We start from the raw sequence: 576716 nt of genomic DNA, 5'->3' as shown, positions 1-576716 counted from the left end.
ATTTAGATTGTTTTAAAATTTCACTATTATAAACATGCTGTAATGAATACACATCTTTGGGACATTTGTGACAGTATGTTGGTCAGAGAAATTATTAGAAAAATTAACTGTTGGAGGAGATCATAGAGAGGGTGTTGACTGCTGGTTGACCAGAGAGCTGGTCTGTCGTTAGCATGTATGTTCTACCTACTATAGTATGATGGCTTCCTTGTCCCTAATTGCCTTCTGCCTACTGTTCCCACACTAGCAGCTGTTTCCAGAATGCAGCCGTGAGAGAGTCAGGTGTTGTTTGAGACCAGGTGCACTGAATATGTGACTGAACCCAGTTAAGGCTGCTATATAAATTTTTAAGATTCTGGTGGGTTGGTATGGAGTTTGATTAGTATTATGGGCATTTAAGATTAGAGTCATAAGTTCCTTTGCTTATTGAACCTGTGGGGGGGCAGATTTGATATTATCTATAAATAATAAAAATTTGAATAATAAATTTCATCCAGGAAACTCCCCAAGATAGTGGACCAATACTTACTGAGTCAAATGGTAAACATTGTCAGCATTTTGATATATATTGCCAAATTACCTTAACAAATGTGTTCCATTTTATAGTTCTACTATAAAATATAGTGCATGAGAACTCCTTTTTAAAAATAGTAACAAATGGAACACTGGGTATAATCCATTTAATTTATCTTTTCTGATATTATTGGTTAGAAAATATGGCATTTAAAAATGTATTTTTAGGGCAGCCCAGGTTGCTCAGTGGTTTAGTGCCTGCCTTCAGCCCAGGACGTGATCCTGGAGTTCCAGGATAGAGTCCCATGTTGGGCTCCCTGCATGGAGCCTGCTTCTCCCTCTGCCTGTGTCTCTGCCTCTCTCTCTCTCTCTCTGTGTCTCTCATGAATAAATAAATAAAATCTTTTTAAAAAATGTATATTTAGTTACTTAACTAAAATTATTGTTGACCATCTCTTTTCCTTTCTCTGTGGATAGCTCATTCTCTGTCTGCTAATTTCTGCTAGGTTTCCTATTGGGTTGTTGTTTTAGTATTTGATTAGTAAATTCATTTTGAATGTTACAAAGGTTTGTCTTTTGCCACTCACGTATGTTTTTTATACGTGAGAATTTGATTGAATAGATAAGTTTAGTTTTCATTTGACCAGGATTCTCAATCTTTACTCCCCCCAGTGGTTTCTGGATTTCCTATAACCATGAAAAAGACCTTAATTGAAAGATTAAAAAAAAATATTTATTCTTTTGAGGGAAGTGGTAGGGGCAGAGGGAGGGAATCTTAAGCAGACCCTCTCTGCATAGCACGGGGCCCCACATGGGGCTCGATCTCACCACCCTGAGATCATGACCTGAGCTGAAAGTAAGAGTCTTATCCTTAACTGACTGCGCTACACAGATGCCCTTCTAATTCAAAGATTTTTTAAAAATCACTTATATTTTCTTCTGTAGTTTTTATCTTTATTAATGTTTTGGTCTGTGATTCATGCATTTATCAAGCAAATATTGTATACTAGCTGTGTGTCAGGCATCTTATGTTAGTGAATAAAACAGACAAAAATGTCTGCATTCATGGAATACTGCTTGATCCATTAGATATTCTTTTAATATACTCAATTAAATTTGCTATGATACTGTTAATTATTTTAGCATTTGATTAGTAGTTTAGGTATATGAAATTTAACAGGAATGAAGTAGGGATACATTTTTATTTTTCTTTATAGGATTAGCTATTTATTTCAACTAAATATCTTACCTTTCACTGTTGGTTTTCAAGTAGCACCCTTATGGAAAACTGGATAACTGTAAGTACTTGGTTTCTAAACTCCATTCTTTTTTTTTTTAAGATTTTATTTATTTATTCATGAGACAGAGAGAGAGAGAGAGAGAGAGAGAGAAAGAGAGAGGCAGAGACACAGGTAGAAGGAGAAGCAGGCTCCATGCAGGAAGCCCAACATGGGACTTGATCCCGGGTCTCCAGGATAACACCCTGGCCCGAAGGCAGGCGCTAAACCGCTGTGCCACCTGGGCTGCCCTAAACTTCATTCTGAACATTGATCCATTGTGTCTGTTTCAGAACCAGTATTATAATTATAATTTAAAATTATAATTTTAAAATTACTGTAGTTATAATGAATCTTGATTTCTGAAGGAACTGATTTCCCTTTGAAACTCTTCTTTTACATACTTATTTTTCTGACTCTTACAACATATGTAGTCTTCCAAATGAATTTTATAACTATTTTGTCATGTTTTAAAAATTCTTGATATTGTGATTGGATCACATTGACTTTATGGATTCATTTAAGTAATTTTGTTGAATCCACTTATTGGATTCAAGAGTGAATCTCCTCACCCAGGTGTTTTTCATTTATTAGTCTTCTTTCATGTCTCACAATTAGGTTAAAGATTTCCTCAGATAGCTTTTGGGTTTATCTTCTGTTGTTCACTTTTTTTTTTAATTTTGGTTATTATTTTTAACAATAATATTTTTCCATTTTATTTTATAATCTCTATAGAAAGAACAACTATTGATTTTTGTAGACTAATTTTGTAACTTACCCCTTTACTCTTTTTTTTGTTTTTGTTTTTTCTTTAGCTTTTTAAGTACACAATGATTATCATTTATAAATAATGAAAAATTAGCTTCATTCTTTCCAATGTTTATACCTTATTTTATTTTCTTCTTTAAATGCATTGGCTCACTCTTGCAGAACATATAAGTTTTCTGTGCCATTATTTGGAATCCTTGCCTAGGTCTTGACTTATACAGAATTGCCTTTATTACTGCTTTGCTATGACTTATTGTTTTGGGTTTATGCATTTATTATTGTATCATATTAAGGAATTATCCATCCCTTTTTAAAAAAATTATTTATTTTTTTTGAGAGAGAGAGAGAGCACATGTGAGCTGGGGGAGGGGCAGAGGGAAAGAATCTCAAGCAGTCTCCCTGCTGAGTGTGGAGCCCTACTCAAGGCTAGATCCCATGACCAATGAGATTGGAACTTCAGTGAAACCAAGAGTTGGTGACTTAATGGATTGAGCTATCCAAGTGCTCCTCCATCCCTTCCTATTTCCCTAGGATTTTTAGATTAGTAAAGGATGCCAGATTTTTTTACATGCTTTGTGTTATTTGATCTCATTTGACCAATTAATAGGGCATACTATTTTAGTAAATTCCCTAATGTTAAACTATTATTATTCCACTGTGGAGATAACTCTATGTTATGGTGTATTATTTTTTAATGAACTACTGATTTCTGTTTGTGAATTAATTAATGAAAATATGCTATTATAACATAAATATTTATTTACAACTTCCTTTTTTTGACTCAGCAATGTTCTGGTGGTCTTTTTTATGTATACATATAGATCTACCCTTTTCTTTTTGTCTATTGCATAAAATTTCATAGTATGGATAAATCACAATTTATGTAGTCACTCCTGTGTGAAAGGACATTCAATTTTTTCCTTTTTGGTTTTTTTTTTTTTTTGGTTATTACTATTATTGCTCTTTCTAACAATGCTGTAATTAGATCCTTACACATATATCCTAATCTATGTGCAGAGTTTGGTGGTGTAGGTGGGGGAGATGCCTAGAAGTGGAATTCCTGAGTCATAAATGATGTGCATTTAAATAGATATTGTCAAATTTATCTCTTAAATGGCTATACCAATTCACATTGTCATTAGTAATGACTGTGATATCTATTCCCCAAAGCTGATACCCTCAAACAATTTTATACTTTACTAATCTCTGTAATCAATTTTTTTAAAGTATCTTCCTAGAGTTACAGTTTACATTTTTCCCTTTTGCTATTTTGTGAATTTCCAATTCATGTTCTTCGCCTATTTTTCTATTGGGTAGCTTGTATTTTTTGTATCAATTCAAAGAGTTCCTTATAACGTCTGTATTTTAATCTCTTGCCTGTTATATATTTTGCAGTTATTGCCCCGTCCCCATTTTGTTTTTTATCTTTTACTTTGTTTATGATATCCTTTCTTATAAACAATTCATGCTTTATAGCATTTGGAAAACTCTGCTGGCCACTTGTGGGAGACTATGAAAAACACATGACATCTTAGAATTAACAGGAAAACAGCTCTGGCTTGAAAGGATCTCAGGTCTCCAGATCAGATTCTGAGAGCTACTGCTGTAAACCCAAGAGCTATATGAAGAAATCTTTAAAACCTTTGAAAATAATTATATTGTAAAAATTTATATCCAAATCTCCTTGTTTTTGTGTGGTATCTATTTCCAGCTGTAACCCTAAATGATAAACCTATCCTGTGTGAATACCAAAGGACAGTCCAAGGGGATGGAAGGAAGACAGGGGAATTAGGGATAGGGATAGAGATAGGGATACAAATAGAGAAGGAGAAAGAGGGAAAGAAATAGAGATAGAGAGAGAAGAGCAAGTTCTCTTTTCTCCCAGGGGACAAAGCTGTCCCAAGCAAACCTATTTAGAGTGCAGCCATACTAACAAAGACTAGGTGGCCCTCTAGAGCTGGCAGGAGAAGACCCGGACATTGAGCTCTGAGCCTGACTCCTTTCTTGTGTTGTGGATACCTAGTCAAGTGCCAATGGGCCTAGGAGGCCTCACAGTAGAAGCTTAATATGAATAATTGGGCCCAGGGTGAATAAGAGAAATGACAGACAGGTGTCAGAGGCCCCAGCCAGTGAAAGCCAAGGAAATGTTGAGTCATCTGGGAGCTTTTTTGGGCTCTGATTAGGGTAGGAAACACAAGGTTGAGTGAGCACAGACTTGCTCATGAATGCTAGCAGGCAAAACAGGTGGACAAGGGACATCTCTCCCGGAGCAAAAGAGGCAGACGATACTGTTTCCAGAATGTTTCCTGCTTTCATGAAGTTGTGAGAAACACATCCTTTCCCCAGTTACTCAGATACCTTCTTAGGGAGAGTAACAAGAGAAGCCTACCTGAGACACAAACATTTTGTCCCAAGCAGACTGTAGGCATTTCCTAAGAGGACAGTCAAAATGGTTAAATCTTGGTGATTGTTGAAGTTGGGTTGGATATTTCATTCTTTTTTCTCCATTAACTTCTGGTGGAGTAGCATTATTCCAAAGGAAAACCAGATTCGTTACAGAAAACATAAAGGAGCTATATTTTTCTGTCCCTCTGCACAAAAGTGAACTGTTATATTTTTTTTATTCCAATACACCACTATTTGCAATGTCAAACTCTCCCTACAGTGCTAGCCCTCTTGCCATGTATCCAATCTCATTAGTGCTCAGAGGTTTTATTTATAGATGACAGCCCCTATAAATGGTGAATGCTGTTTTGTTTATTTATGGCAGCAATTTTTCTGCCTCAAATCCATTTCTTAACCCAAGGCTAGGGGAAATGTGCAGAGTTCCCAGGTGCTGCCATCTGGCTTGAGCCAAGACTTTGCAATGCCAGACCTGATGTCTTTGGAGTTCAGGCTATTGTCTGAGTATCCAGACAGAGACAAACAATTCTTGATCTTGGACTGGTTAAATTATGCTTAGACCCAATCTGCTGAATCTTGGAATTGAATGAGATATATATCCACATACACTGGGAGTGGTGGGGAGTGAGGATGGCCCAAACTCTAAAACATGCTGCAACCTATAATTACCTCACTAATCTCACTGCTGAATTTATATGAGACCTGGGCCAAGTCCCTTCATACCTTGGTTTCTTAGGTGTTCTGTCAAAGGGGGAAAACAATACCTGTACTACCTATGTAATTATACGGCCAGAATTTAGAGCTTTAACTGTGAATGGTGGCAGAAGTCAAGATCAAAATCAAACTGGAGGGACAGACCAACAGGCTACAAATCAGGGCCTGGGAAAGCTATTTTAGTCAATGTAGTTTCATTCAATGTGGTTTTTCTCACAAAAAAAAAACATTATACTTGATATTATTTTTCCAAGGATGATTATACACACTCCATCTTTCCTTCCTTTTCCTACTTTCCCTGTGGGATTCAGACAGAAGATCATCTCAGAATAAAACTCTACAAAAGTTTTTCCTAACTAGTTCTTGCTGATGTATTCCCTAAGCAGGCACTTTTAAAACAGAGCTTGCCAGAAAAGCAGCTCATTTTTTTAGGCACTGGTTTGAAATCAGTAATGTGTATTTTTTAAATAACCATTTTAGGTCAGAGAAAACTTTGTGAGTTAGGAGATTGGATTTGAAATAAACCCAAAACTGATTGCTACCTGGGAAAGCACCATATTCGGCAAAAATAGGGGAGCAAGGTGATTCTAATTAGCAAAATAGCCAGATTTGAAATAGCACAGGAGAGGGGAAAGATCTGCCCTGTTTAGGGGTCTCTCGGTGCTCTTATCATTAGTGAATATCAATGTATCTTAATTCTGTTACTTTTTATAATGGAGCCAGTTCCTCTAACCCTTTACTGTGAATGAAGCAATTAGAGATCTAATTTTTCTTCTGGTCTGCAATGAAGATGTGCTCATCAGGACACACTGGGTTCTGGGACACTTGTGGCAACTAAAATTCTAAAGATGTCACTGCGAAGGACATCTGGCTATACAATCAGATATTAGTATAGGTATATATGTGAAGGGACTTTGTAGGTACAATTAAGTTTTCCAGTGTGATCACACAAGCTCTTCAAATTAGAAGCCAACAGAAGAGTCAGTAAGAGATATGAGGCAGAAGGGGAAGTAGTTGAGCTCTCAAATGTGAGAAGGATCCAGTCTGCCATTATTGGCTTTGGAGTTGAGGAAGAGGGCCAGGAGTCAAGGAATGCAGGCAGTCTTTAAAAGTTAAGTATGAATGAATAAATGAATAAACGAATGAATGAATTTAATAAATAATTCAATAAAAGTTAAGTATGACTCCTTGGCCTTGTTCTTGTGGACAGCTGACAAGGAAATAGAGATCTAGGCTCTACTAGGACACTGAACTTAATTTGGCCAACAGTCTGCATGAGCTTAGAAACAAATGCTTTTCCGGAGTCTTCAGAAAGGAGCACAGCCCTGCTAACACTTTGCTTTCAGTTTTGCGAGACCTGAAGCAGAGGAACCCTGGAGCCACACTGTGCTCAGATGTCTGAACCGCAGACAGTGTGAAATAAGAAATGAGTATTTGTTTTAAGCAGTTAATTTGTTATGAGCAATAAAAAAAACCTAAAACTCAGCTAAAACTGGCTAAAAATCTAGATAAATTAGTTTCCTACTCAATAATTAATACATAGATAACTACATGAGGATAGGATCAGACTTAAGGAAGGCATCAAGGGGGGCTGATTACGTAGCACAATGACATCCAGAACTGAAGTGGTTTCTCTCTTCTCTGCCAACGTTGCTGTCCACCTCATCCTCAGGTCCAGAAGGAGATGGGGGCAGAGGTTCCAAACATAGCACTAAACATCAATATGTGTGGATAAAGAAGAGAGATCATTTATTATTTATTTTGTGCCTTTTCTTTATGAGTGAAGAAGCCTCTCAAACAACTACTCCTCTGTGTCAGAGTCTGCTCATTGTCCCCCAATATCCATCTATCCCTTCTTCCTCAATAATGAAACCTCAGATTTCTTAGCTGGATGTGTGACTGCCCAGAATAAAGATTTTATGAGATGGCCACGGACCTGAGGCCTAAGCCCTGGGATATAAGAAGACTGGGGAAGGAACTTTAAAGGTGGGGACAACTCTTCTTTACCCTTTTCTCCTGTTTGCTAGAAGGTGAATATAATGACTGGAGCTCCATTGATTAAGGCATGAGTGACTTTGAGAATGGTGGGCCTACGTGGTGGAGCAACAAATAGGAGTGCCATACTCAGTCTGAGTGACAACCTTCAGACTTCTTGAACATTTTTTTTTCTTCTAAGCCTTTATTTAAATTCTAGCTAGTTAACATACTAACTGTATTATTAGTCTTGGGGGTAGAATTTAGTGATTCAACGCTTCATACAATGGCTGGTGCTCATCACAAGGCCCTCCTTAATCCCCATCACCTACTTAACCCCCCAGACCCCCTTCTGGTACCCATCAGTTTGTTCTCTACAGTTCAGACAGACTTCTTGAACATGTTGAAGGGTTATGTGTTACTTGTAGTGGAATCCAGTCCCAAGTAATAATATATCCTTCAAGTTTCTGGATGGGTTACAGATCTGACAAAAGGGATTAAATGATCATGATCAGTTGAGACTAATCTCCCAGGATATAATGGATGCTGGGGAGTCCATACCTACCTATTACCTATCTATTCTAGGAGGTAAATCATAGATGAAAATTCTGATTCTCAAGGGATCTCACTTTTGGGGGACAGATTGTAGGCTGGAAATAAACTTTGTCTCTCTAGTCCTCTAAGAGAAGTGTACAGCCCAAAGGAATCTTGCTGGAGAACATTACTTTTATTCTCATTGAATGGTCAAATCCGGGACCTCAGCTGATGATTGAAATGTTCATAGTATGGGTTTTAGTTTGGGGTCCCCCAGAAGCCAACTTAGTGACAAGGACTCAAATACAAGTAGTTTATTTGTGAGGTGCAGGATGCAGTGTTAGGGGAGGAGGCATGTGAGACCAGAAGGTTGTTATCAACCCAAATGGGACCAAGGGCATGGGAATTAGGAAAAAGATAGAATCCCTCTGGGTTATCCTACCCCATCCCAACTCTGAGGGAGCCCTGAACATCTAGACATCATCTCCTGGAACTCATTGGTGTAGAACTATTCCAGGCACTTGGGGAAGGTGTAGTAGAGAGAACAGATACCCACCCTGTGCTGAGGCCTGAGGGACAGGAGTAGGGCCCCAGGAGCTTCTGTGATGTGGCATATATTCAAAGGGGTCACTTACATGGCCATCTAGTAGTACGTGCCTTTGCATATACCAGTGAAAGTAGGACATCAGACCAGGAATGAGTAGATGGATTATATCCTACACTGGAGAATCGTTTCAGAAGCTTGCATAATTTGAAAGGGACCTTGGAGGAAAATGAGCTTTATTTCTTCATTTTACTATAGAAAAACTAAGGCTCTATGACCTGTGGTAACAGAGCACTTAAGTGCAACACAAGGCAAATGCCCATGTCTTCTGACTTTGTGCAACATAGAACTGGCATTGAGAGGTGGGCAGCAGAAGGCTTTTCTCTCTCCAAATCTCCACTTAACTCCTTCTTCTCTTCCTTTATAAGGACAATTATTTAAAAAAAAAAAAATGTGCCAAGGCAGCTTCAGCCTTCCCCCTCCCCCATTCAAGCTACACCATGGTCCTCTGCTCTTCCAACATACAAATTCCAGAGCATGTCTTGGTCTAGGACCCTAGAATTTTTTACCTCTCTGGTTAAGATGCAAATAGGAGGTGGCTTAGGTTAAATAAAGTTAGCAGAAATAGCTTCTCTGAAGTTGCTTAAACATTAAACTACATTTGAGAACTGTTGAGAAAACTTGCAGGCAAAAAAAAGGCAAAACCTAGTTTACACCAGAATAGGGGTTTATTCTGTTGAGCTTACTGCATAGTCGGCAGCCCTCTCAACACATGACCGGGTTCTTGGTTTTAAAAGGTACTCAGTGCTTTCTCTCCACACAGGCAGGGTTTTTCCATGTAAGCTGGAACAAGTCAGTCTGGTAGTTTTTGTTATTTTTGATTCCACAGTGATGATAACGTCTCTCTAGTAGACAGGCTTTACTCGTCAAAAACGCTGCCTACACTGGCCTTTAATTGGATCCTTGTGGGTCAGGCCAATAGGCATTATTATCCCCATTTTCGAGACTGATGGAGGAAATTAGGGCACGAAGGCGTCTGGCCCAGTGCTGGGGGAGCAAGCTGGGACAGGAGCCAGAGCTCCACTGACAAGAGGGCTCCTTAAGTGCCATTTAGTTGGCCTTTAACTCAATTAGTCTCCCAAATGTTGTTTTTATACTGGCATTTATGGCCTTGATCTCATCAAGTGGAAGTTGTGGTTCTGTCCAAGACAGTCTTGGCGCTCACAGGGCAAGGACATGAATCAGTGCATCTTTTGAGGCCTCTTTCAGTTATTTTATTCTATTTATGCATACACTTTGAAACTAAAGAAGGTTTGTGGCTTCAGAATCCCTAGACCTGGGACCTGCTAACCACTCAATGAGTGACCTTGCAAGATCCTGTCACATGCCTCAGAATTGGTTCCCTCATCTGTAAAATAGGGTTGCTGTGAGGATTACGTGTAGTAAATGATGCAAACCATGTAGCTCAGTGCTTGAGTACTCCATATCTAGACAATGGCTAGTCCTGTTGCTTCCATCCTCCGAACATCTTGGGTCTATAATTGAACTACTCTTCATTGCTCCTCAGCTAAAGCTCAAAGCCACCCTTGTCCTTAGGGTATTTTAATGAGTGACAGCTCCTATCTAAACTCTGTTTCCATCCATCTCCACTGAATTGTCAACAAAAAGACCAGAGGAATCTTTTGAAATGCAAATTAAATAAAAAGGAAATGCTCCTCAAAGCCCCCTAGTGGTTTTCCATCCACCCAAATCCAAAGTCCTCCCTGTTGCCTCCAGAATCCTACAGGACCTGGCCTTAGCCGTGTCTGCAATTTCTCCCCCTTCCCTGCTCCTCTTGCTTTCTCTGTTCAGGCTACTTTGTCTTCTTTGCCATATCTCAGTCTGGGTAAGTTCGTGCCTCGGCCTCTTCATATTTAATGTTCCCTCTTCCTGGAAAAATTTTCCTTCAGATTCGCTACTTGGTTCACTCCCTCACTTCCTTTGGGTTTGTTGCTGTTACCTACCCATCCTCTTCCCAACTTCCTATCAGTGTGTGATACATCTATTAATTTCCTATTAATTCAAGCAACAGATGCTCCATCAATATTTAAGATGGTTAGCAAATTATAATAAAAAGAACAGCTAACATTTATTGGAGTTTTGCTATGTGACATGAATTTTGCTTTCCCTGGTGGGTGGCAATCTATCTTCCTGGTATGCTCTGTCGCCTGCAATAGATCTTGGCTCAGATGATGCCTCCAGCAAGAAATCTTCCTTAATCAGTCAGTCCAGAAGTGATTCTTCAGTTCTCAGGGATCAATTTGTACCATTCCCTTTTCCCTTGTGTTGTAGTGTTTAAGTATAATAAGACATTGGACATATTGTGTACAACTTTATATAATACAAAATTTGTAGGACAACCTCTCATTTTAGAAACCATTTTAACTATTTAGGATAAGTTACATATGTAAGTTACATATACATACATATTTGTTTAATTGAATTCACATTGATGGGTAAGTGTCACTTGGGATGGATCCCAGATCCCAGAACCCAAAATCTCAGTATTTTCAAGGCAAAGTTAGGTGGAGGATAAAAATGAAAATATTAAACTACAAAATTCAATTAAATACATCATTAAAAGATTATATAAGGTTGAATTGTATGGAGTTATCTCCATGGGTCTACAGATCTGTGTCATATAAGTATGAAAAATTGACATTTATAGAGTTTTGGTAAGAAGGAGTGGTCATTTCTTCTTTCTTCTTTATAGTTATTCTGTATTTATTTTTTCTCAGCTTTTGTTGACCATGTCTTAGAAATATTAGTGACAAAATAATTTTCCTGTGTTATAGAAAAAAAGACCTGTACATTGCAGTTCTTTTTGGACTATCATGGTGGTTCCAAACTGAGGTCATTTTTTTGTGGTTGTGGTACTTTAAGCTTGATTGTAGAAAATCTCAGGCACTGAGTTAAGTCTTTTTTCACTTAATTCTTATAACAGCCCTATGGGGCAGGTAGGTGATTAGTTAATCACATCACATTACTCTCATGTTTAAAAACTCTCTAATGGCTCCCCATTTCACTTAGAGGAACCTCAAATCTTACTGGGGCTGTGGGACCCACCCCACCAGGACCTTGTCCATTTCTTCTACTGTCTTACCAAGTCTTCACCTCCCTCCACTCTATATGCCCTTGGACATGCCTAACCAAGCTGCTTCCTGCCTTAGGGCCCTTGCACCTACTGTTCCTTCTGCCCGGAATTCTGTAATAGATCTTTCAATGACTATCTCTTTGTCTCATTAAGTTTCAACTCAAGTTTTAGTTTCTCAATAGACTTTTGGTTTAAGAAACAACAACCCAAACCCCTTTGTATAGGGTTGTAAGATTCAACAAATAAAAAATACAAAACACCCAGTGAAACTTGAATTTTGGGGGAGCCTGGGTGGCTCAGGGGTTTAGTAATGCCTTTAGCTCAGGGCCTGATCCTGGAGATCCGGGATCGAGTCCCACGTCTAGCTCCCTGCATGAAGCCTGCTTCTCTCTCTGCCTATGCCTCTGTCTCGATGTCTATCACGAATAAATAAATAAAATCTTAAAAAAAAGAAATATTAAATAAATAAAAATAAACTTGAATTTCAGATAAGCAACAAATAATATTTTAGTATGCGTTGTACGATATTTGGGATGTACCTATACTCAAAAATTATCTGCAATTTAAATGTAACTGGATGTCCTGCAGTTTATCTGGCAACCCTACCTCTCTACCTCCACAGCCACTCTGTTACGGTGCCGTTTTATTTTTCTCCATGGGACTTTTCCTATTAGAAATTCTGTTTACAAAAAAATAAAATGAAATGAAATGAAATAAAATAAATAACATGAAATGAAATGAAATGAAATTCTGTTTACTGGGGATCCCTGGGTGGCTCAGCGGTTTAGCGCCTTGCCTTCCGCCCAGGGCGTGATCCTGGTGTCCCGGGATCGAATCCCGTCGGGATCCCTGCATGGAGCCTGCTTCTGTCTCTGCCTGTGTCTTTACCTCTATCATAAATGGAAGGAAGGAAGGAAGGAAGGAAGGAAGGAAGGAAGGAAGGAAGGAAGGAAGGAAGGGAGGGAGGGAGGGAGGGAGGGAGGAATTCTGTTTACTGTTGGACCCTCATTGAAGAAGGGCTCCGTGAGAGCAGGGGGGCCCTGTCTGGCTTGTTCACAGCTTCATCCTCAGAGCCTATCATATTGCCTGGCACATAGTAGGTGCTCAAGAAATATTTTTAATTAATTGTCATAAAGGGAAAAAAAAGACTTAAAAGTTAGGATGGTAAGACCTCCTAACTTAGGGCATACTGCTAGCTGGGAGATTGGAATCAGACAGCATGGTGCCAAGACTCAGGGAACTCTTCTGTTTTCCAGCCTTAATGGGGTGGAGGGTAGTGGAGGAGGATGGAGACGGGGTATCACCTGCTTTTCAAGAAGCTCACTTAGTAGAACCAAAAGACCTTTCCATCAGTAGACTTAGGGAGAAGCAAGGTCTGAACGAGCTGAACAAACCCAACTGCCTTTCAGCGGAGCAAACGGAGTAAACGCAGGCGAAAGAAAACAAGATTCCCTGCGCGTGGAGCGGCGTGAGGGCAGTGGGCGTCCTGCTCGCCGCCGTGCGCCGCGGACCCCCCGCACCTCTAGGGCGGGCCAGGTCCCGGGGCAGCCTCCGGGACCCCGTAGACCCGGACACAGAGGAGACCGCCCAGTCCGTGCCAAGAAAGAGCAAAAGGAGGGCGGAGGGGATGAAGGCAGGACCGGAGAGCTCCAGGTCTCCGCGCGGCCGGGCGGGAGCAGCCGTGTGGGGCGCCGGGCTGCGGGCGGGCTCGCGGGTCGCTGTGGGCGTCCTGAGCCCTGCGGGACCCACGAGGGCCACGTGGGGGGCTGCGGGCAGCTCCCGGGGCGCAGCCGGCCCCCGCCCCCACCCCCGCGAGCCGGAGCGGGAGCCGGAGCCGGGTCCCGGGAGCTCCCGCGGGGCTGCAGGTCGCGCTGGTCTCAGCGCCGTGCGCCTGCCGTGGGGGGTGCGCGCGCCCCGCTGACGCCCCGCCGCCCCGCTGACGCCCCGCCGCCAGGTGCTGCCCCGAGGGCGCGGGGTGCGGTCCCGGGCGCCGCTGGCCGCGCACGCTCGGGCGCCGGGAGCTTCTGCAGCCAGAGGGAGCCGGGGCGCGGCCTGGGGGGCCCCGGGGGCCTGGAGCTGCGGGGCGTGGAGCTCCAAACTTTGCGGACCACCCCCGGCAGGTGCGGGAGGAAGAAGCGGCGCGGGAGCCCGGCCAGCGCCCCCCTCGCTGTCCTGAAGCCGCCGGGCGCTCCCGGCTTCTGCTGCTGCGCCCGCCGCCGCCGCGGGGCCCGGGGAGGAGGTGCAGCCGGAGAGCGCGGAGGCGGCGGCGGAGGAGGCGGAGGAGGCGGCGGCGTGGAGAGGGGGAGCCGGGGGCGCAGGATGGAGCCCCGGGAGGCCGCCGCGCCCTCCTCCTTCCAGGCCCGGCTTTGGAAGAACCTGCAGCTGGGGGTGGGCAAGGGCAAGGGCGGCGGGGGCGCGCGCGCGGGGGGCCCCGAGCGCCGCACTGCGGACACCCCGTCGCCGTCCCCGCCACCCCCGGGGGGCGGCAGGTGGAGCGGCTTCAAGAAGCGCAAGCAGGTGCTGGACCGCGTCTTCTCCTCCTCGCAGCCCAACCTGTGCTGCTCGTCGCCGGAGCCTCTGGAGCCCGGCGGGGGCGGCCGAGGCGAGCGCGGGGCCACCCTGCGCCGCCGGATCCGCGAGCATTTGCTGCCCGCGGGCAAGGGGCCGGGCGCGGACTCGGCCCCCTCCTCGTCCTCCGCCTCGTCCTCCCTGTCCTCCTCGCCCCAGCCGCCCGCGAGGGGGGCCCGCGCCCCAGATGAGGGCGCACGGCGTCGGGGCCCCGAGGCGCACCTGTGCCATCAGAAGAGCTCGTCCCTGCCGGGCACTGCCTGCCTGGAGCAGCTGCTGCAGCCGCCGCCGCCGCCGCCGCCGCCCCCCGCGGAGCCCGCCCGCAGCCCCGAGACCCGCGAGGAGCCGGGCAGCAGCCAGGTGAGGCACAGGTGCGCGGGCCACGCCCCCGGCCTCGGGGAGACGCCTCTCCGGGGAGGCGCGGGGCAGCGGGGGTGCCACCCGGGAAATCAGGTCGTGGCAAGGACCCCTCCCGGGCCTGCTCGCGGGGGGGGGGTTACAGTTCTGACTGGCGCCCTGACCGTACTTTTGGTAGAAATCACACCTCCGGCCGGAGGCCATGGGGGGCAGCTCTAGGAGCCGCCGGAGAAGACGACAGGTAGGAGCCAGGTAGGAGAGGACTAACGCCAGATATCAGACGGGCACTTTCGGGGGGAGGTCCCCTGGAAGGACTGTGTTAGCGAAGTCTCTCGTCTTCTCCAAAGAAAGATCGAGCAACTTAGAAAATTTGCAACCACGGTTGCAGGTGCGGAGGGGCCGCCTTTGGAAACCAGTGGTGCGGAGAGGTGGATTATTGGAGACGGCGAGGTCCGTGTTCCGGGGAAACCTAAGAGCCAAAGGCTGCTCGTGCTGTCGCGCTCCCTTCCTAGAAGTCCCGGGCGCGAGTAGATCGCGGCCCAACAGGTGCACGGCGGGAGCGTGTGGGCTGAGGTAGACCAGCTGCCCGGGCCTGCCCTGAGCGTCAGCAGTCCTCGGAAGCAGTTGCGTGTTAGGTCTGCTCTCTAGGCATCCTGTTGCCTCGTTGGTCAGGCAGGAGTTAAGTTTGGTCCCATTAAGAGTCAAGTGAAAATGAACGAGTAGGATTCTTAAGGCGTTCCCCTGAGCAGCTGCTTTTTATTCCCTCGGTTTTGCAGAGGCGATGCGCCCCTTTTGTTAAGACCTACAAACTGTGTACCTGCAAGCAAGGCATTTTGAAAGTTTCGGTCCCTCGGTGGCCTGAAGAACTTTTTTTTCTTCCAGTACGTCTTGGTGTATTTAAATTCTCATTATTTTGACGCTGATTAATTACTCTTGAACTCATTCAAAGGTTAATATTTTTAAGTAGGTTAAAAGCCGGGCTCCAGAAAACCTAAGGCCGCGTTTCAGACAGCGTGATGCAGGAATAGATGGGCCATCAGTTGAAAGTTCTTATGGTTTATTAGCTGCTTAGTGTAGTTTCAGAAAGCAAGCTGGGATACAGGTGGATAACCTGATGTTACTAAAGTTCTAGAAAAAAGTTTTTAATTATTCTGGGAGGAGTAAGTAGAGAGAGCCCTGACAAAGAGTCTACATAGCTCTACTTTCCCTTTTATCTTGAAAGATAATTGAATAGAACTCGTGTGTCTGGTTTCAAAACTAGAGTTAAAAGTGGTCTTAAAAGGATGTTTTAAATTCAGTATAGATGAATGCTGTATATTTAGAAGAATTTACTTTTGAGTGTGCACGTAATCCCGGGGCATAAGAACTTTAGAGCTGGGGTACTGTTTGCAGTGGTTTTTATTCACTTTTATGAACAAAAGTAATGCAACAACAAATAACTGAATTATTTTGAAGGTAGAGAGATTATTTGATTCAGTAAATTACTTTGCAGGCCATTGAACCAAGATTCTGAAAGCGAAAGCCGACAATTCTTTTTTTACATATAAATTTATTTTTATTGGTGTTCAATTTGCCAACATACGGAATAACTGGGTTATCCATCAAGTGCCCCACTCAGTGCCGTCACCCAGTCACCCCACCCCCCGCCCACCTCTCCTTCCACCACGCCTAGTTCGTTTCCCAGAGTTAGGAGTCTCCCATGTTCTGTCTCCCTTTCTGATATTTCCCACTCATTTTTTCTCCTTTCCCCTTTATTCCCTTTCACTATTTTTAATATTCCCCAAATGAATGAGACCATATAATGTTTGTCCTTCTCCGATAAAAGCAGACAGTTCTGAATTAATCTTTATATTAGTTTTTACCAGTTTTCTGACACTCAGTTTTTTTAAATATTGCTATGTAATTATGGATTTTGTACACCAAAGACCTAAGCCTGTTTTGGAGAGCATACTAAACTAGCATTGTGTGTGCCCTCACGGTATGCTGGGCACTTTATAGTCTTACTGGATTTGATCCTCCCAGCAGCCCTACATGATGAAAGTTCTTGTTGCCATTTTATGGATTAGGAAACTGATGTTTAAAGACATTAAATAACCTTTCTAGGGTCACATGGTTAATAAATGACAGAGGCTCTGTGCTAAAATTCTCCTGAATCTTTTTACATTACTATAACTGCCTTTGACCACTTTTAGAGCTTATTTTGTTTCCAAGATGACTTCAGTCCTGTGACTAATGCTTGCAAGTTTACGGACATTCGGAGGGTTTTCCCCACTCCCTGGAATCAGTTCTGTGATGTATTAGCTATATTAAGTTGTTCTTTTCTCTGTGATACATTATTTCATCTTTTATTACATCACATTACAAGTGACATTATTGAGGATACCTTCTATCTTCTAAAGAAGCTTTCGTTATAAGGAGCCGGCATCTCAAGGAAGACATAAAAAGAGTAACAAAGCTAAAATACGTTTCAAAGAATAGATGAAAGGTGGGGTGTGGGCAGAACAGTAGCCCTGAGGGGCTAGTTTAAGGCCACACCCAGTCCCAGGAAGGGGCACCATTGTTGCTTCCCTACACCTGCAGCTCATGGAGTCGGTTCCTTGAGAAGTAGACAGCTTTTTCTGTTAGAAGCCACAGATCTGGCTTTCAGCAGCATTGTCTCACCAATGCAGAAGCAGGATTTCTAAGTCCTTTCACGGACCCTCTGCCCAAATCTGAGAGTCAGGCTGGCTTACCTTGTGATGAGGAAGAGAAAGAAATAGAATTGGACGCTGCAAATAGAAGAGGACCCCCTTCTGAGGACGGTGTCCAGGAGTGGGTTGAGCTGTGCAGCACCCTGCAAGCTTCCTGCATGGCTCCGAGATCTTTCCTTGCTCTCCCAGCCCCTGGCCTCAGAACACACTTGGGCTGGGGAAGGGAGTGCCTAGCGTAGGCAGATTCCTGTGTTGTTCAACAACAGATAGGGGCACATGAAAGGAAAGGTAATAAAAGCGTTAAAAACATCTTCAGATTGCCTAGATAAAAAGAACTTTCTTTCAAAGAAGAAAGAAAATTCATTGCAAAAATAACCCAAATGTCTCCATTTTTCGCTGCTTGATCCTGGCATTAGCCATGTTCTCCAACACCTCCCTACCTCTCCACTTCCCCCTCCAGCTCAGCATGAGGCCACAACAACATATGTGCATAAACTCTGACTCTGGGTGGAGGTGTTAAGCAAAAGCAAAAGCAAGAAAATAAAAAAAAATAAAAAATAAAAACAACTACATCAGTTTGAACTGATGGGGGAAAGAGATTTGGAAATCACTGATGTACAATGATTAAAACTGAGCAAACCTCCCATGCCCTTACCAGCCCTCTTGCTACTCTGTGTTCTTTAGCCAAATACACCTTTGGAGACACTTTAATGTACATGTTGGGGCATGTACGTTATTTAAAATGTTCTGCTTTGAGAAAAAGAAAAAAAAAACATTTCTTCCCACTGATTCTAGTTCACGTGCTTGGCCATATTGTCATACCAGATGCATTTCATTTTCTGCAACACAGTTGGGAAAGATGCTTTCTCAATTTGTGTGCATATCAAAAATATGCCAATTTTATGTATTCTGTCTTGATGAGTTACTAAAATTATATTTTGCTAGAATCAGGAAGCCAGTATTTTAAGATAAAGAGTGAAGAATGAATATGTCACAGTTTTTTAGGGCTTTAACAAAAGCATGAAGTTTATGAATGCTAAACTTTTATTGTTTTTTTTCTTTTAAATTCATTTTGTTAAAATTGCTTCTGTAGAGAAGCAAAAAAGTTTTTGTCAAAAAAGTGGCTATTCAGGGTATGATAGAAATGTTTCAAAACATAGTAAGAGGAATATTCATTCATTGGGAGAAAATTCCTAAAATACATCTGTAAGCTCCCACAAAAAGTATAAAAAGATTTTCTAAGATTAAGTCTATACATGAAGTGTATCTTGGCTCATTAATTATCTGACCTTTTAGAGAAAGCATATATTTTAAAAAATGATTTAAAAGCATGATTTGGGTTAATTTTTGCTATTTTCCAGGTGTCTCTAATATTACTTCATAGACTGTAACTTAATCTTGGGGAAGACACAAATTTGAAGAAATGTAATTGCTAATGTAAATGACTTAAAATCACCAAAAAACCAGTACTCCCCAAAACAAGCCCTAAAAGCAATATTAATAGCTTTTTCAAAGTAAGAGAGAAAGGATGAGATCTTAGGAACTTTGGAACAGGTCATGAAGTTTGATGTGTGATAGCTTTCCAAAAAAAATCACTGGAGCATCAATTTATTGCAGAGAAAGAGAATAAACAGTGACAGGTTTACTTTGGAGTGGAATTATTTTCCTTTGACTTTTATATTCTATGCTGCGGATCTAGAAGATCCGACTTCAGCTATGAATCTTGTATATATGGAAATATTATCAAGTAAATATTACGTGAGCTCAGTAAACACTAGTAATTGCTAATGTTTTATAGTATAACAATATATTAAAGTTTTGCCACTGCCACCATTACAAATAAGTGGGTAGCTGAAAAAAATTAATGGGGAAATTTGTTGGTCCTTCTCACTTAAGATGTAAATTACTTTACTTGCATTGGTGGCAAAAGTAGCCTCAAGTTAACTGAGACAGTACTGGTGACATCACAATTTCACAAAGTAATGAAAAAATCTTATACTACCTTTGGCAAGTATTTGCACATTGTCCTGGAAAAGCAAAAATAAATACCTAGATAAAATAGGATTAATAGACTCATAAAGATCATAGGACAAGCACTCTCCCTTTTTTCTTTTGCTCTGTCATTTGGAAATAAGGGATGATTTCACAAAATTAAAGGTTAATAATGTATTTTTTGTAACTCAAAAATATGTAGTGTGGTTTCTTGACTCATGATTATCAAAATGTCAACTCAAGAGTGACGAAAAGTAAATAGTATGTCTAGGTAATACTGTAAGCATTGACAAAATCTGCATATTCAGAAGTTTGGGTCATGTACTTTTTATTAATTATAGCTAATTGCAGTGCATAGTCGTATGCTTTAGATAAGCAGAAATTTTTTGAAATCTGAAATTTTTGTTATTTATTTATTTATTTATTTATTTATTTATTTATTTATTTATTTTTACTGGAAAACTTACTAAACATTAGGCATTTCCTTGCCTCAATCAGCCAGGAATCTTAATTAAAACCTTTTCTTCGTAACTGAGGGTTACTGTTTGAATATTGACTTTTTTGTTTGTTTGTTTAATGTGAATGAGGTAAATATTCTAGTTGTACTAGAACTTGCTTTAGATAATTCGTTTGTTTTTTCATAAAATTATGGTATGAAGCATATGTATTTAGGACAAATTTATCTTTCTATATAGTTAATTATTGAAATGTGTGAGGTACCCTTTGTGTTCTTTTTTCTGCTGCCAAATCTCTATTGTTTTTGTGATTTTGAATTTGTTGGAATCATTGACAATCGTGCGTTTATTTCCCCTGCATGATTAACTTTATGTGACACTTGCTTTTTTTTTTTTTTGTCACTGTCGACCATTTCTTCTAACTTACAGTGCTTTTTATAGGTCAGTTATGGAAATTGATTAATATCCCTCAACAATCGAAGATTTTATGGAAATGGTTTCCCCCTCCAATGTATACCAGTTTCTTACATTAGAATTTTTTTTCAGCAGGTTATCAGGCCATGATTTTCCTCATGTCTCCAAATATGTGTATTTAACATTAATTTGAATGCAAACAATGCAAAAAACCTGTATTTTCAATATAAGAGATTTAAAAGCCATGCACACTGCCTTCTTGAGAGAACAATATTCCTGTGAAGTCTCTTGAGATATCTTATACCAGCTTTATTTCTCATCGTCTCATCCTTTTAGGAAAAACTACAACACATGATAGACAAATGGACCTCTGAATGCATTGGGATCAATGCGCCCTCCTAATCCCATAGTTTTTATTCAGTGAGGCCCCATCAATATGAGCAACTCACCCTATCTTAAGCCTGAGCTACTTTCACCAGCACTGCTAGAGTAGGATTTGGCAAGCCTTAGTATGATCGACCTGTCTAATTAGCATTGTAGAGGGAAGACTACTCAATAAGTGGTTGCTGAGTGAATGAAGGGATGAATGGATGGGCTAGAGCTATTCAGAAGAAGTTCTGGAAAAGTTTCAAAAGCACTTTTACTTACATAATGATGTTCCTGCCTTCTTGCTTCCAAGTCCTTTTAAGTCTGGCAGATGTATATGACCTTCTCCTCTTCCCTAGCCAGTGGCTTGGCTTTTCTCAGCTTGTACTTTAATTCTTGTCCATGTCTGCAGATGTGAAGGGAGGACATGACACCGACTCCCTGGCCACCATATTGTATTCTCATGGAGGATGGAGGAGTGATTTCTACTTCTGAGGTCTCTGGCTCAGGGATGCATTTCTGGGTGCCAGTCTCTGACCCTGGGGACCTTTTTTTTTGCACCCACGTCTCCTTTTCTGGCCTCTGATGTTACACCCCCATATCTGGATTTCTAACACCTTGCTGTCATAGTCTCACTCATTTATGATCTCTAAGTATTGATCTCTGCTTGCATCTTATCTCAAGATAATTTTCTGTCTGCATCACTGCCACTTCTCCTCAAACCCATTCCCTTGAGCAAGATCAAAATCCCAGTCTCGAGCAAGAATCCTGTCCTCAGTAGCCTGGTCCATTCTGTGGCCTCTTGAATGTCAAGTGTGTGAATTGTGGTTCAGACATTTGGTCGGTTGCCTTGCACAATGACTACATGTTTATGAAACACTAAAGCCTCCCTCCAGAAAATCTACATTGCCAGTTAATTGTATTTGCCTATAAAAGGTGTTTTTATACCTGCAGGTTTGGACTGTCGTAGCTTATGTCTTTGGGGAGCACTCTTCATTATCTCTGTGATCCTGCATTCTCCTACTGAATTTGAAGTCCTCAGCGTGCCTCCTCTCTAACATCACCCTTTTCCTCGGTCCTGCCTGCTTTCTTCTTTACCCTTAATTTTCTCTCCCTCTCTCTACTTGTAAGATGGTTTTTGTAGTGAATCATTAAGCATCTGGAACTGTGCTGCCTCAGATGGAGCCACTAGCCACACATGGCTCTTGAATGTTAGATATATGGCAGATTCCAACTGAGTTGTGCTGCAAGTGTAAGATGCACACTGGATTGTGAAGGCTTAGCACAGAGAAAAGAAGGTAAAATATCTCATTAATTTTTATGGTGCTTATACATTGAAATAATATTTTGGATGTGTTGGATTAAATAGAATATATTATTAAAGTTAATTTTAAACATTTCCTATTTTTTAAAGGTATGGCTACCAGAATATTTAAAATTATGTATGTTGGTCATATTTTGATATCTAGTGGGCAGCACTGATCTAGAACAGGGATTTAAACTTCGTTGCACCCAGGGGCCATCAGAGAAAAGAAAATGAGCTTAAAGGGTTTGATGGGCCCATGGTGAACCAGCGAGCCCTTGCCTGATTTAAGGGGCGGCTGCTTTTCAGCTTCAACTGGTTCTTGTCAGATAGCGAAAGAAGCGTTGTTGCCAGAGTTCTTGGATTCTTTAATCCATGCCAAAAGTCTGGATTTTCATGTGAGATCTCCAGGCTCTTAAATTTTGGGCAATTATTTTAAAAAAAATATTTTAAGTTGTAGTCCAAATACAATCTATTTCTGGGCTGAATGCAGCTATCAGAGCTCATGTCCAATTTGTCCTGTCCTCTCCCTGTGCCAGGCACATGTTATCTGGGACATAGTAGGTGTCAATACATTTTACAAAATAACGGAATCAGGAGTGGTGGCACGGAAGCCAGGATACAGAGGGCAGAGGGAGGTGTGGAAAGTGATACTGAGGATGGGGAAAGAAGCCAGTCGGTTTGGCTCTTTAGGGGATGAAAGAAAGTAGTAGTAGGTAGTAGGAGAGTGAGAACAATGTCAGGATGGGGTGTTTGGAAGAGCTGGGTTTTTTAAATGAGTATCACCTGTGTGGGTTGATAAGGAGGAGCCATTAGAGAGGGAGAGGTTGACATTTAAGGAGAACAGAAGGATAAATGAAGGGGAGAGGTACCAAAGGGCATGGGTCCAAGTGGGTCCCGAAGCCTAGGGAGAGTGGTAGCCTCAGCCAGAAGAAAGGTTCCTCTTCCATTGCAAATGGAAGGAGACACTGTGGGCCCAGATGCAGGTAAGCAGTAGGCTTGGGGTCAGCAGTTGAAGAGTGTGCCCACCTGGTGGCCTCTTCCTTGTTTTGGAGTGTGGTTAGGATTTGCCCACAGGGGTGGGGGCACAGTACTGCCACAGATAAGTGTGCTGTGTACTCAGAACCTGGGAGTCAGGAGTGGGTCCTGGGAAGTAGAGGTGAAGCTGAAGCTGTGCCCAGACTGTGCAGCTGAGCAGTGCATCCGGCCCAGTGATTGGGAGCCTGGAGGCAGCTGGGCCGGGGAGACTGAGTCAAGTGAGGAGTGGAGGGGAGTCCTTAGCAGCAGGGGCACAGGATCCCAGTGGGAGCCCACAGCTGGGCAGCGACCTGACCCTGGGGATGGGAAGACAGAAAGATTTGAAAGGCCAGGGGTTTGGCCAAACCTTCAAGGAAAGGGAGAGTGAAAAGAAGTAATTGTACCATGTTTTCCCCCTTTACTTATTACTGTGATTTTTCTTGGTTCTGCTTAAAAAAAAAATGCTTTTATTGAAGAGTCTTTTTCTTGGGAAGGGAGAGGGAAGGTTGAGGTTGGAATTTCCATTTATGGTTGAGGGTGCTGGGCTCCTGAGTGCCAGATTGTCACCTGTTTACTGGAATAGCTCATATTCTTTAGTTATTTTGAATTTTTCCTGAGTAAGATAGTTTTCCTTTTCTCTGCGGCACGAGGCACTGAAAGTGGAGTAAAAGAAAGGGCAAAGCATGTTTGTTAAAGAAAATCAGGGAAACCTCCCACATGACTCTGTTTCATGGATTCATATGGACCTGATGTCAGAGAGGTTAAGTATTGGGAAGAATAGTTAGGACAGAAAGTTTTAGAATCCTTGGGCTCTGTTGGAAATTTTCATTCTTGGGGTGTTGTGCTGCAAAAATATTAAGATATGCTTTCTTTCTCAGAGGAAAGATTGACCTGTGTATGGTGAATGACCAGTTTCTGAAAATTGCAAATAGGTATTTTCTCAAAATAGAAAGCATATTCTATGTAGGCCCTTAAGCCGTTTTTGACTCCTGTTCTTTTATTGAAGTGTAAAGTAGCTTTTCATAACAGAAAAATTCAGCGTTTCTATAGTTGCTTTTAAATAGTATTTTCACCACACCAAATTAGAAGTCTGAGTGTTTTCCTAAAGTATCTTTTGAGATTGGAATAGATTTTGGAGAGAAGTTCTCTGTCACTACAGAGCCGTCGCCAAGCCTCATGCTCCCCCCGAGGTGGGAAACCCTGAATCAGCATGGGCCCTGCTGTCTCCCGGCTGAAAGTCAGGGTGGACTGCACCTTCCCCTTCTTTTTTTTTCCTTTCTTTTCTTTCTTTCTTTCTTTTTTTTTCCTTCCCTCTGCTTTTAAAGAGCAGCTGGAGCTGAGGGGCCGGGGTGAGGTTCAGCTGTGATTGTGACCTGGCCTTGCATACATGCCAATTCAACTCAACAGTTCCAAGAAACCATTTATCTAACCATTTTGGTTGTCACCCCTCAACCCCCTCAACCCTTTTCTGCTCCCATGGGCACCCTAGGCAGCCTTTGTGTCCTCTAGACCCAGCTGGGGCCCTTGTGACTCTCTGGCCGGCCCTGTGGGGACCAGCTGAGTAGGACGGGGGGCCAGGCAGAGATGGAGGGAAGCCTGCATTGTCCACTCTCCCAGGCCCCCTGGCCTCTGCCTCTTTTCAAGGAAGGTGAAGCTTTGTAAAATGATCTTATATTTATTCCTTTCTGCCTGACACTTTCACTTTCTCTGACTTGAACTGTTTTTTCTCCCCGGGCATATGCCAGAGCATGAGGAAGAACTGTATGGAACTTGCTGTGGGGGGATTTCTGTGTATTTTGGATTATCAACCGTGCTTAGTCTGTTTACCTCTCACGGGACTCTCCGGGTGGTGTATTATATGAGTTTTGGCTCTTCATTCTCTGCCCTGCTGCTCCCTGCCATTCAGCTATTTTAACTTCTTTTTCTTTCTGGGAACATGGGCAGGGAAAATAAAAAAGGAAAGTCAGGTGCTCTTTTTTTTTTTTTTATTAGAAGCTTTTATAATTATTTTTTTCATGGTGCAGTTTAAATAACTAGCTCCTGTGATATTTTGACAGTTTGTGTTGCTTTGACATATGCTGTGCGCACACACACACATACACATAATTGTGCCTTCACCAGGTGTGTTTTATACATATTCTTTCACACACATACTATTTTCTCCCCGGGGTCAAAGATGACCACAACAAGACCAATATTCTTCTACTTCTTTATTAATTTATTTTAAGTAGGCTCCATGTCCAACATGGGACTTGAACTGACGACCCTGAGATTAAGAGTCACATACTCTACCGAATGAGCCAGCCAGGCACCCCAATATTTTTTCACTTCTAAAATGTAATGTGATAGTACTAAATTTCAGTGATAACTTCATCTTTACAACTGGTTTAAGTGTATGTGGTCTGAGCAGTTGTGTAATGTTGTATAAAAAAACCAGCTCGGCCCCAGAGAGAGAAGAAGAAAACCAATCAGCAGACAGTTTTCATGGTTTACTCTGGGATGTGCTCTGCAAAGGGAATGAGTAATGACGATTTTTATTTTGAATTTAAACTAATATATAAGGAAGGCCTTTTCTTCAGCCAAATGGTTCTTTCATAAGTAGCCATCTTATTTACAGCCACCACTGTAAAAGGGAAAAGAATTATGCCCTAATCTTCTGAAACCTAGAAGTCACAATAACCAATATCTATCATTAGTATTTTCAAGTGTGTCCTGGCTTTGCCCTCACAAAGAGATCCTTCCCTTTAAAAATAGGGAAGTGTTTGGTGAGCTCTTTTTTTTTTTTTTGATATAGTTCATGTTTTAATTAGAGAGAAAGTGATAGCTTGAGGATTGTAAAGATATATTCTCATCTGAGGATACTCTTGGTACTCACAAGGAAGCTCATTTTGTGAAATCGCCTCGAAAGACGAGTCAGAGAATCACTGAGTTAGGCCTTTGCCTTTGTTGGCTGCTTAAAGAATGTTCTGTTTTCTATTCGTGTTATTACTAATCCTCACTGACTGTTTTTGAAAATATGTTCTTATACCACTTTGTTACTTTATTCATGTCCTTAATTATATCTGGATAGCATCCTGAGTGATCTATTTATTTGTGCCCATTTTGTATTTTAAATTCTATTTTTTTTCTTCTAGGAATATAAATCTAATGTGAGTTTTAAGCAGCTACACAAATTTTGTTTGCATTTGGTGCTAGAAATTTGTTGTGCAAACTAATTTTGTTTAAGTGCCCATGAACTTCTTTATAGTGATAGGGCTGCTGAGCAGGGAGCCTGATGTCAGGGCTCATCCCAGGACCCTGAGATCATGACCTGAGCCAAAGGCAGCTGCATAACTGACTGAGCCACCCAGGCATCCACCCCCCACCCCCCACCCTGAGCCATTTTAAAATAACACGTTATAGCTGCTACTACTAATCACTAACCCTTCATAGTATTTATTATGCATTGGCACTATTCTAGATGCTTTATATCTATTAGCTCATTCATTTCCTACATTACTTTCTGACATAGGTTCATCGTCTTTTGCATTTTCCAGATAAGGAAACTGAGTTGTAGGAGTTTAAGGGACTGGTCCAGAGTCCCATATCAGTATAATCTGGATCCTACAAAGGAAGGCTGTCTGAAGTAGGTTGTGCCCTAGGAGCCTGGCCTAGGGAAATGGAACTCCAGGTGGAAGTTTGGAATGAGAATTTAAAGCCTTTTCTTTTTCCCCACCCCAGTATTAACATTACACCTCTTCTCTCATTTACTTCCCATCTTTTTATCTGAAGGTTATGGCATAACAAGTAAATTTAATAAAGACAGACTTAATGTTACAGATTTTGGTATTAGGCGTAATCCTAGCTCTCCTGCTTACTTCTTACTGGCAATAAGTCCTCTTAGCTCTCTTTGGCTGCTAGATAAAGATATTGCTAGTAACTTTTATTTTTTTATTATTTTTTGAAAGATTTTATTTAAAAAAAATAAAGATTTTTTTAAAATTTTTTTCATGAGAGACACACAGAGAGAGAGGCAGAGACATAGGCCGACGGAGAAGCAGACTCCCTGCAAGGAGCCCGGTATGGGACTCGATCCCAGGACTCCAGGAGAGTCAAAAGAGCCAAAGGTAGATGCTCATCCATTGAGCCATCCAGGCATCACTGCTAGCAACTTTTAAATGTCAGTCTTACTTCCTTATCAGGTATCCTGCTGGATCATCATTGCTGTTTCTATTAATGATTTTGTCTTTAGGAACATTTTGTAAGTTATGAGACCCTTGTAATTATATATTATCTAGATATTACAGCCTTGCCTGGCTTCTGTCATGAATACCATCTTGTTCTATGAAAAGCATGGTAATAGGAAAAGATATGAAATGAAATAGATGTATTTGCTAAGCAGTCACCACATAGTATCTCAAATAGTCGTTATAGATTATGTGTGTTATCCCACTCAAAAGCGCACAGCAGTTTTAACAGATAGGTATTATTAATGTGTTTTATATCTAGGAAATGATTAGGCTGACTAGCTTGCATGCAGTCCAGCTTCTGTCCATAGCCAGTAAGTGGCAGAGCTTGGGTAGCAGACATCTGATTCCTGCTGGGGCCAGAGTTTCCTGAAACCCACTGCTCTACTGGTTAGCAGGGCCGCATCAGCGCACCAGTGCCAGGTGCAGACTGGCACCCAAACCACTGATTTGTGGTTGGTTCTGGCGCTCTTTTAACACCAGTCTTACTAAATGATCTGAGTCTCAGCTTTGTTTTGGAGAGACAACTGGAAGAATGTGCTGTTAGTCGTTGGAGGAAAGTATCCAGAAGGATATAGTGAGTGGGAATACATTAGTTTGTTTCTTTGCATGTTCAGTTCTGAAAGCTCATAAGTGAATACTTTTCAGATCATTCTTGTGAATTCTGTACGTGTATCTGGCTATTATCACATTGTTCAATGCCTGTGAAAAATAAAGCTATACATTCTGCAGTTAGTCTAGGTGTTGGGATCTCTGGACAAGAAAACAGCTTGTTTGTCTGTGAATATGCCTGTTAGGGTTATATTCCTTTAACAAGGAAAAGGCACTATGTAAGATAATATCTTCTGAATTTGGTACAGTTTCTCATGTTTCTTGGTAATAATGGTAACAGCACTAAAATCTTGGTCATAAGGGCTTTACAGACAGTACTTCTTCTAGCCTTTGAGACAACTCTTAAAGGGGCTAGAATTCTTAGCCTCGTTTTATAGATGAATCAGTGGAGGTTCAGGAAGGGTGAGAAAATTGCTCAGGTCACTTAGCCAGTAAGTGGTGGAGCTGGGATTTTTGTATCTAAGTAAGTGGCTGACTCCAAAACTTATGAGTCTAACTGCTGTGGTACGTGGCTCTCCGCCACACTGAAGAGCTGCTACATCTGCTCACGAGCGCTGGCATTTCTAGATGTCTTGGAATGGTAAAAAGATTTGGTTCAATGTTCTGTATAATGAACCAGCCCCAGATGTGTATAGGTAGCTGGAAGATCTCTTTTTGCTATAGTACCAACAATTCTGGTAATATATCTTTCTTCCTTTCTCTCTCCCTTCCTCACATATTTATTAAGTATTTACCCTGTGGTAGACATGGTGTCTTGTTAACACCTTGATGAACAACACTTATTAATTCCTGCTCTCACAGAGTATGTGAGTAGGAGAAACTTCCATTACATTCTTAAAAAATATTTTATGTATTCATTGGAGAGAGAGAGAGAGCATGAGTGGGGCAGGACAGGTGGCAGGGAGGGAAGAAGGGTAGAGGGAGAAGTACACTTCCTGCTGATCAGGGAGCCAGACATGGGGTTCGATCCCAGGACCCACAAGATCATAACCTGAGGTGAAGGCAGATGCTCAACCAACTGAGCCACTCTTCCATTACATTTTCTAAAATACACTAATCATGATCAATTATAATTATAATAATTGATTCAGAGTAGTACAGAGAACTACAGGAATAAATTGTAAGTGGTCCTAACTTAAATTTGTGGGAAGGAGAGGGGCAGGGAAGGCTTTCTTGAGGAAATGACATTTAGGATGAAATGCAAAAAAATAACAGGAGTTGGCCAGATTTGGGGGAGCAGAAGGAAGAAAGGATGTAGCAGGTAGTTCTGGGCAGAGGACATTACAGCAATTTGAGAAGTTTACCAGGGCACTTAGAGAAAGTTTACCAGGGCAGCTGGAATTTGGTAAGAAGGAAAGTATGGGGGATCAGTCTGGAATGGTTGACAGGGGCTAGGTCATGCAGGACCTCATGGGCCATGGGGAGATTGTGGACTTCAACAAATTCTGAAGCTGTTTTGAGAGCTCAGATGCTCCTCTGTGAAGAGGAGAACCATCTTCAGGAAGTTCATGACTTTGATCTGCAAATAATTGTTCTTTGCTGCTACATGACCAATATATAATTGGAACCTTAATTTGGTCACAACTGGAGCTGTTCTTTGCTACCACATTGTGCTCACAGAGTTGGTTTGTAAAGAGGTAGAAATGTTGGTTGAGGCTACTTGCCTCTTCTGAGATGTTGTATTTTAAAAATGTCTGTAAGAAACAGAAATACCTAGTGGATGAAAATATCTTTCCCCCTGGAAAAACAAGCCATTTCATTCTTCCTATTGCCTTTTTATTGAGCACTGTTGGAAGGTAAATGAAGGCAGGAAATGAGATCTAATCTCCCCTTGTTGGTACTCAGGGGGAAGATTCTCAGAGACAACACATTTCTGAGCCTAAGTAGAGATGAAAATGAGATAAAGCCCAGTGGGTGATTTGAATGTTACAGCAGTAAATTATGGAAGACATATTTTGTGAACTAACAATTTCTTTCCTGAAGTTAGGATGGGGGGGAAAAAAAAGAAGAAGAACCTTGGGAAGGGATTCTATGAGGAGGTATACAGTTAAATCTGTATCTTGTGTTAATGTAATCATGGGTAATTAGGAAGACTGCTTGTTGAACAGATCTGAAGCATGGTGAGGGAGATTGAAGTTTTATATTTCCTTTATATTTTCCTAGATATAAAAACTAAGCTTTTTTATTTTCATGTATAGCCAATATTCACATTTGTGAAACAGATTGGCAGTAGTGCCTAAACAAGAAGGAACGCTTAAAGAGTATAAAACCTCACCGTGATGTTGATTATACAGTATTATAGTAAGAAAAAAAAAGGAAGTACGAAAACTCCTCATTGCGACTCTAGTCCATCAATAAAACCTGAAGTAGTGGTATTAGTGGCCTATTTGCTACTTTATGAAAGCTCAGGGTACAGATTCTAGCATGTCCAACAAGTGAGGGCTGAGAAATCGTACCAAGACCTGCCCAAGTCATGCCTGCCAATCAAGCTTTGCTCTTCCCAGCCAACCATGGTGATGACTTGCACCCAAGCAATGTGGGCTGCACTAAACACCCAAGCATTACTGCCATCTGGAGTAGGAAATAGCTTCTAGTAAAAACTCTCAGTGACATATGCCATGCCTAAGTCAAAAGAGTTATTGAGAACCTACATATTTTGCATCTGCAATAATGGAAAAATGTAATGTACTCCCGCCTCCCTTTTTTTGTTCTTTACTGGAGCCATAACCAAGCAAACACTATACTGTTTTACCGAGAAAGAAATTTAACAGTAATTTTTATTCTAAGGATCATAGACCCTTTCCAGAAACCAATGAAAGTTGTGACATTCTCTTCATAGAGAAATGCAAATGTACATAAATCCAGTATTGTTCATTCACTTTCAAGCAAAGAATTCGATGACTTCCAACCCATGGATTCCAAAACCCTCAGTTAGTACCCTTGGGTTGGAAGGAAGCCTCAGTGATAGCTCTATGAAGTAAAATGGCTCCACTACAAAAAAAAAAAAAAAAAATCAAGAATATTGCCCTGCTCCAAAGTGTCTTGGGTCTTTTTTTTTTATTATTATTAAAGGTTTCATTTATTTCTTCATGAGAGACACAGAGAGAGAGCATGAGGCAGAGATATAGGCAGAGGAAGAAGCAGGCTCCATGCAGGGAGCCCGATGTGGGACTCGATCCCAGGACTCCAGGATCATGCCCTGAGCCAAAGGCAGACGCCCAACTGCTAAGCCACCCAGGCATCCCAAAACTTGAGTCTTTGAATTTTCAACCATGACCGCTTATGTTTATTTATCCCAGAAACTTGCAGGGGACATGGATTCATTCTTAGAAGGAAAGAACTATAGACTGGGTTCCTAGAAAGAAGAGCAGATGTGCCCAGAAATAAAAAAGCCAGCTATGGCCTGCAGCATTTACTGAGACCAATATATAATTGGAACCCTAATTTGGTCACAACTGGAGTTTATTGTTAATATGGGATTCTGTTTCCTGGAAGTTTATTTCTGCTCCCTCGTAGAGAGACTTCTTTGGGACCAAACCACTGAGAGGTGAGATTTCTTTCCTAGAGGATGTGATTTGGAATCCTCTTAGATATCCCTCTCAGGGGTCAACGTTTGCTGCCCTTGGGCTTTACTCACATGTCTCTGTTCTAGCTTCTGTGGATCTAAGGCTCCTGCCCTCCAGATATTTGTCCTCTTAGTAGGGGAAATATTAAATATACACAAAAGATTAATGTCACTATCAAGTAGTGTAGACACCCCACTTTTAAGTAAATAAAACCATGGGGATTCCTTTTCATAGGAGATACGGAGGCTCAGTTACCTAAAGGTAACTGCTGTTGGCCTAGTTTGGAGCAGCACTAGTGTGAATGGACTACTCATTTTCTTTCAGTGATCCCATGGCCATATTTGACAAATAGATTTGCTAGAAAATGTAAAAGCCCACACTCTGGAGTCATTTTGAAGAAAGAGCTTTAAGTTAAAGGCAGAAGCACTCTTAACTCCCTTTAGAAGAAACCAGCCGTAGACCTAACCTGGAGCTCTGAGCCTGGAAGCCTGACTCTCTGCTTAGGGCAGCAGCCTATGAGAAGGAGGGTGCGGGGGCCTGGGGGCAGGGTGGGGAGATGCATGCCTGATGTGCCAGGAGCCAGGAGATGCACCTGCTCCTGAGGATGGGCCTGTGGTTCTTCCAGGGGCACCAGGCTCAGGAACACACAGTTCCCATCATAATAATGGGAACATTTGGGGAGAAGTGGGCAGGAATGCAGATGTCTAATGAGATGAGTAGAGCTCAGGCACAGAGATGTCTCATTCAGGACTCTTCCTTTGTAAGCGATGGGAGCTCAACTCTTTCTGGCTGTGGCTTCAACAGAGAGTATACTGGCTGCAGGCTGGATGCAGAGCTTCAAACGATGCCATCAGGTCTCTTGGTCTCTGCCCCTCTCCTCCTTCTTACCTTTCCTCAGAATTGCTTGGCTCTGGGCTTCTTCCCTCTCAGGTAGTTTCTTTCTACCTATTGGCCTCCAGCAGCCCTTTATACACAGTTCTTTGGAGTGAGTCTCACTGGAATGATTGGGCTCTTGCTCTACACACTGTGGCCAGGAGATGAGGTGCTTAGCCAGGTCATGTGTGTAGCACAAAGCCCTGGAGTGAGGGGAATCCAACCTGCACCATGGATACTGAGGGTGGGAAAGAGGCAGGTCCTTAAAGGCCGATCAGATTGCTCTGGGCACTTTCTGAGGTGGCATGTGGCCTTCTGTCAGCTTCCACCATGGCATGCGGTGGCCAGAGGCAGAAACTGCAGAAGGTGATGGCACAGCCCATCAGCCTCATCTTCAGAATCTTGCAAAATAGATCTCGGATTCAGGTGTGGCTTTATGAGCAAGTGAACATGCAGTTGGAGGGCCGTGTCATTGGTTTTGATAAGAGTATGCGAACCTTATATTAAATAACGCGGAAGAGAGTCATTCTAAGACAAAGTCAAGAAAGCACCTGGGTCAGGTCATGCTGAAAAGAGAGAATATTGCCCTGCTCCAAAGTGTCTCCGACCAGAAGTGATCCATGAAGTGAGAAATTCTTGAGAAAGTCATGTAGTTTGTTTTTTTAGATGTCCTTTCTTTGGGAGTGTACTTCTAAAACATTTGTTCGTATTGTTTTGATTACCTTTATGTTATTACCAGATGACAATAAATGCTGCGGGATTGTTTTTATTAAAAAAGATATTGCTATGGACAGGCAAAAATTTCCCATGTACACTTGGGGTTCTGTCAATAATCAGCAGTTGGGAAGATGAATGATCAGGCGTCTGGAACATTGATCTGTGAGCTGCTGGACCTAACTACTGGCCTGGGGCACAGGGCTCACACCAGCCCTGCAGCGGGAGACTTTCTCCTGTGTTTTTTATTCTATACACTGTGCTCGTTTTACATTAAAAAGTACATCAGATTCTTTTTTAAAAAATTTATTCATGAAAGACACAGAGAGAGAGAAAGAGGCAGAGACACAGGCAGAGGGAGAAGCAGGCTCCATGCAGGGAACCCTATGTGGGACTCGATCCTGGGGCTCCAGGATCACACCCCGGGTTGAAGGCAGGCTCTAAACTACTGAGCCACCCAGGGATCCCCCATCAGATTCCTTTTTTAATGCCTTGCTATACTGTTGGAAAGCTGTAGTAATGAGATGAATGGGTTTAAAGTCAGTTTTGGTACAGATGATAACACTTGCATTAACTTAAAGACTCTCTCGTTAATTGAGGCCTAAAATGTTGGAAAAGAACCTATAAACCATACTTTACATAGGTAGATGCTGATGCATGGGGGATAAATACACTGAAGAAGTTAAGATGCTGTCTTCTCCTTTTAGAGAGTGTAGTATACCAGCAGGTCCTGATTCACACCCCACTCAGTAGCAGTTGCATTTATATAAATATGCTATAGTAGTATCCATCCATTGCTGCCTCAGTTTCTCTGTTGTCCCTACTGTCACACTCTGGAAAAAAAATTAGCTTTTAGAGGATCCCTGGTTTCAGTACAAGGAAGAGAAGGAAGTGCAGAGGAAGAGTGGCCTAGGCGAACTGCCCACCCCCAGGTGACGACTGGTTGACTTTGGCATGGTGGAGACAGGATGAGGCCGACCATCTTCTAGCACTCACTAAGATGCTAGTCTCTCCAAACCCCACGGTTGTCTTTTGTAAAACTAGGGGAATAGCACACTTACCCGAACGTGTTCTTAAGAGGGTCTAGTGAAGCAGCGTGAGTTTCTGGCATGTGTTCAATGCTCAATACATATTCATTATTCTCCTATGATGCCTCCCCCCCACAACATCACTGTTAATGGGCTGTTATTCTCAACCCTTGGCTTAACAAGTGTTTTCTCTAAAAGTTACACCCTTGTCTTTTAGAGCTTTAAGGACTCATCATTCATACTTGAGCATGAATTCATTCAGTTAGATTCTTTCCTCCTAATTCCTGGATAAAAAACCTAAATTTTGAAGGGATGGGTCAAGTTGACTGGATGGGAATGAATGAGCTGTAGAATTTGTGGCAGTGACCTGGGCCTGAGGGGGCGCTGCAGGACTTAGTAGTTGGCCGGCATGCTAGGAGGCTGGAATATGGTAGAGCTTTGAGAAGGGGTGTGTGGGGAAGGGAGAATGCTCTCTGAAGGCTCTCTTTGGTCCAAAACTTGGCTGCAGCAGGACTCTGGATCTGGCAAAGGAGGGAGACAGTACCATGCTCTCCTTCCTGTCGCTCGTAACTTCTTGCCCCCAGACCTTGGGCTGGAGCTGCTAGTACTGTGTCAGGAGGTCTCATCTGGAAACCAGCCCCGTTTGTGACATTGCTTCCCTGGGCAAATGAAGTCTGTAAACAGCTTTCTGGAAGCTCACCAATTCAGGAAACCAGGGGCTGCCTGCACTTTATAGATAATATTTTTGTAATGATTAGCCTTCCTACACTTGAATGCTTTTCTTCACCACAGCCCAAGTGGAGTGTCTCCGAAAGGGTCACTTTTAGTGACTTCCTCTGCGTAATATATGCCTTGTACATAGTAGATACCCCACCAGTGTGAAATCAAATTGCATAATTAGTAAATAACTTTACTATTAATTGAAAAAAAAACCTTTTAATTTTTGAATTACCAGGACTGATTAGGGATAGATGTTATGGTATGACATAAATGAACTTTATCTTTCAGTTTTCTGATATTTATTGAATAGCTTTGGTCGTTTATTAAAAGAATTTCTCAAGGAGCTGTTTAGATGTAAGTTTTTAAAAAATCATTTAACACATCTTTATCAATTTCTTAGTATTTGTGCCACAGTGAACTTTTTCAAATAAAATATTTCATAAGTCCAAAGCCCTGTTTTTTTTTTAAAGATTTTATTTATTTATTCACAAGAGACACACAGAGAGAGAAAGAGGCAAAGACACAGGCAGAGGGAGAAGCAGGCTCCATGCAGGGAACACGAAGTGGGACTCTATCCCGGGTCTCCAGGATCAGGCCCTGGGCTGAAGGCGGCACTAAACCGCTGAGCCATCTGGGCTGCCCCAAAGCCCTGTTTTTATTTATTTTATTTTATTTTATTTTATTTTATTTTATTTTATTTTATTTTATTTTATTTTATTTTATTTTATTTTATTTTATTTTATTATTTTATTTTATTTTATTTTATTATTTTATTTTATTTTATTTTATTTATTTTATTATTTTATTTTATTTTATTTTATATTTTTTAATTTAATTTAATTTTATTTTATTTTATTATTTTTAAAGATTTATTTTTATTTATTTATGATAGACATAAAGAGAGAGGCAGAGACACAGGCAGAGGGAGAAGCAGGCTCCATGCTGGGAGCCCAACACGGGACTCGATCCCGGGACTCCAGGATCGCGCCCTGGGCCAAAGGCAGGCGCTAAACTGCTGAGCCACCCAGGGATCCTCTAAGCCCTGTTTTTAAAGAAAGGATTTAGTTAACATGTTTTAAATTGTCAGACTCAGAACAATTACATAAAGTCTGAAAAAAAACAGATGAACCCAACATAAGAGTTAAATGCAGGGTGCCTGGGTGGCTCAGTCCATTAAGCCTCTGCCTTGGCTCGGGTTGTGATCCCAAAGTCCTGGGATCGAGTCCCTCATTGGGCTCCCTGCTAAGCAGGGGAGTCTGCTTCTCCCTCTCCCTCTGCTCCTTATTTCTTTTTGACCAACTCTCTCAAATAAATAAAATCATAAAAAACAAAGAAAGAAAGTTAAATGCAAACTTTTGTTTACAAAACCGTAAGTTTTTTGAGTCAGGCTACCTCTTACTCTCCTGAGAATATCCCACATTGCTACAACTATTACAGGGATTTATTTTTCAAGGTTTAGTAGGCAGGAATAATCAATTTCTCAAATACAGATTTAGAATGTGATTCCTAATACTTTCTTTGCTCATAGTGCTCCATATAGTCCTCCCTTGGGTCTTTTGCTGAGAACCGATTTAGGCACCTTCATCTCATTGTTGGTCTTTTCATATTATTTATATTTTTATTTTTGTGTGTCATTTCCTTTCTCTTCCTAAAAGTGGGTGTAATGCCTAAGAATAGTGGTGCTTTTGGTATCCTCTGAAGGTATTTTCAGAGTTCCTACCCAGATGCTGTGCTGGGAGGAGAGCAGTACGTAGGAGTGCCCATTTTCCTTCGCCATCTCACAACAGAAATGAACTACAAGCTCTCAGATGTCTCCTTGATTTAAAAAATGCCTGTGGCGGTCTGTTGATTTCTTTTTCAAGAGGTTGGTCCTCTTAAGACCTACTGGCAAGAGTAAATGAGCAGGTGAAGCCTAAGTGAGAACAGAGGCATCGTGGAAACTTCGGTGCTCCCGACAGACCCCTTCCTGTAGTGATGTGCCCTTCCTCCCAACCCTGGGGCTCTAGGCTATGATGGCCTCAAAGCTGAGCCCCTCCCTGGGCATTGCCCTTGGCTATGGGAAACCACCTCTCCCAAGGTTGGTGCCCACCAAGGGGCTGCTCAGAGCCAATGCCTGCTTGATGAGAAGTTATAAAGGCCCACATCTTGCCTTCATTGGGGCATCTCTGCAGTCCAGGCTCCAGGCTCCCTGTGGGATCTGTTTCAACTCCATTGGAACCACTTTGTAGGTCTCCTTCTCCTTCCCAACCCTGCGCCTCTCAAGTCTTTACAAGTGCAGTTTGGGGGCACCATGTTTACTTCCAAAAACTATTTGTGTGCAGCTCTTCATCTCCAAGAACATTTCTAAGAAATTCATTCTAACAGAAACCATTGTTGAATTTCTTGAAGAGATCTCTTAAGTTTTAGGAGGAAACAATCAGATGTCATGGAAACAGTGGCAATGGTTTTGAAGAGTTTGGTGATACATGGACATTTTGAAGACAATCAGGGGAAGTTTTGCTAATGTGGTTACACCCAAACTTAAAATAACATTTACGGGAGGTGAAGAAACAAAGAAGCGCCAGAGGCCACGGGCATTAGGTGGCACCAGAGGGCAGTGAAGTTAAAAGGAGATAGAAAAATACTATAAGAAATCATTTATTATAGAGTAAAAATTTAAAGTTTTTAAATAAGTATTTATAAAAATATCCCCAAATGCTAATGTGGGAGGAATCTTTTTTAGCTACAGAATCACATTATGGCCTGGAGATTCAAATGTTGCGAAAAATTAGTTTAAAAGCGCCTACCACTTACTATTCATATACTATCTCACTGCAAAGATCAGGAAATGATCTTCAGCTGTCAAATGAAGAATTCTGTAAATTAGGTATTCTTTTATTATTTGTCAGGATATAAGGTCTTAAGGGGGTTAAACGTCTTTCCTAATAGTATATTTGCCGGGAGGAGAGCAGCTACACAAGTGTTTATTGAATGAATGCAAGAATCAGTGGATAAGGCTGGGAATTGAATGCAAATTCAGGATTATTTATTTATTTGTTTATCTTTACTGTTAAGAGGAATGGAATTTACATCAGAAAAGTTGCACAATCTAATAGGACTTTCAGTACTTTTGGTCATTATCACATTTAGATAAATGTGCCATTTTGACTTTTTAAAAACATAGAATGAACTTCTAGGAATCTGTTGCTAGGACATAAACAAAGGTTTGAGCCAAATATCCATGTAGGTATTTGTTCATCACTCTGTTACTTTTAACATCACTCTGTTACTTTTAAATTGGAAATGTCCCAAATATTCAATAATAGGGAAATGCTTAAAGAATTTAATAAACTCTCCAGCTTTTTATGTGATATTTTAAAATATTTTCAGAAATATTTATTGATACGCATCTTAAATAAACTTTATTTTTAGAACAATTTTGTAATTACTGAAAAATTACAACTATGGTACAGCAAATTCCCATATATTCAGTACTCAGTTTCCCCTATTATTAACATTCATCATTACTAATGGTACATTTGTTGCAGTTAATGAATTGACATTATTTTTAACTTAAAGTCCATACTTCATTCAGATCGCCTCAGATTTTACCTAATGTCATTTGTCTGTTCCAGGATCCCATCCAATATACCAATTATATTTTGTCATGCTTCCTTAAACTCCTATTGGCTATGACAATTTTTCAGATATTCCTTATTTTTCATGACCTTGATAGGCTTGAGTATGGTCAGATACTTTGTAGAATATTTCTCAATTGGGATTTGTCTGATGTTTTTCTCATTATTAGACTGGGGTTATGGAGTTTTGGAAGAAAGACCACACAAGTAGAGTGCCATTCTCATCAAATCTTATCCAGGATCCGTACTATCCACTTGACTTATTATGGTCATTGTGAACCTTGATTGCTTGCCTGAGGTAGTGCTTAACTTCTGTTAAATTATTCCTCCCTATGCACTTCCCATACTGTATTCCTTGGAAGGAAGTCACTACACACAGCTTACACTTAGGGAGTGGGAAGTTATGTTCCATTTCTGGGAGGCTGAAGTATTGATATAAATTGTTGAAATTCAGCAGAAGAGATTTTTTTAGTCTCCTCATTATTTATTTATTAAATCATTGATTTATAGCAGTATGGACTCATGGATATTCATTTTATAGTCTGAGTTATAACCAACACTAATTTATTTACTTTTTTTTTTTGCTCAGATTGTTCTAGCTTTGGCTGTTTAGAGCTCTTTCAGTTGGACCTTGTGTCCCTTTGGCTTACTTCCATCTTTGTATGTGTATTTATTTTCTTCAGTATTTCCTTTCTTTTTTTACTATAAGACACTCAAGACTCATCTGTTCTGTTTCCTGCCCCAGTCCTAGAATTAACCATTTCCTGAAGAATCTGTAGTTCCTTTTATTGGAGAATGATATTAGAAACCAAGATCGGCATACAAGATGTGCTCATTGCTATTCAGAAGCATCTTTAATGGCAAAGGACAGTGTTTATTATAATCTCAAATGGTAAAAACACATAAAGTTGGATAAGCAGTGATATCAATTATGTATATGTATAAGCTATAAATACAAGTTTGTAGAAAAGTAAAAATACCAATATAGCCACAATTCATTATCAAAGGATTATAATATTTTTATACTTTTCTTCCCCCTTCCTCATCCCAGTTCTGGATCATGAATCATATCTGGCAATTACAAGAAAGAAATAGCAGCTAGTGTTTTTTTTTAACATTAAAATTATTTTTTTTTTAAAACTAAAATGAGACACAGGGCACCTGAGTGGCTCAGTCAGTTAGGCATCTGCCTCTTGGTTTTGGCTTAAGTCATGATCTCAGGGTTGTAAGATCGAGCCCCACACACATCTGGCTTCACACTGAGCGTGGACCCTGTTTAAAATTCTTGTTTTCTCTCTCTCTCCATCTCTCTCTCTCTCTTTCTCAAATAAATAGCAAAATGAGGCAGATCTTGTTAATGTTGCACATCTCCTCAGACTGTATTTTACTAATCATTAAGCAACATTCTCAAGGTGTATACCATGAATTGAACCAGAAGCTGTTATCAATATCTGTTTTGAGGAGAATTTGAGGACAGTTAATGTAACGAGGGAAATTTCCCAGCAACCAGAGTGTGGTTATTAAAATGATTCATGAATGTCTTTCTTACGCCAGGGTTTCTTAAACTTCCGTAGTTCATAGTTCCCCCCATACCTACCCACCACCTGTACAAAATGTGTTCAATCATTTTCCCTAAGTTGATTCTTTTTAAACTATAGATATCCTTAAGAAAATTTTTTTCACTACCAAAAAGTAAAAATCTCCTATCTTGACTAGAACATGAACAGAGCACAAACTACATCAGAACATAACAATATTCCTGAAGTTAAAAATAAAGTGAAGAATGTGCTGATGTAAAGTCAGCATGTAAAAACATGGCCGAAAAGTTCTTCATGGTCTTGGCCCCTACTTCACCTCATCTTGCTTTTTCTCACTCCCTCCAACTCAGTCACACTCATCTTCATTTAGAGCCTTTTATTGATCCCAACCTTCCTCCCTCCCCGTTATGCTGTTTCTTCTTCCTGGAACATTTAGTTCATGTCTGCTCATTTGCTAGGGATCAGCTCCTCCTCAGGGAAGCGGTTCTCTGTCTTCCTGACTCAATCAAATCCCCAGGTATAGTTCTTTCCTTTATAGACTCTGCTTTGTAGCACTGTTCCTAGTGGGGATGTTATAATAGTGAGTTCATTTGAGTGTCTATCTTTTTAATTTCCTCCATGAGGGTATGAATCTGGACACACTGTTGTAATCCAAGCACACTGGATAGTGCCTGGCCTATAACAGAAACTCATTAAATACTGAAATGTATGAATAAATGAATAAATATAACATTCCCTAGGTGTTTGACATGATTAGTGAATTCCAAATATTCCTGTGAGTGTAGTATTTTTTTTTTCTCTCTTCTTAATTTGTTTTTTTCACAGGTCATGTTGAATTTGACTAATAATGGGGGATAGGGAATAAACACCAACTAGCTTTTTGTGCCCCTGAGAAGGATTTTGAGGTTCAAGCCTTGTCCTTCTCACTACTCATCTCAGACTCCTGCTAGCTGTTTGACAGCTGGCATCCGACTGGGTATAGTAATGGGAGGTGGCTTGGAAGAGAGAAGCCAGAGTATTTCTCCTGACACCTCTATGCCTCTTTTGGAGGCTCTGGCCAGGGTATTATATCTTCTGTGCCTCCAGGCCCCCCACTCCCAACTCCTTCCAGTGTGGTACCTGCTTCACTAGGGACGGTTGGGCCCCAGTCCTTTTGCCCATCCCTCCTGAGGGTGACAGTAACTGCCTGCTTTTGCCAAACTTGGGATGGCCTTGTGGTCCTCTGGCTTCTTAGCTCTTCCACCATCTGTGCAGCCTGCTCCCCACATTATACTCCCTTTGCTTCAAATACTCAGAGTGGTGTGTATTTTCCTTACTGGACCCTGACTAACATAACTCTTCAGAAATTGGGCTAAAAAGAGAAGGAGGAAACACACAAGCCTGTACCACACTAACTATGATTGTAATAAAGTGATTTCTTTAGTAAAATAAATACATAAATAAATTCCTTTGAAACAGTCTTTTACCCTCTTTCACTATCAAATCACAGGAGTCAGTATGGCCCACAGCCTAAAACGTAGACCAGTATGGTTGTGCTGGGAATGGTCTACTGGCAGATGGGCCCTAGACCAGCCCAGATGTGGTGTCATGTCCTATTGCTGGGTGCACTCTGGGATAGTTTCCTGACACTTTGCTCTCATTTATTATTATTCAAAATAAACCTTCATTTATTTTCCTTCTCTATTTCTTCATTTCTTCTTTCTATTCTTTCCTTCCTCCTCTTTCATCCTTCTTTTTTTTTTTTTTTAAGATTTTATTTATTCATGAGAGACACACAGAGAGAGAGGCAGAGACACAGGCAGAAGGAGAAGCAGGCTTCATGCAAAGAGCCCGATGCAGGACTCGATCCCGGGACCCCAGGATCACACCCTGGGCCGAAGGCAGATGCCCAACCACTGAGCCATACAGGTGTCCCTCATCCTTCTTTTCTGAGAGATATTTTAGATGTAATCAAACTAGAGTTCTGCCCATTTAAATACCATGATGTGGATTTTTACTAAAAGAGTTCTATGAGTACAGAATTTAGCCCTTTATTTAAGAGCATATGATGCTCCTGATTAGCCATTGATGCCCTGAGCTACAGATGAACCACCTTCCCTTGTACTGGATTATGGCTAAACTTCCTCCTGCTTCAGTGCCAGGATGCACACACACATTGCCTAGGAAGGGCAGTGACTCACTGATACTGGGGGAAGAATTGTTGCGAAGTTCTGGAGCCTGGTCCTTAGAGGCAGGCTGCATTTGGATGCTAAGGGAATTAGCCTGTCTTTAATTCCTGGTTCTCCGACCCTCTGCTTTATATGTAATATTTAACTTTTTTCTCTGTGCTTCTGTTTAAAATAGGAACCATGAATCACAACCCTCTAAATTTATCTTTTCTGGAAAAAGGGTTAATACTAGCTCTTCTTAGTATCCTTAGTGTAATTTTCTAGCCTGGGGCTCCAGGACCTATAACTTTCCCATTATTCACAGGGCTGGGCGTGGGATCAGTGAGTGGGCAGGAACTATTCTGGCTTGGCAGTGTCGCTCAGTTATTATCTCTCTGCTCTGAGTAGAAAGCTTTTAGTTTTTATTTCCTTCCCAGCCCTAGTATATGGTCAGGAAATGAAAGAATGAAAAGTAACAAGGACCGCTACTCTATTCTTTAAGTTATCCAAATCCTATCAATTCTTTAAAATTGAGGGAACTTCTAATATTCTAAAACGTCACTGGCTATTTCCATTTAACCGTGTAGCTCTCCATCATTAGTCGAAGACTGGCTGTTTGCCAGGCACTAGGCTAGTACTGGAAATCCAGACAGTGGGGTCAGACATGGTTACCACTCTGGAGTTGACAGCATATAAAGTTATTTGCTCACCTTTGGAAAGCTCTTATTAGGAACAAAAATGTTTAACTCCTGTAATCTCCTGCAACCTGTACAGGTTTGGCGTATAACATTGGCTTCAAATTTTCATGATTATGCCTATATTAAGAAATAGATTTTACAGCAGACTCTGTACACACACCCATGTATGCATGCATAGTTTAAAATTCAAGAAATTAGCAAGACAATCTCTGATACTTTCCATTCCAATCTATTTTTAAAAATAGATTTGTCGGGTTTGGCCATTTTATTGATTTCATGACTCACTGATGAGTTGTGACCTAAAATTTGGAAAAGACTGATATCAATATAATTTGGAATTGTTGTACAAATTAGTGTAACAGTGCTCTCAAAAGATGACTAATTGGCTTGGCTAAATCAGAGCTGAGAGCACACATTCTGGAGTTTTCTCTCCTGCCTCTAAATTTGAATAGCACTTATATAGATAATTAATTTGGCAATTAATATATGCACTGGCCTTTGAAACATATTTTTCTATTGTATAATTAAATTTTTTTATTATTACTTTGTTTTTTTCTTACTACATTTTAAGCATCTCAATAGTTTCCATGCCTGTATTTCATTATAGCCCCACGTGACTCACCATAACTCATCTAGAAAAGTCAATGTTAATTTTATTTGAGATTAGATATGGAAAGACATTATTGTAGATGATCAGAAAGGACAACAGGCTTTATTAACAATTAAACTTGAAGTTAAAATATAAGCTCTGGAGCTAGTCTTTGTGGGTTGGAATTCTGGCTTCACCATTTACTAACTGTGTGGTTATGAATGAAAGCTCCAATAGTTTATGGTTTGGGAGACAAGTTATTCACATTTTTATTGACTGAATTTTTAGCAGGTGTAATAAACTTGTCTAGCGAGTTAAAAAAATCTAGGAATTTATTGCTGATGCAATAAAAAGTTAATATAATAATAGATATTTTATGGCCCAGACTACAAGTATGTTTAGCAATCATGAAAATTGCAAACTAAACAATAGACTGTTTGCTCTTAGGATACTGGATTATGCTTTCAAATGAGCAAATTTACAATTCAACCCCCACCACAGTGTTTCATATGCAATGAAATGAAATGTCTTCTTTTCAGAACCTTTAATAGTCCTGTCTTTGCATGTTAGTTTGGATTTACACACTTATTTTCTTAGTACTTGTACCTTTATTTTATTCTAATAATGTGTCCTGTGATTATAAAAGGATATATGTCCATTTGGTCTATTCTTTAGTAATTCTTTTCATGAATTTTCATTGGGAAAAAGCAAAGACAGAGATTCACTGTGGAAGGTTAATACGAGGTGGGTACTTAATACATCATCTGTGTTTGGAGTACCTTGTTTAATTGCACGTTGGTTCATTTTCTATTAAATTTGAACTAGTGCATGTCATACACTATCCCTTCTTCTTATTTTGAATGGTGTTAAACTTACTGTGGTCAGTGGGAACTTCTTAAATTATGCCAGGGAAGCACTTATCCCATCCTCTGGCAATGTCCTTATACTTGCACATAAAAATTCCTGTAAAGTATATGAATACAAAATGGGTATTTTAGAAATAAGTCTTTATTTCTAAAAAAGACAGTGATTTTTATATGGATAAAATTTAAAAAATTTTATAGGTGAAATTTTATACATGAAATTTTAAATGTATAGAATTTATAGATGAAATTTTAAAAAATCATGTGTTCTCACCCCTTCATCTCTTGTATAGTCTTCTAGTTGCCTTATAACTTGCCATATCTATTGTATTAGCTGGTGATTTTCATTTTCCAAACATACCAAATATTCTTTCCTTAAATGACTTGAATGATTTATACCTTATTGGTACTTGATAAAAAACTATTGGTATTTTTTGCAACAGTCATCTAGAAGATACATAAAATGACCTATTTTTCTGTTCTGCCAAGGTTGTTAATGCATTATTAAATGGGCAGATTGCCAAGTTATTGATAGACTTGAACTGCATTTGCTGCAGTGTTTAATCTTTGAGAATTAATCCTACTGACAGTATGGGGTCCAATATTATTTTAGTTGTTCCTCATGTCTATTATCTGTCAAACTAAAGGCAGAAAAAAGTGAGGATTAGGACTGTGATTATATATGTGGGAAAAATAGGAATGGAGTTCCTACAAAATAAAAATACAGAAGTGCAGATCCTAGTCCCAGATTGTGTAGGTTCAGGTCCCAGTTACAATATTTGTGAAAGGGCAAATGCAAATAATAAATTAGAGTCTTAATTATCCTTTAAAGTAAGAGATGAGACTTCAAGCTCCTGCCTTTTCTTAGAGTATTTAGTTTAGAAAACTTAAAATTTTAAGTTCTCTGTCCCTTTGAAATGTGCAAATCTTTTAAAATGCCAGGTAAAACTTCTGCTCCCTTGAAGACCCAGGTATATCTTTCTCAAGGACCCGTGAACCATCTTTGAAATGTAAATTTCAGGGAGGATAGCACCCTTATCTCCCAGTTTCTGTGGGAGAAGAGGAGCCTAACTTTGGTAGGTGTCTAGTCATCTATCTTCTGTCATAAAGATGTGAGAAGTATATTCTTCCTTTGGATAAAGCCAATTAGCACAGCTGATACTTGAATTACTAGGTGAGTTTAGGATGAATGTCAAGTGACAAATGGTGGTGCATCAAATTCTCTAATTTTGGGATGCCTGGGTGTCTCAGCAGTTGAGCACTTGCCTTCCGCCCAGGGCATGATCCTGGAGTCGCGGGATTGAGTCCCTCATTGGGCTCCCTGCATGGAGCCTGCTTCTCTCTCTGCCTGTGTCTCTGCCTCTCTCTCTCTCTCTCTCTCTCTCTCTCTCTGTCTCTCTGTGTGTGTGTCTCTCATGAATACATAAATAAAATCTTAAAAAAAAAAGTTCTCTAGCCTGAGGACCAGTTCGTCATGGGTTGTATCTGCTTTGCTAGATACAAAGGTGGGATTTCTTCCTGTCTTTGCAATCTCTTCGGGAAATGATTGTGGCACACATAACATTCTGGTTTGATGCTTCTTCAGTAATAATTTAGAATAATATTTTTTCTCTTTCCCTTCATCCTTTGTGGAGAGGTTTTTCTATGTTGGCAGGAGATTTTGTTTTGAATTGCATTTCCCCAACACTTACTAGATATGTGATTTGAAGCAAGTTTCTGAATCTCCATGTATCTTATCTATTTCCTATACTTTCCTTATGTGTTAATTGTAGATAATAGTAGTATTTGTTACTACTCTTTTTATTAGGCATGTTGTAAAATTAAATATAAAATGACTAAATATATGTAAAGTAGTTAGAACAGAGCCAGTAGTAGTAGGTACTGTATGATTATTAATTATTGTTATTACCCTAAGTAGAAATTTAAATGCTCACTAATGTTATTTTAAAAAGAAGTTTTGGCTTTACTAAATTCTGGTTCCTATTCAATACAGTGTATTTCCAGAAGAGTTTCAATGAAAAGACCATTAAACTAAGAAATTCACAGTAAGACTTAAAGTCTCATCCCAAATTTCACCACCCACATGGAAATTGTGGAGTTAAATACTGTCCCTGAATTTGAAAAATCTGTAAAATATTACTCTTCTAGTGATAATAATAAGTCATGAACTCAAAATCTTTATGACAAAGGCTTGCTTGACTTTTGTCCACTTCTTCAACCTGAGCCTCCTACCATTCTTTCCCTTGGTAACTAGAAAGTAATCATACTGACATTCTTTAGTTTCCTCTAACAGCCAAATCTGTTCTCACCTCAGGGTCTTTGCACTTGCTCTTTCCTCTGTTTGGAAAGCTCTTCTTTGACATTTTTGCATTGCTGGCTCCTTCTCATTATTTTCTCACTTGACCCTGTTTTGTTTTATAGCAATCATCACTATCTGAAATTCTTTCCTGTATTTGCTAAATCTGTGATTATGAATATGTAAGCTTCCTGAGAACAGGAGCCTTATTTGCTGAATAGTACAATGCCTTGAACATAGTAATGTCTCAGTAAGTATTGAATGAATTAGTGGATGAATAAAATAAACTATCCTTATCAACTGATCCTTCACTGATTTAACAGATATTTGTTGAGAACCTCATCCACTACATACTGAGGGAGATTCAACATTGTCCACGCAATTTTCACTATTTACTGGTGATGTTAAGATGTGTATCATAGAACTTTAAAAATAAAACCATTGAACTATACACCTATAAGGAAAAAGTGGGAAATGAAAGTATAAAAAGGAAAGATCTGTGTGGTAAGCATATGCTAGCACAAAATTTCACATTTATGTGTTGTTACATTTTTATAGAAGAAGAAAAGGCCTTAAGAAGTTAAGTAATTGTGAATAGATGGGTCAAAATTCAAACTTGTATTGGTCAGACTCAAAATATTATTTTCTTTCCATTTAAAAAAATTCATTTATTTATTTGAGAGAGCACAAGCAGAGGGTCAGGAGCAAGGGGAGAAGCAGACTCCCTGCTGAGCAGAGAGACCAACATGGAGCTCCATTCCAGGACCCTGGGATCATGGCCTGAACTGAAAGCAGATGCTTAACCAACTGAGCCACCCAGGGACCCTGTTTCCTTTCCATTTCACTAAAAATGAAAACCCTCTCCTCCGTCAAAAACTTTGAAGTGTCTGAGATTTTATTGTTCTTGCAAGTTAGCAAGTTAGTTGCCATAGTTTCATGGACACTGACAGAAGACATTAGAACCCTGGGGCAGAGCCAAAGGACTTAATGACTTATGACATAGAAGATGAACTTTTTTTGTTTCTGTTTTCTATTGCTTTTCACAAGTGTTCTTAACAAGAAATATTAGGCCCTTTGTGGTGTGAGCCCCACAAATCTCATCTCTCAACACTTTCTTAGTCAAACTATGCTCTGTCTCCAGGTTCCATACTTACTCAGTGTGAATGATCTCTTTTACTACTCTGGAGCATGCTTTTTAATCCTAAAGCATGGGATCTCAACTGAATGCCTAAAATTTTCAGCAGGATCTCTTCATTCTGGTTGCACCAGAACTCCATCTTCCAGCCCCATGCACCTTTGTAGAACCTTGTTCAGCTCTCACCTTCGTATCAGATGATGTCTGGTAGGCCTTCTTATTTGTACCAAGGACTCATTATGAATCCCCTTAATGATTTCCAGTTTGCTCTCTTCCCACCCCCTGAAACTTGGGATTCTATTCTCCCGGCCTTATTGGCATACTGAGATCTCTGCTCCACTTGGTATGTGTTTTCCTGTCCTGTCCCAGTAAAGGTCAATCCTGGACTAAGTTAAGTTTCCCTTCTTTCCAGAAGCATAATTGTATGCTACTTGTTCTTTTTGGTTCAAAAACAATGCCGTCTTATATTTTCCCATTTTATAGCTGTCCCTCCTTTTCTGCTTTAAACAAGTCGCATATTTTCTTATCATAAGAGATTTTCCAAGAGTTTCATTTATCTATTGCTTTCACAGTCCCTCATTACTACATCATCAAGAAGAACATGTTTAATAAAATGAAATTTCCCTTGTTAGGGGAATCAGGGTCCTCATTTCACATATGTGTATCTCCTTCTGAGAGCTGGGATTCATCTTATTTATTGATTTACACATACTCAATAGCCATAGTTGTACTTATTTCCATTTCAGTAAGTTACTTTTTTTTAGGTTTTATCTTGCCCTTTCATTTGGAACATCTTCCTCTATTTTTTTCATTTTGCTTGACTCTCTGTGTTAGTTTCTATGCATTAGATGAACAGCCACTATCTCAGTCTTGAAGGAGTGGCCTCATGTAGGAGATGGAACCTTATCATTCAACTTTGCTCTAGATATTGGTTATCTTTTAAACCTTTGTGGTTATTCAAGCAGCTCATTTTATTTTTTGTAGCTCCCAGTAGTTGAGGGTGCCATGTTCGTTCCCCAAAGGGGAAGATTTCAGTCAGCACATAAATTCAGATTGATTGGCAGCCAGACTCTCAAGCAGTAACTTTTAAGTATGCAAATATACTGTGGGATGAAAAGTGTAAACCCCACTGGCCACAAGTACAAGGCAATCTGGAGCTGTCTCCCAGGTAGCGTTCACAAAAACTGGGGCTCCAGATGAGTGTTATAAGCTCCTTCCTGAGAGATACTGGCAAACTGTAGTGAGGCAGCAGCGGGGGGAAAGTGTAGAGATATAGTGCCTGCCAGAGGAGAAAAAAGAAATAAAATGGGGAAAAGCCTAGAGTTTCGTTTTGTTTTGTTGTTGTTGTTGTTGTATTTTTAAAGATTATATCCACTGGCTGGAATAAGAAAGAGTGAAAAGATGGCACCCACCAGTCTCTGTCCCCAGAAGACACCCCAGCGGGCCCACCAAATGTGTGTCAAATCAGATGCTTGTCCCTCAGGCTGACGTTCCAAGACAAGTAGCTGGAACAGTTGTTCCCACACAAAGTCCAGACACTGATTATTATTATTTTCAAGCTGTGCCCTGAGGTGGGTGAGTCCAATTCTGTAAGTCCCACAAAAGCCATTGCTCAGTTTGCATCTTGTAGATGTGAGCCCTCTTGGTTTTCAAAGATAGATGTTTTGGAGGCTCATTTCTTGGGTGCAGGTCTTAAAAATTGCGGCACCCAAGGTGGGGTTCAAACTCTTTGCTCCTTAGGGAAAAGCCTGGGGTTTTGAGTTCCCTCTGGATTATGGCTCACTGCACCAGAGGTGAGGTTTATGGAGAGATTGTGTCCCACCATTTCCTACTGTTTTGTTGTGTGCTTTCTCTGCCTCATCCAACACATAGAAATTGCTCAGCCAATTCTGTTTTTTTCCCCCCCTAGAGGACGTTGTTCTGTATGTAGCTATAGATTCTGTGTATTTGTTGGTAGTGAGGAGCAGGTGAGTTCAGGATCCTCTTCCATTGCCATTTTGAACTGGAGCCACTGGAAATTCTAATTTTGACAGGAACTTCAATGACTTCTTTATGGGAATGGCTTTTTATAACAGATAGTTTTTTGCAGCATAATTGCAACATAATTGCAGCATAATTTATTGCAGCATAATTGTCATATAATAAATTTCACATGTTAAAAGAATACAGCTTGATGAGTTTTGAAATATGTATACATTGTAAAATCTTCATTGTAATCAAGATAAAAAACATTTCTATGGACCCTGAACATGAATCCCTTATGCCACTTTTTAATCCTTCCTTTCCTCCATCCCCTTGCCTAGGCTACCGCTGATCTGATTAATGTAATTATAGCTTTAACTTGCATTTTCTAGAATTTTATGTAAGGGAGATCCTATACTATGCATTTTGAAGAGGCCTGGATTTTTTTCACTCAGTATAATTCTGAGATCTATTAATGTTGTTTCAGGTATTAGTAGTTAATTCTTTGTTATTATTGATTGTATGGATCTACTTCACTTTGTCATGTCCATCTGTCAGTGAACATTTGGGTTATTTCCACTTTGAGGTTATTACAAATAAGGCTAGAAATGTAAAATGTATTATTGCTTCCAGTAGAAGAGTATATAATTGCTTCTCACGGTTCAGTCATTTAGGGACTCTTATTTTAAAAAACTGGCTTTTATTATTTTATTTTATTTTATTTTATTTTATTTTATTTTATTTTATTTTATTTTATTTTATTTTATTTTATTTTTTTATTTTTTATTTTATTTTATTTTTGAAACTGGCTTTTAAAAGGCCAAGCTGACCCAAGCTGACCAAGGCCTTCTAGTACCTCTTGCAAGGCAGGGCTGCATGGCCTCATCCCATGTGACTCAGCTGTCTCTATTGCACGCTGTTGGATGGTGATAGATCACATTGGCACACCCTGGCCCAGAGCAGCAAGTTTGGGACTCTCCCCCTTCAGGACCCCTGGGGCATACCACAGAGGTTTCCTGTTGAATGACCTTTATTGCCCTGGGTAGGACCCAGCCCTCCTCTCTCCCCTCACTAACCTGGGAGGTACATAGAGTATTGGGCTAGAGTAAGGGAAATGGGTAGATCATGTTTGGAGAGGACTTTGAATTTTGATTGATATCCTAACCTTGGCCTCTGACTTGTGATTCATCTTAGCTCCTAGGAGAGATATCCTAATATCTCTTAAGGACGCATGCCCCTAAATTATCCCTCTCCCTCATTTTGGTGTAAAGGCTGAGAGGGCATGTATCCCTTCTCCCTAATCCAGGGGTCCGTAGATAAGGGATAAGAGGTTGTTGTAGTTGCCCTATGGTGCTTCCCCCAGACTGTGCTTATCCCATTGCAAGGGTAGGGGGCTTGGGGATGGGACTCCCTTTACCAAAGCTAATATGGCCTCTCATTAATCCTTCACATCTCTGAAGGGTTTGGGCCTAAATGAATATGCCAGGGGGGGCTTGCTGGAGGGTTAGTGGTCCTCAGGATGGGATAGCAACATCCAGTGTGTAAAATGGAACTTGGAGGTGTTGAACAATGAACATGTATGAGGGAAGGACTGGAGCTGGGGCCATTGGCTGCACTAACTTTGGTAGCTGTTTAGACAGTATGTGTCTGGAATGGAATGGGGAGAGAGCTAAGCTGGGGCAGGGCTCTGGGGGGCTTAGTATAGGGGTGGGAAGAGCTATCTTGGGGCTCTGACCATACTGTGTCATGGTGGAGGGTACCCTCCTGTGTCCCGCAACTTCTGTAACAATTAACCGAGAGGAACTGAAAAAAATAAAGATGCCAATCATTAGAAAATTTTCAGAATCCCAATTAGATCTCCAAATGACTGAGTTAAAAAAAAAAAAAAAAAACAAATGACTGAGTTTGCATAGCACTTTTCCTCTTTTCTTTTTTCTTTTCTTTCTTCTTTCTTTCTTTCTTTCTTTCTTTCTTTCTTTCTTTCTTTCTTTCTTTCTTTCTTTCTTTCTTTCTTTCTTTCTTTCTTTCTTCTTTCTTTCTCTCTTTCTTTTTTTTCATTAATGCCTCACCGGAAATAAGTGGGAAACAAGAAGAGAGAGAGAAAGAGTGATATGATAATTTAGAAAAATCTAATTCTGTTGGTTAAAGATGAACCTATTCATTTCTTTGTCAAAAATAGCCCCAGGGTTGTGTTTTAAATGAATAAGGGTCACATCATTTGAATGAGATGATTTAAAGCATTCTTCTGAGGACTGCCTTTGCTCACTAAGCCTTTTACGTAGGCATTTTGATTCATAAAGGTGTTGATGTTCATTAAACCTTATAGTTGATTTATATTTTTATTGTCTCTACCTATTTTCACTCCCTGAGAGACTGTGGTTCAGTGTTCCCTTTTTTGGCAAATATGTAACTTTCTAGCTCTTCAGCCTATTTTGCTTCACGTAGTTGTGCTTTAAATCTCCTCCAGAAGAGGAAATGACTCATTTCTATACAGTAGCATGTAGGTGTTTGATGAATGTTGCTGCCAGGTAGAAATAGACTGTAATGCCAGTGTAAATGGAGTTTTACAGCTACTAAAATCTGAAGGATTTAAATTTTCTTAGGAATTTAAATTGAGGGAAAGTAACTTTAGATGTTGGTAAGGGCTTGATGTTCTTTGGGCAAACTAAAAAGTGGTATGAATGTTAAGAAATTGCCTGTGGCCTAATGAAAGAATGTCATGTTCTTTAAGATGTCTTGCCCCCTAAAACATTGTCTGGGGACTGTGCAGGTTTGAGCAGGATGATATCCCAGGTGTATTATGGACCTGATATGTCAGATCAACCCAGATCACTTTGTAAGATTTCTGACTGTTGAGAATTCACAGAAATTTCCAAGTCTTTGTGTTCTTCAGACTGCTGTGGTATAAGAAATGAGGAAGTAGGTTGTATAGTTATCTTCCTTTGCAGACTTCTTAATGTCCTAAAAATAATTGCATTGTCCTCATTTTACAGACCATAAGAAATTGAGTTGCAAATACTACATTGTCCTGCGAAACAGCTACCATACTGAAACATGAGAAAGGTCTTTACCCACATGGAAAGGCTGTTGTGAGTGCTTTTTAGGCACAATTCCCACATGGGTAGGGTTTATGAAATATGAAGAGCAATTATATGTAGTAGATATCTGGCTAATTACATGTTTTCTTAATTTATGACAGTGCCTAGGACAGCACATTATGTATAATATGTAGTTAATAAAGTTTCATGAAAATGGGTAAATTAAAAACTGAAAGATGTGTGCAGTAAAATTTAAAATTGTTCTTTGAGGTTTTTTGTGAAACTATGTTTTAGACTTTGCAATTGCTAGAAATAAATGTAACAATTTTGATTTTTTAATTTGTAATGTTTTTATTCGATCATTTAAAAGCTGCAGTATTATAGCATCTCCTTGGATTTGTGAAACTTGATCAAGAATCTGTATTTAAGAACAAAATGCCAAAAAAATTAAAAAATGGAATATCTGGTTGATTTGGAATCAAGTAAAATAAATAATACTTAGAAGATAAAATATCCTAGTAGGATATTTTCTAGCATTAATCAACCTGAAGGAAGAAGACAGAGTGTGTGTTAATAGACAACAAAGAAAAATATACTTAACTGGTCAGAAAATAAGCTATAAGCATGAAAAGAAATGTTTTCTTTTGATGATCAGAGATTCTAAAGGTAGAGAATCTAATCTAAATGTAGAGGTAGAGAATTGTTTTGATTAAATGTTAAGATGGTACATTGGCAGGACTTCAGTGCACATGACCAAGTTATATGCAGCTAACAAAGATCTTAGAAAAATAAGCCTGCGTGGATTTGATAGGTCAGTTTATCAAATATTCAAAAAGTGTTTTGAATATTCACTGTTTGTCAGTTTCCTAGGTGACTGAGGTAGAGCATCTACCTTCAAAGCGTTCACGTTGTGCTGGGAGAGATAGAGAAGCAGACCAAAAATTATAATCTGGAGTTTAGGAATGCATCAACATTCAGTCTTGGCCTCACTATTCAGTCTGAACCTGCTGTCAGGTCTGAACCTTTGGACAGCTCAAGAGGAAATACCCACCCTTAAAGTGTCTGTCATTCCTGGACTTGTGCATGAATCCCAGGTTAGCATCATATCTAATCTACACAAAAGTATCTCTTAAGTATGCCAGGTATAACATCACTCTTAAGGTTAATGTCTGATAAGTGTTGTACATATTATTTAAATGATAATATCCTCACATGCTTTTTATGTTGAATGTTAAATTTCCAGTAAATAAATAGAAAAATAGTTGGGCAAATAGAACAAATACCGATATACTGTGTTATCTGGATGACTTTGTGAAGAATATTATATATTTTCAATAAACAAATATCTATAAAATATAGTTTATATAAATATGTACATTGCAGAAATTTAAATAAGAATATATGAAAGAAGAATGCAGGTTAAATCACATTATATTTCTAATCTTCAGAGAACCATAATATTTGTAGAAAACTTTAGGACTCAAAACTTCACAAGGAGGAAAAGTTCTACAAGAATGTGTAACAACATCTATGAGAAATCTTTAATCAGACATAATAAATAACATACGAAGTATGAAATAAAAAGTCATAGAAGGAGTACCTCAGGATCTCAACTGAAAGCAAGCATCTATGTAGTAAAGCAGATGTGTAGTGTGGTAACTATAGGGGCAATCTAAGGACTGGTGGGACCAAGAAAAAAACTGTGAAAATAATTTTTACATGAAATTATGATAATTGTAATACTAATTAACATATCTTATAAAGTTTCACAGTTATTCTTACTGTCTATAAACATGTGTTATGGTGAAATAGACTTCAGCCTCAGCTTTGGCTACATGTAGATTTTAGGACTCAGCCTCCATTGAACGGAGGTGCACACAGGTATCAGAATATGAAAGGAATATCTTTTACTCAGTTTGGATCAAAGTGGTTTTCCTGACTTGTCTCGAAAGATGAGTGGGAGTTCATGAGTTAAAGAAGGGGTGTGGTGACTACAAGAGAAGAGAATGGAGCCCCAGATGTTTAGCATTACTGAGGCAGAGCATAAGGCTGGGGTTTTGGCTGTTGAGACTAAGGAGGAACTGGGTCATGCAGAATTTCTCTGCCAGGCTTGATGGTTTAGGCTTTCTCTTCCGAAAATACTTACAGAGAGGAGTACTTGCTCAATTTTGACCCCTCGATGACTTGCTCAATGATGACCTGAGTGGCAACAACGTGAGGTTGGATTTGACAGAGTTTAGGAAGCTACTGGAATAGTGAAGGGACAAGGTAAGGGGAACCCAAATGAGACATTGGCAGGATTGAGAAATGTTTCAGACGTAAAATCAGTAAATCTGACCCTTATTGATTTGGGGAAGCTTGAGGAGGTTCTAAGAAACTGCCTCAGCTATGTAGTGGAGTAGCCAACTGAACTGTGGTAGGTGTAGAGATGTGAATGCAGAGGGAGTTTAAGTCTATGGTAAGGGAATGTGTAATATTGAGCTTTGTGTCAATGAGTTCTCCAATGGAAGCCAGCAGAAATCTGGATGCATGCATCTAAAGCTCCTAAGAATTTAGCACACACTGAAGGAGTTATAGATTTGAGACTCATCCACAAGGGGGTGGGTAGATAAAATGATGGGAAAGGGTGGGATCACTTGAGGAGAGCTGCAGAGTGTTAGAAGGTGATAAATGCCATGGTAAAAAGAAAATCAGAACATGGTCAGGAGAATGAAGAGGGCTGGAGCTGAGGGAAAGGGTTTGATGTTTAAAATGGGTAGACAGGGTGGGTTTAATTGGGAAGGAGAGATTGGAGAACAGATTTGAAGGCTGTGAGGGAGTCAGCCACTCACAAGTCCATGAGAAGAGTCTTGGAGGCCAGAGGGGACAGTCAGAGCCAAAGCTCTGACTTGGGAGCATGTCTACAGTCTGGTAGGAACATGGAGGAGACCAGGGTTGTTGGGAAGGGTGCATGAAGTGTTGCAGGGTTTGAACAAAGTAAAGACATGACTTGCCTTAGATTTTAAAGGAATCTTTATGGCTGCTGGGCTGGGAATATACTGGGGATAGAGACAACAGCATAAGCAAAAACCATAAGGAGGCTGATACAGCAACCCAGGAGCTTCTAGCCTTATCTCCTATGGAACCCTGGGTTCATCGCACATGTGCCCCTGTCTCACCTCAGGACCTTTGCTCCTGCAAATCTTCTTATGCACTATCCTTCTCCTTGCTGTTCATCTTTGCCTAACTTTCTTTCCACCTGCTCTTTGAGATCACTTTTAAATACCACTCACTCAAAAAAGAGGTCTTCCCTGACCTTGTGTCAGGGACCATGTGAAGACCATGTGACAACATTAAGTTCCCATTGTTATATATTCTCAAGGCTCTTGGTGATTTTCCCTCTAGGATCTAAGTATGTGATTAAATAAGTCTACATTCCTTGGAGTCTTCCCTCCAAGAAAAGTGTACACTTTATGGGGATAGAAACTTAGGGCACTCAATAAATATTTGTTGGATAAATTGTGAATGAATAAATGCATGATTGAATGAATGAAATAATGAGATGGAAGGAAGACTGAAAGCCTCTAACTGGCCATCAAAAGCACGTGCCCTTTGCCTCTCTCTATCCCCTTAGTCCTTTAGAAACTAGAAAAGCAGAGCAGAGAGTTTTAAACATGTACACAACAGTCTATAACTCAGTGCAGGAGAATGCCTATCACAAGAGGAAAAAATCAACAAATTCATTGAATATCTTTAACTTAAGCCAGACGTTCTGTGAGTTGAAACAGTTGATTACAGACCTCTAGGAGTGACTTCTGTTTGCATTTTATGTTTGATTTTCACTAGTATTGTAATTCAAACCTGGGACAAGACTTGCCAGATATATCTTATAACACACCTTTAATTAAACTCTTTATTAAAACCTACAATGGTGAAAATAAATAAACCTTACAGCACAGTAAGTAAGTTTGACAGGCCTTCTGAAATCCTAAAAACCCTAAATTGATCTAATTTTGCCTATTCTGTTTCCACCTATCTTTGTAGAGTTCTTTAGGGTGCTTGCATGTGCCTTGTATCATTTTCATAATTTTACCACTGGAGGGCTCAATGGCCTTTTTAATGTCTCTTTTAAGAGACCAAATTTTACATTTGTGCAACAGTAAGACTTAAGAGATAAAAATTTTTCTCCCTCTTTCGAGAAAATCTGTTGGGTGGTTTTTTGTTTTGTTTTTGTTTTTGTTTGGCGAGGGTCTACATTTCAGTATCTAAGTGTATGTGTCATTTCGGGCAAAATGTTTTCATAACTGCCCTCAAAGATGGAAAGTCCTGCTGTTGCTGTATGTAAACTGAAATCAAATAGGCTGCACTAACTTCTATCCCAAAGAATACAAGGGAATCGGGATTGTATCAAGCAAGACTTTCAGTGTATGCGTGTGCCCTGGTGGTACACTTGTGTGTACCTGCTGGTGGTGGGGTGGAGAAGGGGTGAAGGAGGGATGGAGGAGGAGTCTGAGAGCTCTGCGCGTCCAGGAATTACATGACTAATGTAGTTCGGGCAGGAATGGGAATATTTTTAAGGACTAATTGAAAGGATATAGGGGTGGGTGGGAAAGTAGTGCTCATGGATAGTTCCAGGGCTTGTTGGTATTTTTGTTGTAAAGACTTTGACTGCAGTTCTTTCCTGCATGTGTTACATGCATATGTGGTCCAGCTTCTCTGAGGCTGATGCGGGAGCACGGATTGAGCAAAAGAATTCTGATGTAAGTGCTACATCAGTTTGGCATCTGCACAATTTTTTTGCAGTATTTTGGAGGCACTCGGAGTGACAATGAGGCATTATGCAAATAACCTAGAGACAGTGTTGGCCCTCAAGTGAAAATATAAAATGAACACAAAGCACAGAGATGGAAATATCAGAATGGCTCTCACAGGCTTGGTAAGACTTAACTACAGGCTAATTGAAAAATTAACATAATATTTAAAGAAATAATGTGCCAGTTGGAAGGGAGATGACTTCTCAGACTGCCACCTACATGGGATTAGAGGAGAGTCTGAAAGAGGAACCAGAGGAGCCTGGCTAAGAACTGCTCATGAAGGCTGCCATGGCAGCTTCAGTCCTCTTGACACCCCCACCATGGTGATCGATGCTTGTACTCCTGTGATTCTGAATTGTCAATGAATTTTCTTTGTTTTGATTTCATGCTTATCTGACTACATTTGGCCTATGATTTGGCCTTTTTTTTTTCTTTTTTAAGATTTTATTTATTCATGAGAGAGACACACAGAGAGAGAGGCATAGGCAGGGGGAGAAGCAGGCTTCCTGTGGTGAGCCTGATGTGGGACTTGATCCCAGGACCCTGGGATCATGCCCTGAGCCAAAGACAGATGCTCAACCATTGAGCCACCCAGGAGCCCCTGTGATCTAGCCTTGTATTGCTTTGCCTGTTGCAGAGAATGTACTGGTCAGATCCCTGTGTCAGGTATGCTTTCCCATCAGCTCAGCAGCCACATGTGTGGTGTGTGGAGACAATCAGGTTCTGGGCCAGCAGAGGTGAGAACAAGGCTCTGGGCCATGGGAGGTTCACCAAGGTTTACAGCACTTTCTTAGGCTATTTGCAGCTCTCCCATGGGCCTGTCACGGTGATGCCTCTCACAGTCCACTTTCCTTCCAGTTTCTACATCTCACTAAATATTTCACAGAGTAAATCAGAAGCAAAGGCTGAGACCAGAAGAAACTAGTTTTAAAAAGGAAATACTAAGCATTGTAATTATAAAAATTCTTAAAGAGGGAGCATTTACTATGTGCTTAACGTTGTGTGTTTTTCACCCTTGTATTCCACTGAGGTTTTGCCAAGAAAATAAAGTGGAATATCTCCTCCTTGGAAGCCTGCTTTTTTTTTTTCCTCCCTGTGAAACAACAGCCACAACTTGTAGTAGAAGCTGAATTATATAGGCAGAGAACAGCCAACAAGGGACTTAGCTATCAGGCCTCCTACCTTGGTCATGCCTAGAGGAGCTGAAACAGTTCCTTTACTCACAGATTTTGGGTCCATCCTACCAGAGGTCTTCTCTTCTGGGTGGTGCTCCAACTCACTGTATCCCTAACGGCCTATTATGAAGCCACCTCAGGAGGTGTTTCTGGTAACTTCAGTGTGGGCTCAGCAGTGGTGCCCACTGGTTCTGGGGAGACTTTAAGGGGCAGAGAGGTGGCAGCCAGCATTTCCTCTAGACTGCCTGTGTATGGGTACCTTGCTTGACAGGGTGCCACCTTGCCAATCCTTCGAGGATCTTTGGGATTTCTGGAACATGCCAAGAAGAGTGTCTATGGATAATTACTACAAAATGAGCATTCCTAGGAACTTTCTGGGGATGTAAGCTGATATGAAAGTGTCTTAGATTACATGGATTGTAAAGAAGCATCAGAATACCCAGCAAAAAATGGCTTCAATAAGAAGACCATTTCAAATCTCACTTAATGGGGAATTTTGAGATTCCAGGGTCAGTTTGGCAGCTCATCAGAGACTTCGAGTGAAGGTGCTCTTCCTATTGCCCTTCTGGATCATCACCATGTCACTGAAGTCTCCTCTTATATCCTAGGATGACTCCAGTGGTTTCACTTCTCTCATGTTTCTAGATGTGATATATGCAGATATGGTCTAACCTCTGTGAGGCTGATTTGTGGCATGTGCTGAGCAAAGGAGTCAGTTTGGCATCAGCATACGTTTTTGTTTGTTTTGGTTATTTTTAGGAGGGAAAAGTGGTGTCTCCCTGCTTTTTTTTTTTTGCCAGGGAGGAAAATCTTTCCTGTGATCCAGCAGGCTGCTTTTGTAGGCCTTTTGGTCAGAACAGGATTGCATGCCCACCTTTCACCCAGTTACCAGCTCAGACCATATAGACCTTCAATCTAGACCAATCACGGTTGGTCTCCTATGAATAGGAGTATTGCTACTCACCAATCTCCTAGGAAATAAAGGATATAACATAAGAGGAAGATAACCAGCTGTTAACTATCTTTTCCAAGATCAGAAAAGAGAGAATTGACTTAGACATTAAAGAGAATTTAGAACGCCGCTAAAGCAAGAACATGCAGCCAAGAAAGTGGTGTTGTGCTCTGGACCATATTATTGACAGTGAGCATATTTATCACTAAAGGTTTTCTGAAAATCAAATTAGTGGATTTTGACTAGAACATAATTTGGACTTGGAGGCTGTGACCTTAAGAGTTTTCATCATGTTGATTAGGACCTTAAGAGTGACCTTAAGAGTTTTCATCATGTTGATAAGGAAAAATGTCCTCAACAAGGAATTAAGTCAGAGCTGTCTTCAAATCCTAAGTGGGTTTGGCCTCTCAAGCTTTGAGAAACAAATTCAGAAGTATAATCTATTTCATTTCTGTGATCATGTTCTTCTGGTCCAGTTGGTCTGATACTTTACTGTGCACATAAATTGGGAGCTGGTTAAGGGCATAAATTCTTGGGCACCACTTCTCAGAGATGTTGATTCAGAGACTGTATTAATTATCTATTGCTGCACAACCAGTGATCAAACTCAGGGACATCAAATAGTTCCTCCTTACTGTTTCGCAGTTCTGTAGTCAGGAGTGGTTCTCGTGGGTTCCTGTGTGTTTTCCACTTTAGGTATCACAAGGTTGAAATAAAGGTGTCATCTGGGTTGGGCTCTTAGCTGAAGGCTCTGGCTGTCTACTTTCAGCTTCCCTCCTGTTGTTGGTAGAATGGACTTCCTTGTGGTTGTAGGGCTGAGACCCCTTTGTCTCACCTGCTGTTGACCAAAGACCCCTCTCAGCCCGAAAGGCTGCTCTCAATCCTTGTCACACAGCCCCCCAATCTCACTGGCAGAGAGCTGCTCTCCTCTCCCATCCCTCTCATTTCTATCTCTGTGACTTTCCCTTCTGCAACTGGCTAGAAAAAACTCAGTTTTTACTTACTTACTTACTTACTTACTTACTTACTTACTTATTTATTTATTTATTTATTTTTTACTTATTTATTTTTTAAAGATTTTATTTATTTGGCAGAGAGAGAGCACAAGCAGGGGGAGCAACAAGAAGGGAGGAAAGAACCAGGCTCCCCTTGGAGCATGGAGCCCGATGTAGGACTCGATTATAGGATCCTGGGATCATGACCTGAGCCAAAGGCAGATGCTTAACTGACTGGGCCACATAGGTGCCCAAAACCTGCTTTTAAAGGGCCTCTGTGGTTAGGTTAAGCTCACCTGGTTAATCTCTCTGGTTTAAGTTAACTGAATAGTGACTTTAATTACATGTGCAAAATCCCTTTTGTCGTGTAACATAATATCATTGAGTGACACCAGGGGATGGGTACCACTGGGGACATCTGAGAGTTCTCCGTGCCACGGTGTGTCTGGTGTGGGATTCCTGTATCCACAATTAGCAAACTCCTCGCAAGATTCTGAGGCAGCTCACAAACTGAGTCAAGTACTCTTGCTGAAACACAGTCACAGCTATTTTTGGGGATTAATCAAACCCCTTGGAATGGGAAATCTTAGAAAGGAAGGCAAAAAATATGTAGAAACAAAATTAATGTGTTGATGCAATTTTCTGTGAAATTGAGATTTGTCACTTACATTTCTAGGCTCTGGAGAAGGTATTAGTGGGTCAGTCACTTGGTTAGAAACTATATATTTTTAACTCTGGGTTAAACTCTGGACTGCTTTCTATCTATGAGGAATCGTGTTCTATTTTTACTCTTTTTTTTTTTTTTTTTCCCTCTGCAGGTCAGGACGTGTTGTTAGAAAATTGACTGGTTTATTTGGCACGTTTATATGAAATAAACACAGTGTATGTGGTGGACATGTTTGAATTTATAGCAAACACTCTGGGATTTTACCTAATAACTGTTTCCCTTCTTCACTGCAAAGAGGCTACTTTTTCTTTTCTTTTTCTCATTTTTTTGCTTTTGTTCTGGCTTCTTTCACTCAACATGATGATTTGAGATTCATTCCTGTTGCATGTATCAGTTGTTCATTTCTTTTTATTGCAACTAGTATTCTATTTTATGGATATACAGCAATGTTTTTATTCATTCACTTGTTGATGGACACTTGGTCAGTGTCCAGATTGTAAATAAAGCTACTGTGAGCGGTCAGATACTCACCATTATATGGAGATAGGCTTTCACTTCTCTTGGCTAGATACTTAGGAGTAGAATGACTAGGTCATATGGTAGCTGTATAGTTAAATAGACTATAAAACTGTTTTCCAAAGTGTTTTCACATTTTACACTCCCAACAGCATGAAAATGCATGACAGTGCCAGCTCCTCTATATCCTCAACAGTTCATATGGTCAGTCTTAAATTTGAGCTACTCAGGCGGCCCCGGGTGGCTCAGCGGTTTAGCGCTGCCTTCAGCCCAGGGCATGATCCTGGAGACCTGGGATCGAGTCCCACATCAGGCTCCCTGCACGGAGCCTGCTTCTCCTTCTGCCTGTGTCTCTACCTCTCTCTCTCTCCTCTCTGTGTATTCTCATGAATAAATAAAATATTTAAAAAAGTTATAAATTTGAGCTACTCTAATATGTATGTAGTGTTATCTGGTGGTTTTTAAAGTGCATTTCTCTATAGACTAATCATGTTGAGCATCTTTATGTATGTAAAGTTTTGCTGAAGTGTCTGGCTTGCCCACTTTTAAAGTACAATATTAAAGAAATTATTATTGAGTTTTGAGGGTTCTTTCTGTGTTTTAGATTTGAGTCCTTGATCACACGTATGATTTGCAAATATTTCCCCTGGTGATTGTTTTCTTTTTTTCTTTTTTTTTTTCATTCTTGAAACCATGTCTTTCAAAGAATAGGAGTTTTAATTTTGATGTGGTCCAATTTATCAATTTAAATGTTATGGGGATGCCTGGGTGGCTCAGTGGTTGAGTGCCTGGCTTCAGCTCAGGGCATGATCCCCAGGATGGGGATCCAGGATGAGTCCTGCATCCGGCTCCTTGTGGGGAGCCTGCTTCTCCCTCTGCCTGTGTCTCTGCCTCTCTCTCTGTGTCTCTCATGAATAAGTAAATAAAATCTTTTTTAAAAAGTTATGTATGATATCTTTATTTTTGCATCTAAGAAGTCTTTTTTTTTTTTCTAAGAAGTCTTCACAAAGGTTTTATCCTGTGTTTTCTTCTGGAAGTTTTATAGTTTTAGATTTTACATTTAGGCCTATGATCTATTTCTTGTTAATTTTTGCATGTTGTGCAAGGCATGGATTGAAACTCACTGTTTTGCATATGGGTATCCAATTGTTGTAGTACCATTTATTGAAAGATTATGCTTTCTTCACTGATTTAATTACCTTTCCACCTGGAATATTAGTTTTTCTTGTAATTGTGGTCTATTTCTGGACTTTCTATTTCAATCCATTGATCTTGTTCTCTGTTTTTATATTGGTACTATACTGTCTTGAGTACCATAGATTTATGGAAATCTTGAAATCAAACAGTATTAGTCCTTTAACTTTTTTTCTTTTTCCCGGTTGTTTTGGATATTCTAGGTCATTTGCATTTTGTTAGGAATTTCAGATTCAGTTTATCAAGTTATACAAAAAATTTCCTGCTGAGATTTTGATTGGGTTGTGTTGAATCTCCAGACCAATTTAGAGAGAATTGGCTTATCAACATTGTCTTCCCACACATGAACACAATTTGCTATTTATTCAGATTTTTAATTTCTCTTAGCAGTGGTTTACAGCTTTCAGTATTAAGGTCCTGCTCATCTTTTGCCAGATTTATATCTAAATATTTCATATATTTGAGGCTATTGTTTATTGTATTCTCTTAAAATTTCAATTTCATATTGTTTGTTGCTAGAATATGAAGATCACAAGAGATTTGTGCATATTGATGCTGTATCCTGAAACCTTGCTAAGCTCTTCATACTCTGTCTAGTAGCTTTTTTTATAGATTCATTGGCTTTTTTAAAATAGAGGATTATGTTATCTATGAATAAGGACAATTTTACTTCTACCTTCTAGACGTCCTTTTTTTTGGGGGGGGGGGGCTTATTATGCTAGTTTGTGCTTCCAGCAAAATGTTAACTAAAAGTGATGAGAGTGACCATCATCCTTGTTTTATTTATGATCTTTAGGAGGAAAGCATTTATTTAGTGTTTCATCATTATGATGTTAGCTATAAGGATTTTTAGTTGTTTTGTTTTTTTGGGGAAATGTCCTTTAGTAAGTTGAGAGAATTTCTTTTCTTTTTAAAAGATTTTATTTATTTAACAGAGAGAGAGAGAGAGCACAAGCAGGGGGAGCTGCAGGCAGAGGGAGAGGGAGGAGCAGGCTCCTCACGAAGCAGAGAATCTGTGTGAGTCTAAAAGTGGGCTTGATCCCAGGACTCTGGGATCATGACCCAAGCCAAACAGCAGATACTTAATGGATTGAACTACCCAAGTACCCCAGAGATTTTTTTTTATTGTTAGTTTGGTGAGTTTTTATCAAGAATAAATGTTGGATTTTTATCAGTTGCTATTTTTGCATCTATTGAAATTGGGCTTTCTTCAACTGGGTTTATCAACTGGGCTTTCTTTTTGAGTTTGTCACTATAGTGACTACATTGATTGCTTTTAAAAATGTTAAACTGACCTGGCATTCCTGAGGAAAACTCTGCTTGATATATTGATTTTATATAATATTGGGTTGGACATGCTAAAATTTTATTTTAAATTTTTTTATCTATGCTCATTACATTGTAGTTTTATTTTCTTGTTATGTTTTTGTCTGATTTGGTATCAGAGAAATGTGAGCCTCTAGAATTAGTTAGGAAATACTTTCTCTTCCTCGGTATTTTTGGGAATAATTTGTGTAGAATTTATATTATTTCTTCTTTAATGTTTGCTAAAATTCACCAGTGAAGCCATCAAAGTATCAGTTTTCTTTGTTTCTAAGGTTTTGTTTTTGTTTTTTTTTTCAAATTGAATGTTTTTACTAGTTTTAAGGGTATTCTGGTTATCTATTTCTTCTTGAGTCAGCTTTGATAGTTTGTGTCTTTTAAAAAAATTTTAAAAATTTGTGTAAATTGTCAGTTTTGATTGGGATTGTTATTCACAACATTCGCTCATAATCCTTTCGGTATTTGTAGAAGGTGCAATTATGTCACTGATAGGTTTTAAATATCTATGTTTACTCATATTATCCTGAAAGTAGACATAAGCTTTCTGAGACAAGGACAGAAAGCTTATTATTTACAGCAATAACTACATGGTTCCCCTGTCCTTAACATTTCCTTTTTCTTGGGAAAGTCACCCAACATATACTGGAGTTTGAACTGAAGGTAAGGAACTGCAAGAATGTGAATTTCAGAATGTATGTAAAGGTTGAAGTTTACCCTCCTGAAAGAGAAAGAGAAACTGAATTTTCTCCTTGGAAAAAAAGTTCCTTGGAAAGAGGAGGGAAGGAAATATCTCAATGTTTATGCTTTTCAATTGAACTACTCTAGTAATTTCTTAGAATCTACTTAGTGTTATCTGTGTGTATGACTTTTCCATCTCACTAGATCATAAGCTTTTGCAAAACAGGCACAATTGAAAAAGTACTTGTGGTGTCTTATATATATTTTAAGCAAGTATTTAAATGAATAACAATATGATTTTGCCTTCTTTTGAGCTCTTTAACTGTTCATTGTCTGAACTGTTTTGGTTGATATACACTGAGCTACCCAACTAGATCAGAAGCTTCTTGAGGTTAGAGGCATGCCTTATACTTTTTTGTATTTTTTTGATAAACCCTTTGTATACTTTTTTTTGAAGCAAAGACTTAATTGATTGATAATATTAGAGTAAGAGAATGATTTGTTGACGAAAAAATAGTGTAACATGTATTATAAATGCTATCCTTCCACTGAGTCCTCATGTCTTTGGAAGGGTATAGAGACATAGTGCATCATCAGAAAGAAAATAATGTTCCTCCTTGACATTCACACAAATTCTGGAAGATGGTATAGACTATTTTTTATGCTTCCCATCAAGTTGCCTTTTATTTATTTATTTTTTTTTAATTTTTAAAAAATCTTTATTTATGATAGTTACACACACGGAGAGAGAGAGAGAGAGAGAGAGGGAGAGAGAGAGAGGGCAGAGACATAGGCAGAGGGAGAAGCAGGCTCCATGCACCGGGAGCCCAATGTGGGATTCGATCCTGGGTCTCCAGGATCGCGCCCTGGGCCAAAGGCAGGCGCCAAACCGCTGCGCCACCCAGGAATCCCTCAAGTTGCCTTTTAGCTGGTACAAAGTCTGTCTCTGATTGGAGTCTGATCTCTCTCTGGCTGTTCTCATTTTCTTCTTTTCTGAATCCTGGAAGCTGTTAAGGTTCTCAATTTTGTCCTTGGTTCCATCTAAGAAAAGGTGATGAGTGGTTCTCTCAGTGCTCATAGAAAAATGCTTTAAGCCTTCAGAGTATACCTGGCTAGAACATCTGTATGCAAAACATGCTTTTCCTTTACTAATATTAACCATCACTCAGCAATAACTTTTAGGGGTTCGTGTATTACAAGAAAGCCACGATCTCTACTCTGCTTTTTACCTCTTACAGGTTGGGAGTGAGGAAGAAAGAAAAGAGCTAAAGAGAAAAGAAAAATATAGTGGTGCCACAGTAAAATCATAGTATATTCACATGAAATATGGGCACACTCAAATCTAAGCTTGAATTTACCAGTTTCACCAGGATTCAAACTGTCAGTTTCTAATTTTTTTCTAAAAGAAATGCATCAGGTCTTTCCCTTGTGGTCTGTGAGGCTTAGTGGGCTTGTCTGAGTCTATTTGTCTGGAGGCAGAAGACTGGAAGGGGTTTTAAGAGGCCTTTAATTCAGAGCCTCTTTCTTTATAGTTATCTAATATCTTCTTTTTTGAATAGCTTAAAATCCTATTGTATTTTATAACCCAGCATCTGTCTGGACTTGCATTTTGTAAATTGCCTCAGAAAATATTCTTTCTTGATGACCTCATATAGAAAATGACCTCAAATTAATTTTTTTTCTTTGCTTCACATTCATCTTAAAATTAGTAGAGTTTAAAATGAGATTGTACTTTAAAAGCAAGTTATTAGATTTTGGTAGATATTTGGAAATTTTTTTGAAAAGTTGCATTTTTTTTTCTCAACAATAAATATTTTCACAAGTAAAAAAAATCCCAAATTTACAAAACTTAACAAAATTCTCTCATGGAAAGTAGGGGAGGGAGACCTCAATACATGTTGAGTTTTAAAAAAGAAGAGTTTTGAGGGTGTGGCAAATGGTAAGGGAGGGATTAGTTAACAGAAGGAATAACTATGGAAGGTGTTTATTATGGCCACTGACTGAAATCCACTCCAAGCAAGAAAAGGCCTGCATATGTCACACAGAAATTCTCAAGCTTTTTGTGCTTATTTGACAGCCTGCAGAATATTTGTTGGTGTTACTTTGGTGGACTGGAATATTTGTTTAATAAGGCAGGAGGTGGTAAAGGTTCTGTTCCAATTAAATAACTATAAAAAATGATATAGCAGTGATACTCTACTCAAATATATAGAACATACTTTCCTAAAGGCAAAATTTAAGAGCAAACATATTAATAATAAATATGTCTCAGGTCCAGGGGACGACCCAGTAACAGTGGTAGAGAGAAGAGGGAAGGGAAGATGGAGAGAAGACAAGTTGGGGAGGAAAAGACCCATAGACACAGAGAAAAACAAAACAAAACCCTAGGAACAGAACAAGGCAGATTTAGGGAAGAGAGAGGGAAACCTGAGTAAAGAAGAGAAGACAGCAGCTAGCACTGTGGAGTCTAAATAGAATCTAAGGTGGAAGTGAAAGGCTAAAGCGTTCTTTCTCGCTTGAGCTTGGAGTATTTACCACTCTTGGAAATAAGAGCTGATTAATAGTGTAGGACAAATGTATATATACATATATATATTTATTATTAATTTATATATATTTATAGTGTGAGTATATAGTAGATATATACAATATATTTATCCTATAAATTAATATATATATACACACATGTGTGTGTATATGTGTGTGTATATATATGTGTGTGTATGTGTGTGTGTGTGTGTGTATATATATATATATATATATATACACTCTTAGGGTGTTGAAGTTCATTCATGCCTGTTGTCAGCTAGTCTCTTTTGGAGCTGGTACCTTAAAATTCCTTGCATGCTCTCATATCCCCGGTCAGAAGCCATCACCGCCTTATGTGGTCACTCAATATGTTGTCAGAATTTTTGTTCATAGGGAAGTCAGTTGAAATATTCCAACATCCCTAATCCCTATAGTACTGACACTTATATCAGATAGTGAATAACCTGACCTTTTAACTGCCATGTTTTTGTGGGCCTTTTTATTTTTTATTAATTTTTTATTTTTTTCAAGTAGACTCCACACTCAGCATGAAGCTCAGAACTTACAACCCTGAGATCAAGACCTAAGCTGAGATCAAGAATCAAGAGTCAGGCACTTAACTGATTGAGCCACCCAGGTGCCCCTGGTCTTTTTAAAATAGTAGCAAATAGGCCAACAGGTGTTTAATGAATAGTGAGAAGGCTGAGTTCATAGGGGAGGCAGAGGAAACATTACAATGTAAGAGCTGCATTGGCCTACTGGTATGAACCGCCTTGAGCTGTTTTGGCACATTTATCTGAGAAATGAGGAAAAAGTTCTATTTGTAGGCTAAAAAAACTCTGTAGTTGATTGGTTTAGTTTTCAGATTTTAATTTACGTTCTCTTTCCAGCTGAAGCCTTTCAATATGTACAGTGCTGTTCAGGAGCATGTTCTGATGCATGTTCTCATTTATACATGGCAAAGACGAAGTTGAAAGAAGTAATTGCATGTCTTCTCCATTGAAAAGTTAAAGACCTATGTTTTTCTCTTTAAATGTTTGAATAGAGGAGCTGATCAGAAAGAGGACGCTTGATTTAGGGACAGTACAGAGGCAATTCACATGCCACACAGATGTCCTCCGATGATGCCACTAAGTTCCTGTCCAATTTTGAGGGTCCGTTTGTACAAATTGGCCTTTTGATGGTGTCTTTCCTGTATTTGTGATTACTATAAAGCAGTGATTCTCAATTCTAACAGAAAATGCCCTCTTTTTTATAACAAGTAATTTGTAGTGACTCATCTAATATGTTAAAATGTACACTTGCAAGAGATTAATATAGTCTATTATAAAGGAGAAATAAGAGAAAAGCCATTTGTACTAAAAAATATATATATATCTGAATACTTAATCGCAACTGTCCTGTTGCTTCCAAATGTACCCTAGGGGGCGATGCTACCTTCCTTAAATTTGGAAGCATTTTAATAAAGTAGCATTTCACACAACTCTGCTTTCCTTGTTGCTTGTTTTTGGCATTTTTCTTATTTCTGTAGTCATTTGTATCGTTATGTTTCCTTGTAATTGCTAGAAAATGAGCATAAGAATAGGAACATCTAAATTTATGCAGTCTACTTCAGAATTATTTCAGCTGTGGGATTCTGGACGTAGATTAGACTAACCTGACAAACACCCTTTATATGCTATTTAGGCCAAATCCATGCACTTCTATATCATGAAATTGTCAGTTTCTTCTGAGGCAATATTAAATTATGTCAGTGCAAATATTTGTAATGACAGGATATTTATGGTGTATCTAGATTCTTCACCTCCTGGCATTTAATTACCAATACATTTTCAGGAGAAAAAAAAAGTTAAATTTTTTTTCTAAGAAGCCACTGATTAACAATACAAAACCTCTTCATAGATATGTTTGAGACAAGGCAACATCATTGTGGTATTTATTCAAGTGAATTCTCCTTTTTTTTAAAAAAAAATTTATTTATTCATGAGAGACACAGAGAGAGAGGCAGAGACATAGGCAGAGGGAGAACAAGACTCCTCGCAGGGAGCCTGAGGTGGGACTCCATCTTGGAACCCCAGGATCAAGCCCTGAGCCAAAGGCAGATGCCAAACTACTGAGCCACCTAGGGGTCCCTGAGGTGAAATCTGACCGAGAATGTCAGAAGTCTTGTCCCGAGTATATATGAAGTTATAGTGTTTCACTGGGAAATTAAATTTGGGTTGATGCTTTCAAGAATAAATGGAAAAAATCAAGTTAAGGTAGCTTGACTCCTCTAATCTAGTAGGAAATTAAGGAGCAGATATGTACTTGATAAACAAAAAATAAAAGTTGAGTTGAAAAATTAGAGCCAGGGTTTCCCTGGGTGGCTCAGGGGTTTAGCCCCTGCCTTCAGCCCACGGTGTGATCCTGGAGACCTGAGATCAAATCTCACATTGGGCTCTCTGCATGGAGCCTGCTTCTCTCCCTCTGCCTGTGTGTGTGTGTGTGTGTGTGTCTCTCTCTCTCTCTCTCTGTCTCTCATGAATAAATATATAAAATCTTAAAAAAAAATTAGAGCCATACAATGAAAGAAAAAGGAAATCATACTCATGGGTGTATAATTAATTTTAGGATGTAAATTTATAAAGCTGTCATATTAAAATAAAATTATAGTTTAAATATTCCTGTTAAGAAGTTTTTCACTTTTGAAATACTATGGATCATGTGACAAACCATTAAATGTTCTCTATTTTTCATCTTCTGGCCAACCCCAGTTAGTGTACTTAACCACCTATTAGAGGCTCTATGGCAGGGAGGTTAAAAGTGCCCATGGCTTATTAGCAGGTTGAACTTGGGCAAATTGCTTCTTTGGCTTACAAAACAGACACAATATCCACCTCTCATGAAGTTGTTATGGGGATTACATGGGTTAATGTGGATAAAGCACGGAGCAAATGCAGGCATAGGTCAGTTATGATTCTAATCACACGTGTATGAGGGCAGTGACCTCTCACTTACCTATCTATGGATTGTATCTGTCTCTGGAAAATTATCCACATATCCCTGAGTGCATAGGCACAGCCCTTGTTTTTATCCAGACTGGATTTCTATCTTAGGCTGTATTCCCTAGAAGCTGACCTTGACAAGATTTGTTTCTGTGAACATTATTTATTAGGAAGTTTGCTCAGAAAGGCTGGTAGGGTGTTAGGAAGGCAGGATCGGACAAGAAGAAGGCCCAGCAATATCGATCAGTCTCAGGAGACAGAGCTGGCTCAGTGGTACAGGGGGCCCTGGAGACACAACAGGCCATACCCGAGGGGTTCCTATCAGAACAAGGGAGCTGGTGTGATTGTACTTCTCCATCCTTTGGGCATTGGTTAAGTGATGCTTCTGTGGAGACGTGACTTCCCAGGCACTTTTATCTGCCCTATGGGGCGTCAGCAGAAGAATTTTTATTTGGGTTGTGAAGATACTAGATTCTGTTGTTCGAGGCCATACCAGGTGTGTTAGGTTTCTGTATATATATTGAGTGAGTTGACAACTTTCATTTTGCTTCATTAAGTGCTAGTCACTTTCGAAATGCCTGCATGGTTTGCTTTTCAAATGGATCCTGAAGAATAAAGGGGAAAGGAGAAAAAATGAGTGGGAAATATCAGAAAGGGAGACAGAACATTAGAGACTCCTAACTCTGGGAAATGAATAAGAGGTGGTGGAAAGGGAGGTGGGCGGGGGGGGGGGAGGTGACTGGGTGACAGGCACTGAGGGGGGCACTTGATGGGATGAGCACTGGGTGTTATGCTGTATGTTGGCAAATTGAATTCCAATTAAAAATATGTAAGAATAGGGATCCCTGGGTGGCGCAGTGGTTTAGTGCCTGCCTTTGGCTCAGGGCGCGATCCTGGAGACCCGGGATTGAGTCCCATGTCAGGCCCCCGGTGCATGGAGCCTGCTTCTCCCTCTGCCTGTGTCTCTGCCTCGCTCTCTTTCTCTCTCTCTCTCTCTATCATAAATAAATAAAAATAAAAAAATATGTAAAAATAGATAAAACAAAAACAACAACAAAAAACCAAATGGATCCTGAAAAAAGATGTGAAAAGAACAGATGATAGCATGTTATTTTTTATTTTTTTAAAAGATTTTATTTATTCATGAGAGACACACAGAGAGAGAGGCAGAGACACAGGCAGAGGGAGAAGCAGGCTCCCATACAGGGAGCCCGACGTGGAACTCGATCTCGGGTCTCCAGGATCACGCTCTGGGCTGAAGGCAGCACTAAACCGCTGAGTCCGGGTGGATGTTATAGTTTGACTTAAACATTGTTTAATTTGAATGCTTACTTTCTCTGCACATGTGCAGGAAGTTTCACCCCAGAGTTTACAGTGATGCCGAAAATCTTGCTTCACAAGTGAGGAGTGGAAAGTTATCCCAATTCATGTGCAGGATACCGTGTGCTAGGCTCCAGAAAGTATATTTCATTTAGTCCTTATCACATGTATGTGAATTGGGCATTACTCTAATTTTAAAAGAAAAGAAATGGAAGTTTGGAGAAGTTAAAGCTTGATACCCAAAAGTCATTAGCATGATTGATAGTTGTTCATAAATATTTATTCCTCTGAGCCGTGAAAACCACCATGATAAGTTGTAGAGCATCACTTGGAGATTGTCTGCCTTTTTGTTCATTGGGGTATTAGCATACAGAAACCACTTTTCAATTTAAAGGAGGCATATTTTTGGGACATGAGAAATACTAACTGGGTAAAGGATTAAGAAAAAAAGTCACTTATGTCCTTTTACTTTGTTGGCAGCAGCATAAAATTTGTGCCTTTATTTATTTATTTATTTATTTATTTATTTATTTATTTATTTATTTATTTATTTTGCCTTCCTTTAGACCAATCCATCCATGCACACCTGAAATTGTGCTGACTTAGGGTCATCGACTTCCTTGGTTGGTTTAGACAGTTGTTTAACTGCAGAGAAATTGGACTGTGGACCGATTCTTTGGATGCCTGAGTGCTGTGCATTATTTACTAATAGCCAAATCTAAATATCCCCATAGGAGTTGCAAGAGTGAGTCTTGAAAATTCTTTTGGTTTTATTAGGAAGATGTCTACAAAACTAATTCCCATCCCTGCAGGGTTTGAAGGGATGCTGTGCACATAGAAACCTTATTCCAGGCAGCAAAGGCTCACTTGTGTTCAGGCCTACAGTAACTTGGTTCCACTGGAGAATAAAATTTCAGAACATGCTCTTTACAGTGGCTGACGCTTACTTCACCAGACCCATTGCGTTTCTCGTGTTGCTAAAACTCAGAATTTCCTTTATTTGTGCTGTGTTTCCCAGAGTTTACACATGATTTCCTGCTATTTAGATACATTTCTTAGAAATGTTTTCAAATAGCCTCATTGTTTATTATGAAAAAGACCTAGAAAAACAGAAAAACATTTCTGTTCAAGCTGATCATAAACCATTTGGTATGATCTTTAAAAACACGCAGATGAACAGTTTTTAGGCAGAGTATGGGGAATGACTTAGAGACTTTAAAAATGAATTTTAGACTTAGACTCAAGCTAACTCGAAAGAGGAGCTGTTACATCCTTCTGATTCCCTAGTGAATATTTCTGAATTTAGACTGTTACTGCAGCCATTTTTTTCAGTTTTGAGAAATATGCAAGGAAGGCTTGTAGAATCAATAACAGTTAAATGATAACTAATACAATTTATTAATGCCCCTGATTAACGAGTCATAACCAACAATGAGCTACTGGTTAAGCAAAAGTGCTCGGTTTACTCCCCCTGAAAGGGGGCTTCAATGAATAATTGTTCATATAATGTGTTGTGCTATATATAAAAGCACAACGAAAATATATTAATTGTATACTTACAAATGTAAGGAGATATACATAAAACTGTTATATAATTGAAAGATTTAAAATGGACCTAAGTAAAATGATTAACTCATCCTAAAATCCTACCTTAAAAAAAGGTAAAAGCCAGGGCAGAAAAAGGGAAAACATCAAGTTTACCTTTTATCATTTAATAGACACTTTTCATTTCCCCTTGCATTTTGTGAGAATATAAATGAAGACATCACTGCAGTACAACAACTGTAAAACCACGCAGCAGAATTCTTTAACAGTTGTGGAAAAATAAGAAATTTTGTTCCATTACTAAACTCAAAGAAACAGTGTTGAATTAAGAGTTGAGAATCAACGCTTATTTTGTTAACCAAGGACTAATGTTAAGTGAATCTTTAGCATTAGCAAACTTTGAATGTTAAAATATGATTCTTTATTTTTTTTTATTTATTATTTATGATAGTCATGGAGAGAGAGAGGCAGAGACAGGCACACACACAGAGAGAGAGAGAGAGAGAGAGAGAGAGGCAGAGACACAGGCAGAGGGAGAAGCAGGCTCCATGCACCGGGAGCCCGACGTGGGATTCGATCCCGGGTCTCCAGGATCGCGCCCTGGGCCAAAGGCAGGCGCTAAACCGCTGTGCCACCCAGGGATCCCTAAAATATGATTCTTAATTCAAGCTAGTTATTGTCCAGAATCTGTTCTTTCTTACTCAGTAAGAGATGTACAAGGGCCCCCAATTTCTACATGGTACCTGGGTGCTAGGAATAAAGGCCTTATTTTCCCATCAGCTCACAGCAAGCTGTGTCCACATGACAAAGTCCTGTTTGGACATGACAGGACACAAACAGCCTTGGACTGTGAGGGAGGAGTGCATGCTGAAGATGCCACAACAGCAAAGTAGCCAGAAACTGGGTGCCTGGCAACATGGAATGCCATACCAGACCCTTCCTGATGGTCACACCTCTGGTCTTTTCTTCTTTCAGTAGAAATAAACTATTGTGTTGAACCAACTCATTTTCAGGTACTGGTGAGATCCCTTTTTAGAGTCCAAGTTTACTGAAGTTAACTTTGGAAGACACATCAAATTCTTCTTCTTTTGGTCACTTATGAGATGATTTTCTGTGCAAATAGATCTTTCCTCAGATTAATAAAATTCAGTGTCACGTTCTCAAATCAACAACAGCTTTGAAGGCCTGGTTTACAAGACCTCCTGTGTCAGACATCAGTGATCAGAGAACTCAGATGGCTAAGACAGGTGAACCTACACCAAACTCATCAAGACTTTATATTCAGCAACTATTGTCTGTCACCTGAACAAATGAAACAACCAACACGTGTATGAATATATTTTGGTGTTAAAATATTTCCAGGGGATCCCTGGATGCTCAGCGGTTTAGTGCCTGCATTCAGCCGAGGACCTGGTCCTGGAGTCGGGATTGAGTCCCACATCAGGCTCCTGCATGTGGCCTCTTCTCCCTCTGCCTGTGTCTATGCCTCTCTCTCTCTCTGTGTCTCTCATGAATAAATAAATACAATCTTTAAAAAATATATTTCCATATTAAAAATGTATCTAAATTTTCTAAAAGGCACAGGTCAGAATATAGAAGACAGAAGTGTGCTGCTGCTGGTGGTGGTGTCAACACCTTTGATGTCTGCTTTAGTCTGTTACCACTATTACAGATGGCGTCTCAGATGCATATCTCAGATGTACCCCATTGGTCACCATGGGGAGTAGAGGACAAACTCAAAGCCACCTGCACCCCTACACACAGCTCTCAAGAAGCATTATTTCTGTTTTGGTCCATATGCAAAATCTGTCCAGACAGATGGCTTTGTCTAAATGGGAGACAAATTTAGTCTTATAAAAATACTTTGGATAAAGATTTACTTCCTAAATGGAATCTTGTATTCTTTCAAAATTATAAACATATAATCCCAAACTTCTCATTGGCACTTTCTAATGAAATCATAGTCCCCCCCTCCCCTGTTTATTATAAGCTTTGTATTTATGTGACTGCCAGTCCCCTTTCAAAGCATATTGGCATGTTAGCTGATTTTGAAGAGTTGAAAATGCTTCTGACTGCTATGTTTTTACATGCTGGTTGTAGCACTATGCTGGACAATGTATTTTGGGCTCTCTAAAAGAATGTCACTTTCTTTCCCCCATAAAGTTAAAAATGATTTGCTTTTATTTAAAGCATGTTAGGTTTTTTTTTTTTGCATAATTTTTCCTGCCTTTACTGATGTTTGCAACACTTCTCAATTTAGTACCATCTGTGAATCCATCAGCTTGCTATTTACTGCCTCTTTTAGATCATTAAGGGAGATGTTATGGCAATAATGCTTTATTTACATGTCACTTTCCCAGGAAACTCAGAGTATATTTATAAAGTTATTGTATTAAACAATGGCACCCATGTGAGGTAAAGAATTTTATAGTTAGAGAGCATTTCAATACCAGTGTGACTTATTTAAAAAAAAGGAAATATTTCAGGGATAGTAGAGTCTAAGTATGTTATTAGGTATTCTTGTTGCTTTGAGCCATAAGGAAGCTGTTGCAGTGCTTCTGGTAGGTTGTGTAATGACATGAGAGGTAGGAGTGATTATATTAAATTGATGAATGAGTTTTACTTTTTTTTTTTCCAGTCCCCCTTTGGGGAAATCCAAGTCTTAATTATTGTGAAGTGGCAAAAAGCCAATAATATTAGAGGAAGAGGGAGAAACAAAAGAATCAGGTAAAATTAATTATTAAGGATGATAAATAGTTTCATCATATTGTCTCTCTTCCTTTTAAATTATGACATCTTCAATGTTCAGACATGCTTCAAGAGGCCTGCAGACCAAGGAATTCTTTGTGAAAATGAGAATCCAGTTGCATTACTGAATATATGTATTTTATTTTATTTGAAAGTAGTGTTGTATTGTGGCAGTCTGATTGTGCTTAGCACAGAAAGCAGTCTCTTCTGTAGCTCCTCAGTACTTCTACTGACTACCCAGTGGCGTAGGCCATTAGCAGGTGTATAAGGAACCCCAGTTCTGGGTTATCCCTTTTTTTATCCTGAGATTTGAATGTCAGAAATGAAATGTCATCTGTTAGCAACTCGTACCACCTCTGCAAGTTAGTTCAGGAACTTTGGGCTCCTGATTTAGATGATGCAGGCTGTTGCTGAATTGAGCTTGAGATCTATCAGGTACTTATTATGGAATTAAAGTTAGGATCATCCAAAACAGTGTATGGTGTTTAACAAAATTCCGGCTGATATTTGACTTTGAAATGTATATTTTCTCTTGTTTCTTAAGTTCATTAATTATTTCAGTTAGGATTTATTTATAAATGAGCTTTATAGTGGAGAATCAAAGGAATAAAAATGAGGGGGCAGAGATATAGCTACAGGCATCTCTTTCAATACAAATATAAAATTTATGGCAAATTTTGGAAAGTAGAGTTTCTATATTCTCATTTAAGTTGCTCCCCAGGAGACTTGAAGAATACATGTGGATTTGTTTGATGGACTTTTTTTCAATTTACTGTGTCTACTGGGTGAGGCAGTGGCTTTTGGACCTCAGTCCAGTGCACTGAGAGAGGGTTTTATGAGGGCCATCTAAAGCTGATATTCAGTTTTTGTTTTTAGAACAGCAGCGAGACCTAAGGCCTACGTGAGGCCCAAGGCAATTAGAATAGAGCCTCCCAAATTCAATTCATTTGAGTATTGTCATTTCATTTTTGCCATATGTGTTCACAACCTTCATTATTACCTACAGATTCTCCTGTAAATTCACACAATTTGGGTTTGAAAGGAAATTTTATATTATTACTACCATAAGTCAGAAAAGTCTTCTTTGAAAATAGAATATCTATAAAAATAAAAAGACTAAAAACCAGAAAAAAGGTATATAGTTCTAGCTAGATGATGTTACTTGGAGGTTCAGTGCCTGAGAACATCTTTCTTCTGTTAAGACAAGAATGGAGAGATGTTAAAAGCCTGCTAGCACCAAAACTGAGGTTTTTCTCCTTGATCTTAAACTTTGTTAATCTTCAAGTCAGAGTTTTTAATATACTGTTACCACCTAAAATGATAGCCTAGACCATGGTTTAGGAAATAGGGGATTAAAAAAATCAAAGAACATGGATCTAAAAGCCCAATCAAGTCAGTAATTCATTTATTCATTCAACTTGTGTGCCTCCAGACTGAGTATGCTATTTTGACCAAAGCACACAAATCCTTGCCTACATGGATTTCCATGGAGTATAGAACTTTCCTTTTAACCCCTTTTGTCATGCATAGTATTATCCACTCCACCCCCTGCCCACCACTAAGACAACCTTTTTTTCTGTCCCAGCTCTTCTTGCTTATTACCTGAGTCTCGTGTAATTTTACTGTAGGGACTAGATATCAGTCTCTTCCTTTTGTCCAAGGCTCAGCTTTGGAATGCACCTTGGTCTTGTCCACAGCCAGAGCTTCTCCAAACCTCTATTAAACTAAATATTTAATAATATTTCAAGTTTCTTATGCTATTCCTGGAATTCCTATAGGATCAGAAGAGTGCGAAAGCCAGTAGACATCTAATATTATGATGTGTCCAGGGTCCTGGTCATTCTTTCTGTTTGTGCTATCCTTTGGTAGTGAGTTGGTTTTAATCCCAAAATGTGCTCTGGGGCCTAGACTAAGCAATGTGGTCACATCAATTATCTAAATATTGCCTGGTAAAATTATTTCCCTGAAGGTGGCTAATATAAAAGACATTTATTGTATTAATATGGTTTAGTGTAATAGTAAGTACTTTTCTAGTTATCCAAGTAAAATCTTTCCTTCAGTGTTATTACTAAGCTTGAGAACATCTTCAGAGGCAATACCTGTGATCTCCCCAGTTAACTCTCCATTTTCTCCATAGAAATTAATCTCAAGGTAGACTATCTTGTGTCATGAGAATTTAATAACAGAGATTATGGCTTAATTTTCCATTTGACAGAGGAAAGCAGTTATAGCCAAGACCAGCTGTGTTACTAGGCCTCCCTCATCTTTCTTGGAACAAATATTAAGTGTTGTCTACAGTTAGAATATGGAACTTCCAAATTCCACTTGTTGTCCTGACTAAGCTTCAGTGTAATTATATAAAGTGCTTTCAGAAAGGGGTACACCTATTCCATTATCCTTCTAAATTTAGAGATAATAAATTTTGACATCCTCCAGGGGAAGAAAAATCTTCAAAACTCTGATGAAAGCAAACCCATGAGCAAATTTAATAAGTAATGGCAATTGTAAATTCCAGGAAAGAAAAGCTATTTACAGTGTATGCTAGGAATATTTGGAAACAATACTAGGAAATATGAATGTGCTAGAATGCATGAGTAATACATATTTTTTAAAGTTTGGAGTAGTATCAGTGAGCGTACATCTGTGGTCTTACTGAAAGCGAATCTGTCTTGTTGCTCTTTGAGAGCTTTACCGTGTGTGCCTCCAATTGTGAACACCACCAGGGCTGTGCATAACCATATACATCTGCTAGAGTCATGTACCCCTTGGGGTAGTCAATAAAAATGCTAACTGAAAAGAGTTGATTTGTTTGTATTTTGGGTTTTTTCTTCCAGAGATAGCTTCAGGAGAAATAATTCTGGCTGCCCTCTTGTACTTTATTAATGATAGTAATTTGGAGATGACGTCTTTGAAAAGCTTGGCATGCAAGACAGCAGGGAACAGTTGCACAGCTTAGATTGGAGAGACAATAAGTATGTGTTTGCTGCCAGATTATCCATCCACTTAATGCAGCTCTGCAATTTCTCACTTTGCTCTATCAGTGTGTTGATAGCAAGAATTTATAATTCTCCATCTCACTCCTCAGCATGTGTGACCCACGTCTCTTGTAATTGCTGCTTCGGAGTGTTGTGGTAGATGGAGGGGCTTTGACATCTGGTGGAATTTCCTCTGAACACCTCGAGAGAAACTCATGTAGACATTTCTGTTGGGGCATCCCAGCAGGTACCTGTCAGCCTTGGGAACCTCACGCTCTTTTGAGCTGGAAAAATGCCAGTAGAACACATAATGCCAAGAAAATAGTCTCACTTTGGGTAGCTGTGGAAAAAGGACAGGCTGTAAGTGGAGTAGTTCTTAGTAATTCTCTGGAAAGGCAAGGGATGATTTTCCCAGCACTAGTTCTCTGGACTAAAGCCCAGGCTTCCTATGGACATGCCATAGCAAGAATTCCTGGCAACGTAGCGGGATCTCCAATTATGCCAGCATACACTTACAGAGACATCTATGAATAGAAAGGACATTGACATAGGGCATTGACAAAGTCATGAATATTTTTAGATAACATTTAGTGTATACATTTTCTCACTGGAAAAGGAGTCTCTATTTACCATAGGCTTCCTTAGACTACTAGGAAAAACATGTTAACAACAAATGCCAAAGATCAAAGAGCTAACCTGTTGGTTACTTGTTTCCATTCAAATCAAAGAAGGTGGATTCTTGGTTTATCAAATTGAGAGGCATATTATTTTAATTATATTAATAAACTAGTATGTTAAATATATTAATCTGAAAGTTATTGGAAATATTTAATTTCAAAGACATCAAGAAAATAGTGAATTGTTCCAATAATGTTATCCCTTCAGGTAGTGTAAAAGTTTTTGAGCTTTTTGTTTTTGCTTTTTAATTCTTTAGGTATTTTTTTTAAGATTTTATTTATTTATTCATGACAGACATAGAAAGAGAGAGAGGCAGAGACACAGGCAGAGGGAGAGGGAGAGAAGCAGGCTCCATGCAGGGAGCCCGACACGGGACTCGATCCCGGGCCTCCAGGATCACACCCCGGGCCAAAGGCAGTGCCAAACCGCTGGGCCACTGTGGCTGCCCCAATTCTTTAGGTATTAACAGTATGCACAGGCTAATATTAGTCAAGGTATGGGAGAATTCTCAGGTATATACTCCTCTTTATTTAAAAATAAATATCATGAGCCTGTAAGAATTTAAATTTGGGTGTTGAAGGTGGTAGTTGTTGACTGAATGCATTTGGGGCTAATACGCCCAGAAAGTGAGGTTCAGGAGAGGCCTTGGCAGCAAATTAACAGTGGATTATCACTGCTGTTTGCCTTAAACATTTTTCAAAGAATCCTTCAGTTTTCCTTGAAAAATCACCACCAGTGAAGGGATTGGTTGAAGAATGGGAAAAATAAGTGCCGTCTTGGGTAATTTTAATTCTTATTGCCAAAGACTATTCCATTGTATTGGATTTGAAGCCTTGCTTTCCAATTTTTCTTGATAATACCAGGTATTCCTGGAAAGGTAAATAAGACAACTAAGGTATGACTGAGCTATGACTTTGAATTCCAAGGTAGAAATCCTACTCTAGGACAAGTCTGAGGTGAAGACTGTGGAGAAGCTAATTAGCATCTGAGTTGCCCTTTTTCAACTCTCTAAATAATAGATAACTCTGAAAATAAATAAAGAATAGCTCCACTAAGTTGAGTGAATAGCTCCACAAAATACCTCACGATCCAGGTGTTTTGTGCTGACTTGGGTCTGCTCTGTTCCAGTAGGGATATATTTAAGAGGAGCCATGAAGAAGTTAGGAATTGTGTTCTTATGAAAGACTCCTAACTTGGGGAAAAGAACTAGGGGTGGTGTAAGGGGAGGAGGGTGGGGGGTGGGGGTGACTGAGTGACGGGCACTGAGGTAGGCACTTGACGGAATGAGCACTGGGTGTTATTCTATATGTTGGCAAATTGAACACCAATAAAAAATAAATTTATAAAAAAAAGGAATTGTGTTCTTCATATAACAGATTCCTCCACTATTTCTATAAATATTATAGTATTATAGAAATTTCATTTTTCTCACCAAACTAAAAGCTGGGAGGTAGGTAGTTACTGGCTCAAGGATTCTAGAGTCTAGGTTCTGCACATTTCTTGCCCTTTTCATTGTGGTCTCATGGTTAGGAGACAGCTGCTCCATCTCTAACATCACATCCATATTCCAGGCAGAAAGAATGGGAGGAAAGAAAGTAAAAAAAGAAAAGAAAAAAAAAAGTAAAAGAATTCATGAATTAGCATGAGTTTACTCCCTTTTTGAGAAACTCCTCAATCTACCTATATCTCATTGGCCAGAATTGTGTTGCAGGACATCTTCTGCCTGCCAGAGAAGCTGGTTGTTGTTTTCTGGATGAGAACATTACTATTCCTCACTCGCCAAATTGATATTCTCTTATAAAGGAAAATGGAAATGGTAGGAAATTAGTCTGTCATAAAAATCCTATCATTAATGTTATGTCAAATAATTCTCAAATCTATTCATATTTCTTTATTCCCCTGTTACCATATTTAGCAAATTAGAGAAAAGAATATATCAGTTAATTGGATTGATCAGGGAGTATATCATGAGGATGTGGGACTGGAAGATGAGTTTTGAAGGTTAGTTATCCTTTGGAGAAGAAAGTGGGGTAGGAGTTCTAAGCAAGAAGAAAAGAGGGGATTAAAGCCCCAGGATGGAAATGATCATCACACATACGAGTATGATTCTGGTTATGGGCAAAGAGACAATTAGGAGATCAGAGTCGCATGAGCTGTTTAGAAAAATCTTAGAGGTATTTCTTTAAAAAGTAGAATGGATGGAGAGAACTGTGTCAGATACTCAGATCTGATTTTTATATAGCATTATGGAGAAGCATGAAGGAATCCAAATTATACTCTAAGAGAAGCTCTAATTCTTAATATCTGAAAAAGAAGGAAGGGGGATCCCTGGGTGGCTCAGCAGTTTGGCGCCTGTCTTTGGCCCAGGGCACAATCCTTGAGTCCCGGGATCGAGTCCTGCGTCGGGCTCCCGGCATGGAGCCTGCTTCTCCCTCCTCCTGTGTCTCTGCCTCTCTCTCTATGTCTATCATAAATAAATAAACAAACAAACAAATAAATAAATAAATAAATCTTTAAAAAAAAAAAAGAAGGAAACTCATCACTCAATGAAGCCTCCATCGACAGCTACTTAATAGGCATTTCCCATTTCTATACTCATTATCTTTCAGGCTGTTTTGAATTTTCTAAGTTTTTAGGGTAATGTATATTTCATTTCCTAGAACATGGGAAGAAAACAGACATGTGTCTTTTTCATGTGTCTGTCTATGTCTCATAGACCACCTGAGTCAGAGGAAGCTCATTCACAGTAGACAATGTGAAGCAAATAAATTTTCTCTTGAGAACATGAGGGTTTCTTAGAGTCTTCATAATTTTACTCTCAGTAACAGAACTACCTACCTTCAAATAGGGTCACCGGCCAGGAGGTCCAAGAGAGAGAGGAGGATATAAATCCAAGCAGAGGAAGCCGTTGCACATGGAGAAAAAGTGCAAAGAGAAGCAAATAGGAAGGTTTATGCTGAAGACCTCAAAGTTTCCAGTTCTTAGAGGTTTGGCTTGACTTTACTTTTCCTGCAGTGAAAATCTAGTGTCCCTTCATTAAGTTTTCTTAGTTTCTTAGAGCATGGGTTTCTCTTTCTTGCTATTAGTTATACTCGACAAAGACAGAAATATATTTAAATGATATTTCTCTATATGCCTATTAGAGGGATGAGATTACATTAAAAAGAAGAGGTACTATTGATACATTATATCTTTTTAAGTGGCAGTTTAAAATCAGTGCAACCACATTCCTCCAATCATCTTATTCTTGCATGGTAAGCCTCATTATTCCTATTTAAAAATTGCAGGATTGATAGTAAAGTCTTTATTTTATTTATTTTTTTAAAAAATATTTTATTTATTTATTCATGAGAGACACACACACACACAGAGAGAGAGAGAGAGGCAGAGACACAGGCAGAGGGAGAAGCAGGCTCCATGCAGGGAGCCCGATGTGGAACTCGATCCTAGGACTCCAGGATCACACACTGGGCTGAAGGCAGGTGCTAAACCGCTGAGCCACCCAGGCTGCCCCAGTGAAGTCTTTTTAAAAAAGAAGTCTGTGTCATCTCTGAAGTTCATGCAGATTGTCTTAATGTACTATTATTTACATATTAGTCCAATTAATTATCACAATTCATCCAATCTTGGAAGCTCTAGTAACATAGGATAGGGAGGGTACAAGTGGATTTTCCACATTTTTTGGGGGAAAGTTAGAATGTTCTATAGGGACCAATCAGAAGTACATTTAGTAAAAGAACACAAAACCATGGTAATGGGCTACCTTCTCTATTGTTCTGAGACTTTTGGTCTTACCGCAGTAATCACAATCATCTCCTTGGGCTGTTGGATGAGAATAGTGTCATGAGCCAAACTTGACCTTGAATAGTTCATCAGCATGAATCCAGGGATGCTGCAAAGCAAGCACTAATTACAAGAGAAGGTGTTGCTCTCACTGCTCAGTTTAAGCAGCTGAGAGAAAGAATGAAGGTCAAAAGAACTGCCATCATCAGGGTCATACAACTTGGTTTGATGTGATGTAGCTTTGCTTTAGGGAGGTCCTCTCTGTAATAGCAATACAAACATTTGGATGAAAAGAGGCTTTTTCAATTCTTATTAATTTGTGGAGTCCTCCACTGGACGATTTGAATATTGTCTGTGGTAACCTATAGGTTACCTATAGGTTATAGGTCTGAGTCATAGCTCCTTGGAAGGATGAGGTTTTAAGAAGGAGGGTGAGTGGATGCAAGCCTCCAGTTTTCTGCCCCTGAACACATTAGTGGAGATTATTTTGGGGGGAGAAAAAAGAAATGAGAGAAAAGAAATGAGGCAGGATAATGAAAAGACCTAGTACTGCCCTTGCATTGGACAAAGAGCATCTGGAGGCTACAACTCAAGGGGATGGGAAATATGTGAGGAGATGAGAATTTAAGGGACAAGATGAAATTCTTCTTTCTCACAAAATCCTTTTATCCTCAATCCCTCCCCTGACCCCCACCCCCGCCACTGTGTTCTGTTTGTTTTCCTAAAGAGAGATGAAGAATCGTTGTGTATTGAGCACTTGCTACAGCCCAGGCTTTGCTTTAGGCTCTTCCATGTCCAACTTCTAGCCAGTCCATCAACAATCTTGGGAAAACTTAGATGACCCTGCACAGCAAGGTTGTCTGTGGTGATCTAACTAGTATAAACTACTGATCATTGGTAAAAAGTAGCCCCTGTGATTGTTGAATCAGAAAATTAATATTCTCCTAGAAGGACTTAGAAATAACAAGTAGAAAAGTTGTTAGGGGCATCCGGGTGACTCAGTCGGTTAAGCATCTGCCTTTGGCTCAGGCCATGGTCTCCAGCCCTACATTGTCAGGCTCCCTGCTCAGTGGGGAGTCTGCCTCCCTCTCCCCTCTCTTCCTCTGCCCTTCCCCCAGCTCCTCTCTCTCTCTCTCTCTCTCTCTCTCTCTCTCTCTCTCTCGTGTGTGTGTGTGTGTGTCTCTCTTCTCTCTCTCATGCTCAAATAAATGAAATCTTAAAAATAAGTTATTTTCTCTGGCTGGGCATATTTATTTTTGATAGTTCATACTGAATTTATTTTTTGGTTTTCCAAATAATTTTTTCAAAAGAGAGAGAATGAATTTCTGAAAACCTGATTCCTTGATTTTTTTTTTTCACTAGTGAACACTAACAAGCATCAAATTTGGTGGCTTTATAAGAATCATCAATTGTATATTATAAGTGCCTCTCAGGTTGTAACTCTAGCATTTTATACATGAATCTGATCTATCTTCTGCCTCCTAGGGGGCTGAGGTGCTGATAGTTAGTTTTATGCTATAGGAGTTCTAACTTTGCATCAAACTATATGTGCAGTGTTCCTCTGCATGCAGTACAAGTGGGTTATTTGTTTGTAGGAGTTAGCAATTCTTCCCTTTGCTGGAAGAAGAGGGGATGGTCATCTTCTCTTGGGAGGGGTCAGCTTTCACCTGTAGTCTATATTATTATAATCTTTTCTTTAGAGATAACTGATATATTGAGTACCCATTTGTATTACAGTGTGCTTGTAGAACTTGAAAGAACTTTACTGGAGAGTTTTAGGATTTTTATTAAAATTAAAATTTATTGTGCATAGATTATTGTGTGATGATTATCTCTCTTAGAAGTAATACATGAAAGAGAATATTACCTAAGTTAGCTCTTTACTTAGTTTCATTTGTGGTTTTTATTTTCTTTTATTTTGTTGAGTGTTCTGAAAGAGACATTAAAAAATTAATGTGATTGTTGAAAGAATTAATTAAGCACCCAAGAAAATCTATTTTTATATTAGAGAACAGATACTCTAGTTATGTATTTTGCATTCAGAGAAATTTATGAATGATAAGGTTAGGCATGTTTAAATTTCTTTTTAATAGGAAAATAGGTTTGATTTTCCTTGCGAAGACTTAAAAATTTTTATGCATAAAATTATGTAATAATGTGGTTTGATACTTTAAGAAATCATATGTTATTTGGAAAGTGGAAAAATAGATAAATAACATTATCTCTCTAACAAAAACACTTAACATAATCTCAAACCAATGAATTTGTAATTCAAAGAAAAATCTGCTATGGAATTAATTTACGATTGATAAAATTTAACATGAGTTACTTCACTGGAGTGTTAATTTTTCTCTAGTGGTGAGTTATTAGTAGAGATAATCCGAATGGTGAATGATTAATAGGAAATTTATGGAATTTATGCCAATAATATCTTAGAAATTCATAAATGTATATTTCTTGATGAGAAAATTAACACACTTTGGTGAGACTTTATTCACGTTTTGTGTAGTAGTACCTTATAATATCATTTGTTATAGCAGAGGGTTTCAGTTCTCCAAATGAACACAAACCAATGGCAGTTAGGGCTTGCAATTAGTCTTTCTCCCCTTCAAACTGGTACCAACTAAATTTATTTACATTTGAGAATCAGACATGTACAGGACAGAATGTTCCTGTTTGATATTTTATGCTTTCTCATTTTCATGCACTGCTAAGATATTTTCTTGTGCTCTTTGGCAAAGGGAGAAGTTAGCATAGCACAACTATTTTTTTTTCTGACCTCATTTTGTTCTTTTAAAAACTCAGTCTTATGCAGTACCAAAGTGGCAAAAATAGAAGGATCTTAATTCACATTTATAGGGTGTGTAGCAGGTCTAAAAAACATCCCTGAGCACCCAAGTCAGAAGGTGCAGGTCATTGAGGGAAACTGAGCAGGGGAGTCAAGCTTCTAGGATGTACTACTGATTGTAGCTGAGCATTATGGCTAGAAACTTTTAATAGAAACAGCATCATAACTGGTCTTTTATCCCCTCAACCTCGTGTACTCCTTACAGAGCTCATTCTGATTATACAAGGATCCACAAGTAGAACAAAGATGTCTACTTTTTTTTTGGTACTATAATAAAAAAAGATATGGAACAATTTTATTGTCTTATTAACTATAATTTAACTTTAGGAATTTCTCTGAAAGGGGATCCCTGGGTGGCGCAGTGGTTTGGCGCCTGCCTTTGGCCCAGGGCGCGATCCTGGAGACCCGGGATCGAATCCCACGTCAGGCTCCCGGTGCATGGAGCCCTCTTCTCTCTCTGCCTATGTCTCTGCCTCTCTCTCTCTCTCTCTCTCTCTCTCTCTGTGTGTGTGTGTGTGTGTGTGTGTGTGACTATCATAAATAAATAAAAAAAAAAGAATTTCTCTGAAAATGTTTATTTCCTTATAATTTCTACTGAAATAGGCATTTTATCTAGCAATAAATTTTATTTTTGCTGGGAGTCATTCAGTGTTGTATAATATCGTAAGCTGTCAGTTTATTGTTTTTTTTTTTTTAGTTTATTGTTTATTTTTAATGTACGTGCTTTTCACTTGGTGGTGCCACAATTCAGTGAACATTTGTGCAGCATTTATATGCTAAGAGCTATGTAGAATTTTTTTAAAAAGGGGAGATTGTAAATTAGTAGGGGAAATGCCTATATTTGGTGACTGTATTATGGAAAAGTATGGGTAAAATGGGTAAGAGAGGTAAACAAAATAGACTAGTTAATGAAATACAGTATTAATTTTGACTGAGGTTTTGGAGTAGGAGTGACATTAAAAGGAGCTTCCTAAGGGAATGATTGTTTAAACAGGACCTTGAAAGATAAACAGGATAGGGTGGGAATGTTCCAGGTATGGGTTGGTGGTGAAGTTGCCTAATATGAATTAAGGTCTAGCTATTGGTGAATCTCAGGTATATTCAGAAACATCAAATAATCCATATTTTGGTAAATTGATGCCAGACTCTGCAAAGGGTTGAAGGCTGTGCTGAGGAATCTGGACTTTATTTTGTGAATATTGGGGATACTCTGAAGGCTTTTGAATAGAGAAATAACCTATAAAGACGGTAACTGATGACAATAGGAAAGATATAGGTGAGAACGAGAAAGGAGGAAGGAAGAGGGGCCCAGTCACGTGGAGATATTTCTTGGGAGGCTACAGGTAGTTCAGAGAGAAACAGTGGATTAAAATGAGAAGTTCATGATAATAATGAGTATCTGAGTAACATAGCTGGGGTTTGATGGCTGATTGGACATCAGAGAGAAGGAGTAAAGAGGAAAAGAGAGGAGTCGAACATTTTCTTCTTAGCATTTTGACTTTGTCCCTGGAATGGTGATGCTCTTAGCTAAAGGTAGGAATTTTGGAAGACAGCAGGTGAATAAAAAATTCCATCTTGGTCCTATTGTACATGGGAACTAGTGGTATGTCCTGTGGAGCAGTCATGTATTGTGATAAAAGTTACATTGATAAAGGCCTAGATATGTTAAATGTCTTCCTAACATTGGAGAAAACATATATAAAGGAAACAATTATAGCAAAATGAAGACAAAAAGATGATGGAGAACAGGGTCATGAAAACAAAGAAGGAACAGTTCACAATGACGCATGCTATTGATTGGAAAAGTGGATTGAAACTTGAGAACTCATTGACTTTTCTGAATAATATATCATCAGTGCCTTATAAAAAAGTAATTTTAAGATAAGCAAAAACAGACAATAAGTGCTTTTTAGATTTATTTACTTACTTAGGAAAGTTTCAAGATGGAAAGATTTAGTACCTACTCCACGTCTCTTTCTGTGGTTCTTTTCCCCCCGACATCCGTTATAGATGCATGGGTTTAGGCTGAAGTTCCAGTTCCTCTACTTGTATACTCCTGTTCATATTGTTTAAATTCTCAAAGCCTAAGTTTCTTTATCTGCTTAGTGGAAATAATGTAATGTCTACCTCAGAGAATATTGGGAATGACTAATGCAGGTGAAAGCATTTTATGAATTGTTAAGTGAGTCCTATACAAATGTTGCTGTTACAATGTCTGTATTGACTTTTACTGAAGTGGTGGATACAGAATGAACAACTATTAATCTTTTTCTTGTTATTGTTTCAAGGAGTGATTCTTTTTCTTACTTTTGGATGTGTTAGAAAGCGATTCCATGTCTTACATGAGGTTGTGTTTCTGGTCTCAGCCATCTCCCCAGGTTTTCTAATCATTAAATTCTGTTCTTTCTCTTCCTTTACTTTCATTCTTATTTTTCTCTTTCACCTTCTCTTTTCCTCTTCAATCAGATTTTTATTAATCAGTAAATTTTTAGAGATTTTATTTATTCATGAGAGAACAGAGAGAGAGAGAGGCAGAGACATAGGCAGGGGGAGAAGTAGACTCCCTGTGGGGAGCCCCATGTGGGACTCCATCCCTGGACCAGGGATCACTCCCTGAGCCGAAAGCAGGTGCTCAATTGCTGAGCCACTATAGGTGTCCCTATATTTGTTGAGCATCTGCTAAATGCTAGGAATTCTTTTGGGGATCTGAGCATATAGCTAGTCTGCAGTCTTTGTATTTATGTTTGTTTACCAGGCAGTCTTAGGAGACTCTGCATTTACCCCTCTCAATTACTCTCTCTCACTCTAACGAAGCTCGTTATTCATATTGTAGACCTCAGTATACTTCACGTTGACTATTCCTGATCCACTTCATTTTTTCTAAACTCTGGTTAATTTAATCAGAATTAGCAGAGATATTTAGCATTCTGAAGAATGTGCAGAAACTTTTTAATGTCACCTCTACAGTGATGTTCATAGGTAAGGATACACGCAGCTCCCTATTTGTGTTTGTCAGAGATTGAGGGGAGAAAACTTTCAAAATATGTATTTCAGCCTGGAAGTTGTCAAACTTCTATCTCTTGCCCTTACTCCAGAAGCAGTCTCCTCTACCCACCCTCATTGCCCTGTATTGAGGAATGTTTCTGATGGAAATTGGCCAAATTCTTCAGTGTTTTAGAATTAGTCAAAGAAAAAAGGCTGAGACTGATTCGTCTATTGGATAGAGATAAAATGATGTGTATATGTAATTTGATGTATGTAATGAACAGATTCCTGAAATCACAATGAATTGACATTTAATATATTAAATAAATTGTAAATGTAGATACAATTCAAGCTCTCTGACCTCATGCAAAACCCTTCAAGTGTCTTTTTAAAAATAATCTGTAAAATGAAGGACATAAATGTCCTTTTATCTCTGTAATTCTATGATACCTGGTACTTAGGGATTCTTCTGATGTTTTTTCATATAATAGCTTTATTGAGATATAATTCACATATCATACAATTCATTTTAAGTGTAGAATTCAGTGGCTTTAATATACTGATAGCAGTGGTTTTAATATACTGACAGATTTGTCAAACAGTCATAATTTGGGAACATTTTTATCATCCCCCCAAGAAATCCCATACCCATTATCACTCATTCTCCATTTCATTCCAACCTCCTGACCCCTAGGCAACCACTAATCTACATTCTGTTAGTATAGATTTTCCTATTCTGAACTTTCCTATAAATGGAATTATACAATATGTTGTCTTTTGTGTCTGGCATCTCTCATTTAGCATAATGTTTTCAAGATTTATCCATGTTGTAGCATATATCAGTATTAATTTTTATTGCCAAATAACACTCCATTGTACAGGTATTTCACATTTTATTTATCCATTCACTAATTGATGAGCATTTGGATTGCTTCACTATTTGGCTATTATGAATAATGTTGCTCTGAACATTTGTGTTCACTTGTACACATGTTTTCATTCTCTAGGGTGTATAACTAGGGGTAGAATTTCTGAGTCATATGGTATCTCCATATGTAAACTTAAAATTCCCAGTTTCCCAAAATGATGCATCACTTGACATTCCTACCAGGAGTATATGAAGATTCTACTTTCTCCATATCATCACCAATATTTGTTATTATCTGTCTTCTTGATTATAACCATCTTGGTTTGAAATAGCATCTCATGTGGTTTTGATTCGCATTTCTCTCATGGATAACGGTACTGTGCATCTTTTCCTGTGCTGACTGACCACTTGTATTTCTTTCTTTTTATTTCTTTTTAAAATATTTTATTTCTAAGTAATCTTTCCACCCAGGCTTACACTTACAACCCTGAGGTAGAGCTGCATGCTCTGCTGACTGAGCCAGCCAGATGCCCCTTGTATATCTTCTTAGAGAAATATCTATTCAGATCCTTTGCCTATTTTTACTTGGCTCATTATCTTTCTATTATTTGGTTTTTATTATTGAGTTATAAAGTTTTTTTTAATATATCTTAGGAACAAGTTCCTTACCAAACAAGATCTATAAATATCTTTTCTTGTTCTGTGGGTTATCTTTTCACTTTCTTGATGGGATCTTTTGAAAGTCAACAAAAGATTTTAAGTTTGGTGAAGTACCTTATTTTTCTTCTGTTGCTTGTACTTTTGATGTCATATCTAAAAAACCTAAGAAATCTAAGGTCATGATGATCTATACCTGGGTTTTCTTCAAAGAGTTTTATAGTTCTAGCTCTTACCTTTAGGTATGTGATCCATTTTGAATTAATTTTGTTATATAATGTGAGGTAGAGGTACAATTTTATCCTTTTGTCTATAGGTATCTGGTTGCTCCTGCATCATTTGCTAAGCAGACTATTTTTCCCTCTGTCAAAAATTAAATGTGAGGGTTTATCTCTAGACTCTCAGTTCTGTTGCATTTCATCATATTGCTAAGAGTACTCTTTTTTCTCTCTTCTACGGACTGAATTTTCTCAAATTCTCTAAGACCAGCTTTAATGTCTCCATTCCATAAAGCTAATCTCCTTTTTTTTCTTCTGGCCTGTAGGGTTATAAGTCATAAAGAAATGGAAGAAATTGACTTAAGAGTCCCTTTTTAAAAGACAGTCTTCAATTTGGAAAATGTCCAATTTTGAATTCAAGGCTTGAAGATCACAGAGCCCTCACAGATAATTCCATTTAACCTGTCATGTGATTTTCAGGTGCCTAACTCAGTGAATTTGCATAAGCAGAAACTCATTTGCATAGGACAAATTGATGTACATCTGATGCATATCTGTACTTAGTAATCAATGCATTTGCAAAAATCTAATAAAAATGTGTCCTGAACATACAAAATCTAAAATGATAAATATATTAAATATCCTTCAGTAGAAAAGAGATTGAGTTATCTGATCCAGTGAAATTAATTTTTAGTAAGATGGCGTATTAATTGAAAACTTAAGATTAATGATTTTTACTTGCCTGTATATTAAGTCACAATTCACTTCTGCCACTTTTCTTCTCAAATAATCAAAGTATTGAATTTTTCCTTCACTTGGGCAAGTTAGCTTTTAACATTGTTTTACTGGTATTCTTTAACTCACTCATTCACTTATGCAGCAATTCATTTATTAAATTAATTTTTAAAGTGTGGCTTTATACTAATTTCTACAGGAGATGTAAATGAAAACAGAAATCCTTATTCTGCAGAAATTTATAATTTATTAGAGAAATTAAAATAACATAATATGGACTTCCAGTTCAATAGTACATGTGTCAGCTTCCCTTTGCCCCAACATACACACATAACACAGACACACAAATATGCACACGTCAGCACAAAGAAGAGACAAGCTGGGAAAACAGATACAAGATAGAATAAATTTAAGTTTGTTTCCTTATGCTCACCGGTAGATTCTGTGATTCATAAACATACATGGACACAAAATATTAGTGTATGCTTGAAAAACCATCAAAATGAAAGATGAATTAGTAGAAATGATTCCAGACCAAAAAAGTTACAGAACAAATAGAAAATAAGAAAATTCAATTAATATCTTCTAATGTTTTTTGTATCCATTAAGTAAAGCAAATGTGATATTATAAAATTAAGAAAAAACCTGGAAATTTAAATATATAGAAATAAATTACAATAAAAATTGAATTGAGTAAATCACAAGTTGCTTATAGTTGAAAATGAAGTAAGATCTGAAAGATAAAGCCAAGGAAACTATATAAATTTCCTAAGAATAAATTACTACAAAGTCAATGCTAAAACAACAGCATTTTGTTCCTTCACAGTTTTGGAAACCAGGAGTGAAGTCTAGGTACCAGTAGGATTGGTTCTTTCTGGAGGCTTCCATGTGTCTCTCCTAGCTTCTGGTGGATGCTGGCAATTCTTGGTGTGCCATGGCTTGTAGATCCATCATACCAACCTCTGCCTCTGTATTAACATGTCCTCCCCCTATGTGCCTGTATATGTGTTTCTCTTTTCTAAGGATTTGCCGTTGAATTCAGGGTCCGTACTAATCCAGATTAGCCTTATATTTACCTTAATTACATCTTGAAAGACCTTTTTCAAAATAAGGTTATATTCTGACGTTCCAGGTGAACTTATCTTCTCATCTACTACAGAAACATATGACAGAAATGGAAAATATGAGATCAGAAGTCTTTAAGGAACAAAAGAATAAATCCAGTCGAAATTACCATCCAAAATATTTAACCCATGGTGTGGCATAGCCATAAATTGATAAAAATGGAAGCTCTCCAGTCAGAATTTTTTAAGATTTTATTTATTCATGAGAGATACACAGAGAGAGGCAGAGACAAGAGGAAATAATTAAAGAACTAGCAGAAGAAAATATCTTGAGGCTTAAGAAAGGTTAATTCTAAATTTTGAAGGAGTTTAGTAAAGGTCAACCAAGATAAATGGAAAAGAAAAACAAAACACCTCGGAAAAATTAATTTGGAATTAATTTTGAATTTCCTAAGAGAAATTCCCCAACTCTGAGAATAAGGGAAAATCTGAAAATCTTCCAGTGAAAATAAGTAAGTGGTTTACCTACCAAGGAATATTAGAAATATGAATCAGATTTTTCATCCTAATATAGGATGATAGAACTCAGAATAGCAGTATTTTCCATTAACGATCAGAAAAATTAGGGAACAACAAAGTAATAACAATAAGAAAGAAACTTCCTATTCACAATTTCTGGAAAAGGAAACTAGTAGCTGGTGGAGAGGAAGACTTTTCATTTTATGCTGTTTCATATTTTGTTGTTGTTGTTATTGTCATTAAGAGCAGTTTTAGGTTTACAGCAAAATTGAGAGGAAAGTACAGAGATTTCCAGTATACTTCCTACCCCATCTATATAGAGCCTCCTCCACTTCTCAAAATCTAAAACTCAGGACACCTGAGTGGCTCAGTAGTTGAGTGTCTGCCTTTGGTCCCTGGATCAAAGCCTACTTTGGGCTCCCCACAAGGAGCCTGCTTCTCCCTCTGCCTATGTCTTTGCCTCTCTCTCTGTCTCAGGAATAAATAAATAAAATCTTTAAAAAAACACTAAAAATAAAAAAATTGCAGGCTAGTTAACTTTAATACGTTGGTTAAAAATGAAATGGAATACATTAATTTATGACAAGTTGAAGCTACATTTTATTTTTTTGTGTAAAATTTTTAAAACATCCTGTTTTCTTTTTAACTATACAAGTAATGTAGAAATTCATTATTTTTGTAGAAATAAGTAAATGGGACAGCTAAAGGTTCCTTTGAATTCTTCCCTAGTCCCAATCTCTATGCGTGACATATGCATATATGTGTATTATGTATATGTAATATACATAGTGACAGAGAGATCTCTACATAAGTGCATTTGTGGCTGCATGTGAGTGTGTGATATTTCTACATAATTGATGTCTTACTACGAATATTGCACAACTTGGTTCTTTTCATTAATATGTGTTAGAGATCTTGGTATATTAGTCCTTAAAGATTTACCTCATTGTTTTTAACTGCTGCACCAGATCCCTATTTAACTACTGTCTGATGGACAATCATTTATTTTGCTTCCAGCTTTTGCTCTTACACCTGTAGTCTGCGTTGAACCTTTTGGGGCATGTTTCATTATGCTCACTGATGTGGAGATTTCTATAGGGTGTAGAGTATAACAGAGATTGCTCTATTACAGGTTCTGCACCTTTTATGTTTTAGTAGACTTTTCTAAATTGCTAAATTAATTTGCTTGTGCAGATCTAATCACTGATATTACAAAGTATTAAATCTTTTTTTTTTTTTTAGTTATTTATGATAGTCAGAGAGAGAGAGAGAGAGAGAGAGAAAGAGAGAGAGGCAGAGGGAGCAGCAGGCTCCATGCACCAGGAGCCCGACGTGGGACTCAATCCCGGGTCTCCAGGATCGCGCCCTGGGCCAAAGGCAGGCGCCAAACCGCTGCGCCACCCAGGGATCCCCCAAAGTATTAAATCTTAAAAGTGGACCTTGTGAAAAACAACTCCTTCCTGCTCAGTAGGAAACTATAACCCTGTAGATAAGGGGGAAGAAAGCAAAGCAATACATTGGAAATGAAGCTTTGGATTGGAATTACATAGTTTTATCACATAGTGAACATGGGGAAACTGTTGTGAAATATACATTGATCAGCTACTCAGTTAGCTGTGGTGCCAAAACCCAAAACCGGATCAATAACTGCATCGATCAGAGGGGTGTTTTGGGAAGTTCCTCTGGTTTGATACTCTAAGGTTTTTAAAAAAGTGAATTGAATAAAAAGAAGACAATTAAAGTGAGCATAATTTGAGAATAATGGGGGTCTTGGGCTGTTTTTATTTTTATTTTCATTTTTTTTATTTTTATTTTTTTTTGTTTTTTTTTTAAATTTTTTTAAAATTTATTTATTTATGATAGTCACACAGAGAGAGAGAGAGAGGCAGAGACACAGGCAGAGGGAGAAGCAGGCTCCATGCACCGGGAGCCCGACATGGGACTCGATCCCTGGTCTCCAGGATCGCGCCCTGAGCCAAAGGCAGGCGCCAAACAGCTGCGCCACCCAGGGATCCCCTTGGGCTGTTTTTAAAAAGTTCCCACTCAAAAAAAAAAAAAGTTCCCACTCAAACTAGGATCTTCCTCATTGGTGGTACTATCCAATGATGCATTCCAGGGATGAATGAATTCAGTCAGCTGATAATTGACTCTCTGGCTGCGTACTTCCACCCCTAGGTCTCCATAGCCCTTTTTGTTCAAGACACCTATGCCCCAGTTTCCTTATCTGTAAATTGGGGCTATCTATCTTAAAGGCTCCTTGAGGAGGAATTATTTTAATATTTTTATTCTTAGCACAGTATAAACAGTGAAATGATAACTGCTATTATTATTATTGTTGTTGAAATATAGTTAGAAGAAACGTGTGAGAAAAACTCTTACGACTAAATAAAAGAAGGGTAATTTACATTTACCCAAACATTTAACCCAAATTTCCCAGTCTTTTTTATTTTCTGATATAGGGAATAGATTTGAGTTACTTCTGTTTTCGTCTCGTATAAGCTGTATCTCTCTGCCTCTATTCAGCACAGACTCGGAGAGCACAATATAAAATATGGTCAAGGGGTGCCTGGGCGGCTCAGTCGGTTACGTGTCTGCCTTCAGCTCAGCTCCTGATCTCAGGGTCCTGAGATCGAGCCCCAAGTGAGGCTCCCTGCTTAGTGGAGAGACTGCTTCTCTCTCTCCCTCTGCCCCTCTCTGTGCTTGTGTTCTTTCTCTCTCACTCAAACAAATAAATAAATACAAATCTTTAAAATATGGTCAGGTTACCAAGATATATGTTTAATCAGTCCCTATTAAAATTTGATAGAGGGCACAGCACTTACTCTTAAGAGTGATGAAAATACCTGAGGAGTGAGCCAGCACACTGAGCTCAACCTCTCTGGCCCAATGCAGATTTCAAAAAGATGAGGGGTCACATATAAAGGAAAGAACTGAATGTTTTCAGAATATGGTCTCATGGCTGGCATTCTCATCTTCCCACATCCTTTAATCTCCCTTTGGGTACTAACTCATATATCCCTCTAACTTTTATATGCATAAAATAACTTTTATATGTATGAGCCATACTGCTACCATTGAAATCTGGGTCTAGGAATTATTATTTACTTCTGAGTGTCATCATTTTATGCCCACTCTTCCCTGTGTCAGTTATTTCAGAAAGCCCCAGTGCTCTAGTAACTGAACATTTGGATCCAAACCTGTACTCTGTATAGTGTCTGCCTGTCAAATTGGTACTTACTATATTGTCTGTTCCTGAACCCCTTTTTCCTTTCCTTTTCTGATTGTATGTGCATCCTTTAATTCTCTCTTTCCTTTTGGAAAAATACAGGTCACTAGTAGGGAGGCTCTTTCTATAATCATGCTGACCTGGGAGCTCCATTTCCTTTGCTCCCCACCATTGCTGAACATCTACTTTTTATTTTCTTTTGTCTTCAGTCACAGTAGTTTCTCTTTCTCTCTCTTCTATTAGAAATAGATATGAAATATTATTTCATTCTTTTTTTAAGAGGGAATTTTTATTGGGCACCTGAGTGGCTCAGTCAGTTAAATGTCTGACTCTTGACCTCAGGTTAGGTCTTGATCTCAGGGTCATGAGTTCAAGTCTTGTGTCAGCTCCACGGCGGAGAGGGGGAGGTGTGGAGGGCATGGAGCTTACTTAAAAATAATAATAATAATAATAATAATAATAATAATAATAATAATAATGGTTTTTATTTCCGAATCTCCCCTGAGCTTCCGTGGGTGGTGGTAAATGGAAGGTAGATAGCGTATATTGAAATTGTCTCCTCCAGCCAGCTGCCAAAACTCAAGACTGTGAGGCTACAGTGTCCCAAATCTTTCCTGGAAACATCATAAGCAAGAGCTTCTCTGTCATCTGTCCTTCTGAATCCCTGGAGTGTGTTCTAGAATGTGCTATCAATAAGGATGTTCCTCCTGCACTTTGGTTGTCTGCCATCTTTTTAGTCTCCAGATTCAAGGTCTTTTAGGCTTGGCTAGACTCCACTTTGTACTTCTGCTGGTGCCAAATTAACCAATCTGCCTTTCTATTTTGAACCTTCTCTGAAAGATATCCAGCAGTTTCTTATTGCCAAGGTCTCTGTCCCCAGTTTTTAAACCTTACAACCTGTGTTTTCCCTTGTATGCCTCTGGCCTCATTTGATCAATGACCACCCCTGTGTCCAGGATCCCATTTCTGTGGGTGCTATTCTACATGTTTTGAAGGTTCCTCTCCATGCCATCCACTTTCTGCCCTGGTTCCCAGCCCAAATGTAGAATGGGCTATTTTGGTTACTTTTTCTCCCTTGATGGGTTCAGGTCTAGATATGACCATGGACATGGGTTGTTTTTTGTTTTCATGTGGATGTCATAGAGTCATTATTGTCTCCATGATATTAGTTGAAAGTTAACATGTTGGATCAAGTAGAGGATTTTTGAAAACAGATCCTAAGAAGGAAACTTCTAATGATTGAAAGTAAATGAGGTGAATATTTTAAGGAGGTGTCTTTCTTTTCTTTTTCTTAAATCATGCCTCTGGATACCATTTGATCATAAGATAAACTCTGCCCTTCATTTTCCTTCACAGTTTCAAGTTCCTCTTCATAGTAACAGACAAATTCTCATGGCAGAAGAGTGAGGTTAGGGGCAAATTTAGGGAGCCAGGCTACCTGGATTTGAGTCTCATCCTGGCCACCTTTTAAGTATGTGATCTTGACCAATGTTTCTTAATCTCCATTCCATAGTTTCCATTACATGACATGATAATAGTGCTTCCCTCATTGGGCTCTAAAAGGATTACATTAAGTTAAAGTCTATCTTATTATCATCCTGAACCAAGAAACTAGGTGATAAATTCTGCTTACCATATTCATATGAGCTTGAACTGATGAAAGACTAAATTTTTTTCCCTGAAGTTATGCACATTTATCATGTCTTTATTCTCTGTTTGTATTCTCCTAGATGTTTGTCCATGTTAATGTCTTTAAGTTTATCTTAGAGCACAGCGCTCCATGCAAATATTACTTAATAAAAGGTTTTCAGTGAACTTGATAAAGTGTTGGGTTTGCATAGCTTTCAAAATATTTAAATTCTAGAGTCTTAATCAGCCTGATATAACTGCATAACTGCGTATGTATTTGATCTCTTTGTGAACTTCATCCTCTGCTTTTTATGTAAATGTAATCTGTTCTCTCAGAAGAGTGAGGCTTGAGTGAGGTCATCTATGAATGAAAATTCTTTGTAAACAGAAAAATGGTATGCAAATGTAAAATATATTAATAGTAAGTAGTTTTATGGATTCAAAAAATAATGAGTCATCTTCAGGTGAAAATAAGGCAGTAGTGGTTAGATTCATATAGTCAAAAAAGCCTTGAAGATGATAAAATGTGTATGAGATGCTTGCCTCTAAATTGGCGATCAAGGACCGCAATTACTTATTTCCTTGTTAACTGTCTTTAGCTATTTATTTATTTATTTTTCTTTAGCTATTTATTAAACTTTAACCATGCTTAACATGATCTTTTAATATATTGTAATTACCAGAGCATAATTTTGTTGCCCACTTACCTTGATTAGGGTATAACTTTGTATAGTTTTGAGGAAAAACAATGACCTTCTTCTCAGAGTCAAGGTAAATCTACTTACATGACAGGTGAAATATTATATGCTTTATATTTGATAATTCTTTATTTTCTAGTTTGTAGTTTCTCACCTAGCCTACCTTCACTGTCAGAAGATCTCACCAGCAAATAGCAGTTCACTCACTCAAAATATTCCTGCTGATGTGGAAAAAATAGGAAAGAAATGTCATTGGAACCATAATAGACTTTTGTAAGTCTTGGTTTCAGTATTGATATAGATGTCTTTGTGCTGTTATGTCCTCTGATATTCTTAGTTAAATCCTTCCAGCCTCCCAGAAGGCCTGAAAATGGCAAATAAAAAATAAAAATAAATTAATTAATTAAATTAAATAAATTTAATAAATTAAATTATTTTAATTATTTTTTTAAAGTTAAAATAATGTACTATTTTATGGAATGTGGTTTCAAATGCTTTTTCAAGACATAGAAGAATGTCAACTTTTATTAATAATTACTAAAGTCAGAACTTCCTTGATTTTTTGAACTTCCTTGATTTTAACATGTGTGTGCATATATATGTACTTGCTCTGTATCCTACCAGCTCCCTAAAAGAGTTTTGCAAACTATAACATAGACAAAGTAAAGCAAATGAATCTTAATAGAATTTATTCTAGAACTTGGGAAAGAAAAGGAAGTAGATTTGTTCAAGAGGCTAATACAATTATGTAATGAGTAGCTGATTTATGTGCCTTTAATCTTCATGGAAACCAGGGGAGAACATGGAAATGGGTTGAAATATATAGTCTCAGTATCATAAAGGAAAAAAAAAACATGTTAAATTCTTAGTACTGTATTATGCATGTGGCTTTACATGCATGATTCACTACACGTGGGAAAAGGCTTGCCAACACAAAATATGTCTCTTTTACTATTTAATTACTTAGGTTGACATAAAAACTTTTTTCATTCCTTGCATACACAGTTTTGGGTAACAGCAGAGTACGGGTGATTGGGAAGATGTTGCTGTAGAGAAAAAGTGAAAATTTTGAGTATATCCAAGTTTTAGAATATTGACTGTATAATTAGGATTCTGACTTGTTGGACAGTAACTATTTCAATAATTGGGAAGTAAAGTTAAATTTCATTTCAAAGTTTGGAACTTGCCTAGGAAATGAACGTTTTATTTTTACTATAGCTACTTGGAGTTTGATTCCCAAAGCACAAATCCCTTTAAAAATCTTAGCCTAGGAAGATTTTTTTAAGCAATAGGAGGGAAAGACAATGGTTGCTCAACTGTAGTAATGTAACTTGTAACAAGGGTTGGGGTTGGTTCTGGAAGCATATATTCATTCTTCTTGGTTGTTAGTGACATACTAGTGACCATTTGAAAGAGGATAGTAGAGAAAATATTTTCAAGCAAACCAATATACTTATTTTTAACTTTCTTGAAAAAAATGCAGCAAAGGAAAGCAACTCAAAGGGACTCAATTGAGAGCCATGGGTTGGCTGAGAAGGTGTAGGCATAGAAAATAAAAACAAATTTCTCCTCTGGGTAAAAGGATAAAGACTCCAGCAGATGGCTTCTTAGATTAATGGCCTCCTTTGCACATTCATAAGTAGAATAGAAAGTAGTGTATAGATTGGTATATATTGTTGTATTTTTGTCATCATTATTAAAACTTCTTTTTGAAACTTAGGGGCATTTAGAAGTTTTAGAAAAGTTTTATTCTGCTTACATTAAGTTTTAGTCTGAACACAGACGTTTTTAATGTGAGCCCTTTGGTACTGATATTTAAATAGCATTCCCTGGTATATTTTAATGATGAGTAGATTTTATGTTTTCATTATAAAAAATAAAATGGAAAGAATAGAGAATATTTACTTAACAATTTACATTTATTTCAGTCTATTATGTACTTTGATCTTCAGAATCAAATAACTTGTAATAAGTTTTGGAGATTAGTGAACTAGCTATGAGCTATTTAACTATTTAGTTAAAGCTATTTAAAAAAAAAGATTTTATTTATTCATTCAGAGAGAGAGAGAGGCAGAGACACAGGCAGAGGGAGAAGCAGGCTCCATGCAGGGAACCCAACGTGAGACTCGATCCCGAGTCTCCAGGGCCAAACCCTGGGCCGAAGGCAGGCACCAAACCACTGAGCCATCCGGGGATCCCAATATTTCAGATTTCAATAGTTCCAGTCTTTCCTGGGTTCCATATGGAATGCCCTTAGTAGATTTCCTCCCAATTTTGAATGGGAAGAGATTAGAAAATCAGTATCTGTAGAATATAAATGTCTAAAAAGAAGAGGTTTAGCAGGAAAAAAAACACAAAAAGAGCTTGGTGTATTGCTTTTTTTTTTTTTTTAAGCTTGCTTCATTCATTCAGTCATTCATTCGAGAGACAAAGACATAGGGAGAGGGAGAAGCAGGCTCCCTGCAGGAACCTGATGCGGGACTGATCCCAGGACACCAGGATCACAACCTGAGCCGAAGGCAGATGCTCAACAGTGAACCACCCAGGCGTCCCATGGTGTATTGCTTTTATGGTGAATAACTGATCATCTAAATAACCAACTCCAGAATAGCTGAATGCTGCCTTTATACTCAACATCTCAGATATCTTTTTCCCATGTCTAAATTTTTTTAAAAAATTAACATGATGTTGCTATTTCGTAGAATTGACTTCCTTGCAGGCTCATTGGAGATGCCAAATATCTGGGAATTCAGAATTCAGTGCCAGTTCCAGAAGACGTAAATAGTAGAGAGCTGTTTGTATCCTTACCAGGTCTCTCTTCCAGGCTGTGGTGTGCTGCTGGAGTATGTATGTTGGAAACACATTCTATTGCTTTAAAAACACAGCAGAAATTGAGGCAGTTGAAGGCCACTAATAAAAGGCTGCTAGCATCATCTTTAAACTTACTTTTCTCTAGTGTCTATTTCAGTCTCTTTGCATATGTGCCACTCCTGCCAAGTGTGGTATCAGAGCCACCAATCATTATTTTCCATGCCATTTAATCTCCCAGTCTATTTGCTGATTCTCTGAAAGTCCTTGGTAATCAAAAGTGCATAGTCAAGGGAGGGTGTATTAGTTCGATGAGTTCCTGAACTGACAAATTCATTTGTTTATTTAAACCTTAAACATAACACTGATTAAGCGAATGTGGAAAAATGCAAATTATAGCCTGTGCAAATTATGTCATCATCCACAGTGTCTCACTGAAGTGTAGGCTTTAGGATTTCCATTTCCCCACACACTCTATGTTGTAGAAAGGTAACAGAGATTTTTTCACTCCTTTTTTGGCTTGTTTTTTTCCTCCAGCTTGTTTGAGATATAATTGAGATATAACATTGTGTAAAATCAAGGTGTGCAATGTGATGCACAATATTTATTACAAAATGTTTACAACAATAAGGTTAGTTAATGCATCCTTTAAAACCTTACATGATTAGCATTTTGTTGCTATGGCAGTGAAAACGTTAAAGCTCTACTCTCATAGCAGCTTTCAGGTATCGTTAACTATGGTCACTATGCTGCACATTAGATCCCTGGAACTTACGCATTTTATAACTAAAAGTTTGTACCCTTTGATCAACATTTCCCCATTTCCCCAAGCCCTCAGCCCCTGGCAACCAGCTACCATTCTACTTTATGTTTCTATGAGTTTGATATTTTTAGATTACACATTTAAGTGAGGTCATCTGGTATTAGCCTTTCCCTGTCTCATATATTTCATTTAGCATAATGCCCTCAACATCTATCCATGTCATAAATGGCAAGATTGCTTTCTTTTTTATGGCTGAATAATGTGTGTGTGTGTCTGTGTGTGTAACTTTTCTTTATCTGTTCATCCATTGATGGACATTGAGCTTATTCCGAATCTTGGCAATTATAAGCAATGCATGTTCTCTCTTTTGCTGACTGGTGTAGCTTCCCTTTAAAGCCATCTAACCAGCATATAAGATGCCTGCACCACAACCTCCCCAAATACTTGGTTGCTTCTATTCTCAAGTTCCTAACATTTTTTTTTCTGTCTGTCCTACAAAAATGTGGATAGTTTTTAAAATAACTTGTTGAGGTATAACTTGCATACAGTACAAAGCTGAGACCTTAAGAGACCAGTTTTGTGGTTTTGACAGATGTGTATACCATGTAACCCGCACACTGATCAAGATGCAAAGTATATCCATCATCCCAGAACACTCCCTCCTGTCCCTTTGCAATGATGTTTATCCCTCTCTTTCATTCGGGCATCCACCAATGTGATTTTGAGCATAAGAGATTAGTTCTGTTTGTTCTAGAACTTTATATAAATGAAATATTGACTTCTTTCATTCAAAATAATGTTTGTGAGATTATCTATGGTGTTGCATGTATAAACAATTTCTTCATTTCTATTTCTGAGTGAGATTTCATCATATCACTGTACCATAAGTTCCTCCATTCACCTGTTGATGGACACTTATTCTCAATTTGGGACTCCTATAATCAATGTTATATGAAATCATGTGTACAACTCTTTTTGTTTTAATGAAACCTTTGATTTTGAGATAATTTTAGATTCACATGTAATTTTAAGAAGTAATATGGAGAGAGTCCACTTACTGTATATTTAGTTTTCTCCAGTGGTAACATCCTGTGAAAATATGGTATGTTATTACAACTAGGAAATTGGCATTGATATAATTCACGGATCCTCATTCAGATTTCCCAGTTCTACTTTTTGTGTGTGTGCACATATGTGTGTGCCTTTATTTCTAGGCCATTTTATCCCACGTGTGGTTTTGTATATTTACTGCTGCAGTCAGATACAGAACTGTTCTATTACCATGGAGATCTCTCATACTGCCTTTTTATAACCACAGGCATCTCCCGTATCCCTAACTCCCAGAAACCACTAATGTGCTCTCCATCTTCATAATTTAGTGACTTCAAGAACATCATATAAATGAAATCACACAGCATATAACTTTTGAGATTGGAGTTTTTTACTCAACATAATTCGCTTGAGATTTATCTAACTTCTACCTCTACCACTGGTTGTTGCTTCCTGTTGGAGGTTGTTTTTGAATTGGGGCTATTATAGGTAAAGCTGTCATGAACATTAGTGGAGCAGCTTTTGTGTGAACATAAGTTTTCATTTCTCTGGCATAAATGCTCAAGAGTGCAATTGCTGGGTCATGTGGTAGTAGTAAGTTTCATTTAAAGAAACTGCTAACCTGTTTTCTAGAGTGTATGTACCATTTTGCATTTCCAGCAGCTGAGTATGAATGATGCAAATCTTCGGCATCCTCAATAGCATTTGATGTTATCACTTTTTATTTCTACCCATCCTTTATTTAGTGTGATACCTCATAGGGATTTAATTTGTGTCTTTAATGGCTAATGATGCTATATATTTTTTCATGTGCTTGTTGGCCATTTGTTTATCTCTTTTGGTGAGTGATCTCTTCATGTCCCTACATATTACCCTTCTTCTGTGTGGACTTTTTTGTTTCTTTCCTGTTTACTTTCGAGAATTCTTCATAGATCTAGAGACGAGTCTTTTATTGAATACTTTTTCCCACGTATAGTTTGTCTTTTTATCCTCTTATGAGGGTCTTTCACAGAGCAAACATTTTTAATTTTAAACAAGTTCATTTTACCAGTCTTTCCTTTTGTGGATCATGTGTTTGGTGTCAGGAGACTATTTGCTTGCTCTAGATCTCCAAGACTTTCTCCAATGTTTGTTTCTAAAATGTGGGTTTTTTTTTTTTTCTAAAGACTTTATATTTTACATTTCATATTTAAGTCTGTGATCCATCCTGAGTCAATTTTTCTATAAAGAGGTGTGTGAACCTTAGTCACAGCTCATTTTTCTTTTTCAACTAAAGATGTTCAATTGTTCCAGCATTGGTTTTTTGTGTTGTTTGAAATGACTCTCCCTCTTCCGCTGAATTTCATTTGCCTCTCTATCAGAAGTTGGTTAGCATATTTTGTGTGTTTGTTTTTGGGTTCTCTATTTTCTGCCATGATATCTTGTCTATACCTCCACCAATATCACACTGACTTGATTATTATACATATACAGTAAGCCTTATTATCAGAGTGATTTTTATCCTCACTTTATTCTTCTTTATAAAGACTATTTTAGTTATTCTAGGGGCTATAGTTTTTCATATAAATTTTAGAGTAAGATTGTCAATGTCTCCAAAGATGAAATTTTGATAGGAATTATATTAACAATGCATACCAATTTGGAGACAATTAACACCTTTAGTCTGTTCAGTTTTCCAATCAATAAGCAAAGTATATCTCTCTATGTTGTTTATTTCATCAGGATTTGCAATTATTATTATTTTTTTTTTTTTTTTGTGAAAGAGAAAGCCTGTTTGGGGAGGAGGAGAGGGAAAGGGAGAGAAAGACTCTTAAGCAGGCTGCATGCCCAGCATGGAACATGATGAAGGGTTTTATCTCATGACCCTGATATTATGACTTGAGCTGAAACCAGGAGTTGGACACTTAACTGACTGAACCACCCAGGCATCCTGTATTTTGCAACTGTTAGAATGAGATCCCATACACGTGTGTTAATTTTATACATAAGCATTTAATTTTATTGAAAGTGATCCTAAATAGTGTTATGTTTTCAGTTTCTACAGATTCATTTTTAAGAATGTCTTGGTTATTTGTGAGTTGGTCTTGTATCTTGCAACCTTGCAAGCATTAGAAACATACAGAATTCCGGTGTATTATATTCTGAAAAAAATATATCAGAAGTCTTTTGTACAGTGCTTGTCTTCTTTTCATTGTATAACTTATGACACAGAGTGAGCATCTTATATATTGACAAATTGTCATACTCCTTTCTAAGTTTGGATCAGCTTCCAATATTTTTTCCTGTGTGCCTTTAATGTCATACAACATCTCTGAGAGTAATTTTAAGAGGAAGTTTTTGGCAATGGTGGACATCTGGGACCTTTTCCATCAGAACCACTTTTCTCATTTATGTCCAAAGTTCCTCTACATACTTATCTAGTTTGTTGAATGGTGACAGTGTCAACATTCCTACCATTACATATTTCTCCTATAACCTTATTTACGGTTGATTCAATTTCACTTCCAGTGTTGTCATTTTTTATCTTTAATGCATTTTCGTTTTGTTGGCCAATTTTCTCTTTCAGTTATCCACTTTTGTAAAATATCTCATGTGTTTATTAGTGAGAGACAAGGAAACTTCAAAAGTATAGGTTTTGCTTCTGTGAATGAGCTGGATACCAGATATACCATGATCAGTCACTGACAGATTTAAAAAGAAGTGATGTGATCAGTTACTAATTATCATCTGTATGTTTTTTTTAAAGATTTTATTTATTTATTTATTTGAGAGAATGAGAGAGAGAGGGAGAGAGAAAGAGCATGAGTGGGTTGAGAAGCAGAGGGAGAAGCAGGCTCTATGCTGAACAGGAGCCCAATATGGGGCTCAATCCCAGCACTCTGGGATCATGACCTGAGCTGAAGGCAGATGCTTAATGGACTGAACCACCCAGGCACCCCAGCATCTGTTTTTTATATGGTGATTTGTGGACTGAAGGGCCAACAGCAAACTTTGTACTTTATGCAAAGTTAATCTATTATGGCAACTAAAATTTGAACTATGACTGGTGTTTGTAACTAAACTATGGTGACTGAACCGCATGCGTTTTGGAAGTGTGCGAAGTGAGGACTGTGTATGTGTGTGTGTGTGTGTGTGTGTGTGTGTGTGTAATACAATACCCAGATGTGTGATAATTGCTATGAAGTAAAATAAAGAAGGAATTGGGATACTGGGTGTGCGTGTGTAAGTGCTATTTAATATGATTATGGAAGTCCTCTTGATAAGCTAACATTTGATCAAAGACATCCAAATGAAGTGAAGAAAATAAAGCATTGCTAAGATCAGAGTGATGAAAATGGTATGTGGAAGCAATAGCAAAAGCCAAGCCCAGAGGCAGGGATGAACTTGGAGTGTTCAGAGAATAGAAAGTCGGCCAGTGCAGCTAGCATGAGAGAGAGGAGAGGAATCAGATTGCCTTGGAGAGGTACGCAGAGGACAGATCATGCAAGGCCACATAGGCCATAGTAAGAAGTTTGGATTTTATACTTTCTGTGATGGGAATCCACCAGAGGGTTTTAAGCAGAGGAGTGATAAAATTTTATGTGCGTTCTTAGATCATTCTGACAGCCAAACTATAAAGATTGGCTATGGGGCAGTTATAGTGGATGCAAGAAAACCAGTTGGGAGCCATTTGGAACGGTTCAGGTGAGGGGAAATGATGGTTTTGGTCAGACTTTTAGCAAAAGAGAAGAGAGAAGAGGCCAGTTCCAGGCTGTGCATCCACAAGGCAGAACTGAGCAGACGTGTTACCAGTTTGGGTGTGAGCTATGAGGAAAAGACAGAGATTAAAGATTATTCCTAGTTTTTGGCTAGGGCCCCTGAAAGTATGATAGCATCATGTATGGAAATGGGGAAAAAACAGATGGAAATGGAGGATACATTTCCTCTTAGACATGGTAAGTTGAAATGCCTGTCATCACCTATTTATAGGACAGAGAAGGGATGTGAGCTAGAGGTACAATCATGGGGACTCATTGGCATAGAGAGGTTACTTCGAACTCAGAGCTGGATGAGAACCATATAGGGAGTGACTAGGAATAAGAGATGGTTAAGGACTGTACTCTGTGGCAACCAACTGCATAGGTGAGATAGAAAGGTAAAATCCAGCAAAGGAGATCCCAAAAAACGAGTCAGTGAGGCTGTGGGAAAACCAAGGCACAGTGCTCAGAAACCAGATGTTGATAGTGTTTCGAAAAGGGAGAAGTTAACAGTTTTGTCAAAATGCTCTGAAAAGGTTAGGTAATGTGGGCTAATTAACTTGGTAGTATTTACAGATGTTGTGGAAGAGTAATAGAGTTCTGGAATGTCTGAAGACAGTCCAGGTTGTGAGAAAATGGAGAGAGCACATATTGACCACCTCTTTAATGAGATTTGTTATCATGGGGAAGAAAGAAAAAGATACTATCTGGAGCAAGGTATTAGGTGTAAGGAGGGAAAATTATATGTAAATATATATATATATATATATATATATATATATATATATATATGTATTTATAATAAACATATATTTTTTTCTCTTCCAGAATGTTTGTATGCATAAATTTAGTGACCACAGGTTAGTTAAGTAACACCAGATCCTCACCAACACTATTCAAATATCAGTATATTAACTGTGACTGAAGTATTAACTTTGCTGCTGCCCCTCCAGTACACAAATTGTGATGTAATTAACCTATGAGCAGTGACAGTCCTATCACTTAAAGTGTAGTAGAGACTGTGAATCTGTTATACAGCTCACACACAGTCTGCAAAGCATAGAGGTGTTGCTTATTTCTCAGTGATATACCCATATACTTAGGTTTTAAAAGCACTATTCTGATGAATAATGCTCCAGATGACCTTGATCCTCTTGTGGGACTTGAATAAAATGTGAAAATCTGCTTCTTACCGTCAAGCACAACTTCATTAATTTGGCCAGGGGACCACAGAATTATTTCCGTCTTCAAAACATCTTATCTTACATGGACTTTCAGACAGGGTATTGAATTAAGATCACACATTTTTTTTTAACTGAGTTTTAGAAAAAATAAGACATAATGCATACAATTGAAAATATTCAAGCATCACAGGAGAAAGTAGCAGTGAATAATATGCAGGCAGTTTGGCAAAATCTTTTACTTTACAAATAACTTTACAGTATTTGAGTTAAATATAAATGGAGTTACAGAAGAAAGCACTGACTTGGAAATGTTAGCCCTGCTTGTAAGCGTCAGCACTATTTAGATTTTAGGGACTCCAGATGTGTAACCATTTAGTGAATGCAAACTTATCCACACAGATGAGAAAAGTGGCTATCATGAATGAAGATATCCCATAGAAAGTGATGCTGGCAAAAAAACTACATTGAAGGAACTCTGGGGCAGGGTGGGGGGTGGGATGTGCATTTCATGACTGTTGAAAATGCAATGGATAAGATGTTGGTGAAGTGGGAGAGTAAGTTCTTGTCTCATGGAGTCGAAGAATGACTCTCGAGGACAAAGGAAAGTGAGTAAAGCAATAGAAATTTATTAACTGAGGATACAGAAAGAGTTCTCAGGAGTAAGAGAGATCCCTACTGGGTTGCCAATGTGGGCCTCCACTGAAAGTCTTTTATTTAGAACTGACAGGGAGTTTGCGACCTTATCATTCTTGTGATGTTTTGGTTTGAGTAAGGACTGGTCATAACATCTTTAATGGCTTCTTTTTTGGGTTTGGTTATTTGTTGTTGGTCACAGATGACTGTCATAAAACAGACACCCTCCCTACCCACACCTAGGGCAGAGTGGTCTGTTTTTTTTCCCCTTATCTCTGGTGTCATTACACCTCAGCATTTTGGGGATCTCTGTGAGCCTGATCATTTAGCCCCTGACCTCTCTGTCCCTGCCTAGCCTCACCTGTCCCTTACTCAGTGGAGGCTAAAAGAATTTTTAGAGACTGATTCAAACTTAGAAACAAGTATAGCAATTTGCCAAAGCACAGAAAAGCTGTATTCTAAGTTGTACAATAAGAAGGAGGCAAGTTTAAAATATAGTTCAAATTACTCTTGCTAATTTTTTTTACAGAGAAATAAAGCACTTGAAATTCTCAATATTTTTAATGTTTTAAACTAGAGTATACTGGGCAGCCTGGGTGGCTCAGCGGTTTAGTGCTGCCTTCGGCCCAGGGTGTGATCCTGGAGACCCAGGATCAAGTCCCACGTTGGGCTCCATGAATGGGGCCTGCTTCTCCCTCTGCCTGTGTCTCTGCTTCTCTCTCTCTGTCTCTCAAGAATAAATAAATAAAATCTTTAAAAAATAAACTAGAGTATACTAAATAAAAATTAATTTTACTATTTTTTTCATTTCCCTATGCATTTATAACTGGTAATAGGAGAGGTTTTTTTAAATGTTTTGATTAAAAAAATTTTTAAGTCGTGGAGAATTGTGATTTTTCCTATTGGTTATTAAGATAGTTTTGTATGGTTGCAACTTGCTTAGTCCTTTTCATCGCCCTGCAGTACCATGCCAAGCAAAGACTGCATATATTTATATAATCCGATGGTTAATTTTATGTGTCAATATGACTGGGCCATAGTGCCCAGATATTTGGTCAGTGTTCTGGATGTTTCTTTCTAGACTGACACCTAAACCACTGAAACTTGAGTGAAGCAGATTACCTTTCAAACTGTGGTAGACCTCATCTAATCAGTTGAAAGCCTTAGTGGAACAGAGTGACCTCCCCCAAGCCAGAAGGAATTCCACCTGCAGACTGCTTTTGGGTTTGTACTGCAGTCTGCCTTGAGTCTTCAGCCTGGTAGCCTACTTCGTTAGATTTTGGACTTGCCAAGCCTCCATAACCACATGAGCTAATTCATTAGAATAAATCTTTCTCTCTGTCCACAGACACACACACACAGACACACACACATCTAGTTGGTTGTGTTTCTCTGGAAAAAAGATATATATATCTGTATATATACATATATATTATGTATAAGTACATATAATGTATAAGTATGTATTTGTATATATGTGTATATATATGATTTATATGTCTGTGTGTGTGTATATATTATATATATATATGTATTTTTTTTTTTTTAGGAAGTTCTTTGGAGACAATTGAGAACAATTCCATGCTCATTGTTATGTGCCCCAGACCTAGAACAGAGATGGGCACACCAAGAAATATTTGTTTAAAAGCGAAAATTCTATCAGTTGCAATAAGAAAGACAGTTTCTGAGTCCTTTCACGTCAATTAACTCATTTGTTTTTGTCCAAGATGCAATAAGGTGTGTAAATAGTAACTACCACTACTTTACAGAGAATAAACATGGTCCTGGAAAGTTTAAATCAGATTTTTGGTGTTGGAAGTAGGTTTCTTGCCTCTTAATCTGTGTTATGTGCATTATGTCCTGATAACATTCGTGGAAGACAAGGGCAATATAAATGTCAGTTTTTCCTGTTACAGTTTTACGTTTGAAAAGAACTTCTTTTAATTTTTGTTTCTCTTGGGCCAAACTGAATTTGCCAGGGATATTGTGTGTTGGATAGGGTTGCTACTGGTCCACACCAGCACCATCCCTCAGGTAGGAGTCACTGTCCTGAGGGCACCCCGATTATGTAGAGGAAATGAGGCTGCAGAAAGGCATTTCCCCTTACACTTAAAATGCAGTAATGCTGCAAATCTGGATTTCCCCAGAAGCAATTTCAAGCAATTTTTACCAAAAGTTATTCTTTAAAATGCTTTATTTTTTAAAAAAGATTTTATTTATTTATTCGTGAGAGACACAGAGAGAGGCTGAGACCCAGGCAGAGGGTGCAGGGAGCCTGATGCAGGACGCGATCTCATGACCCCCGGGTCATGACCTGAGCTGGAGGCAGATGCTCGACCACCAAACCACCCAGTTGCCCCCTAAAAATGCTTTTGAATTTTATTTAAAAGTGGAATTTTTCATAGTACAGGAGTTGAGAGTTTTTGTTTGTTTGGGATTTTTTTGGCATGGTGGTGATGTAGTTTTGGAATATAGGTGAGGTTTGGTGGAATGAGGTCTGGAGCTAAAGAATTCTTGAGACAACTTTGATGCAAAATACTTAAAGCACACAGATGGGACCCAAGGGCAGAAAGAGCTGCTGCCCTGGGGTTGTGAGGGTTGGCTGATTATATACTTGAAAGTTGGGAGAGGTCAGGAAAAGGGAGGTTTCAAAAAGATTTTCATATGTTAAAGAAGACTAAAGGATACTGGAGGCCTTGTCCTAGTCAAGTTAAGGGTGTTTTTCCTTCTAGCAAGGCATTAACATTAAACTAGTTGGCAGTTTCCTGAAGGAACATTACATTCTGCTTGTCTCAAGTATCTGTCAGTGGGTTAATTGTATCTACATTTTCTTCTAGAAGCTAGGTTATTGATTAAAATGCTGGGGGCAGCCAGGAGTACCTAAGGAATGTCACACATACCCCACCTTTTGCTTTGTCCTCAGCTAGCCTTCTGTTCCCTCATCAGTAGGAGGAGGATTTTGCTTGGGAAATTCTAATTTCTTCCATGTGCCCCCAATCCAAAATGTTCTATTTTCTCCCCAACTGAATATATAACTTTGTGAAAAAGAGAGAGGAAGGTACCAATATCTGTTGAATAGGCACTGTCAGCCACCCCAAAAGAAAACCAGAGCCTAATATCAAGAGCTTGGTTTAAAGCTTAGTGTGCCATTTCCTGCATGTTTGCTGTGCTAAAGAGCAGCAAATGTTTAAAACTATTCCCCTTAGTTTAAAACTCGCCTGACCATAATGAAGCACGTCAGTTCAGGATGCCGTGAAGACCTGGAGAGGTGTCAAGGGCTGATATTTCAACATTGATGAATGAATTGCAATCTCACAAGGATGATGTTCACTTGTAATTTTTAACTTAAAAAAATTGGTCTAAAAGCACAACATGAGCTTAATTCTATTTTGTTCCCATTGTATATGAAAAAAACCCCAAGTGTTTAGTGTATTCTTTTCTTCAATGGTACTAAAGTTGTTTATCACTCACTTAAGTAATATTTGGTTATTATGCTTATTTATTTAAGCATGGATCTTGACTTAATTATAGCCATTTTCTCCTCACCCAAAACTTAACATTTGTCCCAATAATATAATAAGTGCTAGAGGTAAGAAAGACGGGGACAGAATAGGAAAAAAAGAAAGAATCCAATGTATGGCTAACACAATAGAGGTAGAAAAATACAAATGGCTTTCTAATAACTAAGTAAAATGTGAACATGAACTTAGTAAATAATACTGTTGGTTTGTAGACATTTTTTTTTGTATTTTAGATTAATTAAAAATGGTAACTGACAGTTTATTGAGTGCTTACTTTACATCTGGTTCTGTTCTCCACGAAAAAAACCTCTCAGAATCCACACAACAACCTTGAGGTCCACTGGAACTGTCCCCATTTTGCATAGGAATTGAAGGTGACTGGAGAGATGAAGCACTTACCTAAGGCCACCATGTTTGTAAATAAGTGGTGGAAGGCTGCCCAGCTCCCTTGCATTGTGCCAGACAGACATGGTGTTGTGCCCAAGATTGCAAATCCGAGAAACCACCAAGGAGCCGACACTGATGCAAGCACACGAGGGTTTATTTGCAAGCTTGAGCTTGGGTCCAAGTGTACCCGACACAGCAGAGCAGGGACTTGGACCCCGAGGTGGGTTACAGCTGGGTTTTTTATGGGCTGGTCTAGGGAATTTTCAGAAGGGGTGGAGGAATTTTTTTTCCATTCCAATATGGGAGAAAGGGGTGGGGGAGTTTCTTAAGATCTGATATGGGATTCCCTGCCGAGGACATTCTGCAGTTTTTCCTGTAAAGTTCAGCTCTTATTCACAGGGGCCTAAGATGGCTGTACTAGTGCTAATGCTAAACTTGAGGTGGAATGGCCTTAATTTTCTCGGCCTCCACAATGGCTTGTGTTGTTGTTGCTTATCATATTGGTACTTTTTTAGATGGCTGTATGTGGAAACAAACAACTATTTCAAAATTGCTCAACTAAGCCATTTCTGACTAAATTTAATGAGCCTTCTAATTTCTAAGCCCAACGTATACCAAATTCAGTGATTAAATAGGTTTTTAAAATATTAGTGTGTACATTGCCAGTGTTTTAATTACCTTATACCAATTTTTTTTAAAAAAGTGTTTACTTAGCTTTAAACATTATGATCAGAATAATCCATTATAGTTTAAAAGGTCACGTAATGATCCATGGCTTAAAATGAAAAGCTGTCGCTCTCTCCCTAATTTTCTTGACATACCCTGCAGCTCTCCCTCCCTGCACTTTAGTCGTAAAACGAGGATTTTAGTTCTCTCATTTCCTCTACACATTCTCCTAGTAGACTTTGGTTGAATTTTCATTAAATGTGATATCAATGTTTTTAGTATTATGACTATGAATATGTATTCTACAGTTAAGTCATAATTAATTTCCTTCACGTGTAATTTATTTTCCTAATTTTTTTGTTTGGTTTTCTTTGAATTAATATTATGTCTTTCCACATTCTCCAGTAACTGTAATTTTCCATGTAGTCAAACTTGTCAAATCTACTGCTTTTTTTTTTTTTTTTTTCTTGGAGCTATTCTTGCTAGAATTCTCCAACCCTGGTTCCCACCTGGACCAGTTGCTCTCTAGGCTGACTGAACCTCTGTCATCCGGGGACTCCTTTGTCAGTCTGGGCTTCTTGTTATATCTCATTTAGGTTGGATCCCACCTCAGCATCCTTGTAAATCTTTTCCTGGTTTTACCTCTTTGATTTGGTGGAACATATCCTCCAGGAGTTTTCTGAGAAAAAATATTTGAGACTATTTTTCTCTTACTTTTCACATACAAAAATGTCTTAGCTATTGCATGGTTAATAGTTCTGGTCCAAGGAATAGTTTTCTCTTAAAATTTGAAGACGTGATTCTTTTGACTTCTAGCTTCTAATATTTCTTTGAGAAATTCAAGCCATTTTGGTTTCTGATTCTCTGTACTTGACCTGATTTTGCTCTTGGTTTAGGATTTTTACTTTATCTTTGATTCTGAAATTTCATGATAATGGGCATCGGTGTGAAGATTTTTCATAGTTGGGCTCATTGGTTTGTGGGCCATTCCACATGATGGATGCTCTTCATCTTTGGAAATGTTCCATTCTTCTTTTGCTTCTATTGCTAGCTCTCTGTTCCTTTTGGAACATTCACTAATTTGTTCAACAAATATAGTTATTAAGCACCTTCTCTGTGCCAGGCATTGGGATGCTGTGCTGGAGGTGGCAGCAGTGAAAGCATTGTTCTCACTGAACAAGTTAGTCAGACATTGGGCCTTCTCAACTGAGCCTTTAATTTTCTTTTTATTGTATTCCTCCTTCGGTTCATCTACTTTGCTCTGTTTTCTGATAGATGTCCATTGCTTTGTCTTCCACATCTCCTGATTAATTTTTAATTTCAATTCTTTTATTTTTTTCCAGTTGTTCCTTCTTATTTTCTGATTGTTTCTTTTTTATAGTATCCTGTGGTTTGTTTTTTTTTTTCTTCTCTGTCTCTGAGGAAATTAACTAAAACAAAAAAAAATTTTTTTTAGAAGTAGTCTTCTGTTATCTGCATGGTTTCTATTTACTCTAAATTGCTTTTGTGGTTTATTTATTTGAGTCTCTTTTCTGTTAGTGGCTTTCCCTGAAGGTGTGATGATCCTTGTCTATATGTGTTAGTATTTAAGAATTAAGCACTAAAAGGCTAATTAGATACTCTGCCTATCTGTGTGAGTTTATAGTCTGTTAAACAATCGTGTCCCAGGAGGCAAAAGAGGAGAGAAAGTGGAACTGAGGCAGGACAGGAGTGCTGGGATCAATGTAGTGTGTCTGTGTACCTAGATAAGCAATTTAAGCTTTATTCTATAAACGCTGATAATCTCAATGATGTTCGTATGTCAGGTGAGTCTTTTGCAGTTGCTCCTTTTAAAGATTGTATTTCTTTATTTATGAGAGAGAGATAAAGAGAGAGTGTGTCTGCACAAGTGGGGAGAGGGGCAGAGGAAGAGAGAGAGAGAGAGAGAGAGTCCCAAGCAGACTCTGCTGTGAGTGTGGAACCTATTGCAAAGCTTGAGCTCAAAACCCTAAGATGGTGACCTGAGCTGAAATCAAGAGTCCCACGCTTAAACTTAACCCAGATGCCCTTGCAGTTACTCTCTTTAGATCCAAATTTCCTGCCTTAGTTCCATTGTCTCATAAACATTTCTCCCTAGCTAGGATAATCGTTTAATATTAGTGACTAAATATGAATCTATTGCTTTAAATTGCTTTATCTATTGTAATTAGTTCTTGCTTTTGAGTACAATACCAAATTACCACTCTACCCAGTTATACTGTTGCTGTCTAGGGAAAATCTGAGTTCTAATTCACTGAAATCAATTACAGCCTCATTGGCCCCAGTGTTAGTCACTTAATGGTGAGTATTTTCTGGGTACATGTTTCAGTAACTAATTTAAAAAAAGGTAGCATTGTCAGTCTTTGTTCCATGGTACGTAATAACTTTTATTTGTTCAAAGTACAATTGAGTCTTGTACAACATGGGGGTTAGGAGTGCCAACCCCCTGCACAGTCAAAAGTCCACATATAATTTCTGACTCCCAAAAAGTTAACTATGGATAGTCTACTATTGGCTGGAAGGCTTACCGATAACAAATAGTTGATTAATACTTGTATTTTGTATGATAGATGTATTATGTGTTGTATTCTAATAAAGTAAGCGAGAAGAAAGAAAATGTTATTAAGAAAATCATAAGAAAGAAAAATATATTTATAATACTGTACATATAGAAAAATAATCCATGTGTAAAGAGACTGTGCAGTTTAACCCTGTATTGTTCAAGGGTCAATTATAATTCCAGGCAAAATAACTGATAGTGTTCAGCTCAATAGACCAAACACCTCAAGACAGTTTCTTTTCCTTAAGAAAAATAGCTGAAAAATGGTTTAGTATGTGGTATACACCTTGTGTAAATCACTTGGTGTAAACAAAGTAGAAACAAAGTTCCTGTTCAGTGAATATGTATACTTTTTTATTGTTAGGCTCTGAGGCTGATTATTGTGGTCTCTAGGAGCCCTTTGCATCCGTGAACTTTTGGAGCTTTGCCCTCTGGTAATACTGCCCCAACCAATGGGGCAATAAGTTAAACGGTGAGGTCCTAGGCCTCAATGCAAGGAGAGAGAACACAGCAGCCCAGAAGGTCCCATACTTCTCTTCATTCACTTCATTATTCATTCAGCATATAGGTGTTTTGTGTAGATTATGGATCAGATACCACTAACAAAAGGCAAATTTTCCATATTGGTAAATCTCTGCTGTGCCTCCTGTAGTGCCAGACATCATACAGGCACCAGAAAACTGTTGGCTGATGAAGAATGGTAATTCATCTATGCCTTTGAAGAAGGTCAGGGAGGGCTTTCTAGCATGCTGGCAGCTCAATAGAAGAAAATCCTCAGTGAAGCTACTAACACAGCAAAGAGTTTTAAAAGTAATGAGAATTATGAGCTGCTTTTGACAAGAGAGGTAGGAATCTAGCCAAGGGACAGTGGAATGTTGCAGGAATCTAATTTTTAAGTGTTTTCATGAAAAACCCACTTACTTGCATTTTGATTATATTACTATTGGGAGGAATGTTTTGATCTAAAGAGATGAATGCTTATAGAGCGGCCTCACCTCTTTGGAGCACTTAAGACTCTTATGAAAGAGGAAAAATGAGCAAGGAATTCCTCCGAGTGGCATAGAGAAAAGTAAACACACTGATGCCATTTTTTCCTTGGGGGAAAAAGTGTAGAAAGCCAGATCTCGAGCAGTCTGAGCAATTTTCACTTCCATATAAGACTGGAGCTCATTGTTAGTGGTGTGGAGAGCAAGAGGTGACCCTCTGTCATTTCACATATGTCGGGAGAATGCTTTTATAAAGACTTAATTCAGGGAATGCAGTTTATCAACAGTGGCTATAGATTTAATATCAGCGAGGACTGAAGCTATCAAGAGAAACGGTAAGAGTGGGGTTATGGAAACTTTGACCAGGAACCAGGTTACAAGGAAAGGGGTGTTATTGTGGTCCTTACATGTCCTGAAAATGAGGCAGGTCAAATGCAAAATTTGGGACCAAATGGGGAGGTTAGAGGCAGTGGGTAGAAATCTAACATGGGTAAAGACATAGGAAGTATCCAGACACAGTCAGCAAGTGCAAAACTATGTCTTCATTTCAGTTCAGACCAGGCATGAACAAGCAGGTAAGTAACTGAGTCCTCAGAGGTGGAATCACAGAGACTCACAGGTTAGGACGCAAAGGCCATGGTTAATCCTATGGTTGAGTTTCTAGACGCCTTCAAGGGCTAACAGGTGTGTCACAAGCCAGTGAGGGAAAATTTGGTGGCTGGTGGTCTTTGCAGCAGACAGCTAGATCCTCTGAGAAGTCTGCAGTTTTAAGTTGTGTTTTGATTTTATGTGTGAATGGCATTTGAATTTCTCAAAGCAATTCATACCTATTATCTTGCTGATTCTCATGATCTTTGACACACACTGGTGTAGATACCTAATCATGATTTTTTTTTTTTAGTTTTAGTAAAAACAATTGCACACAAAACCATCAACTTGACCAGCTTCATTTCTACTCTATATTAAATAGTACAAATTCTGTGCCACTTATGCAAAGAGGGAAGGCTCCAAATATGCTGGGGATGCTCTAAGGTGGGATGGTCTAGGATGATTATTGTGTTTATTTCCTTTGGTTTCAAACTGAGGCACAAATGACTAACTTTTCACCAAAATACCACCCCTATTTCATTCTGTGGAACTGTCTCTGGGAAGTCACTACTCAGCAAGGTATTGTATTTCTCAGTTTTTGTTTAATCTAGGTGGGGCCATATGACTGCTTCCCACCAATGACTCACGAGTAGGAACTATGTCACTTCTGGGTCAAGACAGTTCAGGAGTGGAGGTGTCTTACCCATCCTTCTTCCATCTTTCTGTCAGCTGGATACAAGGGATTCCCTCTAAGGCCTTTGGGATGGCAGGGCCACTACATGGGTGGAGGAGCTTGGGTCCTTGAATGACCACCTAGAGAAAGCCACCTGTCAATAAAGAACATTCACATTAGAAAGTACGAAATGGGTGTGTGGGTGGCTCGGTCTTTAAACTGTTAAACACCTGCCTTTGGCTCGGGTCATGATTTCAGGGTCCTGGGGTCAGAGCCCCATGTCAGGCTCTCTACTCAGTGGGAGTCTGTCTCTCCCTCTCCCTCTGCCTGCTGCTTCCTCTGTTTGTGCTCTATCTCTCTGTCAAATAAGTAAATAAAACCTTAAAAAAAAAAAAAAACAGAGCGAGAAACAGATTTATATTGAGTTAGGCCACTTGGGGTTTATGTTCAGCATTTCTCATGACCCTGACTACGTAAATCCTTTTACAAATGGGAATTATGGGTTGCCAGATTTAGTAAATAAAAGTATAGGACATTAAGTGAACTAAAGCCACAGGCGTGAACAAGTGAAGACAATTAGCATTCTCATTCTCTCTCTCTCTCTCTCTCTCTCTCTATATATATATATATATATATATATATATATATATATATGTTTTTTTAAACATATATATTTAGAAACTAACTGTAAAACGATTCTTATTTAGGTAAAATATTCTCAATTTTAAAACAATATCTAGCTGTAATCAATGTAAATTTAAAGTTAAGAATGGGGATCCCTGGGTGGCGCAGCGGTTTGGCGCCTGCCTTTGGCCCAGGGCGCGATCCTGGAGACCCGGGATTGAATCCCACATCGAGCTCCCGGTGCATGGAGCCTGCTTCTCCCTCTGCCTGTGTCTCTGCCTCTCTCTCTCTCTCTGGGACTATCATAAATAAATAAAAATAAATATAGTTAAGAATGCAGGTCTTTATATCTTAATGCATAACAGTATTTAAAAAAATGGAAATCCAAAATTATTAGATTATGTCAAAAAAGGTATATTTATAATTGTGTGCCATTTTTAAAAAGGTGAAAAATTTAAAAAAATAAATACTTGATTAATTATTTTAAACATGGTTTATGGAACATGAATTCCTAATCCCTTAGAAGAATGGGAAAATATTGCTATAATTTTTGTATTTTTTAAAAATTCAAATTCAATAGTGTAGCTGGAAAACAAGAAAGAGTATTAAGAGTAGAAAAAAAACTAATGATAAATTTGCAAAACTTACTGAAGCAGATTGGGTTCACCTCTAATTCTGACTCTCAGGAAAGGGTGAATCAACATGAGCCACTTACTGGTTTCCCCTCCTGGAATTAGCTCTATAGAAACTATAAAAGGAAACAAGGAACCAGGATAGGGCAATATTTGTATTTCAAAAGCATTTTTTTAAATTCTAAAGGATATCTTTCAAGGTCATTTGATTCTAATTCTGTGAAGCCCAGTTAGAACTCTGTACATTACAGATAACTGATAGCAGTGCAAAATAACCAGAGACAAGCAAATTTTTTCTATCCAATAGCGATTCAATTGGCTTTTCTTCTCCCCGGTGGAATAGTTTTTTTGCCTATTGCATATTCATTTAAATACTCCTGATCCTTAAATATGTTTCTCAACAGATTCTTTTTTTTCCAATTTTAACTGAAAACTTTATTTTATTTTAGGTTCAAAGCAAAATTGAGGTGAAAGTACAGAGTTCTATATACTCCCTGCCCTTCCCCCAGCCGCCTTCCCAGAAACTACTATAAACATCCCATACCACAGTGACACGTTGGTTACAAATAATGAACATACATGCACATACCATATTAAGTCCATGGTTTTAATTAGGGTTCACTCTTGGTGTTGTACATTCTATTCATTATGACAATTATATAATGACATTTGCCTACCACTATGGTAGTATCATAAATGCCCTAAAAAAACACACAAAAAAATTATATGACAGTTAAATTTAGATTTTAGATAAATAGCAATATCTTTAATATAGTAATCATTTATAAGAATATATTTTCATATAAGTATATGGTCAAAGTTGCATGCATATTATACTAAACCTTATTCGCTCTTCATTTAAAATCCAAATTTAGCTAGACATCTTGTATTTTATCTGATAACCCTAGAATTATGAGTAAGTAAATTGAAGAGTTGGTGACATAATTGTGTTTAGGACATTACTATGACTTTGTTGTATGAAACATTTTATTTTGGGAGAGATTTGTTTATTAGCAAATGTTTTCTTTAATCCTACCCTAGATCTATAGTGGATTTCAGAGTTTAAAACCCTACGACATTTACTTTGTAGATAAAGTGTATAAAGTGAGAATTTGCTAAGGGGCTGCTTGTAAACCTGTCCCGAAGATGAATAATAAAGGAAAGTGTTAAAAATAAAGCAGAAATTAAACATGAGTTAAATGTTTTACACAAGTAGATTTTTTTTTTTTGGTGGAGACCAATAATTCTACCCTTTAATTTCATACTCTTATGAAGGGGATAAAGGAAAAAAGTTCACTGTATTTTCAAAGAAAATTACGGAGAGCTCAGGAATACTGTCACTGCATGGTGAGCTGGTTCCTTTTCTGTCTCACTATGAGGTCTTGGAAAGTAGAATATATGAACTTACATGCATAAGTAATAAATCATAGATACAAAGAATTTCAAAGAATTACCAATTAAAGAAAATAAAAATTGATTGACTTTATAGTATCTTAATCAAAACTTCCTAACATAAATTAGAAAAGCTGTTAAGAAAAGTGCCTTTTCAAAATAAAAGCAGGAGATAATGTGACAGATTAAATTAGGGGAAAATGAGTGATTCTCTACTATCATTTAATTAAATCCCCCTTTTTTTTTACAGAAAGAGAGCTGCGGCCCAAAAAATTATGAATATGCCTCAAGACACACAGCTAATTAGTGCTACAAAACCCAGCCATGTGCTTTTTTTCTTATGTTCGTCTCTTTTTCATACAGAGAAATTGCTGCAGTGGAAGCAAACTGAGAAAAAAGACCAAATTCTGTTTCATCAAAATTTAATTTCATCATTAAGAGGACAATATCTACATTTAATTGCATTATAGCACAAAAGTACAACTCTGTCATATGATACATTTCTCCAGGAAGAGTAGCAAATCATACAAATTCTGAATATTTAAATGTCAAGACGAGGTTTGTACACTACTGAATACACAGTATTGCTCAACACCTGTTAAGCAGTACTCCTACTCTATATTGTGGTAACATTTTATATGTCACTTTTTTTTCCATTCATTTCAAAGAGTGAAGGGATTTTCTCTGCAAGAGTGAGCCAAAAGAACGTTTAAGATACTTCCATAATAAAGGATGGATTTTTACTGTTAAGCTAATGCCAACTAAGAAACACTAATACGTGGCATATATATTGGGACTACAGCACAGTTAACCCATTATCTATCTAACCTAAAAGGTCATGATGTATCTGTCACATTGGCAATGGAGGCCATGTTCGTTCAATAGTTGTTGATCATCAACTGGGTGATAGACGCCGTGCCAGGCTGGCACAAATGTGGGCTTTTCTGATTCTTTCCATTTTGCTATCCTAAATCTTTAACTCCTTAAAAATAAACACAGAATTAAGATATTTTGGGTGAAATTGTGATTAGAAAAGTATACTTCGAATAGATTTATATTCAGAGAAAACAAATTTTGATGTCTACATTTTTTAAAACTCAAGTATTTTTTATTAGTCAATAAAATTAAAATTCTGAAAGTCTGGAGAACATAGACTTGTTCAAGTAAGAATGGTATTTCTGATGTTGCTTTTTATCTAGTTTTGGCCATTTTTGAGTTGTGACTTAAAATTTAGCTCTCCTTTCTGCTCATACTGTGCCTTTGCTGAGTGGAGCCAGAAAATGGTCCCAGCTGTTGCTGTTAGGTCTATATGTAAATCCACAGGGAAAAGCATGAAGTTGAGTAATGTTCATACTTGACAGATAAGTAGTAATAGTGACAAAGAATCTCATTGTTACAGGAAAAAGTAAATTATTATTGAATTTGAGAGAAATGAAAGTAATCTAAAATTTTCCTTGCCACCAAAACGATGTGTGTGCAGCTTTCACAGTTTCTGATTGGATTGTGGCATTCCTTTAATATTTTGGCTGAAGTGTCTCATAGCTATATAATAAGCTTTTTAAAAACAATCCTTTAAAAATAGTTTGATAAAATCTTGCTGACATAGTAGTCTCTCGATTTAGCACCATGTGTGGTAATTTGTTTCCCTCGTAGCCCATAATTGATCTGAAGGAAGTTGTCATATAGCTTTGTTTTCACTTACCCATCTCTTTCCCCTCATGGCTTCTCTCCCCTGTAATAATTCTAAGCCAACACTTAAGTGTCGAAAAACACTATCCAGTAATTGTTTCATTTCTTTTCCAAAAACAGAATTTTTATTATCTTAATAAATGAAGATGCAACCTTTTCCAAGAAATGAAATTCTGTTTATGATGAAATATGTAGAGAAGCAGATCTATATCTAAATATAACCCCGTATTAGAAACATCATGGGTTTATCTTCCCCAGAAATATTATTGATGCTATTCCTAGGCTACTTCTCTTCTTGTGTCACATGTTCTTCTTCGGCACCTTCTTTACACCAGTAGTGTCAAACTGCCTACATACTAAATGATTTCTAATTCTAAATGCCTGGAACCCACTGTTCTACTGACATCCAGGTGTACATTCTCAACTGCCCCATTTGGGACATCTCAACAGGTGTCCCAAATGGACTACAGCACCTTTCCTACAAACCTAATTCCTAAATTCTCCTGTGCTTCTCTAGATTATTTTTATATGGGAGTACAGCAGAATAATTAAGAGCATAGGCCATGAAATCAGATTGTCTGGCTTCAAATCTTGACTTTGTCACTTTCTGGTTGGAGACCTTGGGCAAGTTATTCAGCTTTTCTGTCTTCAGTTTTCTAATCTTCAAAACAGGTAAAATACCTGTCTCTTGGGGTTGAATGAGACTTGAAAGAACAATCCCTCAGCAGCCCTAGAACTTAGCTTATGTTCTCTAAATGTTAGCTTTTATTACTGTTTCCACTACATGCATAATCTAGTCCATCTCTCAAATTAGAAACTAGCAATTTTCTTCTTTCTCTCTTCACAATTTATTTTATCATCTGGATACATCATTACTGCTCCCTGAAAGTCTATTTTATCTATCCTTTCTTTCCCTCCTAACACCACTTTTAGTTAAGGTACTCAATTCTCACCTAGAATAACCTAACTCCCTGCTTCCATAGAATTTTCCATTACTACTTGCAATTTGTCTAATAATGTCACTTTTTTAATTACAAAGCTTCTGTAACTCCATTACAGCCCACAAGACTAAATAAAAATTTTAGCAGTGCTTACAAGGTCCTTCATAGTCTGGCTTCTTCTGCTTGCTTTCCTAATTTCTTCTCCTGGGCTTTTGCCATGCGTGCCCTCCATCCAGACTTAGCTCTTTCCAGTTCCTGAAACATACCATGTTGTTGCCTTCATTTATTTCCACATGGATTGTCTCCTTTGCACATGAGCTATGTCTGCCTGCTTATCTGCTTGGTGCATTTCTCATTTATTAAAACTTAGCTTCAAAGCTACTTTACAGAAGAGCTCTCTGATCTCTTCAGGGAGAGTCTGTTGCTTTCCTTGATTTTCCATTTCATTCTTGGTACTTATTTCTTTATTCTAGGGTGCATCTTCCAGACAAATGACTCTCAGAAAATTCTTTATTGTACCTAAGAATCACAACTAGAACTTGCAAAAATTCCAAGTCATGGGTCCTATGGTCAGAGATTCTGATCCAGTGGATCAAGTTGGAGACAAGCCTCTCTTTGTTTGTGAAATTTCCAGATGTATCTGTGCACACCAGTGCTTTAGACCATTCTTCTGTTTTACTCATTACTTTTATCTTTAGAATCTTGCATATCACATAAAGAAGTATTATGGCACTTAACAAATGCTTATTGGAAATAAAATATGATGTTCTGTTCTGTTGCGCTAGCATACATAGTGATAGAGTAGCTAACATACCTGACACAAACTAGGTCATCAGCAAGTGTGTGATGTTTGGCCACATGAATGAGTGAATGAATCAAAAGAGTTCAGAGAAGCTAGAGAAACTATTATCATAGCCCATTGAATCTCTCAAATATTGCAAATGTCAGATATGTTATCTGAACTTTTGAATAGTTGAGATTTGAAGTAATGGTGATATCTCTGAAGGCATATTTGGAGACATGGTACTGTGGTTTGAAATTTTTTACACTTGATGAACAGTTTCTTTTATAAAATTGACAACCTGTCATAAAAATCAGATACTCTGACTTGAATTCTTCTCTAGACATGGTGTCATTCTACTTTCACATGGTTGTAGATCGGGATGGTTGCCTACAGGTAACATCAAATACTTTTTCAAAAAATAATCATCTTAAGGATATGGATAAATACTTATGAGAAACTCAAAAATTCTACATTACGAAGAAAAAAGATTTATTTGAATTTTAATTATTTGCTTTTGAGTTTAACTATTTGTCTAAAATTAAGATGTGCTTTTTAAATTATATGCCTTTTGGAAAATGCTGGGAATAGGTTTGCCATAATTTTTTTTCTGGATCCTTGACAGTAGTGTCCTTTAGACCATACTAGGTTTAATACTTATTGCTAAAACATATCCTATAATGTCAAAAGCTATCACGGCCTTTTTAAATTTCCATTTTCATTCTGTTTTTTCTTCTCAGCAAGATTCTAGAATTAATTTGTACACAGGGGGTTATAAAATTTTTATACAGAGTTCTATTACACAGAGGTGTGTGGAAAAGTAAAATCCATTAAAATAAATGTCTCATGACTGAAATCTCAAGATGAGATTTGCAATAAATAAATGATATGTAATGACCAAAAATCCCAATGGGATGTGTTTAGTGCTTTAGAAATGCTTACAGAAAAAAGAGCAAGATGTCACAGTTCAGATGTCTGGGTCTTTGTGGAATCAACGGCTAGGCTCAATATATAACATTTTAATTTTGTGCACTTACTGTCAGTTCCACTTATTTACTTAACCAATGGTTGGATAGTAAATATTTTAGCGTCTTTAGACCATGCAGTCTCTGCCACAGCTTCTCAATTTTATCATTGTTGCAGGAAAGCAGCCACAAGCAATCCATAAAGGAAAGGGCATGGCCATGTTTCAATACGTTTTTATTCTCAAAAACACGCAGCTGGCTGAATTGGCCGTTTACTGATTCCTGTTCTACGTAATCCTGTTTTTGATTCCAAAAATGAAAAACTCCTCACCTGTGTCTTTAGGTTCAAATCAGCAATCCTTGGGTATCCTTCTAATAATTCTTCAATATATACTACATTTGAGTAGAACTCTAAGTAGCAAAGGCTTAAAAGGAATATTTGATTTCATTTATAATTAACGGAGTGTTTATATTCCTAATGCCATTTATTTGTTTCCATTCGTAATCATTGGGTATATTAACTATAAAATTATGCAAGCCTATACTTTCTATTTACCAAACACAGCTCCCCAATATAGTGCCTAAACTGTGATGACCTCTATCTTCTCTCTAAACCCCATGCAACTCATCATATTTAGTTTAACCAACTTTCCTTTATGTATTGAAAAGGAAAACTTCTCTGAGTAGGATATCCCCATCAAGGTTCCTCGTGATAAATTATGGAAAAGACAGAATTATCATAAAATTTATTCATCAGGGTCACACTTTTCATTTAAAAAAATCTGGTAAAAAAAATAAAAATAAAAATAAAAATAAAAAATCTGGTATTTAATATTATTATGTAAGGTATATCATGGTTAATTTTTCTAATATTCTAGGTGTTCTGATTTTCATTATCTTTTTTTGTTGTTTCACTTATTTTAAAAATTGCTCCATCTAGGAATTTTGGACAACATCCTTAGACTTTTAGTTACATGATTGAATAAGTTATTTGGCATAATTACACACAGCCCAGTCTTTGGTTTTCAGTTTGGATCCGGTATAATTTCATTTTGAGGAAGTTAATTTTTTATAAGCCAAAATATACTTAATTAGTATGTAAATGTGGTGGCAGCTGTCTTATTCTTCGTGTTGGATGTTAGAATCAGAGCTGAAAAAAGACTTAGAGTTCATCTAATTCTATTCCTTTATTTCACTGATGAAGAAATGACTATGGAGGGAGTTAACATCTAGAAGAAATGCATTCAAAGCTTGGGAATGGTTCCCTGGCCTCAGGTTTCTGTTGGCATAAAAATTTCATTTCGCTGCTTCAGTGTGCTACACTTCTAATTCTATCATGTCAAACCCTGCGAGCTTCTTTCTATTCTGAAAGATACCTCATGGTTAAAGTTAATTCTTCCAATATTCTAGGTACTCTAATTTTCATGAGGTGTTCTAATTTTTTTCACTTCATAAAAAAGAAGCTTGTGGAATAGCTTTTCGCAAGAAACAACTGAGTCCTGGGCATGTTCCTAGCTCACCTTTGAGGGGGGCACAGTGTGTCAAATATGTGTTGGTGACTGAGCAACACAGTGTGACAAGATGTGCACAAATACATCATCAGTACAGCAAAAACAATAGCACTACAGCCATCAACAACTCAAAGGTTTCTGTTGACAGCATCATTGTTATGATATCAGTTCTTATTTTTTTTTGTTAGTGATATCAGTTCTAAATGAATAAAATGTTAAATGTTATTTTATCACAAAGGGATATTTCTTGCATCATTAAAAATTATTTAGTATTTCTTTCAGGCATGATTTTCAGAGAAGAGAGATAAAAATATAGTGTCTTAATTTTTTTAGAAATACAATAAAAATCTTTGCTTTTTAGAAAGACAAGCATGGATAATTCAAAGGCCTTTAATTACTCATTCTCTTTGGAGAGGAAAAAAAAATCCTTAAACACAAAGACTGCTCCTAATGAGGCTTCAGAATCCTGAAGACCGTTCTGGCAACTGAGAGCTCCATTTCCTCTTTATGGGAAAGCATTTTGGCTCAGTACCTCTTGATCACTCCTCAGAGAGAGAACCACAGAGCAGATTTAGAGACACATTTTTTACTGCTTCAGAAGTTTATCTGTTGACATTACAGTGAACTTGTCAAACTTCTGTGCAAACTTGGATGTTTGGGAGGATTTTCTCTCATTTCGGTCTCTTTGTGCCCACTCGCAGGTCCCTGGGGGGCCGGTGGAGAACTGTCAGTACCAGGGTGTCTGAGCCTATTCTCCTGGGCACAGTTCACTGTGTGTTTGGCCTGCTGTGCTGGTTTAAGTTGCACTGGCCAGGATTCAGTTTGAGTTCTTGGGTTCATTGATCTTGTGTGTTTACAGTGATTACTAGAATGACATATTGTTATGTTAATGGATGTGGCTATGTTTTCTTTTCATCCCCCTCACTGGAAAGTCATCTTTCCCCTTACCCAGCTCTGCAGGAATATTTGCCAAAGGAACAAAACAAAGAAATAGAATTGAACTGCAGTCATCATTAACAAAGCTGAATAGGTCTAGATTCACTTTCTGGGTCCAAACTTATCCGCTTTCTAAAGTTAGTATTTTCCCCCATATCTGGCAACATTCCCCATCTTCTAAATGGAGAATTATCCTAGATATTATCTATATATCTTGTGATGAACCTCGAAAAAGAATAGCCAAGAGTTAAGGCCCAAGATATGCGAGAAATCTGGTACCTTTCGTATAGAAGGCATTTCTCTGGCTTTTGGCTTTCAGTCTGATGTGCCTGAGGCTTGCTGCCCAAACTCATGCTTCCCTTGAATGCCTAATTTGAAGATGCAAAAATTGTGGGATAGAATTTGGAATGATCTTGGTGTTTTGATCAGATTTAAATGGGGGAATAAATCCAAATCATCTCTCATGTTTGAATTTCCATTGAATCTCACTAGGGTGGTAGAGGGCAAGTGACATTACTTGTAGGCTTGATTTCATTTTTTTCTTTAGTTACTGTTTTGACTATATTAAATGATTTTAGATTTTAAAAACTGATGTAAATTGCACTCATATTCCAAAGCTTTTTTTCCCCCAGACTGTTTAAAGGAAAGATAAATGGCAAAGTATTATCTTTGGCTATAACCTAGAATATTCATCTGTAAAAATCTTAACAAGTTGTGGTATTTGAAATTGCTGGTTGTCTAGGGAGGGTGACATAGGGGTGTTGCTAGGGTTTGTGTGTGTGTGTGTGTGTGTGAGAGAGAGAGAGAGAGAGAGAGAGAGAGAGAGAGAGAGAGAGAAAGTGATTAGGGACTGTTGTTCTGGAAGTGCTGGCCTTTCTGGTTGGAGGCATTGAGTCAAAGGATAGAGCAGAGAAGAAATGCCAGGTAAACACAATCACTGCTGGGTGAGCAGAAAGAATTTTGCCTAAATATTAAAACAGGTGGCTTTAGGTAGGATCTCCTAATCCAAATAGAAAAGAGAGAAGGGAAGGCAGGTAAGTGGGGAAGTGGGTTGACAGCATTATGGAAATATAGCACTAGAGAGAGTCCAAGGTGGTGTCAGTAATGGGCTATGTTTAACTATTAGATCCTTTCTAGTGGAGCTGTAAAATAATGGTCCTTTCAGATGCTATCCCATGATAATAAGCTTAATGCAATAATATTACATTTAAATATCTATATATATTTTTCCCTATGGCATCAGTTTTAGATCCTATCGCCTTTAGACATATGAAACAGAAATTCAGGTAATTTGAGTGTTGTTTTTTTTTTTAATTCTCTTAGAAGAAATGCTAGATCTAATACTTCTGTGGTAATCAAAAATGATATGATAATCTTATTTCTTAGGAGAATAATATTCAGTTTATATATTCTGTGTTTTAATCCAAAAATAGTTGGATAAGATTAGAAAAAACTGTTCAGGTAAAATCAAAGTTTTTACTCTGAGGGCTCACATATGATTCATGAATTCTTACTTAGGTACCCAAAGCATAAAATTTAATGACCTCTTTTTCCATAGCTGTTTGGATCCAGCAGCGTAGAGGGAGATCTTCTTGCTAGAGGCTGGCTCCTTGGCAGCAGGTGTAGTCTAAGGAGGGCAGGCCGGGGGATGGGAGTGGGGGACCAGAAATCAGAGACATGTTGTTGCATTAGTTATGAAAATAAAGGTATTTATAACATTCCAGACATCAACAGAAGTTTGAATTATCCTCATTAGGTTATATACTGAAAACAAATATTGAGAAGGGATATATATTCCTTTTTAGGAAGCTTTCATTAAAAGTGGTTAAAATATAGGGGCACCTGAGTAGCTCAGTTGGTTAAGCGTCCAACTCTTGATCTCAGCTCAGGTCTTTATCTCAGGGTTGTGAGTTCAGGCCTCATGTTGGGCTTCATGCCGGGTGTGGAGCTTACTTAAAGTAAGTTGTTAAAATATGAAAATACTCCTTTTGTGACCCCAGAAGTTGAGATCCTAGAACTAGTTGTTTTCTAGAACTTTTCTTACTTATATAGACCAGTTCATTCTAGAAATTTATAGTAAAATGTGTTATTTGCAGAGAATTGGGCCAGTTTGGGGCCTGTCAAACAGAAATCTTTTTGTTAAAACCTATGAGCCTGTGGGTAAGGATGGAGTCTGTCAGCTACCTCTGTTTTCTCCATGTGTCCTTCTGCCAGGGGTGAGACAGAGTGTCCAGTGGGCAGGCATCCTGATCAAGAAGGGACTGCCTCTGGTACATGGGAGTCACGGTGGGCAGGGGAAAGATTCTCAGCAACCTATGGTTTTGTTGCTTTTTGGGATTGGTCCTTGTCTTTCCTTTTAGAATTTTAATTTTCTTGTCATTAGGAAATAGGCTACCTTTCATTTGCAAAGTGATGTTTGTAGTTGATATTCCACATCTTTTGTCACATTTAAAGCACTAGATTTTTCTTCATGAGCTTGGGTCATTCCATGACTTGAAGCAGCATAGTTACTATCATTTACTTTACCATTGCTCTTCTTGCTTTTTAAAATGTTATTTCCTGTTGGATTTTCAAGTTTTCATGCTATACACACTGAGCCCAAGGCCAGCAGTCCAGAGCAATCCTGGACCAGGACCCAAAGAATTCTTTTCATTCTCATTGGTTCTATGCAACTAGACTGAAGTTTGACTCGAAATGGTCACTTGGAAAAATAAAATAAGATAAAAACAGAAAGGGAGGCAAACCATAAGAGACTCTTAACTCTAGGAAGCAAACTGAAGGTTGCTAGAGGGATGGGGGTGGGAAATAGGGTAATTGAGTGATGGGCTTTAAGAAGGACCCTTGATGTGATAAGCACTGGGTGTTACATGCAACTGATGAATCACTAAACTACCCTGAACCTAATAATACACTCTATGTTATCTCACTTGAATTTAAATAATATATATTTAAAAAGGAAACAGTCCTTTGTTAAGTTTTTCCTTAAATAGAAGTTAAATTTACAACTTTTAGTGACTGTGTCCTTGTCCACAGTCCCTGCTTATATCTATTTTGTCTCTTTACCCATAGTGACTGTAATAATGGAAAAAACAATGGTAATTTTCAGTTTTCCAGGAACTGAAGACTTTGATTTCATATGTCTGCAAGGAAATGTGACATAGAGTCTGATCTGGAATAAAATTTCCAAGCATGCCGAGGAGTTGTTCCTTGTGCAGAAATCTCATGTTTGATTCCTAATTAGAAGTACAAGTTCTATTTTAAAAAGTTATTATTTTTCCTGTTCGCTTTATTTCTTGGCAGAGAGTTCACATTAGTACTAACAATAGGAACACATGATAAGCCACGATTCTTGTTAACTGAAAACTTGGCAGTTAAGAGCATCACATGGTGTCTTTCTGGAGACAGTGACCAAGCTAAAGTCTGTGTGATGAAAGTCCCTAATAACCAGAGTTAACTTTGTACACAGCCTTCATGAGACCTGCCTTAGAGCTTTTAGACAGTCATTTAATAGTAAAAAAAGGATGCGGATGATTCTCCTGACAAATCCTTCTCAATCAATGATGAAGAAAGAAATTTTGAATATATCTGAAAGAAATGAAGTTTTAGTTCCTTTAGTTCATAGTAGCTCTAATACAAAAACATTTTTTCTTTTTTTTTTTCAAAAACATTTTTCAAGTGTGCAATACACAACTGTGGTTGTCTATTAGTGTTGAAAATGGAGACTAGCAATATACATGAAGTCTTACTGTGTTTATTCAGATAGTTTTTCTAATAGTCTTCAATAATTTTTCTTTTTTCTTTTTAAAAAAATATATTTATTTATTTATTCATGAGCGACACAGAAAAGAGAGAGGCAGAGACACAGGCAGAGGGAGAAGCAGGCTCCCTGTGGGGAGCCTGATGTGGGACTTGATCCCAGGACCCCGGGACCACACCATAAGCCTAAAACAGATGCTCAAACACTGAGCCATTTAGGTGTCCCACCAATAATTTTTCTAAAGAAAAACCTTTTAGGGGCACCTAGGTGGCTCAGTCAGTTCAGCTCTGGTCATGACCCCAGGGTCTTGGGATTGAGCACTGCATCAGGCTCCCCATGGGCAGGTAGCCTGATTCTCCCTCTATAGCTCCCCCTACTTGTGCACTTGTTGTGTGTGAGTGTCTCTCTCTCTCTCTCTCTCAAATAAATAAAATCTTTTAAAAAAGAAAAAGAAAAACTTTTAGCTGGCATCTTACTGCCTCACATAAGTGTATCTGATCTGATTTAATCAAAATACTGATTTAAATGAAGGTAAAAGTTAAATTCTAATATGTAAAACCAGTACTGGTACCTGCCTCATCCCCTCCCCCCCCCTGCAAAAAAATAAAGGAAGGAAAGAAGGGAGGGGAGGGGGAATCAAGAAGACTGAGGATGAGCAGAAGCAAGATTGCCAAATCCTGGGAGGTGAAGAAACTCTTGGTATCAGATGGCAAAAAGGAGCAAAACATAAGTCAGATGTATGGGCCTTTGCTTTAAAAAAAAAAAGCCAAATCTCAGTCCTTGCACACTATCAGCTGTGATCTAAATTGAGCCAGGATCCAAGAGTCCCCCAGTCATGTGTATAAGTGCTAGACTGTGGGGGGAGGGTGTTATCAAGTAAAACAGGTATCCTTGATTCAATCCACAAAGTAGCCTTCGTAATTAGTGTGTTTTAGAAGTATTGGGGGAAAAAAGGGCTTGTTCTCTTGAGTAACCAGCATATATATCCATTACAGTCTTCTCACACTTTTTATTTGCTTGGTCAAATCCTTTTAAATATCCATAATTAAAGCCAAGGTTAACTTTCCAATAACAGTTTCCAAATTTATAGGAATCAAACTAATGAGATTTTATTAAATGTCAAAATGCCTGCTTTTAGTTATTAGGCCTGACTCCGTTTCTGTGAAAAAAGTTTCAACTTGGTACAATGCCATCTTTAAGGTTCTTAGGAAAGAGAAATAGTCTGGGTAAACCGCTCAGCCCCGGTGTGAAAGGGCAGTGAGTGACTTTCTTAATGAGCTGAGATGACCCAGGTCTCTTGGGGTTTGTCTTATGCTTCCTCTGTGGGAAAATACCTCCATTCTGAAATCTTCAGTCTTGGGAGATATCCGTAGTCTTTTCTAGCACATTCTCATTAAATTGTTCTTAAAGTAAAATCCTAGTTCAAAGGTATATTGTGGCAACTGTTTTTCAGATTCTAACCCCCCTCCCCAAATTTTTACTTTGAGAAGATTTCAAATATTCACAACTAGTTTATTTTAAAAGTTTGTACATAGAATAATTTCCCATTTGATGAAAGATTCCTTTTGTCCTCTCAAGGTTTCTTTTGGAGTATACAGAAATAATAAATGTGCCACTTGTGTTCACTTCTCTTTTCCTGTTACTAATTGGCCTAAAATCCCTTCCGTATACATGGCCAGTTCCAGATTGCAGATAAGGATATAAATGATAGCTGGGGCTTTCAAAAACAGGACTAGGAAAAAAAAAAAAAAAAACAGGACTAGAGTCAATGGAACAGGTTGCCCAAAATACAGTTTTTTTAAAGGAATGTCCGATTATTCTCCTGAAGGCAAAAGCCTGTTTGTCCTTTGGAGACATGAGACAGTTTCTTGCCATCCCAAATCATAGGTACGTCTGGGAGCAGGAGGGTTGGAAGGCAGCAGAAAGCCAGGCTGAAGTAAAAGGTGATTTAGCTCTTGATGAGGGGACCATAGAAGAGAAACCTGGACCAGTTTACAGTGAAGGTCCCTTTACACTTTCAATTTTGTCATTTTATTTTATTTAAAGATTTTATTTATTTATTCATGAGCGACAGAGACAGAGACGGAGACAGAGGTGGAGGGAGAGGCAGGCTCCCTGTGAGCTCACAAGGAGCCAGAGGTGAGACTTGATTCCAGGACCCTGGGATCACGACCTGAGCCAAAGGCAGACTCTCAACCACTGAGCCACCTAAATTTTGTCATTTTAGAATATGTGCCCATTCTTCTCTGGATTATCTGTTTTTTAAGCAAAGTTTATAGATATGGACGTTGATTAATATTCTTATACATTTATCATTCAGCTATTTTTTTACATTACATTACTTTCAGGTATATAACATAATGTTTTGTTAAGTCCTATGTGTCAGTTTATGCACTAGATAATAATACAGAAGTTAGTGACAATTTCACTTTTGAGGAGATCACAGTTAGTAGAGAGTGGAGCTGATGGGCACTTAGCGTTGTCCAGAAGGAGACAGCTTCTGTGGATCTGTAGCTGTTTAGTTTTGGGCCTAGGCTCCTGGGTAAGTAGCTATAGATAGGAATGTTTTATCTGGAACCAATCTATAAGTAGCAAGAATTCCTCTTATCTACTATCAGGCTCAAAATATCTTTACCTTTTTTTATTTTAATAAGGTTCATTTTGAGAGTCCTTTCAGAATTCTTTTGAGTTAAAATCATTTGGGAGAAAAGAGAAAATTGTAAAAAGAAGCTCTCTTGTCCCTAGAAGGAGAGGCACAGGTATGGCGACAGGCAAATCCTGCTCTCACCTGCACTCATTTTCATTTGACATGCTGCGATTTCTAGATCTTTTTATTTCCTTATAGAAATTTGCATTTGCTAGAAAGAACACCATGCAAATATTTGTAAATGTCTAACCCTGTTTCTTCATGTTGGGTATATTCTCAAAGGTTCCTAGGTTTTCAAGACGTTAAGAATAACGTCTTGAATATATATAATAATATATATATAATAATAATAATATTATATATATATTATATATATTATATATATAATATATATGAATAATAATATAATATAATTTAGTTCTGTTTTGAGCAGCGTATGTTTCTGGCTATTAGCATGCACACATTTCATTCTATTCTTGGCATTTATATTTTGGGCTTTGACATGAAGATCTACCTTTTTTGGTGAATATATTATATCATAATTATACTTCTTAATTGATACTAAAATAGTATGAATACTGAAAGAAAATTCTAGAGGTTTTTGAGCAAGTACTAAATTTTTAAAACTATAACTTTAAGATCACACTGCGAACCGTTCTTAAATATATATACACCTAGAAGAGGTAAATGAAAACTCTGACAAATTCAACACTCCAGAAAAGGATCTAGCTGAAAATAACTGACAGTGGGATTGTCATTACAAGATACTAGAGAAAATATACTCTATTATTTTGTATATGTAGCATGATGCATTCTATGTTACTTTGTCCAGATATATTACAGATACTAGTCAAAAATTATCATCCAGATAATAGGCAAGCTCTAAATGTCACACTCTAGGGGCAATGCGAGTTAAAAAATCAAGTGAGAAATAGAGAAGGTAATTATGTGTTGTGATGAGGACTCTGAAGAGTGACATGGGGATTGTCAGAGGCGGTCTCCATGAAGAGGTGATAGTTACCTTGTGAACTGAGAGATGGGAAGGCTGACTATTCCTTCTATTATCAGACCTTTTCCTAAAATTTTCAGAGACCCTTCCAGACCAATGTACTAGTCCCATGACATTTCTATTTAAATGGTTTGTATAATAAGGCATTTTAGAAAGGAAACTTGAACTGAAAGAACTGATGATTCTTTCTTTGTATATGTAATTAATCTAGTGTTCTTGTCATAATATTCTTACCCTTCTAGAAAGTTACAGGTGAGTCTAATGAGAAGATAGTGGATGGGGACTGAGGAACCCACGTTCTTGTTCAGCTCTGCTGCTACTATCCTCATATCATAGAAACTCCCTGGTCCTTGTCTAAAAAATAACACAGCTGGCTACAATGCTTTACATTCCTCTGCAGCCCCCAAAACATCACCCACTGTCACGGGCATCTAACAGAAAAGTCTGTGCCCTCATCATTCAGTTGTGGTGAGCTCACTAGCAGACACAGCACAGATCTCCTGGGAGAATGAGGAAGGGATACTATTAGAAATTGTTGTGAGGGAGGGGCAAGATGGCGGAAGAGCAGGGTCCCCGAGTCACCTGTCCCCACCAAATTACCTAGATAACCTTCAAACCATCCTGAAAATCTACGAATTCGGCCTGAGATGTAAAGAGAGACCAGCTGGAACGCTACAGTGAGAAGAGTTCACGCTTCTATCAAGGTAGGAAGACGGGGAAAAAGAAATAAAGGAACAAAAGGCCTCCGAGGGGGAGGGGCCCCGCGAGGAGCCGGGCTGAGGCCGGGGCGAGTGTCCCCAGGACAGGAGAGCCCCGTCCCGGAGGAGCAGGAGCTGCACCAACCTTCCCGGGCGGGCGGAAAGGGGCTCGCAGGGAGGTGGAGCAGGACCCAGGAGGGCGGGGATGCCCTCGGGCTCCCGGGGACACTAACAGACACCTGCGCCCCGGGAGAGTGCTCCGAGCTCCCTAAGGGCTGCAGCGCGCACGGAGGGACCGACCGGAGCAGCTCGGAGGGGCTCGGGAGCGGCTCCAGGGAGGGAGCTGCGGGGCGGGAGCGCGAATCCAACAGCGCAGGCCCCGGAGCACAGGGCGCCGGGACACAGCCCAGGATCCGGCCTCCCCCGGGACAGGCAGAGGCCGGGAGGGCCCAGGACAGCGAGGACGCTCCTGCCCCGAGCTGAGCAGATCAGCGGCCCCGCCCCGGAGCCTCCAGGCCCTGCGGACGGAGAGCCGAGAGCCTCGAGCCCCGTAGTTCCTGCGGAGGCTGAATCCAGGCTTCCAGAGTTGCCATAGCAACTGCGGCTGTTCCTCCTGGGGCCCCACGGGGTAAACAACCCCGCTGAGCCCGGCAGCAGGCAGGGGCAGAGCAGCTCCCCCAAGTGCTAACACCTGAAAATCAGCGCAACAGGCCCCTCCCCCAGAAGACCAGCTGGACGGACCAGTGATACTCCCCCGTGTTCCAATACAACTTGTTTTTGGCCACTCTGCACTGAGCAAAATGACTAGAAGGAAAACCTCACCTCAAAAGAAAGAATCAGAAACAGCCCTCTCTCCCACAGAGTTACAAAATCTGGATTACACTTCAATGTCAGAAAGCCAATTCAGAAGCACTATTCTACAGCTACTGGTGGCTCTAGAAAAAAGCATTAAGGACTCACGAGACTTCATGACTGCAGAATTTAGATCCAATCAGGCAGAAATTAAAAATCAATTGAATGAGATGCAATCCAAACTAGAAGTCCTAACGACGAGGGTTAACGAGGTGGAAGAACGAGTGAGTGACATAGAAGACAAGTTAATGGCAAAGAGGGAAACTGAGGAAAAAAGAGACAATCAATTAAGGGACCATGAAGACAGATTAAGGGAAATAAATGACACTCTAAGGAAGAAAAACCTACGTTTAATTGGGGTTCCCGAGGGCGCCGAAAGGGACAGAGGGCCAGAATATGTATTTGAACAAATCCTAGCTGAAAACTTTCCCAATCTGGGAAGGGAAACAGGCATTCAGATCCAGGAAATAGAGAGATCCCCCCCTAAAATCAATAAAAACCGTTCAACACCTCGACATCTAATAGTGAAGCTTGCAAATTCCAAAGATAAAGAGAAGATCCTTAAAGCAGCAAGAGACAAGAAGTCCCTGACTTTCATGGGGAGGAATATTAGGGTAACAGCAGACCTCTCCACAGAGACCTGGCAGGCCAGAAAGGGCTGGCAGGATATATTCAGGGTCCTAAATGAGAAGAACATGCAACCAAGAATACTTTATCCAGCAAGGCTCTCATTCAAAATGGAAGGAGAGATAAAGAGCTTCCAAGACAGGCAGGAACTGAAAGAATATGTGACCTCCAAACCAGCTCTGCAAGAAATTTTAAGGGGGACTCTTAAAACTCCCCTTTAAGAAGAAGTTCAGTGGAACAATCCACAAAAACAAGGACTAAATAGATATCATGATGACACTAAACTCATATCTGTCAATAGTAACTCTGAACGTGAATGGGCTTAATGACCCCATCAAAAGGCGCAGGGTTTCAGACTGGATAAAAAAACAGGACCCATCTATTTGCTGTCTACAAGAGACTCATTTTAGACAGAAGGACACCTACAACCTGAAAATAAAAGGTTGGAGAACCATTTACCATTCAAATGGTTCTCAAAATATACCTAAAAACTATAGAACACTTCTGAAAGAAATTGAGGAAGACACAAAGAGATGGAAAAATATTCCATGCTCATGGATTGGCAGAATTAATATTGTGAAAATGTCAATGTTACCCAGGGCAATTTACACGTATAATGCAATCCCTATCAAAATACCATGGACTTTCTTCAGAGACTTAGAACAAATTATTTTAAGATTTGTGTGGAATCAGAAAAGACCCCAAACAGCCAGGGGAATTTTAAAAAAGAAAACCATATCTGGGGGCATCACAATGCCAGATTTCAGGTTGTACTACAAAGCTGTGTTCATCAAGACAGTGTGGTACTGGCACAAAAACAGACATATAGATCAATGGAACAGAACAGAGAACCAGAAGTGGACCCTGAACTTTATGGTCAACTAATATACGATAAAGGAGGAAAGACGATCCACTGGAAGAAAGACAGTCTCTTCAATAAATGGTGCTGGGAAAATTGGACATCCACATGCAGAAGAATGAAACTGGACCACTCTCTTGCACCATACACAAAGATAAACTCAAAATAGATGAAAGATCTAAATGTGAGACAAGATTCCATCAAAATCCCAGAGGAGAACTCAGGCAACACCCTTTTTGAACTTGGCCACAGTAACCGGAGAAGGACAAACAGTGTATGTTCTCATTAATTTGGGGAATATGAATAATAGTGAAAGGGAATATAAGGGAAGGGAGAAGAAATGTGTGAGAAATATCAGAAAGGGAGACAAAACATAAAGACTTCTAACTCTGGGAAATGAACTAGGGGTGGTGGAGGGGGAGGAGGGCGGGGGGTGGGGGTGAATGGGTGACGGGCACTGAGGGGGACACTTGACGGGATGAGCACTGGGTGTTATTCTGTATGTTGGTAAATTGAACACCAATAAAAATTAATTTATATATAAAAAAATAAATAAAATCTTTAAAAAATTAAAAAAAAAAAGAAATTGTTGTGAAAGGTGTTTCAAAAATGGGGAAAATGCTTCTCATTTAAAAATGAATTTGAGGGATCCCTGGGTGGCTCAGCAGTTTGGCGCCTGCCTTTGGCCCAGGGCATGATCCTGGAGTCCCGGGATCGAGTCCCGCATTAGGCTCCCGGCATGGAGCCTGCTTCTCCCTCTGCCTGTGTCTCTGCCTCTCTGCCTCTCTCTCTCTCTCTCTCTCTGTCTATCATAAATAAATAAATCTTTTAAAAAAATAAATAAAAATGAATTTGAAGGGCAGCCTGGGTGGCTCGGGTTTAGCGCCGCCTTCTGCCCAGGGCCTGGTCCTAGAGACCTGGGATCGAGTTCCGCGTAAGCCTCCCTGCATGGAGCCTGCTTCTCCCTCTGCCTGTGTCTCTGCCTCTCTCTCTCTCTTGGTTTCTCATGAATAAATGGAATCTTTAAAAATAAATAAATAAATAAATTTGAAGCAATTCGACAATATTTAAACCAGCATGAGTGTTCTCTAGAACTGGAGTTCTAATGTTTTTGATAGGACTTTCATTATCATATTTCCTATAATTCAATATTTATGTATTGAGCATTTTCTAAGACTTTGTTGCATATAAATCATGTTCAGTTTTTTGGTGAGGGGACTGACATGTTACCCACTTTAGGGCAACGGTCTTTTTTGGTGGTTGACCACACATACAAACAAACAAAATTATTTATTTATGGTTTGTTTTACCCCATGAACATTTGAAGTGGCTTCTAGTAATGTACATATCAATAGAAACAAACAGTTTCGATGGAGTAAAACATAGATGGAGAGGAAAGCCATGTTCGATGAGGGATCAGCAAGCAACAGGATTCCACAGAGCTGCTGAAGTAAAGGTGAAATTTCAGCTCCTGTCTTAGTAGTGACCAAAGTTAAAAGAGAAGCTCCATGTCCATGGAAAGAAAAGTGTGTCAACTCTTTAGAAGAGGGAAAGCCTTCCCTAGAATACACATCTTAAAGAAATTGCATGCTCCTTTTGAATTGGGGGATACTATTTGGTGATGACATTTATTGAGCACTTTCTTTGTGCTAGGCATCCCTACGTGTTTTACAAGCATTTTCTCCTATCATCTTCACAATGACTGTATGAGCTAAGGACTACCATGTTATCGATGACAATGCCAAGGCTTTGGGAATCCAATCAACTTTTTATGCCATGTGGTTCCTAACAGTCGAGGTAAGGCCTGGACGACCGCAGGGCCTGTCTTTGTCATCACTATGTTATACCTCCCCTGTGCAGTGCTCCCTATCTTCTCTAGCCAGGAGCAAGGTCGTAACCAGCAAGCCAGCCACAAGTATGGCACTAGACCTCATAAAGCCATTGCTTACAACATCTCTGAAGGTAAGCTGGGGGGGCATAATGCCGAAGGAATTCAGAAAAGATTTCTGCTGCAAACTGAGAATGTCAAACCCCTGGCTCACAAAGGTTTTGTTAACTGAGGTTTAAAATCTAGGCTGTTTTGAGGAACAGATGGAATGTACTTCACGAGCAATCTTTGCAAAATGTAATCTCTCTCCATGTGGGCTTGATGCAGTTGAACAGGAGACAGGTCCAGGCACGAGTCTGGAGTTACTCTTTGTCGATTCTAGGGCAGTTCAAAGTGAGGCAGGAAGACTTAGTGGTGATTGGTCTGGCTTGAGGGTAGTTCTAGGACTTTCTGAATTCTGTTGCCCTGCCTCTTCTGGTCAGATTCTGGTACTCAGTATCTCAGTTTCTTTACCCCTAATATAGGGATAATAAGAGATTATTGTAAACATTGAAAAACTAATGTGTGTAAAAACCTACAGCTTAGTACATTGTAAGCCTTCTGTGAGGTAATGGCTGCTTCTGTTTCTCGCTTCTCCTTCTCCCTAACTTCCTTGTCTTAGATTTTCTTCCTTCCCCTCTACCCCCCCCTTCGTGATCTTCCTCCCTAACTTCCTTCCTCTCCACCCCTTCCCTCTCATTAACTTCCCATTTCCATCTTCACTCTCCTCTTTCATTCCAGTTCAGCCTCCCATCTTCAACTGAGCAAATAGCTGACACCTTTCATGAACCTGAGGTGTCTAAGCCGGACTCTTCCTGAGTGGACAGAGCTACTCACCCAGGAGGGCAACCCAGTTGGTAACAAGATCCATCTGGGAAAACAAAGAAGCTGTGAGCACACAGAAATGGAGGGGGCAGTTCTCTCTGATGGGGAGCATTCACACCCAGGAGGTGATGTTTCTGTAGGTCATAAGAAAGAAAAGAATGGATGAGATTGAAAAGGGAGGGAAGAGATGTCAAGGCATAGAAATCATGATGATCAATACCTATACATGTGAAAGAATGAAGTGTTTAGTGTACTGGGAGGGTGGCTTTGTGTGATGTAGCACATAAAGACAGTAAAGTGGTTTAGGGACAGATTTTTAAAGCAAACTCCAACCACCCTGAAATCCATTATGATTTCAGAATTCCAAGTGGATATGCTAAAGCCTGACTCTTAATGTGCTTATTTTCTAAAATAGAAAACATTTAATAAACTGATTTGAAACAGTAAACTAGGCTATAATTTTTTCTCAGCTTATTGAACCAGAATACTATAGTGTTCACTGAACCCAATGATATTTCATTTGGCTTCAGAACTTGTCCATTTCACAGGATTTTTTTGAACCCAAATTATAAACAGTAAGTCATAAGTGTCATTAATATTCTCAGCTTATGAATGTAATATATATTTTTCTTTCTTTCTTTGCAACCTTTGGTATTTATGACCCCTGACTGAGAAGTTAAGAATATGTTTTATTATTGACTATATTTTTTCATAGTAAGAAAAATTGTTCATATTTGATGTGCAAACATATTTTTTTCTTTGTTTTATTTCTCCACACTGGTATTGGAACTATGCTTGACTAATGAAATATTGATTTTCACATCCCTCAGTGTCTGACTCTAACCTTTTTTCTAACTTGAGGGAGAAAAAGGATATTTCCTTTGCTATTAGGCAAAAGTGAATTAAGATCCCAGAAAAATAATGTAAAAAGAAGTTATAATAAATAACAATGGCTGTCTTGGAGATTGCTTGCTATTTAGTCAAAGACAGTAGCTGCAATAGTATTTGAACACTGAGAAAACAGATTATTTTAATTAATTATATATATTCTGGAGTAAATTGATACATCAATAGCTTCTAATTAATCACACCGCCCTTGATCAATGCCCCACTCTGACTTTGAGTTTGACCATGTGATTTTTCTTTGATGACTATGATATTAGCAAAATGTTGCTAGTGGAGCCTTGAAACACTTGGGGTTGTGTTTTTCTTGCTGTTGTTGGAATACATCTGCTATGTGAAGAAGCCCTGGTTAGTCTGCTGGAGACCTGTGTGGCCCAGCCAACAGCCAGCAATGTACGTGCATGAGACCATCTTGGACTATCTAGTCCCAGCTGCAATGCATATAATTGCAGCTGCTTGAATGAGTCCAGCAAAAGAACTGCCTGGCTGAACCCAGTCTAAATTGCCAACTCACTGAGTTCTGAGCTAGAAACACAGTTGTTTTAAATCACAGAGTTGGAGAGACTTGTTTCACAAAATTTAAATTCTGCATGCGACTCGCTTATACCATGAAAGTAGAGATAGATCTCAGAAATGAACCTGGGTGGCTCAGTGGTTGAACGTCTGACTTTAGCTCAGGGCATTGTCCTGGGGTTCCGGGATCAAGTCCCACACTGGGCTCCCCTCGAGGAGCCTGCTTCTCTCTCTGCCTCTCTCTGTGTCTCTTATGAATAAATAAATAAATAAATAAATAAATAAATAAATAAATAAATAAATAAATAAATAAATAAAATCTTTATTAAAAAGAGAAATGAACCTAAACTAAGTTTTTAAGTGCTTTTAGTGGAATAATATTTAATAGCTCAAGATATAAAAAACATAGTTTCAAAAAGCATATGCTAAAATAAAACACTTGAAGTGGACAAATTAATTATCTAAAGAGATATTGTTATTCATAATCCCACCTATTTACAGAATGGATTGGAAGCATTTTACAGTATTAAAACATGCAGACACAGGTAATTAAAAAAAAGAATAGAATGAAAATCAATTAGGTAGATAAGAGAAACAGATGATAATAATTAGCGCATTCTTGGTATTTATTTTTCATCAGGAGCTCAACTTCAGTCTGACCTTGAGTGGCCAAGAAAATGTAAAACATTTTCAGTTTTTACAGTTCTTTTTATTCAAGTAAGAAGCACAGAGATTCATCTGAAGAACAGACCTGTTTTTCCTTCCTTAGGAGAAATTTAGTACATGGACCTTAGTTGCAGGCAGAAGATTTTTGACTACTGTTTTACGGAAGTTACAAGAGGAATATTCTAATGGACATTTATTGTATTGTCTCTTCTAAGAAGCTTAGTACAAAGGATCAACTCTTAAATCAACTCATGACCTCCTTAGGGTCATTAAGTGTGATGATTCTCATATGTCAGATCCTTGGTCAGAATCAAGAAATATTTAAGTCCACTTTTCCCAGCAGCTCACATGGTTTATGGCAGGCATTCACCACTTAAGGAGTTTTGCAGAATGCATGAGTGTATTTATGGAGCACCTGCTTGTGCTGGGCCCAGCAGGGAGCACTAGAGCAACTACGGTGGGTGAGCGGGTGAGCAGAATAGCCCTGCCCCTGCCCCCCATGTTACTTAGGTAACTGTGGAGACAGGTGTAAATCCAAGTCACCCAGTATATAACCACCCACTGAGATCAGTGCTTCAAAGCCAAAAATACAAGGGACCTAACCTACCTGGGAGTGACAGAAGGCTCCATTGTAAAAGCAATATTAGAACTGGGATCTACTTGGTCAGGCATTCCCACCAGATGAAGGAAGGGACAATGGGAGAGAGCATGCCTGGGACAAGAGGGAGCCTTTTGCAAAGGTGCCAAGACAGCCAGAGCACAGAGCAGCCAGGAAGGAAGGCAATGTGCCTGGTGAGCAGAGTGCAGGAGTGTGGTCTGAGATGAGGCCTGAGTCTGTGGTCATCAGGCCTTCCTCATACTTATTTCCTGGGCACAGAGAAATCCCATCAAAATATTTTTTTTTTATTTTTTATTTTTTATTTTTTTTTAGTTTTTATTTTTTTATTTATTTATGATAGTCACACACAGAGAGAGAGAGGCAGAGACACAGGCAGAGGGAGAAGCAGGCTCCATGCACCGGGAGCCCGACGTGGGACTCGATCCCGGGTCTCCAGGATCGCGCCCTGGGCCAAAGGCAGGCACCAAACCGCTGCACCACCCAGGGATCCCTTTTTATTTTTTTTTAATGTGTCTTTGAGTTTTCTCCAATGAGCACATATTTTGTATTGGGGAAAAATTGCTTACAAAAGGGAGTCCATGAAACATCTTGTAAAGAAGTATCACTTTGCTAATTTTTCATGGCTTGGCTTCTTGTTGTACTTAATGTCCTACCCAGCTCATTGTAGTTAATTTAAAGATTTAATTAAATCAGCAAGAGATGGCAAAACACATAGGTATAAAAGAACAAATGTGCTGTCAGATGTGATTATCCAAATGCCCCTTAAGAACAAGAGTTATGTATCCTGCCCAAAATGTTATATGCAGTATCTACTGACATTAATAGCATGGTAGGATGTTCCTGGGGTTCTCTTTCTTCAATTTTGCTGATTGTACAGTAAGAGATTTTGTTGTTGCTGTTAATTCTCTATGGATTTTTCACAAATCTTCATCTTTTCAGGTAAAATTTCACTTAGTGAAAAAAAACTAAGTGATTTAGAACAGGGTTTAATGAAAAAAAAGGTGATTGCACTGAAAGTATAATTATATTGAAAAATAATATATAATGTTAAGGTAATAAGACTAACTTTTTGTGTGGCTCATAAATGACAGATTAAGAAATTCTAAATGTGTTTTGAATAATAGCATAACTGGAATGAGGATAGAGCCCCAATAGGGTAACTATTTCAAGAGACTGTATGCTTATATGTAAACTTATGAATTCTGGAATGCATGTTTACACAATTTATTTAATGAATTCGTTTATATTCATTCATTTATTCATCTTTTTTTTTAAGATTTAATGTATTTATGTGAGAGAGAACATGAGTAGTGAGAGGGGCAGAAGTAAAGGGAAAGGAAGAATCTTCAAGCAGACTCCGCACTGAGCATGAAAGTCAACATGGGACTTTGATCTCACAACCCTGAAACCATAACCTGAGCCCAAACCAAGAGGTAGACTTTCATGCAGCTGAGCCACCCAGACACCTCAACCATTCTTTATTGGATGTGTAGTATGAGGCCAGTTTTATTCCAGTCCTTATGATATGTCAGTGAATAAAAAGTCAGAGATCTCTTCCCTCTGGCAGAGGAATTTACATTTTAGGGTAGTATAGATAATCAAAAGTAAAATAAATTAAGTAAATTGTATGATATGTTAGAAATGATAATCACTAAAAAAAAAAAAAAGCAGAATAAGGGGGTTGGGAATGTACCTCGACCAATGTACCTACCATTATAAAACTGAAAAAGAGACCTAAATCAAAGTAAATAATGAGATTACTTTTAAAATTTCTCTTTATCATTAAAAAGCCTGACTCTGCTTGAGGTCCTTGCCTTAAACTCCATTTCATGATCACAACTTTGGCCACAAATTCTGGGGTTATACTAGCATCTATCACGGTTTTATGATCCAGTGAGTGAGGGCTTTTCAGCCCTCGGCATCAAAACCGAGCTTCAAGGGGGTGCCCAGGTGGCTCAGTCTGTTAAGTATCTGCCTTCTGCTCAGGTCATGATCTCAAAGTCCTGAAATGGAACCCTGTGTCAGGCTCCTTGCTCAGCATGCAGTCTGCTTCTTCCTCTGCCCCTTCCCCTTTGTGTGCACTCTCTTATACCCTCTCTCTCAAAGAAATAAAATCTTAAGAAAACAAAAAAATGAGCCATAACAATAAAAACAGATCTATTGAATCAAACGCATTCCCTAAATCATGTTTTCTGGAGCTCACTCTGCTTTATTTATAACCCTGTCTCTCATATGCTGGGCCTTGGCCTTTCTCTCTTCTGATTACAGTGTCCTAGAACCGAGGGTTATGCAGAAGTGGTATGAGAAGGGCAGGGTTTCCTTCCTTATTTTCAGAGGCAACTCTGACAACATCAAGGGCTGGAAAAGCAACTCTATTTGTTCCTCTGTTATCCCCAGAGAGCATGAGAGCATTTCAGCAGGTGAAAGGGAAATAATTGACACCAATTTTGACCACCAGTAGTTTACCAGGATGAGTTGAATATAGAGTGAACAATGGAATTAATTACAGTTAAAACAGTAACAACAAGAGTGACAAACCCAGAATTTTCCTCAAACAGATTTAAAGATAATATAATAATTTATTTTTTAAAAATTTAAAAAGATTTTATTTGAGACAATGTGAGGGGAGGGGCAGAAGAAGGGAGAGAGGGAGAATCTCAGGCAGACTCCCCACTGTGAAGCTCAATCCTAGGACCCTGAGATAATGACATGAGTTGAAATCAAGAGTCGGATGATTGACCGACTGAGCTACCCAGGTACCTTAATAGTTTACTGAATGAATAATTTGTACCCTTTAATTCTATTTCCTGGTACCTAGCCAAAAAGTCTCTTCCTGGTGGAAACAAAGCACCTATACTTTGTTTAGGGTCCATCCCACATCAGTTATCTCAAAGTGTCTGGGGGGAAAACACTTTTCCCCAGAAAAAGATTGGAGACTCCAGTATATTTTGTGCCTTTTATTTTGAAGATTAGGAGGCTGTTCCTGTTGGAGGCTAGGTGGAGACCAATTGTGATGAGCCATTCAGGGCAACACATTGCATTTAGGGAGTTTTTTGAATTATATGCATATAACGCACTGGATGAGAACCATGAAACTTGGAAGTTGTGAGCTGAAAAATACAAGGCCTTTAGGTCCCATGCTCTCTTCTAAGATGTTCCTAAACTAGTATTAGTCTAGTAAAGAGGTTTAGTAAGAGAATTTCTTTGATTTTTGGAAGAAATTGGATGCTTTATTTTCTGTATAGTGTTTCATAAGTGTGGATATAATTTTGTAATCCCAGTGGAATAAACATGAAGCATCATTTTTTTTTTAGACCTCTTTCACTCTTGACTTCTGATAATGTTTTCCAGGTGGCTATTGTAAGGCCATGTAGCTATGTTTTTGTTGTTGTAGAAGCTCTTACCCTGTTTCTTTTCAAACAGCTGCATTGAGATATAAGTCCTATACCTTGCAATTCATCCATTTAAAGGATACAATGCAATAGTTTTAAATGTAACCACAGAATATTCATTACATAATCAATTTTAGAACATTTTAATTAACTTAAAAAGAAATCCTGTGCCCCTTAGTCATCACTTCTAGTCTCTCCATCTTTCCTACTTCTCCCTTTCCCAAGCCCCCCACACTGGCATCCACAACTGCTAATCCACTTTCTGCCTCTGCAGATTTGCCTACTCTGGGTATTTCATATAAATGGAATTATGCAATATGTAGTCCTTCATGACTGGCTTATTTCACTTAGCATAATGTTTTCAAGATTCGTCCATGGTATAACATGTGTTAGTATTTCACTTCCTTTCTTTGCTAAAGCATATTCCATTCTTTGGCTATACCACAGTTCATCCATTTGCTAGTTGATGGACATTTGAGTTTCCACTACTTGGCTATTATGAATAATGCTTCTGTAAACATTTATGTACCAGTTTTTGTATGGATACATGTTTTCCCTTCCTCTTGGGTGAAATCTCTGGGAGCGGAATTGCTGAGTCATACAGTAAGTCTACATGTAATACATTTCAGTAATGGTTTGAAGAACTGTCAGAACATTTTCCACAGCACTCATCCATTCTTGTGCTTTGAACCACCATGACTAGCTGTGGGTGATCTTCCTAGAGCTTTAGGTAAGTGCGGGGTACTCACTGCTAACCACAATTTTTCCTAGTTGGCCAGCCTTTTCCTCCTCAAACTCTTCCATAGTCTCCAGAGTGAACTAAGCATATCTAATTGTGTTTTCTCTGTTTAAGGCCTCCACTGCCTTCTTGGTATCACCTGAATAAGCCCAAGCCCTCCATAAAAAGTCATTAGGAGCACCGACCATGTGCCCACTGTCCACCTCTCCAGCTTTGTCTTGCTCTACACTCTGCTTCCCATTTTAGGTTCCAGCAGCACTTGGTGGCTCCGGTTCCCCTTAAATATCATTCTTCATTCTTTGGACTTAAATCATACATGTCTACTGCCTCTAGGCCCAATCTGGGTTATTTCTATCCTGGGGTTTTGGATGTTCAATTTGACTTTAAAATAAAGAATTGAAGGATACATACAGTTTTCAAGTAACTGGGAGAGTAGTTGAAGGGGATTTGTTGGCATAGAAGTTAAAGATTTTTGGATAATTAGACATTTCATATGCATGATTAGATGAATGCAGGATGAATGAACTGAAGAGATTTTCCAGACCTGATACGCTGTGAACACTAATTTCAAGGCAAGTTTAGTATATGTATATCATTTTAGCCATTCATTCATTCATTCATTCATTCACTGAGCATTGATTGAACATTACTATGTGCCAAGTACTATCATAAACCCTGGGGATACATCAGTCAATAACATAATATACCTGTCCTCATGGGGTTTACTTTTCAGTAAGGAAAATAATAAATAAATGAAAAACATTCAGGTGGTAATGAGTATGAGAAATAAAGGAGAATAATCTGATTTCATTGGGTCATTGCATGGTGGGAAAGAAAACTTAGATGAACAGAAAAAGCCTTGTTGAATTGGTAAACTTTGAGTTGATATCTAAAAGACAAAGCGACAGCCAGATAAAAAACCACAGTTATCAAATTCCAGGTTGTCAGGGCAAAGGCACGCTCAGGTTCCAGCTGGGGTTAATTTTAGCTAATAGCAGAGAGTTAGATTTTGATCATTTTATTATTCTATCTTCAATATAGCAATTTATATGTTTAAATTTGTTTCTTAAGAACTCAAACTGAAAAAAAAAAAAGAACTTAAATTGGACGGTCGATCTACCTGGAAGTAAACACATATATACCTGTATTAGTCTGCTTGGGCTGCCATAACACAATACCACAGACTGGGTAGCTTTAGTGACAAAAATTTATTTTGTTATAGTTCTGCAGACCTGAAGTCTAAGATGAAGGTGCCAACACATTTGGTTTCTGGTGAGACCTGTCTTTCAGACTTGAGAAAGAGTCTCCTTGCTGTGTCTTCACATGGTCTTTCCTCTGTGCATGCAAAGTGAGACAGAGCTCCCTGGTGTCACTTCCTCCTCTAATAAGGACACCAATTCCTTTGAATTAGGTCTCACTCTTATTACCTCATTTAACCCTAATTACCTACCTAAAGGCTTCATTTCTAAATGCCATCATATTGGAGGTATGGCTTAAACACAGGAATTTTTGGAGAACACAATTCAGCTATAACAATTCCTGAGTCATTTGAACACCCTAAAAAGGTAACTACATCAATTAAGTAAGCTGTTAGATTGGGAGGGACAAAATCAAAAATTGCACGATAGAATAGTTTCTAAATAGTTGACAGACACTACTCCCCTCCCTTCCACACAAAACATACATATTTTAATGTTTAATGTGTATGCCATTCCATGTTAAAAATTTCTTAACCTTTTAAAACGTTTTGTTTTTCAAGGATTAAAGTCCAGTGCATTCAGATTCTTGATGGCTGGTCACTGAAAGATATTTCAAGAAAGATCTTATGAGTTAACTATAACCTGTTGTAGGTGAAGTGATATCTTTAATATAAATATGGAAGCACTTTTAAGTTTTAACAAAACAAAAAGACATGCAAAAGATGAGAGAAGATATGGAAAAAACTGAGATAAATACCTTTACGGTCTTAACTCTTTAGATTTTACCAAAAAATTTGACTAAGTGGTTTAGTCATCACAAAATCCAGGATAGCAGAATCATATACTTGTAGGAAATAATGTAGCGTGTAAGTTCTACAAATAGATTATCCTTTTGCTTTCCTATAAAAACTAAGAAAATGCCTTCAGCATATGTACTGTAAATGATAGTGATGGAATGAGCAAGGATTGCAGATATTGTAGGGTCATTTTAAAGGGAGAGCACATCAGAATGTAGTTCTGGGCTCTCTTGAATTTAAACAAGGGGAGAGTACTGCTTTTCAGAAGCTAATGCCTAATAGACATCCAGTCACTGCTGGTTTGACATACATTCTCAGTATGGATATACCTCTAGTGTTAATTTATTTTAAAACATCATCATTATCTTTGGAAATCTCATGTTCCAGGATAAATAAATGTTCTAACTGAATAACAAAACATTTATTTTCAGTAAAGAAATAATCAGATTCTTAAGTCAAAATATAAGTGAAAGAGTCAATTTTTAACAAATTATGTAAAACTGTAACTGTCAAATGCTCAAAGAATACAGGAGGAATATATATTTTCTTTTAATGAAGCACTGGATGTACTTTTGAAAGGATAATTTGGAATAATGCAGACTGGACTCACTACAGATTTGAAATAGATGCTCAGTCTTTCCAGGTGATCTTCTTTCCCTCTCAGATAAAGTTATCTCATCTGAGATAGCATTTTTGCTCTTTCTTCTTAAATCTCCAGCAACTTCTCTTAGTTGATTATTTCTCCAAATACAGAGAAAATAACCAGAGTCGGGCAAACTGTACTTTGTCACACTGCCAAAATCTATTGACCTTGGCCAGAAGCCATGTAGAATGGCTGTCATTTGCCTGCTCCACCTAAGGCCACATCTGCCATCAGGGCCCTGGCTCCCATCCACAGCTCAGAGACTCAGCTCTGAGTCTTGATTTCTTTTCTCTCCCATTTCTGGATTTCTCTCTCTCTCTCTCTTTTTTTTTTTTTTTTTTTTACTGGATAGTTCTCATTTGGCATGTGAACATGCATTAATGCCACACATTTATAATTAAAGAAGCAAAAATCTCTTTCTTCAGCTCTTGTCATCCTCCAAGTACTTCCCCATTCCCTTCATGCCTTAAAGTGTATTTTTCTTGTCTTATGCTTTTCTTCACCTCATGTCTTTTCAATCCAGTTTAAGTTGGTTTCATTATTGCTACTCCACAAAATGGCTTCTATCAAAGTCAACATCATCTCAATGCCAAAGGTAATGCTGCTGATGGTGATAATAATAAAATATCTCTATAAAGTTTACTATGTGTCAGGCACTATTCCAAGTGCTAAATAGTTACTCGTTTAATTCTTATAACCACTTGTGTAAGGTAGATACCATTAGAACACACATTTTAGGGCACTTGAAGGCTAAATAACTGGACAAAAGTGTCACTTTTGATAAGTGATTGAACCAGGATTTGAACCTGAGCAGCCTGGTTCAGGATTTCTTCCCTGCACCCTTACACTATTCTTTATCTGTATCTTCCTTCTCACCTCAGCAGCACTTAACATGATTAACAGTACCCTGCATGAACCACTTCATCTCTAGGCCTCTGTGAGCTCTGCAGAGTTTTAAGTTTTATTTTAATTAATGAATTTTAATTTCCTGCTTTCTTGGCTATTCTCCCTGAGTCTCATTTGCTGGCTCCTCATCCTCCCTCAGCCCATTATAGCTTTAGAGGTTATAGTTCCCTAGGGCTCTGGCCTCAGTCCTCTCCTTGACTCACACCTTAGCCTCATAGCATAAAATACCATCTCTACACTACTGACTTTCAAATGAACATTTCTAGGCTGGCTTTTTTTTTTTTTTCCCCATGAGCTCCAAACTTCCAGAGTCAATAGCCTACTCAGCCTCTGTATTTTGATTTCTGTAAGGGATCTGAAATTCAACAACATTGGCCAAGACAGAACTATTGAGTCCTGCCACTAACCATTCCTGTGTAAACCCCCATCCCACAAGTATTTCAAGTCTCAATTAATGACAGAAAGGCCATGGGAAGTACACAACTATATTTAGTGAAAATGGAACCATATTCTCTTTGGAGTGCTATTTTGGATTCCCATGGTCAATCTTTGGATAGATTCTGAAAGCCTATAGAAGTGTTCTGGTAAGAGAGCTAGTGCATGTAACCTGGGAACTAGCTTTCGGTTGTACACATTCCAGCCAGTTACACATCATAAATACTTGATCACAACATCACAGCAAACTGTCAGGAGGAGACTGGGAATCAGAAGCTGAGAATAGTTTTGAAGGTAAAAGGAAAGTTTTAAAGCCTCATTTTGAATCCTTTGTTTAATCCATACGTTTTTGAATCAGATTTTTCCATTTTATAAAGTGCCTTTTTCCATCTTATAAAACAGTCTGACAGATAGTGTGTGCTTTCCCACACAAATCTGTCAGTGCACTCATCTTTATCTACCACACCCACCTATGGTTCAAATTCGAAAACTTTCTGAAGCAGAGAATGCCAGTCAGCTAGAGGTAGTTGGGTGAAAACTCAAAAGTAAAAATTCATCATAAACCTTCATTTATCTGGGATCCTAAGTCGCACCTTATGGAAAATTGGATAAAGGCCAGGGCCTTTGTGGCATCTCTCAGGCCCCAGGTTGGGTACACAAATAGGATAGACACACACAAACTCTTAAATTTGTATATATGACCATTAAAAATATTTTCTCCTCTATGCATTTAGACATCCAAGAATGTCTCAGAATGCCTTTATTTGTACATTGCTACATGTCTTTACCCAAATAGATGAGCTCGTTACAATCCAAATGCTTTCTTGGAAAGTAAAAAGTATGATCTTGTCCTGAATGGAAAATTCTGTCTCTCTTAAAAAAAAGTTCGATGATGTCCGTAGTGAAAGAGGGGTGACAAACATTTCACATGCAAAGAGGTGGGTGTTTCCTTGCAAATCCCAAGAGATGTCATCTCTTAAAAGTATTTTCTCTTCTGACATACACATTATGGATCCTCAGTGATATCAAAACTTTGGCTAAAGCCTATGGTTAGTCTAAGCTCATAAATCTTGTTTAGGCTTTTTTCTAAACCTATAAATTAGAAAAAATCAACCTCTTTATATGTTATATACTATTCCTCTGGTATTAAAAGAGGAAAGCCTATTTTAATGATTTTACTAATTTTTAAAATTATAATTGCAGTATAGTTAGTGTACAATGTTATATTAGTTTCAAGCGTATGATATACTGATTCAACAATTCCGTACATTACTAAGTGCTCATTATAAGTGTACTCTTTTTTTTTATTTTTATTTATTTATGATAGTCACAGAGGGAGAGACAGAGAGGCGCAGAGACATAGGCAGAGGGAGAAGCAGGCTCCACGCACCGGGAGCCCGATGTGGGATTTGATCCTGGGTCTCCAGGATCGCGCCCTGGGCCAAAGGCAGGCGCCAAACCGCTGCGCCAAACCGCTGCGCCATCCAGGGATCCCCTATAAGTGTACTCTTAATCTCCTTCACCTATTTCACGCATTGCCCCACCTACCTCCCCTCTGTTAACCATCAGTTCTGTTTGTATATTTAGTATTTAAGTCTGTTTTTTGCTTTGCCTCTTTTTCTTTGTTTTGTTTCTTAAATTCCACATATAAGTAAAATTACTGGTATTTGCCTTTGACTTATTTCACATACCATTATACTCTCTAGATCTATTATATACATATTTGTGTGTGTGTGTGTGTGTGTGTGTGTGTGAGATATCTTCTTTATCCATTCATCTATTGATGGATGCTTGGGCTGCTTCCATAATTCGGCTATTGTAAATAATGCTACAATAAATATAAGGGTGTGTATATCTTTTTGAATTGCTGTTTTCATATTCTTTGGGTCAATACTGGATCATGTGGTAATTCTTTTTTTTAAGATTTTTTTAAAGATTTTTTTAAAGATTTTTTTTTTAAGATTTTACTTATGTTGTGAGAGAGCGTGCATGCATGTGTGTGCATGCACATGCATGAGGGTCAGAAGGTGAGGAAGAGAGAGAATCCCAAGCAGACTCCATGCTGAGTGTGGAACCCAGTGCAGGGCCTCAAGCTCATGACCTTGAGCTCATGACCTGAGCTGAATCAAGAGTAGGATACTTAACCAACTGAGCCACCCAGGCACCCCTGGATCATGTGGTAATTCTACTTCTAATTTTTTGAGGAACCCCCATACTGTCTTCCACATTGGCTAAACCAGTTTGCATTCCCACCAACAGAGCACGAGGCTTACTTTTTCTCCACATCTTTGTTAGCACTTGTTATTTCTTGCGTTTTGATTTTAGCCATTCCAGCAGTGTGAGGTGATATCTCTTGTGGTTTTGAGTCACATTTCCCTTATAATGACTAGTGTTGAGTATCTTTTCCTATGGCTGTTGGCCATTGGTATGTCTTCTTTGGAGAAGTGTCTATTCATGTCTTCTGTCATTTTTAAATTGGATTATGTGATTTTTGGGGCGTTGAGTTGTATAATTTTTTTTAGAGGATGTCTTCAAGTGCTTTAATAGAATTATGTATTCAATTGCTTTTGGCAAAGGGTTTCTCCAAATGCCTGCCTGAGTTAATAAATACTCAGTCCCTTCTAGATAGTCTCCCAAGAGCTTAATCCCTGAACTCCATGGCAGTAAGGAGAGGACAGCACATTACCCCTGAAGGAACCCAACCCTGTCTATCAAAGGTGAGTGCTCCCTGACCTCACAGGCAGATCTGGGGGTGCTAGCGACATTGTAGGAAGACACCCATACTGGATCCTTGCCTGGCAGAAACCTGGATAGATCTAGAGGAAAGTAGTACAGCCAGGTGGCATGGCGCCTACTTGTGGCCATCCTTGTAGTGTGCCTGGGTCTGGATGGTGGGCACCAAGGTGACCAAGCAAAAGAAGCCTGACCGGGGTCCTTGCTGAACCACCGGGGAGAAGCAGGAGGGTGTACCCTTGTAGATGGACACTTGATCTGAGGGAGGGCTCAAGTTGGTGCTGATCTCTGCTAGGGTAGGATCAGAATGAGGTGGGCTGGTGAAAAGAGTTACAGTGGAGCCTCAGGCAAATCCATAGGCATTGCCAAAGACTGACTCAGCTCCGGCTGCACCAACTCGAGTTGTGTAAATTTTTTATGTATTTTAAATACTAACCCTTCATAGGGCATGTCCGTTGCAAATATCTTCTCCCATTCCTTAGGTTGCCTTTTAGTTTTGTTGATTACTTCCTTGTGCAGAAGCTTTTTGTTTTCATGTAATCCCAATAGATTATTTTTCCTTTTCATCATATCTAGGAAAATGTTGCTATGACTGATGTCAGAGAGATTACTGCCTGTGGTCTTTTCTGGGATTTTTATGGTTCCAAGGCCTCAAATTTAGATCCTTAATCCATTTTGAGTTTATTTTTATGTATGCTATAAGAAACTGGTCCAGTCTCATTCTTTTGGATATTGCTGTCTCGTTTTCTCAACATCATTTATTGAAGAGACTTTTTTCCATTGCATATCTTTCCTCCTTTGTTGAAGATTAATTGACCACATAATTGTGTGTTTATTTGTGGACTGTCTATTCTGTTTATTGATCTATGTGTCTATTTTTGTACCAGTACCATACTCTTTTGATAGGTTTATAGTATATTTTGAAATTTTGGGTTGTGATACCTCCAGTTTAGGGTTTTGTTTACCTCCTCCCCAAGATTGCTTTGGCTATTCAGAGTCTTTTGTGGTTCCATAGAAATTTTGGAATTGTTAGTTTTGTGAAAAATGCTGTTGGTATTTTGATAGGGATTGCATTAAATCTGTAGACAGCTTTAGGTAGTATGGACATTTTAACAATATTTATTCTTCCAATCCATTAGCATAGAACATCTTTCCATTTGTTTGTTCATCTTCAATTTCTTTCATCAGTGTGTTGCAGTTTATAGACTATAGAATGTTTACTTCCTTGATTAAGTTCATTTCTAGGTATTTTATTCTTTTTGGTACAATTGTAAATGAGATTATTTTCTTAATTTCTCTTTCCACAGCTTCATTATTACTATATAGAAATGCAATGGATTTCTACATATTGGTTTTATATCCTGTGAGCTTACTGAATTCATTTGTCAATGTAAGTAGTTCTTTTTTTGGCAGAGTCCTTAGGGTTTTCTATCTAAAGTACATTATCTGCAAATAGTGAACGTTTTACTTCTTCATTACCATTTTGGATGCCTCTTATTTCTTCTTCTTGTCAAATTGTTATGGCTAGGACTTCTAGTACTGTGTTGAATAAAAGTGGTGAGAGTGGGTGTCCTTGTCTTGTTTCTGACCTTAGGGAAAAAGCTTTCCGTTTTTCACCATTAAATATAATGTTAGCAGTGGGCTTTTCATATATGGCCTTTATTCCATTGAGGTATGTTCTCTCTAACCCTACTTTGTGAGAGTTTTCATCATGAATGGATGTTAAACTTTGTCATGCTTTTTCTGTATGTATTAAAATGATCATCTGGTTTTCATCCTCTCTCTGGTTGATGTAATGCATCCACATTGATTGTTTTGTGAATATTGAACTATCTTTGCATACCAGGAATAAACTCCACTTGTGGTGAATGACATTGTGGTGAATGACATTTTTAATGTATTCTCGAATTTGATTTGCTAGTATTTTGTTGAGGATTTTTGCATCTATGTTCTTCAGAATTATTAGCCTCTAGGTCTCTTTTTTTTTTGTGGTTTCTTTATATGGTTTTGGAGTTAGAGTAATGCTGGCCTCATAGAACGAGTTTGGCAGTTTTCCTTCCTCTTCTATTTTTTTGAATAGTTTAAGAAGGATAGACCCTTCTTTTTTTTTTAAGATTTTATTTATCTGTTCATGAGAGACACACACACACAGAGAAGCAGAGACTTAGGCAGAAGGAGAAGCAGGCTCCCTGCAGGAATTCTGATGCGGCACTCAATCTCAGAACCTTGGGATCACAACCTGAGCCAAAGGCAGATAGATGCTCAACCACTGAGCCATCCAGGTGCCCCTTAACCCTTCTTTAAAAGTTTGGTAGAATTCACTTCTGAAGACGTTTGGTCCTGGATGTTTGTTTTTTAGGAGTTTTTTGATTACTGATTCAATTTCATTGCTGGTAATTGATCTGTTCAAATTTTCTATTTCTTCCTGATTCAGTTTTGGGAGATTATATATTTCCAGGAATTTATCTATTTCTTCTATGTTTTCCAATTTACTGGCATATAGTTTTTCATAGTATTATAATTGTATTTCTGTAGTTTTGGTTATTTTTCTTCTTTCATTTCTAACTTTGTTCATTTGAATTCTCTCTCTCTCTCTCTTTCAATGAGTCTGGCTTGAGGTTTATCAATTTTGTTGATCTGTTTGAAGAACTAGCTCCTGGTTTCATTGATCTGTTCTTTTTTTTTTAATTTATTTTTTAAATTTTTATTTATTTATGATAGTCACAGAGAGAGAAAGAGAGAGAGGCAGAGACACAGGCAGAGGGAGAAGCAGGCTCCATGCATGGGAGCCCGATGTGGGATTCGATCCCGGGTCTCCAGGATCGCGCCCTGGGCCAAAGGCAGGCGCCAAACCGCTGCGCCACCCAGGGATCCCTGATCTGTTCTTTTTTTAAAAAAAAATTTCTATTTTATTTCTGCTCTAATCTTTGTTGTTTCCTTTTTCTACTGGTTTTTAGCTTCTTTAGGTATAAGATTAGGTTGTTTGAATTTTTTCTTACTTCTTTAGGTAGTCTGTATTAGTATAAACTTCCCTTAGAGAGCTTTATGCTGCATCCCAAAAAGTTTGGACTGTGTGTTTTCATTTTCATTTGTCTCTGTGTTTTCTCTTTGATTTCTTGGTTGATCCATTAATTGTTTAGTAGCATGCTATTCTCCCTCCATATATTCATGTTCTTTGTGGATTTTTCTTGTGGGCAATTTTCAGTTTCATACTGTTATGAATAGAAAAGATGCTGGTATGACTTCATTCTTTTTGAATTTGTTGAGATTTGTTTCCGAATATGTGATCCATTCTGTAGAATATTCCATATGCACTTGAAAAGAATGCATATTCTGCTATTTTAGGAAGAAATATTCTGATTATACCTGTTAGATTCATCGTGTCCAGTGTGTCATTCAAAGCCACTGTTTCCTTGTGGATTTTCTGTTTGGATGATCTGTTGCTTAAGTGAAATGTTGAAGTCTCCTACTGTTATTGTATTACTATCAATTACTTTAGTTAATAAGTGCTTTATGTATTTGGGTGCTCCCATGTTGGGTGCATAATTACAATTGTTATATCTTTTTGTTCAGTTCTCTATAGTGTCCTTCTTTGTGTCTTGTTAAAATCTTTGTTTTAGAGTCTATTTTGTCCAATAGAAGTATTGCTGCCTTGGCTTTCTTTTCACTTACATTTGCATGATAAATGATTTTCCATTTTCTGCTCTCAGTCTGCATGTGTCTTTAGGTCTGAGATAAGTCTCCTGTGGGCAACATATAGCTGCGTCTTGCCTTTTTATCTCTTCTGTCACCTTATATCTTTTGATGGAGCATTTAGCCCACTTACATTCAAAGTCATTATTGATAGATTTGTATTTATTGCCATTTTGTTACTCATCTTGTGGTTGTTTTTGTAGTTCTATGTTGTTCCTTTCTTCTCTTGCTCTTTTCTCTCACAGTTTGCTGGTTTTCTTTAGTGATACACTTAGATTCCTCACTATTTTTCACATATCTTTTACTGGTTTTTGATTTGTGGTTACCGTTAGGTTTGTATATAACATCTAATGCATATAATAATCTCTACTAAGTTGATGGTCATTTAAGTTAGAACCCATTCTTTATGCCTTTCCCCTCCCTACCTTTAAGGTGTATGATATCCTAACTTAATCCTTTTATTTTATAACTCCCTTGACTGATTTTTATAGATATGCTTAATTTTACTGCTTTTGTGCTTCCTACTTTTCTTACTCTTACTTATGGTCTTCCTTTCCAGTCAAAGAGTTCCTTTTAACATTTCTTATAGGACTGGTTTAGTGGTCATGGATTTCTTTGACTTTTATTTGAGAAACTCTGTCTTTCCTTCTCTTCTGACTAGTGTCCCTGGTGTTTGGAGTGTTATTGCCCGCGGTTTACTTCTTTCAGCACTTTAAATAGGTCATGCGTCTCTCTTCTGGCCTGCAAAGTTTCTGCTGAAAAATTAGCTGATAGCCTTCAGGGCTCTCCATTGAATGTGACTATTTTCTTTTCTCTTGCTGCCTTTAATATTCTCTTTTTATCACAACTTTTTGCCATTTTAATTACTATGCATCTTCTATTTGTTCCATCTAACATATTTTTAATTTCAGTTATTGAGCTTTTCATCTCTGATTGGGTGGGTTTTTTCTTTTAAATATTTTTTCTTACTATTTGTAAGAGGTCCTTCACTCTTTTCTTCATATATATATATATGTATATGTATATGTATTTGTTGTTGTTCTGGTTTTTTATTTGGAACATATTCCTCTATCTCCTCACTTTGTCTAATTCTCTGTATCTATTTCCATGTGTTAGGAAAGTGAGGTACATATTCTGCTCTAAAAGTAGTGGCCTTTTGAAGGAGAGATCCTATAGTGCTCTGCAGTGCCCTGTTCACAAGAACCCAGAGCTTCAGGATATCTCCTGTTTGTGTTGTGTGCACCCTACTATTGTGGCTGAGCCACTTTTGCCTTCAGTCCAGTCATCTGCAGTGTCTCTCTTTGCCTGTTGTGGACAGGGCTTAATCCCAATGTTGTTAGTGGGCTAGTCTTCGGCCATCTTGAGCTTGAGTTGAGTCAGACTAGGCATTTGCATGGATGCAGCAACTCCAAACTGCAGGTTGCTTTCCTTGTATTGTCCTCTGAGAAACTATTGTTGGTGGGCTGGACCTGCAATCAGACCGGATGTCTGACCCGAGGCCACTGCTTGGGCTGTAGTTAGATTGGTATGCGTGGTTATCTTCCCCTCTTTCCAGAGCAGCAGTCACTTTGGAGTGCTGTTGGCCCCTATTGGGCCTGCTTCACACTGGCAGTCTCCTGACACCACTTTGGATGGGCTCCAGCCAAGGGTATATAGGAGGGGCCAGGTCTACAGGAAGAAGCTGAATCAGGGTGCATGGTGTTAGCAAGCTAGGTAATGAGCATTTGTGCTATGCTGGTTTCCACAGGTGTCTGTGTGTCTAGGCTGGAGTGTTGGGGAGGAAAATGACTCCTGCCAGCTCCTTTGTTCCAGGAGAAATCTACTGGTGATCTCTGCCCTCCGGTACATGCTCTGATATTAGTAAACAAATCTCCCTCCCAAATACTTCAGACATTTTTCAAAATGCTGCTTCTTTTTTTTTTTAATATTTTATTTATTTATTTGAGAGAGAGCAAGAGGGAGAGAGCATGAGCAGGAGGGTGGGGGCAGAGGGAGAGGGAGAAGCAGACTCCCCACTGAGAAGGGAGCCCAACAGTGAAGCTCAAACCCAGGGCCCTCAGATCATGACCATAACCAAAAGCCGACGCCTAACCACTGAACTACCCAGGTGCCTCCAAACTGCTGCTTCAGTGCTATATCCCCACAGCGCTGTTTGTTGTGTTATCTCTTTAAGGACAGGACAGGACTCAGTTTCTCCTTGCCCTTCTGGATTTCCTAGAGTCAAGCCTGCTGAATTTTGAAGTTTCAGGTGTTAAGCTGCACTGATTATAAGAACTCATGAAATTATGCTCCTCTGGTTTTCATGCAGATTCCTTGTGCCTGGAGTGCTTGATGTGAGGATCTTGTCCTCTCCCTTTTCCTTGCTTGCTATGTCCCTCACTGCTGCAGGCAGTCCCAAAGATCCATTTAGTTCCTGACCAAGATTCTGTCCTTCCTAACTTCTTGGATGTTTTCTCTTCTCTATACGTAGAATCTGTATGCTAGTCTTCAGGTCATTTTCTTTATGTTGATGTGGGTGCTATATCATGATATAATACTCAAATAAATACTTCTTTCACTCTTCTTATGTGAAAGAAGTTTTTATTCCATAATATGTTTATTACATCTTACATGTTCTGTGCTAATTATCTCATTTCTTTGATTTTAAGATGAACTTTGTATTACACATCTTAACATTCCAGAAATTAAAATGTTTCTTGTAATTGTCATTTTAAAATTAATTGTTAATGTTTTTATTCCTTAATGGAACAATAAATAATAGTATGACACAAAATAATTATGTTTCTCAGATTGGATGGAATATGCTTTTTTTGTCATCTGCTTTTTTTAAAAAATAAATGACAAATTGGAATAATGGGTAAAATAAGTGAAATAACAGTTGTTAGGCTTTTATTTAGACCTCCAAATGAAAATTTAAAACATTTTAAAGTTTATTCCCAATTATTTATTGTATTTAGACGTTAGGCTGTGGTGTGATGGATGGAGCTAGCATTTTAAAATTATTACATTCTGATTTTCAAATATCATTGCATGATGTAGATGAGGAACTGCTATGGTGTAGTTTAAGCACAGTGTTTAATGAGGTGATTAAAACTATATATTTTTAAAATGCTAGTGTTTGGGCATTTATTCTAGGTACGGTTCCACTGAGGTTAACTTGAGGACTGGCTTTGACATTTTCAGAGAAGAGTTTAAGTATTAGAAAAATGTCCAGCAGCACCTCCACTGTAACTGCTTTGTTATATAAGGTACAGAAATGATATCCCCACCTGTATTGGCATGTGGACATGGGCTTAGTTTCCTTAAGATATTATAGCCAGGAGTCCATGGATAGTGTTCTGTAGTGTGTGTACCTCTTTTGAAACATTTGTTGTATTCTTTCTACAAGCCTGGCATTCTAGAAGATACCGAAGTACAGGAAAGATTAAGTTAAATCAGATGTGGATGCTTCCTAGAGTATGAGTCTATTAGTATAAGTAAATAGTATGTAAAGTGCATAAATAGCTAGAACAATAACTTAGAGAGTAATCAGTGTCATAAAAGGTACATAGATATGGAAAAAGATATTATATCCATCAGAGAAAGATAAGGAAAACTTCATGAAGAAGGTATTCTTATAAAACTGATTAAAAATTAACACAGGAAATTAGTTGTTTGGTCTCAATCATTGGAAAAATCTATTTCATTGATTTTTCATTTTTCATGTTCAATTCCATTTAAAAAGGCCCATTACCACAATAAAAATGTTTTTTTTTTTATGTATAGTTTTAAGTAAAAAGTTTTGTCCAAATCAAAACACTTTTTGGGTATTCTCATTATTTGACAAATATAACACAAAGTTAAAATGTATGAAATTGCTAAAAGGTTTGGTAGTGTGAGCTATGTGAGCAACGTCTGAGATTAACCAACCATAAACTACACTGAAAACACAATTTTGGCTTCATATAAAATAAAAGATCTCAAATTTCATCATGTCTGCCACAAGATATGATAACAACTTTGTGGGACTCTGTACTTCCCATTTGTTCAAGCCTTTGTTTTTCAGCTTGCCGCTGAAGAGAACACACCTTCATGGTCACATTTCCCTAATTTAGCTCATAATCAACATGTAGCTCTAATGTTCTTGTTTTCTTTTAAGAAGGCACCACCATCACTAGTTGCTATAAAAACAGGCACAAAATAGACAGTAAACATTTCCATTGGAATTTAAGTCATCATTTGCACAGAGATTTATTGACCACAGGAGATCGATATCTCATATATATTTTTTTTTATTAAGAAAGAGGAATATCTTTTTTGTCAGAACTTTGGACATCTGAACAGGTTTAGGACCTTTTGTTATTGCAGACCATCAAGTGTCTCTAAAAGTGTCCTGTACCTTAGCACCAGGAATTGATGTTTCCTCCTCCTTTAAAATAATATGTCCTCTCAAATGAAGCCTACAAATGAGGAGTTGTTTTGCTGAGATCTTAGAGTCCCATGTCCCCTTAGGTTTCAGAAACTTACAGAGACATAAGTGACAGCAGAAATCTGAAGCCAGGGGCTATCACAGTAAATCTTATCACCCCGCCCCCCCTCCCCCAGTATTGGTAGAATAAAAAATCCTTTTAAATGCTCAACTTGACCATAAGAACTTTCACGTTTGGATTGAACTTAGCCTACCAGTGACTGATCTTGGGAGCAATTTTATGACTCTTTAATCATAAAATTTATATATTCTATGCCACATTTATTGGCAGCTACTATCACCTGGATGTCTGTCTTGCCTATGGATCTATCTAGTAAGGTCAGTGTGTTACTTAGGTTATTGCTAGTGGCTAAAAAAAATAAGCTTCAAAATTACAGGGGCATAACACATTAGAAGTTATAACATCCACTATATGTGTTTTTGAGCTCTCCTAGCACTCAGGTTTCTTCCCTACTGAGACTGTGCTGTTTCCTAGGAGCCTTGGAATCCTTTGTGTTCAGAAGAATGACAGAGGATGGGGAAGAAAAGACACAGCCTTTTTCCACCTTGGCTACTAAGTGACACAGATCTCTTGCATCTTCATTCCCCTAGTGAGAACCAGTCATATGGCCTCTTAGATGCAAGGGTTGCTGGGAAATGTCACTGTCTGGGCAACTGGTTTCCAGAAAAACACATGATAACAGAGTGGGTTAATTTGCTGGGTTTACAGGATCTGCATAATGGCAGGAGCCCATCAGTTTTGTTAGAGAGTAAGTCTGTTTGCCCAAAGTTGATCATACTGGATTAAAGAAGATACTGTGAAAAGTCCTGTTGTAATTTGTTTTGAAAGCTGTGCTTCTTTGGGAAACGTATTTTACACCCATCAGCCGAATGTTTGTCAAAATACCTTGAAAGCAATACCTAGGTTATTGTGGTAATCAACACCAGTCCACCACACCCATATTAGTGATTTACTTGTTATAGGCATAGTCTGTGAATGGTTCTGTTGGGTGATTTTGTGAATTCAGTAAACCTACCTACTCTTTTCTTTTGAAATTTTGCATATCCCTTCTAAAAGGATATGGGAGTTTATGCAAAAGTACTTTTGACTTGTTTTGCTTCTCTTCCAATATTTGAGCTGATGAAGTATTGATACAAGGAAATTGTCTCTTGCCAAAGGTATTAACCTGCAGCAGAATGTAAAGAGTAAGAGCTGTTGCATCGGAGGCATAGAGTGTGTTAAAAAATAGTTCCCTCGTTAAGGTCAGTAGATTTGTCTTCTACTCTCATTTTCTGCCTCGGTATGACCATGTGACCATAGGCCAGTCCTCACCATCCTCAAGTGTTAAATTAGACTTGAATCTGATGACTCAGCTCTGACTCTTTCTGCACTAAAACCTCTTTTTGATCCATAGTTTGAAGACTCTGGAATCCAAGGAGGACAGATGTCATATTCTAGAGTTCATTTTATAGGTAAAAGGCCTCAAGAGTTAAGACTAAAGAGAATATTGCTAGCATGTCAAGTTCTTCACTTGGTGAGCAAAAAAGTCCTTATCTTAGAATTTATATTCAGATTAAAAAGATAGTTAAAATCTAAGAATCTGATTTTGTAATTATCTCTGAGTTTGGGGGACTTTTGAGAATTTTATTGGGCCTCTCAGCCTTGTATCATGCATATCTTTCCAATGATACCCTGCTTCACTTTTGCTTAAAGAGTGCGTCCTCTATATTGGGAAATACAGGAGCCCGCTTCAGGTAAACCTAAGTGGTCAGGATTGAATTTGTTGAACATAAATATCCCTGAATTCTGAATGGTCCGTGTCACTGGTCCAGTCCCCTGGAGGAAACATGTTGATCTCAGGCTGTGTGTTGATTAGTTCAGATTCCTGATAAACTTATAAATAATGCTGAACTTACCCTAATCAAGTAACTCTCACGGGCCAGGTTTTGACTCATTTTACAATGAAAATAATTTTACTATTTAATGTCACTTTTTTTCTGTGATTTCTTTGAATGACATGGTATTATTTTAAATTTCTTTTAAAAAATGTAGCATATGTTATATAGTAGGTATTGAACAATAGGTAATTACCTATTTTTTCTGCCTATTAATATTTTTTCCTGGATTTTCATCCTTTCAAAGCTGTCTTGATTCTGGATTTTTTTCACTATTTTTTATATTGCCCGTATGAATGAAACCATATAATGTTTGTCCTTCTGATTGACTAACTTCACTCAGCATAATACCCTCCAGTTCTATCCACATTGATGCAAATGGTGTATATTTGTCCTTTCTGATGGCTAATATTCCTTTGTATATATAGACCACATTTTTATCCACTCATCTTTCAATGGACACCAAGGCTCCTTCCACAGTTTGGGTATTTGAGATTTAATTGTACTATTCCATCCCTTGTTTTGCTCTTTTAAAATGTATTACTGGCTTGTGTTTGAGCCATAACACGTTAAACTTGTTATTAATCGTTAACACCTCACTGTGAACTATTTTTTGAGGTTGCTGTGTGCTGGTTAATAAGGTGTGTCAAGGCCTGGGACCTGGCAGGAGGGACCCGTCCGGACTTTTATTTTTTTTTTTAATTTTTTTTTAAATTTTTATTTATTTATGATAGTCACACAGAGAGAGAGAGAGAGAGGCAGAGACACAGGCAGAGGGAGAAGCAGGCTCCATGCACCGGGAGCCCGATGTGGGATTCGATCCCGGGTCTCCAGGATCGCGCCCTGGGCCAAAGGCAGGCGCTAAACCGCTGCGCCACTCAGGGATCCCTCGTCCGGACTTTTAGCAAAGGTTCACCGTTTTCATCTGGTCCTCCACATGGGGTCCAGAGTTTGGCTGGCTGTTCTCACGGCTGTACCTGGAACAGAGTACTTGAAGGGAGTGTGAAAAAAGTCTCTTTCATGTAGGGCAGCTCAGGTAAGGCTTGGTATTTTAAAGAAAATGTTTCCTGGAGACTGTGGAGAAAGGAAAGCAAAGAACAATGCAGAACACAGATTTCCTAACCCTAATGACAGTGCATGCTCAGATTGACTTGGCTGATTCCTAGACCCTGATTTCACTGTGTCATTGGGAGGTTACCCCCAAAATTCCTGTTCAGTACAACTCTGTCACGTTGCCTCTGAATGGAGACTAAATGGGCTACAAATTGGCTGAAGTGTTCCTGCCTTGTCCCACCTCAAGAAAATTGCTTTTCAGGGGCACCTGGGGTGGGGGTGGAGCTCCATCAATGAAGCATCTGCCTTCAGCTCAGATCATGATCCCGGGGTCCTGGGATCGAGCCCCCAGTTGGGCTCCCTGCTCAGCGGGGAGTCTGCTTCACCTTCTCTCTGCTGCTCCCCCACCCCCCGCTTGTGCTTTCTCTTTCTGTCATTTAAATAAAATCTTAAAAATAAAGAAAAAGAAAGGCAAATTGCTTTTCAAGCTCTGAGTATGTTATTCTTCCCTGTTGGTACTTGGACAAAAGGAGAGAAATACCTTTAGAATTTGCAGAACTTCCAGATTCATGGAGATGAGGTGAATATAGCACTTGAAGGAAGGTGTAACACAACTGAGAGCTCAGGAAGCCGAGGGCTGAAGCCCAAACTTTACTAACTTCTCAGCTCTACTTAGGGTTTGCTCTACACAACAGCTTTGAGATTCCTACCAGATTTATTTCTGTAAAAGCTATATGCAAATTCTATTTTATCTTTTTGTTATGACCTACTTAAAACACAACAAAGTGTTACTTTTATTTATAAACGGTGAGTGAGACTAATATGAGATCTTTGGAAAAGGTCACTTTTTTGACTCCTCTTAAAGTTCTCATCTAGTTTTATGAAAGGTGTTGCTGTATTCTCATGAGGAAATGGAAATGAGACTCTTCACTTGTTAAAAGTGAATGCCCTGCAGCAGTACAATACCTTGTCCTCTATTATACCTATGCTATCATACCATGCTCTAAATAAAATTAAATATATTAGAGAAGGTAATCTCTTTCCTCTTGTATTTTTGGGTTGAAAATGAGTATTGATTAATGGTAGCAAAGGTAAAGTATTTTAAATGCAAAGCTATTAAAATGAATTCCTGACTTATTGTGTAGCCATGTTTTGTGCTCTCTGGGTTCATTTGTTTTATCTCCATCATAGTTAACACTCAACTAAATTTAGTAGTTTATTTTCCTACATTGTTATTTTTGACACAGTAAGCTTAGAATCTATTATTTACTCTTATGTTCTAGAACACTGTTTTTAGATGATAGATATTCTGATTCTCATAGAATAGCTTCTCAAGGATAATTTTTTCTTTATTAGTTTATAAAAATATACTGCCAGTTTTGTGGGGGTTTTTTTGTTATTGTTTTTGTTAATTTTTGTTTTTGTTTTTTTTTTTTTAAAAAAAGCTTACCAGTTGAGTGTATTCCCTTTCCCTGTCCTTCAAAATGACTCTTCTGGTGCAGTGAGGCTATTCTGGTCAGGACAGAGATCCATGGACCTGTGGTTTTAAAACAGCATGTGGCATGCTAACCTGTAGAGAATCACTAAAAGTTAGGTTTACTGCACAACAGTAGAACTCTCATGAGATGGGCAGCTATGTGTCATTCATATTTGTAGCCTAAGCACATAGCATGGTGCCTGGCCCTCACTAGGTCCTCAAACAATGTTTGTTGAATCCAACTAAATATAAATACAGGCAAGTAAGTCAAGATTCTCAGGTTTTCAAGTGAAGAAAAGCCAGCTCAGGGACGCCTAGGTGGCTCAGTTGACTGCACATCTGCCTTCGGCTCAGGTCATGATCCCAGGGTCCTGGGATTGAGCCCCCATGTAAGCTCCCTGCTCAGTGAGCTCCCTGCTTCTCCCTCTCCCCCTCCTCCTGCTCATGTTCATTCTCTCTCTCTCTCTCTCTCAAATAAATAAATAAATAAATAAATAAATAAATAAATAAATAAATAAATAAATAAATAAATAAAACCTTAAAAAAAGAAAAGAAAAACCAGCTCAAACTGGCCTATATAAGACAGAAAGTTATTGGTTCAAATATCTGTGATATCCAAGGATACCATAGCTTCATACTTGAAGGATCCAAAGGTCTCCCAAATGTCATCAAACACACTGTGCTTTTCCCTTTCTTTTTCTGCTCTGGACTCTACTGTCCTCTCTATAGGCAGGATCCCTGCATGTGCCAGCAAAGGAGATTACCAGCAGCGTCAGAATTCTGTTGCCCTGACAGCTCGCCTTCTCTGGAAGTGTTCCTGCAGCTATCTTCTACTTAAGTTGTGGTTCTGACCCCTGAGTCTCAGTGGCCTGACCCAGGTGGCCTCATCATCCCTGAATCCACCACTCTGTGCAGGGAAAAGAGTGTGTTCTGGCCAGATCTGGGTCAGGGACAGCCCACCAGTGGTCAGTTCCACCTAAATCATCTGTTCTAAGAACGGGGAGTGGTGGCTCCCCACAAAGATGCCAGGAGATGAGCACCACCCCAGGGAAATGAGGAATGGTAGCACTTGGCACCAGATCACAAATTCAAAACATACTAGATGTCTGAAACAAGATTAACCTCCTTCCATTAGGCTATATACTCCTGGTAGAGTTGGTATTTTAGGGACTCAGTAGTAGATTTAAGCCTTCTGGAGTTTCTGGATCTCTAAACCTATGACATGTGGTTGTAGGAAAAATGTATTTGCTCTCCTTGATATGGTATATATTAAAAGTGTAATTATATTTGTCCTGGACATTATGGTCATTGGTGACTGAGTTGTTTTTCTCTTAAAAATGAATCATGCTGGGTAGCCTGGGTGGCTCAGCGGTTTAGTGCTGCCTTCAGCACAGAGCGTGATCCTGGAGACCCGGGATCGAGTCCCGCGTCGGGCTCCCTGCATGGAGCCTGCTTCTCCCTCTGCCTGTCTCTCTCTCTCTCTCTCTCTCTCTCTCTCTCTCTCTCTCTCTCCTCTCTGTGTTTCTCATGAATAAATAAATAAAAACTTTTTTAAAAAATGAATCATGCTAGAATAGATACCTGCAAGCACAAATTTTGTTCACTGTAATATTTGTTCCTGCTACTTCTAATGGTAAGTAGGTCTTGTAGGGGACAATTCCTGGACTTCCCTCTTAGCAGTGCTCCCAGGATCTGTCATGGTGGCAGAAGCTCCCTGCATGTCCCTTCTTCCCTAAAGGACTCTCCTGGAGTGCAGAGTAGAGATGCCTTCCTTACATCCCAGCCCAAGTTTCCAGGGCACTTAGAGAAAGTTCCTAGTATTCTTTTCAAATGTCCTTTTTTGGGTTACTAATAGTCACATTCAAATTGACTCCCATGAACATTTGGGAGTCCCAAAATTCCCCAAGACAAGAGACAAATGAGGCCCTGTAACAACCCCAAGTTTCACGAGAAAGGCCATTTCTGGGTTAACACTCTACTAAAATCTCCTCCCAGGTATTGCTGAGGTTCATGAGGTGAGGCCAAGTAGAGACTGAAGCTTGCTGGTCATATCAAACCTCTTGTAACCCTACAGTGTACCTTCTTCCTCCCCTTGGTTCACAAATACAAGATGGACTTGCAAGCTTATCTGAGGCTCTGTTATTCCTGAGGTATTACTTCTTGGTGACTTTGACCCATATTGTGTTTTTATGAATGTCTAGAGAAATAATTCTAATTAAGAATATTGGAAAGTGAGATTCTACTCTATCAGAATATAATAAAAATTTCAGTGAATATTAAACAAAAATTATTTTCATTATACTGAGATGTTGAGTAAATTATCAGTTTGCTACTCCTGTTTCAGGTTATGAATACTTTTATTTATTGGAGAAGATTAATTAACCTTTAAAGATTTCATATCAATTATTGCTTGACTATAAATAAGCTCTTACCAGCTGTGATGGAATATACAGTTATAACCAAATAATATTTTTTATTTATATTTTTATTTAAAAATTAACTTTCTAAATATTCATATCTAAATTGAAACAGTAATACGTTAGGAAAATTCGCTTTTAGCAAATGAATTCACATGCTAGTCAAGCACCTTCTTTTTTAAAAATATTTTATTTTTTTATTCATGACAGACACAGAGAGAGGCAGAGACACAGAGGGAGAAGCAGGCTCCATGCAGGGAGCCCGACATAGGACTCGATCCTGGGTCTCCAGGATCACAACCCGGGCTGAAGGCGGCGCTAAACCGCTGGGCCACTGTGGCTGCCCAAGCACCTTCTATGTTACACAGAACTTTTCCCGTAAAATTGATACAGTGAGTCTTCATATAGCACTTGAATTCATACATGGGTGTATCAAGACCCATATGAGGATGTGGTTGTTAAATGTGTAGTGCTAGGTATGCCTTCTAAGAAATAAGGGATTCTTGCTGTTACTTGATTATCAGTATTATTATTATTATTATTATTATTATTTTGTTTCCTAGATGTTTTAGGTTACTTGAGCCTCCAGAGTATTTCATCTTAACATTCAGCATGATATTCTTTTATTTTTTTGTAGAAGATCTGATTGAGTACTCTCACTTTGGCACTATTTCATCAAGGGTCAAAACTGCTCACTTAAACGAGATAAATGGCCATAGTAGATCAGAGAAAACATACACCAGAAATACAGCTTTTATCTTTTACTTACTTAATTTACTTATAGTCTTTTGTCTCTTTTTTTATTATTGTTTTCGTTTATTGATTTTTTAAATTATCAAAGATGTTTATAAATGTCACAGATACATGTACATATACGTATATACATATATATGTATATATACATACACATATATCTATAGATTACATATGTTTATCTCAAGTCCAACAAAAATAATAATAGGTAACACATACGGCTTCCCATGTGTTGAGGATATCAGCCTCAATTTCAATGGTAGTGAGGCATGTAATGTGGACAAACTCTGGAGCTGGACTGGCTGGGTTCAGATCCTGGTTCTGTAACTTACTAACGAGCCAAGAGCTGCCAAAGTGGCTCTCATTCACTAAGAGTCTTCAAGTCTGAGAATCACACAGAATATATACAGCATACTGGAATAGATTGTTCCAAGTCTATTTTTAGGAACCGTTTTTAATACCACTTGAAGTAGCTTTCAGTGGGGCACATGAATATGTAGAAATAAATGTTTTCATGATAGATCATAGTAAAGGAGCTTAGAGGATTTCAGCCCTCCAAAAGAACATTATTTTATATTAATCTCATCTATAGTCCTACCTATCTAAATGTGCAACTTGTTGCAAGAGGCTATACAAAAGCAAGAAAGGATCAATAGATGTGGAAGGTGATGGTTTAACTTTCCCAACCTAGTCATAAATTTGATAACTGCTGAGAAAGTTTTCTTGCATTATGAGAAAACCCACAGTATCTCTTCTTTAATGTATAGCTGTTCTTGCAGTAGATTTTGGCTAAGCAGCTAAATTTAAGACAATCAACATAATAAAAATGCATTGTGGTATAGATGAACACAAACTGAACACAGATATAAAGCTTGACAACATGGATCCCTGGGTGAGGGTCCCACATGAGGGAAGGTCATTGTGTGCCACCATCTTTGGTGGCTACTTAAGCCTGGGGATTGGTTGCTCTTGCTAAACTAACTAAAGAACCCATTTAGTAGTAAAACCTAATCAAAGTTTTTCATGTTGGATTTTGCTTCTTAAAAATTTTCACTGTGGATTTCTATTTTACCAAACATTCAAATTTTATGGTATAAATCATAATATGGCTTTTAATGTGTGATCTAACACTGAACAAAATTTCAAATTTATGAAATTGAGAGCCATGGTGTTCAAAGTTATTGACTTGGATTTTTGCTGAATTGTGTGGTTGGTTAATACGAGTTTAAAGAGTTATAAGTTTGGGTACCCTTAGCAAGAGGGAAAAATTGCTAACTTTTCTTTCTGGGACTTGGGAACGGGGTAAATCTAAATGTACAGTGTTTGTGATTTAGTTCTTTCGGGCCCAATTTACATCATACTGATACGGGAGAGCTTGGTTCTTGTCTCAGAGTCCAAGAAAATCTCTCAGACAATAGAGTGAGCCAAGCAATAGAAGTTTATTAAGCAGAGATACAGAGAAAGCTCTCAAAAGTGAGAGGGCTTGGGACAGAGTTACCACTGAGGGTTTTTATGGCCTTTTATAGGAAACTGACCAGGGAACTTGGTAAATTTCCTATTAATATGAGGGTGGATTTGTAAATACCATGTCTATATTTAGAACAAACATGGTATCTATCCTAATAACAAACAAGATGTTCTTGTAAATATCATGAGCCCAAACAAGGTGCTCCCTTCTCTCTGGGTAACATCTCCTCCATAATATTTCCCTACCTCTGGGATTCCTGTGAACCTAGTCAGGTAGCCCATGGCCTTGAGATTCTTGTGCCATCTTGGTTTGAGCAGGGACTATTGATAACACCTTAATGGCATATTTCTTTGTAGTCAGGTGACTTTCTGTGATTACTTAGGAGCCACTAAAGGGGGATACTCCCTAACATTTTGCAGCTAGGGAGCCAAGTTTATTTTTTTCTGTTTTTACTGTCTTATCTGTTTTCTTGGGAGGCATTGGAGCCTACTCTAAGGCCTTTCCCTTACCTTTTCCTGCCTAGTCCTGTCTGCCCCTAACTTGTTCCTACGTCAATATTATAAATGATTGTGTGGGACCCAGGAAATTTAACAAAAATCCCCTACCCCTGGACAAGCAGAGCAGGACTAACTCCATTTTGTGCTGCACCCGCCACCTCCTGTATGACCCCCACATGACCTGCTTTTTGCTTAAGGCGTTGCCCCACCCTGGTCAAGCCGCTGAGCACACACTTACCGGAAATCAGCTCATAAAAATGTAACCCCGCCTTGTGCCCGCCAAAACTGCGTGCCAATTCCAACCAGAGTGATAGGCCAGTTCAAATGGTCACTATAGGGTAAATTGTGATTCAATTGGCCACCTGGGATCCCTGGGTGGTGCAGCGGTTTAGCGCCTGCCTTTGGCCCGGGGCGCGATCCTGGAGACCCGGAATCGAATCCCACGTCAGGCTCCCGGTGCATGGAGCCTGCTTCTCCCTCTGCCTGTGTCTCTGCCTCTCTCTCTCTCACTGTGTGCCTATCATAAATAAATAAAAATTAAAAAAATTAAAAAAAATTCAATTGGCCACCTGTGTGTGGACTGACATGACTGCAACTTTCTGCGTATGTTATAATCCCATTCGCCACTGGCCCCTATAAATCTGCTATGCCTCTTAGCCTCGGGGTCCAAGTCCCTGCTCTGCTGTGTTGGGTATACTTGGACCCAAGCTCGAGCTTGCTAATAAACCCTTGTGCGCTTGCAGCGGTGTTGGCTCCTTGGTGGTTTCTCGGATTCGCAATCTTGGGCACAACAATTGCATTTATTTTTTGATAATTGGTGCCCAAATATTCGTACTGGTAATCATAGGCAGCTGACATAGAATTGGAAATGGAACTCTGATATGATGGAGAGGGTCATAGAAAGGGGTGACCTGTAGAGAAACTGGAGAGTCCAGGAATGGACAGAGACTGGGGTCCATTTTTCATTCAGTACACCACAGAACTCTTACTTCCAAAAACCTTGCCCTTAACATTCCTGCCCCTCCTCATCTCCCAGAATTAGTTGTTCTGACCCATTATTCCATAGAACACGATCCATTTTCCATTTACAACACAGCGTATGGAGTTGTAGCCTTTGCTTCCAAGGTTATCTTATCTACCAGGCTGGAAACCCTCTGAAGATCCAGGACCTGGATCTTATTACGGGGATTTGCCTATACTAGAGAAGTAGTGATCTCTAGAGAGCATCCAAAAATTGTTAGGTAAAGCTGAATAAGTGAAATGGTGTCATCCTACTTAAATAACAAGTGTATACCTTGAGTGTTTCTATGAAGACTGTTGCTTACGTCCATTCCAAATAAAAGGCAGCATGGCTCCCCATTGCCTGTGGCAGGAACTCCAAACTCAGCTTTACACACGAGGTCCTTCCTTCACGACCTGGCGCCTGCTATTTGCTTCACCTCATCTCTCCCCCTATGTCCCTGGCACATTGTACTTTGGTCCAATTTGGCATTTGCCTTCCCTTGTATGTGCCAAACAGTTTCACAACCTCCTCAATTTATAGTTGCTGTCCCTTCTGCCTGGAAAACCTTTTCTCTCCTTTTTTATTTTATTGATTTATTACAGAAACACAGAACATAAAGATTCAGCTCAAGATTTTGTTACCTTTTAAGGTTAACATATATATTTGTAGTATTTAGTGATCACCTCATTTTTCAAAGATTTATTTTCTACTTTCTTGAAATATACGTAAGCCCAAAGAAATACGTGCCTACAATAACAAGACCATGAATACAGTAAGAATAGGCAGGCTTGATCAGGTTTCTAGTACATGCTGGCACTGGGCAAGTGCTTTACATAGGTTATCTCATTTATTGCTCAGAACACCTCCATGTGTCAAGCACAGGTCAGGTCCTACTTTGCTACTCTGGGCTGGAGTGAGAGCTGAGGTCCATGCAGCTGGCAGCAAAGCCACACTAAGTTAATCACTTACCTCTCCCCTGATGCAGTCCCATTTTCTTGAGCAGTTTAGTTTGTAGTCTTCTACACATTTCTTTTTGTACAGCATGTACGCACAATGCCACTACTTAATCCTGTCACTTTGCCTTTTTTAAAAAAAAATACTCAGCTAATGTATCCTCCTCAAGGAGTTCCCTCTCCCCTGGGGCCTGGCCATCTCCTGTGTTATCCTGAACATACCACTAGCATGGTTTGCTGCAGTATCTTGTGTAAATACCACCTACTTGTTCATCTCTTCTGCTGCCTGATGGCGGAGACCAACGTCTATTCTCACTATACCTCACACTTGGTGCAATATTGGGCATTACAGTAGATGGGTTTATTCAACAACATATTCATCCAACTTTTGAATTGTGCCTTCTAAATGCTTGATAATGTGGTAAACACTAGGGATGGTAGCGTATCACTTGGCTTTTGCTACCTGGTAAACTACCCTTAAACTTTGTGGCTTAAAACAATAGCCTTTTACTTAGATCATCATTCTGCAAGTGGTCATCTTGGCTGGGCTGAGCTGGACTTATCTTGTGATTGTTGGCTTGGCCCATTCATGCATGTGTAGTTAGCTGTTAGGTCAGCGGAGGCTAACTCCACCAGAATGGCGTCAGCTGCTTGCCTCTGGTCCAAGTGGTTGGATTCTCCAAGCAGCTAGCCTGAGATTATTCACATTGCCAGGTTTGCAAAAGCATGAAAGGTCTCTTGAGACCTGTGCTTGGAACTAGCACAGCATTGCTTTTGATGCATTTTATCATTGGAAGCAAGTTGCAAGGCCAGCTTCCATTCCACCTCTTAACAGGGTGAGCTGCAAAGTCACATTGTTTCAAATGTGAATATAAGGAGGAGTAAAAAGATTATGGCCATGTTAGCAAGTGACCACTTGTGGTGAGAAAAACACCACAGTTTCTGTCCGAGAGAGCCTACAATCTGATGGATAAAATACTAGTATTTATTGTTTTTTGTACACATAGCAGCTCTGTTTGCCATCAATCACCTAAAATTAGAAACCATTGAGGCCATTTATTTAGTTTTCAATGGGGTTCCTCAGATTATGTCTTTAATCTGCTCAGGCATAATTCAGTTTTTCCCTTTCTCCATTAAAACTTGTGGCCATAAACACCAATAAAAATTAATTATAAAAAAAAAAAAAAAAAAACTTGTGGCCATAAAGTCTATTTTTCTCCCTTAAAAAAAAAAAAAAAAACAAAAAAACTTGTGGCCATGAGAAGGCATTCCCCGTGGGAAACCCAGAAACTGTTGGAAGAATGGTTATCACCTCCTGGTAGACTTTTGATCTGACTCTCTAGGTTCTCTCTGCCAAGTGGACTTCTGCTCCACCACACCCTGCACTGGGCACACTCACTACCTGCCATACACAGGACCAATCTGGTGAATGGATGACATCTTAGTGGGGAGGGCAGTGAATCAATCATACCCCTGGTTCTGGCTCAGACCCATATTAAATTTGTTATACTGACCACAAAACACAAATTCAAGAAAATTGTTACTTTAGTTAAGGGAGGAGGCTCTGCATCTGCGATGTGCCTAGCTTTTCACTGGATTGAACCAAAAAGAAATAAGATGTTCCTCTCTCTCTCTTTCTCTTTATATATATATATATATATATATATATATATATATATATATATATATATATTTATATATATATTTACATATATATACACACACACACATATATAATATGCACACACACATACTGTTTTATATTTTGATGGGAAAAGCTGTTTTGAAAAAAAATAATTTTGTATCAAATTATAGAATCTTTTTTTCAAAATATAGGATTATCAAGTGTAGACTTTTAAATTTTAATTAAAAAAAAATTCTAGTTTGAGCGCCTGGGTGATACAGTTGGTTAAGTGACCAAATCTTGATTTTGGCTCAGGTCATGATCTCAGGGTCCTGGATTGAGCCCTGCATTGAGTTCCTAGCTCAGGGGGAAAGTCTGCTTCTCTCTCTTCCTCTGCCCCTCTCCTCCATTCACACTTGCATTCTCTCTCTTTAAAATAAATAAATGAATCTTTACCAAAAACTCTTTTTTAAAAAAAGATTTTATTCATGAGAGACAGAGAGAGGCAGAAACACGGGCAGAGGGAGACGCAGGCTCCATGAAGGGAGCCCAACGTGGGACTTGATCCCGGGACTCCAGGATCACACCCTGAGTGGAAGGCAGATGCCCAACCACTGAGCCACCCAGGTGTCCTTTACAAAAAATTCTAATTCTATTCTTTCTGTGTTTTTTTGGTCTTTTTTCTCTTCTCATTTTGGTATTCCATTTACACCACATATAGGTTATAATTTTTTGTAGTTGCTCCACAGTTTTTGGATATTGTTTCTTTTTTTTTTTCTCTTCAGTCTTTCTCTCTTTGCTTTTCAGTTTTAGAGGTTTCTACTGACATAGCCTCAAGCTCAGAAATTCTTTCCTCAGCTGTGTCCAGTCTACTAGTGAGCCTGTTACAGGCTGTCTTCATGTTTTCCAGGTTTTTGATCTCTAGCAATTCTTTTTATTTTTAGAATTTCTATTTCATTGCACACATTGCCCATCTGTTCTTGCATGCTGTTTACCTTTTCCATTAGACCTCTTAGCATAGGAATCATAGTTTAAATTCCTGGTCTGATAATTCCAACAACCCTGACATATCTCAGTCTGGTTCTGATCCTCTGTCTCTTCAAGCTGTGTTTTTCACCTTTTAGTATGCCTTGTAATTTTTCTGTTAAAATGTAGACACGAAGTATTGGATAAAAGGAACGTCAATAAATAAGACTTCAGTGATGTGGTAGTGAGGTGTGAGGGACTGGGAAGTATTCTATATAGTGTTATGGTTCAGTTTCAATATCCTTTTTTGAAAGATTTTATTTATTTATTTGAGATAGAGAGGCACAAGCAGAGGGTGGGGAGGGGCAGAGGGAGAGGAAGCATAGTCCTGCTGAGCAGGGAGTGAAACATCACGCAGGGCTCAAACCCAGGAGATCATGACCTGAGCCAAAGTCAGACACTTAACTGACTCAGCCACTCAAGGACCCCTGAGTTTCAATCTTCTACTGAATCTGTGCCCCTAGACTGTGAACTTCACAAGTGCTTTTCAGTCTTCCCCTAGTTCCTGAAATGGACAGGATGGGTAGAGTGGTCTGGAGCAGGGTATTTTCCTTTCCACACGTTACTTAGGCTCTGATTGACTAGCTGCCTCATTAAGAACAGAGTGCTCTGACCTCTTCAAAAATGGTGCCTTTTTCCCTCCTCCTGCTGGAAAGCACATGGGGATTTTTCTTTAATATTCACAATAAGAAATATTGGAGGTAAAATTCACAAAACTGTGGAGCCCCCCTATGACTAGCCACCCCTGAAACTTTTAACTCTAAAACTAGTTCACACTGAGCCTCTACTAATTCATCAATTCTAGTTTAGGTGTTCCTGTCCTGACACAGGTTCCCACAGAGATTTCTGCTCATGGGGTTTGCTCCAATAGGTTGTGATGTTCTTTCTTTGTCCATCTCTCCAGTTTTTGAGTCAGTGTTTTGCCATATGACCTCACTTCTCTGTCAGATTAGAAAAGCTGTTGATTTTTCAGTTTGTTCAGTTTTTAACTTGGAAGGGCATCACTTCCAAGCTCCTCAGATGCTAGATCAGAAACCAGAAGTCCCCGTGTGTTAATTAGCTGAAATTCTTTGGCAAAGAAAAGCTTTCTCTTACCTCTTTTCTCTTTCTTAAACACCAATGTGGACTCATATTTTAGGGGGATTTCTTTCCAATAAGAACTTGTTCAAGCTGGATGTTTTAGTCTTATGGTGCGACCTTTCATCACCATGAACATTATTGTTTTCTGGCATAAAAGGTCCCAAATTGTCTTGTCCTTTCCCTGCTTCAGACCTGGAGTCGTCATTTATTAGGAATCCCTGGTTCCTTTTGGTGGAAATATTTGCAATAAATGTTTGCCCTATGTGGCTATTTGATCTATTTAATACATCATTAGTTAGTTTCTATGTGTATTAATTTTAATTCTTGCTCTTTTTCATTCTTGGTTAGTTTTGTTTTGCTTTTACCCCTAATGAATTGATTTGATGTTTTAAATTTATTTATTTATTTATTTATTTATTTATTTATTTGAAAGAGAGAGTCTGAGCAATAGGGAGGGACAGAGGGAGAGAGAGAAGCAGACCTCCCCCCACCTTGTGCCAGCAGGGATCCCCAATGCTGGGGCTGATCCCAGAAGCCTGGGATCATGACCTGAGCCAAAGGGATGCTTACTCTACTAAGCCACCCAGGCACCCTGATGTTTTAAATTTATTTGATGATTTTATTTCTGGGATATGTAGTGATAATATGACAGCAGCACTTGTGCTAGGTGCCATGACCTATTGAGGAAGTTGGCAGTGAAACTCCTCTGAGACAGAGCACTCAAAAGTGGAAGTGCTAGGAATGATGCAGTTATTTAATGAAAACAATCACGTCCCTAAGAACCAAGCCCATGAAAACACATTTCATAAATGATTGACTTAGTCTCAAATAGGTTGAAAAGATAAATACAAAAAGTAAATATTGAACTGGTATAGTATTATAGTCACAAAAAATCATGAAAGAAAATAGTAATAAATTTGTGTAAAAACAAAATACGTCTTGTAAAAGAAAACACCAAAAACAAAATGGAAAGGGAAATGACAAATCACAATTGCATGCAGAATGAGGATTATTATTCTTAATATAAAAAGAAGTATGTTCGGGATCCCTGGGTGGCGCAGCGGTTTGGCGCCTGCCTTCGGCCCAGGGTGTGATCCTGGAGTCCTGAGATCGTGTCCCGTGTCGGGTTTCCTGCATGGAGCTTGCTTCTTCCTCTGCCTGTGTCTCTGCTTCTCTTCTGTCTATATCTCTCATGAATAAATAAGTATAATCTTAATAAAATAATAAAAGTCTCTAAGATTTTATTTATCTTGTTTTAGAGAGAGAGAGCAAGGGGAAGGGCAGGGGGAGAGAGAGAATCTCCAGCTGATTCCATGCTGAGCATGGAGCCCATCACAGGACTCAATCTAATGACCCTGAAATCATGACCTAGGTGGAAACCATGAGTCAGATGCTTAACTGACAGCCACCTAGGCCTCCCCTTTTAAGAGTCTCTTATGGTTTGTTTCCCTCTCTTTTTGCTCTTTTTTTTCCATATGTTCTTTTCTTTTGTTTCTTAAATTCCACATGTGAATGAAATAATATGGTGTTTGTCTTTCTCTGACTTACTTCACTTGCATAATACACAGTTCCATCCACATTGTTCTAAATGGGAAGACTTCATTCTTTTGATGGCTGAGTAATATTCCATGTGTTTATATACCACATCTAAAAGAAGTATGATCTTATATTAGTGGGGGAAACATAGATACATTTTTAAAAAGGCTCAGGAGCCAAGCCAGCTATAACAAAAAAAGAAATAAAGGTGGCCAATGGGTATAAATATTGTTCAGTGTTAGGATCTGGATTATATTTTTTAGTTAGGAACATACTAACTTTTATTTATAATAACATTACACTATTAAAAACCCCTATTTTGACCTCAAAAATAGGACCCTAAATAAACAATGAAATCAGAAATGTAGTTGGATAAAGAAAAATATGTCAGAAATCTCAAATACCCATTACTGTAATTTTAATTACAGTAAAGTTAATTGTATTTCTGAGCTTTTTAGTAGTTAATTTTAATTACAGTAAAGTTAATTGTATTTCTGAGCTTTTTAGTAGCTAATCAAAATGGGAACAATTTTGACAATGTCTTCTGACTGTGTGATAAAAAAACCTTTACCTATGAAATTTCGCTACTCAGTTAATAGAACCACTATACGAATTGCTTAGACCAGAAGCCTAGGAATTTTCTTTGATCCCTTTGTGTTTACCACTTTCTTCTTTTTAGACCTTATCTATTCTATGAGCAATTTATATCCCCTTTGCCCAAAACACATCCTCAATCTTAGCATACCTTCATCCAAGGAGGTTTTGCAACAACCTCCTGACAGGTACCTCCATGTTTACTTTTTTGTTTCCTGGGATCTAACCTGCACATAACAGTTGCAGTGATCTTTCTAAAAGAAATCATGTGACTCCCATGATGGAAATCACACCAAAATCAAGTCCAGATTCCTTTCCTTTCCATTGCTTCCAAGACTCTACAGGATTAGGCCCCCACCCAACTCTCCAACACTTTCTCCCTCAACTCTGCCCATCTTTCTCTACACTCTGGCCTTCTGTCTCTCCCATACCAGAAAATAATTTCTCTCCCAAGGACTTTGATTGTGCCAGTCCATATTCCCAAAACAATCTTCCCCTGGATCTTGCCACACTTCCGGATCATCACACAAGTGTTACCTTGTCAAAGTGACCAACCTTTTCCTGTTAGCTGAAGCTCTTCTCTCTTCCTGTCATTTACTCACTACCACTTTAGCCCAATTTATTTTCCTCACATTATATTTTAGTGCTTAATGTTATTTATTTCTTTATAGGATTATTTTCTGTCTCTTTTCATTTAGAAGGATGGAAATTCTGTGTCTTTATTCTAAGACAAGGGCCTGGCACAGAGTAGGTCTCAAAAAATAACTTGTTAAGGACATAAATATGTTAACATCAGTTAGTTGTTAAGAGTTGGTATTAGAGACAGTTTTTAATCTATACTTTTTAAAATTTTCCTAATATGTAAAAATAAACATTGATTATCACTACAATCAGAGAAAAACTTATTAAAAATGATTCTCCATTATGATAGAAGACCCTACATCCTACCACATATGTGTGTTTGAACAATTATAATGCATAATGCATTTGAACACCATGATAAAAACAAAACCATAATGGAATTACACAAAATTACATATCAGGAGCTCCCATTAGAGCTATTTAGAACAATATTGTGTGTAAAATTTCAGTATGAAATTAATATTCATTGATGGGCTGGGGAGTTATTTTGAAGATTCAGGTTGATTCTTTATTTGTCCCATTCAGAATTCATGAAGAGACTGTACAATTAAAATTTTGCCTTTAAGAAAAGAGATTTCAGGACTTTTATGGTATTTCATTTTTGTTCTTGAAGTTTTGCTTCCATTTATCTCCTGTAACTATGTAAGACACTAAAAGCTTTTGTGCTTTAGCATACTGCAGGAATTAAAGCTTCTTCCATTTATGGAAACTCTTTTAAGCAGACCCATTTTCTCAAGCAGATTTTGAGACAACTCTCTGCTTTTCCCTTTTTTGCCTTTTTTTTTCTTGCTTCACATGTATTCTCTGTCTTCCTTTTTCTTCACTACTCTTAAGACTCTCAGCAAAGCAGAAGCTGAGTAGCCTATAATCACCCCTGTTGGAAGTTTCCACCTGAAGCTGTATTGGTTTTAAGAGGTTTCTTTCTTTCTCTCTCTCTCTCTTTTTCTTTTTTTTTTCTTTTTGTAAATGTATAACTGTATCAAACTGAACATGCAGTTAAGAATTTCATTTTCTGTATCCCAGAGAATAACACTCTTTGGTCTTTTGCCCACCAATTCTCAGGTGATCATTAATACCCTCTTAAAGAAGCTATTGAGATACTTTGCATCCTCTTCATCATCATTGTCATTCCCTATCGAAAATTTCTCCTCTTAAAAATCACACTCTCCACAATGGAAATATTGAACAGTCTTGTGTGGCACAGATGGAACACTGAGTGTTCTAATTTTGTTTTGCTGAAGGTGTGGCACTTTTGAAGGAGTCTTTGCCCACCGTATCCAAGTGTGATAAATACCACTTTTCTTCACTATCCTTAAATCAGCTTAGTTCTAACTCTCAGTCCCCATTCAAAAGTGTCTGAGGTCCCACTTTCACAGATGTGACATGCCAGCCTTCCTCTTAGACATCTTGTTACAGGAAACTCAGAAGTCTCTTCACTGTCTCCAGTGCCTCTTTTTATTTTAAATTCACTGTCACCTCTCCAAGTCATTCATCAATTAATTTCTTCAATAAATTTAAATATAGAGAAAGCCATTGCCTTCAGGCTACTTCTACCTTTACTTTTGTCCAAATGCAGCATAATATACAAAGAACAGGGACTACTACTGAAATTCTAATCAGTTGTCTTGACACAAATATAAGAGACTGGCAAAAGTAGGGTAGCCTGGAACTAGGAATCTTGCAATCAACTTAAAAATAAGAGATCAGGACACCTTCTTTTCCTAAGGGTAGCAGTATAAAGTTGACCATGGTTTGAACCTAATTATTTTTGCAATCCCTTAGATCTCACTATTCTACGAATAAACCATATCCTATTCACTTCTGATATTGCTGCTCTGTCCCCTGCTCTGTGGTCTTTCCCCTTAGCTTTGCTGTTGTTTTTCTTTGCTGTTTCAAGTCTTGGAAGGTGTTCATTAAAACAAAAAAAATAAAAATAAAAATAAAATCCTCTATATGTCAAGCACCTTAAACTCCTTGGAGAAAGTGGATTTTACAAGAATTTAACATAAATAATAAAAAAAACAGTCTGCCTTGGGAAGAAGTAATCTCTAAGAAGCAAAAAGGAAAAGAAAAAGAAACAAGTACAAATACCAAGAATTCGTTACAGAGGGAATTTGGAAGAGGTTGTATAGAACAAAAGGAATAAAGGAATCAGAAGAAAATATATAGTATTTTATGTTAACAGAAAATTTGGAAATTCTCAGAAATGGTAATAATAAATATACCTGGGATATTAAGAATTGCTTTTTCTTTTGTACTTTTATGTGCTAAACAGAACTATTTTTGGATTTATTAAAATCATATTATTAAGGATTAGGCAAAGTAGTATATCTGCTGCCTATAAAGAAATATGTATGGATTTTTCACACTGTCTTTTTAGTCATAAGATGTTTTCATCAAGGATGTCTCGCAATTTATAAGCACATACTATTTTAACATTTGAAAGTGAATTCTTTAAATTTTTCCCCCTTACACTCATTAAAGGGAAATCAGCAGTATTGTTAATTTGGTAATTCAGTTTTACAAAATTTACATGTTATGAGTCAAGACTCCATTTTAGATCCTATTTAACTTGCAGGAACAAAAAATTTTGATAACTGATTTATTCAGTAAATGTGTAGTGCTACTAGAAGGTTAAGCAATCACTCATGACCTCAGAGTGATGAGTTTAGTGGCAGGAATCTTAATGTGAAAAAAAAAAATAAAGGCCTGGAACATAACTTGATCAGCTTTATCTCCTAGAAAATTCATGGGAAGGAGGATAAATAGAAGACAGCATGCAAGGAAGCGGTATGAAGGTGCTCCAGCTATACACTGCTGCAAAACAGACTGTCCCAAGCTTAGTGGCTTAAGACAGCATCAGTCATTTATACTGTTCATCAATATGCAATTTGGGCAGGGCTTGGCTAGAACAGATTTTTTTTCTACTCCCTGCAACATCACTCAGTTGGGGCCTAGAAGATCCAGTTTCAAAATGGTTTATTCAGACACCTATAAAGTTGGTGCTGCCCTTTGGCAAGGAGCCCACCTGGAGCAATAGACCTAGTTTTTCTCTATATGCATCTCTCCATGGGCTGCTTGGTCTTCCTTATGGTGTGGTGGCTGGATTCTAAGAGCAAGCCCTCAAGAGAACAGACAGATTGTGAACCGGTTTTGATGGCCTGTCTTCAGAAGTCACATAACATTATTTTTGCTATAATCATAATTCTGTTCAAGGAGAAGGAACCTCCCAACATCTCTTGATGGGAGGAATATCAGTCGCATTGCAAGAGTAGCGTGTAAAATAGGAAAGACTTTTTCCCAGTTTTATCGAGGTATAATTGACAAATTTTATTCATGGTGTACAGTATGGTACTTTAGGTATACATTGTGAAGTGATTACCACAACCAACTTGATTAACCTCAGCGTTATCACTTTTTGTGTGTGGTGAGAACATTTAGGATGTACTCTCTCAGCAGATTTCAACTATATTAACATAGTATGAACTATAGTCCCCATGCTACACATTAGATCCCCAGAACTTACTCACTCTGCGTAACTCTGACTCTGTATCCTTTAACCACCATCTCTCCACCTTCTCCACTCCCTACAACACCCAACCTTCAGTGATGGGACACACAAATAAACTGCTAAAGACTTACCTGTTTAAAGTGGTGGTGGTCGGGAGGAAGCAGGAGGCACACAACAGTGGTCCACAGCAATCAAGGAATCCATCCGGGCTCATGCTGGCAGTTTCTTTATTAGGGTGTAGTCCTGCTCCTTGGAATTATCCTTTCTTGCTTCCTTTCACCGGATAGGCTCTTGGCTCTGCCTTCTGAGTCAGCCTTTATACTGCATTAAGGAAGATAAAGCTTTATTTGCAACTAAATAGCTTCCTCTCTCTGCCTGTTTATTGTCTATAGTACTAGGGGTCCAAAGTCTACTTTTCATTAATCCAAGTTAATTCCAGAACAATTCTCAAAACTTTGTGGGTCTCCTCTGAGTCCACAAACACGAGTATACTTTTTCTCTACTTTTGGATCCCTTTTAGATACCTCAACATAACATCCTTATGATACATAGAAGCCCAGTTGTTTAATGGAGAGGATTTGTAAAGCGTACTCTTAAGATTCTTAGATGGCCTTTATGCATCTAAAATGTTCTGAGAGACTCTGCCTTAGATTCTTCTGAACTCTTAACAAAGAATTTTATAATTCAGCTCTGGATTGTTCTTTGCCTTAAAGCCATTTCTCAAGTTGAGAATTGTTTACTCTTTGGAGAGGCTGGGAATAAGAAACAAGTGTTTTTATTTTTGTTTTATTTTTAACCCAGTCTTCCAAGGACATAAGGAAGGAGGCACTAAAGAAAGTAGGTTTGTGGTGCGGAAGGAGCAAAGGAACAAGAGTATGGAGTTAGGGTGACAATGATATTTTTATCATAAATATAATTTCAAACAAGCCCAGTTTGAGTATGGGCTATGTTGAGAATTTTGTAAGGTATAAGACTAGGAGGGGGTATTGCTAGGGGAGTAAACTATGTTGCTTACCAGATTATATAAATTGTGTTAAGCAAAGAAGGTTGGATTGTTCGGGAGAAGAGAGAGCTGAAAGAAGTAAAAGATTGTAGGTATTTTTCTTTATCGTTCAGTTCCAGTTTATGAGCTGGTTAAGTAGTATGCTCTATCCTCCAGGATGGTGGTCTCTGAAAGAGTTTATGAACTAAATCAAACTGAACAGACTTGTAGGGGAGTAAAACAGATCCAGGACTTAAAGAGACCATTTAAATTCAGAATGGAGCTAACTTTTCAGACCCTGGCTTGGAAGGCCTAAATTGGATTGTTTAACTAGTATAGAGCCAATGAAGGCCTTTTCTCTTTTTTTTTTTTTTTTTTTTTGCCTTTTCTCATTTAAATAGAAAAGTTCTCCTTGCATTTACAATATGAGTCAGAAGGTGTTATTTTTACCAAATCAATTCCAAAGTATTACTCTTAATAAAAGTCTATAATTTATGGATCTGAAAGTTCCATTTTAAATTGAATGGAAAGCTTGGTTTAAAGTAGGAGGTGTCTAGAAATAACAAGTGTTGGCAAGGCTGTGGAGAAAAGGGAGCCCTCATCCATTGTTGGTGGGAATGTCAGTTGGTGCAACTACTATAAAAAATAGTATAGAGGTTCCTCAAAAAATTAAAAATGAAAATACCCTATGATCTAGTAATTTGCCTTTGAGTATTTACCTGAAGAAAATAGAAACATCAATTCAAAAAGATTTATACATTCCTATGTTTACTGCAGCATTATTTGAACAGCCAAGATATGGAATCAACCTAAGTACCCATTGATGGATGAATGGATAAGGAGATATGGTGTGTGTGTGTATATATATATATAAATATATATAATATATATATATATATATATATAATGAAGTATTATTCAGCCATAAAAAAAAGACTGAAATCTTGTCATTTGTGACAACATAGACAGACTTAGAAGATATTGTGCTAAGTGAAGTAAATCAGAGAAAGACAATACTATATAATTTCACTTACATGTGGAATCTAAAAAACAAATAATAGTAACAAAAAATGTGGAAACAGACTCATATATATAGAGAATAAACTGGTGATTACCAGAGGGGAGGGAGTGGGGGGATGGACAAAATAGGTGAAGGGATTAAAGGGTACAGCTTTCTAGTTATAAAATAAATAAATCATGAGGATATGAAAAGTGCAGGGTGAGAAATATAGTCAATAGTGTTATAGTGACATTGTATGTCATTAGCCTTATGGTGAGCACTGAGTGATATATAGAATTATCGAATCATTGTCTCTTACACACCTGAAACCAATATTGAAACCAATCTATTATATGTCAACTATGCCTTATATTAAAAATGGATCAATAAAATTGTTAAATTGGCAAAAATAGTAAATAGACAAACATATATGTAAACATGTGTATCTTGCCATGAAAGAGAAGTTATGGTCAGAGAGAAGAGTGTTGTAGAATAATATAGGATATATTCCTTTTTGTGGTGTAAAAAGCATGCACCTATATCATATATATGATCATATATTCTTGGAAAATGAAGAAATCACAAAATTTAGAGTGGTCAGCTTTGGGTAACAGGGAAGCAAGGTTGGAGGCTTTTAAACTGTGCTTAATACTGTTCTATATTGTTTTGAGTTTTTGGTTTTACAGAGTATGTATTTTTTTAACAAAAATAAACATTAGGGGACACCTGGGTGACTCAGTGGTTGAGCATCTGATGTTGACTCAGGGCGTGATCCCAGGTCCAGGGATCAAGTCCCACATTGGGCTTCCTGAGAGGAGCCTGCTTCTCCCTCTGCCTATGTCTCTGCCTTTCTCTCTGTCTCTCATGAACAAATAAATTTAAAAAATTTTTTTTATTAGTTTAAAAAAAAAAGTAAAGTAGGGGTTCCCTGGGTGGCTCAGCAGTCTAGCGCCTGCCTTTGGCCCAGGGTGTGATCCTGGAATCCCAGGATGGAGTTCCGCATTGGGCTCCGGGCATGGAGCCTGCTTCTCCCTCTGCCTGTGTCTCTGCCTCTCTCTCTCTCTCTCTATCATGAATGAATGAATAAAATCTTAAAACGTAAAAATAAAGTAGGAGATGTCCACATCAATTTCTTTATGCTCAAAGAACTTTTATTCTGATATTAAACTTGGTCTGTTTCTAAGACAAAATGTCTTTTAAATTAAATTCTGGAATATTTATTTCATCTTAGATTTCTCAACCTTTATCTCCCACAATTTATAAATTCATAAATAAGTATCCTTTTATTCTCTCTATAGTAGTGAGGGAAAAAAAGATATAGTATTAATTTTGCTGCCCTTTTTGGCTGTATTTCCCAAGAATAATCAGACCTGGGCCTGTAAGTATGCTGTGCTGTTTACTTGGTCTGCAATTTTTAAATACAGAAGAATTGCAGTTTTTCTCTTCGGTATATAATAAAGAGAAATGATAAGGCATAAGAGATGTCTTTCCCCTGTATTTCTGTCCATCCTCCCGGAAAACTGCACTTACAATAGCACTAAAATGAATATTTAAAATTGGAATCTTCTTCAGTTTTCTCTGGGGCAATCTGGTGGGAGTAGCATAGAGACAGAGCAAGGACACCTGAGCCCGACCTGCCAGCTGGATAATCTTGAGCAAGTTATTTAACTTCTCTCTGTTTAAGTTTCCTTTACAGAATTCGAATGTTTTAGTGCCCAGTTCATAAGTTTGTTATGAGGAAGTAATTAGCCAAAATCGGTCAAGTAGTTAGAACAGTGCCTGGTGTGTAATAAGTGCAAAATGCATATTTGGTATTTAAAAACAAGTATAATAAAGTGTATAAACAAGTGTTTGAGGCTACAGGTTCTCACCTCCACTCCACTACTTGTCAGCTGTGTAGGTGTGCTCAAGTGACTTACCTCATTAAGCCTCAGTTCTTTTTTTTTTTTTTTTCCAGTTCCTTTGTGAAATAGAATGATTGACAAAAGTAGTGCTGCCTGCCTCACAGTTTCTTAGGATTTTATGGGATGGTATATGGCAAGCTCAGAGCACAGTGTCTGCTTGCTAGCACCAGTGAATGCAAACACATCTTTAAATTTCCATAAACTTTCTATTTAAAATTTTTCCCTCCCCCTTTTTCCCCTATGAACTTTCTGTTTTTTTGTGTACATTGGGTTTTATCTTTAATTCTTCACACTTCTAGGTCAGTTTTAGATCTTCTTCTTCTAGAGAGAAGACTCAAATTAATAAAATCATGAATGAGAAAAGAGAGATCACTACCAACACCAAGGAAATACAAACGATTTTAAAAACATATTATGAACAGCTCTACGCCAATAAATTAGGCAATCTAGAAGAAATGGACGCATTCCTGGAAAGCCACAAACTACCAAAACTGGAGCAGGAAGAAATAGAAAACCTGAACAGGCCAATAACCAGGGAGGAAATTGAAGCAGTCATCAAAAACCTCCCAAGACACAAGAGTCCAGGGCCAGATGGCTTCCCAGGGGAATTCTATCAACCGTTTAAAGAAGAAATCATACCTATTCTACTAAAGCTGTTTGGAAAGATAGAAAGAGATGGAGTACTTCCAAACTCATTCTATGAGGCCAGCATCACCTTAATTCCAAAACCAGACAAAGACCCCACCAAAAAGGAGAATTACAGACCAATATCCCTGATGAACATGGATGCAAAAATTCTCAACAAGATACTAGCCAATAGGATCCAACAACACATTAAGAAAATTATTCACCATGACCAAGTAGGATTTATCCCCGGGATGCAAGGCTGGTTCAACACTCGTAAAACAATCAATGTGATTCATCATATCAGCAAGAGAAAAACCAAGAACCATATGATCCTCTCATTAGATGCAGAGAAAGCATTTGACAAAATACAGCATCCATTCCTGATCAAAACTCTTCAGAGTGTAGGGATAGAGGGAACTTTCCTCGATATCTTAGATCTTCTTCTTCTTTTTTTTTTTTTTTTTTTTTTTTAGATTTTATTTATTTATTCATGAGAGACACAGAGGCAGAGACATAGGCAAGAGGGAAAAGCGGCTCCCTATGGGGATCCTGATGCAGTCTCGATCCCAGGACCCCGGGATCACGACCTGAGCCAAAGGAAGACACTCAACCACTGAGCCATTCAGGTGCCCCTACATCTAGATCTTCTGAGAACCAGATAGGGATCCTTTAAAAGGCATGGCCGCAAGGACAGAATATAGGGGAAGGGAGGCTGAAAGATAAATTATGTAATGTCCCCAGAGGCTCTGCAAGTGGACTTGTGCTAGGGATCTTGTGTTAGGGACTATCCGTGGTCGGGCCTGAAGTCTTGTGGGCCTAGAAACCACACTTGTCAGCAGTTCCAGAGCTCATCTGTCCCCCAGAGCTTTGCTCATATTAACAAAGCTCATACGACTAATGTACAGGATCAGAACACCAGTGTTTCCATTTATAAGAAGTGAAACTCCTCATCCTGACAGTTCATGCTCCCGCCCAGCCTGTTTGTGCTTGTAGACAGGCCAGGCCACCTCTCTAACCAGGCTATCAGTTTATTAATTTGTAATGAGGACATAACTACTGAGTTGCCCCTCAAGTCCCTCGGGTTTCCAGCAAGTTCTCCTGGAAGGCATGCCAACAGGATACCACATTCTATTCAGAAAGCAGCTTGAGGAGCATGGAATCAGAAGGGCAGTTAATTCCTAGACTGAGATTTCATGGAATTAGAGGGGGAGATCCACAGGAGGAATGGATATGCCCCCCCATCCAGAGCACCCTTTCCCAGTGTTTGAACAGCCATTACTTGTGCTTGCTTCTGAGACTGCTTTGTGTGTGTGTGTGTGTGTGTGTGTGTGTGTGTGTGTGTGTATTGGTCTGGACTCTGTCAATAGGCTCTGTTAATAGAGCTAGTATGCTCAGATTATTGCCATGCCTGAGGGTCTGAGATTGACTGTCCATGAGGCACAGCTGGTCTTCCCAAGCTTTTGTTTTTCTCTTATATAGTATGGAGGGTAAGATTTAGAAATCAGGAGTATTCACATAACCATCCAGAGCTCTAGCCTCTCTGGAAGAAGGCCTGGCCCTCCTGGACATCACATCAGTCCTCTGAGACTGAGCGGAAACTGTCCCCTTTGGACGAGGCTTGAGGTCTGCCCTTTATTCAGCCACTGTGCTCCTCCTCCCCCAGATCCCTGGCCTTGATCTGCGTTACCTGCTGGTTCCACACATGCCTCTAGGCATGCATTTGCTTCATTTTGACTATTAACGTTGCCTTCATTTAGCTATGCTCTGAATTACTGTAGTTTTCCTTTTCTCATTTAATTCTCAGACAGCAGTCTTATTTTCTCATTTCCAGATTCATTTCACTGTCACTCCCAAGTACTGAAACCACATTTTAGTTTGTAAGCCCTGTTGGGTTACAGTGATGTAAAACTCATAGCTTCAAGGAAGTGGGATACCCTTAATCATTCCTTAGGAAATACGGGATGCTGCAGGCCACCCTTTTGTCTTTCTAGCTTAACGGTCTTTTCTTCCTCCTGGGTGAAGAATATTAAGTACTCTCATATTCTGTACTTTTTTGTAAAGGCCATAGATATTACCTCCAAAGAGAGAAACAGAATGTGAACATTAGTATTTGCAAACAAAGTACATTTGGATGCCTAAACAAAATTTGTTCACCAGTGGATTTCTTCAAGGAACAAGAGCTTATTTCTAACTTTAGTGTTATAAATTATTAATAATCTGATACAAAGAGATGTGCCACTTCCTAGGATTCCTAAGAACTACTGGGCTTTGTTTTTTTTAACTTTGTCTCTAATGAATGGAGGCGGTATCATTATGTGATCAAATCACTAACTGTAAAAATGAAATTTTCCAAGGAAGCATCTTTTTCAAACAAATAGCCCAGCTTTTAATTGCTATTAGTCTTCTAACTGTATTAGAATTAATTTACATGTGATCCGATTGGGAAAATAGAAATATCAGGTCTAGTTCTTGCTATATCTCTCAGGTCCATACTCCCTCAAATATGACCACTTTATGTATTGATTGATCTTTGGGGTACAATGTGATAGCATATTCTCTTCTCTCTGCTTTGGAAAGACCTTATATATATCTCTTACAGTAACATTTACTCCATGTTATTTAAACTACTATTAAATAATGAATTAGCACAGTTTCCAGAACACCGTTACTTCTTCATTTCATCATCATCATCATCATCATCATCATTTGCTTACAAGTTTTTTTCTCACTTAGACTGTATATCTCTTGGTTATGTGGGACTTCTTGTGTATGCTTTCTAACACAACACAGGCACCCAGCAGATGCTCCATAAATGCTGAACTAAAGTGCCCATTAGAATTAGGAGTTCTTCTAAGTTCCCCTTTAGATACGCAATCTGATACTATTGCTGGGAATGCTTCAGGAGTAATGACTGAGGAACACTTACTAGTCTCCATATTTCTGACCCAAGAAATAGAGATAAATAACTGAAAAAAGTAGACTTTTAAATTTAAAAAATCATATATTTAAAAGTAATAAATATCAAAAGATGGAAGGAGAGAAGAGCACTTTCCTATTTGCTACAGTGTTTTAAAAATAATAATAGAGTAGTCCACTTAGAGTGAGAATAATATAGTAAAATATAGGCTTATAAAATATCAAATTGTGATTCTGTTTTAAAAATAACATGTTCTTTTCAAATTTTCTACAGAATATGTGAATTTATTTTTGTAAGATTTATGAAATGGATAACACACTGAGCAAAAAGATTGGATCACTTCCTTATTTCAAACCTCCTTCCCAGATATAATGACTTGTCCAAAATTGGTGCATAATCCATCCAGATTCCTTTCTGTGAATTTGCATGTAAAAATCTATATTCCCATAACTGAGATAATGTACATTTCTGCAACGTGTCCTTTCTATTTAATATTTTTTAGGGAGTCTTACAGGGTGGTGGATCTAGATAGCCTGGTTCTTTTTAATAACTTCATAATATTCCTTAGTATGGCGAACCCATTGTTTATTTAATCCTTCTGCTGTTCATGGCCCATTGCAAAGTTTCCATTTTTTCACTATGAAAAACAATTCTGCAGTGAATGTTCTAGTGCATCCATCACTATAACAGAGAGCAAATGTGACTTAATGGAGTGGCCAGATCTAGGAACCACAACAGCATCAGGAATCTGCCCTTCACATCTTTGACTTTGTTTTTCTCTTGATTAGCTTCATTTTTAGACAACTCACCTGATGTGGTAGCACATATGTCAACCAGCAGTTCTAGGTTTATGATCTGTAAACTGAACAACCTCTTTCATATTATCTGCAAAAGTAGAGTGTTGACTGTCACTGTACCAGCTTGGGTTATGTGCCCATCCTTGACCCTATCACTGTAACTCTATAGATAGTATACACTAGTTGGTCATGCCTGGGTCACATGCCCACTTCTGGGACCTGGTCAGCAGTACCAATTGGGATGGAGGGATGGATGGGTGACTTGTCAAATGAAAATCAGAATGATGATATCAGAAGAAGGAGGCACATATACCAGTCAGGCAAATATATCAATGTCTCCTACAAATGTCTTATAATGTTTTATGTTTTCATGAGTAGGAGATGAATAGGCATCCTAATGGTGTATAGGTTTATCTTATAAGGACCCAGAGTATTCATATAAGTATGTTTCCAAAAATTTACTAGAATAATGAAACAAATACTATTGTATATGAAAATAAAGCATGTAATAGACTGAAGATCGTTAACATTACGTAATGTTAAGAGAAAGAGAAAGAGAAAGACGTAATTTTTCCAATTTAGGAAAAGTCTTAATATATTTGCTGTGAAAGTTCAGTGATATGATAGGTTATATCTTTTCTATGATAAATACCTTGTCTTAGAACACCTTTTTAAATATTGTATTATTTGCCGAATATTAGCCTAAATTCTAAATTTGTTTATTTATTTACTAAATAGTGTTTATTAAATTCCACTATATATTCAGCACCATGCCAGAGGCTGGCGATAAAATATTGACTACAAGATCTCTGCCCTCAGATTTCTTACATTATTGTTAGGGACCACGGACCATAAATAAGTAAATGAACCAATAAAGGAGAAAATTCCAGGCTGTGATGCACTATGAAGGAAATGAAAAGGATCATGAGATGGAAAATAATTGGGGAAAGTTATCTCAGCTAAGGTGGTAAGGGAAGACCTTTCTAAAGAGAGAATGTTTGAACTGCAAATTGAGGATGAAAAGTGAATCCCAAACTCCAGACCTATACTGCAGATACAGTAGCCACTAGCCACATATGGCAATTGAGCACTCGATGATAGCTACTTTGAATTAAAATGTGCTATAAATGTAAAACTTACATCGGATCCCTAAGAGTAGCGTACATCAGATCCCTAAGAGTAGTACAAAAATTATAAGATAATTAATAATTTTTATGTCAGTTATGCAATGAAATTGTAATATTTTAGATACATTGGGTAAGCATTATTAAAACTAATTTTGCATATTTCTCTTTTTTAATGTGACCACATTAAAGAGTTTAAAATTACCCATGTGGCTTACCTTATATGTCTACTGAACAGTCCTAGTCTAGGTGGTTTCAATTTGCTATAAATGACATACACTTTCTCATCTTTTTGTCCTTGATCATGCCGATGGCAATTGAATTTTTGTAGTAGATTTTCTCCAAGGATCAAGTCTGTAATATTCATTGACTGAGGTGTATAAATATAATAATTCAATGTGTGATCAAGCTTAACACAGCTCAGAGTTAAGAGGCAGTGGGTGGCGGAGAAAGCAAAGAAAATTGCCACATTTACTAAAGGAGTTGTGTCATTAGTCATGTTCCTTTAGAAATGTTCACGAAACAGATAAAGGAGGGCTCTGAGTTGGAGAGGTAGGCAGAGCAAGCATCGCCAGGTAATGACAGCGTGGGACAGGATTTCTGTGGGAATCAGCAACAGCACACCACAAAGATCTATTTCCATTCCCTACTTCATGAAGGAGATTCTGTTGTGTTGTGTAGAACTGCCATTTCTTGCACATTGAGATAAGAGTTTGGGTCTACACAGAGTTGATGAACCACAGGGATTGCTAGTGACTTTAGCGTGCTTCTTTCAGGGCGATGCCAGCAAGTTGACACACATTTAATAACTTGATGTTGATTCACTGCAGAGAGAAAGCAGAAGAGTTTTCTCTGTGCCACCTTGTTCTCCTTTCCATCTGTGGCTTGTGCCATAGGGAAGAGGTGATTATTTTAAAAACACACATTTGATTTTAATGGGTGCAGTGTTTACATTTGAGTTTGCAAACTGGTTCGAACCCCAAATGTGATGTTTGTTATGTAATCTAACAGTTTTGGGAGGGGGAACACCCCGACTGGTGTGAGAGAGAGTTGAGTCATATCCTGTGAATGTGAAGCTACGGTATTTAAGCATCACGGGTTCCTCTTACTTTCATTCTAAGTGGCTGCAGTTCAGAGCAGCAAGTGCTCTGTGAAGAGACTGTTACTAGCCCTTGGAGGTGAACAGCCTCTCTTGAAAGGATTCAGGGAAGAAAGCCAAGTCTGAATATGCAGTTTGCTCACTGGGATGAAAGATGTTTTGTTTATTTCTAATCAACGATGCTAGACACCTGCAAGCTCAAAAGTGCCTGCAATTTGCCATTTGTTTATAATAAGGTAAGTTCCATATTTTGGTTTGCTCATTGCATTGGCACAGCCTAGAATGAACGTGGCAGTTTTCATATGATTATGCTTCAGAAAATGCCTCCTCACAGGTATTTGAAGGTGGCATTTGAGATTCTAACGCAAGTCATTTTAAACTTACAGTACAATCCATTTGTGAGATACTTAATTGAATAGATTGATAGTTCCTTTATAATAGTTATTTTAATAAAAAAAATGCAATACCTGAGAAGCGGAAAGGTTCTAGTAATTTTATAACATTTTAGTTTTTCTTTTCTTTTCTTTTTAAGAATTAAATAGTAAGTACCAGCTTCCTTTTTTCCCCCTTTCTGCTGCTCTTTGATCTTGATTAAAGGTGAAACATCCATAAAATTCATATGATTATGCTTGGATCTTACTCTAAATAACCATAGCTTGACAACTGTATTTCTCCACTGAAATAGAAAGTGGCATTAATAATTATTAGGAAGTTGCAAGTTGAAATGTAATGAAAGTCTCTTTCATATTTGGCTTTCTATATAAGTGAAAGGCTACCATATTCATAAACTTCTAATTGCTGTAAGCTTTAAAATGTGCATGAGTTTATCACAAACCCATTTCCTCAGTTGTTCTTAGAGATACTCATAAACTGTATGGATAGGAAAATCTGTGGATAGAAAAGTGAATGAGAAATCTGTTTTTCCATGCTTTAAGCTTGCTGCTGACAGGTTGGGGTGAATAACAGGAATGCTGTCTTGGTTTTTTTTTTTATTGATTAGAGAAATGACATCAAATCAGATCTAATGTTGGTGTCTGGTGTCACATAATTTTGGACACTCATATTTAAGGACTATGAATTCTTTTGAGGTAGAAAAGGTTAATTTGGTTTTGAGAGCTGTAGCTGTGAATTGGTAAAACTAATGAATCGAGGGTTTTTCTATGTTTTGTGACACTTGGCATTAGAATACTTTATTCTTGATTGACCCACTGTCATGCTTATGGATTGTTTCATTTCTATTCAAAATTATACTCATTACAATATCACTTGATTCTAACTACAACATGGAAATTACTTTTCATTAGGTATATATTGAATAATTCATGTTTTCACAAAGGTCAGGGGGTCAGTCAACTGTTGGAAGGCATGTAGTTTTCCACTTGTTTGAAGGGGAAATGAAAATTAATTCAACTTCCAGGGGCGCCTGGGTGGCTCAGTTGGTTAAGTGTCTGCCTTCAGCTCAGGTCATGATCCTGGGGTCCTGGGGCAGAGCCCTGTGTCCTGGGGCTCACTGCTTGCAGGGAGCCTGCTTCTCCCTCTCCCTCTGTCAATCTCCCCACCCTCACTCATGCTCTCTCTCTTTCAAATAAATAAATACAGTCTTAAATAAATAAATAAAATTAGCCCAACTTCCAAACATATATGAAGGCAGTATTCCAAATTGAGAAAATAAAGAACTTTCGGGAAAATGACTTAACGGTGTGAGAGCCTTTGGGAACTTGCATAGTGAAAAGGCACATATCCCAAAAGATTAAAATCCAAGATATTATAAATAGAATATTCTGATGCCAAATGTGTATCAGACTCTGCTTTTTTGCCTGGGCAGAAAGGGAACGCTATTTTGGTTCGTTAAGAGTTCGGCTTGAGAATTTTTCCTTATATCGTATGTGAATTACTAAATGTCAATAGAAAGGATAGAACATATCTACATCAAGACAAAAACATATGTTCTTATACTTTGTTTCATATTCTTAAATATGGATTACAATAGCCATATGAGCTGTTGTTATGAATTAAAACTCAAACTGACAAAATTTTGTGAAATCAAGTCTTTACAGTCTGCTTGCTCTGTTTCGAATATGGACTTTATTATTTATGACATTGGATAGCTAGCTGGTAATTATGTGGTGAGATAATTGAGGCACCTTGTTTCCCCTCCTTCCTTGCTGCAGTCCCCATTCTTTGGCTATATGCTGTACACTTCCAGAAAGGGTATAGGTAAGCATGGGGAGAGAGAAGGAAAGAGAGCAGAAACACGTAGTATACTATTTCTATCTTTCACCTCTCAATCAAAATGGTTTTGACAAGGAAAGAGGTCAAATAGAATAGCTAAAATGAGTCTATCAATAACCTGTGGATCTTAGTTATTCAGGAAATCCCTTGACCTCTGAGATGAAGAATAATTGGGAGCTTGGTTGAGAAAACCCTTTTGGCTTTACAGGATTGCTTGCAAGGCTCAAATTTTATCTGTATTTTATTAACTGTAAACTATGAGACATATTTTTGAGAACTTCTTTCTTTGTCTTCCTATATAGTAAAGGAGCTGACAAGGCATCAGAGCTACTCAGGATTCCACTCTGGATTCAGAATATTTCTTTTCAGTAATAAAAGGCTCCCTATTCTCCTCTTTGTAAACTATTTTACTGGTTAATTTCCAGTTTATATAAAAATGTTTTACAGGAATGAGCTCCAAAAATAAAACCCCCAAACCCAATTTTACCTAAGTCCTGGTACTCCTTTAAAATTTCCTCAAGGAAACCCATCCTCACTCAAAAGATATTTATCAAGTGGCAACTAAATTTAATTTTCAACCTAAAAGCAGCGTGATGTCCTCAGTTGGGGACTGCAGCAGCAGAAGCACATAGTATGACATTTTTTCTTTGTTTTTAAAGATTTTTTGTTTAGGTAAGGCTTTGACAGGTTTGAAAAAAAATTTTTATGGAGTATTCATTCTGACTCCTGAAAATGAAATCTTTTTGGAAGATGCTTTAGGTTCTACTATCTCTAGTAAATCCTATTGGATATCAAAAGTAGCCCACTTGCTGGTAAAAAGAAGAGCAATGCTAACTCCTCCACCTACTTCTGAATATCAGTTTTGAGGATCAAATGAAACTGTGCGCATGCGATTCCTTGTAAACTTCATAGAGCTTAAAAGTAACACTATCACAACATAAGATATACAAAATTGTGTATTTGGAAGAGAACTTGATGTCATCTCACAAATTCTCGATTCACCAAGAAGGGAATTAAGATCCACAAGAGTTAAAAAGGTGCCTTGCTTCACTCAAGCTAGTATCTGAGCCAAGACCAAAACCTGGAAAACCTGGGTCTATCTGCTTAGTTACCTAGAAATTGATCAGAAGACTAGCCGTTTCTTGACTTGCACTAATAGGGTTTTTTAAAAAAATATGTATTTTTTAATATTGATAAACATCTTTATTGAAAACTATATCCTTGGAGAATATCTTGCAGAAGACATATGACCTTTGGTATAGGTTTGGTGGGCTGAGGATTCTCTGTTGGATCTAGTTTAATAGAGCATGAATTTTTGGAATGATTATCAGACCATAACATCTGACTCTTGCAATCTCTTAGCTTTTGCCACAAAGTGTCCAAACCTTGTACTCGTAAAGGTACATATGCATAATGGATATGGGTAGATTTTGCAGCTTTTAAAATTGTAGGTAGTATGGGAGATTATTTTGACATGTTTGTTGAGAGTGGTGAGCAAAAAGATATTCTCCAGATGCTTACCCTTAAAAAGAGATTAGGGAAATTTAAATAGCCAATAAACTTCCAACCATTTTTGGTTTGCAATAGAATTGATCTATTTTATATTTATGAAACTCTTGTCTTTATCAGGGACATGACATGAGAGAAAGATGATTTTTCAAGTTACTAATGTTAATGACCTATATCTTACTATACCCATGAAGACAATGAGCTTATAAAGAAAATTTTTCTTTGACCTCTTAATATTAAGATTAAAAGACAGGTTAATTAAAAAATGCATTGGTAGTATTAATAAAAGTAATTTTTTACTCCAGAGAATCAAAAGATGATCATCATTTCTTTTTAAAAAATGTAACGATTATGAAAGTTATATGCTACCTGTATATCCTATACTCCAATTTCTAGCTTCAGTAGTAAGTGGTATTTTTTATCATGCTATCTTATGAACAGATCCTAGCCCTGCTTGGAATAAAGTTCACTGCTTACTTTTGATTACTTTGATTCCTAGAACTGTATGAATATGCTATATAACCATCGGGAGGTAAAGAAAAACAGATGAGATAATGAAGTAAGGGTCTTTAAAAACTAAAAATGCAAGGTGATAATGTGCTGTTTAAGGAACAGAGCCTCAGCACTAGGCTTGTAGTAGCAGGAATCAATACTTCTTTGTTAATATTGACCCTTCCTGTGGTTTTGGAGGTAACAGTCTTGTTTTGATTTTGTTTCTCTGTCTACAAAGTTCAGGAAATTTCACATTAGAGCCAGACAATCATCCCACATATCCTATAGGTGCTTGGTAAATATTGATTAATGGTCCTGTGAACATCAAGGTGGGTGAAGCACTTTGAACTCATTTGAAAAGCCTATCAGTGTGCCATTTAGTATAACTGTCAAGATTTGTAAAAAACATTCCCTTGAGAGAAGCCCAAGAAAGCTTTGGAGATTCTTTGTTGAGTTTTAATTCCATATTAATTTTGTAAAGATACTCAAACTAGTCACTTGATCTTCCTTTACTTGAGTCATTTTAGTAGTAGAATGGGATTAGTGATATTTATTCATGGCAATTTATAGCATCCCCAAAAGTAGCAAATCAAGTTCCAGATCCCTCACTGTATGTTTTTGTCCAAGATGAAAATAACAATAATGTCTAACATTTAACTCTATTTAATAAACTAACATTTAACACTTAACATTTAACATTTAACTATATAATAGCCTTTTATGAACTAAATTAATTTCTTAAAACCGTCTTATGAAATTTGGGCACTATTATTATTCTCATTTGATAGATGGAGAAACTGAAGTATTTAGAAATTAAGTGACTCATCCCTGACGTGATACAAATGGTTATAGAATGACTAGCATTGAACCAAGGCAGTTAGATTTCAGAGCTGCGTTACGTGACTACATTTTATGCTACCTCCAGTTAGAATCCCTTAATCCCAGTGATAGGAAGTTTTAAGTGCCACAGAGAGGCAAAGAAATCTTTTTAATGTTAATGCATTTAATCATTTCAAGGACTCCAACATTCTCATTCTTAATGAAATCCAGGCCTTTATGAACTAGAAATATATTAAATTAACTCAGGAATTCATATTAGATGAGACTAATAACAATGCAAAATGTGTCTGGAATGAGCAAACATAATGGTGAGTTCTCCTACATGATCCTAGTCTTTGGCAATATGAAAAGATTTCCTTCTTTTGAGACAGTTTTCAATGTACACGTAATCAACTTATACAGTCCCAGAAAAGCTTGTGGAAATTTTTGTGTTTTGAGGGAAGATTAATGTCCTCTCTCCTTTTCTCTGTACACTCCCTAAACATTTCCTTATGAAAGGTATTATTTGGGGAAAGAACACATTAAATGAATAGTAGAAGTTTAGGTCTATTGTACAACTGGGTACATTTTGATCTGCTTTCTCCAGAGACTCCACAAGTTATGCTTGGAATTCTTGGGTAATTTTCAAACCTTCATGTGTCTTCAGGTTTTCTATACAAGGACTTTCTTCACAAATTGTGTACCCTTAGTGTTAGCATGATGACTAATACATGGTAGACTCTCAGTAAGGCTTTCTGGCAAGTTGAATGGATGGATGGATGGATGGATGGATGGATGGATGGATGGATGGTAGGGATGTACTGGGACTTCTCCAGATCTGCTCTGAGTCATGACTCATGTAGCTGAGACTGGATTGGGACCAGACTCTCCCTAAGCATGTGGGTACAAAGGAATGAAGTATAAGGTGTGAAAGAGTTTAGCTCAATTAATCTCATATTTAATCATCTGATAATTTTCAGTGTGAAACTAATAGAGCCAGAAGTCATTTCTTCCCACAAATCTTTCCCACTGTTTTGTATTGGAGTTTCTTTAATAACACATAGGAAGCATCATTGCTTTACTCTCTTGATTCAAAACCTAAATGTATGCAGATATACATATATAATTTATATGCATTATACATATGCAGAGAGACATTAGGTAAAATCAAAAGATCAAAATAATTTGAATACCTAGATGAATGGGAATTATCAAAGTTTGACTATTTTAGGATTTATTATAAAAAATAAAATGCAAAACAAACAATTGAGACAGAATTAAAGAGAAAGGGATTTTTAAAAATCATTTTAAATGCTTTTTTATAAAAATATCTATTTCTTTCAATCTTAGAAGAGAAGCCTTGTTTTTTTCCACAAAATTTCATTGGAGAGCTCAAACTAAAAAGTCTGGGAACCAAAATTTATTTGGTATCAACCAGTCATTGTGAGGGATGGTTTCCAAAATAAGGATAGTGACTAAAGAGTTAGGTTAGGGAATGCTGCAGTTTCGAAAGAGGGTATTAAGGTGGTTATTGTTTCAAATTTTCCAAGGGGGAAAAACACAGAGAAAACTATCCTGTAAAAACATTTGCTCAAACACAAAATATAAAGTTTTAGACAATGGGAGCAACTCTATTGGGAAAATTGCACATTTGGCTTTGGCCCAAAGGAATGATTAAAAATGAAACATGCACATACACACAAAGAAAAAATCCCAATTAGTACACACACACACACACACACACACACACACACACACACACAAATAATTGGCTGGCCTTTCTTTTTCCTGGTCCTAAACACAACAGCATATGTTCACTATTTGAGGAAATTCTATTCCTTGGTGAACAGGTACCTTGTGTTATTTGAAGTGCAGTTGTTCCCTATGGGTCGCTGTTTCTCGTGGAAACAGCATGCTTGTTTTTTCTACCTTGGAAATAGCATGCTTCAAGTCAAAAATCAGTGGAAAGTATTACCTTGGCCACAGCAGACCTGAATTCTATACTGTACAGTCTGGGCTTTAGTTTTAACATCCCTCAAATAAAGGATTCATCCCTATGCCTCGCTTGTTTCCCAAAGAGTGGGAATTATTTTTGGGTAGGATTCTTTTCTTTCTTTTTCATTTTCAAATCAGTGGTTGCTTTTTATTTTCAACTCAGTTCTGAAACAATTACTTCCACGTTTATCTAGCCAAAGTGGCTGAAAAAATTTCTGCTAAATTCAAGCCTAGAGTTTGAGAAATGTTCATGCTATAAATAGATATGTGGGGGGAGAGATGAATGACTTAATGCCTCATGGCAAATGTATACTCCAAGTGTGTAAATTGCTACAAAAATCATGAATACAGCAGACATAAGAAGACTGTAACTTTATTACCTCTTTTAAATATTTGATAAACTACACGAAATATTAATGTTCAGAAGTTTTTGAAAAGTATACTGCAACCCAGTAGTATGCAGATTATTACCAGGAAGCCACTGATGTCGACAGGAATATGACTTATAGTTATTTTTAGGAGAAGGTGTTAAAGTGATCATTGTTTCAAACTTTCCCAAGGAGAAAAGAACAGAAAATTTTCCTGTACAAACACTTGATCATACACAACATTTAGGGTCAAAATATGTAAGTTTAGACAATGGAAACAAATTTATTGGAAAAGTAGTCCTGTTCTTTGGCTCTTATGTGACAGGTGCTTTACAACAAAGGGCAGAGTCCCCATTTGGATGTTTTTTTTTTTTAACATATCATACATTAAGTTATTTTTTTTTTCAGGAATCAACTAAGGTCTGCTGCATAACAATACTTTCCTCATCATATCTTGAACTCTTTCTCACTGTGTCTATTATTTTTGTATGTTTTCATAAAAGATTACTATTATATTTTACTATTCTAATTATATTTTTTAAACAGCACATAAGGAGAAAATTAAAACTAAGCATCAGTTTTATTCAAAAAGTATAGGTCAGTGAGCTACAGTGTACCACCTATAAAATTCCCACGATTTCTCTCTCTATCTGAGCAAAAAAGTCATTTATGTTCATAAAATTTTGTAATTGAAAGTGCCTTAGAGATCATCTAGCTCAACTGTCTCTTTTTGCAAATGAAAAATATTATGGCACAGGCAAAGTAAATGACTTTTCCAAGGTTATATCTACATCCAGCTCCCGACAGAACCCAGCTGGGCATGGGGTTCCTAACATGCAACTCTGCGATCTTTTTACTGCATGAGTCAATGAGAGCATCACGACCCGAATTTAGTCTTTAAATAGTACATTGGGTTTGCACTTCAAATTAAAATGCTAGTTGTGCACAGCATAAATCAATTTAAATTTGGCCTAATTTCCTTTTGACTATTAAGCAATTTTTTTGCCATATTTTTTGGAAGGGTATATTTTAACCACAGAGTCTATAATAGAAGCTTTTCCTGACACCTGAGAGTTTATCTTGACTCTCTTGGCACTGCAGATGCACTTGTAATGATGGGATAGGTTCACATGAAACCACTTTTGCACATCTAAGTTGTACTTTTACACACCTCCAGTGTTCCAGATCTTCAAAATGAATGCCTACATCAAACTGACAACTTCATAAATGCAAATTGTTTTCATAAACAACATTTATTTTAATCATTTTACCAAATAAGTGGCCACAATTACTAAGAACTGTTCTAATAACTACACTTTTGTCCTTAAAGTGAGTAATGCACTGGAAGTGCCAGCCTCACTGCCTCTCTCTTGGTGGCGGCTGGGGAGCCGAGCACCACACCCAGGCATCTGCACTCAGGTGGTAGGCACATCTCCAGGTGGGAGGCCCCTTTAGGAAATGGCCCAGATGCAGGCCATGCCAGGTAATGTGCTCTGCCCTCTTCTTTTTGGATAAGAACCAGAACAATCATGTCTCATTTGGCTTCTCATTTGCAACTGCAGTGAGGAATGAGGAAGGCAGATTTTTTTTCCAGAGTATTCTTTGGAATGCTAGCTCTATGAAAATGACAGTCTGTAATCAAATAACTTTGGGAAATGTGAAATATTGTGTTCTCCTTTTGCATATTCACACTGGAGGCAAAAGACAGGCACTTTAAAAGCTTTAAAAGGGGGATTTGTTCAATATGCTCTCACCTGATATTTCTCAAATAAGCCTATTCTCAAAAATATTACCTACTCCTATCATGGAACACTCTTGAGAAACACAGATGAAATATTCCCCTTGGTGACTGAAAGTCCTAAAGGGAAGGTAGATTGGGACAATGAATTTACTGTTCCCTTGGGGTCTCTGTCCCTACAAATCCATGTGATCTCCCTATTGAGTATAACTAGTGTTTAAACAGCAATACTGCATAATTAATAGTCTCTGCATGTGTGTATACATATATACACATATTACTGTTTTTTAAAGCAAACTGTTTACTTTATGAGTGATTTAAGGAATTTTTAAGAGTAATTTGACTTTTACCTCATTGAATAATGTCAGAACCATCTAAAATACTGTATTTCTGAACTGGTTTTTTCAAGAAACAATGGAAGCTCAAGGTGGGAGTGATGAAACTCTGAAGCAGGAGGTGGGTTAGATTTCACAATTCCTTAAGCTGGATCTAGAAGGATGTGTTGTCATTTTCCAGGTGGTAAGAGCACAGGCACAGAGGCATGGCTCAACATACCAATTTAGGAAGCTGGTTTAAAAAGACAAAAAACAGTATTTTTGGAGTCTAAGGTGGATAGAGGGGAATGGCTGATGAGGCAAGTCAAAGCAAGTCAGCTCATAAAGGTATTTCAATGCCACACTGCAGAGCTTGGCCTTCAGCTTATAGGGCAGTTCTTTTTCAACTGGATGGTGCACCAGATTCACCAGGAATCTGAAAAAAAAACCTGTATGTACCCAGGTCCTATGCCCAAGTGATTCTTATTGATGAAATTATGGGTAGAGTTTAAGAATGTAAATCTGGAAAAAACACTCAAGTGATTGCAGTGTTCACCCCAAGGTGAGAAAACTCGAGGCACCAAAAAAAGTATCTTGAGGGAATTGGAATTGGAATTCTGAAGCTTTGAGAGGGATGATTTAAAAGTCAGGGAAACCCATTTGGAGGCTCTTATATCAGTCTGGGCAAAATACAACTAGGGAAACAAAGGCAGTAATATGGGAGTGGAATAGAGAGTATGGGCACCCCAGATTGGGTGTAGATCTGCTCTGTCTGGTGTTTGGTGGCTGGCCATAAGGGTGAGTGAGAAGAAGTGTCCAGGTTTCTGACTTGATGAGACCAACAGTCATGGCAGGAAACACTGAAGGGGTGCACATGAGCCCTGGTTCATTCATTACTCCTTCTCTTCAGCCTCTCACTTTGCTACCTTGTATCACGTCTAGAGTGCTCCCAATTCACCGTCCTGGCTGCTTCTTCCATAACTTTGCAATCAGACGTTCTGTGCCACTTAGCACCTCCCTGTTGAGAAAACACCAGAGAGAGACCCTGATCTACTGGTAGAGCTGTCCTAGGACCAAGAGGCCACTTGGAGAAACCTTCTGAGTAGAATAATCATTTAGGGAGACAGAGGTGAATGAAGGATATTTGTTGGAGAACTCATGGAATATGTGCACTGTGAATCTAGCCAGGGCTGCCTTCAGCCACTTCCCCCCTTTCTACTTGGTGAGGTTGAGGAGGTGGGGCAGTTGGGAGGTATTAGAGCATAATAATGACAAAGTACACCCATGAATGGCCCTTAGTCCTGAGTCAAAGGCTCTCAACCACGCCTGAGCAGCAGAGGAAAGTCAAGCCATGAGTCTGGATAAAGAGAAAATGGATGAGGTGAGGAAGCTGAGATTCTGCTGAACAACCAAAACTCCTAAAAATAACTTTGGCAAGCTCTATGGTGCCGGTTGGTCCTTCTCTGCCAAGGCTAGGAGAGAATTAAGAGGCCCCCTGGTGTGGGGTCTGGGGAACTCCTTGAAGAGGATGTTGGCCCAGCTGTACAGCAGGATTGGATGTGATCATAGAAGGCCTTTGTGAGCTGTGGTGTGACCCGGTTGGCAGGGAGTAGTGTGACAAGCTATTCCAAGGGGGCAGAAAGGGCATGGGGAACAAGCCTTGAGAAAGAGTCTCTTAGTACAACCCATGAAAACAGGTGGAGCTAGAAGACCTGGATTCAAATCCAGACCCCACCACATATGATGTGACCTTGAGAACATTATTTGGCATCTCTGGGCTTCAGTCTCCTGCTCCTAAAAACACAAATAACTAGCTCCTTCCCTGGAGCTAGTTAACATAGGTCAGGTGTGGAGTCAAATGTGGACCCCCTGGTGCTGCCAGTATTTCCACCTCATCAGTGCCCAGGCCCTTTCAAGTTCTTATACTGCAAGCATATTGTCATCTAGTGGTCTGTGGAGCAATCAGTTCATATGAGACAGTCTTGGGTAAAAATTGAAAAAACCTATACCCTGAAGGGTAAATTCGACAGTAGAGTGATTGATGGGACTCTTGTTCACAAGCTCTTGTTTATATATTCTCAGCCTTTGGATAATTTGTTTTGTTCAGGATTTATCCAACTAGGGTTAGGAAGGTAGGATTTAATGTACTGCAGAACTGACCAAATGCTTCTTGATACTGATTTTACCCGAACACAAGAGCAACTTGACAAACTGTTCTATGTGTGGAGAGGGGAATGGAGTCCTTTGGTGCCTCCAGAACCATATGCTGTATCAATATGCCAGCCCTCCCCAAGGGTCCCCCGTACCCGCACACACTGAAGAGAACTGTGCTGAATAGTCTCACATTAGTGTCTCTGAGAAAATCCAATAATAAAGAAGCCTATATGTCAGTTAAACACATTTACTCTAAAGGAAGGCTTATTTTTCTCATGGACCTATCGAAATCTCTCCTAACAGTTTTCCTAACAGAAATGGGGTAAACAAGTACAAGTAGACGGACTTTCACACGTGCATATTTCTATTCTTTTTTTTCTTGGAAATCCAGTGGAGAACTAAAATACTAAAATTCATCTCTCATATCATTGCCAGATTTTTAGTAAAAACCTAGTCATTGCTTAAATTTTAAATTTTATTTAGGACAATCTCATTTACATGATGATGAATTTTAGATTTTTCGATCTGATTATTGTTTTAGATACATCAGTCTGTGCGGTGGCCACAAGTCCATAGAGTGAGACTTGGGACCCACAAGGGCCTCTGGAGCACGCACGCAATTCGTGAATGCTTCAGTGCATTCCTTTCCATGTGTTCAGAGGTGCAAAAATATTTTCTGAGAGCCCGTATGCCAGAAACTGTGGGGACACAGTTAGCAGATAAAATGAAACAATGTATGCTAACAAGGAGCTTTAATCACTCTCATGAATATCAAATTATAAGCTGTACTGAGTGACATTAGATGAAGGAGAAGATAATAGAGAGTATAATAGGGAAAGTTAATTTAGATAATGGGCTCAGGGAAGTCTACTCTGAGAAAGTGACTTTTAAGCTGAGACTAGTGATATGTAGAATTAATTTTGGTTTCCTCGTCATGTGAAAGTTTGTGAGGATTAGGGAAAACCTCTGTAAATTACCCAGCATGGTATTTGGTGCCAACATGATTCAGAAGTTCCAGGATTCTGTTTCCTGACCTATGAACGCAGAGCAGACAGTGCCGTGGAGCCCTGGGCTGGGCTGCCTCTGCTGCCTTCAGCTTTGGGTTTGGTGAATGGTTGGTAAACGTTAGGTTTTCTGTGGAGCCACAAGACCCCACAGCCTTTCTGGCCTGTACTTTCACTGGGCATGCTGTGTGTGTGTGAAGTTCCTCACAAACCTGCTTTGTTCAACATTTCTATGCAGAGTTGAGCACCCTTCCCTCCCTTACTCTGTGTTCCAGTCCATTCGACTTGTTTCTGATTCCTTGCCTCCTGTCCTTGGAAGTGGGCCTATCTCCTGCAACCCCAACCCTATGGAACTTCCCTGAACCAAGACAGTACCATCTTCCCAGTGAGAGATGTATGTTCCCCTCCATCCCCTCAAAACACCTGAACCAGGCCGCACCCCTCCAATGCAGTCCATCGTTCAGATCAGAATGAGCTTTATTTGCCCCTTAGACTTTGTGGTACCTACTTGTGCATCACTCCTGTGTGGGGGTGGGGGTGGGGGGGACCTAATGCTACATGAATCCACATGCTGCATGAAGCCACATGCTCTTGATGGCCCTGCCTTAAACATAGCCGGAGTCTTGTGCAATTGGTAAGGACCCAGAGTGTTGCTTCCAGGCCATGACAATCCAGGGCAACTCCCACCGCAGAGGAGCCAGTAGCAGGGCTTAGGTTGGATCACCCCACACTGGGCTTCCCTGGGGAGAATGAACCCATCACCTACAGTGGGCTGGAAATGGGCTCGGTTCTGGATTAGTGGCCAGAGTATCCCAGGGAAATTACGAAGTAGCCAGAGTCACTGTGGATGCTGTGGAGTTTGGAGCTCCCTGTAGGTATTCCCTGGTCTGTACTGTAGGATTGGAGTACGCCCGCCACAGAGCGTGACCTCCTGACCACAGCAGGCTTTGTGGTCAGGAGGCATCAGCGAGCAGGGGTGCCTCCATCGGGTTGTTCCAGCACCATCCCCTCCTCAGGGAAGAAGCAGAGCTGGGATTCGGGGTGTCATGAGCACAGAGCTGGCTCATGACTGCAGCCTAGTAGACCTTTCACGGATCTGGTGTTGGCAGATGTGCAAGAAGAGAATTTAGGTGCCAATCAGATAGTGTCTTGACATGGGTGTGAAAATGACAAACGCCACCCCAAAGAACGGGAAGACAGTTCTCTCCTGTCTTTGTGGTTTCTGCGGTTCTATCATGGAAGATAGAACGCAAAGCCAGTGAAAACTATTATCTGCAACGTTGGTGCATAAAAATGCTCAGACTCGGTGGACTTTAAATGATTTTATGGTCAATTTCTGTTATAGCTATTGCCATCCACTGATCTATCAAGGATATAGCAGAGCTCTTGCTGTTGCATGAATACCTTCCATCACATCACCCCTCTCTTTCTGAGCAATCCCAGTGGGCGATGAAATAGGACACATTTGAGAGAAAATAGGTGACTATACAAAAGACAAGTGCATTTCTTTGGCTGTCAAAATTAGCTATGAAAATTAAGATTGAGAACATCTGTTTTAATTATGTATGTAGCACAGATTGTTCTGTTGTTTCACAGTTTCTCTCAGGGGGGAAAAAAAAGAAAAAAGAAAAGTTACCTGCTAGTCTCTCACGGCCTCCTAAGTCTCATTTGCTTTAGTAGCTGGAAAATGCTACTATTGAGATTAAATCATGTTCTGACATGCAAATATTATGTAAAATTTTTATACTTCTTGTTGCAGAGCCTGCGTGGTAAGATCGGACAGGACACACAAAAAACAGTCAACATAAATTTCTGTATAGGAATGACTGCCAAAGGACAGTAGCTCGGTGTTTAATTAGGCATGGACGCTGTATTTTTTGACCCAGTTGTGAAAACCATAGTAATGCAAACTGACACCCAGAAAGCTGCTGGGAACAGCCAAGGAAATGGAAGTGTATAAGTAAAAAACAGCTTCCAGCTGATCTACCAGTTGAAGGTTTGAAATATTTACCACTCACCTGCCACTCACCCCGTGTCCCCAGAGTGCTGGACACTATAGAAGATTAACCCCCTAAATCTGCAAGGGCCTGTGGAATTGCCACCACCTACCACCAGGGCTATTGACATGTTAGACTAGCCCCCTGGTTTTTTGTTTTGTTTTCTCTTCTTATTACCTCCTTTTAAAAAATAATCATGGCCTAATTCCTATATTTACTGTCCCCGAGAATGAAGTATTTTCCTTCTTCTATCAACATATTCTCTGTCTCTCTTTCTCTTTGCTGTATGTTAAATCCATTTTCTCTGATTGGATTTTTCTTACAGCGAACCTACCCAAGACCTTCTCTCTGTCTTTGAGAAACCTACATTCCATCGTGACTCAGTTCATTTTCTGCTCATGCTGACCATATAATTCATTTTAATTTTAGTTCAATAGAATGGTAATAAAATTAATAGAACAGAGTAATTACCTTCTTCTCTGTCATAAAAGAACTTATTGAAAGAGTAAATTAAAGATGATTTTTTTTAAATCGAGGCTAAGAAATTGTTTAAACTTTATTCTAATAAAGCACAGATGTAAAATGTTTGAAAATACATGTAAGTATATTTTGAAGCTTAATAGTAAATATGTCTTATTTTTGTGTAACTATTTTTCAACAAATCATTAATATTTATTTGCACATGCTTTGGAATTTGCTGTAGAAACAATAGACTATAGAGACAATCAAGGAGTTTATTTCTTCCTTCTAAATCATATATTTTATATTTTGTTTTCACCTTTACTGCTCTGGTTAGTCCCTCTAGTAAAGTGTTGAGTAATGATAGTGAGCATCCTGTCTTTTTCTTGATCTCAAAGGGGAAGATTTCATGTTTTCAAATGAAGTACAATGATATTTGTTAATTATGAGATTTATGAGATTAAGAGAGTTTTCTTCTATTTATGAGATTGAGAGTTTTCTTCTATTGCTGACTTGCTATGATTGTCTTAAAAATTAATAGGTATTGGGGCACCTGGGTGGCTCAGTTAGTTAAGCATCAGACTCTTGATTTTGAACAAAGTAGTGATCTCAGGATTGTGAGATCAAGCCCTATATCAGGCTCAGTACTGGGCATGGAGCCTGCTTAAGATTCTCTCTCTTCCTCTCCCTTTGCCCCTCCCCACCAAAAATAAATAAAAGATATAAAATTTTATCAAATGCTTTTCCTATATCTTTTGAGGTGATTGGGTGAGTTTTGCCTTTAATATACCAATCGGTGAATTATATTGTAATTTTCTTACGGCAATACACCTTCAAGTTCATGAGCTAAACCCATATTGATCATAATATTTTATCCTTTATACATACTGCTGTATTTGGTTTGCTAATATTTTGTTTGGATTTTTTTTAAGGATTTTATTTATTTATATGAGAGAGAGAGAGAGCACAAGCAGGGGAGAAGGAGACGAAGAAGCAGGTTCCCCACCGTGCAGGGAGCCTGATGTGGGACTCAATCCCAGGTCCTGGGATCATGACTGGAGGTGAAGGAAAATGCTTAACCACCTGAGCCACCCGGGCACCCCTTGTTTGAAATTTTTGCATAGATGTTTATGAGTGAAATTGACCAGTATTTTTTCCTTTCTTATAATCCTCTTGTTAGATTCTGTTATTAATGTATTGACCTCCAATAAATAACTGATTATTTTCTTATAATCTGGATTAATGTATAACCCTGAAATGATTTCTTAGATATAGGAAGATTTTAATTATTGATAACATTTCTTAAATAGTTTTAGTAATGTCCACATTTTCTAGTTCTTTTTCAATTCATTTTAATACATAATATTTCCAGATCTAAGTCCATTTTATATAAATTCCAAATGAATTGGCAATACTTTGTAGACAATGCAGAATTATTAAAGATTTTTGAATAGAAAAATGGTACTGTGTTTAGAGACATTATGCAAGATGAGTTGGATTAGGATTGGAAAATATAACTCTTCAATGATCAGCTATTCAAATGGCTACTGTCAAAATCTTTTCTAAAATGGTCATACTCCGCTTCATCATCTCTACCCATTAATAAAATTATTGACTTTTTCACTCAACTTTATTAACTCTATAAAATTTCATCTTCTTATAAGGTGGTTGCCTGTTGGTTTAAAATGTCTTGTTGTATTTTAAAGGGAAGTTCCCTGGGTGGTTCCATTCTTCTTTGTTATATGTCATATTGGTACACCTATGGGCCTTTGTATATGATCCTACCTCAGAGTTTCTCCAAGTAGAGTCTAAAGAACCCCTGATACCCCCTGAACATTCTCCTCATGGACAGAGAACTTAACCAAAATATCAGACTATTGTTTTTATTCTTAGAGTCAAGTAACATTCATTTTTTTTTTGTACATATATAGGGTATTTACTAGTAACCCACTACATGAGTTATTAAGGAAAACTAAAGTTTGGTATTTATTAATAAAATTAACATGTTATTATGTTGCCAGATTCTGAAGATACAAAACTAGCATAATCCCAAGAAGTCCAGCTATTAACATCACTACTGGGAGCATTGTGTAGCTCCTTCTGTGTACATACATAGAGTCTTCACAGATTTCTGGAATGAGTATTATTATTCTTGTATTTTTTTTAAAGATCTTATTTATTTACTTGATCTGGGGAGAGAGAGTGCACAAGCAAGGGGAACAGTAGAGGAAGAGGGAGAAGCAGGCTCCTCACTGAGCAGGGAGCCCAACCTAGGGCTCGGTCCAAGACCTGAGGCAATGGCAGATGCTTCACCCATAAAACCACTCTAAGTCCCAAGTATTAGTATTAGCGTATCACTAATGTCATTTTTAGTTATGTTGGGCTGTTGCAGCTAGCTATTCTTATAAAAACTGGAATCAATTTTGCTTCACTGTCAATCCCATTTGTAGTGTGGTATTTTATTGACCCTGGAGTGTGTAGGATGCATGTTATGTGTAAATAGCTGTTAGGAGTCTCTCACTTCCCAAAAGTTAGACCTTAAGACATGTGTTGTGGTTTGAATATGAAGCATTTATGAAAGTAGATGTTCACACAGTTTGATCTACTGTGATATATCGTGGTTAGCAGTCTTCTTTGCACCTCCAACTCCTTGTCTCCCCTGGAAAATGGGAATGTCTGGGGTAGGTTGACTTTGGAGCCATTTACCTTTTTATAATTGGGCCAAGATAACAACCTTTTGTGGATTACAATTTAGAAGGCTATAGGGGTAACATCCTATGATAAAAAAATGAAGTGGTTATGAGTGAGCGCTTTTCAAAGAAAATTCTTTTTTATCTTCTCTTGAAAATACAGATTAAATGAATGTTTCTTTGTGTCCTGTCTCCAAAAGTGAGGCTTCTTCTGGAATTAACTTCTGTGCTTATGTATATAATCTTTTGATTTGGACAGAGGAGTTGGGAATCCTGCAGCTTAGATTTTCTTTAAAAGAATTAATGGCCATTACGGTGCTACTGATGAATTTGCTATAATAAAAACAGATTTCACAGGCAGAGCAAGTTCAAAGAAGTAGGAATAGAGGCAGAAATTTAAATTTCTGTCCCTATTTAAAGGGATTGTAAAGATCCCTGATGTCTGGTGTTGAGGGTGAGAGGATTGGCTTTCCCAGTGCAGTTGTATTCCACAAGATAACACATCTTGACACACATCTTTCTTCATCTGCAGAAGAGCTCGTTTCTTATAAATGTTGGGAAGACTTGTTTTAAAATTATGCAAGGGAAGTTCTTTTTTAAAAGATCAATTCCTGGACCCAGAAATAATAAGATAACATTGTCTTGACAGTCATCATCATTTACGGTGCATACTGGAATTATTTGCATGTGGGTGGATTTTTCTGGCTTTGAGGGAATTTGTAATTTCTGAAATTAAATAATGCAGATGTCAGAGAATCTGTGGGGGCTCTTCAGTTCTTTTGGCCCATCTTCTGCTGAGGGGACTCTTGGATGAGATCAAAATACCAGACTCTTAATCTCGTACTGCTTGTAGGTTTTCTCACCTTCTGTAAAGGAAGCTGAGTCTGAGCATGGGAATGGGGGAGGGAAATTGTGAAGCTCTTTTTCTTGTGATTTCAGCTGGACTGGATGCTGCTCTGAGGCTAAAGATAAATATACTACCAACCAAGAGATGGCTACCAACCAAGAGTTGAAAGTCAGAACAACAATGGTGTCATTTTTAGTTGATTATGTCTGTCACTTGTAGCTCTTCCTATACAAACTGCCATCAGTTTTGCTTTACTATCATTTCTACTTATGGTGAGCTATCTGGTTAGAAAACATCTAGACATTAACTATGATGGGTTTTCTAGTACCTAGATTTTTTCATCAAAATATATTCTCTTCAATAAAAATCATAAAGGCATGGATTCTCTAAAATCTTGCTGGATGAGGTTTTAGTCTATAATTATGAAGCCACTTAGTTAATTATTAGTCAATTATTATGAATTAAATAATATTGAATCAATGCTGTGACCAAATTCCATTCATTGATCAAACTAAGGGAAATAGTTATTCTTAAATCCAAGTCTCACGTCCACTGATTGCTTTACTTGCCATTTTTAGTCTGAAGTGGCTACCCACTAGCTGCAGGAAGTAACATAACTCTGTAAATCTCATGTTCTTCCTCAGGAAACAGGGTTAGTGCATTGAGGAACCACATAGGCTCTGGAGTCTGTCTGCCGTTGAAGCTCTACTCGCGGCCCCTCATGCAGTTGTTCAACCTGAGACATGTTCACCTCTGTGTGACTCAGTGTCCTTATGTGCCAAATGATAATTGCCATAAAACTGCCTCCTGGTGCTGTCATGTGTTTTAGCTGAAACAGTGGGTGCCAAGCACCAAATCATGTCTTCCACAAAGAAGAGCACTAAATAATTTTTTTTTTAGATTTTATTTATTTATTCATGAGAGACACAGAGAGAGACAGAGACATAGGCAGAGGAGGGAGAAGCAGACTCCCTGCAGGGGACCTGATGCGAAACTTGATCCCAGGACCTCAGAATCATGACCTGAGCCAAAGGCAGACACTCAACCCCTGAGCCATCCAGGTGCCCCTCAATAAATGTTATTAAAAACAACGTTGAAGAGGGTTTGTGAAAATGGCTATGGAAGTACTTTGGACATGCATTGGAAGGAGAAAGGGAGCCCGAGGAATCACTTATCAATATCATTTTTTAAACCCACCTCAATTTTAAAAACTTCTCTTTTCAATTACTGTGTTTTTTCTTGATTTATGTCTTCCCTCAATAGTTATTCCCTGTTTATATGCATTCAGCCCCTGATTTTCTGGTCTTTTCTTTTTCTGACTTTGGCACAAAAGGAAAGACAAAGATGGCACAGAGTTAATGTGGCTATGTCCATGTCAACCATCTTACATGACCAGCATGTACCTGCCATTTGCCTAATGAGTTGCCAGACAATGAGAAGGGGTAACAGAAGCCTGATGACCTTTTGCTGGAAATTAAGAGTGTGGAAACAAATATAGATTCTTCTTTAAAATCTGTTTTAATATGTCATCTGGAATTCTACATAGAACAAAATCAATTTAGATAGGGTCATCAACTACCAACAGGGGGCAATGATTTTTAATTATTACAAAGAAAGAAAAAGATTCATATTGGTCCTTTCTTTATTCATAAGCTTTGGTAGACCTGCAGATATGGCCATTTATTTTTTTTAATTTTTAATTTTTTAATTTTTTAATTTTTTTACTTTTTTAGCCTTGTGTTTAGGAGTAAATTATGCTCTGTAAGGTTGTTTATTAGAAGTTAGGGTTCATATTCCAACAGAAATAATCCTATGAATAATGACCAACTTCCACAAGTCTGTTTAACCCACCAATAATTAACTGGTGAGGTTTTAACCGTTCTTTAGGAACTAATCATCCAGGATGCCAGAGATGCCCTGCTAACACAGGGATGGCATTTTCACTTCACTTCCCTTGAGTTTCAGGCAGATTAGATGCCCCTTCACCTTCAGGAGCCTGGAAGTAGATATTCCAAAGAAACAGGGATGAGACAGGGGAGAGGAGTGTGACTGATGCTCTAGAGGCTGGGGTGCTAAAGAGAACATGGAGCTGGAGGGTGGGGTGAGAATAAGCAGAGAATAGCTAGGGGCTTAGCACCTGCGACCTGCAAAACATGCTCCTTATTTCTAAACTAACCCCTTTTTTTCTGTCCCACCTGGGATCCCACGGTTAGGCCACCTATTTCCTTTTCCACTGCCCTTAATTTGTCTTATCTGACCAGGGTTTCCCTCTGTCTTGGCCTCACAGAATAAGACAGTCTCTCAAGTTCCCTCTCCCCACCTTTTGAAAAAATGTGAGAAATTTTATTTCAAGTGATAAAAGAAAGCTGACTGGAAATGAGAAAGTGTCCTTATTATGCTTACCCTCCCCTCTCCCTGTCCCGTGACTGCTCTAGCCACACTGTAGATCTCCTCTTCTTTAGTCTCCTCTCCTCTGTCTTCACTATGATCTTCTGGAGATAAGGCTCCAGTAATAAAACTCTATGTACAAATTGGATTCAGTTGAGATTTCTGCAAGATTTCAGAGAACAATCTTAGCGGTCAAATGTGTATGCCTATCACCGCAATCCATGGGCAGTTTCTGAGCCCCTGGGTCCTAATGAGGAGGGTGGACTGAGACTCAAGGGTCTAGGATGGGAGCTGTAGACACTGTCCAGTGGACCAGCACCAGGGTCAAGGAACTATGGGCCTTTTCAGAAGAGAGTGTCAAAGAAAGTCAAGTGTCTCCTGATCACCCTGTTTGGACTTATCTCTGAGGTAAGACACACAGGAACAAATTGTCCCAAGTAGCAGGACACCCTGCGACAATAAGCAGCATAAGGAAGGAAGAGAAAAGCCCTACAATTTTCCCTACATGGAAATATTTTATCCCTTTCATTTATTTTTATTTAAATTCATGTTGGAGTAGCTTATTTTAAGTCTGCATAAGGCTTAATAAAGTACTTGCCCATATAGTATGTCTTTTGAACCTCATAACAGTTGTAAGGTAGGCAAAGGAGGTCTTAAAAGCCTTATTTTATTAGAGACAAAAGGGACCAGAAAGATTGAGTTGCCTCAGGTCATACACAGAGTATATGGTACAGATCCAGGCCAAGAATTCAATTATTTGCTCACTGTTTTTCCTTCGCATTCGATTCTTTCTCTTAGTATTGGCCTTGACTCATGAGATTAGCAAAACTACAGGAATGTGAAAATACAGTAAGTTTAGTGTTTTATGCTTCATAAAAATCCTTAAAAGTAAAATCTGAACTATGCGTAGTTAAGAATAAAGCAGGAATGTATTTCTCCTTCATTATTTCTTCTTTAACACTGTGACATTACATTAAATTCTACTGTTTTCTAAGAATCAGCTATACATAATTTATGTGTTTGAATTATTTGGAAGGGCTTTAATAGAATAAAAGAAAAGAGCTGAAGCCTCAGCTAATTTATTCTATTAGAATATGAATAGCAAACCAAAGGCTGTAAAAATTGCTGGGTTGAAAATGATTTCTATCTGAACACTGATTTATCTTGAGAAGCCTGTTTTTTTTTCTGTGATTTAATTAAAACAAATCCAGTTAACAGAAATAAAGTTATTCGTTTATTGTAAACAAGCTTCAACTCATCGAACTAAGTCCCGTGAAATGGAGATGTACAATAAATGTTATTCAGAGGAGATGATCTAGGTTTGATGATCTCTACCTTTGCTTCCCATTCTTCATTTTGATATTCTGCTGCTCATTGGTGCTCCAGTAGTTGAAAGGGAAACCATAACCAAGCCCAGTGTGAACTAGAGAGAGCTCCAGAGAGCGCCACTCATCACTGCATTGACTGTTCTCAAGAAAAATTTGGGGATGGGGTCAGCAAGGGCCACCTAAAGGTATATACGAAGATGAAATTTGGAAATGTTTGAAATTTGAGCCTGTGTCCCAAATTATCAAAAAGTTTGGGAGTTATCTGCTAAACAAAATAGTTATTATCTTCTAAGAGACTGTCTCAAGTTTCTAAGTGTATATATATTTTTATTAGTTGTATACATTTCTGTTCAATGCCTCTCTTACTTCTAAGTGACTTGTGTAGCCTGCAATCTGCTGTTAAATTTTTTTGGTAAATTATATCTAATACATTAGGTACTAATTCTAACTCACAACAGCTAAGTTATTCCTGCTGGCCTCTATGTTGCCAAATGATTCATTTTCCCCCTCACATCACATCACAGAATCAGTTTTCGAAAAGAAAAGAACTTTTCTTAAATGGTTCTTACTGCCCATTCGAGTATCTTTTAATTTCAACAACACCTGTGACATAACTGTAACCTCCACACAGGTTTATTTTATTCTTTTCTTAAAAGACATTTTCAAAAGTACAGAAAATACAGAGAATAACAAGCATCCATGTTTCCAGTCTTTGTAATTAACAGATGTTAACAATATTTTGTGATATTTGCTTCCAGTTTTGTTTTTCCCCAAGAAGTAAAATATTATAAATAAAATTAGAAGCCCCTTGTGGCCATGAATCTATTCTTTCAATTCTCTTTTCATCTTTCTACATAAGTAGGTAGGTGTGTCCATAAGTAAAATCTAGTGTATAAATGAAATCATACTACAGATTTTCCTGTAACTTGTTTTTCAGGCTCACTGTTATGTCTTTGAGGTCAGTCTTTGGAAGGAGGCAAGGAGGGATGAGGGAGTTGACTCCTTTTAATGGAAGCTGTAGAGCAGAGAAGCAGTATTCGGGGTACTTCCTCAGAGAACTGACAAGAGCAAGGCTACCAAGATAGGAATTATTATCATCAAAGCGAGATGCAAGCATACAGACCCCAGTGCTGGAATTGGAAGCCATGTGAAGCAATGTGTCATGAACAATGCAGACGTAGACTTACTAGAGAGACTCAGAGACTCACATTTGTCAAATGGGTGATACCTAGTACTCAGAGCTGCAAGTAAGAACTGGAAGGATTTTTGTTTTGTCCCTTATATCTTCTGCAGGATCTAGTACTGTCTGCTGCACAGAGTAGATAAATGATTACTAAATTGAATCATGATTTGTTCTTTAAAAAAAAATCCCAGAAAGATAATCTTCCTCATGGCAATATGGCAATTCTCTGTTTTAGAATGATTTTACTTAGTTTTATAGTTATGATGTATTGAGTTTGGCTTCTGGAAACCTGCAAACAAGTCCTCCCTCTACTAAAACTAACGGTGATCTTGGACGGGCCCCTGGAGCATTAGGAGACTTACGGTTCTCATCTATTATGTCTTACACCTTGTGCATGTTAGAGCAGAATAAGATTACTTTAAGCTTTAAATATTCCAACTTCCTAAGAGCAAAACAAAATAAAACCCACATATTTTCTGGACTTTGAGATTAGCAGAATGACCAGAATCAACTGTGGATGATTCAGCAGGTCAGCGTGGAGCCTGAAAGCTTTACCAAAGGGTCCAGATGATGATTCTTACAGTAGGGCAGATTTGGAGCATATAATCATGGCCATAGAAGGCAGTTGATTTTTACCCATTGCCTAATGTCTTTTTCAGTCTTAAATTCAATCTTATTATTACTGTGGAGTAGTTTGCCTCAGTCTTCTTTTCAAGGTCCTGCTTTGCAGCTTCAAACGCTTAGTGAGTGGTTGACTATCTCCTTGAGTGCTCCCCTGTCTGTTGAGTTGTGGGGGCCACCCTTGGGCATGCCACCAGCCAGAAAGGATTGTGTTGTGATTTGTGTTGAAGTCCACCACCCTCTGTTCAGTAACTAGTAGGTACTCATCTCAAACTCGCTTTCCTTCTTTTTGAGTTTCCTTTAGTTCATTGGCTCCTCCTTTTCTTTCTGAAACAAAGAATACAGGTTAGAGCTTTGATTTTCAAAGTGTAAATGTCATGAGAACTCCAACCATGGAACCCCCAACTGCATTTTGAGGAGGTGCCAGCGATTCCAGTGCACAGTTGGATCAGAGAAGCAGAAGAGGAGAGACTAGGTGGTGACATTCATAATCCTCACTCCTACTCCAAAATGCCCTGAGGCTCTGGATTTATGTGTAGTCATAGATTTATATTCACACATGAACAGCCCACCATGAGCTCAACAGCATCTTGAATTAATGTCTACTTTGGAGCGTGTGATTTTATAAGGACTGAGAAGCTTGTCATTTCTGATGTAAAGGGGGGTGAAGATAGGCTTCTTTAAACCCATGAAAAGAGCTCATGCTTTATATGCTGTTGCTAATATCTGGAAATAATTTCATCATTTCGAATGTTGGTCTGCGGTTCTCCCAAGTATTATTTTATTTCCCTGATTTACATGTAAAAATATAGAGCATCTATAAACACTGTTTTGTGCCTAAAAATAAATCCATTGCTTTTTGAATAATAAATAGAATTATTTTAGGATTGCAGGTATTTCTTTGTGACATTTTACTTTCTGTAGTAACTTTCTGTGGTGAAGAAAGCTGTAAAGTACTTTTCCCTGTTGAGACATTAGTTTCTTTTTATTTAAATGTTGCATGGCCAGAATTGAATTTTAAATACTCAGGGTGTTCTCCTAATAGTGAAGTTGGTTCAACTGTACTGCCACCCAGTCTTTCATAAAACAAGCTTAGTGAAATATTTTGTGCTTAGAAATCACACATTAAAATTTTTATAGCTCTGTATCATAAATTTAACCTGGGGCCTCTAAGCAAACACATGGAATAGCACTTTCTTTGTTTATTACTCACTTGATCCCTGAAAGCCACCTCCCACCAAAGCCACAGTCCTTGGGTCTGGAGCCCCCCATGCCCCACTGCAACCGGAAGCAGAGGACATTTACAGGAGCTTTAGGATGACAGCTTTAGATTGTAAGATTATAACTCTTTCATTGAATACTGGAAAACGAGAATCCAATTTGTAAAAATGTAGAAAAGGAGTGTTAGCAGAATGTTTGGAGTTTAAGCCAACCACCAAAATACTTTTAACTATTTCAAATCTCACAGTTAATATGCATAGAAATTTCTCTGTATAAATCCTTGGGTCCCATCCTTTAAGAGTCTGAATGACTCAATAGCTCTAAGGTAGAACCCAGGACATTGCCAAGGTAACAAGCCAATGGAGGCTTAGTGGACCACATTTTGAGAAATACCTATTTAAAATATTTGGAGGTAATCTAACTTGATATTAAGACTGACCCAGAAAGTGCTGAATTATATTTCAAAACATCATAATACTGACTTTGCCAAATTTTTAGACAAAACTTAATCAGTATTACACATAAATGCATTACTTTTAGGTTACTCTTTGGGAGTTTCCTCTTTATCTTTCAATTTGTGCTCTTTTGATATGTGTATAAACACGTTTCTCAAATGTATATTGTATTATATATCTACTTAAAGTGTAACAGGCCACTTGGTCAAGGATAGGAGATAGGTGAGACTAGCTCATAGATGAACTTACATAGAACAGAGAGCTGGAGAGATTACATGTCTGATAACCTAAGGAGGAAGTTCTGGTGATTAAGGAAGGGCTTCCAGAGACGTCCTGAGTTAGGCAGTAAGTGGTCATCTCAGCAAGTGGAGAGATTTACTGTTAACAGGATTGACATAATATAAATATATAAATATAGGGTATTTAAATTTATGAGCTGCTCTGTACTTTCTAAGTGATTGGAGATTCTATAGGACCCCAGTTTTTGAGAATCTCAAGTACTGAATATATGCAATGCCTCAGGCCTGGGATGAGTTTGGATAGGACTGGGGTATAAGGCATGCTTTGACCAAACCAGTTAGCCCAGAATACAGTTCCTGTAGCCAAAGTGAAAGAAAGAAAGAAAGAAAGAAAGAAAGAAAGAAAGAAAGAAAGAAAGAAAGAAAGAAAGAAAGAAGAAAGAAGAAAGAAAGAAAAGAAAAGAAAGAAAGGGGAAAAGGAAAAGGAAAAGAAAGAGAAAGAAAGAAAGAAAGAAGAAAGAAAGAAAAGAAAAGAAAAGAAAGAAAGGGGAAAAGGAAAAGGAAAAGAAAGAGAAAGAAAGAAAGAAAGAAAGAAAGAAAGAAAGAAAGAAAGAAAGAAAGAAAGAAAAAAGGAAAGGGAGGAAAGGCAAGGAAAAAGGAGAGGAAGAAAGAAAAAGAACAATAGAATGCTGATTTTGTGTACATATTAGTTTCCTAGGGCTGCCCTAACAGCTTACCACAAAACGAGCGGTTTAAATAATAGAAATGTATTGTCTCACAGCGTAAAGGCTGGAAATTGAAGATCAAGGTGTTAAGCAGAGCCATGCTCCTTCTGTAGGCACAAGGGAAGGATCTATTTAGGCTTTTCTCATAGCTTCTGGTAGTTCCTTGGCTTGTGACTGAGTAACTCCAATCTGCACATGGTGTTCCCCCGGTGTGTACGTGTCTGTATTCAAATTCTCCTTTTTAATAAGGACACTGGTCATATTGGATTAGAGGTCCACCCTACTGTAGGAAGTAGGGTTGTCAGATAAAACACAAGAATCCCAATACAATTAGAATTTCAGATGAACAACAAATTATATATATATATTTATATTTCAGTATAAGTGTTTTCCAAATGTTACACAGAATTTGCTTATACTGGAGAATTTATCTGAAAATCCAATTTAGTTGGGCACCCTGTTGTTCTAAATCTGGCACTTGCCTTCATGTCGTATGACTTATGTCTTCTTCAGCTATAAAAGGAGAATTTAATCCTAGTGCTATGGAACAGTTGTTACTTCGGTGGCATAAGGGCTGCCACAACCTCTCGATGGCTGCCTGACGTCTTTGTGGGGATGGAGATAAGAGTCCTCTGGGCCCCTGTCTGTCCTCCATCCCTCTGAAAGCCTTAAGAAGAAACAGTGAAGATGTTTTTCAAATGTTTATTTTGAGCTCAAATATTCTCTTTTTCTATATTTAATTGGGTTTTGATCTGTGTGACTTAAGAGAGAAGATTGGGTGCTAAGGGAGGTTTTTTGTTTGTTTGTTTGTTTGTTTGTTTGTTTTTAACCTGGCAGTCATGGCTAAGCTATCTTATCCATTTTCAGGTGGGATAAAGTGAAGGGAGGTTTATTCTTCTGGGTTCTTTTGCTCTACCAAGTCCTAGCACTAGTGCCTATTTGATTAATTTGAAAATAGCATCTTTGTGCATTTTGGTAAAGGACAACATGATTAGGTAATGACGAATGAATTGTTGAAAATAATATACAGGGATGATAAGTGAGGTGAGAAATTTCTTTTCACCAAGGAAACTATTTAAATACAGTAAAGGGAAGGAAAAATTATTTTCTAACCTTCAAGGTCTTCAGCTGGACTAAGAATTAGATTTACATGAGACACATTAGCAGGTAGAAAAAAAACCCCAAAGTTTTATTATGGGCACACAGGGGCCCAATAATTAAATTGAGACCTATGGAAATGACCAAGGCAGGCAGTTTTTATACGTACTTTTTAGACAACAAGACAATAAATCTTTGGGGGATTGACCAGAGAACATTTAACTTTGGGAGGTTTAATTAATAAGGAATTCTAGACAGAGTTTGGGCTGGGGTAGTAAATTATTAAAAAAGAACAAGGCTTGTTTTTATATATATATAGCCTCCTCAGCTCTACATTATGTGGTGATAAGGATGTTTCTTCTTTACCTTGAGCTCTAGGGTACCTTTTATAGGGGAGGCTTCTTTCCTGCTTTCAGGAAGTTGGGGGTGGGGGGGTGTCGCAGGCTGTCTGCATGGGCTATCTCATAAGTAACTTTTTTTTTCATAAGTAATTTTTATTTAAAATAGTCAGTATGACAAAGTGGCCTGTCTTGGGGTAGCCCCTACAACAGAAGAGCTTGCCACTTTCCTGCGAGGCCAGTACTTTCCTGATTACTCTTCTGCATGTCAGCCTTTTTAGTTTTTGTGTCTCTGGCTGCAATTTTATGCCTTCTTTCTCTTTCTCACTTGGTATCATTTCACTGATTTCAACTACTTTAGAATAATTTTGTAGCCTTTATGCTATCCCAGATTTTGATTCGTTCATCTGAGGTTTCTGCTTCAACAAACTTTGTTCTTATCAGTGGGCAGTAATTCAGACCTCCTCAAAAGAGTTTTGGCATCCAACTGTGAAGTTGTTTTTCCTTGAGCATTGCTCCATAGGAGGCAAGTATTAAGAAACTTAATGAGAAGTGCTAACTCAGAAGTGCCTTGCTGGCATTTTGTTGTTGTTTTGCAGAGAAATGAACTAATGTTCAGCTTCAGCATTGTGAACTCCTCACACTTGAGTTTGATGAGGAAAATAGGACTGGGGATTCAGATGCATCACTGTTTAATTAAAGATGATGCCATTAAAGAATTTAGATTTGTGAGAACAAAATGGCTGATGCCAACACAAGGAAGCTTTGCCACTGATGCCTTTTAGAATTCACTGTTCCAAGACACGGAAGGACTTTCCATTAGTGCAACTTCCTAGCTATACACATCTCTTTTCTGAAGATGAGACTGAGGTTCTTTGGAAGTGGACTCAAGCAGCCACCATCAAGAGCTCTTTGCTATAAAATTTGATTTTCTCTTTCTTTTCTGAAAAGAGGAAGATGGTGACGTTGATTCTTTGTCACTCTTCCTCTCTCCACATCTCCTGCCCTTTGCTATGGTGGATCCAATTGCAGAATTCAATTAGTTATTATATTCTGCTACAATGAATAATCTTTTCAACTGTGGAAACTGAATTGGACCCACTAGTCATTTAGTGAGCAGCCATGGAGCACTCATGTGCTTCAGGTCTTCAGACCAGGGAATATAGTATTTGGATCATTCCTAAGGATTTCCTTTGATGTTACCATAGTTGCTTAGTAAGTGAGACCTTAATATGTGTTTTGGGCAGTGGTGAACTCTTATCTCTGACAAGGTTTTATCTATTTTAGTAGCTTCTCATCTTCCCTCAGAGGAGATAAGTGACAGTCTGTCTAGAATCTCTAACAGTATTTGTCATCATTATTTGGGGTTCTCAGCATGACAACAGTGAACATAAATTCTTTATGAAATTAATCCCAGGGACAAAGGATTTGTCATTATAATGATTTGTGTCTTTTCTTCGATAGGGTGCAAATTCTAGTAAATATTAAGTCAGTCAAAATAGTACTTTTCATGTAAAAAGTTTTATGTAAACTATACATTATACTTCTTTGCCATCTTTAGTTTATGGTAGCAATCACAACTAAGAGCAGACAAAGATTAAAAGTACATCAGTAAATTACTCATACTCTGGCTCTTAAATAATCTAATTTTAAAAACCCAGTAAATTGTATTCTTTTGGAAAGAGAACAGTTGGAAAGAGATGAAAAGCAATTATGCTACAGTTTTGTTAGTCCATTTGTGTTATTCAAGCACACGTATGATGAGCAACCTGTACTTAACATATTTTATATGTAGACATTATCAGAAAGCTTCTTTTGAATATATTATGTAATTTAATAACTTTCTGCTTAATATCTCATTACACTAAATGTAACACTAAATTTGTGTTTCCTAATGGGTGGGAGCCATGTCTTAATCTATTTTTGTGTATCCACTCCCTAATGGATGGATGGATGGATGGATGGATGCAAGGCTATGAGAGAGAGATAGGAGGTGGGAGAAAAAGGAAGAGAGGATGGGCAGGCTGTTTGGTATTCAGAAGTCCTATTCCTCAAAAATAATTATATGAATTCCCTGATTCAATGTCAGTCTACTAAAACACCACAACTGTTAATTTTATGGAGGTATAGTGTTTCCATAGGAAGAGAGAACACAACAGTGATAGCCTTTTCTTTATTCTTTGAAACTTACACTAAATTAATGAATCAAAAAGAACTAGTTTTTATTAAAATGGGAACATTTCTAAATTTCCTAATTTTTACTAATAGAATGACATAATATTTTGAGAGCAGCCAACCAGTTATGACATATCATATGCTACCAGTTTGGTGCTTAGGGAACCAAATGGCCTCCCAGGACTTGACTTCCAAAGGACAAATTTTCCATGCCAAGGAGAAACATTCATTGTTTGTAGAGAACAGTGTGAATCTATACCATGGTCCCCACATAATAATGCCTCGTGGCACATTTAACCAGAGGTATATGAGGCACTAGGAAGGAGAGATGTCACAGAGGCCATAGTGGTACAGGTCAAGTGTTACTTTGCAGCCACATGAGGCATCTTTCTAAAGAATGAAAATATCTCTCTAGTTGGTGCCAGTTGATACTGATTTTTAAAGTTCTCTTCACACAATCAATAGGAAAGTAAAAATTTTGAAGAGTCCCCAACAAATGGAACATGGTGCACAAGTTAATCTCTGCTTTCAATAAGCACATCCTGAGTTTTCAGTCTAGACAACTTCAAACAACCTGTGCCAATTACATACCTGCAAAGACAGCATCATGGTGGCCTCATGCCAAGCTGGTACTTATTTATTTTTAAGACCTTGGAAATCCAAACTAGTCTTGGGAATAAACCAAGCACTGTATAAATTAACCCATGACAAGAGTATTAAATGTGACACTTCGTAAATTTGAATTCTTATATAACCTATGCATATCTCAGTGCTGGACTGTATTCACGTTCACAGATGATCTACAAATTGACATGGAGACTAGTGCACGAGAAAAACAAATGGTCTCATCACCTACTTCCATATAGTTGTTGTGGCCTCTGGTTAATTCTTAGGCCTATTCTGATACAGAAACTGTATGCCGTGAACCATAAACCTAGTACTTTATGTTATAGGTATTTCCTCTCTTCCCTCCCTTAAGATATATTGAATGCCCATCATGTCATATACTGTTCTAGATACATAGTAGAGTGAACCAAATAGATAGAAATTATTGGCCTCAAAGAGCTTATCTCTCAGCAGGAATGCCATTTGAAATACTGTATTAGTGTCAAATATTAAACATGATTATAGTCTTTTATGAAATTCAAATCAATCTGATTAAGCTTCATCAAGGTACCTGCAAAGATAAGTCAGTACTGGTCCTTGTATCTAGAAATTGATAGTCTAGTGGGGTAAATAGATATGTGTGGTCAAGAGTTAAAAATGTAGTGAGACAGTACTAGAGGGAGATATTGACATTGCACAGAGTGGAGGGAAACAAACTCCTTTCCTCAGGGAGAGGAGGAATCAAGGAGAGAGGCTGTTAGGATAGGGATGGTCAGGAGGACTTCTGCAATGTGACCCTGTCTGCTGAACACCTAATCATTCCTTTAAAATCCTCCTCTCCCTTGAATACTGCCACTTGATGGGGAAATCAACAGAGCCTGAAGGATTTTATTTGGAATTGACATTGTCTATTGTAATTTTGCTCCTGCTTATTCCTAAAATTTGTTGTTGTTTCACTGGAAAGATTTTGCTTGGTTTTAAATGTTAAAAGTGCAGAAAGGAGCAATTTTGGGCCCGGGGCCATTTCAGGAGTAAGACTTTTCTTTTTGTCAACCTTGACTTCTCTTTGGATATGGAGAAAGCAAAAGGCAGAAAAAACTCCACGAAGTCGAGGGAAGACTATCTGGTTGGCCAATCCCAACCTGTATCAGAAGAAACCTAAGAGAACAGCAGGCTTCTGTTGAACCAAAGTTATTACCGGGAACCTCAGCAAGTAGGACCAAATGGAAAAGATCTGTGAAAGAAGATGAAGCTTCCTGTTCAGAAAAGATGGCACAAGGCAAGAGTACAAGAGTAAGAATTCAGAAGAAAATCCCAGTTCAGTTCCTCCATTACCTTCTAAACAGCCACCAGCCAACTTACTTCACTGAGACATCCTGCGGGCCTGGTGCCAAGAATTCAAGCTGAGCACCAAAGGCCAGAAATTAGATGTATATAAGCGAATCTGCAAATATGCTTACCCACATCAAAAGATGAACATTCCTGTCACCACAGAGGAGGCCTAGATTCTCACACAGACACAAAGAAGATTGATGATGGACAAGGGGGAAATATCTCTGGAAAGTCCTGGAACAAAGATACCTTCTGATGGAACCTACCCTCCTGAAGTGGCTGCCCCCCCCCCAAGGGATCTGATGCTCTCCTAGAGGGGGTCAATACTATTGTTGTGACAACTTAGGCCCCAGATGCCATGTTTGCCTCCTGGTCCAGAATTGCAGCCAGGGCTGGGAAGATGGAGACAGTGGCATCGCCACAGGAGGCCCACAGTGTCAAGTGGTGTGTGGTCCATGGGAGAAGTACGCCTGCAGACACAGAAGGTTGGGCTCACCTGCAATTTCATGCAGGACAAGCCTGGGTGCCTGAAAAGTGAGGGAGAATATGTGCCCTCTTCTTGCTTCCCACTTGTGACTTTTCACCCCCACAGCTGGAGGACAATATGCTGTGCCCCAAATGTGTTCACAGGAATAAGGTGTTAATGAAAAGCCTCCAATGAGCTTTCAATAGCAAGAAAAGGGACACAGTTGTGATTATAATCAATGGTACAAAGAGAACTACAATCAACTCCGTGGTGACACTGATGGCCGGATGGCAGACTGCTCACACCCTCCATGCTTCCTGCTTACAGGGACACAGGCTAGTGCATTACACATGTTACCGTCCAATCTCCCACAGGACTTGTGGCTTCATGGGTTGAGATGCAGGGGCTCTTAGGTTTTAAACTGGAAGAGCATTTCAGAAATGACCATTTATTCTACTTAATAAGAAAAAAAAGTCATTCATACTACCAAACATTTACCCTTCTGAGATAGAAGTGGCCTTAACTTCTTTTATATGGTCTCATTCATTTGGGGAATATAAAAATAGTGAAAGGGAATAAAGGGGAAAGGAGAAAAAATAAGTGGGAAATATCAGAAAGGGAGACAGAACATGAAAGACTCCTAACTCTGGGAAACGAACTAGGGGTGGTGGAAGGGGAGGTGGATGGGGGGCGGAGGTGACTGGGTGGCAGGCACTGAGGTGGGCACTTGACGGGATGAACACTGGGTGTTAATAACACTGTATGTTGACAAATTGAACACCATTAAAAAGTAAATTTATTTAAATAAATAAATTATAATAAATAAATAATAAATAATAATATAAACTAGACAAATAAATAAATAAATAAATAAATAAATAAAGTGGGATCCTGAGCCTCACCTGGCAAAGGGTTTGGAGAGGAGGGGAATGAGTGGAAAGCACAGGTGTGCTTCCACGCTGGATTTCTCTGCAATTCTAACTCCTCCAGAGACCGCTACCTTTTCAGGCCTAAAACTTCAGGCTGTTGAGTATTTTAAACCAAAGGGAGGGATCCCTGGGTGGCGCAGCGGTTTGGCGCCTGCCTTTGGCCCAGGGCACGATTCTGGAGACCCCGGATCGAATCCCACGTCGGGCTCCCGCTGCATGGAGCCTGCTTCTCCCTCTGCCTGCTTCTCCCTCTGCCTCTCTCTCTGTGTGACTATCATAAAGTAAATAAAAATTAAAAAAAAACAAAGGGAAAGCTGTTATTCTTTCCCACTCCCAAAAACATACTTTTAAGGTACAAAACATTTTTTGATGTTTTGTTAATAATCTGAGACCTCTACGGTGTGTCTCTGGGATAATAATATAGAACACTTTGAGGGTATTATTTCCACCTGTAACTATCATGTGTGTTTCTACTGCTTAAAAATATTTAAGGGTACTTCTGAATCATAAATTCATAATGTATTGGATTTTAAATTGTATATAAAATCATCTATTGTATATAGGAAACGATATGCATTGTGGGAAAATTCTTAATATTCTTAACTCAGGATTAAGCCAAAAACCCTGATTTTCTTTGCCATGATTATTTTTTAAAACCATTCGAATGAAGTAAGAGTAACATTTAAAAAAAAAGCTATATATTTAATGTATATAAATTCAGGAGTTTGATTCATTTAAAATTTTTGTCCTTCCTGAATTTATAGTCCTGTGGTTCTTAGAAAAGATTTTTTTCACTTGTGTTTTTATGGCAGTTTCCAACATTGTTTTATTGTTGGGGATTTGGAGATTATGAGATTTTTTCCTCCTCTAATGTACTGGAAGGAGTAGTAGAGTTAGAAAGTTTGTAACCATTAGGATATGGGCAGTTTGGGGCAAGAATCCTCAATAAATGTTAAGAATGTTAAAAAAAAAAATTAAAAGTGCACAAGTTGCCTTGTTCCAGTAAAACTAAACATGTACACACACACACAAATAAAATAAAATAAAATAAAATAAAATAAAATACTCATAATTTGATGTGGTAAAGTAAAAGTGATATAGTATTGATGCTGGTACTCTTAGTCATTCATTTTTTCATCCTTGAATATTTAAGCATTTATTCCCAAGGCTTGAGAAAAAGAACAGAGTTGATCAATAGGGATACTATTAGCATAATGAAATAACATCCAAGATAAAAATTAATAAAATAGGCACAGTTATTTTTAAGAGTTCTCTCTCTCTGGAGGTATTGAGGGGGAGTCAAATTGTGAAATTAGCTGTTAGAGCTGATAGAGATTTCACATTCATTTAGTTGACCATAGCTTCGTATAAGGTTTCTGTGCATCTTCTAAAGAATTGCATTTGTGGCTAATTAGCCTTTCAAATGAATTCTTTTCAAGGTAATAATAGCAATGAAATTATAGCATCTCTATCTGTGCAAATTTTCATGAATTGTTGCATGTGGTTGGATCCACAGAATACTGTATTGCTGGGAGACATGTTCTCAGAGTTCACCCACTCCAAATACAACCTTTTATGCTGTTTCTGGAAATATAACACTAATAGCTAACATTCCTATAGTATTTGCTGTGTACCCTGACACTGTCATAAGCACAGTGCAATTATTAACTCCCTACACCCTCACCACATGATGAGGCATGACCTGTTATGTTACATTTCACAGAAAGGAAAATGGTGATATAAAGGGATTAAGCTACTTGCCCAAGGTCCCACAGCTAGAAAATATCAGAGCCAGGGTGCAAAGGCAAGCAGGCCACAGGGTTGTCTTCTTAACCATTACATCATGCTGTTTCTAAATTAGAGAATCAGCATTCTTATCATGATATTATTTTGAGAACTTTAAATATCAACAATTACCATGAACCGTATATCAGATGTTAGGTGTGTGTTTGCATGTTAAATACAAATTCCAAATCTGATGATGAGGCCATCATAGCCTTTAAATCCCTTTTGGCTCATATACAGGCACTGACTACAAGCCTCTTGGATGCTCCTGGTTGACTATGACTCAAGCCTCACTTCACTAAATCCTGAAACACTTCATCAAATACTGAGACTTGTTGCCTTCTAAACTATGCTAGCCCAGTGACTTTCACCACCTCTAGGAACCATTCTTCATTCATTCATCCATTCATCAAAAGTATATTGAGCATCTCTGTGCCAAGTACTCTGCTAAAAGCAGGACTTCTGAGGGTACACTGCACGGAGATATAAATTCCACTAAAACCAGATCTATTCACAAATATTTCTAAATTATGATGAGTTTCATAAAAGACACAGCAGGTTACCGTGGTAAAGAATAGCAGATGGAGGGGTGCCTGGGTGGCGCAGTGCATTAGGCAGGTTAAGCATCCAACGCTTGTTTTTGGTTCAGGTCATGATCTCTGGGTCCTAAGATCGAGTTCTCTGTCAGGCTTCACACTCAGTGTGGAGTCTGCTTGAGATTTTTTCTCTCTGCCCTTCCCACTCATGTGCTCTCTTGCTCAAATAAATAAATCTTAAAAACAACAACAATAAAAAGAATAGCAGAGGGAGAATTTTTTCATTGGGTGTGTCGGGGTAGGTTTCTCTGAGATGACATGAGCTGACACCTCCAGGATGAGAAAGAGGAAGTCATGCAATTAGCCTGGAGAAGAGGTTTCCAGTGGAAAAATAGCAGCCTGTGTAAATCTCCTAGTGGGCAAGAGCTTAGCCCTGGCAAGCAACTCACACAGGGTTAGTGCGGCTAGCACGTAGTGAAGGGAGAGAGGGGCCAGAGATGACACTGGAGAAACTAGTGATGGAGATTGTACAAGATTTTGTAAGCCACGATAAGGAGTTTTCAGTGTTTGGAAATCCCCTGAAAAGTTTTAGGTAGAAGAGTAACATGATCATTTTTTATGTTCAGTGATCACTTCAGCTGCTTTGGGAGACATGAGTGCAACATTCTAGAAGGCTATGGGGTAAATTCAGGTTAGGGATGATGGGTCATGTACTGGAGCATGATGGTGATGGATTTGGGAAAGAAGACAGAGTTAAGACACATCTTGAAAGTGTACTTCATGACACTTGCTGATGGGTCTGATGGAAGGTTGAAGAGAAAAGAGAGGAAAGGATGCTGCTGAGCAACAGGGTGGATGGTTACTGCTTTCCCTGAGTTGAAGGATGGGGACAGGTCGAATGGGATAATCAAGAGATAATTTTGGATGTGTTAAGTGTGAGTTGCCCAGGAGGCATTCAAATAGAGATGTCACATAAGTGATTGGCTATGGGGACTTAAAACCCAGAAGAGTCTGAGCCCTATGGAATGGGTGTCACTTAAAGCAACAGAAATTCATGTACTGGCTCAGGTACAGAATGCCAAGATCAATGTGAAGCATGTCGACGATCACAACCTGTGGCACCTACACCACCATTTGCAGAGAGAAGACAATGCTTTCTGTTTTCCTGAACACAACTGCTCTTTCTCTGTCGCCTGCTGGAAAGGCAGAAATAGCCAGGCTATCTATCCTGCTCTTTTTCCTGTGGCTGCACATAGCAGAACACTAGCTGAATTCTACAGGTGGAATGAAATTAATACCACTGCTTGCATTCTTCTCTCCCCAGAGTCCCTTCTTCCTCACTTGGACTTCACCCCCTGAGCAGGCCCTCCCAGAACCTCATTCCATGATTTTCCCTCATACCACTGATACAAAGCACTTGGATGGATCCTGCCCTCTCTCTGGGACACAGAATCATCCCACCTATATGCAGAGAAGGACTGAAAATCCAGGTTCCTCCACCATATTTTTCCCCTTCAGAACACTAAATTCTGTTGTACTGCACAAGAAAAATCTAACAAATGGCTTCTGGCAGAAAGACATTCTGCTGGAAGTCCGTGGCATACAGAGTTTTTAGCAGACAGGCCCAGAGCTGGTGAGAATACTCTGTCAATTATTCCAAAGGTGTACTTACTCGCTGGTTCCTGGCTCCATGCACACAGGCCATGCTCTTTAGACTGCGGCCCTTGCTAATTTGCTTCACTTACAAAGAGTTCGTTCCAGCCAATTTAAAAGAGCTCAACATAAAAATAAAAATGTGTCCAGGATATGCACAGACAGCTCACCCAAAATAAGTATAAATGGCTCACAGATGTGAAAGACAGTCTCACTAGCAATTAAATGCCTGCAACACAAAAGGAGGTGCCTCTTTTAACCTGTCAGAGCAGCAGACATTTTACGATTTGTACAACAGACGATGTTGAAGGTGTGAGTTTATGAGTTCCCACCCAGCATTCACAGCATTTTCACACAGTTTCTTCCTCTTCACAACTGCAGAGCAAAGTAGGAAAAGGGTTGAGTAGAATGGTGTATGTATGATCAGGGGTTGGGAGTCAGGGTTAGGGATGGGAAACAGACATAGGTCTCATGTGGGGTGGGGTGGAGAGTTTTGGAGGGGGAGGAAGGCAATTTTGAGAAGTGCTAAAATAGATTATAAGTTAGGTTAAATTTTTAAATTTTTGAGAAATGCAAGCAAATAATGAAATTTCTCGTTTAGCTTCTGCACCGTATGTTTTAAAATGTGATCTTCTGTAGGAGATTGACTTACTAGAATTATCTGATAGTATCTCTTTTGGAGTCGATGTTTGGGAAACTCAGTTGCCATTGGTGGAAATGTAAGTTTTGGCGGGTTATTTTTGGAGGGTTGGTGATTTGACAACATCTCTCAAAATTAAAAACAACACTTTTATCTAGCAATTCCATTGGTAGAAATTTACTCATTAAATACTCATAAATGTGCACACACACCCCCAATGTGCATAAGATGAACTTCATTGCAACATTGTTTGTAATAGTATAGAAAAGAGGAAAAAATGAGAAACCTAAAGATCCATCAATAAAAACCTGATTAAAAAAATTTAGTGCGTACAGTATGGAATTCTGTTGGTGTCTTATGAAGGACGAGGTTGATCTGAATGTTCTGATATCAAAAGACTGTCAAGATGTTAGTATATGAAAAAAGTGCATAATCATACAATACATTCATTCTTATATCTGTATTTTTTAAATATATGTGCCAATTTTTCTTTTTGGAGAATACTCAAGAAAATGTTAATGGTGGTTACCATTGTGGAGAAGCAAGAGTTTGCATGGGAGGTGCAAGATTTTACTTTTTACTTTTACTTTTATGTTCCATTTGGAGTACACAGTGGGATATGTTTTAAAGAAATGACAGCTGACAGAGATGTTCCTGGGAATTCCACATGCAGTGCTCCCAACTACACATGTAAGCCCTGGGTTGTCTTTACCAAGAAGATGGTGTGTGATGCTGTTATTTTTTAACTCTGATTTTTGCTTACCTCTCTCTCACTGTCCATAACCCATGACACCAAGTGGAGAGCAAATTTCTGGATTTTTCCACTGTTTTCTAACTATGTGATATCATTTCTATTTGTTTATTTTCAGAACTGAAAGTTTCATATGAAGCAGTTTAAGGTGCCAAATGCCTTTCTTTGCATCCCTTTGTATAGTGCATGTCTGATACACTTAGTGATGCATTTATTGGCTCTGTAAATAGACCTTATAACTATTTGATTTGATTGTATAAACAAAGTCATTCTGAGTGGTAGCATTGGAAAACAGGCACCTGGCTGTGAAAATAAGTATAGATATGTCAATTATCCATAACTGGGAACCTCCCAAAGTCTTGCAGTGAACCAAGAAAAGTAGCTTGTCTAATAACTCAGTTGATGAGGCAGTGAGATTCAGAACCCTTGCTAATACTTCAGGTCTTCAGGCTTTTGCAATTTGAACTAACACTTTTGTGGAAAGCGAGCATTTAGAAGGGCTTGTGTTGTGATGAGCTCTGGGTGCTATATGCAGCTGATGAATTATTGAAAACTACATCTGAAACTAATGATGTAGTATATATTGGCTAATTGAAGTTAAATTTTAAAAAGTGAGATGCTGTGCTCACAGGTAGCCTTTTCAATTACGACAAATGGGTCTGATTTAGCTGAAGGCATGGAGACGTAAGAGCTTAAAGAATTGAACATTTTTCTGCAAAATGAAGGGGTGCATTTTCATCTCTGGAATCTAAAAATAATTTTATAATTATATATTCTACTTTCTTGGGTAAGTTTTTTTCTGTACCTTCTATTTTTTTTTTCAATTGGCCATTTAAGTTTAATAGTAAAAGACTGGTTAATGATAACAAAGCATCGTAAAACCTTCAGAAGGAAAGGAGAATGTTTTGTGGATCATTTGTTTTTTTGTGTGCGTGTGTGGCAGTTTTAAGTTATTAGTTTTTAAAATCAGTACTTTTTTAATAAATTTACTTTTTATTGTTGTTCAATTTGTCAACATACAGAATAACACCCAGTGCTCTCCCTGTCAAGTGCCCCCCTCAGTGCCCGCCACCCAGTCACCCCCGCCCCTCACCCACCTCCCCTTCCACCACCCCTAGTTCGTTTCCCAGAGTTAGGAGTCTTTCATGTTCTGTATCCCTTTCTGATATTTCCCACTTATTTTTTCTCCTTTCCCCTTTATTCCCTTTCACTATTTTTTATATTCCCCAAATGAATGAGACTATATAAAAGAAGTTAAGGTCACTTCTATCTCAGAATGGTAAACGTTTGGTAGTATGAATGACTTTTTCTTCTTATTAAGTAGAATGAATGGTCATTTCTGAAATGCTCTTCCAGTTTAAAACCTAAGAGCCCCTGCATCTCAACCCATGAAGCCACATGTCTTCATGTGACCAAATGAATTTTGACCATGAATGAGACCATATAATTTTTCTGCACCTTCTATATGGAGAAAGTTATATATGATTTCTATGCTCCATGAACTGTTATAAAGATAATGTGTGTGGTTGTTGTCTTTTTACGAATTATAAACACCTGAGTTGTATATACATTGACTAAAGCCTCTGTCCTAAAATAGCAACCAGCTATTTAGTCTAGCTAATGACACCAAAGAGATTTGATTAGAAACTAGCAAACAAATGCCCTATAAATTACTTAGAGTAGTAGAAGGCAGAGAAAAATATCTCTTCCAGGAGAAAGATTCTAATTTAGAAACCTTTGATATTAGAAATTTAAAATACTTTTTCTTTAACCACAACCCACCCTTTTCTTTTGACATGAACTTTTAGCTAAGGAAACTTACATAATTAGGGTCTGAGCCGTTAAAATTTCCATGTAGTTTCAAATGTCTAGTTCACTTTTTATTTTATTTTTAATCTGGGAGGAAGTATTCATGTGCTGGCTGAGAGCATTGGCTTTTGGTATTGGAAATGTTTGAATCCTATTTCTAGCATTTTCTAGCTGAAGCAAGTAATTCAACTTCTCTAATCTTTAGTTTCCATGTCCATATTACTAGGCTAATAAGAGTAATTATTCCTTAGGTTTTTGTGCACAGTAAATGAGACAATGATTGTGCTTCATTGATGTTAACTATGTCACCAGTTGAAATACACTGGATTGCAAGTAACAAAAAGCACAACTCACACAGACTATAATTATAAAGGGAATTTTATTGGCTCATATAACTGGAAGACCTAGAGATTAATGCAGTGGTTTAATCAAATTGTGAGATTTAGTGTATTTCTGTCTATCCACCTAGCCTTTCTCATTATTAGCTTTATCCCAGTTTAATTCCTCTCGTGAACCCAACATGATTGCCAACACTCCCAGGCCAGCTACATGTTTCCTCATTTTCATCCAGGAGGAATGACTGAGCCTATTCCAGCATTCTCAACCAAGACCAAAGACTAAAGATTTACCCTGACTGGAAGAGCTTTGGTCGCATTCCTAACTCTGAACCAGTCACTGTCATCAGGGCATTGGATTGGCCTAATCTTTGTGACATTCTCCACTCTTGAGATGAAGAGCAAGTTAGTTTCCCACAACCACAGTGATTACCAAGAGCAAAGTGAGGGATATTTGGAGGAGAAAAGTGGAAATGCCCACTTGAAGGTAATCAGTACATGTAGTATTATACTGTTGTCCAGCCCCCACCACCACCCACACTGTTGGGCAGGTTGTCTACTGCCCAGGCAGGAAGTTAATCTGTGTACCTTAGTGAGCTCAGGGAACATTTACATAAAAAAAAAAAGTTGTTAAAATTTCTATTAGAGGCAGAGTGATTTCAGGAAACACACACATACACACACACACACAACTGTTTGCCAAGATGAATAGTATATGTTTCTGTAATAAATCAAAACCTCCCTGCACTGAATACCTATTACTGAGAAACATTTGACCATTTTTGATTTTCAATTTAATGCTACGCTCTGAGGAAGTTTTTAAAAATTCAAAGTGACACCCAGCATCATTATCTACTCATATGACATCACTCAAGTTTTGGCAGTTTAGAAGATGTCTTTTTTGCAATTAGGACTGAGAACACTTAAGCTGTTATTCACTTTGTTCTAACAACGTCTTTGGAACACTTAGAGAATATCAGTTAATTGAATAATTTAAACTAAACATCTCTTTTCATTGTATTTACTTCACTGCTACAGTCCATTATTGAAAATTTCTAGGTCTACTATTTATCTATGGCAGATCCTGCTTTAACATTTATTAATCCAATAGATTTTATTTACATATGGAAAACCCTCATAAAATACCTTTCTCTATGACAGACTATGTGCTAAGTAAATATAATTAAGAGTCCTGTGGTGACATTTCAGAATTTGAAATCTCACAAACAAGTATAAAAGCATGTTGCAAAAGGAAATAGAAATGTATTTTTGATTTCTTGTCTTTCTTATTATTCATACCTCTCCTCATAGCTCTCTCACCCACTGTAAGAATAATTGCAAATGATGCACTTTCCTCACAAAATCGTGCTCAGATGAGAGCATTTCTATTCATGGATGAAGGATTCTGAAGCTCTGTGAAAATTGAGAAATGTCCATATTTATCCCTGACAAGTGACTTTCTACAACTGCTGAGACTTCTCCTTTAAAGTGCTTCCTTTGTGAATGCCTTAAAGTCTCAACTAGATACTAATCTAGCTTTCATACCATTTAGTTTATATTCTTATCTGTAATCAGACTATCTTCTTAAGAGTACAAAGGCAGGGTCTAAATACTATATTTTTCACACAGGATACTGTTTCACACATGTTACTTCATTTAATTTTCACAACAATTCTAGCAGGTAGGTACTATTTTTATCCTAATTTTGTAAGATGAGAACCTAAGCAATTGGATGATGGAGGAAAAATTTAAAGAAAAAAAATCTGACTATAATCTGTTCTCTTTCCTTTGAAAATGAGCAGGAAATTTGGAAGTAAAGTAGATCAACCTCCTTTTTTTACAGGTTAGAAATTGAAGGCCAGAGAGGGTAGTTATATGCCTAAGATAGTAAAGCTAGTTTTACGGAGGAGTTGGAAGTAAAACCCAAATCTTGTGACTTCTAGCCTAGTGTATGGTCACTGTTAGCATTCTTTTCAGTTACCTGCAGTTGAAATGGTAATAGCAGTCATACTACAAAATTATTTTGATTAAACATATTAATATATATCCTTTACACACCATTCTGTTTTCTTGTTTATGAAATAGGTTAGGTTAATTTATCACTAACATGCTTACTACGAAGTGTATCATTATACTTACTAAGCAAAAACCAAATTAGAATAGTTGTCCCCGGGATCCCCAGGTGGCTCAGCGGTTTGGAGCCCGCCCTCGGCCCAGGGTGTGATCCTGGAGTTCCGGGATCAAGTCCCACGTCGGGCTCCCTGCATGGAGCCTGCTTCTCCCTCTGCCTGTGTCTCTGCCTCTCTCTGTGTCTCTCATGAATAAATAAATAAAATCTTAAAAAAAAAATAGTTGCCCCCTACCAGAGACTAGGTTATTTACATGAAAGAACTAGCTGTATAGAAACTTTCAAAAACTCTATACTTTAGAGTATTTTAGATTTACAGAAAAGTTATAAAGATAGAACAGATGATTTCCATGTATCGCATATCCAATTTTTCCTGTTGCTTACATATTACATTGACTGGTATGATACGTCTGTCTAAAAAGATGCACTAATTTTGATACATTAATATAAGCTGAAATCCATACTTTATTCAGACCCTCAGTTTTCACTGAAGGTCCATATTCTGTTCCAGGATCTCATCCAAGTTACCACATTTCATTTATGTTTTCATGTCTCCTAAGGCTGCTCATGGCTGTGACCATTTTTTAGACATTCCTTGTTTTTGATGACCTTGATAGTTTTGAGTCATACTGGTCAGATATTTTATAGAATATTTTATAGGATATAGAATATCCTTCCATTTAGGTTTGTCTGGTGTCTTCCTCATGGTTAGGCAGAGGTTGTGTGTTTAGGGAAGAAGACCACAGAGATAAAGTGCCATTCTCACCATGAAAATATGCTATCAGTATGACTTCTCTGTATTTAACTTTGATCACCTGGTTGAGGTAGTGTTTGTTAGGTTTCTTGCCATTCTCTTTTGGAAGCCACTATATGCAGCCTACATTGAAGAGCTGGAGTGTTATGCTCAAACTACTTGAGGAGCCATAAATAATTTTGAATTTTTCTGCATCATAGATTTGTCTATTCTCCCCATTTCTTTCCTTTTTTAATTTTTATTTTTTAAGATTTATTTATTTATTTATTCAGAGAGAGAGAGAGAGGCAGAGACACAGGCAGAGGGAGAAGAGGGAGAAGCAGGCTCCATGCAGGGTCTCCAGGATCACACCCCGGGCTGCAGCTAAACCGCTGCCCCCCCCACTGGCTGTCCTCTTTCTTTTTCTTAAATGATTTTATTTAATTATTTGAGAGAGAGCACATAGGGGGACGGGCAGAGGAAGAGGGAGAAGCAGGGTCCCCACTGAGCAGAGAGCTGGATGCAGGGCTTGATCTCTGGACCCTGGGATCATGACCTGAGCCAAAGGCAAAGACTGAGCCACCTAAGTAGCCCTTCCCATTTATTTCTTTATTCAATTATTTATTCAAATTATTTGTTTATATCAATATGGCCTCATGGATATTTATTTTACACTTGGTGTTATAATCCAGTACTGTGTTATGTATTTTGTTGCTTGAAAATTCTTAACTTCTTCTGCCAGGGTTTGCAAAGGTAGAAAATAATGAAATTGTCGCAGTGTTCACTGAGGCACACTTTGTGCTGGACTCCATGACACTTCCACCTTTGTACCTTGGTTATATCTGTGGGGAATACCTTGCTATTTGCACAGTTGAGTGTGTGAGATCCTGCTTCAAGCATGCTGGTGCACCTAGCGCCATGAGATTGTTTAAAAGTAATAAAATATACATGAGTTTCATCTGCAATGTAAATGGCAATGGCACATTGATGTCTTTTACCTCATGTAGAGGCATTTATTGAATCAAAGCAAGTTTATAAAACTCTATTCCATAGTATCCTTAATACTGTGGTCAAAGGGTAGAAACAGCAGAAATTAGTTTTATTTTTAAGTCTTTGTATTTTTACATTAATACTATACATTTGTAGAAAAGTCGAGAACTTTTGAAAAACGGGAAGATAGCAAAATTACCCTTAGTCTCATTATCCACAGGAATAACCCCTATTAACATGTCATATTTCCTTCCCGTATCTTTTTCAATGCATAGATATATTTAACCTAATTATTATCATTCTGTATGCAGGGGTGGTTTTTTTTTTTTTGTCTTACTTTCTACCGCTTTTTCCTAAGTATTTGCCCATATGATTAAAAATACTCCATAAGAATGATTTTTAATGACTCCATGAACAGAAGAAACCAGACTCTGAGAGCAGGCAGGAGGTTATGACAATTGGCCTGTGCAGTAGATAAGACATAGACTGGAGTAGTGGAAAAGGTGACCAAAGAAGCATTTTTAAGATGTAATTCATAGGATTTCATGGTTGTACCCTGGGAGTCTAGGACTAATAGGTGCAGGTCTTCTAGCTTAGATGGCTGGGCATTCCATAATGATGCCTCAAACCCACATCCAGAACAAAAAGGAAAAGAAGTAGGTTGGAGGAGGAAATAGTGTCTTGATTTTTTATTGTCATGCAATACTTTGTCTTGTTTTTCCACGGTGGCATTTAAATTTCACATGCAAAACTGTTTCAGTGGTAGTCTTTGAAGGCAAGGATTGTAATTAAATATCTATGTTCTCCATAACATTAATTCTGTGCTGAGCATCCAGGAGGGGATTAAAAAATAGTTAAGTAAGGAAGGAAGGGAGAGAGGGAGGGAAGGGATGGGTGAGGGAGGAAGGGAAATGCTGAATGAGGATGAGATCAACTTTGGGTGTTTGGGGAAGTGTGCAGTTGGAGATTAATTACCAAAATTTGTTAATTTCCCATTCAGAAAAACTACCATCTCCATGCTTTTCTCCCAAGAAAACTGAGTGTTGAAATAAAAAAAAGTTGAGTTTATGCTGCCTAGAGTTATTTTTTATTACTTTTTGGAAAGATTCCTATATAATCTTACTATAAGGATCCATATGTTATTCCCAGAAAATTGATAGTGATAGAAATAGTACAATATTACTCTGGTTCTTTGTTTTTCTCTGGAGTTAACTTTGAGAGAAATAGTTGAGTTCTCAAAAAGAAGCCCAAATAAAAAACACCTGTGAAAACTATTAGAATTGTTCCAAAAGAAGTAGGGATATTCTTTTAAGTCTATAAGAAGTTTTGTTCATCATAAAAGCTCTGAGGCTATGGATACCTGCACTGCCAGTTTTATAGATATGAACACATATAGATACACTAGAAGTTTCTCCCCTGAATGTTTAGCATCAATTATAACATCTGTTACACAAGCTTCTCTGTTGGAATCTCAGAATTTCAAGTCCTCTGAAACAAAATGTTTTCCTGTGGGTATTGCTCAAGTTTTAGAATCATAGAACTGGTCTAATTTATTAAAACATTTATTGGCAAAAGTATCATGGCAAGGAAGAAAAAAATCAATAATTTGTTTATTGTACATGATGCCTTTTTCTGACAAATCTTTTCTTCTTGGAGTTGGTTTCTATGCTGGTGACTCTGTGCTTTAATGCAGTTTGATTTTCTTTGGGGAAGGAAAAGTGTGCTTGGGAACTCCCCGGGAGACAAAAGTTCAGAAGAGTTAAAATAAAATCTACCATGCTCTCATATCTGACAAGTATTTGGGTGAAATAGTAGAAGTAGTAGTTATCCAGTAATACAGTAGCACTGAGAGCAGAAGAGTCACCTTAACAATGATGTACTTTATTTTTTTAAAGATTTTATTTATTTATTTATTTGAGAAAGAGAGCAAAAGAGTTCTTTGTAAGATATGTGTTACTGCCTGTTAAAGAGAAAATGAAGGTGCAGAGGGGATGAGTATCTGGAGCTCAAGTTAAATAGCTGACCTCAACACCTGCACCTCATCATCAGAGTCTGCATCTGGTTACCACAAAGGTTGGGCACAGGGTCTGATTCCAAAAAGGAGTGGTCCATGTACATAAAGATTAAGAAAAGAGAATTTTATTTGTTTTCCTTTGGCTTAAGTTATTTTACATACTGTATGTGTGGGTGGAAAAAGTTATCTGCAATAATGAAGTGAGGCTCCACAAAAGTCAGTTTAGCAGACAAGTCAAGGGTGAGTAATCAGTGCTGTGGGAGTCCCGGAAAAGACATTCTGTAAGTACTGAATTTTGTACTTTTTTCAAGAGTGGTTAAATATTGCCCTTTAGTGGGCCTGAGTATTTATAGGCCCATTTTGTTGGGTTTGGACTACTGCAAAATCAAATTCCCAGAATTCGACCCAGAGTTATAGTTCAGTCCTAAAAGCAACTTCGTAGTAAAGCTTTGCTGTGACCAGGTGATGACTTTTCTGCTTAGTGTAGTATATCTTTCTGGTTAGCCCACAGCTAACTTGTTAAATAGTATAACACGCATCCTATTTTCTCTGAGACCGTTTTTTTTTTTTTTTTTTTTTTAATGCCTGGTTGTGCCTCTAGCTATTAAGAGCACCCCCTTTGACTCTCAGTTTGAATGATTAATTATATGGTACCCTGACTGTAAGACTTCTCTCCCAATTCTTACTGCCAATATTAATAAAAACATGAAGTTTTCTTCACTTTGTACCTGCAGAGCACTGACCTTATTTGACCTGTGGGAGGAGTGCTAGCATCTCAGGGGCATCTGTACGTGGACCTCAGTGAACCCTGCGTGGAAAGAGGGAGGGAGAAGTCAAGGCATGGGGCAATTCCTCCTGCAGCCTCTCTGTGTGGCTCACTTTCTCCTGTAGTACTGCGCTCTGAGTGCTCATGGATTTCCCATGTTACCTGCCTGCTTTCTTGTTTCTATGCTTCTCTTGCTCATTCTTGTTGCTCCTTTCTTTTCTTGACCTATTCCGTTGTAAGAGCCAAGGACTTCCTTCACCTGTTTCAAACAAAGCTAAAGCAGGTAAGAAGGGGATCAGAGACCATAGGCCTCCAAGAGCACAGAGCCTGGAGCAGCCAGCCCTCAAGTCGCAGAGCTCCTTCAGTGCCTCAACACTAGTGACTCGCGGATAATAACTTTCCTGCCCACCCATTGTCATACTTGACTTTGCTTAGTTGGTCTGTTGCTACAACCTGCTACACGGTGGCATCCTGCTCTCTACTTCTGCTTAGTTATAGCATGGGTTTCTTGGTTTGGGTTATACGTCGGCCATCATGGCCTCTCCAGTCTCTATCATGACCCTTTGGCATTAGCAGCCACTTGTAATTTTTTTCTTCTCTTTGAACTTAATACAAACAACCTTTGCCCAATAACACGTTTTTTAATAACAACCTATCACTAACTAGTCTGGCATTGTCTGCCCTTAGTTCAGATAGCCAGCTGCAGTTCAGATAGCCAGCTGCAGGTCTAATCAGTTAGGAACAAGGGGTAGGGAAGTTAAGTTCACATCAAGCATAAGCTATTCTTTCAGGGCAGGCTGTGGATGAGTCACTCGCTATGACTGACATACCTAGTGGAGCATGCCCATTGGCTACCATGGATTTTCCCCATTCTGTGTGGTTTCAGTTTCTAAAGTTATTTAGTCAGTTGACTTCCAACTAATCATTATGTTGCCAGGTAAGTGAATCATGGAGTGTCATTGAACTTAGGATGCCTCAGCGGCTTTTGAGTTCTGGTGTTGAGACTTCAGTTTTAAAGATCTTTGATTTCCATATGATGGAGATTTGCACCATACAGATATTTTCAGTGTCATAAGAACTAGGAGAGATGACTAAGTAGAAATTGGTAATGACTAAGTAGAAATCCTCAACGATGCCTCTTGATTCCTTGACAAGCTTATTAAATTTGAAAAGTTGAAAATGTAAGAGTTTTCATGAGTTTTCAACTTTAAGTGGATTTTGTTGATAGCTGCACTGAGCATGGCCTAAGTGTATGAAACATGTATGGAATGAGCCAATCTACAATCCACTGTCCATGGCAGTACTAGGAGCATTCAAGAAAATCTCCTACAATATAGACACTCTTTTCCCTCCCTGTACACTGCAACAATACCTCCACTTCCTATTGATAATAATGATCAACCACCCCAGCTAATAGAATAACCCTATTTTTGCCTATAATGAGAATCTCAAAAAGGCAAGGTGTCACTCTCAACTTTTAATCCATCTCAGCACCATTATATCTCCCAGTGGAAGCTTTCTTCCTGGGTAAAAAGGACTCCTAAGCAGCAGAGCTAAAAGTAACAGGGACTCTCAGATTGATTCCTCCACATATTTTGCAGACAGATGTTTCATGATATACATTTTAAAAGTCTAGAAATTATTAGTATGTGAGCCTTCTCAAAGACGTGTTTTTATAATTAGCACAATGGGCCCAGCTAGGCTGCATACTGAAATCATCTGAGGACCTGTAAGAGGAAATACTGCTGCCTGGATTCCACCCCCAGAGCTCCTACGTGCCTAGCCTCAAGGTTGAGAACCACTGATCTGTTTAAATGAGGGAAAGAAGGGTTGGCTATGAGGAAATTTGACGACATCATTGATGGTAACGGCCCTGCTTCAAGCCAGCCAGGAATGTGGAGGAAAAGATTTCTGAAAAGTAGTGGCAGGTAGAGTAGATGTAGGTGCTCTGGACATAATCTTATAAATGCTTCCTTTCAAATTCTCAGAGTCCCTTTCTTCCACATTCTTTTTCTGACTTTCTCAGAAGTGACCTGATAAAGTTCTGACTTTTACTCAAAATATACAACTTCAAACATTGCATCAGCCTTTCGACTTCAGTCCCAAAACTTTGAGTGTTGTCACAGAAACCTCCTTTCATCCTCTGTGTCTAGAACTCTGAATTTCAGACGTTGAGTGAGGCATTTATTTTACTTTCCCACCTGAGGATTCCCACTTCATATTCTCACCAGCATTTGTTATCTTTTATTTTTTTTTAAGAGTAGCCATCCTAAAAGCTATGATATGATATCTCATTGTGGTTTTAATTAGCTTTTCCCTGATAGGGATGTTGAGCACTTTTTCGTCTATTTGTTGGCCATTTGTATGTCTTCTTTGGAGGAATGTCTATTCAGGACTTTTCCCAATTTTTAATCAGTTTGTGTGTCTTTTGCCATTGAGATGTATGAGTTCCCTATAAAATCTGGATAATAACCCCTTATTGGGTATATGGTTTATAAATTTTTTCCCAATCTGTAGATTATCTTCATTTTGTTGATTGCTTCTTTTGCTCCACATAAGCTTTTTAATTCGATGTCCTTCCACTGGTCAATTTCTGCTTTTATTACCTGTGCTTTTAGTGTAATATCCAAAAATTCATTGCCAAGATCCATATTGAAGAGTATTTTTTTTCTGGGAATTTTACGACTTCTGGTCTTATAATTAAGTTTTTAATCCATTTTGAGTTGATTTTCACATATGTTGTAAGATAAAGGTCTAATTCCATTCTTTTGCATGTGGATATCCAGTTTTAACAACACCATATACTACAGAGGCCATCCTTTCCCCACTTTGTGTTTTTGGTGCCTTTACAGAAGGTTAGTTGACTGTGTATTTCTTCTCTGATGTATGGGTTTCTTTCTGAGACTTTTATTTTGTTCTATTGGTTTACATGTCTTCTTTTTATGCCAGTACTATACTCTTTGGATCATTGTAGCTTTGTAGTATAGTTTGAAATCAGAAAGTGTGATACCTCCAGATTTGTTCTTTCTCAAGATTGTGTTGGTTATTTGAGAGTTTTGTGGTTCCGTGTGACCCACTTCTGAAATTTTTGCAAAGGAATATAAGCCAAGATCTCAAAGAGATAGCTTGTGTTCCCATGCTTATTGTCATATTCATAATAGTCAAGATTTAGAAACAAGCTAAATGCCTATTGATGGATGAATAGAGGAAATTTATTTTTTTGCATACCAATAGAATAACATTCTACCTCAAATAAAAAAGAAGGAAAACTTTCCATTTGCAAAAATATGAATAGACTTGGAGAACATTATGCTATGTGAAATAAGCCAAACATAGACAAATACTGTGTGATCTCATTTACATGTAGAATCTAAAATAGTCAAACTTATAGGAGCAGATAATGGTGATTGCCCAGGGCAAGGGAGAAGGGAAAAGGGGAGGTAACGGTCAAAGAGTACAAAGTTTCAGTTATGCAGGTTGAATAAATTCTGGAGATCTGCCATGTAGCATAATGCCTTTGGCTAACAATACTGTAATGTATACTTAAAATTCTCTAAGAGGGTAGACGTCTCATTAACTATTCTTACCACAAATGAAAAAATGATAATAATAAAAGAGATGGGAGGGAGATTTGGGAGATGCTGGATATGTTGGTGGTCTTGATGGTGGTGGTGGCTTCACAGATGTATGTTTATCCTCAAACTCATCAAATTGTATATTAAGTATGTATAGCTTTTTACACATCAATCATACCTCAATAAAGTAGTTTAAACATAGCAACTAAGTGTGTGGAACATGACAGTTTAGGAAGAGTAAAGATATATTTGAAGTTTCCATAATGGTCACTAAATAAATGTTAAGTTTGAAAAAAAAAGTTTAAAATGACAAAGTTTGTTTTAGAGCTGTATATATACCTAGCACTTCAAATATATCTTTCCTAATACATCTTAACATTTGGGGACTTACTAAGCATTCTTAGAAAGATACTTTACAGTAAAAAATTATATTTCTAGTATCTCTGTAATCAGCCTACCAATTTTCTTCTTGGAACCACTTCAGTGAGCCTGAGAAGAGAAAACTCTTGAGATCTTCTTAACTTTTTGACATACTTCTTTTAGAGATTTGGAGGTATCCTTGGAAGTTTCCACTGTGATGGCTTGGAGCTTACTTCTCTGACACTGCTGGCACCACCATTCTCTCAGGGGCTCAGCTCAGACTTCCGTGTGACTCATCCATCCATTTCCCTCATCTCTCACATCTTGTCAGTTGACAAATTTAGTTGATGGAATCTTCTCAATATCTCTCAATTCACTTTTTATTTCCTTTACCACTAATCAGATCAGACCCTTGTGACTTAAACTCGAGCATTATAAAACCTTTTAAATAACTTCTATATCCACAGGATTTCTTTTCTCTTTTCTATCCGATGGAGAGAAAAGACCTGGTTTTGATTATTTTTGAAATCTAAGCACTTAGCCCAAAGCAGATAGGCACTAAATGTTTGTTGAAAGAGGCCTGGTTATATTGCTTCTCTCTTCAAAAGCTGAAATGATTTCATGTTGCCCATAGGTTGAAACTCTCCTCAACCTGGTGTTACTGCATATGAGTCTTCCTTTCCACCTCATTTCTCACACTATCCAGTGAAAGACCACTCATATTCACCATTGGGCTCTCACTGATTTTCCCATCCTCCATTTTCTGAATCTTCATTTGTCACAGTCCTATCAATATTTTCACACGCTATTCCATTGACATCTCTCTGAGGCCACCCCAGATTCTTCTCACATAATTGGTCTTTCTTTCCTGCTCTCCCAATGACTTAATAACTCTATTGTGGCACAGTCTGTCTTTAATTACAGCTCTTGAGTGGACAGGGTTTCATTATAAGTGCCAATTTTGATTAATTGGTAATGGCAGCCTACAGCACTGTATATTAGAAAAGATTATAAGGGTATACTTAGATTCCTCATGACAGAAGATGCCAAAACAGATCAGATGCCATCCATGGGCACAGAAAAAGAGAGGGAAAAAACCACCTATGAATACCCAACTTTGTTATTTACCCCCATGTTTGTGTCTACTCAGCTAGATCATGTGTCCTTAAAGACATCTTCCTCTTTTCATTGCCTCTGGTCACAATTTGTGTTCAATTGATTCTTTAACACTCTATTCCCTGATTTTAAAAGTTTACCATCTAAAATGTCAAATATGACATTTGAGATAGAATGTGATAATGGACAAGAAAGATATAAGTGCTAATGAAATGACCCTTGAAGACTGGGTAGGAAGACATAGAGAACAAGAGGGGGGAGGGCAAGTATTTATTCAAAGGAAATGAAACCAGTATCTTGGAGAGAGATCTACATTCTCAAGTTCATTACAGCATTATTCACAACAGCTAAAATATAGAAACAACCTAAATGTTTGTCATTGGATGAATGGATAAAGAAAATATGATACATACACACAGAGGAATATTATTCAGGCTTTTAAAAGCCAGTAAATATAAGTCCAGCGAAGTTATCTCTTAACTGAGTGTTAAATTCTAAAACAGCAAAAGTGAAAAACCTAATATAGTTAAAATTACCTATGAAAATACCTCAACTCGACCATATAGTATAATACATCTTAAAATATACCAGGTACCTTATAAATTATTAACTTTAAACTTCAAGAGGTACTGTGTAGAACAATGAAAACTACCAAATATGCAGCCATCTGAACTTTCAAACTTTTCTTTAAAATTCCTATCAAAGTACTAGAGGAGAATGCGGGGGGAAGGGGGTAGGAAATGTCTCCTTTCCTATAGATTTTATTCCATTTTTAGAAAGTGGTAAATTTATCTACAGTTAGGATTTATGACTTGGGCTTATTTTGAAATAAGGTATATACAAGAACATAATGGAAGGCTTGGAACATACTTGGTGCTTCACAGATGCTTGCTAGATTTGAATTTAAATTTTACTTATTAGGGATCCCTGGGTGGCGCAGAGGTTTGGCACCTGCCTTTGGCCCAGGGCGCGATCCTGGATACCCGGGGTCGAATCCCACGTCGGGCTCCCGGTGCATGGAGCCTGCTTCTCCCTCTGCCTGTGTCTCTGCCTCTCTCTCTCTCTCTCTCTCTCTGTGACTATCATAAATAAATAAAATTAAAAAAAATAAATAAATTTTACTTATTAACTAGACCCACATACAAACTATTTTTTGAAAAGTTGTTTAGAAGACCACTATTGGCTTCCTGTCTTTCCTAGTTGGCATCTTCTGTGTGGTGCAGTGAACAACTGTCACTCTTGCCATTTACACTAGTTACAAGACACCCTACCATAGTTCCAGAAATGTATATTAGAGGGAGAGAACATTTTTTGCCCTCCAAACTTGAAAATTGGTAACATCCTATCCTAACTAGCAAAATATGGGAAATATATTAATATGGGAAATACTTCCAAAAGTAGTATGAACTATTTAAGCTTTTTTGGAAAAATTCATCTTATATGTGAAATAAAATCCCAAGTCCTTGTAGTGGCAAGTACCAAAACCAGCTCATATGTTCATCAATAGAGAAATAATTGAAGAAATTATAGTACCACACTGTGGAAAATGATGTACCTTAAAAAAAAATAACTGGATAGATCTGTATGTATTGATTAGCAAAGTGCCCATGACACTTTTAAATTAAAGAAATTGTGAAACAATAGGCAACATATAATACTTAAAAAAAAAAAAACGGAAAACTCAACCAAAGAAAAATAAGCCTATATGTATGTATTTATATAAGGCCTTCAAACATGTGGAAGGATATATGCTAGGTTGTTATAATTGGTAACCCCAAGGAAGTGGGGCAATCTGATATTTGAGGGAAGAGCAAGACAGTCGTTTCACCTTTGTTTCTCTATTGTTTGAAAGCCTGATCCAAATTAGTGGTAATAGGAATTAAAAGAGAAAGACCATCAGGAGTTGGGATGGCAGTGGAAATGGAGTGGATGGGATTTGGCAACTTTTTGAGTGTGGTGGAGAGGGAAGCGAAGAGGTCATTGATTTTAGCCTGAGCCACTGGGGGAACAGTGCTGTCATGTGGGAACAGGGGTTCCAGGAAAAGAATTGGAATTTTTTTTTTTATTGTTACCAGAGGAGAGATGAGGAGTGTGGGTTATCTGTCAAAGTTGTGCTGCTTCTTATTTTAAATGATAATTGCTCCTATAGGAAAGCTTCTTTCTTGGTCTTGAAACATGGAAAAATAACTGCTTTATAATTGTATTTCATATGAACCGTAGAACTAGAAGAGTCAGACCAGCTTCTAAATTTTTACCTTATCCATGCTTATCATTCCAAAACAAAAGAATATTTCTTTTTGAATTGGAAGAGAAATTATAGGTATTTAAAATCATTTCAAATATGCAAAGAAAGGTAAGTTTTCCTGTTGTATGTGGCATAAAGTATAAAACATCACCTATACAATTTTTACTCTGTTTCTTTTGTTTTAATTATAGCTATTCCTCTTGCAAGTGTTTATTTAACATAATGCCTATAAATTAATAGTGTATTATTACAAAGGATATTCTACAGGGGTAGCTTTAGTTCTAGAAATAGCTTGTGCACTTTTATTCTACAGAAAGCAGCATTAGAAATTTAGCCCCACTGAGTATTTATTTCTTGCAAATACTGTCAAAATGCTGGGTAAATTTATTTCTGTATAATTACATCATATTTTATGTTGGGATTGAAATAGAAGAGTATAATCCATCAGTATGACCCTTTTGTACAGATAAATGAGCCAACACAGTTACCTGAATAAATCACTTTAATTTTCAGCTCGGTTCTATGGAAATCAACTGTTCTTGCATACCTTTATTCTCCATTCATCACTGATTTTGTTTTTACGTGAGACACTATTCTTATGTTAGTCTTCCTTAGTTGAGTTATGTGGGGCTCTCCATGGGGAATGTTTTTCATATTATATTTGTTATCTCGAATCTGAGTTAAAATAAGGATTCCCATAAATACCATGTTTTTATTTTGATTCTAAAGAATTTCATGAATTTAAAAACCTTCAGAGAACTGGGTGGTTATGGCATGTGAATGTACAGGATGATTCACTTTATTGACTAATTCTTCCAGTTTGAATGAAGCTGTATATGGTCCCCCACTGGAAGAAATAGGAAAGAAACAATAAATTTAATATTTTGTATATTTCTTATTTTTCAGAAAATAAATACTGCTGGAACCAGTAATGCAGATGTCCCCTTGGCTGATCCCGGAATGTACCAATTGGACATCACATTAAGAAGGGGTCAAAGTTTAGCTGCCCGAGATCGAGGAGGTAAGAACATAAGAGCAACATCACCTGAAACTCATTCTCTGTTTTTTTAAAAGATTTTATTCATTCATTCATTCGAAACAGAGACAGAGAGAGAGAGGCAGAGACAGAGGCAGAGGGAGAAGCAGGTTTCCTGCAAGGAGCCCGATGAGGGACTCGATTCAGGATCCAGGCCCTAGCTGAAGGCAGACATTCAATGGCTGAGCCACTCAGGCATCCCAATTCTATGTGTTTTTGACAAATTTTGTTTTCCTTGTAGTTGCTTAAGTAAATTTTTAAAAAAAAGACTTTAATATTATAATTTTCAACATATGATTTGAAGCTTTATTTGACTCCTGTGACCATGAAGGAAGAGGTTATGATGCAAATTCAAAAAACTCTGAGCTGGTCCTGACCCAAACAATATAGTTCCTACCAAATTGCTGACAAATTAGACTCTGCCATATATATTATTAGAGACTTAATTGGCTAGTAGATGAGGCACATATTTGCAGCCATATCAGAATACCATTTGGCAGACCTGAAATTCTTGTTGCTGCATAGATTTGCACAGTTGAATCTGCAAAAATTGCAGAATCCAGGACAAACATTTCACCAAAACTTTGGAGATTCCCACCAGTGATTTTCTGAGGCTTGGTTGGACCTGGCAGTAGTCTCATGGTAGGTAGGCCATGATGAAACAACAGACAAGGCAAATACTCTCTGGTTTCTGGATTCCAAATCTCGAGGCAGTGTCCTGGTGAATTAGCCTGGGCAGCATTAGGGATTCCTGGAACCCACATTCAAGGCAGCATTGGGGGTGGACCCTACATAGACTATCCTTTTCACAGTTCAAAATTTCAGCTATTTAGGATATGGAGACCCGAGGGCCCTGAGGACCCACAGTTCCAAAGGAAGCTAACCTTGAGCGTAACTGCTCCAACAAGGAAGGAGGGGAGTCCCCAAGCCTCTAATAGGTGTCAGATAACCTGAAGGGTGCTCCTGACATCATGTAGTCTTGTTTTTCTCCTCCCACCTTTTTTGATATCCACACTTAGGGTGTGGAAGGAACCAAATTAGGACTACAGTTTATAATTCTATCTCCTGTCTCTACAAGAATAAAATAGAGAAAATATTAGTATAATAGTGGGTTTTTAAAGACTAAAAACTATAAAACTAATAGATTTAATTTTTGATTAAAAATCATTAAATATCAGAACATGCTTAATGAATGAAGGTGTGATTGGGAATGTAGAATTTTAACACATTTAATTTTCAGAATTAACCATCTGGTTAAGTAGCTGAGGACAACTTTTTATTGAATTGAACTGCTTGTCTGAAAAGCAGTTACAATGAGATTGGAGAAAGAAAATAACCCTATTAACACAGTATTATTTTGTTGGATATATTTATATGACTTTTTTCAGTTTTCAGAGTACTCTTAATTATATTCTGTTGCATCACTTGATTTAAAACAGATTTGAATCAGCCATTAGAAGGTCAAAATTTTAGTCCTAGATATGGTTTTGCAACAATATTAAGTCATATGTATGTAATTATCTAATAAAAATTGTTTGTAATTATGAAATGCCCATAAATAGGAGAGGTGGTTAAGTAAAGCATGGTATATCTACATGATGAAATATTATGCAGCTATAAAATAAAGAATAAAGAAAATCTTTAGGAATTGATATGAAAAGAGTTACAGAAGGATGCCTGAATGGCTCAGTTGGTTAAGCATCTGCCTCTTGATTTCAGCTCAGGTCCTGATCTCAGGGTCATGGGATCCAGCCCTGTGTCAGGATCTTGCTCGGCAGAGACTCTGCTTGAGATTCTCTCTCTCTCCCTCTGCCCCCTTACCCCTGCATGCAGTCTCTCTCAAGTAAATAAATAAATCTTTAAAAAAATAAAAGAGTTACAGAATATATTATTAAGTGACAGGCAAAGTACAAAAGATTATTGACCATATAGAATGTAAGAAAGAAGAGAGTATTAGAAATTACACATTTTCTATTCACTTATTCAAAAACTATATCAGAAGTAAAATCCAGAAACTAATGAGATTGGTAACATACATAATATAGGTAAGAACAGGTGTCAAGAATGAGTAATGGGAAAGGGTAAAAAGAGTGGAGGAATTGATTTTTCTGACTAAAACTCGTATAGTTCTAACCCTTAATTATGGCAGTATATCAGAACCAACTAAGTAAACAAGTAAATATCAATCAGGATGTGGGAGGAACCCAAAATTAATTGTAACTACAACCATACCTTAGGGGGATGAGTGCTAAAACTACTCTAAAGTGATCATGTAAAACAGTATTTGGATTATACACCATAAAACCCAAGACAAAAAAAAAAAAAAACATTGTACAGGATGTACTCTAGAGCACGACTATCAATTCTGGAACTCTGTAATGTGTATACTGGGACCAAACAAATAAGTAAATATATTGTAGATAGATAATGAGAGCCAGTTTTTCCACTGTTGGAAAAAGAAGTTGCAAAAATAGAACAAGGGAGAGATGCAATGAACCTTCTGGCTTTAGAGAGGCATCAGTATGAACTCATGGTTATTAATATAGATACAGAAAGAAATTAAAATGGATAGAGGTGTGTGTGTGTGTGTGTGTGTTTCATCTCTCCACTGACAAGGTCTAGAAACAGTTGTAACTGTGTAATGACAGAGTAGCATTCCACACATATTGAGCCCAGATTTTGGTTTCTAAGTACAATTTTCCCAAGAAAAGTAAGCAGTGCTCCTGGAGAAATGGTTGATTGCAGATCTGGGGAAGGGAAAGTACAAGATGAACCTGGAGTATTTTACAGTCCCAGACAGCAAGGAAGCAAGGAAGTAATAAAAAGTTGATGGCAGAATGTCAAAACAACATAGAAGCCAACTTACAAGAGCTCCTAATAATCAAAACCTGGACAATTTTAGCAACAAAATAAATGATGGCAATAATGAATTCTAACCCATAGAATAATATAAATATGAATTCATGATGGTAAGTAAATAATTGAATAAATAACAAATGGGAGAGAAGGTACAGCTTTCCTTCTGGTAGAATTCCAATAAACTAATGAGGAAGAGAAAATAAAAATAGAAAACCACTTTTGAACAAACAATATAGATAGTAACATGTTGCAGGCAAAAATCATCAATAGATGCTAAAATTATATGTGCAAAATTATGATGAGAAATAGAAAATTTGCATCATTTCAAAGTGTTTCCTAACAATATACATATGAATTATAAAGGAGGAAATAATAACTTTCCAGTGGAGAAAGTTGGAAGACACCACCTTAACCAAGGAATGAGAGAGACAGATATCACGGATCTCCTGATATGAGGCACATCATTTCTCTGACAGTCTTGCCTAAAAACGCGTAAAGTCAATGGGATCATGAGAAAACATCAGACATACTCTGCCAATAGAGGATACTAGTTACCTGAACTGAGTAGCAGCTGCCCTGGGGGCAGGGGACGGGTGGGGGGGCACACAGTCTCGTCCCACAATTCCATATCTCCACAGTTGTCCTTCTGGATGGCTCTGGACACACATACCATCTTTCCTAAAGTTGCAAATTACTCTCTATGGCTGTCTCTTACCAAAAACAGGAATTTCTTGAAGGTAGAACAAGAGGGCCATATTCTTAAAAAAAATAGGAAAAAAATACTTTGTGGAATTGAAGAATATCCCAGTGTGTTTAAAATACAAACTCCAATCCATTTTTACTATTTTACTTCTTACTTAGCCTGGCATTTAGGAGGTTTTTATTGAGTAGATCTGAGAAGAGATACTTCAACAAAGGTAACAACCTGAGTTAAACATCGGATTGATGAAAATTTATCTTAGACCCACCTGTGAATGACAGGTGTGTTAAGCATGTGACTGGATAGGTTGTCTTGGCTGACTTTACACTTGTGAATTTATATACATACAGGACAGTTAAATGGAGATGGATAGTTCAAAGTGAGAAAACAAGCGAGGAAACACTGCAGGCATGTGGAAGTATAGTTCTGAGGGCCTGAACTGAGATTGTGGATGGGGAAATGGAGAGGGAAAAGCACTTCAGGGGAACATATAGTACCATGGTGGTGAGAGACCTCAAAAGTACTATTGAGATTGAAGGGTCATGGTACCTGGCGGCCATGTGGAGTTTGGAAAAAGGTAAATGTCATAAAAAATATTTTTATAATGACTAGAACTAGCAGAAAATGTACTTTTATCACTTATTACATTGATGCCCTCACCTATTGCCCAGCAAACCCAAAATTTCTATGCCCCCTCTGTCCCATATCACCCTTGCCCGAAATAGGGGAATGGGAAAACACTTGCCCATCACCACCATCATTAGAATGTTATTTGAACTTTCCATCTCCGGAATCTTCCTTCATACATAGTTGGCATGGAGTTGGGCTCAGCAGGCAAAACTGACAGTCATCCTTCCATTTTTTTTAATCCTTTTTTTACAGAACAGCAAGCAGATAACTTCTTGCAATACCTCTTGCTAAGTTTCATTGTGTCTGCTTTTAGTAGCCTGATAAACTAGAAACACATGATCTTGAAGAGTCTAACACACATAATTTCAAAGCCAAGCTCAACATTTTATTAGCTATGTGATTTGGAGTGGTATGTACAGTCTCTCTGCTGCAATTGTAGGGTTCCAGAGTTAGCAAATAAAAATATAGGATGCCTCATTAAATTTGAATTTCAAATAAACAACACATTATTTTTTAGTATTAATACAACTCATCTAATCCACAGTATAATGAATACAGATAATAATATTATATGTATATAATGTGGTAAGTATTGCTACTATGGCAACATATGACAATTTATAAATTTATCAGAGTAACATGCTGAACTCAAACTTACACAATATTACATGTCAATTATTTAATAAAAAATAATAGAAATTTGTCAAATAAGTATATTTCATATAATACTTAAGACCTATTTTACTAAAATATTATGTATTATTTATTGGAAATTTCAATTTAACTGAGTTCCTTATTTTTATCTGGAAGCCCTGTGAAAATCATGTCTAGTTATTATTAGAAAAACACCATTTATATCTTAATTGGATTGGGTTTTTCGGGACCATATTATAATCTATCACATTTGAATGTAGTGTCTTGACATGATTATTTACATAGTTAGAAAAGTAAAAGCAATCTGTAAACTTCTGTCTAGTGATAGCAATTACCTACAGTATGATTTCTTGTAATTTGTACCATGGAAGATGTATTAATTTTCTAGGACCACCTTAACAAATTAGTGCAAACTTGTGGCTTAAAACAACAGAAATTTATTATCTCACAGCTCCAGAGTCCAAGAGTCCAAGAGTCAAACAATCAAGGGCAACACTCCCTCCAAAGGCCTCTACTTGATTCCAGACATTCCTTGGCTTGTGGCAGCATGACTCTGACCTCTTTATCCATCCTCAGATGGCATTTCCCGCCATATCTCCAAGTCTCAAATCTCTCCCTGCTTTCTCTCATAAGGACAGTTGTTGGATACATTTAAGGCCCACCCTAAATCCAGTATAATCTCATCTCGGGATTCATACCTGAAGTACATCTACAAACGACCCTATTTCCAAATAAGGTCTAATTCACAGGCACAGTGTTAGGACTCAGACCTATCTTTGGGAAAACTCCACTACAGAGGACAACTGCCTCTCTTCAACTAGGAACAAATTTAAATAATCAAAAAAGTGATCCGTGTTTTATGTCATATAAAGAAGGTCTTAGAACAAAAGCGAACTGTGGCATATAACATTTGAATGAAGCATTAGGTCATCTGCAGAGAAAAAAAATGATCCATGTGAATTTATTTACTGAGACTCTATCTATAACAAAGTTAGAAGCCCCTACACTGAGTAGAGTTATAGAATTCTAATCACTACTCTGAGAGTCTGATGTGTCACCCCAAAGGAAAGTTTCCAAGTGCTCTGAGAACGGTGTTTTCAGGTTGGAGTAAGAATTATAGAAACCTGGAGATGGGAAAGGATCTAGGTTTCCCCTGCAAGCTTCACTTTTCTCACAATTTAGCAAAAATTCACTGACTGAGACCTTTTATCAGTTAATCAGACAGCCAGATCTGAGAAAATGATTGGAAAGCACTTATTTTCCAAAACAAATTCAATTTGATAAAACTGAAACCTATTTTGTATTCTAAGTATAAACAAGCCCTTTTCAAGTTGGAGGGCCTGCCAGCAATTTTGTCGTTAGATGTAATTTACGAGAATTTTTAGAGTTATTCTCTGAGTGTGAATTATGCATCAGGCACGATGTTTGGTGTTTACATATATTTCCTCTAATCTTCACAGGGTTGGCTGTAAGGGCAGCTGCCACCCCAAAGCATTCACTTACCTTTTGGTGTTCAGGGTCCTCTTTGGTTGTGACCATTAGGAAATTCCTTTATGGTAGATTGGCCATACAGCCTGGTTTGCCTGGAGGCCGTTGTGTATTTTATTTTTTTAACTGTTAACTGGCATAATTGTCAACAGTGGTTCATTTCACTTTGAAAAAGGTCCCCATTTCAGAAACATAGTAAATATACCGATGCTTCCTAGAAAAAGTTCTAGTCCCATTAAAGCTGATCAGGAAATTAAGTGCTGTGAGTGTTCCTTTTCTCCCAGAAGGAGAATGCAGTTTGTATCATCAGAGGAAGATTTATCTCTGAACAGGTTTGAGGTACTTTTCTTGGCAGTTCCTTCTTTAGGTTTGCAGTCTTTAATGAGCTATTTTGATCAAGAAAAGGTCTGTCATGTTACATTTTTGTGCTAATATTGTGAATTGGAAATGTTTTTAGTAAATTGTGTGTTTTTTTTTTAAGATTATTTATTTATTTATTCATGAGAGACACAGAGAGAGAGAGAGGCAGAGACAACAGGTAGAGGGAGAAGCAGGCTCCATGCAGGGAGACTGACGTGGGACTCGATCCTGGGTCCCCAGGATCAGGCCCCAGACTTAAGGTGGCGCTAAACCGCTGAGCCACCCAGGCTGCCCGTCAATTGTGGGTTTTTTTGCATTTCTTACAAGTGGTGGAATCAGGTATAGCTTGTTTTACCCACAGACACAGTCATATATGTACATGTTAAATGTCATTCTTTTCATCGTTTCCTACCATTGGGAAATTTTAAAAAATCACAGTGACTCAGAGTTTTAATAATAGCTATTTCATATAGTCTATGATCTGAAGTCAAGCTTCATATATATATATATATGTATACACACATATATACAGACATAAATGCACATATATACATATATATTATACTATATAGCTATAAGCTTCTGCAAAATACATATATTTTATTCTGTTTTTCCATCTTATTTTCTCAGGTGCAAAAACCATCCACTCATTGACATACAAAGATGTTCCCTCGCTGAATGTTAACATAACTAAAGCCATACAATTACTAAACCCTGAAAATGAACTTCTAGTTGAGATTTTGTAAGTGACTGCAAGACTGCACCATTGTCCTAGAAAGCTTTTTTACTGGTCTTAACACATCATTTATTCTTTTTTTTAATAATAAATTTATTTTTTATTGGTGTTCAATTTGCCAACATACAGAATAACACCCAGTGCTCATCCTGTCAAGTACCCACCTCAGTGCCCACCACCCAGTCACCCCCACCCCCTGCCCTCCTCCCCTTCCACCACCCCTAGTTCGTTTCCCAGAGTTAGGAGTCTTCCACGTTCTGTCTCCCTTTCTGATATTTCCCGCTTATTTTTTCTCCTTTCCCCTTTATTCCCTTTCACTATTTTTTATATGCCCCAAATGAATGAGACCATATAATGTTTGTCCTTCTCCGATTGACTTATTTCACTCAGCATCATACCCTCCAGTTCCATCCACGTCGAAGCAAGTGGTGGGTATTTGTCATTTCTAATGGCTGAGTAATATTCCATTGTATACATAGACCACATCTTCTTTATCCATTCATCTTTCGATGGACACCGAGGCTCCTTCCACAGTTTGGCTATTGTGGACATTGCTGCTATAAATAACGGGGTGCAGGTGTCCCAGCGTTTCATTGCATCTGTATCTTTGGGGTAAATCCCCAGCAGTGCAATTGCTGGGTCATAGGGCAGGTCTATTTTTAACTCTTTGAGGAACCTCCACACAGTTTTCCAGAGTGGCTGCACCAGTTCACATTCCCACCAACAGTGCAAGAGAGTTCCCTTTTCTCTGCATCCTCTCCAACATTTGTGGTTTCCTGCCTTGTTAAGAATTAAAAAGATTCATGGAAACTAATGAGAATGAAGATACAACCATTCAAAATATTTGGGATACAGCAAAAACACATCATTTATTCTGAGCCAGAGCAAAGGGTTCAGTAGTTCTTCTCCAGGCTCTCTGTAGCACTACGTATATTAGGGTATTCCTTTCTTCAAAATTCCCAAGGTTGGCCAAGAGGTGACATTCTTTACCAAATGAAAATCTGAAACTCTTTAAGCCACACAGCAACTACTACACCAATCTCCTGAAGAGACTCTGAAGATGTTTCCATATATAAAATGCAGTCATATCACACCTTACTAAATAATATACTTTAAAAAGTGCTATATCTTATATTCTTATGGCTACCAATTTACTTTAATTATATTTAGATAGGAAGAAGAACCAAACCTTTATTGAACCTTTGCAAATAACTGCATGCCATGAAAAGTAAAAGGACCCAGGAAAGGCAGTGTGTACAATACCTGATGTTCTCTGTAGTCTATCGACAAGGTCAATCAATATGCAATATGCATCATGTTTCCTTCAGAATCTGCACATACTTTGCCAATGGTGGGTTTTTTGGTAATGTGATTTGATTATCTATAGATGAATTTGATTTAGAATAAGCATAACTTAATTCAGCATCTGTTAACAATAGATAGATGATTTTAAGCTTAAGTCATTTTAAAAATGAATCTCTGAGTTCCATTTATTAGACATTGTCCTCAATTCACCAGAGGTTAATTACCTTATATTCATGGTTTTCCATATTTAGACTTCTTACCAATTATGTTCCTTCTTGATATAAGCATAAAGGAAATTTTATGTGTCCCTGCATTTTTATGCCTTGTGCCCATAGAAATATTGTCAGGAATTTAGTTATATATTCCCTGAAATTGGATCATATGAAATATACAAAATTTTCCTTTCCACAAATTTTGAAATGTCAAATTGACAGAGCACCCCACTTAAGAATGAGTTTATGTTTTTTGGTACAACAGTTTGGTATAGCCAAACCTTATAAGGTTATAGGCCCATTGATTAAGATTATTTTAAAAGAGAGCATTCATTCTAATTAGCATTAATTTAATCTTCTAAACTTTCGGTTGAGAGGAGCAGACTAAAGGAGTTTCGTCATATGCTTATTATAAAAATAAGCCAATAAAAAGAATACCAATATTTAAAGTACTCTACCAAGGTCCTATTTCTTCTGCTGTTGATCTTGGCAACCTGCCTAGTAATCTACTTTCACTAAATCATCTGTCTTTGGAGCAAAAGAGTTCTGGAAATCCCAACTTTTAAGTCCCCTGGCACAGTTGATGAGGTATTGATTTACTCGTGGTGGCAGTCTCAGCTTACGTTTAGAAACCTGCACCCATGGGCTTATTCTTAGCAGCCTCAACAGTCATTTCTATGAAGGTCTGGGACTTACTGTAGAATTTCTTCAGAAGACACAACGTCTAGTTTTTAGCTTACAGTATGGAGCTTGAGGCAAGTATGAGGGGAGAGCAGATGCCACCTGTTGATGGCATACTGAATGCTTCTGATAAGTTTATTATAGAAACCAATCATATAAGTATGGAGGACAGTAGAATCCCCTACTGGAAGTGATTACATAAACAATTGGGAATATCTAATTTAGATGATGATTACCTTGAGGGGGAAAATGTATTCGGGACATTGAAGCCATTGACAAATCTCCAAAGCCTTATAATCAGTGCAGTACTGTGTATGCTAAAATCATCTCCAATTGATAAAAGGATTTTAAAGCTACAAATAAAATCTTACTAGATTTATTGGCATCCATTGTGTCATGTGCACGACTATGAACATGTTTTCCCTTACCCCAACAGGGCATATAATAGCATAGTGTAGAATAATACTTTATCTATACAAGATTGGCCTTGGGTAAGTTAAGTTTTCTTTTCCTTTTGTTTTGGAAACTTTCCCCTACCCCCCAAAAAACAATATCCCATGCCCAATATGACTGTGAGGTTCAAGTGAACGTCAGCCTCACTAGACTATCCAAGACCCTGCTTGATACCTCTTCAGGAAGATACAGGGCAGGGATCACAACTCAACAGCAGGATAGCATCAGCTAGGTCTTGTTGCAGTCCACACAGCAACCCCCACAACCATCTGGGAGTTGTCTTCCTTGCCTCTGCAGGTAACACAGTGCAGATGGAAGAAGACGGGGTCACACTGAGGGAGTGTGAGAACCACTCTGGTATAAAGGCCTCATTTCTCACAGGACCCAGTATCTTTTATAACTACTTTATAGACATAACTTTTTACATACATGCCCAGTTAGAAGAATCATTACACTCAGGGAAGCCAAAAGATCTCGCTTCCTTTCACGTGTTTCTATTTCTCCCACGCCATATGAAATTTACCAACTAGGGGATCATTTTTACCATTTGCTGCTTAGCAACAGAGTTGACATATGATCTATTCAGTTTAACAGAGAAACAGAGAATAACTAAAGGTCACATTCTCAAGAAGAGGGATAAGATTTCCCCATAATGGGACAAGCATTGAGAAAATTAAGAAAATACAGGGTATTCCAGTTGTGCCTAATTGTATCAGGCCATAGGAAGAGTTCCGAGGTGAGGTGATTCCAAGCCCTTTCATGTTACCTAGGAGCTGTTTAGGAAGCACCAGTCAGTATAAAAACACTTTGTCAGTGGGCGGGGGGTTGGGGTGACTGGGTGACAGGCACTGAGGTGGGCATTTGATGGGATGAGCACTGGGTGTTATGCTATATGTTGGCAAATCGAACTCCAATAAAAAAATATACAAAAAAAAAACCCCACTTTGTCAGTTTTATTAATCTGGATTTAGGACCTGACCCTGAAGAAGAACAAAATCAAAAGAAATTTTGGACAGGCACACAAGTACTCAGAAAAGTTGAGAAGTGGCTACAGTCTTGCCTGTGTTACTAACCAAAGTAACAGCATTTTAGAGCAGCCATGACAAAGGTAAAACAACAAATTGTTTAGCTATTTTAAGTTGTCTAAACATGACGACCCCTTACTATTCTTTCAGTTTGCTCATTTTTTTTTTTAAGAAATTGACCATGGTCATAAAATACTCAAAAACAAGGTAAAAGCCAACCCTTTCTGAGAGGATGTGTTCAGTTTGGGTGAGGCAAAACCTTTCATCTATGCAGAAAGCCGATCGTTTTTTACTACCTTGTGTTGAGAACAGATTATAATCTGTGACCAATTTTCCATCTGAATTACCAGTCCTCTATTACACAAATTTATTTTTAAAATGATTGTATTTAAAACATTTTTTTTCAAATGGTTTATTGAGGTATAATTAACATAGAGTAAAACTTAGAGTTTGAGAAGCTTGGACAAAAAAATAGAGTCATAACTAGCACCAAAACAGTAAACGTGTTGGAATATTTCTAAGGTCATGGAAATGGAGTATTTTCATCACCTCAGAGAGTTCCCTTATGATTTTTTGTGGTTCATTTTCTCCCTACACTTCTAGCAACAACTGATCTGGTATCTGTAAGAAACAATTTTAAATTTCCTTAATATGTATGGTTCTTAAATATATACACAAATATGAATATGGATGATACATTTTAGAGATTAAATATAATTAATTTTGTAAAGCATAAGGCACTGTTTTTACTGCATTGATTTTATCCTTGTAATTTGAATGCTATTTACATTCCAAATATATTTACATGTTGACAAAGTATGTAAGTAAAGACTACTCAGTGACTCTGATGTAAACTCTGGACTTTAAGTGACAATGATGTGTCAGTGGAGATTTATTGGTACGAATGTACCACTGTTGAAGAGGATGTTGATAGTGAAGGAGGCTATGCATGTGGGGGTACAAAGAGTACAAAGAACTCTCTGTACTTCCTAGTCAATTTTGCTGTGAAAGTAAAACTTCTCTAAAACTCAAAATCTATTTGAAACAAACACTACTCTGTGGAGATCAAGTATCTTTGCCCTGTCTCCATTTTAGTTTTAAGTACATAAAACTATACAACTATGATTGATACTGAAAAGTTAACAGAACCCTAAAGTTGTATTCAAGGAAGAATCCAAGTGAAGTAGCATGCGGCACTGTCTGAAGTTGAAAACAACTATAGTTTAATCACTATTAATTTAATCTTCACAATGCACATCAAAATCACAATGAGATGTCACCTTACACCTGTTGGAATGACTACTATCACAAAGAAAAGAGGGGTGACTCGGTGGCTCAGTCCGTTAGGTGTCTGCCTTCAGCTCAGGTCATGATCCCAGCGTCCTGGGATTGAGCCTCACATCGGGATCCCTACTCCGTGGAGAGCCTGCTTCTCCCTCTCCCTGTGCTTGCTGCTCCCCCTGCTTGTGCGCTTTTTCTCCCTCTCTGTCAAATAAATTTTAAAAATCTTTTTTAAAAAGATATAAAATAAATGTTAACAAGGATGTAGAGAAAAAGGAACCCTTGCACACTGTTGGTGGGAATGTAAATGGGTGCAGTCACTGTAGAAAATAGTATGAAGGTTCCTCAAAAAATGAAAAACAGAAATACCATATGATCCAGTAATTCCACTACTGGATATTTACTTGAAGAAAAAAAACCACTAATTCAAAAAGATACATGCATTCCTTTATTTACTGCAACATTATTTACAATAACCAAGATATGGAAGTAATGCAGAAGTTCATAGATAAATGAATAAAAATGCGATGAATAGATAGATCATGGAATATACTTAGCCATTAAAAAAATGAGATCTTGTCATATGTGACAATATGAATGGACCTAGAGGATATTATGCTAAATCAGACAAAGACAAATACCATGTGATTTCACTTATATATGGAATCTAAAAAACAAAACAAAGAAACAGACGCTTAAATACAGAGAACAAACTGGTGGTTGCCAGAGGGGAGGTGTGTGGGAGAATGGGTGCTATAAATAAAGGAGATTAAAAGTACCAACTTCAGTTATGAAATAAATAAGCCATAGAGATGAAAAGTACAGCATAGGGTATTTAGTCGATAATATTGTAATAATGTTGTTTGGTGACAGATGGTGACTACACTTATGGTTGATGAGCACTGAGCAACAGAATCGTTGAATCAATATGATTGTACACTTGAAACCAATATAACACAGTATGTTCGTTATACTTCGATAAATATATAAATAAATGTGATACAAGGAAGCAAGGAGATGGAAATTCTGCAAATGGGATTGAGAGACATGGGAAAAGAATAATAAACCTAATTTATAAATTACCATGAGAACTGCGGAGAAGAAATAGTTGCTGAGTTAATGGATGAGAATTTCTCAATTCTAATAAAGGGCATAAATCCGTAGGCACCCAAAACATGACTTGTAGCAAGCTTGATAAATATCAGAAATCTAGATCCAGATACATTATAGTAAAACTCCAGAACACAAAGGAGAAAATATTTTAAGAGCAGATTAAGAGAAAAAATATCTATACATGAATGACAGTTTGCGGGTTTCACAACAACCACTCGGGTTAGAAAACATATTTATCAGTAATCTCCTTGAAGTGATAGAAGAATCTATCAATCTGGGATTAGAAAATAATTGTCCACTTCAAGTCATCTACCTAGCAAAATAATCTTTCAAGACTGAAGGCAGAATAAGAGCTATTTTGAGATTAGTATCTGAGAGAATTTGCCACGCAGAGCTTCACCAAAAGAACTTCTGAAAAATGGCTTCAGAAAGAAGAATCTCAGAATGAAGATGTAAAATGTGGTAACAGTGAGCAAAGGAATTGGTAAACCTACAGTTAACATTAAATAAGCATTATTTGTATGAAGTAAAGTCGTTATAATGTCAAATCTGTGTGATTTTTAAAAAGATGTATTTATTTATGTGAGAGAGAGAGCACACAGAGGGAGAGGGAGAATCGGGCTCCCTGCTCAGCAGGGAGCCCGACATGGGGCTCGATCCCAGGACCCCGGGATCATGACCTGAGCTGAAGGCAGATGCTTAACCAACAGAGCCACCCAGGCACCCCTAATTTGTGTGATTTTAAAATACTGGATAACAACTTACGAGTCAGGAGTGGAGGGTTTGGAAATATTCTACAACGGGATGTAATGAGCATTGGCTGTTATATAAGACTGATGAATCACTGAACTCTACCTCTGAAACTAATAATACACTCTATGTTAATTTAATTTAAATTTAAAAATGAAAAAAATATTCTACAGACTGTATTACTCAGCAGGGGATCAAGTATGAGCTTCAGAATTATTGATGTAAGGAGGCATGTTAACCTTGTCAAGAATAACTATTAAATGAATGGAAATAGAATGTAGACCTGGGGTGCCTGGGTGGCTCAGTTGGTTTGGTGTCTGCCTTTGGCTCAGGTCATGATCAAGCCCCACATGGAGCCCATATAGGGGAGTCTGCTTCTTTCTTTCCCTCTGCCCTTCTTCCCTGCTTGTGTCCTCTCTCTCTCAAAAAGAATAAAATATTAAAAAAAAAAAAAAACGAATTTAGACCTTAACATTTTGCAGAGAGGTTAAATGAAATTTTAAAAATGCCAGGGCAGCCCCAGTGGCTCAGCAGTTTAGCGCCGCCTTCAGCCCAGGGCGTGATCCTGGAGACCCAGGATCAAGTCCCACGTTGGGCCCCCTACATGGAGCCTGCTTCTCCCTCTGCCTGTGTCTCTGCCTCTGTGTGTGTGTGTGTGTCTCTCATGAATAAATAAATAAATCTTTAAAAAAAAATGCCAAGAACAGGGGCACCTGGGTGGCTTAGTGATTAAGCATCTGCCTTCAGCTCAGGTTGTGATCCTGGGGTCCTGGGATCAAGTTCCACATCGGGCTCCCCGTGGGGAACCTGCTTCTCCCTCTCCCTATATCTCTGCCTCTCTCTGTGTGTCTCTCATGAATAAATAAATAAAATCTTAAAAAAAAATGCCAAGAACAAAAAAAAACCCATATTTTAAAAAATGAAGATAGTACTTATTCTAATTCAGTTTAATTGCATACATATTTTTATTCACAGTCTTAAATTTTAGTGATAATTTACCTGTTCTGTAAGACAAGTATACAAATTTTCTAGTTAATTAGACCTCCTATTATAAAAATAATTCTGATTTACATGAACTAAGTGTTATGTTAATATCTTGCTCTGATACAGGCAAAGAGAATACATTTAGCTGTCTTTTTAGCCAAATTTAACAAACAATTTAAGTCATTCAGGTATTTTTGGTGATCAAGAAAATTAAGAGTTCTCAGTTAAGTCCACGTAAAGAACTTTTTTATAACTGCTTAATATTTATTTACCAATTAATACTATCTTTAACTCTTGTTTAAAATCTTAAGAGATGAAAAGTTTTCTTAAGGCTGTGCCATTAGCATATTTTTTTGTTCTTTACCTTGTCTTGGTAACCAAGACACCCATGTCCTAACACTCTACTGTTCCCTTTGAGCACTTTTTTTTCTTCCATTTATGTGCAGGGGAGGTTTTGAGAGTCCTTATTCTAAATTCATGTGCATCTGTTAATCTCAAAACCAATCAAAATATGAGCTCTATTAAATTTGAGATACTAACAATACAATCTTGTTGCATTCCTTCTGGAGGCAGGCAAAGGTACCTTGTCAAAAAAAAATATGTATTTAACATTGTTTAGGGCATAGTTCTTTTGCCCTTGGGATACAGTTATCTTGCTCAATTGTTTGTTCTGTTTTTTTTTTTTTTTTTTTTTTTTTTTTTTAATTAGAACTATTTCTGGGGCGCCTGAGTGTCTCAGTTGGTTGAGTTGCTGACTCTTGGTTTCAACTCAGGTCAATCCTGGGATTGAGCCCTGCTTCAGGCTCCATGCTCCGTGGGAAGACTGCTTCAGATTCTCATTCCCTCCCCTTCTGCTCATTCATGCTCTCTTTCTCTCTAAAATAAATAAAACCTTTAAACTAAAAAAAATAATAAAAAATAAAATAAAGTAAAATTAAAACTATTTCCTTAGTTCACTCTCTGCAAGGAAAGTACTTGTGAAATTAGCAATCAGATTCTCTCTTCTTTCATTTTTTAAGTAGATTTATTCATTTAACTACATGTTCTTTTAATGTGCACTATCAACCTTAATTTTTAGAGATAGTCTTAAAAAATGAGTGTGGAAAAAAAAACAAAAAACAAAAAAAAAAAATGAGCGTGGAGCAGTGATTCTCAAAGTTTGGTCCCCTGAAGAGCAGCATCAGTATCACTTTGGAGCTTGCAGATCCTTGGGCCCCTGCCTCAGACACCTACTGAATCATGAACTCTGGGTATGCAGCCCATTACTGTGTGCTTTAAGAAAACTTGGTGATTCTGATGCATGCTAAAGTTTTAGAACCATTCATATAACTGACCTAAGAATCTTACTGGCCACACACACACAATCACTTATAATCACACATGGAAAATCACCCCACCAATTGCAAATGTTAAAAAGCAACATCAACCAAGTAAATTTGAAGATATAACTGGCTTTATTCAACAATTCATGAATCAGGCACCATCCTATCTAGCAAGTAGAGAACTGTTCTGAGGAGTTGTACAAAATAGAAGATTTGTATAGGAAGGAGGGTGGGGCAAGAAGGCATTAGTAAAGAAAAAGATTATTTTAGTCAGGACCTCTTTTTTGGAGGAAAGGGAACAGCTGGGTTTCTCTCATACAGAGGGCTACACAAGTGCTGAGCAGGGATTATAAGGGAAAGGTGGAGAACTGAGTGGGAAAAATTAGAGAGGGAGACAAACCATGAGAGACTCCTAACTCTGGGGAACAAAGGGTTGTGGAAGGGGAGGTGGGCGGGACAATGAGGTAGCTGGGTACCAGGCACTGAGGAGGGCAGTTGATGGACTGAGCATTGGGTGTTATACTATATGTTGGCAAATTGAATTAAATTAAAAAAAAAAAAAAAGAATAGTCTACATAAAAAAAAAAAAAAACACCAAGTGCTAAGCAGGAAATTTCAGAGAAGAGGAAGAAAGAGAAGAAAAAAAATTCCTTATGTTCCCATACCTCTTCACCTTCCCCCTGAACAACAGCCCTCCACCACGGCCTCCTTATAGTCTCTCCTCTGCTGTCCTGCCTGCTGCTCCCTTGCGGTGTATTCAATAAATTTCTATCTCCTTTGTTCTGCCAAAGGTGAATTCTCTCACCATCCTCACTGCTGGCCCCACCAGATCTGGTCTCCCCACGTGGGTCCTCCGAGAACTGTGGAAAGAAAATATTTCAATTTTGTTATATCAGAAATACCTCATAATTTTTTTGTAATTAAAAAGTCTCCCTCTAGGCCATATCAAAGATTCACTTCTAAGAACATTTTATTGACAAGTTTTTAGCATCTATCTTTATTTTATTTTTTTAAGATTTTATTTATTCATGAGAGACACAGAGAGGGGCAGAGACATAGGCAGAGGGAGAAGCAGGCTCCCTGCAAGGAGTCTGATGTGGGACTCGATCCCAGGACCCCAGGATCACAACCTGAGCGGAAGGCAGATGCTAAACCACTGAGCCACCCAGACATTCCTATCTTTATTTTTTTCTAAGAGTAAACCCAAGGTTTCTAGACCAAAGATCAGACATCATTCCTTATAGCATCATTTTCCCATGCTTCCCTCTCCACCTTCAGGGAGATGCCATGAGACCAAATGTCAGCTGCGTATCCAAGGGCTCTGTACTGTGGAGAAGACCCAAAATTATGCAATTGGGGAATTTTATAAGCCCAAGTGCACAGCAGCCCCTCCTCTCTGCTTAAGAGAGAAAAAGAGCATATCTTTCTGAAGTGAACAAATCCTCTCTTGAGAAAAGGGAAGACTCCCAGATACTCCCAGATCTTTACAAGTATCTGCAATGTAAACTCATGGTTCTAAGCCTATCAAGCAAGTCCTACTGAGTGAAAGGAAAGTGGCTCTGGAGAAAAGGGGAAATATTATCTTCATAGTTTCTACTGTATTTCATCATTTATCATTATTCTCCTTTTATTCATCTCATCTTTCTGTTAAGTGTGGATTTTGCCCATTGTGAGTATGTGTAGACACTTTGCTATCATGCTATCATGGTCTAAAGTGAAATGAATGAATGACCAATTTGTCACTCACAACCATCTTTCAAATGTAGGCTGACGAGTGGTCTTAGATTTTAAAGGATTACGGTTTTGTAACAAATACACCGAGAGACATTGACTACAAAATTGTGTATTTAAGCATTTCCAAATTTTCTAGTGTTTTGAGAACATATTACCTATTGAAAGAAGTTATCAGAGAATAATTCCTAGTTATATTTAGAAAATAATGAACAAAGCTTTCTTCTTTATTAAAGAAAATTTGAGTATATATTGTAAGAATAAGTTATTTTCCAAAAAGTACACTGAAGTTTAAAAGTTCTCAAACTTTAGTCAGTTATGTTAAATAATATCTTATTAGCAGTCTGTCATAGTAAAAAACGTGTTTTTTAGGTTAGGTTATGCAGAAACAGACCCTGAGACATGGATTTGAGCTTCTTTAAGGGATAATCCCATTAGGCAGTGGTGGGGGATGAGAATAACACAGGAAGCCAAGGAGGTCAGTTCAGGGTTAGTAACAAATCAGTACCCCTGGGACCTCTGAGACCTGGTGTAGAATGTCCCTAGCAAGTCCTGATGAGGAACCAAGAAGATGGGCTCTTTTTTTAACAGTTCCCATTTGCCATCGGCTGAGACCTGTTCCCGAAGGTGTATCGTCATGGCCTGGGCCATGTATGCTCTAATGCACACTCCTATGACTGTAGAAAGTCACAGGTGCTTGAGGAAGAAATGGAGGTAGAAAGTCCTTGGTGTTTAGGAAAGCTGAGAGCACAGACCAGATGTGGCTGGACAATGGCAGCCCCTGTCCCAGCATACACTGGGCATCAGAAGGACCAGAAGTGGATCGCTGAAAAGCTAAGCCTCATATGTAAAATGGGGTAACAAGAGCATCTGCTCCTAGTTTTGATCTAAAGGTTAAATAGGATTTTACACAAAATGTTTTAGAGGAAGACACAAGGTAAGCCCTCTGATCATCTACAAGGTATAACTCCGAAATTTTGGGGGTTTGGGTTCCACTGCAGTAAAGTGAATATTGCAATAGAGTCAAAGGGATTTTTTGGTTTCTCAGGGCATATAAAAGTTGTGTTTCTTGTTACACTGCAGTCTACTAATTGTGCAATAGCGGTATGTCTAAACAGACAATGTACACACCTTAATTTGAAAATAGTTTATTGCTAAATAATGCTGACCATCATCTGAGCTTTCAACTAGTTGTAATCTTTTTGCTGGTGGGAGCTCTTGGCTCCATGTTGATGGCTGCTGACTGATCGGGGTGGTGGTTGCTAAGGATTGGGATAGTTGTGGTAATTTTTTTTTTAATTTTAAATTTATTTATTCATGAGAGACACACACACACAGAGAGAGAGAGAGGCAGAGACACAGTCAGAGGGAGAAGCAGGGTCCCTGAAGAAGCAGGGAGCCTGATGCAGGACCCGATCCCGGATCTCCAGGATCATGCCCTGGGCTGAAGGTGGAGCTAAACCACTGAGCCACCCGGGCTGCCTGCTTGTTGTAATTTCTTTTGGAAGTTTGCCATGTCGATCGACTCTTCCTTTCACAAACAATTCCTCTGCACCACATGATGCTATTTGATAGCATTTTATTCACAATGGAGCTTCTTTCAAAATTGTGGAGTCACTTCTCTCAAACTCTGAAGCTGCTTCATCAACCAATAACTTATGTCGTATTCTAAATCTCTTGTTGTTATTTCAATAGCCTTCACAGCATTTTCATCAAGAGCAGATTCCATCTCAAGAAACCACTGTCTTTGTTTATCCATAAGAAACTACTCGCCGTCTGTTAGTTTTATCATGAGGTTGCAACGGTTTGGTCACATCTTCAGGCTCTGCTTTTTTTTTTTTTTTTTTTAAGATTTTAGCTTCTTTTTTTTTTTTTAAGATTTTATTATTAATTCATGAGAGACACACAGAGAGAGGCAGAGACACAGGCAGAGGGAGAAGTTCCCTGTGAGGAGCCTGATACAGGATTTGATCCAGGATCCCAGGATCATGCTCTGAGCCAAAAGGCAGACACTCAACTACTGAGCCACCCAGGCATCCCCCAGGCTTCACTTCTAAATCTTCTTCTCTTGCTGTTTACCACATCTGCAGTTACTTCCTCCATTGAAGTCTTGAACACTTGAAAGTCATCCAGGAGTATTGAAGTCAATTTCTCTCAACTCCTATTCATGTTGAGCTTTTAGCTCCTTCCCATGAATCACAAATGATTTTAATGGCATTTAGAATGATGAATTCTTTCCAGAAGGTTTTCAATTTACTGTGCCCAGATCCATGAAAGGATTCACTATCTATGGCACCTATAGCCTTACGAAACATATTTCTTAAATAATAAGGCCTGAAAGTCGAAATGACAGCTTGATCCACATGTTACAAAATAGACATTGTGTTGGCAGTCATGAAAAAAATTAATCTTGTTCTATCTCTCTCTCCATCAGAGTTTTTAAGTGAGTAGGTGCCTTGTCAATGAGCATTAATAGTTTGAAAGGAATATTATTTTCTGAGCAGTAGGTCTGAATACTAAAAATATTCATTTTTGTTATATAAACATATATGCTATCATCCAGGTTTTATTGTTCTACTTATAGAGCACAAGCAGAGTAGATTTAGCTTAATTCTTTTTTTGTTTTTTTTAGTTTTGTTTTATTTTACTTTATTTTATTTTTTATTTTTTTATTTATGATAGTCACACAGAGAGGGGTGGGGGGAGGCAGAGACATAGGCAGAGGGAGAACCAAGCTCCATGCACCGGGAGCCCGACGTGGGATTCGATCCCGGGTCTCCAGGATCGCGCCCTGGGCCAAAGGCAGGTGCTAAACCACTGCGCCACCCAGGGATCCCCAGATTTAGCTTAATTCTTAAGAGAATTAAGAACTGGCCCCTAATAAGAGCCAGCCTGTCCTTTGACACTTTTTTAAAAAGTTTATTTAAGTAATCTCTTTACCCAACATGGGGTACAAACTCCTAACTTTGAGATCAAAAGTCACATGCTCTCTGCCTGAGCCAACCAGGCTATTCTTTTTTATTTATTTATTTATTTATTTTTTTAATCATTCGTGTGTTTGCTGGAGCAGCACTTTTAACTTCCAAGAACTTTTCCTTTGCAGTATAACTTGGCTGACTGGGACAAGAGGCCTAGCTTTGGGCCTGTGTTGCCTTTAAACTTAGCTTCTTCACTAAGCTTAATCATTTCTAGCTTTTGATGTAAAGTAAAAGGCATGTGGCTTTCCTTGCATTTGAACACTTAGAGCTCATTGTAGAGTTATTAATTGGCCTAATTTCAATATTGTTGTCTCAGATAAAGAAGAGGGAGGGAAATAAGGGAATGGCCAGTCAGTGGAATAGTCAGCACACACAACATTTATCACTTAAAATCACTATGTTAGGGATGCCTGGGTGGCTCAGTGGTTGAGCATCTACCTTCAGCTCAGGGTGTGATCTTAGAGTCCTGAGATCGAGTCCCACACTGGGCTCCTTGCAGGGAGCCTGCTTCTCCCTCTGCCTGTGTCTCTGCCTCTCTCTCTCTCTCTCTCTCTCTCTTTCTCTCTCTCTCTCTCTCTCTCTCTCTCTCTGTGTGTCTCATGAATATATAAATAAATAAATCTTTAAAAAAAATCACTGTTTTTTAGGCATTAGTTCATGGTGCCCCAAAACAAATACAATAATAAATTCAAAGATCACTGGTCACAGATCACCATAACTGTAAATATAATAATAATGAAAACTTTTGAAACATTGTGAAAACTACCAGGTGTGACATAGAAACACAAAATGAGCCTGTGTTGTTAGAAAAATGGCCCCAATAAACTTGCTGAAGACAAGGTTGCCAGACCTTCAATTTGTAAAAAATACACTGTCTACAAAGTGCAATAAAATATGTCTGTATTTCCATCATCAACATTATTATTAGCAAGATATTAACTGAAGTGTTATTGGTTAAGTTAGTGAATATTTCTGAATGAGAGCTGCAAGGACTTTCCTCCCCCATTATTTTACGTGGTATTATATATTTTAATTGGTCTGGAATTCAGCTTTAGAGTTTTTGTTTTTTAAGGATTTCTCTTTTATTCAACTTAGGTTGTTGACAGTCTGCTCACCGTATGTCTTTGTACTATTTATTTCAGTGCCAACGGCCACTCTGCCTCACTGGGAAAAAAGAACGGGGTTCTTGCTAAGCTATGCATTGGAAAAGACAATTGCTTTTATGATGCTGAGGATATTTCTCATACTTTTTTTCTAACTTTTAAAAGCACAGAGTTTGTATTTTCTTCTTAAATCCTCATATTTCCTTAATCATGTTGGAATTGAACTTGGAGATGATCATTAAAATGTAATTCTGGAAAAGAATCATTATCAGTTTTCAAGATGGCAAGAAAAATGAAGCTAGAGAAAGCAATTCATACTACAGAGTATTTAAAATTATTTGAAATTTATTTTTGCTGATTTCAGCTTCACTATCCTGATTCAATAACCTTGAGAAACAAAAATGTTCCTTACTGTTATGAATAATAGATGTCACAGAGGAAGTCGATAAGTTTGTCTTTTAACTCCATCACATGTGCCAAAAAAATCAGTAAAAGGACAACACATCTCAAATGGATAATTATTACTCTTGAAATATATTGATGTAGAGTATCATTAATGGAAAAAGCTGAACAGGTTAACATGTTAGTTTTTCACAAGAAAATTGGAATTGTTCTTAAAATTTTGTTAGCAAAATAAAATTTTAGATTTACCGTTGTTTAATAGCCTATGTAATATCACTGCATAGATTTCAAGCTTTAGGTTGAAATCATTGATATTTTTATGAGGCTATTTCTTCCTATGCTTTGATGTATAATTAGGTATCATGCTTTTGGGTGGATGGCAGGATCTGATTTATGCCTTGTGAAGACAAAGCATTGCATACAGTGCTTTATTTTTTTTTAAATTTTATTTATTTATGATAGGCACACAGTGAGAGAGAGAGGCAGAGACACAGGCAGAGGGAGAAGCAGGCTCCATGCACCGGGAGCCCGATGTGGGATTCCATCCCGGGTCTCCAGGATCACGCCCCGGGCCAAAGGCAGGCGCTAAACCGCTGCACCACCCAGGGATCCCCATACAGTGCTTTAAAAAAGTCCAGCATAATTGGCATGAAGAGTAATAGGGGAAGTCTCTGAGGAAAGCAACCTCATGCCAAGGAGGGCCTCAGGTTGGTAAAATTCTGTAATTTATTTGTGCCTTGGGCCTCTACCTGAAGAGCCTGTAATGAGGTCTGAAAAATAGGATGTAAGAAACGTGATCCAGTCCAAAATTTGATTTAAGACATGTGGTGGGGATCCCTGGATGGCTCAGTGGTTTAGCCCCTGCCTTCGGCCCAGATCATGGTCATGGAGTCCCAGGATCGAGTCTTGCCTCAGGCTCCCTGCATGGAGCCTGCTTCTGCCTCTGCCTGTGTCTCTGCCCCACCCCCCTCTCTCTGCCTCTCATGAATAAATGAATAAAATCTTAAAAAAAAAAAGATATGTGGTTAAGCAGAATTAAACTGTCCCCTAATGATCCATATCCTTGTCTTAATTCTCTCCCCTGTTAATATGGGTGGAATCTGTGAGTATGATGGGATATTACTCCTGTGATTATGGTCTATTATGTTATAGGGCAAAAGTGAAGGGATTTTTGCAAATTTAGTAAATGTTTCCAAGCAATTGACTAAGTTAATCAAAGGAATATATGATCTTGGGGATCCCTGGGTGGCTCAGTGGTTTAGCGCCTGCCTTTGACCCAGGGCATGATCCTGGAGTCCCGGGATCGAGTCCCACATTGGGCTCCCAGCATGGAGCCTGCTTCTTCCCCTGCCTGTGTCTCTGCCTCTCTCTCTCTCTCTCTATGTCTATTATGAATAAATAAATAAATAAAATATTATTAAAAAATAAAAAAAAATTTAAAAAAGGAATATATGATCTTTGGTGAGCCTGACCTAATCAGGTGAGATGGAGCCCCCTCCTCCGCCCCCCTGAGATAATGAGATCCTTTGGCTGACCTTGAAGAAACACACAGCCATCCTGTAAACTAACAACGGAGAGAAATGACCTTTAAGAGCCAAGGGTTTTGGTTTTATAGATGCAAGGAAGTGAATTCTACCAACAATCTAAGATTCCAAGGTCCAGATGAGAGCTCAGCCCAGGTGACACCTTGATTGCAGCCTTCTCAGACCTGAGCAGAGTTTCCAGTTAAGCCAAGCCTGACCTACAAAAACCTTGAGACAACAAATGTGTGTTATTTAAGTCACCGTGTTCCTGGTAATTTGTTACACTGTAATAGAAAACTAATACCTGGTTATGTTAGAAAGAGACAAAAGGGATCTTTCTCTTTCCATCCAAATTGTCCAGCCTGTTTCAGCTCTCCTGGAAAATACTACTAAAAAAAAAAAAAACAAAAACAAAAAACACTCTTTGAGCCATGGACTTGATCAAATCTTAAATGGTTTCCCTTAATGAGGTTAGAAGGTAGAGAACTAAATTAAATGAGCATATGAAATTATTAGATGCCCAGTTGTTTACAAAAAACTACTTCCAAAAATCATTTTTACAATACTCCATGCACAAAATTGCTAAAGAAGCACCTTCACTTTAGTAAAACATTAGCATTTGGAAAATATATTCATTAATTCTTGAGATAGCAGTCATTTGAATACAATAGAAATCAAGTGTCACATTTCTAAGAGGAAATGAAGAGGTTAGAGAAGATTGAAATGACTCAGAAGATATATTGCTATTCTGTGAAGACTTCTAAATCAGCCCCCAAAGAAGCAAAATACCTCAATATCTGTTAAAATTAAGGTATTTTTATAAGCTATATCTTGGGGCATCTGGGTGCCTCAGTTGTTGAGCTTCTTCCTTCAGCTCAGGATGTGATCCCAGGGTCCTGGGATGGAGTCCTGGATCAGGCTCCCTGCAGGGAGCCTGACTCTCCCTCTGCCTATGTCTCTGTCTCTCTCCGTGTCTCTCATGCATAAATAATAAATAAAATCTTTAAAAAATAAAATAAGTAAAATAAAAGCTGTATCTCTACCTCAAGAATAAACATTAATACAAACCTTCAGTGCTTTTAGTATCCATGAAAAGCACATCTGCCTTAGCTTGGAAGAAACTACTTTAATAAATTTATAGTGAAACCACTTTAAAGAAAATAAATAAATAGAAATATAAAAATAAACCTATAGTACTAGCCTAGGAGGACAATACTGCTGAAATTCAAATGAATTCTTTGGCTTCTGCAGAGCCTTAGTCACAATGTCGTACAGTGTCTGTATCAAATAGGATCAATGTCTCTGACAGTAGCAAAGAGAAAATCAAGTTATTTGGATTTTATAGTTTTTACTTTAATAATGAGGTGTAATTAAATGGGAAAGGCTTAAGCAAAGGGAGTAAGTCCATAAAACTCCCTGTTTAAAACCACACTCAGCATTGCCAGGCAATCTTACATTTAGCAGTGAAAGCTTTTAGGCTTTTATGGAGTCATGCATTTGACTTCTCAAAAATACTGCGCTATATCCTAAACACAAATAAGGGAGTGTAGCTATTATTTTCTGTGTATTCACATTCAGTTATTTGTGCAAGTTAAGCAGATGGCCCTGGTAACTGACCCAAGGAAGTCCCAAAGTATACCCTGAATTACTCCATCATTAAAAACCTTTTGTGGGGATCCCTGGGTGGCGCAGCGGTTTAGCACCTGCCTTTGGCCCGGGGCGCGATCCTGGAGACCTGGGATCGAATCCCACGTCAGGTTCCCGGTGCATGGAGCCTGTTTCTCTCTCTGCCTCTCTCTCTCTCGCTCTCTGTGACTATCATAAATTAAAAAAAAAAAAATTAAAAAAAAGTTTCTAAAAAAAAAAAAAAAACTTTTGTGCCTTTTTTTTCTTTGCCCCTGAAATATTATTCCCCCTTCCAACCTAAGACCGATTCTATTTTCAATTTTTACTCCTTTTTGAAACCCTATAATTAAGGCCTTTGCCGAATTGATCTTCAACAAACTCAGAAGAACTCCTTAGAACACCAGAGGTATGAAAAGGAGCACAGAAAAGCACAAAGTGTGCAGGAGTTACGAATTCACATCCATGAGCATTTACTGAGCAGCTAGCCTGAGCAACATCTCGCACATTGCCTCATTGTAAAGTAATTGAGAAGATTACCTTATTGTGTCTTTAATTATCTTAGAGATATAATTGTGCCAATGACAAACAATATTAGGGACCACATATGCTTAGAAGAGGTATCTCTGAAACAGGGACTGGCTATTTTCTTATAGCTCTAAAGATTCAGAGGAAGCAGGTTAGCTCTGTAACATACATCTTATAATATTTTATATTTTGACCAAAATGAAATACTCTATCATGCAGTATTTGTGTTCAGCAAATACTGAATTTAATTTTGAAGCACTGAGCTGAAAGTATTCTACCTACCTCTATATTCCATGACCATCTGTCACCTGTCAGTTTTGTAGCTGGGATCCTCGCATTCAGGCACAGACTGAACAATGTTTCTTTCCAATTCTAAGACTTTGTGTTTCCATAAGACTATGATCATCACTCAGTTTTGAAGGGAAAACACTGCTGAATGGCAGTGATGTAACATAATAGAATCTTATATCTTGCTCTCATCATAGTCTAATAGGGGTCAGCATTGGAGAGTGGGCTCCCAACCCTGCTCCATGCGGTCATTAAAGGACTTAACTTCTTTTCCCATTTGTATCACTAATTCCTTTGTAACCAAACCCAAGTTCATCTGCCTGATACATAGCAAAGCCAATCACTGAGACTCCAGGTACATAGCAAGGAAACGGTTTATTCTAGAGGTAGCCAAAGGAAGAGACAGGAAGACAAGACTCAAATCTACCTCCCTGAGGTGGGAGGGAACAATATTTTTATAATCATAGGGGTTGAGATTACATACATAGTGACAAATCGGACGGAGAAACTTACGACTTTTCATGAGGACAGATAGAGCATGCTCATTGAGCAAACATATAGGAAATATATATTCCACGGTCACTTTAGGGTAGAGACTTAACATCAGAATGAGCTCCTGATGTCAGGCAGATATCTTAGGACAAGGGAAGGGACTATGGGCATGCTCCAAGAGCTGCAATAAACTGGATGGAGTCTTAGGCTCATTATCTCAGGTAAGGAATCCAGGGTTGTCTTGTTCACAGGCTGGAATCATATTAACTCAAGTTGACCTTGAGTCCAGGCTTCTGCAGAGATGTCTAGTGGGTTTGCTAATGGGATCTGAAAAGACACAATAGCAGACTAGGGAGAAACAGTTCTCTGAAATACAAGCTTCATCTTTTCTGCTAGTTTCAATGTCTTTAACCTGTGGGACAATGTTTCAATCCCTGCTGAGTCATGATCATTCCTCAGTCTTAAAGGGATTGAGATAATGACTATTCTGGCTGCTTCCTTATCTCCATAGGTGAGATAGGCTTTGGGTAAAGAATGGTTTTTGCAAATCTCAGCTATCAGCAAAATTCCCTCGGTGGTTAACATGCCTACATGCAGGGCTGAGCAGAAATTCCTAAGTTCATTCTCAGACTCCTCGAGCATGATTTCTTTTTGCTTCTCTCTTTTAACATAATGACTTTAACGGCTGTGGTGCTTACATGGGGAGACCAATCTGACATTTGCCTTTAGGCTGTCTTAATGAGCTTTTGTTGTTCAAAAGGTTTTTTGTTTTTTTCAATATTATTTTCTATTATTTAGGGGCCTAAAAACAGCTTTTTCAATTATTCTCTATACTTCCTTTCACTTCTACTTACAAATCAGCCTATTTTCATCTGAATTCATCTCTTATGATTACTTACTAAAGGCAATCAATTGTAGGAAATAGATACCTTCATTCTGGCTCTTTCTAAGATGTCTCCTCAAGCTTAGGTTTGATAGCAGGTAGTTTGCCTTGCAGGTTATCACAGGAGCAGTTTTAACAAATGTTGACAGTGGCCTAACAAGACTCTCCAGCTCTTCAGTGTTACCTTGTGGCCCACTCCCTAACCACTAAGTCAATGTCACATATCTTAGGAATTGTTTTTAAATGGCAGCATCCATTCTTGGAATCAATTTTTATAGTAGTTAAGGTAAGTAGTATTAGGACCTGTAAAAGATGAACACCCAAATCTCAGTGGTTTAACAAAATAAAAATGTATTTATCACTTCAAAGTCCATTACAGCTGGTGTTAGTGCTTCTGTTTCATTCAGGAACTCCAGACTCCTTCTATCCTGTGGTCCTGCCCCCATCTCTCCTGTGGTCCTGTTCTCTCAGTGCTGGGAAAAAAGAGAGAAGATTGCATATGGGAAAATGTCATAGGCTAGGCTACAACTTCAGTTCATATTTCCTTGTGTAGAACCAAGTCCTTAGTCACATGGCCCCACCAAAATAAAAAAAAGTAGAAAATGTAGTTTAGCTGCATACCTGTAAAGAAGAGGAAAACACAGATGTCAGTGAAAGGTAGTAATGTCAGCCATAATTTATCTGTACACAGAAAAATAACCTTTCTTCTAAGCATTTCGCATGAAAATGTGGCACTATTTACTGTATGGTTAGTATATCTATTTTTTGGACTTTTGACATAATAACAGAAGACATATGTCACAAGAATATTCGTTCACCTTTATTCTGGTATGATTTCTAGTTGATTTTTCTGGATAAATCCAAATCCGTCAATCTATCAAATCAAACTCTCTAAGCAGATTGCTACTAAAACAATATTGTCTAAAAGCCTTGTGTAAAACTAGGACAGCCTGACTATTTTTAGGAATTGGAGTGAATGTCAATGGCCATAGTTTGGGAAAGTGGGAATGGCAAAATTCTTGCTGTTGTAGAAGGGGTGTACGATGCTATTTTGATATTAAACTTCTCATACTTCTGATTCATTACTTGAGAATAAAATCTGAGTGAGATTTTTAGGATCCTAGTGAACAAGGAGGGAGGGGGAGAGCAGGAAATACAGGTCATACAACTTACATACTGTTTCCCTTACTAGTTTTTGTGTTATTTTGACATAGGACAGACATTCATTTATTGAGGTAAACATGAGTGTTGTCAGTCAACCAACATTTCTTGATCGCATATAATAACCCAGGAGTTGTGCCAGACACCAGTGATAAAAGTAAACAAGTCCTCACTGTGACAAGTGCTGTTGCAGAGGATATTGGGGAGCATAAAAGAAGAGTCAAATAGTGTCTGTAGGATGGCAGGCAAGATTTCTGCACAGGAGGGAAACTCACATTTGGTACCAGAAGAGGACTGAGGATGGTGGAGACTGTCAAGTTCAAAGCAAAGGGAAAGGGAAGAGGAGGGGCATGGACATGGTACAGAAGCTGTGAATTTGAGGTGCTGCAAGTTGTTCTGCAGACTAGGGATCAGGCAAAATAGGAGAAATTTGCAGAGGAACATTTGTGTGACCTGCCAAGGAGTTTTAACTGTATTCTGAAATCAGTGAGAAGCAGGGAGACAAATAGGAGACCACTGACTTTTCTTTTTTCTCGAATTGAATTTGTGAATGTGCCAAGGAACATATAACTCCATGACCATGCATCTGTGATGCATTTTAATCATATTGCAATATAGTCGTCTTGAAATTGGTTCAGTGAATGATGTTAATCAATCAACAAGGGTCCTAAAACTATTTTCATTGTTATTACTTATAGTTTTGATTGATGAAGAAGATTTTGTTTTATTCTTAGGGTTGTAATAACTCTTTTTAGTGGATATGTACTATGGGCTCCAGTTATTTTAATTTTAAAGATTTTATTTATTTATTCATGAGAGACACAGAGAGAGGCAGAGACATAGGCAGAGGGAGAACAGGCTCCATGCCGGGAACTTGATGTGGGACTTGATCCTGGGACTCTGGAATCACGCCCCAAGCCTAAGGCAGACGCTCAACCGCTGAGCCACCCAGGTGTTCCAGCTCCAATTATTTTAATGTCATATTTTATGATACTTCCTTATACTTATATTTATTCATGCAATGTTTATAATTATTTCTAGGCTATTTTTTATTTTTAATGAATCCAATAGAGTTGCTATCTCTAACATAACTAGGAAAAAGAAATCCCTGGAAAATATTCATTACTTTTCTGCTGTGTGTTTATATATTCTTAAATGATTGAGGAAAGTAGCTAAATTGTAACTGTTATGTCAACTGAAATGAATTATTCAACAAGGGAAATCAGAGATTTGATAACCGTTTTGATATGTTTGTAGCTCTTTATTTCAATTTTGTTATATTCAAGTTTTCAAATTGTGATGTAATTATATTACTTTGTCTCCATGTTGAATAAGATTAATTGCTAATTGTTATTGGATATTTAGTTTGTGCCAGTACCTGTGCTAAGTACTTTACATGAATTAAGTAATTAAACTCTCACAACGACCTTCATGAGGTTCTATACCACCTTCATTTTCATCTAAGTGACTTTTTGCAATTCACACAGCTAGGAAGTGCTAGAGCTGACATTAGAACCCAGGCTTTCTATCTTAGAGATCAAACTGTTCACCGTCACCCTACATGGCACCAAACCACCTCTGTTGTGCATGGAGTGAAAATAAACTTTCATCTCCTTCAAAATACATTAAATAATTTTATACTTTTAAATTATATTTTTCTGTGGATCACCATTGAACAATTTCCTTCTTTGCAACCCCACTTGTAGGCATCCAAATAAGTTTTTCCAGCTTAGCAAAGCAAGTATGTTAATGGTAATGTATGTTATTCATGCAAATCAACAAATATTTATTGATCAATTGAGCACCTGCTTCACACAGTAGATTCTGGGATGCAGAAGAATCCTGGTCCTCATGAGAGAGGACCAGACAGAGGCAAAGGACACTAAGTGAATCAGCTCCCCAGTCCTCTTCACCCATGCTTGTCTAACACTGCTCTGCCATGATTATGGTTCAGAATTAAAGATTGCCAAGTTCCATGAGATCTATGGCTTCCTAGCATAGAATCTGGTCTCTGATGTGGGTCCATATGGGAGGGCTGAGCTTGCAATCAGTGGGACATGTCAATTGATTGGAAAAGCTTACAGTAGGTAGGTATCATGCAGTAGTGGAGTGCATTTGGAATCTAGAATCAAATAGATCCCATAACCAGGTCAAGCAGCCTAATGTCTCTGAACCAGCTTACTCATCTATCAGATACTAAGAGTATCGTTCATTAATTTATTCAGCAAACATCTTTTGGATGCCTCCTATGTGCTGGTTTAACTCACCTCACAGGGCTATAGTTCTAACTAAATGAAATATTATATAGTTAAAACTAAATGTTATATAGTTACATAGTTATAAATAAATGAAATAATGTGTGAAAAGCCCCAGGGACGTAGTAGGTATTCAGGAAAGTTAGTTCCTTCCCACTTCTACCATTTTTCTTTTCTTGACTGGATTTTGTCTTCTAGTTTGTAAGTGAGAAGTCCCAATGCTCAGGAATGGCCCAGCTCTGGGAAATGCTATTTCATATCACCTGATCTTATGAAATGGATTGAATGGAACTCAAACAAGATCGATGAGCTGTGTAAAGTCAAATACATCATTCTAATAAGAAACATAGTCTAGAGGCAAAATCTATTTGGAAGGTTGTCTTAGAGTGCAAGCCAAGCTTCTGGTAAAAAGAGAACTGTAGGTACAGTGGCTTCAAAAAAGATGTGTGGTATTACACTGTGCCCAAAATGAGAGATGACAGGCTGATGAAGGCTCTATGCCTGCATCACCTCGTGCTTCCTCCTCTGATTCAAAGCAACTGCTCCACTTTTTTTTTTTAAGATTTTTAATTTATTTATTCATGAGAGACACAGAGAGAAAGAGAGGCAGAGACAGAGGCAGAGGGAGAAGCATTCTCCATGCAGGGAGCCCGACACGGGACTCGATCCTGGGACTCCAGGATCGCGCCCTGGGCCAAAGGCAGGCGCCAAACCGCTGAGCCACCCAGGATCCCCAGTTGCTCCACTTTTTACCAGAAGATCTAGAAGTTGTGTATGTCACTTCTGCTCACATTTACCAACAAGGACTGACCATGTGGCCACACCTATTGATTGGAGGGTAAGAAATTTTCTAATGAGGTGATCACCTGTACTCCATTACTAAAACAAAAATGAAAGAAATGGAAGCCAAATTAGGATCAGAAGGCCCCACAGTAAGAATATAAAATAATAAAAATATCCCCAGTTTATGCACAATCCCCTGGACAAGAGAAGCTTTGAAAACTGAGCCTGAGCCTGAGTTCTAGGGCCTGGGATGCCCACAGCAGTGCTTGTGAGTGGGGAAGATGGAGTAAAATTGATCTGAGATATGTAGTCTCAGATGAATCAAGTGGTCTGATGTGTGTATCACAAAGAAAACTCTGGGGGCAGCATTTGGGGAAGAGGTTTTGAAGGGAAGCAGGGAGATGCAGAATGGTCTTGGAATAATCTAGATAGGGAATAGCTGGCAGAAATGATTTCAAGAGATATTTTAGGAATTAGAATTGGAGGACTTAGGAGCATTAGTGGGACAGGCTACACTGTGGTTGTTAAGTGGAATTGTAATCATTGGAATTCAGGAGATGCAGGAATCTGTATTGGTTAAGATAGGCTGAACTGCTGTTATAAACATGCCCTTCAAATATTTAGTGGCTCAAATGTAATAGAAGCTTATTCCTTGCCCAAATAGTCCAGGGCACGTGCTTCTGGTTGGCAGATGGCTCCCCTCCACACAGTGATCTGGGACCTCACAGAGAGATAGGCAGAGACGTGGCAGAGGGAGAAGCAGGCTCCCTGGGCGGAGCCCCACTGTGGGACTCCATCCCAGGAACTTGGGATCATGACCTGAGCCAAAGGCAGATGCTCAACCACTGAGTCAGCCAGGTGTCCTGGAAATAAGTTTAATATAGAAATAACATCTCTATTTTGAAGATTTTTAAATCATTAGTAAAAAATAAATATATATAAAGCCATAACCTATTGCTCTGATTATGCTTTGAACATTGCTTTTACAGGTGTCTTTCAAGTGTGAAGGACATTATTATACAAACATACTTTCTTTGTTGTATTTGGCAGCAGATAGCTAACTTTAAGTATTTGTGGAAAAACCAGTACCTTCAGGAAAGTCCAGCTGAAATTTGAATTGCTTTTAATGATCCACACTCAATATTTATATTTACCTTGCTCTATTGTCTTCTTTCACTGGTCTTTCTCTTTTTCCCCCTCCTCCTTCTCTTTCCCTACTTCCAGTAAGAGACTGAGTTTCCATTTGGCATCAGTTGTGATTAGGGGTTAGCATTATTGAATGACTATAGGTCTCCAGAACAGGAGCAGCTGTTTCTGTTTCTTTAGGTACTAGGTTTGGGGTAAAATTGATTTAAACTCATTAACCAGGAGGATCATTTATTCTGAGGAGGAAAATCAGTATTTCCATTGAAATAACTTTAATACTATTTTAAGGGAAGAGAGGCTGCCATCTTGCATATGTTGTGTTTATTTGGCATAAAAGTAGACCCCTTCAAAATTTTCTCTTAGGCTTAAATTACATTAAAAGGCTAAACAATCACAGAAAATGGTGAAGCGCTCATCAGGTACCTGACTCCATACAGAAAGAAAGAAAGAAAGAAAGAAAGAAAGAAAGAAAGAAAGAAAGAAAGAAAGAAGAAGAAAGGAAGAAGAAAGAAGAAGGAAGAAGAAAGAAAGAAAGAAAGAAAGAAAGAAGAAAGAAAAGAAAGAGAGGGGGAGGGAGAGAGGGAGGGGGAGAGGGAGGGAGAGAAAGAAGAAAGAAAAAGAAGAAAGAAAGAAGAAAGAAAGAAAGAAAGAAAAGAAAGAAAGAAAGAAAGAAAAAAGAAAGAAAGAAAATAGCACTGGGGAAAACTATTCCTTTATCATGTGAGAAAACATTTTTACATACCATCTAATTCTTCCTTTTGAAACGGTTTGATCCTAAGGTTCGGAAATAATAATCCCTAGGTCTGGAATACTCTAGAATTTTTAAAGCATTGAATTTACAATTATAAAATAAAAGGATTAATGTTGAAAAATAAATTCTGAAGCTAATGCTGTCTAATAAAAGGCATGTGTCAGGAAGGTTGCTTTTGAATATGACTTTAGTAACACTAAAACCTGAGGTTTTTTTAGGGCTAACACATCCTAGTTTCTTCTCCCATACTTATTTGCCCTGTTTTCCTTTCATTAGCTCCATAGAAAGTGTTTTAATGAGAGTCATGGCTCAGCTAATAATAGCAAAGCACAAGTTGCTGGAAAATGCTTGAAAACCACAAAGTGCGCGGTAGAAAGGCCTTAATTTTGAGTCAACCACAGGCCTCAGAACAATTTGATAAGTGTTAGTGCCATCTTGTGGCTGAATGTAATATTGCAGCAAAGCAACACTAAACGAATTGAGGTGGGTTTTTTTTGAACCAATAAACTAAGTTTATATATATGTATAGATATATATGTATTTCTAAATATTAACCACATGTTAGGGTCTTGGGGGTATTACTATAATAAAATTATTTTAGTTCACTGAAAATATTACAATAAAAGAAATTCCAAGACATGTGAGAAAATCCCTTATCTATGAAATATAATAAGGTAGCATTTCCCAAAGGGAGATGAGGGAGGCTGAGTCTGAAAGATGCACTCAGGGCAGCCTGGGTGGCTCAGCGGTTTAGCCCTGCCTCCTGCCCAGGGTGTGATCCTGGAGACCTGGGATCGAGTCCCTTGTCGGGCTCCCTGCATGGAGCCTGTTTTTCCCTCTGCCTGTGTCTCTGCCCCTCTGTGTGTGTGTGTGTGTGTGTGTGTGTGTGTGTGTGTGTGTGTCTCATAAATAAATAAATAAAATCTTTTTTAAAAAAATGCACTCGAGAGGGGTGCCTCGGTGGCTCAGTCATTTAAGCATCTCACTCTTGATTGCGGCTCAGGTCATGGTCTCTGGATCCTGAGATCTAGCTCACCTTGGAGTCCACGAGTCCACTTGAAAATTCTCTTTCCCTCTGCCCTTCTCTAGCAGGTTCTTTCCCTGCCTCATAGGCATGTGCACACATGCAGGCACTCTCTCTCTCTCTCTCTCTAAGAAAAAAGAAAAGGATAGAAAAATGCACTCAAGAAAAATAAGCCCCATGCTCAAAGAAGCCTGGAAAATGCTGCATTTCATACCCCTTCTTGGAGAGTCATAGTGCACGTTCGCTCATTTAAAGGTGATAGAGAATGAATCTAATTTTGTTCTAAACCAGCTTTTTCTATATATGCTTGGCCACAGGATTCCTTTTTAAAAAATTCTTTATTTAAACTCAACTTATTTAGCATACAGTGGACTATTAGTTTAGGGGGTAAAATTCAGTGAGTCCTCAGTTGCATATAACATCCAGTGCTCATTATATCCAATGCCCTCTTTAATGCCTATCAGCCAGTTACCCATTCCTCCCACCCATCTCCCCTCCAGCAACCCTCAGTTTGTTCCTAGAGTTCAGCATCTCTTATGATTTGCTTCCCTATTTTCATCTTATTTTATTTTTCCTTCCCTTCCCCCATGTTCATCTGTTTCATTTCTTAAACTCCACAAATGAATGTAATCATATAGTATTTGTATTTTTTGACTTGTTTCTCTTCATGAGCTCCATTCACATCATTGCAAATGTCAAATTTCATCCTTTTTTGATAGTTGAGAAATATTCTGGTGTGTGTGTGTGTGTGTGTGTGTGTGTATGTGTGTATGTGTACTACATCCACTTCACCCATTCACCTGTGGATGAACATCTAGGCTCTTTCCATAATTTGGCTATTGTGGACATCACTGCTATAAACATTGGGGTGCATGTGCCCCTTTGAATCACTATATTTGTGTTCTTTGATTAAATACTAGTGCAATTGCTGGGTCACAGGGTAGCTCTATTTTTAACTTTTTGAGGAACCTACCATTTTCCAGAATGGCTTCACCGGTTTACATTCACCTCACCCAGTGTAAGAGGGTTCCCTTTTGCCCACAACCTCACCAACATCCGTTGCTTCCTGAGTTGTTCATTTTAGCCATTCTGGCAGGTGTGAGGTGTTTTTTTTTTTTTTTTTTTTTACTTATTTATTCATGACACACAGAGAGAGAGAGGCAGAGACACAGGCAGAGGGAGAAGCAGGCTCCATGCAGGGAGCCGTATGCGGGACTCGATCTCGCATGGAGTCTCATTGTGGTTTTGATTTGTATTTCCCTGATGTGGAGTAATGTTGAACATTTTTTCCTGTGCCTGTTAGCCATTTGTACGTCTTCTTTGGAGATATGTCTGTTCGTGTCTTCTGCCCATTTCTTGACTATATTTTTTGGGTTTTTTGGTGTTGTGTTTGATAGGTTCTTTATAGACTTGGGATACTAGTCCTTTTTCTAATAAGACATTTGCAAATATCTGCTCCCATTCTATAGGCTGCCTTTTAGTTTGGTTGATTGTTCCCTTTGCTGTTCAAAACTTTTTAGCTTGATGAAGTCCTAGTAGTTCATTTTTGCTTTTGTTTCTCTTGCCTTTGGAGATGTGTCTAACAAGAAATTGCTGTGGCTGAGGTCACAGAAATTGCTATCTGTGTTCTTCTCTAGGATTTGATGGATTCCTTTATCACATTTAGGTCTTTCATCCATTTTGAGTTTATTTTTGTGTACGGTGTAAGAAAGTGGTCCAATTTCATTTATCTTCATGTGGCTGTCCAATTTTCCCAACACCATTTGTTGAAGAGAATGTCTTTTTTCCAGTGGATATTCTTTCCTTCTTTGTCGAAGATTAGTTGACCATAGAGTTGAGGGTCCATTTCTCGGTTCTCTATTCTGTTCCATTGATCTATGTGTCTGTTTTTGTGCCAGTACCATACTGTTCTCAGCCACAGAATTCCATTTTAAAAAGCATGTAATACGTATCATTGAACAATAAGTCATTACTTGCTAAAATAAAGTTAGAAAAACACTTTCAGACATAGAAGATAAGAGTGTTAGATATGAGAACAAACTTGGAAAATTCAGTGAAATTGGATTAAAGATCGTACCCATTGACTGTGTAAATGGGTAGCCTTGGAAAAATAATCTTTTCTGAGATGTTGAAACAATTAAAACTGATCAAATGAAGTCAAAATAGACTGGAGTGTGTTATCATCTTTCTAGGAGAGAGTGGAAAATATGTATCAGATGGAAAGTAGCACTTTTCGACTAACAATTTTATTTTCAGAAATTTACCAGGAAGGTGTAATAGGAAGTCTTCACAGATGGGTGTAGACTCAAGGGTACTCATTACAGCCTTAATTGTGCTTGTAAAATGTAAGTGACCTGTTTAATTAAGTCATAATTCTAGGTAAATTAGTGTTGATATATTTATCCAATTGGATCATATTCTGTTATTTATGGTAATGTATGTTTAAATCAACTGATATGAAAATCCAGGCTTTTCAGAAGTTAATTAATGTACCAGTTATTGAGTACAAAGTGTGCTTGAGTCAATAATATTGTATTCCATTCATGTAAAATTTTATATATATATACACATGCTGTTACAGGTATGGTCAATACATTTTTAAAATTTTATTATTTAATATTTTTGAAAGAGTGTTAGATACAAATCTTTTACTGAACCTAAATTAACAAAACAATATCTCCAGTCCCCTGTGTTGGTATCACAAGGTAAAGATCTTGAACTATTAAGGACTCTATCTAAGTCACAAAGGTCCTCTAAATTAAGAACTCAAAAACAATTAGAAATTCCTTAAAGAGGGCAGCCCCAGTGGCTCAGTGGTTTAGCACCACCTTCAGTCCAGGGCATGATCCTGGAGACTTGGAATTGAGTCCCACGTCAGGCTCCCTGCATGGAGCCTACTTCTCCCTCTGCCTGTGTCTCTGCCTCTCTCTCTCTCTCTCTCTCTCTCTCTGTGTCTCTCATAAATGAATAAATAAAATATTTAAAAATAAAAAATAAAAAAAAGAAATTCCTTAAAGAAACTTGACTCTTAAAAAATATTAAATTTTAATAGTAGCATCAGAGGCGTTTAAGTGATGGTTAGAAAGTGAGAAATGCAACAAATCTCACCCTGTAGAGTCATAAAAAAAAAAAGATAAAAAGTCAGATGACTGGTTCATCATGAGTGTGCATTTTATGTACTTTCAACAGTGAAATTTGCTAACATATTTACTCTCTCCAGTCCAGGTCACCCTGGTCAAAGCCACATGTTTATGAAATATTTCGCCATCATAACATATTTCCAGTATCCCTAAAAACGGCTTCACTCTCCTATACCAACCCTTGTGATATTTGTGCCTAATCCCTAACTTAACCTCTAGACTAACTCTTCCTAGCTGGATTGTTAACATCCTCAGGCCATTGGAAATTTACTGCCTCAAGTGACATCATAGATATGACACTATACATGAAAAATGTTGTGTTTGGAGGTGGCCTAGTGTAGCAATTAGTTCAAGCCCCAGCATCCTCACTGTGTGACCTTGGAAAATTTAGCCACCTGTTGCATGCTGTAGATTCTTCAGCTGTAACCTCAAGATAGTACCAGAAGTCATCTCTCCGGCTTGTTAGGTGGTATGTAATATCCGATATAGTAAATGTTCAGCACATGTTAGCTTGAGCGATCTAGATTTCCTTTTGTGATTTAAGTTCTACTATTGAGCCCCTAGGGGCACCCACCAGGATTCTAGGAACTGTCTAATTCTGAGGGGATTTTGACAGTTCGCTTATACATCAGGTGAAGAAAATGTTTCTGGGAAGGAGCAAGAAACAGATTGCTTCTCAAGAGGATTTACTTTTGTGTGTATGGGCTTCTATGCTGAATTACTAGAAGTTTTTGTCCTTTAACAGAATAATTAAACTAAATGGAATGAGTGAAATAAGTCAATCGGAGAAGGACAAACATTATATGGTCTCATTCATTTGAGGAATATAATAATAGTGAAAGGGAATAAAGGGGAAAGGAGAAAAAATAAGTGGGAAATATCAGAAAGGGAGACAGAACATGGAAGACTCCTCACTCTGGGAAAGGAACTAGGGGTGGTGGAAGGGGAGGAGGGCGGGGGGGTGGGGGTGACTGGGTGGCGGGCACTGAGGTAGGCACTTGATGGGATGAGCACTGGGTGTTATTCTGTATGTTGGCAAATTGAACACCAATAAAAAATAAATTTATTATTAAAAAATAAAATAAATGGAATGAGACACTTTTTTTAAGATTTTATTTTTTTAAGAGAGCGAGAGAGCATGTGCACAAGCTGGGCTGGGAGGGAAAGGCAGAGGGAGGAACAAACATCCTACTGAGCAGGGAGCCTGATGCAGGGCTGGATCCCAGGACCCTGGGATCATGATCTGAGTCAAAGTCAGACACTTAACTGACTGAACCACCCAGGCAGGCATTCCTGAGCAAGATACGATTTAGAAACACAAGACCAAGTTTCTTGAAATCACTTTTCTTGTAAGAGTTTTTCTTTTTAAACAAAAGAAATAGAGCATTGTTGCATCCTTAAATGAGTGTTTTGTGATGATATGCCAGAAAAAGTACTAACCAGACTGGTCTCCAGATGGGAATTCTCATCTGACTTGGAATAAGGCTCTTAACCTTCCTGGTTTTCTCACCTGTAAAATGGAGACAGTAGTAGACTCACAGAGACACAGGGAGGTTAAACAAATAAGGAATGTGAGTGTTCTATAGACCAGAGGAGGCTACTTGTCATTATTAATATTATTTATAGTATCTACTGATTATTCAACATCTTTACAGTGATTCTCTAATGGTATTTTAGAGTAAAAGCAGGAAAATATGGATGTTCGAGTTTACTAACAGCTAAGTAGAAGGAACATTGTGTCTGGAATCTGAAAGTCTGAATTTCCTTTTGTCCTGTTACTTCCTGGCTTACCTGTCCTGTGATTTGGGGCAAATTACACTGAATCTGAGATTTTTTTCTCATCTTCAATACAGGTTGATCATGTATGCTTTTAACATCTGAAAGGATGCATTTACTAGTACTCTGTACACTGTAAACTCTGTAGTCATTCATTTACTCATCTATTTAACAAATACTTACTGAGTGCCTCCTCCACTCCAGACACTGCACCACCTGTTGGGGAAGGGTCTTGGCCTTAATAGAGGTCACAGCCAGTGGGAAAATTTACACAATAAACAAGTGGACATACAAATTAACCTATAAGAAGCATAATGATCAGTGCTACTAAGCAAAGAGCAAATGCCAAAAGAAAATAATAATGAGACCTCATTTAAATTGAGAGGTTGAGAAAGGCATCCCTGAGCAAATTATATTTAAACTAAGACCAGGAGGATAATAAGATGTCAGCCAGGCAAGCGTGGATGAGAATGGGTGGGAGGGACTTTTCAAGCAGAGAAGCCAGCTAGAATATGCAACGATTGGAAGCAGGAAATAACTTCCTGTAACAGGATAGCTGGAACACACTAAGGGGCCAAAAAATGGAGTTAAAATGGAGAGTCCTATAGACCATGTTACAGATTTTGGATTTTATTGTAAATGTAGTTGAAAGCTGTTGAGATGTTTTAAGCCAAGAAGGGGGAAGGTTAAATTTGCATTTTTCAAAGGTCAATCTGCCTGCCTGGAGGGGGACATGGAAGATGTGGAGAGCCCAACTGGGAGGCTATTATTATAGTGGTACAACAAAGAAATCATGGTAACTTAACTAGATTGGAGGCAGAGAAGATAGAGAGAGGGTGTATTTTGGAATTTGTTGGACTTGGTGGTGTCCTAGATGCAAAGCATGGAGAAGGAGGAGGTACTGAGAACAATTTCTGGGTGTCTTGTGTGAGCAGCTGTCAGATGATGACTGACCTGACAAAGCCTGAGGGAGGAGCAGGCGTAGCGGGAGAGAGGATCAAGACTTAAGTTTTGGACATTTTGGACATTGGAAGATCTAGTAGATATCCAAATGGAGGTTGCAAAAGTCACCAGGAACAGAAGTCTACCAACCATGACATTAATTCATTCAGTTATTCACCACATGTTTATTGAGGACCAACAATATTTCTGATTCTATACTAAGTGCTGGAGATTTTGAAAAAAAAAAGAAGTGATCCAAATGGCTCTGATATTATGGAGCTTATTCTATTTTAGCAGGTGGTAATAGTTAAATAGATGAATTTCAAAATCAAAGACAATAACTTGATCTAGGGCACGACTGAGAAATTTCAAATGGGTATGTGGATTTTAATAACTTCCCAGTATGTACTGTAAAACTCCCAAATCCCCAGGGTCCTCAGCCCATAGTTGGGAACCACTGTGTTAAAAATAGCAATTTTAAACAGTTGGGTTGCATCGACTCCCCAGAAGAATGCATTATAATGGGCAACCATATAATAGTCTGTATTTATATTTATAAATATTTTTAAAGTTTGTACCATTATGATAGAAGCAAACGGTCAAAATGGGAGTTTCACAATAAAAAATTTGGATCATTATTTTACTATACCCAGGTCTAGACGTACAAAAAGCAAGGTATTATATTTATTTCAGAAGTGTGGAGGGTTTTAAGAAAGCCCCCAAATGATTAAATAAGAAAAACCAAACCCTATAAGGCAGTCCTTATATTTAGTATTGATATTTATGTGTCACTGCAGTGAGTGGAGTTGAGTTGTGATACAGATAGCAAGCTTCAGGATATCAGCATCATGATTGTAATATCTAACATTTATATCATGCTTTAGTTTACAGACCCCCACTCACATTCTTCTTTAAATCATAAAGACCGTAGTTATGAACTACAGTCTAAACTGAAGTTATTCAATTTATAGAAAGAATTAAACAAAATCTTTTTTTAAGATTTTATTTATTATTTTACAGAGAGAGAGAGAGAGTAGGAGCAGGGCCCAGAGGACAAGCAGACTCCCCACTGAGCCAGAAGCCCAATATGGGGCTCCATCTTAGGACCCTGGGACCATGACCTCAGCCAAAGGCAGATGCTTAACTGACTGAGCCACTCATGTGCCCCAACAAAATCTTATAAGATTCTGGCCTCGTATAAAAAATTGTTTCCTGGGAATGAAGATTGTCACACTGGGATGATTTACTTGGGAATGTCTCTGATTCACCTTCTCTAGGAATCCTTAATAATAGCATAGACTCATTAGATCGATTTGCCTCATTCATCGCTCACAATGAGAAATGGCATGATATATATGGAAATAAGTCCAAGCTCTTCCCCTCACAGGTGTAGAAGAAAAAGCACAGGTGTTAGAGTCCAACAAGCTTGGTTAGAGTTTTAACTGCATCTCCTGCTAGCTGTGTGTATCCATGAGCAACTTACTTGACAGCTCTAAGTTTCTTTATCATCATAGGGACCTTGGGAGGTATGAAGGGATAACATGAAGTTTGCAGATTACTTAGTAAACAGTTGTCCCCTTCCCCCCATGCCTTTCTCCGAGACCTCCATATCCTTTCCTCAAGTTCTAAAATTGCAACTTCTGAGAATACGGGACCACAGATGAAATTAAAGCTGAATTTAAGACTCATCTTTCCTTAGGCCCATCACACTAGTCTAAAATTGCAGCATATGTAAGTCTAAAACAAATTAAGCCAGTTGAGAATCATGGATCATCTTTTTTATAGTTGACCAGATGACACCAAGAGAAATGTCAGATTAATCTCTATCATTTATAATATGAATTAAATTTACATATGCAGCATGCAATAGAGGTTTTTAAATACCAGGACAGGGGTATAATACTAAGATGAGAAGATAAAATTATTATCTTATTATATATAATAAAAATATATAACTTTATATAATAATTATTATTTACTGTCACTTTAAAGGTTAAGGAAAAATTTAGGAAAAAATATTTAATTTTTATTTTCCCCTGTGATAAGGTTTATTTAACTTTGATTCCTTTAAATACTTCCTGATGTTTCAATGAGCTATTTTCTTGCTTCCCAGTGAATGGTGTGATTAACATGAATCAATCTATATCTCTTTAACAGGGACAAGTGATCCATACGTGAAGTTTAAAATTGGAGGAAAAGAAGTTTTTAGAAGTAAAATAATACACAAGAACCTCAATCCTGTGTGGGAGGAGAAAGCTTGCATTCTTGTTGAACATCTTAGGGAACCCTTGTATATAAAGGTGAGCCAGTTATGTTTTCCCCTAATGCAATGACATAAAACTCCCTGTTTAATGGTTTTCTATCATGTCTCCCTGTCTGATGAGATTTTTCACCAGAGATCAATTCTACTATGCACAACTCTAATCTTTTGATGGTGTGACGGATAGGAGACCGAGGGGAGGGGAAACTCCAGAGCATTTTTTCTTTAGGACAGTTCTATTGCCAGACATTTAGGAGGATTATGAAATCCATCTTCTGTTTGGTGCAGTTAACTGATTTAGTGCATTCTGGGAATATATAAAACAAGTCTCCATGAAATCCAGCAAGAAAGAAAGCTTACACAGAACCCAGCCTTTCTGTTCAAGACTTGTATCAGGGGATCTACTGTTAGTGGCTGCAAAAAAATATATTTTTCTTGGAAGATGAGAAGGGCAAAGATAAAAGGGGAAGGGTGGATTTCCTGTCTCTATTATATTACCAAAAATGGGGAAAAAAAAGTGTCTTCTCACTTGATGTGGTTTAAAAAAAAAAAAAAAAGAACTTAAGATCATCGAAACCCTAATTCTTTGTTTTTTTCCTGTTTTATTTTCCTATCGAACTTCCCTTTAATCCATATCTCTCCATACTTTTTTTCTGTATTTAATTCATATCTCTGCAGATACTGTTTGTGGCTCCTATGTTCTATCCATTTAGTTACCAAAACTTTCTATTTTTACCATAATAACCACATGTCCTCTCCTTTTCCCTGTATTGTCACAACTGGTACACGAACCGAAAATCTCATATAAGGACTCATTAAGCAGCCTCTAGGTATCCTCCCTCCTGTCACCTTTTCATTTATATTGCCTCCAGTTGTTTCTCTTTTCCACAGAAAGAAAAACAAATAATCAAGATTTTATTCAAATCAAAGCAGAACTGGCTGGTCCATAGATAGGGAGTTATCTCGGTGGATGTTCACAGTCAGTTACAGATCAAACTCATTATTCTACTCTTTCTTTCTCCCTACTGCACTTGACTAGTGTTAAAATAAATCATAACGGAACAGTTTGTAAGATTGATGAAAAGAGAATTTCCTAAGTACATAGTTGATAAGTTTCTAGAAGTCATTGTGAATAGATCCGTATTTGCATAAGAAATAGTCTCAAGTGGACATTGGCTAAAGAAAGTCAATTAGAAAAAAAAAAGAAAATCAATTAGATTGAATTCATGAACTATCTTTTTTTTTAAGATTTTATTTATTTATTTATTTATTTATTTATTTATTTATTTATTTATTTATGAGAGAGAGAGAGAGAGAGAAGCAGAGACATAGGCACAGAGAGAAGCAGGCTCCATGCAGGGAGCCCGATGTGGGACTCCATCCAGGACCCAGGATCATGACCTGAGCGAAAGGCAGATGCTCAACCACTGAGCCACCCAGGCGTCCCCATGAACTATTTCTTTCCCATGAACTATCTTTTAATATGTAATTCGTGATGGCTGAAGAATTATTAATGTGGGAATATTCTTTTTTTTTTTTTAATGTGGGGATATTCATAGCCAAACCTCCTCCCACCAAATGGAAGATCTTTGGGGTCAGAGAGGTTTTTCTTCCCTGCTCACCACTTGCAGAGAGAAAGAAATATCTGCATGAGAAAAGAGGAAATACCTTCATAATAAAGAACTGAGATAGAAGATGAAAAAAGAATTTTAAAAAAGTGGGACGCAAAAGAAATTTTATTTCTAGGGCAATTTGATATAGAGCAACGGCAGTCATGAGGACAATGGACAGGAGAGGAAAGCAGGTGTTAATAAGGATCGCACTGGACCATTTGGATCTTGTTTGAGGTCCTATAAGAGAAAAATCATGGAAGGAAAAGAATTTCTTTGTAATTACTTTTCTTTGTTTCACTGCAGATCCCCCAAAAGTTCTTTATTTTTTTATTTTTTTAAATAATAAATTTATTTTTTATTGGTGTTCAATTTGCCAACATACAGAATAACACCCAGTGCTTACCCCGTCAAGTGCCCCTCTCAGTGCCCGCCACCCAGTCACCCCCACCCCCCGTCCTCTCCCCTTCCACCACCCCTAGTTCGTTTCCCGGAGTTAGGAGTCTCTCATGTTCTGTTACTGTGGATCTGTTATTTTAATGGAATACTACTCTATAACAGAACCATGTGGCTCTCCAGTCTTTCTTTTTATTTAATTTTTTTAAGATTTTATTTATTTACAGAGAGAGAGAGAGAGAGAGAGAGGCAGAGACACAGGCAGAGGGAGAAGCAGGCTCCACACAGGTTGCCCAACGTGGAACTTGATCCGGGGTCTCCAGGATCAGCCCCGGACTGAAGGTGGTGCTAAACCGCTGAGGCCCACCCCCTCCTTCCCGGGCTGCTCTCCAGTCTTTAAAAGTGTTACAAAAGGAACACCTGGGTGGCTTAGCAGTTGGGTGCCTGCCATCAGCTCAAGTCATGATCCTGGGATCCGGGATGGAGTCCCATGTCAGGCTCCCTGCATGGAGCCTGCTTCTCCCTCTGCCTGTGTCTCTGCCTCTCTAACTGCGTCTCTCATGAATAAATAAATAAACCTTTGAAAAAAATAAATAAATAGATAGATAAAAGGGTTACAAAATGAATTTCCCAAAATTACATTAGATGTTGGTTAGGTCCTTTTGCTATTCTCTTGTGCTTCAGAATGAGTATTCATCTGTGTAGACCCTTACATATCAAAATGCATATTTGAAAAGGAATATCACAGCAGGTTCAAAACAAACAAAACAGAAAAAAATGGTGGCAAAAATGTTTATGTGGTTTGAGAGAGCAAGAATATGTACGCACATCTACTTTTACTGTCATGGAGACCGTGATCCTGCATGCAGGCCAAAGGCCTGGGCTAATGCCACACTAGAGGCTTAGGAGCTAGGAGAGAGACCCCAAAGGTTGTTTTTCATTTTTTGTTTGTTTACCACCTTGAGTTTTCAAAATATGACATCATATAGCCACAACTTAGCTTCCATCATACAGAAAAAAATACATAGTGGATTGTAAAATATTTGTCACTTGTATACATTTCTGCATAAGAAAAATAATTAGACAGGAATCACACTGGCCTCTCAAGTACTATGTGTACACACATAAAATGGCAATATTTTATGTACTACTTTATGCTTTTAAATATGCTTTCATATTTTTCATTTGATTTGCATTTTCTGAGAAATGCATAGGGCTTCTTTTGAGAAAAATCTCTTTTTTTTGGCTTCATTTTTTCCGTTCTTTTATGTTATCTACTTTTTGCCTAGCCTTGCACACAGAGAGGCCTAAACAAAATACATTGGTGGAAATATTTTAAGTTACTAGAATTTCATGAACATTGCATTAGTTTCATTGTCTCTATACCACCTTGTGTGATTGACTGACTTGATTTTGATATGATGCCCATGTCCCCCGTGCTAGGAGATTAATCTTGGCTGAAAGATCTCTTAGGACTAACTGATTCTGTAGTGACAGGTGATATGAAAAGGCATCCATGTACTAGGTGGTTAGAAAATATTGTCTACAACCCTCCCATCTACAGTTAAAGGAAAAAGAAGTCCATGAATACCTTGTAATCTGATTTCTATCAATGTAAGGATTACCAAGGGAAACAAAATTCAGTTCTGAGCCAAGGCTATAAAATTGCATGAAAGTTGCTGTGCTTATACCAATTCTTGCAAAAATAGATTTTTTTTGAAAAAATCTTGGAACTATCATCTTAAAAACCTAGATGCAAAATAAATAATAACATACTTTTCAATTGGTTGGAATTAAAATAGATTTTAATTTTAATGAGAATATTCCTTCAGCTCCAAATGCCTTTGCAGTAAGGGCAGGTGAAAGCAGGTCTATAGGAATGGACTTGAAATATATTTATAAGGTAGTATTGGAGGCTGGAGATTTAAATACAGTGGGTTTTTAAAAATTTTTATTTATTTATTTGACAGAGAGAGAGTGCAAGTGTGTACAAGCAAGGAGAGTGGCAGGCAGAGGACAGGGAGAAGCAGGCTCCCCGCTGAGCCAGAGCTCAAAGTGGGGCTTGGTCCCAGGACCCTGGGACCATGACCCGAGCTGAAGGCAGACACTCAACCAACTGAGCCACCCAAGTGCCCTTAAATGCAATGCTATTAACTGAGACAAGAGCTACCGAAGCTGCCACAGGATGTTCCTGCACACATCTTAGAGCATAGGGTAATTCAGCCTCCTTTTCAGTTGAATTTAATTAAATTCTCAATTTTCATTTCACTAACACTATTATCCGGTAAACACTGAACACCCAGAGTTACAGTGGAAGAGAGAGAAGTAATAGAAAGGGGAAATGTTCGTGTCAATCACTACTTGTTTGGCCTAATCTCATAGGCTAGAAATCTGGGTATTAGATGGAATGTTTTTCTAAATAGTAGAAAGTTTTGATAATTAGGAAGGTGATTCTGTTTGGAGTCAGATTATAACTTCTAAGACTGTTATTTTACCCAAACTGACAATTCCTTAAGGAACTCATATCTATCCAATCTTAAGATTTGAAATCGAAAAGTCCTTGGAGCACCTGGATGGCTTAGTTGGTTAAGCATCCAACTCTTGATTTCAATTCAGGCCAAGATCTCCGGGTGGTGAGAACAAGCCCTGTGTGGCTCCTTGCTCAATGAGGAGTCTGCTCGAAGATTCTCTCTCTCCCTCTCCTGCTACCCCTGTGCTCACACATGCTCTCTCTCTCTCCCTCTCTCTCTCAAAAAAAAAAAAAAGTCCTTAAACATGGTTCAAAACCATATTGCTGTGTTATGCAGAATTATTTCTCAGTAGGTTTTAAAGACCCTGAAAGAGTGTCATATACCAATGATCATCAACCCTGGCTGTACATCAGAATTATCTGTAAAGGCTTTTTTGAGGGGTTTTGCTTTGTGTTTATGTTTTGTTTTGCCTTGTCTTAAGGATCTAGATGTTCAAATGTCTCTTCCCTAAAGGCTTTGAGTCAGGACCTCTGAGTTAGAGTCCAATCTGTATTTTCAAAACACAGTAAGTTATTCTGATGCACTGCTTGAGTAGGGAGCCACTTTCCAAGACTTTTAAATGCAAACAGCTGAGTAATTGGATTGAAAATGTTTCTAGCCCTAAACCCACAAATTATTCCAAAGTTAGATATTTATATTATCTTGGACATTATGTCTTGTATGGTTCAGTGATATTTCCTAATTGCATGAATTAAGAACCTCAACTATTTTAGACAACAACAAAAATCAATAAAAACAAAACAAGGAGATAAAAAAAGCGTGACCATACTTGCTTTTGCTTTATAGGCAAAGAACAGATGAAGTTATTGAGTCTTGGAGATGGAATCTGTGGTCACATCCTTATCATAATAACTACCATTTCTTGAGCACCATGTTAGGTGCCAGGCCTACTTTATCTCATGTAATCCTCATAATACCTGACAAATAATTATCCTCATCCCCATTTTATAGGTGAGTGAGACTTGGAGAGACTCAGGGTTTCCTATGTCCACCCAGCAATTATGCAACATGACTTCTTTTTTTCCACTAAATATGACCAATTGCAGTGGCTACAGTTAGGTTTTCTTTGTCTTACAATGTCAACCCTATAATTTAGAGTTTGATTATTCTTGTACAAAGCTGCCTGGGACTGAAAACGAGTCATGGACATATTTGAGTAGCATCTTGTATCTTGGGTCACATTATGTGATCTGAATCCCTTTTCATATCCTATTCCCATTAAGCCTCTTTATCTAAATGCCACTCTCTCTGATTGCTCTCCTAAACATCTTCTATAATATAGATAAATATCAGTTCCTGTCACTCCCATACCCTGAGATATTTTTCTCCATGGTACTTATTACTACCTAACATGCATCTGTTTATTGTCTGTTATCCACCCCACCCCATGTGTAACCCCCAAGAAATCAGAGACTTTGTCCTGTTCACTACCATATTTCCAGAAATTATTATTTCCAGAATAATATTTGGCACATTGTAGTTGCTCACCACATATTTCTCAAGTAACTGAATGTGAATAGATATATGAATCTTTTGAATAGGCAATTGAAAACTCCCCTGAAGTCATAGCCACCTATAGGCATTTCAGTCATTTGAGCTAACAAATTCCCATTCCTGGGAGTTGAGTTTTCTGTTACTTATATCCAAAAGCATTTTAGCTGGTGTACTCCCTGATGCAATTTTTCTTGGGAGACAATTGAATCAAGATGTTAAATAAATTCATTGATTAGAATAAAACATTTGTCGTTCTAAACTCACATGAGAATGAAGAAAGGTTTTACAGAGCTGGAGCAAGTTTTATCTAATGTTACCTAAGGTTTCCACTTCTCCCAGGAAGGCTCTGTGAAAGCAAGGATCCCATCTAAATGGTTCATGATCATTTTGCAGGACTTCACTCCTGGTGGGTGCCCAAGCTGTCTTTGTTAAACTGAAATACATTCTGTTCCGAACAGAGCATCCTGCACAATAGAATCTGAATCTGACCTGTTCCAAGCCCTGAGTTTTGGGGGGCAAGTAACAAACATTTTAAGCATTGGATTCCTCATCTGAAAAATGGACACCACAACATCCTGTTCTCGGAGTAGTGTGAGACATGAATTTAAAAGTCTCCTCAATGTGTTTAACAGATAACAGTACCCAACGGATAGTAAATACTGAATAAACATTAATCAGTGTTAACTGTGCTTGTTCTTACTGCAGTGGGAGTACCTTACCCTGTTTTATCTTTTCTCTATGCTCTGTATCTCTAAAACTGCCCCCTGCAGCAATGCTCCTTCTGGAAAGTAGTTTATACACCTTGGAACCAAGTAGCATAGCTAATAATCTCATTAATGAATGGATTCTGGTGGTTCCATGCTTTCCCATGTTTATGCCCTTTCTAGGTAATAGGAGAGAACTAAAATAAGCACCTAGCATTAGGACCGTAGGAAAGACTTTTACCAGGAGAATAAAGAGAGTTCAAATACTTCATCACCAGGTTGGGTGGTCTCTACTTGACATTTCACTAGATTCACAGCTCTCCACTTCACATCTCTCTGTGTACCCCACATGTCCTCATTGATTATCACTAGAATCCCAAGATTTTAAGCCTTAGGGTGATACAGTGAGAAGAGGTTGTGTAAGAGATATTTGTTTAATTGTTAGTGTAAATTTTATGTTGTAAATTGCCCCACCACAGCCACTTGCAAATACTGACATGTCCTCTGCCTGAGATGTTGCAGTGTACTTCTCTGATACACCCCTGAACAGGTGACTAGAACCCAGAAGTGTGATTGATCAAGGAGACTATTTATTGCAGGAGCTCTGTGCTTTCTATAACAAATGTACTCCTGAAAGGTTGTAGGTAAATCAAATGATTATAAACTGAATAATTTAGAAGGTATGAGGGGAACTTATCACTAAAATAAATCCCCTTGTGGCTCTTCAAATTTAAGAATACTTTGGTAATGCAAAGTATTTATCTTTTTCTTGAAGTATCAATTTTTTTAGATAAGAAGTTTGTTTAAATCAAAGTATACTTATTCCAGGGAAAAACCAGTAATTCAGGCTGCTGTACATACTGTTCCCTCTTCTTCATGCTTTCCAACCATTGAGCACAGGTGTGCTTACCTGGGCACAGGAGTGCTAGACTATGGATTCTCTCGGCCTAATGGATTCTCATGTCCTGGAGAGTTCAATGGCCTGGTTCATCCACTCAAGAGCTGGCTTGCTTGCTTAGGCTCATTTACTGCAGAGTGCAGTACAAAGATTTCCTAGTTGAAAAGGTCAGGAAGCATAACTCCAAACTTTATCTAGTAGCATCTTCATTCTTATGACTTAAAAGTTTTCTCAGAAATGAACAAGGGGTGGTGAAAAGGGAGGTGGGTGGGGGATAGGGGTGCCTGGGTGACGGGCACTGAGGGGGGCACTTGATGGGATGAGCACTGGGTGTTATGCTCTATGTTGACAAATTGAACTCCAATAAAAAAAAAAGTTTTCCCGGATCTCTATTGTTATTTTTATTCTTTTCATATTCTGTTCTTTACAGCTTATCAACATTTGTAATTACATATCACCTGTGTACTTCCTTGTTTAATATCTGTCTCCCTCGCTAAACTGTAGGCATTGATAGTGTCAGCTTTGCCCACCACTGCTTACACAACACCTAGTATATAGTCTGGTATATAATTAATACTTAATATTAGTAGAGGGGATGAATAAGTAAGAAAATTAGTAAATTATCGGAAGTTAGCCAACTCCCATTCCCCTCGAGTTTTTTGGCCGTGACCCTAACTGATCTAGCTCCAGGTGTGTCTCCAGCCTTCTCCCACTTTCATCTTTCTCAGTCTGCTTGCACCACACTGACTTCTGGGTGTCCCTTGCATATGCTAATCATTTGCTGTTTCTTCTGCGTGGGAGTGAGCTTCCCAAATTGGCTTAATCCTTGTTATTCTGGTCTCTATGTGCATACTTCTTCCAAGAGGACTTCCTGGACTCCCTACCTAAAACAGCAGCTCCCAGCACACCCCCTTTAGACTTTGTACCCACAGCGCTCACCACTGAATTGTATATATTTGTTTGGATTCTTATGGACCCTCTCAGTTCCTAAGTGCAGGTTCCAAGAGATCAGGGTCATTGCTTTTTTATTCATCATAGTATGAATAAGACCCATGAAAGGCACGGAGAAGATACTGGATAAATAATTTTGACAGAAGGAAGACATATTCTTTCTTTTCCTTTCTGTTTGTTGCTGGTAGTTAAATTAATATTATTTCCTAGTCTTGCTTGTGATAATAAAAACTTAATTTTACTTATAACCTAATATGGTTTTATAAAATGCTTTAATAACCACACCTTAATTTCTACTTATTTGTATATTTAAAGCAATGTTTTCCCATAATATCAAAGAACTTATCTTCAATGACCTGAAAAATGCAAAAAGATTAGAATCATATTCTCATCACCAGTAACCCACTTTGGAAGACATATTTGTTGAATTTCATACCAACTTACTTTTCCTTCTAGTAATGCTAATAATATGGGGCAAGTACTCTAAGCTTATGTTCCTCAGATTTTTTAATATTTACTCTTACTTTATTTGATTTTGTTATTCATCTTCCTGAAAGTTCTATTTGATATAAAACAGCAATTTTAAGTACAAAATTAAAGGTCATTTCCTTTGCATGTTTTGTGAGACCCTAACGTTTCAAAAGAAGTAACTTAAAAATATGAAGAAGTTTCATTGTTTTTGGTGACATAGACAACCAATATTTTATAATCAAGATATCTTCATTGAAAGCTAATATTGGAATTATTTCTAATAATGCCTTGGATCTTTGGCTTTTTAGGTATTTGACTATGATTTTGGACTACAGGATGACTTTATGGGCTCAGCCTTTCTGGATCTCACACAATTGGAGTTAAACAGGTAACTTTTGAACCATTATGATTTTCTTACAGCTGGGCCTGTGTAACAAAGTGTCAGCAGATCTGGGTTCTAGTTACTGTTCTCTCATTTATTATTGTGAACCTTCATGCTACCCAGCCTTTTTCAAGTACATCCTTCTATCACCCCAGTGGAAGTAATAGCATCTTCCTTGACTATCTCATTCAACAACAACTATTCAGCAGAAAAATTCTTGGACACCGGCTTTGTCTCCCAGCACTGTGCTAAGCACCAGGAGTCTAGAGATAAAAGACACATTCCTCACTTTTCACTTGGCTGGTATGGTTGGTGTGGGACATAAAGTGAATTATCCATGTTAATCAAAATTATAAATTTAAGAATCAGGCCACTGTATAGGAAATAAAATGTGTACTTTGCTTCAAAAACAGCTACTCTCTCATCACCTGAGCCCAAGTACAATCTAATTTTGAAATCCGCTGGTAATGCTAGGTTATCAAGGAGTGCCTCAAACATGGAGGAAGATTAGTTGTATTTTCTCAGATTAGTTTATCATTGCTTGCCTGTAAAGTTATATAATTACTACTACTATTAGTCATTCCTGGTACCTAATTATGGGCTTATATTTTTTTAAATGCATTTCAACTGGGAGCTAAGAATTAATTAATACTACAGAGGGGAAAATATTTTTTAAGAGGGCTAGGCAATACTGGGATAGGTTGCAAAGGACTGTGAGATCTTTGATGGTTTTAAGATGCTTTAGTTGATTATATACTAATGTATATAATAGTGGGAAGTAAGAAAGCAGAGTAATGGGCCAGATCACTACTTTCTATTTTATTTTTTTTCTACTTTCCATTTTAAATGCAAATGAAATAGAAATAGTAGAACCTCCTTATGTATTATAGTCAGCTACATTTGAGCGCAATGACTGCTTGTTGGTCTTCCAATAGTCATTTTTGTGATAGACAGGACAAAAGATTGGTCTCCATTTCAACCTAGAGCTTGGCATGGGCTGACCTAATGCTAGAGTGTAGGTGATTGCTGGCTCCCCTACCTCACCACAGGAAAGGAGTGTCCTAGATGGTGTTTTATGTAGTCCATTATCATGAAAACTGAGCTCCAAGTACAATGGATTGTGGTGTTCTTTTAAAAAGGCCACAGTTATTTTCTCTGTAGACCTCTGCTAAAGGATATGCAAATTGCTGGATTTAATCACAGAGCATAAATTTCTCTTGTTCTCTATTAAAGATAAATCATGGATGAAAAATAACTTTAAATGGGAAAATATATATGATTAAGAAAATAAAAAAGATTATATACAAGCATTTGGTATTTATTTTGCCACGTTACTTATTTTATGTTTTTAACTATTTTCTCCTCTCGAAACCACATAAACATCAAATTATTACTTTTAAAATCACATGCTAGTAGAAACCATTACATTCTGTGTATAAATCAATAGTCTCTGGTTGCAGATAAATGGATAACAGTAGTAGCCATATAAATACTTACACTACTATATAATGCACTAAGGTTTTACTTTGAAAGAAAATAATAGATAATTGTCATAAAGCAATCGCAAATGTTCTTAAATATCATGTAATCATTATAAAAATATAATGAAGTTTTTTCTTTTAATTTTATATGAAATCATTACAGGAAAATGAACCAAATCAAACTGTAACCTCACGTAAAAACATGTATGTATGTATATTATATACATATATTTTATAAAGCTTAACATGAATTTCTTAAAATAAAAGGAACAAATTGTTACTGCCAAACCACCATGATTAATTGTAACTAAATTGATAGTGAAGCAATTTGTATCACAACTATTTTTTTAAATTTATTTATTTATGATAGTCACAGAGAGAGAGAGAGAGAGAGAGAGCCAGAGACACAGGCAGAGGGAGAAGCAGGCTCCATGCACCGGGAGCCCGATATGGGATTCAATCCCAGGTCTCCAGGATCGCGCCCTGGGCCAAAGGCAGGCGCCAAACCGCTGCGCCACCCAGGGATCCCCTGTATCACAACTATTACAACATGTGTGTAATCCATCTAATTTTCCATGTTTTAGTTAAAACCTCTGAGATCAGAAAACTGTTCATTTTTTCATAACATTATTCCTTGAAAAAAAAAACATTATTCCTTGACTTGGTAAATTAAGTATCATGTGAAAGAGTCTTATAGTATTATAACATCTTGGTAATAAAAAGTATCTGTGGTTCTTAATCCTGGTGTATGGGAAAATCACTCATGAGCTTTACAAACAACATAAATTTCCACACCCCACCCTTGATCTATAGAACCAAGGTCATATGGGTAGAATTGGGGAATATGCACTTTTTTTAAAGCTCCCCAATGGATTCTGACGTGCAGACAGGATTGAAAATTCTTACTCGAACAAGCTTTCCCCACCAAGGTCTCTCCCCAATACTAGATTCCTACTATATCATTTACTAATTGTTAAGCTCCTGGAAGATAATGATACTGTCTTTGAAACTGATGTCTGTTTTTTACCCGAAACTTAGCACAGTACGTGGTATTTCATGTGTTTAATACATGTTTTCTGAATGAAAAGAATAAATGCCTGAACAAGTAAGGGAACATCCCTAATTTGCCAACATTTAGAGATTCAAATTTGGTATCGAATATTGCCCAGTCCCTTAAGTTTATGAATGTCATGAACCCCTGTTTGTTCAACAAAATGAACCAAATCAAATTATATATAAAAATATATCTGTGTATATCGTACATGCATATATACTACAAAACTTAACATGCATTTGTTCATGTTGAAATATTTGTTTAGTTGAAATATGGGAATAAGATATTACCCATGCATTGTCAGTTGAATGTGTGTTTTGTATTATTTGTACAAGTGTGTTTGGGTAATACTGAGTAACTCATAGTCTCTTCCTCAAACTTAATTCTAAAGATTTCTAAGTATTCACCAACTCTTTTAAGTATTGATTTCCTTGTGTTTCTGTACCTAAAAAATGGTTAGGCATAGGTTTACACAGCCAAAACATATAGAAGTATTACTTTAAACCATGGAATCTGTAAAAATAGTAACATATTTTTTTAAAAATTATGTCTATGAAAAAAATTATGTCTATGATGTATGTTAGGCAAATTATATCTTATCTTTTCCTCTTTTCCCACTCATCTGTTTACTCTAAATCATGTAGTGGTCTGTAAATGACCCTCATTTACTTGTTAGTCTCAAATTTGTAGAAAATAGCTGGCTTTGCTCTCTGTGTGTTTTGAGATCATAAAGAAAGGACTTGTAGATTTCCCAATACTGTTATAGTAGTCTTGGCCTCCTGGTTCCCTAGGAAGGGTTGAGACATATGTAGTGAATCCAAGTACACCCAGTTGGTCCATAATTGATTGGATAACCTAGTACATTAATGATATTTCAATAACAACAGAAATTGTACCAGGAAAATAAAAGAAGACAAAATTGATTTTTTTCTTAAAAATGATAGCATAAAATATATGTTTAGCTTATCCATTTAACTACTGTTGATAATCTTAATATTTTTTATCACAGGCCCACAGATGTGACCCTAACACTGAAAGATCCCCATTATCCTGACCATTACCTTGGAATCATTTTGCTCTCCGTCATCCTTACCCCTAAAGAAGGAGAACACAGGGATGTGGTAAGTTCCCCCACAGCCTAGTAGGAGTGCTTTCTTGCTCTCATTTGGTGGAATGTCTTGAGCCTTCTTTGAACCCAGAGGTGATAATAAAGAGAAGCAGCGTATGAAAATCTGGCCTGTTCTTTGTTTCTGTAAGTATCCTGGGTATCACTAGTCCCTGCGTTTTATATCTTTTTCAATTCAAATTTCCTGTTCTATGCTCTCAATCAGAACCTCTTGTTGTAAATAAGGGACACATTTGCATCTTTTATTATAATTTCATTTCCCACTTTCAGACATGTTATGTTGTAGGCAAATGGTAGTATTCATTCAGGGAATACATTTGCTATTGAATGGAATATTTGGAATTCCACATTGAGGTATCCAGACTCTACTATTTTGATGGTATTGTCAGGTGTACCATAACAAAGAAAATGAGGTGAAATTATAATAGAGTTCCTGCTTTCTGGTATTTGTTTGCTGAATGATAAGTGAGTACTTTTCATCTTGATGGGCTTCCGTATTGGTGTTACCCATTTTCCAGCACTGGCTGTCTGTGCTTCCTTGCACACCATGCTGCTGTGAGAAACTGACAAGGGATACAGAGGAGCCAATTACTCCAGCATGTTGAAGTGACATTAAAAAATATCAAGTTTGAAAAAAAAAAAATCAGGTTTGACCTGCATCGGTATGCTTGCCAGCGCACTTTCTGCCACAATTGACCAAAGATTATTTATTAGATTCAGGGTGCTTTCATGTACTAGGAGCTGCTCTCACTAGTTTTGATTATAACACATTTTAGGAGTAAACATAATTTTTTAGGCAAGCCCCAATACCCGATTTCAGCAATATGTGTATTGCTGTCTTAAAATAATGCATGATTAAAGTTGGTACATGTTGTCTGCTGGAAAGGTATTACTGACATTTTTCCCTAGATTGTAGATTAAAATAGTGTATCCCAACTTCAAATTTGGAACTGTTTTAAACTCATTGAAAAAGTCAACCTTTCAACAAATATTTTTCTCTGTCCTTTTTAAAAATTAAGCAACGAGCACAGATATTCATGTGCTGTATTTACTAAGTACAATACAAGTGTCCATACTTAATTCAGTGAGGAATAAATTTATCTTCTCTAACAAGTACTACCAAATACCTACTGGGAGAACTTACTTAGCACCATAAAAAACAAACAAAACAAAACAAAAAAAACATGTAAGTGTGTATATGCATAGGCCCATGTGTACAAAAGGAAGGGTAGGTGAGGAAATTTTTTTTTTACAGAGAATATTTAGAAATAGAAGCCCATCATTTTAGAAGTCACCAATTCCAAATACATACAGTACAAGTATACAGTACAGTACAATACATCACCCCGTATAAGCCAAGGAGTATATCCTAGCTGGCTAATCCATACACAGGAATAAATTATGTGTTTGCTTATTGCTTTATCCAAATAATCCTAGTATTGAGTGAAGCCTACTGTAAGCCAGCTTCTATGTAAGACCCTTAGAATACTATAGAACTTCTATTCAGTGGAGAACTCAGGAATCGAGTAATTACTGAAGGAAATTTAAAATGACGACTGTTTTAGAGTGCTGTGAAAGAGAGGTGCATGTTGCCGTTAAAAGCAAATACAAGTGCAGTAGAATTTGTTCCACTTAGGGGGACAGGAATTCTCGAAGGAAGCCAAAAGGGACTTGAGGTGTGACTTGTGAATAGGAGTTAATAAGACAAAAAAACCAGGAGGAGAGAAGATATTTCAAGCAGAGGAAAGAGCATGTGCAAAAGCCCCATGGCCAAAGGAATCTGGCACACTCCAGGAACTGAAAAAAAGTCCTGGAGTTTAAACAAGCTGGGAATAAAGAAGAATGAGGGAGATTGTGATACATGGTGGCAGTGGAAAGGAGATACCCAGACTGTGTAGGGACTGTTGGCCATGTTAAGGTTTGTTGTCATTCTCCAAATAGCAAGGGGAAGTCTTGAGAAAGAGAAATAGGAAGTGGCATAATCATTTTTGCCTTTTGAAAATAGCTGTGTAGCTACATTGTGGAAAATAGATGGAAGGATGAGAATGGATACTTGGGGACCAATTAGGACCAATTATCTCAAAAGTCCTAGTAGAAGATGATGGAAGTTTGAATTAGGATTGCCTGAGGTAGAAATGGAAAGAAATCAGCAGGTTTACCGATAAGAGGTAAAATCAACAAAACTTAATGATAGAATCTTGTTTTCAGATTCTTTGTTATTTTAATGAAGAACAGCACTTTGTAAATGAAAATACCTAAGTGCCCTCAGTCTTATGTACCCCAAACCATCCAAACTGCCAATGCAACTTGAAATTAGAAGGATATGGCGGCTGGTATAGTTATTTGGGTGATTTGATGATGGGAGGTTCTGCTGAATTTTTGCATAAGAGGGATATTTACTAAATGCTCTCACATCAAACTGGGGTTTGAGAGATCAAATTAGGACCAAGGTGAAGCTGCTGAGTTGTTCTAAATTGCACAGAAATGAGTGTCAGCACAGGCAAAATGGTTCCCAACATTATTTAACAATTCTTGTAAAAATCTTTCAATCTCCATAGTTGCTCAAATTTATTATTTCAGCACATTCTCATTAGAAAAACACCCTTTAATAAAAGTATTACAGTGCCTGATTGCTGATCATCAGGGATTTATCAAACATGAATAGGAGGAAAACAGGTGGATTACACGAAAAAAACAGTTGCTCATTAAAAATCTTGTATTGTTCATCTTTTCTTCCTTTTCTGTTTTCCTCACTGTATCTCTCCAGCCCCATTCACCCTTAAGACAAAGAGTTCTTCCTGAAATCTTCATGCTATTTTCTTGATTCAAATCCCTTTGGCTACTTTAGCTTTCTGGAAGAAATCCTTTACTGCCAAGTATTTTTCATTCACTGCCTTACTTCATGTCCCCCACCATCAGAGTCCCAAATAGCACTGAATTCACTTTTCTGTGGCAATTGAAAAAGGATGTCTTCTCCCTTCCCATGCCAGCATTGACTTTCACCTAGCTTCTCTCTTCTTCACCAGAGAAGCAGTAGCTTAGCAAGGACTCAGGGCCTCAGAAAAGCACAACAGTTTCAGCCTATACCAGAGCCAGCTTCTGGCTGGTGACCATCCTGACCTCAGTCACCCCTGGGGAGTGGAAAGAAAGGTGTCCCTTGTGGTTTCCCTTGCTTGTCCTTGTGGATGTGATCAATAGCTGGGAGCATGGGGTTGGTTGTAGAGAAGTGAACTGATTCAAGGGCAGAGAAGGAATTATGAAAGATCCCCTACAGGAAATTCTGGTGGCATTTACAGTATCCTTGCTAATCTGATGTCCTAGATTTGAATTGGGGTTTCTAAGCACGTGCTCACAAGATGATAATTTCTAACAAAGACATAAATTTACTTTTTGTTTGTTTGTTTGCTTTGGTCTCAATGGCAGTTTTATAGCTGATTTATTAAGGTCTCTAAAACTGTCTCTAAAACAACACTAATTATGAGATTTTTGAGACTCTTAACGAGGACCATTTGTTGGCTAGTCAAGGATCAAAATCTCTTTATTGATCATCTATAAGCATTGTGCCATGTTCTATAATGTCCTCTTTATTCTTCTTCTAAGTGTTCAGTGACCTGTGTTTATTTCTCTAATTAAATGGAAACTTCTGATGAGAGACCTTAAAGCTCTCCAATAGGCACCATATGTTCCCTCACCTTAACCTCTGCCCCAGCCATACAAACTCCAGCAGAGCTCACCTTCTCTCAAGTCCAGGCTTTCTTCGCAGTCACTTGTCCTAGCTAACATACTTCACCTCATCTCCATCCTCTATCATATCACTTCTGGTAAAAAAACAAAAAAACAACAACAACAACAAAAATATATATATATATAAATTATTGCTTCTAATTACCTTTCTTTTGATGACTGCCCTCAAAGCTAGTCCAGCTTTCTGTACCAATGCATTGTTCAATGAGTTGCAGATGAATGTCTGTGAGGATTTGAAGGGATACCTCAAAGATCCAGGGAAAGGTATTTTAAGTTTTTTTTTTTTCTTTCTTCAGTATTCAAATTCCTGAGGTTGTCACAAACAATATTAAATGATCATTTAATTTCATTTTGAGTTCTTAAAATTAGTACATTAATGATAATCTGCTTAAAATTGATCTGTATTTTTTCTATGATGACATTTAATGATGACAAGGCATTAAAAGCATGTCACTGTATTTCCTCCATTTTGTAACATGTCTAGTATTAACTCCATATGTTTCCCTGGAATATATTTGAAGTTTTTTAGTTAAAAACAATTAGGAATCCAATGTATCTTTAAATTAAATTTTTATATTCCTGAAATATGTAACATATTGCTGCTGTGAAAATGATATGCCAAACTTTCACAAATTATCCAGGAACAAATCTTATTTAGAAAAATTCAGACTCAAAATGCAGCAGGCCAGATATCAGTTACTAAATGCTTCATAATTCCATTTAATATTTAGCACAATGTATAGGAAAGGAATAGAGGATGATTTTTGCATTGATCCTCACCCAGCAAAATTATAAGGGTTCTATTCTCTTTGATTATCAGGACAGAAATAATCTATTTTAAGCTTTTGGGATTTAAGACTTTAGTCCAAGAACCATGTGTTTAGACTTGTGCTTGTATTTACAAAACTTTGCTAAATATTTTATATGTGTTAAAATAGGGAATGGAAGGCATGAGTTTCAAGAGCTAGTAACAAATTCTAACAATCAAATAGGAAATAGAACATTAATGTTAAGAAAATGCTATCAAAAGTAGGAATAAATTAACTGGAAATACAGAGTACTTAGCATCACAAAGTGCTAAAGTTTCTAAAACAGTTATCTTGTGAGGTTTTTTTTTTAAACACTCTTAATACTGACAGTATATTCCATGAATAATGCAGTTGGGATGATTTCTCCTTGTGTGGATTGCCAGTTCTGGAAATCAGTAAAACTGAAGAATGAGTTGAAAATCCTATCAGCCTACTGAATCTACTAAAGCCTCTAAAACATGCAAAGTCTAATTACAGCAATTTAAGCAGTATAGTATGAGTAATAGCAAAAGTATTTCAAAATTGCTTATACTAAAATCTTCTCCATTGAGTTCATCAATGAGTCTTTAAAAAAAATCTCAGATGTGAACAGATATATAGAGACATGTATTTTTTTAAGTTTCCAGCATTGTGTGTATGAGAAACCACAATCTTCATGGGGGGTAGGGGCATGCTGATGAGTTGCATGACACAACTGTCATTTCTGTTTTGAATGCATGTCTTGTTTTTGAACCTACAAAAGTGTGTAGTGCATACATGTGTGTCCTGTATATAGTATTTTGGTCTGATAGTGTGTTTGAGTTCTTTCTGGCTCTTTTTCTAGCAGAGTTCAATCCACAGCTTTCTTCATTGGAGAATTTGTGAAATAAAAGTGAGTTAATTTGTGTTACACACTCTCTTAGATACAACCTAGACCTACAAATTGCTTGGCTAAAGCTAAAAAAATAGAAGATTGAAAGAAACATATGAATTGACCCTCATTGGCCTTTAGCAAATTTTACAAAATACCTTTTTTATGTTGATTTATTTTGCAAATTTTTCTCAATTATTTTATAGCTAACATTAAAAAAATACATCTATAAAAATTTAATGTTTTATAATATGTCTATACTATAATATCTAGCTATTCTGTGATTATTTTTATATCTTTAGTAGCCATATAATCGCCTTTAAAAATACTACAACAAAAAATAAATCTAAAAAATTGAATGAGATTGTGAAATGTCATAAAAATATAATCAATTCTATAGCTTTATCACAGACCATATTTTTCTGCTACTTCTTTCACTGGCTTCAAAGAAAGTTGAGCTGCAAATGAAGAAGTTTGACTGTCCTGTAATAATATTAGATAATGATGGTTTCAAAAACAAATTCATATGTTTCTCAGCTGAAGTTAAGATCATAGAACAAAATGTAAATCTTATTTTTCTATAATTTGCTTAATCACCTATCTTTAACATTTCCCAAACAATCTTTCTTTTGTAATATCTCACAGATAGCAAGGGTAACAGTAGTAATACTATGTTTGTTAAATTCACTTTTTTTTTTTTTTTTTACTTTTCTACTGTTTTCAGTTTTATTGAATCTAGCTTAACCCAACCATCTAAAAAGAAAAGAAAACTTGGGAGTGGAATACTTAAACCCATTATTTAGCTAGTTGGCTTGGCTCAAGAAGCAGAAATCTTGTTATAAAATCTAGGGACTACTTTCTTTCACATACACTAAAATAAACTCAAGATGGACTTAAGACCTAACTGTGAGACCTGAAACCATAAAAATCCTTGAGGAGAACACAGGCAGTGATGTCTCTAACATCAGCTGTAGCAACATTTTTCTAGATATGTCTCCTAAGGCAAGGGAAATAAAAGCAAAATTAAACTACTGGGACTACATCAAAATAAAAAAATTCTGCACAGAGAAGGAAACAATCAACAAAACTAAAAGGCAACCTATAAAATGGGAAAATATATTTGAAAATGACATATCCTATGAAGGGCTAGTATCCAAAATATATAAAGAATCCAACACCCAAAAACCAAATAATCTAATTTAAAAAATGGACAGAGACATGAACAGACATTTTTTTCAAAGAACACATCCTGGTGGCCAATGGACACATGAAAATATGGTCAACATCACTCATCATCAAGGAAATGCAAATCAGAACTACAATGAGTTATCACTTCACACCTGTTAGAATGGCTAAAATCAAAAACACAAGAAAAAGCAAAGTGTTGGCAAGGATGTAGAGAAAAAGGAACCCTCTTGCACAGATGGTGGAAATGAAAACTGGTGCAACCACTCTGGAAAAACAGTGTGGAGGTTCCTCAAGAAGTTAAAAATAGAACCACCGTATAATACAGTAATCCAACTACTGGATGTTTACCCCCAAATACAAAACACTAATTCAAAGGGATACATGCACCCCTTGTTTATAGCAGCATTATTTACAGTAGCTGAACTATGGAAGCAGTTCAAATGTCTTTTGTTTGATGAATGGTAAAGAAGATGTGATACACACACACACACACACACAGTGGAATATTAGCCATATAAATAAACGAAATCTTGCCATTTGCAACAACACAGAGCTATAGAGAGTACAATGCTAAACAAAAATAAGTCAGAGAAAGACAAATACCATATAATCTCGCTCATATGTGGAATTTAAGGAACAATACAAATGAGCAAAGAAAAAACACAGAGAGAGAGAGACAAATAAAGAAACAGACTCTTAACTCTAGTGAACAAACTAATGGTTGCCAGAAGGGAGCTGGGTAGGGGGATGAGTGAAATAGGGGATGGAGATTGCAGAGTACACTTATCATGATGAAAAAAATAAAATAATAATTTTAAAAATCTAGGGACATTTTGAGAGTCACTGGATCCAATAATAGAATTCTAGGAACCAAATCAGGAAAATAATCAATTTGTCCCCATAACTGCCAGATTTCTCACATTTATACTCAGGGAAATGATCGACTTTTTGTTTATGTCAATGTCTCAGTTCTGAGAAATGATACCATGCAGTTGATTTGTAAAACCAATTTTGAGAGAGAGGAAAAATACCAACCCTATAGTTAGCTTTACGTCTTGAAGGTTTATTGTATGCAGTGGCTCTGAGTCAGGGGATATGGTTTTGAGCAGCAGTAGTGAATCTGTGTAATACTGAGTAGTGTTGCCCTGAGATTCAACTCTTCTTCATGTTCTGAGCCCCTTTATCATAGTATAACATATCTTACAGAATGGAATTTAGGAAGATTCTTAGAAAGTAGATGATGATAATAAGTGGCCATGAATTACAAGAGTTTACTTTTAGGTCTATTTATCTTAATTGTTCTCACTTGATTTGACTCGAAACATTATCTCTAGGAATTATCATTCTTTGTTCATTGAAACTCTGCTTTCTGAGAAAGTTGAACATTTATTGTCTGACTCCTACTGGCAGTTTTTCTGAATATGACATTCCATGACACAATTTGGCTTCCAACTGCCTTTCAGAGATAATAGAGAAGGTGGTGGTGAAAGTGGTGGTAGTGATGCTGATGACAATAACTCATTTAAGATCAACAACATTTATTATATGGCCACTACATGGCCATCTCCTCAACCCAATAGTGGGTTTTGTTGCACATCAGTACTTGGAAAACATATAAAATATTTCTATAAATAGTATTTGATAACAATGCTTTGCTGTTTCCTGGCTCCATTAAAAAAATAAGGAATAACTGTAATCTTAGGAAAACTATCACTCTTCCATATTTTGGTCAATATTTAACACAGGAAAAATATAACCTATAAAACCACTATCTACAAAGAAAAGGAATGAATCCTTATCATTGATAATTTTATGATTTTTCTCATTTCCTACTGTAGAACCTCTACATAATTCCATTGTCTTGGTTTAGGCCAAAGGTTGTCTTCTATATGACTTAATCTTATAGTAAAATCTTTTCTTTTTGTAATTTATGAGTAGTTTCTGAAATGGTCCTGTTTTATAGTGAGTTTTGATGAAGGAGATACAGTTCTTAAAAGCACCAGTATGCTTCCTTGAGGTACAAATATGACAAGCATTTCTACAAGCTATATTCTTTGCTCCAAATATTCCCTATTCTCCACTTGATTGGCCTTAAAGATAAGAGAGGGTAAATAGGTTAATCAAGAAGTTAATACCTCAGTGTTCACTGAAGAAAATTTAAAACTGGAGAGTAAATAAAAGATCTTTATGCAAGAGAGCACTGATCTTGGGCACTCATTACAGATCTCCATTAACCTTAAGTAAAACTTGTAGCCATAATTACTTACTATGAAACACACAGACCAAAAACAAAACAAAACAAAAAAACCAACATCAAACCCAAAAAACTGATGTAAAAGGTATGTTATGGCTAAACATTTAGCTGGAAGATCTACTAATGTAGCATTTTTCAGAACTAAAAGTATTTGTAGACACCAATATAGTTAAAGATTAACTGGAAACAAATAATTCTAAGATGCCATCAAAGGGACAAACTTACGAACATGTTTGAAGAGAAAAGTTAGCTGGTAAAGTCACTGTACATACTCAACTTCCATCACCAAAAGGAACAATTGCCAATCATGAGACTCAATTCGTTTTCCCCCCCACCAATAATTAAGATATCTCAAATTTCCATTCGTTTTAAAAATACTGTCTCATTTCTTTCTACAAAAGAATAAAGCAAATGAACTCTCACCAGAAAGACTGCTTGAATGTTAAAGGTGCTTCTTCTAGCTGTGTGTATGTGGTAAACAATTTTTGTCTTGTAAACTCGTTGTTGGAAACTGCTGTTTAAATGTTAAGTTACCTCTAGAAAACCACTGGCCGCCCTATCCTGTACTTGAGTGATAAGATAATGAAAATGCTTTATTTTGTTTACAGACAATGCTAATGAGGAAGAGCTGGAAAAGATCAAGTAAGGTAATGGCTTAGCATGTGATCTTTCAGCTTTTCTTGTTGAGAAGAACTATCAGCTGCATTCCAAATTTCTCTCACACCTCTTCACACTGTACTCCAGGATTTCATCCACTCTTGTTATTTTTTTCCCATCAACTTTAAGCAAATCATGGAATGCTTCTTAAGTAGCTAGAAGTCACACTGATCACTCACATCCACATCACCCTCTTGCTAATGCCTGGTCCCTTCTCAGCATCATTCGCAGCATCCAGTTTCTGTTCTGTGTGCCACAGGGTCTAGAAAATGTCTTTGCTCCAGATCAGGAATAAAATGGTTGGGTAGAGACCACTCCAGAGAGAAGGAAGATTCATGTAACTCTCTGTCTTTGTTCATGAAAACTGAGTCCGAGATCTTCTAAACTCAAAATCCCTCTAGTGCTACATCTTTGGAGTCTATAATGAGAAGAGTTTTCCATCATGGCCTCTTCTCACTTCAAGAAATAGATGGCTCTTGGGAGTGAGAGGAGTTTATGGTTCCTGTAACTAAAAAGACCTGGCTCTTCTTATAACTTGTAAAATATATAAGATATAAACTAAGCTTCTCATTTGTTCAGTGGTAGTATCATTCTTGGACACAACTATCAAGATGAAACGGACTTTTATATGCATACTCCTCGAGATAAAGGGATGCTATTTGTAAAGATCTTCTTTGTTCAAATTTCTATTTAAAAAGTCAGTATTCATTTTTAATAGTAATTTTTTTAGACCCTGGAACATGACAATTTTTTTCCATTCTGATTGAATCATGCTATTACTTAAATTTTGTTTTAATTTTGTCATTTTTATTACTGTGAATTAAGAAAGTACATCAAATTGTTTTTGTATTTATGATATTGTCATAATTTGCTTTAACAAGTATTTCTTACCGTACAGTTTCCTCAATTCTTAAAGTATTAATGACTGAAAGATAATTCTCACAAAAAGGTCTGGGTCACATTAAAAATCACCTTTATATTTTAATAAAGTGAAAGGCATTTATTAAAGAAAGTTGCTGAGTACTTCTGGCTTAGTATTCACTGTGTTTTATATTGACCAAAATAAAGTTTCAAAGGTTCTTAAAGAAATGTTTGTACTCTTCATGTTTGTATTACACATTTTTCTTTGTAATTTTACTTCAAAATTAGTGTTATGTGAAAAGTATATATATTTTTAAAGTCATATAATTTGGCTTTCCTCATTCTGTGTCTATACTATGACATACCTGTGTAAAAATGATATAATTCATTAATATACATCAATATTTTCTCTTCCAGATGTAGTTAAGACATAATGCTAGAGCAAGATATTATACAGTATTAGTACTGATCAGTAAGAATGATCCATTTTTTTAAGATTGTATTTATTTATTCATGAAAGACAGAGAGAGAGAGAGAGAGAGAGACACAGGTAGAGGGAGAAACAGGCTCCATGCAGGGAGCCCGACGTAGGAGTCGATCCTGGGATTCCAGGATCACACCCTGGGCCGAAGGTGGCACTAAACTGCTGAGCCACCCAGGCTGCCCATGAGAATGATCCATTTTATTGTAGTATGAAAGAAAGACTAAATATATAGATTCTTCCTTAAATAACTTTTTTAATTCATATTTAAATGTAATTTTAATGCTAAATTAAGTAAACATAAATCCACATCTTTTCTTTTGGTTGACAGAAAAAATTAAAATGAATAATAAACATCTATTCAATACTATTTTTACATCTAAAATTCTTAAAGTTTTAATTTATTATTGATCCATTTGTACATTCAGACTGGTACATTTTTCTGGCTCGCCGTTGAAGATACAGAATTCTTCGAGTCTAGCTCTGCACCTACTGGGGTACTTGGCAGATCATTTTTAGTTCGTGTGGTAAAATGTCTTTTGGATTTTTAGCCTAAAGGACTTTCAGTTTTATAAAATTTAGTGGGGTTATTGAATGCCGAGTAAGGGAAAATCAGTTCACTCATTTGTTTTTTTTCTATGGGAACATACTGAACACCTGATAATTCATTCAAATCCTCACTCTCCCCTAAAACCTTTGCTGTGTTCATCCGTATTAACGTTACAAGGTGAGAGTGTTAAATTCAAAATCAAGGGAAAGTGTGTGACTTCCATGACCACATAGTCCACTGTCCTTCACACACACTGAAATTGCTTCCCCAGTTCCCTCCTCCAGGGTTTGAAGGAGGAAGGATGATGGTCATGCAAATTGTGCTTCAGAAGAAACTAAGGGATGAGTGACTATACTATGTAATATTCCCTCTTCCATTTTAGGAAAAAGGTTATAATTTATTTGCATTACATTTACATATAGGTATTTTATATTTGATACAACTGTCCTCAAAGTCAAAGGGGAATTTTTCATATAAACAGGTCATTTTCATCTTTGGAATCTTGATTTATGAGAATGAGGTCTCCTGCTTTTCTGTAGCGGGGCTTTGATATGCAGCCTGTCTGTGGTACAATGGTGATTACAAAATTTGAGAATTATGAACTTTGTGGCGAAGAGTTAACTATAGCCAGATAACGTTGCTAGATATTTGCTGTAGTACAGAGTTTTTCTTCTTGTTGTTTTCTTTTGTTTATGACGGCGACTTAACCATGGAGAGAGAAAAATAATTTGATATAGGTATTCTTAAAATATGCACATCTCCCCTGTATACAAGGGAGTCAGCTCATGGGATTTCTCATTATTTAAATATCTGCTCATCATTTTCATCATCTTGCCAATAATTGACTCTTTCAATGGAAATTACACTATTTGTGGCACTCTTATAATGTGGGGTTGTATATATTTCAATGGAAATCACATTATTTGTGGCACTCTTATAATGTGGGGTTGTATATACTACTGAAAACGAGCTGAGTAGCCAACTTGAGGGCAGGGAATTATTATTGCTGTTCAGACTGACTTACGTATTATTTAGAGTAATTGTGTTACCATCCAACAACAAGTAGGAAATGAAATGCACCTAAACTTGCATCTGAGAAGCAAGAATGTATAAAATACATGTTACATTTGAACGGTATGTTAACCAGTAAATAATTATGAATTCCATCATATCTCCTCTTCTGGGGATAGCATCCTTTAAAATTCTCATTCTGGTTTTCCACAAGCATACTTTCCATCCTGCATATTTGTAATCCTGCCCCACACTCAGCTGTTAAAGAAAAATGTTATTTTAAGAAGAAAGGGATCAATGTCTACCTAAACTTAGGCAACTGAATAATTATCCTGGTCAAAGAGTTATACTTACATGACAAAATGCATTTTGGCAGAGAAATGGTAATGCTTTGAATTATTGCAATATTTTATTCTTTAGAAGAAGCTTATCATTGATAATTTATTCTAAGGTTAAATTATTCAACAAGAAAGTTTCATGAGCTCAGAAGAGAAGATGTATATGTGTTTTGTGAATAAATTTTGTGGGGTCAGACAAAAAATAGAAAAAATAATGAAACAATTACCTCTATCAGACAGCCAGTAAGCAGAAATGATTTTACACTACATTGTGTGTGTATGTGTTTTAAGGTAGAAGAATTAGTTTATTGGTGAGTGTGGTAATAAACTTATGTGGTTTCAATAAATCACTTTAATTACATGAGCTGTAACCATTGTGATGGTATAAAGATATACACACTGCAATTCATATTCTCAACAATAACAGTTTAGAGATGTTTTAAGAAGAGTTCATCCTTTGAATAATATAATATGGACTATGTGATCATGTCTCATTAGCATATCTTCTGTTACTTGATGGCTTATTTTTTTAGTAATATATCTTTTTTATAAAGATTTTATTATAATCACTTAGCATAATTTTAATGAACTATAAAACACTTTATTCACTGGTGAATGAAGCAATTTTTAATAAGACTTTTGGCAAGGATATTGTTAATTTAAACTAGAGAACACTTTCAACTCTAAGTCTGCAGGGCGTAGTTAAACCTGACACCTTGGATGACACATTAAAAATGCATCAGTGAAAACCTCTAAGTGCTTTAATTTAAGAAACGCTAGAGAAACAGATTAACGCATTTTTAAGTATCTCACACAGTCAGTCTGACATAGGAAAAAAAAGTCATTATTTAACAATTATCAAGTTCTTTCTCCAAAGACCTCATATCCTGATAATAAATAGCTGTTTTTTTAAAACCTGCAAAACATGCAAACTTTTTTGGTCATTGACTCTCAACTGTGAGTCACCTCAATGGCTTTTCTTTGATGGCTCATTTCAAATTATTATGTATATATCTTTGAAAAAAATAGATGTTTACATATTTTCAAAGGAAATATATAATTCTTTTAAAAATCCTTACCACTGTTTATACTCCAAAATCTGTGTTATTTGGGAATGCTCCCAAGTCAACCTCATAATTAAGGCTTCTGAGATTCCACAATACAGCAATGAACAAAAGGCAAATAACATGAGCGTTTCTACCATAAAAGACTCTATTTTTACCTCACTCAACTAACCTCCTAAAATTTGTAGTAAGTTTATTTAGGATAGAGATATCATAATGCCAGTACATATTTGATTATGCCACAAAATACAGGGAGCCATAGTTAAGTTTTATGTTGAGATGATTTTTTTCTTGCTATTTTGACAATATTTTCCCATAGGTATAAAATATACATTTTTATACATCATAACTCATAACTACAGGGATTTGCTGTAGCACCAGCTTTACATTTATGTGACCACTTTTGTTGAATTTTTAAAATGTGGGTCCTTGAGTGTGCAAATCTGGATGAGTTGGCACAAAGTGAAAGGACAAAATGTGATCTCAAGCAGAGCATGCATGGCATGACATGTGCGTGCTAGCTCTAAGATGTTGAATTGTGGGTCATTGATTGGCCTTCACGTTGCTGATATGTATTACCTAGTGAGCTGACAATTTCCCAAGATCCTTTCCGGACTGATCAAAGGGAGGGAACTAATAGAACTCCAGGATAACGAAGCAAAGGGTTGGTTGGCAAGATTATATGGCCTTCTATTTCAAAGATGGACATTTGTTTATATAACATACATCAGATATATCTAACATATATATCTATGTATAAATATGCTATATATATATATATATGTGTGTGTGTTCAGTTGAATGGGACCAGGAGGAGGTTTATTGGTTTTCCAGTCACCTAAATATCCACAGTGAAAATAAATGATAATTTTGTGAAGATTCTGTTTTCAAAGCCCTAGTTGACAAGAGTATACACGCGTATGTGCCTGTGTTTAGACATGTACACAAACACACAAATAAAAGATTTAACTTAACATTTCTAGGAAAACAAAAGACAAAGCAAAGCTAGCCTTCAGTTATAGGGCATGTCCTCTGGGGAGCTGAGATTGTCTCACTGTTGCAGAAATATTTAAATGGACAGGTGAAGTTGCAAGAGGGAATCATATTTGTGTTTGAGTATAAATGATATGAACACCAGGTTGAGTAACCAAGAAAACAGGAAAGTAGCATTTCAGTGTACATTCTGCTTACTTCATGTCCCTGTTTTCAGCTACATAACAATCCATAGGCATTTTCAACTTGATGGGAGCATCTAAGAGCCATAGCTTTGATAAACAGTGATAGCGGTCAGACCAGGAAAGCCTATGAAAATTATTTACTTATGGATTTATTTGTTTTTAACCTCGTAAATGCCTGAAGAGTTATTGATAAAAGGAAATTGTGCAACCTATTAAAATATGCTGTGCATTATGAGTGCTACCTGGCTTGACCTTCACATTTATATCTCAGGCTTCAAATCGGCGGTGAGTGTTGGACTATTGAAGAATTGCTGGATTATAGTAACGTGCAAAATGTTTAAAGCCTGCACACATTATGGCTAATAAAAATATCACTATTAATTGATGTTTAGTGGCTAATCCTTGTTCATCTGATGACAAAGTCCTTAAAGGTTTTTATGATTTATTGAAATAGGAGGCTAAAAAATTTCATTGTATTCATTTTGTTAGGAAAGAAATGAACTGTCCTTTAGTTTTCTTACTTGGGAAAAAAAAGTATATCTTTTTTATTTTTAGATTTACAATCTTGTTACTTTTTAGATTCATAGTATGATTTTTGATCTTTGAGGATCGATGTTCTTTGTGTATGTAGGTTTAAATAAGATATGTCAGTGGATCTTTCTACTTTAATAAATTTAGAGCCTCAGCAGAAATAGTCAGCAATTCATTATTCAGGACAACTTCAGTAATTTTCCTTTGTTAATTTGATGTCTTTGTTTTATGTTCTGCTTCTTTTTGATCTTACTTTATCATCTTAGCATTTTTTAAATGGTACTTTTCCTCACTTACCAACCTTGTGTCTCTATGGAGACTGAGGTATCATGAAATATCTACAATCATGATTGAAGACTGGTCTTCTCTGAAATTCATGAATAGTTCATTTGGTTTTTCTTGCCCTCATAATAAAATCACTTTTTTTTTAGAACTCTTTATCACAATGCCAGGTGCCTTATTATTGCTGTTGTTATTAGTAGGAACTCTCATGAAAGGGAAGCCTTGGCTCATCTGCTGTGGATTATGTATTCAGCAAGGCAATAAATGGCATAAGGGTCCACAGGAAAATTAAGTTGTTCCATTTGAAATAAAGGCCTAAATTTACATGAGAATGTAGGTTGTAAAATGAAATATAAATTTTAGTTGATGAGTAATGACAGAAGTAATTAAACGTGGCTTGAAAAGCACAGCCCGGGGACTTCAGTGGATCCAAATGTGGCTAATATTTTTGTTTCTCAAATTTTAACAGAGAAACCTAAGTTCTACGTCTTGATCATTAAAATTCCCCCCCACACACAAAAAATTCATCAGTCTCATCTTGCTCTTTGCACACTAGTCACATAATTAGGTCATTAACCTCTGTATTCACCTGAGGAAGAATGGAAAGTATGAAGCTGGTACAGTTTCAATATTAGTCACTTTAGACCACCTAAACTTTAAATGAATTGACAAGACTTTTAAATATTTAATGGTCATATTATTTGTTATAATTGTAATGAGTCCAAAGCCAATATTTTCACATCCATTTAAGTTGCCTTAATACATTTTACATTAAGATAAAACTTCCTGTTAGTTCCATAATTTGTGTTATTGGCTCTGGGGAAATATTTTGTGTAAAGAGACTTTAAGACTTCAGTTTCTTTAATATGATATTTTAAAATTTCTCCACGTGTTTGAGACATGTGCTTGATCGAGGTAAGGAGAGAATTGGCAATCCTAGAGAAAAACACACATCTTTTGTAAAAGCTGGAAAAAGGTTTTTCAAATTAAACAATGTACAGCATCGAAAAAGACTGCAGTCATTCCATCTAAGGTTCATGCCCCAGTGTCCAAATGTAAATGTGTTTTTTTTTAAGAGGCTTGGGGTTTTTTTGAGATACTGATGTGACAGTGAGTTAAGTGTGACAGATGAGAACCTCAGCTGTAAAAGTAAATGAATTATAACTCTGTAGTGCCAGTAAAATGATGTCTTAAACTCCAGGCTTTTCCCCAGTCACTGCTAACATTAGCCATGCTACCTGACCAAACTCTATGTAGGTAGCTTGGGAAAATGAAAATAATTTTGTTGAGAAAGAGATTTCCTGTAAAACAAACAAAACAAACAAAACAGGTAGATGATATAGATGATCCCTGATGTAATTCTGTTGCTAAATTTAAATTATTCAACTTGCTGCACACCCTAAATATTTTAGTTGACTATTATTTTCTGATATGATTTTTGGTATCATGTTTGGAAGGAATGTCTACACCTAACCAAATGAAACTCCAAGTGACTAACAATCAATGAATTATTTATTGAGTACCTACTGTGCAATGGGCATCATGTGAGGTGCTGGACCACTATCTTAGCTGCTAACACAAAATCATGGAATATTCAAATAAGTTACAAAACTTCATCCTCTTCATCACGGTGTCAACAGTCAATACTGGTCCAAAAATGTCCTCAGTTTCCCGTAATTTTACCATAACTGACACCCAGAGACAGGATGCAAAACATTCAAGTGTGAAGGATGCGTGTAATACAAATGTTCTCTTTAAAAGTGAGCAGCTATGGTTTTGATTTCCTAAAGTCGAATTGGTTTCACCTTATGAAAGTCTGAGGATTAAGTAATAAAATATCCAACATGAATTTGTGACTTTGTTTTCGGCCCAATAGCCGCCCTGCTCATTATTCATTTCTTGTCAAAATTATTTTTGCGGAGCTCAAGTTAACGAAGTAATTTATATCATCTACATTCTGTATTATATCTTAAAACTAGGAAGTTTTTAATTAGGGATTAAACCAAATTTTAGTAAGTGTGTGTTTATAAATAAGATATCCATTGTCATTCTTTAAAAATGTTCTTAAGGCTATGGCATTGTTTTGTTAAAAGGAACAGATATTATCTGACTTCCTTCAGAATCTTCAAGTATGTTTGAACAGTCCTACTTTCTAAAATAAAGTGTTAGACTCTGAGACGTAATAATCAATAATTTAAGAATGAAGAGGTAAGTAGATTCTTATAAAATAACAGAATCTTTTCTAAACTTACTACCATTGATAATTGGATATGAATAAGACAAAATCTTTAATTTACTCAGGGAAGAAAACTAACAGTTTATAAACACTGAAAGTGTCATTAGGATATCTAACTTTGGGGGTTTGTTCATTTTTATTTTGTTGGGCTAAATATTCTCAAAAACACTTCAAAATGTAGCTAAATATTTGTTTGTTTTTAGGATCTCTCAGAAAATGAAGTGGTTGGATCTTATTTCTCTGTGAAGTCTTTCTTTTGGAGGGTAATGTCTAAATCCTTTATATTAATATTTTGATTTTGGTTTTGGATAGTAATTTTGAAAATTAAATATGAAATAGGAAATTCACTTTTTAAAATAGGCTCTCAGAAAAATGTGTTCAATTGACTTTCTTTATTAACTTTTATTGCAAGCCATTTGAGGGACTCTTTCATTTCTTCATTTGTAAAACCTAAGAACTTCATATACTTCATATATATTGCTTTGAAGTCAGTTCCTTGTGGGACCAAGTTTATCACAAATTCTCACCAGCTAGAGGCTCCCAGCCCTTCCAGGAAGATGATGGTGCTATCTAAAGGGTCCATTCAGTTTCTTTTTTTCCCTTCTTGTAAAATCTGCTCCATCTGCTTGAGAAAAATTTACTTCCATTACAGTGATCTTATACTATATACATACTAGATAATCAGTGTTCTTTCTTTGAAAAAAAAAACTTATGAATTAGAAAACAGCAACTCTGCTCTTGATTTAAATAAAGAAAAAAGTGAAAATTCTACAGAGAATTTGTTTTAAATGCCGTTGCAATTTAATGTTATTTACTCTTTCATGACTTCCCCATAACGAGCTCTGTCATCCTTTTTGCTCTGCTCTAATTCTGCATTATGCACAGCACGATTTATTACAAATGCACTTAGTAGTTTGCCAAGAGTTCCCTTCTTTCTTTGAAAATTCACACTTGGTACATGATTACCTAGCAATAGATATTGCAGTGAAAGTGCTACACCCGTGGGGCCTTGCCATTTGCTTTCCTTGGCTCTGAAACTGCTCATGACTGAAAACTACCTTTCCCCTTTAGAATTTTAAGACATGTTGAGTGTAGTGTCTTTTAAGCAGACTGGTCGGCACTAGATTAAGTCGTGCATTGAGCCAGTATAAACCACATCTCTTCATCCTTTGCTTCCTTCACACAGACTTTTTTTTTTTTTGCAGCCTTTTATTGGTGAGAGCTTATTTTAATTATTAGAGCATCTTCACTTCCTTTCAGTCTACTGATGGCTGCCTTCACCGATGTTAGTCTGTCTTTGCTAAAATAATAATTTATTTGATATGTTCATATGTTATTTGTGAGAACACAGAGTGACTGCTTTTGAATTGTCACATTACCTTAAGTGGAATTTGGTTTTTGGCAAAAATTTAGACTCTGTTTTCTTAAGATCCACAAATATGGTGAATTCATATACTATACCTCTTTGCCAAGAGAGCCGAATTCAGGAGTGTTCTGTATTGAATTTGTTCTATATGCAGCCAATGTACAAACTGATCATTAGGAATGAAGCCTTGCTACCAGGATCAATTACATAAGTAATAATTTTTAAGGGTTTCCCTCCCAATGATTCTTCCAACATCTTTCCACTTTGCTACTTCCAAATTAGTATCCCATGTACCAGTACTTTCCATTTGGTTGTGTTCATCCTTAAATATTCTTTTTTTAACCCTTAAATATTCTTTATTAACCTCTCTCAATGTCTTGAACTGTCTCATTTTAGAATAAGAAATACACCAAGTTAAAATATAACATTTTTGTATTTGAGGTACAGTGGTCTTTTCTTCTGAGCATATGTTGAGTAACTAACAAAGTGAGTCAAAAAGAGAACCTATAGAGGTCATTTATTTTATCATTGAGGAAACTAAGGCCCAGAGAAGTAACACAATTGACTTGATGTGTCTGAAATTGGGATGAATGATCAGGACCAGTATTTTTCTTTCTATGAATATCGTGAATATAATTGTTTAAAGCAACTGAGCTGCTTTTTGGGTCAGTGATGAATACAGATGTGATGTAAAAGTAAAGCCCTTCCCTTAGTTTATCTTCATTGAGCCCCATTCAGATTCTTCTTGCATTATGTAACCCTTCTGCCCCACAGCTCCTTAACCCACTGATAGATGGATGTGTTTAAGGGCTGTGATGTTTGAGGTCCCATCTTACAGAATCAGAAAAATCAGTGATCCAGTCTACTTTGCATGAATATGATCTTTCATATTCACATTCAAAGGTCACACCAATAACCAACCTTATTGTTCTTTCCCCGGGTAATATTTATACTGTGATTAACTTTTAGGTGAGATGTAGATGAAGGGAGGTTTTCCGGAGACATTTTCAGATATGCAGAAAACCTAAATGGTTCAGATAAAATCTTACATGAGGAGCATATGCGTGCTTTGTGAGTTTTTATCAGCTTATTTATAAGAATCAATAAATGTGTCTTGGAGACACTAAGTAAAACTGAATCCTGGTGAGATCTTTCTTAAATGTCAGGGCTACTTGGTAGGTCTTAATTTTCTTGAGAGCAAAATAATAAAAATAAAAGACTGAAGAATACAGACATATTCTATTTTTCCAAAGGCATAACATTTAAAATTCATCAAAACGTGATATCTTAGGACACAAAACATGAAGCACTGGGTATGGCAATTACCATGTTTCTCATGAAAGCAACAAACATTATGTGAAGTCACTTGGATTGCTCTAAGTCAGAATTTCATTGAAGATTTTTAACTTCCATTAAAGGATGATAAATAACTTAGTAGAATTGCTTCAAGTTCTTGGTACATTTAAGTTTTTCTCAGTTAACTCCGTTGACCAGACATTTAGATCTTGATGACTCAGAGTTAACTGAACAAACCCTGTTATGAGAAACACTATAGTAAATTTAAGAGAAATGTTAAAATTGTGTAAATGGAGAAGGCTAGGCTATACCAAGATACCTCATATAGAAAAATGGAGAAATGGATCATCATATGGAATAGGACAAAAAGAGTGCACAGAATACAAAACAATTAGGACTTATGTCAGAGCACCATCTCATGGTAGGGTTAAATCAGAGTTTTAGGAAGGTTGAAGGAAGAAAGACCCTGCAGACCAAGGAGAAGTATTCATTCTATCAAACAAGAATATTATCCTGTGCTGAAGTGATTACATTCTGAACAACTCAACCATATATGACATACACCCAAGAAAAGTGAAGGTGTTATTTATATCTTTAGGTATGAAAGTAAGACCCTCAGAAAACAATGTATTTGTAACATTTAGATAAAAATCTCAAAAAAAAATATGAGTCAAACCCAGGACTCATTCTTTCTTTACATCATTGGTGGAAACCAGTATATTACTTGAGCAAACCAATAGGATTACAATATATATGATAATTTTCTAATATTTAATATTTTGAGTAAACATCGTAAAAGCTTAAGAACTTTTGTTTGGCGACAGTTAAGTTTAGAGATGGTAGTTAAAGCATCTGAAGTAAACATAAATACCTTCCTGACACCATAGGTTGTTTCAAGAAGCAACAGAAATAAGAAAGAAACTTTAAGGATAAAAACCAGGAGAATTTCTCTAAGGATTATAGTGCCATGAGTCATTTTCTAAGAAAAAGGGGATCAAAGCTTTATTATTACATGAGGCACTTGAAACTAGGCTGGACAAAGGCCTGGGAGGGTTTTCTGTAAAGGCAATCCTTCTTTGAGAGGACTGTAGAACAAATCTACTTGTTGGACTTCATCACCTAGGTGCAATTCACTAGAATAAACTCAGCAGGCAAAGGAAAAGATAGAACATGCCTGTGCCTGGGATTGAGCTAATAATTGCTCCACACTCCAGGCTTTGCAGCACAAAACAGCCCTTCCAGGCTGTCATTATCTCTTCTTTGTAGTGTCTCGTGGATCATTTGATTAAATAAAAGCATGTGCGCCTCTGTGCTGAAAATAGAGGTGAGCTGACTCCACACACAGCTATTGTAAAGACACAGTGATGTCTTTCACTCCAGTTGCACAGGGTCTGGGTCTCATTTGGAAGGATTAGGTTGTATACAGGTTATAAGTCCCAAGGTAACAAAAGCCAAGGATTATTTGCACATATCAGGGAGAAGATTAATAGGACCAAGTGGTTTTTAGCCACATATTAAATCTAGATAGATTTTGTTTTGTTTGGTTCTGCTGTTTTTTAAACCAGGATCTGGAATAATAGGATCTGCCTTCTATTAGTGATCCAGTTTTTCAAGGAACTGAATTAATAAACTTTCATAACCAGAATTGAAATCTAGATGTGTTCTCAATTTACTTATGAGATTCTACAACTTCACCAACCTTATTAATGTTACACCATAATTCATTATGGAGCACAGTCAACTCTCATATGCTTTACTGAACAATATAGGCTAGAGTTATTACCACCTACCAACTTTTGCTTCCTCTGAGTCCCTGAATAGATTTTCTCAATAATTTATACTCGTGGACATATTTTATTTAAATAGGAGCCAAAGTATGTCAACAAATCCTGTATATTATTTCCCTTTTTTGTTTCTGTATTATGAGCTTTTTAGGCTTTGTCCAAAAGCCTAAGAAGAAATATACCAGGGAGATCCCTGGGTGGCGCAGCGGTTTGGCGCCTGCCCTTGGCCCAGGGCGCGATCCTGGAGACCCAGGATCGAATCCCACGTCGGGCTCCCGGTGCATGGAGCCTGCTTCTCCCTCTGCCTATGTCTCTGCCTCTCTCTCTCTCTCTCTCTCTCTGACTATCATAAATAAAAAAAAAAAGAGATATACCAGGGAAAATCATCAATTAGCTATCACCAACCACGGATTCAAATCTCAACCTTGCCAATCACTAATCATTTGGCTTTGAGTAGGGTATTTATCATCTCTGTGCCTCAGTTTCCTTACCTTAAAAATGCCTATTATGAAAAACACTGGAGTATGAAAACCTTAGCACCTAGTAGTTGCTCAATACATGCTTATTTCTTAGTGTATCGTCTAAACTATCTTTCAGATTGGCACATCTAACCCTCCCCATTGGTGTTCTCATCTCATGATAATACTACATTGTATGGAAACTGTCTAGATGCTCCAGTCATTTAATACAAACTTGTAGCTTATCATGATAATTTCCTTCTGGTATTTCTTTCTGAATCCATCTCTTGCTGTTCATGGTCTTAGTAACAAAGGGACATTTTTGGTTGCTTTCTTGGGCACAAGGGTAACAGGGAAAATGAGGCAAATTTCATGGGGCAAAATTTCTGTTATTTTAGAGATATCGCTTGAAACATTACAAAAGATTAGCCCATGGGATGCAGTTAACATGATCATACTTGTTGCCTATCCATGGAACACGTATTCTTCTGGGGCCTTATCACTTCTTTGACATTGGAAATAGTCTCCAAAATATCCTGAAGCAGCAGTGTTGGGGAAATAATTCTTTCCATGATTTCTCTTGCTCTGTTTCTTCTCGCTGCCACACTCATTAACAAAAATCTGAAACCACTCTGGCAGAATCCATCATCATTCAATCTCTGTCCTTTATTTTTTTGACCACTTAGCAATATGCCACTAAAGAAAATGGTGGCTGGAAATTATATTATTGCATTGGCATTTATCTTCATTGTGCTAGAAGACATTTTCTGATGGTGACTTAGGGAGCCAATACCTGTGTGTGTGTGTGTGTGTGTGTGTGTGTGTGTGTTTCAAATAATGTGTTTTTGAAAAGTAATGCTAAACGCTGATTGAAATGAGGTGTTGCTAGTGGCACAAAGCTTTCCTGTACAGCTCTGATCGTTCATCCCCATCCAGACGTGCAGCAGGCCTGCTCTTCCTGTCCTGGGTTTCTGCAAAGCAGAGTTTCAGAGTACTTGTTACCAAAATGCACAAGTAAGTTCGATCATTCGGTTTGTTTATTCCTTCTGAGCTTGCATGAGCTGTGAACTCTCATGGCTGATTTACTGTCCTGAAAACCCATTCTTTATCTTAAATGCATTTTACACATGAAGAGGAATTGAATCTTGAATTCCTTTTCAAGGAATAATATACATAAACTAATACTTTCTTTAAAATGCCAACTCACCCATTCTAAAATCTTACTAAGGATATATGTCATTAACTAATTGCCTCAGAATTTGAAGTTGGTATTGATACCTAATATCTTGATATTCTTTATTAAGTCTGAACTTAGATGAATATTCCTTATGAGAATGATCTCAAACTTCAGCTCATGCGAGAATCATGTGGGGCACATGTTGGAGATATATATGGGAGTAGCTCTGCTCCACAAGAACTGAATCACATCCAGGAGGTCAGGCCCACTGATTTCAACAAATTGCCACTAAAATTTGGGAATTCCTCCTTTAAAAGTTCAAAGGTTATTTCTTCCTTTTGCAGTATTGGGTCTTTGCTTTGAAGCTAGGCTGTTTTTCCTTTTGCTTCTTCCTTCCTTCTTTCTTTCCCTCCTTAAACAGAATTGTTTCAACAAGGGCATAAATGAAAACAATTATGTTACCTCAAATAACTCAAATACCTTTAGTTACCTCAAATAACTAAATCCACTTCTGATGTGTTAATTTTATTGAGGGATATCTTGGATTTAATACTCCTTGCCATTTAGGTGCTCAATAAGTAATTTTTGATTGACTAATTATCAATACTTCAATTGATATGTATTATTGAAGTATATCTTATGTGGGAAAAAAAACCATTAAAGGAAGAAAATAATAAACAAACTTCACATAATTGTGCAGTAGGCTCCTGCTTATCTCTTTAAATTCTCCAATATCCAGACCAACCTGCTTTCCTAATCAGTACATTTAGAAACAGGACTAGAAGGCTCTAATTAGCATATATAGTATCCATGCAAGAGGGTGGATAATGTTCACATTTATAGTAACTAATAACAGTAATTAGAACATAGGAGAGCCTTGGGTGGCTCAGTCGGTTAAGCGTCTGTCTTCAGCTCAGGTCATGATCCCAGGGTCCTAGGATCAGATCCAGGATCCTGGGATCAGGCCCCAAGTGGGGCTCCCTGCCCAGCAGGGCATCTGCTTCTTCCTCTCCTTTTACCTCTCCTCTCTCCCCTGCCCCTGTGTTCTCTCTCTCAAATAAATAAAATCTTGAGAACATAGGTCAGTGCCCATGACCCTTAGAACTTTTAAAGCAGGGCTTCCCACACTTGAGCATGCATCAGAACGACTCTGAGTGAGGGCTGAGTAAACCAGAGCTTCTGATTCTGTTGGTTGGGGGTGGGGCTGAGGAATTTGAATTTCTAGTCAGTTCGTGAGTGATGGACGCTGATGCCAATGGTCTGTGGCCCACGCCATGAGAACTCTGCTATACAGAGGAAGGAAACTGAAAACAGAGCAGCAAGTGACTCAGCAAGTGCCTTGAAGAGCATTAACACTAGTGGGTTTCAAAGTTGCTTTTTTCTTTCTTTCTTTTTTTTTTTTTAGTTGTGGAAGTTCATTTGTCAGCATCCCTTCAATGAGTTCCCTGAAACTTTGATTTAAAAAATTAATAAAAGTGCTAAAGGGCTATCTTAAGAAGGTTAAATCTTTTTTTTTTTGTTTATGAAATATACTATTTTCTATTTAGACCCCCCGAACATAGACACCCCCGGTCCCTCCTTAACTTCCTTCCCCTCCACACACACTCTTACTACTCTTAATAGTGCTCTTACTACATTTGGAGCTCTGGAGCACAGTCTGGGGAACCATAGGTAACAAATGAGGCCCAGAGAGGGAGCAACATGCCTAAGTCACATAGCAATTGCTAGAAAGATGCAAGTGGGTCCTTATGTTAAGTCACTGTCTCTCCTAGTGCAGGTGGTGTCAGATTATATCTTCCTCCTCTATACCTTATAATTTTATTTCAAATTCCTACTCTTCACACTTAGACTAAATATTTATTTCATGACTATGCAGTTAATCGAGTCTCAAATGAATGATGGAGCACTTCTTTTTAAAGAAGTATCATTTTTACCAAAAAAAAAATATTGAAGACAGAAAAATTCCTTTTAAAATGATATTTGGTTAGTATTCCTTTGGTAACCCCCTTTTCCTCTTAACCTTTTATGCAGATTACCTTAATTCCCACATTCATCGACCCCATATGTGTACAGAAATATTCTCTCTCTCCCTCTCCCTTGGCTTTCCAACTCATTTTAGGAATGTTCTTTTAGGCTATAGGAAAGCATTTTGTGACTAATGGCAGTAAGTAAAGCCTCCATTAAGTTCATTTTATTTCTGTGGAAGCATGGAGGATCCCATGAAAAGCATCCTTTCTCCTTCCCACCCTGTAAGTAAAGTTCTTGTCCTCATGTGAGAAATGAAAGGAGGGGGTATGGTACCATCCAAGAAGCTAACTTAGCATTGCTACTTGGAAGTGCCCCATAGCCTAGATTGTACCCACATCTAATTTGACCGAGTGCGCCAGGTATGACTTCTACGTCTAGAGTACCTAGAAAATGTTGTTAAGTCTACCCAGCAGCAAGCTGAAATATTTTAAGTATGAATACATGTGCTTGTATAATAGAAAAGTAGAAGGTGATTTCATGTATTAACCATGCGGGAAAATCTAAACTAGTTTCAAATATAAGAACTCACTTACCTGGAATATTATAGGAACCTTAGGAACATTATACTTAAATCATGATTACTTTTAAAACTAGTAGAGAGTCTCTACCCCAAAGAGCAATATTGGGAGAAGTTCAAGGATAAAGATCAGAAATACAGGGTTCTAGGCACAAATCCAACACCTATTAGCCCCAACCACACTGAGTCTCAAATTCCTCATCATTAAAATGGAAATAGCAGGCCTTGTCTGCCTACTTCAGAGAGTTTTAGTGGAAATCAAGTGATATAATGCACACATACACACTTTGAATTCTACAGTTCCATGTAAATGGGTTGTTATTAAGTCCTTGGCCTTTGCTAAGATAATTATTTCTTCTTGCTTACCAAAAATTCACTTTTTTCTTTCCTCCTTTGCCACTCATATTCCTTAACAAAACCTTCAGACCCAAAGTTTAGAATCTGTTTCTCTGGAGTCTGTAGTTGGAGGCAATCTCCAGAGCAGCAGAAGTGGTCAGACAGAAAGATAGATAGATAGAGAAATAGAGTAAGAGATAGAGAGATAGATGATAGATAAATAGATAGATGAATAAAAAATACAGTTATCACGTTGTATATTAATAAGTAGCTTGAAATCTTAGAACCCCTTCAAGGTCACTTGGTGCAATAAACTTTTTTAATCTGATAAGTCCTTGATTCAAATAAAATCCAACGTAGAAACTCAATGTGTAAAACAGATGAGAGCAGAGGGACTCCAGCTGACGTGGGCCATGGAACCTGTGGAAGTTACAGGTGCTCTGTGAAAGTCCATTGCACCCAGGACACACTTGAATACTGTTCTTGTTGCTCACAGAGATGAGGGGTGTGTAGGCACAGTCCTTTGTTGATGTTGATAACGCAGAGCCACCAGGCAATGTTGTTCTAAATTTGCTGATCATTAAGGCAAGGGAATAGGCAGTGTGATTTAGAAAGATTTCCATTAAAATGTTCAAATATAAAAAGTATTGTCTTTTGAAGAATGTAGTTCTCATTCTTCTAATAAAAGCAACCTGAAATGCATTACTTTTGATAATGATAGATAAAAATGGCTATAACATTGGTGTGAAATGAAAAAAAAAAAAAAACCAGGAATTGAAAGTGAGAAAGGGAGGTCTACAAAATAGGCTATAACTTTATAATGCTAATGTAGAAGGAATTGGGCTGAAAGTGGAGTTAATCTATAATTTAGAAATGGAGTACTCTGAGGTGAAAAGACATGTTGAATTCCTTCATGAAATGATTGTAAGTGAAGAAAACATGCTTGACAATATGAAAGAAACAGCAGTTTTTATAGGACTGCTTGGTTCTGGATCCAAATTGAAAAAAGTTTGACATTTTAGCTACTTTGATTTGTTGTGTGTGCTGTTTAGCTCAAAGATATCATGTAGCCATTTCTGGGAGGCTTCCTAATTTTCAAAAATTGTGGCTTCATTCCCTGGCTTGAACATTGTGATTTAGAATTGAGCATAATAAAAATTATTAAGGAGAATGTTCAAGTACTAGAATGAGAAGTAATTTCAGAAACATACCTGCCAATATAAATCATATGTGTAATTTTAAAAATTTGTGATGCAAGTTTCAGCATAAGCGAGACACCTCATATGGGTGTATTGATTTCATTTTCTGTTATACAGGACCTTGTCTAGTGGGCTGAAACTCCATTGTCTCCTAAGATAGCAATAAAGAAGTTTTTTAATTGTCTGAACAGAACTCGTTACTAATCTCACAACTAAAACCTACTAGTAAAACCAACTTATAACATGAAAAGGATTTTTTTAAAAACCATTATGAATTAAAAACTAAATATAACAGTGCAGATGATATAAATGCCTTTGGTATTTATAATATTTATTTTTCACATATTTGACACTGGCATATTTGACCATAGGCAAATATTCTCTGATATTCTTGAAGTATCTACATATTATGATTTTAAGAGTTGTAAACTAGACTTTGCTTTGAGTCTTCACCTCTTCTACACCTTAAATTTATGAGATGATAATTTCACATTTATAAATGGTTTTATAATTTAAATAATAATCTGTAAAATATTTTTATCTTTTTAAAATTGTAACTACCTGCTTTTTTATTTTTAAAATTTTTTCACAGGAGAAAGGGTAATGCCAAATGAGGCATTTGGTTTAAAATTCAATAGGCTAACTCTGTTTTCCTTTACCAAAAGTTTCAGACCCAAAGTTTACGTCTATCAGACGTACACAGAAAATCGCAGCTTTGGAGAGGAATAGTCAGCATCACATTGATTGAGGGACGAGACCTCAAGGCAATGGATTCAAATGGGTTGAGTGACCCCTACGTGAAGTTCCGGCTTGGGCACCAGAAGTACAAGAGCAAGGTAACCACATCTCTACTGTGTTCCTCTCAGTATTTGGAAGGCAGTGGTTGGTTAATAGACATGCTTTGGAGAGGAAAACACTAGATGCTTTTTTAAATGCTTAACAGAACTTCTTTTGAACATCATGTCAGCAAAGCAGACCAATAACTGAACTATTGCATTTCTTACTTAATGTGCTCTGTGACCTTGCATAAACTACTTCCTGTCTCAATTTCTTTATCTATAACACAATACTTGAAAGTATCTCTTAAAAAAAAAAAAAGCTGGAACAAACCTATGTTGATGCCTGCACATAAAGTGCTCAAGAGTGTTGGTTACTATTATTATTACAATTAGTATTGGTATCAGTTCTGCAAATAGCATTATTTAACCTCCCGTAAAAATCTTTATACATTACTCTAAAACATTTTCTTCCAACAGACTTGCACCAATGCAGATTGCAAGATTTTTCTCTCTTATTTATTTAGAAAACAAAGGGCCAAATTCCTGCTGACCATACTAGCAGTGTGCCATGGGGCAGGTTACTCCATGCCCCAATTTCCCCATCTGTAAATATGAGAATTAAAATAATAACTACTGGGGAGATCCCTGGGTGGCTCAGCAGTTTCGCGCCTGCCTTTGGCCCAGGCCGCGATCCTGGAGTCCCAAGATTGGGTCCTGCGTTGGGCTCCCAGCATGGAGCCTGCTTCTCCCTCTCCTCTGCCTGTGTCTCTGCCTCTCTCTCTTTCTGTGTCTATCATAAATAAATAAAAAAAGTAAATTAAAAAAATAATAACTACTGAAAATAATAAAGTTATTGAGAAGATTGAATAAATACATGTCATCCACATCGAGGGCTTGTTTTGCACTGCCTTGTCCATAATAAATACTCAATAAATGGTAGTAGCCGAAAGAGTGGCAGCAGTAATAATAAGTATATTGTGTAATAACAATTATATTAGAAATAATAATATATTAAATAATCCTATTAGTATCATTATTGATAGAAGTAATGATAGTAAAGGTCATAGTGGTTATAGCTATATTGGGGGCACAATATATTGGGTTATCTAAATATAACCTTTTTGGGGCACGTGTCTGGCTCAGTCAGAAGAGCAAACAACTCTCAATCTTGAGGTGGTGAGTTTGAGCCCCACATTGGGTGTAGAGGTTACTTAAATAAATAAATAAAAACTTAAAAAAAAAAAAAAAACAAGTACAACCTCTTTAATGGCCAGCTTTGCTGTATGGTAGTCATCACTTGGAACAAGTCATCACATCTGTCTTGTATTAAAAATCACATTCTACTTTGATGGGGATATCTCACTTTGACATTATCATTTTCAAGAACTTTTGATAAATAGCCTACCTGTGTTCCTGCTTGCACTGGAAGTTTTCATCAGTAACCAGGTAGTTAGAAACATCACAGAGCTGATTTGTTAGTAGGCAGTGAGAACTGTTTGCAGACTGATTGGCTACCTTATTGAGTGCCCACATGGAGAGGGAAGGCATCACTTCTGACTTGAAGGAAATCATGTAGGGAAGATAATCCTAAAAAAGGAAACTGAAAAATTAGACTCTTAATGGTCAAATAAGTAAGACAGACCATTCCCCCAAAATACCATAGAAGTGTCTGAGCCCAATAATGAGAGATTTGAATTATCATAGGATCCATCTAGTGCCATCTTTTTTTTTCTTCTATGCACTTAATAACATATTTTAAAGAAACTACTGATTCCAAAAATAGGTACCTATGACCACTTCTATCTTGTCCTTTATCAATTAACATCATTTCCCTGTTCTGGTAGGCTTAAAACATTACTTATTTTTATAGTTCTGCTCTTTAGGTATGAAATATGAAACCCAGCTATGGACACGTGTCTCTCTTTGCTCTTTCTTTCCATGATATATTGCTGATTAATTTCAGATTATGAACTTTAAAAATTGTGATTCATTTGTATTACCTTTGCACATAACATACTTCATTGCTTTCAAAGTCTTTACATCTGAAGATCTCGGTCTCTTATACATTCAAAAGAGAAAAGGCCACTGTCTGACCTCTTGCTAAAAAGAAAGACTAGGGAAACAAATATGAATGTTTTTTAATCCACTGGTGAATGAAATTTCAAAGCACATCAGTATGAGTCACTTTATTCATTGATATCTTATCTGGATTATGTGTGGTTACAAAATTGCACTTCTGATATCTATCTTGTATTTGCAACGTAGAGATTATACACACACATTCGTATTAATTCACAAACATTTTTGACATATTGTTTTGGGGAAAGAGACCCGAAACTTTAATCAAAGACCTGAGTCACAGTCTAGATACTGTAACATCAGTGACATAAATTCTAGGTCTCATTTTCTCCAGATATAAAATGAGGATGAAACATCAATGCTATAATTCTAATATAAATGTTTGCCTGACCAACCCAAAGTTACTTTCTGTTTCCTCCTACTCCCATAGATCTTCACTGTGTAGTTTTTATTCATGTATTCGGCTCAGAATTCTCATGTGTGTGGGGAATAAAGGGGGAAAAAACCCTGGAAATCCACATCTTCCATTATTATGAAATGACAGACTGCAAGTTATGTCTTTGTGCATTAACTGGTTATGTAAAATAAATGCTAGTATCTAAGTGAGCTATTTCACTTATAGACTATTTGCCTTTTCTGTATAATTCATATGTCTCATCTCTTATTCAAGATGATGAAGGGGTGCTCTTTGGTTTTCAGGACATATCCTTGAGGGTTCCTTCAGATGATAGGCATTAAAGATGCTAGAGATTTAATGACTCATTTCCATCATTTCTGGAACCTTTTGTTCAAATCTCACACATGCTTTTCTAGATAGTACCTTACTTTTTATTTAAGGCCCCAATTTAAAATTTTTTAAATAGCTGATATTAATGAGACAATAATTACTTTTTGGTTTTCCAGATTATGCCAAAAACTTTGAATCCTCAGTGGAGGGAACAATTTGATTTTCATCTCTATGAAGAAAGAGGCGGAATCATTGATATCACTGCTTGGGACAAAGACGCTGGGAAAAGGGATGATTTTATCGGCAGGTTTGTATGATCTGGTATTTTTGGTTCACTCTAGAGAGGGTGAATGTTGTTAAAAGGATCTGGTTATTGTCATGATCTTTACCCTTTTGAAGGAAGGGATCTGACCATGGTAAAGCAACGCTTGGGTAAAGTGAAAAAGATTTGAAGACTGACCAGTAGGTGGCAGTTTTGACCAGTTGATGGACAGGCTATATGATTTGATATCTCAAAATTTTCTCTCCAGATGTCAGAACATTGTGTGTGCAAGTTATGGGAATTGAGAAAGAGGAATCTCATTTGATGCAAGATACTTAAACAAGTAAACAAATGGCATAGACCTTGTCTGTAAAGGGAGCTGAGATAGTATTACTTTTCACGAAGTATATTGTGAGACCATAAAATGCATTGTTTCCTATAACTCCCTACAAGGTAGAGAATCTTTATAATCTCTTAGGAGTTCATAAATCTGTAGAGTTCTCGAGTTTTAGTGATGGAAACATGTAAGTGAGGCAGATCCATGTCAGTCTAAGAATACAGGGAAGAAAGGAGTATTTTGAGGCTTAATGACATCTCTCCACAAAGACAAGGTTATTTTGAGTGGCTGCTTGAATTATATGAATTATTTTCTTGCTTTGAAACCTATTTCTATGTTTTGATATGTATATGCCTTTGTAATAAAACACAATGAACCCCTCCAATACTAAAGTAAAGCATGGTGTACAAAATAATTTGTTAGTTTAGAATAGTCTTAACTTCACTGTAGTTCACATGAATTCCAGGTCCCTAAACAACCAACCTGAAGAAATGCATACATACTAATAATAATCAAGGGGATTTCATGCTAGAAAAGCAAGAACAGGAATCCATCCCAACATGTTTATCTCCTTGTTTTTTTGTTGTTGTTGTTATTCTGATATATATATTAAACAATAGTTTTCTTTATAGGATCATACAGGGAGAGGTTAAAGATTAGCTTCTTTTAACCCATGATGTTTTACTTATAAGACAAAATGGAAAAAAAAAAACTATTGTAACCTAAAACTGTGTTATATTTCAGCCCATTTAAAAGGACAGGCCTTCTGTGCATATTTTTTCCCTCTAGAAAAACACTATTTTCAGAGTTTCCTTCAAGTTCCATCTTGTTCTCCTGGGGATGCATCATCAGTTTAAGTAGCTTAAGTATACATCTGTTAATACACTGAATACATTTCGTTATGATTGTATGTCTATGTTTCTGTCTCCCTCAACATGCTATGAGCTCATTCAAGTAGGTGCTGTCGAGATGTTCCTTGAATAATTAATTAGTTTTCATAATTTATAGCAACATTAGCCATATTTGGTAACCATAAGAGAATCAGAAGGACTGTCAGGTGTAACTTGCTACCTCAGTCTCCTTACTTTACATTCATTCTTTCTTATATTAGTAAGATAAGGAAATAATTGCTACAATGTGCTGCCTTCCTGTACTTCTGGGTCCATATCGCATGAAGTACATCTTCTCCCATTTCCTATTGTTTTCCCATAATAACAGAAGTCCTTTTATGTATTTTTTTCTTTGAAAATAATTTCCAAATTTGGAAATTATGACAGTTTCTCAGACCATCTGGTACTGATCTTTCCCTTTTCCTCACCTGATAATATTATGAATTTTTCAAGGGCATGACTAATTATATTATGGAAATGGTTGACAGAGAGGTGGACCTGTTTATCCCATCTCACCTTATTTCTCTGGGTTTATCCATAGTTCGGCAAGTTTTGAGAGAGCAGTAACAGCTGGCTGATCTGAAGAAAATAGGGGTTGTTCTAGACAACTGAGGGAGCTAAGGAAGTCTTACAAAATTTGAGAGAGAAGAAAACCATTTTTGGAACTTTGTAGTTGGTGAGCATGTGGAGGTGCTAGGCAAGTGGTGTGCCTGAGTGGGAATGGAAGCTTTGTGCCCTTTTCCCCATACCTTGCCTGGGTATCTCTTCCATCTGGCTGTTCCCGAATTATCTCCCTTTATAATAAACTAGTAATGTGGTTGGATGTGTATTCTCCCTTTTATTTTTTCTAGATGTTGGAGGTGTTACTGCCTACGTATAGTTTCTGGGCTTTGCCTAGATTGTTAGACAAGTTGTTTATATTCATGGTTATTACACAGGAGAACCCAGCAAGCAGAATCAAGGAGCCCTGGGCCCTATCACCTGCGTTATGATGATGGGTACAACTTTATGCTCTGCTTTCCAGTATCTTGGTTGTATTAAAACTGACTTGGGTGATGAGTTCAAATGCTACCACTAAAGAGTTAATAGGGGTTTTTTAAACTCCTTCATTTTGAATGACTGACTTTTATTTCAAGTTACATTTTTCTCTAAATATAATAAAAACTTACCTGGCATCAGCCTCACTTTTTGAAAAATCCTTTTTTGGTCATATGCCCAAACATAATGGCTTATAAAAGCAATTTGAGCCAAAAAAACCTTAAGATGCACAAGAGTACAGGTGTAGATAAGATGACTCCTAGGACAGCTTTGGACTATGAGTTAAAGCCCCTTTATATAATAAAGGGAGTTACTATAAAATTTTGAAGTAATAACAAATGTTCAGTAAAACCTTTTTGTACACTAACTGCTAATTTAACCAAGATGCCTGTTGCAGAACAAGGAAATGACTATGGTAAATAATTTCAAATCTATTCAGTGTCCAGATATCACTAGAAATGCTAGATTCCTAACTTTGTGCCTATTAAATTGTACTTTAAACACATCCTACCACTGAAAAGCAAGGTATTATTGCATCTAAGTGGTAGGCAGAGTAAAGTGTTTCTGTGAAGTTTGGGTGGTAATGGTGGAAATAATGTAGATTGTAATAGAATTCCTTGGTTCCTAGAGCAGCGTAGATGAGAATTGACTTCAATTCCATTAAGTGAGAGTTCTAGGAGTAAAGTAGCAAGAGTAAGCTCATTGTGGTCCTCTGCCTTGTTTTGCAAGCTATCATTGCACCATTGCATGTCCTATTAACTTTTTATTATTTGTTTAGAGATATTTTTTACATGTAACTAATGTAAATTTAAGGTGTACAGCAGTTGATTCGATACATTTATATATGCTGATATGATTGTCATTGAAGCTCTAGTAAGCACCTCTATCACATCCCACAATTCTTTTTTGTGTTGAGAATAATTAAGATCTGTCTTTGTTAACTTAAAAATTAGAAAGTATTCTGGAGTTGGCCAGTGGTTGGTGAGTAAATTTAAGTTGGCCATGAAGGATAATACTGTCCCTTCAATAGCTAATTACTTTTTTTTAAGGATACTATCTCAATTCAATCCTAAATATGAGAATGCTTGTATGGATTGGATTATCTACATAGACTAGCCTGTTGTGTTAGAGTTTTGTTATTGTCCCACTTTATTTTCCAGTTTGGGTTCCATATAATGATTTTTGAAAATGTATTTTGTAAAATATGCTCAATAACAGGGTTTTTTGTTTTGTTTTTTTCATTATAAAGACAAGGCTAAAAAAAAAAAAAGACAAGGCTGTGAAGGAAAAGGCCACTTGCAAATTTGGAGTGTTGATATCAAGTGAAAAATATTTAATACTGAACACTACCCGCTGCCATTCTCATTTGAACCCACGCAGTCAGGCTTATGCCCCCAACAATCCACCAGAACTGTTCTTGTCAAGGTCACCTGTGACCACCAAGTTGTTAAATACAACAGCTAATTTTCAACCTTCATCTTACCTGACTCAGCAGCAGTACTGGGCTTGGCTGATTGCTTCCTCACCTTAAAACACGTTTGTCACTTGGCTTCAAGAACACCAGATTCTTTGTTTTTCTTTTACCTCATCACCTCTTTCTTCATGGTCTCATTCACAGACTTTTCCTCATCTCCCTCCTGTTTTAGCTCTGGAGAGCCTCAGGGCCCACTCCTTGGGCATCTTCTCCATTTACACCTGCTCCTGTACTGTCTCCATCTACTTTTCTACTTTCCATACTGTCTGAGATTGATAATGACAAATAGCTCCACTTCCTAACCCTTCTCTGAGCTCCAGATTCCAGGCCATCTGCCTGCTAGATATCTCCACTAGAATGTCTGATAGACTTCTCCAGTTTAGCAGGTCCAAAGTCAAATTTCTGACCCTCTATATCCCCAAATCTGCTCTTCCTTTCAAATTCTCCCTTATTTGTTGATAATGCCAAAAAACCATGGAGTCCCATTTGCTTCCTTTCTTTCTCAGACTCTTATCAAATCCATCAGCAACCTACCAACTTTTCCTTCAAAATATACTCAGAATCCACTCCAGTCAGTATCTTGATCTTTATAATTCTGATTAAAGCCAGCATCAGCTTTCATGTGGACAATAGCCATAGCCTCCTGTTCTTCCTTGCACATAACACAAAATAATTTAACTCCTCTGCTCAAAACCCTTCAGTTTTTTCCCATCTTACTCTGGGCAAAACCTGGGTAAATCCTTAGAGTGGCCTATAGTGCCTCACGTGATCTAGCCCTGTTACCACTCTGCCTTGACCTTCTGCTGCTCTGTCCCTCCCTCCCTCTGCCTCTGTTCCAGCCTCTTTGCTCTTCCTCAGGCACACCAGACACCCCCCTACCTCATGACCTTCCCCTCCATCTGTAGCGCTCTCTCTTAGGTATCCACCTGGCCTGCTTCTTTACTTTCTTTAGGTCTGTGTTCAAATGTCACATCAGGGTGGGGGGCATCCATACATACAGACCCTATTTTAAATCCAAATCCCCTTTCTTTGACATTCCCTTTCCCCTATCCTGCTCTGCTTTTCTCCATAGAAGTGATCACCATTTGACATGTATGCATTTCACTTACTTATTTTATCATTTGTTTCCCACGAGTGGAATGTAATCTTCATGAGGGCAGAGATTTTTGAGTGTTTTGTTTTTGTTCACTGTCCCACCCCAATGCTTAGAAAACTATATGGCATATGAGAGGTGTTTAGTAAATATTTGCCAGATTTTAACTTAAAGACCTGAAGTTTGATTTAATCCTGGAAATTGTGACTCTTCCTTCTCTTAGTTGACCCTTGATTGATGTGGGCTTAAACTGCACACATCCTTTATACACAGATCTTTTACAGTAAATACAGTACTGGAAATGTATTTTCTCTTATGATCTCCTTAATGACATTTTCCTTTCTCTAGCCTTCTTTACTGTAAGAATGTAACATATAATATTACATACAAAATATGTGTTAATCATCTATTCATGTGATCAGTACGGCTTCTGGTCAACAGTAGGCTAACAGTAGTTAAATTTGGGGGGAGTCAAAAACTATACACAGAAGTTCAATTGTGCAGAGGGTTGGTTCCCCCCACCACTATATTGTTCAAGGGTGCACTGTAAATATATAATTTGACAATAGGTGTTAATGCAAAGGCAATTAGAACAACACAACTTAGTGGCAGGTACAAAATGTCAGTGTATTTCTATATAACTCATAAAGGGAGAATTATGAGTTAGAGTGTGAAAGTATCTGAGTAATACTTTAAAAAATACTCAATTATTGCATTTTCTTTAAAAAGCCTATACATTTACCAAGATACTTATAACTTCACCATTATAATAGCCATGGAGTTAATGCCCTCTGGTAAATTTTACACAAAAATAATTTTCCCATGAGTAGAAAGAAATAATGATGTGGGGATACCTGAGTGGCTCAGTGGTTGAGTGTCTGCCTTTCAGTTATGACCCTGGGGTCCTGGCATCAAGTCCCACATCAGGCTCCCAGTAGGGAGCCTGCTATTCCCTCTGCCTATGTATCTGTCTCTGTCTCTCATGAATAAGTAAAAAAAAAAAAAAAAAGGAAAAGAAACAATAATATCAATGTCCTACGATGAATAAGACACTATTATATTAGCTCAATATGAGGGGATAACAAGAGTGGGTCATATTATGTCAGCTTTGCAGATGCAAAAAGTGAGGAGGAAGGAGATTTAGAGGTTGCTCAGCTAGAATGAATCTGAGGGTGATTGAGTGAGATTCAAATCCAGAACTCCAGACTCTAAAGTCCACATGCCTTTTACTTTGCTCTTGTATTCAAAATGCTCTGAAGCCATTAAGTGCCAAATAAAATGCCAAAGAATCAGTAAACCGACTTAGGTGGTACACACAATAGTGCAAGTTTGAGCAACAAATTTTACCTGTCGCTGAACTATAAACTATCAAGTGAAGGTGAAATAATGTTAATCTGCATGTAATTATTTAACTTTCTGATCACCTGCATTTTGGCAGGCAAGACGGACTGCCACCTTTACGATAATCAGCTAATAAATCCTCATGATTGTTACACTTTTATGCAGAGCAGTAATCTGAACAAATTGGCTGCTGACAGCTGCGGTAAATTGCCAAGAATGAGTGCTGTCAGAGAACAAGTTGTTTTTATGAACGTGCAGAATGAGTAAATCCTGTGTCAAGCAATTTTATTCAGTTGGAGTTATTTGCAATCCAATATAGCAAGATTTATAACATTATTTATTAGTGTGCAAAATGCTTGTTTATCTTTAAAGTGGCATTGATTTGGGGTACATATATTTTAGGTTGGTGAATTGCTACCGACTTTATTTGTTGTCTTGTTATGAGGGCTGAGGCATTGGTTCTGCCCATGACAACAAAGTGCTACAGATGTAAGCGTCGCTGGAGAGCTCTATTTCAACAAAATTTTTGTTAGTGATGTTTGATTAGAAAAACTTATTCCAAATGGGTAAGTTCTGGATAAAGAACAAATGCTTCCAAATTCTACAACCATAAAAATAAATCTGCGACTGTGTGTGTAATGCCGCTGGAAAGAGAATGTGGGATGTGTACATGTAGTTTGGCAAATGGGGAAAACAACCTTTGACTTTGGATAGTAACCAAATTAATGTTCTCTGAAGGTTGAAGGTCATTGCATTGAACACTCTGCAGTCCTGATTTGCAACATTTATTTGTGATACCAATTCTCCAATGACTCTTACTTCCTGCATAGAATGGAAACAATCCTCCTGCATTAGGAATTTGAAAGCACGAAGACAGCTAGTCAGAAAATTCTAAACTGAAGAGAGTTTTTTCATGAAATCATTATATTTCACCATTTTTCTTACTAAGGATTGAGTGAAATATTTCATTAGGGAGATCGACAATATTTAAGGAGAGAATGGAATGTGTCATTGATTCTCATCTTGGTTTTTTATAAAATCAACCCAAGCCAAATATATTAAGATTTCAATCTATTTTCTTTCATGGGTTGCTATTCTTTTTTTCTGAGGATTTCTTGCGACAGTTTATACTCAATGCAGTGTTGCTTATACAGTGGGCAGAGTTTCCAAAGAGTTTTCATGCACCACCGTGTGCATATTAAGTCATTTACCACTGACCTTCGAGTCAGTGAATAGGGAATCACACAAGTTTTACCAATGTAAAATATATTACAAAATCTCAAAAAGCTTCAGAATTTTATTGTTAACTTTGGTCAAAAATATGTAAAATATATGTTTTTTAAAATTCCCCCCCACCACCACCCAAGAAATTTTGTAGAGGTTTGTCTTCCTGTTCCAAAGGCTTTGTTTTTAATTGTCTTGCTAATCACAGTGGCTTCATAGTATCATTAGCTAATGCTTGAAGGCACAGCACACACTTGTAAGTTTATTGTTAAAGTAGATGTAAATTTCTATTGCAAATATTACTCCTTATAATTTGGGGTTTTGGCTGCATTCTTGCTAAATCTGATTCTACTGTCATTGGTTCATAAATCAGAATGTAGCTGACGTGGAGCTCTGCATATTCTTGTTTATCATTCTGCTCACTTGTGCTTGTTCAATTAGCATTATCTTCAATCCACAGTTTCTTTACTGGGATCTTTTAAAGCCAATTGTCCATTTTGTGAGGATTAGTTCAGTTAAAACTAGATTATATAATCCGTAAATCCACTTAACAAGGCATATATGAACTGCAATTCAGTGAAAGCAAGTCAGCAAGTAAGGGGGCCACTGTCAACCCCTCCGTGTTATGCAGCTCCATCTCTTAAATACTTGCAGGCCATGAGTGACATATCTGATGCATGGGCCACCTGTGTAAATGCACACCTTCGATATTTATAAAGCTTGATTCCTGTCCTTTTTATAAATTACAAAAAAATCGAAATAGTCCTAACATTTGCCTCCTGCACCCCAGCCAGGGTGCTAAGCACAAGATTCTTCATTGGGGAGAAATACCGTTGGTCACTGGTTCAGAAATGGCAGATGGAGAGCTAAGGGAGAATAAATGTGGTAAGAACACTGAAATTCTATTCTTTGAACTCCAATGTCACCAAGTAAATGTGACATGTTTCTTTCATGTGGCTAAATGAATGCATACAGTTTTTAGAAAGCACAAAGAAGTTAAAGCCTTTGTATGGAAGTCAGGAATGTTCCATTTCTGGCCATCATTTAATTTCTCTGAGTCTCAGTTTCCCCATTTATGGATTGAGAGAAAGTAGCTCTGAAATCTTCAGTTTTGAATCTGTTTTGATTCTTCTATTGATTGATTGATTGATGAGTTGTGTTCAGCAGGGTAGTAAGCTTTTAAATTTTCCAGTATCAAACCAAGGCATATGTGACAATAAAATCACACATTATATTTAGATAGTACTTCCAGGCTGGATGGAGTGGCCAACGACCTGCAGAGCAACATGCCTAAGTTTTATTGTGACTACTGCGACACATACCTCACCCATGACTCTCCATCTGTGAGAAAGACACACTGCAGTGGTAGGAAACACAGAGAGAATGTGAAAGACTACTATCAGAAAAGGATGGAAGAGCAGGCTCAGAGCCTGATCGACAAAACAACCACTTCATTTCAACAAGGAAAGATACCTCAAACTCCTCATACTCCATACTCCTTTGCAGGGGCAATGATCCCACCTCCCCCTAGTATCCTGGGTCCTCCTCACCCTGATGATGCTAGTCCCCCATATGGGGGGCCTTTCCATGATGCCAATGATGGGCCCTCCTCCTCCTGGGATGATGCCAGTGGGACCTGCTCCTGGAATGATGCCACCTATGAGAGGCCACATGCCAATGATGCTTGGGCCCTCAATGGTGAGACCTCCTATCCATCCCGTGATGGTGCCCACTTGGCCAGGAATGACTTGACCAGACAGATAAGGAGGGACAGGAACCTCTTTATGTTCATTTTATATTACTTGTTCTACTTCACCAGGAGATCATGGTGCTGTGACTCTGGGTGTTTTCTAACAGCATGACAAGGAAGACCTGCTTCCACTTCCTATCAAAGAAAGAATAGTTTTTTCAGGGGAGTAGTGGGACAAAAAAAAAAGGCAATTTTCATTTGTATTGTGGAATGTGAAAATAAAATTCTCAACTGTTTCAGTTAAAAAAAAAAAAAAGATAGTACTTCCAACTTTTCATAGTACTTCCTCATCCACCCCTATGTTCTTACAACTCTATGTGAAGAGAAAATATTTTTTAAAAGATTTTATTTTATTTTTATTTATTTATTTTTTTTAATGTATGTGTGTATGAGAGAGAGCCAGCAGTGGTGGTGTGTTGGAGCAGACAAGGAGAGGGAATCTCAAGCAGAGACTATGCTGTGCGCAGAGCCTGATGTGGGGCTAGATCTCAGGACCCTGAGCCAAAACCAAGAGTCAGATGTTTGACTGAGACACCAAGGCATCCCAAGAGAAGGCATTTAAAAAATTTCCGTTTGTTATTCTGTATGTTGGTAAATTGAACACCAATAAAAATTAATTTATAAAAAAAATATGAGAAAAAAAAATAAATAAATAAATAAATAAAAAATTTCCGTTTGATAAGTGAGAAAAGCTAATGCACAAAAACTTTAAGTGACTTGCATAATATCAGAATGCTAATGAATAAGCTTTATTAAAACTTCAGCGTTCTGAACCCCTGGCCATGGACTCTGAAGCCATTTGAACTTTGTTCAAAGCAACATGCTGAATCTGTGGTAGTTCTAGGAAAAAGGAAATGAGAAACTAGAAGGCTTAGCAGTGACTGAATCCCTAAAACCTAACAGAGGTCTGCCACATAAGGCACTTAAAAAATAGTTAATGAGTAAATGAGTTAATGAGTAAAACAAGTGCTAAAAGAGATCAAACCACTTTCTAGGAAGACAATGTAAGGTGATGGAATGAGCACATTATACACTATTCCTGGCTCTGCCATGGTCACCATGGCTAAATTTTTAGTCTCTCTTAATTTCCATACTGTTCCTAAGTACTTCAGTACTTGCAGAGCACCAACTATAGTTCCAGGTGCTATGCTAGGTGCCTGCCATTCAGATGTCTTAGGATACTGGCAGAGAAAGACAACTGCAGGTTATTTCACTGAGAATTAGTAAAAATTTGGCAAACAAAGATAGATAGACACATCATCTCAGGCAGAGGGGTTGTCCAAACACAAACAGGTAAGCCCTAGCATGGATGGAGGGAGAATCACAAGCTGTCTGGAATGACTTCAGTAGTAAGTGTGAGTCAGCAAGTGACACACAGCTGGTGGTAGGTCATGAAGGGCACCATTGCCTTGCTTAGGGGATTTCATAGGTAGTGGGAACCTAGGAGAGGAACATGGTCAGGTTTGTGTCTTAGACATCTGAAACTGAGGGGATTGAATTGTATCAGTCGTTTTTGCCTCAGCCAGATTCCCTAAGAACAGAGCTTGAGGCAATGATTAAGTGCTCATACTTCATTGGGAGGTACAATAGCCAGCACTGAAAGTGAGAGAGAAAGAGCATAAAGCAGGGAAGAGTAGGAGGCAATGCAAAGCTGTTTCTGGGTGGTGGTGAGGGGGGATGGTTTCCTGTATCTTAGAGGTACAGCTGGTTGCTGTGCACCCATTTGGCCGCTTGTGGAGAGGCAATATGGAGAATCATACTTTGAAGCACTTTGGGAGCGGGAAGAAGGTATGGGGAGTTATATTCCCATTTCCTATTCCACCCATTTAAGTTTACCCCAAAGAAGACAATTGCTGCATTGTTTCATCTGGTTTCTTTGACAGGTGATCAAGGAGCCAGATCCCACAACTTACAGTGTGGCTTTTCATCCAAGCATAGATGGTCTTAGAAGCCAGAAACTTGGAACGTGTTGCAGTAAGACCTAGATGCACAGTGGCAGCCAAGGAGAGCCCCCAGTTTATTTTGGCAAGTGAAAGTTGAGCCAGTCCTAGGTGAAAGCCCAATGAAGACCCAAGCACAGTTAATTGGTCATGGTGGTAGGATGAAAAGCAGTCCCTTAGGAAGGCATAGCCAAAGTCACAGCTGTGGCAAAGCAGGCAGCAGTGGATCCAAGAGGCTATGGCTCCAGGAGAATCTAAGGGGTTGGGACGCCTGGGCAGCTCAGTCGTTGAGCATCTGCCTTTGGATCAGGGCATGATCCTGGGGTCCTGGGATCAAGTGCTGCATCGGGCTCCCCACAGGGAGCCTGCTTCTCCCTCTGCCTATGTCTCTGCCTCTGTGTGTGTCTCTCATGAATAAATAAATGAAAATCTTAAAAAGAAAAAGACTCTAGGGGGTGATAGATGTATCCAATAGCTTTTCAAACCAACATGTGGAACACCAATGTGAAACAGATGTAAGAGGAGCTGTTCTTTGAACCAAAGATGAGAGCACACCCTATTTTTTACCCTTCTCCTCTCCATGGTGATTTTTGAGGTACCCCTTAATGTTCCTTGGAAGACAATTTATTTTTTAAAATATTATTTATTTGAGAGAGAGAGAGAGGGAAAAGTCTCCCTGCTGAGCAGAGAGCCCAATGGGGGCTCGATCCCAGGACCCTAAGATCATGACCTGAGCTGAAGGCAGATGCTTAACCAGCAGAGCCACTCAGACACCCCATTCCTTTGAAGACAATTTAAAAATAGATTACATTATCTGCCTTCTAGAATCAACTTTAAGACTTTTTAGGGGGGGTAGTACATTTGAGGAATAATATTTCCTATAAGATGAATTTGTTCTCTTAGTTGTTTGGTTTGTGGAATTGCAAAGACAGGAAGATGTAAACAAGTGTGAACATAAGTAGGATTGTAACAAATTGTGAAATTTGGGGTTTCCAGGAATCTGTAAGTTCCTCTAGTTCATATCACAGATGAGGAAACTGGAATTCAAGAGGATAAGTTGGAAAAGGTCATACAGCTAATTAGTGACAGATGGGGGGGCTGGACCCAAGGGAATCTGACTCCCAATCCTGAGCTCTTTTCCCTGTATACATATCTGTATATATACTTTGGGAGTTCATGAATTTGCTTCAGGGCTTTTTAAATTTTGCATTTTCATTTTGATAATCATATGAAACTATTAATTGCTGCCTGTTCTGACCATCCAGATGACCACCAAGGACTTCTATATCCAAACTATAGTGAACCCTTTCTTTCTTTAGGACATACAGGTGAGCTAAATACAGGTGAATCTGCCTGTTGGGCTGCTATACCAGACTACCACAGACTGGGTGGTTGCAAGCCACAGAAATTTATTTCTCACAATTCTAGAGGCTGGTAAGTCCAAGATCAAGATACCAGCAGATTCTGTGTCTGGTTTCCTGGTTCACCGACTATTGTGTTTTCTCTGTGTCCTTACATGGCGAAGGGGTGAGGGATTGCTCTGGGGCCTCTTTTATGAGGGCACTAATCTCATTCATGAAGGTTCCACCCTCATGACCTGATTCCCTCTCAAAGACCCCACCTTCTATTGCCATCACATTGGCCAGTAGGTTTCAACATAGGAATTTTGGAGACAAACATTCAAATATGGATTTTTAAAATTTTTATTTATTTATGATAGTCATACAGAGAGAGAGAGAGAGGCAGAGACACAGGCAGAGAGAGAAGCAGGCTCCATGCACCGGGAGCCCGACGTGGGACTCGATCCCGGGTCTCCAGGATAGCGCCCCGGGCCAAAGGCAGGCGCCAAACAGCTGCCCCACCCAGGGATCCCCGGAGACAAACATTCAAACTATGACGCTGACCTATAGCGATAAGTACTGGATTCACTTTGCAATAGACTGTTCTGCAGGAGTTCCATCTTTGTACATATTTATTCAACAGCAACAAAGGAGTAGCAAAGGCTTTTTTCCCACCAAATTCCAACAATAATTTGATTTAATACCCATTTAATGCAGATATCAGTCATGCTATAATGCTAACTTTATTCTCAAGTTAACAAGACAATTTTACTCAATTATCAGGTGACATTTCATTTAAAATGGCACCTGAGGATTACTCCTGAGCAGAGTTTTTGGAGGAATAGAAGAGCTGAATAAGCCAAACAACAAGAACTTTGGAGTCATTAACACTCTGTTCTAATAACATTTATATAAATAGGCATTTTCTACATTGGAATTATTTAGTCAAAATTCTGAAACATTAAATATAGGACAAAATTGGAAACTATTTCTACAAGAATATCCAACATTGAAACTTTAGTTGCAGCTGAAGAGCATAATCCTCGCTATTAATTTACAATGTTAAGTTTTATTATTTTCGTAGTTTTTAAAATCCAATTTTTCTGAGTTTATCTTTTTTTTAGTTTATCTTCTTCTAAGAGCAATAACTTACATTCTTCTTCCATAGTTTATATATATTTTAAAAGTATAATATAACATATTTCCATGCTTGAAAATTGAGATACTTTTTTTCTGTCAGAAATAAGTCCAGATTTCATCCAGTTTAAGAACCACTGCAAACAGACACACTTTCTCCTGGTATACACGGTTACTTAGTGAAGACAACCCAGGAAAAAGCCTAGATCTTGGATTCCATCATTCAAGTTCTCAGTCCTAGCTCTGTAACAACAAACTATATCTCCATTGGTCATGTAACTCCTCTGGGCTTCAGTTTTCTTACTGCTAAATTAAGGAGATTGTGAGGATCACAAATACCTATGCCTATTTGAATCATACAGAATTAAGTGAAATAGGCCAGCTGTAAATAATAGACAGTTTTAGGGACAGTAATTAAGTCAGAGATCATTTACTCTGTTTTAAAATGTTTTTAATTGGAAATTTATTTTTAGCACTACAAGCAAAAACAGCACATCCATGGACCAGATGTGATCTGAAAGTTGCCAATTTGCAATTCTTGGGCTAGATCATCTTTAGAGCACCTTCCCCAACACTAGAGCATCAAACATAGTGCCTCTAACATAAATAAGTAGTAGGCCAGCATCCATATGACCCATGTAAAATGGCAATAGCCATAGAAAGAAACCTTCCAGAACACTTCAGTGTATTTTAAGAGTGATGCAGTGTCATATGGAAGAGTAAGGCAAGGACAGGACTGGGAAATGCAGGATCCAAATGAGTGAAAGACCTTTCTTGTTCCCAGCTTTATCCAGCCAAAAGTACTGTGTGAATTGTAACCCATGTTTGATTCCCTTGTATCGTACTCCCAGTCCAATCCAAAGATTCATTCGCCTTCAACAAACTATAGGTGAGACACTCTGCGAGTTGCTGAAAAGATCTGCAGAAAATCACGTTGACCATTTTTCTTTTTATTAGAGAATGCATTTGATGGTTTATCACCATCGCATCTTTCTCCTCAATTTGTTCCAAGTACTATTGACAAGAACTTAATTCCAATTAAAATTAGAATATTAGGCAAGGATTAGGTATGTTTTTTCAGCCTTGGGAGTTTAAAGAGACAGCGTGAAAGTATTTTGAAATACATGTTGTATTCATAGCAACAATGAAATTATTTGATATATGTTTTCACTTTAGGAAGGTGTTTTCCAGACTTGGTGCTGACGCTGATTTCCTGCTCTTTCTCGGATAGTTAGCATTTACGTACACGGACTTTCTGTCCCTGACCAGGGCACTTCTTTTTCTTTTCCTTTCTTGCCACTGTACTCCTCTTCCTCTCAGTTGTTTCTCGTCCCAGCTATCTCCCTTGTCATTTTGATTGGCACAAGTAAAACAAAATGTCAGGCTTTGGTTCAATTTCTAAATTTACTCATACTAAAGAGATGTTTGAACCTGACTATAAGCATTGAGGCCCTATTCATAGATATTTCATTTAAAAGCAAAACAATAGACAATGAAGTAAAGAACAAGATAGAGCAAAAATTTAATCAGTCCCTGATATCTGACTCCCCTGTTTACGATAGGTTATCATATTTATTCTTATAATTGGCTATTTTCTGTCTTAAATGCCTTTCGTTCATGTCTGTCCCCTTTCTCTCAGTTTATTGGCTTTGTGATCACCTTAGTATCTTTTTCTTCCAAGTCAATTGACATTTTTGTGAAAAGACATTTCAAGGTGTTTAGCTCTGAGAGAATAGGTTATCAAGCATGGGCTGCCATGTAATGAAACCTCTGTTAGAAAATGCTGCTACATAACCCTTGAGCTATAATGTTTTGGGGGGATTTATTTTTATTTAGATTTATGCATGGTGTTCTGTGAATAAATTGGCATGATTTTAAACATGTGAAACTTATGGCATCATCAAAGTACATGTGTTTTTCGTTGCTAAATAATATTTATGAATGAAGGAAGAACACCCATCGGTTTAAAACCTACACAAGAATTCAGATTCTTGGCGGTTTGCCTCTCCAGACAGCTCATGTTAATCTTTTTGTAGGCAAAGCCCCACTAAACTAGGCCATCCAGGGTTTGAAAGTCCCTATCGATTTATGAATATGGTAATAACGGGTAGGAATAGAATCAAATAAGCATGTTTTTTGTATCTTACAGAAATAAAAGTTAGACACTAAAAATAATCAGCATCTGAATTTGTGAAGAAAGTGTGCTGAAATAAAGATGTATTATTCCAGTGGTTCAAATAGTATTTCTACTGATTTGATTTTATTTTTCACATAGCTCTGAGCAGCCTGCACTTTCACTGTTTGATGTAACAAAAAAAAAAAAAAGAAAGAAAAAAAAAGGAAGAAAGAAAGAAAAAAGAAAAGCCATTTGCTAATTCAAAACATTTGTTTCTAGATGCCAGGTGGACCTGTCGGCCCTCAGTAGGGAACAGACACACAAGTTGGAGTTGCAACTGGAAGAGGGTGAGGGACACCTGGTGCTGCTGGTCACCCTGACAGCTTCGGCCACAGTCAGCATCTCTGACCTCTCCGTCAACTCCCTGGAGGACCAGAAAGAACGGGAGGAAATCTTAAGGAGATATGTAAGTATGTAACCCTCCTCCTTCAGGGTTATGTGTGACTAGTTGAGGTGATAAATAATTGACCTGGAGTGACAGAAGTACATCTGGAAGGCTGTGTGACAGACAAATCAGTAGAAACAGACAGCTGGCCAAATGCACGTGCCATGCCTATCTTTGCACAAGCCCTTGTGTTACCTGAGGTCTGCACACCTGCTCTTCTCTAGAATCTCTTCCAAACCAAATTCTGGATTCTGAGCCTCTCCACAGTGATTTTGTCATGCAGCACAACTCTCCTGCAAGGCAACTTCTCATAAAGGAAAGTCAAGTATACAGAACATTACCTCAAAATTAATTCATTGACCCTTTGTAATTGCAAATTAAGAGTTCTTTGTCTTTCCAAGTTTGAAATGGAATTAATGACACCTACATTAATTAGTAGCTTGGTAACGAGAGGATATTCACAGAAAGAATTTTTATTTCAACTGCTTAGAAGAGCCTCACTTCATTCCTTTATCTTATTTTAATTGAATGTGAAATATAATTAAAAGGAAGCCTCCTTACCTTTTGATCATTTGTGGAGTGATAGAGTGGAATAGAGAGTCACTATAGTAAGTACCTTTCTCAAATTTCACCAAAGCAAAATACAACCAAATCTACCTATTTCCCAGCGTCCTCACATCGTACATTTTCCACCATGCAGTTTTCGTGAATCAACAGAGAGGGGAGCTCTTACTCCACCATTCTGTCTCAATGGAGCCTCGAAAAAGTGAATGCTTCGGTACCCATGAAGCTGGGAAAAAAAGCTTTTCCACTTAAAATTACAAAGCTTGTATTGTACAATGCTGCCAGGTGTTTAGAAGGCTCCTCTAGACACTCAGCCATGAAACCAAGCTCTGACTAACAAAGAGGCGCTTAATTTTTTTTTTTTTTGGATTCTAAAATATTCCTATTTGCTGACTGACATCCTTCCAATAACTGAATTTAATAAAGATGTACCTTATCAGGCTGTGCAGATAACATGAAGTGCTGGTACTAATGCTCTACAATATTCTTCAAACAGATTAGCAGGATGTGCGCTTCAGCAAATTTATTCTGGCTATCTCCACTGAATCAGCTGTCTGCTAATGCTTGTACAACTCATCCACCAATGGTGTTATCATAAACAGTTTAATAGAGGTGACTTAGCAAGGCTAAATAGTATATATTTTTAAACCACCTAAGAGCCCAACGTATTGTTGGGCATCTTCTAATATGTAATTGCAATTATGAGAATGATTTCACATTTTGGTACCTACAAAAACATGTTCTCCTGTTGCCAGAAGTAAGCCTTGTGAATTGAAACCATTTTAAAGGAATTAATTGGTATATTGATATAAAAAGTCTAGGTATTATGATACTGTATTTTATGGATTAATATTTGATATTATCCCATATATTAGAATGATACTGCAGGCTAGGTAATTAGAAATAATCCAACTTTTATTGATTCTTTTTTTTTTTCTTTTTGCTGGATGAGCTTCCTTAAATCAGCCATTTCCATTCAGAATTTGAATATTTGTTTTCGTACCTTCTTTCAAATGTTAGTTATTGTTTAATAAAATGTAAAATACTATGTGGATGCCTGGGCTAATTCTCCAAATATGCTGCTCAACATATTAAAAAGTGAACCATCTCTAAATATATCTTTTTTTTTTAGCCCTGCGTTTCAAACATAGACCTGTATGTCCCTCTAGAGACATAGTTGCTACAAATCTACTGTATATGCGGTATAGCACATGTGTTATAATTACAATAGCAATACAAGTATGGTTTCAGTGCATTTCCTTTTTATTATACAGATTATGAGATGAATGAATGCCGTATCATGTCTGAAACAACACTTGTTTCAGAGAAACATATAGAGGAGGTTATTTGGAGAATTATTTATATGTTTTCCTGGGAGAACATGTGTATTTTTTTAAGTTTTAGGTGAAACTTAAGAATTTAATTTGGCACTGGCCAGAGTGAGAAAAGTAAATGAATTACCCCTGGAAAAGCTGTCTATTTCTGTCATTCGGTTGTTCATTGTGAAGCATTGAAGCCCCACAAATTAAACAGACATTACTGTGTGAGCCATTATTTGATCACCTCATTCTGAAAAGATGGCTAATTCCATTTTTCTTTTTCTTTTTTTTTTCTTTTGGTGGGGAGGAAAGCAGCGAAGGTCAATAGGGGGCGGGTAGTAATGGGTAGTAGACCAAGAGCGATTGTATGACCTTTTCAGAACGGGTATGCTGAACCCCTGCTCCCCCTTGTCACAGTTTAAAAACCAGAGGAGCTAGTTTAGAGAAGAAGTTGTTAGCATTCCATTTTTATTATGACATTTCACAGTCATCTGATTTAATGTCCCTTGACCGGATTGTCCACCGTGAGACGATGGGCTTGAAATGTTATTTAGAGCATTGATAAAAGGTGAGCGGTTCTAAGATGACAGCGAGTCATAAGGCTGGTGGTGTGACATTAATTTTCTCCATAACAGAGATGGAATAAGACGTCACGGTGACAAGCTGTCAATCAGCTCTGGCCCCTCAGAGCATCTCGATGCCATAGGATGGGGTATTGCCTCTCCCGTAATAGAGCTGAACTGAGATGCTCTCCCTGACAGCTGCTGCAGCCATAGAGAAAATATATTATACAGCCTTTCATTAAAAAAATAAAGAGGACTCCTCTCCAGAGCATTTCAATCTTTTCCCATCTATTGAGGGCTGAAAGGATTCACAGCAAATCATAGATTCCTCTGCTATGGAAATTTCTGGCTTCAGAAGCCATGCAGGTTTTGAGGCCTTCTAAAATAACCATAAATAACAAGGCAGGAATACCTCTTGATGAAGCATTACTGAGAGGTATATTTTTAAACTGAAATATTTAAGTTTTTTTGCCTTTTTTTTTTTTGAATTCTTATTATAAGCGATGTGTCACTGGCCTAAATAGTTGAAGTTTGCAATAAATCCTGAGTGTCAGCTGACTGGAGGAAAGAAACCCTTCAAACAATAATTACCCCTCCAAATGAGAAGCAGAACATCGGAGCTGAAGCGTCAGAAGCTGTATGTCTGTGCAGTGAGGTTACTACTATGAAACAATTCTCAGCCCGAGGACTGATGAGATTTGTTTTAGACATGGTGAAACTTGGTTTAAATTGCTCCCCAAAATTAAAGGAGAAGCCTTTTGATAAAACTCTCCTCTATCATTAAGATAGGAGGCTTACCTGGTTTATAACACTCAGGAAGCTCTGAGATAAGCAGAAACTTCTCAAACCTGATGTTACTCCATCAGGAAGACAACACGCCTACAAACCTCTGAATTAGAATCCTGCTGTCCAACGTTCCCACTGCTAAACCCTTAACTTACAGGACTTTAAATGGAGAGATAGGTGCATTTTTCCTGAACCCTGCCATCTGGGTAGGTTCAGTAGATTTGAGGTGATAAACAGCTGTTTAAAAACAATAAAAAATGAAGAGCTAAGCCTGTGCTCAACACTCTTAAAAGTGAGGCTCTGAGATTACCCATAGATCTGCATTTCCCCCTCTCAATATCCCAAGTAATAGTTCCAGTTTACACAACAGCTAGTCCTACAGGACTGATAAAGTTAATATCTCAGTAAGCTTCTGCTCGTCAGTATTTTCACATCCTTAATACAAAGATGGGAATGTTCTTTAGTAACAGTTTGATAACTTTGTTATGTTATGCTCCCTGGATTTAAAGCATTTTAAAGATTATAATCCAGAAATACCTTTGGTTTACTGGGTAGAAATGCCAGAAATGCCTGTCTTGTCATATGAAAAATACCAGGAAGTGTAAATAAGCAAATACATATCAGTGTTCTCTATCAGGACTTAACTATTTAAGTATCTATGTCCATTAATTAGAGTTCTGAATTATTACATTGGTATCCCTCTTTTAATGCCTTCAGGTACTATACTTCCCAAAACACTACCATTATTAATTTATCAAATTAAATAGGTTTTTATCCTTTGGATCTGATTCTTCTATTGAAATATCCCTGCTTCTATACATACTACAGTGGCAAATAAAATTGCAAACTTAAGAAAAATTATTCATCATTTTTGCATTTACTTTTACTGATCAATTTAACTTATTTTAAAAGTCATATAAGATTTTTTTCTAAAAGGTTCATACTATGTAAATCTTTTGAATCGAATATTAGAAAACAGTATTTCAATAATTTAACCCTCATCTAGCACATGTAATTTCCAAAACTCACCAAGAAGAAAAGAGTAAAAAAAAAAAATTAATATAGACTTTCTTAATCCTAAAGGCTGATGTGTGTCACATGGCTAACAAGCTACGACTCAGTATCTACAATCATTAGTCTCCAAACCATCATGCCCATAGATGACAGATTTCTTGGATTGCTTTGGTAAAGTAGATTGAAGGAAGAAAGTAGGCATAGCCTACTCCATAATTTATAGTTCACCATCTACTGATAATTATTCATGGGGAAGAAATATGGTAATTTTTATTATTTCAAAAGGTCCTGTATAGCAACAATCATCTACATCAATACGTATGTATGTGCCTACGTGTATGCAGATGTTAATGACGGCGGAGGGGTACTCTATAGAAGAAACACATATATCCCTTTGAATCACTTAAGCAGCATCCTGAGACCTACCATAAAACTTGGTGTTTTCTTACACACTCTTTGAGACCCTCTAGGACCTTTCTTTTCTAACACTGATATTGGGGTCTTTCAGAGCCCATTGCGGATATTTCACAACCTGAAAGATGTGGGATTTCTCCAGGTGAAAGTAATCAGAGCAGAAGGGCTGATGGTCGCTGATGTCACAGGTAAGAAATAAGGCAATTCTGTCATCCATATTATACATATTATTTATAATATATATTTATAATATTTATTATGTATGATGCATACATATCTAACAGCATGCAGGGTCCATACCATTTAATGACTAAACTCTTCATTTCTCCTAACTGGATCATCAAAGTTAATAATATAAATATAAAGATTCAGGTTTGATCTTACAAGAGTTGCCAACCACCCAATTTTTATACTGTTTCTGCTTTTTAAAAGAAGGGTGATGTATTAAAAATAAACAATAAAAAAGTTAAATCACATTTGAACTGTTGCCTTTTCCAAAGTTTGGCTAACATAGTGGGAATATTTCTTCCAGGTTTCATCACTTTGGCATTTTGAAGTAATGTGTCTTCTCTCAGACAGTATCAGCTTCCCTCAGATGATATCATAACATCATCACTTACAAGTCCAACACACATAAAATCTGTTGCATAGTCCACTGAAAAATTTAGATGCAAAATACTCAATTATGTGGTATGAACTCCAGTATCTGGGTTGCTGACTCATTTTTTTTTTGATGTTAAAATTATTTAGCACATCCCAGAGATAATTCTGGATCTAAACTAAGCATCCACATTGTTCGAAATTTTTTTTAACCAAGAAATGAGCCTGTAAAAACACTGGAATCAGTCTTATCTCTTAAAGCTTCCTGATTTGGATATTGCTGTTTCTATGGTATATTAGTTGACTAATGATAATTATCAATTTCCAGAATGAGGGATCCCTGGGTGGCGCAGCGGTTTGGCGCCTGCCTTTGGCCCAGGGCGCGATCCTGGAGACCCGGGATCGAATCCCACATCGGGCTCCCGGTGCATGGAGCCTGCTTCTCCCTCTGCCTGTGTCTCTGCCTCTCTCTCTCTGTGTGTGTGTGTGACTATCATAAATTAAAAAAAAAAATTAAAAAAATTTCCAGAATGAAATCATTGTTTTGAATTTGCAATCAAGGGACCACTCATTTACTCCTTAATTCCATAGGTTTGGGACAGTACTTATACCATGCCTTAAGTTGACTATCTCAACATGGATAACAAATTGGCTGACTTGGACAATTTTTGTAAATTTTTTTAAATTATTTATTTATGATAGTCATACAGAGAGAGAGAGAGGCAGAGACAAGGCAGAGACATAGGTAGAGGGAGAAGCAAGCTCCATGCACCGGGAGCCCAACGTGGGATTCGATCCCGGGTCTCCAGGATCGCGCCCTGGGCCAAAGGCAGGCGCCAAACCGCTGCGTCACCCAGGGATCCCTGACTTGGACAATTTTTGAATGAATTTTGCTCATCCTGAAAAAAAGCATACACTTATTATTTGTAGAAATATGCTTATCACTGTGAATGTTCAGTAGGTTGATCCCCATAAGGTAGTGGGCTTATTTGAAGGGATGAAATGCATCTTTCTTACCATCTAAGAGCTTGTAAACCCATTACATTACGGTTGGTACTCTTCTTTAACTTATCAAATCTTTTTTTTTTTTTTTAATTTATTTATTTATTTATTTATGATAGTCACACAGAATGAGAGAGAGAGGCAGAGACATGGGCAGAGGGAGAAGCAGGCTCCATGCACTGGGAGCCTGACGTGGGATTCGATCCTGGGTCTCCAGGATCGTGCCCTGGGCCAAAGGCAGGCGCTAAACCACTGCGCCACCCAGGGATCCCTAACTTATCAAATCTAAACAGAACAGAATCAAAACCAAATGCATTAGAACTAAAATAGTAGATGTCTGCTCCAGAATGATAATATTTTTAAACTTTTTAATATTTGTGTAGTATCAAGTGACTGTTGATTGTGTGATAAAAATGTTGAGAGTTTACAGTTTCTTTGAACAGGTGATTATCAGCTCATTTGTAACCATGAAGATAGTAACAACTGTCAAATATTCTTTCAAAATAGGCATACTTGAAAATAATGGGAGAGAAGGTAGTTTGTAATCTTTTTGCACATTTGCTGACTTGGTTTCTTGTACTAAACAAATTTAAGTTTATTCATTTTCTTTTTTTACCTCTGATGTGGTTATACTCAAATTAATCTGGACATAATGATTTCCTTTTTTTTCTTTTATTATGTTGTATTTAATATGAGAACCAACAGTCAACAATGAATAACTGCTCTTTTTTTTAAGATTTATTTATGTATTTTAGAGAGAGAGAGATTGGGGGAGGGAGGAGCAGAGGAAGAGGGAAATTCAAGCAGACTCCACACTGAGCGAGGAGACCCACTTGGGGGTCAATCTTGTGACCCTGAGATCACAACCTGAGACAAAACCAAGTCAGATGTTTAACCAACTGTGCCACTTAGCAGCCCGTAACTGCTCTTTTTTTTGTTTGCTATGGTCATTTTTTTTTTAAAGATTCTATTTATTTATTCATGAGGGACACATAGAGAGAGGCAGAGACACAGGCAGAGGGAGAAGCAGGCTCCCCGTAGGGAGCCTGATGGGGGACTTGATCCCAGGACCCCGGGATCGAGACCTGAGCCAAAGGCAGATGCTCAACCACTGAGCCACCCAGGTGTCCCTGTTCACTGTGGACATTAACTTAAAGCCTGGAATAGGAACTCAGTATTGCTTTCACATACAAAGGTTCCACCTAGCCTCTGATTCCCCACAGCAGGTAAATTCAGATGTGACATTCACCATCATGGGAGGCACCTTCAGTTGTCTTCAGGATTTTCTATAGGGGAGGGGAGCCCCCAGTGTTGAGCTGAAGACCTCTGAAGATAGGGAGAAGGGCCTAAAAATAATCAGTATCTCAAGGGGCACCTCAGTGCTAAGAATTATTACTGAACATTTATAGGGGCACAATAAATTCTTATGAAAATATTCAAGTCCCATTTACTTCAAAAGCTTAGATGCCTGCCCATCACACAAGTTGAATGCAATTATATAAGTTTGTTTCTCTTGGAGAGAAACTGTCATTGCTTTTAAAACTTCATGAATATGCAAACTATGTTAACCTACTTGGCCTATATACCACTATGGAAGTTAAAGTACATGTTCTTTCAAAGCTGTAAAAAATAGATATATTTCTTTCCTGATGGTTCTATGTAAATTAATGTGAATAACAATAGTCTTTTCCCTAGGGATTCACTGAGACATAATTTTGATCTGATCCAATGAACTTTAATTTGGGGAATACTAAATAACAGATTCTCCATTTTTTTCCCCTCCAGTTTTAGGGGTATAAATCTAATGATTCCTCATTCCACACTGACCTTATAATCTAATGTGCTCTGAATTGAACAAGAGAGATGTTGAACTATTCAGGGGCAAGAGGATAATTCAGTCTTTGACCTTGCTCCCTCTTGGACCTTTTGTGGTCTTTATGACATTTGTGATGGTGGCAGAAACTGAGGACCATATATTTAAGTGAGAAATGTCCGAATATGCCATCAGTTTTTTAAATAATCTGTACTTCTGGAAAGGATAAATGTTTATGTGTAAACCAATCCCTCTTGGTCTCAACCATTAAATGTGGAGCACAAATAAGCCCTTTGTATAATTTCTTCTTTACTTGTTCAAAGAAGAACTTAAAAAATATGCTGTCCATCTCAGAGGGTGATCATAGTCGGGCTCTACATGATACTCAGCAGCAGTTCGAAAAACGGAAATTGAGTCGATGGTGCTGTCTTCAAATCCTCAAATTAGCATCTGTTTAGAAGTGCTGTGGATGGAGAGGGGGGATTTTAAATCACTGATAGCTCTTGGAGCTAAGCAGAGTATTTTTTGACCTGGTATAGATGAGACTATAAGATACTTAGTTGGCATCAGAACACTTTTTTCTAGACAAAGTCTAATGAGACAAACTTATATCTGACCAACTTTGCTCCATTTTTAAAATATTTTTAATGATCAGAACGCAAAGTCCAACTTCCATAGTTTAAGCCAAAAATTTTTAAATTACGGTATTCCATCATTTAACATGAGCACAGGAAAAAAAAAGAGAGATTCTATAATCTTTTAAGTAGCCATCAATTTTACTGCAGCTACAAAGAATTTTTTTCCTTTCAAAATGTAAAATTTTTCTTTTGTTACAACACATTCATTGAGAAACATTGTGATACTGTATTAACTCTGTGTGAATAAAGAGCAATTGAGACTCTCTTTCAATGAGTGAGTACAAAGCACAAATTACTTTTTAATGAAACCCTCAATTCTTTCCCTTTCCACAAAAAGCCTATAGCCTTGTTCAGCTGAACACTACTACAGTAGGTCACTTCAGCTAAGCCCCTAATAAACTGTTGATAGTCGAGGGCAGTTTTTTCTTCGGTCTCAATAGCCCAGTGTTGGACAGTGCACTTCAAATCATTAAGGTTAATACAGATTTAAAAAAGAGATTAACTCTGGTGGTTAAGGCCTCAATTTACAACTCCCACACATACACATGCATTGAGCAAGGCACAAGAGTGGATTGAAATTTCAGTCAAATTGGGGGCAGCCTTTCACAGCCTGAGAAAGTGGCACTCTGGTTTGCAAAGATGATCAGCTAAATTCTTGGTGAGGAAGAAAGTTTGATGAAGTGAAAAATATTTTGCAGTACAACTGACTTACCTTTCAGCTAGGCAATGAAAAGGTGAATGTCTCTCTGTACCATCAAAGCAAAACCCAGAGACCGCCTGGCCCTGCGATCACTGGGGAAAATTCTCTCTACCACTAAATCAAGTCATTCCTTAAAACTGGACAGTGTGTGAGGAGAGAAAGACCCTTGGGGGAGGGAGGGTGTCTTTAATTTTTTTTTTTAAGGTGGTGGGAAACAGTTCATTTTGGAATTTGTCTTTTCTAGCTTCTAATTATCCTCTTCCTTGGATGGGGCCTAATTTCTGCTTTCAACAGAACATTTCAAGTCTTCTATATCGAGGGAGGCTTTCTTGGCAGAGTATTTAGATCTGGCCTATTGGTTCTTTCAAGTTCTAAGAGAAGAAAGAGAAAAGGGTTCTTCTCTTCAGCCCCTCCCCTGTGTTTTCCCCTGGGTTGTTTTTTTTTTTTTTTTTTTTGAGTTCCCGAGGAAGAGGTCACAGCCTCCCCAGGGATTCCAGCAGCCACTCAGGTTCAGAAACCGTGATATAGGAGAACTGTGAAACCCTTTCAAAAGATGCCCTACCTTTTCACTGCATTAAAGGGAACACTAATATAAAACTTCTCCGCGCCAGGTGAATTGATCTCTCAAATTAATGCACCATCTCTTTCAGGAAACAATAGAGGGAGAAGGAGAGCAAAAGGAGGAGGGAGAGAATTTTACAATTAACACAATCTGTCACCGAAACAGTCCCACGAAGTGAGCATATCTTTTTCTAACACAAGGCTACGCATAAAGACCCATGACTCACCAGCCCCCTAATCTGGAAACCTACTAGTTATTAAGGGAGATGTTTACTACCCCTTTATTTGCATAGACTTCTCCCATGTTTTTCTTTAGGAAAACTGTCTTCATTGTTGGAAAATATTTAAGTAACAAAACAGCAGAAAAAGACATGCTACAGTTTTGTTGTGTGTGTGTGTGTGTGTGTGTGTGTGTGTGTTTTATCAGCTTCCGTGAGAGTCTTATTATCTTAAGAAATAACAGTTAGCAGCTCAGATTCATTAGCAGAGCTAAATTTAAGCCCCATTTGACAGGCTGCCTAGAAAACATTTTGTTTTGCTGTCTGTGGGCTTTAATTAAGATGTGTTCAATTTCAGTCCTCTCCAGTCTAGCACTGCGCCCCCTCCCAACCTTGCTGTGTCACAGACCGGCGATCAGACACTTTTAGACGGTCCGGCCCATGACTTTGACCTTCTGCGCAGTCCGGCGTTCCCTGGGGAACCGTTCAACTCATGAGGTCTGATTTCACACTTCCAGGATGCCTCAGCTCTCTTAACAATGACAGGGAGACAAAGCCCTTTAGAGCAGGCCGCATGGGGACTTGTTTAAATTGGAAACCAGAGAGGAGTCAAGGAACAAGGTTATGGGCTACAGAATAGTGCTTTTAATAAAGAGCTCACAGCTCCGGCTCAGCTCAAAGAGGTCTACCTCTGTACAATTAATTGAGCCATTTATCTGGAGCATCTTAGGCCTCTACTTTCTCACAGAATTGCGTGGTAAATATCAGCTAAGAAGCAAATGAGATATGCATGAAATGAATTTTAACACTTTGATTACTGCGCTTCCAGTCTTCATTAAAAGTAAATTTATTTGTATTTCTGACCTCATTATCAGTAGGCTGCCTGCATTTTTATTGGTTCCTGTGATTTCCAGCTTGAGTATGTCATGAAGGTGTATTTTATACAGAGATGTGGATTTATTATTCTTGGTATTTTCCCTGAACATTATGGGTCTATTCAGAGAAAGAAAATGAAAAGGTGGCTGCACAGAAAAAAGGCGAGTCTGTTCTTTGAAAGTTTTATATACAGTTGGAGAAATGCCAAGCACATATATATGGCATAGATAAGATATTGTCCTTTAAAAAAATTAACTTTTCGTGGGTTACCCAAGCAAACTGCGTAAGATACATGCGATTGTTGCTTGAGTGGCCCTCAGAATAGAAGAGCTCTACTGGAAAAAGTGGGCACGTTGCTTCTTTTATAGAACTGTAGCAGTTTGGATTTTTGATGGCATGTGCCTTTAATTATATCATCATATTTAATAGCATTGATGGTACCTGATAAGTACAGCCTTTGATCTTATGATCATTACTGAAAACCCATGGTGGAAGATGAGAAAATACATAGCCTTTAAACTCTACATTGTTCTTGATGGCATTATATGTAAAATGTGGAGGAAATCCTTCATATTTGTGAATATATAGTTTACCAAATGAAAGGGGGTTATGCATGGATGTCATTCTTAATTTTTTTTTAACTTTTGCTATCCTTAAATCTTAAAATTACATTGCTTGAAAAAAATACCTAAGTTTTACACAATTGGAAATTTCCCAAGCAAAGTATGCTTCATTTCCATTATATAAACCAATGATGTCCATTTTTGCTTTTTAACAATTAAACTAATAGATTATTAAGCAGATAGTATAGTTTGAGAAGAAATTTCATCCAGTTTATAATGCATCAAAAATACCCAACACCTGATGTTTTCTTATCATTGTAACATGCCTAGTTTAGAAAACAACATTCCACCCATAACATGTTAAATATCTTAACACTGTATAAATACCTTCCTTAAGAATGAGACTAAATAAATGAGAGAAAGCAAATCATGGCTCTCTGTTCCCTTTTTCTTTCTTTCTTTCTTTCTTTCTTTCTTTCTTTCTTTCTTTCTTTCTTTTTTTTTTTGGTCTTCATTCTTTATGTCAACACGGTTCACATAGAAATAAAAGTTGCTTCCTTTTCGTGCTTGCATCTTTGCAAAACTAAATCATATTCTAATTTGAGAAATGTGAAAGTGTTTTTTCTAAGATGCAAGAGTCGATATTAAATATTTGTGAAAATAGGAATGAAAATGATCATTTAACTCAAGGGCTCATAAGGCTGAGTCTGAACTAGTGTTTTATATGGAATGACAGAAGTCATGTGCGATTCATATGCAGGTCACGTGGCTAGAAGAGACTACTCTGGAAGAATAGGTGGGATGACAAAAGAGATTAATAATAGGGTTTGATGTGTGCTGGAGGTGAAGGACTATGGGCTGAGAAAGTGGTGGTCCCACTGTCAATGGGAAGTGGGGGGAAGAGAAATGCTATAAAGTAATTAATTGAGTTCTTTGGAAGTCAGATTATAAAATGATCCTTTGAGTAAAGAAATAGAGAATTGCTGATCTGGCTTGGAGGGCTAGGTCCACGATTCTACTCAGTGCTTAAAGAAATGCTTTCAGATGCTAGAATTGTTTAAAAGTAAACTCTTCCTTATTTTTTTGTCAAGATATAGTTGTGTAAATTTCCTAGAATGATGGAAGAGGGAACTGGTACAAACAGAGCATCTGGATTAAAACAGACTTTTTTAAAAAAAAATCTTAGCGCAGGAATATTTGGGTTATATGACAGTATAGTTAGGTGCATAAGTGACTGGATGGCCAAGCCCCAAGAGTGATGTAAAGGATTGACATCGATGGAAATGCCAGGTGGAGGAATACTGGGCTCTGTCCTTGGTCTAGCCTGTTCCATCTACTTACTAGTAACTTTGAGGAGATAACTGATGGCTTCCTTATCAAATTTGCTTTTATAGGGATAGTTAATTATCCATATGTGCATATATTACATCTATGTGTATACTACATGTATATATTATATATTTATATTTTAAAATATTTATATAGCATTACATTATTTATACATTATATATACACACACATATATGTATATATCTCCATATCCACATATGTGTATGGTAGATATAGTTCAAATTGAAATAATAGGGTTAGTTTGACAAGGCAGACATTAAAGAGTATACATAAAAAGCTTTACCAAGATACAAAAGTGTAATGTCTTGCTTTAAGTGTAGGAAGTATAGAAAAAAATGTAGGGTTTGAATTGAGTTTAAGCTTTGTGAGAGTGAATTATACACCTATCAGTTTTGTTACATTGTTTTGCAGCGTACAAATTACAGATTGGTTACACTGAATAAAAGGGAAATATTGGGAATGATACTCACTTCTGGACTCAGTACTGGAAGCTGTTCTTTAAACAAGGACATTGACAAACAAAGCAAAATTCTCAATTGGAATATCTGATGTTCTAAAATCAAGTCAATTGAGAACAGTTCAAGGAAAATGATAATAATAATAATAATAATAATAATAATAATAATGGCAACTAACATTTACTGAGAGCTCATCACGTATCAGACACTACCCTGAGCTTGGAACAAGGATTATCACAATCTCACAACAACCTAGTTACCATGGTCATCCCCACATTTTCCTTTAAAGATTTTATTTCTTTATTCATGACAGACACACAGAGAGAGAGGCAGAGACATAGGCAGAGGGAGAAGCAGGCAGGCTCCCTGCAGGGAGCCTGATGAGGGACTCGATCCCAGGACCTCAGGATCACAACCTGAGCCAAAGGCAGATGCTCAACCATTGAGCCACCTAGGTGCCCCTATCCCCACTTCACAAGTGAGAATACTGAGATGTGGAGAGGTTAATTAATCAACAGCCCACATTAGCATGTTGAAAAGACATTGTGAGAACTACCTACACTACTGTTGGTAGTCAGCAACAGCAAAATGGACTCCACAGGCTCTCAGGTAACTAACCACTGATATCAAATCATAAGTAAGTACACCTAGTGGGTGTGTCCAAATTCACATCTGCAACCCTAGCTGCAAGAGACTCTAAAAATGTCACTTTGGCCTTTGCAGCCTCTCATTCAGGAAGAGACACCAGGAGTTAGAGTACAGGCTCAGCAAGGCATTCACATTATCTAGGGCAGGAGGACAGGTAATGAACATTAATCAGATACACTAAGTGACAGATGCTGTGTCCTCACTTTGCACTCATTAATTCGTTTAAAGGTAAAAATCACTACAGAGGGCAAATCATAAAATAGGTGTGAAAGTTACAGAGATGTAATTTTGTGTGCAGTGTAAAGAAGTACTTCCTGGGGATCCCTGGGTGGCTCAGTGGTGTAGCGCCTGCCTTCGGCCCAGGGGTGATCCTGGAGTCCTGGGATCGAGTCCCATGTCAAGCTCCCTGCATGGAGCCAGCTTCTCTCTCTGCTTCTCTCTCTGCCTCTCTCTCTGTGTGTGTGTGTCTTTCATGAATAAATAAATAAAAGTCTTTAAAAAAAAAGAAGCACTTCCCAAAAATTGTAATTGCCAAAAAATTATTATCAGAATAGGCCTGTGGAGATGGTGACTTCCCCAACTCTCACACTGTTAAGCCAGAGCCTGCACGACTACCCAGTGGCAGAGAGGATTCCATCTCTAAATCAGCTTTTGAACTTGGCCTCTGAGGCTTTTCTCCCAGCCCTCAGAATCAGAGATCCCACCGTAGGTACCCAGGCAAATAACGGACTCTTGAATGAGTAGATACTTTGTAGAAGAGAAATAAAAAGACAAAGATATCATTTTAAAGACAAAGGCTTGACAGATGACAATTTTCAATTTTATTACCTAAAATACATATTTTGAGAAAGTTGAATCACCTAATAGAGTACTCATTATTTTTCAGTCTAAAAAAATTTATTCTACGGCAGAGGATCCCTCCAGCTAATTAGTTCACTTATAAGGAAGTTTATCTGAAGCCTCCTGCTTTTCTGTGGGGGGGTCTAATTGAATATATATTTACTGTAGGTCCTAAGGTATCTTTAAGAACTTTCAGAAAACAAAGGAGCGTATAATAAATATTTATACTTTGATATATTATATCAAATATTAGTTGAAATAAAATCCTTAGGGATCCCTGGGTGGCGCAGCGGTTTGGCGCCTGCCTTTGGCTCAGGGCGCGATCCTGGAGACCCAGGATCGAATCCCATATCGGGCTCCCGGTGCATGGAGCCTGCTTCTCCCTCTGCCTGTGTCTCTGTCTCTCTCTCTCTCTCTCTCTGTGTGTGTGTGTGAATATCATAAATAAATAAATAAATTAAAAAAAAAACAAGCATTACCTTATAAAAAAAAAAAGAAAAAAAGAAAAGAAATAAAATCCTTAAATGTTTTTACCATAATTTATCTAAACTCTTAAAAGCTTGGACATAATTTTTCATAGCTTCTTCTCATTTTATAGATCCATGGTCTCCCTTTTCTTTCTCTTCCAGTTTCTCATCTGTCTCATTTTATGTCTTGTTCTTCTGTCATAAATTTCAAGCTTTCGTATACCAAGATGGTTCAGTTTTAGGACTCAAGAATACATCTTGTTACACACAATACTATAAATATTCTTTTGCATCTAGTTCTAGACCCCAAGGGAAATAAGTTCATATTTCCTTTGTGCTTTATTCCCATTGCTCTTAATCATGGTTCTCAAAGTGTGGTCCAGAAGCTTCCAGGGATCCCCAAGACCCTTTCAAGGATCTTTTAAAGTCAAAACTATTTTCATAACAATACAAAGATGTTCTTTGCCATTCTCACTCTCATTCTCTCTTCAATGTACAGTGAAATTTTTCAAGGGCTATATATTTGATTGTTCTGATTTAACATATCATGGATTTATGATGTCATTTTCAAATGAATGATAGTTTTACATGTTCTCATTTTTAATTTCTAAAATGGTAAACTAATTCATTTCTAAAATGGTAAACTAATTCATATAACTTATATAGACAAAAGCTTTTTGGTGTCCTCAGAAATTTTTAAGAGTTCCTAAAGACCAACATGTTTAAGAACTGTTGCTGTAGGACAATGATCCTCATTTGGAGGAGGCAGTATTGCCATCTTGAGCATTTTTAGAGCCTTGTGGGAACATTCAGTTGCCACAGTGTTTGGGGAGTGCTATTGGAATTTGATGGGAGTGGGTTGAGGATGCTAAATATCCTACAAAGTACCAGACAACCTTAAATAGTGAAAATTGTCCCGTGTCCTACAGGATTAAATATAGACATTGAAAAATATATATATATAGACATTGATACAGGTTTTAAATCTATTTTGTGATGATCTGAGCCTAGATTGCATTCTGAAATACATATTATTTACTCAAGTCTTGCAAATGGCTGTCATTTTACACAGTAAACACCAAAGACCTTAGGATTGCCTCCATAGCACACTTCATGATCTGGTTCCCCACTTCTTTTCTGACATGTTCCACTATTGTTCCCATTCCTCACTGTGCCCCACTATCAGGGTCCTCTAAGCACACCGGGCCTTTGCTCTAGCTCTTGCCTCTGCATGGGATACTTTTCTCTAGATATCCATTTGATTACTTCTTCACTTCCTTCAGGTCTTTGCTCACATTTTGTCTTCTCAGTGAGGTCTACTCCAACCATACTAATTAAATTTACAAACTATGCCCCTCCCCCACATTCTTTAAACCCCTTATTCTGTGCTTTTACCCCCCTATTTTTTAACATGTATCACTCCCCAGCATACACTATAATGTACTTGTTAATTGTGTTCAATATCTAGTCTAATTTTCCTCCCTCCCCACTACAAATAGAATCCAAGAGAGCAGGGACTTTTCCTGTTTTGTTTTGTTTATGTGATCTGGCATACAGTGGGCACTCAATAAATATTTGTTGAATAAAGAAACGTATGATTTTATTATAAACGACCTTCTATTTAGTCCCCCTTATTATGGCATTAAGGCATTATATGAAATTTTGAAATCATGATTGAGTCGGTTTTATTTCAAAATAGTAAGAAGGACATAACAAAATCTCCCATATGAAAAAAGATGTATTAGGTCTAATGGGCTGAGAACCACAATCTAGGGGGTCGATTTTCCTGCCACAAGGAAACCTAATGCATGACTTAGTGAGAAATGGGAAGCCCAGTTATTATTGCGCAGTCCCAGAATCAGACCCAGTGGGAACCTAGTGAGGAGTGTCAGTTAATGTATTGCTACCAATCAGATGTTTAAAAAATGTTTAGGTCAGTTGATGAAAAAAGCAAAGGTCAAAACCCCATCTCCAGTGATAAGGGAAGGATTGGAAGATATATCCAACATACATTGCTTTTTGTTTTGGTGGACCCTGTGGAATTCCCTCATCTACGTACAACATTGTTATATGTTATGATTGAAATTCCAGTTTGTGGAAAGGACAGATGGCAATCTTGATTATAATTTAAAAAAAAAAGATTAAAGTATAGTCATTTCAGACTGTGACACCTGAGGAAATTAAACCAAGGAGCTTAATTTGTGCAAGGTACGCCCCAAATAAAAGGCCCCAATGGATATGAATTGCTTTCCATGCTATTGAAAGCCTTCTGTGTTTTCAGAGACAGGACAACAAAGAGGTGGTCACTGGGTACCCCCCCTACACACACATTTCTATAACACATCACATCCAGCAAACTGTGCTACTTGTCAGCAGCAAAATGACCCCGGACAAAGCCCACCACTGATGGATCAGGATTAACTTTCTATTCTGGGAGCAAGAATATCATTCAGTATCTTTTGAGTGACTTTAATGCTCAAACCAGTAGTTTGCACAAACTGAAGTCGTCCACTTGCTCACATAACAGGTAACAAGCAAGCAGGGTGGTGCAGACTTTCCCACAGTTCTTTATAAACACGTCAGCGTTGTGACCTCAAAGAGCAAGGGCTAAGAGTGAGAGAGAATTAGCCAGTCAGTGCATCCTATTCATTCCTCAGTGCTGTTTTGAAGACTGCCAGAAAAGATGGCCATTGGAGACAATCCTGACATCTGTTTTTACTGTTGTAGGAATGGCTTTTCACCATAAGAATTTAAGTATTAGAGTATAGGCTTTAAATTTTGTTATAGAGTTACTTTTAAGTTAAGATAGAGGGATCTCTAATTTTAATTCCCTTGGGAGATTTTTTCCCCTATAAAAATTCATAGGGGAAAAAATAGCCCCTAGTATTTAACTAGATTATGCATAAAGGTGTTAGTCCTAACCTGATATTTTTAAGTATCTATCTTACAGTCACTAATAACATATATCTAAGTTTCTATGTTATCGAGTCCCTGTCAAAGGGATAAAGAAATAAATTTAGCTAAATATTCCTTATCATAAATTGTTCAAGTCTTCTTTTTAGGTAATTGTCCTTCTCTTCTAAAATTGTTGGCAACAGAGATGTGTAATCACCATAGATCACCAGGGTCATCTCATCCACTGAGGAGAACAGCCTTCGCCTCCTTTTCCCTTCCTGTTCTAGAGTTAGAGAATGATATGCTTCTTTCTCATTGCTCCCATTGCACCCTTCACTTACCTTTATTACAGCACTTACAGTCCTGCATTATAATTGTGTATTTACATGCCTATCATGCCCACTAAATTGTGCGTGCCTTGAGTGCTGGACTATGTCTTAATCATACTTATAATTCTGGGGTGAGAAGAGCAGGCATTCAATAAGTAATGAATGCTTCAAAAGGTATTCCTATTTCTCTCCAGAAAATTGTCAACATGGAAAATTGCAATGTTCTTAAGCAAGGCTGACTCTCTTTTAGCTGCCATGGTGGTTAATGCAATCAGCCTCACTCCTCCAATCCTCACCAGCACTGCTGCAATTTCTATCTTGTATTCAAACCCGAACCTTCATTTTTCTGCACTGCGAAAGAGACAGATAGGCACTTTTTAGCCATAATGGTGAAAGTTAAGGGAAAGCCCGGTGGTACCCACAAGTTAGCTTTAGTCTTATGACAAGAATGGCTAAGAGGAAGATGAAAGGTTATATAATCTGTTTCCATACATTTAGGCTGTTTAAATAGCCAGAGATAATCGAAACAAAATGCATTTCAACTCTGGATGCTGCCTTAATTCCTTGCACTGCTAGCCATACAGTATTGAGTAAAATCATCACAAGGAGCAGCTCTGCATCACTCTTTAGGGCTTTGCCGAATACAGTGTGCTTTATAGACGTCAACACTGATTCTGCAGTCAATCCCACTCCTGAGATACTCTCGGCAAGCACAGCAACATATCACGAGGTCTAACTAGAACGATAAAAGGATGAAAGGCAGGAATAATTAAGGAGATAATTAATGGTTAGGTCCATCACTGGTATTTCTGTGATTGTTTTCGGTTGTTTAAGTGGCACATAATCAAGGCTGCAAAATTTAGGAACTGAAAAGCCAGTCATTTAAAGCATCATTTAGCAAGCCAGATAAGCACATTAACTATGTGTAGCCACTTCTTTAAAATAAAACTATGGTGAATGCTTTTTAGTGGTAAGTTTATAGAATTTGATATTGTACGTTTACTATTATTTTGGTTGAAATCGCTGTTAATTTTTAATTACCCTTGAATCATGCAGTGGCAGAAGGATACTTTCTAAATTAGTTGAAAATAACATAGTGTGTAAAGACCTGATGTTGGCATCCACTACTGATAACTGTAAAAACATAACTTTTTAGAAGGAAAAGATGAATAGAAATTAAATATAAAATTGGCCGCTTTCTCGTTACGTAAATTCTCCTCTTTGACAGATTCTAGAAAAGCTACCCTAAGTACTGTGTTGAATGCTTCTTGTCCTTGGGGGGAAAAAAAGACTGACTCGGCTAAGCTCAGTGACTTGTTTTCAATCAGCAAATAACAATATCAGGCATAATAGGTTGTTCACTACTGGCATCTTTAGACCCTATTGGTTCTACCTTTAAAGTATATTCAGAATCCAAGTACTTTCCATCACCTGGATTGTCATAACATCCTCCTAACTCTTCTCATTACCTCCTCCACTGGCTTCTCTCCACCTGATTCTCCAACTAGCAGCTGTCAGATCATGTCACACCTCAGCTCAAATACTTCCAAAAGTTTCTTCTAGCTCTTCCAGAGAAAGCCATATCCTACAGACACCTGCCACCTTCCCCATACCTCACCCAGGACTCTTCCCCTACACCCAGTTCATTCGTTCAGTCATGCTGGTTTCTTGGAAATGCCATGCACAGCCATTTCTCTGATCTTTCCACAATCTGTTGTTCTAGGTAGCCCAGAGCATCCCCTGCTTTTTTCATTTCCTTGTTTCCTTGCCCATATGGTACTTTCTCAGGGAGACCTTCTCTGACAGTCTTTTTAAAAACTACACATACGTATCAGCACTCCTCATTGCCCTTCCTATATTTTTCTGTAGTACTTATCATTAAAAATACCATAAAATGTATGTGTTTGTTGTCTTTTTCCTCAATGTAAACACCACGAGATCAGGCTTATTATTATTATTGTTTTATGCACTTCTAGCACCGCAAATCATAGAACACTGCCTGGTACACGGTAAGTAATAATTACTTGTTGAGTGAATGAATCTGTAATGAAAACATTAGCCAGCTCTTCCCATGTGTGTGGCCTACTAACGACTAAGATATGGCACGGTTATTGGGCGAGGGCTTGCTTGCCTGGTGCCTTGTATTTAAATATATATATATAACAGATTTTATTTATTTATTCAGACAGAGAGAGAGCACACAGGGAGGGGCAGAGTGGGGGTGAGAGAGAGAGAATCTCAAGCAGATTCCAAGCTGAGTGCTGAGCCCAATGTGGGACTCAGTCTCATGACCCTGAAATCATGACCTGAGCCAAAATCAAGAGTAGGACACTTAACCACCTGAGCCACTTAGGCACCCCACATGTAAATATACTTAATAAAAACTCTGTTAAATAGTAGCTTGATCTAAAGTACAAGTGTCTTTTTCTTTTTTTTTAATGTAAGCACCACTACATTTGGTATAGTGTCTAATATGCTCTCTTAAAAATTACCTTGCTTAGCAGGTAATTTCAAGTTATAAGCTGGTACATATACGAGAATATTTTTGCCAATGGTGGAATGCCACTGGAATTTAGCAAAATGACTGAGAAGTGGCTTCAGGAGGTACCCACACTGTTTTTGGTGGGTGAGGCTTTAATATCTTCATTCTAATGGAAAAGAGAGAGACAATAAGTAACGTGGTGGTAGATGGCAGATACTGGTTTTCCCCCAGGAATGATCTTGAAATCTCATCAACTGCATGGTGAGAAAGTATGGATAACCACTGCCTTGTGGGCATAAAGTTTGATAAATGGATTCGTTATTTAACAAGATATGGAAAGTGTTAATCATTAAAAACAGGTTTTGTGTCTTTAAGACTCCCTATCTTTTGTCAGCAAATACAGATAAAGTAACAGAGAAGGTGATAATTTAAGAGACTTTCCACGTGGTTGAAAGTCTCTAACACAATTGAATGTTAATCCTGTGGGGAAAAAAATCAAGTAAAGATTTTCATCCTCTGCTGGTAGAATTTTAAAGTAAATTTATTTTTTCAGGGCACCTGGGTGGCTCAGTCGGCTAAGTAGCTCTTGATCTCAGCTCTTGATCTCAGCTCAGGTCTCGATCTCACAGTCATGAGTTTGACTCCAGTGTTGGGCTCCATCCTGGGAAATAATAACAAAATAAGATAGAGTAAAATTTTTTCCCAAAGATACTGGTCTCTGGGGTCTGTTCTTGTGTCTTGCTATTGAAGAAGTGATACAGTTTTGACTGAATCTGTTACACATGGTGATCACTTGAGGGCAAGTAAAACCAAGCCAACTGAAATATAATAGTCATTGAAGTCAAGCAAGTGAAAATGAGTAAACAGAAATGCCCAGTAGTGCTATTTTTGTATAGTCTTTTTTTTTTTTAACTAAATTGAGATTTACAATCTCATATATGAGAAAAGTTAAAAGGAAGTCCCAGGAAGAGTATGAGCACTCCACTTGTCTTTTAAGTGAAAGTTTCCAGCACTAATCACTTAATCTAAAGTTCTGTCCAAAGTGATGGTGGAATAGAACTCTTTTGACACGGAATTCTATTAAATACGGCTTTAATTTTTTCCCTGATCATTACAGGTAGATATGTTTCTTCTTTTCCATTCTTTTGTAAACGATATGAGGTGGCAGTTAGTGTCCTCTTTCTATGGTATGCATATGACTCAGCACAAAATGGGGTGAAAAGACTTAATACGGGCCTTAAGAATGAGTAAGGTTTTGGAAATTGTTTGAACCCACTTTTTATGCTTGTACCTGAATTCTATGGAAGTAAAGAAAATTGTTGATGTGGCAAATAAAACCTATTGCACTGTGTATTAATGAACAAACTGTTCTTTTTTTAATTCTGTCTTCCATGGTGTATATGTATGATAAAAAGAAAAAAAAAGGAAAAATACAGATCCTAAAGCAGAAATAAAATTTTCACCAGACCTCTAAGACTTTCCATTCTCTATTCTTTATTCAAAATTGTTTCCAAGACCAAAAATTGAAAAGCCTACCATACTACTAAATTATGCAAACATCCTGGGGTATATGAGGCCACTGAACTAACACACATATATTTACTCTTTTTTTTATTATATAACTGAAAAATTAAACTAAAAGTGAGTCAAAGTTTGTATGGCTCGTTTTAAGAATTACAATATGGAAAGTAAATACATGGCTGTGTGGGAATACATGGCTTATCTGTCACTGATAGCTAATGAATTCCTTCCTATTAAAATTTAATTGAAAATCTTCAATGATATTTAAGCTTTCACAGAAGTGTAAACTACTGTGACTACAATTCACAATGCATTTAAAACAATTATTCTTTATCATTAAAGTTAATAATATGCACATTAACCTCTTATGTAGTCTAAATCAATATTGTAGTTTAAAAGATATGACCTCTGGACAGCTTTGTCTAAATATTGATTTCATTGTCATTTGTATAAGGTATCAAACAAATTACATGCTGCACTAATATCATTAATGCTGCCCCCATAGAGCCTCTGACTTTATGGGGTTCTTATAATACAGGACATGACATTACAAAATATTGAGGATATCACAAAATATAATTGCCAAATGGACAAGATTTGATTATGGCAGAACAGAGTCGCTGTAAACAGATGATAACTTCCAAATTCTTTACTCTCAGTGGACAGAAAAAAATACTGCTCTTTAACATGCAGATTGGTTGTTGAGGTTAAGTTTCAAGTGGCGGAATTTTTTCCTGCCTCTGAGGGTCTAATTTACCTTCTTGTGATGCCAGAGATATTTCAGGAGGGAATCTAAAGTCACGTTAAAATGGTGTAATTCTGTAATTAGCAGTTTTCCCAAAATAAACTTGTTTAGAAATTTCTGTTATAAGTTACTAATGAGTCAGAAGTGTTGGAAAATATAGGCGTAAAAGTGAAGATGTTGAGCCTTTCAAATGATCATTATAGGGGATGAACATGCATCACATTTTCTCTCATAATAATTTTTGCTATTTCTGTAAAAAAAAAGTGCAAATTGAAATACCAGCTATGTAATAGGTTAAAAAGTAAATGTTTTACTAATAATTTTTACTAAAAGTAAAAAATCCCAATTTGCTATGAATCACAAAAATGATTAACACTCTCCAGTTACATCTAATTCTATTTTGATGTTGTGTTTAAATTTTTTAAACCATATGTTACTTTCTGTTTTTCATAACATTTTTTAGACAGGCGATGGGGCCACGATCATGATGCTGCAAAATGTGGGTGATGTTTATACTAAAATTGTTCCTCCCAATCTCTTGTAGGTAAAAGTGACCCATTTTGTGTAGTTGAACTGAACAATGATAGGCTGCTGACACACACTGTCTACAAAAATCTCAATCCCGAGTGGAACAAAATCTTCACGTTGTAAGTAATCATTACCTCGAGCTCAGTTCAAATAATGGAGCTAATAATATTTATTTTTGAGATATTCGTGTGTGTGTTTATTCTTAACTGATGAGCGACTCTGCATCTGGACTGTCTCTGCTATCAACATTGAATATCATAATTGTATTACCTTTCTGACAGCAAAACCTGGGGAAAGAGTATGCCATTTTTCTCTGTTTTCACAGATATTTTTTAAGCTGTGATTTTTATGGTTTGACTAAAGATTTTGCTCCCATTAACTGAATTGTCATACTGCTTCTTCCTTTTATACTTTCTATTGAAATTCTCCCCAACTGCATTGACAACAGGGAGGACAAAGCTCTATTTGTTCCATTGCTCAAATCAGCAAACAATCCAGTCTCAAATTCAGAGATGCTTTAGTTTTGCTTTGTTGCATTTTAGTACAATACGAATATTAAGTATTGTCCTGGTTATCAGAACACAATTCAGGTTATTTTTCCTTTTGTTTTAAAAAAGTTCATGAATGTTTTGAGCACACAATATAAAAGCTGCCAATCTGCACCATAGTATCTCCTAAATTCCGTGTGTGTGTGTGTGTGTGTGTGTGTGTGTTTTAAACTGGGCTTTACAAATGAACTCTGAACAAAGGAAAACTCTCCAGAGTACTTCTTAAAAGTTTTCTAACATAGTTTTATTTTTTTGTATATGAAAACTGCTAAATTCCTCATTAATTTCTTATAATGTCTCCGCTTAAGAGCCAGTAACTAATCAGATTTAATTATCGGACCAATTTATCTTTAAGGAATTCCACATTTTTATAAGAGATGAAAGCCTGGTCAGGAGACTTACACTCCTAAGAAGGTTGTTGAGAGTGTTTTTCTCTCGAATGCATAATTGAATGAATAGGTTTGATTATTATCAAAGCCATTAATTGATTGTGCCCTGATAAAGCCTCTTCTTACATGTGGCTGCAGTCTTTCAGTAATGAATATATTCATTTTTTTTGTTTTCTCTTAATTCATGTTTTCTTGGTAAACAGTTTGATCAAAGAATAAATGCTGTCAGCAATGGGGGTTTATTTTTCCAGAAACAAAAATGAAGAGCTCGCACGGTTGTTTATTAACATACGTTGTCTTTGGAACAGAATGGAACACTGTTTAATTTCTAAATCCTGGGGTGGTACAGTAGCTATTAATGTTACATTTTCTCCATCCTGTTTTCTGTGCCGGTTAATTTTTAGTATAAACCTACCAGAAATAAATCAATGTTTTGCTAAGAACTGTAAACAAAGGAGAGGTCCTACTGTCACAAAAAAAGAAAAATTTTATGAAATATACTTTGACTCTCGCTGATGTCAAATTTGGTGGAGTTTTACACGGGGTTAATAGGAAGGTAGGAATTATTGTGATAATAGTAAGAGGAGAAAGTCTCGAAAACATCAGTACCACTTACTGATTTTTTTTTATAATAACTTACTCTGCACCCATCCAGATGGAAAATTGTATTTCATTAAAAAATTATAACTTGAAATTACGATGGTGTTCAAAGTTTCAGATAATAGAACCATCACTGTGGTCGACTAAGGTGCATTATGGGAAATTCTGTCAGAAAACCAAGCTACCTTGTATATGTGGATATGCAAATAGCATCCAGAATAATACAGCCACCCCAAAATCAGCTGGAGCCATCTAAATTTTCAAAAGCATTTTTGTTCTTGTTCCCCACTGATGAAGTCTTTTCTTCTTACGTATATTTATTATGCAGCAACATTAAAGATATCCATTCAGTTCTTGAAGTGACAGTTTATGATGAAGATCGGGATCGAAGTGCTGACTTTCTGGGCAAAGTTGCTATACCATTGCTGTCTGTAAGTTTTATTCACCTGACACACTGCTCTGTGTTGCTTTTGCTCAAGGAAAAAAAAAAAAAACCCTCAGCTCGGTATCTGTCATTTCTCAACCAAGGTCTGTAATAAGAACACTAAAAATTTTAACATACTCAATTCACGGCCATGTTGAATCCCATGATAGTTAATTTTTCCTGACAGACTTGATCCTGGTAATGAACAGGTACTTGTCAGAATTGCCACAGTTGTTTTGGGTTCTCTGTCAGTTTCAGCAGCTGGGGGTCAAAGGTCACCGAGGGAGTGTATTCAGTGGAGACCGCGAGACAGACGGCTGTCATGTCCTTTTCCCGCAGATTCAAAATGGTGAACAGAAAGCCTACGTCTTGAAAAACAAGCAGCTGACAGGGCCAACAAAGGGGGTCATCTATCTTGAAATAGATGTGATTTTTAATGCTGTAAGTCTTAACTTTGGCTTTTTTGTACTGCTAAAGAGTTCAGTTTCATGAAAGCTTTTGTTCCTGATTTGTAGAGAATTTCTGTCATTCCTCATTTTCTCTAAACCTTGATGTATCCTGGAGAATACGCTTCTGCCACTGCCTGGCACACCCACACTTTCTGTTCTAGTTGGCGGCTGCCACTGCCGCTGTGCTCTGGCCGCTGCCTGCCGGCGTAAGAAATGGAAGCGCATGCATGTGCAACTGTATACATTTATATTTTATGAGCACAGCAGCCAGGACCTTGAAACTTTAGGAATTATGGCAAATTGAACTGCGTGAAAAACTTGTAAACATTTGTTAATCTATTAATCCATAACAGACACATATGTTGATGTATAGGTGAAAGCCAGCTTACGAACATTAATACCCAAAGAACAGAAGTACATTGAAGAGGAAAACAGACTCTCTAAACAGGTAAAAAAAAAAAAAAAAAAAAAAAGGCAAGGAAAGATTAATCCCTCTGGGAAGACCTGATTATATCTGTAAAACATCTAGGTAAATTCAAATAAACTTTGGAAGTACGGAGGGAGGGAAGACTATGGAATTTTTGGTCATCTACTTATGTGAAATGGCTCTTTCTTTTCTTCTTTCTTTCTCTCTCTTCCCTTCCTTTCCTTAAAAGATCAAACAAGGGCAGTACCAAACTAATACATTGGATGGGGGTGGTCAGAATGGAAAGGGGATACTGTAGGGGCTGCGTAGGATGGATATGTATTCATGCATTAGCAAAAGAATGATCATTTTGAACATAAAATACTGTCTGATTGCCATGGAATGTGTAAATGAGAACACCAAAGGCTGAGGTTCAAATATACGTCCAGACCACCCACAGGTATGATGCAGGTGTGTGTAAAGCGAGCCCTGCGTAAAGCTCTTCCCTCTAATCCATAAGAGGGGGGCTCCATCTTTTAAGGGAAACCTTCCTGTTAATTAGATTTTGACTATGGTCTTTTAGAAGTGAACTTTTATTGGCACTTTGAGCTAAGAAAATAGAAAGTCAGCACATCTGATTTTTCTGTCACAAAGAAATTTTAAATAAGGTTTGATACCTTGTAATTAGACATAGATTTAAATTAGGTTTGATATCAAGTGAAGAAAGGATGCTAAGCTACCTCTTTAAAAAAAATGTTTACTTCCAATTAACACAGCTAAAATATAATGTTTTTGCTATGGCTATAGAGTTTACAGAACTTATTCGTGTGTGTTAAAATATTTAACAAATTTTCTGTGCTATTAGAAGACTAAAAGTACTTTTGTTTTTAATCCAATCAGTTCACCATAAACAGTGGGATCTTTGGTTGTTTAAAGACACTGTGCATGAATTACAAATGCAATACCTATCTAAACAGAGATACAGATTACATTTTTTTCACAATTATAGATAAAAGTAATAAAAGGAGCTCTAAAAGGAAGGTGATCGGGGAGGAAGGAAAGAAGGAAACAAATAGGGTGACTCTTTTCCTGAAAGAATTTCAATTTTAACAACTTGTTAAAACTGGTATGCATGTACATGCATCTATATTTATACACACACACAATATACGTATTTTTCCGTATTACCTCAGGAAGGTTTACACAAGTACTTCTTTAAAATATCAGGTCAATATTAAAGTATATTTGGCATTAGAAAAATATTAACCTGCAGACATAGTATTCTAATTATTAACACAGCTATAGATCACTTTTTCTACCATCATCTAGTATATGGGCTCTTCTTTTCATAGCTGTGGTCATGCCTTGTTTTAAATGTTAGATTTAAATTACATCCATTTTCATGTACCTTTTAAATGAAAGATTTTGTAAAGCATTTGGTTTACCATGAATTTTTTCCTAACTCCAAAATTATGAAAAAGCAATGAGAAAATACAGGTTAAATTTATTGTGGAAAAGAGAGAAAATTAGAGAGAGAGTCTGAGAGAGAGACTGAGAGACAGAGACTGAAAAATTGGTAGTAAACAAGAGACAATCCTACAAAAATGATGAAAATTTTGTTCTCTGTAACAAAGCAACACTTGACAGGTTTTTCTCCAAGACGTGAAATCACAGCATTCCAAGTTATCCATTTCACTTGGAAATATCTTGAAATTAACGCATTTAAAGACTCTTAAAACCACAATGAGATTTAAGAGTCAAAAAATATATTTAAGTTCACAGTATGTAAATGTTTTTAATCTGTTAGAGATTTTTTTCCTTTGGAACAAAGGTAGCCCAACCCACATAATAATATTATTTAAGAAAATAAATTTAGCTAAGAAATTGCTCTTATAATTCAGTCCTCTCTACTCTCTCCAGAGATACTTCTCTTCCTTTAACTCGTGAGCCAAATTGCTTGGTATATTCTTACAACTTTATTAACTTTCTGAATCCTTTTTAAATCACACTAAGCTTGAAGAATTTTGTACCCTATCTGATGGTTTTTTAGTCTTGCAAATTCTGATAATATTTTCATCTTCCTTACAGCTGCTACTAAGAAACTTTATCAGAATGAAGCGTTGTGTCATGGTGCTCGTAAATGCTGCATACTACGTTAATAGTTGCTTTGATTGGGATTCACCCCCAAGGAGCCTCGCTGCTTTTGTGGTATGATAATTCTTTATTACTTACATTGTTATTCATTAAATTCAGTAATCATAGCAGCCTGTTTCTGTGGCTATAGTAACAGTTATGTTGATGTGACCATTTTAAAACTCCTATTTTAAGACTTGACTGGACAGATTTGCCGTGGGCAGGAACCTGATGGATCGTTCAAGGTCCGAGTCCAAGAATACTTCATGCGCCCCCCCCCCCCAAGATTTCCGGAAAGCGAGATAGCTCAGCCAATATATAATTTTCTCCATGATAGTTAAAAAGTAAAATTTTACATTTTGCATAATTCCAAATCCCAATAACAGAGCCAAGAAAAGTCTTAGTGTTAAAAACAAAACAACTAATAATCTTGACCATCCTCATCTTAATTTTATTGTTCCATAGATTTTTTTTTCAAAATATGAAAATCATTGGCAGTAGGATGCCAGTTGGGAAGATTTGAATATGTGAGTCCATTGGATGTGGATGTGACCTATTTAAGAGATGTTTTATTGTTTCTGAGATTTCAGTTTTTAAAAAGGCACAAGTGAGAATTTGATAGATCCAAATAGTCCTCTAACAATGTTCATCTTGTGGCCTTTTACTTTGGTTATTTAAAAACTGCTGATGAGACCAACTTGCAGAGCTAGAAAATCTGAGAGAACACTTTCCTCTGAGCTTTAGCTGGGATTTTCTGCTCTCACATTAGTTTTGCTTATTCAGGATTTCAGTTTGAAGTTTAAGTGGAGTCCTTCTTTCGAAATCCTTTATTTTATTGTCGTATTTGTTAGAATATGAGTACCTTATGCTTCCTTATAGTTTCCAGGTTAGCAGAATATGACTTTATCATGGGGGCTTAAAAGAAAATCCTTAATTATAGTAACAAATCAACATTTTAGTATTACCATTAAAATGAGTGTATGCACATCTGTTTAGCACTTTGAGCTCTGTCCTCCTCTCAGGCCTTGTATGGGACTTTCATTAATGTCTGAGCACATGGAACAAAGAGTGTGTATGTCCCTTTGTGTTGTAAGTTACCAGAAAGTTAGGCAGCCTGCCTCCCATAGACATGTTGTTGTCTCTTTAAAGAAAGCGATTGCCATCATCATTAAGTTTCAGAAAGGAAAATCTGCCTCTTTCAATATTCTTTTATTTAGCTCTTTCACCTGATAAATATGTCGGGGTCCTGGTAAGCAAACCTTGTTATGATTTTTCACTATCATAGAAGCACTTTGATGTTAATGAGGAAAAAATGATGCTGAGTTTCTGTGTATATTTTATGCCATTACTTCCAGGTTCCATGGGGCCTTATAGCACACACAGAAATATTCTCCTGAAAATGCCATGATGCCATCTTTGATTGTCTCTTTCCAAAGTCGTTCCCCATGACTATTTGCAAAATTTGAAAACAGAAATCTATATAGTTATATCATTTGTTCAGGAACATTCATTTTGAATGCTTTAACATTACAATGTATTGTGTAAGTAAGTCTTCATAAACTCCCTCTGGCTTCTCGAGGTCACTCGTGTAAAATGCGTTCAAGATGGCAGACTTTTTTCACAATATTCTTCTGATTAAAAACAAAAATCAGGCACCGAAAGTCCGAGAAACTTTGGTACATTCATATGATACTACTTGAGTGTTTTCACTGTAAGGGAATCAAAGTTCACAGGGGAGGAAAGATAATAATATCTCTCTTAGCTTGTAGCCAGTTTCCAACAGCCTTGGTTGTACAAAAAAACAAATTGAATGCAAGATGCTTGTTAAAAAGAGGTAGGAAAAGAGACTGCAAACACTGATGGTGAGAAAAGAGGCCTCCCAAGCTGCAATGTGACTGTGCAGTAAGAGTACTTTTGAGAAGAAATGATCATATTAACCATTTCACTGAATAGAAGCACTGAGTCACACTCTACTAAATGTAATTAAAATAATAAATAACAAAACTGAACTTCATTTATCTAGACCTGAGCTGGGCATTCCATCAGAAGGTTGGGGGACCCCTGCCTTTTTCACCCTGGTATTCCAGCATCACCTGCAGAGTATCTAGCACGTGGGAGGTTCCCAATTAAAATGGCTATCTAAATCAATAGACCAGCCTATAAACCAATCAGTCTGAAAATTTTTCTAAAGTGGAGAAAGTCTTCTTGAATGATGCCAGATAAAAAAGGCTTTGCTCTAGTAAAGCTGGTTATTAAATGATGATAGACATAGCTTAATGCTCAGCAGCAATTTTCCCTAGACCCTCATCTAAGTTTTAAACTATTTCATAATCCTCTAAATAATAATATAATAATTCACTATATGATAATAACAACAACTAAAACTTTCTGAACATTTATGGGCCAGGAAACTGTTCTACAGGCACTAAGGCATGAAAGTGCTTTTCATGCATAAATGAATTTAACATTTCCAACAACCTAATTATAAGGTAGCTACTATTATTTTCCCAATATACAGAGGAAAAAACTGAGGCACAGAAAAGAACCTTACCACAAGTGCACAACAGGTATTATTTTCTTTCTAAAAGAGCTTTTAAAATATGGACCTTGTAATCTAAGTATCATAACAATTCAGAAAAAAAAAACATTGTAGGATTTTTATTCATCTTACAGATATTAAATGATGTTTTTAAAAGTGAAATGTTTCAAAGATCTCATTGCATAACCAGAGCCTTTTTAGGCCAGTTTATTGAAAAGAACTGCTTTCCATTAGGAGAAGAGTATGAGCAGCACCCCATTGTTACAAACATATTGTTCCCATCATTCCCTGTTGATGGATCTCGGGTCTATTATTATAATATTGGTTCCACTTGGCCCACTTTTTCATAAATGCAGCTGCTTCACGGAGCACATGCATTTGTACCATTATGTGGCTTGGTTTTAGGCCCAGATCAGTAAACTTTATAATGTTTAAGTGCCTTTTTTTTTCTATTTCGTTTTATTTTTCTTTTCTAATTTTCTATCCAAAAATAAATGCAGAATAATGAAATCAAAATGGAAAAACAATGATTTTTTTTTTTTTTTTTGGTTCCCATGTCAATTAAAGCAGAAAGCTTAAGAAACACAGGGTTAGGGCTGCTCCAGCCTCTTTGGCACTACCTATGTGTTCTGGGGAAGACGCAGAGCCGGCTGACGAGATCAGAAGCTGCAGTCGGCCTGGGAGGTGAGGGATAAAATACAGGCGAGCATGTTCCTGGGAATGTCCTTGTTTTTGTGTGCTGCAAATCAGGTTTTTAAATTTTACTATGAATATTGTATGCCTAAGAGGAAACACAGACGTATGTGGCGCAGAAGGCGCTGCTTGTCTTTGGGAATCATCTTTCGTAGACGTGGAAATGTCTCATAAATTGGGCCTAATTTTCATCAGGCTCTTGACCAGACATTTGTGTTCTTGTGGATGTCAGTGGGTGCAACGTGGAAAAAAAAAAACAGAGTGCACACTCTCTTTCTCTTCAGTACTGTCATTTCTCACTGTAATGAGCACAAAAATAATTGGACAACCGAGCTATCAGTGAAAGGACACACTTCAGTGTGCGTCAAAGAATTATTTTACAGGACAAACTTTAATCTTTAAATGTGATTGTAGATAATTTGTGGTACCATCTGTCCATTTGGAATTGTTTTAGCCCTTTCTGTCGTTATACAGTAAGTGCTGCTGTGTTTAACATTAACATTTGATATTTTACACATTTAATTTCTGTTCTGCTGTGTGGTCCTTAGGGAGTGGAGCGCGAGTGCTACATGAGAGAGACAAAGTATTGATCAGTTAACATTTCAGCTACATTTATGTATGTCGCAAAATTAATGAAAATGCCAGACAAAAATGTCAGAGTGCACAAAAAGGTAGAATTTAAATTTGGTAGCTTAATGAAAAGTTTAAGATGTGCATTATCAAAAATGTCCTCTTGCCTTTAAAGTACAATTCCTAACAGAATAACTACAGGGAGACACATATTTTACTTAGAGGAACAATGAACATGAATTATGAAGGGATGTCAACCCCTCAAAGTACCTTGTGTTCCAGAACGGGCATGTTTGAATGCCTAACTGTTACTCATAAAATACATTTGTTTCTGTTCATTTCTGGAAGGCTACTGGCTTCAACTCTCTGTACTGACCAGCCCAAGAGGCAGGCTTCCTACTGAGATTCTTGCCCCCACGCCAGCCAGGTTTTCCTTGGTACCCATGTGTTCTTTTTGTGTCAAGACTGAGAATTCCCTCTACAGCAATTCATCCAGGCCAGTCTGGTTCATTACTCGTTCCTTTCTGGGTCCTTTTCAAATGCCTGGTTTTCCTTTGCTTCCAGAGAATCTGTACTCCACCTTCATTCAATCCCCATTTTAGTAAAGGATCACACTCGGGACAACAGCTACTCTCAGAGAAGCTGGGCCATTATGCAGGAAAAGAGAAAAAACAGAGATGATGTATGCAAAGAATGACATGAGGCAGCTCTGTGTAGCCAAATGGGTAAAAAAAAAAAAAAAAAAAAAAAGGAGGGAGCACAAGCAAGGGAGGAATAAATGAACTTGCAGAGGTGATGGGAATATAATACAACGATCTGAAGACAATAGGCTCACAAGGATGCCATATCGAGTGTTTTCTGTATAGAAAGCCTGCTGCTATTAAACAGCGTATGGATTTTTCTAAAAGTTATTACAAACAATAAGGACATTTTAAGTGGCCTTCATGTTTGAGGACTAAGAGAGGGGCGTTGCTTAAGAAGAAATATCAATGTGAAAACAAAGGGATATCTACATCACCTGTAGTTCAGGTCTTAGCATTCATGTTAGTGAGCAATGCAGGGGAATGGTACTGGACATAGGAAAGGTAACTTTAGAATCCAACAGAAATTTCTATTTTAAACATGTAAGAGATGTCAGTAATACCACACCAACAAGATTATGCTTCAAGTCTGTGGCAGTTTTCAAATGATTTTTATAGAAGCTTTTGCTGTTGTTGTTGTTGCTACGATTATTTTTTTAGTGCTAAGCAGAAAATTTGGAAATGTTCCAGATGTAATTGTTGTTATTTTCCCTGCAACGACAAAACAGAAGGACCATCCAAAATCAAAGAAAGAAGTACTAAAGCAAAATGATCTATATAACTCATGGGCCTATCCTTGGATTCTCTCATTTTCCTAAAATTATATAAAATGAAATTTCCAAGCCCTTTTGTCCACCCTTCTTCATTCATGCTCTCCTTTGACATAAACACTTATTAAGTTTACTAAACAATACTTCCAGTCTGATTGATACAAATTTTAAGGCACATTAAACATTTCCTTCACAAATGTGTGAGGACAGAAGAAATCTTATATAGAATTTTGTTTATTTAGAAGACTGTATACCTCCAAAATGAACTAAAATCCCTTGTACAAAGTCAAAGACTATTGACTATAGAAGATTCCAGTACTACAATTACCTTTTCAGTAAATAGACTGTGTGTCCAACTCATATGGACACACTGACACTTTAAGTTGATACTCAAACTCTACCTTTTTCTCCCAAATTTTTCTAAATTCCAAGGAATAAAAACATTTTCAAACATTGGCCTATAAAAAATTAGGTTCTCTTAAGAGGTGCCTTTCATAGAGCATTGCATATAAGTTCTCAAAGACCACAATTTAGAAGTGAGTTTTAGGATTGGTCACAACAAGCTAAAATCAAAGGTGGATCTTAGGAAATATAGAAAATCAGATACTAATGGAACAAAGCATTTTGGCTAGATTTCTCCTTCTTGAGGAGTGATGCTGTAGCTCAGTTTATAGATCTGTTTAAATGCATAGTCTTTTTGTCTTGTTATTTACCTGTTATCTCTACAAGGCAGTACTTCTTCAATCAGTGCATAGTTCTCTTTAAACAGTGCCAACACCCTTTGTCATCTCTTTTAATAGGTGGCAGCAAAATGGCCTCCCACCCTTTGGAGGGAGATAATCACCTAAGACACAGAGTCTACTACTCTGAAAAGCTTATTCCTCTGAAATTTTATTGTGTATTTATAAGAAGAATTTAATTCTTATAGCACGTCACGGACACATTTCCTATGATCTCTACTCCCCCTCTTTTGTCCTGTAAAGTAGGAAGCAGTAAAAGGCTATAATCTGGGACACATTCTTCTATGGATGGATTTGGGGAAAACATAACTTTTTCACTTTTTCTCAGGTATAGTGCTATTACGCTATTTTATAATTAAACATAAATTGCAAATATCACGAACATAACTGTGATACCTTATTGAATTCAGGAATTAGCCTTCTCGTGAATCTTCATGGTTTGTGTAATGAAAGCTGGGGCAGTAGGGGACATTGTTGCTTCAGTGTGGTCTCCTTCTGGTTGTATGGCTGCTGTCCCATTTCACTTCAAGCATTATTTATCAGGTAGTTTCAGCCTCAAGATCTTTATGAGACCCTTTAAAAATATGTTGCTTCATCCAGATTTTATAACTGAGTTGTCTAAGGATAAAAAATTATAAAATAATGAAATCACTGTCTGTCCTCAGATTCCTAAACTAATGTTCTTGTCCTTTGAAGAATTTTCTACCTTCCATCTTCAATTTAAATTGTTGGGACAAAAGAGAAAGCCACACTCTACTGTGAAATACTATTATGTAAAAGTGTTTTGCAAAGAAAAACATTTAAATTAATGAGATAATTATATAATTTATTTCATGAAAATTTCATGAAAGACTAATACTCTTCTGAACGATTGTAAATTATAACAGAAATGCAGTCATTAAAATACTTCAATCGATAAGTTTACTCTGCACATATTTTCATGCCCCTTTGTATCAGATAAATATAAGGAATAGGAGTACAATGCTTTCTTTCATCCCATTTTTCTATTTTGACCAGTCATGAAGATATACCTTAGAATTATAAGCGTATTAGAGTTAATTTACCAAGTGAGAAGCCGAACTGAGATGTTGTTTCTGGTTTTTGTTGCTCTTTCCCTTACCCTCATTTTACATTGACCATTACAGTCAGAATTGGCTATAGACCCTGTAGCCAGTCTTACCCTACAGCCAGTAGGTCTGGGAGTAATGACTCCACCTTGTGCCTTCTCCTTTTCTGTGATGGACAGAGGCCCAACACTCAGCAAGTAGTAACATTAGAGATCAGTAAGAGAAGAAAGATGAAGGAGTAACCATTTCTCACGTTCACACCAGTCATCAGCTATTGACTCAAAGGGATGTAATGAAGAGAAAAGCTAACAAGCAAGAAAAGATGGAAATTATATTAGAATGTCAGTAGATATTTGGGTGAAAATGAAAGGCATCCTTGATTTTAAGAATAGAAAAAGAGATGTTAGAGATAAAACTTGGTTTTCATTTTATCTTAAACCAGGGTTTCTCAGTGGAGTTGTTTTTTGTTTTTGTTTTTTTCATATTCAGCCCCCTAAGAAGAAAATTTTCATTAAATGAGAGAAAATAAATGCCAAGGAATAAGATTTTCTCGGGGAATGTTTGGTTTTGGAAGGTCACAAATCATTGTAATATCTAAGTTTTCTTTTAAACTTAAATTTTTGCCCCCTTGGGTACCATATTGCCCCCCCCCCAAGGAGAATGCATGCTATAAATGAGAGTAACTATGTTTATTTTCCTGCTTTTGGATTTCCTGTAGTTTGCATACAATAAAAATTATTCCTGGGGTGCCTGGGTGTCTTAGTTGATTAAGCGTCTGCCTTCAGCTTGTGTTGTGATCTTAGGGTCCTGGGATCAAGTCCTATGTCGGGGGTGAGGGGGGTCCCTGTTTATCAGGGAGCCTGCTTCTTCCTCTGCCTCTGCCCGACTCATTCTCTCTCTCTCTTCTGTTCTCTCTCAAACAAACAAACAAACAAACAAACAAATAAGTTATCTAAAAAAATAAATAAATAAAATAAAAATTATTCCCATAGGTAATCAGTCTGGGGAAAGATAATTTGTGATCTCTATACAAAATTATTGACTACATTAGAGTCCAATTAAAGAAAGGATTTTGTTTGGCTTCATAGAGATTAACGAATTGAATCTTCCCCTTGCAAAAACCCATATAAGAGTTTTCTTCTCCATACCAAGTGCATTGTTGCGCTTCACTGAAATGGAGAAGTGGGGTGAACATTAATTCTGGCCTAAGTAATATAACTTCCATCATTATGAGGGTTTGATGGGTTTTGTCTATACATTGTGCTGTATTTATGACTAGTAAATAATCTTTATATTCTTAAATGAATATCATTATGTCAGAGATATAAAAGCATACTTCATTAGGCTTGATTACCTATTAGATCTTCATTGGAAGGGAAGGAAAAAGGTTGTGGAATAGGAGTCATTTAAAACAGTGAAAATACATGTTTTACTGACTATTCTGCATGTCAAGTTGTCTAATTCCCCATAGGAATCAAAAAATTTTTACTCTTGCAATTTATCAATAATATGTAAATATATGATATTTTATATCCCACTTAGCTCTACACAAATAATTCTAGGGTGTTTTCCATTGTTAGCATCCTATGCCTTTCTTGCCAAGCAGACTTCAGGCCAAAAAGAATTTATCACTCAGTTTGGTCATAAAATGTTGGTGAAGTAAATATTATTTTCCTTAGTCAATTACAGAATCTTTTAATTTAAAATAATAGAATGAATAAATAAATAAATAAATAAATAAATAAATAAATAAATAAAAAATAATAGATTGCCAACATTAAAGGTAGTCCATTAATTATCCACAACTTAGTATCCTGGGGTTGTATAAAGAAGGTGTTACATTTTGAAGCAATATTAGTAAAGTGATGGCTGCTACTCAGAAAAAATTAACTTATAAATATAAAAGTTCAGATACCAGAGTTTACTTTTTTGACTAGGTGGCAATATTGAAAATCTTTCAGGTTTTTAAAAAAAGTATTTAGAGTTTGGTTCTTCTATTGCAAGAGCCTCTTGCATGCCTCAGCAGGGAGGCTGGTATTTATTGTTTGTAAAAGAGACCTTTAACCTAGGTTTTACTAGCTACTCTGGCTGTGTACTATTTCTTTCTTTTTTTTTTTTTTTATTCTTAGAATATGAGACTCCTGTCACAATTTCTAAGTCCTAAACCTCGGTTGATGTGTAGTTCAAACTAAATATTCTTCAAATAAGGTCCCAACCTCCAAATAGGATGTAAAAGTCTGTTTTGTAAGACAGTTGCTTAGACTTTGGAACACATTTCCCCAAAGTAGCAATGTCCTAAACAATGACATAGAGCCTATCATATACAAAACCTATCAATTCCTTGATAGAGTACTAGCTGTAGAGTGGAAACATTGCATGTAGGAAGTAGATTCAGTACAATCATGGCTTGGTGCTCAGGATGCCAGCAACACACCTATCCCAATCCTACCTTCAGCGTGGAGCACCTGCCTCATGGCAAAGGCAAGGATCCCACAAGGTGGAGATTGTATGGACTTTGAAGGATCCAGATGAAGTCATAGAATGTTACAGTTGGAAGGGAGTTCAGAGACCATTATACAGTAGAGGAGATTGAAGTACTGTCATGTAAAGGGAGTTACTGAGATACTAACTCTCCTCCACCAATTGCTGGGAGTGGATGCTTCAAAGACAGCAGCACTGAAAGAATAAGAGAGGCAGAGAGAGAGAGGAAGATAGAAAGATCCACCTCTCTATCCTGAAGTTAATGTGTCACATTGTCCTTAATTAAAGAAAGCCAAGTGTCTGACATTGTCCTATAGAATTCTAAGAGTATAAAACTGGACTCCCATTTTTGGTATTTCCTGTTAAGCAGTTCGTTGGCTGGCATTGTCTACCAGAAACAGTAAACTTGTGTTCACTTAGTGTTCTTCCTGAGGTTAATAACTGTGTATCTCATGTTTTAATCAACTTTTTTATTAGTTGAGGTCACATCACACTATAGCTCCCCAACCGACTGCAGAGATGAGTGTACAGTAATACACTTAGAGTAATACTCTTAAAGGGTTCACTGTGTGTCTAAGTGAGGCACCTTTTAGACAAGTAATGTCATTAGGCCTCCAAGTAGTATAATTTACTTACTCCCAAAAGTACATGTAGACTCATTAAGAATATATTTTCCAGTTTTCAAACTTGTATTTTCACCGAGTTACTTAACAGCTTAAACCATCTATATTGATTCATATTGATTTAATGGTAGCTAAGATGAAGCTGCCCATGGCTTAAACATTCATTAGACTAAATAAATGCCAGGAAAAAAAGTGTATGTATTTTGAATTATTTGGAAAAATTGGTGATCCAGCTTCGTTGTATTGTTCTCATCCTAAATGTCCTTCAAAATTCTGTAGATTGAAATTTTTCTTGCTATAATTAAGCAATATTATAGAATAGTATGTCCCTTTACAAAGTAGTAGAAGTACTAAAATAATAATTTGGGCATATTTTGAAATACTATTAGATTTTGTAGGGTGTTGCCACCTTCATTATATAAATTATCTGCTGTAAGCTAGGTGCACGAATTTATTACTGTTAAAGTTACTGGAGTGAAGAAAGCCAAATTAAGTCACCTATATGAAATACTTTGAAGTCCTGAAGTACAGGGCCTGCGGATCATTTAGGCTTGAGTGATGCACACAGCCATAACACAGTTTCTTGTTTCTGGGAGCTATATCGTCTTTCAGAATTTGTATCCATCTTGAAAACTGATACAACTTAAAATTATTATTTGAAAATATCCTATATTGGATCGAAGAGAGAAATAAATCACAAGAAAAAAATGTCTCACCAGTATTTGCTGAAAACGCATGACTCCTCTCCCCAAAATATTTAATAATATTTAGACATTTTTAGTAATGCCGCAGTTCTATTTCTAATTGAGTAGAATGTTTAACCTAAGTTTAAGGAACTAGGAAATAAAATAGATTATAAACTGAAAAATGCCATTTGTCAGTATTTTTAATCCATTACTAGAACCAGTGACAGGAAATAAATCCAGGCTGTTCTGCTTGAGATGCATTTCAGTTGCCATTAACAGATCTTCCCCGTTTTCATGCACACTCAATAAAGCTGTGTTGAATCACTGACTCAGATGACTTCAGCAGGCAAAACTTGAAGTTAAAGCTGTAATATTGTAACAGAAGCCCCCAACAGTAGTATCAGATGAAGCTGAGAATAAATGTAGTATATCAGGCATCATAAAAGAGTGAATGTGGGATACATTTATGCCCTCCTCTATCTACTAGGAGATTCATACATAAGATTCACACTCATTATTCTCGTCATCTTAATGAGATCAGTGTGGGAACATTTCTCTCCTTTCGCTCTTGACTGTCAGAGATGGGACACTCCATTATTTCTTCTTCCTCTCTTGACTTGAAGGGACTAGTTATATTTTCTTGGAAGGCCGGAAATGTTAACTGGTTACAGCAGGCAGCCCCAGAGTAGCGCCTGTAAAGGCTTGAGGACTCTAGGTAGAGACCACAGCAGTAGTCTCCCTTATGCTCCTGCTGGTGCTTTTTCACCTGCCTGTGCTTTTATTTTCTTTCAGGTTTTTATCATCTGCCCTATTTCCCAAGGCGTTTGCTCGGAAAAGGAAGGAAAAGATAATTTCTCTGTGTGGAGGAAGATAGGGTACCTGAGTACTACCTCTAATTGCTCTGTCCCTTCTCGTTGGATCTATGGCCTTAATTAATTTTGCACCCAGTCTTCTTAAACCGGTTCTGAATGCAGTTGGCTCCTATGTCCGAGCCAGACGACATGTCCGGCCTTGAACGGAGCGAGGTAAAATGGGCAGGGGACCAACTTCTAATGCATCTTATCCTCACATAAATTTTCAGATCTGTCAAGAAACAGTCACTATTTATAATTGAAGTTGCTAGGACAGATTTTTATCATGTTTTTAGCTCACAGATTCCCTTCATCCTTAAGGACAAGAGAGCAGGACCTGATGGAAATATTGTTTAAGCTATCCGGGCTATTGATTATTAATGTATATTGTAATCACAATGTTTGGGGTGCCGCATTCCTTTAGAGAAGCTCATGTGTGAGAAGATTCCCTTTAACATGATTGAAGAATTTTAAATAGGCATTTTTAATATTTGCTGCCCTCTTAATATAACTTGTTTAATGCACCACTGTTAGCACAGGGATTATGAGTTAATAAAAATGTCATAGTATTAGCGAATAAAACACTATATAATTTTCCCCAGGTAATGATTAACAGCATAAGGCTATATTAACAATACTCTTAGTGTACAGTCCCTAAATGTATTTGATCCTCGTCTTTTAGAAAGTAATTTTATGCTGAAATTCAGTAATAAAATATTTGAGGGATTTAGCTAAGCTACTGAATGTAAACTTCTCAGGTGCATGAATCTTTCAAATGATTTGTATCATACTGCTGTGTAAAATATCCCTCTATTTTAAAGTCAATCCGAAAGTTTTAAGTGTTAGCTTAACATTCACCTTATTTGAGATTCATACGGAGCTTATTTATCTCATCCCAGCATTTGTTTAAACAGTTGAAAAATAAAATTAATAAGCCATGAGGTCATTATTACGTAATGTTTTTCCTCCCATAGATAAATGGGTTTCTTTTTCTGTCTCTCCTTTTAAATAATGTCTCTCCGGCTTTGTTCTGTGGCTGCAGCAGGCTGTTAGTATGTATCTTTATACCATCAGAACGAATGAGATATATCTGTATAAATTATTGATTCACTTGAGCCTACCTCTGTAATTCAGAGCTGAAAACTCTGGCAGCTTATCTACTAGAATGATATAACTCGGAGACTGAAGTTACCTACCACAGCAACAATTGCCAGTTGGGGGGTCAAATGCCCTTTTACCTTTATACCCGAACACCTGCAAATTGAGCTGTACCCCATTCAGAATTTCAAGAACAGGCCCATTGTCACAGGAAGTAGAGTTTGTTTCTTGGAGAAAATTATGCCAGTTCTAGTTCTGAATGAAAGACAAGGCTTTTATTACTCAAGGGATATTAGGGCTGACTGCTTTTTTGAGAAAACAAATTTGCTGTAACTTTATCTGTAATTTAGTCCTGAATGGGTGCAAATAGACTGCACATTGTATGGTGCAGAAAGAAGAAAATAGGGGTTTGTTAAAGCCATACAAGGGCTATGTAACCATTATATTTCCGAGGGAAGTCTTATCAGAGTTGCAGGTTATAAGGGGGAATAATTTGGTTACAGCCTTAGCATCAAACACCTGTTTGGAATTTTAGTTTAGAATGACACTGGAAAAAAAGTTCTTGTCTAAAACTGTGGGTGATGAAATAACCCATCTCCTGCAGGTTGCTATACTGGCTGTCTTTGACCCAGAGACTGGCCCTCTCCAGAAATTTCCAGAATTATTATAATCACTCCTCCTGAGGTTGAGTTTCAGACTCAGACCTAGTCGGAGGGTGTTGACTTGTTTCACCTTTATGAAAAGATTAGATTTACAGCTTTAAAGACCCTTTCCAATTAAAAAAGAAATCCTATGCAATATTCTTCACGTAAGAGTCTGATTTAAGCTTTGCCAGGACTGAGAGCAAGATGAATGTTGTGAGAAGGGGACAAGAAAAAGCGTGCTTCAGCTGATGAGCCTCCAGGTTACATAGTATGGGGAACTAATGGATCATATATTATTTGGAGAAACTCATCCCTCAAGTTGGTCACCCATTCCTTAGTCAGCAAGCTCAGTAGTTGTCATAGAAACACCCATTTTTACAGTGTTATAGTTGATCACTGACATGGAACCAGACTAGGTAATCAAACATCTTAGCCATATGCTTGTTCTGAGCTCCAACCTAGTCAATTAGCACATTTTCTATTAAAAACTTGGTTGTAATAGGTCTTCATTAGCTAGCAGTTGCCATAATTGAATAGTTACTCAATTATGTCCATCCCCCAACCTCATTTTCACTTCTTTACAGAGTCCAAGTAGGAATATATCCAAGAACGTTCAGGTGCCTCACTTCAAGCAAAATTCATGACCTTCACCTCAAACAAGCTGTTAGAGGTTGATCCAGAGTTTAAAACCTGATTTTTCTTACTGTGTGTTGGCACATAGAACCAGGCCCTTGGTCTCTTCCTTTTTCTGTTTACATCAGGATTTCTAGTATTTCTTCTCAGAGTAAGGAATGGGAAGATGTCTATGGTAAAAGCCCATTGTGCAGTAACGTCTCTAGAATGTGAACCCCTTTCTAACCTTAAACACATCCCTTCCTCTACCATTTTTCAGCCTTCCCACCAGATACCCATCTGAGCGTGTCATTATCCTGGGATTACTCCCCATTATCTGCAATATGCCCCCTGCTACCCTCTGCCCGTGTCAGTTATTTTTTATGTCACGGAATCTCGCCTGTGCCCTGTATTATCTGATGATCAAATCTGTTATCTAGGGGTGGGAATGAGCCACCTTCCCATCTATGCACATTTTATTACTGCCCTTGTGGACAAAATATTCTGATTTTCTTAGACATCCAAGTCCTTATTTATAAGCATGTTATAAAGGTTGTAGCTGGGGTATCAGAGAGCAGGTTAGGGTATTGAAGTGGTCCTCCCATAATGCCATGTAGGAAATTTCTGACCTCAGCTGCTCACGTGAATGCTCTTCTTGGTTGGTGAGAATTGTACCTCTTTCTTCATTATGAAATCATAAATATGAAAAATCTGGAAGAGAATTGATCATAAAGGTTTTCTGAGCTTGGTGGCCTCATCAGGCTTTTCTCTGTGTATTACAAAAGAGCAAAAGCACTTTACCTCAGAAGAAGTATAACCACATTTAGCTTTAAAAACACAGGATTCCGGGATCCCTGGGTGGCGCAGCGGTTTGGCGCCTGCCTTTGGCCCAGGGCGTGATCCTGGAGACCCGGGATCGAATCCCACGTCGGGCTCCCGGTGCATGGAGCCTGCTTCTCCCTCTGCCTGTGTCTCTGCCTCTCTCTCTCTCTGTGTGACTATCATAAATAAATAAAAATTAATAAAAAATAAAAAAAAAAACACACACAGGATTCCAACTTCCCTGCATTACAAAGCATCATAACTGCAAAGTTTTTGCCTTCAGAATGGCGCATGAAAAGTAAAAATAGAATCAAAGTCGTGCCAACGTTCCTGCTACTGTCCATCCTCTGGAACATGGTAAGGTCCTTTCTAATACATATATCCTTGCTGACCAGGTCTTTGCGATTTAGATTTGCAGGCTGGATTCAATGTAAGAGTATAAATTGTTTCAAAGATGACAGATTGCACATCTGGTTTCTTCTCCCCCTCCCCCAACCCCCTGTGTTCACCTTTATAACATTTTTTTTCCACAAAGTAATGTGGTTTAAAAATCATTTTAAGTTGCCTAACATAAACGATAAAATCAAATATTGGATTCACAAACAATAGCCTTTATTGGTTTGTGACAAGTGATCCATCTTTTTACATTAGTGCAGCTTTCTGAACCAGATTATTTTTCATAATTGATAATTTGTGAGTCATATATTTGTTATCTGTTCTTTTATGGCCTTGAAAATAGTGAACGATGCCAAAGATCACTGTGCTTTTATAAAGAAAATTATTTTAGTGTCGTTTATTGGCTGGCATTTCTGAAAGTATGTTACCAATAAGTTTTGCAGAGAATGTAACAAAGATAAAAGTAAGAACCCCTGCTAGAAAGAGACCTGATAGGTGCAAGATTCATGAATTTAGTTTTAGAATTCATTCATGTTAAGCATGAGAACAATGAAAATACACAAATATGAAAACAGTGTCGAATATTGTCCTTTAAACTGAGGAAAAATGGTTTTGCTGCACGTATGGACAATATTTCTGTACACAATCCATGTTAAAACGACACAGACACAGTATGCTACCTTGTTATGAGCATTACAATTATACCAACAGAATAAGGACTCTAGTTCTTATGATCAGTAATTTTGGTTGATTTTGATAAATAGCGTTAGGATAAGTATCTACCAACCATAATATAATTTTTATGATTTAGCTTTATATTTTGTTCCTAAAGGCTTCTAAAAGGCAACAGGGAAATTTTTACCCTTTATTATGGTTTGTAATTATGTTATGATAGAATTAGAGCTCTACATATAAATTTGCCCCAGGTAAATAATAATAAGGACTCGAAAATCTATTTTGCCTAAGAGAGCAGAATTAAAAACTTTTTCTTACCCTTAGTTAATAATTTTCTCACACATCCTGAACACTTTCACTAATTCCATTCGCACTTATACTGACTGACAAAGTATAAATCAGTTGGAAAAGTAACAACCCAATTTGTGGAGAACTATATGAGGAAAAATACCGTTAGGTAGATTAAATATTAATTTCACAGAAAATTCATTATGAATTTGATTTTAGAAATTATATGGTTTGTCCTCAATCTTTATTAAAATTTCTCCTGAATAATTTAATTATAGAAAACTCTTTATAATAAAAATATTATCTACTTAATTAAAATAAAATTGAGATCATTTTATCATTGTATAATTATATTATGATTATATACAATTAAATACCATATATAAAACATTTGCTCTTCAAGAGACACTAATAGTAGAGGAAGAAAAAAAAAAAACACCTGCAGGTTAATGTGTTCAGCACTTCTACTTCTAAAGTTATAAATTCTATTACAGATATTTGTTACATCATCTAATAGCTTAAAATTCACACTTTAGTTGGGGGGAGATGCTGAACAATATACAGTTGGCTACAATCAGAATAAACTAGTATATTTATTACTAGTACAATGCTTTTTCCTTGATTATTCTATTTGCTCTCCTTAATTAATTGAATTTCACCTAAGATTATTCTAAATGTTTCAAAGATATATATTGGTTAATGTTTTATTATTCAAAACCAAAATCCAGTTATAAAGAATATCCTTTCCTCCCTCAAACTGAATGTGTTCTAAATTGTGTTTAAAATTAAAAGTGTGGGGAACATCTTCATCAGATGGGCAAGCCGAATGTTTGAACTATATAAATAGCCATATTATAGAATGATAACTTTCCTTTATGCGTATCTTGGAAAATGTTGACAATGTTATTTAGCGTCTATAACAGTATGAGAAAGAATTTGCTCTACCTTTTCAGATGTTTCATTGGCCTCATTTATGGCATTTGCAGTGATGGTGGGATATGTTTATTTGTACATATGGTGTGACAGATTGTTGATGTGTTTTAACCATAATATATTATTCCGTTTTGAAACCTACTCTCTCTAGAGTTGGAATTTCTTTATAGTTGAAGGAAAAATGCATTTCTAATAACTCGTCTTATAGCTTCAAAGATCTGTGTTTTAGAAATCACCTTCTGTATTTCAGAAAATGTGGCTGTTATATGAATTACTGAGAATTCAGTGTTAATCATATTTTTTGTCAGTGAAAATCAGATTCCTTTATTGTAAGATGAACTACCATCTGAGCTTCATAACCGAAGAATTTGATATTTTCTCTAAGAAGTACAGTTTAAAATACACATAATCTTTCAATTACTCTAAATATTGCAAATAGTTTTAAACAAATGAATTTTAAAAGCTATATAGAGTCCAGGAGAAAGTCACATAAACTCTTCACTGCTCCAACCACTGCTGTCTTACAAGATTCGCTTGAACCATAGAAACTTACTCCAAATTTTGTAAATGATCGCTCTACCAAAAACAATGAAAATTATCAATATAGATTTTACATAGAATCTATCTATCATCTATCTTCAATATACATGCAGATGTATCAGAATACATTATTGAGACAGACCTTTATGCTCTTTAGAAAAGCAATTTACATTTTCAGAAGATAATGAACCCTCCAAAAGAAAAAAAAAAAGACGGGAAATAACAGAAAACGCTAAAAGTAGATTGTAGTTTTAGAACAGAAACTGTCAATATACATCCCAGTGTGTATTATGCAATCTTTACATGCTCCTGGATTTGTCTACTGATCAGTATATAACTTACATCGCCGTGTTAAAAAACTATTTGCCTCTTTTTTCCCCCTCCACCCTAATTCTCTTGTATGTCATTCTGCAGTTTGGCCTGTAGGTAGCAATCTTGCACTGTAAAAGCTCTCCACTTTCTCATTTATTTAGGCTGGAAAAGCTTACACCATTACAGATCTGTTAAATGTAAGCAGTGTTATTTGCATAAATTCCAGACTTTGATGATGGTCTGTGGCCTACAGATTATTTATGCAGTTGTTTGGCCTTGAAGTTCATGATTTTGCTCAGAGGTGATCTTTCTTTGCATTGTGACCCCATGTAGGTGGGAGACAGCTGAATGGTTAAGTGCATAACCTGGAATCTTGAAAATCATGAGGCCTCTTGTCTGAAACATAATGCTTTGTTTCTCATACAGCCCTTCAGATAAAAAAGAAATACACAGGTCTTCTAAAATATAGAATAATATTTTAGGACTATGTAACAAATATTACAAAGGAGTGCTTCTGGAAGTCAGGCACTCTCACAAGCAAGGAGGCAATTACTATTAGCATCTCAGAACCTTTACCAGTTTAGACCTGTTTAATCTTATTTCTGTTAAGAATAGTTCAAAGAATGCCAGGAGCATCATTCTTATTGTGATTTTTTATTTTTAAACTAATACTACAGAGTGCCATTGCGTATATATTTCTTAAGTGAAAATGAAGATCACCGCCTTCCTTCTCAACTGTTTTTTTGGAATAATTGACAGCAGTGTTTTAATTCAAACAGTTGCAGAGCATGTGTTTCATACCAAAATGCACCTTTATTTCTAATTCATGGGTTGAAAATAGTACATGATATTTTTAGAAGTAGAACTTTTGATTTATTTCAGAAAGATAATTCTCTTCTCCCAGCAGGGTTATTTTATTTGTCCAATTTTGATGTGCTTTCTTTCATTCCTTCCTTCCTCATACTGGCTGATTGCCCAGTGAGTGTCCAGGTTCTGTTCTAGTTCGGGAGGTCCAAGTGATTAGGAACCAATGGGAAACATTTACATTTTATTAAAATCTTACTTCACTGAGGAGCGAAGTGGATTTTTAATTACACTAAGATCTTATTAATATATTTTACTTTTAGGTAATCTGTCACACCAGCGAATGTCTGACTCCATGATGTTTTAGTGGTATTCAAAAAAAAAGTATACACCCTCATTTCTGTGTCCCTCTACCAAGAAACTTACTGGATTTTAGAGAATGGAGCTTGGTTTATTTATTTCAAGGATCCTTTGAACATGTGGTTTCTGAATTATTGTATTTCTCCTTTTTTTAAGATTTTATTTATTCATGAGAGACACAGAGAAAGAGAGGCAGAGACACAGGCAGAGGGAGAGGCAGGCTCCCTGGGGGGAGCCTGATTTGGGGCTCGATCCCGGGACCCCTGGATCACGACCAGAGCCAAAGGCAGATGCTCGATCACTGAGCCAACAAGGCATCCCTATTGTATTTCTTAATATGGAAAACTATACTTAGGTGGGAGAGAAATGAACATTTGATTGCCACTGCTATGTCAACGTATCTCAAACTGTAAGCATTTTCAGTTTCAGCTGTTGACCAAACTGGCATCTTATTTTGCAAAAAAATGCCCATCATCTTAGCAGTTGTGTCATCAGTTCCCACCTTTGTTGATAAAACTTCAAGTACTTTTCTGAAGTTTGAAATTAATCCAATCATAAGAAACTCATGGCTGTAATTGCACTGGGATCCATCATGCCTACTTTTTATAATACTTGCAAAGGTTACAGAGTGCAGTTTCAAGAACAAGAAGAGCTTATTGTTTGTGAGGAGTAGCCTTTGATTCCATGGATCAGTGGTTATTAGAGCTGCAGCTGGTTCACGACAAATATTCACATCTTAAGTGGTTAGATAGAGAAGTCATTTTCTCACAGGGTGACCTCCAGGGCTGGGGGGCGAGGGAAGCTCAGAATGAAGTAACTTGACTAAGAAGTTCTGAACTGACTGGTCAAACTGGGGACAACTAATGTTCATGGCGTTGGGACGCTTCTTCATTTCTTAATGTTGCACATTTGATTTTGAATCTTTCTTAGTTGTTTTTCAGGGCTTTCTGATTAGAAGATCCAATGACTTACTCCTTTACTGGTTGTAGGTGATTTACATGTTGGCTTTAAGCAGATTTGGGCATAGTTTAAAATTGTTATTTTTTAGTATGCTCTCTTCAACTCTGAAAATGTTCTTTTACTAGCTACAAATATCTGACAGCCCTTTTCTCCACCTGCTCACCACCCCTTCCAAATCAAGGCTTAGGCTAGGATACCAAACAGGGAAGGACCTGCAGTTTCAAGGGATCAGTTCTTATCTGAGCTAAATGAGGCTGAAGTTGCACATGAAAGAAGAAGAGTGGAAAAACAGGTGCTTGAGCAGGTGGGTTTGTGACCTTTTGCCATTACTTCGGTTCTCACAAAGTAATGTTTTAGAATAATCACAAGAAGCAACAGAGCTCCCTCTGTTATAGAGAAATCTGGGGCATCCTCACACCAGGGCTTGACCCTTAGGGGTGATGAACTTGACTTGCTGGAGATGACATTTCCATCTCCCTCTAATTTGCCCAGTCCAATAAATATGTATACAAACACACACATTGCTGCCTCTTAATACAGTCAATAAAGTTGTTTTTTTTTCTTTTTTTTTACCCCCAGAGATCCCTTCCTGTGTAATCTATCTTTGTTCTCTGTCAAAGCTCAGATCCCATTTCCAGAGGAATAAAATGGATACATCTCAGAACTAAGGAAAACATCAGGAATTTTGACCTTTTATTTCTTCATGTTCTCAGAAGATGTGAAAATACCCCTAGAACAGAAACAGAAGTATAGAAAGGAACTTAGACCTGGCACCACCTAGGAAAAACAACTTTGTGTTTTAATAGCTGAAGAATAAATGGGTTACATTCTTTGAGAAATGAATAATTATTACATGTATTACTAAGAGCATAACAACCAGCTATTTGGGAGAGTCCACGGAATTTTGAGTAAGTTCTCAGAACAGTGCTTCTCAGCCTTTGATCTACATACATGTCACCTGGGGATCTTATTAAAAACTTCAGTAAGCCAAGGGTAGAGCTCTCAACATCAGTGATCCTGATGCGGCTGGTCAGAGACCACACTTGAAATAAGATTTTGCTGACGGTCTTAACTGAGGCCATTAAAATGTCAGTAATCTAGCACGTAGGTTTCTAAATTTTAGCATGTTTCCAAATCACTTGGAAGGTTCTTAGAAATGCAGTAATCTGAGCCCAGATCCCAAGGTTTCTGACATATTAGAGTAAGATCAGGCCCAGATTATTTGCATTTTAACAAGTTCATGGGTGATGCCAGTCATCCTGGTCCAGGGTCCACACTTGGCAAACCAATCATCTGCAATCCATTCTACTGGATGCTTGTTAAAATCACCAGGGATGCCATGGAATGTGCATGCACACACCAGTTTCTGCCTTTCAATGATTCTGACTTAACTGGTCCTGGGTAAGGGCCAGGTATGATGAGTAAAACGCAACACCCCTCAGGTTATTTTAATGTGAAGTCAGGATATAAAATCCAACTGTGTTCGTTCCATGAATGGATACATAATACTTTGGGAAAGGAAGAGGTCAGGGGGGCGGGGGGGGCGGGGGGTGGGGGGGAAGGAAAGGGTGTTTCGGAAGACTTGAAGAAAGAAACCAGAACTTGCCAGAGGAGGAGAGACAAATGGTAAAGATTAAAGATTCTTCTTTTTTTTTTTAATCAATATAAAGTAAAACTTGTGAGTGAAGGAGATTCATAAAAATGCTCCTACAACTGGCAGTTGGGGAGCTGCCAGGATTGCATTGAGACTGACATCCTGACACTTTTCAATCCATCTTTCTCTTTCCATGCATGCCTCCTGCGTGCTTCTCTGTCCTCCTAAATCCAGAAGGAAAAGCAGGCTCTTGAAGTAGCATCTGTAGGTGTCTGGTCCTCTTGGAGTAGATGAGTGTAGCTGTAGGAGTAAATTAATGAAATGCATAAACACGAAATGTCCACACATTTGCCCAAAATACTTTCAAAAGTTTCTTATTTTTCCAACTCTTTTAAAGAACGATGAACAAAAACCTTGTCTGTTGGCAAGATAATTTGGTGTTAGTGTTAATGGGGGACCATCCAGGAAGGATGAGGGGGAAATCTAGAAGGGTGATCTCTCATGGTCCTTTCTGGTACTTAAGATCTGTTCTATTTAGAGTAGACAGAACAGCTGCCTTCAGCTAATATTTTTTGTGTAACATTTGGGGACGTAGAAAAAAAACCTCTTTCCTTTTGCAAGGACACAACCTTTTTACGTAATAATCAGTCTGTTTGCTTCATTCAGATGGGTTGGTCCCACGCTGCAAATTCCCAGAAATCATGAATTTTCCTCTAGTATTTTGTCCAGTTCAAAGCAGTCTCTTATTTGCATTTACAGAGCACTTGTTTTTAAGATTTTATTTTTAGGTAATCTCTACACCTAAGGTGAGGTTTAAACCCACAACCTGAAAATCAAGAGTCCCCTATTTCTCCAACTGAGCCAGCCAGGCACCCCCATTTACAGGACACTTGGAAACTTGTGTATCTTCAGCTTTAGTATTGAATATTTTGTTAATGATTTTATTTTCGACATAAACCTCTCCAAAATTCATATGAGGTACAATCAATGATCTCAAAACCATCGTTAATATTTGGTTGGTTTTGGAACACCTGAGTGGCTCAGTGTTTGAGAATCTGCCTTTGGCTCAGGTTGTGATCTCAGGGTCCTGGGATCAAGTCCCACATCGGGCTCCTTGCATGGACCCTGCTTCTCTCTGTGCCTAGGTCTCTGCCTCTCTCTCGATCTGTGTCTCATGAATAAATAAATAAATTAAAAAAAAATAATAATCGGTTGGTTTTGGAGCACCTGGCTAGCTCAGTCTGTAAAGCATCTGCCTTGAGCTCAGGTCATGATCTCGGGGTCCTGGGATCGAGCCCCGTATTGGGCTCGCCACTGAGTGGGGAGCCCACTTTTCCCTCTCCCTCTCCCTCCACCCACCCCCCACCCCCACTTTTCTCTAACAAATGAATTAAATCTTTAAAAAAAATTGGTTGGGTTTTTTGAAAGATAGTGAAAATAAAACCTCACTAACCATTCTAACCTCATTTCTTCTGTAAAGTCCCATCCCACCCTCCCATATCACCTTTAGGCCAAAGCTGGTAGAGCCATTGTGTACATTCTATGACCTGTGTTGCCATTTCTCTTGGCAGGCATTGCCAAGTGATCACAGCCCTGGTGCAAGCACCCATACTATCTCAACGAAACACTCCACTTGGCCATCGCCAGTTATTTCCCATTTGCTAAGTCTGATTGTGTCTGCCTTCCCTCTTGGCACTAAGCCTCTAAAGGATGGAGGAGAGATTGCATTTCTTCCTCTGTTCTACTCCAGATGTGGTAAAGGGCTTTGTACATAGTAGATAGTCGGTGTCTGAACATTGTTGATTTTTCACTTTGTAGGCTAACCTAATGAAAAGACATATTTACAGAATTTTTGGTCAAAGTTCTTATTATCATAATAAACTGTATCTCAACTAAAGGAAAGCAAACTATAGCCAAAAAGAATTAGTTTGAGTCAAGAATAATCGTTCTAGGTATTTTGGATACAAATGATACAACTAAATGAAAAGTAGATTTTCTTCAACCCCAGGGTAAACACACTCCTTGCTGAAATCCTTTTTATGTTGTTGTAATTTTCTTTTGTAAACCCGATAAGTCAGTGCAACTCTCTAAATTTTCATAAAGCCTGACCTGGGATTTACACTAATGGCCTTTTTCTAGATTCTATTATGTTTCAGTAATACAAAGCAGATTAGTAAAACCTCATTATTTACTCGGTTGTGATAGTTCACTCTTATGATTATTAGAGATGTTTTGGATTCATAAGCTAGCCTTCATAAACTGGACTTTGAGGAAGAACATTTTAGTTAGATTTGTTCTTTTTCCTGTGGTAAAGAAAAAGTTGTTTGTGGCCCTTTATTCCTTGATGACTTTTCCCAAGACCTATTACTAATTAATAAAGTGGAAAAATCTCCATAAATCAGAAAGATAAAGTGAGAAGTAGACATGGAGAGAAATCCCTGTTTTTTTAGATGACACAATCCATATGTTAGCATTTAATGAAGAACTTGTTTGCTTATAAAGTAAAACATGCCCTTTTTCATAGCCACAATCTACAGACTGTACTTAGAGAGAGAGAGAGTGCGAGTGTGTGTGTGTGTGTGTGTGTGTGTGTGTGTGTGTAATTTTGAGGTGGAAGGAAATCTACAATCAAGTACCAAGATTTACTGGAATACTAATAGTTTCTCAATAAGTTTCCTTAATGTCTTCAGGGGGGAAAGAAAGACCTTAGCACCTTTTAATTTTGCAGCTGTTTTTGCACTTTTATTTCCTCTCCTTTCCTCCCACATTTACACAAAAACCTTCTCAAGTCTCTTTTAAGCATTGCAGCAACTAAATCAATCCTAAGTGGCAACCACTTCTAACAGCGTTGTGTATGACTGTGTGTTAATTAGCTCCAGTAGATTATCCCCCGGTGTGCAGCAGGGTGTTGGTGGGAACTTCTCAATGTGCAGAGAGTGCTGAGGATTTCATGTTTATTTTCATGTATTGAGGCAAATTCTCAGTATGTCTTCAAATTATCTCCTTGGGGGTGTTTTTCCTGAGCTAATCCTGACAATCTTTCTGTCAGATATGCCCATCATCAAGAACAGGAGAACGGTACACATACAGGAACCTCTGTGCTCGGGGCTGTATGCAAATTTAATGCCCAGCTCATTTCTGTTTCTCTTACATGGATGACAGACATTTTAACAATGTGTTCCACATTTCCCTCTGGGAATCCAGTTGGATTCCTATATGTATATGAGTTGCATATATACATCCATTCGGAATGTGTCTTTGAATACAGCGTTGGGAACATATATGCATACAAATGTGTTTATATATGTACATATAAGCACATTTATTATACGTAATGTGGATATTGGGATGCATGCGTGAGGCTGGGAAAGAGTCAAGCAGCTCTTGATCAGAGATGTGTCTACATCCCAGGGAGACTAATCAGCTGCTGAAAAATGGATAGCATAGAAGAACTGATAAACAAATCTATACTGAATGTAATTCCACAACATTTGGGGTGGGAGTTGTGCCACTGTGAAATGGTGAGTAGCAACAGCATAGAAAATCAGCCTTGTTTTCCAGCTATTTTGAATGGGAAAAGTTACATCCTAAGAGTGTTTCTAATCTTAAGAGGGCCAGTCTTTGTGATTGACCGTAGATTTATGACTTCGGTTACCTTTTGCCACCGTTTTATCTGTGCTGGCCAACCTATTAAGTACGTTTTTGGGAAGCCCATTGTTTCCTTTTCAGTGGTACTTTCTAGCCCAGGGATGGGTCCTTGAGCGCCTGTCTTTGTTCCCTGGTGAGCTGGGCTGGCAACCCAGGGATGAGGGAAAGGACCCATCTGCTTCTCTCCTTGAAATGTAGGATACATGCCCAACAGCCAGCTCCATGCTTTTCTGTCCACTGTGGTACTCACATACCAGGGATGCTTCCCATATTCAGCACCTACTGTGTGCCAAGTACTTAGATGTTTTATCTGAAATGGCCACACCTAAGGGTAGTACTCTCCATAACACTCCCCCCACCACACACCACACACATATATAGAAATCCACCTCAGATTGACATAGGTGTTCTGTAAGGCAACTTATTTAATATTCAGATTCAATTACAAAGCCAGTCTAGTCACCTTTCACATAGCAATACTGCCTTTCTAGAAATCAGGAGGCATAGCTATCTAGATTATTTTTACAAATATTAGACTTCTGTTTTTACAAGAATGCTTAACTCTTGTAATACATCCTTTATTTCAAAAATGGAAACTGAGCCCAGGGAGGTGAAATCATTTGCTCAGTAGCACATGGCTAGTAAGCCCAGCCTACCCCAGGTGTTGACCTCCCCCAGCCCAAAATAAGAAATACAGAGGAAACAAAGAGGTTAAAGAGAAAGGATGAGAGCCATAAGAGATCCAGAGCATCCCAGGAAACCAAAAACCTCATTCACCTGTTTCTAGTAGGGTTAAAACCTCTTCTCACACTGTGAAAGTTCTTCTCTAAGAAGATCCAAGCAAAATTCCTCTCACACTCATCTTTCCAGGCCCTTCCTGTTCCAACTAAGAGGTGAGAAAGGAGAGAGGAGAATGTTCTTTCTCATCTCTGTTCCTCTCCATAGACCCCAGGCTTTGCAGTTTTATCCTGTTTTCCTATTAATTCGTAATCTTGAAGGAAGTTCTCGCTTAATTGTTTTTTCTACTGTGAGTAATTTAGAGAGCTTCAAGTATCCCCCTGAGGGTTGGGGAATGGGTTTTTTCCCCCCTAGCTACATTATTTGATTTTAAGATGGGTGTTGCTTTAAACCAAACCCAATTTTAGCATATGGGATTCATTCATGGTGATAAGGGTTGATTCAAAGGACTTGGCTTTGTATCCCCTGTGGTGGTCAGATGCAGCCATATTTCTAGTGCTTAGCCTGAGGTCATTACTCTAGATCTCTAATTATTACCAGAGGACATAATTAAATACTAAATTGAGGGTGTATAAAGTCCTAGAATTTGATGTGTGAATTAGTTTCTTTCAATTAAGGAGAATGAATATTTATTGAGCATATATTATATGCCTGGCAATGTGCAAATGTCATCATGTGATCTTTATAAGCATCTTTTAAGGAAGGTGCTATTTTTTTTTATTTTTTATTTATTTATTCATGATAGTTACACAGAGAGAGAGAGAGAGGCAGAGACATAGGCAGAGGGAGAAGTAGGCTCCTTGCACTGGGAGCCCGACGTGGGATTCGATCCCGGGTCTCCAGGATCGCGCCCTGGGCCAAAGGCACGCGCCAAACCGCTGCGCCACCCAGGGATCCCGGAAGGTGCTATTATTTTAGCATTTCATGGAAGAGGGAATCAAAGCTCTGAAAGAGAAATTTGTCTGAGATCATAGAGTTAGAAAGTGCTAGAGCCAGGATTGAAACCCATGGTTAGGGTTTGTGCCTCAGTACTTCCTGGCTGCGTCATCAGCAGTTAACAGTAGAGTGAAAATCGATCCCAATGAGGCCTGGGTCTCCTAGCCTGAGAGAGACTGTGGTAGGCAAGAAAGTTTTTGAAGTTCTATTTTTTTTTTTTTTGAGTTTTTCATTTATTTACCTGAGAGTGAAAGAGAGCCTAGAGCTGGAGGGAGAAGCAGACTCCCCATTGAACAGGGAACCCAACATGGGGCTCAGTCCCAGGACCTTGAGATCATGACCAGGCTTCAAGGCAGATGCTTAACCGACTGAGCCACCCAGCACCCCCTCTTCTATTTTTAAATGCATATGACTTAGCCTTTCTATTCTGAAACCTACCCATGCTTATTTTTTTTTTTTTACCCGTGCTTATTTTATACTTCTTACAATGAATACCAAACCAAAACATTTCCTATCTTGAGTCTTCTTTACCTGCCCTCAGGAAACTGCTGAATAAACCTTAGAATTTCTTAGTTTGGCAAGAGGTAAAAAGTCAATCACGAGGAAGATCCTACATATTGGCTTAATGTCTTCCTATTCTTGATTAGCATGAAAAGCAGATTCTGGTGGTAGTGAGATATTTGTCCAGAGGCACGGTTATAGTTAATGATAAAACTTTCTGAATATTTAGGTGTGGTGACTTCAGTGTGAAGGTTATATCCAGATACTAGAACTAGGTGAGAGCTGGATATATCTTAAAGACTGAATTTTTGACCTCTTGAATTTCACTGTAAGGTTTCTGACTACAGAGATGGCCTCTCTGAGAAGTATTCGTGTCTGTGTCCCAGAACCTAGCACATGGCTTGGCTGGTCAGTTTGTTAGAAGATTTATTTGGTTAATGATGAGGCAAGCAGAGCTCTCCATGGTCTTCCAACCTAGATAATTCCAGAGGTGTTCAATACCATAAGATTAATTCTAGACAGAATGATGATGGAGTTTTGTCCTGAGCCACATTACATTACTTAGAGAAATGAATGTGAACAACTCTGAGGATCCTTTCAGTTCAACCAGTTGATGTGTCCCCCAGCCAACCCTGTCATCTTCTTTCTTGTTCAGGATCCTCTTACTGCCTTTTCTCTGTCTGTATCCATCACATCAACTGCAGATACATACTATGAAACTCTATCATTGTTGTGGTTGCAGTAAGCTAATTATGCATTTAATACATTTATTTATCTACTCAATGTTAATTTATCGACCTCCTACCATATATATGCATGATGGTGGATGCTAAGGAGTAGGTCTTCTAATCTGACCAAGAATTTCAAGTTCAGGTGAGTAAAGACTTAAGGTGATGCACTGAGTACTCTTTACTGCCCAGACTTTTCCAGTGTATTTTACAGGAGTTTCTGATTAGGACATTCTAGCCATTGTCCTCTGACTGTAAGGCAGTGAGTCTAATAACTTGGAGCCAGGAAAAAGGTCTTTGTCCTACATGCCTCCCATCTGTCTTCCATATCCTAGGAGTTCACAGTGGAGACATTATCGTTATAAGAATGCCATCATGAAACCATTACAGACTTGAAGAAACTCCTATGTAGCAATTCACCAGGAAATGGAGCCAAAACAAAACACAGCAGTTAAGTGACTGTCCTTTTGGAATTAGGGTTAACACCTCTGTCTTAATGAAACTTTTATAACTTACATAATATTCTGGCAGGAAAGATGCTGGGTAAGTGCAAAGTATGATGATGGCTGCTGCTGTTGCTTCTGTGACATTTGGACAACTTAAACCATATGGCCTAAATGTAACTCTAGATAAGTGTGTAATTTTAGGTTGATTTTGTTTCAGAGCCTTGGAGGTCTGTTTGAATTAGGAGCCAAATCAAATCCCAGAAACAGGTGTATTTCCAAAAAAAGGAAAGGATCTGTGTTACAGATGACCCAGTTAACAAATCACTGCCTTAAATCAAATAGTGGTATGTAAAGGAATGTTCAAATACCATTGCCAAAAGTCCCGTCCAAGAGCTGTGCCTCAGGATATCTGCCTTTCTGACTCCTTGCGAGCGTAAAATGATGTTAAGTACATAGATTACTCTTCATGCTCCAGTAAGAGTAAAGTATTAATCTGATTTGGGGCCCTTATTAAGAGCCATTGTACATGAAGATGACCAATTAACCAGTGCCCCCATCTGCACCCTCGAACCCCTGGGCTTCCTATCTCAGATACTTTCTCATCCCTCTAACCTGAGAGAAGCTTATAATGTGCAAGCAAGCTCAACTCTCTTGTCCCATTTAACCTGCGCTCTCATTGTGATTACCATGTGCCAGGCTTTAGTCTAAGGGCTTTATAAATAGTAGCTCATCTAACCCTCCTAGCAATCTCATAAGCTGGTTACTCCTATTATTCTTACTCTAAATAGAAGAAAAGAGTGAGAGCCAGAGAAGTCAAGTAATTTGCTCAGGGACCCGTAGCTGCTAAATGGTGTATCTCCTACCCAAACAGACTAGCTCCCAGCCCTGTTCCTAACCACTGTGCTCTGATACCTCTCCAGGGATCTTGCAACTCATTTCTGCTTCTGTCAAAACCATAGAATCTTCCTGGAAAGAGACGAAAAGTCAGATTTTCAACAAGCTTTGCTTTTAGGGAAGAGGCACTCCTAAGCATTGTTAATGGCTTTAGAGAGAATATTCTTAATCCAAACCTCTCTGCTTCCTGGCATGGAAATGGCCCCATAATTTTTTAAGTCCATAATCTTTTAAACGACAGAGCAGGATCCAATAATTATCTTGCTTATCTTGTCCTTTTGTCTCAAAGAAGCAAAGATGTTCTAAATAGGAAATGGCAAACTTGATCAGCTCTAGTTTACAGAAGAAACTAGGGCTGCTGCTTAGGACAAAATCATGAGCAATCAGGTGGGTCTTTGAAGTCTATTCCAAAGACACAGGCTCAGGCTGTGAAAGTCTAAAACCATTGGGGAAAGGGAATTACAGAGTATAAAACTTCCAGCAATAAGTCCCAACCCTGAGTGTCTTTATAAAGAATCTGAGTTGATTCTAGCCGCCATGGTAACCAGAAAAGCACAGGAGACTGGGGAGGTGAAGAGACTCAGTAATGAAAACGCCTCAGCTCCTAAAGTGCTGTCTTGACCGCCATTCTGTTGCTTAACAACACAATATCATGTTTTATGTATTAAATTGGTCCTCTGTGTGCTTTTCCTCTTCCCGCCGGATAGTAAGCCCTTGAGGGCTGGCATTTATATACCTTTGGCACCTCTCAGTGATACCATGCAAACAATACAGATGGGTGTGATATTTCATTCATTTCTTCCCAGAATCCAGTTTGAAGAGCTATATTGAGGAAAGGGCAAGAACTTTGAAGTAAGACAGTAAGATCTGCCTTTGGAGGCAGGTTATGACTCTGCCATAGTTATGAGAAGTCCACGGGATCACAGCATGGGCTGAAGCAAGGTTTTCAGTGGCTGCTAATGGTGGGTTGGGCACCCATTGAGTTGCCATGTGTAGATAGCATCTCTGCTTTTGACAACCACTCTATAGATGAGGACATAAAGCCCAGAGACAGGAAGTCTTCTTGCCCATTGCTGTAGAACTAGTAGAACACAGCCAGGGTTCCTACCCAGGCCCTTGTAACTCCCTTTTCTCTGTTACATTTCTTGCCTTGGACAACTTATCTAACCTCTTTGACCTTGAGTTAGCGCCTTCATCAGAAGGGGGAAACTCCTATCTAGCTGGTCAGGTTCTGTGAGAATAAAGTAAAATAAAAGAAAGGGTGTATTCACTGAGCCACTCTCATAAGAGAGGCTAGGTAACAGTCCATTTACCTTCTCTTTCAAAACGCCAGCACCCAAACCCTCAAATCTCTACATTTGTAAACTACCAATTAAACTAAGAGAGATCATATACAATAATGGCACACAATCATCTAATCCACTTGGGAGGTGTCCCAATGAAGTTTTGTTTGCACAAAGTTATTTTGGGTTAGATTGTTTCTGGAAAAACTGAAACCTCACCAAAAGAGTTAGAGGGACAGGTTTCCTGACCTAAGGAACTGTTGGGTAGGTGAGAAATAGAGTATCGAGTAAAGCCATGTTCCTGCTATGGGAAGAGGCCCCTTTTATAGGTTCCACCCTCTGGCCTCTGTAGCTTGTCTCCTGTGCAACCCGAGACCCCTGCACTCAGCTGCCTCTGGACTGCTGTATGAGGTCTCTTTGTTCTTGGTTATTGCCTCCTGCTCTGAAAATTAATTCATCACAGCTTTGAGGTTTCATAAATGCAAATACTTAAAAGCCTTCGTATCTCAAAGCCTTTATAAATTTCAGAGATGAGGTTTACAGCAATAAAAAGCAGTACTGGTCTCTGCCTTGAGAGATGGATGCCCAATGGTTGGTATCTTTCTGCGTGTTGTAAAATCAGTAGCCTTGAAATAATTCTAGAATATGCTTGAAAACTCGAAAAGGACAGCTCTTTCTGGAGAGTGCTATGTGGATAATACTAAATGTCTTTTTTCTTTTCCCAGAATGGTTAGCTACCTATTTCTCTAGAATTGCTCTGTGTGGTTTCTTCAATACCATCTAGACAGGCAAAAGTGTACACAGGCAAGCTTCCTCTCTTCTGCAGTGGTGAAATTTCACTGCCGTAAAGCCCACATTTCTTACTTTTACAAACTTGTCACAAACTTTCACCATAATGTCCAAGTCTCTCCTGAAGATTGTGCAAAGCGAAAATCAAAATTCTTGCACAGCTTTAATGATGACATCAGTGGTGAGAAAAAGATTATGCACGCACATACACAAATCCAGCTGGCACATGAGCATAAATAACAGTTTGGTGACAGCAGAAAAGTATTGATGCCTTTCAAATTTGATGTCTTTCCCTGAAGAAATTTGCTGATTTGCTGTGTTGAATTTAGGATAGTTCTCTCTTTTCTTGATAAATCTATTTTTTTTCTCACTTTCTTAGGTTATTATGCATTCGTAAACTGCATCTTGAAAGATCATAGTTGTCATCACCCTCCCCAATTTTTCTTCTGTAGATAATCTAGGGAACTTTTTTAACCTTTATTTTGGCACTTGATGAACAGCAAGATATTAATACATTTAACAGAAATGGGAAAAATAACTTGAATAGCCAACATCAGAGCTCCAGAGAAAAAAGTTTTGATAGCACAAACAAAGTAATAATACTGGTAATAATTTAGGAACATGCATATATTAGTATGCCTCTAATTTAAAAGCCAATTATCTTTGTTTTCATTCTTTAAAACAAATTTGTTTTTTCCATTAAATATAAAAATGGTTCCACCTTCTAGCAACCCCTTCATTAAAACTATACAAATAATTAAAACAAAGAAATTACCACATAATTGGGCCATATTACGCATAATTTATTACGCCTTTTCAGTCTTTAGATAATAGTTTATTTGTATAAATAATTTTTATAGTACTTAGGTGTTGTGTAGGGAGGATACAGTCTCTGGGATAAAAGAAGCAGTGTGATTAGTTGATGAGGTGTTGACATTGCCTTTATTTTATTATAGCTACAAAGGTTGATTAGCATCATAACATTAGAATAAATCTGCATACAATTAAAATAAAACACTGCTAAAAGAAAAAAAGTGCAGAGGACTAATTGGCCTGATTCAGTAAGTTCTCACATACCTACAATTTTGCTTTAAAAAATTGTTCACCACTCTTTTTTGCTTGTATTTTTCAGGTGTGTTTTCTTTGACAGTTTTTCTTTACCTTCTGAAAGATATTTATAACTCCCCGGGGTGCACCAGCCTACTGAGATAACTGTGTTCTTAGATGCTTGAAGACAAAGATGAACAACTCACTTGTGGTGTGTGGTTATCTCATTATCTCTACCCACCCTGTTGTAGGGTATTGCTTGAGCTGCACTGAACTGTTGGCCCTGCTGGCAAACAAGCCCCTTGCAGCTCGTGACACGTGTTTTAACCGTTATTTAGGCTAGCTCTTCGCAGTGAGCCTGAATATGCCCTTAGGCTCCCAATGAAAAGGGAGCTTAATGATGTGTCAAAAATAGCACTACAAGGGCCCACAGTAAATTCAGACTTTGTAAGTACAGGAGCCAACAGGGCAGCTGAAATTTAAGGTAGTGTTCAGAATCAGACCACTTGTCATAAAGTCATTCTGAAGGGGTGTGTGTGCACACGTGAGTGTGTGTGTGCATGTGTGTGCATGCGCCCACGCATGTGCTGATAGCCCAAAGCAAGAGAGGAGAACCTGTTGTCAAAATGACTGAGGGAAGAAGTCAAGTAATAAATTGTGGACTGTGAGTCAAAAAAGACAAATGCACTTTTTCAAGGCATTTTATAGAGGGAGATCTAAATGTTTTAGCTGTTGATCAAAGAAATCACTGGTATATTTCCCCAGTGAAAAATCACCTTAGGTAGAAATTAAGCTTTGAAAGCTGGGGAAGAAATGGCTCTGAGAGTGTGGTGATTACTTGCACACTTTCTTCTCTTACACTGAAGAAAGCAGAGGTAGAACTGGACAACTTTTCTCACTCCTTTAGCCATGTAAGTAGCTATTTGTTGTATCTCCTCTTAGTCTAGTTTAGAACAAATAGCTTATGCCAGGGGGGACCATATTATAAAATGACTCCCAAACATTTGTGTAAAGAGATGGAGACTTTGTTTCCCTAAAGTAGTTGTTGAATCATGAACTCAAAGTGGAAACTGCTGAAAGCTTGGGATTGCCCTAGCTTTTAGAGATCTTTTAATACGCTAATCAATTTTTAGTAGGTTCATTAAAGAAACTGTCCTAGGTTGCTACTGAAACAGTAAAAAAATTCCAAGGAAGTAGGAGTTCTTTAAAACTTTTTTCCTTCTCTCTAGCCTAAATACTGACATTAACAAAGCTCTTCTCATCTTTTTATTTGAAATAACTGAATACCTATATATTTGCCACCAGAAAACATATCCTTCCCATGATATCCTTGTGGACATTTATACTCTTAAATATTTTCAGGATAATTTGAAAAGAGCATGTAAAAGAAAACTTATTAAAGCTTAGGCTAATTACATTATACAAAGGATTCTTATTTTAAGCACCTTTGATTCCTAAAAAAGCCAAATCCTATAGACAAGATGGAACACCATGCTCAGTGGCTAAAATGTCCACTGTCTATCAGCTGTGAAGAAAATTTTAAATGTATCGTTAAAGGACGTTCAAAGAAAGATTACTGCTGGCATTAAATTTGGGAGCTTAGAAACTAAACAAGGATCTCGGAAAAATTCTTTGTAAGCATATTTTTTGTGTATGGTTATAAAAGACAAATGTTTTAAGATCTTTTGGAAGCACAGAGCAGTGGTTTGGAGGCTCTGACTGGATACCTAGTGATAGAAAATTGAATGAGCTGGAAAATAATACATAGGCCCATTTTGCCCTGTTGAGGAATATCCTTGACTTAATGTCATCAACTCTGAGCTACGTTATCCTATAATCATCCAGTAGCGTAGAACTTTTCTTGGCATTCCCATTTGTCAGCCTAATTCTGTCTCTAGTCTGGGGGCAATGCTGTTGTGCTAGTACTGGTGTTGAGCTCTTAATGTGACACTGCACCTCAGTAGCCTCCTCTTGAAAGGATAAATCCACAGCACTGTGTGTTGTGGCTTAATCTAACAACGCTCAATAAATGTTAGCTAATTGGCAGCAGCAGAATGGAAATCTAGAGTCTTTATTTATAGCTAGATGCGGATCTGGATCTAATTATCCTTAATTTGTTAATGTTTTACCATTTACAAAGCGCATTCACATACATAAGCTTCAAAACAATCTTGCCTGCTGAGTTGTGCCATAGTGTACCTACAGTGGCCCCTGTCGTAGGTGTTGGATTTAGGGCTAAACCTGGGAGCAAAAGCAGTATTTGCCTCGCCAGTTTATAGCTCCTCTGAGTTTAAGAAGAGTCAAGGCAACTTTAAAAAAGACTCCACTGCTCTGTATTTAGAAATCTTCTGCCACGAAAGGAGGAAACACTAGGGAAAGATGCCCATAGTGTTACCCTGAAGTAGTGTTTCCATGTGGAAACACAAAGAATGTTCATGCCCCCAAACATCTATTTCCTCCATGAGGAATGATCTTAATTAAACACTAGCTTTGATCTAGACAATAAAATCAAATTCTCCTATTTGGAATGTTGACTTCCAAAGTGGACCTACAGAAACCAACAGGTATGTAGCCTAAGTCTCTCAGAGATGATTGTTATAACAAATAATAAATTTTAAAGATCTTTCCAGCTGGTAAATCAGACATCTAACCTGTTTCAACAGAAACTTTAAAAACTCCTATCATTTCTTAATATATAGCAGATCCTTTAAAATTTCTTGGGAAAAATAATCCCTTCATTTTAAAAATAATTTTTTAAAGATTTTATTTATTCATGAGAGAGATGGGGGTGCTGGTGGGCAGAGACACAGGCAGAGGGAGAAGCAGGCTCCATGCAGGGAGCCTGACATGGGATTGAATCCCGGGTCTCCGGGGTCACGCCCTGGGCCGAAGGCAGGTGCTAAACTGCTGAGCCACCCAGGGATCCCTAAAAAATAAATGTTAAGGGGAATATAGGTGGCTCACTCAGTTGAGCTTCTGATTCGATTTCAGCTCAGGTCACGATCTCAGGGTCCTGAGATCGAGCCCCATATCAGGCTTAGCACAGAGTCTGCTTGTCCTTCTGGTCCCCTGCTTGTGTTCTCGTTTCTCTCTCTCTCTCTCTCTCTCTCTCTCTCTCTCTCTCTCTCTCTCTCCTTCCCTCCCTCCCTCCCTCCCTCCCTCCCTCTCATAGAAGAATCTCAGGGTGGCTGGGTGGCTCAGTCAGTTAAGCATCTGCCTTCAGCGTAGGTCATGATCCTGTGGGATCCTGTGCCCCATATTGTGCTCCTCACTCCATGGGGAGTCTGCTTCACCCTCTACCTCTCCCCCATCTTGTGCGAGCTCTCTCTTTCGCTCTAACACATGCTCACTCTCTCTCAAAAAAAATTTTAAAAATGTAAATAAAATTTAAATATCTTTAAGATTGATTTTTTTTTTAATTTCAAAGTAAAAGCAGGGAAGTAAACTCTTTTCTAATATAGCAAGGGCTACTTCTAAAGTGTTTTTTGGATACTTAATTATAAATACAAATTCCGGGGATAACTTACTGTGATATATAGAAGTCCGTGTGAATTGGGGCACCTGGGTGGCTCAGGGGTTGAGCATCTGCCTTTGGCTCAGGTTGTGATCCTGGGATCCAGTCCTGCAGCAGGCTCTCTGCATGGAGCCTGCTTCTCAAGAGTGTTGTTGTTTTCACATTCACCTTTCATGTCCCCTGCTGTGGGAGGAAACCAAAACATAATGATTTCTTGGCCTAGGGTCAGAAAAACAAAGAAATTTGATTCCATTTGTGTGCTTAAGTCTTCTTTTTGTTTACCTCTATGGATGATAATAGGAGTTGATTTGGAGTGAAAAAAAACACCAGGCTCTTTCCTGGAAAGGAACCCCGTGAAACCTCAGGAGCACCACATCCCATGCTATAAAGAGGGTGACCCCATTCCCCATCCCCAGGTATAGTCTATTTGGTTGAGAGCAGAGACCAAAGACCAAAGAGATAGAATAGCAGATCCTGTGTGGAAAGGAGTGGCTCAAACAAGAAGAGGTACAGAAGCTTGTAGTGAAGAGTTGGTGTTTGTGTTTTGGCTAATACTCAGGGCTCAATGAAAAAATCCTTCTGAGAGTTGAGACAGTTACACACTTCTCAGGCAGAGTTGTGAACATACTCCATCTCTGTCCTGTGCTTTCTTTCCTTTACCTTTTCTCTCCTCTATGTTAACTTGTTCCTCTTCTTCCATTTAGGGAATCTTTTTCCTACCTTTCTATTTTTCCTTTTGCCTATGTCTCCTTTTATTCCTATCCTCTTACATCCATCTGTTTCCATTAACTCACCATGATGTGGAGCTGTAGAGACACATGCATAGTGGTCAGGAGTTCAGGTCCTGGAGTCGGCCAGAAATCTGGCTCTCGTGTATGACCTTGGGCATTTTATTCACCCTGAGTCTCACTTTTCTCATCTGTAAAATGGGGCTAATAATATTACTGTAGCATTACAAAATAAAATGGTATGTAATGGCATCTAGCCCAGGCCCTGAAACTAAATGCTTAATTAGTACAGACTTTTTGTTTGGGTTTTAATATATCCTATCTCCTTCCAGAAAAATAATGGAAGTAGATGACAATACATGCAGTGTAACAAGTGACTATGTAAGTAAAGGAATCATACTGGTGGCCAGAGAGGAGGAGGGTAAATCAGGTACTAGTGGTGAAGGTGCTACATAAAACACAGAACTTAAGAATGAAACAGAGGAAGATCAAAACTTGGGATCTGGGCTTCCCAGCAAGTAGATGAAAGGAAATGCTATCATTTTTCATAATCTTCTTAATATTTTTATATTAAGCCTATTAGTTGCTCAGTGAAAGCCCAATTAACAGCCAGTATTAAGATCACAGAAATTCTTACTCAAGAGCCTCCATGAAGTTGAACAAAATCTCTAGAGTTAAATACTATTCTGTGCTTCACAGAATTCTCTCTTCTAATTTCCCTCAATAGAGGCTGCTGTAACACCAAAATGCAATTCAGTAAAAGCGACTCTGGCTCTACAGGGTATGAAATTTGGAGCCAGACAGACTTGGATTGTGACTCTGCCATTGACTTGGTGGGTGGTCCCGAGCAAGCAATTGGATGGTGCTTAGGTTGTTTCCTCCCCCTGGAAAACAGCTATTAACCCCAACTTTGCATGATTATCCTGAAGATTATTGTATAAAAAGTACCTAACTCGGGACTAGGCACATGACCACAGACAATAACTATTATTGTGAGGTAGCATAGCCATGGGGTTTAAGTATGTTACTCTCAAATGGTTTGGCTAAATCCAAAAATAAAATTGAGAAGATCTAAACGGGAATGCTTGTCCTTCAGGCAACCTTCCATAAATACAATTTCTCATGACTGATTTTTGATAGGCACTGGGCAGCGAGCATTCAGCGTTATCCTCTTTTGACAAGTACTTGGAGTGCAAATATTCTGTTGCCAATTAGGGACAGACCATGCTTTAAGCCTCAGCTGAGATGGGAATATAGTTGACAACTCTTTTAAAAGTTGAGAAGCCTAACCAAAACATACGTCTGTAAAATGCCACCTCGCCTCCACATGGACATGGGCTGAGAATGGGACAAGATTTTTCTCACAAACCTCAAAATTCTATGCCAAAGAGCATGACTGTGATTATTTTAGCCTGCAAAAATGTTAGAGTGCTGTGAAACGCCCACTGCCTGAGGCATAAGGAAGGTCCCACTGGAGCACTTGCAGCATGGCTAACCTTCTAACTTCGTGCAAGTCCTCCAACAAAACCTGCTACCCTTACGTGACAAAATCCTACTCAGGGTAGTTAGCTTCATAAGCAAGTAAATTGTAACAGAGCATCTGCCAAAAACAATGATTTGGGTTTTAAGATGCTCAAAACTAACACTATTTTTTAATACTAATAGTAGGTTGTGTCTTTCTTAAACTCACATCTATCTTGTGACGATAAAGCTATATCATCAGTACATTAGGGAATCCTTTTTCTCTTTTCTGTTGCTCTGTGTACAGCTCAGTCGAAAACGATAACAGGTCATTAATGTACAATTTTAAAAGGAGATGCATGTTGGTACAAAGGTGGAAAGAATTCCCATGATCTCAGAAGAATTCCTATCCATCAAGACAACTTGCCCACAAGACCCAACTCAAGATGACAGAAAGGAACAAGGTTTTGTAGGATCATTAGTGGCTGGAGACCCAGAGAACCCCATGCAGCTTGTTCATAGTGAATTCTTGTCCATTGTGAGAGGTCTCATAATGAACTATCTGAAAACATACAGTTTGAGGCCAATTCCCTGAAAGGATCAGTGGTACAATGCCACGCATAGAACATGCCTGTTCCTTAGGTAAAATTTTGGTCTGAGAAGTTTGAATTGCAAATTATTAAGGGGAAAACTAGCCCAGAATATCTCATAATATAAGGGTTGACCACACTAGACCTGTTGCCTACTGCTAGAATTGACATAGGTGAACAAACATACAAGGCTGGAAACCACCTTTAAGCAGATCTGAGGGCAAAAAATCCTCTGTATCTCCACTTTTCTAAACAACTACACTGTGTGAAGGGTGTTGTTGGAAGCCAATTGGAAACACAGTAAATTTGGAAGAATTTCCCAGGCTAGGCTTCTTTTCCCCTGTTTTATAAAGCATAGCAACTGAGATCTCCCTCCATTTACAGGTCAGGAAATTATGTCCCAAAATGATTCCTTGTCCTGAATTCTGAGACCTAATAGAAAAACTTAGTTCCTTCAATGTGGGTTACCTCGATTTACTAAGACAATGAGAAAAATTGAATTTGGGTGTTGAATTTCAAATTACATTTTGTCTGCTTATCCTACTTTCCTAATGAAACAATTACCAAGAAAGTAAGCCCCACATCTTCCAGAATACAGAGGGATTAGAGACTGTTTTAATTTACCAGGGGACTGTTGGGAAGGAAGAAAGGAGACCTGTTTCTATTTAAGTCTCTCCCGCATGGGGCACCTGGGTGGCTCAATAGGTTAAGCATCTGACTCTTGGTTTCAGCTCAGGTCTTGATCTCAAGGTTGTGAGCAGGAACCCCGTGTTGGGCTCTGTGATCAGGTGAGGAGTGTTTGAGATTCTCTCCCTCTCCTTCCCCTCCCCCACTGGTGCGTGTGCATGCACTTCTCTCTCTCTCTCAAACATTTTATAGCCTGTTTTCTGGGAAGCTTCTGGGGCATTATGTGAATTTCACCTGGTGGGTTGATGGTGTTAGAAAAAGACTGAGAACCTCCGATGGATGCCCATAATAGTTCCCTAAATTAGCTGATCAATAGAAATGCTGAGGATAATAATTAATAATTATTTAATTATTAATAATTAAAATTATGGATTTCAGGGCCCCACTGCCAGAGATTCTGAGTTAGTCTGGTGGGTGCCAGCAGTGGTGGATGAATTCTAATTTTTTTAGAAGTTGTAAGAATTACAGTGAAGGGTTTGAATTGTCCTTCTTACCTTCTTTTATATGTGTATGTGTGGAAAGCCAAATTATAGTTTCAGACCTGTCTGGATCTGGGGACTCAGATGATTGAATCAGAACTCAGTTTCTTGCCGTTTGTTAGCTTGGTTTTCATTTGTGCCAACGTTGATCCCCAAGCAGGATATCCCCTAGGTGGCAGTCAACATCCCCCAGGCTTACAGTCTTTTAGCTTTTGGTCAGGAGAAAAGAGATTCTCTTTTTCAGGAGGTCCAAAGACCCAGAGTTGAATCTCATTTGTTCTAATTGACCCATCCTTGAGCTTGCTGCTATCACCAGGAGCTGGTAATGCTCTCATTGACCCAGCCCAGATCAAATGTCCATCCATCTGCAGCTAGAGGCTGAATCTACTCCGTCAGAAACCATCAACTGGTGGTGGTGGAGAATTTCCACAAGGAAGTTCAGAGTGCTGAATAAAGAGACAAGGGATGTCAATTGTGCATTGATGGTGAATGGGCCAACAGTTATTAATAAAGCCAGTAATCATCATATAATTGAATCACTAATGAGAAGAAGAATTACCACACATAAAAAAAAATAAACTGGTTAGCTGATCTTTGTGGGGGGAGTGGAGCCTTCTCACCCTTTCTCTCCCTACTCACTGGCGGGTGTTGTGGATCAAGTCAGACTCCTCCCACTAGAACTTGCCTAAGATTGAGGAAGCAGTATAAGAATCAACAGTGAAAGCAAGTCCCTCTACCCCCCAGAAGAGGGATCATCACTATACTTTTTTAGATAACCAGTGCATCAGGACACTAATACCCTTGTAATGGTCAAAAAGATGGTGGAATTGAAAGGTTATGATAGTAGCAGATTTCAACTACTTCTGTATAGTAGGCCAGATACATTTTAGCTGTGCCAAGGTACGGGGTGAGTCTTGAAGGTGTGAGAAGATAAGAGGTTTTCAGCAAGGTATAAGATTTCTCTGTTACAGGTTTTCAGTACCAGTTATCAACTACATTTCTTATCTTTGACACCTTTTATCTTTAACACAGTCTTTAAAGTGGATCTTAAAATGGGGAAGGAGAACTTCTTAAGGCAGATTAATAAAATGATGCATTTAAGTCACATAATACTGGAATACTCTTTTACATTTAACAAGCTTTAAAAATACATCTTTTCAAATGATCTGGAAGAGAGGCTACAAAAATTGTCTTAAAATCCTGTCAAACTTTACCATCTTGTTTCTGGAAATAAGATCATGAAGTAGAGTTTTAAAATTATATCAGAAAATGCTTGCTTTACCCTCAACTTAATTTTCCTATCTGCAGTATGGGAATAAAAAATAATTAAAAATTATGAAGGTGAAAAAAGTTAAATGGTCTCTTGGGACATAGAATTAGATATAATTACTCTTCCGTGGTGATAATTTTATTTAATTAACATTATTTAAAGCTGCCTTCATTTTCAGTTCCTATTGAGGTTTCAAAATAATAAAATTTCTTAAATATATTAATAGCATGATATTAATCCCATGTTAAATTATTTCCTAAGAAGTGAGATAAACTATATCATTAAGAGCATTTAATGAACTTTCATATTATAATTGATATTTCCATTCTACAGTTGAGGGGGAAGGGTCCATAAATAATCACTTTATAGTTAATGGATACACACTTCCCATGGGATGAATAAAGAAAAGTATGTATAGCTATAGATACAATATAAATTTATATACACATGTCTTCTGTTATATCCAGACACACACTTGGTAAATTTATTTATACATAAACTATTTTATTCTGAGTACTAAAATGTTGCAGCTGTTTTGGGGCTCTCATTATCCATAAAGTTTCTCAATAGAAAAAAAAGACTAAATTGTTGTATAAGAGAAATCTTAGAACACATTTTCGGCCCTTTTCAATCTTTCACAGTGTTCCTTTTTTAGGCTCTGCCTCTCTATCTGTATGCCAGTTACCCTTTATTTTGCATAGACTAGGGATAAAGAAGAGAGACACATAGTTATAAACAATCCAGAGGATCCATGATAATTGGTGTGATATGTATTTTGTTTTCAGTGAGTATATTGCCCTCTCTTTGACACCAGCCCCATCCCTTTTACTTTTGCTCTGACTTGCAACGAGGTGCCCCTTTCTGGTTGATAGTTAGAAGCCATACACCTCCATCTGCCTCCTCCAGATCAAGCTATCGCTAGGAAAGAGACACATGTCGTCCGTCTTTATGACACCAGTAAACACTGAGTCCAGAGTTGCGTCTGAGTCGATGACTTCATTAGAGCAAGAAATGTGACAAACACTTCTGGACAGAAGTGTGGTCAAACATGTCTGAAAGGCAACCACATAAATGAAAGAAAGGCAATGTTGCCACAACAGTGAACCTCTGAAAGGTGAGCTGGATTCAACCCAGTGTCGTTCACTTAGAGGACAAAGCCACACCTGTCGTCCTGGGAGATAGTCCCTCTGCGGCAATGACAGCAGAACAGGGAGCCAGTTTAGATTGCAGCAATTGATAGATGGAGAACATGGCTGTAAAAACAATGGGAAATCTGCCAGGGCTCACCTGCTTTGCCATGCTTGATAGAAGTTATTTAACTTGCACACATGTGGATTAAGCTTTACTCTGGAAAAAAAAAAATTTTTTTAAGAAAAGTGTGCAGTAGTTTAGGAAGATAGAGAATTTTCTTAGAGTTTTAGAAGTGCTCAAGTAAAAACAGTTGGAAGCAGTTTTCAGATTTATTTCACTTTTCCTGCTGCGTTCAGCAGTTTTCATTTCTATTTTCTTGATGTAATATACTGAGAAAAACAAACCCAACCAACCAAAGGGAGCTGCTGACTATTGCTGACCAGAAAAATAAAACAAATGCCTCAACATTTTCCTGCCATATTGGTGGATGTGGGAGCGGTGGGGGCAGTGAGAAGTTTCATTTCCTAATAGGTGGTACTGTAGGTAACTTGACAGTAGCCATCACTAAGGAATTCACATGAAAACCAAAGACTCTGAGCCCAAAGTAAAAGGGCTCCCCAGCACAATTACCAAGTAGAAAACATTGTTGGACTTATCCAGTAGTGCTTTCTTCTGACCAGGGAGGTTGCCCTTGCCTGCCCTGTCCTCATCGTCCTGCACTAAGTTTTGCTTCTGTTTTGCCCTATTTAACTTTTTTCAGCCTGTTGCTCTCTGCTATCCTTCCTTCCTTTTCTATTTTTTTTTCATATCTTCAAGTTTTCATTAGACTTTCTTGGAGAAGACTCCTTGGAATCTTTTTCTCATCCTGTCAGTAACCTCCTAGTCATAGGATAAGGAACTCAACATTTTCTTTTCCCAAATTGATTGTATTACTCATGGGAATTTACAATTGCTGCATAATAGTCTCACCTTAGGGTGGTGGTATTTTATTACTATCTTCATTGCCTGCCTCTGGGACCTTGCTTTGCCCATTATAATTAACAATGAGATTGATGTTTGCTTTAACCATTTTTTAAGTCTTTGCAAAATTTCTCTGAACTCAAAGGAGCAACAGTTGTCCAAAGAATCGTCATATAGATAGTCTTATTCACTAGCATTTTAAACATTTCAAGAGTATGAGCAAGGTACATTTAAGATCTATGATCATTCATTGCCTAAGCCTACTAGTTCTCAGTTCTGTGTTTTGGAATTTACCTCCACAGAAATTAAACTATTTTTATTATATATATATAATATATATATATATATATATATATTTATATTTATATTTATTTATTATATATATATTTTATATTTTTTAATTTATATACCATAAATTCACCAATTTAAATGTATAATTTACTGATTTTTAGTAAATTTACAGTGTTGTACAACCATCATCCCAAAAAGATCACTCATGCCAATTACATTCACTCCCACCTCCAGCTTCTAGCAACCACTAGTCCGTTTTCTACCTCTAGTGATTTGCTTTTTCTGGACACTTCATAATGTCCAGAACTCATAAATAGAATGGTGTAAAAGTAGTCCTTGTACATCTGACTTGTTTCATTTAGCATAATGATTCTGAGGCCATGACACAGAATGTGTCAGAAGTGTCGTCTTTTTATTGTTGTAGTATTCCAGTGTGTGGATACGGCACATTTTCGTTTTCCACTCACCGGGTTATAAACTGGGTTGTTTTCATTTGGGAGGTATCGTGAATAATGCTGCTATAAATAAACATTCATGTACAAGGCTTTATGTGGGCATTATGTTTTCTTTTCGGTGAGAACTAGAAGTGTTGATTCCTATGTTAAGTTTAGGTTTGTTTACCTTTTTAAGAAACCACCAAACTGTTTTTTTCCAAAGTGACTACACCGTTTTACACCCCCATCAGCATTTTATGAGAGTTCCAGTTTCTGTAATTCTTGACCATTCAGTATTTTCTGCTTTGATTATATCCATATAATCAAGCAGTGTGGCCTTGCAGTTTAATTTACGTTTCTCTAGTGACTAATGATGTTGAGCATCTTTTTATATGCTTATTAGCCATTCATATGTTTTCTTTGGTAAAATGTCTGTTCAAATCTTTTGCCCATTTTTTAATTGGGTTTTATCTTTGTATTATTTTTAAGTGTTCTTTATATACACTGGATACAAGTCCTACATCGGATATATGATTTGCAATTTTTCCCCCAGCATGTGGCTTGTCTTTCCATTTTCTTAATAGCATCTTTTGAATCACAAAAGTTTTTAACTCTTATGAAGTCTAATTTTTAAATGCATATTTAAATCATGTTTTGATGCTGTTTCTGTGAATTCTTTGCCTAGCCCAAGGCCAAACTATTTTCTCCTTGTTTTCTTCTAGGAGTTTTATAGTTTTAGCTCCATGATCAATTTTGTATTAAGTTTTGTATATGGTAATTTTATTACTTTTAAAGATAGATTCATTTATAGCACCCTGCTAATTTCCGCGCATATACTTAAAGATATTTCTGGGAAGATTCTGAAGGCAAGTAGAAGGGAGCAGTTTTTTGGTGTATCTGACCTAATTCCAAACTGATTTATCTTTTGGTTAGTATTTAAATTTACTTTTTAAAGTAGCCACCTATATTTTTCTTTGAGAGGACATTAAATTCCAGAGAGCTCAAGAACCCTCCTGAACCTTGTATATAAATACTGAGCAAAGTAGTCTTTGAGTCACTATCCCAATAATGAATATCCAAATAGATTGTCTGGAAGAAACTGATGATCATCACACAAGAGCTTAACCTCAGAGTTATCCCATCTGAACCTATGATCATGCCTCCTTAGCATCCTCTTAAGAGAATACAATATTTAGTTATTCAGCAAAACTGGTAGTAATAATACACTGATAGAAAAAGCCAGAAAGTTTTGATTCAAAAAATACTTGAAGTATAAATGTTTGTTGAGAATCATACATCAGTACCATGTGGCTCAACAAAACGTGTCCACTCCCAACAGGTTATTTTTAGAAATGAGGTTTTACAGGCAATCAAATACAGCAACAAAAAATGCCTGAAAGATAATACATGTCAGCATCTCTGTGTCAGTGAAGTGAAAGCTTTTCTGAAAATGAAATGGCCTTCTTTTAGAACTCTGGAATCCTAAACTACCAGACATTTCAGGAACTATTTTGGCTGAAAATGATAGGAGAGATTTTTCTTTTTCATAAATTTTATTACAGTGGAAATGGTTTTTGTATCTCTAACAGTTTGACAAGAGCTAATTACAATGCGCTCATCTGCTTGGCGGACTAATTTGAGCCATCGGGCATCAACACCATAGACATGCAGCAGCATTGCAAATGATACGCATGCTTCCCTTGCTCCAAGAATTTGTACTTGCTATAAAAGAAAACAGATTTGGACAGCCCTGAAAAAGTTGGGTTTGGTTTGAAGAAAACATTTCAGAATTACATTAGAGCTGGCCTACAAGTGAACTAAAAATACCTGCTCATCTCAGTGGTCTTGGCCCAGGGCCTTTCCTTTTACTGTAAAAGTCAGGCTGTTGGAACAGTTGGAGTTCAGCTTGCTTGCTGTCTAAACTAGTGTTCTCTGATAACTTCTGTTACCACTGAAACACAAGCCCTGTTGCATTTAAGAGAATGTTTGGAGGTGTGGAAAATAGCCAAGAGAAATGTCTACTTAGCGCTCAAACCTCTAGGCTTCCCGTGCGGTAACTACACCACTTAGATCTGTTAAGAAATGGGAGAAAGGCATTCATCAGTAAACATTACACAGCAAGGGTAAAAGATGGAATGGAGTAAAGAGGCTGTTAAAATCAGCCTAAGATGATTATTTGAATTGCAAAGAGAAATGTTCAGACATAGCTAGAGCTGCTAAACATAACTCTTGAAGTTTTTCCAGAACAGAGGGATTGGGGGGAATGAGACCAGTGAAGGAGAAAATTAGAAAATTAGAAGACAGAATGGGAGATGAAGTTTCAGAAGCTGCTAAAAAAGCTAAAATATATGATATTATTAGGTCTTAAATATATTTATAAAGGTGAATATTTTAAAATGCACCTTCTGATTTTGGCTCTGTGATTTTAAGATTGAAGTGAAGATATTAAATCTGGACAAAGAAATCACCAACGGTAACCGCTAGGTTATATTGTGAAGGATAAAAAAGAAAGATCAGAAATCAGTAGCCCAGGGAAGATATTCATGATAAGTTGAATAAGTCTGAGTGAGATAATTTGAGTGGAAATGAATCATAATGGTCCCAGACATCCCCAAATTTGGCAGAGAGCAACCCTCTGCACATCAGCTGCTGTATAAAAAAGCAGTCACCGTAATTGATCATCTGCTTTTTTAAAGGCATTACTGTTCAGTGACATAGAATGGGGAGTATAAAGACTACAGTACTAATTTTTAAAGTAACTTGTATCACAGACTTTACTAACATGTGTTTGGCTGGGTATCCTATTTTCTGGCACAGTATGTAGAACAGAGGGAGTTTCCCCCCATGAGCAACTGAAGTGCCAGCTGTTGCCCTAAATATTGTACCTGTTCATGATGGAGATAGCTTTAAAGCCAGATTTCAAGCTTAAGGAAAATTTTACATTTTGTACATCAGCAAACATTGGTATCAGATTCGTAAGTCTAGTTATAGCATTTACACACACAAAGAAGGGAGTTGATCAAGAATGTACTCCAAAAATAGTAATGGTAACAGATTCATTTATCTAAAAATGTAAGAGATGGGGCACCTGGGTGGCTTAGTCAGTCACGCATTGGTCTCTTGATTTTGGCTCAGGTCATGATCTCAGGATTGTGAGATGGAGGCCTACATCAGGCTCCTCACCTAGCAGGGAGTCTGCTTGTTCCTCTCCCTCTGCTCCTCCCCCCACTCATGCATGTATTGCATGCTCTCTCTCTCTCAAAATCTTTAAAAATAAATATATATTTTTATATATTTTTATATACACATAAATATATATAAATATATAAGGTGACTGTCTTTAATAAGCATTTAAAAACTTTAATAAGCATTTAAAAACTTTAAAAACATTTAAAACATTTTTAAAAAACTTTAAAACTTTAAACGTTATAAAACTTTATTTTATATAAAAAATATATAAAAATAAAGTGACTGTCTTTAATAAGCCTTAATTAACCTTTACAGCACTTCAAAAGCCTAGAAAACATATAGAAATGGCATATGTGTATGACAGTATCTCCAAATAATATTTATAAAATACATAGAAATATATAAAAATTGCACATTTGTATGACCTTATCCCCAAATGATATTATTTACTTATTTAATCCTTTAATTTGTTAAATAATCATTTAAGAATTGAGAGAGCTATCAGAATATTATATAATGACTTGAACATCACAAAAATAAAAGATACCTTTTCATTGGCACTGGGGGCATTAATAAAAGACAAAACTAAATAGAGAGCCAATATTAAAGCACTTCTTTTTAAGTTAAAGCACGGAACGTTCTTTACCTCTACTAGTGGGACAGTCACAAGTCCTTTCAGATCCAGCTGCAGCCTAGAGAAACGGGACACTAGAGAAAGACAAGCTTCAATGAGCCTAACACCCTTAACATGTTCTTCTATGTTTCTTTGGAATAGTCCTTCAGTACTTTTTTTTAGAGCATTGTTACTTGATTTCAACAACCTCTTCGTGGACCAGATAGTATCAATTCCTCTTTATTATTCATATTTGGTCATTTTAAACAATACAGTAAACATGTGTTGATCGGTAATCTGCAAGAATGACTTTGCATGCCACCTGATTTCGAATGAGCAGAACTTCTGTGATTAATAAGGCTATTAAACTAAAAACATAACTATATTTGGTACTATGGCAGGCATTACAAATTCCTGGGGAATGTACTAATTTCTAATGAAAGAGACCCCAGAGAATCAACATTCTCCAGGCATCTATAAGCATTTGTCACTTTCATTCTACATCCCAACTTTTACTAACATTAGACTCAACAACATTGCAGGGATTTCTTATCAGTTATTCATGTGCGGTTGATGTGATGCTCCAGTTGGACATACTCTGGGCTTTACATTTTGGAGTTGTCAGTGTTCTCAAAGCAAAGCCAGAGCCTTTCATCTCTGACTTTGATAAAAATGACATGAAATATCAGTACAAGTTGTAAGCTGAAAGAGAAAAAAAAATCTAAATAAATAACTTCCCAAGCCTCCTGGCTGGCAGGTTCTATTGATATAATATCTCCATCAGGGGAAGTAGTGTGCATTATGCTATGATTGGTTGATAGCACCGTCTTTGAGGTTGTTTGGGTCCATTTTGTTGTGGAGATTCTTCAGTAGGTGTTTCTGTGAATCGTATGTAAGACATCTTCAAATGAGTTCGATCTAGTTGTCACATGTGCTTTAATAGATGGAGTCAAGCTGTGCTTTTCAAAAAGGCATAGGTTGTACTGAGATTGTGGACTTTAAGTTTCAGGAAGCAACTTCAAAAGCCTATTGTACAATTTCACAAAATAATTATGAGTTACTGATTTGTATTTCTGATTTGTATTTATAAGTAGTCTATAGGAATCTGGAGAAACAATACCTTTTCAACACTATTAGCAAATAACAACCTAAGTTATATATACATTCAACTCAAAATTCTACCAACACACCAACCAATCTTTTTTTTTCCTACTCCTAACCATATATTCCTCCTGTCATCAGAAAAGAGATAGATGTTTTTCTTGATCTATTTTGCCTAATCAATATAAGGGATCATTTCGTAGAAAGTGAGTTTTGATTTTTTTGCTCTAAACGCACAAACCACTCACAGCACAACAAAACACAGTAAATCAACAGTCTTGTCAGTTTGGTGTCTGGTTGAAACTACTCAAAAAGAAAGCGGTAAAGGAGTCTTCTCAATTCTAATTCTATTTTTTCATATATATGTATTTTTATTGGAGTTCGATTTGCAAACATAGAGTATGACACCCAGGTCTCATCCCATCAAGTGCCCCCCTCAGTACCCATCACCCAGTCACCCCATCACCTGCCTGCCTCCCCTTCCACTCTCCCTTGTTCATTTCCCAGGGTTAGGAGTCTCTCATGTTTTGTCACCCTCTCTAATTTCTCCCACTCATTTTCTCTCCTTTCACCTATAATCCCTTTTACTATTTCTTATATTCCTCATATGAGTGAAATCATATAATGATTGTTGTTCTTCGATTGACTTACTTCACTCAACCTAATACCCTCCAGTTCCATCCACATTGAAGCAAATGGTGGATATTCATCGTTTCTAATGGCTGAGTAACATTCCATTGTATACATAAACCACATCTTCTTTACCCATTCATCTGTCTATGGACACCGAGGCTCCTTCCACAGTTTGGCTATTGTGGACATGGCTGCTATAAGCACTGGGGTGCAGGTGTCTCAGCTTTTCATTCTAGTTGAAAGAAGGAAAGAGAAGCCCCTGTATATGAGTATCTGTATGAGGCTCTTTTGAACATAGTAAGGCTCCTTTATTGTTGTGTAGTGATCCCAGAAAACAGCAAAAGAAGTTAGAGCAATCCAGTGGGTCTAAGGTTGTCACCATTTCCCTGCTGTTTATTTTAGAAAACAGTCTGAATGAAGCAAAAACTCTCTTCAAAAGAGCAACATCTCTTTAAAACCACCTTGAAAAGCTGTCAATATGCTGGGGATTAATCAGGTTCATTTTGTATATCTTCTCTTTTCATTGGAGGTGGTACAAAAGGCTTCAGTGGAACCAACCAGATATAAAGACCTTAGAGCAGGTGGTGATGCCATCTGGCTATTTAAATCAAGGCAAAACCACCCCCTTCCCAGAAGATGAAGTTCTGAAGAATGATGATGTGTGGAGTCTGACTTAATCCAAGTCAGAATAAATGGGCAGAGTGGGTTAACAGCCAGGTGTTCTTCATGTTTTTAAGAAATGTTAAATGTTAATAGATGGTGAGAAAGAGTCTAGAGCAAACAGTAATGATTGAGTGAAGTTTTTTTCTAATACTACTGTCTCACCCTAAATCCTTAGGTCAGAATTCATGCCATGGGAAAAACATCTACCCTTCTTCTGTACACTTTTTTTAAAAAGACTTTATTTGATTATTTATTCATTTACTTAGAGCTGAGGGAAGGACAGAGGGAGAAAGAATCCCAAGCAGACCTGTGCAGAGCTAAGTGCACAGAGCCTGACATGGTTCTCAGTCCCACAGCCCTGAGATCATGACCCGAGCCAAAACCAAGAGTAGGGTGCTAAACCAACTGAGCCACCCAGGTGCCCCATTCTGTAAATATTTGTTTATGTGCATACCATTTCTTTGCTAAGTTGAGGATGGTCTATTGGCTATGCGAGAGAATTGGCAATGTTTCTCAAAGAGGAGTGCTGGTAGCATTGGGGTCAGGAAAATTTTTCACGGGGCAAGATTCTTCTACATAGTTGGGGGTGTTTCACACACTGGCTGTACCCACTAAATGCCAATATCCCCACTCTCCCACCCCACTGGGCAGTGAAAAATATCCCCAAGTATTTCCAAATGAACCAGGGGGGAGGAATGACCCTCTTCCCTTCCTTGCCTCCTTTCTCTCCCTGTACCTACAAGGATTTAACAAAGTGTTTGATGTGATTATTTGCCAAGGACACTTTCTATGCTCTTGAATCATATTTTTAATTCAAAATTTTGATAACCTTGCTGATGGCTTTTCAAAAAGAAAAGCTGTATTTGTAGGTCCCACTTTACCCTCCCTAGCTTTCTTTTAAGGCTAGTCTTATTCGTAGAATTGAAATAGTTTCCTTTGAAGGATTAATTACCATAAGCAGTTTTTTAATATACTTCTAAGCACCTTAAAGTTTTTTATTATTGTAGTTTTGGTTTGTATTAAATTACTGCCTAGTCCAACAGACAAATGTTATGTATTTATTATCCTTCTAATTTGAGGCCTCTCTCATGTCAGAGAATATTCCCGTATCAGATATTCTCAGTTAGGTTAAGCATATATGTACTTTGGATACATTTCCTCATTCTTTTTTACCTAAAATAGATATTATTGGATGATGAAACAAATAAGAAAACATCCAAGAGGGAATGCTGGGTGAAAAATGGGTTAATACTGTGAAGGCCTGAATGTGAATGTGTTAAGTTTAAGAAAAAAATGAATTGAAATTAGGGAGGAAAAGGATTTTCTAAAAAGGCCGTGAAATAATTAATTGTTTTGTAGGAGAGGGCCTTTCCATGTAGGCAGAGAATTTTTTCTTCACTTCTTTCTGAAGAGACAGTCAAATAGAGAATCTCATCTCTTAATTAGAAAGAAAAATACTCATCAAACACATCTCATCACTGGAGAGCTAATGATCCACAGCTGTTAGTCTGAAAGGGCAGGCTTTTTTCCTGAACAGTAGGAAGTGTTAATCATTTTGGATGAGATTTCTTTTTAAAATATACTGTAGTTTGCAAAAGAATAGGATATTCAATATTCCAACTTAAATGATTTTTTTGAAGTGTGCTCCCCCAGGGACACTGTCATGTGTTGCACTGAATGATCATTGAATGCAGGCATCTTCCACTGCACTTCAATGAGAGCATCAATTGATGGGATGATGTGAATGGCCCTGTCCTGCCTGGGACTCTTAAGACCCCAGGCTCAAAGAAAGAAAAATATACATGTCTTACACCTCCTAAGAAATGATGTTACTCTAAAATCTTAATATTTTGAATCATTCACTCTACTTTATATAATTTGCCTTGCTTAAATACAAGTGAGAAGCCTTAGTTAGCCCACCTTCACTTAACTTCTAAGGGTTTTTTTTTGTTTGTTTGTTTGTTTAACCTTTGGGTGAAAAAGTAAGGTTGTTTTTTTTTTTTTTCTGTAAAAATGTAATTGGCTCATTCATTTTCTAATCTCTGGCTTTACAGGCACCTTGCTAACCTTTTCTAAAAAGTTTGGACAGAAGAAAACCCCATTTGATAGAAACCCTGTGAATAGCCAACTTTTGATTATTCAGAACCATGCGAGATAGTGAGAAAGGAGAAGAATGAAATTGGGCTCTGCAAACCTCATTTTGACCATTAGTTGTTGACCTCTCTGCCATGTGAAACATTTATCAGAACACCTAAGAAGTGGTATTCCATTTCTTTGCACTGATGTAAAAGTAGTAATCCCAGAGCAAGAGGAAGGAAAGAAATAGACATACAGAAAATCTACAAATTGAATGAGCAGTCCGTAAATAACTGATAACTTTAGAGCATCAATATTCACCATAAAATCCTTCACCTTAGAGGCAGTGAAGTACTGGTGGAAAAATATACTGGATTAGGAATCAGAAGACTTGACTCTGCTACTCAGTAGCAGGTGTCTGTAGGCAAGTCTCAAACTTGAGACTCAGTTTACCCATTTGCAAAATAAACACAGTAGTCCCTGCCTTCTCAGCCTGCCTCTCAGGACTTTTCCTCTAAAGTTCATTTTATATAATGTGATATATGACATTTGTTAGGATGAATTACATTATTTACCTTTCGGTAAATTATAAATTGTCAAAAAAGCCACTCTGAATAGTCATGATTAAAATTTAGATTGCTTTTCAAGTCTAGCCCAAATAGACACCAAATAATTGCATTCTGCAATATTGATGCTAATATCCTAGGCGAGGTAACATTGATTTAGATAAAAGGTATTTGGATTTAAAATTTTAAAAATATATACAGGAATTGATAATCCAAAACCTGCTAGTTCAGAACGAGATTCTTTTATATCTGGGGTATGAGGCCATTAAAAATGGTTAACGTTTAAAAACCTAATTTAAGTCTGGAGTTGCCAAAATCTGCAATGTGTGTTAATGCTATTTACTAGAAATAATGAGTTTATGTAAGGACCTGGATTTTTCTTGTTTCAACTATTAGCAAAAATTATAACAGCAATCCCTCTATTTAACACTTATGATTTCTTTCCAACAAACCCCTTTCACATACAAATCCCTCGAAGAAACACCATCCGTCTTCTATAACTGCTTAAAGGGGAATTATGGTATTGACCATTCCTGGAGTATTAGTTTATATGTTTTTTAATTTTTCAGAAACAATTTTAAATATGAAAAGCATTAAATTGATAATACTTAGACTTATTGAGCACTTTGTGATAAAGTGCTTTCATATACATTACAGGAGTTGTTCCCCATAGCCAAACTTGTAATAAAGGCAGGTGTTACCATTTCCATTTGAAAAATAATAGACTCAAATAAAAAAGGATGACTGAGGTGCTCATGGTCCTGTGATGATCGAATAGAAATTGAACTAAAACCACTTTTTAGTCCTCTGGTCCAGACCATATTTACTCTATACTATTGTCTTCTTGGAAAAAGAATATGTGTCAGTTAACTTTTGCTGTATAACAAACCACTCCATAATTAGCTAGCTTAAGGCAACTACCATTTATTGAGTGATGACTCTGTGGGTCAGAAACTTGGACCAGGTTCAGTTTGGGTTCTGGCAGTATGGGTCAGGATAAATACTAAGACTTTTATGGTTTGTATTTATATTCTGTGAATGTGTCAGGGGTTCTTTTTTAAATTATTCCTTGATTTCTTTTCCCACCCCATTTTAGCCTGTTATATCTGAGTTTTTTCCCTCAAATTTAGGAATAAGTGGAATCAGGACCAAGGATAGATCCTATATTGTTTTGGCTAAAAGCTAGATGACCCTCTTCCTCCTCTGAGGGCACTCTTTATTAGAGGATCCTCTCCTGCTAACAAGTATTATAATCATCACTAATACTATAGTGAATCATTGCTTTTTTTCCTTAGTGATTCCTAGCAATCCGAAGAGACCATGTCATATCCTAATTTTGAACATCAACTATTATGTAGCATATAGTACATAGTAAATGTTCAGTAAGTATATTTTATTGTTAATCGGTATTTGTTCTTTATTAATTTGATATTTTAAAATCTCCAGTTAGATATTGAGGAAGAAAAAAATGAGTGCTTTTGTATTTAGAATTTATTCAAAGCTCTCTTCCTTAAAAAAAAAAAAGATATTATCAACAGCAGAGGTTCCATACTTAGTTACCCAAATACTAGATTGTTAACACAAAATAGGGAAGATTATTTTTCCACTGCCAGGATCCATGAAACTAATATAACTCTACCCTTTTTTTCCCTCTTTTCTATATTTCTCCTCATCCTGTATTCTGGTGCCCATGTTGTTAAGCCATAAATACCACAGGTATCAATTAGATGTGTTGTGTCAGTTCTGAGTGCTGTATTTTAAGAAAGCTATTACTGTATGGATTTGGATATGGTGAGACGATGATGTCCGCAATAGAGATGTGCCCAGAAACCATACCTTGTGGACTGGTTCTTTAAGCGACTAGTGATGTTGTATCTAGAGAAGAAAAAAGCATGATAGGTGTCTTGATTACTTAGTTATCATCTAGAAAGTTTATTCTATGCCATACCTATCCTCCAACTAACTCCAACACATAGACATTCCAAGTAACTTTATTTTGGGTGACATCAGAACTCTGACACCAGTGGGTGGACATTACAGAATGGAACATAGATTTAAAATAAATACAGTTGGTGATACTTAGCTTTAGAATCGTCTGAGTCCATCCATGAGTCCAGAACACACCAAGTCAAGTGAACATCCTCAGAAGAGGCAAACATATAACAAAGTCCAAAAGGAAAGATGGTGGTCAAAACACAATACACAAGATGGATTATGAGTGTGTGGCCAGAATGGAAAGAGAAACTTTATGTGCCTCAGGGAGAAATTGGTTAGTGGCATCCCAGGTTGTAATTCTGAATATATTTTCACAAAGTTACCTGATGTTATATAGTGGCTATATAGTACTTTTACTAAGACAATTAGGTAGATTTATGTTAAAAGACTTGGGGGACACCTGGGTGGCTCAGCAGTTAAGAGCCTCCCTTCAGCCCAGGGTGTGATTTTGGAGTCCCAGGATCGAGTCCCACATTGGGCTCCCTAAATGGAGCCTGCTTCTCCCTCTGCCTGTGTCTCTCATGAATAAATAAATAAAATCTTAAAAAAAAAAAAAAAGACTTGGGAACCTAGTACCTATTCATTAATGTGGCAAGTATTTATTGAACACCTTTTATTTCCAAGCACTGTTCTGGACTCTGGGATAGAACCATGATCAAAAAGAAAAAGTCCTTATCCTTAAAGAACTTATATTCTAGTAACTACCTAAATTTTACAAATAAATGTGTAAAGAATTAATATGGATTATAGCCAAAAATAATTTTCCCTTTTACATGTGTTCATATCTGTCAAATTTGCCTTAATTCACTTCCTGAATAAAGAATTATCTTTTTAAAACTATATTTTAATAGAATAATCATAACCATCCATTATAATTTGTATCCTCTTTATACATATCGCATAAATTTCAAAAAATTAAATAGAAATATTTTATTTTTCTGGAAATCCTTCTACTTGTGAAAGGAAAGATGAGGTTCATGTCTCATTCATTGATATATTTGAAATTTTTCTTATTCAGGAACTTGAATCTGTAGTTACCGTGTAATTCTGTCCGAAAGCCATTTCTTGGGCTACTAAATCATTGTTTGTTGGTGTGTATCTGGGTTATGAATATCCCAAGAATCAGGATTTAATGTCACATTTTTTTTAAAAAAAAGATGGCACAGGGATCCCTGGGTGGCGCAGCGGTTTGGCGCCTGCCTTTGGCCCAGGGCGTGATCCTGGAGACCTGGGATCGAATCCCACATCCGGCTCCCGGTGCATGGAGCCTGCTTCTCCCTCTGCCTATGTCACTGCCTCTCTCTCTCTCTGTGACTATCATAAATAAATAAAAATTAAAAAAAAAGATGGCACAATAATGCCATAAATCTGTTTTAAATATTAGGGAAGGGATGATAAAGGTTATTGGGTCTACAGACCTGTGTTTAGAAGTGAAAACACTGAGGAAGAATGACTTTCTGAGGCCTGGAATTTGTCTGCTGGCCTTTAGGCCGTGGGTTTCTCTACCACTTTATACAGGTTCCTTTTCTCTGCCATCCTATTAGGCTGTAGACTTGGCTGAAGTGTATTAAGAAGGCTGCAAATGGTCCATGCTGCCGTGCCTGACGTGAGTGTTCTCAGGGCATTGCTCTTAACCCTCCTGGCCTGTTAAATGCATGATATCTATGTTACCCCAACCAGCTGGATCAAATTCCCACTTATACTATGGCTCACCTAAATCTTGGCAGGCAGATGACTTTCCACTTCTCAGTAATAGAATAAGTATTACCTGAGGACCTTAGTTGATATTAGTTAACAATCTGAGTTTTGTAAGGTATTGATAAGCATTTGCACAATAATACAAATATTTGGGGGGCACTTACTGGGTACCAAGCAGTGTGTTGACATCTTAACACATTTCAGCTATTTAATTTTCATAGCCTGTCAGGTGGATACACATCACTCTGTTTTTCAGAGGCAAAAACTTAGGGGAGGATGGTGCCAGAAGTTACGGGACTAGTCAGCATTAGGAGTAGAATCCTACTCTTCACTACCCTCACGAAATCACTTGACTTAACGTTGCTTCATTTGACAGCTGCAGCCACAGATCCAGAGAATTTAGATGATCTCTTCAGGATTGTAAGAGAATGGTGGTGGTGGGGGGGGGAGGTGGTGAGGGCAAGTCACACTTTGTACACTATGATGCTTACTTTACAATGCAGATGCTCTTAGAATGGCTCCTCCTGCCAGGCTAGGTGAGTTCTTAATGTAGTATTTGTCTTACATTTAAAAAATAATGTATATACTTAGAGTCAGTAGTTTTCAAGGATAATAGACATAGACATTTAAAAATTTCCTTTGACAAGTTATTCTATTTTTTAAATAGCTATTTGATTTCTTTGGTAATGCTAAGCATTAAGCCAATCTATTTTTACACTTATTGGTAGCAGTGCTTTTATTCATCGTGTGAGATGTTTGACTCTCTGGTGCAAACTTGGTATTTTCATCTGCCTATTATGCATGTTACTTTGTGAGATTAAAAAAAAGTCCATGATATTAAACAGTGATTCATTCTTTATCATTAAGGCAGATAAATCAGCTATATCTGACAATGTAGTGAAGCTTATTTGGCAGCCGTTTTTTTCCCTTAACTTTATTTTGTCCAACCTCACAATAATTTCACTAGATGAGAAAAATTAAAAATGCCTCATTGGCAGTGTAATGATGTCAGTTTTCCTTCACTGAAATTAAAGTAAAAATCTTAACAGTAACTTGCCAGGGGTCAGTTGTGCTTTTAGAAAAATGCCTCACAGGTTCTCAAGGCTTTGTTTTCAAGATAAATCTTTCCATTCTGAAGCATTTAGTTTTGTGTATTTCAAGTGGAGTATGGATAAGAGCGTCCATTTAATGAAAGTCAGAGTTGACTCATCTTTTTTTCTCTTCTCCTCCTCCAGCTCTTTCTCTTTGTTGTCTGGAACTTTGAGCTCTACATGATACCACTGGTTTTGTTGTTACTATTGACATGGAACTACTTCTTGATAATATCAGGGAAAGATAACAGGCAACGTGATACAGTAAGTTTCTACTTGCTTATTTGATTGTGTGTTTGTTCTTATTCCTAGTCCCTTTGACAAGATCAACATTGATTTATTTTTACAAACTAGAACTTCTGTTTATAAATACTCGAGTTTGGAGGAAAGTTTTAATCAGTTCAAAACTAACAACTCTTTGGTACTAACGTAATAGAAAGTACTAACCTCTTTCTAACATGTCTCATCTTGGTAGGAACTAAAATCAAGAGCATGCCATAGAATGAGCTCTGACTTTTAATTATAAATGGGTTATTTCAAATGAGTATTTTTTACTCTCCTTGTTTGTTTTTATGTCTTAATCTTGAGTTAAGACATAATGTCATAAAATTATTTATGATAAGATCAAATGAATGTATTTTATTTAAGACATTTCTCTGTAGTCTGCCATTGGAAGGAAGGAAAGAGGAATGGTTTGTTGACCAGAAAAGTGCATAAAGTACCTTAATTCAATAAACATTCACTGAACAACAGCGAATATCTGTCTTGTGTCAGAGGTGTATTAGGATTACCAGCTCGAGGATAAAGAGCTTTCATTTAACCTAGGGAAAGTTATACTGAACCCACCTGCCCTCTCAGGCATTTCTGAAAGTTTTTAGAATCTGTGAAACAACTTCTTTCTCAAAAAGAGTTTTAGAGCAGGAAGCGGAAGCTAACCACATTATAATCATATCTGTTCTCCTGCAAGTTTTCATTCCCCTTAGATTATCTCAGTCACCACACCCTTAGTGAACATACAACTTCAAAAAGCTTTCCAATATATATAAATAAATGGGAGGGAGGTATCTTCTCTAGACAGGACATTTGCAATTTGATAACTTCATAGATAGCTACTGAGAAGAATTTAAAGGTTTGTCAAATGTGACAATCTATTTGATAGCTGTTTATCTTCTTCAGATTACATAGGTTTTTGGAGGGGAGACATTAAGGGTCTACATTTGACTTATAATCAGGAGTTTCTGCTGTGTCCCATGCCTGTAATGGTATAGGAACCAAAGTTATCATCAGCTTAATAGTATTATATAATACTTCATTATAATAGCATCTTAATAGCTGCACAGGCATACCTGTTCCATAAAACATTTTCCCTTTCAAATAACTCAAGTAGAGGTGCCTGAGTGGTTCAGTCAGTTAGGCATCCAGCTCTTGATTTTGGCTCAGGTCATGGTCTCGGGGTCGTGAGATCAAGCCCAGCATTGGGCTCCAGGCTCAGCTCTCAGCCTGCTGGAGATTCTTTCCCTACCTCAGCCTCTGCCTCTATCCCCACCCACAAGCACACTCATGGTCTCTAAAGAAAGAAACAAATAAATAAAATCTTTAATTAACAAATACATAATTCAAGCCAAATACACTTCAAATGGTAACACAATCTGAATATACTTCTTCAGAATAATTTTATCATCAAAATAAAGGAAAAATCCTGATGCATAGTCACCAAGTACATGCAAAGTTGCCAACAAAACAACCATGTTTATTTTCCTATTTTATTGGTATATATTTGTTTCTGTCATGTGATTGTATGATTGTAAGTTTAAGGGTGGGGACTCTATTCATTGTTGTCCTTGCCACTTTACCTAGCAAGTATCTTGTAAGTCTGAAGTGTTGAAAACATATTCTGTAAGGTTTATCAAACCCAACATGAGATTGTTAATAGAGATTTTAATAGCTACGCAGTATCAATAGACAAGAAGTTATTATTGGCAAGGATTTTATGGATACATATTTAAATTGCACACTGAGAGACAAACCCCAGATGCCATAAGCATTGGTGTCATGGGGACTAATAGGCACTTTTGTCAATTAATCCAGGATGTTTTCTTTAAGAAAATGGAACTCTCTCAGACAATTGCTTTTTTGTCCCATTTATTTCAGGGAGATTGTCGAGAGAGAAGAATATCTACTTTTCATTCAGTTGCCTTGAGACAAATTTGCAAATAAGATTATTTGCAAATAGGAAAAAGTGGTAATTTAGTTTCAGCTTCTTAATCCTATGAGGGGGCTTATCATCAATATTTAGTCATTGGTTTGAGTATTCTTAGTGAAAAATTCTGTAAACTATAGACTTTGCTTGTTATCTTCTCCAGAATATACCTGCCTTGACTGGAAAAGTCCACTTGTAGAGGGAAAATAGTAATATATAATGTATCCTCTTGTGTTTACAATTCTTTGAGAATTTTTATGACTATTGAAAAATTACAGACTATATGAATTTCTCTACTGCGCTTCTTTTCCTCAAAATATAATTCCAAAATAGTATTTACCAAATCGTTTCTTTTGGGCGCATCTCTAACAGAGCTCCATGCACCCTTAGCCACTGACATTTTATTCCTCAGCACAGTCCACTGTGAAACAGTCCATAGTCCAAGTCTCACGGAATGCCAGCTATACTCCCTAACTGTCAACAACTACCTTTTATTTGCCCAGAACACACTATCCACATATTCTGTTCTTCCTAGACACCAGAGCAGCAATCACAATACTTCATTTAGTTTTTTACACAGTGGCTCAGTTGAGACTTCATGTAACTCCTAAATCCATTTTGCCTAATTATATGTCTTTTGCCACAACTAGCTATATATTTGGACTTGTTGCTCCCTTTGAAAACAAGCCTGAATTATACCTTGCTGGTTACAGATTATTACACACACACACACACACACACACACATCTATACATATACCTATACATTTATACACACATACATACATATATATGTAACTCAAGGGGAAGTGTTTACAGAGACTGCCATGCTGTGTCTAATTGACTCTACTCCATAGTGCATAGCCCTGGAGAAGTGGTTTTTGCCCTAAGTCCTTATTGCTATCCCCCAAAGCATGCAGAATCTTTCAGCATGTGTGGAAACTTTAGGTTATCTCTGAAGTGCATTAATCACACCACTGTGTGATTCCAGAAAGTTTCCTGTTTTAAAAGAGAGAGAAGGAGGGAGGGTGGGTGGGCAGGCAAATTTTCTTATGAAAAAAAAATCAAATCATTGGTACATTTGGCTGAGAACATTCAATTAGGATAAAAATTATAAAAGAAAAACAAATTGACCTTGAGCTTTGAATAGCAAGAGAAAAAAAGGAAATAACATGTCCATGACATAAGAAGTTGAAATAAAAGAGAAAGTACTATGAAAGATAAAAAAATGCATAGATGGGTAAAAATTCTGTCTTCACCATATGGGTTGATAGTTGACATTAACATTAAAATAGGAAAGGATTTCTTTGTATTTGTTTATTTTGGAGACCATTTCTTTTCTTGGAGATGAGGAATGGAGACCCTTCCTACTTATGATCATAGGAGCTAAGACCCCTATCTTTTCCTAACCATGGTGCCTGTTCTGGTTTAATGAGAAAAATGAGGTGTAGTCCTTGCCAAGTAAGTTTTGCTGCATTTAATGAGCTGAACCTTTTGAGAATGGGGTGAGGAAACAGCTAGTCCTGAGGCTAATGCTATAGACTGAGAGGTGTGCATGAGAAAGAGGCGTGGTTAAAAATGGTATCTCACCTCTGCTGTTTCCCAATTGGACTTGTTAAAAATAAGCACTCCTACATCTGAATCTACTACCTACACTCACATCATGACATTAAAATTTCTGGCATGGGAATTGTTAGGCTTTTTGTGGGGGAAAGAAAACATTAATAAATGCATGCTTCATTCAGAAATGTCTCTGTCATGAAGGGGTTATAAAGACAAGAATATCATGCTTGTCTTGGTTTGAGCTGTCACTCCAAAACCTAAGGAAAATTTCCCCTTCCCCTGTAATGCCCATTAGGCTTGTACCAAGTATCTACATTATAGCTGCTGTGGACTGAAATTTTGTAAGTTAAAGTATAGATACCACAATGTTGCCTCTGCTCTGGATTTAAAACCTACTGAATCCTCATTACATTCTGGGCACCATGTTAGGCACTTACTTTTTGTCATGACCTTCATCTTGCCCCAAGGAGAGAAAAGCTAGTTCTATCAGCCCAGCCAGTGGGTTGGGTCTTCCTAAATCAAGTGCTGCCCAGTCTCAAGGGAACATGCTTGGGTGGAATAAGCATGGCCACAAGAGCACTTCCTTGAGAAGAGGGAATCAAGTCTCAGGAGGAAAGAGCTGGGTTGGCCAAGAAAACCAGGGGTCTCTTGCACCCCCTAGGAGACAGGTATCATTATTACTACTTTACAAATAAGGAAACCAGCCAGAGAAGTTTAATAGCTTATCCAAAGGCACACAGTTAGAAAGTAGCAGAATGGGTATTAGAGTCTGTCAATCTGTCTGAAGTGTGTACTCCTAACCACGGGTCAAGTACATTATACTTGAGACTATATTTTGATATATCCCATGTCTCCCTGGTCACCTTTAAAAAAATATTTATTCATGAGAGACACAGACAGAGAGGCAGAGACATAGGCAGAGGAAGAAGCAGGCTCCATGCAAGGAGCCTGACCTGAGACTCGATCCCAGGACCCAAGGAAAAGGCAGATGCTCAACCACTGAGCTGAGCCCCCTGGTCACCTTTAGAGCAAGCTTCTCCTTGAGTTTTAGAAGAGCCAATAGCCTTACCTTCACCTTCAAGCACACAGATTGATGGAAAACCCTCAGTGTCTCCATTCTACCATCCTCCACATCCTCCTTGCCTTCAGGGAAATGGGACAGATATTAAGCAACTTTCGTGTATCCGGTATCCTGCTAAGCCTTTTTAAAATACATTATCTATTTTAATTCTTTACAATCACTTTACCAAGTAGATTATTCTAAATGGTTTTATCCTTTTCCCAATAAGGAAATCTCAAAACCAAAGAAAACAAATAATGAGCTCCATAGAGGAAGTGGGATATGAACTCAGCTTTTCCTTGTTCTGCAGGCTGTTTTCATGGTCTGTTCTGGGGCATGCCTTTCCCAAGGGCTTACTTTCTAAATGTCGAGAGCCTCATATGGAATCCCAGGTAACCCCAATATCTTTATGAGGTTCCCAGTGACCTATCAAGATTTGGCATTGGTCACCTGTTTAATCCCAGGTGACCCCATTAATTTCAAAATTGTTCATGACCTGTAGAACTACCTTCAGTCAACCCAGGTGAGCATGGATGGGAAGAGTAAACCAAAGCTAAAAAGCCTTCATATTAGTGAAGAAAGTCCTTGAATATTTCTGACATACAAAAATTCTTCAAGAGGTGTTTTCTAATTACACTTTAAAAGAACATTCAATTTTACTGTCATGATATTCCTCCCACATAGCAATCTCCGTTGCCTAATCAATGGAGACATTAAAAGGCTGAAGAGTAGGGTAAATCAATGAAATCATTCTCTGATTCATGATCTGACTGTGACACAAATTGAGCCAAAGTCTGCCTTGCTAAAATACTTCAGTAAATAGCAAAATGTTTCCTTAGCTTCCTCAAATGGCAAAGCCCTCAATTCTGCTTTTCCCGTTTAGAATAGTACTGAATATTATTTCTTGTTGTACCTGTTCCAGTTGGGTCCAAGGCACTTATTTCTAGGAATAAAGCTCATGAGGAGGGAATTTTATTTGCTGCTAGAAATGCTGGTGATGGGACAATTTGGGATGGCCCACCAAGTACAAGCCAGCAAAGAAACATCTGCTTGTTTGACCAGAGTTCCTGTGAATCAAATAGATTTATTTTTTTCTCAGCTGGCTTCAAAGAAGTCCATGGTGCAATATTTAGATAAGGAGAATACTGAACAAGTGAAATATTCCTAATAGAACCTAGTGGCTGGCCAAAGTGGAGTGGAGAAGAGAGACTCCATAAGCAAAGCACTTTGAATGTACAGTTAGATCTCCTCTACTTCAATACTTGATCATTCACGGAAAGTAGCATAGACCACAAGCCTCCTCTGTTTGCATCTCAGTACCAAAAAAGACCACATACTTGCTCTTAACAGAAGCAGCACTGAGTCATACAGCCTGTAAACACATCTAAAAATGGATGATCACTTTTTTCTTCTTCCTGCTTATTTCAACAGCAATTTTCTCAATTTTTTCAGAAGGTCACCAGCTTGCAAAAATTTGAGGAAGACCATGAAAAAAAAAGGACCTTTCATTTCCAACACAGTCACTAGCATTAAAAAAAAAAAACAAAAAAAACCCAGCCAATCAGATGTCAATAGAAAAGTTTATCCCCTATGACTCCTCTCAAAGCTGTTCACCAACTGCTTAGCTGTGCCAGATAATCACTCACTGTACAGATTGGTGTCCCCAGACATCAATGATCATCACCTCATCAGGCTCTGGACATTGACCAACAGATTTCCACACTGCTCAAATGTCCCGTCTGACCACCCTGCTATTTACTATCCTCTCAGTCTCGGTAGATGACAATGCTTTCTACCCTGCAGATTTCTCTCCATCTCTAGCCCCTGAAGCTCTCTGAATTCACCCCCAATTTATTTAGGGTTGCCAGATTTAGCAAGTAGATATACAGATGCCCAGTTAAATTGGAATTTCAGGTAAAAAAGATGTTTACCTAAAACAATAATCATTATTTATCTGAAATTCCAATGTAACTAGATGGTCTGTATTTATTTGGCGACTGTATCCCAACTGCACCTTGGATTTTTACCTCAAGAACTTTAGGAAGGGGCAGCCCAGGTGGCGCAGCGGTTTAGCACCACCTGCAGCCCAGGGCGTGATCCTGGAGATCCGGGATGGAGTCCCACATTGGGCTCCCTGCATGGAGCCTGCTTCTCCCTCTGCCTGTGTCTCTGCCTCTCTCTCTCCTGCTCTGTATCTCTCATGATTAAATAAAATAACATCTTTAAAAAAAAAAAAAGAACTTTAGGAAGGTGATCTGTTCTGAAATAAAATTCTGATTGGCTACTTTGTTCTTTCTCCAGCATCTCCAAGCATGTATGGAAGACTGCCTCGTGAGCAGGCCCCACCCAAACCATAGCTTCAGCTTTACCTCCCCTGTATTCTAACAGAATTGTTTTCAAGTGCAGAATGTTTATTGAACAATAAATGAGAGCCCTGGGTGGAAGGGGGGAGTCACAAAAATGTACCAGATGGTGCCCCTGCTAATTTTGTCATCTCTTTACCTGCAAAACAACTGTTCGCCACTTGGGAGAACAGGAACCCAAGGTTATTGCCACTTGCAAAGGCTCGTCCAGCAATGCTGGACCAGAACCCAGTTCTTTTTTTTTTTTTTTAATTTTTATTCATTTATGATAGTCACACAGAGAGAGAGAGAGGCAGAGACACAGGCAGAGGGAGAAGCAGGCTCCATGCACCGGGAGCCCGACGTGGGATTCGATCTCGGGTCTCCAGGATCGCGCCCTGGGCCAAAGGCAGGCGCCAAACCGCTGCGCCACCCAGGGATCCCAGAACCCAGTTCTAAGTGGTTCCCAGGCTGGCTTTCTCTCCTCCAATTCCACAGGCTCCCATTCAGCAGGGCCCAGGAGACCAAAGACTTGGTCCATAGAACACAGAAGCAGGAAGGAAGGAATGATGCTTTTATCATAAAGATGTGGAAACTGAGGCCCAGGATAAGTTGGTAACCTCTGCAGAGCCAGTAAATTTGTGAGAGACAGACGTGGTGGCCCAGGGAGGGGCAGCACAGGCCAGGTCTCCAACCTCATGGAAGCACCTGTGCCATGCCAGCCCCGAGTTGTCCTGAAAAGCACATGCACTTCTGGGGGATGGGGAGGGGACATGCAGGTTTTCACAGTGTGTGATGCAATTATGTGACAGGTGGCTGGAGCTCCTGAGGTACCTGCTCAAGGAGCTGCCCATAGAGGCCTGGAGGTCCAGGTGTGATATATGGTGGCTCTGCAGCCACCAAGGCCGGCTCGCTCAGGTGCCTCATTCTGGGGTGGCCTCCAAGGCTCCTCCTTAAGCTGCACCATGACTTGTAGGGAACCTTGTTGGCATTGATGAGTAGGCGGTGGCCTGGCCATGGAGGTCAAGGCCTCACCACCACCCTCCCCCGCCCCCCAATTCCCCTTCCACCTTGGAGAAAAGGGAAGTTTTGAGGGGTGATGGATGTAGGAGAGAGGGGATGGAGGATGGCCAGGATAGTAGCTGCATTGGGAACAGCACTATCTGGTGCAGACTGGGTTCCCAAAGAATGATAACAATCTCTCTCTGCTTTATCTTTCCTTAAAAAAATAAGTTTACTGAAGTAAATGTGTATTTTTTTATCAGGCATATTTTTTTTTTTACAAAAATTGGATCACATTAAATGTACTGTTAGTACATCTACTTTTTATATCAGCAGCCTATTTAGAAATATTCCTTAAATCACTGGAAAACCACATGATTTTTGTGGCTGCATTGTTTTTACCATGTAGATGCTTAGTTTTTTTCTTAAACACTCATATTATAAATGTTTCAAAGAGGGGCATCTGGGTGGCTCAGTCAGTTAAGCATCTGTCTTCTGCTCAGGTCATGATCCCAGGGTTCTGGGATCAAACCTCTCTATCTGCCTGCTGTTCCCCCTGCTTGTTCTTTCCATATATCAAATAAATAAATAAATAAATAAATAAATAAATAAATAAATAAATAAAATCTTTAAAAAGAAAGAAAAATATTTCAAAGATTTTTGCCATCTCAAATAACGCTATAGATAAAATACTAACGAAATCTTCAGTCAGGTCTCTGGTAACAGCCTTTGGGGCAATCACTGTAAGAGAATTTCTGGGTCAAATTTGTGTGCGTTTTGAATATTTTTGGTAATTAATACTAATTTGCCACCCAGTATGATTTTAATCATTTATGTATATGTTCCTGGGTAACCACCTAGCATTTTTATCATTTTCTCTGGAGAGCCATCCCCAACTTCCCTCCCACTCTTGACTCCTCCTACCTGCCTCCCACCTGCCTCCCACCTGCCTCCCCCTGCTGACACATACCCTCAGAGGGTAAATAAACTCACTCCTCTAAGACTCCATGTCCTTCTCCCTGTATTGTAATAGTCACCTCACTGTGGGTCTTCCTCACTAGCCTAAAATTGTTCTCGTTGTATCTTACATTTGTGTACTTAATCTCAGCAAGATGTCTCAGACATAGCAGTGTAGTAGTTGCTCAAAAAATGTGTGATGAGTGAATAAATATTTTATTTATTTTTTAAAGATTTTATTTATTCACGAGAGGCAGAGGGAGCAGCAGGCTCCTTGCAGGGAGCCAGATGTGGGACTCCATCCCAGGACCCTGAGATCATGCCCTGAGCTGAAGGCAGATGCTCAACCGCTGAGCCACCCAGGCACCCAGTGAATAAATATTTTAGTCTAATCCTTCTGGGTTAAAAAATTGTCCAATGTTTGTGCATAAATATTTCCATTCAACAAAAGTTTTTTGAATGTCTACAGGCACAGCACTGTTTTTCAAAGGTGATTAAGACTGCCCAGGACAGTTTATGGCCTAATGAGGGAAACAAACAACTAACTCAAGGGCATGAATATAATAGGTGTGGTTATGGAGGTGTGTATATGAAAGCTGGGTGAGCAACCAAGAGATATTAGATCACCCCAGATGTATATTCATGTGCTGTATATGTAAAGAAAAGGGGCCTGTTTCTCTGTGACCACAACTCTTACCACAGCCACTCTTCAGTCTGTGCCTTTCATTCAGTAACTCCACTCCATGTTTGCCTTTAATACTTCTTCAGTTTATTGGCTATCCTTTTACTCTATTCTCAGACTGCAGCTAAACTTCAAATTGGCAAGGTAAAAGTATAGAACAGTAAAAGATGAGTGTTACCTGTATGTGACATGTCAGCTCATGCAGAGAAAGATGTAAAGGAAAACATTTTTATTTTTAAAAGTCAATTTACTGAAGATCCTCCTCACTGGAAGGCATCCTTCTTGCTTTGGATTTATGAAGACTCCAAAGGAAGACAGAATTTAAAGTTAGCAGTAGCCAGCATAGGGGATGCTTACCAGTTATTCTTGTTTTTGTTTTGTTTTGTTTTGTTTTGTTTTGCCTGAATCCTTCCCAACTTGCTCAGATTCTCCAAAGCATCTGAGAATGTAACAAGGTAAAGAGGTGAGCTTCATTTTTCTAGAGGATTTCTACCCTGAAATCTAGCTCCTTTTCTACTAAATGAATTGTCTTGGCAACCTTGAAAGAAACCTGAAGATCATGCCCGCCCCCCAAATTACTAATTTTCTCTTATTTGGGTCCCAGATGATCCCTGGAGCCCCAGAAACTCCTTGAAAACTCTAAATTCCCTTCAAAGCCTCCCTTGGATCCAAAGAATTCATTGCCTAGATGATTCTCCAAAGTGTCCAACCCAAGCATTTACCTGTATGTCAGTCAACCAAGTGATTTTATTATCTCTGTTCTTCTGAAAGATCTGCCCCCACACATACACACAATTTTGTCATTTCTGTAATTGAAGAGGGAGATGGAGAAGAGGAGAAAAAAAGAGGATGCTCATAGTTTTGGTCTCAGTTCTCAGGGTGGATGTGTTGTTCTTACTCTTTTTAGCAATAGCCTGTTTGTTCTTTCTGAATGATTTTGCATTCTCCTTGTAGCTAGCCAAAACTTGTTTGAACTTGATGGTGAGGGTAGGGTAGGATATAGGGCCAACAGTAGCACTTTGTGGCTGACTCATGACCCCATGACTAGTGTGCATTATTAGTCCTGAGCATTATGCCTCTTGTAGTGAGTGGTGTTGGCACTGGTTTTCCTATAATATTTGTGGAGATTTATTGACCCTGGTTCAGAAAGGTGATAAGAAAGTGCAAGACCTCCATTAACAAACTAAAAGTGGAAACCAAATGGTATCTTTATCAGCTTGTGGAAAATGTTTGTAAATTAGAACTCTGATAGGGGTCCAATAACTCTGAGAGTTTTGTAATTTTTTTTTTAGTGTTAAATGACATGCATTTATCAAGAGCATGCAACTTTAAAGTCTTTCCACCATCTTGTATGTGGAACTCTAATGGTACATGTAGGCAACCAAACTAAAACAGGCCTTCAAGGGCATTTCCTGCCATTTGAATTTATTCCATCATGCAAGAAAAAAATAACTATCATACCATATCATTTATTTTTTTAAATAACCCAATATTTTGGTAGCATGCTTAAATGAGAGAAAGTCCGTTCATCTAAACGAAGTTTCCAAGTGAGTTACACCCCCCCCCCCCACACCGGCAGCCTCAAAAACTGTTATCATGACTCATTTCTAGCTGGTAGAGGTTAAAAGCCCAGACTTTGAAATTAGGAAGACCTGGGATTTAATTCCAAACATTTTCCTTGTTAGCCATGCAAATTTATTCATTCTTCTGAACCTCAGTTTCCTCACCAATAAGTCAGGGATAATAGCCACCTTGTTGGGTTTGGTGACGATTAAAGAGATATTAAAGAGATAACATACTGTGCTAAGCACATAGTGAGGGCTCAGTAAATGACAGCTAGGTACCTGCCCATGTAGAAAATAGGATAAACCAGTGTGGGTATAATGAGGGCTTAGACATTGTATGTCACTTCCTTTCTTGAAAAGTTCCCTTGGAAGTGCTCTTGAAGAGGATGGTTTTCCATGACCATCAGTCTTGGTTTTAGGCTTGTAGATAAAGACAGTAGCATTGCGGCAGAAGGATTTCCTGTGTCTATAATCCCCCCCTGCTATGTGTATGGAAGTCCCACAAAAATAAAAACTATATTTTTATCAGCAAAAAAAAAAAAAGCAGATGAAGAAATTTGACCAGTCCTCTACAGATGAAAGCTGCTTGGTAACTGAATTTTACAGAAATATCATAAATAAATGCCGTTTTCCAGATCATATCAATAGATATTTGAAAGAAACATTTTTCTTGTTTATTGTAATACAAACCTCCACCATGCACGGTGCATAAAGACAAAGGCCGACAGCACTCTGAGCAAAGAATAGGGCATTTTCCTGAAACCATCTCTGAGTCCAAAACACAATACTCCTTCCTGACAGCTTCTCTCTGGATGTCGACTAAGAGAAGGAGAAAGGTAAACCTACACTAGCATACGAGGCCTGGGCACAGGGACTAATTTTAATAAATCAGAATAGAACATGAAAATGTCAACTTAATCAAGCATTTAAATTTTATTAATCAAGCCTAATTTTTATGAGTGCAAATAATCACTGAAGCTGGACAAATTTGTTCTCGATTGCATCAGAAACATAATTTTAATATTTAATGGACTGATGAATTTAAATGGAGAATTATCTTTATGAAACATGCTCTTCATAATTTGCCATTAAATGAGAAATAAAAAAAATCAACATAAATCTTACATAAAGGTTATTTAACTAAATGTTGGTACTATAAATATTATAAATGCATTATGCACTAATTTAGCAATCATACAGTACACTACATAAAGCAGAAATGATAAGTGGACCGGGCAAGCTTTTCCTAGAATATAGAGCCGTGTTATATTATGGGAAGCTTGTGATAAAACGGTTACGGAGGTTTTGTGTGAGGTTTCGTGAACATTCTTTTCATTCAGGCTTTTATGCTACAATTCACCATTCACCATAGACATTCTTTCCAGTTCAAATGTAGGTCTAAACCCACATGGGCTTTCTTTTGTGAGGTGATTATTCTTTACAAAAAAAGAGATAAAATATATTTTATCATTATTATTTATAGCAAAGGGCTATAAAGAAAAAAACTAAAGTTTTCTGACTATATGATGTTTTGACATTCAAAACTCAGTCTATTTTTAAATTTTTCTCACATAATACTCTCAGGCCTCAAAATATTCTAGGCACAAGAAGAACAAAAGAGAAAATCAAATTAGTGTCAGAATATTTTTCTCTACAAACGTCCACCTATTCCCCTCACCCTTCCATTATCCCCAGCATACTGCTTAACATAGGGAGTAGCTGTGAATTTCTGTAAAAAGTCAATCGAACCTATCAGAACAGTATAGTCCAGAGTTTGCTAATGTTAATCTCCAATATAAATGATTTTTTATTTTGTTTTCAGATACTATTGTTCCAAAAGTATAGCATTTTCCCCTCTTTCGTGTGCTAAACTATACATTTGCCTGAAAGGAACTTCCTGACTATTGCAGCTTTAATGCTCCCAAGCATATCTGCAGGGGTTAGAGCAATGCACGTTTCTAAGAAGATTGGAGGATGGTACTTGCACAGAGGTCACACCTCTTCCTCCTCTTGCTTTGCGGAACATGTTTTAAATAGATAACATGGACTCTTCATGAGATACTTAAAGAATAAAAATTCCTAAGGTTGTTTTAGAACTTTAAAATTTTAAACTCTACCTTTTTTTAAAAAATAACAAATTTATGGTTCTGGAATGGAAATCTGATTTTATGTAGAGAGGCCTGAGTACATAACTTTTTCTTTTTTTTTTTCAAAATCAGTTTACTGTTAATGGACAAAAATATTTTCCTTTGAAAATACTAAATTTTATGTAATACATTAGTGGTAAGTCTAGTTATCTTTTCACTTTGCAAAGCACATTAAACAACTCCGTTTGGGTTTTTTTTTTTTTTTTTTAGGCTTTTTGTATACTTTTTTTCCTCTAACCTGACAATAAAATAGTTTCAGAAAAGCATTATTATTTAAAAAGCACATTGTAGGTTAATAGTTGACCTTTTTTTCCCTGCTCAGTCAAATTAATATGCAATATCCTAAAAGACACCAAGCTAGAATTTTCCCTGCCAGCCAAAATACAATACATTGTGAAGCCTTTAGATGGAGACATAGTTCAAATAAACACTAGAATTCTGTTCACACTGCTTTGTGTAAGTGTAAGAATGAACATTTAAGAATACTGAGAAGGAAATAGGAAAAGAAATTCATTTAAGATGCTTATACTGATTATAGAATTTATATTATATTTAGTCTTTCATAATAGAAGAGGTTTTCTGCATATTAAGCTGACACTTAAAAAATTAAAAGGTTACATATTCTTGGCCAGTAAAGTAAATTTACTGCCCTTGCACCTTACAGCAAAGCATATTATACTGCAAATAAGAATGTTGTTGATGATGCAGCATACAGGCTATATGTAATCAGTGGCATGCATCAAAAGTCATCTGATAGCCACATTAAAGCCACATTTCCTATTAAGAATCAGACTAAATTACAACATGGCACTTCCCAGAATGAGCCAAGGAAATGCATTCTGCAAGAAGAAATAATTGTATTTGAGTGTCTCTGTAAAAATCAGGAAGTCTTTTAGCAGTAAGTAATAATGCTTTTCTTTTTAGTCTGCCTTCTTTTGTATTGCAATATATTCAACCTCACTGGCAAGCCTATCACACTAATTATTATTACATCTAGTGGTTCAGTTATCTTGATGACTACAGTAGCTGAAATACTCCAAGGTCAAATCTTTAATAGTGTGAATCAAACTAAGCAGCCATCATACATCCAGTTGCTTTTGAGATCTACTAGATGAAACAGTATATCCTAGACCTGTTTACGAGTCTTATTATTCTTCCAGACGTGGAGTAAATTATATGTACAGCTTAATTGTGCCATTCATTTTGCAAAAGTTCCTTCTCAAAAAGTTCTTGAGAAGCAGATGTGCTGTTGCAAAAATGACAGCACGAGTGTACCTATAATGATCTTATTGACCACAAAAGTCTTTAGCTAACTTTGGTTGACCAGAGGTCAACTCTCATACTTTTCAGTATTTGAGATAATCTGAGGGTTTATATGCATTTTCTCAATCCATAGACGTCCAATAATTTCATATGATATTTACACATGTAATAAATTCATTGACACACAGATGCATGCTCTGCTTGGTTTATGCACACACAAAATGGTATAAATGAACTCCAGACCATGTTGAAGAATACTGCTCTCTCCAAATTCCTCTGTATCTCTAGGGTGGAAATAGGCATTTAGTTTGTAATGTGTCCAAATATAAGCATCTGTACACATTTGGATGTTCTATGAATATGAAATTAAATATGAAACTTCTTTCTTTTGTGACAATTTTCTTTCTTTAATTTTTTAACATGCAGTTGCACATCTGGACAGCAGTGATTTCTTCTTTAATTTAAATGTGTTGCTTTTTTATAGACCGTGTTTGAGTAAAGCAATTTGAATTGTGCAACTATTCATTCTGAACATAGCAAAACATCTATTTAATTCAAAGATTATTTCCAAGGAAAAAAGTAAACATATGAAAGAAACTGGTTTGTGTCAGCTTTGGCTTTGAGGGTTTTTGGCTTTGTGATACTCAATACTTATCTTACAAGGGTGACATAACCAAGATTCTTTTGGTTCCTTTTTCTTTGAAGAGCTATAAAGAAGTGGAGGGCTTTATTCCTGGACAAATCACAATATAAAGTATTTTAAGAATTATTGGTGAGCCTTTTAACACCCTTTGGTCACTTTTGTTTTAAAATACACACCTAATATTGGCATTAAAAAGCAATAATTAGTATTTGCTGCCCTGTGATGACTTTAACAATAAAGTTAACTGAATCTACTTCATCTCATCCCTTCACTGTCTTGGTCTTCCTATTCTGCATCCTCTGGTCCCCTCCCTTATACATCATTGTCTGGGGCAGTAATATTAAACATGTCATACTTTTATTCAGATTACCAACACCATTATTAATATTTTCAGCCAAATAAAATTTTATTTCCTTGCAAGTCATAAAGCATTTAAGTTGTGTTGAATTATAATTAAAAGTCATAATATGAAAAGAGCTCCTGTGCAACTGTATAATATACATATTCTACAGATGCAATTTTGCTCCATTTGAAAATGGATTTTTAAAAAGTACAGCTACATATTATATTTTATATGTTAATGACAAATGCTCAGCAAATATAGAATATGAAAGAAGAAATATTATGCTTTTAAAGATAATGTTATCTGCTTATTCTTTGGCTGTAATGTAGCTGGCATGCTGCATTTGGGGCTGTCTACGTGTGTTTTTAAAAATGTCATTTTTATTAGTATTACATTCAAGGAATAGTACCAAGAATCAGTTTCTTTCAAGACCTTCCTCCAGTGTGTGGCATATAAGTCTGTGACGAGCGACATTACAGAAGGTCATGTCACTTTTAACTGCTTGCATTACATCTTTCTGATTTCCCTCGTGCCCTTCCTTTGTTTGATTAATACTACTTGCTTTCAAGCAAGGTATCAGAAAGCATAATTTGGAAAGAGAATTCTAGAGCCTAACTGAGATAGCCTCCTTCAAGAATAGGGAAAGAAAAAAAAAAAACTTTGGAAAAATGTATCTTTTCTGACACATGCATTTTTTTCAACACTTTTTTTTTCTCAAGGAATTCCTACATATGTGTTATTAAATTATTGTTGACAAATGTTTGGGCAACTGGACTTCATATACTTGAAAACAAAACTATGTAGTCCTTATGTGGTTTTATTTGAAGAGGGAAGAGCTGGAATTTGAGATGACTAGTTTATTTTATTTGTTTTCCTTTGTTAAGTGTTAAACTCCACCACTCTCTTTCTGAATGGTAGGTGTTACTTGAGTTCTCGGGCAAAATGTTGCAGTTCTGTGCAGTCATTAAATGCACTTCAGTGATACATGCAGTTCGTTTGTAAAAACCCCAGTTTGCAGTTTCTATATTCATTGCATTTGACCAGGGCTCATGTCTTCAAGCACAGCCCCACTTCTGAGACGTTCTTGCATTCATAACCGTCCATTTCATTGGTCTGTTAAAGCCTGAAAATTAGTAAACACATTATCATTTTAAGTGGGAGTCTTTTTTTTTTAAGAGTTTATTTATTCATTCATGAGACACAGAGAGAGAGGCAAAGACACAGGCAGAGGGAGAAGCAGGCTCCATGCAGGGAGCCCAACGTGGGACTCGATCCTGGGTCTCCAGGATTATTACACCCTGGGCTGCAAGCGGCGCTAAACCGCTGAGCCATCCGGGCTGCCCAAAAGTGGGAGTCTTTATCAACGCCTCTACCTGTGTCCCTTTATGTGTTTCTTAGTGTCTGCAAAACATGAATCGGAATTTTGTATGTCATAAAGAATACCGAATATTTTGCCCAGAACAAAAAAAAGACATAATCGAATTTTTAAAAATTAATGTTTAAAATATCACTAAGCTCATGTTATTTTTCTTTTCGCTAATAGCTAACCTTTTTGAACACTTCTTTTGATACAGGAACTGTGCTAAGTACTTTACGTGCATTATTTCATTGGATCCTTAATCAACACTGTGGGATAGGTGCCATTATCTCCAGTTTCCAAGGCACCTTAGACTTCACCTGAGCAAAAAGCAATAGTGGGATACATTCTGAAGCAGCGTAAAGGCATCCGTAGGAAAGCATCTGTATTATAAATCCTCACTTGTAGATGTTTATGATATAACATTAAAAAGGCACTGGAGGAGGGGAAAAGCCCTCGCTAGAGCGCTAAAACACAACACAAAGGCCTCTCTCTAACACAACACTTTTCTGCCAAATGTAAAAGCAAATGGTTGTATTGAGTGGTTCTGGCTGCACATTTGTAGAGCAATTGTGCGTAGCCAATTACCCACTTGTGCAGGGTAAGAACAGTTTGGGTTTTGCAAATGAAGAGCCTGATTCCGTAGACCTCTTTGAGTCGTTCTTGAACATAAGATTCGCAGCCGACTTGGAAAATGTGTAAATTAAGCTATTGGCTTGTTTTATGTTATGATGATATTTTGAATTTTTGAAGATTAACTTGAAGGTAGTGGAATCTACAGATCTTAAAGGTTAAATATTTATGGTTCTTGTTTCCATGCAAATATTTGAAGACATTTTGAATAGTTGCTTTCATTAATCAGCATTACTGATTAGGTATACATCTTTCCAGATAAGCTAGCCCAGTTCTTTTACGTAAAAGTGTGTTGAAAGCTATGAAGAATGGGTGACTCTTTCATCTGTTCATTCTATCAACAAATATTTCTTGAAATCTATTATGCACCTTGCAATCTGCAAATTCCACCACCATTCTTACTTCCTAGCACTTGCAGTATGATCATAAGTACTGAAGAGGAGGGGCATGTATTACATTTTTAATAATAACTAGCAAAAACATAGAGTTTATGCACAGGAGTAAAAGTATGCTGTAGTGTTCATTTCTTTTTCCTTGACATATTTGATAAATGACTGTGTGTGGGTAATTTTAGTAAAATATTGCTTAACTAAATCATCCTGTTTTATACCTCAAATACATACAACTTTTACTGAAAAATAAAATGGATCATAATGACCAATGTGAAAAATTACTTAATCTAAATCAATCATTTTATTAGAGATACAAAATTATAGTCATTTAAACAAAACTTAGGAGAGTTGGTAGGTGAATTCCTTCTCTCTCCGCCCCCTCAAGAACTGGGCAAAGTGTGGAACTGGCTCTGTGTTGTCCCACTGTCTGGGTTTGAGTTCTGTTTCAGCTGTTTGCTGTGTTAGGTAAGTTCTTTTGAAGAAATACAATGTGCTGAAATAGCGTGGCTATTTCTCCCCCTTAAACCCTCATCAAAAATAGACCAATTTGGAATTGCCTGGCATATAGCACCTTGATTGTACATTGTTACTATTATTGTCTACATACTTCTGAATACTTAAAATCTCAGGAAAGTAAAAGCCAATGTGAAAGATTAGCTTATAGTCTCCGTTTAAATTCTACTGAATTATAAACATCTTGAGGGCTGACATGAGTATAGATGAAAAATCTGAGTTAGTCATCTTTGCATCCTCATAGTACCTAGCAGTGTGTTTCTTGGCCAAGGGGCTTTGCAATAAATGCCTATGGAGTTGCTGAATACAGTTAGAGTGAATGTTAAGAGTTCTCCTTTCTAGTTGAGGCTGAATTGCTTTATATGTCTCCAAAACAAGTGTAAACTCTCACTAGGTATTGGAACCAGCACACTGTGCTGCTATGTTTCTTCTGAAATGCTGAAAGTCCAAAGGAAAGACCACAAAATTCCTCCATATAATAGAAGATTTGAAGTATGACATTAAATTAGGAACAACCTCACAGGTTGTCAGATGCTTTGGTAATATACTGGTTTGTGAGAAATGGAGGTTTGCATTTGGGCTATTCTTTTAAATCAGCTAATGCTTTTAGAATACTTGAGAACAATTATTAGATCACTGAGAGTCCCGACATGTTATCTCAGTTTGTGTAGCTCTTTGCATAATACAGTCTTAGCTATTGAAGTTTTCACTCATAACATATTCCTGCCTGTATCATAAGCCACATGAAAGAAGCACGAGCTGTCTCTATCTTTTAAAGTTATGAGCTTTGAAAGAAAGATTTAAAAATATTTAATAACCGTGATTCTATCAAGTTTATTCAGAAATAGAGATACAGACTGGATAAAAAAACACCATAAGAATTAGAAATTATATGAAATGGCATGAATGTAATTAGAGGTTGGCACTTAACTGAATAGCAACCCTCCCCAAAGTTTTTTTAAGTTTTTGGTTTCCCTGGAGAGAGAGAGAGAGAGAGAGAGAGAGAGAGAGAGAGAGAGAGAGAGAGAAACTGTAGGCATATAAAACCATAATAAAATACCTGAAACAGTGAAGTCCCATTTGTAATGCCACAGTTACACATTAATCAAGAAAAGGGTAAATATTGAGCAAATCCAAAATGACCAGCCCATTGTGCTAAGTAAACTAGGAGTCATTAAAAAGTACATTCATACCCACCTACATGGGTTATATATATGTATTATATACATTTGACTATTGGATACATTTCTAATTTTATTTCAATGTCCATTCTCCTAATGTAACCCTTATATAAAATCAGAGAATTAGAGTTTCTGGTAATCCACAAAATCAAAAAGTAATACAGAGATAGTCAAAAGTTGACATTTATACACAAGAATTAAACTTTGAGCCTTGGTGACACCAAAACTGCAAACGACAAATGACAAAAGAAAAAATTAACAAATGGGACTACGTCAAACTCAAAAGCTTCTGCCCAACAAAATAATCAACAAAATAAAAAGATAACCTACAGAATGGGAAAAAATTTCTGCAAGCCATATATCAGATATGGGGTTAATATCCAAAATATCTAAAGAATTCGGTCAACTCCATAACAAAAAAAGCAATCCAATTCGAAAATAGGCAGAAGAACTAAACAGACAGTTTTCTAAAGAGGACATTGAAATGGCCACCAGATAGATGAAATGATGCTTAACATCACTAATATCAAGGAAATGCAAGTCAAAACCGCAATATGACCTCTGTCAATGTACCACTGAGTTAGCTAACATCTGTTAGAATGGCTATCATCAGGAAGAGACAATAGATGCTGTTGAGTTTGTGGTGAGGAGAGAACCCATATAGATTGTTAGTGGGGCTGTAAATTGGTCCAAATGCTGTGTAAACAACATGGAGTTTCCTCAAAAAAAAGAAAATAAAAACAGGCCTACCATATCATCCAACAATTATACTTCTGGGCATATACCCAAAGGAAATGAAAACAGGATATCAAAAGGTTATGTGCACTGCCATGTTTGCCACAGCATTATTCACAAAAGCCAATATACAGAAAACCCAAATGCGCATTGGTGGAGGAATGGGTAAAAAGGACGGGGTACATATACACAGGGGGATGTTAGTTACAAGAAAGGAAGGATAGCATCCCTTTTGTGACAACATGGGTGCACCTTGGGAACATTAAAGCAAGATAAGTCAAAGAAAGGGTAATATGATAACACTTATGTGTGGAATCTAAAAAAGCTAAACCTATGAAAAGAAACTAGCAAAATGATGGTTACCAGGGGATGGGGGCAGGGAAAGCAATGACAGTGTTTAGGGGTACAAACACATGACAAGTAGCAAATAAGCCATAGAGATCTAACACACAGTACAATGAACAAAGACATTAAAAATGTGCTCTAATTACGCAAGATGGTAAATATTGCCACATTACAATATATAAATGGATCCAATTAGCACGTGGCATGCTTTAAACCTACGCAATGTTACAAATCAAATTTGTTCAATAAAATTAAAAATAAGTAAAATTTGAGTCATGAAAGCTGTCAGCTTTATGCCATAGATCACCAGCATAAATCAATGAACAGATAGGATCCTTTACCTTAGAGTTTGGTGAAAAGTAAATTAGAAATAGCAGAGCTGCTTTCTGCTTGGTTATCTGGTTCCAGACTTAGAGTGTCTGATTAATACAGACAGTGGAGCAGGTAAAAGGAAATCTCCTTTTGGAAGCACCTCTCAAATTAATGTTAGCTCGCCTTACGCAGATTTCAGATTTTTTAAGTTGTCACAGAACATTTCCCACAAATAGGGTTCCCCTGACTGGGATTCAGTTCCCTGGTTCCAATCAATTAAAGGCATAGCATTTTCCTAATCCCTGTTTCTAGATCAAATGTTCCCTCTCTGTGCATCTGTTTCAAATGTTCATAAAGTTTTCGTTTCCAAAAGGTTCAAAATGACAGAACAAAATTCTCTCCTTTAAGAGCATGAAAATGACTTCTGTTTCTGTCTGCAGGTAGTGGAGGACATGCTGGAGGACGAGGAAGAAGAAGATGACAAAGATGACAAGGTAATTATCTTTCCCAGCACTTGGGTACCAGGGGATGGGGAAATGTAGACATGACACTGTTTTCACAGACAGTTAAAAAAGGAGTTGAAGTGTTCGAGTCCAGAAAATTGGACAGTGCTGTTTATCATCCTAACAATGCCACTGCATGTTGCAAAGAAGGAGAGAGGGCTATAAATCCTCTTCGCTTTTGTCCAGAGCTGGGTCAAATATTTTTCTGCCAGGAACAAAAAAAAAAATAATTCAGCTTGTCTGGAACTTGATAGCTCTCGTGAAGATAACGGCAGTGACAACTGTTTTTGAAGGGCAAAAATTTGTCCTATCTTGAGTATTACAAATCGGGCTACACTTCGGAGGAAGAAAGAAGGGAAAAAAATAGCAGCCTGCTTAAGTCAAACATGGATATTGTCATCTGTAATTTTCGAGGAATTGCTCAGCAAAAGAACACATGTGCATGGAGGGCTCCGGAGGGTATTTAAATAATCCCAGTGCTCATGGCCCTTGCCTACGCTTGACTTGGAATGGCTCTGTGGCTCCTTGGTCTGGAAAGCCTGTTGAGAGGTTATTTTCTGATTGCTGGTTGGCATGAGAATGGTGATCACAGTAAAAAAAAAAAAAATTGTTTCTGGGATTGCTTGGATTGGTTGTCCCCTGGGGAGAAGGGACAACTGGAGAGATGAATCAGAAATGACCTTGCACCACTGTAGCCGTGTCTGGGGTCAAAAGAAAGGCTTTTGATGGCAAGGAGGATAGCAATGCTGGTTTATCAAAATCCTTGGGCATCTCTAGATCAAAAATCTAAAAAGTCCTAGAGTGAGATTGAGAGGGAAGAGAGAATGTCATTCATTATTTCCAAATTGTTTGGCACCTAAAACCAGATTTTGACCTTCACTGGAATGATTGCTATTATAGTAAAGCAGTGAATTTTTTTTTGAATAAAAGAGAACAACACCGTATCTTAATTTATGCCCTTGACCTTTGATTCTAGTAAAGATGTACAGTTATATCCTGGTATAAGAATTTGCATGCTGGAAGCAAGCATTAGGAATGTAAAAAAAAAAAAAAAATCCGTACACAGTGATTAGTCAAACTCCCAAATGATTTTCTCTTGACTAATATCCAGTGCTAGAAGGAAAATGAAAACATAGACACACACACACACTCTTTATCCCTTCTCATGCTATTCCAAACATTTTGAAATTGGGAGAGCTCTTAGGTGAAATTTTTCTTCTGCACATCATTCAGTCATTAGCGACATCACCAAAGAGACACTAACAAAATCTCCTTTCTACACAAACACGTATGTGCTTGTTTTTAATGTTAAATAACATGAACATACACTTCTGGCAATAAATGATATGATTTATTGTTAAGGTCAGTTGTAGAGCTGTAGAGAGCTTGTATTTTAACTCAACATGCCAGCTCTGAATCATCATTTCTCTGCTGATAAACACGGTGCTGCCATCCATTTATGGCCATTTTCCCTTGCTTGTTGCTGCTTTATTATTAAAGCCACCATAAAGATTCATTCCAGCAGCAGGCGTTCCCTCCGAAACGTTAATAAATGGAAACCCTTAGTGAAGTCTAGTACTTCAGTGTCCCTGCTTGAAGTCAACCTATATTTTTTTTTTTAGCCAGTTTGTTGATACTCCAAGCCACTCTTCTCCCCTCGATGGTCATTTTTTTTTAATAGAGAGGATGTTAGGAGTGGGAAACAAATAACACACCTGGTTAGCCAGCTCACCAAAAGCTAGATGTCAAGTGGAACACGCCAGGTGGAAACAGCACCAAGCCGCTGGAGTGGCATCTATCGTAATCTAGGGTTTAGGTGGCTGAAACTGACACTCTGGTTCTAACACATTTTGAGATCTAGTTACCAAAGTTGATTGAAAGTGAGTGCTTAAATTACTGTGTGAATTCAACTGTATTCTTGTGCGCAGGATGCTGACAAACAGTGTATTTTCCATATGAAAAGATTGTGAGCTGATTTTCATAAATCCAACCCTTTATTCAGGTGATATGTAAGGAGGCTTTTCTTTACGCATAATGCAATTGATAGCCTAAAAATCATATCTGAACAAAAAGAAAATCTCAAGTCTAATAATTTACAAAATACTTTTAGGGGCTTGCATAATGGGAGAATCCTAGAGTGGATGCGTTAAAATATGAAGTTTTTACTATAAGCAATGGAAATAGGAAGGGATCCTTCGAGTTTCCATTTACCGGCTTCCGTCTCTTGACTGGCTGTCAGAGTGGTAAAGGTTGTAAGTCTGGGCTATCAGTGTGTCTGAGCGGGAGAAGGGTAATTTCCTACTTTAAAAAATTCATTGGTTCCTCTGTTTAAAGTTTGTGTATAGAGTCATGCGTAATGGAATTTCAGGAGAAAACAAATGTGTTTTTTGCCATATGAGCAGGTACTGACCTCTAACTCTCATTATTTCTCTGTTTTCTCATCTGGTATAATAGTGGGGTCAGGTCAGTGAGTCCTCTTATAGGATAAAAGTAAAAAAGATTAATAAATGTGCCAAAGCCTCACTTTAATTGAACCTGAAGCATATGTTGCAAGTATGTAAAATATGTCCCAGATGTTTCACCAGGGCTGGTTTCTTGGCTTTCCCTGATTACCACAAGGCAGCTATTAGTCCTCTAACCTTTGGACTTGGGGGTAAATGGGGTATTACGTGGCACAGAATGAGAGCACCTGTTTTCCATTCAGCAAAGACCCCTGGCAGGCTTTGCCTAAGCCCATCCATATGTTTTCACTTAGCAGATTGTTGGGCGATTATGAAAAGTGTCTTTCTTTAGAGCCAGCATTGATATTAGTCACTCACAATGAAAGGGCAAGTCATTGGCTACTTGACAAGGTCCGTGTGGGCATAAACCAAAGTCGTTTATTTCATTTTGGCTCGAAGTGTTTTCCCTCAACATAATTATATGGATGGCAAAGACACAGGTACAAAAAGGTGAAGCAGACAAAGATTATAATTACTTCACGTAATAGTTTTGTGAGAGTTTTCCTTTAGTGCTAACTTCAGCACCTGGGAAGACTTTGGTTAAAGTTGGTAAAAGCTAAGTCATGATTCACCTGAACCCCTAAATCTTGAAGCCTTTCCAGACCATGGCCTTTTGAGTATGTTTTTTTCTTTTTTCCTTGTGTTCTCCCTTTTTATTAAAACAGCTGATCGTTATTCAGGTGAGGGGTTGTGATCCTCAAACTTCGCCTTCGTTCTAGAATCCGTTGTCCACATTTGCTTGAATCTAAAATTAGGTGGTTTCTCTCTCTTAATCCAATTCCAGGGTTTTCACAGAGGCAGGGAATATGAGTTTTAAATGGTGGGTCTTAATTATGAATCATTGACTTGTTAATATTCTCACTTATCTGCCTAATGTAGTAGGTGAAGCTATGCTGGGGATGAAATTTCTCCCGAATTGCATGTTAGGAAGACATCACACTGTGTTCTCGATTCCCTTTGTTGTAGAGCATTCTCTCCGCTATCGACCACAAAGTCACAGTTTGATCTGATTTTTGACCTGACATCAAATCCTGCTTTTGTGGTTAATAGAATGTCTTAGTAAATAAGGCTTAGTGAAATTACCTGGGTGGAGTTATCAATAAGCCATATAATAGTGTTTTTGACCATGTTATTTATGATAATACAGTGGTCAATCTGCATAATCTAGACATCTAATTAATGAAGATCAGCTTTCGTTTTGTAGCTTAAAAAGTTTAGGCATGCTTCCCATGGTGTCCTACCCTTGTAATGGGATCCAGATGCAATTTCAGGAAGCGGAAGATAGAATGCAGGTTTTCCTCAGGATAAGCATGGATTCAAATACATGGCACACTACTAATGTTAATTGATAAAAGATATTAAAATGTTCAGGCATTTATACTTACGTTGCTTTGCCCTTTTCTTCAGCCATTATGTCAAGGTTACTGTGTTTCAAGATAACTAGATGCAATGGGTGAAACATGTCTGAGTTACTTCAAAATACACAGATTGTTTGCTTTAATTCTCAAAATCTGTGTTATCTGGTTTGATTCTCTAGCCTTAAAATGTATGTAATATACCCAAGCTGCATAATTCTCTGCGTCTCAAATTAAGGATGGTGGGGGAGTGGGGGAGGAAGGAGATAACTGATTTGTGATAGGAGAGAAAATTTTAATTTGACAAAATGGCATTTTCTAGTTATATTCAATGAAATAATTATATGGTGGGGAAGCAGATCAGTGCTTTGGAGAAAGGCAGGGAGAGAAGAGTCAAGAAAAAAAATGCTTGCAAAGAAATCTTAACTCACATTTAACTGAAATATCATTGTATTAGTTTACTAGTTTCCTACCACTACACAACAAATGACTACAGACTCAGAGGCTTAAAACAAGCCACATGTATTAGCTCTGGATTCAGTAGGTCAGAAGTGTAGGCATGGCTCAACTGGGTTCTCTGCTCAGAGTCTAATACTCAAGGTATCAGTCCGGCTGAGTTCTCATCTGAGGCTCTGCAGAAGAATCCAGTTGCAAGCTCATTCGGGTTGTTAATAGAATTCAGTTCCTTGTATTTGGAGGACTGAAGCCCTTGCTTCCTTGTTGGCTTTTCACTCCTAGTGGTCACTTTCCATGGTCCCTTCCATCTTTATATCCACCAAGGGAGAATCTCCCTTCTGGAAAATCTAACTTTTCAACTCTCTTTCTTCAGGAAGAGTCCAGTTCCTTTTAAAGGTTTGCCTGATTGGATCAGGCCTACAAAAGAGCATCTTTTCTTCAAGTCCACTGGGCCATGTAATATAACCTAAAATTGGGATGAGCACTCCATTGTATTCCTAATTCCTTTTTTTTTTTAAAGATTTTATTCAACCACTGAGCCACCCAGGTGCCCCATGTATTCCTAATTCCCTTCACATACAAGGGGAGGGGATTATACAGGACATAGGCACCAGGAAGTGGGAGTCTTGGCAGTCATCTTAGAATTTTGCCTACCACAATCATCTAGACCCACTAGTTTAAATTCATTTTAAAATGAGGAAATTATACTTCAACCAAACATAGGTGTGCTGCCAAAGGTGATATAGACAATAAGTGGCAGATCCGTGGCTGACCCTCAGGTTCTCCAAGTTTGGCATCTTTACTGCTCCTTAAAACTAAGTTTTCCAGGAGAATAAAAATCAAAGAACAGGTGCAAATGACCTTAGATGTGATTTTCAGGTATTCTAGTGGCATAATCAGGGAGTACACCATCTATCCCAGCTAGGAGCTCTTTAGTTCTAAGTTCCAGTTCTTTACACTTTTTTCCTGTGTTTTCACCCTTTCTCACTACTTCTGCTAAGCAGTAGTATAGTGGGCAGAATAATAACCCCTCAAAGATGTTCTTGTCCTAATCCCTGGAACCTGTGTCACAAAGAGGTCCTGAGTTGGCACATGAGGGAAAGGTTGCTAATGAGCTGACCTTACAATGGGAGAATTATGCTTGATTATCTGAGTGGACCCAATATAATAATAAGTGTCCTTAAAAGTCTAAGAGGCTGGAGCATCTGGGTGGCTCAGTGGTCGAGTGTCTGCCTTGGGCTCAGGTCATGATCCTCGGGGTCCTGGGATCGAGTCCCACATCAGGCTCACTTCAGGGAGCCTGCTTCTCCCTCTCCCTATGTCTCTGCTTCCCTCTATGTCTCTCATGAATAAATAAATAAAATCTGAAAAAAGTCAAAGAGGCCATCATCGTGGCCACTCCTTGCACAGCTATGGCCCAAACCAGCGCTCGGGACCTGCCTGGCAAGAAGGGAGAACTGCTGACACATCTGAAGGACCCGAAGGTAGAGTCCTCCAGCTGCAAGTCACCAGCATGATGGACAGTGCAGGGTCCAAGGTCTCCAAGATCTGAGCTGTCTGCAAGCCCATCACTCTGTTCTCACCATCATTTACCAGATTCAGAAAGAGAACCTCAGGGAGTTCTGCAGTCCAAGAAAGGATGGATGCACCCTGTACCGTAGGCTCAACAAGCACAAAGAGAAGCTGCAGAAGGAGCCGGTGTACAGCACCCATTGTGGGGGAGGATGGAGTCAAGGCCAGAGCACTGGCATTAATAAGCCAAACTGATGGGGAGCAGGGTGGGATTAGAGGACTGAACTGCTATACAGGCTTTGAAGATGGAAGAAGGTGGCCACCAACCCAGAAACGGGGGCAGCCTTTAGAAGCCAGAGAGGGCAAGGAGATGGATTCTCCCCTAGAGTCTCCAGAAAGAAATACAGTCCTGCCCACATCTTGATTTTAGCCCAGTGAGACGCATTTCTGACTTCTGGACTACAGAACTGTAAGATAATACATTTGTGTTGTTTAAGCCACTGGGTTTATCCGTTATGGCAGCAATGGAACTAATACAGGTGTCTTCCCACTGCATTTTCCACACTTCTAAAATAATATTACATGTTAAAGCACTAGATCTGTGCTCCTAATTTTTCCTTATAACTTAATCCTACTTTTCTATGTAAATATGGCTACACAGTTCTTCATTCAATATGGAAATGAGGAACAGTATAACAAAGCCAATGTTTTTATCCAGATTGCCTTAGTTTTTATTCAGAAAAGCTTGTCCAAAAATGAGAGTGATTTTGCACCCCATGTCTATGCACTTGGTTACTTTCCTGTTTAGGAGCCTGTATTATTCATTGGTGAGTGCAGGATCAAGTCATCATTAACTTGATGTTGTATCCACAGAAGAATTTCACTTCTGGAATAATCCTCAATATTCATTCTATTCCTCAAAGCATTTCACTTTATAAAGCATGAGAGCAAAGGGTATTAGCCCCACTCAGGTCACAGACCCTTTCAAAATCTAAAGAAAGCTTTAGATTTTTTTTTCCCTAGAAAAAAAAGCAAACAAACATAAACAGGTACACACAAAAAACTTTTTCATGTCTCTTTCTTTTATTGCAATGGAAATTAAATTATTTTACAGAAACTATAAAATATTTTTTATAAAGTCGTATCTCTGTGGCTTTTACTACCTTCCTCTTCACATTAATGCCTAGTTTCCTCAAATACCTGAGATAAATGCAAATTTTCCAAGTAAAAATAAAGTTTAATTCAGCTCAAAAGTAAGCTTCTACAAGAAGGCTGATGTTCGGCTTTGATATTGAAATTATGGAGTGGTTTTTGACACAGCAAGAGGCTTGTTATTTTTGACATCTGTTTGACTATGACTTTTCAGTTGCATGGCAATACGTGCTTAAAACACTGACTTGGCAAGAGAAAACAGTAGCAAACAGAATGGGAACTGCCGTGGCTTTATTAGATGAGGGTTAAGCACAGAGGAATTCCTCGAGCTCTCCAAAGTCCTTGTTGAATTCCTATTCTCTTGTGCCGAGAAGCTAATCTTTTAACATATTTGCACCATTAATGCCTCATCATTTAAAAAAAAAAAAAGATTAGATGTTCACAATTCTGTGAGGTCATTGGAGACAGAATTAGCCCTTAAAGAGTTATCTAACGATTCCAAGTGTCTGTGAATTTCTACCTGTAAACAAATTGGAAAGCTTTGTCACTCCTTGTTCCAGTTTTCAGAAGCACTTCTTCAGCCTTGGGATGTGTAGGTAAACGCCCCAAGATGCCCTCCCAGCATGGCAGTGGAGCAAAAAAGAATTGAAATAGGAAGATTTACTTGGATCATTTAGCAAGAAAAACCATCAAGTAAAGCAAACTATGAATGGACTATTTCCTGTTGGTTTATTCCAATCATTGGATTTTCTTTGCCTCAAAAAAGCAGAACTTGTATTTGAAAGTCAATCACGTTTCAAGACAGATCCTCTGGAAAGCTAGTTAACGTCTATATTGCAGCAATGAACTTACCCTTATACTCCCATTTCTTGACAAAACCTCTTGAAATAGTGTGTCAGGCCTGGCTTTCAAGGGGTTGACAGCATTAGTAGAAATAGACACAATTTTTTTCGGGAACCCTGGCAGGATCGTTGACACTGGCTGACACCACTGCATGTTGAGATGAGGAGAATGTTTCTTCACCAAAGCAGCAGAACCAGATGTGTTGCCAAGCATCACAGATGCTCTATCTGAGCCCAGAGTGCCAAGATTTTTATTCTGCCTGAAAATTCGTTTGGCAAAGAAATTCTTCACCATGTTAAAGACATTGACTCTGCAGATTCTAAAAGAAGTTCACAAAGTAGGAATTCTTCTTTGATGGTAAGAACTTGCGGACAGGAGTTGGCTATGCAAATTGAGGTACTTATTTGTATTGTTACACGCAAAGGGGAGATATTTAAAAAAATGTCAGAAGCTCTGTAGTGGTGACATCATTTGATGAGAATACAACCTGAAGAAATGTGTAGCTTCACCAAAATATTTCCAGTGACGTGGGTTATTTTGCTTGGTGGTATGATGAACACAAAAAATACTTTAGTGCAAGTCTTTTTTTCCTTAGGGCAAATCTAAAGCAGGTAAAGGCCCCGTCTTTATATATTTAAAAAAAAATCTGGGACACCTGGGTGACTCAGCAGTTGAGTGTCTGCCTTCAGCTCAGGGTGTGATCCTGGAGACCCAGGATCGAGTCCCACATTGGGCTCCCTGCATGGAGCCTGCTTCTCTCTCTGCCCGTGTCTCTGCCTCTCTCTGTGTGTGTTTCTCATGAATAAATAAATAATTTCTTTAAAAAAAATCCATAATGTCTAATAGATTCTCATAGTAGGTAGCCTGAGCTATTCTCTTTAATGTTATTAGTTACATGCTTCCATTAGCCAGAATCCTGCACTTTCTGTGTTCCATCACACTCCAGAATTAATAGAAAATCAATAGATAAAAAACCTCATGGTACTATTTTTTCCTCTGAAATTTTCCAACTTAAGCTTGACTCAAACAAAGCTATATGGCTGCAGTCATGTTAGCAGGGTGTGTTTTCTCAGATTCTTATCAAAAGCAAACTATTCCGAAGTCTTAACTTGGTAGTGACAATATGACCTGTTTGTCCTCAATAGCAGAGGTTGCTCTCTGTTCACAATATTCATCGCTGCCTACTGATCTCAGGCTTGGCCATGTAACTCACTGGCTGACCCATGTCACTTCCCAGCCAAAGGCTCAAGAGCTTTCGTCGCTCTTGCATCTCTCGTTTCCTTCTGAAGCATAGCTGGAACTGTCCACATAGGAGATCCTTTTTTAGCTTGAGTTCTAGAACAAAGATGATGTGGAGCCAACCTGTATTACATCGAGTATGAACAAAAAAATAAACCTAACCCTGTTTTTATAAGCCATTATGAACTTGAGGTCTTTGTTGCTGTAACATAATTTAGTCTAGGCTTATGGGTACAGCATCCATCCCATGTTATTCTGTGTGAATCAATGTGTTAATATTATAATTTGAAGTAAAACATGAATTTTTCAATAAAACTAATCAGGATCTCAGAAAGGAAAATTTAAAATACTTTTTTCTTCCTAAATTCACAGATTCAGTTGTAACCCTTGAGGCCCAATCTCAGATACAGGTTGAACCTTTTTGCTGTTATGTCTCTCTCCTTGAAAAATGACTTCTTCTTCCCATAAGCTGATAGCAAGGACAAGACACTGGATAGACAAAGATAAATATGGCAGGATATGGGCGTTTCAGAAGTCACTGTCTGATGGCACCCTTGATTATGTAAACTAATAATTAGAATATGTTGAGAAAAAATGTTATAATAAAGTTATAAAGAGTTTCAGGAAAACAGGAAGGTGACTGTCTTCACAGAATTGGCAACAAATGTTGCACAGAGGAGGTGGCATTTCATTGAAATGTTGATGAATGAAGGATGAATGAAAATGTACAAGAAAATGTGGTATGTAAAGTCAGGGAGAATGTGGTGCAGTAGGTGTATAAGTGGGGGAAAATGACACTGGGAAATGTAAAATTAAGATTGTGAAGGCTTTAGCCACCATCTAAGGAATTTGAATTATCTTCAAGCAATGAGGAATCAGAGGCAGTTCTAAAATAGGGAATAGTCATGATGATATTTGTGCTTTTAGAAGAAAACTCTGGCAATGGGCAGGTGATGGAATAAGGAGGAAATAAGACTTAAAGTAGAGAAATATGCTAGGAGGTGCCAGGGGGTCCCAGCAAGAAATGATGGCAGCCTGTACTAAAATAGCAATCATGATAATAAACAATCAAATTTGAAGATATTTTTAATAATAAATGTAATAAGATTATTGAAACAATTTATGTTGTATAAAATAAAGGAAATTATGATACCTGACAGAGGTATCCTTACATTTGTGTAGCACTTCACATGTCTCAAAGTACCTCCCCTTCCTTACCTTAATTTAATGTTCACAATAATTCTGCGTATTGGCTTATCACATATCGTTCCCGTGCTTCAGTATCAGGAATATTAACTTGGCTAGTGGGGAAGTAGTTAGAGTTAGCAACCAGGTAATGTGACTAAAATAGAAAAGTAATTGAGCCTAAAACCAAGTCAGCTTATCTAAGAAGAAGCTAAGTCTAGGAATTAGGGGACTTGCCTGATGATGGAGAAACTGAGATCAGAGGTCAAACCCTCTAATTAACTTTCCTTCCTGGTCATGTCGCAGCAAAGTTCATTGACCCACCTAGAGATGACACTTAAAGTCATTTGAGATGCAATTTTGCATAGCATTGCGTGTTCTAGTCGGTGTGGACTGAGAGTGTCTTCTTTGCCTGCCCAGCCCTCTTTTCCCTGGGTATTAGGTCTCAAGAGAGAGCATTTGGAAAAATGATGGCAACAGATCCAGATTCAGTACCTTTTCCCCAATCAGTGCTTTCACTAAGTAAGCACAGATCCAAAGTGGAAGCAAGAAGTATCCATGTAAAAGGAGTCAAAATATTTTTGATGCCTCAAAAGTTGGTTCAGAGGGAAAGGCATATAGTAACTATATTTATTTTGGCTTTGATCTAAGAGTCCTAAAGAAAATAAGAGGCAGGAGGATGATGGGTCAGTGGAGAAACCCCTTCTATTGTTACCATTTTTAAAAGGAAAAGACCAGAACCTCTGAGCCATAAAGTAAAATTATGTAACTCATTCACAGTCACAAAAGAAGCAAAACAACCAAACTCCAAACTTTAGTCAGCCTCCAAAGCCCATCATTTTGGGTATAACAGTCTCCCTGTGCACCTCCTCCCCCCAAGAAAACCCCATTTTGTGACCTAAGCACTAAGTTACCATTCTTTATTATTCCATTTACTCAGGTTTATCTGGGCAGTTCTCACTCGGATCTCTCTTGTGGGTAGAGCGAGATGTCTGGGGCTTTGGTCTTCTAAGGGTGAACTTAGCTGGACGTTCAAAATGGCTCAGTCAGATGATTGGAAGTTGTTGCTTTAATGTGGCGTCTCAGTTCTAAGAGGGAGAAGCAATCCTAAAGTGTTTTAAGAGACCAAGCAGAAGCTGCAAGGCTTCTTATGATATAGACTTGGAAGTCCCAGAATGTCCCTTCTGTCCTGTTCTATTGGTCAAGCAAGTCACTAAGGCCAGCCCAGATTCAAGGAGAGGATGAATTCAGTTCTCCCTCTTAGTCAGGAGTGTCAAGGTCCTATCGCATAGGGATAAGAGATATAATGTGGCCATCTTTGGAAATAAAATCAGCCACCCTTTCTAAAAAGATAAAACTTGTAAAATATGTCCTTTTGCATTAAGGAATGTGAACCCTGTTGCCTAAGAGGAGACTTCATCTAAAGTTTATCAGCACATAATACTCAATTAGGTTATCCCAAAAATTGAACAAGTATAATGCCTCCAAATTGCCAGGTAGATCTAAATCTTAACACCCATATAATTTTATTTCCCTTCTTTTTTTTTTTTATTTACCAGTTGAGAACCAACAAAGGACTGATTGAAGTATCATTCTCTACTTCACTAAAATCTCCAAGTCTTACCTAAACCTCTTTTCTGCTTTGTCCATTGATCAGGATTCAGTCCAGAAATTTCACCATCTGGCTGTGAACTCTCCATTGAAGCTAGTTAGTGGGTAGGGAAGAGTTGTAAAAAACAATCCTGTTAAAATTCCTATTCAAATTGTAACGGACATCCATTGTCCTCCACCAATGAAGGAGGACAAGACACCAGTGTCCTGTGTCCTGGAAGTCAGGCTTTATTTGCTCTGACTGGCTGCCAAAAATCAAAAGTCAAGTGAGGAAAAGAGATTGAAGAATACTTCCTTCTTAAAACATGGGGGGGGGGGGTTCTCCTTTTCAGAAAATACATTTTGAAATTGCCCACAGTTCAGATCTGGTATTTTACTAATTTGTTCAAGGTCATTTCTCAGAGGATTTAAGAGATCACTAATATCTCTAAAAAATTTTGTTGTACAACCACTAAGTAGCTCAGTCAACACTCCTTTCCAGGATGACTGGAGCTAATGTTTTTCTGCTGGGGTGAGGTAGCATTATGTGGATATTAAAATCAATAGGCAGCACATTATACATACATATGCTATTTCTTGGTTCCGGTATCTTGATGGTGAATTCTGATCGGCAATGATTTGGGAATGGGGACAGCATCTGTATTCTCTGTGATTCCACACTAGAATATTTTGGATACATACAAGGCAATATAATAAACGAATATACAGCTGTTGCAGTCTGATAATGTAAGATTTTATTGATTATCTAACAGAGTAACTACCCTGGATATTAGACTTGCTTGTCACAACCCTCAGTGCCTGGGGTAGTTGAACAAGTTCTTTTTTTCCACTGAGCTGACCTCAAAGTCACATAGTTTCTGAATCAAGGTCCTCAGATTTCATACTTTGGCAATTTCTTTCCTTTCTAATGGGTTATATTAGAGAAAATGTGTCACCTTTTGCACCATGTAATACCAAATCAGATCAGAATTCATGCACAATTATGTCAGTGGAAATCTAATAGTACAGGCTAGCTTATCTCTAGATAACACATGGAAAAATAAACTTCCACAACTGACAGATTTACTTGATTTTTTTTCAGATAAGTTATTTGTAAGTAATCGAGCTAAAGAATGTAACTGGATTATTTTTCATACTATAAAAAAAAAAAAAGACTCTCAACAGTAAAACGGTTGCTAAGTATTCCAGCTCTGTCACTCTGCCTCCCCCACCCGTTTTTCTTTGAAAAAGTTCCTGGATAATGAATGCCAAGAAAGAACAAAAAAAAATTTTTTTTTTGCATTAGCTATACTTATTAAGAGAACTAACAACGTTAGGAAAACAAAATTTACATAAAACACTTATGTAAAAATAACGCTCGTAGATAGTTAATGGCATTTAAGTAACACAGGTTAGGTGGTAGTCTACTTGGGAATGATGTTAGGCTGCCTAAAAAGCATTCATCTGTGTTTCTCTTTTATAATCAGAAGAGTCAAAGCCCATCACTAATCTGAAGTCATCTTGAAACCAATTAAAATAATTTGAGATAAGTTGTACTGCAAATGTGCTTTTTAAGTGTTTTAGACTTAAGATGTCTTAGGGATGTTGTAACCCCTTTTTAATGTTACTATTTATATATAACTACCATGTGTATAGTATTACACCTTTAATGCACTGTATTAGCTGTCATTTGAAATTAAGTGCAAGCGTGTTCTTTTTTGGCCTTCAGTTAAATGCTTAAATAATGGTACCAGTAGTAAAAGGGTGGGTAGCTTTCCCAGTGGAAACTGACTTCTGCATCTGGTTGGGTTGTGTTCGGGTTTCTACACGAACGATACTGTAATATCAGGATCTCTTAGTGTTTACACACCTGGTATCCAGAACTTTACCTGATGTCTTTTCTCAGGAAATTGATGGAATCAAAGCTTATGGTAGGCATGTTTGATAGATAGACCTTGTCTGTAGAGATCTGGTGATAATTCCATCAAAATGTGTCCCTCGTTGATCATATATCTATGCATTTTTATATCTTTGTGGTTTTCTTCACCAACTCTGTGCTTGCTTCAGTGCCTTCCTTAGAAGGTCAGGTTCTGAGGATTTAGTAATTCACCTTGAAAATGTACTATAAGTTGAATGTATCAAGCATGAGTTTTCTCCACTCAGCATGAATTTTGTAGCGTTAAAAAAAAGGCAGACCCATAGCTAAAATATTTTCTTGATATCTGTTTTTTCATTTATATGAAGTAAATAGATGCTTACTGTTTTCAGGTGTGTTTTTTTCTTTGTTTCCATCAGTCATGTTTGTTTTTATTATACAGACTTTTCTCCATGGTGATAAAATTGTGCATTTTCCAAACATACAAAACAATTAGTTTTATTTTTTTTAAGATTTTATTTATTCATGAGAGACAGAGAGAGAGAAGAGAGAGAGAAAGAGAGGCAGAGACATAGGCAGAGGGAGAAGCAGGCTCCACACAGGGAGCCCAATGTTGGACTCGGTCCTGGGACTCCAGGATCACACCCTGAGCCGAAGGCAGATGCTCAACCACTGAGTCATCCAGGGATCCCCCAAAACAATTAGTTTTAATGCAAGAGACTAACCAGATGGGAGCTACTAGAAAGGGTTATAGCTTCTACTAAAACAATTGAGATGAAAATTAAAATTCCTCGTATTTATTTCTAAATATTTCCCTTCCCACAGTCTAAATCCTAACAATAGGACTTCCTGTGTGAATCTTTCCCATAACAACAAGTAAAAGTAATATGCTAGAAAGAGATCAGTTTTATTTTTACAAGGGTTGACCAGCCTTGTCACCTGTAAGTATGTTTGCATCTATTTACATATTTGTAACACAGAAGTGAAGGGGAAATAGTCTGATTAAGAAAAGAGGAAACAAGATATGGTACTTTTCTCATATTTAGTATGAATGATTTATTCAATTCATTCATTTACATAGTCATGCAAGTATGCATGTAATAGATATTTGTGTACCTATGACAAATGTCTGTTCTTGCGTCCTATGCGGACACATTTTAAGAAAATGGTGATATTTCTTTTCCTTCATTCACCATCAGTCTCAGACATTCTCTACATCTGTTGTGTCCATTTATTCCCCTCTCTTGCTCATTCTTAATTCTTTCCTTTGCAGCTTCCATTTATAACACTGAACTAAACTTTTTCCCTGAAGACATTAATAACTTCACTGGGTCTCCCACCTTTTCAGTGCATTTACCTCAATGCTATCTTAACCACCATTTAATATACTCTTCCTTCTCTCTTGTGCGCTTGGGTTTTTTCACTCTAACACTTGACTTTTCATCTTTTGTCTCCAGTGTTTGGGTATCTCCCAATTTTGTTCTTTCTTAAAGAACTAATCTATGTCCACAATTTTAACTAGCCTTGCAGTGAGCGTAACTCCAAAATCTTCATTTTCATTCATTCATCCATGCAATAAGTATTAGGTGCTTGTAATGCTCAAAGCACCATGCTATGTGCTCTGAAGGACACAAAGAGAAATGAGACCTAGTTCCTGTGCTCCAGGAGCTAAACGTTTCTGGTGATGCCTCTTGTCCCAACTGTTTTGTGTCTTTCCACCCTTTTGGACACTGAAAGTTGTCTCAGTGCAAGCCCAAACTCTGTATATTTCAATCTGAACTTGTATTCTTCCTCTCAAAATAACTTCCTTTTGTAGCTAATGGATTTCTACAAGTAGCACATTATTTTACTCAGGAAGGAGCAAAAACCCAAACCATTTTTTGGTGGTTCTCTCTAATGTGTAATAAAAAATTCCATAGGTTTGACAGTTATACTCTTCCTTACTTTGTACCTTCTTCCTAGATTCTTGATATGCTCCGCCTTGCTATCCATGTGACATGCCCTTTCTGTTTATTTAAGACCCATTCATCCTTTAAAATGCAGCTGGAATCCATTCCCCTCCCCACCTCATGCCAATTAACTCTTCAGCCAATAATGAACTATACTTCAGAAAATCATAATGTATTTCTTCTCCTCAGTTGATAGTCACCTATTTTTCCTCTCCCAATTCTTTTGGAGGGGAATTACATACCTCGTGCTGGGCACCTCAAATGCATCATCTCATTTCTTGTTCATGACAACACTATCAAATAGGTTCTATCATCTACTATGCCAGGCTAAATGACTTGTCCAAAGTCACAGATAAGGACTGAAACTAGAACTCACTTCTATCTAGACTCCAAAGCCCATGATGTAAACCATTATACCACATCCTTATGACATTTACATATTAATGATCAATCCATGACCTTATTTAATTTTTATATGACTGGTCTCCACCATAACATCACAAATTCTAGTGATGAAAATTGAGAAGTATGACATGTATTATGCACAATGGTATACAAATAGTAAGTATTTGGTCAGATACTCAGTGAAGAGAAAGCTATATGTGTATGAATGGAAAACAGCAGTTCAGGTATCGGAGTCCCATAAGCAGTCCAACTAGCCATGTTGTATACTGGATAGTACTTAGCAAAAGAAAAGTGATTGTCATCTCATCTTCGCTTTACCAGTATCTTTCTGATGCCTTGTCTAACATTGACACCTCCCACATGGAAACAGAATTGGGTTTACCTTGCCAACATGATAGAAAAAGGAACTTTCTGCTCCCTATGTATAGAATTCATTCCTATCCCCATTCACCAGTCCCTGAGACCCAGTCATTGGCTGTGGTACCATAGATGATACAGAGTTGAGTGCAGTTGCTGCCATGACAGCAGCATCACAGAGCCCCAATGAGTTCCTATTGGTTGCTCTCCTTTCCACTCCTAAAACCGCCACTTGATATCAAGTCCCCCACACCTCAGATGAAGCACCTTCCAGCCACTCTCAGCTGTCACACATTCTTATGAATGCCTCCAAAATTCCCTTTAGATTTCCTGGGGGAGGATAGCATCATGTTTAAGAGTATTGGTTCCAAAAAAAAAAAAAAAAGAAGGAGAGAGTATTCGTTCTGGAACCAGGCCTTTGTGTGATGTTAGGCAAAATACTTCACCTCTATCCCCCTGTTTCCTCATCTGTAAAATGGGATGGTGATAGTTCTTGCCTTTTATGGAGTAAATGAATAATATGAATAAATATGTATAAAGCTTAGAATGATGTCTGTATCATAGAACAAATTTCATAAATATTATTAGAATGGTATTATCGTTACTGTTAGCAGCAACAGCAGTATCAATCAGTCATGGGCGCCCAGGAAGATTGTCATGTTATGAAATGGAGCAGAGAGTCTGAGTAGGGTTAGATCTTAGAGGGGAAGAAATCGCTTATGTTCTAACATGTTGAGTTTGAAGTGTTACCAGGCCATCAAATTAGGTATTCCAGTAGATACGAGAAATATAAATCTGGAATTCAAAGAAGAGGTTATGGCCAGAGAGTTAAATTTGAGCAGTACTAATTAGAGATAAAACTGATTACTGAAGCAGAGGCTGTTGAAAGTGCGGGGAAGAGGGCCAAGGACACTTCTGTGGAGAATGCCTCTATTTAAGGGGCAAGACAGGATGAAGAACAGAGCATATGGCTGAGAAGGAATCATAAGAGTGGTAGGAGGGGAATCAGAAGGGTTGCTGTTATGGGAACCAAGAGTTTTGAGAAACGTATCACTAGAATAAATATGGCAAATGCTCGTGGAAGATTAGAACTGAGGAAAAAAAGTCATGAACATTGATGATTCGATCAGTCATGACCCTGGTCCTTGTCGTTCCCCTACGGTGGTGACAGCAGAAATCATAGGGTACATCGGAGGCAGCTTGCAAGGACTGCCCTTCAGAAGGGTCTGCCTCTGGAAGGAAGGGGAGGAAGGGTGTTGGCAGGATTTTGGGGTTTGTTTTTGTCATGGGGAGCTCATACTATTTTAGAAGGAACAAGTGGGGGAAGGTGGGTTTACAGAGCTGAAAGAGTGCTCGAAGGTCTTGGAAGAGTTAGGGTGAGTGAAAGAAAGAGCACAAGAGAAGGGATGGAATTCCACGGTGAGATGCAGAGTGGAAGAGTGGGTGTTGAGGAAGCACATGTGGCTTCTTTCTTTCAGCAGAGTGGAAGAAATGGTCGCTTGTTGTGAGGTGAGAGTTATGGCGGGAGGCTCTGGAGAAAAGGGGAAGTTGGGGAAGATTACTTGAAAGAAATGTGATAGCCAGTCAAGGCCAGAGTGACCAGATGGTCAAGTAATGGTTGAAAGCTCAACTGGGGCTAAGTGACCTAACATGAGTGTGTAATGACCAGAGCACAACAGTTCACAGCTCAGCAACTGTGATTTGTACACAAACAGGATACCACAGAACGGACACAGGACAAGGTGCAAAGAAAGGTGACAAGTGAAGCTAGAATTGAGTTGATGGACTGGGAAAAGGGTGAGATGTTAGAAGGAGGAGGCCTCTTAATCAGCAGGATAGGAAAGGCTTGCCCACCAAATGAAGATGTAAGTGACAGAACTAGACTGTTGCATTACTGTAGACACTCTACATTCCCTCCCTTCGTCTCTTTTTCTTTCTTTCTTTCTTTCTTTCTTTCTTTTCTTTCTTTCTTTCTTTCTTTCTTTATTTATTTATTTTGTTTATAATAGAAAACTCTTCCCAGATAATACAAGAGGACATATTTTTAATGTAAATGTGCTGGGACACTTCTGGAGGCATCAATCAAATTGTTTGGTAAGGAGAGTGGAATTTTATTCTCCACCTTCTGTAACTTTTCACCTTTGGCTTTAGACGAAGTCAGCTTGAAAGGAAGAAGAAGGGGGGGAAAAGATGTCAAAAAGAGTTGTAAATTATAGAATGACATCTACCATGCAGTTCTTCTGTCACTCTCACTAATATTGCTTAGCATTCCGAGTTTTAAAAATAACGCAGTTATTGAGATTTAAAACTCTGTGGATGCAGAATACATTTTTGAAAATAAGACTTTTTACTATGCATAGCCAATTATAGTCCACTGAGAAAATGATGTATTTTTCCAATACATTTTTATTATGTACTTAACTGACGGACCTTCCCAGCTTCTTCATAGACATTCCACTCCATCAGCCACTGTACATAATATACTTCTTAGGAATCTACTTAAATTTGTATTTACCTGTGAGGCTAGATTGGCTCCAGAGGACACAGTCCTTTTTTCCTTGAGTAAATTATACATATTTTAGAAAACTATCTAAAAACATATTTACCTCATATGGAATTCTGGTCTCAAGGGTAATTAAGACCAGTTTTTAAAAAGCATAGCCAATGCACTTTAACTCTCTCAGGTAAATAAGATATATTTTATAATCATCTAAGAACGATTTCTCTCCTCCTTTCCTTCTCTTTCCCTTCTCCTGTAACTATCACCATGCCTCTTTTATACACATATTTAGTAATTATTTCAATGTTTCCTAAGATACTGCTTTTCTCTCAGGGGCCAGCACACCAATTATGCTTTCCTTCCATTGCATGCACTGGCAACTCTACACGGAAGGGGCATAGCCTACCCTACATGTAATTTCTAGAAGAGAAGTTACTTTTAAGATCCAGATTCTTCGTGTACAGTTTCTTTGGTTTTCAAAAGATCTTAAAGAAGGAGTTCCAATAGTGGGGCATTTACCCATAGAGCAAAAGTAGAATTTAGAATTTCTTTTGCTGAGAGATGCCTAATTGAATGAACACTGTATTTTGAGCTTGTATTAAAAATGGAAGGAATATCTGGAAGGAAATATGCAATAACATCCTGGTGGTTATTTGCAAAACCACTGTATAGCACAATCATTATTAAAACCAAAGAAATAAATGAGATTTCCTAGAAAAAAAAATGCTTTCTCATTTAGCTATTCTGAACTTCTGGAACATCCTTTACACACTGATGTCTTTGCACAGATTGAATAATGAAACTGCACAATGCATTCTTCCTTTGTCCTCCAAGAATATTGCAATAGATCCCCCAGGAAGAAAGCAGTAGGAAATCCATGTGACAGTAATTGTTAGGTGGTTTGTGCTGACCACGTGAGAGTAAAACTAAAAACTTGGGGGAAAGGTATTTCCTAGAAACTGGAAGATGAATGTAACAAATAGAATAATGCCTGGTTTGTTTCTCCTCCTCTTTGCCTCTGAGGAATAATCCTTTATGTTTCATGAGACTGGCTTCTGAAGTTGTTGTGGATAAATGTTCCCGCTGTATGCACTCTTCCACTGGGAGGTCAAGATTTCTACTGGTCCCTTCCTAGTCAGCGTAATTGGGGCCTGCAGGTTCATCCAGCCTGTCCAAGCTCATACAAGCCTCTGAACCAGATCTTCTAGGTTTATGGCTCATAAAACTCTCCCTATTAAAATTTGCTGTGACTGGTAAGCTTCAAGGCTTGGATGAGGGCTGCCTGTTGGGCTGGTGGCCTAAATCCTAATCAGCTTTCCTGTCGGATTAGTCTTAGAACTCAGGTGACCATGAGTCCCCGTTGGCCTAGTGGAGTCCCAGTGTACACCTGTTACCCTGCTGTGATTATTGGTATTACCAGTTTGGCTTTCAGAAATGTCTTGGTTTGGATGATAAAGGATATGATCTCTCTATTTACATGAGTTCTTTAGATGTGTTTGTACTTTTTATGTTCATGAGGGGTTACTTTTTTTCTTCTACTCAGGTAAATTTGAGGAGATGAAAAAAAAAGACCCTAGCTTTCATCCAAAAACTCCAGAAGCCATATTAAAACACAGATTCCTTAGTTCCACCTCAAGGAATTCCTGCTCAGTAAGGATAGGGTGTTCACAGGATTTTTTTTGAAGATTTTATTTATTTATTCATAGAGACAGAGAGAGAGGCAGAGACACAGGCAGAGGGAGAAGCAGGCCCCACAAAAGGAGCCCGACACGGGACTCGATCCCTGGTCTCCAGATTCACACCCTGGGCTGAAGGTGGCACTAAACCACTGAGCCACCCAGGCTGCCCAGGATTTTTTTTTTTTTTTTTAAACATAGGTGATTCTTAGGCATTCTGGAGTTCAAGAACTTTAGTGTCAAGCACCAGCAAACTCAGCCTGGCCATTTGACCCCCTACACTCTGAACTCAGGTGCACACAAGGGGGTGTAACTATTCTGAGGCTCTCTGGTGAGCGTAAGGTCAACTGGCCAGCTGCAGCCCAGCTGGATGACGCTGACAGGCTGGAACAGCCACTCTCTCCCGAGCTAGTGTGGAAGCCTTGTCCCCACTACCTTGTCATGCCTGGAACTCAGGTGATGGTTGAGGAGGAAACTCATCAGGAGACTCCTTTCCTGAGTCTCTGGCCCAGCGCACAGGCAACAGCTTCAGCTAGGTGAGCTAATACACATCCCTGAGGAAGCTATTTTGAATATTTTGCAAGGTGAGTGGTGAGTATGGATTGAATCGTGGTTTGTTTCTGGAAGGTGGTTCCTAGAACAAAAGAGAAATCATGAAGTGAGCAGCCCCCGGCCTCCGTTCCTTCACCAGGCATTGTGCTGTGCGCAGTCAAGGACACATGCCATTCAGCAGTGGCTCTGCTTTGCTGACACTCTCAAAGTCATTCTTTCCTTCCGCAGCTGTCAGGGCTCTGCACACGTTATGCATTCCTTCTGGGCACTTGATGCTCACATTCCACCAGGCAGGAGAAGCAGGCAAACAAAAGGAAGCAGGGACTCTTGGCCTCCCCAAGATCAGGGCTGGGGGCCTCACACTTACTAACCAACTGCCACTTACATTCTCCGGGTCACTTTTATTAGTCTCTCAAGGGCACTTGCATTTGAGGAGTCTCAAAAATTATTTTCGTCACTCTCATCTTTGCCCCCTCCCTCCACCCCACCTGCACCTTCTCCCATACACTATCTTGCATGCCTGGGCTCCGTAGAAGGAAATTAAACTGTGATTTGGTATGCTAAATTACCTGAACTAAAAACTATAATTTGCAATATTATTAAGTCATCACTGTCATGGATTTCAATTTCTTTCTGTTTAAACCTCTAACTCACAGCATCGCTCTTTTCGATTATTACTGAAAAGGAGAAAAGGAGAGAGAAAAGCCCTTCGTTGCACTACTGACTGATCATATCTGTCAGGAAAGTTAAAATAGCATGCTTCCAAGTGGTTACCTCAGCCCAGCCAGTTTTTAGTTAAAAACTCCACCTTGCTTTCATGGTATGCTTGTTTATGCATAAGGGCCCATGGGGAAGATGTGGGGCTCCTTGGGTGCTCCTGACAGTTTGGGTCAGTTGCAGGAATTGGGGATTCCCATATTTCTACATCCCAAGAAACCCTGGCCAGGTTTCAGTCCTGGATGATGAGGACCTTTTCTTTCTGTACTGCTATCTCTAGTCCTTGTGGAAATGCCTGGATATTGCCTGCTAGTGGCAACATCAGGGGTTTTCGTGGCAGCCCGAAGCCTGATCCTCTTCTTCCACTATATTCTCTATGTTGCTGTTTTAAAATAGGCATTAATATTTTCTGTAAAAATGGACCGATCAGGATAGCCTAGGTTTTGCTGCAGCAAGGAATGCAAATCTCGGTAGCTTAAAACCACAGTGCTTTATTTCTTGTTTATAATAATTATCCACTATGGCCCACCAGGAGCTTTGCTGCACAGCTCTGCGTCATCCTCACCTTGGGGCCTAGGCTGACAGAACAACTGCTATGTGGAATATTGCCAGTTACTAGTTCTCTGAAGAAGAAAGATGGCAAAGCACATTGACTCTCAAAGTTTCCTCCTGGAAGCAACACAGACCACTTGTGTTGGCCTTTCATTGGCCAAAGCAAATCACTTCAAGTAGCTGGAAAAGTGCAGGTCCAAAAGAGAGAGCCAGAATACTTGTGCATGGCCTTAATGATTGCTACAAGCATCTAGTAGGTTCATGAGCCTAAAACAACAAAGAAAGAGAATGACCATAGAGAAGTTTGTCTACCACAACATACATAAGTTGAGCCATAAAGAACTTGCTGCTTCCCCTTGCACCTCAATAACATTACAAAAGCAAGGTGCAGATCTTGGTAACTACTGGGAAACAGATCAATACCTCAGCAATGATCTGGGGAACAAGGTGACTGGAATAGGTGGTCTTCTCTTTCTACTCTTCTGCTCTTCTCTCATTCAGCAAGTCTCCACAGAAGGATCTAGATTTTACCAGATGACAGTGCCATTAGAGTAATGGTTTATTCAGGCTCTGGAGTCAGACTTCCTCAATCTGGATCCCAGCCCCATCATTTACCAGCTCAAAGACCTTGGCTGGGGTGCCTGGCTAGTTCAGTTGGTAGAGCATGCAAGCCTTGATCTTGAGATTGTGAGTTTGAGCCCCACATTGGGTGTAGAGATTACTTAAAAAGGAAATATTATAAAAATACATTTAAAAAAAAAGATCTTGGATAAACTGTTTAATCTCTCCATGATGGCCTCAGTTTCTTTATTGGCATAATGGATATAATAATAGTGTTTACTTCATAGCATGGATAAAATACATTTATAGCTCTTGGCCCAGGGTTCCATAAATATTATCCTGAACAGGAGATCACTTACAATTTTTATGTTTATCTTAATACAATACTTAAAGATTCTGAAATTTGACGAAACTAGCTCTTTTTCCACTGCTTTGATAAAATATTTTCCATATTCCTCATTCTTTAAAAGCAGGTTTCAAGGTACAGGGCTGCATGTATCTTAAGAGCTAGGAGGTGCCAACAAATAAGACACCCCTGTCTTATTGATGAGTGAGCCACAGTAAATACTTCTGTCTACTCAAAGAATTTTTTCCTTTAGTCACCTTGGTGATAATTTGTACTAGCAAAAAAAAATTATAGAGGCTGGTGAGGATACTGAAGAAGGATACCTTCTTTCAAGGTTGATCTAAGTATTTAAATATGATGCGCATAACCTAATAAGACACAGATGCTCAGAATCAAAACATAACCCTAGGTCATGACATAAGTCAAGGACAAGAACGCTGTGAGGCCACAATTATAGCAGAAGCATGGAGGATATATTTCATGTACTTCTTGACCTCGTGGAGTCAGCTCATCTTGAAGCCTTCAGATCGTGTTGACTGCTCCTGAATAGGCTGGCCAGTCTGCTAATGGTTAGTCTACTGTGAACAGTCAAGGTAACAGCATCCCATCTTACATTTACTTTGCTGATATCAGGGCTCAAGAAGTGGATGTGCAAGGGGATGTTAGCTATATTTTCCGTGATATTACAAGGCTATTAATAGAGGGAATAAAAGTCACAGAATAACAGCTTGCCCCACATAAATTTTATTTCCCATCAAAGATTTGAATCAACAATGCAGAACTAAATTTCTTAGGGCACGGGGCTAAGGAGGTCAGGCAGTCATGGATTTTGTCCTGTAGCCACAAAGGATATTCCTACGCCTTCTAACCATGTCAGAATGTCCCCTGGCAAAAATAGGAAACCAAATTAAAAAGTTGGCAGGGAGCCATATAAATTCAAAACCACTCTGAGGAATCTTGTCAAAAGACTTCTGTCTTGACAATGTTTCAGTAGTTTCAAACCCACCAAACCCTGCTCTTCAATAAGCACTAAGCCCTAACTATACAAGCAATTATGTCATGGGTTTAGCTGGTCTGGAAAATGCTTTCTTATGCAAGATAAACAAGGAAACTGGGTTTAACAGTTCATATACCTTTAGGAGATCCAGAGAATAGAATAAATTCCACATCAGCTACATGAATCTAATCACCTGGGTTAAAATTATCTAGTTTTTCAATAGTATCAGATCTGCTTTATAACTTCAAAAGCTTGATTTATTATGAAATAATCCAATTCACTGAATATCAAAGACTACTAAACAACCAATCAGAAGACTTGGATTCTGGATCTGTCTCTAATGCTATCTTGAGCAAGTGGATTTACCTCTCTTGGCCTAATATATAAAACGGATTATTTGAATTAGAGCAGAGGTTAGCAAATAACAGTCCATGGGCCAAATCTAGCCTACTGCCTGTTTTTGTAAATAAAGTTTTATTGGAACACAGCTAAATCAATTCATTTATTTAGTATCTATGACTATTTTCATGCTACAGCAGCAGAGTTAAGTAGTTAACAGCAGAGACCATATGGCCTGTAAAGCTGAAAATATTTACTATACAGCCCTTTACAGAAAAATTTACTAGCTCCTAGGTTGGAAGCTATCTATATCCTCTCTTTCCTCATCTGCAAAGTAGAAATAAAAATAGTACCTCATAAGAGTATAAGACTCAAATGATAGTTTTTAATACAGTTTCTTTTTAGTAAATGTTCATTAACATAATTGTATCATTGCTAATTAAGTGGTGGGTATAATCACTATCAGAGTTCTAGCAGTTTCCCATTACAGAAGAAATAGTTGCTGCTGCGGTGCTTTGCTGAGACAGATACTTCATGGAAAGGAGAGAATGGCAGTTGACACATGTGACACTTGGACAGCTGGAGTAACAAAACCCAACACAGTCAAAAGATAAGCCATAGACAAGCTTATATTTCTAGCCTGAAGAGTACTAGAAACACAAATTATGTAAATGTCTACTTGGTACTTAAGCCAACCTTGGAAGGCTATGATTAAGAGGGAGGAGTTGAAGGTATTCAAGGTCAAGGGAAGTGGAATGCCCAAGAGGCATGGAGAGCAGCAAGTAGAAAAATTTGGTTGGAACAAAATACTCTGATACAAGAATTTTGAGTGACAGAGCTAGGAAGGTTGGTTGGGGCCAGGTTGTAGAGTTTTGAGCACTAGAGCAAGGAATGTGGAAAGTTCTTTTTAGGTGCATTGAGATCCATTGAAGGTCTCTGAACCTGATATTTCTAGAATAATGTATCTTTATGGTATAGAATGCATCAGAGGACAAAGAAATAGGAAATTAACTTCATCTTATAACAATAAATTTCAGTTTTGTCTGCATTGTTGTTATAATTATAAGAACGTTTTATGTTTGTTTCTGTTCTCATATTCCTTTTCTGAAACTTCACTTAAGCCCACTTTACGTAGTGTGTTTAAAATGGAGTTGTAGCTTAATGCACAAATGTAAAAATGAATTCATATTTTTTCTTTAAAAATGCTACTTAAAAAGCATTATCTTGCATGTACTTCAAAAAAACATGTGTAATGTTTTCAATTTATTCAACAATACGTACTAAGGGCCTACTGTTTAAAAGATAGGGGGAAATGAGTAAAACACGGGTTCTGTCTTCAATCTAGGAGGGAAATAAGTGACATAAAGAAAATAATACAATGCCATAAGAAATTTGAGTATTCAGAAGGAGCAAGGGAGCAGGAAGGGTTCTAAAAGTGTTGTAGACAGTATTGTGTACCCAATGTCCATTTCCCCTTTTTCCCCTAATAGATGATTGATTTTTTTATATATCACAACAAAGAATATGGCTAAATACTCATTTTCTAAGGTTTCATTACAGCTAGGAATGGCTTTCTATAATACCGTTCTGGCCAAAGATCTGGAAGAGAACTTTTCTGGAGATTTCTAGAAAGACTTTCTACTCTCTTGATAAAAGAGGACAGATATTGCTGGCTCCATTCCTCCTCTTTACATCTAGTCTTGAATGTGGATGCAATGCTAGGGCTAGGACAGCCATCCTACCACGATGAGACAATAAGAGGATGATGGAATGAAAAGATAGAAAGTTCTTGGGGCCTCAGTGATATCATTGAACATCTGGAACAACATTTGTGACTGCTGACTGACGTCTACAGTTCCTGTTATAGGAGGAAAATTAGTTCTATGACCTTAAACTACTGTGTCGTTGAATGTTCTGTTGCAGACAACTGAACCCTAGGAAATTCATTGAGGAAAGTTGATTATGGGTTTATTCACTTCTACAAATATTTATTTATTTATCCAACTTTTATATTTCTTCAACAAGTATTTTTAAGCACCTTCTATGTGTCAAGGCACTGTGATAGAGACTGCAATTACAAATATAGTGAATCTACCCTTAATTCTCCCATGCAAGAGTACCTGGTCATAAAAAATAAAATAAAAAAAAATAAAAAGAATACCTGGTCATTCTATTGAAGATACTCAGAGAACAGTAGAAGGCCTCTTTGCTCTCCATCTCTGTCTTTCGTATCTCTTGAACCACTGTCTTTACATTGCAAAAGAAACAAAAAGGTACAAAGTGAAAATGAGGCCAGAGGAATATATTTATGTGTATATTACACATGACTTGTCCCCATTCCCTCAGAAGAAATGGAAAGAAATGACTACTCTGTAAGAAGAGGTCAAGAAAGCCGGGACAACTCCTTTATTCTCCATCATATCTTGGCCGAAAGAGCACTCTCTGAGCTCTAGCATGGCTATGGGTTCTTCATCTAGAACATTGTAACAGACCCATTTGGGAAAAGCTCGGTCACATGTGGGTGTACTGCTCCCAGAAAGAAAGATTTTCTTTAAGTGAGTCCTCAAATCCATGTCCCTAAACTCCTTCTTGAGCCTTGCCTTGCTCGGGCACGTGCAAAAAGAAATGAGACGTGGCTGGAGAACATTTTTATTCTACAAAGGTGGGAGTAAATCACAGGAATGCTCTGGAGTCTTCCTTCTTGTCTCGTTTTTCACCATCTTAAAAGCAAAGGTTATCTGATGGGAAATGCTTTGGGTTCAGTCTCTCCTTTTGAAACCGTATTTAGGGAAATGAGCTGAACATAGTATCAAATGGTATCAAATCTCTGAATATAATCAAATCAAGAATCAGCTTTTGGTAAGAAAACCCAACTGCTTCAGAAAGGATCATGCGGCTAAGATGCTATAGGGATAAGGCCAGTCACAGACCAGTGTGCGATTTACCAAAACTCTGCTAGGATTAACTCAACTCATTGTTCTTGCCAACAAACCTGTGTCTCCTCTCACCTTCCTCATTTCTGCTAATGCCACTATAAATGCCCCGTCACCGAGCTCAAGCACCTGAGTCCCACCAGCAACATCTGTTGCTTCCTTCTCCCTGCCGTCTCTCGACTCCACTCCTCCTGGATCACTTCACTGCCACTGCCTTAAATCAGGCCATCATTACCTCTTGCTGGAACTAGCAGTGGCCTACCAACTAGACTCCTCAACCCCAGTCTCTTGAATCCAACCCACATCAGCTTCCAGTGGCCTCTCGTGTGTACGTTCCATGGAGCAGGGACCTTGTTTGTTTTTCTTGCTCACCACTGCATTCCTTGGACGGAATACAGTGCTTAGCATATAGTTAACTCTCAGCAAATATTGGTTGGATGAATGCATCATACAGAAAAACCCTGATCTGATTTTTTTCAATATTTTATTTATTTGACCCAGGGAGAGAACAAGCAGAGGGAGCGGTAGGCAGAGGGTGAGGCAGAGTTGGGCTCCTTACTGGGCTCTGGGGCTTAATACCAGGAATCTGGGATCATGACCTACACTAAAAGCAGATGCTTAACCCACTGAGCCACCCAAGCGCCCCACCCTGATCTGATTTTGATCCCCTGCTGAAACCTTAATGTCTCCTCATTTCCCATGATATCAGGTTGGGCCCCCCAGAGGGTGGCGTTCAGGAGCTCCAGAACTACTTGGGCCGCAGTCAGACAACCTTGTATTTATTCCTCTACATTCTATCATCTACTCTTTGTTGCATCCAAACCAGGTGACGTGACTTTTCCAAGATAGGATCTTTTTGCCTCCTTTTAATTTCTGAGCCTTTCTTCCCTCTCCCTGGAATACCTGAAAAGCCCTGTGGGCCATCCCTGCCAATCCAAGTCCTAAATCCCACCTCTCCCTTGAGAACTTTCCTTGGTGAAGGCTTTTCTAAAAATAATAATAAACATGTCAGTTTTTTGGAGAGCTTACTATGTGCTAGCTCACATTTCCTTCTCACAAAAACCCTATGAGGCAGATGTATTTATCCCCAGTTTAAAGATAGCGACACTGAAACTCAGAGCCATTTTAAGGATTTGCCTGAGTTTGCACAGCACAGGCAAGGTAGGATTTGAATCCAGTGTTAAAGCCTCTGCCTTCACCCCGCCTGCAATTGTCCCATTATCCACCGTAATTGTTCCTTGTGCATTTTGGAAGTACAGGAGCTACAAACTGGCAGCCAAAGAGATGAAGCCAGTTATGGACAGGATCTTAAAACCATCTTCAAAAATTAGGAGATCAAAAAAGTTTGATTTTGAGCTTCTCCTGAAAAATAAGAAATTCCAGTAACATTGGGTATGGGTCCCACATGGCCATGATCCTGGGGAGCTGGGTCATACATGCCCCTCCACATGGGACTCGTACTCTCCCCCAGTCTGGCCAAGGCAGGCATTTGAGTTTGTGTCCCTGACAGCACCTTGCTGGCACCTGTCATACAGCATTTTTCAAACGCTCCTTTATCTCATTCCACTTTTCCAAGGCTGCAAGCTTTCCCCTCTATTCCTATCTTCTTTACTCTGTGTTTTCTCTCCCTAGCATGAATTTAGTGCTTGGCATGTTGGGGACCCCCAATTGTCTTTTTGTTAAATTGAATATGCATAAGTTTGCAGGTTTGCTAATAAGCCCAACAGTGAATACTTCCCTAAATACAGCCTTTGGGTTAATTTTTGTATACCCGACTCTCACTTAGTCCCATTCGTAGAAAACATAGTAAGAGTTGAAAAACCACTGAATAATCTCTGAGGTTTGTTCATTTGTTTATTACATTGGATTACTTTGAGTTTTTTTTTTTTTTAGATTCTCATTGGATCTTTGCTTCTGATTGTGCTCATTGGTAGATGATGAAATCATTTTGCTTTCCCTATGAAGTCATCCCTGCCTCCACCAATTAGCCATGTCCTCACCTTACTATGCCTCTTGTGTAGAATTTCTCAGAATCCTAAGCATTTGTTTACTAGCCTGTTGTCTTACTGGCAGGGACTGAGTATTATTCATCTTCATACCTCTCGTACTCGGCATACTGCCTGGCACGTAATAGGTGTTCAATACAGTTTCATTGACTGAATTATTGCCTGAAGTACATGCACAATGGATAGATGATCTCAATTGAAGTTTTCTAAGTCTAACATGAAGAGACATTGGCACTACCTCCTCGAGTTAATCAATGGTATTGATAATTTAATATAGTATTTTCCTTTATACTTCCTTCCAGTTAAAAATCTTAACACGAAATTCCTAAACACCAAAGGGATATTTTGTTGTGGAGTGCTTGGTAAAATCAAAAGGCTTCAGAAATTGCTCATTCTTTCTTCTTTTGAAGCAGTTTTAACAGGCAGTAATTGGGTTCATCAGTCTGCACTTCTCTTTACCATGGCCTTCCGGGGCCCGCCCTGAGACCCCGTGGAGGGCCTGTGTGTTTGATCTGTCAGCAGCTATGGTTCCAGACCCAGCTCTGACTTCATTGACCAAAGCAAATGACAGCCATGGTACTCTATTTTCTTAATACCACCAGGCCCAAGAAATTAAAAACCAGTAGAAATATTTGATGCTTACTAATAAAAGAAAAAGACATACTTTCTCTTCACTTTTCTGCTCTGGGCTGTAGTAGAAGTCTTCCAGAGACATAGTTTTCCACTTCCAGGGGTTTCACTCTAATATTTTATTGCCTTAATGACACTCAAGATTTTGCCTTAAGCTCCGCAGCTTACATGACGTCATTTAAACATTCTGGCAATAAAATAAGGGTTAACATTTATGGAATATTGCTGTGGGCCACGCCTTGGGACCAACATCCCAACTGGATCATTATATCTGATCCTTATAAGAACCCAAAGGATTAGGTAATCCATTTACCCTGGGTCTTAAATTTGAGGAAACTGACGTTGAGATGGGTAAAGAACTCAGACATAGTCTCACCTGGTAAAACCACAGAGTGGAATTCCACTTCAAGCCATGGAAGCATTTGCCCCTCTGCTCTCCCAGCATTCTTTCCTCACAGGCAGCTTTGCAGAAATTCCCCATCCAGAAAATGCTTCCTCACTAGAGGAAGTTCCCAATTGGGTGGCATGGGCTGCTATTACTCAACTCTTAGTGTAGCACCTGAGAGGAAGCTAGGCCCAAGTTCATTTTTAAATAAGGCACAGAGTAGTAGCATTAGCAAAGTCTTCAAACTTGCATTATTTCCTTTGTATCATCTAGGTTTGCTTTTGTATTGGACTCCATCTTGAATTTATAACTATTAATACGAGAAGAGAGTGAAGTGATTTTATTTACCAAAAACAGATGCAAATATTTGAATGTTGGAAACCAGATTGTCTCATAATGTTTTCTTCTGTACTTTGGCTTAAGAAGGAAAGTACAATTAGAAATGCATAACCCGGGGTCCAATTTTTATACTCCTATTCTGAGACTCATTATTTCCTATTTTTAATTTAATAATTTTATTACAAGGGTGTTATGTGAGAGTGTCTCCAGAAGCCAAGTATTTTCTTTGAAACTTGAAGTTAGGGCAATAGAGTTACAAATAAGACAATAATTATTTTTTAAGACTGTAATTAATATATTTATCAGGATTCTCTCACCTTATGCACAGATCAGAGATTAATAGCGAACATCTCTCACTTCAGGGAGGAAGGAGATGGTACCAAGATGGCTGAACGGGTGCCCTCGGCAGCTTCCCCACCACCTTCTTCTAACTTCAGTTCTCCTTGATGGAGATGCTTAGCTTCAATTCAGCCCATTGACCTCTCCTTGTCATCATACAGTTACTTGTATGTTTGCACATCCTGTGTCCTCACCTCCTCCTAGAAGTCTCCTTTGATTAATCCTATGTGATGATGAATCACTGTCCCTAGAGTTAATGGAGTCGATCTTCTCAAGCATTTTTTTTAAGATTTAATTTATTTATTCATTCATGAGAGGCACAAAGAGAGAGAGACAGAGAGAGAGAGAGAGGCAGAGACACAGGCAGAGGGAGAAGCAGGCTCCATGCAGGGAGCCCGATGTGGGACTTGATCCCGGGACTCCAGGATCACGCCCTGAGCCAAAGGCAGATGCTTAACCGCTGAGCCACCCAGGGATCCCCTTCTCAAGTATTTGAAGGCATTTTCATGCACAAGCTGTTCAGCTCTTCCAAAGGCACAAAAGCCCAGTATCTATTTGAATGCTGGGTTTGTGACACTGTACACACAATGGATACTCAGGAAATATGGGTTGACTGACTGATAAACAGAGGCAAGGCCTCTCTCAGACTGAAGCCCTATGGACTTTGCATAAAAATTGCCAACATAGGGATCCCTGGGTGGTGCAGCGGTTTAGCACCTGCCTTTGGCTCAGGGCGCGATCCTGGAGACCTGGGGTCGAATCCCACGTCGGGCTCCCGGTGCATGGAGCCTGCTTCTCCCTCTGCCTATATCTCTGTCTCTCTCTCTCTCTCTCTCTCTCTGTGTGTGACTATCATAAATAAATAAAAATTTAAAAAAAATTGCCAACATATCAGGGATAACCTCTTCATTTATATTAAAACTATGGAATCCAACAGAATTTCTACCGCATACAGGCACGCCAGATATGCTCCCAAAGGGCAGCTTGTTCACTGGGAAAACCTGACTCAGCAGGTTTAAATTATTCCTTTTGAACCACTTAACTTTTGAATTTCCTCATTCAGTGGCTTAAACTTGACTTTAAAACTGCCTGCTCTCAAAACATTTGCATTTAATTGCGGCAGTAGTATGTTTTCCTGTTGCCATCTGAAATATATTCATTATCAGTGTCAGGCTTACATTGAGAGAGTTTGGTTATTTATATCTAAAAAATCAAATTCAACAAAGATAACTGAAGGCATGGAAGTAGATTTTCCTACTTTTTCATTATAAGAATATGCAGCCTGTAGATACACAAATTCAAATCCTTGGCAAATCATATTTTCAATGACTGTTTGTCTAGAGATAAATGGATATGAGTAGAGAGAGTTATTTTAGGAATGATAAGTCAACATGAATTTTATTTTTTGTAATGTATATATACATATATTTTCAATATGTGTGTGATTCAAGAAAATATTGTGTCTGGCAAGTAATTGCTGTAGCATTTTATGCGATGAAGAGATTTGAGCCTTATAAAAATATTTAAAACCGTCTTAAACCTTACTCTAAATTAAAGAATATTAAGGTCCTGTTGTACGCTTATGACTACAGGGTTAAGTTGGAGGTTAGAGGTGCCAGCGGGCTGGCTGTGCACTCCCTGGATTATCCGTTTGATTAAGACCAACAAGCCTTCCGATTAGAATGCCATGATCATTGGGGGCACATGTGGCAAAGTGCAATACCTTTTGTTATTCCAGGATATATTTAAATTCATTTAAGAACAAAGTGTTCTCCTAGATCCAGTTGTTGTTGCAGTGGGTTTAATCAGAACCAGAAGTCCTGGCTGCCTCAGGTGATGTCATGTGAATAAATGTTGATTTCATGAATCCTGTGCCCTGTTGATCAGACCACATTCTTGTCTAACGTGTTGGTAAAACAGTAAGTTTCTTTCTTCAAAGTGGAAAGTTGCTATTTAAGATTGATGTATCTTTAAGATGGATAGTGACCTTTGAGAGGTATTCATAAATCACTTACAACTGACCTGCGAATACAAAGTGAAATGAATAAATGAGACAAATCCTTGCCGATATGAGCCCTAACTTTACTTTAAATACCCACATAATCAAAGAAGAGTTGTTCTCTTGGCCTAAATTACTAGGAAACATCACGCCAGTTCTCCTTGTCCCTGAATATGCAGATATGCTGACATGAAGGTACCTCGGCTGTTGAAAAGATCACATGTGTTGTAACTAGCGAAAGATGACAGGGTGATCAGCAGCCACACCTGGGAGTCATCTGTAGGCTAACAGATCAGAATAATGCAATGCTAGTAAGGATTGGTGGATGCAACTGTATTTATTGAGCTTTGTGTTCTTCCCTGAGGTGGGTGCAGTGGAGACAGGGGCATTTAAAATCACAAAAGACCAATCTCTGCTTGCAAGATGTTTCCCAGATCAGTAGAGAAACTGTCTACTAGTCCACAGATACAATGGACACTAGTAAGAGGGCAGCAAAAACCAATCAAAGGTAAATCTCAAGCCACAGTCATTCTTAAAATTCATCATGGGTAGAGATGAATGGATTGCAGTCATCATGAAAGCTTTTTTGCAGGCGTTGGTCTTTGAGCTAAACCTTGAAAGAACGGGGAGGGATTCTCCAGGTAGAGGGAAGGGTGGAAGGAGGCCTCAGGTCGTTGAGTTCAGGAAGGGGACAGGCGGCGAAGCAAGGGAGCTCACAGAGCAGTCACACTCGAGTCGCTTGCTGGAATTCCCCTTGCTGAGCAAGTTCACTGTGTTTGTATCAGGCCTGGGTGCTTCTACTAGATGTGTTACAGAGGAATTTGTTCATATTTTTTAAGCAGAGGAATGCTGTAAAGGGCAGTATTTTAAAGGAGTTGGAGCATTTAGTCAGGTGGCTACTAGAACAATGCCAAGATAAGGTGTTGGCCAGTCTAGACCGTGCAGTGGAGATTGAGAGTCAGAAGAGAAGATACCCTGCCCGGTTGCTGGAGGCTGAAACATCATAAATGATCTGGAAATTATCTGGAAAGTTCCTGCTGTTATTCCTGAGTTACATTAGCAGAATAGACTCTTTTAAGCGTAAGGTGCCTGCAGTTTGCTAACGGCACCGCTAGGTGGTGAACGTGCATTATTCGTGGCTTTGGATTAGCCATTGGCTTCCCTTCTGCTGGAAGGGGCTTAGCTAATTTTGAGAATTCAAGTTCTAATTGAATCAAATTAGATTTCTCTTAGTGAAATATAACTTCTCTAACTAGTTATTAGCCAATAGAGGAAACTGAAATATTACTCAGTGGTAGTTATTTCAAACATGTAAGGACCTGTGTACAAAATCAGAGCTATCTGAATAAAACTCCTACAGGATTCCCCATCTTGTTTTAATTTTTCTTATTAGTTGCCCACTCGGGAAACTTCTTCATTTAGTATTCAAATAGCAGCAAGTTATCTTTGGTAATGAATGACATCAAACTATTTGGGCGTTTAGAGATTTGGAAATCGTTCTACATTCTAATATCTGAGCTGACTGCCCTGGGTTATCACCTATTCCTTTTACTTAGGGTTACATGTGCCCTTATCTGGCGGTGCTTCTGCTACACCAGGAAGCTCAGTGAGGATGTAGCTCACTTCTCCTGTGTCCCTCAGGATATCTTGCTGACTATAAGCATCAGGACGGGGGGGAGGGTGTCCATGTTTTTTGGCCTTACCACCCATCCCAGTGCCCACATGGTGTGCCACACAGTATAGATCCTCAGTGAGTTAATGAACCTTTTTCTGCTAGTGGAAAAAACAATGCAGTGGCCTTTCCCCTTGATCTCAGTAAGTCAAATACCACTACGTAGTGTATTTTTGCCAATGAGGCAATCAGAGCTTACCTCCCATACTTTCCAAGAAGGATTCAGAAGAAGTTCACAGAAAGATTGTCAGATATTCTTTGTTTCTTGGAGCATTTCATTTCAAATACTTTTTTTTTTTCCCAAAGATATTTATTTATTTATTTATTTATTTATTTATTTATTTATTTATTTATGACAGAGAGAGAGAGGCAGAGACACAGGCAGAGGGAGAAGCAGGCTCCATGCAGAGAGCCCGACGTGGGACTCGATCCCAGGTCTCCAGGATCATGCCCTGGGCCAAAAGGCAGACCGCTGAACCACTGGGACTGCCCTCATTTCAAATACTTATGTGGATACACATACTTGTAGTGTGTTTAAGAGTCCTGGCACTTTGGCATTAATCTTTCTAGATTAACAGATTAGCCCAACAAGATTAGGCTTTTGGTATGCTTAATTCTCAGGGTAACCTGTACTTCTATCGCTTATATTTATCTTTGTAAATGCAGGAGCACATTCACAATGGGATAGAATCTTTGGATTTGGGACTGTGCTTCCACAGCATTACATCAAGTAGTAGTAGTAGCTCTTTATTAAGTATTTAGCATATGTCATTTAACATTTGCAATAACCAAGTATTATGTGTCATATTTTATAGCTAAAGTAGCTGAAGCTCAGATGGTATAAATCAGATACACAGGATGTGTAGATAGCAGAGCAGAGTCCAGCCCTGGAGCTATTTGGCAGCACAGCCTATATCCTTCACCAGGATGCTGTCTGCTTCCTGTCTCTACTACTATGTTGAATTTTCCTGGTTGAAAACCCATCCAAAGCAGTTAAAAAGAAACATATTTATTCAAACATACTTATGGGGTTAAATACATTGGATACAATATGTGAATAATATTAAAATCTCAGGTCATCAATTTGGTGGAAATTGCCATTAACAAGAAAAATTGTATTGACTAGTAGTTTGAAAATTACTCCTGACCCTCTTCTGTAAAATATTCAACTGGTCTGGCCATTTGTGTAGCCACAGGAAATGTATGCAATACTCCTCTAAATCAAAGTGATTATCACTTAATTAAAAACATAATTTAGGCAAATACTTGGTTAAAAATCTAAAAAGCTGACACTCTGAGGCCCCCACAGCAACTAGTCTGGGTCTCCAGATAGTCTTGGAAACACATGGAGGAAGGAAGCACATCTTTGACACAGCCTGGCAAGGAATCGGGCATGTCTATGTCTTCCTGGTGGGAGTGGAAACCGTACAATCTCTTTTGGAAGGCAGTTTGGCAATAGGTATCAAAATGACAAAAACACAAATCCTGTGCCCAAACAATTCCACTTTTAGTTTCTCCTACGGATACACTTACACGTGTGTATAATTATCATATACACAAGGTATTCTTTGCTTTTACTTCTTCATAATAGCAAAATATTGATAAAAGACCTAAGCATCGTGTATGGAATCACTGAATCATTATATTGTACACCTGGAACTAGTACAACATTATATGTTAATTATAATTCAATTTGAAGAAAAAGAACCTAAACGTTCATTAAAGAAAAACTGATCAAGAGACTCCTGGGTGGCTCAGCAGCGGTTAAGCGACTGCCCTTGGCCCAGGGCGTGATCCTGGAGTCCCAGGATCAAGTCCCACATTGGGCTCCCTGCACGGAGCCTGCTTCTCCCTCTGCCTCTTTCTGTGTCTCTCATGAATAAATAAATAATTTTTTTTTTTTTTAAAGAAAAACTTGGGCAGCCCTGGTGGCACCACAGTTTAGAGCCGCCTGCAGCCCAGGGTGTGATCCTGGAGACCTGGGATCGGGTCCCATGTCGGGCTCCCTGCATGGAGCCTGCTTTTCCCTCTGCCTGTGTCTCTGCCTCTCTCTCTCTTTCTCTGTCTCTCATGAATAAATAAATAAAATCTTAAAAAAAAACTGATCAAATAGGTTATATAGTACATCGATATGTGTTGGACTATTGTGCAGCTGTAAGAATGAGGAAGGTTTTTTAGCACTGATATGAAATAATTATGTGTATATATGTATATATATGTGTATATATATATTTAAATATATTATTTATATACTTATATATTTATTTATATATATTTGTATATATTTATATATATACATATATATATATTTCCCTTAAGTAGAAAGAAAGGGCATGACAATGTTATAAGATGGTACTGTTTGTGTCTTAAGAAAAAAGGGAAGCAGAGGTGCCTGGCTGGCTCAGTCAGTAGAGTGGATGACTCTTGATCTCAAAGTTAAAAGTTCAAGCCCCATATTGGGTGGAGATTACTTAGAAATAGAATCTTTAAAAAAATAAGAAGAAATAATGCATACACCTATTCATGACTATATTTTCTTGACTATGGATATAATCTCTAGAGGAATATACAAGAAATTAGTGACATTGGTAAATGTCCAGGGAAGGGAGCAAACTAGCTGGGAGCCAGGGGGTGAAAGAGGGCTTTCCATATGTTTGAACATGTATTTTCTATCTTTAAAGAACCTTATATTTTGGGACACCTGGGTGGCTCAGTGGTTAAGTGTCTGCCTTTGGCTCAGGGCATGATCCTGGGGTCTGGGATGAAGTCCTACATCTGGTTCCTTGAGGGGAGCCTGCTTCTCCCTCTGCCTGTGTCTCTTTCTCTCTGTGTCTGTCTCTCATGAATAAATAAATAAAATCTTCTTTAAAAAAGAACCTTATAAAAAATTAAAAAATAAAAAGAACCTTATATTTTAATTCTAAAACCTTTAAAATAACATGTCTATCTTTATTTTTTTAATTTTTATTTATTTATGATAGATAGAGAGAGAGAGGCAGAGACATAGGCAGAGGGAGGAGCAGGCTCCATGCACCGGGAGCCCGACGTGGGATTTGATCCCCGGGTCTCCAGGATAGCACCCTGGGCCAAAGGCAGGTGCTAAACCACTGCACCACCCAGGGATCCCACATGTCTATCTTTAAATACTGCATTTCAAGTTCTAGGACTTTAGCATGAAGATACTGTAAAAGAGGTACCAAAGATTTATGTCCAAAGATGTTCTTTGCATCATTATTTATAATGGTAAAATATAGAGAGGGCATTAAACAAAATAGTTATTAGCATTTGGAAATTTAAAACAAGAAATAGGGCAGCCCTGGTGGTGCAGCGTTTTACCACCGCCTTCAGCCCAGGGTGTGATCCTGGAGACATGGGTTCCAGTCCCACGTCGGGCTCCCTGCATGGAGCCTGCTTCCCCCTCTGCCTGTGTCTCTGCCTCTCTCTCTCTCTCTCTGTGTGTCTCTATGAATAAATAAATGAAATCTTTAAACATAAAATAAAATTAAAAAAACAAGAAATAAATGCATAAGTGTGCACACTATACACCTCCGATGTAAAATGCAACAAACTGTATGCTCATTATCATGGATTAAGAGCAATCTGTCTTGTTCATCAGATCCACAACATCTGACACAATGCTTGACACATAATCATGTGATGAATAATTATAGAAAAAGTAATAGAAAAAACGCTGGCAGGATATATTCTTTAAATTTTTTTTTAAAATAAAAAATAATAAAAAATAATTATTGATTGATTGATTGATTGACCTGGGCTGAAGGTGGCGCTAAAACCGCTGAGCCACCCAGGCTTCCCCTGGCAGGATATATTCTTAGATGTTAACAATGTTTACAGGAGATTTTCATTTTCTTCTATGATTTTTCTTTTCCAAATTTTCTGCTACGAACATGTACCATTTTTATGATTGGAAAGAAGTACAATGAGTGTCGTAAAACTGCATCCCACAAAGAAATTCATATTTTTGGTGTCATGTCTATCAATGGAGGAATGAACAGCTATTTAAATGAGTACTAGTGAGTGTTTGCATTTGCTCAGCAGTGCTTACAGAAATTCTGGAAAGGATGGTAGTGGTGTGTAAGTGGCAGCTGGTACATTTAGTGAGTATTGGAGGTACATGAGGGGATAATTTGAATGCTAATTACAATATCACTCTGCATTTAGGAGGGATCACGGAACTGGGGCTGGAGTTATTTGACTGAACAGAGTTATATACGCATTAAGATCTCTTCTGAAAAAAAAAAAAGATCTCTTCTGTAACGTTAGACCTGATTTTTGTTTTTTCCCTGTTTTTTTGACTACAGGCAAATCGAGGTTCTGGTTCCCACTCAGCCACTTACACATTCTGTGATCTTTCTATGATTATCTATCTCCATCTGCAAGCTGAGGCTAAGAGCGTGGTCTTTGCAGGGTTGCTCATGAAGTGTGTTCCTAATGCAATTGAGGAGGTTAGCTCAGTTAGACTCTCTGGCTGCCTCCCTCCCTTTTTGCTTCTCCCACATTTGTCAGTGTGTGTGTGCCTGAGTGGAGAACAAAAAGTTGGCTTAGAGGGCAGCCCGGGGGTCAGTGCCTTCGGCCTGGTGTGTAATCCTGGGGACCGGGGATCCAGTCCCGCGTTGGGCTCCCTGCATGGAGGCTGCTTTTCCCTCTGCCTGTGTCTCTGCCTCTCTCTCTCTCTCTCTGTGTCTCTCATGAATAAATAAATAAAATCTTTAAAAAATTAAAAAAAAAAGTTGGCTTAGAAATGAGGAAGGTACTAAATTTTTAAGCAAACATTTTACATAATCCTACCATTGCTCCTTTAAGATAAGAATCATCCCATTTCCCTCATGAGGGAGTATTGCCAGGGAAGCTGTGACCATCCTAAAATCCTAATGATTAGCACCTATGATATGCTGATACACAATATATACAGAGTTTTTCTATGACCTCTAGAATTTGTTCTAAGGAAAGAAGATGGAAATCCTCTATTGATTGTATTGCTGTGCCTGAGGACACAGGAGAACTTATTACATTAGTATGGGTTTTGGATGTTTGCCTAAAGCCACAAACCTTTTGATGTCCACCTTCTAGCCCTGAGAAATTCCTCATCACTGATATGATTCCTGCAAATAAGATAAAGCAGGATTTTTAATGGAAAATTCTCTGCTCCTTCTTGCTCTCTGACTTCAGTTGCCTTAGAAACATTTTTTTTGAAATACTAATTTCACAAAACAGTTTTTCATTGTGTGTTTCAAATAATTTTAACACCCTCTAACAGTGAGCTTGCTTAAATAACAAAGTAGATGGGAATGATTAAAATTTCATAGACGGACTAGAAAAAATTATAAGTAATTCTGCAAAAGTCAACTTTAAATGTCAATGTTTTAGGTATAAAACGTTAATGTATAAAAACCATTATGTAAACCATACCTGGATGATCTAATTTTTAACGTTGATTCACTTTCTTAATCCAGCTAATGGTGTACCAAGGAGAAATATACAAACTTGCAGATGGATGAACATTTTATACTGGGAGGAAAAAAAAATCATAGCCATTGGCAATGTAAAAAAATATTCTGTCAACAAATCCTTGCTGTAATGTGATAATGGTACCTTTTACTATTTCTTAAAACCTTGTTTCTCCAATGCGGTCCCTGAGTACTCACTCCTCCCCGGCCCTGGGGCAGCTCAGGATGCTTGCCACTAGGGGGCTCTTCCAAGAAAGGACTTTCCATTGCTGCCGGGCATCACTAACCTTATATTTTTAACTGGTATTGTTGGTTATCTCTGCTAAGTTAAAAGAAATAAATGCCCATTTACTTTTAAAAAGGTGTTTTAAAGATTCTCCCAAATAGAAAAACAAGAATGCAGAAATTAGGAGGAAAACTTCAGCGTTTGGACTAACCAGGTGAATAATAATTATTTTAAAAATCAATTAATTACTCATGTTTACTGTCTCCTCCCCCCCCACCCCCCAGCTCTCTCTCTGGCTGGAGAATGCTCCTTCTATTTGTATTTCTGCATAGCAGCAGTTTGGCTCCGATGAAATTTCTAATTCATAATACTGGTAGATGTGCCAAAAAGTCACACAAACCAGAAGGTTAAAAATAATTTCTATCAACTCTGCATAGTGTGTTGGAGGAAGAGCAGATTGTTGTAACTCTCGTGCTTACAATTAGAACACATTCATAAACAGAGGCATTTAAATGTTTGTGTATATCTGATATCCTAAAAACATGAAAAATCAGGTAGGAACACTCAACATATATCATCTATCTTCTACCACTCAGTGAGAGGAACAAAAATAGAAGTAATATTAAAATGATAAATAAGGGGACGCCTGGGTGGCTCAGCGGTCGAGCGCCTACCTTCGGCCCAGGTCATGATCCCAGGGTCCTGGGATCGAGTCCCACATCAGGCTCCTTGCATGGAGCCTGCTTCTCCCTCTGCCTGTGTCTCCGCCTCTTTCTCTATGTCTTTCATGAATAAGTAATAAAATTAAAAAAATAAATAAATAAGGGACGCCTGGGTGGCTCAGCGCTTGGGCGCCTGCCTTCAGCCCAGGGCCTGATCCTGGAGACAAGGGATCGAGTCCCGCATCGGGCTCCCTGCATGGAGCCTGCTTCTCCCTCTGCCTATGTCTCTGTCTCTCTGTGTGTCTCTCATGAACAAATAAATAAAATCTTTAAATAAATAAATAAATCACGTTTTGAGATTTTGAGAACTCACCATATACCAAGCAGCGGGCAAAATGCTTTGCAAATTTGGGATTAATTTACTGTATTAGAGTCAGAATAATTTTAAATCCATCTAAGTATGTAGACATTTATTAAGCTCTCCAAGAAAACATACCAAAAATAATGTTCTTTGTCCTCCTGGAATGTGTACTCAGTGAACAGGCCTGGAGTCAGATCACTCCCTGGTGCCGGGTCCCTATTTCCCGACCTTCCTGTCGGAGGTCTTCTTACAGGTGGGACACAGGTCCCTGAGGTTATGTTGGCCAAGTTCTCCTACACTTAGCTGTGTAGGTGGTTTGGCTGGGGTCACTACCTGTAGCCTTAGTCCAGGACTCAGCCTTTTTTTTTTTTTTTTTTTTTAGATTTTATTTATTCATGAGACATAGAGGCAGAGACACAGGCAGAGGGAGAAGCAGGTTCCCTGCAGGGAGCCCAGTGTGGGACTCAATCCTGGGTCCCCAGGATCACGCCCTGGGCCAAAGGCAGGCACTCACCCGCCGAGCCACCCAGGTGCCCCAGGACTCAGCATCGCTGACTGTGTTGCACAGATTCCCAGGGGAGGATGAGCATCTATCTCTACTTCTCTTCTGAATCTTTTGGGAATGGGGGTTCGCTGGGAAGAACAGGTGTCACTACATGACAGGAGCAGTGCGTAAGGGCAGCTGGCAGGAGCACGATTGTGACAGGCCCAGGGAGCTCCTCCTCCCACAGGGTATGGCTTGGAAACTTGCCTCTGGGTCACCACCAAGTGCAGGCCCTTCTCGACCACCAGCTCTTTCCAGCTTCCAGCCAAAGGAATTCCTCCTTGCTTGATGCTGGAAATTCTGGCCCAGACAAGACTGGGATGAAAGGTTCACTCAGAATTTTGACTCGAGGGATGTTTGGTTAAAGGGTCAGGATGAGGAGGGACACCTGGGTGGCTCAGTGGCTGAGCACCTGCCTTCAGCTCAGGGCGTGATCCTCAGAGTCCCAGGATGGAGTCCCACATGGGGCTGCTTGTGGGGAGCCTGCTTCTCCCTCTGCCTGTGTCTCTGCCTCTCTCTGTGTGTGTCTCATGAATAAATTTTTAAAATCTTAAAAAAAAAAAAAAAAAAAAAGCCAGGACAGGGATAGCAAGCACACTTTCTGAAAACTCCAGCATCTTGTGGTGGGATGATAGTAATTGTTTGTGTGTGTTGTTGTTGGTTTGTTTTTCTTTACTATGAGTAATTGGATGCAAATAGATCCTAGAGGTCAACAAAGAGCCCTCAGGTAACAGCAAACACTCCTCCCCGACAGACCAGACCGATAGACCATATAACAGACAGTATAAGAAACTAATTTCCAGGGCAGCCCCAGTAGCTCAATTTAGTGCTTCCTTCAGCCCAGGGCCTGATCCTAGAGACCTGGGATCGAGTCCCGCATCGGGCTCCCTGCACGGAGCCTGCTTCTCCCTCTGCCTGGGTCTCTACCTCTCTCTCTCCCTCTCTATGAATAAATAAATTTTTAAAATCTTAAAAAAAAATTTTGTTTCCTGCACCATTCCAGCATAATGAAGCAAATTTCAATTACCTGTGACCTGGCTACGCTCTAGATTGTTTCTAGATTGCTTATCCATTTACTTAGGCAAGAACCATCTTTGGTCTCCCTTAGAAATCAAAGGAGCCCGGAATAAGAAGCAGGAACGGGTGAGAAAGAAACCACAATATGCTCTTGCTCTCAGGTGCCAGCTTTTGGCGCAGGTGCAGGCTGGGTCCCTGGGTCTGCTGAAGCAGGGCCAGGAGAGGTGGTCTTTGTCCAACAGAAGGGTCTCTCTCTCTCTCTCTCTCTCTCTCTCTCTCTTTTTCCTGAGGAGCACCTCATGCCCGTTAAACACAATTCTGGCTAAGACATGTTAGCAGTAAGTTATGTGACATCCTTTTAAGCTTTATAAAAAGGGCCTAAATAAAAGACTGGCTAGGCAAGCTGGGAAAATTCTTAATTTTATTAAGGCAGTGAAAGAGAATGAAATGCAAAATCAATAGCAAGTAGGACAGTGCAGAGCTCCTATAAATCACCGTCGCAGGCCTGTGAACAGCCCCGGGAACTTGGACGGCATGTTTCCAGGGCTAAGACAGTTTCACACCTGCTTTGGCTCCATCAGCCCCGGCCCCTGCTCGCTCACAGTGAATGATCGAAAAGACAGGCCGTCAGGCCCTTGCCCACCCTCTGCCTTCCTGCTGCCCCAGCTAAGGCCTCCTTTCTCTGCTCTGCTGCCTTCCCTGAAGTCCCTGAGGCGGGGTGGGGAAGGGGGGGTGGAGGGGGTGCCCTGCTTCTTCCCTCCACTTCCCAGACTCCAACTCACGCCCCCCGAACACATGGCCCCTGCAGGTCAGTGCCCCTGCCGGCCCCATCCCTTTCTCCTCTGCCCTAGATCATTCCAAGAGCGAGTGGACACACTGGATGTGGCCCTTATCCAGCTTCATCACGCATACGCCCGGGGATCTGGCCAAAGTGCAGATGTTCTGGAGGAGTCAGGCTGCTTTCCACGGTTGACTCAACAGTCCCCTCTTCTGATCTCCTGCCTCTGCTCTCCACCCTTCCCATTTTCTGCATCCTTTACAGCTATGCTCTGTGAGGGGGGCTGCGGGCAACGCATCCAGTGGGCCCTGAAGTTCTCTGCTTGCACATCCACAGTTTCTGTCCCCACCAGGGCCCTGCAATGCCCTTGTCCGTGAGCAGCACTCAGCAAGCCCACTGGCACGACTACCTCACAGCAGAATTTCAGAGAGGCTACCCTCCCTCCTCCTTAAGACACTTTCCTTTTGACGTCTGCAGTGCCTCTTCCTCATTTTTCTTTCACCTCCGTCTTCTCCAGCATCCTGAGCTGGCTCCCCCTCATCCGCTCCACTGCTAAGTTTTGTGCTCTGCTCTGGCCTCCTCTCACCCATGGTCCTACCCCAGGTGATCCCTTCCAGTTGCGTGCCTTGGAGGACCTTCCAAATGCCAGGGGCTTTCACATCTGTATCTCCAGCCCTGACTCATCAATCCGCCCACCGACTGATGTCACCTCCTGGATGTCCAGTAGGCAGCTCATACTTTTTCATGACCTTAATGCAGCTCTTCATTTACTCTTTGCCCACACTTGTTCGTCCTCTTCTGTAGCTCAGTGAAACCAATCGTTTACCCAGTCGTTCAAGCAAAAAATGGAGGCAGTTCTTTGTGTCTGGGAGGTAAGGACAAGGTCACTTGTCTATGGTGAATTTCCTTAGAAAACATTCTGCCTATGTCCGGTGTGGGCTAAGCTATCATCTCTTGTCAGTTACTACAATAATCTTCTCTTTTCTTCTACAATATCTTTTGCTTCAGTGGTCTTTTAAAAATGTCAGTTAGATCATGTTATTCCCCTATCACACTTAAAATTCCCACTCAAAAAAATTAAAAAAAAATCCCACTCTTTATTCTGGTAACTGGGTGCTAGCTCCCCTCAGTGGTTCAGTGCCCCACTGGACAGAAGCAGCCTCTGCTCCGTACTCACAAATACTGCCAAGAAGCCCTGTCCATGGCTCCAGCTCCTGCCACCAGCAGTCTGTGTGGTCTAGCATCTGGGCCCCAGAAACATCCCCTCCTCTGGCGGTGGCTTCCTGCATTGTTAATGTCTGTCACTGTTTGATTCTTACTTCTTCCAATACATTCATTTGTGTGAAAGGTCTCCAGTAGTTTCTGTTTTCAGTTCTCAGCCCCTAGGTTCAACCTCAGAGCACCCTTCCCTAACCATCAGGTCACTCTCTGGCCCACACACCTCTTCTGAGACTCTTCATCGCACTTCTCATTTTCTGCTACTTTTTTGTTTACTTATTTGTGTCGTGCTGTCCCCCAAGCCTGGAGTAGTGTCTGATATATAGGTGGCCTTCTGTGAGTATTTATTGTAAAAAAATACTTTATTATTACAATAATTTATTGTAAAAATTAATAAAAAGAATGGACTGAGATTGGCTAAGCTGAGCCTTGCTCAAATGGCGAGGTGATGCGAATGAATGAATAATCAGACTTTTAAATACAAAATCCATGAAAAAGAAAGGAATATAAGTAAAAGAGAAAAAATATTAGGCAAAAAAAGGAAAGCGTTACCCTTTGTTAAGAGAGACAATTACAATTACTATACAATTATTAGGGAAAAGAAAACATACATTTTTTTTAATGCCTACTAATTTGCCAGTTGCTTTACATACATGATTTCATTTTGTTCCGACATCACCGTATTGGGGAGAGACAGTATCTCCATTTCACTGTTGGGAAAACTAAGCGTCTGAGAGGTTAACTTATACAAAATCATAAGGCTGTAAAAGGTACAATAGGATCAAGCCCCCAATCTGTCTGATTAGGCCCAGCCCAGGAAAATACATTATAGCTTCAATCCCTGCCCAGAGCTTCAGTCCATGCCCATAAATGCACAAGATGTAAATGCAGATATGTAAACTATTTCTGAAGCTCTTATTTTATTCAACTAAACCCATGGCCGTCCCCAGTGAAAGAATTTGAAAGATTTTTTTTCAAATTGATTTCCAAGTTTTTCTTGCCTTTCCTACTCCCTTCCCCTCCTCCCTAAATGAATCGAAAGGCACACCATGATCTACACAAGTAAGTAAATAAAAATATTGCCATCCGCCCAATAAAGTGGACGTTTGGTATTTTCTTCCAAGTTGACCTCAGAATAAGCCTGTTTTATTGATTTAGTCTGTAGGATGGAAGGGGCTTAGGGGATAGGCCCACCCCATATATCAGCAGCATCCCATAGAGCATGAAGTTGTTATTCAGGTATGTGCTACATATGGCATCAATAGAGAAAGATGGCCCAGTTCCCTTCAAATCCACCAGGCCTTTATTTGTACCAGCACCTCTGTTTCATCGAATTTCATTGAAGAGTCCCGTTATCTTCCTAGTTGGGACGAGTGAATTGTTCTCAGTCTTGTCCTTGATTTCCTATATTATCCCAAGGTCTGAAAATGGTGGGCGATGTTATACTATGCACTTTATAGGGAAACTAAGGGAGATAAGCCCCAAATGGTAGAGAAAATTGTTTTTTTCCTAATTTGAATTTCCCTTGTTTGGTTGAACCAAGTATTTGAACAGGACTCTGACAATTACTTTTTCCCTGAGCCGTTCTTAAGACTTCTCCTTATCCCCAAACATCATGCTCTCAGAACACTGATAACTTACAGCAAACAAACAAATCATGGAAATTAAATAGCAATAAAACTGTTGTGGGATTCATATAAAAAATATTATCTAGTATTTAAATGGCTATTATTTACAGAAACTTGGCAATTGTACCATACAAATAATGAAATTGATTCCAGTTACAGTCTATCTTTGTTTGGAAAGGAAATACCAGTAGTGTTTGAAAAATGGATTATTAAAGACCTTGGTTTGCTGAAGGTGGCTCATATGTTCTATTTGCTAACACAGCATCTTGTTGGGGGAAAAAAAATAATAAGTGCAGCTTTTCCCTACCCCAGATTATTTTCACTACAGATCTTTAGAGCAGGAAATAAAAAACAGCTAATGGTTCATGGGGCATGTGGAATTAGTTTAAGCAAAGCCGAGCCCTGGTCCTGCTGACCGCCTCCTCTTTCCTGTGCTGTTTTGTCTATGCTGGCCTTCGAGTATGTCAACAAATCTCTTTTAAGCTCAGATGGGAAAGAAAGGATGGCGATTCTCTCTCTTTTCTGTAAGGGTGTAATTTACAACAGATGTGGTTTTTTAGAAAGGTACAAGTTTGTCTTGTAAAATATTTGTAAAGAAAAATAGCCTCCGGATTTCACAAAGTAATCCTTACTTGGTTTTGGAGATGTCACAAAGAGCATTGTTTTTATAATACTAATATAATTCTTTTCTCACACAATTTGATTATAAGTCAAGATTAGTTTTTGGGAAGAGCCAAGTTTAAATATCTAAAACAGTGTAGTGAAGAAATACCATATGTGACTTGATGGCTGCTTGACAGTGACCTAAAAAGAGCCCAATTTCAGTCAGGAGGCATGGGTTAAAGTCCTAGGAACTCTTTTTAACTAGTTATGAGATCTTGACTTCTCCAAGCCTCAGTTTGCTTATCTGTAAAATGGGGGATTCACTTGCCCCTGCCATCCAAGTGAGAAGATCAATTTAAAATGCATAGTAAACCATAAAGTCCTACATAAAGGTAAAGGAGTATTTTCATAACGCATCTATTCAAGAGAGGTGCCTGGGTGGCTCAGTCCTTTAAGCATCTGCCTTTGGCTTGGGTCATGATCCCGGAGTCCTGGGATCAAGCCCCTTATTGGGCTCCCCGCTTATCCCTCTTCCTCTGCAGCAGCTCCCCCTGCTTGTATCTCTTGCTTTCTCGCTCTCAAATAAATAAATAAATAAAAATCTTAAAAAAAATACTTTAAGGGGATCCCTAGGTGGCTCAGTGGTTTAGTGCCTGCCTTTGGCCCAGGGCGCGATCCTGGAGTCCCGGGATTGAGTCCCACATTGGGCTCCCGGCATGGAGCCTGCTTCTCCCTCTGCCTGTGACACACTGCCTCTCTCTCTCTCTCTCTATGTCTATCATAAATAAATAAATAATTCTTTTAAAAAAATACTTTAAGGAAAAATCTATTCCAGAAAAAAAATCTTTGTGACTTCCACACTTTGATGTATATGCCTTTTTGTATATATAATAAAAGGAATTTTTAAATTATTATTAAGAACTGTAGTAGTAGGTAGATGAGCAACGAATGCTTGTGCTATTTAAGATGAAGTAATAAATTCTGACCCTGATTGAGCCATGAGGTTTGTTGAAGAACCAGTCGCTGGTTCTAAGGAAAGTCTTACCTGCATAAACATGGACAGATAAGAATCACGCGTGCCCTGCCTGACTATGACTAGCTTTGGCCTTCAGAGAATACACAGCTTTCAGTGGGTGAGAAATACAGGAAACTGCTTAACTTTCTGCTAATTTTTCAAATCCAGTATCTTTGGGCAGCCTGGGTGGCTCAGCGGTTTAGGGCTGCCTTCAGCCCGGGGTGAGATCCTACGGGCTCAGGATCGAGTCCCACATCGGGCTCCCTGCGTGAAGCCTGCTTCTCCCTCTGCCTGTCTCTCTCTCTCTCTCTCTCTCTCTCTCTCTCTCTCTCTCTTTTTCTCTCTCTCTCTGTGTGTGTCTCTCATGAATAAATAAGAAAAAAAAATCCAGTATCTTTGATGAGAACAGATATGGCTTGGAGGTCCCAGAGGAAAGTGAGCACAGATTCAGATAGAGGTTTGAGCTGGGATGTTAGGCAACTGGCTTTAGATTTCCTGACAGAGGGAATGAGAACAGTAGTACCCATCATCCTCTGGTGACTGTCATGAGGACACTGCAGGGTGAGACATTTAAAATAATCTATGATTATATTAGGTGATTTGTACAAACACAGGAAATATAAATAAGAAGGGAGAAGATTCATCTTTATTAAGATTTTTTTTTGAGATTTTCTTTATTTATTCATGAGAGACAGAGAGAGAGAGAGAGGCAGAGACACAGGCAGAGGGAGAAGCAGGCTCCATGCAGGGAGCCCAATGTGGGACTCGATCTCGGAGCTCCGGGATCATGCCCTGGGCTGAAGGTAGATGCTCAACCACTGAGCCACCCAGGCATCCCCATCCTCATTAAGATTTAATACAATTTAACATTTGAAAGTCTTACACTATCTCTTTTTTTTTTTTAGTCTTACAGTATTTTGTCAGAATCTTCACACTTTTTTTTTTTTAAGATTTCTATTTACTTGAGAGAGAGAGAGAGAGCACGCACGAGTGGGGAGGAGGGAAAGGGGGCAGAAGCAGACTCCCCGCTGAACAAGGAATCCGATGTAGGGCTCTCTCCCAGGACCCTGAGATCAGGACCTGAGCTGAAGGCAGATGCTTTAACCAACTGAGTCACCCACATGCCCCTCAAATCGTTAACAAGTTAATGACTAATATGTATTGGGCGCTTCCTATGTTACAGATATTAGTGGTAAATGCTTTAAATGGATTAAATTCATTTAATTCTACAACCATCACAACAGTAGGTTCCATCATTACCCCCATTTTACAGATGAAGGTAAGGAAATTGCTGAGAACCACAGAGCTAAGGAAATACTGGAGGCAGATTTGAACCAGGCTTAGCAGTGGAGCCAGTCAGTCAGAAGTCTGATCTTCTAAATCAGATTAGGGGCACGTAGAACGAAAGAGAGCTCACAGCCTTCCCTAAATTCTCAGCAGCCCTGTCATCTCTGCATTTGAATTCCAACCGTATTTAAGCGCACATTTGAAAATAAACGATTTGAAAAGAGATTTTTTTTTAAAACACACGCACATATACCCAATTTTTTCAAAACAAGTGAGGGTCAAGACAAACTAGCCTAGCATTTGCTGTTTGGATTCAGAAGCAAGCAGGGTGCTTCTGTTCCCTGTTGCCACTTAAGCTCCAACCATGAACCAGTGAAAGAGCAGCAGTGCCATCCACCAGCCAGGCCCTTGCATCAGCTTTCAAATGGCTCCGAGGGGCAGAAGCTATTTCACAGCCCTTATCCTCTCTGTAAAAATGGCTAGTTCCGAACCAGAGGTGATTTTAGGACACATTTTATTTGACCATCTTTTTGTTTGATGTTTTTGTTTTTCATGAGGTCTAAGGACAGGGCTTGGTCCGCTGTAATCCTGAGCATGTGGTCACAGTTTCAAGACCTTTCCACAATCTGTTGGTTTTGACTTTACAGAAAACCCTGTGAGGCCTACAAATTTTTATCTCGAAACTTGTGTTGTACTGTCCCAGGTGAAAGTATCCTTTGTCACCTATTTTCCCCGTGGGGTTACTCGGGAACAGCAACCTCGCTGCCTCTGATGTGGCTTCTATCGAGGTTAGCCTGGAGCCAGGCCTTCTGGCCCTTTCACTTGGGAAGCCATCTGAAAGCAGAACTTCCCACGGGACCAAAGCCTGAGATGGGATAATCTATAAAGCCACTCTCTGGAAAGTGCACTTCCTGCCTGCTGGCAAGGAGATTAAGCCAAAGGTTTTGATACTGATATATAGTCCTAATCTTTTAAGAGCTTTCAAGCACTAGCAGGACAGTTATAAGGAATTTTCTTAAATCATTAGGAAGAGGGAGATTTGCAGGGCCCTTAGGGCCTGCTGATGTGGGGTTGGCTCCAGGCAGCTGCCCCTCCTGACCACAGGTACCCTAGTGCACCTGCCCACACCTGCCCTGGGGCTTTCTGTAAGGTTTATTTACATTCGCATTGAATGGAATTGAAACATTTCTATACAGGTGTCTACAAATGATTATTTTTGAATAATTGGGAGTTAAGACGGCCGACAGTTGTTTATGTGCTTGGGTTTTTTGTCATTTGTGTTTGCGATCAGAGACCTTTCCCTTCCTTTCTTCATATCCCCCCAACCCCCGCACCCCCACCCCCAGGAGCTATTGTTCCCCTTGCTCCAGCTGCCTTCTGGTTTCAGAGTATCTCTGAGTCCCTCCTCTTCTTCCTCTTGCCCTCAATCTCCTCCTCTCTCTCTCTCTCCTTTTTCTTCCATTATTTTTCCCCCTATGTCTTCTCTTTCTTCCCTCTTTTTCGTTTCCTTCCTGGCTTTCATCAGAATTCCTAGGAGTGCCAGTAGCCATTTTTAAAATGCCTGTTGTTGACATTGCCTAGCCTGGAGGCCATTTCTCTCCAAATGTCTGTTACTTTGCAGTCACTTTTACAGTTTCATGCAAAATGCATAACATTAAGCTACCAAGGCAAGGCACAACTAAATGCGATTAAAAATTGCACTGTAGAAAACGAATCCTGAAAAGCACAGGGCTACCTTGCAAGAGAGGAAGCAAAAAAAATAAAAACCAGGTAAATGCTCATTCTGCAGAAAAACATGTGCCGAGTCAGCAGAAGGAGGGGGTGGGGAGAAAGATCTTCTCAGTATAACATTATAAAGAATCTCCGATCGTTTTCAAAAATGAAATTTGACAAGTTAACACTAAGTCGTCTGGGGCAAAACTAAACATGCATAAAAGGGCTGCATATTGGGGAGAATTCTAATATTTCAAAGTTTTGTTTTTAATAGAAACAAAAATAGATAAAAATAACGTGAATCCTCTTAAATAAACTGTGCCCATAATTTTATTATTGCTATTATCACCACTAATAATTATAGACGGTGTCTTTGTACCAGGCATTGTACTAAGAGCTCTCTGTGTCTTATTTAATTTAGACCTCTTTATAACTCTGAAACGTAAATGTTTTAGAGAACTGTTTTACTTTTTTTTTTTAATTTTTATTTATTTATGATAGTCACACACAGAGAGAGAGAGAGGCAGAGACACAGGCAGAGGGAGAAGCAGGCTCCATGCACCGGGAGCCCGACGTGGGATTCGATCCGGGGTCTCCAGGATCGCGCCCTGGGCCAAAGGCAGGTGCCAAACCGCTGTGCCACCCAGGGATCCCCTGTTTTACTTTTTAAGAGAAAAATACTCTGTCTTAACTGGTATACATCTGTCCCCTTAACCTTAAGTATTATCTCAGAATTCTTTTTCTTTCTTTCTTTCTTTCTTTCTTTCTTTCTTTCTTTCTTTCTTTCTTTCTTTATCTCTCTCTCTCTCTCAGAATCCTTTAATGTCTCAATGGAGGGTTCTTATTATTAAGGTTAATATGAGAAGAACCAAGGCCTTAAGTAACCTGGGTAAAATCTGATAGAACAAGAACCAAGTAAGACCCGGAGATACGATTCAATGGTCAAGGGTCTCTGTGACTTGCCAAGGTGCTGTGAGAACTTCAGTATTCTAGACTTGGGGCTGAAACGTAGTTTTTCTCTGTCTGAAAAAAATAAAGGAATACTGACACAGAGAAAATATTTTGCCACTTTGTGTGCCTTTATTCAATCTCTAGCTCATCTCGAATATATTTTCCCTAGGTTAGAAGTATAGCTCTGAGAGGAGTTCATTTTGCAGGGCATTTTAGTGAATGAACCAAGCAAGTTGTGCACCAAAGCCATCTTTAGCATAAAAAATAAATCACAGGCAGCCTAGACATATTCCAAACACAATTGTACACTGTGCTATGTGAGACTATATTTGCTCACAGAAGAGCTATAGTCAATAGTAAACTATAACAATTATGTCTCATAGCAAGTATCAATCTTAGTGCTTACACTTTGCCAGAGGTTACATATCAAGACCTTAAAGGAAAAGCAAAATTGTAATCAAGATTAGCTCTTTGGGGTGGGAGAACCTGAATGCTTCCTCTAGGAAATAATAGGTAAGGTGATCGTATGCCCTGGTTTGCTTGGTCACTTCCATTTTATGCTTCTCCTGGCATAAGAGTCAACAGCTGCTTCCTTGCAATTCTTTCCTTTCTTCCATTCTTTTCTTTCTTTCTTTCTTTCTTTCTTTCTTTCTTTCTTTCTTTCTTTCTTTCTTTCTTTCTGCTTCCTTGCACTCTTAAGACATTCTCTCACTCTAGAAAGTAACTGAAATAATATTAATTTTAGAGCAAATATTTGGAAGGAACATATATTACATATTTGTTGTGATCAAAACAATATAGGTGTCCAACAGATCCATTTTCTATCATGTGAATGGGGCCGACAGTGACTACTTTGGCAGGGCCCCTAAATACCATTCACAGACCAGAGCGGGATGCAGCTGGATGCATGAGGAACCCAGCCACACAATACGCACCCCCTAACACCTATCACTTTGGGTTTTTGTTCCCATTCAGAACAGGTCCAATGAATAGGGCACTTGTCATTTTGGTTTGACAGTCAATGGACAGGATGCTCTAAATATGTAAGGTACTCCTATTGATTCTTTAGATCTTTAGATTTTCCTAAATATATCAAAGCTAGGAAGTAGATACTTCTTTGGAAAAACCTAGTTAATTTTCTGTTGTGATATGTGATCATAAAATAGGTGAATAGGAAAGAATCACTGTATTTCAAGTTTGCAGTTATTGATGTTTTGTGGACTATTTAAAATATAAGATTTTTAAAAATTATATTAGAGCCATTAGAAAAAGTTGTATGATATAAATCTCACATGTTCTTAGATTTACAGTTATAGCTTTTTTTATGGGTAAATTTTTTTTTTACATCTTCAAAAGAAACCTTAATAATGCATTAAAAAAAAAAAAAGCCCAACCAACCAGTGTCACTACCAAGCCTTTGGATGATTAACTACCCTATGATATTTCTTTCATCCAAGCTGGTTTATAAAGGAAAGCAAAAACGACAATAAAAGAAATGTACCAATTTATTCTCTACTAATAAAGTATTGAACATTAGTGAAAAAAGTGTGAAATATTGGAATGCAACACAGAGCAATTCCATTACCCATTGCAGTTTTGGGTCGTATACTGTATATAAAGAGTAATTACTTCATTGGTTGGGGACCACAGTGGAGGAATATAGGATTTGATGAAAGAGATTTTAAAATAAAAATTTTATCCCCAAGCATTTGCTTTTCAAAACTTTGTCAACATTACAGACCATCTTATTTTGGTTTTTGGTGTTTGGGGGTGAGGGGCTGGGTAATGGAGTGGGAATACAAGAGAAATAGAAAATTAGGAGTTAACAAATTTTAAAAACTCCTCAGCTAGTAATCCTACATCAGCACATTGTTTTTAAAGTCTCTACTAAAAATAGTTTTTGTAGATGCCGTCAGTGACACATCTTAAGAAGATCCTGTATTTAATATTCGCACACTGCATTATTGACATTACATCTGGTGGTTTCTAACACACCTTTCACTTCCTCCTGTTGAATCAAGTTTTCAAATTTTATTATCTTGCTGATTGTGGTGGCTACAATGTAAGTTTCTGAATGTTTTCAAGTCTTTTGTTTTTGTTGATCACACAGGGATTCTGGGTGGGAATGAAAAGCTTCCTGGGTAGGATGATAAGGCAACATGGTATGTTATGGAGAGAATAGGGTCTGGAGTTGGCCTATCATAGTCCTAATCTAAACTGTCACTTTTCTAGGATCCTCCGTTTCTTCTTCTGCAGAGTGCAAAAAAAATAACTATGTTGTAGGATGATTGTGAAGACCAAAAGAGCACGTGAAACGCATGTTATAATGGTCAATGTGTATCTGTTTATATTCTGCTACTTTCTGAAAAAAAATTTAGATAGGTATAAAAATACAAAAAATACATTAAGAGAAAAACAGACAAACCACCTAATATGATCGAGTGCCAATTCCTTAATTTCTTCTACTCATGTTCCTTCAGTTGATGATATTGGAGAAATTCAGGGAAATAGTCTGGTTACAAAAGTAAAACATGTTAACTGCAAAGAATTATTAATATTATAGGAAGGTATGAAGAAGAAAATAAACTTTCATTACCTTTAATATTTTGACACCTTCACTTCATCTTTTCTCTAGCCTACCCAGTTCAAAAAAACGTTTGGATTATATTCTATCTCACATTTACGTTTTCCCCCTGCCTCCTGTCCCCATCCCAGTTTCTGTTAGATCATAAGTATTTTTGTTGTTATTACTCTCTTTAAATAATATTTTGCAATTTCATAATAGTCTATCATTGTATGTACCATAATTCCACCCAACATGTCAGTGATTTTTTTTTGTTATTATGAACAAAACTGCAGAGATGTTCTTTCGGATATTAATTGAATATATCAGAAATCCCATCCCTTGATTTGTCGTATTTGTTATAGGTTTTTTCCCCACTCACCCTTTTAAATTTAAATTTAAATGAGGAAAAAAAATAAATTTAAATGAGGATTTTTGACATCATGAGTTTTTTATTTTATGTAACTCCTGCTATCCGTTTTTTTTTTCCTTCGTGACTTCCTTCACTGCTTGTATGTTTAAAAGTTATTTCCTATTCCAAGATCACTAAATAACCTACCTAAATTTTCTTCTATTTTTATAATTCACCTTTAGCTTTTTGCTCTTTAATTAATCTAGAATGTTTTGGGACTATCTATGTGAGGTAGATCTGAGGTAGAATTGGGCTATGTCAAGTAGATTTGAGAACCTATTAAGGTAGGATTTAACATAATTTTCTGCAAATAGTTAAGACAAGTACCCAGTATCATACTATTTTCATCTCTATGGTGGATTTGTGATGGTGCTTTATCATAAACAATCTCTTTTTCAATGTTCCTCTTTTGTATTTTAATTACTTAAATATCTGGTACAATAAATGCCTTCTCATTATTTCTCTTTTGCAAAAATTTCTTGGCTATGGTACTCAATTTATTCTTCCAAACAAATTTATCAAATTCACCCCATTTCACTGCACTCCAAACAAATTAGGATTTGCTTGAAAATGCACGAAACCTATATGTTCACCAGAAGAAAAGAATACATCCTTTTAATAATCAGCATTCTGGTGCAGAAACACCATATCTCTATTTACTTAATGTTGATTATGTACTTTTCTTACTATGGTTATGCCTAAGTGATTATAGGTTTTATTGCTATTGTGAAAATATTTTTTCACGTGATCCTTTCAAACTGATAAGGCATTATTTTCAATGAATTTTGATTGTGTAACCAGCCGTTTTCGACTCCAGCTTGATTTATTCTGTATGTAGAAAAAATATTTGTTAAGAGTACTTTCCTTCGTAGACGTAAATGAATTTAACCGGCGCTTGAGAGAGAAAACACTGAAGGCCATGAGATTATTAGAACAGACCAGCTTTGTAATTAGGAAAGAACAGAAGCAGCCACTGGATATCCCTTTTTTTTTCCCCCTAAAGAGTACTATTGCATAGGTGAAATTAATGCACTTTGTTTTATTGCTGGGGAGGGAAAAAAGATAAGAAATTGATGCATCCATGTCTATAATGACAAGTGAAGGGTGACTTTTGGAGCTAATGGGGACCCTGAGAGTATGGAACTGTTCTGTATACTTTGAGCCTTATGCTCTCATCTACTTCATTGTCTGACGGTCCAACTTGGCATGAGCAAGATGAATAATGTAGACAAGTATCTCCCAAGGGACTTCTATTTAAAATGAAGACTCTGAGTGAGTTCTACCTAAAGATTGTGTTTAAAACTGGCCTCCATGTCTTCAGTCCCACTGGTGTTCTTGGAGGCTGCATATACACCTGTCATTCACTCGGCCTCAGTTTCTCAGGTGGCAGGATGCCAGGCCCAGCCATGTTCACAGTGCAAAGTGCTTTAGACTTTTCTGAAGTGAAAGTCAGTATGTAAATGTGCAACATGACGACATTATTATTCTAGCTTTCTGGCTGCTTTCAGCAAGCACTGACTGCCACATGAGGTCTCAAGTGTTCTGGCACAGTGCGGAAGTGTTCAAAAGAAGTTAAAGTAATGAAATTGGATCTACATTTCCATAGATATTCAAGCTGGCATGAAGGAATGGAGTCATGGAATCAGGGTTGGATGGTCTCCACCAAACAGCCTAGGCAAGTGCCTGTGGTGCCAGGCTACTAAGCAGAAATTTCAATCGTGAAAGGCCACCACTATTTCTTCCTCTAGGTCTAAAATTACAAAATGTGCACATTTCCCCCAGGCTCACACCATTCTCTGGGTGCTTTATACTCCATCCCACCCACCCATTCCCTGGAGCACACCAGCTTTGCTTAAAATCCAGGACAAGTTTTAAAATGAAGAACTAACTACCAAGAGAGAAAAATGTTTAGTTAGAACCCGAAAATAGTGTATGCTATTGTGTCAAGTATGTGACTATTACACTTAGGAGGTGGGCGAGGCTTACCTTGTATCTGGTCTTCCTAAGCCACTATTAGGAAGTGTCTACTTAATGAGTGTCAGTTGACCTTGTTTTCCTACCGGCCCCCTCGCCCCATTTTAATTGCTCACAGGTCTTCCAGATTTGGTCATTCAGAGATTTGCCCTCTCCCTAACACCTTTACATCCTTCCTCATGCCCCAACGCTGGCTAAAACGTTTCTGTTCATCAGGGCAATGTCAACAGAATCTGAGTCTCCTGCTTTGCAACCACCTTTATTTTGACATAGGTCCACGATGCTGGGGGCCCTTCCTCCTCCATCTCCCTTCATATTCTGAAATTTTCATGGGTTCTAATCATCCATTTGTATGTAACTACAGAGGCGAAGTTTATTTAAGTTTAAAAATGTGACAGGGACAATTCAAAGAATTCAAGCACTGAAGAATATCTTTACTCACACAGAATCTCTCTTTTTTTCTTAATTGTATTTTAGGACAGTGAAAAAAAGGGATTTATAAATAAAATCTATGCCATCCAGGAGGTCTGTATCAGTGTCCAGAACATCCTAGATGAAGTGGCTTCCTTTGGCGAAAGGATAAAGAAGTGAGTGAGTGATGCTGACATGTGAGCCCTGGCCTTCTGTGGGACAGAGTGTCCGTTTGTTTTTCAGAGGGTGAAATGCCACATTCTTTTTGGCAGGGGATACTCCTTCTGGGTGATCTGTTGCTCAGTTTCTTCATTATTTACTTTGTTTCTGCCAGTCTTTGATTTTATGAAAGTTCTGTCAATTTCCTTCCTGAAATTTAGAACATATTGGTTGGAAAGAAGTCCTACTTGTAGCTTTGAAGAAATAACACCGTCCTAAATTTTAGCACATTTTCAAGTGAAAGACTTTGTTCTTAAATGGAGTATGAAATCGTGATAGGAAAAAAATAAACCAAGCTAGATGAGAATTTCAGGTAACCAAGACACATCTTCATTTTATTATTGGTTGACTTATACTGTCAAGGAACTCTAAAAAAATTTTTTTAAATAGTATTTTATATAGCTCCCTGCAAAAATATTTTCAAATTTATGTATTTAAATAGTTGAGATCATAGTTACAGATGAAATAAACTAATGCACTTTTAAAAATTAAAAAAGCATTCCCTTTCCTAATCTAAAATAGTTTTGTTGAAAGCCAATGTAAAATTAAGACTGTAAGAATGTTCCTAATATAAGAATATAGTCTTAATTTTAGGTTATTTGCATTTTACTTGAATTTTATTTACTAGTGAACTTTTAAAAACAACTCTCTATAAATTCAATAAAGTGGTTTTATAAGGATTGATGATCAGTTAAGATATATGATGGCAAAAAAAAAAAAAAAAGATATATGATGGCCCCATACTACTACTAAAGTGTGAAAATTGGCCTGCATAATGATTCCTACAGTCCATTCAAGAAGGGGTGTTGTAGATCCAGTTAAGCCTACATTCCTTGCTTCAACTCGTTGTTTATTTATATTATTATTCACAATAGTGTTCTGCAGATTTGAATCCTTGGACATACACATTTGAAAGGAGTAAATTATTAAAACGAAAGGTGTGAGACATTCACCGAGTGCTTTCCATGTTTCAGGGAATAATGCATTTTACCTTGTATACTTTTTTAATACATTTCCACATATGCATTGGTGCTGAGTTTCCACTTTTTTATATCATGTTAGAACAGCCTCCCTCTCACTCCAAGTGTATAGCAGGCTTCAGTGTCTGACTTCGGAAGACTGATTCCTACATCACTTTTATTCTTCCTTTCCATGTTATTTCCATTTCTAAGAATGTTCCTTTGTTCCACACACCCTGCCCACTAGAGCATAGTGTACGATCTAAATAGGGCATTTCCCTTTTGAGTATTGTCCTGTCTCTGAGGTACGCTGTGTGTTGATACCTGATGGAAGTATCCCATTTATACCATAAGTGCTGGGTCAGCTCTGAGGTCAGGCAAATTGATGCCTGCTGGGAAGAGGCTTCTTTTTAACTCCGGGTGGTAGGGGGCGTCAGGTGCTTGCCTGGAGAACATCATAGCCAGTTGAAGGATCTGATCAGATCCTGGCTGTGGACCAGCCTTGTGAAGAACTGAGTTTTGTAGAACAGGTACAGACAAAGGTATAGGTATAGGGTGATGTATAGAACCTGCATAGGATCCAGTGAGTCTTACATGAGCCATCTTTTCTGCACATTTTTTTTGAATATTAAAAAGGAGAAAGTCCCCTGGGGTCACATGAGATAAAATGCATCTACCCAGAAAGCAGATTCAGAAGCAATCATTAAGTACCAAGTGAAAAGCCTCTATAATTACCACATCTTGTTACTAAATAATCATTCCAGAACTTTCTTGAATTGCATCTTTTTTGGGGGAAGATCATAGTCTAGATTTAGTTTTCATGATGCACTGTGGAAATAGAAAAGGGCAGTCTTTTTTTTTTTTTTTTCTTCTGACATTAGCTACACTGGTAAGGATTCCTTGCCATTTATCCTTCTAAGACGAGAAAGAAGAACACAGGGAGCCCTTCAGGGAAGCTGCCCAGAAAAAGGGTTTTCTGACTGAAGAGCCAGTGTCCTTGCACACTGAGGAGTGTTGATGGATGGCTCTGAGCTGAGCCCCAGGAAAGCAAGCAGACCCTCAGCCTTCTGTTCTCTCCACAAATGGGCAGAAGCAAGGGAAGCACAGGTGTCAGTGAGAGAAGGAAGGCATGATCCTTTACAGGTGACAGTTAAACAGGGCGCTCACTCTGGCCATGGGAGGAAAAAGACAAAGAGGAAAGCCAGACCCCAAGAGTTACTGAAAACAAGACGAGACTGATCTAATTTTGACTCTTTTACTAGAAAACACATGTTTAGAAAACACTGGACCTTAAATGGACACAAAAGGCAAGCTATTGGCCCACAGAGCTAAAGATTCACTCCTAAGTGTTATGCTGAAGCGAAATATAGGAAGAAGACCCCTTAATCATCCTTTAATGGATCAAAATCTGCCCTAGATAACTCCCCCCCCCTGCCCCCCGCCCAGGTGCACATAACATACGTTACCAGGAAATGAGAGAACATTAAAAATGGTCTTATATCCATATCACATGGAATTTCATATTTTCTTGAAGTGTCTTTGTGGCCCTTGTCACTGCAATAGAGTCCTAGAGTTGATTAGCTCTAAAAACATCATTTTGGTCCTATAAACATCACTACCAGTCCCCCTTGTTACAATAGAAGTTGTCCTCACTTTTCAAGTGGGAAGTTGAGGCATAGAAAGGTTGACTCATCTTAAGTCACAGAGGAGAATCTAGGCTTTGAATGCAGATCACATACTTCCTCTGCTCTTTTTTCATTAAATGATGAAAGGTCCCCCAGTGGTATGTGTTAGATGGTCCTGAGAGGCTGGTTGTTGAGCCAACTGTACGCTTGCACATGGTGACATGGTTATATACCCGACACTGATGACTCCATGCAATGATTCTGTTTTATTATTTTGCCACTCTCTCTCTCTCTCAAAAACTATAAGATTCACTACAGATTATCTACACAAAAGCTGCTAAATCATTACAGTCTTTCCATGTCCCATTTCCCTGATTTTTGGCACCTATTTTTACCTTTTCTGTCTTTTTTGTTGTTGTTGTTGTTCCACTACATTCCTCCCCATCTTCTTAGTACTGTCTTTTTGATAACCCCTTCCCTCATTTTTGTTCATTGATCCCTTTTTTTGGCTCTTTGTTCTGATGTTTTCTCACTATCAACACGGAGTCTCATAGCCTTCCCCAACCCTCTACATTATCCATCATCAGCAGTATGGGAACACTGCAGACCCATCAGCCAGGCCCTGCTATGACCCGTTGTGCCAGCTTACACTCCATTTTCACAGTCTTTCCAACATATGTACTGTGCGTGCTCTCCTTTGCCAGAAATAACCCAGGGAGAATAGTAGTCAATACTGACTTTATTTCTTAATTATCTCTGTATTTCTGGGAAAGGCAATGATGGCAGGTGAATTTTTACAAGGCTAACTACCCTGTTCCCCTTCCTGACTTCTAGATCCATTGAAACATAACTGAAGTGAAAAGTGAGTATTCCTCAAAGGAATTCAAAACCTGAGAGGATTTACACAACAGTGTGAGCGTTAACTCTACAGACAATTGCTGACATTTTATTTCCAGTGTCTGCAATCCAGTGTGAGTTGAAAAAAGAATGAATGGTAGGCCCAGGGGCATTCTCCTCTATGAAAACCTGGAGAAAACAAGATTGGCTACTAGTTTTAGAAGTAGAAAAACACACACACAAAGAGGTAGAAAAACACATTAAAAAAAAAATTTTTTTTTTTTGAGCCACATAAGGAGTCACCCAACTAGTGCAACTTCAGACCGTAAAGTCCCCTGGGACAATCTGGAAGGGTTGGCAGCCAGACCTGTTCACATGGGCCCTGCTTTCATGAAACGGCACACTGTGATTAACCTGTGTCCTCTGACAGGCTACTACAATTGCCTTCTATTCCAGAGAGAAATGCAGTCTTACTAGATCCCTCGTCTAGAGTCTGAGTCAGAATCACTTTATTTTAATCTTTGTTTGAAAAGAGTATATGAAGTGCTCAGATTGCTGACGTGTTACTTTCTCATTCAGTACTTTCAACTGGACAGTCCCATTCTTAAGCTGGCTGGCTATTGTAGCCCTCTGTGTGTTCACAGTCATCCTGTACTTCATTCCACTGAGATACATTGTCCTTGTCTGGGGTAAGTAAAGCCTTTTTTTTTTTTTTTTAAACTGTCTTAGATACTAGGAACGAACTATTTTTAAGGGATGAGTTATACTGTCAGTAGTTCCCTATATTTATGATCATGAAGCTACTCCATGATGAAAAGAGACAGGTCAGTTAAAAATCACAACAGTATAAAGATTTAGGTCTACCTACAAAATGCATTTTTCTTATCTGGCACCATAGGCTCCATCATACTGTAAACATGTAGTTGTGCAGATTCTTCATATATCAAAGTGTAGCTTTGTCTAGATATCATTCTGATTTATTTTTACCACTTATACGTAAACAGAGGCATTTCGATCCGTATGGTGCATTTAGGACAATATGCTTTTGTGCTGTGGTACTTTATCTTGTAGATGTGTCCGTAAACATGGGACTATATATGGCCGCCTATTTAAGAGGTCACCTTTAGGATGCAGGAAGAGGGTCCTTGGCACTGACAGGTTGCTTAGGAATAAGAAATCTGCTTTATGTGTACTAAACAAAAGTGCTTCTGCAAAAACCCACTTTAAAGGTGATATTTTTCCAGTCCTAATTTTTAATGCAGTAATGCTGCAATGCCAACAGTTCCTGTGGCCCTAGATTCCACTTAGGTGATAGTTTCAGCATTCTGCATTGTTTTCGGGTTCCTCTTCTTATCTGAGAAAATTTGTGCTTTGAAGAAAATGGTCAGTGTCTATGATGGACTAACTTATAAAACTACATTAATGATATACATATATATACAAGACCAGCTAGAAGTAGGATTCTTAACCACCGGCCTGCACACACATAAGATTGCTAAACATACACAAAATGCAAAGAACCAAACTGGGTGTTAATTCCAGAAAACACATGTTTACACTAAAAGCAAAAAAGTCAAAGGAATGTTTTATTATTTTAAGACTTTAAGAGAGATGTGTGAATAAAGTGACAGAGGGGTCTGAGGTCCCCACACCCTCCAGTTTTAAGATTCCTATTTCTCTGTTCTTTTTGGCCTATCTTGTCATGTCCTGAGTAAGCCCTCTTACCCTTTATCATCACTCCCCTTACCTTTATAGCTCGGGGAGGGAGGAATAATGATTATTTTTTCCCTTCTTATAATTTGAACAGTTTCAAATAAGATAGTACTTTCACTTGTTTAGTTAAACAAGGACGGAGGCATTTCGTCTCTCGGTGTATTCAAACCCTCAACTTTCATTCCTTCTTTTGATGTATAAAACAGATGCTGTTTTATTGAAGGAATTTGGGGTAAGGCAATAGGTGTGCCACTTTATTATCTCTAACCTTCCTAGGGTCAGATCTGCTGTCTCCATTGTGATAGTTGATGAATTTCTGGGTTTTTTTCCCCCAGCGTTCTCAGAAACTGGAACCCATGGCAGACATCTGGCTCTGTAACCTGGGGTGGCCTCACTGGCTCTGTCTTAAACGTAATTCTTAGAGAATGTGCTCGGGCCTCTTGTTTCACCAAAAGAAATAAAACAAGAACAGTATTTCTTTAGTGCTATGTGATTGCTGAAATATTAACTAGAAATTTAAGACATGGGTCTCACATGGGGAGACGGACCAAAATCAAGAATGCAAAAGATGTTTATTCTGCTGAGCTTCCTGAAGAAGAGCCAAGATGTTCTAACTTATGGTCCAATCTTTACAAGCCTGTTGACTTCATATAAAGCTGTTAATTTATTTTTTCATATGTGAATATGCTTGGTCATATATTAAGTGCAATATAAATTTCAAAGAGTAGACTTATCCCATTGAAATCCTACCTTATATCATACAATGTGTAGAATAGATGCTTCTGGTTTTATATATTGTTTCAACACCTCTATCTCATTAAAGTTTTTGTGTCTATAATAGCTCCAATTTCATCTATATGTACCCCTCAGTCACATTTGCTCTTCAGGTAGTGCAGAGGATTAACTGTTGAATAATTTAGTATGGGTAGATATGGCTCATCTGTAATGGTTCTTGGCTGTTCTATTCCAAAAGTGATCCAAGTAAGTCAATCACAGCATCTTTTGCAAGCATTAAATTTAAATTTTGTGTAATTTAAAAGGAAAATTGCTTCCTGAAAATCTCAAAGCCAGAGATGTAGAAACGGAAACATTTTCTTCCCCCATGGTGAGAACTTTTAAGATCTACTGTCTTAGCAACTTTCAGATATGCAATACAGTATTGTTAACTGTAGTCCTCATGCTATAAATTACATCCCTGTCACTTATTTAGTAACTGAAAATTTGTACCCCTTCACCCATTTCACCCATCCTCCCACTTGCTGCCTCGGGTAACTAAACATACACAAAATGCGAAGTCTGGATCTATGAGCTTGGCTTATTTATTTATTTGACTCATTTCACTTAGCATAATGCTTTCAAGGCCCACCTCCATTGTTGCAAATGGCAAAATATCCTTAATTTTTATGGTTAATAGTCCACTCTATATACATAGACAATATTTCCTTTATCCATTCATCTGTCAGTGGACACTTAGGTTGTTTCCGTGTCTTGGCTATTATATAAACAGGGCTGCAGTGAACATGTGCCAGGAGGGTGTATTTATCTTCTTGAGTTAGTGTTTTTGTTTTCTTTGGATAAATGTCCAGAAGTGGAATTGCAGGAATGTAGGGCAGTACCACTTTTCTTTCTTTCAGGACTATACATACTGTATTCCGTGGCGCAGCAGTTTACACTTCCACCAACAGTGAATGAGGGTTTCTGTTTCTCCACACTTGTGGAGAAGTGCCTGCCAACACTTGTTATTCCTTGTCTTTTTGGTAATAGCCATTCTAACAGTTGTGAGGTGATATCTCAAGGTGTTTTTGAATTGCATTTCCCTGATAGTGATATTGAGCATCTTTTCACATACTAGTTGGCTATCTGTAGGTCTTACTTGGAAAAATGTCAATTTAGATCCTCTCCTTTGCCTATTTTTTTAATTGGATTGTGTTTTTGTTTTTGCTACTGAGTTGTATTAGTTCTTGATATGTTTTGGCTATTAGCCCCATAGCAGAGTTGAGATTTGCAAATGTCTTCTCCCATGCGATAGGTTGCCTTTTCGTTTTATTGGTAGTTTCCTTTGCTGTGCAGAAGCTTTTTAGTAGGATATAGTCTGATTTATTTTTACTTTTGTTGATTTTGCTTCTTGGGGTCAAATCTGAAATGTTTCCAAGACTGATGTCAAGGAGTTTACTGCTTTTATTTTCTTCTCGGAGTTTCATGGCTTCCAGTCTTAAATACAAATCTCTAACCCATTTTGAGTTAATTTTTGCACATAAGATAGTAGTCTGGTTTCATCCTTTTGCATGTGGTTGTCCAGTTTTCTAACACCATTTATGAGACTGTCCTTCCTCCACCGTGTATTCTTGCCTGGTCTGTCATAAATTTCTTGATCACATATGTGTGGTTTTATTTCTGCACTTTCTATTCTGTTCCATTGATCCATTTGTCTGTTTTTATGCCAATATCATACTGTTTTGACTACTATGGCTTTGTAATCAGAGAGCATGATGCCTCCAGCTTTGTCGTTGTTTCTCAAGATTGCTTTGGCTATTTGGGGTCTTTTGTGGTTCCATACCAATTTTAGGTTTGTTCTACTTCTGTGAAAAATGCCATTGAAATTTTGATAAGGATTGCATTGAATCTGTACATTACTTTTGGGTAGTCTCAACATTTTAACACTGTTCTTCCAATCCATGAACATGGACTATCTTTCCATTTATGTATGTGGTCTTCAATTTCTTTCATTATTGTCTTATAGTTTTCAGTATACAAGTCTTTCAGTTCATTAAATTTATTCATGGGTATTTTATTCTTTTTGATACAACTGTGAATGGGATTATTCTTAATTTCTCTTTCTGATAGTTCTTTGTTAGTGTATAGAAACACAACAGATTTTTAACTGATTTTTGTATCCTGGGTTTGCAAGTTGGTTCCCATACACAGAATGCATAGACTGCAGAAAGAGGCAGACCATCTCAGAGTGGTAGGTGGTATATTTTATATACAAGGGAACTGACTTATGAGGCTTCTCTGGAGTGGCCACAGGCAAGTAAATCTCCACCATTGCTCACTAATCTTAAAATTTTACATAGAGGAATTAGCTGGGCTCAGTCTCATATACAGTCCACATGGTCTCAGTAACACCTTACTTTATCAAGGCTACGTCTTTGGAGCAGTTCCCACTGTGAGTACATTTCATTGAAATGTAGAATGTACATTTCAAAAACCAAAGTGGGTGAGGAACCTTTAATTGTGAGTTCAGCAACCAAGTCAACCGTAGGTCATATCCTTTCCATTATATCTTCCCCATAATCCTGCAGCTTCATTGAATTCACTTATTAGGTTTTGTTTTTGTTTTGTTTTTTGGTGGAATCTTTAGTCTTCTATATACATCATGATGTCATTTGCACATACTGAGTTTTTCTTTGCAATTTGGGTATTTTTATTTCTTTTTCTTGGCTGATTACTCTGGCTAGGACTCCCACTAGTCTGTTGAATAAAAGTGTTGAAAGTGGGCTTTATCTTGTTTCTGAACTTAGGGGAAAAAGCTTTTAGTTTTTCATCACTATGTTAGCTATGGATTGTCATATATGGCCTTTGTTATATTGATGTACGTTTCCTCTGTATCCACTTTGTGGAAAGTTTTTATCATCAGTGGATGTTGAATTTTGTTAAATGCTGTTCTGCATCTATTGAGATGATCATCTGATTTTTATCCTTCATTTTCTTAACATAGCGTATGACACTGATTGGTTTGCAGATGTTGTACTATCCTTGTATCCCTGGAATAAATCCAAATTAATTGTGGTAAATAAGACTTTTAGGGATCCCTGGGTGGCGCAGCGGTTTGGCGCCTGCCTTTGGCCCAGGGCGCGATCCTGGAGACCCGGGATCGAATCCCACATCGGGCTTCCGGTGCATGGAGCCTGCTTCTCCCTCTGCCTGTGTCTCTGCCTCTCTCTCTCTCTCTGTGACTATCATAAATAAATAAAAATTAAAAAAAAGACTTTTAATTGTCCAATGCAGATTGCTAATATTTTGTTGATTTTTTTCCATCTCTGTTCATCAGGAATATTGGGCTGTATTTTCTTTTTGTGTGTGTGTGTGGGTTCTCTTCTAGTTTTTGGAAGATTAAGTAAGAAATATTCTATTCTTTGAATGGTAGAATTCAACAGTGAAACTGGTCCTGTTTGTGGGAAGGTTTTTGATTACTGATTCAGCTGCCTTCCCAGTAATCAGTCTGAATAGAAATTTTGTTTCTTCATGATTCAGTCTTAGAAGATTATATGTATCTAGTGTGTAGTCTTATGATCCTTTATACTTCTGTGGTTTCAGGTTTAACATAGCCTCTTTCAGTTCTGATTTTATATGGTTCTTCTTTTTTTTTTTTTTCTTGGCAAGTCTAGCTTGCCATTTTACTCATTTTTTCAGAGAACCAGCTTCCTTCTATAACTTTGGGTTTTGTTTGTTGGTCTGTGAGGTAAAAAGTTAGGTTGATATTTTTCTTTTTTTATTGAGGTAGGCATTTATTGCTATGAACTTCCCTCATAGAATTGCTTTGGTTGTATCCACATACATTTTGGTATATTGTATTTCTGTTTTCATTTTCCTCAAGCATTCTTTTATTTCTTCATTGATTCATTGGTTCAGTAGCATGTTATTTGATCTCCCCATACTAGTGAATTTTCCAATTTTCTTCTTGTAATTGATTTTTGTATACTTTTTTATTGGAGTTTGATTTGCCAACATATAGTATAACATCCAATGCTCATCCCGTCAAGTACCCCCCTCAGTGCCTGGCACCTAGTCACCCGATCCCCCTGCCCACCTCCCCATATAATTGATTTCTGTATTCATACCATGGTGATTGAAAAAGATGCATGATATGATTTCAGTCTTCTTTATTAAGACCTGTTTTGTGGCTTAACACATGAGCTGTCCTGGAGAATGTTCCATGTGCACTTGGGAAGAATGTGTATTCTTCTGCTTTTGGATGGGATGTTTTATTGATGTCTGTTAGGTTCATGTGGTCAAACATGTCATTTAAGGCTGATGTTTCCTTATTGGTTTTCTGCCTGGATGATCTAGGTGTTGATGTGAGATATTAAAGTACTCTAGTGGGGATTCCCTGGTGGCTCAGCAGTTTAGCACCTGCCTTCGGCCCAGGGTGTGATCCTGGAGACCTGGGATCGAGTTCCCCATCGGGCTCCCTGCATGGAGCCTGCTTCTCCCTCTGCCTGTGTCTCTGCCTCTCTCTCTTTTTCTCTGTGTCTCTCATGAATAAATAAAATCTTAAAAAAAAAAAAAGATTTTCAAAAAAAAAAGTACTCTAATACTATATTGCTATCTCTTCTTTTATATCTGTCAATATTTGCTTTATAAGTTCAGGAGCTCCTATGTTGGCTGTATAAATATTTTAAAATGTTATATCCTCTTGTTGGGTTAACCCCTTTTTCATTATGTAATATCCTTCGTAGTCTCTTATTATTGTTTTAAAATGTTTTGTCTGATGTAAGCATAGCTACCCCAGCTTTCTTTTGGTTTTCATTTGCATGGAATATGTTTTTTCCATTCCTTCACTTTCACAGTCTGTGTCTTTATATCTGAAGTGCATCTCTTCTAGGCAGCATACATATAAATGGGTCTTGCTTTTTATCCATTCAGCCATTTGATATGTTTTGACTGGAGAATTTATCTCATTTGCAGTTAATTACTGCATAGGTATGTACCTATTGGCATTGTGTTGTTTTCTGTCTTGTAGTCCCTCTGTTCTTTTTTTTCTTTTGCTGTCTTCCTTTGTGATTTGATGGCTTTCCTTGGTAGTATGCTTTGATTGCTTTATTATCTTTTGTGTATCTAGTTTTAGGTTTTTGCCTTATAGTTATCATGAGGCTTACATATTACAACTTACAACAGTCTATTCTGTTGGCAACAGTGGAAGGTTGGATGCATTCTTAAGCTCTATATTTTAACTCTCCACCCACATGTTCTGTTTCTGATGTTACATTTAATTTTGTATATTCCTTAACTAATTATTATAGTTACATTTTTGTAACGTTTGTCTTTTAACCTTCATGCTAACTTTATAGGTGATTAATCTACTACCCTTACTATATATTTACCATTACCAATGAGATCTATAATGTTTTCTTAACTAATTATAATTAGCATCCTCCCTTTTTCAGCTTAATGTAGTCCCTTCCTTTAACGTTTCTTGTAAGGCCAGTTTCATGGTGATGAACTCCTTTAACTTTTGTGCCACTCTTTCTGGCTTGCAGTTTTTGTTGAAAAATGTGCTTATGGCATTATGGGGGTTCCCTTGTACTTACCTGGTTGTTTTGCTATTTTTAAGATTTTTTTTTTTTTTTTTTTGGTCATCTTTCCCTTTTGGTTTTTTAACTATAATGTGTCTTGGTGTGGTTCTTTTTACCTCCTTTTTTGGAACTTTCTGGTCTTCCTGGCTTTGCATGTATTTCCTTCCACAGGTTAGGAAGGTTTTCAGTCCCCTTTTTCACCTCTTTCTGGGACCCCTATAATGTGAATGTTAGTATGGTTAGTTTTGCCCCATGTCCCTTAAGTAGTCTTTAGTTTCATTTTTTTTTTTTCCTTTCTGCTGTTCTGCTTGGTTGAATTCCACTGCCAGATCTTTGAGTTCAATAGTCCTGTTTCATCTAGTCTGCTGTTGAACCCTTCTAACATTTTTCAGTTCAATGACTAGATTCTTCAGCTCTGTGACTTTTATTTGATACTTCCTTATATTTTCCATCTCTCTGTTGAAGCTCTCACTGTGGTCTGTTCTTCTGAGTTTGGTAAGCATCAATATGACCACACTTTGAACTCTTTACCAGGTAAATTAGTTACCTGTTTCATTAAGGTTTTTTCCAGAGATTTTCTTTTTCTTCCTTCTGGAACACATTCCTCTGTTTCTTCATTTGCCTCAAGTCTGTGTTGGTTTCTATGCATTAGATGAAATAACCCTTCTCCCATTTTTGAAGACCTGGCTTTGCTTAGGAGGTGAACGTTATTGTTCAACCCTGCCTTAGCTCTTGGTTGTCTAACCTGTGTGGTTGTCTGAATAACCTATTTTAATAGCTCCCAATAGTTGATGGTGTGTCAAGACCAGTCAGTACCTAGGTTTAGGCTGGATAAAACCAAACCCATAGACAGCAGCTCCTAAAGAATGCAAATATATATAGTCCTATAGGACTACAAGTGTAAGCCCCACTGGTCACTAGACTCTGGGAGACAGTAGCTAAAATTAGGGCTCCAGATGAGTATGTAAGTAAATTCCTTTCAAGGAGATGCCAGTGTACTGTAGCAATAACACAAAGATGGCTTCCTGCAGCGTACATGTCCTCAGAGCACTTTTCTAAGCCTCTAGATATATTTCCAACTTGAAGTATGCTGTGCAGGCCTGAAGCTCAAGGACAATCAAATAGGTCTCTTTCACTGATAGACTATGGATGTATTTTAGCTGGAGGTCTGTGCACTGCCTTGGGGGGTGGTAGCCTGCCTCTCTAATGGTTACAGTCCTGTGGGACCCAGAAATACAAGCCTCATTGCCTACCAGTGCTGGGAGATCAAAGGGTATTCCCTCAGTGGCAGCTGTAAAAACCAGGGCACCAGATATACATAAAACCTCCCCTCTGAGAGATACTGCTGCTCTGAAGCATGGCACAATGTCTACTCTCCAAGGTTTCTGGAGTTTACAGTCAGCCCTTATATGTTTAATTAGAAGCCCACCCCTCAGGCAGCAACTATGATGATAAGCTTTGTCTGTGACCAAGACTGAACATCTGAGTCTGTTGCCTCTAGCTATGTCCTCAGGGTGGTAGCTGTTTGAGAACTCTGTTTTCTTTTGTGGGATCTGTGAGCATGAGCCCCATGGGCCATCACAGTCAGGTGATACAGTGTCCTGCTACAAAAGTCAAGGGTGTCAAACAAGAATAGAAGCTCCTTCCTGGGAGATGCAACGTATAAGGTATAGTGAGGCAGAGAGTGTAGAGTGCATCCTTTGGACTCTGTTCCATGAGAACTCCATAAACTCTCAGAAGTGGGCCAGCAGAGGGTTGCACAGCAGCCCAAAGCTCCTCTATAAATAAATAGGTTTCTTCTCAGAAAGACTGGGGGTCTCTTTCAGTCTGCTGTCTGATACAGTGTACTGGGGACGGTGGTCTGCCAAGAATGGTCTCTCTGATTGTTAGCATCCCGTATAATTCAGTAATGGAAGCAGCACTGGCCTACTGAGCCCAACAATCAAGAGGTGTTCCCCTTACTGGCAGCCACATAAACCAAGGCACCAGATGTATGTAAAAACTCCTCTCCAGGAAATGTTGGTGCTCTGAAGCATGGCAGAGAGTGAATGTGAGGATGATGACTCCCAGTCAGGGGCAGGTGGGTAAAAATGGCACCCATCAGCTCTACAAGGCAAACAGGATACGAACATGTCACCCACCAGTAAGAAAGTATCCCAGCAGGCCCCTGACCCTCCAGCTGAAGTTTTAAAGTTATGTGAAAGAGATTTATTTGCTTAATGTCTGGGTGCTTTTCTAAAGGCTGCCTCTATGCTGCACCCTGGGGCAAGTGAATCTGCACAGGAGCCTTTTGAGCCATTTCTCAGTTCACTACAGTTCCTTATATCTCATGGTTTTCAAAGCCAGATGTGTTGGGGGCTCATCTCTCAGGTACAGGACTTAAAAACTGGGGTGCCTGATATAGGGTACAACCCGTTGCTCCTCAGAGAGAAGCTCCATGTTTGTGAGTTATGTCATGATTGTTGGTTGCCTTGCTGGGCTAGGGTTTACAATGAGATTTTGTCTCAGCTTCTCCTCCCCACTTCCATTTGGCGTTTTTCTCCTTTACCCAATGTGAAGAAGTTGCTCAGCTAGTTTTCATGTCTTTCTCAGAGGAAACTGTTCCATATGTAGCTGTAGATTTGGTATGTTCATGGGAGGAGGGGAGTTCAAGAACTTCCTACATTGCCATATTGAGCCACCCCCTAGATGTAAAACCAGACGTAAAACTGGGGCACCAGACATGTGTAAAAGCTTCCATAGTGGAGATACTGACACTCTGTGGAGTGAGGCAAAGGGAGTGTGTGGAGATAGCATCCAAAAGCTGGAGCAAGGCAGAGGGAAAGTGCAAAGATGGGACCTCCAGTCTCTGGCTCCAGAGAGCACCACAGCCGTCCTTTGAATGTGTGTCTCCTCAGATGCCTACCCCTTGGACTGATGCTCCAACACAAGTAAACGAGCCTCTCCCAAAGTCCAGGCACCTCTCAATTACCTGCTTCCACGTGGGGCCCTGAGGTGACTCCAAGCATGCCAGCCCTTAAAGGGCTATTTCCTCAGATCACTATAGCCTTGTTGGTCTTGTAGTAGAAGTGAGCCCCATTGGTTTTCAAAGGTAGATGTTTTGGAGGGTCATCATCTCATAGGTGCGTGTGTTAAAAGCTGGGGGGTGCCTGATGTGGGGTTCAAACCTTTCACTCCTCAAGAAGAAACTACTACAGCTTTTAAGTTCCTTCCTGACAGCAGGTTGCCACACTGAGGGTAAGGTTCATCAAGAAATTATGTCCAGGCCTCTCCTACCTGCTTCAAAGTGAGTCTTCTCTCAGCACCAGATATGTAGGAAGAGAGTTTAGGGTCCTCTTGCTTCATCATCTTTAAAGCTAGCTAGCTATTATTTATTTATTTATCTATCTATCTATCTATCTATCTATCTATCTATCTATCTATCTAATCTTTTAAAGCCAGTGGTAAACTCTCTCATTTCAGATCATTCTGAGAAAAAGCAAAAAGGACAACTTTCGAAACATTTAGTTCGTATAACATTAACACCTCTTCCCATTAAAACAAAACAAAAACCAGTTAAGGTTTATCTTTTGAAAAAAGGGAAAACCAGTAAATCAGACTTCTTTTGCCTTGCAAAGTTTCACCATAGATGGAACACTAAAGCAAGGCTTCTAAGTAATGTGACACTGAGTGGCAAAGCAAGATACAGCACTGCGCATTCTTGCCAGATGCCTTTTGTTTCCCAAATAAAAAGCCTTTCCTGCTGGGAAGAAGCCACTAAAATAAAAGAGAAAACCAGAGCAGCCATTGAGTTGGGATGGAGCTAGGAAGGCGAAAGGAGAGGAGAGAAAGAAAGAAAACTGGAAGAAGGGAGGGAGGAAGGGAAGATGGGAGGAGAAAATAGGGTGTATTGGTTCAGTCAAGACTGAAGAGCAGCTTTTTTTAATAAATTAATTTTTTATTGGTGTTCAATTTACCAACATATAGAATAACACCCAGTGCTCATCCCATCAAGTGTCCCCCTCAGTGCCCGTCACCCACTCACCCCCACCCCCCGCCCTCCTCCCCTTCCACCACCCCTAGTTCTTTTCCCAGAGTTAGGAGTCTTTATGTTCTGTCTCCCTTTCTGAAGAGCAGCTTAATCTAGATCTTCAAATCACTGCAGCATATGGAAAAGTATGTGATTTCTCTGATTCCTACATTTGGAGATTTCACTCATGTTTAACCTGTCACTTTTTCAGGCATCAATAAATTCACAAAAAAGCTTCGGAGTCCGTATGCAATTGATAACAATGAACTACTTGACTTCCTTTCCAGAGTCCCTTCAGATGTACAAGTGGTATGTATGTTTCACTATGCCTGCTATTTAATGTAGAATGGCATTGGGTTTTTGCTTTTCATCCGTTTAATTTCAAAGGTTTTAGAAGAACCACTTAAAGTTAAAAAGGCCCTTGGCAGTTTAGCCCACTCGGGGTGTTATGCAAGAAGAACTTTATAGAGAATGGGTAATGTTGAATGAGAGAGGTTTGCATCAAGAACCTACCAGGGCTTGTAGGAGCAATTTTCCTCCAAAGAAGGTTCACTTAGAGTTTGTGAAGGGAAGTCCCCATTACCTGAAGGGAGGAAACAGGAATATAGATGATGAAAGCAAAATCTGCCAGAGAACATTGGAAAAACACTTCTTTGCATAATTTGGAGGAATTAAGTGTTAAAAATGTACATTTTGGAGACCTTGGTGGGTGAGGTGGGGTGGGGAGTAACTGCTTTTTCAAGACTGGGGCACACCTCCATCCTTTAAAATCCTTGGAGGCTAATGCCCATTAATTATCAATTATTTTCAGAATAAATGAAAAACATTTTTATCAAAATCTGGAAGCTATGTTCCGGCAATACCTTTCTTCCTTTGTTTCAGTTGAGTTTTTGATTTAGCATCTGACAGGAGAGTGGCCTGGAGAGAGATTAAGCCTAAATTAAACAGTAAATTGCAAGGAACCATTATCCAGCCTTTCAAAATTAAGAGAAAGATGGTTTTTGCTTTAAAGTCCTGTTATTGACAGTGAAGAGGCGCCTATTACCAAAGTTCACATCACCGCTCTCACGTAATTTCTGGCAGGATTTCCCTCCTGATTCTTGCTCTATCATTCTATTGTTTTCTGCATCCCAGCTGCAGCTCTCCTAGAGCTTCCAGGGTGAGCACTCTTCCCACCCCTGCCTCCAAGCAGTCTCTCATTCCTCTGCTTTGCCTGCCTTTGCCAGAAAGTGACCACCTGACCAGTCTTTCTCTGAACTCTGTTTAAACAGGTGCAATACCAAGAACTGAAACCAGATCCTTCCCATAGCCCGTGTAAAAGGAAGAAAAACAATCTTGGCTAGCCAGCTCCCAGCACTGAGGAGACCAGCATCTGTTTGGGAAGATAAAAGAAAAAGCCTTCAGCCTCAGCAGCATTTCCTTTCTTCCTGCTTTTTATTTATTTTGCCTTTTTATCATGATCGAGAGAATTTGTAAATAGTGTACAAAGGCATATGTCTTTGAAAATATACTTCCATTGTACAGACTCCATTTGATAAAGGGTTAGCTGTTGCTGTGTGAAAGCCTTGTTGGCTGTGGATAATAATATAACACACTGAAACAACAAATACAAGAATGGTAACGTTGGGAGATATACACTTCTCTAATTACAAGTGGAAGAACCAGAGTATTACATTAAATGCTCAGCTGTGCTCTGATTAAATCTACATAAAATGTAAATGTCAATTTGATTTTTAAAGTTTTTTTTTAATGTGACTATTTTTTATCTGAAAAGTAATCCATTACAGTTTTCTATGTTTTATACATTTCAAAAGGGAAGGGGGGAAATCCCAAAATCTGACTTATGGAACAGATGCATTTCAATTTAACATAGATTCTGACTTCAGATCCTGACTTTCATTCCTGTGCAAATTATTGAGCTATGACTCGGCTTATTTTACACTAATGAGCAAAGGCACAGTCACTCCGTCAAGATAATTCTTCCACACTCTACAAAGAAAACTTCCAAACCTTTTATCATTCCATCTGAAACCTCAAAATCTCTACAGGACTACACATAAATACTGCCAGGTTTATACATGATTGCCTATTTGAATTTTTATACCTACCACTACTTTAATTTGTACCTAGTTAGCAAGTTAGTCACCCAGTTCAGTTATCAAAAATAGTAGCAAACTAAATCCGTATTGCTTTTGGTGTCTCTGTGCATCTAAAAATATTTAATACTCAAAAGTATTCTCACATACACAGAAAGTATCTGCTTTCTCATTAAATTACTGAAATGCTTTAATGCAGAGTATGATTTTTGTTATTAGTGTGAATTTTAATGTAAAGAATGCTAGTGTGCTAAGTGATATGCCAGTTGTTTCATTACATTCATTTCTAAAAAAGCTAATCATTCTTGATAATACGAATGCATGAAACCTATTTTGTAAAAAACAAAAAAACAAAAAACAAACCACAACTGCTTATGGGGAAGGGGGAGTTTGCCTTTAAAAAACTGTTTCACTACTTACCATAGAATCTATACTTAAAAATTGCATTCCCAAGACTTATGATAGTTTTTGTACCTAACTCCCTGATAAATCACGGGAGTATACCTCTGGAGAGAGAAATAATTTGGTGAGAATGTTTTACTTCCCTGACTGGGTAGGGGATTAAGCTTGGCTGAAAATGCTGTAGACAATGTTTTGCACTACTTTATTAATAGAGTGGGATAGGGTGAAGGGGGGGAGGGTTATGATGGAAAAACACAGAAAAACCAGAAGCCAGAAATATATATTTCACTCTAAAGGAAGATTCTTTAAGGATAAATTTAATCTCATCGAAGCTAATTTTTAAAGTATTTTTATTTTAAAGCGACGTTGTTAAATACTATTTCTTATTATAGAACTATTTTGATCTGTTTATACACTATGCTTGAAAGAGAATGTCAATTAAATTCCCTTTCTACAGAAAGGCTTTGACCTCAATATGCTCTATTTAGCTCACCATGTTTATAATGACATGCTTATATCCGCATACCATCACTGTTTGTTGCTTGGACATAATACTCCATAAAGCTGATGTTGCCACAGAAAGTTTATTGATGGGATAATTTGTTTGAAATACCTTTTGATTATACCTTGTGTGAGATTTATGTTCCGTGCTGACAGTGTCTACTCAAATGTCTACAAGCCTGATATTGTACAATTTCAGATGTACCTAGTGCATAGTAACCATTAACAGATGCCTAATTTTTGTTTCATTCTACCAACTTTCAGATGTTAAGTTCAGTGGTAATGTTGACTATACATTCACTGCATTAAATTAAAAAAAAATCTTTTCTAAGTATACTCAGTACTCCTTTTTCTTTGCTTCTCTCTCTCTCTTTTTGGTGGTTGGTTGTGAGTGCTGGAGGATTGTTTGCATATTCTTATAAATGAAACTTAGTTTGGTTTGGGCAAATAAGGCCTTCCCTAAAACCTTGACCGTTGTATGAAACTCACTACCCACCTTTGAAGGAGTGAGCATGCAATGAAGTTGACATAAGAGTAAGAACTATCTTGAGGCATGAAATGATATTCAGAGGCATCTTCCTTGCTTTCAAGACCACCACATTCACAGACTGAAAAACTGTGTCTAATAAAATTTTAACTATTTCTTTCCCCCTCTCACATAGGTACAGTTTTGCCTTTTGAAAGCTGTTTAACTTGATTTAGTTTTGAGGTTTCCATGTATTTCAAATGTCACTCCCAATAGGGGTGAGACTGCTAAATCCAGTAATCTTGTCAACTATTAAATATATTCCTCAGTGTTTTTTGGTGAGTAAATTCACTAAAGGTCATTCACATGGCAAAGTACTATTATTGCTATTAATTGTGGTAATTCCTAAGAAATGTATGTTAAACTTTTTTTTTTCACTTAGAGCAAGAATACTTGCTCATTTTGGTACTGTTCCACAGATTCAAACTGACAGATGCTATAGGGATTCCAGATTATATTTGAACCATACTATATACTAGGATAATCTGAATATTTTTTTTTCCAGGATTTTACGTAATCTCCATACCCAAAGTGGGGCTTGAACTCACAACCCTGAGATCACGAGTCTCATGCTCCACCAAATGAACCAGCCAGGAGCCCATATTGAACGATTTTTTAAAAAAATGACTTTCCTTTGTGATACATTTATTGAATACCTATTACTATTTTATGACTTGCCCTGTCAGAGGCAATGATCCAACAACCAGTGACAGTATATGCAAATCAAATCTGGAGCTAAAGGAGACTAAAAATAAAATTTAATTAATAGGTTTCTGAAAGTATCTTTTATAGAATTTTATTCTATATTTAAAAGTGAAGAAAATTCTGTAATCTGTCTCTTATCCAAGGAATAGGCAACTTATTTTTCCATTTTGATCTTAATATCCAAATGTCTATAATGCTGTCAATGATCTAATTTTGTATTAACTAGTCATACTCAGGGCAGCTTGAGGGGCTCAGGGGTTTAGTGCCGCCTTCAGCCCAGGGTATAATCCTGGAGACCCAGGGTCGAGTCCCATGTTGGGCTCCCTGCATGGAGCCTGCTTCTCCCTCTGCTTGTGTCTCTACCTTTCTCTGGGTCTCTCATGAACAAATACAATCTTTTTTTTTTTTTTTTTAATTTTAACTAGTTATACTCAGAGCCCTTAGTTTATACACTTGTTAAATGTACCCCAATATCTATTTCTGAGTTTGGGTCTCAGCATTAAAAACAAATAAAAAATGCATATTAGGCAGTTGATGTTCCAGAAATACAAGTAAAGAGATCCACCATTACACTACTTACAGAAGTTTCAGGTATTATTAAAGTAATGCTTATTTAAATTCTGGGGCTTTAAATGTCAAGTGTTAGTATGTGTATGTGTATAGATGCCAATTCATTTGTTTGATTAGAGTATCTAGAATCAGGCTTTTCTAATTGTTCAGTCAAGTATGAATTAAAACCACATAAAAAATGAAATGAATACGGGCAGCCGGGGTGGCTCAGTGGTTTAGTGCCACCTTCGGCCCAGGGCCTGATCCTGGAGACCTGGGATTGAGTCCCATGTTGGGTTCCCTGCATGGAGCCTGCTTGTGTCTCTACGCACCCACCATGATAAATAATAAAATCTTAAAAAAAAATGTAATGAATACTTAGAATAGTGTCATTCCTTTCAATTATACTTCTCTTTCCTGGGATGAGTGGTGTAACTCACTGAGAGAAAAAAACATAAGACCTTCTTTTGTGTAGTGAAGATATTAGCTCTAATGCCTCAGTTTCTACATTTGTACAGTGGCAGTCACATTGTAAAAGCTGTATCAGCTGAGTCTTTGAGATTTTAAGAAACACCAAAGAAAATGTCTTATTATGTAAGAATACTGTGCAACCCCCCCCCCCCAAACATTAAATGTCCAAAGTGGTCACATGCTGCAGGAACTAACACCAGTGTTTGCTGGAAGTTAATGATTATATACACACTTTCCCAAGGGCATTTGTGCCGAGAACCAAAAAAATTGCAACAATTAAACACATAAATGGTCTCAAATGAGTTTCAATTTTATGAGATAGTCCTTTCTTCACATTTTAAATTAATAACAAAGTGGTCCCTCAAATGCATAAGCTGTATTTTTGCAGACACGTTTTTTATTTGTATGATGACTGTATCTCCACGTGACTGAACAATTATACAACTTCATTAAAAAAAAAAAAGTAACGGCACTGCTGTTCTGCTTTTTGCAATTAATAGCATTACTATATTAAGCTGAAAGCTTTATTTGTATTAAGAACAGAAATAGGTGAGTAGCTATGCCAAAGTTTTCTCAGTTTGTAGCAAAAGTAAAAATGCAGCCTAATTCTCCCCTGCTGCAGATTTTTCAGTGTTCCTTCAAGAGAAAAGGGGTGACCAACCCGAGTCAAAGAAGGAATCTGCAAATCACCTCTTATTTTCTCAGGAAGAATATATCAGAGATCCTGGGATCTGGCTTGTTGCTGCCATGGCAAGATGGTACTATAGGCTCAGTTCCACTTCCTGTCAAAGAGAATCTTAGCAATGGCATAAGGCAACTTGAGGCAACATTTTATTTTGCTAGAATTCAAATAGTAACAAGTTTAGGGGAAACACTGCACACAGAAAGATGCAGACCCAGCCCCAACCACTCTTCAGTGCCTCTTGATTACAGGAGACCCACCTGAGACAACAGTCAAGAGTAATTACAGAGACAGCTGGACTACGTAAGGGAGCTGAGAGGAAGGAAATAACCATCATTTGTCCCAAGTTCAGAAATCTTTTAATAAAGCCATCCAGGGAACTGGAAACCTTACAACTATACTCTAAATCATTCCCTCAAAACATTCTTCCCATTGTACAGCAGTGATTATGACAATTACAAGCCAAATCTGTGTGTAACCTACAATACTGAAGTCATGGAAAACAGTTTATTGCTGTCGAGAATTAATAAACTCTTAAAAATTTTCACCAAGACTTAAGTGTCTATTTTCTATTATACAGAGAGGGATAAACGTTTGTGTTTTTGTTGACTTTGTTGTATAACATGGGAGATAACTACCCCAAATTCTGACCCAATCTTACACAATGGTATTCTGACCCCTTACCTTAGATCTGGAACTCTTACACAGCAAATTCTGTTAATACAGAGAACCAGCAAACTACAACAGGGTCTTTGAAGCACAAGGGAACCCACTGGGAAAAGTCAAATACTTTGTATGTATGAAGAAGTGGCTTTAAAATAGATTAATGTGGTGGTCCATTTTATTAGTTTGAAGTTGCTGAACATTAAAAAAAATTTAAAAAATGCATTTTTAGATAAAACAGAAAAACTTTTTTTGGGGGGGGGCTGTTATCACAAAACATCTAGCATTTGATAACCAAAGTCAGGCACACTAACTCTTGTGGGGTGGGACAGTAGGTACATACCATTCTTGTCGCTCGCTCTATGATGTTAATACACAGAACCCACGATCCCCCGTGACTGTGACAACTCTGACAAGCAGGTCCCCACCCAAAACACATTAATGTGGTATTCCCCAGTGCACGGTAGGTTACATTACAGGTATCCGATGAGTTGATATAAAATAATAAAATAATTAAAATAGTCTATTTTGAATTTTACTACTTAAAACAGTACGTTACAAGAAACCATTTTCCTCGCTTTCACACAAGAGGTGCAAAATAATATGCTGTGGAGAACATTGACAAGGCACTTTCAATCAGAATTCTCTCAGTGAAGAGCTGGTTGCCAGTATCTGCATTATTGTTGTAAATAATAAAACTGATAGTAAAAAGTGAATTTTTTCCAGGTCTGTGATGATACAAGAAAAAATTCTCAGTGACACAGTATAACCTCCCTTCAAATAATAGATAAATGTAGCCTTCATTCAATTTGAGCATCTCTGCTTTTTTGGTGTTAAATCTGGAAAAACAAAACAAAACAAAAAACACAACAAAAAACCCCAAACAACCCACCAGATTCTTCAAGGTTTTTTTTTTTTTTCTTAAAGAATACTTCTAAAATCAGAAAAGGCCAATAGTAACGCTATGTTCTCATGACTCCACATGGTAATTACATGAGAAAGTTTAATTTTTAGGAATTTAAGAATCTTCCTAGATTAGATTAATGATGTCAACCAACAGGGTGACACACTACCTGGAAGCCACTTAAAAAAAAGACTGATGGAAAAAAAAAAAAAAAAAAAAAAAGACTGATGAAGCCTGCCAGTAAAATGATGAGCCAGATGCACTCTCAAAGGATGGGCATATAGTGCGGGTATATATTTTTTTGAGATCCGCGTTAGATGGTGCTATGTTTAATTATATTGTTCCCTGAAGAGAAATGGCATTTTTTAAAAAATGTACTTTATATTTAAAAAATAAGAGCTTTAGAAAAATTTCAAGACTTCATTCTCATTTACATTAAGGTCATTACTTTAAAAAATCTTCAAAAATAAATGAGTTATTGGCATTTTAAATATAAATCATGTTACAGATAAACTTGGAGAAGTACAGAAAATATTCAAAATTCTATCATAAATATAACCACTATTAGCAACATATTTGCTTATAATCTTTCCCCTTATGTAATTTTACCTAAATTTTTAAGGACATCTTATTTTTTAAAAAGAACTAGAATCAGTCAAGAAAAATGGCTTTGAGAAAACCAGTCTGACAACTTTTCTAAATGGCTCTCAAACTCTCTCTGAGCCCATTTCCTTCAATAACATGACTTTGAACTTAAATGTAGTTTGAGAGGAGAAGTAAGGGAATTAAGTCACAGGGAAAGAAAGTAGATTTGCCTAACCTCGAGGAAAGGGCTGAATATTACTTGTCCCATAGTCTATATTTCTGCTAATACCAGTAAAACTGGCATATTTCTCCTTTATTTTTGACTGAGTTTCAACTAAAACAACCTTCCCTAAAACAATTATCTCAACCCTTTGGTTTACTGAACATTCTTTAAAATTTTTCTTCATTTAAGAAAATTAAGATAAAATATAATTAAGATAAAATAAAATTAAGATTTCATTTATTTACTCATGAGAGACACCGAGAAAGAGAGAGAGACAAAGAGAGAAAGAGGGAGAGAGGCAGAGACACAGGCAGAGGGAGAAGCAGGCTCCATGTGGGGAGTCTGATGCCGGACTCGATCCCAGGAGCCCAGGATCATGTCCTGGGCCAAATGTAGATGCTCAACTGCTGAGCCACCCAGGCGTCCCTAAAATTTTCAAAGACAGATTAGTTTATTCCTCAGATTAGGAAATCTGCCTATATCCCTATTGTCTGATTTTATACCTTTATTAATTTTTCAATCTATTAATTACCCTCTAGATTCTTTAAACCAGAATGACTCGTAACCATTTCCCCTCTCAACCATTTGCCCAGTTTTAATCTTTACAATTCTGCTTGCAAGCTTTCACGAAGAGCTCTTTAAATTCCTTATTTTAATTTTACCGAGTATTACTTACTGCTCTGTAATTTCATCTCTATGTAGTAAAAAAGGAAACAATGCAAAACAGAAATGCATCTTTAGGATGAGGTCAGATACCAAGGATACATATTTGTTAAAACAAAAACAAAAAAACTATTATAAATCAAACCATTCTGGTCATTAGAAAAATTTATCAGTGTCATGACATAAACCATTGCTGACCTAACCTTTAAGTTGAGAAGTCCTGACAACAAACTAAGTTCTTTTTATCTGTCACCACTTTAAGATTAATGATTTTTTTCAACATGACTATTTATTTCATTTTGAGGACAGAAAAATGGAGAATCCTTGGAAATTTTAGTTCATCTACTAGTAAGATAAATGATAGTATAATAGGTGTAAATTCAAAGCTGGATTCCAGATTTTATGTTCAGTGCAATTTACTTGCTGGAATTGCTAAGCAAAATTTTAAAAAACTACCTTTCTTCTCTAGAACTAAATCCTATGTTCCAAAGAGCAGTTAGCCATTCTCTATTAATGTTTAACACCCATTATGCATAAATGTTCATTTACTCCAATTCAGATGCTTTTGAGAGGAAGGAGATTAGATTTACCAAATCTGGATTTACCATTCAAAAAAGATTTGGGGGCCATAATAATTAAAAAAAAAATTGGAGGAAATGTTTGTTTCAATTCTATTAGAGACAGCTAATTATGAATATTTGAATAAAGAACTTTTATATTTTTGGTCTGTGTTAAGGGTAATGTTACATATTACAAATTACATATATAAATAATAATATATACTTATGAGAAGTATTTTTGTAACAATTGATTACTGGTTACTTTGCTGATTTAATACTGTTGGATCTTAATTCAGCAAGTAGTTAAAAAACCCAGAAAAGTTTATTATATTTGTTTTAAAAAAGAAAAAAGTAGATGTATATTCAACAGTACAAAAACATTATAAAAAAATGATTTGCACTTAGTACTAAGAGTTATAGTTTAGTTTTTTTAACATAGTTTAAGTGTATTCATATCAAAACTACATATCTACATACAAAAAAGGCCCATAATTATGTAAATTTTACAAACATGTAATATCTTACAAATATATAAGATATTGGAAAATATTCGTACCTCAAATATACAAATTATAATTTTGCTTTTAACATGAAAAGTACTCCCAAATAGCAGACTCCCCTGTGATAAAAAGCTAATCATTTGGATTTGTGATTGGAAAATGTTAAGAAGCATCTTTTTCAAGTAATTTAACATATTTTTCCCCCCTAACAATTCACATAAATTCATGTTTATAAGTCTTTGTTGCCTGAGGCTTTCATAAACTGGAAAGCACAATTTGAAGACTAGCATTTACTAGAGGAAAAAAAAAATCTAGCGATCAATGATGTTAAAATTATCTTTTGCTGGTTTCATCTGAAAAGGTCTTCTTTTAGTAAAATTTGCAATACTTTGAAAGATGGATGCTTTGGAACCAAGCAAAAACAATACCACACCCTTTTCTCTCTGTATTTGGTCTAATAGTTTCTAATTCTGTACCAGAGCAAACAATTGTCAGAGTATATCCTCCCACCACAATTCATTTCAACCCACAAAGTGAATTTTTTGATAACATAATTTGATTTACAAGAAAGAGTTAACTATTCTGTGTTTCCATGGAACTGATGTCTGCAGTTTTGACAACACCAGGCACAGCCTAATTCCAATAATGCCATAGCTGACCTTTCTAACTCAATCCACATTTGTTATAAAAACAATTATCATTCAGAACTTTGCAAGCTCCACGTCAGCAGGAGGTGCGATTGGCGTGGAAGCTACGTGAAAAATGCCTGAGGGAAAGAGTGCCTCATGTCACTCAAAGATGACCCTTTCCTACTGCTTCAGGAGCAACAGTGACAGGTTCTCATCAAGTTCATAACTTAACTGGAAAGGTGTGTAAAAGGCATATGGATTGCACATTCCAGCAATGGTGTTTCATGTGAAGGTATTCATTTAACTTTCTGTAACAGCATAGACAAAAATGGCAAATGTTTCCTGGCATTTATATAAAGTATCCTAGCATTAATGCATTTGTATTTACCTGGGAATGTGTATTAGTTCGCTAAGATTGCAAAAGCACCCCCCCCCCAATTCTACTCACTCTAAAAGAGAATTGCTAAAATCATAATGATCAAAGGACTTAACTATCAGATCTGTGTAATTCACATTTAAAAACTAAGACAGAGGGAGCCCTGGGTGGTGCAGCGGTTTAGCGCCTGCCTTTGGCCCAGGGCGTGATCCTGGAGACCCAGAATCGAATCCCACATCGGGTTCCCGGTGCATGGAGCCTGCTTCTCCCTCTGCCTATGTCTCTGTCTCTCTCTGTCTCTCTCTCTCTATGTGTGTGACTATCATAAATAAAAATTAAAAAAAAAACTAAGAAAACCAATTATTACTATTAACTTTAGAAACACACAAAACTGAAAATTTTTTCAACAGCCTATATAGAACGCAATAAAAGTAACAATATTTCAACCTAATTTACCTCCTACACTGTAAGCTTTTTCTTTTATTGTAGTCAGCCCCTGTTAAGCAGATTGTGTGGAATATAGTAGGTGTTCAAGAAGCAACAAAAACACTGACTGGAAAAAAACAAAAAACAAAACAAAACAAAAACAAAAACACTGGTTTCACATTTGATTTATACAAGGATAAATATTTTCCTAGTCATCCTAGAGTTATGGAAATGACAGAAAAATGTATATAAGTGGACCACTTTATTCTGCATAGGGCAATTAATAACAAGGTAGAAAATTCTAACTTCAAAAAGACCCTTTCTAAGGAGCTGCCAGTAAACATTCTAAACTCTTTCATATTCCAAATATTTTGTAGGGATTACATATAGGGAAAGCTGCATCTAACAGCTCAGAAATCTTATCCCAGGGTTTATTTACATTTGAAATAAGGGCCTTGATATATTTTTTTTAAACAAATTTATTGGACTATGTGAAATCTAGCAAAGTACAAGAAGAATAGCATACCTCAGTCTTGCCTTAGGTTGCTGGACCTCTGAGCCATTTACAACTAAAAGCCAGGACTCGAAAAGCCTATGGATTTTATTTATTAATATTTCTCTTTCCTCTAGCTGAAGCAATTATTGTATTTTCTAAAATAAAAGTTAAGCAATAATATTAGAAGTTTCTCATTGAAGGTTTAAATTCATATACGTTTGTTTAAATTCACATAAATATATTGGTATTGTTAACTAGGACATAGAACATAGTAATCTGTTTGCCAAGTGGTCCTTTTGCATAAGTTTTAGTGTTTAAAACATCGTATTATCATGAGTTGTAGAAGTTGGCTGATAGAAGCTATGAAACATTAATTCTACTTGCAACTAAATAAATATTTCTTAAGAACATTTAATTTAGAAAACCACTTTTTCTTAGCACTACAAAACCCTAATTCATGATGTTGGTTAATTTATTAACTTAGAACTGTTACCAACTTGGGCAATTATTAACTTGCTTAGGTAATTTGTAGTAACTATAAAGAGGAGGTAAGAATTAGAAAAGCAGCAGCAATTATTAAGTAGCATATAAGGTGATAGGCTAACAATTCTATCATGACACAGATAATACCTGGTGTTATTTCCACTTGACAGGTGAGAAAGCAAAAGCTCGAAAAAAGGAACCTGCCTTATAATGTAGATAATAAATTAGACAGGCATTTGTAACTACGCCTGCTAAATGTCAAAACTATGTTAAGTTTGTGTTAGTTTACCAAGTAAACATTATTCCAGATGCTTTCACAAGTGAAGTAATAAAGCGGCTATTTGGAATAAAAATGTTCTTATCATGTTAGGAAACACTTTACTAAATCTGAGCATTTTAATGTTCCTTAGTCTCTGCTATGTCACGGCTTCTCTAATAGTCTGGCAGATTGAGTATATATATATATATATATATATATATATATATATATATATATATATATTAGATTGAATAAATATTAATGAGACTTTATAGGATTTCACATTTGAAGGCTAACTAGAAACTAATATTTCTTATAGTATGTGTAAAAAATTACTGACTTAAAAATATAGGAAAAAAACCCTTGATTTTTATTCAGAACTGATATACTACTAATGTAACAGTTTTTAGTTTAGATTATAAACCCAGTAATAAAACACTCAGAATTTGTATCTTGTTAAAAGATCTATTTCCAAGATAAAACTAAAGTGTGCTTCTTTAGCAGATTAATTGCTGTGAGATCATCACTTTAGTTACATAAAAGCTAAATGGAAGTTTTAATGTTTCTTTTCCAGCTGTACCACAATGAAACTTATTCCCACTAGGAAAGCAACTCCAATTTCAAAAGTGGTTATTATCCACACCCTTTCTTTTAGTTTTACGATAAATTGATGTTAGGAAAAAAAACTGCAAATTGAAACGTAAATTCATACTACACATTAAGATTTTAGATAATCTCAAATCTATTACTTAGTTACTACTTATAATCTTAATATTTGGCAAGACTTACTATGCACCAGTATGTTTTCACTTACAGAACAGTGGTTACATGGAGTAGGAATAAACTTTGTACACAAACTGTGAAAGTAGATCAAGGGATCAAACTGTCAAACTTGGCACATTCACTTCATTTAAAAACCAAGAGAGTATTATTGTAAATTTTAGAAATGTTTATTTTACAAACACACAAAACTAAAATGAGTATTTTAGTCCAAGAGCCTACAGAGAATAAACAGGGAGCTACATGCTTATAGGTGCACATTTGCATGAATATCCTTGCCATGATTCTAAGACCTAAAATCCCTGGAATAGAGGAGAGAACATTTTGATTTGAAAAAAAATAAAAATAAATTAAAATGTTTTACATGTACAATATAAATAAATACCACTTTCATATCAAGAAATAATAAAGATTAATGAAAGTAGTGTATACCAAATGAAACTCTTTTTGAATCAAATTCTACAACAAGGAAAAAGATAATGCCTATATATTATGGGTTTTCAGAAGTTCTTTAAGTGCTTTTGAAATTTAGCAAAGCTGCAAATTCTGTCAATAAATAAATCAAATATTTATCAATAAACTATGAAGTCCATAAGAAATGACAAAGCAAGCCAGAAGTATGTTTAGAAAGTTGACTCTTATTTTTTGGAATCATCATGAAAACTCTGTGACGGAACGACACATCATTTCCAATGTCACCAATAAGGCCTCAGTGTGCACTCCAGGGCACACTTTTAAATTCTCAGGTAGTTCCTTAAGAATATTTGGAAGCGTCTGCAATGTCTTTATATTTCTAGCATAGAGATCCAATAACCAGTCAGCATGAGCACTGGTAGTTTCCTTATAATTCTTACAAGCCACAAGCAGCTCATTTAGGTGAGTTAACCCTTTGAAAGCTAAGAGGAACTCTGAAGATAAATCAAAAATTGAACAAAAATTTAGCAACATCCTACTAAGTAAAAATGAGCCGAATTCAAGTTGCTGGTGGTAAAAATGTTTCTCTGCTTGGGCATGAAAGTTCTCCACTGTATCTTCTATTTTTGTAATAGCAAATAGTTCTTCCTTGATTTGAGATGATACCACATAATCCAAGGGCAATTCTCCCTTAGAGTTCCTCTGCTGTAAAAGCACTGGGCCTGTGAAAAAGAAAATGCACAATGTTAAAACATTTTTATTTTGGTAGCTTACAGTTGTTTTCTCTGCATTTTCCCAAAGCATCCGGGATTCTGTTTACAATCACGTTTTGTACTAATTCACGTTGACAAAATTAACTGGTCATACATATTGACTGTCTAATAAAGGTGCATTAAAAACCCCCCAAATTCTAGTCAATGTCTAGTTAGGTTTGCCTAAAGCACATGCCTTAGTTCAATAAAGAATACATATAATTACAAATTTAATTAATTAATATTAAAGATTTTATTATTCATGAGAGACACACACAGAGAGAGAGGCAGAGACACAGGCAGAAGGAGAAGCAGGCCCCATGCAGGGAGCCCGATGCGGGACTCAATCCCAGGACTTCGGGAGCACGCCCTGAGCTGAAGGCAGATGCTCAACCACTGAGCCACCCAGGCATCCCTAATTATGGATTTTTAAAAAGCATATAAAACTTCAAAAGTTGTCATCTTGAAATGAGAATTTCAGTGTTCACAGAAGATATTAACAAAATATGTTCTTCTTCATTCTGTGTAAGATTCTAAAGTTATCTTATAATTTCACCAAGAGGAAAAAGTACTACTTCCTTCCACTGCTAATAGGTGACTGCACAGAGCAAAGACCGTAAAAACCTTGCACAGACACAGATCACACTATTCAATTATCCTTGCTTATGTTCAATTTTTAGTATAGATAACTGATTCACAAAAAATTAAGTGTTAACTACTTTGAGTCAAAAGTCAGATTTCATCTTTCTGTCCTACCTAGACCTATAAATCTACTTAGCAAACACTGAAGAGTTTATCCCCTAGGCAATCAAAGATAATATGGGAGGTGGAGAGGGGAACAACAATGACTCAGTATTTGGTCACACAGCACTGAGTACTTTGTGTCCCTCTGTCTGCCAAGTACTGTTATTGTTTATGCACTCTGCCATAAAAACATCAGAGATGTAAGGTTTTACAACTAAAAGAAGTAATAAGAACCTACATACAACATAAGAACACACATCATAGTTAAAAATTCCTAATGATATATCTGATGAAATATACATAATGGCCTAGTTTATAATTTGTATTTAATATAAATGATCAATCACTAATAATATGTTATTTAATTTTATGGAAAAAAGAAAATTCTAAACAAAAAATGCTCTCTTTTCATTGTATTTTTTTTTAAAGATTTTATTTATTTATTTATTCATGAGAGACAGAGATAGAGATAGAGAGAGAGAGAGACAGAGAGAGAGACACAGAGAGAGGCAGAAACACAGGCAGAAGGAAAAGCAGGCTCCATGCAGGGAGCCCAACATGGGACTTGATCCTGGGTCTCCGGGATCATGCCCTGGGCCAAAGGCAGCGCTCAAACGCTGAGCCACCAGGCTGCCCTTTTTTCATTACATCTCAAAAAATTGCGCCAAGTGACCCTTCTTAAAAACCAAGAACAAAATTATGGACAAGATACCAAAAGTAAGCAAAGGTTCTAGAGACATAAATAAACTTCTGAAATTACTTGTTTCAAGACTAATTCACAAAGAAGGGATGGTATTAAATAATGATGGTATTAAACCATTTGACAGGTCCAAACTCAGAATATGAGTAAGGCAAAGGTAAGTCTGCACAACTGCCAAGGGACCTCAATAAAATCAACTACAGGTAGGTGTTTCTTCTCTAATGCAATGAACTTATACTATTCTTCACCAAGAGCCATAGAAAAATTCACTTTGATCAATATAATCCCATTCTCTTTCTGAAGAGTTGGACTTAATACAATAATGGCTCTTATATCGCTTAGATCATTTGAAGTAAAGCCAAATATGGGCTTCGAACGTCACATACATGATTGAGCAGAAAAATAAAACACTTAGGAGACAGAACATCATGGTTTAGTAAACATATAATATTCAAAAAGTGGAAGAACTGAAAAATATACTGATTATGAAATGGTGTCAGTAATACAGACACACTAAGGCCTTTAGGGGGCAGGAGAAGACTATAAATAACCAAATTGCTTAAACTTCCAAGCTATACAACCACATACACAGACACACACACACACACGTATATATGTATATGTATGTATATACACATACAGGAGGGGGAGGGGGAACATCTAAAGAAAATATGCATTTTATTTTTATGCAGAATGAAACAGCTTTAATTATAGAAAAAAATAATTTTAAATTTCAAGTTAAAATCAGCACAAATAAAAGTAACAGGAAATTTACACAAATTTTTATTTCTGCATTATAAGCTAGTCATCACTTTTCTTTTGTTTCTCTTTTAAAAACACGAATCAGTTTATCAGAAAAATTTAACATAACATTTATATTATTTAGTTTACATATAAGAATGTCACTGAAGAGGGGGGTGGGGGTGCTTTCTGAAATGCAGAGATCAAAAATCAAAAAAGCATCAGATGAATATTAAGCTAGTTATCTCCATCTCAAAATCTCTGCATAACAGTTATCACCATTTGAAAAAATTCTTCCCACTGTAACTTAATTGACTGTAAAATGTGAATGAAGAAAAGGTATTCCAGGATATCTTTTTTTTTCATAGTCTGTAAAGAAATAATTCATTAAAAAAAAGATTAATCAAGTTAGCTGTTATATACAAGAAATGAAACAAGAATGGAAAACCCAAGTAACCACAATGGAACACTTACATTCATTTATTAATAAGCTTTCAGAAATGGCTGGTTCACAAAGACATTACACATTTTAAGTAAAAGGACTAATATTTAAAACCGTAACACACTCAATCCAAAATACACTCTCATACACAAACCTAAATAGGCTTTATAATTAATAAAAATAAATATTTACATATTATGAAAAGGTATCCCTATTAAATAAAAGGTGCTTTCATTCTAGGAGACTTTTTATCTTTTTCACTAATATGAAATAAAGGCATTTCTCCTCACAGATCTTAAACAAAAAATGCTATCTACCTTTGAGGGAATTCATCAAAAAGCTGGATAATTTATCAAATCCCGTTTAGCATAAATGCACTCACCCCCATGCTGTAGTAGCAGCTTGCCAATTTCTACATGTCCGTTTGACAGTGCATCATGCAAAGGAGTCACCCCGTCCACTTGAGTGAGCAGATCTACCTCTGGACAACGTTGCAAAATTTCCTGGACACACACTGTGTTGCCATAGTTACAGGCTTCATGCAAAGGCGTCCAGCCAGCATTGTCTAAATTAGAAATCAAGGCAAGTTTTAAAACAGCAAAAGTAGGACTTTTGGTAGTAAAGTATCAATATTCTGCTTCCTTTAACAGTGTGACTTTCTAGGTGCTTCATATAGAAATACTGTGTCTTGATAAAAATGCCTAAGGCACAGTCTTATTTCTAATTGTCAGAAAAATATATTAAAACAGCTGAAAAATATTGATTTTGAGATCTATCAAAATATGGACAAATGTGTTTCTGCACTATTAGTTATAAATCAATATATGATGAATTTCTTGGTTTTGCGACTGGTAATATTTGAAAGCTATGCTAGATAAATATACTTAAATGATTTTTCTTAATGTTGACACAAAACTATTTAATGCCACAAATATTAAGACACTGGATCAGACTACAAAAATGTAGAACTTACCTTTAACATTGATGTCTATTCCTGGCAAAGAGAGAAGAAGAATCAATTTCTCCACTTGGTTATTTATGCAAGCTCTATGGAGGGCTGTTTCTCCTGCCATAAAAAATTAATAGATTATTCCAGAGAAGACAAGATATCAACTAAAGAAAATAATCAAAGGGCATGAACTAGGAGATCTGGCTACATGCCAGAAAATTATTTATTGAGTTTTCCTTTTGACTGGTTTAAACATCTCTTGCATTAAAAAAAAAAAAAAAAAAAGAGGGGGGAGGGATACCCACCAATCCATAGAGCTTCTGTTCTATCAGCAATTCAGCAATGAAAATTCTACTGCAAAAGGTTTAATACAGGCATTGTCTCCCCCTAGTTCAAGGTTTAAAGCTTCAACCCTGCTATAAAAGCCCCAAATGATCAGAGAACACCAAAAATACTGGGTTTTGCAGCAATAAAAGTTTAGAGTGCAATTGCCCTCTCTTAAATTTATTCATGAACCTACGTTAAATGTATGGCTCTTTTTTATACAGCATTTATAGCTTAATTCAAATGAATGTTTCTGGCTAAGCACGAGTGCCTCTACACACTCAAGTATAATTCAGAACTTCAAATCCATTAACAGATGGTTTGCTGCTTCTCAATAGGCTGTCTGGCTTGGCTACAGCAGCACAGAGAAGGAGAAATGGGGGAATCTTAATATAAACACACACACACACACACACACACACACACACACACACGCAGGGAAAAAAAAAAAACCCTAGTACCATTTAAAGCTGAATAAGAGTGACAAATGAAATGGTAAAGTTTTTCTAGGAGGGATGCAATTAGTGCCTGCTGGCTAAAAGGGTTTATATCTATCTCTGTTGTAACCAAGATTAATAAGATGTAAGTGATAATTTGATGTAAAGGGAATTTAAAAAAAAACTTATACTAAGCAATTGCTTAGAAAACAAATGAAATACTGAATCAAACTTTCTTGCTATAAAATACTAAGTAGCACATTTTTACAGCGTTCAATTTTATAGATTATCTCCGTAACTTCTACCAAAACATTTCTTTTACATGCAAGGAAAAGCTTTTGAAGTTTTTTCTCTACTATTTCTCAGTTCTCTTCCTCCCTCCCAGTTCCCTCTGCTGTTCAGACTAAAGTCATTCATATTCATTTTACTTTCTGACACAATAAACAAAGAAAAAGGACATTGTGTGGTTAATATCAGAGTTCTACTTTAATACATTTTTCACATTTTGAGCTAAATGGGCAGCTATTTTGAATTTATCAAATGCAATTATGAAGTTTTATCATGTTGAAAGATTTTAAGAGCTTCACTCTTACTACTTACATTAGTGTCCTAATGATAATTTTTGTATTAAAAGCACAATACAGCTCATTAACAAGAGACTCAGCAATTTTCTTATAGCCAGGTATAGACTCTTGGAAGGTTAACTTATTTTGTGAGTTAAGAGGTCACTAAGTAAAAGAGGTGCAGAAGTGAATTATTACAGCACTATTCTTGTTACTCCATCCTTTAGGTACTTAGGTTCCAGTATAGTTAGAACCAAAAGCCAAACACATTTCATAGTCTGGGCTCAATGCCTGGGAGAAAAGAGTCCATATGCTTAACACAGCTATGTAACATAGCTTACTCCTCATTCTTTGTTCACAAAATGTCTAGGACTGAAAGAGATGAAGACTGAATTATACTTTCAAATCAAAAGACTCTAATCCCAAGCTGCACAGGTTGAGGTGGAATAGAAAAGTAAGGCGGGCAAGTCTGGAATGAGCTCAATATGAACTAATATCTGAAGAGGAGGGGGAGAAAGGAAGGGGAGGAATATTCTATTATACTGGGTATTAAACAATCACTTTCTTTGCACACATGACCGTTCAAAAAATAATATGCTACCCAAGAAGGTATTTTCTGGACGTAGTCAAGTTCAAGGATTCATCGGGGCCAGTGTATACAATTTGCAAATACGGACTACGATCATGAGAATTTCCTAGCATGAATTAATTTAGATACTTGGAATACCTTTTAGATTAGTCTTGTGAAAATTCATCTTTGTAACTAAAGAGGGGCAATTCTCCTTGGAACATGATAATTCTCCTTCTGACTTCTTTTTCAATCTTTTTAACGATGAGGAACATTTAGCAAGGTTCAGCTCTCTGAAAATAAAGTAAGAAAAAAAATGAAAGCTTGTTTTTCACCAAGGCATGGCAGTGTACATTACATAGTGAGTACTTTTAAAAATCTAGCCTCCTGTTCATTTAAACCCCCTTATTCATTCAAATCTTTACTGCTTTTTTTATATTTATTTTGAATGTGCAGTAACACATTTTTATGCATTCATTTTTATTAACCTCATACCCCCAACTGCCCACTGAAAAGTTTATGAATATGGAATGTCATGTAGAGGAAGAGACCAAGTAAACTACATTTGGCAAAGAGAAAACAGCAAAATGCTAAGATCCAAATGCAGGCTCCTGCTCCCCATTCTTATTTTCATATTCTGATCCGATTCTTCCTAAAAACATTTTAAGGTTTTATGAATTTTTTAGAGCATACTTTTAGAAAAGGTTTTGCATGTGGGGGAAGCTACTGTAACAATTCAGAGTATCTTACGTGCCTATGGATTTTGAAATCCAATCTTTAGTATATACAAATAATAACTTTAAAAACAGGCAAAATAGTATTAAAGATTTTGAAAAAACAGTTGCATTTTCTTTTGAAAAGCACTTGATCTTAATCCAAAGAAAATATGTACCTTGAATTAAAGAAAGCAATGGTGTTGATCATATGTATGTATCTATACATCTCAAACTCACTTTGCAGTTTGAATTATATATTCAGACAACATTATAGGTAAGGATAAAGTTTAAGGAATTTTTCCGAAAAAGGGCTATATTAAAAAAAAAAAAAGTTGCTATATAAGCATCACTTACGGTAACTCTGGCAGCCCTTCAACTTGTTTCTGTTTTGTACCATTTAGCATTAATAAGGCTCTCTGAGATTCAAGGCAAGGCCGCTGTCCTGTTTTCTTTGGTATCTGCATCTTTCCAGTCCCATGCACACCAGTCTTCCCCAGAGCTGGCAAATAGGAATATACCTGTTGCAAAATAATATTATATTGCTTTCTCAACTATAAAGACCTGGAAAGCAGTCAAAAGAAATTACCAAATTCATTTACCATTACATTTAGTTATATGATCTTGGTTTTATCACTATGGCTGCTATCCTTTCTCATTTGAACATGCTAAAGAAAGCTTCTAGTTCTACGTCATTAACATGACAGACGCAAAACGAAAACTATCTTCTTGAAATAATTATTTTTTCAAATTCACTTTTGATACTCTTTTAACAAAGTTCTCATTTGGATTAGTCTAATGCCCAAGTTGTTATGGTTCATTTACATATTTTAAATATTTATGGTTTATGTACAAACGGTATTTTGTCATTTCCATTTTGGTAATGCCTTCCTTTGACAGACCAAGTCTGGAATAAGTGGAATAAGAAGAGCAAAAGTTGTTAAGGATAAGGATTACTGCAAAACAGTATTTGTCCAATCTGACCAATAAACTAGCATATTTCTTATTTGTTGAAGAAATACTGACGACAGTAGATATTAACTAAAGATAGCCAAGATAGGGTCGACTGAGTGACTCAGGTTCTGCCTTTGGCTCAGGGAGTGACCCCAGTAGGACCTGTGGTCCTGGGATCGAGTCCAGATCAGGCTCCCCGCAGGGAGCCTGCTTCTCCCTCTGCTTATGTCTGCCTCTCCCTGTGTCATACGTGAATAAATAAATAAAATCTAAAAAAAAAAAAAAAAAAAAAAAGAAAGAAAAAGCCAAGACAAAACTGGAAAACCTTGAATCAAATGCAGCTTATATAGGTGTATATATAAAATAAAAAAGAACAACCTTTGGCATCATTGACAAATTTTGCTTTTTAAATACTACACAAAATTCTTTTGGATCGAGGTTTTTCCAAAATAATTATCTTATGCGCTGGAACAAATGATAAAGAAACAAAGGTTTTTGTATTATTTTTCTGTCATCAACCTTTAATTACTCTCAAGTAATTAAAATTTCTATCACTCATCACACTTCATTTTTGAGGCTGAAAAATACCCACTCTTAAATAGATTTGAAAGTTTACCTAGATTTAAGTAAATTTGAAAGATTTAAGATTAACAAGTTCCGTCCAACTATTAGAAATAACAAAAGACAATTTAAAATGGAACTTATAAAAAAATAAAAAAATAAAATGGAACTTATGAACTTACTTCTTGGCAATTAGAAGAACTAGGACAGAGTGGTCTTACCATTTTCTGAAGAGAGAGTGGCTCAGAAGAAATACTGATGGAACTCTGTAAACACAACTTTTTAAAGACGGCCTCTGCAACAAACATTTGAAGCCAGGAGGAGGAAAAGGAACAAATGAAAATCTCTAATTCCTGTGAAGTAAAGTCTGTACAAAACAAGAGAAGTAAGTCTAGTTATTGCTATACCCTATAAAAGTTCTGTCTATAGAACATTTTCTGCATGGGTTTTATTCATTCTAATGATGATTCCTACACCAGTAAGAGTTATCCATATAATTTTAAACCACAAAAACCAAATACTACTCCTTGCCTTTCAAGAAATTTTTTTTATGGCATATATTCTCACATTTGAAACTATCATTACTTTTTATTATTTTAAATAAAGATCTTGAAATTAGGTATATACACAGATGAATAGTGAGATGATATATAAATAGATAGGTATGGGGTTTTATCACTATCTTTTCTGATTAATGTTAAGGATCTTTTCCTATAATAGGGTTGTGCCTTTGGCAAACCAGTACCTGTTTTTTTTTAATGGACATGAATGTTACTTAATTTGAGCTGACAGAAAGAAAGACATTAGACCCCTTCCCTTGACAACATCCATGAATCCTATCACTCCAGAGAAATAAATGTAAAGAAAAGGAAAATGTAAGACAAGAGAACATACAAGGACTTCCTTAGAAGTTTGTACCCACTCCATTATTGGATATGGGGGGAGGGAACTATAATTTTAAATGACAGAACCAAAAAAAACACCAACAGCCTCCAATCTCTACTTCCAAAAACCTCGTTTTCCAACAATATGGAATTGCAAAAATATACAAAAGAACTGAAAGTAATGAAAATAACTATTTCCCATGTAAAATAATCTATTTGATGTTATGAATTCTCCATTGATACTCTGAATAAGTAACAGGATGGATGATAATGTGGAATATAAAGAATAAGAACAATTCAGGAGCTAAAATTAAAACAGGAGAAAAAAAGTTATATTATACAATACAGCAGATTTACTACTGTAGGGAAGAAAAAATTTTTCACTTAGCGTTCTAAGTTCTTTTGGCTGGTCTACTAATTAAATTAAGACAGATTAATGGGAGAAAAATTCGATTATTTTCATATGGGAGCTTCATAGAGGTGAGAGGTTCAAGATAGGTAATTGAGGTTTATAAGCCATACTGAGTTAAGGAGAATGGGGGTGGGGTCTGGGGCTTCAAAGGAAAGGAAGACTCTTTTTATTTATTTATTTATTTATTTATTTATTTATTTATTTATTTATTTATTTATTTATTTATTATTTTAAATATTTTACTTATTTATTCATGACAGAGAGAGAGAGAGAGAGAGAGAGAAGCAGGCAGAGACACAGGCAGAGGTAGAAGCAGATTCCATGCAGGGAACCTGACGTGGGACTCAATCCCAGGACTCCAGGACCATGCCCTGGGCTGAAGGCAGACGCTAAACTGCTGAGACACCCAGGGATCCCCAGGAAGACAATTTTTAGAAAGATGGGAAAAGCAAATGTTTGGTAAACAAATATGACATGCTGTGAAGAGACAATGGAACACAGAGAGGAACCTAAAGAAACAAGCTTTGCCAAACTTGCCCTAGCTTATATCGTATATGCTTTGTAGTTATCCCTGGTGATAGCTCTTTCTGGACCAGTCCCTATATCTAAATTCTTTTAGGCAGTTAAGGGAGTAATGAAAAGTTCTTCCTGAGTCCCTTGATTCTTGATTGGCTTCAGCTCAAAATAACCCACATACCAAAGTGGCAGATTCTAGGGTAGCATATTCTGTTCCCCTTTAGTTCTACCTCACATTCTAAAAGTTGAGTTGGTAGACTGCACCATCTCACTGACCCAGTATCTTAGCCCTGAGAAGTGATCAGTTTAATTAGAAAAGTTGTGACTCATTTCAGGAGGGAGGGATGATGGTGGGCTCCCAAATAAGGTCTACACTGTACAAAATATCAGGAATTTACTGTTATTTGCAAAAGAATAGCAAATATTAAGAGTTGCAGTAGAGTATAATCTAAATCACTAAGTTGTGAAGGCAGTCAGTCAAGATTTCTAGATGCCTGACTCAAAACATCTTCAGATGTAATGAGGGCAGGCAGTAGCAAACTGAAAGATTTTCATGGTTTGCAGTTTCAGGGTCTTTGGTGAGTTTTCTGAGTGGCCACACAGCAATAAGCATGAAAACTGTCCATGCATGAGCTGCTGTGATCGTTTCTCTAAAGTTTATATCAAGTGGTCTAGCTTTTGCCTCCACAGCTTCAAGAAAAGGGCAGTTTCAGTTCTCAAAGTTTCCAAGTCAGAAAGGTGGGAGAAAATTTAGAAAGGTCAGTTTGGACAGTTACAGCCAAATACTGGAGGGACTTAGATGAATTTTAGGATCTAGTCCAGTTTACGGGCAAAAAACAAGACCTCAAAGACAACAGCTGCAACAGAATTTGATATCCATAAACATGTATTACTAAAACAATTTTTCTCTCTACAGTCACCTCCATTTAATCAACTATAACCACAATAAGACTATGTCATTCGAAAATCAAGTCTTGTTTTAGTAAACGTGGCCTGATTATTTACATAAGTGCAGCCAGAATAGTTACTGACCATACAGGCTCTTCGAGATTTGCTTTTTTGGAACTTTTCATAAGGAATCTCTGATTGAACTTTCATTATTATTATTATTTTTTGTATTTTGTTTATCTTTCTTTATAATCTCTACACCCAACGTGGGGCTTGAACTCATGACCTGAGATCAAGAGTTGCATAATCTTCCAAGTGAGCCAGACAGGCACATCTCAGATTGAACTTTTAGAAGATTTTAAGACTAGGAAGCCAAGCCAAGGTCCTGCCATCAGGCTTTATACCTATACATGTTATGGATGTGGGTAAATTCTTCTTTACTCGAGGTCTCTAAAACATCCAGGTTTCTGAGCCTGCCAGGAAGTGACCTTGTTTACCTGGTAAGGCTGCTGGGAACCCTGAAAGCAAGGTACCAGGCTGTTTTTCCAAGGGGATTTAATGGCTCCATGAAATCAGGCTTAGTTCCTTAAAGCTGTCTGGTCATATCTGATTCTATTCACATTCTCAAATATGACATTCCAGCCAAAGTTTTGGCAACACAACCAATGTTTCCAATTGTGTCCTGTTAAAGGAGAACAGTTTCTTATTCAACTTATGCAAATAACTACACTGTCATGAAAATAAGAATAATAAGCTTCTCACTTCCAGAGAGATCAGATAGGGAGAAAAAGTATGAGTTTCATCTTTGTTTACAAAGGTATACTTCACCCACTTGTAAAGTTTCCTTGAAAGTGAAAAATGTAACATTAAAGACCCAGCAATGTTTCAAACAAAACTCATAAAAATCATAATCAGTCTCATTAGTTTATTCAGTCCCATAAAATTCATTCTTGATCTTAAGTTTGCAGTTTTATGAAGCCATGTTTCTCCATCAGAGCTCTGCAAATCCACATCCAGGTAAATGTTAAAATCTTAAAATGATCAGAAACATATTCTAGAGTATTTGTCACAGTCCTTTCCATGAATTTGAAGTATGAAATGTATTCACAAAGGCAACAGAGTAGAATAAATCTCTATAAATAACAGACTTAAAAATGGCTGTGCTTAAGGGTCTGCTAAGAGTTCATTACAATGTAATTAACAAGAAAATTCGGTCATTTCTATGGCACACATCTTAAGACGATAGGTAGAATTACAAGTGATAACATTATACCAGGACATATCAGATTTCTGGGAATTTTCTATTATTTTTGGAACACTTCATTCATTACACCTATACAAATACAACATAAAGAAGCCTTAAGTATTACTTCTTATTTGACAGTGTTTCCCATATGATTTAAACCTAATTAGTTTAGAATCACTCATATGACAAGGAGAGAGAACATTCTTTTACAATATTCCAGACATCTGCAAAATCCCAAATTTAATTAAAAGTCAAAAAAGACTTCATTTAGAATTTAATTTTGGGAAGTCTGTCAAGAATATCAAAAGATTTTACAACCCTTGGTCAAACAGGATCATAAGCCACTGTGAAATAATTTAACGAAAGTGACAAAGACTGCACTCAAATATAGAAATTTAGTTGGGAAAAAAACAAAACAAAATCTTCGCTCTTTTAATAGAGAAGCCTGTTTTCTTAGGTAATCAAAGACTTGACAAAGACAACAAAGGAAATTATTTTGATAACACAGAGAATCTTTGTTTTCTAGGCTGATTATTTAAAAGGTGAAGAAATACCTTTTACATTATCAAAAGCAAACAGATCTTCTAAGAAAACTTTAGCAGATGAAAAAATACTTTTTGTTTTACTTAAACATGAGTACATTACTGATATCAAAGGTTATTCTTTAAAAAAATATAACAAACTCATTTAATTCTAGCCAACTTGACCACACAAGGTAAAATTCTCTCTCTTTCACATTATGAAACAATCAAGACTAAATTATTTATTTCTCCCTTATCAAAAACACATCTCCATACCTCGTACCTTTTCTTAGCCAAAAACTCAATTTATTTTCCTTGCATGTGGAGTTATTTTTCCTATTATTTCCAGTAGTCTTAATTACATACATTAATTAAAATTCTTAACCCTTAGAAAATTTAATTTCCAGTGAAAATTAAAAGGAGACAATTGTGCTATTACCAGTAAATTTTGAATATATTCTACAATCTCCAAAAGTATATTGTTCTTCATACTAAACTTGCAAAAGTGACAAAAGACAAGTTTACCAACACACCAAGGATCTTTAGTTCCTCTGTAAAAGGAAACCAGAAGTAGATAAACCTTCATACAGTAATGTATTTCATCAATTTAGAAATGAGCTAGGTATTTAATGAATTTCCATCATTTAACGTGATTGAGAAAAACTCTGTAGGGTTTAAGAAGTTAGCAAAGAGATTTGGAAAGCTATTTAAGTACATATGCCATAAAACATAATTATGTAGAAAAAAATTCACCTAAAAACTCTATCCTACTTACATATACCTAAAGCACTTAATCTCAACAATTATATTTAAATTACCTATGAAAACTGTCATAAGACATTAGACAAAGTCCATTTATATGGACTGTTTGCTTTTAAGACAATTAAGTAGACTTCTTTTTAAAATTTTAGCAATACTATCCGGAGATAGAATAATGTTATACATCTACCACATACACACACACACACCTGCAAACACCCTTAACAGTTTATGTTTTAAAATTTTAGCCAGGAGATGGGTATAATGTAAAACTCACTAGTTTATAAAAGACCAGTTAGATCCAAATTTTGTTTCGACAAGTGGAATAAGTTCACCTGCTCAGATGGCTAAAGCTCTTCAGTATGGAAATGACATTTAAGATTTTTTTATTAGCTTTATTTCCAAACAGTTCCTTTGTGGACTACTTCTGATAAAAACAAAAACACAAAAAAAACAAAAAACTTCTCCCAAAAGTTTGCATTTCAAAGAATGGCTCTTGGGTCTTAGAGTTATATGGGTGTAGAAAATTTACATCAGAGAAGTGAGTATCCAAGTTTTCTCCAAAGATGGAGCTTTTGGGGCATATTTGCCTATTAGCAGAGATGTAGGGTGGTTGCTATTTAAATTTTTCTTTCCTTTTCTATTTTCAATGTCCCAATCTCTTATAATACCTACAAGCATTTTAAGACTTATATAGAAGATCTGGGGATGGTAATTGTTTCTAGGGCTTCATTTCTGGTTTGGCAAAGACCTGTAAGATAAGGACTTATATGATGGAAAAGATTTCCAGCTAAGATAGAAACCTAAAGATTTCTAGATCTACAAATTCAGGGTTTAGCGCAATACACGTCTGTAAAGTTTCTGTAACGCGTTTTAAAACGTAAAGGGCTTCTTTCTGATTGCACAGTTCAACCTTCCACCAATTCATCTTAGGAGAAAAAGTCTGTTATTGCTTCTATGAGACCCTGAACATCAGCCTTCCGGCCATCTGCTGATCTTTTGTAGGAGGGTCTAAGAGATACTCTGGTCATCTGTCTCCTCAGAGAGGTATATTTTTCATCAAAGATCCTCCTGGCTTGTCAGTTAACTACAGTACAACTATGAAAGGAGAGAACACCCTTTTGCAGCTAATCAAGGTCCTCTGTAGTGGGGTTGTAAATGGCCACTCATCTTTCTGTTCTCTAAATTTGTAAGTCTTCTGAAAGTAGACATAAGAGGGCTTTATCACGTAAAAGATTTGCTGGTGTTCATGGGTCACGAATTCTTTGCAGTAGGGGTCCAGTACATATCTTCAAGGGACACTGTATAGGAAGGCTAGAAGCTGGCAGGGCCTGATTACAGAGCCCTGTGAAGTAGGAGGCACTTTAAGAAATAGCCAAGGGAATCCCACTGCCCATCACAGGCACTTCTATTTAAATTTACTTCCTTGCCTTCAGCATTTACACTAGTAACCAAAACACTCTAGGCTTACAGATCAGGCTGGAAAGCTCTAGGTCAATCTTTTAGGAAAAGATTTTTAGGAAAAGGAAAGTTAATACAGGTAGCTGGGTGTTTAAGGAATTTTGGGGGAACCCAGGAATTTGGGGAGTTAAGGGAATTTGCTGAGGAAATGGGGCTGAAATTTAAGATGGGAAATTTATATGGGATGTCCACTATTTACATGGGATGTGCACTGTACGATCTATTGTCCTTCCATTGACAAGAGGGATCTTATACTCAAACCAGTAAGTCTTTTTGTGGAAAGACCCAGAGGAAACTTTCTATACTTAGAATCCATCTTCACCATGGACACAAGAGACATCCCTGTTACAAGTGGGTACAGAAGATGCAGCCGCTGTGATCCAAGATCATTCAGAGAGTCTACAAAGGTTGTTACAGTTAAAAATGGTATAGTGAAAATAGTGTCTCTGGTCACAGACATGCTAATCTGTCACAATGGGCAGACACTACTGGAATGGGACTTTTCTAGCAGTAACAAAACAACAAAGGTTGAGATGACTAAAGCCCCTTATGGACTGGACCTCTCATGACAAACTCCCCTCACAGCTTGCACAGTCAGACAAAGAGAGTGCTGCTTATGACCTCATGTCTCAGAACCCCAGTCTATTCAACTGGCCACCAAGATGCATGCTAGTATGCGCACCTACCAGATGGCAGAAACGATGGGAGAATATTCTCACCGGTCACAAAGCCAAGCTCTCAAGACACAGAATAAGACAAAAGGAAAACTTCATCTAGTTTTTCTTTTATGTACACTAACTAAGCCTTGGGTCTCTCAGAGCCAGAGATTACTTAATAGGGATGTGCGGCTCAGTTGGGGATTGCGAGGTTTTGTTTTGTTTTTACAAAGTATCTCATAGCATAGAAATTGTCTTGAGATTGGTGCATGACTTAGTGTCAATCCAACCTGTTCTAGGACCAACTTATCCTAACATAGGAGTCACTGAATTAGGTAGTGAGCAGTAGCCTAATAGTCTAATTGTAGTCTAATAGTCTTTAAATGCTTGACCCATCCCCACCAAATCTGCAGGTTTGGCTTCCAAAAGCCTTTACCTTATGTGCATGTTAACCCACAACAAAGTTTGTCTAAAACAGACACCTATTTGATGAGAACCATGAACTCACCAGTCTGTGAAGCCAGCGGCTCAAAATAGCAGGTTGAGAGGGCTTATGCCTGTGTTATACCCTATGGTTTTCCTACTTACAGTAACACAACAGAGAGACAAAGAAAAAGTGACCATCTCTGGGAGGAAAATGATCAATAAAAACCAAGACTACTCATAACAGACCGTTAACAGAGTCACTATATGCGAAGAACTAGTTTCACAAATATTTTCTCCTGCTAATATAAATTCAGAAAAAGAGAACTCCAACATTCTTGCTTCCACTGGACCCTGTAGGCAGAGATCTGGGACACTGACATGGTAAGAATGATCTTCTGTTGGCTTTCTGTCAATGGTCCCAGGATCTCTCAGACAGAGGAGCCACAGAGAGAGCAGTAAAATTACTCTCTGTGATCAACTGTAGGGGAGGAAAAATTTTCCATTAACCCTTCTAGATTCTGTTGGCTGGTCTATTAATTAAATTGACATGAGAAAGATTAACAGGAGAAAAACAAGTTAATTCCTTGCATACAGGAACCTCAACACAGACAGAAAAGGTTCAAAGACACTGAAGCGGTTGAGGCTCAACTGAGGCTTTTATGGTGTCCTAAGGAAACTGAGGAGTAGTGAGTGGAGATTCAAAGAGAAAGAAGCCATGTCACAGGAAGATGGGAAAAGCAAATTTTTGGTAAACAAATGTTTGTCATGCTATGCAAAAACAATGAGACACACAGAGAAATCTCAACAAATAGGCACTGCCAAGCTAGCCCCGGTTTACTACTCCTAGCCTATACTCTTTGTATAGAAGGCCTGGTCCAGGAAGGAGTTACTTACATTCTATTGGAAGTTAAGGTAAAAAGCTCTTCCCTAAAGCCTGTTGGTCCTCAACTGTCTTTAGCTCAAAATAATCCACACGGATTCAATCCACATGCACCAATAATCTAAGGTGGCACATTTTGGAGTGGCACATTATGTTTCCCTTCACTACTAACACTGGAAAAATAACTAGAAAAAATCAGCAAAATTAGCAAAACAAACATAACATGTTAAATGCATTTTAAAAATTGAACAGAATGATAAACTAAGTATTAATATAAAGTATAAAACTTGACCTCTGTACTCAGGGGCTGAATTTCTTTAGGGTGAAAAGATTACAGGCAACCAATTAAAGTCCTTTCTTGCTCAGATGTCTTACCAAAAAGCTAAGCGATGATATTCCTGGAGTTCTTAACTGATTTGTTCAGTTAGGGGAGAGTGGTAAAGGGGGGATGGGGAGTGATAAAGAATGACTAAGTGGGTAGAGAATTTTCCCCCAGGGAACATTTGGCAATATTTGGTTGTCACAACTATGGTGGGAGGCATTATTGGCATCCAGTGGTCAAAAGCCAAAGATACTACTAAACGCCCTACAATTCACAGTTCACGGAGACAGTCCCCAACAACAAAGAATTATTCAGCCCAAAATATAAAAAGTGCCCAGGTTAAGCTAGAAGCTCTGTCTTGCTAAAAGACCTGAAGTTCTTGCCCTGAGGCACATTTTGCTATATAGGCAAACGGCTACACAAAGATGTTAAGTAGATCCACCTAGCCCCATACATACAGGAGGTTGATGAATTAAAATCCTTTCCAAAATGGCCTCAACTGCGATGCAATTTATAACAACTAGAAAACAGGAGTTATTTACAACCTCTTGTTACAACTGACTACTCACAACCTATAGACTGTATTATTGAAACTGTGCAAGCAGTAAACTGAAGAATGATCATAAGATTTTAATCAACATTATATTTTATAAATTTAAGGTGTACAGCCTGTCACTTTGATACATTTATATATTGTAACGTGATTACCACTGAAGTAATACTATATAGCATCATTATAGTACTGTAACAATGATCCTCTAAACATATGGCCCACAGATAAACACCTGATGGGTCTCCTAAGGTTTTACTAGACTGTAGTAAATCACCTTTACTTAAAACCAGCTAGCCCCTCAATATCCTACCAACCTTTCTTCCAAATTCCTTAGAGACTTACACCTCGCCCCCCCCCCAACTTAAAAGTATATGATCAGTTACTTCTCACAGTCCCAGGGCAGCTTTGTTCTGCCCACAGGTACTGTCCCCCTGTGCTTTAATAAAACTACCTTTTTTTGCACCAAAGAGGTCTCAAGAATTCTTTCTTGATTGTTTGGTCCAGGACCCCAATGTTAGATCACATCAATTTTACTGGGTTTTATGGTTTTTACAGATTTGATTTTTTAAGATTCCACAAGTAATACCATACAGTACTTGTCTTTCTCTGTGTGACTTCTCGCTTAATGTAATGCACTCAAGGTCCAGCCATATTGCTTTGAATGGCAAGGTATCCTTTATCATGGCTAAATAATACTCCACGGTATATGTACACCACATCTTTTTCATCCATTCATCTAATCATGGGCATTTGCGTTCTTCCCTATCTTGGCTGTTGTGAATAACGCTATGACAAACATGGGCATGCATAACCTCATCGAAATCCCGTTTTCATTTCCTTTGGGTATGAACCCAAAGACACTGCTGCTGAATTGTGTAGATCAGTTTTAATTTGAAGAACCTCCATATTATTGTCCATGATATTTGGACTACTCTACACTCCCACTAACAGTATATAAAGGTTTCCTTTTTTTTTCTTTTTTAACATGTTCTTGGCAGCACTTGTCTTCTTAATGATATCCATTCTAACTGGTGTAAGGTATTATCTCAATTTTGTTTTGATTTGCATCTCTTGATTAGTGATACCAAGCATCTTTTCACACATCTGCTGGCCATTTTGAGGTCTTTTCTGGAAAGATGTTTCTTTAGTTCTTCTGCCCAAATTTTAATAGACTGCTTGTCTGCCATTAAAAGTTTTGCTAGTTCCTTTTATATTTTGAATATTAACCCCTCATCTGATAACATGGTTTGCAAAACATTTTTCTATTCTGAAAGAATTCTTTAGAATATTAAATCTCTAGTTACAGATTTTTAAAAAAAGCTTATCATCACAGGATTTACTACAACCAATTGATCTCTTAACGTATCACTTCTAAGCAGGGGCAAAAACAAAGCAGAAATAACCTGCATTGTACAGTTCAAAAGAGATGATCCAAATTTTATTCATCCAGAAAGTGCACTTGATAGCTTTGAAAAAGACAGAAAACACTAACTAGAACAGATCTTCACATGATTAGTAACACATTTAAAGGGAATAATAAAGACATGAACAACAGAACACAAGAAACTAAGCCACTAGACTGTAAGACTTTTAAGGGTAAGATCATTTTTGTGTCCCTCAAAGGTTATAGGTCACTGACTTACAGAGAACAAACAGTATTTGAAAGATAAATGAGTGTGAATGAATGCCTGGTAGATAGCAGTAACTCTAGAGCACTAAGCCTAGATCATCTTTTTCAAAAAGTTTATCACATCATGCCACTCCCTTATTAAATAAAATGGCTTCAGACTCTTCAATATGACTTTGATCTCTACTTTCTTTGCCTTTATTCACTCTTCTTGCATCTTGTCAGCAGCCAGCTACCATGCTTCTCCCTCTGCCTGTGTCTCTGCCTCTCTGTGTGTGTCATAAATAAATAAAATCTTAAAAAAAAAATTTCAAACAGGCTTCACTTCTTCCTATCTCGGTTTTAGTATAAATGTTGTATTTATTTTCTAATGGGAGACAATTCCCTGATTCCGTGAAACCCCTACTTATCCTTTAGGTACTGCTTTCCATGAATATCTGATATGAGGGGTAAGTTCACTTCTCTCAACAGCTAGTTTTTCTTATTTGAAGCACTTAGCATTTTTAAATGATGTATTTATATTAACCTAATTGTAGTCTGTTTCTTTCACCAAAAGCTCCAAAAAATTAAGGACCATGTTTTGTTTCCACCCTCCACTATACATGGCATTTAGATCAATGCATGGTAGAGTGGCAATAAAAAACTGATGAATATATGAAGAGAATGGAAACATTTTGATGAGATACTTAGTAAAATTATGAAAATATATTGATGGAAGAGGTCTAAAGCATGCAGAGGGATTAAAGATTTAAAAAACAAAAGTGAATAAAGGTTTGGAAAAACTATCAGGAAAAAATAAAGATGTAGCCTGAGAAGGGCAAAGGAAGTTTTATTAAGGTTCTCTGAAGATATCAAAAAAACAATAGATTGTGATGAGATGTTTTCTTCCCACTAAAAACAGGAGAAATTTAAGTTAGAAATTAGGAAACATTGTCTTGCTGTCTATCTTTATGAATAAAGTTTCACTGGAACACAGCCATGTCCATTTATGTATTGTGTATGGCTGCTCTTCCTACAAATGCAGAGCTGAGTTGCTGGGACAGACTGTGAGCCTGTAGAGCCAACAATACTTACTATGTGGTACCACAAACACACAAAAATTTGCCAACCCCTAGTTCAAGCCAATTTACCAGGAATTTCAATTAGGCATAAAAAAAAAAAAAACCCCTCAAACCCTTTTAGATTGCTTGATCTTAAAATATAGGAAGAGAGGTAAGAAAACTTTCTGTTCGAAGTGTTCAGAAATAAGAGGATGACATCTCTGTTGGTTGATGGACAGGAGATCTGACAGAAAGGAGAAAGGATTTTACTTACCTACTGAAATATCTTCTGCTTTAATTTTCTACAAAACAAAAACTAACAACAGTTTTACTAAACTAAAATTAATAGATCTGAGTAGTATCACAATCTGAATTTTGTATTTTTGCACTAAGAAAAAACAAAAATGTACTGTTGGCCATAAACGAGAAAGATGGACCTTCAACTGGATGTCATATAATAGCCAAACTACAACATCTTTACTAGTGACTTAGGAAAAGCAAAAGATAGTAAGTGAGCTAAAGAATAGTGCAAAGAAGGGTGCCTGGATGGCTCAGTGGATTAAGTGACCAACTCTTGGTTTCAGCTCAGGTCCTCATCTCATGGTTGTAGGATTGAGCCCCATGTTGGGCCACCCACCTAGGGGCAGAGTCTGTTTGAGACTCTCTTTCCCTCTCTTTCTGCCTCTCCCTTTCTTCTCGCTATCTCTTTTAAATAAATAATAAATCTAAAAAAAAAAAAACTGAAAAAAAAAAAAAGGAAAAAAAGGGGAGAGATGGAATGGGGGGGAGGTTATCTACAGAGAAAAAGAAATGGCTCTTCACCAAAGTATCAACATACTGACAAAAAGGACAATATTAGAACACCTTGTCCATTTGACAAATAAAAGTATTATTCTACAAAGTCCACAATAAACACTTTAATCCTGCATAATAGCTGTAGAAAAGCTACTGATCCTTTAAATATAAACTTCACCTGATTTGTTTCTTGACAAAGGTAAAAAAAAAAATCAAGACACACTAACAAAAAACTATGAAGATAGGAACTCGAACCATTTTAGAAATAAATTTTTATTTTTTAAATTGAAGTTCAATTTGTCAACATATAGTGTAATACCCAGTGCTCATCCCATCAAGTGCCCTCCTCAAGTGCCCATCACCAAGTTACTCCAAACCCTTGTCCACCTCCTCCTTCCACTACCCTTTGTTCATTACCCAGGGTTAGGAGTCTCTAATGTTTTGTCACCCTCTCTAATTTTTCCCACTCATTTCCCCTCCTTTCCCTTATAATCCTTTTCACTATTTTTTACATTCCACATATGAGTGAAACCATAAGGTGACTGTCCTTCTCCGACTGACTCACTTCACTCCGCATAATACCCCCCAGTTCTATCCATGTCAAAGCAAATGGTGGGTAATTGTCCTTTTTAATGGTTGAGTAATATTCCATTGTATATATAGACTACATCTTCTTTATCCATTCATCTGTTGCAGGACATCGTGGCTCCTTCCACAGTTTGGCCGTTGTGGACACTGCTGCTATAAACACTGGGGCACAGATGTCCTGCAGTTTTACTACATCAGTATCTTTGGGGCAAATACCCAGTAGTTCAATTGCTTGGTCATAGGGTAGCTCTATTTTTTTTTTTTTTTTAGATTTTATTTGTATATTCATGAGAGACCCAGAGAGAGAGAGAGAGGCAGAGACACATGTAGAGGGAGTAGCAGCCTCCATACAGGGAGCCTGATGCAGGACTCGATCCTGGGAATACAGGATCATGCCCTGGGCCAAAGGCAGGCGCGATCCCAGGGTAGCTCTATTTTTAACTTCTACCCCAGCCCTACCCCAGCAATCCCAGGGTAGCTCTATTTTTAACTTCTTGAGGAACCTCCACACTGTTTTCCAGAGTGGCTGTACCAGTTTGCATTCCCACCAATAGTGCAAGAGGGTTCCCTCTTCTCCACATTCTCTCCAACATTTGTTGTTTCCTATCTTGTTAATTTTCACCCTTCTCACTGGTGAGAGGTAGTATCTCATTGTGGTTTTGATTTGTATTTCCCTGATGGCAAGTGATGAAGAATATTTTCTCATTTGCTTGTTGGTCATGTGTCTGTCTTCTTTGGTGAAATTTATGTTCATGTCTTTTGCCCATTTCATGATTGGATTGTTTGTTTTTTGGGTGTTGAGTTTAATAAGTTCTTTATAGATCTTGGATACTAACCCTTTATCTTATATGTCATTTGCAAGTATCTTCTCCCATTCTGTAGGTTGTCTTTTAGTTAAGTTAAATTTTAAAAACTGTCTATCTGTAATAAAATTAAGAGATCTAAGGAACCAATTATGTGGGCTTTGAGAAGGGTAAAAAAGAATTTCAAACACGGATATAGTTTAAATCTCAACCAGTTTTTTAAATAATAGTTATCAAACATATCTGGAGAAAGAAGGTACATCATAAGGTTTGTAATGGTAACATCAGGTCTAGATTTAGCTTAAGTTAGTCATAGGCTAAAACTTGCCGGGTTTAAACTTGTCATGTGAAAGGTAGAAATAAAGGTGGATAACAGTACCTTTCTTTAATAATGGGAAATTCAGAATACAAGAGAAGCAACCATTGAAGCTGTTGTTTTATATATAGTGAAACTCTATTAGTACAGGCTCTTATTTTCTACGTTTGGCTAAACAATAAGATAAATTGTATTTCCCAAAGGCAACCAACACATACCAGAAACAACACATATAACTATACTGACTCTAAAGTCATTAAAGTCTCTAAAGCCAGTGCTAATCCTGTCTTGGGTCCCCTAACTCAAAGAAGTTTCATTATGGGATAAAAACAGGGGAATCCTTTCAGCTGAATGTTTAATTCTGATGCTAGCAAATGATGACAGAAATTTGCTTTTTCTAAAACAACAAAAGAACTACCTAGTATGAATGGTATGAAAGAAATAATGAAAGATTCTAAAGGAAAATTGAATTTGAGCTAAGAAATGTTAGAGTCATCCAACAAAGGACAGCTACTCCACAAAAGGAACAGTAATCACCCCTCAGCTCAATGAAAAAAAAAAAAAAAAAAGAAGTTAAAATGCTTTAGATAAAAATCTTCTAACTTCAGTAGTATAAAAAGAGATCTCTTTGCCAAGGGCATCATTGAATAAATCCTGAACCCAGTTTTAATCCTGGATTCCTTTTTTTTTTTTTTTTTTATTTTTAAATTTTTTATTTATTTATGATAGTCACAGAGAGAGAGAGAGAGGCAGAGACACAGGCAGAGGGAGAAGCAGGCTCCATGCACCGGGAGCCCGACGTGGGATTCGATCCCGGGTCTCCAGGATCGCGCCCTGGGCCAAAGGCAGGCGCTAAACCGCTGCGCCACCCAGGGATCCCTAATCCTGGATTCCTATTCTAGAATCTCTCTTTAAAGTATTAAAGTGATTGACAGTATATTCAAGAACTTTTTCTTTTACATAAAGCCTAATGCACTGAAACACATGTGTAACAAAAAAGGAGTATTTGGCAGTCTAAAATTTTTAAAGAATATAAAAATGAACTTTTTTATTGGAGGGCCACAAAAAACTCACTTGTTTTAAACAATATGTTCACTTTAGGAAGTTAGGGTACAAAAGAGAAAGAGAAAAAAGATTCAAAGTTCTCTAAACTGACTTTAAAGTTCAGGAATGTACCTCAGTTCTTTTGGAAGCCTCCTTCACTCTGGAAACCAAGAGTTCAGTAGAACCTTTTATATAAGGTGAGCATGTGAAAATGAGTTCTGTTATCACATCGCTTAAGTGATATTCCTCATCCCACTTATTTTAGAGAAAAATGTAAAATCAGAATAGATGATGGGGGAAAAAAAAGAGTGAGAAAATTTTATGTAAGTTATTTCTTTTTGCTTCATTCATGTTCATTTGCTAGATCACCAGACTCAGTGGGAAGGAATCAGTAGCAGCTTTTTATAATAAGAAAAATTATACAGCAACAGGTAGACAGGGCAAGGGTTTTAGGTAGCGATATAACCCAAAGTAATGTAAGTGGCTTTATAACATAGTATTCTGAGTCAATGAATTTCATTTTAAGTATTTATGCAGGAAGAGACCTGAGAACTGTTCATATAGCACATATAATAAGATAATGCGGGCAGCCCCGGTGGCGCAGCGGTTTGGTGCCGCCTGCAGCCTGGGGTGTGATCCTGGAGACCTGGGATCGAGTCCCACATCGGGCTCCCTGCATGGAGCCTGCTTCTCCCTCTCCCGCTGCCGCTGCCGCTGCCGCTGCCTGTCTCTCTGTGTCTATGAATAAATAAATAAAATCTTAAAAAAAATAATAAGATAATGCTTTCTACTTAACTTGAACCATTAGAAGTATTAAAGGGACTAAAAATAGTTACCATGTAAAATTCCAAAACACCATACATAAAAAACCCTATTTCTTCAATGAAAAGAGAATAAAATTAAAATGATTTAAATTTGCCTAGTTAATGGAAAAAAAAAAACAGACAAATGTTTACTTGCATAGGGTAGTTTACTTAAATTTTTTAGTTATATGATTAAGGAAAACAATAATATTATATGTATATATACAATAATTTATTTCCAGGTACAATTTTCTATACTTTAACATTCAAATTTTATGAAATCATCAAAATATTTTGAATAATAAATGATGTGTATGGGGGGGTGATGGCTCATGTAACAGAGGAAAACAAGAATACAAATGACATGAGTTCGACTATGTAAAAAT

At 37.8% G+C, this 576716-nt stretch overlaps 2 protein-coding genes and 3 pseudogenes across 7 annotated transcripts in view; 4 read left to right on the top strand and 1 right to left on the bottom strand.

Moving 5' to 3' along the window:
• The first annotated feature begins 32629 nt into the window (after positions 1 to 32629).
• LOC129501629 (small nuclear ribonucleoprotein E-like) lies at positions 32630 to 32916 on the top strand (annotated as a pseudogene).
• Positions 32917 to 194833: 161917 nt separating this feature from the next.
• On the top strand, positions 194834 to 540872 carry MCTP1 (multiple C2 and transmembrane domain containing 1). 6 transcript variants are annotated; one of them, XM_055312897.1, is made up of 23 exons: positions 194834 to 195033; positions 250862 to 250976; positions 294231 to 294373; positions 303697 to 303776; positions 307315 to 307426; positions 316885 to 316923; positions 325669 to 325728; positions 331306 to 331383; positions 336292 to 336462; positions 339388 to 339518; positions 355433 to 355619; positions 360353 to 360446; positions 379509 to 379611; positions 381358 to 381460; positions 381793 to 381894; positions 382276 to 382350; positions 384397 to 384516; positions 442405 to 442524; positions 463935 to 463988; positions 521858 to 521967; positions 526011 to 526120; positions 537661 to 537758; positions 538721 to 540872. In XM_055312897.1, exons 1-23 carry the CDS (start codon positions 194977 to 194979, stop codon positions 538790 to 538792), a joined length of 2334 nt encoding a protein of 777 aa, XP_055168872.1. In that variant the 5' UTR covers positions 194834 to 194976; the 3' UTR covers positions 538793 to 540872. The 6 variants fall into 6 exon arrangements, with proteins under 6 accessions (XP_055168872.1, XP_055168873.1, XP_055168874.1 ...); XM_055312898.1 differs by lacking the exon at positions 331306 to 331383; XM_055312899.1 differs by lacking the exon at positions 442405 to 442524.
• Positions 226865 to 227785, top strand: LOC129501695 (developmental pluripotency-associated protein 4-like; annotated as a pseudogene).
• Positions 348152 to 348634, top strand: LOC129501696 (U1 small nuclear ribonucleoprotein C-like; annotated as a pseudogene).
• Positions 540873 to 551084: 10212 nt separating the features above from the next.
• SLF1 (SMC5-SMC6 complex localization factor 1) overlaps positions 551085 to 576716 on the bottom strand; it is a 77015-nt gene continuing 51383 nt past the window's right edge. The window contains exons 16-21 of the mRNA XM_055312904.1: positions 560012 to 560157; positions 558633 to 558796; positions 557722 to 557855; positions 555695 to 555787; positions 555104 to 555286; positions 551085 to 552064 (exon numbers count right to left, since the gene is read on the bottom strand). Of these exons, the coding sequence (XP_055168879.1) occupies positions 551583 to 552064; positions 555104 to 555286; positions 555695 to 555787; positions 557722 to 557855; positions 558633 to 558796; positions 560012 to 560157 (1202 nt within the window). The 3' untranslated portion in view covers positions 551085 to 551582. The remainder of the gene's footprint in view (positions 552065 to 555103; positions 555287 to 555694; positions 555788 to 557721; positions 557856 to 558632; positions 558797 to 560011; positions 560158 to 576716) is intronic.

The sequence above is a fragment of the Nyctereutes procyonoides genome, unplaced genomic scaffold, assembly GCF_905146905.1.
Source record: "Nyctereutes procyonoides isolate TBG_1078 unplaced genomic scaffold, NYPRO_anot_genome, whole genome shotgun sequence".
Lineage (NCBI taxonomy): Eukaryota > Metazoa > Chordata > Mammalia > Carnivora > Canidae > Nyctereutes > Nyctereutes procyonoides.
Note: the sequence above shows the minus strand (reverse complement) of the source record. Positions and strands in the feature narration are given on the sequence as shown.

What these genes read in the sequence shown, in the direction of transcription:
- MCTP1 (XM_055312897.1), top strand. Translation starts at nt 194,977, where the DNA reads ATGCTAGACACCTGCAAGCTCAAAAGTGCCTGCAATTTGCCATTTGTT. An exon ending in GCTGGAAAAGATCAAGTAAG is followed by an intron (nt 316,924 to 325,668) that starts GTAATGGCTTAG and finishes GTTTGTTTTTAG; the next exon opens with GATCTCTCAGAAAATGAAGT. An exon ending in ATAACAGGCAACGTGATACA is followed by an intron (nt 442,525 to 463,934) that starts GTAAGTTTCTAC and finishes TTCTGTCTGCAG; the next exon opens with GTAGTGGAGGACATGCTGGA.